General features: G+C 40.4%; 6 protein-coding genes, 1 long non-coding RNA gene and 1 pseudogene across 22 annotated transcripts; 5 read left to right on the forward strand and 3 right to left on the reverse strand.

The window, feature by feature from the left end:
• Positions 1 to 45,709: 45,709 nt before the first annotated feature.
• Positions 45,710 to 133,446, forward strand: TTC39C (tetratricopeptide repeat domain 39C). Of its 4 annotated transcripts, none has more exons than XM_036905727.2 (14): positions 45,722 to 46,591; positions 82,002 to 82,050; positions 83,762 to 83,890; positions 86,162 to 86,276; positions 89,696 to 90,050; positions 91,777 to 91,945; positions 117,648 to 117,741; positions 120,303 to 120,410; positions 124,603 to 124,712; positions 125,754 to 125,877; positions 129,989 to 130,086; positions 131,131 to 131,235; positions 132,484 to 132,522; positions 133,065 to 133,446. In XM_036905727.2, exons 1-14 carry the CDS (start codon positions 45,780 to 45,782, stop codon positions 133,152 to 133,154), a joined length of 2,397 nt encoding a protein of 798 aa, XP_036761622.2. In that variant the 5' UTR covers positions 45,722 to 45,779; the 3' UTR covers positions 133,155 to 133,446. The 4 variants fall into 4 exon arrangements, with proteins under 4 accessions (XP_057360087.1, XP_036761622.2, XP_057360088.1 ...); XM_057504105.1 differs by lacking the exon at positions 45,722 to 46,591 and adding an exon at positions 69,435 to 69,480; XM_057504104.1 differs by lacking the exon at positions 132,484 to 132,522 and having other exon boundaries at positions 45,710 to 46,591.
• Positions 133,447 to 133,591: 145 nt separating this feature from the next.
• CABYR (calcium binding tyrosine phosphorylation regulated) lies at positions 133,592 to 161,849 on the forward strand. Of its 6 annotated transcripts, none has more exons than XM_036905731.2 (6): positions 133,592 to 137,497; positions 140,668 to 140,840; positions 140,938 to 140,991; positions 156,681 to 157,850; positions 159,858 to 160,464; positions 161,567 to 161,849. In XM_036905731.2, coding segments are annotated over exons 2-6 (1,980 nt in total). In that variant the 5' UTR covers positions 133,592 to 137,497; positions 140,668 to 140,692; the 3' UTR covers positions 161,568 to 161,849. The 6 variants fall into 6 exon arrangements, with proteins under 6 accessions (XP_036761626.2, XP_036761625.2, XP_057360093.1 ...); XM_036905730.2 differs by lacking the exon at positions 133,592 to 137,497 and adding an exon at positions 138,059 to 138,118; XM_057504110.1 differs by lacking the exon at positions 133,592 to 137,497 and adding an exon at positions 138,137 to 138,240.
• Positions 161,850 to 162,023: 174 nt separating this feature from the next.
• On the reverse strand, positions 162,024 to 308,366 carry OSBPL1A (oxysterol binding protein like 1A). 2 transcript variants are annotated; one of them, XM_057504112.1, is made up of 14 exons: positions 308,244 to 308,362; positions 285,699 to 285,861; positions 269,115 to 269,271; positions 215,476 to 215,551; positions 184,759 to 184,893; positions 183,730 to 183,827; positions 182,716 to 182,898; positions 170,732 to 170,839; positions 169,855 to 169,944; positions 169,496 to 169,622; positions 168,658 to 168,774; positions 168,036 to 168,159; positions 166,886 to 166,976; positions 162,024 to 163,180 (listed from the first exon to the last, which is right to left on the reverse strand). In XM_057504112.1, exons 3-14 carry the CDS (start codon positions 269,174 to 269,176, stop codon positions 163,078 to 163,080), a joined length of 1,314 nt encoding a protein of 437 aa, XP_057360095.1. In that variant the 5' UTR covers positions 269,177 to 269,271; positions 285,699 to 285,861; positions 308,244 to 308,362; the 3' UTR covers positions 162,024 to 163,077. The 2 variants fall into 2 exon arrangements, with proteins under 2 accessions (XP_057360095.1, XP_057360094.1); XM_057504111.1 differs by lacking the exon at positions 285,699 to 285,861 and having other exon boundaries at positions 308,244 to 308,366.
• Positions 308,367 to 386,084: 77,718 nt separating this feature from the next.
• On the forward strand, positions 386,085 to 390,199 carry LOC130684209 (zinc finger protein 271-like; the record flags this gene model as incomplete). Its single annotated transcript, XM_057504336.1, has 1 exon — positions 386,085 to 390,199. A coding segment is annotated over one exon (693 nt), but the record flags the coding sequence as incomplete, so codon positions are not given.
• A 1,564-nt stretch (positions 390,200 to 391,763) lies between these two features.
• Positions 391,764 to 398,606, forward strand: LOC130684142 (40S ribosomal protein SA-like; annotated as a pseudogene).
• A 5,206-nt stretch (positions 398,607 to 403,812) lies between these two features.
• ZNF24 (zinc finger protein 24) lies at positions 403,813 to 425,035 on the reverse strand. Of its 6 annotated transcripts, none has more exons than XM_057504115.1 (4): positions 425,013 to 425,035; positions 408,791 to 409,293; positions 408,397 to 408,544; positions 403,813 to 406,291 (listed from the first exon to the last, which is right to left on the reverse strand). In XM_057504115.1, exons 2-4 carry the CDS (start codon positions 409,208 to 409,210, stop codon positions 405,753 to 405,755), a joined length of 1,107 nt encoding a protein of 368 aa, XP_057360098.1. In that variant the 5' UTR covers positions 409,211 to 409,293; positions 425,013 to 425,035; the 3' UTR covers positions 403,813 to 405,752. The 6 variants fall into 6 exon arrangements, with proteins under 6 accessions (XP_057360098.1, XP_036787452.1, XP_036787454.1 ...); XM_036931557.2 differs by lacking the exon at positions 425,013 to 425,035 and adding an exon at positions 411,222 to 411,375; XM_036931559.2 differs by lacking the exon at positions 425,013 to 425,035 and adding an exon at positions 411,114 to 411,229.
• A 24,491-nt stretch (positions 425,036 to 449,526) lies between these two features.
• Positions 449,527 to 458,090, reverse strand: ZNF396 (zinc finger protein 396). 2 transcript variants are annotated; one of them, XM_057504116.1, is made up of 4 exons: positions 457,986 to 458,090; positions 455,147 to 455,613; positions 454,733 to 454,877; positions 449,527 to 452,708 (listed from the first exon to the last, which is right to left on the reverse strand). In XM_057504116.1, the coding sequence occupies exons 2-4, from the start codon at positions 455,540 to 455,542 to the stop codon at positions 452,254 to 452,256; spliced, it is 996 nt and encodes a 331-aa protein (XP_057360099.1). In that variant the 5' UTR covers positions 455,543 to 455,613; positions 457,986 to 458,090; the 3' UTR covers positions 449,527 to 452,253. The 2 variants fall into 2 exon arrangements, with proteins under 2 accessions (XP_057360099.1, XP_036787455.2); XM_036931560.2 differs by having other exon boundaries at positions 457,900 to 458,038.
• LOC118935357 (uncharacterized) lies at positions 455,157 to 488,756 on the forward strand. Its single transcript, XR_008998321.1, has 4 exons — positions 455,157 to 455,253; positions 457,297 to 457,655; positions 488,239 to 488,285; positions 488,634 to 488,756. It is a non-coding gene; the product is annotated as an uncharacterized LOC118935357 (long non-coding RNA).
• The last annotated feature ends 35,865 nt before the right edge of the window (positions 488,757 to 524,621 follow it).

Raw genomic sequence — 524,621 nt, forward strand, 5'->3', positions numbered from 1 at the left:
TTTCTTTTTTGGAGAACTGTCTGTTCAGTTCCTCTGCCCATTTTTTAATTGGGTTATTTGTTTTTTGTTTGTTGAGGCGTGTGAGCTCCTTATATATTCTGGACGTCAAGCCTTTATCGGATGTGTCATTTTCAAATATATTCTCCCATACTGTAGGGATCCTTCTTGTTCTATTGATGGTGTCTTTTGCTGTACAGAAGCTTTTCAGCTTAATATAGTCCCACTTACTCATTTTTGCTGTTGTTTTCCTTGCCCGGGGAGATATGTTCAAGAAGAGGTCACTCATGTTTATGTCTAAGAGGTTTTCGCCTATGTTTTCTTCCAAGAGTTTAATGGTTTCATGGCTTACATTCAGGTCTTTGATCCATTTTGAGTTTACTTTTGTATATGGGGTTAGACAATGGTCCAGTTTCATTCTCCTACATGTAGCTGTCCAGTTTTGCCAGCACCACCTGTTGAAGAGACTGTCATTTCGCCATTGTATGTCCATGGCTCCTTTATCAAATATTAATTGACCATATATGTCTGGGTTAATGTCTGGATTCTCTAGTCTGTTCCATTGGTCTGTGGCTCTGCTCTTGTGCCAGTACCAAATTGTCTTGATTACTATGGCTTTATAGTAGAGCTTGAAGTTGGGGAGTGAGATCCCCCCTACTTTATTCTTCTTTCTCAGGATTGCTTTGGCTATTCGGGGTCTTTGGTGTTTCCATATGAATTTTTTAATTATTTGTTTCAGTTCATTGAAGAATGTTGCTGGTAGTTTCATAGGGATTGCATCAAATCTGTATATTGCTTTGGGCAGGATGGCCATTTTGACGATATTAATTCTTCCTAGCCATGAGCATGGGATGAGTTTCCATCTGTTAGTGTCCCCTTTAATTTCTCTTAAGAGTGACTTATAGTTTTCAGAGTATAAGTCTTTCACTTCTTTGGTTAGGTTTATTCCTAGGTATTTTATTTTTTTTGATGCAATTGTGAATGGAGTTGTTTTCCTGATTTCTCTCTCTGTTGGTTCATTGTTAGTATATAGGAAAGCCACAGATTTCTGTGTGTTGATTTTGTATCCTGCAACTTTGCTGTATTCCGATATCAGTTCTAGTAGTTTTGGGGTGGAGTCTTTAGGGTTTTTTATGTACAGTATCATGTCATCTGCAAATAGTGACAGTTTAACTTCTTCTTTACCAATCTGGATTCCTTGTATTTCTTTATTTTGTCTGATTGCCGTGGCTAGGACCTCCAGTACTATGTTAAATAACAGTGGAGAGAGTGGGCATCCCTGTCTAGTTCCCGATCTCAGAGGAAATGCTTTCAGCTTCTCGCTGTTCAATATAATGTTGGCTGTGGGTTTATCATAGATGGCCTTTATTATGTTGAGGTACTTGCCTTCTATTCCCATTTTGCTGAGAGTTTTTAACATGAATGGATGTTGAACTTTGTCAAATGCTTTTTCAGCATCTATGGAGATGATCATGTGGTTTTTGTCTTTCTTTTTGTTGATGTGGTGGATGATGTTGATGGACTTTCGAATGTTGTACCATCCTTGCATCCCTGGGATGAATCCCACTTGGTCATGGTGTATGATCCTTTTGATGTATTTTTGAATTCGGTTTGCTAATATTTTGTTGAGTATTTTTGCATCTACGTTCATCGGGGATATTGGTCTGTAGTTTTCTTTTTTGGTGGGGTCTTTGCCTGGTTTTGGTATTAGGGTGATGTTAGCTTCATAGAATGAGTTTGGGAGTATCCCCTCCTCCTCTATTTTTTGGAAAACTTTAAGGAGAATGGGTATTATGTCTTCCCTGTATGTCTGATAAAATTCCGAGGTAAATCCATCTGGCCCGGGGGTTTTGTTCTTTGGTAGTTTTTTGATTACCTCTTCAATTTCGTTGCTGGTAATTGGTCTGTTTAGATTTTCTGTTTCTTCCTGGTCAATCTTGGAAGGTTATATTTTTCTAGGAAGTTGTCCATTTCTCCTAGGTTTCCCAGCTTGTTAGCATATAGGTTTTCATAGTATTCTCCAATAATTCTTTGCATTTCCGTGGGGTCCGTCGTGATTTTTCCTTTCTCGTTTCTGATACTGTTGATTTGTGTTGACTCTCTTTTCTTCTTAATAAGTCTGGCTAGAGGCTTATCTATTTTGTTTATTTTCTCGAAGAACCAGCTCTTGGTTTCATTGATTTTTGCTATTGTTTTATTCTTCTCAATTTTATTTATTTCTTCTCTGATCTTTATTATGTCCCTCCTTCTGCTGACCTTAGGCCTCATCTGTTCTTCTTTTTCCAATTTCGATAATTGTGACATTAGACCATTCATTTGGGATTGCTCTTCCTTTTTTAAATATGCTTGGATTGCTATATTCTTTCCTCTTAAGACTGCTTTTGCTGTGTCCCACAGAAGTTGGGGCTTAGTGTTGTTGTTGTCATTTGTTTCCATATATTGCTGGATCTCCATTTTGATTTGGTCATTGATCCATTGATTATTTAGGAGCGTGTTGTTGAGCCTCCATGTGTTTGTGAGCCTCTTTGCTTTCTTTGTACAGTTTATTTCTAGTTTTATGCCTTTGTGGTCTGAAAAGTTGGTTGGTAGGATTTCAATCTTTTGGAATTTTCTGAGGCTCTTTTTGTGGCCTAGTATGTGGTCTATTCTGGAGAATGTTCCATGTGCACTTGAGAAGAATGTATATCCTGCTGCTTTTGGATGTAGAGTTCTATAGATGTCTATTAGGTCCATCTGCTCTACTGTGTTGTTCAGTGCTTCCGTGTCCTTACTTATTTTCTGCCCAGTGGATCTATCCTTTGGGGTGAGTGGTGTGTTGAAGTCTCCTAGAATGAATGCATTGCAGTCTATATCCCCCTTTAGTTCTGTTAGTATTTGTTTCACATATGCTGGTGCTCCTGTGTTGGGTGCATATATATTTAGAATGGTTATATCCTCTTGTTTGACTGAGCCCTTTATCATTATGTAGTGTCCTTCTTTATCTCTTGTTACTTTCTTTGTTTTGAAGTCTATTTTGTCTGATATTAGTACTGCAACCCCTGCTTTCTTCTCACTGTTGTTTGCTTGAAATATGTTTTTCCATCCCTTGACTTTTAGTCTGTACATGTCTTTGGGTTTGAGGTGAGTTTCTTGTAAGCAGCATATAGATGGGTCTTGCTTTTTTATCCATTCTGTTACTCTGTGTCTTTTGATTGGTGCATTCAATCCATTAACATTTAGGGTGACTATTGAAAGATATGTACTTATTCCCATTGCAGGCTTTAAATTCGTGGTTACCAAAGGTTCAAGGTTAGCCTCTTTAGTATCTTACTGCCTAACTTAGCTCGCTTATTGAGCTGTTATATACACTATCTGGAGATTCTTTTCTTCTCTCCCTTCTTGTTCCTCCTCCTCAATTCTTCATATGTTGGGTGTTTTGTGCTGTGCTCTTTCTAGGAGTGCTCCCATCTAGAGCAGTCCCTGTAAGATGTTCTGTAGAGGTGGTTTGTGGAAAGCAAATTCCCTCAGCTTTTGTTTGTCTGGGAATTGTTTAATCCCACCGTCATATTTGAATGATAGTCGTGCTGGATACAGTATCCTTGGTTCAAGGCCCTTCTGTTTCATTGTATTAAATATATCATGCAATTCTCTTCTGGCCTGTAGGGTTTCTGTTGAGAAATCTGACGTTAGCCTGATGGGTTTCCCTTTATAGGTGACCTTTTTCTCTCTAGCTGCCTTTAACACTCTTTCCTTGTCCTTGATCTTTGCCATTTTAATTATTATGTGTCTTGGTGTTGCCCTTCTTGGATCCTTTCTGTTGGGGGTTCTGTGTATTTCCGTGGTCTGTTCGATTACTTCCTCCCCCAGTGTGGGGAAGTTTTCAGCAATTATTTCTTCTAAGATACTTTCCATCTCTTTTCCTCTCTCTTCTTCTTCTGGGACCCCTATAATACGGATATTGTTCCTTTTGGATTGGTCACACAGTTCTCTTAATATTGTTTCATTCCTGGAGATCCTTTTGTCTCTCTCTATGTCAGCTTCTATGCGTTCCTGTTCTCTGATTTCAATTCCATCAATGGCCTCTTGCATTCTATCCATCCTGCTTATAAACCCTTCCAGAGTTTGTTTCATTTCTGCGATCTCCTTTCTGGCATCTGTGATCTCCTTCCGGACTTCATCCCATTTCTCTTGCGTATTTCTCTGCATCTCTGTCAGCATGTTTATGATTCTTATTTTGAATTCTTTGTCAGGAAGACTGGTTAGGTCTGTCTCCTTCTATGGTGTCTCTGTGATCTTTGTCTGCCTGTAGTTTTGCCTTTTCATGGTGGTAGGAATAGTTTGCAGAGCTGGGACGAGTGACGGCTGGAAGGACTTCCTTTCTTGTTGGTTTGTGGCCCTCCTCTCCTGGGAGAACAGCGACCTCTAGTGGCTTGTGCTGGGCAGCTGCACGCAGACAAGGTTTCTGCTTCCTGCCTAGCTGCTATTGAGTTAATCTCCGCTGTTGCTGTGGGCGTGGCCTAGCTCGGGCAGCTACTCCAAAATGGTGGAGTCGCGTTGGAGCAGGAGCGGCTGGGAGGCTATTTATCTCCGTAAGGGGCCTCCCTGCTCCCTGCAGCCCAGGGGTTAGGGTGCCCAGAGATCCCGGATTCCCTACCTCTGGATTAAGTGACCCGCCCTGCCCCTTTAAGACTTCCAAAAAGCACCCGCCAAAACAAAACAACGCCCACCAAAAAAAAAGAAAAAAAATTTTTTTCATTAAAAAAAAAAAAAAAATTTTTAATTAAAAAAAAAAAAAAAAAAAAGGTGGTCGTTCGTTTTTCTTTATTCTCCGGTGCCAGCCTCAGGCCTCTGCTCACCGGTCTTTCTGCCCTGTTTCCCTAGTATTGGGGTCCCTATCCCTTTAAGACTTCCAAAAAGCGCTCGCCAAAACAAAACAGCAAAAAAGCAAAAAAAAATGGTCGCGCGCTTTTCTTATGTCCTCTGTCGCCCAGCCTCCAGTGCCTGCTCACTGTTCTTGCTGCCCTGTTTTCCTAGTATCGAGCGCCCTGCACTCTGGCCCGGATGGCTGGGGCTGGGTGTTCGGCAGTCCTGGGCTCCGTCTCCCTCCCACTCTGCCTGCTCCTCTCCCGCCGGGAGCTGGGGGGAGGGGCGCTCGGCTCCTGCGGGGCAGGGGCTTGTATCTTACCTCCTTCGCGAGGCGCTGAGTTCTCTCAGGTGCGGATGTGGTCTGGATATTGTCCTGTGTCCTCTGGTCTTTATTCTAGGAAGGGTTGTCTTTGTTATATTTTCATAGATATATGTTGTTTTGGGAGGAGATTTCCGCTGCTCTACTCACGCCGCCATCTTCCGCCCCTCGGATGTGGACATTTTTTATGTTTGTTGTTAGCTGTCGCCAAATTGCTTCCTAAAAAGCTATATCCACTTAACATTCAAATCTTTATAAATTAGCCTTAGCCCCTGATGCCACGAGTTTTAATATAAACCTAGCCACAATCTGCCCACTGGCTTCAAGACAGGGAGTAGCCATTGCAGCAAGGCCACTCTAGAGACGCAGCAGGCTCCAGGCTCATTTGAGCCTGATTAATTCCCACCACCTGGAACGCACAGTCAGCTGACGGGCTCTGATGGGCGATTCTGCAAACCACCTTCAGAGAGCAGGCGGTTTTATCATTCAGCCCTACGAACCGGTGCTGGGCCACATGCACAACCAGTTTGCAGAACGTGACACCCTCAGGCCCAAACCAAGCCCGGGACAACGTACTTCCAGAAGAGGGCAAGGCGGCGCTCTGAGGGTTTGAGGAGCATCCTGTGTCCTCTGAGCAGCCCCCAACCCTCAGCCGCAGATACCAGCCAGCAGCTGCTCCCTCCTTCTCCACCTCGTAAGTTTGCTTTCTTTAGCGCAGGCAAAACTTTTGGGTTTAAATAGGTAAAAGCTCAAGTCCCCATCCCTCCCAGCACCCTGCCCTCAACGGAGAAATCCAAAACAGAAACGGCTTTCTTCACGGGAGTGGTAATGGTCATAGCAGTGTGATGGGGAACAGATGTGTCCTGTTTCCAGTTTCTTATTTGTCAAGCAATATAACTTAATGTTTCACAAAGGAATTCTAGCGTAACGGCTGCCTGCCTGGGTGGGGAAGGCAGAGACAGAGTTGGAATATCTCTGTTAATCATCCTAGGGCAAGGAACAATTATTCTCCCAGAGTAGAGGGCAGGGTCCTGAGATGATGAATGCTATTTACTGAAATATTTTCTCTCCTTTGCTCATGAAGACGCCTGTGACCTCAGAATATAAAGTGTTCCTTCCCACTGCCAGAAGGTTTTATTCCCCATACATTTTGAATGTGTGGTTTATTTTACACTACATTGAGTCCTTGGTAAAATGAGAATTGGAAGTTTCAGAGGGCAAAGGACCAGAACTTTCCACAGCACTTCAGTTTTCATGAAAGCACACAGCATGGCACACACTTGCTGATTAAAACATCCCTTTCTCAAAAGACTTATGCTAATTCATCAGTAACTTTAATGGTCTCAGATCTGGGGAGCATGCATGCCTGCATAGTTATGAAGGAGCCGGGTATCTGGTGCTATAGCTTGGCATGTTGCTCATTCAAAAGGGCAATTCTTAGTATTTATTCCTACAGGAAATAATGTGTATATTCTGGAAAATAAGTGACTGAGCATATCTAGCATTCAACTGCAGGGCTGTCAACAGAGAATAAGATCCTTCATGTCATGTTCTTGCAATGTCCTCGGTGAGGGGGAGACCTCTGTCCAGGACTGAAGTGTCTGTGGGACCTCTGGGCCTCTTCCTAGACCACAGTCCAGCTACTGCTGTGACAGCTCCTGACAAGCCCATATCCCGGTGGGGTGTGTCTCCTGCTCCACTATTTCCCATAACGCATCTTGTCCCATTTCCGCATGATAAGAGGAGAGCTCCGTGGGAGAGCCGCCTTCAGGGAAACCTTTGTTCTTTCCAGTCACTTGAATCTGCACCACTCCTTGCTTCCTTGGGCCTGTAACTTCAGTTGAGTTTCAAGCATGCACGCTCTCTGTCATGCAGCTTAGAATATTCCAGAAGATTGAGGGACAAACAATGTCATCCCTTCACAAGGCTTCTGTGAGAGTTAAATGAGATGACGGATGTAAAAACGGTCTCAGAATATCATTATTCATAATACTACACTTAGCAACACTATGAAACAGGGGGCAGAAAAGAAGTAGCAGATGTTGGGTGCTTCCCTATGGCTTTAGTTATTTCTAGGAAAAGAACTTGAATGTCCAGAAGCATGAATGCTGAAAACCCAATGAGGAAGTTTCCTATTCTACTTGCGACTTATTTTCATCACTTCTCCTGATTTGCCATTCGAAGGAGACAAGGGAGGCAGTGTGTTTCCCCTGTTGTATAGCATTGCTGTGTGCACAGCAAAATATATTTCAAATGAAGGAAAACCCTACCCTCGCACCACTTCAGGGCTCACCACCCTGACTGCCCAATGCCAGCACCGGCATTTCTTTGAGGCCTGTCTTGACTGCTGAAGTCAGCATGTCCACCTGGGCAACAGGTCACCCAGCCCTGCGGGGAATTAGTGCCCTAGGTACTCCCTTATCAATGACCCAGGGGAGCTGGTGTCTGGTTCCTACACACCTTGGAAGCCTTCTACACTACTCCCCACGTCAGTCCAGGAGGATCACTCTCCAGTGGAACCCAGTTGGAGCGGGTTCAGGAACATCTCCTTCATCGGCTGCCTTCCCTTCCACGTCTCCGGACTTCCCTTCCACGTCTCCGGACTTCCCTTCCTCCCCCATTACTGGTTTTTCCTTCACCTCGCAAATAAACTACCTGCACTCAAATCCTTGCTCCGGGTCTGCTGCAGGGGACCCCAAACTTAGACACCCTCTAAAAGTAGGGAGAGATGTTGTCCTAGGTTTTGACAATACTATTTTTGTGGTATAACTAGTTCGTGGTTTTCACAAAGACAATGAAAATTTCCTTGGTAGCTGAGGCCCACATGGTTTCACTGGGAAGAGAGAAGCTACTATTTAAAATCTGGCCTTTTCATCAAGACATGTCACTAGGACCTCACTTAATTACAAAGCGAGGGGGGGTAAGTTGAACAAGCGTTTAGTTTTGCTTTGATCTCTAATGTTGCTCTAATGTCAGAGTTTCTCCAGTACAGCCAGGATGGTGTTGCTTTTTCAACAGACAATTGGCAGGTAAGGGGCCTAGCTAGCCATACATCACATGCCTGCCTCCTAGGACTTAATGAGATCTTAAAAGACTCATGAGTAAGGATGTGCCCCTGCTCTGGAGATTCTGATTCCTTAGGTAGGGGTAAGACCCAGAAATCTGTATTTTTAATAAATGCATCAGGTGATTCTTATAATCTGGCAAATGTGGAAATGTAGAATTATAGCACAAGCACGTGCATTAATAGGACTTCGCATTCCATTTTAGGTAGTTTTCCTTAGAAAACAATCCTATCATTAGCATCCAGTTATCTTTCCAACAGAAAATGTGCATTTCAGTAAGGGTCTAGTGTAGCCTGAACCAGAGAAGGATGAGAGTAAACCTGGGTGGCCACAGTGCAGGGACGTCTGTTCATCTTGCACCCGAAGCGGAAGGCAGGCCTCGGGCGCCATACGGTGGAATCCATTTTGTTGCTTTATTTCAACCAAGAAATAAATTTTCCCGTCGAAAGAGGATGGGGCGGGGCGCACCTAAGCTACGTTGTGTGTATAAAATGAATCCAAACACGAGAATAGAAAATGCGGAAACAAGCATTGCAGGCAGAAGGAAGAGCAGGTGCGTGGCTGAGGGGAACTCTGAGGATCCTGGTGGCTGCGGGGAGGCAGGTGCTAGTAGCGCCGGGCGTCGGGCAGCAGGCGGGGCCGGGATGCACCGGGGGCCTGGCGGTGAGAGGAGGGAAGGGGCCCTTGGCCGGGAGCCCGAGGAGAGGACCCCGGCACCGAGGCGGTGGGGAGCTTGCGGGGCCTGTAGGAGATGAGGCTGCCTGGGGTGGAGGCTCGCAGGGAGCAGAGAACGTGTCGGGGCGCCGGCCATGAACCCGCCAGGGGCATGCGCAGTGGTTCTTGCAGCGGCTGGGGCTGCTCCTGAGGTAGGTTTTTAGGTGGGTTTTTAGTGGCACTGACTCACAAAAACACTTCGATGGGTGGAGAAATATAGAATAAAGTTTGTGAAATATTGTGTACTTTCTTTCTTCTAATTTCATTTCCGAGGTACCAGGTGTTTAGTTACTCACCCCCCTCTGTTCAGAGCCTGGGTGGCCGATATCACCCAGGGGTTCTCAGCCTGCATCGTGCAGCAGAAATATCTGGGCAATTCCTTTCAATACAGATGCCTGTCCACCAGACATTCCCAGACATCTGATCTGGGGTAAGGCTAAGCATGAGTCATTTTTAACACAGCCTAGGTGATTCTGATGTGCAGCCAGACTGAGAACCTGTGATGGCAGCCATGCCCATGGAAGGGCCCTGTCCAGTGTCTAGGTGAGGAGCAACTGGGACTGTGTAAGAGATAGTCACTGAAATGCTTCTGAACTTTGTTTTATACTTGTTTCCTTAAGTACAGTAAACATACATAGCTTTCCTTTTAAAGTGTCCTTTTCAACAAAACCTTTTGCATTTCTACAAAGCCTTGAGGTTGCAGAACTCCCTTAAATTTTGTTTTAGGTAGATGGGGAGGGGTGGGTGGGCACACAGATAACAGGTGGATACATTGATACCTGGACTCAGACGAACACTTCTGGCCAATGAGGTTATGGATCTCTCCTAACCAGGGTGCATCTCTTGTGGGACAGTCGATACCTCAGCCCATTGAAATGTGGGTGCTGCGCACTACACCAGCAGGACCCCTTGGGGGAAAGAGTAGGGAAAGACACCCAGAGAAGGCAGATTTCACTGGCTCCCTTGTGGCTGGTAGTGGGTCCTAAAGACTACACACACACTGGCACACGGACACACTCATGCACATTCACATACATGCACACATACACTGTCACACAAACATACTTACACACACAAACACACACTCAGAGGTGTGTTCCAGATAAGGGTGGTGGGGTGATAGGAAGAGGGTAAGGTGTGCTGCACGTGCCCTTTGCAGTTACGGCTCATGCATGGGACTCCACAGCCCTCTGAATGACAACAGCTGCCTTGCACCTTGTGTCCGTCTCCTCCATTGCCAGTTGCCTAGCATAGGATGTGTTCGCAGCTTTTGGGACAACCCCTGGGGTCTCTCTAATGCATTACCAAGCACACGCACAGCTTTGTGGCTCTTCTTGCCTTTGACCCTTATCACGGCTGGTACTCGGGTTTGGGGAATCTGAATAAGCCTCTGTTCTTTCCATGTCTTGCTGCCTGCCGCACGCATTCTTTGCAAAGTATTTGCCTACATGTTAGAAGCTGTTGCACATTAAAGGCTCTGCATTTACCTCAGGGTCACTTGTAGTCTGTGACCAGAGAGCTCATAGGCACTGCCACCATGGCATCACCTGAGTTTGGAAAGGACTGGGTTTGGAAAGTTTGTGGCCTTTTTAAAAGAACATGTGTCTGCATCTGAACCTGACCTGCTTCTGACCTTGGACCAGGGGAGGCTGGGGCTACAGAGAAAGATGACAGCTGCTAGGGTCAGCTGATAGGTGGGTATTTCAAGTCCTAATTATCCACGCCATTGCTGTGTTGTCACGGTGGCGTTTGGTCTAAAAACACCCCCGAGTAATTGCAGGCTGGAGAAAGCCCTCACATCAAAGGAAAGGGAAATTTAAAACAGAGGCAGCTAATTACTGTCCAGGTCAGCCATTCTGTAGCTTCAGAGTTCATTTTCTCCTTTTGGTAGTTGCACTTAAACATTCACGAAAATGGAGAGAAATGTAAAATAAAAGCTAATGCCGGTTGTGTGGCAAGAGGAGGCAAAGCACCTTGAGCTTCATTTGTCCTGCATCCTTCCATTAAATTCTTTTCTATAAGTTGCTTCCTCCCTGTGCCTGAGGCATGATAAATATTCATTGAAGGCAGAAAAGAAATTACAAGTGGGAGATGAGCTGAAATGTAAAGATTTCCAAACCTCACTCTCACTAACATCATGTGTTTTATTACTAAGGGTTGATGGGAAATGGATCCATTAATCAATCAATGAAGACTTTCCTTAAAGGCATGGTTGGTCATCTATTTGGTGAGAATTAAGAGAACCACTGATTCTCCCAGCTCCAGTGTCCCCGAGGTTCAGTTGACAGGTTCAGTTCAACCTATGGATTCGTAAAAGGACACCGTCACCTATGTGCAAAGTACCTTTTTGGGTATATAAAATAATTGAAAAAAAGAAAGAAACCTCTAGGCACAGACAGGAACCACTTTCCAACCAGGAAACCCCGGTGCTGAAGGAGCACAGCTGCCTTTCCTGATCCAGCCAGTGCCGTGAAACAACCCTCCAGCTTCTCTAACCAGAATGGCTTGAACTTCTGTAACCAGAGCTCACAATCTGGCCACTAACAAATCAATACATGTACCATTTATTGACTGGATGGCAGATTCTGGATGCTATGCCAAGATCTTGCTTACACAGCATCACTCAATCTCAACAATGACCTTGCAAGTCCGATGTTACCACTTCGCTCAGTGGAGGAGTAAACTGAGGCTCAGGGAGTCAGCCCTGGGAGCACATATCCAGTCCTTGCAGAACTGTGACTGACATTGCATGAACCATGTTTCTGCTACTCTGATGTGGGGGATCAGGGGCTTGCTGACCCCAGGGGCAGTGAATCTAGTTTCCCGAGCTAGTGAATGAGTGCCTGTGACAGGGGCCTTTCACATGCTACCCGACCAGCCCACAGCCCACACCTCCTCTCACACTCAGGCCGCTAGTCCCGTTGTAATCATCTCAGGGCCAGGGCCCAGGCAACCAGGGAGAGCCCCAGTGCCCCAGAGTCCACTGAAATTGAATCTACCCTAACCCTGCTTACACTGCCTCATCCGTTCCTTCTGCAGGACCATAGCGAAGGCCCATGCCGCATTTGTCTCCTGCCTCCTGGCCAACCTGATGCTTCATGTGCCCCCTCAGCCTGGCATGTCCTCTCCTGTTGGGATCAGTGAGTAAAACAAGCCACATTCTCAATGCGATTGTCTCCTGACCTGTGGTCTCCCATAGCTGAAAAATAATAAGACCTACATCTCAGTATACACATCTAGAGTCGCCCCTGTGCTGAGAGTCTGCACCACAAGAGGGATGTCCCATCTGATTTGTTACTAGGATTGGTGTACTCAAAGATAAAGCTTCCAAGATACAGTCCAAGATCACGAAGAGGGACTTCCAGTCTAACTCAGTATCCCCTTTGAGACCCAGATAGCAGCCATCCATTTCCCATTTGGATTTGATGGCATTATGGTGATGGGGCAGGAATATGTCAGTATATCTGGGGAATCTTGATTCGTGCATTCATCCAAAGGGGGTTTGAAAAGTCTGTGAACAGCCCAGTGAAAGTCATACTTCCCCTCCAGTGGGTGGGCATTCTTACTTCCTCTAGAAAGTGTCCTTCTGTTCTAGATGGATGCTGTTAAACTAAGGGTGAAGTTAGCTACCTACAGACAGCTGACCAAATTAGCATACTTATAACAGATAATTAAGCCAAAGACTGGCTTGAAAATAGTAATTAATCACCAAAATAACTTTCCTCAGCCTGTTTCTCCCCACACTGTTCTGGGCTGACACGCACAGAACTGTGCATTTCCTGGAGCCAGTCTCAGCCCAACACCACATTTATGAAAAGCGGCTAACATGCAAGTGAGCTCTCTAGCTTCAGCACAGCTCTGATCCCACTTATCCTCTCTTGCTTGAAGTGACTTGTATGTATGAACAGAAAAATACCATGTATCACTCTAAAATCCAGGCCTTGAAACACCTCCCCAACCCTCATCTTCCTTCAGAGGCACGCTTTTCAAAGAGTCCCAGTGGCCCAGAGCCAACATTCAATGATCTGAGTCACACAGGTGACAGGGCTTCACTGTCCATGGCACTCTATCAGCACAGGCTTCTATTATTTCTGCCTAAGTAATGGGCAGAGGGTTGTTGGGGACTACAGAGTGGCAGACTCCATGGTAGCATATGCCTAAACCACATTTTGCATTGTAGGCTCCCAAAGGAGGATGAAATTGGTTGGTACTGTTCTTTTTGGTATCAAACTACTCCTTGTCTGTAAATGGAGGTGGGGTTACTTGACTAAATATCGGAGTGCCCCAGGCACCCAGCTGCGTGCCCTTCTGTACATCAGCTTCCGGGCAGATATATGTGCATCCGGCTGCCTACTTTATAGCTCCACTTGGATACCAACTAGGCACCCGGAGCCAGGTAGACCCAAATCTAAACTGTTTATTCACCCCAAGCTCTTCATCTACTGAATGTCCCAATTTCAGTAAAGAGTATCACTATCTACCTTGTTGCTCAAGTCAAAACCCTTTCAGTCATCCTCATTTCCTTCAGCCAGTCTGTTCTGTTCTCCGTTCTAGATACATCTCACATCTGTAGACATATCATGTTTGTGTCTTCACTCTCCCCCCCAAATCAGACTGTCAATTTCTGTTCTGGGCAACTGTGATCGCCTCCTAACAGAACCCCCTCTATCAGCTCCAGCTGACAAATCATTCTTTATAAATCCTTCTTCACCCTGCAGCCAGAGTGATTTTTTTTAATACTTCAGACAGATCACATCTGTCAAGAGAATTCTTTATTAAGAAATAAATGTTAGAGACACTTATGACAATGCATGTGTTAGAGCCATTTATTTCAATAGGGCCTAAACGGAGAAAGCCAAAAGCTTGATACTTTCTCAGGGAAAAAAAAGAATTCAAGTTCTTTAAGAATTCTAAGTAGTGGGCTGAGAGCAATATTCTATGCCAATCAATTAATATGCTGCTTTAGGATTGATGGTTTCATTCTCAAGGAGCTAATGTTACACTTTTAAAGTCCTGACGGCCCTAGAATAATTCTTATAAACCAGCTAGGACAAGGTCATAACACCAAACCCCAAACAAGTCAATCTGACACAATGGGCCTTCACCATGACATGGGTTAGGATTTATACTCTAAGGATCTCCAAGTCAAATGTCCTATTAATGTTGCTGGCCTTTGTCCTTAACAATTAGCTGTAAAAGGTTTTCTAGCTCAGGGCCCTGCCTCCCTAAGACAACTGAGTCATCAGACTTCGTCTTCCCAAGGTTCTTTGCTAGCAACAGCTTATTATAGGCCTGCAGTTTCTGGCTGCAGCATACTCTTTAATGACTCTCTTTTCATAGCACTATCAAAGTTACAACTTATAGTTTTCCATTTCTACATTAAAGAACGTGGGGTGTACAATTCCCTGTGACCACATGTTACTCCCCTGCTTAAAACCACTGTGCAGTTTCACTTTGTTTCTAAGATCCCTCATCCTGAAGCCAAGGCCCTGGAAGGGTGCAGCTCGCTAGTCCTGTCTCCCCCGACTCCTGCTCACCCTCCAGCCCCCAACGCCCTCTCTCCTCCTCACAGATGCTCCGCTTCTTCCCTCTGCCTGAATGCTCTCCCTTGGCCCTTTCCATAGCTGACGCTTTCAGTTAATCAGTACTTCTGGATGACCCATCTTGGCTAACAGCATGATCCTCTGCAGGCAAAAGAATGCCTGACTAGCTGCAGCATTTTTTAAAATATAGAAAAAATAAGCCTCTGTTTTTTTCTCTGAGCCCTCTTGAATGGCAGTTACTGGCTTTGGTTCAGCTGCTGCATGACATCATCAAAGACTCAGCCCTTCAGCACTCTCTGCTCCTGTCAGACTTTCGTCTTCATACTTGCTGTTTCATGATTTCAAGAAGCTGCTACCAGTCCAGATGGCTCGTTCATTTTATTTGCAGCAGGAGAAAAGGGGGGAATGGCAAAAGGCTTTCCCCTTACTGGGCAGGAACAGAGGCCTCGCCTACCCCAGCAGCAGGCTTCCCCTGACATCACCGGGGCTTGTGTCTACTTCTGTGCTGGGGACTCGCCGAGGGAAATGGGTGATAGTAACTGATTTAGAGCAGTCATGATACACCTCTGGGGCTGGGTAGGGCTGCCCTCTCAGACTCAGGGAGTCCCCAAATGCCCCCTGCATGCACTAGGCGCCACTGGCAGGGAAAGGGGCAGGGTGGAGGGGCACCAGACAGCCTCGGCCACATCCCTGCCCCTTTCTACCACGGCACCCTATTCGTGTTCTTCGTTGCAGCAATCTGTAAGGCCTTATATATTTATTTACTTACTTGCTTGTCTTTTGCCTGTCTTCCCCGCTGGAAGAGAAGCTCCGAGAGGATGGGGGCCTTGTCAGTCTTATTCCCAGTGCCCAGCAACCCATAAATATTTCTTTGGGTCCCTAAGTAAAAACTTCCCGCTGCTGTTTTCACAACCAGTCACTGCACATCATGTTGGTACATTTACACTCATACGCACTTAATTCTCAGAATGACTCTGGGTGGTCCACAGTGGCCTCCCCTCTAAGAGATGGAAAAACCTGAGGTATAGGAACGACTTACACTTCACAGGGAGTAGTGAGGCAGGGTTTGAGCTCCAGGCTAAGTGATTCTTAGGTCCCAAGCGCCACCATTCCACGGAGGTGGCAGCTGCGGGCTGCCTGGTCCACTTCCTCTCAGTCCCTCTGTCTTCAGGGCAGCTGTGGGAGGCCTTCCCTGTGAGCTCATGTCTTGTTCTGGCAGGGTGCTGTAGGCTCTGTGCCCCAACACACCAGGGCCTACTTGTGCCATCCAGGGCCAGCCTGGGGGTGCAGGCCAGTTGTCTACAGGTGGAACCCTCAACCAGTGGGGCTTCGGACTGGTGGAGAAATTCTCTGCCCTCTGTACTGCAGGTGGGCATCTCTGCCATTCTGTATGCTCCTCAGAGTACCCGTGGAAGAGAGCCTCCCCCCCATGGCCTATCTCCCATCTCCCCCTCTTGTAGACAGAATGACAGCCCCAGAGATGTCCACGCCCTAACCCCAGACCTGGGAATGTTACCTTTCCTGGCAGAAGAGATTTTACAGATGGATTAAGTGAAGGATCTTGAGTTGGAGAGAGTAGCCTGGATTATCCAGGTGGACCCAATCCAATCACCCGGGTCCTTAATAGCAGAAAAATTTTCTCAACTGTGATCAGAAAGAGCTGTGATGACAGAAAAAAAGGTCAGAGAGATGTGATATTGCCAGCTCTGAAGACGGAGGGAAGGGCCTCAAGCCAAGGAATGCAGGCAGCCTCTAGAAACAGGAAGGAAGGCTAAAGGATCATCTGTCAGAGCCTCAGAAAGGAGCACAGCTTTGCTGAGACCCTTATGTTAGCCCAGCGAGGTCCGGACTGGACGTCTGCTCTACGGCACTGTAAGGTAATACTGTTGTATTGTCACATTGCGTTGTGTTCCACCGCTGCATTTGTGGTCATTTAATAGTTAACCACAAACTACAATTAATAGCAAATATACTCCATCCCCTTAATAATATGCACTAATATTGGTCTTTCCTTCTTCCCTGTCTCTCCTTGCCCCCTAACTCCTACTTCCCAAAACCATAGTTACCTATGGCCAAGTCCTTGTGTCAGGTGTTGTTTAATAGGGCACCCAAATTAAGATAATGGATATATACTTTTTACTGACCTTTGTAGTTCTCAGATTCCCCACCCCATTGCACCCTTATCCCTAGTCTTCAATGATTCTGGAATTGATTCAGAGGGCAGCTAAGATTCCTGAAACTCTAGGCTTCTGGTAAATTTGTAAGTTGTAAAAGCCTATACCTTTCTAAAATGAATAACTAATGTGCCCTTGGCTTCTGGTAATTTAAGAATTATGTGATAATTTCTCATTATATATTTTATTGACTGATTATTTCTAAATGTTGTCACCATGATCTATGAGAGTTGGAAGGAATTCAATGTCTTAAAGAAACACTGCTAAAATGGAGTCCAGCTATTTTCATGAGGTAAGATCTTCTAAAAATGTACTAGTCTATACTGCCTGATGGTGGAATTGCTACTGTTAAGGAAATAATATTACCTGGATTATTACTACCTTTTTTAGTATTACTAATGCTAATTAGTATTACTACCTTTTTAAAACTGACACTGTTTTAAGGAAACAATATTACCTATACCATCACCCATCATATCACCTGTATTAGAAAAAAACACTGTCACCAAAGAGTCATACACAGGGAGCTTTGCAGGTCCCACTAAGAATATGTCTATGCCATGCACAGGTGTTCAGTTATTCACCTGCCTTCTATTTTCAAATCCCCCAGAGTATGCTAGCATATCTTTAAAGATATTCTAACCCATATGAAGGAGTTGTGCAGTAATGTGCAAAGCAGCATGGATTCTGGGAGACTGACACAGATCTGTTGGTGGAGATCACGCAAGAGCCTGAACTATAGACCTGAGCTCCTACCTCTTGATATTTCTTTTCCACTAACTACTTGTAACCTTGCTAAAGTCTGAAAAGGTCATATTTTTCAGAAGGATTAATAACAAAGAGCTGTTGGAAGCTAATAGGGAAACCTAGTTTTGGCTCAGAAATCCTGTTGTGTACCCATATCTGCCTTAAGAGAGAGATTTCTATAAATAGCAGGCCCGGCTACTGACCACGGGGCTCTGCTCTGATGCTCTGTGACATGGGGCTTGTGCAGCTGATGGCCCGAGAGGGTGGTGGGCAGGCAGCTGTTCGCAAGGCTCACACTGGCTGACAGCTGCTGAGCATCAGCGATGGAAAACGCGGCCACAGGGCACCCCCGACATGCCCAAGGCTGCCTCACTGCAGGCGCCTGGCACCCTCTCAGGGCTCAGTCCAGTGTTCCTTCGGTAAGTGTTGGCTCTAAATGCAAAAGGCTGTTCAAAGGAGACTCCAGGTCTGCATGGAGTTAGATGACAAGTAAGCATATAAATGCCCCCATCCACAATCACGAGGTGGGCTCCAGGCAGCCACTCCCGAGCCTCCCAGTCAGCCACAGGTAACTGAAGGACTAAAGCAGGCAGTTAATTCAAGGGCAAGGCGAGGAGCAGGGAGATGCCAAGCCCTTAAAATGCTCTGCTCCAAGACACCATATAGGCCAGTGATGAGAACATGCCATAAATAGGGGTTAGTGTTTATGTAAGTTTGTGTGCCTAGGGGAAGGACGGGAAGGAGAAGTGGACAGAGGGAGGTGGAAGGGAAGGGAGGGAGGCTCTGCTCCAGACCCTGGAATACAATTTTGAACTATATATAACATCACCTTTCTGCCTCTCCATCTCGTGTTTTGGAGCCTCCAAGGGCCCATAACTGGCAGGCAACCTTATTTGAGTCCATTCAGTTCCTACTTCCATCCTTTCTCCCTTCTCCCAATCCGCCTTCCTGCATCACAGTCTGTTCTCTATGCCCTGCTGTCTCTGACTGACAGTGGAGCAGTGATGGGCAGGTGAAGGAGGGGTGGTCCTAAAACAGCCGGTTTCACTCTTCAGGCTAAGCTGTGCAAAGGGGCCTTACTCTAGCCCTGCCCCCGCCAGCGGGTGCAGCTAAGGGCCCGCACCCACAGGGCTCCCTCTCCCCTCACATCTCAGCAGTGGCTTTGCTCTCTTACCTCCTGCAAGGTCTGCTTCAGTGAACCTCTTCAAAAAGTACTCTCCTGTCTACACCACCTAAAATTCCACCCCATCTGTCTGTATTGGGTGCATACCCTTTATCTTACCTTTTATCTATAAGGGTATTATTTACTGTAATATTTCTTAATATGGTTTATTGTCCCTCCTTATTCTTAGTAACTACCTAACTTTATATCAGCTGCTCATATACTATAATGGTCTCTTTGTATTCCCTCTAGAATATGAAGAATCTAAGCTCCCTATAACCATCCACGTGCTCTTTGAATAAGAGAGAAAACCATCCTTTCTGTCCTCTCTTGGAAGAGAGAGATCACACACATTACACAGGCAGGTGGCTCCCCATGTTGGTATCCCTTTCATCAAAGGTGACAACTTTCCTGGCAGCCTAAGTTCCCAACCCATGAACAGCCTGGAGTTACATACAAATGGCTTCTGAGTAACTTCTGCCCTTTTACAGTTAGAACTCTGAAAAAAAAAAATCTCTTATTTAAGAGCATCATAATCATTTTTCCAGCACACAGTGCTGAAAATTACTTTTAAACAAACACATGCAGATTTAAAAGAGTAGGTTTCTTTATCAGGAAGTGAGAATTTGACCAAGCAAGGGACATAGCCACTCTGGAACTCCAGCCATGCTAGGACAGGGGTGTGTGTGTGTACAGCACTGGACCCCTGGAGAACTGGCTGAAGGAGTTAGGAATGGGAAATTGAGAGGCAAGAGAAATGTCATCCAGAAGTTTCTGCCTCTTATCCTCCATCCAGTGGGACCCTTCTCCCTGGCCCCAGCTGCCAATGCCAGTAATGTCCCTTTCTCACATACCACTCACCCGTTCTCTTCACCCTCTGCTGATCAGGAAAGAAGAATTCATTCTAACACTTGTAAATTGGCTGCTCCAACTTAAAACATTAAGTCTCCCAGGAACTGTATTTTAATCAGGAGATGTAAAGTCCATCTTTAGAAATGAAGCTCAATTATCACCTTCTTTAGCAAGCTCCCCCTACCTCCCAATGACCTTGTTAATTGCTTCTAGTTGGAACACCCAAAATACTCCATGTCTCTATCCTGAATGAGCCACATTTTATAATAGAGCCTGTCTCCAGAAGTTCTGTAGAGACAAGGAATATGCCAAGCTCGAAGACACATATTTCTCAATGTAGAATAGAGGCTTGATAAACATGGCATGAAGGCACAGATCAGTGAATGACTGCCTCCCTTTCCCGACTGCACTGGGGCACCTTGAGGGCAGAAGGGATGTCTTGTTTGCCTTTCAGTTTGAAAGGCAATATAACCCCGTCACAGTAGGCCTCTACAGCCAGATTGCCTGCGTAAATAAAAATCCACATTCTACGACCTAGCAGCTAACTGTGCCTCAGTTTCCCGTATCCAAAACAGAGATGATAATAGTGCCAACCTCTTAGGGTGCAGTGATGATTGATAGGGTTAACATATGCAAAGTACTTGGACTGGCGCTCACCACGTGCCATGTGCACATTAGCTATTCCTACTCTTGTTATCACTTGCATTCTTATACCCCCTGGCAAAGACTACATATGTGCATGTTGGGCATCAGTGGCAGATGGGTGAGGAGCCAAGTCACACCTCGTCCTCCCCGCCAGTCACAGCGCAGGTGCCTGTTCACCTCATGGGTGCGGGCTGCCGGGTGTGGAGGGGGACAGTGGTGAGGAGGAGAGGACTGAGGACAGGCTTCACCAGGCCCTCACCTCACTTCGGGGTGCTCTCCTCTGCCCAGCCGTGACTACTTCATGATTTGTGTCATTTTCTGAAATAGTACAGATATCGTTGGAAGTTTACCAAATTTCTTTAGCTGGCCACTTCAAGTTGCTGATTCTCTTTGGCCATGAACACTTAGTCTTTGAGTAGACAAAGCAGATGGTTGAACATTCATGTTTGTAACCCTTTTATCTGTCTAGTCTTGATTCTAATTTTCAAGAAGGGAACGTATTCAAAGGAAACATCTGGCTACTCTCAACTGAATTACTGTTTGAAAATTAATACTATTCAAGTAACTTATCATATAGGCAAAAATATGGACATAAAGTGATCTATGGGCAACTTGTCTTCAATTATATATTTGTAAAGCAAATACTGAGTTTCAAAATGATTGTGGGAATTTAGTAAAAAGAGTCTAAAATGTTTAAAACATTTCAAAGTAAATAAGAATATAAAGGTAAATAAAATATAGAATATTACCAAAAGCAAGTTTTTCAACTTTCCTGCTTGGATCACCTAAAATAGATCTGAGATTCAGAGAAATCCCAATTAATTAACGCCTGTTTTTGCAACGAGATAATTATATATATGAGGATGCTATGCACAAACACATACAAAATTCTGCTTTGTTGTTTTCCATACTTTTCATTTAGCCTACTGTATTTTAATTGTTTATACTCTACACCCCCACCCCAACTGCACACACACACACTACGATGTAAACTCCATATGGCATGATTTATTTTTTTGTTTTGTGCACTACTCTATGAATGCCTGGTGCATAGTAGGCACTCCATACAAATGGTTGCATAAATAAAGAAATAACAAGTCTCTTAAAACAAACTGTATCCTCCCAGTGAAATTCAAGCACTTAACAAAATTCTGGAAGTTTGTAAAAACTCCTCATAGTCTGAGACTTGGACTAGCATTTTCCAGAGCAGATCAAGGGTATGAAAGGGAAAATTCTGAAGGGGAAAAGGATCGATGGCTATTTTAGCAAGATAGCTAGAGAAAGAGATTAGAGGACCAACTGCTCAGTGAAAAGGGACACAGAGAAAAGGAAAGTGGAATAAAAATAGAAACACTTATGAGAATTTCTCTTTTGCCAGAAGATTTTCTAGGAAGAAAAAAGATTGTGGACTAGGTTTTCACATACAGACTATTTGGTTTGTGTTCTACATATTACGTGGCAAATTCTTTCAAAGGGAATGGCCTGCTGCTGACCAAGCTGCTCACTAGCATAAAACGAAATCCAGTTATTGCATGTGTAGTCAAAGGATGGGCTTAGATGAGTTCGCCCTTTAACTAGAGCAAGGAGTATGGCCTTAGGCTTATGACTTAACTGCTCTGTGTCTCAGCTATCTCATCTATAAAAAGGAGATAACAACAGTATTTTCCCTTCATAGAGTTGTTTTGATAATTAAATGAAGAAACACATAAAAACAGTGATTGACATATTATGACAGCTCAATAAACATTAGCTGTTATCATAATCATCGTCGCAGCCTACCATCATGGGACTTATGCTGTCTGGGGATGTCTTCAATGAGTATCTGTCTCTCCTGGACTGTGAACTGTGAAGAAGAACCAGTCTTTCTTTCCTGAAGGTGCCATGCTCTCTCTCAGCATGGGGCCTTTGCAAGTGCCAGTCACACTGGTGGTTTACCCCTCTGTGCCCTCATTAGAGCACCAGCTCCTTGCAGACAGGAATGTATCTTCAGCTTCGCAGAATACCAGCTTTTAGTAGGGCTCAAGATTTATTTACTGAAAGGATAACTATTTAATACTAATGACAACATTTGGCTGTTATCTTAAACAGCTATATTTTATCAAATAACATGAGTATTACCTATCTCTGTTTTGAACAGCACTGATAATAAATATCATAACAGTAATCAGAGATCTTCTAAAAAATACAGTCAAACAAAAGGTCCAAATACCCTATCATACAATAAGTTTAGGAAAACAACATTTGAAAGGCTAAGACAAAATCATCCATTTAGGCTTGAAGTTCAGAGACTCAGAACATTTTAAGAGTTGTTTCTGATTAAAATGGAGTTACAAGGACTTACTCTCACACCTGAGACAAACAAACCATATGAAACAAGGTTGAAAGCAACTAGACATCAGGCAACAAAGAACTGTGACCTTTGAGGGGCAGCAAGCAAGGAGGTGAGACTAGGATTGCCTTTGAGAAGCTTGCAGGTCAGGACAGTGAGGGAAACCTAGGTGGACATCAGCATTCTGTGAGCTGAAGAGATGGAGCTGAGAGTCACCAGAGACCCCGGGAGCTAGTGCTCCCAGAACAGAGCCCTGGGGTGAGAGAGCTGCCCAGACGGGAGAACTGGGATGATCTGAAGAGGATTCCCCTCAGGTATTCATCTGAGTACCAGTGAGTGTATGCGAGTAAGGCAGCCAGCTGAGACCAGGGAAAGGGTGAGAGGAAGCAGTGCCCACTGCTCAGACAGCTCCATAGACAGCCTCTGTTCCCACCAGCCAGACAGAAAACCTCATGATTCCTACACCACCAGCAGAGTACAGAGACCTTAGCTGAGCAGCGAGGAAGAATTATTAGCCCTAGACTGAGCACTGCCCCAGACCCACCTAACAAATCTTAAAGCAATGCTGAAAGGATCAATTTGTTTTCAGGTAACTTCTTTGCATCACAAAACAGAGCTCAGTTCTATTTATAGGAATACAAGAATATCCAGCACCCAACAAGATAAAATTCACAGTGTGTGGAATCCATAAAAAAAAAGTAATAATAATTGCCAGGTATAAAAAGAAGCAGGAAAAAGTGACTCATGATGAGACAAAAAAATCAAGCCATTCAAACCAACTCAGAACTGACACTAATGTTAGAATTAGAAGACAAGGATATTAAAACAGTTATAAATGTATTTTATGTGTTCAAAAATTAAGTAGATGTGTGGAAGATATAAAAAAGATATACATCAAACTTCTAGAGATGAAAACTATGTGGGAGATGTAAAGTACACTGAATTGTATTGATGACAGATAAGACATGGCAGATGAAAAGATTAGTGTCCTTGAAGACACAGAAATAGAAGCTATCCAAAATTAAACAGAGAAAGGATTTTTTCTTAAATGAACAGAGGTCTATGAGCTGTGGAACAATTTCAACTGGGCTAATGTACATGTAGTTAAAAGTCCCTGAAGGAGGGGACAAAGACACAGTATAGAAAAAATGTTTAAAGAAATAATGGCTGAAAATTTTCCAAATTTGGTGAAAACTATAAACCCACAAATCCAGTAAGTTCAATATACTCCAAATGCAAGAAACATTAATAAGGCAACATCAAGGCACATCATAATTGCTCAGAAACAGCAATACAGAGAAAAATCTTAAAAGCAGTCAAATGGGAAAAAAAACAGTATATAAAGCAACAAAGATAAGGATGACAGCAGATTTTGTTGGAAACAATGCAAGTGAGAAGACAATGCAACAATATCTCTAAAAGTACTTACTGAAAGATCATTTGATGAAGCAACCATTACCCTGATACCAAAACCTAACAAAGAAATTACAGAAAATTACAGTCCAATATTGTCATAAAGTTGGCTCTATGTATTCAGAGACAATATAATCATGTAGTCAATGTAATGGAATCTTCAAAAAAGGCACTAGAATTAATAAATGAGGTTAGCAGTGTCATGGGATACAAGGGAAATATATAAAAAACTGCATTTCCGTGTGCTAGAAATGAACAATTGGAAATAGAAATTTAAAAAAATACCATTAACAATAGCATCAAATAAATGAAATATTTAGAGATCTGCCACTAGATGTGAAAATCTATACCAAAAACTACAAAACACTGTTGCCTGGAATTATATGAAATCTGAAGAAATGAAGAGATATGTTCATGTGTAAGGCTCAGGAGAATTTAATATTGTTAAGATGTTCATTCTCTCCAAGCTGATCTATAGATTCAAACTGCTGCCAATTAAAATACCAGAAGGCTGTGTTTTTGTAGAAATTGACAAGCTGATTCTAAATGCATGGGACTTAGAATAGTCTAGACAACTCTGAAAAAAAAAATGTAAAGTTAGAGGACTAATACTACCTGATTTCAAGACTAATTATAAAGCTCCACTAATCAAGATAGGCGGTATTGGCATCAAGATAGACAAATCGATCGATGGAACAAAATAGAGTCCAGAAACAGACCTGCAAAAATCTGGGCAACTGATTTTGACAAAGTCATGAAGGAAGGATAGTTTCCCCACCAAGTGGTGCTGGGACAGTTGAATACCCATGTGCAAAGAAAAGTGGGCTTTGATTCACATTTTTACATAATATAAAAAATTTAATGTAAAACTTGAAATATACAACTTCTGTAAGGAAATTTCAAGTTGAAATTCTACAACTTTCTTTAAGAAAAAACCTTGGTCTGGGCAAAGACCTCGGGTTAGACAAAGAATTCTGAGATAGCAGCACTGATGTACAGCCCCAAAAAAGAACAAATTGATAAATTGGACTCAGTCAGAATTAAAAACTTCTCTTCTAAAGAATGAATAGACAGGCTGTACAGACTGGGAGAAGATATTTGCAAATCATATCTGATGAAGGAACTGTATCCAGAATATATAAAGAAGTCTCAAGGCTATGTTGAAAGAGAACAAACAACTCAGTAGAAACTGGGGCCAGACACTTCACCAAAGAAGATAGACATAAACAAGTACATGAAAATATAGATGCTCAATCTCATTAGCCATTAGGGAAACACAAAAGCACAATGAGATACCCTTACATACCTATTAGAATGACTAAAATGGAAAAGATTAACCATGTCAAGTGTAGGTAAGGGTGTAAAAAAACCTGAACTCCTATATACTGCTGTTGGGAATGGAAAGTGATACAGACACTTTGGAAGACAATGGACAGATTCTTCAAAAGTTAAACATATACCTACCATGTATGATCCAGCCACTCTGCTTCTAGGCGTTTAACCAAGAAGAAAGGAAATACATGTCTGTACACAAACATGTGCATGAATGCTTGTAGCAGATTTATTTGTAAGCAAAAAAGTAGAACCCACATTTCCATCCACAGATAAATTAACTGTACTATATCTGTGCAATAGGATACTATTCAGCAACGAAAAGGAATGGTATATTAATATATGCTGCAACCTGGATGACTCGCAACATGATTATGCTGAGCGAAAGAAGTCAAAGAGTACATTCTATAAGATTCCTTATAGAAATTCTAGAAAATGTGAACTAACCTTATAATGACAGAAAACAGGTGTTTGCCTGAGGAGGGGTGAGGCCTGGAGGAGACCCAGACATGGGGGCAGGGATGACAGCTGGGCAAGAGGAATGTTTTTGGGGTGATGGATATGCTCACTACCTGGATTTGTGGTGATGATTTCACTGGTTCATACATATGCCAAAACTTATCAGTGTATTTTTAATATGTGCAGTGTATTATATGTCAGTTATACTTCAATCAAGCTTTAAAAAAAAATAAATTAAAAATAAACACAAATAATGCTCCTAACTTTGATCCTTACAAGATCAAGCCCTTGATCTTGGCCGAATCGAGTTCTCATACATAATTCTTCACAGGGAAGGTGACATCTTCACTTCTGGTGGTAACCCAAGTGGTAAGTAAATGCTTTAATCACAATAATAGCTGTAGTTCTAGCCCCTGGCTGATTGGAAGTACTCAGTGAGCGTGTAACAATAATTCATGCTCAGTAGTTATATGAGTGTAAAAATTCACTTACCAGAAAACTGTAAAAATATGATTTTTTTCCAATAAGTTTTATTCAAGAGGCAATATCTATGAAGCACTGCACATGGCATGTATTTCTTTCAAATACAGAGAAGAAAATCAAGGAGCAACTCAGCAAGGCTGCCCTGCAAGGGGTCCTGAGAACAACGATCCAGCCAGTGACTCAGATCTTACTTCGCTGGGAGCCATCTACCCAGAAATGCTGGGCAGGACAAGATCAAACTGGCTGGGAAAACGCTCACCTCTGGTAGAAAAGCTGAATGTAAATTGGGTACTAGAAAGAGCACAGTTTAACTCGTGCAAACACAACTGAACTAAAAACAGAGACTGAAGTTTCTTCTCTAACTCACAGCAAATATTTAGGAGCAGCAATTTTCATTTTTAATGCTGACTTCAATTCACAAAAACAATAATATTTATTTAACATCTGCTATGTGTCAACAGCATAGTAGTCATCTTTAAGACTGTTAAGCTTTAGAATAAATTATAGGAGGCAATGATATCTTGTTTCCAAGAAGTCTTTATTGTTTGGATACAGAATATGCCTATACAGAAAGAGATTAAATGCAGATCTTTTAAGAGACAAAGAAATGGGAAAGACTGCCAGGTAAGGTGCCTCCTTGTCTATGACTTTTTTATATGGAAGTATTCTTGGCCATCACGTCTTACATAAAACATTAATGAGCCGTTATGTAATTTTCCCCAGGTCTGGCCCAGTAATTCAATGTGAACAGTGCAGAAGTTACATTAGGTGTTCAGTTAACTTAGTTGAATAAGGTCACAGTGAATGAGAGAAAATGTATTTGGAAGGTCTTTGTTAAAAATGATATATTATGATCATCCCTTTGTTAAACAGTTACTCAAGTTCCTCTACTGTCCTGGATGTGTCAACAAAACAGACATATGGTCTCTCATGAAGCCCATGGGGAGAGGGTAGGTCCAAAAATAAATATACAAGTACACATAGTAATAAATAAAAAAGATGTGTACATACCAAGTGACAGAGAAAGCTTCACATATTGCCTAGTTGTTTAATTTTCTCCAGAAATTGCTCCACTGTCCCTTTAATTGTAGCAGATTTTCTGTGTTTTCAAATTAGTAGTAATTATGTGCATTTGACATTTCTGTGCTTTCAGTGCCACAACCTGCTTAACAAGCACAGCCCACTTCTCCCTCAGTGGAACTCTGGAGTAATCAGCAGGCGTGCCAGACCTGCGGCCACACATGGAGCTGGAGCCGGCAGTCAGCCACTCCAAGCAGAGGCTCTGCTCTTGGGTGTGCTGCGCAGAAAATGTAGCTCTCGCTGTGTCAGCCACTTAGTCCCACCTACACATGTAGATGGGCCACAATTACACAGCGGGTGCTGGCAAAGTTAGGGAAGAGAAAGGAGAGTTTTGCTATAATAGTGGCAGAATTCTGAATTAATTTTGTTTCCTTTTTTGCCCCTCTTGAATGCCTGGTTCCCGCTGCAAAAACTCCCTGTGCCACTGGGAAGAGCAGTCCTGCTACTAGCTCAGGGAGCTTGAGAGCTGAGGAGTGTCCTGTCTCCTGAGAAGTCCCAGGTTTCTTCTGTGGTAAGCGACTTAATGAGACAGCATGAGTGATCAAAAGCATCGCTGTTAATGTCGTTTTATGTTTTTATCCTGCATCTCATTGCGCTGGTTAAGCTCATCTTTGATGTTAAAATAGTGCTGCAAATGCAGGACATGATAAAAGGCCTTTCACTATGAAAGAGCTGAAAGAAATGATTCCAGCATGGACTTCATAAAACATGACAAGACTTTCTCAAGAGCCATTCTTAAAAAAAATCTCTGCTAATATTTGAACAAATATCAGTTGTTAAAGTGTTTCCGTGATATTCCATGGAGGGCTGGGCGAGAGGACATGTGCTAACATCAGGTTAGCAGTAATATGTATTATAATATAATATCTACACATATTAGATGTATAATATATTTATCAAATATATTGCATATATTGATAAAATCTGGACCTGAGTACCACCTTTCAAATAAGCCCACCCACCATCTCAGAGAGACCTAGGTGTCATCTTCCCTAGGCTACAAGCATCCTCCAGAGGACACGTCAGCAAGCCACAAGCCCACCTTTCCCCTGACCCCTCCCCTCAAAGAGGCTGCCAAAGCCCTGGCCATAAAAAGCCTTGACCTGTTAGAGACCCTCTTTTTCCTTTGTTCTGCTGGCCAGGACGGAGGGGTCCCTCTCAGGTTCAGCAATAAACTTGCTTGAACTGTTGAATTCTCATCCCTTTCATATATTATTTGATAAATACCCACTGCATTTTGTAATGATAATACAAAATGTAATAATTTTCTAATTATTATGAAGTGCGTGGCCCCTTTTTGACATCATATAATTAGTAAGCCCCCACAGGTTGAGGATATACTAAAATGACAAAAAAAGTCACTGTGAATATCAGTTAAAGCTTGTATCAAGAGCAAAATGTAGCCCTCCAGCTGTGAGGTTTGGATTCTCATCTCCCATTATCTTTGGGCTACTGCTGCTGAAATGACAGATCAAAGTTCTCTTTTCATAAATATTTAAGTAATGTCACAATTAGCAATACTACCCTGGATAATTATTTAAAGGCACTCCCTATTATAAACCAAATATCCATTTAAAAAAAACAATACACCAGTTTATCTTGGGAAATACAAGGAGAAAGGACACCCTTTGACATTAGAGGTTTTGGTAGTTCATATGACATCACCAACAATTAACCAGAAAGCTTCGTATTAATCTTAAATGAACTGCTACAATTAGCAAAGCTTTCATATCCGAGATGCAGCTGCAGAAATTCATTTTGGAAAGCATTTAAAACTATCAGGCACATGAAGCTAGGAAACAATATGAAGCTTCAGCAGTAAAATAGCAAGAAATAAAGGGAGGCTAAAAACAAAGGGAAACAATGAGTTCAAAAGGTGGTCTATTGTTTTCGAGATCAGTCCTTAGATACTTTGGCTGAAGATACACAAAGAAAAATAAGTATGTCTTCCTTGAGAGCTATCACTTTACTTTGTGCAATGCTTTTCATTTGCTTACAAGATGCTAGGGAAGACAATTACAGAGATGAAACCGCTTCCTTGGTCTGGGGACCACCCTAGGCATTGGGATTTTTTTTCTTTTTCTTTTTAAATAATTATAGATTCCCAGGAGGGAGATGGCAAAGTTTTCCCTCGTGGGTACATCGTACATAACTGTAGTTAACATATTAAAACCACCAAAGGAAACCAGTCTGTATCCCCAAAATGTTGTGTGAGGGCCCATCAGTGAGGTCAGCTGTTTTAAAAACACTTAGGGAATCTGTTATGAACTTCAAACAGAAATCTAAGAAAGCACTTTGAATTGTCCAGAAATCTTGGGAAACAAAAGGAAATGAAACCCAGAGTCTAGCTAAGCCTAGTTTAATACTGTCTGCCCCCAACTGCACTCCTCCTTGCTGGGGCTTGTCCCCACATGCTGATTTAATGGCACTTGCATTTCTCAAGAAATATCATCAGTCAGCCTACTTTTCAGGCCTTAATAAGGCCTCAGTACTACACAGTCACTGTTGGCACTGTACACTGGATGACTGTTTCTACTGAGTCTGATGCTCAGCAGATGCAAAAAGAGTGGCAGCAGAAGCTATGAAATGGGTTATTACAGTAAACCTCAACCTTGGCTGTGCTTAGCCATCACCTGGGAGCTTCACAACATGCTGATGCCAGGACTTCCCCATTCCACCCTCCTGCCCGAAGCTGCTGATTTCATTGGTCTGGGGACCAGCCTAGGCATTGGGATTTTTTTCTTTTTCTTTTTAAATAATTACAGATTCACAGAAGGGAGGTAGCAAAGTTTTCCCTAGTGAATACATCATGAATAACTGTAGTTATCTGTAGTTACAATATTAAAACCAGGAAATTGACATTGGTGTAGTGTGCATGTATAATTCTATGCCATTTTATCATGTGCAGGTTCTGAGAACTACCAGTGCAATTAAGATACAGAACTAGTCCATCATGAGCAAAGATCACCCTTGTGCTATCCCTTTATAGTACCACCTACCCTGCTTCTCCCTGCCATTCCTACAAACATTAATCTGTTTCCCATTGCTATAATTTTATTATTTCAAGAATGTTATATTAATGGAATTATACAGTGTGTAACCTCTTGAGATTGGTTCTTTTCTTTCACTCAGCATAATCTTGAGATCCATCCAAGTTGTTGGTGCCTCAATAGAGTTCATTCCTTTTCATCACTAAGTAGTATTCCATGTTATGGATGTACCACAGTTGGTTTAATACTCACTTATTGGAGGACATTTTGGTTGTTTATAGTTTGGGGCTATTACAAATAAAGCTGCTGTGAACATTCATATAAAGGTTTCTGTGTGAACACAAGTTTTCATTTCTCTGGGTTAAATGTCAAGAGTGTCATTGCTAGGTTGTACATTAAATGGCTGTTTAGTTTTTTAAGAAACTGCCAAACTGTTTTCCAAAGTAGCCATGCCATTTTACATTTCCACCAGTAATGTTTGAGAAATCCAGTTTTGCCACCTTCTTGACAGCATCTGGTGGGGCCACTGTCTTATTTTGGTCATTCCGGTAGGTGTATAGTGATGTCTCACTGTGGTTTAATTCTCATGTCCTTCATAGCTAGTAATATTGAGTATATTTTTCCCTGTTATTTTCCCTCTGTGCTTATTTACCATCTCTTCAGTGAAATATCTCTTTATGTCTTTTGCTTATTTTCTGTTTGCATTTGGGTTTGGGGGTGATTTTAAAAGTTCCCCAGATGTTTCTAACATGCAGCTCAGTTTGGGGAGCACCTCCTTGTTATAACCTCTCCATGTATGTATACTCTAAATGTAAGCAGTTGCACTGGTGCTAACATGAAAATAAGACTTGAATGTGCAGGACTGGCTAGTTATAGAATTAAATGCCTATAGTCCAAGGGAAGGGGAAAAGGAAGTGGTCTCCGGGAGCTCAGGGTGTTTGCAGATACTCACCACAGGGCTGCAGGAGTGTCTGAGACCACTAGACCTCTAGAGGATAATTCGGGAAATGTGGACCAAACACCTTCTTTCTCAGAATCATGGAGTGTGTGTGTGTGTGTGTGTGTGTGTGTGTACATGTGCACGTATGTGTAAATGGTGATTCCTAGGTCCCAAGCCCCAGAACTACTGTATCAGAACTTTTGAGGGTACAACCTAGAAATCTGCACACACAGATCAGGTGGTTCCTGTGCTCGCAACAATTCAACCCCTACCTACTTAAGAAAGACTAGAGACCAGCTCTGGCCTGCTGGAGTTTATCTTCAGGGCACCAGTGGGTACTCTTCTGTTAAGAAATTGGTTTGAAGAGAAATTTCCTTGAGCCAGTCTAGGGCATAGAAACTTGTGTTCTCCTTCAGAGACAGGGGAACAGAGGGAGTTTGGATGTTATGTTTGCCTGCTTCCAAACTGGTCTTCCAGAAGCAATTTGTGCATATGATCACAGGGAAATAATCATGTGTAGTAATAATGTAATAGTAATAACTAACATTTTTTGGAGCACTAAATTCTGTGCTAGGTTTCTCCCACATACTAGCTCCCTTAATTATTATTAAAAAAAATTTTTTTTCTATTAAGATACCATTGATATACACTCTTATGAAGGTTTCACATGAAAACCATTGTGGTTACTACATTCACTCGTATTTTCAAATCCCCCCCATACCCTATTGAAGTTACTATCAGTGTAGTAAGATGCCACAGAGTCACTACTTGTTTGTGCTACACTGTCTTCCCCCTGACCCCCCTACACCATGTGTGCCAATCATAATACCCCTCAATCCCCTCTCCCTCCCTCCTCACTCTCCCTATCACACCCCTCCCCTTTGGTAACCACTAGTCCTTTCTTGGAGTCTGTAAGTCTGCTGCTGTTTTGTTCCTTCAGTTTTGCTTTGTTGTTATACTCACAAATGAGGGAAATCATTTGGTACTTGTCTTTCTCTGCCTGGCTTATTTCACTAAGCATGATACCCTCTAGCTCCATCCATGTTGTTGCAAATGGTAGGATTTGTTTTCTTCTTATGGCTGAATAGTATTCCATTGTGTATATGTACCACATCTTCTTTATCCATTCATCTACAGGTGGACACTTAGGTTGCTTCCATTTCTTGGCTATTGTAAATAGCAATAAACATAGGGGTGCATATGTCTTTTTGAATCTGAGAAGTTGTTTTCTTTGGGTAAATTCCTAGGAGTGGAATTCCCATATCAAATGGTATTTCTATTTTTAGTTTTTTGAGGAACCTCCATATTGCTTTCCACAATGGCTGAACTAGTTTACATTCCCACCAGCAGTGTAGGAGGGTTCCCCTTTCTCTGCATCCTCGCCAGCATTTGTTGTTCCTAGTTTTTTCGATGTTGGCCATCCTAACTGGTGTGAAGTGATACCTCATTGTGGTTTTAGTTTGCATTTCCCTGTTAATTAGCTACGTGGTAGCTCTCTTAATTCTTGTAACAACTTAGAGTGGAAAAACATTCTCCATTTTGTAGGAGAGAAATCTAAGATTCAGGGAGGTACATCATTTGCCAGAGGTCATAAAGCTAGTAGATAACAGAACTGTTTTTCCTTTTGGAGTTCCCACTTGTTTTTGTGCATGGTTGATCCAAACTCCAGTTTTTCTTTTCTTTTCTTTTTTTTAGAAGACCTACTTGAAACTCATTTTTTAAAAAAAGAAGCTATAAGAATATATAAATATATTACATGGCCTTGAATAGCCTAACCCGCACTGTTTGTACAGCTGGGAATCCATGCTACACTGAAGTTGTATTTCTGGTTACTTCTCTGGTGTAACTGTGATGTGAACTGTAAATGTCAAGCTGGTTCTAAATAGAGAGAGTGAAGCTCTCAGGAGCATTGAAGTGGTAAACTACTATACAGTGTGAAAAAATATTTCCATCCTGCTGCTCAGGAACCTGTAATTAGGAGAAAAGAAGCCACACCCTTTAAATCCACACCTGAGGGCCTGGCCTCCATTTACACAGCCACCTCTACCTGGCTAGTTCCAGTGAAAGAAAGCCCTTTTGTTTTCCAGCTAACATCCGGAATCAAACTGGATGATTGCCTCAGTTCTGTGAGGAGCTTTGACATACTGATGCTGTCATAATATACCCAGGCTCACTGTTCATCATCCCAGTGCCTGTCATTTTGTGTCTTTGAGCCTTGGGTAAGTGGAGAGCTGTGAGCACGGGGTGTGATGAAATGGGCTCCCCCCTCCCAGGCTCTCGAAGGTTACCAGGTGCTCCAGGGGCGTAGCCTTCGGGAATCAAAATGACATAATTTATATGGAAATAAGCCAGGGTTACATGGAAGACAGAGCCTGAGGCAAAACTTACTTGTAAGTCTCTGTCTCAGATGGAGGAGTGAGGGGAAATGGGAAGTGAATCCAGGAGAGAGTGGAAGAAATGTAGGGTGATGCCTGACCACGGGGGCCAGGTGCCACAAAACCACACCTGGTGCTCAGCCAGCAGGACTCTGGCAAATGCCACCACCAGATCATGGCTGGAAGGAAGGGACGGGAGCTTATTGGCTGGTTCCCTCACCTCTTGGCCTTATTCATCAGAGCTGCTCCAACAGGGATTCAGCTATTGCTCAATCCTGGCTTGTCCCCTTGGCCCGTCCAAGCAGCTGTGGGCAGCCATCTTCTGCGCATGGCAAGGTGCTTCATGTGAGAGGCGGGAGGGGCCAGGCCCTCTGCAGGTGTCTTCAGGTAGGGCCCGGGCTTCTGGTAGGGCCCGAGCTCCTGTGCGTGGGCACACTCGCAAATGTCCCAGGGCCCGGGAGAGGCAGCGTCTGCAGATGGTGGCAGAGACAAGGCCACTGTGGGAAGCTGGGGAGCCCATTCAGCAAGCAGCCAGGGCCCAGGAGGCAGACAACACCCGGCAAATCTGGAGGGTACAAGCTCAGGTCCAATACCATACTTTCCAATTCTGATCCAGTATTTGAGTATTAGGGTTCTGGGTTGCAAGCCATGGGAACATACTCTAGCTTTCTTCAGCCAGAAAGAATGTATTGGGTGTCCATTTAAGAGATTTTTGCAACTGAAGAATGGGTCTCATAGGAGAAGCAATGAGGGCCGCAGCACTGGACAGCAGAAACAGTGGCCCACACATGGCTGTCATGGCGGCAGAAGTCTCCCTGTACAGTGGCCTAACATCACTGCCTCCCTCACCTGAGACTGCATACCATCAGGAGTGCCTCCAAAATAGTTGGTGCTTCTTACAGCTTGGATTGTGTCCCCCTGCCCAGATTCCTAACGTTGAGGGCCTCACTCCTGGTACCTCAGACTGTGGCGTTATTTGGAGACCGGGTGTCTACAGAGGTCATCGAGTTAACACGAGGGCACTAAGGTGGGCCCTTATCAAATATGACCGGTGAAAGAGGGAGAAATTCGGACAGAGAGACATGCTTACAGGGAAGATAGTGTGAAGACATGTAAGGAGAAGACAGCCGTCTGCAAGCCGAGGAGAGAGGCTGGGACACCCTCTCCTCACAGCCTCGGAAGGACGCCACCCTGCCGGCACCTTGAGTTTAGACTCTGGCTTCCAGAACTGTGAGGCAATTAATTTCAGCTGTGTGAGCCTTCCAGTGTGTGGCACTTTTTTAAGGCAGCTCTAGCAAACGAATACAATGCTGGAGAGCCAAGCAGAGGGAAAAACAGGAAAACCCCCACGACTTTGTGCAACTCTTTGTAGATTGCTGAAGCCCTTTGATGTACATTAGCCCACTTGGCAGGGCTGACTCCCTGGCGGGAGAGCTGCCCTGCCTCTCAGGCTCTGCTCTCAGGAGCACCTGGCACTTGGCTTAATGCTCTGCATCGCCATCTTGAAACTGTTGATACTTTTTAAATAAGGAGCCCCTCATCTTCATTTTGCATGGGGCTCCAGAAATTATGTAGCTGGTTCTGTCACCTGGTTATCTCAGCAATCCTGCAAGGTAAACAGGGCCTTTATCATTACTTGTGTTTATTGATGATGGCAGTGACACGGAAAGGAGGTTTAGCAACTTGAACAAGGTCAACAGAACTACCCAGAGTTGGATCAAGAACTGAGCTTTCTGGTGCAGTGACCTCAGTGTTCCATCCAATTTTGAAATTCTGCAACTCTAGAACTCATCTCAAAGGTGAGAAAATTTGGAGGTAAAACCTTTGCATAATCCAGTCACCTTGCCTTCACTCTGTTATCTTGACTGAAGTTGAACACGTGGAACTAGGCTCCGGGTCTTCTGGATGACCCTTTATGTCCCTGGCCTCCTAATTACAAAGTTCCTCTACCAGCCTCAACTGGCAATATCATCTTTTTTTTGCTAGTCCTCTCTAGTCTACTTGTATTTGTTTTCCTATTAGACACCATATCACTAGAGAAGCAGGGTTCTTGCCTGACTGGGCCCCAGGTCGCCCTGGCTGGGGATCGGACAGAAACTGATGACCTCAGGCCACTGGATCTGTGCCCTTGGTCAATGACCTTTTCTGAAAAAGTGCCTGCAGAAATCAAATGATTAACCTCTTCCTTGGTTCTTGATGTTCAGCCCTCTGGCTTTCCTGGAATAAACCTGTCCTTCTAATCTGCATTACAGAGTTCCACCGTCTCTCCCTGTCCCTCTGTTCTCTTTTATGCTTGCTTTACTGATGCTCTTCCGTCAGGCTAATCGTCCAGGTCCCCTGACTCTCCTGTGATTTTCCTACCTTCCCAGCTCTGTTCTCCCACAGTTTCCATCATCTCTCAGCTTGCCTCAGTGTCTTCACCGTTCTGCCCCCAGCAACCCCAACATACCCTGGAGATTTTCAAGTCAGTTACATCATCAATGACCTAAATAAACATTTAATAACATCATGCCTAATTTACTCCTGGGTTCTGCTCAAATGGATCATTTTCCAAATGCACCAGAATTTTTGCAAGAGGTAGGAGGAGGTTTTGGGGTTTTTAAATTTTCCTTTACCACTGAATGGAATATTAGAGGGTGAGATGTGCCATAATTATATTTTATTGTTGCTCATTCATCCTTTGAGGTAGACATAAGTTGTGCCTACATGCCTTTCTTTGGAAACAACTTCTTCCCCAATCCGTGTGAGACTGGTGGGGCTGTTCATGGGTGCTCTACCCTCCCAGCTGTGACCCAGGCTGGCCAGTCAGAGCACTCCATCTTCCAGGGACTGTCAGGGCTCAACGCCAGCAGGGCCAGTCCAAATCATCCTTGACAGGGGTTGTCTGGAAACTAGAGAGAGAAGATCTTTCTTCCTCTAGGAATGGGCAAGGTAGAGACCATTACTCACAGAAAAAAATAGAACTGGGGAGTGGAATGAATATTTAGTGACTATAACTTGAAAAGATCTATAAGGTTCGTTACCAGCTCATAGTCAAGAGATTGAATTGACCAGCAGCCATTTAGAGTCATAAAGGCTGGTGGTGGTCGAGAAATCTCTTATCTGGCAAACAAGGGCTTTGAATTGTTCCTACCCTAGAGCGGTGGCTCAAGAGAGGATAGCACCATCCTCAGAACTTTCCTTTCTCTATTTTCCTAATGTGTGAGGACTGCCGGGTCATTACAGTGCAAGGGAGAGGCCTTGGCATTGGGAGGTAGGAATGCTAGGCTGTTGCAACGTACAGGACGTTCTTACGGAATGAAGAGTTGTCTATTACCTGCTCTCCCGCTGCAGGCGAGAAAAAGGCCACCCTGTAAAGAGAAGCAGAGTCCTGACATCACCAAGGCAATGTGGGTCTGGGCCACCCAGAGGTCTGAGATCCAGCCTCGGGCTGCACCTTCTCCATTTAAGCTGGTGGGTTCAGTTGGGTTTGCTCGCTTTGCAGCAGAAACAGAGCCGACAACTTCACACACTAGGGAGTACTGGGCTGCCGTTGCCTCTCATAAATCTCTAACCTTCACATTAAACTCACCCTTCATATGAAATCAGGCGAGTCTTCCATTACCCATAGATCTGACAGGGTCATGCCCATGCCTAAATCCCTTACTGGCTCCTTGTTGCCTGACTCTCCTTAGCACTGCGTAGGAAGTCCTGGTGCCCTGGCTACTGCCCACCTCCCCAGCCCCATCCCTTGCCACTTCCTGCCTCAGACTCTGCACTCTGCAACAGCCCACTGTTGGAAGATTCTGCTCATCCATGTCTGTGCCATTGCTCATGCTGGCCTCTCTGTCTGGGAAACATTGCCTATGTCTTCCAGACTCAGCTCAATTATCAAACCTCACAGGAATGCGCAGGTGGACTATTGCCTCTCCCCAGGCCCCCATAGCACACAGCATATACCTCCATCTTATGACCGTCTGCTCTTAGATTATCTTTTGGTGTGTCTGCCTCACCCACTAGACAGATTCACAGGTTGTATCATCTTCAAATGTATCTTCCATAGAAGCTAATAGTGGCTGGTGCATAATAGATCCTTGAAAAAGATACTGTCGAACTGAACTGGCCCTTATTGCAGATAAAATATGACAGTCTTTCTGATGTACCTTGTAATTAAGTCATCTTGGGTGCCATCTGGGACAACCTGTAATTTATATGTTGTATCCTTCACAGAGGGAAACCACGAGTATACCTATGACCATTTGTATGACACTTGTATGAAAAAGAGCCCTTTACAGGCAAGTAATTTTAAAATTTGCGTGAGTTACTTAATTGAACCCAGGAAAACAATAGCACCATTACATCACGTCTAGAGGAAGATACCAGTTTTCATTTACACCAGGCCATGTTAGTTCCCAGGCATGTATGGTGGGGTGGCAGATGGAACACTACCTTGGCTGCAGGCAGAAGTGAGGGGCCTGCCCACTGACAGTGGTTTCCTTCTCAGAAAAGCAGAGGGAACGAGACTGCCCCAAAGCCCAGAAAGCTGTTGGTTTTCTGTCTGGTTTGGGAATGAAGAAACCAGCTCCCACTGGCGGATATAAACTCTGCTCTCTCTTTCCCTTTATCATCTCACAGCATCTTTCTGTGTGCACAGTTTTCATCTCAGAGGAGATGGCAGGGTGCAGAGGGTGAGTAGAAGTGAAGAAAGGTGTATTTTTAGCCATGACGCAGCTGAATGTTCTGAGTCTTCTTTTACAACCACATTTAAAAATAAATGTCAAGAGTTAGGATTTAAGTGATTTCTTAGTGTCCACATCCTCTTCCCTCCTTAATGAGAGCCTGTCTTCTGACTGGTTACCCTCTACATAGTGTTTTCTTCCAACCCCTGATACATTAAGCATTAGCCGGTGGAATGCATACAGTTCTTTAAGATATTACATGAAATGCCTTTGTTTTAAAGTTCTAAATATACACCTTTTTCCTCTGTTTAATAATACAGCTGTTCATAGCCAAGGACATAAGAGTGAGTTACCATCAAAATCATATGTTGTTATACTTTCTCTCATTTATTCATGCAGCATTTCTGAAACATAGAAGAAAAGTAAGAAATCAAGCCAGTGTACAAAAAGTAAGCATAGCCACTCTGCTTTCCAGGAGTTGCCATCTAAACAATTCTTTCTCATAGGGCTGTTTGAGTTTGCTGCCATGAGACTCACCTGGGTTCTCAGTAAAATGCAGATGCCTGGGCTCTGCCCAAGTTATAATGAGTCAAATCATATGTGAGATCATATATTTGCCTGTCTTCAAGATACCTTCTACATGTAAGTAATATTTTTACTTTCAGGAAGAAATGATGATGATCACATGAAAGTCACAAGGGTGTGTGTGTGTGTGTGTGTGTGTGTGTGTGTGTGCATACTCCCTCGGTCAGGCCTCCAGAAGATGCTAGGTTTTACTTTAACAACTAGGACTTTAACAACTTTACCCACTGTGTGCCATGAGACCTATATTTAAACTTCATTTTAACCCTTACAAGCTGCATGGTCTTGGGAAAATTATCCAACTTCTTCCTATTTAATTTCACATCTGTAAACTTGGGATAAAGCCCACCTCACAGGGTTACTTTGAGAATTAAGTGTAACAACATATATAAAGTCTTAACACCAGGCATGTAGTGATGGCTGCCAATAGCCATTCCTGATTTATGGACACTCTTCAAAATGAGGGTTTTTTTTTTTAATAATAAACTTTTTTTCTGCCCAGATAATATGAAATCAAAGAGTCAAACCACGACTTCCTATCTCCCACTGTCCTGCACCCTGGGGTTTAGGGTGGTTTTAAAATTTTAAGTTAACGGGGTTTTTTTGAGGTATGAGTTACATGCTGAAAATTCACCATCTACAGTGTACAATCCAGGCGCTTTCGTATACTTGCCGAGTTGTGCCACCATCACCATCCTCTAATTTTAGAACATTTTCAAGATGAATTTTTAATATGTGTGTTTGTGTGTGCAGGCATGCCCTCCTTAGGGAAGTGAGCTCAAGAGAATCTTTTAGAACAAATATACAATATTATACCCTACAGCAGGTATTTCCTTTTTTACATACCTTAGGAGACTACAAATGCTTTCTTTTTTAAGATTTTTTTTCATCTTTCAAATTCCTCTTCAGAATTGTCTTCAGAATTTTATTCACATTGTTTTAAATATCTTCAGTTGTGATTCTTCTCTTGAAGACAGATGTGAAAGTGATCAAAAACAGTGATTAGCTCCCTTTGGTGACAAATGGGAGAATGCAAACTGGTTAGTACTACTTGGGGGCTCAAAAATCAAGAACTATTTGTGGCTATAAATTAGTGAGTCAGAGGGTTCTGGTGTGGCCCATATGTAATTCTGAAGGTGCAAATAATCAACAAATGAATAGAAAATCGGTGAATAGCAGCTCGTAAGGTATACATTTATTGTAATCATTTCAGGAGTAAATCCTGGAATTAAATGAATTCTGCCCAACTTTGTAGCAAGTCTACTATGATAGCTACTGTATTGTACAATGAATGCGTGGCTGGCTACATGTGTCACCTGCAGTAATTAGAGGCCTTGTAATATTTGTCTAAGTGTTGCCAGCACTTCCTCTGTTCTGACACAGTAGGGACACTCAGGACAGATTGCCCTGTGAAAAACCAGCATCAGGACACTCAGCATGTGGAGGTCCCCACACCCGCATGGGTAATATCTGTGTGGACTGTCTGCACTAATAGAAAACCTCTTCTTCACTTAATGCCTTAAGTTCCTGTGAGGAATTCCATGGTGCTGGGTTCCGGGTTGGGGCACCTGGATTGCTAACTTAACCCCAAGAGCAAAACCCAAGTGATTTATGAATAAGGCATTTTTTTATATTAGCAATGCCTCTCTCCTTGAGCAGGTAACAGCTGACTGCAAAATGTGTTGAGCACACAGGACACATAAGACACATTTAAAAGATCTTCATGCCAAATATTATTGTTTTCCATGTCCAGCCCTTTTAGCAGTGTCAAAAATGTATTAATGAATTATTCAAGCAGAAACACTTCAGATCCAAAGGAAGAATTCTCAAACTTGTATCTTTTTATGTTTTTTATATCTGAAAAAAAATCTGCACTTCTTCCTTGGCTGCATTAATAATAGCAAACATGTATTGTTTATATTAGAAATGGTTTAAATTAGTCATCTCCATATGATACATCTGGTTACCTAATTGCACAGATTTTCTTGTTGGATATTTCAAGATCATACTGTTGACAAGTAACTATAAGAACAGAAGGATCCACTGGTTTTAATATTAGGGAACTAATTGTATGGATTCAGATATCTTGCTATTACAGCTCATGAAACATTTTCACATGTCCACTATTGCATTTATTTACCTTGAAGGTACTGATTATCTTCATAGTATAAATGGGGAAACTGAGGCTGAAGGAGGTTAGGTAAAACTGCCCCAGGTCACAAAGTTAGTGTAATGCAGAACCAGAATCACAACCTATGACTTCGACTCCTGGCCCCAAATCCCTCCTCCTGCACTTCTAACTCACCCCCTTGTTAGCTCACGCTCACCATACAACTTACAGACAGGTGTTGAGCATCTGCTCCATTCTCGAGATAGTCCTGGGGCATCTGACTGCACATTAAGTTTGGAAACACATCCATTCTGAGAAGGAAAAGCCAATGGTGTTGCTTCTACCCAGAATAGGCTCACTAATGTGAATAGGTAAATAGAAAGGTCCCTCTCCCTTCCTCCTACAGCCAGGGGAGAAGCCTAGTGGTCAGAGAGAACTGGGTTATGCCATTGGTTACCCATTAATGTAGGGAAGATTTAATATCTCAGTGTAATGAGGTCAGGGTTATTAGCAAGAAATAGGTAAAAGTTACATGGATAGAACGAAAATTATTTTATTATATAGATAAAAATGGGGATTCCAGATAGAATTCAGTCATCGGGGCAAGATCGGTTTGGTTTTAGATATTTCAGGAGAAAGCCCACCAGTGTGCTAAATAGAACCTCCCTACCATTTGACACTTCTCCGCTCCCTCCTCCACAGGACGAGAGCTCACCTGCTTCCCTCCCCAGGGACTCAGCAGACCCAGCCCGTGAAACAGACACAACCTCTCCCTGTACACAGCAATAGTCAGTGGATGAAGAAGCCACGGACATTCACCAGAGGCTGCAAAATGTGCAAGTCCTGAGAAGGAACCAAGCGAGAGGGAGTTGTGGTTATTTCTGTAAGGAAAGGCGAGGGGTAGTAGATCTGGGAACAGCAGGTATTAGTGGAAGCAAGGAGACAGATTAAAGGGGAGGGATGCAGGACAAAGGGCAAAAGGAATGGGAGAGAGAGAAAGAGTGAAAGAGAAGACCCTCTGAAGACCAAGAAGGGCCCCATGTTCCCACTCAAAGATGGACAGGAGGCCTCACAGCTTGAGCTGCCGGGACAGGAAAACAACTGGAGGTGAGACATTGTGCTCTGAATCTATCCAGCCACAGGACAGTGATCTAAACTCCAGCGAACACCTGCTAAAATCCATACTGTGTCCACTGGGTATTCAGTTTTGGGAAAAGCAGATGAGGTATCCAATCCAAAGGGGATGTTTTTCTGCTCCATAGTCACTGTTGTGGTCTCCAGGGCAGCATGAATGTCCTGTCGGAGACATCCATTCTGCCGGAGAAACAGCCAGGTGGATCCCCAGGGGTCCCCTCTGAGAGACCAGCTAATGACCAACTGTGAGCAGAAGAGGAAGGAACCTGCTACACAACCCTCAGCCCGATTTGCCTTCTAATTAAAGGCAGTTATCTTCCCTCACTTTCAGTAGTAGAGTAACAGGGATGTGTGCGACAGCAAAGCTAGCATAGCATGAAAACATGGTGACATCCATTTCTCTGTTCTTTTTTTTAGAGTTCTAGACATTGTGGAAACTTGAACTGATTTCAATTGATAGTGCAGGTTTACAAAAAGATATATTAGGGCGTGGTTATTAGCATTATTAAAAACTTTTATACAACCTCAGCTCACACAAGATTTTCTTAAGGTAGTATATTCTCTAAATACATTTAAAATGTAATTCCAAAACACTGTTAAGGCTGATCATGTTCACTCTCTCTCCCCTCCCATGCCTTTTACCCTTTGTCCTGCATCCCTTCCCTTTAACTTGTCTCCTTGCTTTCATTACTGTTTGCTGTTGCCATTTATCACCCCTCGCTCCTCCTTGCAGAAATAATCAAGACTCCCTCTTTCTTGTTCTCTTCTCATGATCTACACATATTGCAGCCTCTGGTGAATGTCCAAGATAAGAGTAGGGGATGTTTGTTAGTTGTCTCTCTGACATTCATTTCCTACCTCCCTATTCCTGATTTCCCAGCCATGGAGTTTGTGTGGAATCGGTTCCACCTCCCAGATCCTGGAACAGGCTTGAAATGGCTTAATCCAATCACATGAGCTTCCCCTTCCTAACCACACTGATTGGTTCAGTCAGGCCAGTTAAAGCCAGTGAGATTCAGATTAGGGGGGTTAGTTAAGCATTAGAAAAGCAATGCCGTCCTACTGGATGCAAGCAGTCACCCTGGGAGATGCCAGCTATTTTGAGACCAGGAGAGGAGGGCCTGTCTGAAAACAGAGCCACCAAGCCCCAGCTGGCAGATCAGAGAGGAGGAGGGGTGGAGAAACCGGGTTCTAGTCAGTGTTGGGGCCCGAGTATAGCCTCATTTTGGGAACCCCCTTTCATGAATCAGTAACTCTGCTCTTCTGAAACAATTTGGGTCAGGTTTTTCTGTTACTTGCAACTAAGACATCTTAACTTATGAAAAAATCTGTCTAAAACTTTCCATGATCATTTGGACTTGGAATTTCATTTTCATAATGAAATCTCATGAGGAATGACAAAATACTGACAATACCCACGAGAGGTGTGGAGAGAGGGAGGAGGGTCTTCCTCCACTTGAGAGCTTTTCTTCCCCTCTGCCTTCCTCTCCTCTCCCCATTCAAAGGGAGCACTTGGGTGAATCCCATTAGACTGCAGCCAAGTGCTCTGAAGGCTGCTGAGAATCTCACAAGGACAAGCACATGGTGCCCTGACGTGTTAGCGATCTAGGTTTTCCTTCCTTTTGTAGGTATATGCACCATGACCTCTTAAATATCCATCATTATCTGCCATTATTGTCTAGTGAAAAAAACACAGTCAGCCTAAATTCCCCACCCGCTAGGTGAGCCTTGGGCAGGTGTCAGTGCCAACTGCCACTGCCACAAGTGTAATTCCTGGCTCATGTGCTGTGTCTCATCAGGATTGTGGGGCCCATTTTGAACCCTCTTCTATTGGTCATCACAGAGCAAATAGTTGAAAATGTCTGTTCATGCAGCTGCTGCTAATTAATTGTGTTGGTACCTGGCTAAATCCAATTTGACATATATCTGGTATATTACATGGCAGAGTTATCCTCTATGCATACCACTCTTCCCCTGCCTGCGATGGGGTGCTGGGCCGATGCACCGGACCTTGCCCCAGTCATTCACCAGTTACATTTCACTAAGTCTGTGTAACCGACTGTGCTGGGTTCTTGGGACAGAAGTAGCCTCACAAAGGTTGCTGTAGTTTTGCTCACCCTCCCCCAAGCTTCAGCTACAGGGCCCCAGGCACAACATGTTCACAATGCCCGTGGTGCCACCAATTCCTAGACTTTTTTTGCTCTTCTGAGTCATAGGGGCTTAGAGCACTGTGCTTGGCTCCCTTCCCCAGCTGGGGGAGCACAGGTCACCTGCTGAGTTTGGAGTCAGTGGGCTTCCCTCCCTTGTGGACTAGATTATTTCAGGGATTTGGGGTGGATGGTTCCACAGATCCAAAGTTCAGGCAGCTTGTAAGCACTGGGCATGTTGTCAGGTCCTGTTACCACGGGCAATGTGGAGCCAGAGGCCCCTCTCTGGCACTGACTCCAAACTCAGCAGGTGACCTGTGCTCCCCCAGCTGGGGAAGGGAGCCCAAGCACAGTGCTCTATGCCTCTATGACTCAGAAGAGAAAAAAAAGTCTAGGAATTGGTGGCACCACGGGCATTGTGAACATGTGCCTCGTGTGAGCCACATGGCCAGTAACACACATGCACACACACATACATTTATTCAAGAACCCCTGGGCACCCTGTCACTGAGAATCTAGCACTCAGTGCTGGCTTATTGGAACCGAACAACTCTCAACATCCATTCTCATGATTAACACCATTCAGACCCCAGGAAAATGCTACTCATCTCTTGCTCAATGTCCTCTAAACAAAAGTTACAGCCTCTGAACGCCATGAAGGTCTGTGGCATTTTCAGAAGAGAAATACTTCTCAGATCACATGAACGCTATGATTGCTGCATTATAAAGTACTGGGAATCATCCATTTTCTTGCTTCTTTTGGTGTCCCAATTTATGGCCCCAGATGTACTCAAGAATTAGCATGGTTTTGTAAGTTACACATGACAGCTAAGGAATGACAAATTCATGTTAGTCTTAAATTTGTAGATATGAATGTTGGAAATTATGGATTTAGAGGTTCTTGTAAGGCATGATACAAATCACAACATATGTGATGACTTATATGATGAAATCAAATTATTTTGTAATATTTTCTGTGATAATTTATTATATTGACCCCATTATAATGATGGACATGATATTTAAAATGCATGGGTTATCTTTAAACCTGAATATCGCTTTAATTTTTGAAAATGATTTCAGTTGTAAATGCTTCACCTGAGTAATTAAATTTCTCCAAATTAAAATTACTAAACTACACTCTGAGAACTAGTGACTTAAGCAAGGTGGTCTAATTTGGCATTAAGAACATAATTTTGATTGTAACCATGTATTTAGTGTTTTTGCTAAAATACAAGGTGAGAAAAATTAATTTATAGAAAAACATAAAAATGATTTAGGAATTTTGTCTCCGTATTATTACCCATCCAGGCATCACCAGCCCATCATCAGAACAGTCAGACATGTAAAAATGACTAAATTGTCATTCTTGACATTTTGCCGATATCGGTCATATAATAAACCATAGCTTTAAACTTATTTTTCCCCTTCGTTGTAATTGTTGTCAGGTTGAGAACAGGATACACTTGTACATCTTAATTTGTAATCTTTGTATGCCAACATGGGCCTCCATGTGCTCTCTTGCCCCATCGCGCAAACGTCCCTGGCGGCCGGGGAGTGTTCCTACGTGGAGCCGGTTCCTCAACGCCGGGCTCAGGGCAGGGGTCCCGCAGGTCCCCGAGGATCCCGCCCCCGCCGCCCATCTCCTCGGGGATTGGCTGCCTCGGCTGGTGGGCGGCCCCAGATGCGGATGAAGTTGGGGGTCCCGGGCGCTGGCTGCTGGGGGTTTCAGGCCCTCGTGGCGGCCGAGGTGCCGCGCGCGAGGTGCGCCCAGGGGGTCCCCAGTCGCGCGCTCTCGCTGCGCCCTCGGCGGAGATCCCCGGCCCTTTTCCACCCCTCTTGCCCTCTCGCGCCCCGCCTGCCGCGGCGCTCCCCGGCTTCCCCGCGACACCCGGGTCCCGCGTTTTGCAGGAGTGGAGGTCAAGGCCCGGGCCTGGGAGCCTCGTGTGTCCGGGCAGGCTCGGCGCGCTGGCCCCCGGGGCTGCTGTGGGGGCGCGGGGTGGGGACCCGGGCCGGGGTCGGGCCGCGGGGCTGCTCGGGCCCCAGCTCCGCGAGGCTACAGACACCCGGAAACGGATTCCGCCGCCGCGTCCGCGCCGGCCGGGCGCCTCGGAGGGGGCGAGCGGGCGGGCGCCTGCTGAGTAATCCCCGCGGGAGGGAGGCGGCAGCCCGGGCGCCCACGTCCCCGCCGCGCTGCAGCCCGGCCGCGGCTCCCCCGCTGCGCCCCGCCCTCGCCCGCCGCGCGCCACTCGGGGCAGGTAGAGCCGGGCTCCGGGCGCGCGCGGGGCCGCAGCAGCCACACCGACCTCGCCTCGGCCCTGCGCAGTCTCGCGCGCCCATGGCCGGTTCGGAGCAGCAGCGGCCGCGGCGGCAGGACGACGGGGCCTCGGCCGCGGCGGCGGCGCCCCTGCAGGACGCGGAGCTGGCTCTGGCCGGCATCAACATGCTGCTCAACAACGGCTTCAGGGAGTCGGACCAGCTTTTCAAACAATACAGGTGACCCGCGCGCCCTGCTCCCCGCCCCGGCCACGCGCACCTCGCGTTCCGCTCGCGCGCTTTCTTCTGCGGCTGGAGCCCCCTCCCCTCTCGTGGGTCACTAATTCTCGACCCCCTTGTCACCACCCTCGGCCTGAGCTGCAGCCGGCGCCTCAGCGCCTTGGCCAGATCGCTCCTTTCCGCCCCCCACCCTCCGCGGGGACCGCCGCGCGCCCTCCCCGGGCTCCCGCGGCCTCCCCTCACTTTCTCCCCGGCCTGGCCCTGCGAGAGGGGCGCTCAGTGATTGCCCGCCGCCGGCCCTCGGGTTGCCTTGCCGCCGCCGGGTCCGGAGTCCATTGGCTTTGGGACCCGGGGCCGGATGCGCTGTGAGGCAGCTGCGAGCTCAGACTTGGGGTGTTGGGACTCCAGTTCTCTTGCTGCCGGAGCAGTCTTTGTGACACGGAGCACAGCAGCTGCATCGTGCTTTATTCTTGCGCCTTGCATTACTTTTCGTCACTGTGCGATGCTTTTATTGTGTGAAAACAGGAAATGCCTGGTTGCCTTGCGGTGCAGGAATTAGAAAGGAAACTCAACCAAAGGCTGCTCGCTCACCTCTCCCTGCCTGGCTTCTAAGACTCAGTTCTCAAAATGAGTCTTAATGCCCGTCAAGTGAGCGTATTTATTATGGATTTCTCTAACTTGAAGAAGAAAATGGGGCGATTTCAAATATGTGTAAGAGTGGAAGGAAGAACACGTGTGTCGAGTTAATTATTCATCTTTTAAAAAATGAAGTGAAGGAGCTGCAACTTGGTAGCTTTCTCGTGGCTAGGGGAGGAGCGTTCCGTTTCACTGGGGACCTGAAGCATCTGCTTTCTGCTTCAGGAAGCAAGTGTGTGATTTGCCCTTTGAGCATTGACAAGATGCAGAGATGTTGATTAGCAGTGCTTCCCTGTAGATGTTTAAGGGCCATATGCTTAAGACTTGTTTAGACCTGGTGGTTTGGAAGTAATGAGAGGACCGATGTGCATCTGCGATTTGGAGCCACAGTCCGTAAAATGAGGGCGTGAAGTTTTCAGACCTCAGAGAATGGTGGTTTCTGTTGAATGAACGTCATTTCTTAAATGGCAAAGCAGTATCTCACAACTGTAAACTTTTCTCTACAGACATTTTTTACTGTTAAATCAGTTTTTTAAAAAAATCTGGAAATGAAAACTTCTTAGCTTTACTCAGAACATTTTATTTTTAAATCATACAAGTCTGATTTCAAGCCAGAGTTTCATCAGAGGCCATTCATGGAGGATAGATTTAAAAGATTTGCATGTCCTGCAATCTCTCTCGTATAGTCTTCTTTATTAGCTCTCTAATGTATTTCTTGGAGAACAACAACAAAATGTCTGATTGTTTCATGACCGGTTTGTGTTGTATGAGAGAGGGGTGGAGAAAACCTTAGAGTCAAGTTTACTCTAATTGTGGATCATGATATGGTGCTGGCATATTTCAATACTAATTGCTTTGAAATATTGTTACTTATTCTAGTGATCTCTTTTTTCTAAACTGCTTTAGTGTACTTAAATACCTTGTGATTCCTAATATATTTAAAGCATGACATAACAGTATTTTTGCCTTATCTAGACAATTGTATGCAGCGTTAATAATGGGCAGATTATGAGTGCTAGGAAAATTTTTCCCCTCACAGCAACAACAGAGAGGTGCTCCTTCAAAAGTGTTTCTTTGCGGATGGTGTATTGGGGGAGAGGGACGGGGGAGGTCTCCAGGGAGGATTTACATTGTAGGTAGGCACTGTCTGCTTGTATTTTGAAAGGGGAACTGAAGATTAAAAAGGAAACAAAATATTGTATCTATTCCCTGCCAAGCACAGTGTCTTTCAATTCCCTTACATTCTCATTATTTCAGTGACAACAAAAGGAAGAGGTGTATTTTATCGTGACAGTTTTATAATGGGGGAGGATTGAGTCTTAGGGTTTAGCATGGACCAGGACACAAGCCCTGGGGTTCTAAAATCAAGGACTCTTTTCATTATACCACTCTGCCTGTCTCACTCATTTCTCAGTTGCCCTGTGACCTTATTTTCCAGCAGCTTAAAAAGACTTTGCCAGGGGTGGGCAGTGGGAGCAGTATCCTGTCAGCATTCCCTCACTTCATCCGACTTGCTGGTCACCTGGGAACCAGGGCATGCTGCCCATCTCCCCAGCAGTGCTGCCAGTCCGTGTTCGGGAAAGCCCAGGGAGCAGTGTGGTGGGGGACCAGAGTTCCAAACCAGGGCTGCTGTCCTAGTTTTGCCACTTTTGTAGCTGCTGACTTTGGTTTCCCAGAATTGGCTTCCTTGCCTGTAAAATGGGAGTAGCCCACTTCTGGTGTGGTTAGAATTAAAAGAAGTGATCCACGGCGGCGGGCACGATATAAGCTCTCTGTGAACGCCAGCTAGCTTTGCCCTTGATGCCTATATTTCCCCATATTGTGCCTTCCTTCCTGGTGTTATTGTTTGAGTACAAGAGAAATCATCCCGTTCGCAGGTAGTGTTCATATCTAAAGTTAGCCTCACGTATTGCATTTGAAAGGTTTAGAGCTGGTGGTGTATTGGGACACTTCTCCTATTCGCAACTTGAACAGTGTGCAGGGCAGGGAAACTGAGCAGTGGCTTCCTCGTGAGTGTTTGAGGAGCACCTCCAGCTCAGTTTATGGAAAAGGGAGCAATTTAGTTATCTTTTTGATCATGGAAGACTGCTCTTCTAGTAAACCTTCCAGAATCTTATTACAGTTTAACAGTAGAAACGTATTTTGTATCCGAAATAACAACATTTTTATTAAAGCACGAAGGTCATTTTCTCTTGCTACATTAGTAGGATGATAAAAGTTTCATCAAAGCTACCTAGCTAGAAACGATTACTTTGTAGAAACAGATACCATTAAGGCCGTTCTGGATTAGCGGAAAGTCTGTAGATTGCATAACTCAGATATCACACAAATGGTAATCAGAAATGTATGCGCAGAAGAGGCTTTCTTTTGAGCTCTAAGACATGCCATGGTTGGGATTTCAAAATGTATCTGTCACTTCTACTGTAACAATTGCAATAATGTACCAAGCTGCCCTGTTGTTAGTGCTGAGCCGCCATCATGCACTTGGAGAGAGATGTGTTCCCAGAGGTTGGGACAGATGCCTGCTGCATTGAGGGCTTGCTACTTTGAGCCCAAGGACATACCTTTGTAACTTCATGATTCTGACCACCTGACATCCAGTTCCTGATGTTGGTCTTAGGGCTCTACTCAGCTGCCAGTGCTCACTGTCCTCCTACACACATACGCACACACACACAAACACATGCACACACACACACAAACACATGCACACACACTCTCTCCCTCTCTCTCTGAACTGATGTGATGCACACTCAGACCTTTAGGTCCTCAGGCACATCATAGGCTGTGGTTTTGTGCACAAGACAGGCGCTTGCTTTTTATGTGTTCCGGCGTAGGTAAGATTGACAGTAGTAGGGAGGCGGGGAGGCAGATCTGTCACCCACTGTGGCCTGTAGGAGTAGAGAGAAGCAACTTGTAGCCCAGCTTGAAGGGCATCTTGTAGAGGAATTGATGCCTGAGCATCATGATGGGGCAGAAGTAAGTTGAAGAGCATTTGGGAGGGACCAGAGAGGGGGAGTGTGACGGGTGACAAAATGGTGAAACCCCCATTGGGGAGGTGGAATGGCCTCTGCAAGAGAGGGATGAGAACTGCCAGCTGGCCAGGTCATCAGGCGGCCACAGTTGACGGCTTGTTCTACACTTACTTTCTTCTCTGGTGTACTGGTTAGTTTATATTCCTGCGCATCAGCACTGGTTTGCAGATCACTGCTAAGGGTGTGGCCGCCTCACTTTTACCATGACCCTCAGTGTGGGTCTCACATCCACAATTAACTCTGGGCTTCTTGGTGACGTAAGGACCACAGGGGCCCATGCTCTTCTGTCTTTGGCCGGAGAGATTACTTTGTTTTTAGACAGAGGACTAGCAGGAGAGGGGCAGCACCCTGAGACAGGAGGAGGCATTTGGCGCTCCTAGCCAAAATGAGGTTTGTAGTTCTGATTTCACAGGCCTGACGGTTACTGCCTGTGCCACCCTGCCACAACCTGCCCCCGAGGCCACCGTCTCCATCTTCTGCTTTAAATCTGGGCCTTCTTCGGACCTTGAGCCACCTACAGGTCTTAACCCTGGCAACTCTACCACTAATTTCTGGCTATAGATACTGTTTTAGAAGTCATATTTTGTCATTGTCAACTAAAATAAGCATATGGTAGTTATAATGGATGTTCACTGAGGATAAATATGCATGAATAAATAAGGAGTTGATCTAGAATTAGTACACTGTTGGTATTATGAATTATAATGTTTTTCTTTTCCTTTTAAACCATAAAAGTGGCAGGAGTACATTAAAAATAGAAAAAAATCATTGTAAGTAGTATGTATGTACAGATCCTAAAATGGTTAACAGTGTGTGGCACATATGACAAAGCCCCATGACGTGGTTTTATTTGCGAGCATGTGGATTACTGAGCTAGTCCTACCACAGAGATGGCTAATAAAATTCAGGGATTGCAAGCATGGCCCATAGGCTGAATTTGGCCTGCCATCTGTTTTTGTAAATAAAGTTTTATTGGGACAAAGCCACTCTTCTTTTGGTACGTATTTTCTGTGGCTGCTTATACAGTGTAATGGCAAAAATGACTAACTCTGACAGATCATGTGGCCTGCGGAACCCAAAATGCTTACTCTCTGGCCCTTCCCAGAAAAAATTTGTGGATTCCTGGTACAAAGTGTAGTTTGGGCTGAAGAACTCACAGGGCCTGTTTAAGAAACCTGGGCCTCTTCTGGACCGACGCTGTGGCAGAGACCTCGGAGGACAGGAAGGGCTCACAGGCTGCCTGTATTTTCTGCATGGTCTGGCTGTTCCCAGACAGAGCGTGTCTGGGCCTTGCTGCTGGAGTCTGGAGAGCCCAGAGATACAGAAAATGCGAGAAAAGGAGAAGTAGGGGACTGGCAGGGGAGACAGGAAGTTTGTCGGTTGCCTTTTTCCATCCTCAACTCAGTGGTGTGTTTCTAAAATTCATATTACGTCCCCCCGCCCCAACTGTTGCATTCTTTGAAAAGGTCTCAATGAAATATTCATTAAAGTTCCATGTGGTTTAGGTGGGATTCTTTTAAAAATCTGTAACTGCCTGTAGCATAGTGGGAGAGTTTATATAGGAAATTATCAGAAAAAAGGGAATACCTATAATGCGGGGTGGTAGTGTTTATGTACGAGCACATGAAGTTAAGCTGTGACCCCTAGAAGAATCTGTGTGCCCTGCATCACACATGCTGTGTTAACAAGGCCAGTGAGATTACCCTCTTTCCCTGCCCTAGTTGAGAGGATCTCTAGTACGGAAATTTTTGATGAGAATAACAGCAACAAAAAAAACGAAGAAAGAAGTAATATTGAAGCTTGGAGCACTTTCTATTCTCATTGATAAAACTGCTGGTTGATCCCCCAAACACATCATCATATTTCAGGGGTCTAGACTGTTTTAGCTTTTTTTTTTTTTTGCACAGGCGGTTTTAGCTCCCCAAATACAATTTTTCCACCCCAGTCATCTGTTTCTCCTGCTCATACAGCATCTGCAGTGGGACTTTGAGTCCTCAGCATTGGCCTTTTCAAAGAGAAGATGGAAAATGAAAAAGCATAGAAAGTAGATGGCTGTGGAGCAAAAATGAACTTCTCTGTTATTTCAAAACTCTGCCTAGTGCCGGATCTGCCCTGTGAAAGGGGTGGAGTTGGGTGGGGAGGAACTCATTTCTGTCTTCTATCTTCCATCACTCTGTCCCCTAAATTCAGAGTATGCTGTTCAGCAAGTAACATGGGTCCAATCTGGGGACTGAATAGGCCTTGGTAGACTAACCTGGAGATCTAGTCTCCACTTAAAGCCTTTTTATTGGAGGAAATGCATTCTGATTTCTGAACAAGGGACTTTGAATGCATGTGTGTTTTTATTGAGGTGTAATTGGCATAACACTAGTTTGACTAGTTTCATGTGCACACAATGATTTGATATTTGTACACTTTGTGAAATGATCGCCACAATAAGTCTAGGTAACATCAGTCACCATACATAACTACAAACACATGATTTTATATTCATAAATTTGCTGTGTAAGATGAGAAGGTCATGACTTCCTGACACCTTTGTGCAGAAGGGCGGCCAGTTCAGCCCTTTTCCCTTGCTACGTTTGCTTTCTCCATCTCCTCCTCCTTGCTCAAGAATTTCAGAACACAAAAAATACACATACAACCGGTAGTTACCCCTTCTTACAGAAAAACAGTCCGTTATTACAGAGAAAGCCTTTAGAGAGGGTCTGCCACGTGCCAATGACCCACAGTTCCTGCTTTCAAGGAGATACTGCTTATTTAATATCTTTAAATCTGCCTCAAAAAGGGTCACTTTCACAATTAGTCTTGTCTACAGTGTAGTATTTGTGCAATCACTGGTTTAGGTGACTTTGCCGGGTACACATCACAATAAGCACTGATGCTAGGCCACACACCAGCATCTGGCTCCATGTTAATCCTCATTTGGTCCTCCCTGAAGCTCTGTGAGGGGGTGCTCTTGTTCCCTCCCTCTTATAGGGGAAGGATGGGATGCACAGTGACACTAATAACCTGCCAGGTGTCAAGGTAAGTGGGAGAACTGGGTTTGACCCCGCCTTCCAGCTGTGGCGTCTGTGTGTTTAATCACTACCTTGTACCATCTCCCTTCTGTAAAGTTTGCAGTTAGAGTTTACCTGGGTGCTGCTGAAGTCCTCCTGGGAGTGGGGGTTCCCCCAGCAATACGCAGAGTGCACTCTGCCAGCCAGAGGCTACCCAGTAAGCCACCAGATCAGGGAGGTCTGCCTGCAGGGAATGTGTCACCCCAAATTCTGACTGTGTGGTTCCTGGTTTTCAGAAAAGACTTTGAGGTTCTGGCTTGGTTAGGGTGTCGTGTGACCTGGCCTGTCTGCTTCCCTGCTTCCCTCCCATCTTGTCCCTTGTCCCTAGTCATGCCAGGGTATTTTGCACCATCTAACTAGTTCTGACTTGTTCAGGATGCAGCTTAGGTTTCCATGGAAAGGCGGTGTGCCCCCTCAGTGCTCCTGCAGCATCCTTCTGCCCCTTTATCTGGCACCAGTGACGTGTGGGCATTGTTCACATGGCTGCCTGTCTGTAACATGAGAGGGTGGACGTAGTAGAGATGGGGGGTCTTGTCAGGGGTTCGCGGCCTTCCTGAGGTTGCTGGAGTAATATGGGGTCCGAGAGGTTTGGTAGGCACCAGCCCCCCTCTATTTGTCAATTAGGTGCAGCCCAGGGCCTTTAGGGGCTCTGAAAACCTTGACTCCTCACCCGCCCCTCCCATCCTGACCTAGCAGTCATGTCTCTCGACTCAGTGGGGGTGCTGCAGAGTGACCCCTGAGTTGGCGTCTGCCTCTCATAAGCAGGTACCTTGGGCTTGCCAGCCTCTTTCCCTGTGGTGCGTCCTGGCTGCCCAGGACTTCGTGCAGGGGAGCCACTGAGCACGTGGTAGTGTTGACAGGGCAGTCAAGGGGAAAGCTGAGCAGTCCGGTGTGTCCCCTGCTTCTGAAGTGGCCACGGGTCCCCACTGTGCCTGAGCAGCTGTGACTGGGGATCAGGCCCTGTGAGGCGGCTGCCCTCTGTTCAGTGTTGGGCCTGGTGGAGAGCAGGCTCACCCTAGCTGGCTGGCCCCTTCCCTTCTCATCAGCCCCCTTTGGGGCCCTGGGCCACCCCGGGTGGTGGTGGCATGACATGGTTTGGCGTTACTTGCCTCTCTGGCATGAGAAGGCAGAAATCTAGGTCCCTGACTCCTGAATTTCAGGAAGAACTGGTTTCTGGGAGAACTTGGTAGTTGGGAGGGGAAGCCTTCTAGAGCAGTGGCTCTTGTCTGTCAGATCTAATGCCTTCTTTTTGTGAAGTAATCCTTCTCCTTCAGTGATTCTAAAATTGATAGCTGAAATGACCTGCCTGCATATACAATGTCTAGAAGTCAGTAGAATTCCCAAATAGGATTATAAAGAAGAAAAAAAACATAATAAAAAATCACATATACTTCAAAATGTAAATGATCAATGCACCTTCATCAGAAGATGGAGTGGTTAGGTGCTTGTTCCTGTGTATAATGAATACTTTTGAATTTAAGAGAGGATCTGAAGCCACTCTACAGTGGAAAAACGAGAGAGTGGCTATATCTTAAAGAAGTCACAGGCTGAACTTACCTGTATATGTTAAGAAAAAGTGGAGAAATAACCTTAATTGAAATAAGGTTTATATGCCAAGGCAGAACACTGACTGAAGTGGAGATAATAAAGAAGCACGATATTCTTGCAGTGAGCCAGGCTATGTCAGGGTGGGGTCAGAATAATTAATTCCCTGACTTAGGATGTGGGCTGTAGACTGACAGAGTGTTTCAGAAAACAGATCTCCTATCTTTAAATTCTTCCTCAAACCAAGTACTTTGGAGACCAAAGCTGTTCATAGATGTAGGGTTTAGGGATAACTTGGAAAAAAAAAAGTTTATAAGGAAATTGGGACAGAGGTGGGGAGGGTGGGGGGGGGCCCAACCCCACGAGGATAGTACCAGAATACAGTAGAAAAACACGAATTACACCCAAAATAAATAATTTGTATATGCAATAGTTGTAATTTAAACTTCACTATGGACAGATCCTGAACATAGGTTGACAAAATGAAATTTGTTCAGGGAAATCACTGGTAGCCAGTGTTTTATGCCTTTTCAGTGATTTATTTGGCTTTAAACATACTTAAGGAAGCGTTCAGTGTCCCTGCTAAGTTTTGGCATGAAATAGCCACAAATACAGCTCGGCAGCTGCAGTGTGCTGGCATCTCAAATGCCATAGCAGTGTTTCTATTGGTGACATAATTTTCTAAAATTGTGAACAAATCTTGATAAAGGGTGTGTTTCAGCAGTGCCAGAGTGACTTTGTGCTTCTGTGCCAGTGGAGGTAGGTTTTAGGACCAAATGTTGGTAAACAATTTTTCATCCATGTGACTTTCTAGATGTTCAGAAGTTTTGCAGGACATGGGACAGTGTGCAGGACCCGCACACATATTGCAGGGTGTCCCATGTCTGTCCTTGGCCTGCTCCACTACTGTAATTGTGTTGCTCCAGAAACAGCCCCACAGATTCTCCAAACACCTCCACGGAGAGGCTCTGAGCTTGGGACATGTGATTCACGGCTAGGTTTACTTTCTGCGTGGAAATCCTGGGGCTGTTGGGAACAGCCCAGGGTGGGTCTGCCTGTGACAGGAGGGGAGCGGCTGGCCCTGCTGCTGCTGAAGGAGTATGGTGGAGAAGGTGGTGATTCCATGGCCTCTGTGACTGTGGGTGCCAGGGCAGAGCCCCCAGGTTGGGTGCCTCCAGCGTTGGGCCCCGCAGGTTATTGCTTCTAAACACTAGCTTTTCTAGGTCATACACGCGGCTGTTTCTAGGCCCCAGAGAGCTCCAGAAAGGTGTGTTAGCACCAGTTCTTCTGCCCCTGCCATGGCGATGGAGACCCCCCAGGGCCTCTTACCCTCCTTCTCCATGCAGAGTTCGCTCCCAGGAAGTGTGTCTTTCCAGCCTCAGGGGACTTTAGTTCAGATGCCTGGTCTCCCTGCCCTCTCCCTTCCCAAGTCTCCCTAACTTTGAATCTCAGGGGGTAAACTGGTCTACATGCTTCCCAAGAAGTGAGCAAGCTTTTTGCTAAGTAGGTTGTTCACACACATCCAAAAGGGGCCAAATCCCCAGGAATCAGGACACAGTCGCCCCAAAGTTGCATAGCCATGGGGACCACAAAAGTGATCCTTCTAAAATGGGAGAAAATAAGGCAGAATGCTTTGTGATGATTTTCTGCTCTGTTGTACTTAGAAGCAGCTAATAGGAAACACCCTCACCCACAAATTCATCTCTGGCAGGGTGTTTGGATACAGAGATACACTGAGCTTTCCCTTGTCCCACCCTCAACCATGATATGAACAGCATCGCATATGCCTCGTAGCTCAACCTGTTCCTACATGCTTGATCGCACCATCATATTCCTTGCTGGATGGGGCACTTCTAGAAAAACGTGAATCTGAACCCTACATGTCCCTGAGTTCCTGCAGTTAGTGAGCATTATTTGCTGGTCTTCCCTCTCTGGGTTTCTTACTGTCTAGACAGACGCCTTTTGCCCTTGGAATTGTGTTTTCTTGCCTCATCTCTGCAGCAGCCCCCTTTCAGGTTTTACTTCATGTAAATTATTCATCCATAAAGTAACCATCACCAGATAAACAGATTTTAAATATTTCTATCATTTTTATCTCTTTCACATAAATAAAATGGTACTGTTCTAACAGGACAGAAAATGAAGGGGAAAATGACATTTTACGTGCAAATCCAAGTTGAATTTGCTAAATGATGGAGATTTGGGTTTTGAGAAGCAATTGGGTTAAAATACAGCCAGTGCTGCCTGGTGTCTGCAGGACTGCTTCCAGTATAATGAGTCATGCCAAGGTTTCAAGTGCTTTTTTGCCCCTCATTTTGAAAACTGAATTGCAAAATCTCAGGTTATGTACTGTCAACTGGTTTCTGGAGCAAGAAAGAACTTGGTATCTTTGTGTCTTGTGAATTCTGCTCACCCTCTTTTTTAGGGTTAAAATAAAGACCCATGTTGGATTCATCAGCTGCATGCTTTTCTGAAGTTGTGACTCTTGAATTAGCCAAGGCGAGGTTGGGGCTGCCTTTGTAGGCCTGCAACTGTTGGGGTAATTGGGCTTCTCACTCACTTTCCTCCACATGATAGCAAGGTTCACATCAATTTAATTGCCCCGAAAAGTATGTTGTTTATATCTGGGATGCCGTTTGCTTTAGATGTCAACCCCTTGGACCCAAATGTTTTCGGTTATTTCTGCACTGACGTCAATTGCCAGAATTACTTTAAATTATTAAATTGCAGATTGAGCTAGAAATTATTCCTCTTGAAATAGCACAGGGGGAAGAAAGCGGGGAGGGCATGGGAGAGGAGAACTGGTTGTCTAAAGTAGCTTAGCCGAGTGTCAGGACCTGCTGTGGTGGAATTCTGAGAGCTGCTTGTTCTGGAGAAACTGCCTGTGTAAAAATGTCAAGCAATAAGATAATGGTTTGGGTATTTCCTGTGGCCCTTGTGTGGCATCTCATACCTTCCTTGGTTTGGCTTATAAGAGAGTAGTTGAGACTAAGTAGAAATTGTGAGCTTTTCTCTTGATAGAAGAATGTGGAGTTTTTATCTCAAAGCAAAATAAAACAAAAGCTCATCAGACACCTATGCTGTTGAAGTCTAAATTTATGGCTAAGGAAGCTTGTGAATAATAAAGTAAATACAAAGGAAATTTTCTTGATCTCTGCTTTACTAAAAGTTAAAGGAAAATGTAGGTGCTTTGGTGAGAAAGACATCCTTATGTACAAAGCTCGAAGTTGTTACTAAGACCTAGTTGACTAGTTTTACTATGAAATTTTCGTAGGAAGATTAAATTTCTAGTTACACTTTTAAATGTCTTTTAACTGCGTAATAGAGAAATCTAAAATTTCTAAATTATTATGTACAGTAGTGTTTGAATTGCTCATATAACAGCTCAGTGTGTTTTTATTCACACTTGAAATATCCATGTAGCTTGTGGTTTATTACCACACATAATAAAGGAACCCTATTACAACCAAAAGGTGAGAAAATGATGAAAATATGTTCAGCTTCGTTACTTTTAAAGTAACCCTTGTAGACAGATTGGTTGGAAAAACTTTTTAGGTCGTTGATAAAATGTGTTCAATGCTCTCTCTATAAGTTGCTTATCAGTGCTGACACCATCTGCTATTGGCATAGAATGGAGGTGATTGAGTTAATTATCTATTTGTATGATTTAAGATAGAGAAGGAATGAATGCTGATGAGTTAGGAAGACATTTGATACACATTAATGACAGATTAAGAAAACTGTAAAAAAATTGACTTTATTTAAACTGAAGAGCTATTTGCAGAATGTATCAGTAAGTCTAAATAAGCATCAGACTGTAGCAATAAATGAATCTGAATTAGCAAAGCCAGAGAGGATGGAATATGGTTAGAAGTATTACAGTCTTATAATTGTACAAAGGAAGAAGTAAAATTATTTCTGTTTGCAGATTACACCTTAGATACAGAAAATCCCCCAAATATCACACAATAATGTTCGAGTTAATAAACAAGTTCAGCAAAGTTGCAAGATATAAAATCACCACTTAAAAATCAGTTGCATTTCTCTATCCCAACAGTGAATAGTCCGAAACAGAAATTAGGAAAAGAATTTCACTTACAATAGCATCAGAAAGAATAAAATACTTAGGAATAAACTTAACCAAGGAGGCAAGGTCTTATGTACTGAAACTACAAAACATTGCTGAAAGAAATTAAAGAAGCTGCCGATTAATGGAAAGGTGTCCTGTGTGCCTGGCTTATGCCCAGAAGTAGGGTTTTGGAAGGTAGTGTTTCAGGGTCTCAGATAAACTGTCTCACTCGGAGGATTAGCTCAGACTATGAATTAATTTCTTTAACTTCTTTTCGGGCCTGCATATATTAGACTTGCTGTATAGTCTTTGTTGGTTATTGTAACGCTTCAGTATTACCCACTTAGTCCTTGGATGTTATTTGTGATCCCTTCTGAAGGTTAAAATTCAGCGCAAATGTATGATGATAGAAAGTGTAGTTGATGGCAAGTTGCTATTTGTGAACTCATAGTGCTTCAAGGAGATCGTAATGGGACTGTGGCCTTCTGCATTGTTATGTGGCTCTGGAGGGCAGGCACCCAGGCATCAAGTCAAGAGAAAAGATATTTTACTTTTCATTCTTCAGGTTGCATTTTAAGACTCTCCTGCAGATGGGGCCTCACTTGGGGTCAGTAAAAATACAACAAAAATTACAGCATGCCAGGCACTGTGTTGTGTGTTCTCATTCAGTCCTCCTTATGACCTTTGAGCTAGTACATCTCCCCCTGTTTTACAGATGAGGAAACTGAGGCTCCGCAGAATTGTCTTTCAAGCCCATTCATTTGTCAGAGCCAGAACTTGAACTCAGGGCCTTGGAATTAGGGGAGCGTCAGAGGGGGTACCTGGAGAATGAGCAGGGAAGTGGCCTGGAGCACTCGGGCTGGGGGAGCAGCCATTGTCTGGGCATGTGGGGCACCTACTCAGGGACAAGCTGCTCCCTGGCTGCACACGGAGAGTTATATTAAAAGCTGTGATAGAAGATGATGGTGGTAAAGTAGGTTGGTTCCAATATCTATGCGGAATCATGGATTTTTAGCTTTGCTCCTTGGGCAGTAGGAAGCCACTGGGGTTTTTGAGTAGAGGAGTGATAGAAGATTTTTTGTTTTAGAAAGCTAACTTTGGGATTAATGCACACAGTAAATCTGGAGGTCAGACAACAAGTTAGGTAGCAAATAGTCCACCTGGGGACTGCCAGGGCAGAGGTGATACATGAGAAAGGTTTTAGGAGGTAGAATCAACAGACCTGTTTGGTTTTTTTTGCTACTGTGGGAGGAATTGGGTGTTCTGGATCACTTAGCTATATGGTATTGCCATACAGAAAGGAAGAAAGAATTCAGAAAGAGGAACACATTGAAAGGATTAAGTAATGTAACAATTTCTTGACCGATTTGTCATCAACTGGGAAATATTATACCACATTGGGAAAGAAATGTATGTGGTATTGAATATTGAAAAAGGACTTGAAGGAGCTGGTTGAGTATATGGGAGGTCTATTAGCCACCATGATCGGACCACTTGTGGTTACTGAATTTGGGATTATAAAAACGAAAAAACATCTAGTAAACATTTTGTTCTGACTTGTGATGTAACACCAGGGCCTTGCCTTTGTGAGCTTGCTGATGGATTTTCAAATTGGCTTTCTTGCTTCAGCTGTACCTATAAATGCATGCCTGTGATTTTCACTATCCGGTTCTTTAAAGTGGAGCCAGAGTTTGGATTCATTTGCAAAGCAGTCTGGGTGGAAGATCCTTGGTTTTATAAGTATTGTACAGCTCTTCCTCTCCCATTAGACTTAAAGAAACTTTTAAAGTCATGTGCCTTCATCAAGCTTTTCAAAGCATTTATTTCTCATCTATATAATACTTTTTTGTACCCTTATTTCATCTATTTACATAATAAACAATGAATTATAAAACTGAAATAATAAATTTAACAGGCACAAATATGGGACTCCCAGTAAGCGCAGGAGAACTTGCTTGCGTGAGTGTTCAACAGGTGTAAGGAATCTATTTCTCTCCTTCTAATGTTGGTTAAACTGGAGATTTATGTGAATAGATATTGGTTGAGTTTCTACTGTGTGTGTATGTATATAAAACAAGGTTTGTAGACGTCAGTTTGAAATGATAGTACTAGATTTTTATGGGCTACATTCTAAATTTCTGATTATGTTTTGAGCAGTTAAAAAGAAGAAATGTAGATTGTAGAAAGTATTATGCAAAGATCCTTTAAATGAAACTGGAGTTAGTGGAATTTCCCATGGAGATTAGTAAAATGAGATGGATTGAGTTCAAGAAAAAAGTGTGGGATCTGAGGGACCCTTGAATTACTAGATAGAGATGAATAGAAGTATTCCCTCTTGAAAGTTAGGTTTATATATGTCATTTCATAATTTGTGATCTTTTACATTCCTAATGCCGTCAGGTAAGGTGTTCTTTGCTTCAGAATTAGCCACCTACTTTGTAGCAATGCTAAAAGCCTGACTGACTCACTTCTACAGCAGCCTGAGCATATAGTCCATTATAAAGAAACTCGGTTGTTTTCCCTTGATAGAATTAGCATTGATTAGCTAGCAGAGAAAGGGAATTCTGTTGGCTTTTGAGAACACTTGGCTCTGCCTTGCAGCGAGCCTGTGTGTGATGGAGCTCTGGTGCATGGCTGGTCATTGGAGCATGCACCCAGCCCCGGGCTCAGGGGTGTGTTAGCAGTACAGAAGGCCCGGCTGGGAATGCTGTTTGCCAGCACAGAAGAGGCAGAGCAAATGTTAGACTCAGCAAGTTCTCTGACACACGGTCCAGCAGCAGTATCTGCCTTTAGGAGTAGCTGTAATCGTGAAATATCTTCGTGACCTTTTTCCCTCTCATCTGTTTCCTGGCTTTGCTTTAGTTATTTTAACAAAGGAAAGAAATCAAAGCTTTTAATAATTTTAAGGGGAATGATACCACCTTGTCTTTTTTAAATTATTGAATATTTTAAATACACAAATAAGTACAACATGTGAAAAAATACATATGTCCTTCACACTCACTATTAACAAACGTTAACATGTGCCATATTTGCTTCAGATGTAATTAGAGAAAGAAGACATTACACACGTAGTCAGGATCCCCAGTGTGCTCCAGGGCGATTCCTGTTCCCTTCTTTCCCTCCCCAGAGGCTGCCACTCTCCTCAAGTTGGCAGGTGTCTTTTCCATTTATATTTGCACCTTTACTGCATGTTTCTCTCCGTAAATAACATTTAATGTTTGTGTTTTTAAATGTATATAATGAGTATCCTTTGTAGTTTGCATTTTTTCACCCAATTTTTTATTTTTGAAGTCTACCTATGTTGATATATATAAAGCAAGTGTAATCATTTTAACTGTTCAGCATTGTTTGGTCATATATGTGTGTGTATGTGTGTGTACAGATGATGTACTTATTCGTTATTCTGCCAATAACTATTTAGGTGAGTTCCATTTCTCTAGGGTCCCTAACAGTGCTTTAGTGAACATCTTTGTGTATGTCTCACACACATGTGCAAAACATTACCTAGGTGCATGTCTACATATGGACTGGTTTGGTTGAAGGATTGGTGTTAGTATATTTGCCAAATTTCTCTCTTAGAGGCTTTGCAGGGGATTACAGATTTCTCTTTAAGTGCCTCCACTCTCCTATATACAGTATAATTTTTAACTCATAAAAAGACTTTTTTAAAAGGCAGAAATACACTCTATATACATACAGTGTAAAAAAGGGATGTGCCTGCTGGCATTTAGGGCCTCAGGGATTTTTCAGCACACCCTGTGTACAAGGCATTGTGGAAGCTTCTGTGAGCAATTTGAGGGCAGCTATCATGCCTCTTATAAAAATTCCTGTGTGCACTACCTGCAGGGTAGTCTATACTGGTGATAAATGAAATTATATGGAGGAAATAAGGCATAGTTGCTGTCTTCAAGAAATTTAGAGTTTGGCTGGTGTTATACAATATGCACATATGAAAGATACACATTTATGAAGCAAACAAAGGGTAGTAGAAAGTACAGTTTGTAGAAATAGCTTGAAAATTAAATGGAAGCCATAGATGTTGAAAAGAGTGAAATCAAAAACTATTTGGCGATACACTTCTTTACTCTTATTTCTTCCTCCCATCTTAGAACTAAAAATTTAGAGAAGCAAGTTATTAGAGCACTTAGTCAACACCCTGAAAAATAAGAGGATGGGGAAAAACCAGAGTCTTCTGAGTACATACAGGGCCTGAGATACTGCAACCAAGTGCTGAATGGGAGGCCAGGTACTTGACATGTGTCCGGGACACCTGCCAGCCTGCTGCTTGGGGCTACAGCTGCTCCACACATGAAAAGACCTTAGGTGCTTTTCATGCTGCCTGATATTCAGGTTTTCACACGTTTCATGCCATCTCATGTGCAGAGCTTACTGAATTCTGTCCTGTGCCATAACTCTTAGGCCAGTAGGAGTCCCTGAGCCAAGGGCACAGAGAGATGCAGGTGTGCACCCCGGGAAGGTTCTCAGACTGGGAGAAAGATCTGATGTGCATGGGGGGGGTAAGGTGGTCACTGAAGACATGGTTTTGCAGCTGCAAAGTGTTCCCAGGAATTCCTGCTGGGCTCATGGTCACTGCCATCCCTAATATTCAGCACCTCACAAGTCAGGATGGCATGTTAACTTGCCAAAAGTGTTTTTGCCTCCTGCTACTGGATTTTTTTACCTCCTGCTACTGCATACAACTTCTATACAGTAAAGGAAGTTGACAGGAAGAATAGTTTAGTGTGTATCTCATAGTCAGTTTTGCTGGAGCCATAGTGTAAACCCAGGCATTTGGTTTCTCTCTGGGCACAGCATCATGGAGAGGGATCATGGAAAAGTCAGATATTTTTCAGGATTTGAATTGGGGTGTGAAGAGGAGAGAGGAGAGCGAGCAGCCGACAGTTGAGAGGAAAAGATCAGCAGGGGGGGTGGTTAAGGGCGAAGGGGTTTGCCTCAAGCCTCCAAGGAAGAAGAGATGACAAAGCGAGCGAGGGCCAGCTTGTTGGGGGACTTGAACGGCCGGCCCGGCGGTGGTTTGTTCTGACATCCCGTGGGAAGAGGCAGCTGGTCAAGGAGAGATTGCGTGTTGGGAAATGTCTCCAGGGAACACTGCTTTTCGGCAGTTTGGTGTGGACTGGAGTCTCCGGGAGGCCAGTGATGAGAGGAGAGGCCTGAGACGGAGGCCGGGAAATGAGAAGACAGGAAACCCAGCTCCCAAAGGCCTGTGAGATGATGAAGTGCTAACAATCATAATGCAAAGACAGAAACACTTCTGGGAATGGGATCTTAATTTGGTTCAATGAAGCTGGCCTTAACGAATACAAGAATTCTTTGTTTCAGGTAGGAAAATGTTAGCGATGTCTTCAAATTTTCCTTCCCAAAGGTTTACGCTAGAATATAGAGAATATTAGTTAGGAAAGAAACCTCTGTCTGCCAGCATTTGTAACTTACCACTCTTTTGAAACAAAAATCTTAACCATGCCTCTGAGACTTTGCTCCTCACAGTGAGGTTTGGACTCAGCAGCATCAGATCATTTAGGAGTTTGTTAGGATGTAGAATCTCAAGCTTCATTCAGACCACCTGAAGGAGGATCTGCACTTAGAGGAGGGGGCCTGTTGCTCGGTCAGGTGTGAGGAGCACTGCTTCAACACAGTCTTCTGGTGACTTGAAAAACAAACTTGGACCTTAAAGAATTCTTAGGATACCTTAAGTTTTGTTTTCTGCAAGGCTGTAAGAAATACCAAGAATACCATTTTAGAAGTTCAGTTACAGAATTGATGATTTAGCAATAAATAGTTTTTGTTGACTGTCAGGTTTTCCACTCTGGGATATAAGCTCTGTGCAAAAGGGTCTTATTTCAGGGCCTAGGACAGTGCTTGGCAAATACAGGTGCTGAAAAGATAGATGGGATGTTTTGAATAAGTAAATTGGTGAAAATTAATTATGGATCGGTATTTTAAATTCCTTTCATGTGCACATTTTAAAAGTTTGCCTTAGGCTAATTAAAAACTTTGCAGATTGTAAAGGAGATAAATGCTTACTTATTGATAAGTTGAAAAAGCCAGAAAATTAGAAGAACATGACTCTTTACTCCCATTGCTCGTAGACATCTTAGGATATTGGTTTGTGAATGTTTTGCATAAGTTGTCATGCTGCTCATGTTACTTTTTCTGCTTTTTCCTGTATCATGACTGAATTTCTGCCTTTTTGTGTGATTATTATGTGCCAAGCTTCAAAGTAGGCATATTAGATACTTTTCTCATTTGCTTATTACACCCATATAAGGTGGTATGATTTTATCAGATTTTCAAATAAGGAAACACAGACTGAGCATTTGTATATCTTGCTGGTGGTCACACAGCCAGTCTGTGATCCAGCTGAGATTTTAAGTCAGGCCCATTTTCCAGAGCCCATGCTTTTTCAGACACATCAGCATAGGTATTTCCTCAGTACTACATTTTTTGGGTAAAAATAATATTTTGCTAGGTGAACATATCATAATTTGTTCAACTATCTCGATTCTTTGACATTCTAGTATTTGTATTTCTTGATACCATTATAATACTACAATGAACATCTTGCGTAGAAATATTTTTCTGCATTTCATTTTTCTTAGGTTAGATCTTAGAAATATTTTTAAGTTTCTTGAAAGACAGGTAGATTGATAACTAGAAAATCTAGAGCTTTCCAAAAGGTTTGCACCAATTTTCATTCCCACTGGTCACTGTAAATGCTACATTGTGTATTTGAATGCATATGGTTAAACTAATATGCTAACCCTGCTTCTTCAGGAACAAAATTCATTTGAACATGTTTTTTTGTTTTAAATGGTGGTCTTTTATGTCACATATTTTAATGCATATTTGTTACTGAAATATTTAGTTGTCCCTGTCAGCTCCTATCATACATGGAATTTTATCAAGACATTCATGCTGCCGTGCTCAAAACTTTAGCTTAATAGAGTCCATGGCTTGTGAAGATGTACATTTTCACTGGTTTATATTTTAATTTTAAGTTCAGGATTCTTTTTGTAAATTTTGAGATTTTTTTATGGTTGCAAACTTGTTCAGCTTTAATATGTATCCCTTTTCTCAAAACATCATGACAGCCACATCATTCTTTGACAAGATGTAGTATTTCTTTTCCTTCTTTCTCTGTCTCCTCCCTTTTTCTCTCTCCACTTTTATTTCTTTTGTAGCAGGAAAGTAGGTGGTATATAGAGAGGAAAGCCCATTAGTGATATAACAATAGCAAAATCAACTGAACCAGTTCTTACTTAGATGTGGTTTATTTGATACTTTAATAAAAGTGTTGGAAAGGAAGTATCTCCGACTGTTAATATTTGGAATCATAAGAGATCATTATAAAATGTATTATCTCTGTATTGGAGATGGGACCAGTAGAGGAAGACTATGAAAGTATTTGAAAGTAGAGTGCCCACTTATTCATTTAGCTGTGTTTATTTGATACATTGCCAGTTAATTTTTATCTGCAGCATAGTTTTCCCAGATATCATCACAGCATCTTTAGTATGGTAAACTTTCATTCTGTATCTGAACAGGATCTCTTACAGATAGGTTTTATGTATTACATGTATGATTTTATGGTCTGATAATACCACTACTGGAATAGAAATAATAAATTGAGTATTATAGTTTGATTATTTGTGTGAGGCTCATAAACCAGTGAATTTAGAAAACAAATACATGTACTTCCCAAAATGTTACAGGGCTTTGCAATTTTGAAATACTTGATGAAGTGTAAGAGACTGATAGTTGCATAAGCACTTACGGACTTCTGAGAGTGAATTGATCTCACTTAAATTCAATTAACTACTCTATTTCAGACTTCCTTAAGTAAATGAAGTGTTTCTACTTTCCACCCTTTTACGTTTATGCAAGCCTGCACACAATGGAAAGGCAGTTATGCCAGTGTAAGTAGGAAATTAAAGGCCTTTACCATTCTGATTTGAATGACTTGTTATCTTAAAAAGAAAGCTGTGGTAAAATTTGAACTAAATGTAAAGTTTTAGTTAAAACAAGTGATTTTTTTCTGCCTCTGTTCTTCAGGAGAAGCAACTCATTTTAGTGCAACTAAATTAATTTTAGTACAACTTTGAGTAGATACTTCTTTCTTTTGGGGGACTCTAATTCTGTTATTGAAAAATTGTAACAGTATTTATCTTGTAAGATGCCACTTTCATGGAAAGTATCCGTGATTGCTGTTTTGAGTTTGCTTTTTTCTTAAGTGGGTTTTTCAAAGGCAGGGAGTTCTTTTTGGGCTGGGGTTGACTACAAGTGTGTAGGTAAAAAAAATTTGTTATTTTCTACCATAGAGTATGTTTCTTGTGAATTATTTACATTTTTATTGTTAAAGTTTTGAAATGCAGTTATAAAATGAACATATCAATTCATGATTATGTAGTTGAGATGCCTGCCAACTCGAGAGGAATTTTTATAATTACATAATAAAAAGGAGTCCTAGTTTAATTAAGAAGCTGCCTCTGTAATGCTACCATATATATTTTTTGGAGTCCTACAGGTGAGCCATTCAAGAAATACACTTGTAGGATGACCTTTTAAGAAGAGCTGACAATAAAAGCAGGAAATCATTTTCAACATTTTGTATACCTAGAGACTATGCAAGTCTTAATCCTGTTTTCAAGAGTATCTTCATAGGCATGGAAAATGTTATTTGTTTCTTTGGACCAATTCATTATTTGTTAGCATCATTTATAATAAAGCATACCTTGTTTTATCCTGTTTCGTAGATCCTGTGTTTTTTACAAATTGAAGGCTTGTGGCAACCTTGCAACAAGCAAGTGCCAGTAGGCACTAGTTTTCCAACAACATTTGCTCACTTCGTGTCTGTGTGCCACATGGTGATAATTCTTGCAGTATTTCAAACTTTTTTGTTGTTTGTCTTGGTGATCTGGGATCAGTGATGAGCACCCACTGGAAGCTCAGATGATGGTTAGCATTTTTTAGCAAATAAAGTATTTTTAAATTAAGGTAGGCATGTTGTTTTTTAAACATGCTATTGCACACTTACTACTAAACTACAGTATAGTGTAAACAAAACCTTTATATGCATTGGGAAACCAGAAACTTCATTTGACTCACTACACGGTGACTTACTTTATTGTGGTGGGTCTGGAATCAAACGCACGATATCTCTGAAGCATCCCTGTGCACTTGTATTTTACCTTTTGCGTGCCAGGCACTGTTTGATGAATTTTTTCTCTCAGTGAAACAGCTCTACAGCATGAAAAAGAATAAACAGTTTCACCTATCACATAACTCATCATGTAGATATCATCTTCTCTGCCTTCTTTTACTAATTCTTTTGCTCATTTGCTTGTCACCTATTCATTCATCCATTGATTCATTCATTCACTCAGCCTTACTTGTTGAGGGTGCCGTAGATGCCAGGCCTGAGCAGGCCCTGTTCCAGAGGAAGAGCAGTGGAGTGTGTGACCAGTGTTCTGACGGGAGAAGGCAAAGGGGCAGGAGGAGCCTGGGTGAGGGCTTTAGCCTGACCAGAGCGGCCAGGAAAGGTGGTCTGGACCCAGCACCTTTTGGCCCAAAGCCTGGAAGGTTGAGCAGGAGCTAGTGAGGCAGGAGGTGGAAGGTCGGGGGCTCAGGCTGGAGAACCCCATGTACCAAAGCCCAAGGCAAAGGGCATGATTTTCCCTTCTCACTGTGTTTTTCTGGATTTGGAAATTTCACAGGATAAAGTAAAAATGGAAATGAGATGGAAACATTTTACATTTTTCCCGTTTCTTAGGACAGACTTTCTATGCATATATTTTATTTCCTGAATATCAATGCATTAAGTCATCTGTTGTATTAATAAGATCAGTTAATTCTCTCATTTGGAAGCTAAAACGTGGGGACTTGGGACCAAATTTTTCTTCCTGCCTTTCATTCTTCCCTCCCAGTCTCTTCTCATCTCCCTCCTCCTGGGCCTGGCTGGCTGGGTGCCCGGCCACCATAGTGGACTCAGTGTGAGGGGTTGGCCCTCAGCCGTCCAGGCTGCTGGCCCCCTGGCCCCCACCCTGAGCCACACACACTGGGTCCTCTATCCTGTCTGCCATTCGGCTTCCATAGCTGCTCCCCAAATCTCCCTCCAGCCCAGGGCCTAAGGTAGACACCTGAATCTGCCAGCTTTTCCTCAGCAGGGCTCTAGGAAGATGCCGACAAGTAGAACTCTGGTTTTGCCTTGCACTTGTCAAACCAGGTTGTATTTTAAACGACCACAGTGGCTTGGAGGGGTATCTTGGCGTATGTAGGGGGTGCATCCTTCGTGTGCATACATCATCGATTGCATCCATCAGAACAATTGTCTGTAGGAAGGTAAGGATCAAAGGCCTAGTCATTTTTTTCAGAGTGCCTCGTAGAGTGGCTCCCTGCAGAGGATTGCAGCCCAGCTTGTAGGAACAGATAATTGAGGCATCTACTTATTCCGTCCTTATGGGGTGGGGGGAGACCTGGAATGTCAGCCTGCCTGCCTCCAGAAGTCCTCGCGTGCCCTGCCCCAAGGTGAGGGCTTCACTGCTTCCAGGGAGAAACTTTCATGTCTTCTGGGCGGAGAATTACAAGGTCGTTTTCTATAAGATGCAAGGCTATGTCATCAGCAGTTAATGTAATAAAAGTGAACAGCAAGACACTCCAGTGGCTGTGAATGCAAACACCGTTGCACACACACAGGCAACCCCTCCCTGGGACTGCCAGCCTCTTGGCCTGGAGGTGTACCTGACCCAACATGGGGCACCCTGGGGCCAGTGGGTGGTGCGCTAATGCCTCCTGTATCCCCAGGGAGGGTTGGCACACTGTGAACATGAGTCTGACCAGAAGACTGGCTCCGTCCCAAACACTGAAAATCAAATGGTCATAAACTAAATGACTGTGGTGATCAATGTTTTTAGAGACATGCTGTCCTTGAGATAAGAAGTTCCCCAGCCATTGTGCTTTGGATTGTATCTGAAAAGCAAGAATAGAGGCTTGAGAATGAAATTCCCCTTTGTTCCTTCCTGATAAAGGAAACAGGCACATTTGTATTTGTTTATGGAAGCAGTTTTTATGAGCTCAGCTGGACGACAGTCTTATATCTTGTTATTTTTTTAAAACCTGCAGTGGAACGTCCGTCAGATGGAATGTCATGAGCCATCTACCCACCTTCCATCTGCATTTATTATTGGGATGCCACTTTCCAGCAGCCACACACGACTGCTGGGGCTCCCTGGCGGGCTGACGAGGGTTCTCGTTCATCTGTGTATCTCCAGCACATAGCATAGTGGCTGCTGCTCCCTTGTTGTTCAGCAAATATATTTTGAGTGGATGAGTGAAACAAACATAGATTTATTAGAATTTTCCTATAGCCCCATGTCTAGAAGTGGTCACTTTTCATTTACTTTCTTCCAAACAGCAGAACATAATCTGGTTACAACTTGGGGGTGTGATTTTAAATTTAATGTCCTGTTTTTTAAAACATACTTTTGTTGTTTCAAACATGAAAATTTATCGTTTTCTCTTAGATAATCTAACTTTGTTGATGGAGGCAAGCAGCAACCTGGAAAAACATCCATCATTTCTTTGACTTTGATAGTAAATTGTGTTGCTTTTGTTGGGCATGATTTCATAATCACAGGACTAATTATTGGTCTTGGATGGGGTTGACAATCTAACCCCTCCCCAAAGTCTCAGAGTTGGCTGTACACTGTGCTGCTCTAAACTGGAAATTTATCCTGGAGAATCAGAAGGTGCAGAGCAATGGGGTGCATGGACCTGGGTCCCTAACTGAGACCTGTTGGGAGGATGGAACTCAGTGAATGAGAGAGAGCCCCTGGTATTCCTATGGAAGTAGTTTAACTTTTCTAGAAAAACTGCAGACAGTGAATCTTACATTACAATCTGCCCCATAACAAGCTTCAAAAGGAATGTTCTGTTATTGCTCTCCATCCATAGGTGAGGCCAGTAGGGATGTTGTGTGTAATATAGGCAGCATTTTTAGACCTTTGTAACAAAATGCTTTCAGAACATATTTTTCCTTTTGAGAAATAATCTTAATAACTCTTACAAATCATGTTAAGAAAAATCCTTTAAATGAGCTTTTTTACGGTTTTTTTACACCTTGATCACCATTTGAAAGAATAGAGCACTCTTCTTCCTAGACCTGTGGTCTGGAGTTTTTCCTTCCTTACCTCTGAGGCACCTTTTCCTTTTCTGCATATGATGGACTCTCCAATAAATGTTGGTTGATTGAATGCTGCCAAAACAAGGTGCTGAAAATGTGTCCTTCCTCTTCCTTGCTCACACAGTAGGAGCAAAGGTGAATCTTTCAGTCTCTTTGGTTGGTGAGTAGTAGGAACCTCTGTGCTCTTTGGCACTGGCCTACCAGACATCCCTTTCTCTATGATTGCTGTAACATCTCCAGATTAAGATTGTGACTTCTGAGAGGCTCACCATAATAGTTTCCCATTGCTGAGTGGTGTTAAAAAGTAAGCCCAGTATGTTTGGAAAACATAGTTCACTGCAAAAGAATCAAATTAATCTTATGTAGTGATAACACACTGTACTCAAAGTTACACAATGGAAATACAGGCGTGTAAAAATGGCTAATAGTCCAGGAGTCACAGGTACAAGTTAAGTGAGGTCTACGTTCAGGTGGTCAGTGTCCCATGAAATCTAGACAGTTCATGTCTTTATTTGGTACTAACTTCAGCATATTGCAGTTTTTAACTCAGACTTCATTGAAAAGTTTTGTAATAAGAAGTTTATTATTTTTCTTAGTAGGGTGGGTAGAAGCCAGCTCAGAAAGAGGGAAGATGTCACTAAAAAAATGAAAAACAAATTTTTATTTGAATGCATTTCAAATCTTATTCACACTAATGTTGATAATATAAAAAGCAGTCCCCAAATCATTTGCATTTGTTTTTGGAAAAACAGAGACTGTTTTGGGGAATAATCTCATATGAGTTTGTTCCTCTCTTTACTTATTTTCCTGCTATTTTTCTAGTACCTGTGTGCAGACAGTACCCTGGGGCACAGCTGGGCACAGCTAGACCTCAGCTGCCCCTGTGTGAGTAACTCAGGTCCGCTTAAGCAGGCTTTCGTTGTTTTGCTATTGAATCGCTGCATCATTCTGTTTGGTTGGCTGGATATAATATATTCTGTTGAGATGTTCGGCAATAACTGAATCACAGGGAGCATTTAGAATAAATAAATTGACTTAAGTGGTGCTTTTTTCTCTGTAAAAGGTATGCAGATGTAAGGAGAACGTCTTTCGTAATGTTATTGAAACATGATTAGTGTGGTTTCGCTCAGGACTGTTTATCCTCCCACACACAGTCATTTATCATTGAATAAAATTGGTGTTAATCTTATTGGCCCTCACAACAAATAATCTCATTTTTCATTATTCAGACGTATTGGAATGTAGGTTGCACAAAACTTTTGTTTCTATATTAAATTCTATCAGAGGTGTTTTTCTATATCATAATAATCCACTACCTGGTTATTGTATGAGATATTTTTCTCTTATAGACTTTTTTTTTTCCATTTTCAAAAATTTTTTGTGTTAAAATATATACATAACATGAAATTTACCATCTAAACCAGTTTTAAACATACAGTTCAGTAGTGCCAAGTACATCCACATTGTTGTTTGACCCATCTCTAGAACTGTCCTGCAGAACTGAAATTCTATACCCATTAAAGAACTTTCCATCCCTACTGCCCCTCCACCCCCCAAACCCACCCCCACCCACCCAGCACTCACCATTCCACTTCCTGGCTCTCTGAATTTGGCTACTCTGGGTGCCTCAGATAAGTCAAATCTATAGTGTTTCTGTTATGACTGGTTCACTTAGCATAGTACACCCAGGTTTATCCATGTTGTAGCATGTAGCAGTTTCTTTTTTAAGGCTGATTAATATTCCTTTATATGTATATTCCAAATTTTGTATACATTTTATTTATCCACTCAGCTGTCTTGGGTTACTTCCACCTTTGGTTTTTGCACATAATGCTGCTAGAATATGGATATGCAAACGGCTGTTCTGAGTCCAACCCTTTTGGGCATCTACCCAGAAGTGGAATTGCTGGGTTGTATGATAAGCATATTTCTAGCTTTCTGAGAAACTGCCATACTGTTTTCCATACTGGCTGCACCATCTTCCATTTCCACCAACAGTGCCCAAGGGTTCTGATTGCTCCACATCCTCACCAACTCTTGTTATTTTCATTTTCTTCTTCTTTTTTTAGTAATAGCCATCCTAATGGGTGTGATGTGTATCTCATCATGGTTTTGATCTGTGTTTCCCTAGTGATTAGTGATGTTGAGCATCTTTTCATGTGCTTCTTAGCCATTTGTACATCTTTGGAGCAATATCTTTTCAAGTCTTTTGCCTGCTTTTTAATTGGGTTGTTTGGGTTTTGGTTTTTTTTTTTTTTGGTTGAGTTGTAGGAGTTTTATTTATATAGTCTGGATGTTAACTCCTTGCCACCTAGAGGATTCACAAGCATTTTCTCCTCGTCTGTGGGTTGCAGTTGCATTACCACTCTGGTGATTGGGTCCTTTGCACAGAAGTTTTAAATTTTGACGCAGTCCAATTTATCTATTTTTACTTTTGTTCCCTGTGCTTTTGGTGTTACATGCAAGAAATCATGGCCAAATCCAATACCATGAAGCTTTTCTCCTATGTAGACAGTTTTTAAAACCCAGGTTTTCTCTGTCTGGGATGATGTTGCAACGAATGGCTTCACGAACTTAACTTTTTTCTTCTGTTGGCACTATTTTACCATCAGAAAGAAAAATGGAGCCCTAAACCAGTTTTGTCCCATTGAAGCCCATGGAGATACCAGGCAGAGCAGAGGATGTCACTTGTTAGCAAATTCGTGTTTCTGAAGGCAGGGAGGGAGGCGGCTAGAGAAGTGTTCAATAATACTTGGTTGATTGTGGAAAGTTAACCCCCATGGAACTGTGATTTTTAAAATAGCACGGCACCCAAGAGCAGCCTGGGTCACAGAGAAGGCACAGCCCCTTTAGTGGCAGTGAGATATGAATTTATGCAGTAATTTTTATTCTTTTAGGATCTATTGAATTATTTATAATATTCCATCCAATAAAATTAGAATACATATTGTTTTCAAACACACATGGAACATTCATGAACATTGACAATATCTAGGTCATAGAGCAACTCAACACATTTGTAATAATTCTTATCATACAGAGGATGTTCTCACCATAATGGAAACAAACTAGAAATGAATAACAGCAAGATAACAGGAAAACATTGAATATGCAGTTATTTCTTCAACCTTCGGATCTGGGACCTTGGGCTGCTGAGAGGTGAGAGTCACTGCCATGGGCTGATTATGATCAGGTTCAGGTTGCCCTGGCTTTCCTTGTTAACCCACGAAGTCCAGTCTCCCTACACATTTGAAGGGGAAAAAAGTCGTCTTGGAGAATTCTTCTAAGAACTTAACATAATGTAAATATAGAACATTTTCAGAAAATCAAAAGCTTAAAAACTAGCCATTTGTCAACTGTGTTGAGGGTTATACATTTGAAGAAACGTTCAGGTAAGGACTGTCATGTAGTAATTATGCTCATTTATTTAATGGAAAAATAAGCCTTTGGGGATCAAATGTATACATGTCCTTCCACTGGATTTCAGGAAACTGAGATACATCATCAGTCCAATTTTTAATATTATGGAGAAACTTGTTTTTTAAATTTCCTTAGGAGTGCTAATGAATTGAGGAACAGATGATTAATTACTTCTTTCTATTCACAACAGGTTTTCCACCTTTGGGAAACTCCTTACACAGACACAAAATTAGAACCATTTTATTACTGATGGCTCATTTTTAAAAAGCAAACTAGATTTCAAACAGCAGCACCCATAAGAAGCCTTCTCCTCAAAGGATTGCAAAAGACATTTCTCTTGAAGGGGATTTTTATTTATATGTTTGTTTTTTGACTTTTTATTCTGAAAAATATCCTGCATCTCCCAAAATATGTAGAATATTTTAATCAATTCCCATGTTCCAGTCAGCCAGTATCAATAATTATCACCATGGCTAACCTTGTTTTACCTATACTTCTGCTCAGCTTTAATCCTCTCACCTCAAATTATTTTTTAACCAAATCCCAGTCATCATTTCATCTGTAAATACTTTCATATATACCTCTAAAAATACAGCCATAGTACTGTTGCCACACCAAAACCAAAAATTAATACTAAACTCTTCATAAAATCAAGTACCCATCAATGATCATTTGATTTACTTTTCTTCTCTTTTTAGCTTTTTTTTTCACAAGGAAAAACTTACAGCAAAGAATATATATATACATAAATATCGTAGGATAACTTCTTACACCCAGATAAAGTTATAGGATATTTCCAACATTCCAACATCCTCCCCTGGGCTCCTTCACAGTTGATAGCCTTCAAAGGTAGCCCTGTTCTGACCTCTGTCATCATTAGAGGTCAGAATAGTGGTTTGGAACTTGATATAAGTGGAGTCATTCATTATATGTACTCTTGTGTGTCTGGCTTCTTTCACTCAACATTATGTCTATGAGATTAATTTATGTTACTGCATTTAGCAGTAGTTCTTTTTCATAGTGTGAACTTTTGCATTGAATGAATATGCTGCCGTTGTTTGATCCATTCTACTGCGGATGGACATTTCCATAGTTTTCAGTTTGAGGCTACTGTGAACACTACTACTGTTAACATACCATCCATGTTTGGGGGACATAATAATTCATATGTACCCAGGAATGAAGTTCCTGAACCACATAGTAGGTATATGTTTAGCTGTAGTAGATATTGCTGAGCAATGCATGAGAGTTCCAGTTCCCCACATTTTCATTAGCACTTGGTATTGTTAGTCCTTATAAGTACGGCCAATCTGATGAGAATATAGTGAGTGGTATCTCATTGTGGTTTTAATTTGCGTTTCCCTGATAAGGAATGCATTTTGGCACTTTTTAATATGCTTATTTGGATATCCTCTTTGATGAAGCGCCTATTCAAGACTAATACCCATTTTTTTCCTGGGTTGTCAGTCATTTTTACTGATTCATGGACGTTCTTTACATATTCTGGAAATGAGCTCTTTGCTGGATAAGTATTTTGCAAGTATCTTCTCTTTGTCATTTGCCTTTTTCAATCTCTTATGAGTGAACAGAAAATCGTAATTAAGCTTCGATATAGGGTGTTGTAGGCCTCTGGCATTATTGTTCTTCAAATTTGATTTGCCTATGCTAAGTATTTTGATTTTCCATATAGGTTTTAGAATCCACTTTTCAGCACACATACACCCACCCAGGGATTTTGCTTGGGGTTACATTGAAACAGGAGTTCAGTGTAAGATAAATAAACATTTTAGCTTTACTCTGTCGAGCCTCTCAGTGCCTAAGATTGTTGTGTCTGTTTATTTTGATTAGTGGTTCACAGCCAGGGTCGATTCTGCCCCCAGAAGACTTTGTCTGGAGATGTTTTGGTTGTCCCACCTCTGGGGAGGGTGGCTCTGTGCCGATGGTGTCTTGTAGGTAGAGGACAGGGTGGGTTGCTCCATAACCTGCAGCATATAGGATGGCCCCACAACAAAGAATTGCCTGTCCTGTCCTGTTGAGAAACCCTGATTTAGGGCCTTCATTTTTCTTAGTGATGTTTTGCATTTTTAATGTAGCAGTGTTACACATCTTTGTTAGATTTATCCTTAGATGATATGCTGGTGCTATCGTCAATGATTAAGTGTCACTTTCTAACTGTTGCTAGTGTGTGTATGTATGTCTGTGTTTCTATGTGTATGTATATATATTTTATGTCTTATATGTGTCTTTATGTGTCTCTGTTGTTCATATGCCTTTTATTTTAGAGATTCCCTTTCAGCCTCTTTTTTTCCCCATATATGTTTTTATTGTTGAGGCAACTAGGATCTTTGTCCTATAGAATTTCCCCAGCTTTGGATGTTGCTGGTCGTATTAGCATGGTGGTATTTAATATGTTCCCCTGTCTTTATGATCATTGCCTATATCCATTAATCCATTAGGGGCTGCAAAGCAAGAGATTCTGAATCTATCATTTGCTGTTCATTTATTAGCCCAGGATAGTTTTATAAAGACACCTCCCCAACCCAAAACTAATTGGCTACTCTGAGTTCATAGAGAAAAGAAAGCCTAAAAGTGCTTATTCTTTCCATCTTCATCAGTTTTCAAAATAATGAGTTGGTTCCCTAGCATCTGCCATAGGCAACCAGTGAGGTATTTTGATTAAAAGTGTCATAAAAGAATTTATGATTTTAAACTTATTTGATATTTGAATGCATTGTTGTTTTTACCCTCATTAGTGATCAAATTGTTCCATGTTAGGCTAGTGGGAGCCTCTTGAAGAGCATAATAGTTTTTAAGACTTCCTTGCTTTCTGCTATACCCCCAAGCTTTTCTGGAACATTTCTTGTCGTGACCTGGAGCCAGGCATTTCTTTAAGGAGCTGTGGTCTCTCTCAATGTCTTTAAAGAGGGTTCTAGACATGCTCAGTGCTACCGAGTGGTTATCATTTCTAGGCTTTTTCAGCAGACAGACCTAGGAGACATGTATTTTTTTAAACATGATAATACAATGAGTTTCATTGATTTATCCGGGTCCCATTCTAGACTATAAGATTTTTAATTCATTCTCTTCTCTAAGAACAACATCCTGGGTCTCAACAAACACCAGCATACCTATGCATTGTTTGTCACAAACTGCACACCCAGCAGACTTAGAATAACAGTATCACCTGATTAGGAAGAAGATGATTACTGAAAACAAATGTAATTTTTTTTTTGCCATCTTTTGGGGTTTGTTTTTAAGGGTATTTACTAATAGGGATGTGTGTCGAATTTCTATGTTTTAAAGTCATTGAAATAGTTCTGTTCTGTGTGGTTATTTTACCAACTGGATTTGCATTTAGGTACATTTAATTCATTTTACTTCTTATTTCTAGGGATTGCATTATTAAATTTAATGGGATTACTACGATGTATAATATTTACATGGTTACAAAGTCAAATTTACAAAACAAAGTATATACAAAGAAGCTTTGTTTCTATCCTTGTTTTTTCTTCCCTCTTCCCTTCCTTACCTTACAGGTGTCCATTTTTAAAAAAAATTTATGAGTTATTGTGATATAATGAGTTGTAAGAAACATATATGTGGTCATTCAGATGACCACATATATATTTCCCAGGTGTATTTGGTCTTCATCCACAGTTCCTGAAAACACCGCAGAGCCTGAAAGGTGAAGTGGCTGTCTGGTCCTGTTATGGAGAGACTTTTGGACCCCACCCATGGGCCGGGGCTGGAGGCTGAATCAGCCGGTGGCCGATGACCAATTATGACTGTGCAATGAAGCCTCACCAAACCCTGAGAAGCCGTGTTGTGTTCTCTCGGACCCTGCTTCTCTGTGGGAGAGAGAGCTTCCGTGCCTGGGGAACCAGAAAGCTTCCACGGGCCACCCAGCAGGGCCCCAAGCTCCATGAGGATAGAACTCCTTTACGTGGGACCCCGCCCTGTGTATCTCTTCCTCCGCTGTTAACTTGTGTCCTTTACGGTGTCCTTTATTAAACTGGTAAACATGAGTGTTTTTCTGAGTTCTGTGAGCCGCTCTAGCAAATTGATTGAACCTCAGGGGGAGGTGGTGGGAACCCAGTCAGTAGCCAGTAGGTCAGAAGCACAGGTAACTGCCTGGAACTTGTGCCCAGAGTCTGGAGTTGGGGCTGGAGGGCAGTCTTAGAGGCCAGAGCCCTTAACCTGGGGAATCTGGTGACGTCTATGGGCAGTGATCAGAACTGAGTTGAGTTCTGGGGCACCTTGCTGGTGTTTGAGAATTGCCTGGTGGTATGTGTGTGGGAAGACGCCGCACACATGCACTCGAATTGGGTCTGGGAACGAGAAAGGATTTGTATTACTGCAGTGAGTAAATAATAATGTTGTTGTATATGAAAACATACAGTTATCCTACCGTTGTTTTTTTCAATATTAGCAAATATGTATGTATTTTTATCCTCCCTTGTGTTGAATAAGTGAGGTTTTTGCTATGTGGTCTATTTCACTTGTGTCCACATCCTTTTTTTATGTGTCTTCTGGTATTTAGAAAGGTTTGTATTTTGGTCTAAGGCTATCTTTATTCTCAACCCTTACATGATGCCCTCCTCCCCTTGTGTTTTGGTCACTGGTTATTGGTTCCCCATATGAGCTGACTGAAGTGAGCCAGGCGCCTCCTCCTCCTCCCATCCTAGCATCAGTTTTGAAGTTACAATTCTTCTACTCTCTGCAAGCATTTTTCAAACCTCCAAAATGGAAAAAAAAGCTTTATGTAGAAACACATTTGTGGGCCGAGATTGATTAAGATGATGTAAATTAGTGTCAGATCACTTGAGTTATGTTGAGTTAAAAAGTCAAGTGAACCAAACAAGTGAACCTCGTTAGATGAAGCTCTTCCACATCCAGTGATGAGCAGCCTAGGAGAGTTCATTACCAAGAGTCTCGGGCCCACAAGCTATGGGCTGGTTGTCCACTTAAATGATAAGATGGTCTGTGAAATACCAAAGAATAGACTAGGGTACCATGAATAATTAAGAGCTTCAGCACTCAGGAACCTAATTTTAGTCCAGAACAAGAAGCTCATGTGTTAATACTAGGCCCTAGTTTCAGTTTCTTTTATTTTTCAAATGTGGTTAACATGTCAGGAAGGAAAGGGGAAAAAGGGAGAAAGCCACGCTCATCAGCAATTGATTGAAATGTCTGTTCCTGAAAGGCAGAGTTCTGTATCATTTCTTCACTGATTCGTACTTGGTGAATGCCTGCTGAATGTGAGGCATGATAATGGGGGATAAGAGGCAGAAAATAGCATTCTAGAGAGGACACTGATACACAAACCAAATTACATAGGAGGTTGGGAGCCTCTAATGTCTGTCTGTGTAGACCTGTGGAATGGGAAAACCAACATGTTCTGTGCAGAGTGTAGGGATGACAGAGATGTTAACAGTGCTGTTGGGTGTGAGCACTAGTGGGAAATACTTTGCCAGTGAGTTGACCTGATTTTTTTCCTGTAGGCTATCCTACTAAGTGGGCGTAAAAAAGCTACTATTCATTGTGGAATGCGAGTGGGTTCCAAGTAAGCAGAAAAACAATGTAGTAGAAGTTAACATTCCAAGTAATTCTTAACACCCCTCCCTCCCTCTCATACACGTATACATACTTTGTACTTCAAGAGGAAAATGGATCTGTGTACCATTTGACTCAGTGATTCTGTCTAGCAGTTTATCCCAAGAATGTATTTGGACTTGCCTGCAAAGGTGTATGTACAAAAATGTTCATCTGAGCATTGGGTATATATATGTCTGTGCATTTACATATATACATGTAATGTGTGTGTTCTCCCATACTTCCCCAACCCCACACACACTTTGGGCACAAATTCAACTTCCCACAGAGGATTGAATAAATACATTGTTTTTGCCCTTTTTATAATGACCATATATTATTTACATAATAAAAAAATCAGTAAATTTTTTTATTTAGAAGGGCAGTTATAATGTGTGATGCCTTAGTGCAATCTATAGAAATTTGGGTTGAGTACTGGTGGTGAATTTGAAGCAGAATGTTTATATTCTTGTGTTCTTTAAATTGAGTTGGTTGTAATTTGCTTGGGCTTCATATTTGGCTTGCAAGTATAACTGGACAGTAAATGTATTAAGTGGGGGAACGACTGACTAGGGAGGCATTCTTAAAGTTCTTTGGGTGGCATGAGTGTGAGGTCTGGCTCAGTGGTAAAATGCTTTGATCTACTCTAAAAATGATGCTCATTTTCTATGTGTAAAATTTTGAACATGTTTTGCATTAAAAATGTTTTTTATTTTGATATCGTTAATGTACAATTACTTGAACAACGTTATGGTTACTAGACTCCCCCTATTATCAAGTCCTCCCCACATAGCCCATTACAGTCACTGTCCATCAGTGTAGTTAGATGCTATAGAATCATTACTTGTCTTCTCTGTATATACTGCCTTTCCTGGGCACACCCCTGTGACATTATGTGTGCTAATCCTAATGTCCCTTTTCCCCCTTATCCCTCCCTTCCCACCCATCCTTCCCAGTCCCTTTCCCTTTGATAACTGTTAGTCCATTCTTGGGTTCTGTGAGTCTGCTGCTGTTTTGTTCCTTCAGTTTTTGCTTTGTTCTTGTACTCCACAGATGAGTGAAATCATTTGGTACTTGTCTTTCTCCGCCTGGCTTATTTCACTGAGCATAATACCCTCTAGCTCCATCCATGTTGTTGCGAATGGTAGGATTTGTTTTCTTCTTATGGCTGAATAATATTCCATTGTGTATATATACCACATCTTCTTTATTCATTCATCTACTGATGGGCACTTAGGTTGCTTCCATTTCTTGGCTATTGTAAATAGTGCTGTGATAAACATAGGGGTGCATATGTCTTTTTCAAACTGGGCTGCTGCATTCTTAGGGTAAATTCCTAGAAGTGGAATTCCTGGGTCAAATGGTATTTCTATTTTGAGTTTTTTGAGGAACCTCCGTACTGCTTTCCACAATGGTTGAACTATTTACATTCCCACCAGCAGTGTAGGGGGGTTCCTCTTTCTCCACATCCTCACCAACATTTGTTGTTGATTTGTCTTTTGGATGTTGGCCATCCTGACTGGTGTGAGGTGATCATGTTTTGCATTTTAAAAATGAATAGTACTCATCTTCCTTTGGCCATGTGTTTGTAGCTGTCAGATCAATTTCCTAAGGCAACCTCTTTTCATATCTGACTTTCTGGTTGGCCTTCCTTTGAAGACTCAGAGGCAGATTCTATCCTGGCAGGTGAACTAGTGAACCTCCTTGCCTCTCAAACTTTCTTCTTAGGGCAATTTGATTGGCTTGGAGACCTTAACGTCTTCTATCCACTTGTTAGGAATATATGGTGATCCTGATGTATCAAATATTTATAAAATTTTACAACAAAAATAACTTTGTTTTGTTTCCTTGACAGAAATCACAGCCCATTAATGAGTTTTGGAGCCAGTTTTGTCAGTTTTTTGGTAAGTTGATTTGGGGAGAGGTATTGGCATGAAGGAAAGTAGTAGCCACTGGCTGCATAGGTACAGATCTTTTAGAGTTTAAAACTGGAGTAAGACTTTTGCCTATTACCCAACACCTATGAGATACCCTCTCTTCCCTGATGTTAAAAATAAAATGCTTAGACCTTATTCCCAGGGTATTCTATTTTCCCAGCCAAAATCCTTCTTAAAATACATGTAGTTAAATTGAAAGACCTTTAAAAAATTAAAACTGCATTAGAGTTAAAAAAAGGAAAAAAAGTCAGACTTCGGATAATAAGTTTGTTCTAAAGCTATTGAATAAATATGGACAGGAAGACAAATTAATGGAGCAAGACTGTCAGTTACTATTACATTTCCAAATATTACTATGTAGGAATTGAGGGAGCAGGTAGCAGTTGGGTTTTAAGTAAATTGGCAATGTAGAAAATTGCATGCTCTTATTTTTCAGAAACACTTAAAACATCAACGAATACTTTGAAACACATAATTTTAAAAAAAACTACCATAGAATTGTATAAGAGCAAAAAAGAAATATTCTTGTGTATAGACGGAGAGAAGTAAAATGGAGGAAGACTCCAGATGTAGAAAGATAATTATTAACAAATGGTCATGTCGTGCGCAGCCTGGCAGTCCCCAGCCATAGGCGGCTGGCTGGCTTCTTGTGACATGGGTTTTCATTCATGCCCTTTATTTCCTCTCACTGCTAGGTAATACAACAACATTTTTTAAGTCCTGTTTGCAAGGAAGCATAGTTCTTGACTTTAGGGAAGGTAGTACTCTGTGGGGATTGTAAAATGTGTACCCCCAGAACTGCAAGGGCTAAGAGGGAGGCACAGCCAAAGGCTTGGCCGGGTGGAGGAGGTAGCAGGTGGGCAGGGTTGAGAAAAGTGTGGTAGGGGGCGGGGGTGCTGGGCAAAGGCAGCTGTGGTCCGGTTTGCCTAGAATCGAAAAAGTAAGTTGTATTCATACTGAAGAGTCCGAGAATGCCAGTGGAGCTGGTGAGATGTGACAGGGATGGAGGGCTAGATACGTGAGTTTGCTGCGTCCGTCCAAGAACCAGGCGTCCTGTCTCTGCCCCATACCCCATTCATCTCAGGAACCTCAGTGCTACTAAGTAAAAGTAGCAGGTTTTCAGCAGAGCAGGGATGGTGCTTACCCAGTCAACTGTGGCCTCAAAAAATCTACCAGGATCAGGTACCTGGAAACAAGCTCTCAGTGGGGTTGTTCACCGCGGACAGTGTAAAATGAGTTCCTTATAAGTGCACCCATTGGAATTGTTGTCCCTGAAAAGACTGATGATTTTCAGAGAGCGCCAATGGCTTATGTTTCATTAGCTTTTCTGCAGTACTTGATTGAGCCAGGGATACTATTATATAAACTGAATGAAGTGGACCAATCAGAAAATATACAGGGTTCTTGGTATTGTGTGTAATAACACACACAAGAGGACAGTAACTGCACAATCATTTATTACCATATATTTCTTTCATGCTGGTGTAATACATGTTCTTCCTAGTTGAGATTATAGCTCTTTTAAATGAATAGGGTGTGCTGTAGTATTCTAATTCTTTTATGGCAATGGATAATTTAAATGGTTTTCTTCCCCTTAGTTTGGAGTTTTGTTGTAATAAATTGGCCTAAACTTCCAGAAACTTACTAATTCATTCTTTCCTTATTTCTTTCTTGGAAGAATGCCATGATGACATTTGAGGAAGAAAAAATGCAGTTGGCATGTGATGACTTAAAAACTACGGAGAAGCTGTGTGAAAGTGAAGAGGCTGGAGTAATTGAAACAATCAAGAACAAAATTAAGAAGAATGTAAGCACTCTTTCTGTAGGTGATGAACTGTGTGCCACTTACTTAGAACATTGCTCTTTTACTTGGTTTTGGTGTTTAGAATAGGACTGAAAGCATAAATGTTTCTTACGGTTTTTGAGTAATAAGAAGTGTTTCTTAAAACAACAGAAGCCCCTTCAGTCATTAGGGCCATTCACTGGCTGTTCTTTTGTTATCTTAAAATTGTCATCTTCCATAATGGGCCATGTGGCAAGGGCTTTGGTAATGAGGCTTTTGTATGAATAATCCAAATACGTTGTACTGTGGCCTAATTCAGGAATTCAACTGCTCACCTCCTTTTTCCTCAGCCTCACCAGCCTTCCATTACTAATGAAGTCACAATAACATTGTAATTCACTTTCCTGAATTTGCTTTCATCTTCCAAGGCAAAGTCCTAGGCTTTGGAGAGGCATCCTCCTACCTCTGGTATTTCTGGAGTGCCCTGGGGTCTCACGCATGTCACATATTTAGCTGACACCTAGTCTGTTGGTCATAGTCAGCAAGAGCCACCTGCCTTTTCTGCTCCATCGTGTCAGTCCAGTTTGCTTCACCTCTGCCCCTGGTTGTGGTGTGCGCCCGAGGACACCCTGGATGGGCCTCCTCCTGACGCTCCAGAAGGGCCGCAGTTGGCCTTGATTCCTCTCTCTTCAACCCCTCCATTCAGTCAGTGACCAAGTCCTGTTGCCTGTTTTTCTTAAATACCTCCCGAATTCATCTTCTCTCCATCCTCTGCCATTTCTCTAGGCCAGCTGCCATCTCCATGTGCTTAAGACAACCCTCACTGGCATTTCTGCCTCCAGTCTATTCTTTAATTAATTCTCCACAATACAACTGCTAAATTGCAAATAATGTGTAGCTGGTTTCATTTCCAGTGTCCCCGCCCCTGGTCATTGCCATTACAGTAAAGTTCAAACTCCTTAATGTGGCTCATTGGCATTTACTTTTCCTCTGCCTAGAACATTCTCCCACCTCTTGACCTGGTTCCTACTCATTCTTTAGTTCTTCCTAGGTGTCATTTTCTCCAACTCTTGCCTGAGCCCCAGGCCCTGGTGAGTCTGCCTGCTCCTTGTTCCCATGGTTTTCTGTACTTAGCCATCAGAGCCCTTGCTGCATTACATGGTAGTAAGTCAATGAATTCCCTTTTTAGGCGGTAAGCTTATTTACATGTCTATTCTCTGTATCTAATACCACGCCCAGCACATAGGTTAATAATTAACATTGGTAATGGGGCCTTGCATTCTAAGAAGAATTTTCACTTATAGTGCCTCATTAGCTCTGCCACCAGCCCTGTGTGTTGGATGTTCTCACAAAGAGGCAGAAGCATCAGGAGGCTGACATTTGCCTAAGCAAACAGAGTAATGAGTTCTGGGAGTAGATTTGGAGCAACAGTGACCATGAGGGATTATGTTAATCCAGAAAACAGGGAAACAGGTCATTCTGTTGTCTATACTATGTACACCATCGTCCCATTTGCAAAAATCTTATCGTTTTTCATACCATTGTAAAAGCATATGAAAACAATTTGGTTTATTTTGTTCAAGTTTACATTGTATTAAGAATGCAGTGTTCTATTTCAGTGATTTTTTTTTTTTCACTTAGAAACGTTCTTTATGATAAAGATCAACATTTTATAAGATGTGGGGCTTTCTGGTTTTCCTTTTTGCTTATTTTATACAGGTAGTCACCATACAAGTACGATTTCAATTTCAAGTTCAATCTGTGGTTCATTCAAAGCTAGTTTTTAATTCCAGTGTGTTTTCCCCTTAACTGAAATGTAATCAGTTTTCGACCCTCACATCTCAGTTGTGTGCCCCAAAAGTACGAATGCTCTACTAGTCCTACCTGAGAGAAGATGGCTGCAAATCAGCTTTCAAGTTTTCTACTTTGGGGGATGTTTTGTATCTATTGTGATTTTTTATTTTGGATAAGCAAGAACTGTTTAAAAAAAGGTAAAACTCTGAAGTTCTATGTTGGCTTCTGGGTTCCCCTGAACTCACACTTTATCACTTGGAGTATTTGTTTCTGAGTTACAGTGCTCTTGAGCGTTGTCTTTTTAAGAAAACAAAGCCATATCTAATGGGAAGATAGAACTGCCAGGCTCATAGTATAAATTCAGTTGTGAATGCTTTCAGTGCCTGCCCTGTTTTACAGCTCCTATGTGAAATCATATTGCACAGTAAAGAAATAGGTGTTTGGAAGGAGTATTGTTCTTCAGTTTGAGTTATCGTTATGTACTTTGTTCCCATCAAACAGGTTGATGTCCGAAAGTCCACCCCGTCTATGGTTGATCGGCTTCAGAGGCAGATAATCATAGCTGACTGTCAAGTTTACCTGGCTGTGCTGTCATTTGTAAAACAAGAATTGTCAGGTAAGCTGAAGCATTGTTGTTAATGGCTTTCAAAATTCAGTGGACACATTGGTGATATATTTTATTTAGAATGCCTCATATTTCAGTCTTTGAAAATATGTGGCACCTCTTTGGAGGCATGATACTGATTTATTACTTGGGAAATTGAAACCACAAATGTTTAATGTACATTCAGTAGAATAATTTTAGTCCCAAAGTCTGTATTTCATCCTTGTGTCTCAAGATAATTCTGTCATAATTAGAGAAATTATCAATGCTATATGTATAAATATATATAAATAGATAATACTTTTTCTTTGGGGGAATCAAGTTGTGATAATAACCTTTAATGAGAAATATAACTGGTTCAAATTTGAGTTTCTCAGTAAATTATTACTGAAGGCTTGAACATGTGCTCAACATATCCTAATATATTTGAATGACCTATATTTTAACAAACTTTAGTGAGTGACACAAACTAATTTCTTAAGTAGTTTGTCTAAGACAAATGTTTTCCAGAATTTTGTAGCTTTAGTATCAGGCGTCTCTAATAGTTTGATATAAGACTGTGTCTAACATTAACACTAATTCTTCTGCTTTTGTGGTTATTTGTCTCTGGGATACAAACAACAGAAACTTGCTTCTTTGGTAGATAGGATTTACTTGAAAAAAATGAAAATTCAAAAGGGAAATCAACTAAAATACAGTCAGAAAAAATGTTTTCTCCCAAACTTAAATGAAGAAGGATATATTGCTACTAAGTTATCACATACACTTTTATTTCTAGACTACCAGAAACTAGTTTTTCCCACCCTTTTCTCCCTCTCTGTCATACTTGAGGATGTTTTGTTTCTATCTGGCCCAAGTCAGAAGTAGAATATAATTATTTATTTTGACCTCCAAAATTTGGACTGCCTGAAATTCATCCTTCTTTTTAAGTTTGTTCTGTGATTGTACTCTTGCCTTTTGCTTTGGTTCTGTTACTTCTTTTTTCTCTTTAATCCTCATCTCAGGACTCTGCTAATACTTACATGGTAGAGGGCTCATCACTTGAGTGAAATTTCTATAATGCAGTAATATAAAATCCCTCATTGGAAGCTCCACATGATGAATATATAAAAGCAACGGAGCTGTCAGACCTCTTGGGTTAAGACAGGAGCTCTGGTGTTTTCTGTGATCTTTACTCCTGTTTCTGGACACTCAAGGGCTTTCTAAAGCAGCTAATTTTAGCCATTATGGAAATTTCTGTTGAGAGGATCAAATGTAGTAAAATATTTGGGGAATCAGGGTAAAGGGTATCTGAGAATTCTTTGTATTAATCTGGCACCTTTTATGTAAGTCTAAAAGCATATCAAAATTTTAAAAGTGAATATATCTGTCCTTCATTTGTTCATTCATTGATATGCTCCATAATTACTTATTGAGTGGATCAGTGTGCTAAGCACTGTGTTATGTGAGCAAACAGTGGCCATGCTCCCTGCCCTCATGGAATTTAGAATCATCAGTTAGTACTTTTTATTTTTAAAATTATTCTGATTAAAAACTATTAAATATTTTTATAGAATATTTGGAAAATACAGAAAGAAAGTAAAGCAAGAAAGCGAGTAATCTCTACCACTTGGAGAAAAATCACTATCACTAATGTATTTTATGTTTCTCTATATTTCTTTTACAAAATTGAATCTATAGTGTTTTGCATTCTAATTTACCCTCTTAGATAATATTTTACATATTTGCTGTATAACTTAGCTTCAAAATATAACTTTAGTAACATATTAGTTTATCATATGAATGTGCCATAATCTAACCAGTTCCTCTTGGACATTCAGGTGTTTTTCACTTTGCTTTTATTAATGAGGCCAATATATTTTTATATTTTATCCATGAACTGTATTTCTTTAAAAAATTACCATCATGGCCTTTACCCCATTCTCCTAATAGGTTGATGTAATCAATTATTTAATCCTGTTCAGCATAGATTTTTTTTAACAGTACTCTTGGTTCTTCCTGAAGGCGTATCATTTATTGAATGTGATATTGAAATTCTGGAAACATGAAAACCTCAGGTTCAAAGAGGTGTATGTAGTGATCATTTGCTTTGTGAGTAGCTCAATGTTTCATACAAGCAAACATAACCAAAAATGTACTTCATTTGCCTTTCAGGAACCCACTGGGTTATTAAACTATAAAAACTTGATTTCTTTGTTGGGATCCATTTCTTAGAAAGTTTTTCAATGGGTAATCTTTGTAGAACAGACCTTGTTGGGAATGTGTGTTGTAGATGGCCCTACCTCACCCCTCTAGCTGGTAACGCTAAAGGGAGTGGGGGCACAATATTGGTGCCATCTTGGTAACAGTGCTGAGTGAATAAGCTCTTCTGCAGTTACGAGAGAACTATTTCACAGCAAATTCCCCACAGAAGACCTTTTTTTCAAACATGTGATGGTGCTCTCAGACAAGCACAGGTAATGTGACTCCCCCTTCCCTTCCTTCTCAGAAGGTGAACATGTTCACGGATGGAGAGGTGAGGCAGGACTCACGGGCTTGGGTGAGAGCAGCCCGTGGGGCATGCAGCGGGGTAAATCCCATGTCTTACGTCTTCTTTGTGGCCCATATTCTCAAGAGGGACAATGTTAAGGAAAGTTGGCCCAAAGGGGATAAATGGCAGCAACTTAAAAAATAACAGGTTTTCCCTCTTCTGGGAAATAGTTTCTTCTTTGTCACCCTCTTTCACTGGGCTCTAGGCTGGGGCAGTGGGTGAGCACCATGATTTCCCACCGGAGAAGCCACCCGAGCTAGTGGTGAAGCCACATAATAGGCCTTAGGTAGAGCGAATGGCGGACTCTGCATTTCTGCATTGGACACTAATGACTTTGTTGTTACTAAACCAGCCACTTGTTCACTCAACAGTTTTGTTTGCTTGTTGTATTTTTTGGCAAGTTGCCATGATTAGTGCATGGCTACAAACTTAGCGGAGAATTAGAACTTGCTCTGGAGGAGTGTACTCAGAGTGATCGTTGTAAGAGAAGTTTATCAGGAAAGTGCAACAATAGTGCAGAGGTGTGGTGGAGATTCATGTTTCGCAGAGCACGGGAAGGAAAGTCCTATCCACTGATGCCTAGTGTGCTCGCATGCATTCGTTCATGCTTTCATCCCATATATATTATGTACTGTGCCCTAGCTCCTGGGTGAGCAGCTTGGCACACAGCCAACAAAAGATGCGGGGTTCTTGCCCAGCGGTCATCCAGCGTAGTAAAAAGAAACAGCAAATGAGGAATAAGCCCTGCAAAGAAAGCAAGCCGCAATAGATGATGTTTTTTATGGGTTTTTTTAGCATTTTTCCTGAATTTCAGGTGATTCTGCAAAATCCTTTATCATTCATATAGGAAATTATGTTGAATGCTTATTTTTTTCATGCTTTTCTCCCCTTCCCTTTATAGCATATATAAAAGGTGGGTGGATCCTCAGGAAAGCCTGGAAGATCTACAACAAATGCTATCTGGACATCAATGCCCTCCAGGAGCTGTATCAGAAGAAGCTAACTGAAGAGCCATTGACTTCTGACGCTGCAAATGATAATCACATTGTGGCTGAAGGGGTGTCTGAGGAATCTCTGAGCAGGCTGAAAGGTGCCGTGAGCTTTGGATATGGCCTTTTTCACCTTTGCATATCCATGGTGCCCCCCAACCTGCTCAAAATCATCAACCTGCTGGGTTTTCCTGGAGACCGCCTACAGGGGCTTTCTTCACTGATGTATGCAAGCGAAAGTAAGGACATGAAGGCCCCTTTAGCTACGTGAGTAGCTATATTGCAATGCTTTGGTAGATAATGTAGTGTTGAAAGTAAGTAACCAACAATCAAAGCCTTTAAAGGAAACTTCAGGTAAAATGCTTGATTAGTAGACACGCTGCCATCCGTGCCTTCTGTCTTTCAATGCAGTGCCAAGAATTGTGTTTTTCGGTGGTGTTTATAAGCTGACATTAGAGAAGAGGGCATTGTTCTTAAGTCTCATGAGTCCTGTGTTTTCAACAGGGAAAGCAATCCTATTTTCCAAACTCAAAGGATTTTTATAAGCAGTTTTGGTGACCCTAACCACAGTCACTGAGACTCACAATCCTGGTTTTTAAGGGATACAAATTTAATAAGCCTTTTCTGTGGTTCTGAACATTTTATTGTAGAGAATCCTCATGTTGGGTAATTTTCTTTGATTCTGGTTGGTTCATTGGTCTCTTGTATGTGGTATGGATAGTTTGTGCTTGTCAACTAAACTGAGTTAAGTTCTCTTGTTCAGTCTAAGTGTAAATGACAATTATTTAGACGAGAGTATGGAGAAGCTCATGTAACTGTCCAGAGCATGGATTTACCCATTTCTCCATCAGTTAAAAAATGATGAGAGTTTTTTTTTCAATCTGGTGAATAGCTACCCTTTCTTTACAATTTGAGTAATTTTATCAGACACTAGATGTCTTTTGACATTATACCACTTGTCAAAATTTTTCCAAAAAATGTTGATATCACAGAGAGGCTTAGTGAGCTTTGTTTCAACTCAGGTCAATGTTGGGGAATTTGGATGTTCTCTCTTAATCAGTTGGTTGCTATTAAAAATATCATTAACTTTTCATTTAAAAAATATTTCTGCCTCCCCAAACTCATTAAACTATACAGTGGTCCTTTATTCATTGAACTTAACAGACTTGTAACTCATGATAATTTGTCTATTCATATCTTATTTTCTGAGAAAGGAGTGAATTGAATTAATAATGTAAATTAGCCTGATCTCCAGAAGAGAACCAAATTTATGAGCACGCTAGAAGCACTTACTTACATAAAAATATTTGATGTGTTGGTTAAACATTTTTGTCTGTTCATTAAAGCAGATCCCAGTGAATCTATTTTGTTTATCTAGTTTAACATGACATTTGTCTTGAAAGGATATGTTTGAAGCAAGGGAATTTTAAGTAATTATTGGTTTGTTTTTAAATTGAACATGCTAAGGTCCTTTTCTCTGGTCCTCTCACTTATTTTGGCCCAATTTAGTATAATTTGTGTCTGCTGTTCCCATATTTAAATTTGGATTCTGAGGCTTGCACACTGAGTCTTATGAACATGGGAGAAAATGTTTTCCTTTTGCAAAGTAATGTTTTATTATGAGGGGACAGTAAATTCTTGGTAACTGGTTATCGTTTCTGATTTGCACACTGATGAGTCAGTTACAGAATTCAGAGATTGCATCAGTCATAGCCTCAGCGATCCATCTAGAAGCCTCAGAAGAGCTACATGCCTCTGTCATCTTATTCTCTTCTTACCTGACAGAAGGGGGTATGCTGATTTAAGTATCGTGCCAGAGCTGCAGCTTTCCAGATACTGATAGAATGGGGAAGATACTCTGATTTTACTTCTTCAAAGACTGCATAGTCAGCTTTTTGGAAGGAGCGTGTATTGGAGGAGCACATACTGATTTTTTAAAAAGCAGAAAACATTGTAAGTCTTTTGCTGAACACTTCTCTCCCTCTTCCTTCAGACTCGCTCTGCTCTGGTATCATACCGTAGTCCGCCCGTTTTTTGCCTTGGATGGCAGTGATAATAAAGCAGGCCTGGATGAAGCAAAGGAAATTCTTCTCAAAAAAGAAGCTGCTTATCCAAATTCTTCCCTCTTTATGTTTTTCAAGGGACGCATACAACGATTAGAGGTACTGTGCCTTCTCCACCCATCTTTGTGAAACACAGCCTTCTGTTGATCAAAGCTGTAATTCTCACTTGGGGACTGTGTCAAAATGAACCTGAACATCACAGGGCCCAGGGACACTTTGTTTCTATGCCTTGCGTTGTATCATTGCTACAGGAGCCCAGGATGTTAGTCAGTTACCTTCTGTGCAAGGGGTGTGGGCGAAACGGGGGAGAGTCCTCAGGAGGCAGGGGAGCATTAGCAAGTGTCTTAGTCGGAGAACACAAAAATCGAAATTTTTTCTCTTCTTTGGAATTACTAATGATCTATTTCTAAATTTTTCATCTTGGCTAACAATGGGTTTATACCCAAGTTAGGACCTGAAATGTGGAGGACAGCTTCAGCTTTGAAATAGTATTACTTTTTCATGTGCCTCCTTTGCCAGGTTTATACCTGTGCTGTCCCATCTAGTCCTCACAGCAGCCTCTGACATTGATACAAAATTGCCATCTACATTTTATAGAGAAGAGAGAGCATCTGAGAGGGCTTCCAGTGACTTCACAAGTTCACCCAGCAGCAGAGCCCAGGTGGTCTCATTCCAGAAGCACAATGTGTCCTGGCCTTTGGAGGAGCTCTGCTGCCCCTCGCACCCCCCTTTTTTTGGAATGCTGGCTTGAGGGCATGAGGATTTGGAAAAAAAGTGAAATAGAAGAAGTCAGTCCTACAGTTGGCAGTTAGGCCAGGTGCCTCACCCGTCCCCTCACCAGCAGTTAGTTAGTAGCGGATCAGCGTGGGCTATAACCTCTTCCTCTGTGCTAGGAGTCAGCGCCCAGCAAACCCCAGGAGGGATTTGGAAGCTTTTGGCCTTGGAATGCCTTCCTGAGCACAGGGCTTATTTGTTCATCGGTCTTTCTGTGGCAGTGGAGTGTGTGTTGCTTCCCGAATTATTCCTTTCCTTCACAAATACCTCCTTAAGGCTGAGGACTCCTCACCTTTACTTATGGAAGTTGTACTTCAGAGATTATACTAATAATTCATAAGGAGGAGATAGTACAGAAAGCCCACCAGGATCTGAGTTACCTAAACCCATGTCCAAGTTATTTGGCTTCTCATTCTCTTGAAACCTTTCGTTGTGTTCAGGCTCACGAGCCTTCACTTCCATCTCCCGTTTTTCTCTTGGTGTCTTGAAAACAGTTTGGATCTCCTGTGCAATCTGGTCTGTTTGCTAGTGTTCTTTTCTTTTAAGCTCAGGGTTATGGTTCTATATGTTGGGAGAGTCGTTCCATTTACTAAAGTTTCTCTACCCCCTTGGGTTTGTGGAAGAGGAAATAACACTGTAAAAAGAGATTTTAAATTGACTAAGCCTTCTCACTTCAGTGACCATCTCTGAAGCAGAAGTGGGTAAGGGTAAATGCTTTCCTACATGTACGTTTCTGAAAGGGCAGGCATTCCACATTTTGAATAACTGAACACGATGCTCCTGGGTTCAGTGTTCAACAAGGATTTGCTGACCGGAGGGGAGAGCCTGAAGTTTCCAGCTGTGTATAACACCCCCTATACGACACCATAGCATTAGGCGCTGGTCAGTGAATGCTCCGAGTTAGGTTTTGAAACTTTAAATAGAAATGTAAAAGTAAGCATTTATTTTTTGCTGTGCTTTCCATTTTAATTCTTCACTTGAGAGGAAAAATGTTTGACTTTTAGCTGAAATAGTAACTTTTTCCCCCCAAAACTTAATTTGGTGTGGTTTGTTTTGTGCCACGATTCATTCCTGGTAGGGACTGAGTGAATTCTAAAAGTAAGTGGTCGTTCATTATGTTTCGGGATGGTACTAGAAATGGAGAAGTCACAGCACCGTTGAAGGGCTCTCATAAATACTCTTTGGGGAGGTACATAGACAACATCATAGCTCTTAGCAGGCATTCCATCTCTTAGGAGAGAATTAGGATCTGAGTGTGGGTGGTGGATGTTGGAACTCCTTCACCACCAAGCAGCTTGCCCACTGAGCTGATACTTGTTAAGAAAAAAGACTCAAAGATCAATTCTGCTCTTGAATCATGAGCTATAGCCTGAGGGCCAAATGAAACGTCAGGATTGTTTTTGTCTAGCCCTTCCCAGAGGCTGAAGGGATTTTAGGGCTAACTTGAATTTTTATTGGTCTAACCCTCACGATGCCCAGATATTATTATTTCATGAGTCTTCCAAAGTAGCTATGGAGGAAGCTATCGGAAGGTGGCTGCCTCATTTGCAGATGCGGAACTCTGCCCAGAGAGGCTGTGCGAGGGCTCTGTCTAAGGCTTGGTGTAGGGCCTGTAAGGTCCCAGCTCAGTTTGTAAAAGCACACAGGGCTCAGTTGATGAATTGGCTTGCAAGGAGTGTTTTTTCTTTCGAGTATTTAGGTTAGAGACAGTGCCCCTTGAGATCTCTATCAGCACTCACAGAACATGCTCGGGGCTCTAATTCAGGCAGGTGCATCGTAGGGCATCTTGTGACACTGACACTTTCTCCAGTGATGCAGAATCTACAAAATTATTTGAACAGCTGCTGTGGTGCATGCTTGCTCTCATACAGGGTGACTGTGACGTATGGCGGGGAGTTCTCATTCTCAGGGACTCGTTATTTCCGTATTCTAGGTCGTGGGCTTTCTCTTGAACTTCATGAGCAATGTTTTACATATGTTCCCCTTCCTTGTTCAGGACAGTTTGGAATCCATGTGGGAGGGGTGATCTAGAGCATAGCCACCCACCCTCCCCACTGCCAACCCCCTGCATAACGCTTGCTGTCGAGCTGACTGGGCAGGGACATCCTGCATCTGTGGTGGTATGTGGGGTCCGTTGCACCTCAGGCTGGTAGGCAGCCTCTGCTTTTTGGGACTGCTGAGGCACAGATCTTGGCCAGACCACAGAATGTTCTTCCTTTACTCCCACCTACTGCCAGGCTTTCCCACCCTTCTGAGCTGCCCTTACGACCTACCTATCCCTGTTGACTTCTCCCACTGACTCATCATGTTGCTGCAAAGAATAAATGGGTTCACACAGTACTTAGTGTGGGATAAACGCCATCTAAGTAGTGTGTGATGGTTGTCACATTCTTACTGAATGCTTGTGCCACGGAAGGAACATTATCAAATTCTCTTACACTTTTTTTCTCTTTTTAGGAGGAAGAACTTTCTTTGGTGTTGATAGGTATCAGTAAAACTAGGCCGTGGTTGGCAAACTGGGGGGTGGTAGCTATGGGGCCATCAGCCCTACCCAGTGTCTGTGCTTCCTTTTCCCTGATTTCTAGCATACAAACAGCTCTTAGGAAGTTGACCCATGGGTTATAGGATAATCTCAATTTTGGGTGTGAATTTTTATACTTTTCATTAATTTTCACCCAGTTAAACTTATGGTGGTGACAAGTCCATTAATAAGTATTTTTCTTGATTATTTTTAAAGTTTTGGGGACAAGTGTATATTTCAAGAGCCTACTTTTATTTCTCTCTAGTCTTTCTTTCCTCTGAACAGTGCAGATTTGCACGACTTCCCTCCACTAAAGTTTTAACTATCTACTTAGTATGTTACATGCACATGTATTTGGTTTTATGTGTATAGCACATATTTTCGTATGCATACTTTATATGGTGTGACTAATAATGAAATTGATTTTTAATACTAGTCTATTTATATGTTTCTAAGTGCTCAAATATTTGAATGAATAAAAGTTGGTGAACATTCTAATGAGGTTGCTGTTATGTAAGCATTTTGAGAACTCCTTTATTTTGAAACTGTATTTTGAGCTCCAACCCATACTTTTTTAATGTCCTGCAAGCTGGCATTTTAAAACTTTGGGTTTGGATTTTGGGAACAAAAGTCTGGGCCTAGCACAAGACTGGCTCTTAGTATATACATGAATGACTGAATGACTAGGTGAGTCTGTTGGCAGGAAATCCACTGATCAACGTGAGTGACGTTATTGCTTTGTTGAGAAAGGAGTTTGGTTCTGAAGGACTATCCGCTTTTCTTGTGTGACACTTGAACCTGCTTTTGAAGCTAATTCTAGAGAAGATGACACTACTGGAATAAGAGGACAGCTTCTTCAGGGAGGGTACAGTCAGATACTCCAATTCTGGCTTGCTGGCCCAAGATGGGACTCTAAAGAAATGAATTAAATAAATTTAAATGATGTAAAAAGCAGCTGGATGTAAATGAAGTCTCTGCTCACTGCTGGGAGTACTGACATGAGATGAGAAGGCATGAGCCACACAAGCTCAGCACTGTAGGCACATTTCCATAATTTCCTGTCAAACAGTTACAATCACAGCCCTACTTCATGAGGATACAGTGGAAGCTTGTACCAGGTCTACAGGCCACACTGAAGAAGTTAGAGTGAGTGAGTGAGTGAGTGTATGCATGCATGTGTATCCATCCTTACCATCTTTCTCTTATTTGTAGCTGCCTTGTTTGTTCTGTCTGAAAACACATCCTTCTTGCTGAATTGTCTGCCCTTCTGTATTACACTTCCTCCCCCCTCCTCTTCCTTCTGAGAAAGGTCTGTGCTAGAATGTGGTTTCCTTTCCCTGGGAACAGTGTCTGTAGGAACTGCTTTGACGGTTGACCTTGCTGCACCATATCCATGTCCCCCTGTGTCCCATCTTCTGCCATGAAGGTTGGGGAGGCTTCTGCTTATTCTCTATGGCCTGTAAAGTTCTGTGGGAAGGGCTTTCACCCCTCCACCCTGGTGTGCCTGTGCTCCGTCTCTGGACCTTCCCCCACCCCCACCCCCCGTCCCATCGCTTCCGGTGTCTTCAGCTGTATGAGGTACCTTTCAGAATTGGCTGCGGGGCTTTCTCTCTGTACTTGTATTACGATGAAATGACATTTATCATTTGTGCTCCACAGAGTAAGTAAGAGGTCTGTGTTGCTTTTTAGCCCATCAGTTCCTGATTGTGGCAGGAGCAGAACAGTGGAGGTTGGGCCCTGTGGTGATTAATTTATCAGATGGAGGAGAGAGCCAGGAGGCGGGTGGGGGTCGTGGCGGGTGGGGGCCAGCACAGAAGAACCGAGCCCAGAGGAGGGCTGTTCTGTCATCTCCGGAGCATACTGACATTATCAGAGCTGTTGAGCAGCGTTTCTGTGCATCTGTTGAAGAGCAAGCCTGCCTCTTGTATTTGAACAGTGTGCCTTGCCAGCATGATGTAATATTGTTATTTATAGGATCAGGAACAAGGCAACACGAGGAGAGAAATAAAGCCCTGAGGTTCTGTTCATTGCAGTCTTCCTCCATCCTACCTGGTTCTCTTCCTTATTTCAGGCAGCAAAAAAAATAAGGTCGCCATCTATTCTTAGAAGTATACAGATAAAGGTTGCTTTACTCCCGTGTAGGAGACACGGAGGAGGTGTTTGTCATCACCTTCCAGCAAGATAAATCATATTGTATGGTTTAATAATGACTCTGTTTGCCAAAATAAGAAGGTGACAGTACCCTGAATTGCTAATAGGTTAACTGCTAACCTGGCTCTCCTTTTAACTCTGTCTGTACAGGCTGTTGGTTGAAAAGCAAGTAGAAACTTAATACAATTTTTATCCCTTAGCTCACTATGTGTGCAGAAAAGGCTGAGCTTTCCCTTGCCCGTAGTAGCCCTAGTCCTGAGGGTAGGGGCTAAGAGCAAAATCTATTGTTAGTTGGGTGAAGGGATTCCTAAACCGAGGCTGCTGCTCAGCAGCATTAATGCTGAGTCACATGGAAGTAGGTGGTCACCACATGCCCTTCTTTGGGCTACAGGTGTCATGGTGGGCCTCTCATTTTGAAACACATACATAATAGTTGATTTAAGATGTTGAGCAACTTCATAAAAATAACCAACAATATTTCAATTCTAAGCTGTTTTACTTCAAATTATTTTGTGATCTTCAATATACACATATGAGACTTTATGCAGTTTTGTTTACAAATCTACTGTTTACATGTTCGACATAGCTTTTTTTTTTTTTAGGAGAGCAAGGTACAGGCTTTTATTTAGAGATAAAGTGAGAGAATAGAGCTCCTGGCTCAGAGGGGACAAAGAGAGCCCCTCAACATAGTTTTTATGAATAATTGATATGCATACTATTTAGATTTCCATTGTGTTAGTAATTTGATATTTCCCTGTTGTTGGGAAATTGTTTTGGGGATATTTGACTGTTGTTTCCATAGTATTTCCCAGCATTTCACTGTGATAGCAAGTGCTGCCATGAATATCATAGCGCATGATACGATAAATAGGTCCTTTTTTATTTCTTGAGTTATTTCCTTAGGTTATAGCTCTAGTGGTGTCTTTATGAGAATCATAGAGTATGAACAGCTCTGTAGCTTTTGCTAAATGACAAGGGGTTACACCCATGAGATGGCCAGGACACAGCATTCATCCTTTTGTGTATGGTATCAACAGCAGTGTTCTGCCACATATTTTTCTTTTTTTTTCCATAATGATGCAAATTAAAGCAGTTTAAAGATGGTTCCTCAAATATCACTGATTAGACATCTCATGCTTATGTATCAGAAGACTCAATATTAAGATGGCAATACTCGATTAATTAAGCTGCAGATTCAATACATTCCCTTTCAAAATTACAGCTTGCTTTTCTTGCAGAAATGTTGACAAACTGATGCTGAACTCAAGGAACCCAGAATAGCCAAAAGAGCCTTGAAAAGGAACAACAAAGTGGAAGATTCATACTTCCTCATATCAAAACATATTATAAAGTAATGAAGACCAGTATGGTTCTGATGTAAGAGTAGATTTATAGATGATTGAGAGTCAGGAAATAAACCTTTACATTTATGGATCAATTGACTTTTGACAAGGGCAAATGGATGGGCAATAAATAGTCTTTTCAACAAATTGGACAACTGAATATCCACATGCCAAAAAATGAAACTGGACCCTTACCTCACACTGTGCACAAAAATTAATGTAAGTGGATCGTAGACCTAAATGTAAGAGCTAAAACTATAAAACTCTTAGGCAATAGTTTCTTAGATATGACATCAAAAGCACAACAAAAGAAATAGGTAAATTGAACTACATCACAAACACATTAGTGCTGCAAAGAATACTGTCAAGTGAGAAGGCAGCCCACAGAATGGGAGAAAATATTTATTTGCATGTTACAGGTTTAGTAGTAAGGACCTTGTATTCAGAATATATAAAGAAATCTTATGACAATTATTAAAAGACAGATAACCCAATTAAAAAATTAGCAAAGGCTCTAAAGACACATTTTCCCCAAAAAGATAGGCAAATGACCAACAATCACATGAAAAGATGCTCAGTATCACAAGTCGTCATGAAGAAATGCACATCAGAAGTAAGTGAGATGCTGTGTCACATCCACCAGGCTAGCTCCAATGAGGAAGGCAGTCAGGCAGCCAAGAACAGGTGGAGGCAAGCAGGCGGAGAAATCGGAATCCTCATTTATTGCTGGCAGGCATGCCAAATAGTGCAGCCACTTTGGAAAACAGTTTGGCAGTTCCTCAAAGTGTTAAATATGAATTTACTGTATAACCTAGTGTGGAAAGAAATGTCCATCAGTTGGTGAATGGATAAACAAAATGTGTAAACCATACAATGGCATAATAGCAACAAAAAAGGATGCATGGTTCAGCATGAATGAACCTTGAAAACAGGTTAAGAAAAGGCCGTCCACAAAAGAACGTCTGTTCTTTGATTCTGTTTGCATTACATCTCTAGAATAGGAGTGTACAGAGGCAGAAAAGAGATTATTGCTTGTGTGGATGAGGATAGATGAGGGAGAATGTGGGATAACCATTAATACACGTTCTTTTTGGAGTGATAAAAGTATTCTAAACTTAGATTGTCATAATGGTTGTACAACTCGATGAATAGACTGAAAACCATTGAATTGTATACTTTTAAATGGGTGAATTTTATGATATTTGAATTATATCTCCAAGATGTTTCAATGAAATCTTACTGAAGGTATTTTCTATATTAATATACACTATCTTATTTTTCTTTGGATGTAAACTGTTGATCTAACCAAGTGTGATGACTTTTGAGTGGGAAATACTTCCATATATATTTGCCCAAGTTCTGTACAAGAAGTGGTATTTATCATGTATTTCCCATCTTCTATTACTTTCATTTTGAGAATGTCATTACATTTTTTAAAAATTTTATTTTGGTATCATTAATCTACAATTACATGAAGGACATTATGTTTACTAGGATCCCCCCTTCACCAAGTCCCCCCCACATCCCCGTTCACAGTCACTGTCCATCAGCATAGTAAGATGCTGTAAAATCACTACTTGTCTTCTCTGTGTTGAATGTCATTACATTTTGTGAAATTTTGAACAAACATATGTACATTTTTGTTAAAGCAGTCTTCATTTCTAAAGAAAAAAAAATGATCTCTGACCAAACTGGGACACACAGACTATTTTCTTCTAGATTGTAAACTTATGTTTTAAAAACTCTTATTCTTATATCTCTGCATGTGTGAGATACACAAATAGTTTAATTCTGATACCGACTATAATTTAGGAACATTACTACTTTTGATTAAAGGGTGTTTCTTCCCCTATTACTGAATTAAATTCTCAAGATAGATGGAACCCATTTTTGAGATATCTTTATATTCTACATTTTATAGATGTTTTTAAATGAAAACATAGCTTTGATGATTGTGATTTTATATATCTTCAATATAACAAATATTGTTTCCTTTAAAAATGTGTATTATTAGTATTTTTATCCACTTGTTTCTCACACATATTTATCAGTTTGTCATGTTCTGTATATCATAGGGAAATTTTAATATTATATGTATAATATTTCCTACTCATTTCTGAGGATATTGCTTCATTTATTCATGTCACTCTTTATTTCTCCCATTAGAGTTTATAATTTTTTTATACATCTGCCCTGTCCTGTAATAGTAAACGGGTCCAGATAAAATAAGTATGTACAAGTGTACATAGTTACTTGGGCATTAAGGAGGAACAGAATTGAGGCCTTCTTTCTGCTTCCAGTTTTTTTAGCTTTTACTTGCTAATAAATTATATATATATTATTATTTATATGACATGTGCAATATATATGTATAACTTAGAAATAACACAATTAAATGTAAATGCAAATATTCAGGGGCCTTACTGGGCTTTAGAAATCTGATATTTTTAGAAAAATGAGTTGGTTAATAGAATAATATTTTTTACATTTTGGAGAGCAGCAAGTTGCTTAAGATAATTAAGGTATCATCATTAAACAGTCAAAAGTATTTTGTTACTCATTAAGTATCCCTTTAAAAATAAATTCCTTAATAATTTTATTATTTCTTCAATAATGTTTTAATATAATGTATTACTGATTGTTACATCCATTCTAGTTTTACATTATACTTTTCCTGTTTCCACTTACTACTTAAACATATGGCTGAATACTATTTCCAGATATGTATAATGTGGTATTATATTTTATTATTTGTATTAGTATTTGTGGCATTTTATTATTTGTGGTATTTTAGTTTTATAAATCTGTGTTGCTTGATTTTATGATTGGGCTTTTGGATTATCATAATCGTTTTTATAGAGATTTGGTGTGTTTATCAATTCATTTTTTACTTCCATTTTATTTCTAGTTTTCCTTAATTTAGCTTCTTATATACTTCATTTTCTTAATGCTTTATCATCTTTGTCTTATTAGAATAATGAAAGGTCAGTGCTTTTGTTTAGGGATTTGATTGCTTGTGTTTTGTTTTACTTGGAGTGCTTGGGGTGGGTGGGGGGTGTGGTACTGTGATGGCTGTATCTATTTGGTCTTTGTTCCTGGTGCCAGAGTTCCTCAAACCCTTGGGATTTCCTGGAAGACCGTGATAGTAACATCTTTTGTTATTCGTAACAAACCTTTTCCAACTTGTCACCTAACTTGAGTTTATGTTAATGAGGTGACAGGTGGCTGGAGGACCCTCTGGGCTTCGGGATGAGGACTCCTTGCCAGAAGCACTGGTGTGATTAGAGGGATGGAAACTTCAGCTCTTTCCTCTCCCCACCTCCAACCTCCTCCTGGAGGGGAGAGGGGCTGGAGACTGAGTTACTCACCAGTGACCCATGATTTAATCAAGCATGCCTATGTGATGGAGGCTCCACAAAACCCTCGACGGTAGGGTTCGGAGAACTTCCTGGCTGGTGAATGCATCCATGGGCTGGGAGGGTGACCCACCCCAAACTCCAGGGGACGTAAAGTGCTGTGCTCAGGACCCGGCATTCCTCACCCTGTGTACCTCATCATCTGGCTGTTTGTTCTGTCCTTTATAGTTAACTGGTAACAGTAAGTATAGTGTCTCCCTGAATTCTGTGAGCCATTAGAACAAATGATTGAACTGGAGGAGGGGGCTGTGAGGACCCCTGGTTTGTCAGCTGTCAGACAGAGGTGTGGCTTCATGCAGAACCACTACTGGTGACTGGCCTCTGAAGTGGGGGCAGTCTTGTGGGACTGAATCCCTAGCATGTGGGGACTGTACTAACTCTAACTCCAAGTAGTTAGTATCAGAGGTGAATAAAGTTGTAGGACACGAGTTGATGTCAGGAGAGAATTGAAGAATTTATTGGTGTGGGAAAACCCCACACGTTTGGTGTCAGAAGTGTTGTCAGAGTAGAGGAAACGGTTTTCCATTCGACTGCCTACAGGCTTAGTGTTATTATATGTTCATTGTCATGTTGTTATTATTCATCTCATTTATGTCATTTTGTGACTTGTGGGTGAGGCTGCTCTGTCTGGGCCCTCTCTTAGAGTCTGTTTGGCAGTGGCCTGTGTGGCCAGCAGCTCAGCTCTGCAGGCTGACTGCCGGGCGGAGTGCGGGCTCCTCCGCTCTGGTGTCGGATGGGGCCCTTATCTCTTGATACCTTACTTCCCTCCTCAGTGAGATGGGGGCTCTAGTGGTACCTAGAACACGGTTCTGCTGTTAGGGTTCCATGAGGTGGTAGTCTTGTTGGGGGAGCGTTGTGTATTTCCTCCGTCCTTGTCCCTGCCGCAACAAAGAATTGAACAGCAGAGACACCGTAGTGAAGCAGAGTAAAAGTTTTATTTAAAATTACTTAGAGAAAAAGTGCAGGCAACCTCAGAGATAGAGGAGTACCCTGAAAGGTTGAAAAGAGAGAGTTTAAAGTTAAAAGGTTATGCACTTAGAAAGTGTGGGTGACCTCAGAGAGAGGAGCACCCTGAAAGGTTGGGGGTTCCCCCTTTTAAGGATTCTTCAGGTATGTGACTAAGGGCTGGGGATACAGACTTGTTAAGTGGTCTTTGAATACTTAGAATTAACTTAACACAAGGAACTTCCTGCTCTGATTTCTCCCTGGGATACTGATGTCTTAGTCTGGGAGCAGATCAAACAAGATTGCCTGCCCAGCCCCCAAGGTGGGCTGAGTTATTATCTGTTTGTTTGTGAAAGATAAGTTAAGAATCTTACTTCTTAACTTCCTGCCTTTTACTATGTTGTTTATGGCTGGACCTGCATGCTAAATTAGTTGCCTAGATTGCAAACTACTTGATTAAGGCCGAAGGAGAAAAAAAACAGCATATAGGTAAAGTTAAAAAATAAGCTGGGCCTGCATGATTAACATAATAAAGACATGGGCTATGCTGAGGTATTCTCCTTTATCCGGGGAATATTCAAGCATTCCAGGCCAAGTTACTCCTCTCTTTTTGAGCTTTAACTGATTAACTGAGTCTTTTTAGTGGGCTTTTCTGGCCTTATTCTCTTTCCACCCCACTCATATCTATTTTCCTGCCTAATAGTCTGGGAAGTGTGTGCTGCTCATGGAGCTCTGAGTACCTGTTGCTGTAATGGCACCACTGTGGCTGCTCTTAGGGCTGTGATACTATCGGTGGCAGTGACAGAACTCATGCACAGGGATCAGGACTGTGTGGCAGGCAGGCATGTAGACAGATGCAACTGTGGCTGGACTTTGAGAAGTATAAAAACAGGCCTATCGGAAGGTAAAGTGTGGTGTATCTCCCCCATGGTGCAACCCTTGCAGCTGCGAAAGACGCCGCCAAAGTGGGGGTTTGGGGGCTGGGTATTGAAGAATCAGTAGGAGTTTGCAGATAGAGGTAAGAGCGTGGGAGATGAGCCCAGAAACTGGGGAGATCTGAGCTCAGTGGGGCTGGAGCACTTGGTGGGGAGAGGCAGGTATACAAGGGATGACTGGGAAGCAACAGATCATTCAATTCTGTTTCTCAATCCAAATCTTCTTTCTTAGAGGGGAGTTTCTTGTTCATATTTAATTGGGTATGTGATGCCCTTTGCCCTCTAGGGTTGTGTTTGTTGTTCTGGTTTGTTTCCATTTCTGCTTGCCTGTTTTGGGGTAGATTTCTCCTTAATATCAGATTGAAAAGATGATCGTAGTGTTCTACTTGTTTTCCTCCTGGGTTAAACCTGGGTTCATGTGTCCGTGCAGGTAGGGTTCCATTTCTTCCTTTTTGCTCACTCTTCTGAGGCCAACAAGCATTTGGTGCACTCCCAGTGAGTGCTGACACAGTCTGGTTTCTGGAAAAAGCATTTCTCACTTTTTTCCTAGCCCTTTTCCAGAACTTTTCTGTGAAATTTTGTGTTTTCTCATAGTATCATACTGACCTTTTGTTTTTCTTTATGATTTTGGACTCTGAATGTTGGGGCACACTGACTTCTTAAATATGGGTGTTTCTGTGTTTAGTGTGCTGGTCCTTGTCTCTGTGGTCTCTTACAGAGGACTTGGTGGCTCTGGGAAGTTGTCATATTGCAGCAAAGTCTCAGGCTTTGATGGGTAGCACTGTGGAAAGAGCATTGGGCTGAAATTTCTATTTGGTTTTGACTCTGTCATAAATAGTAAAAAAACATCTGTGTAGTTATGTTAGGAAAGAGTTTGGCTCAATGATGCAAGGAAGTCAAATAATGAAAGCAAAGCAAGTTTAATTACACTCTGTAACAGAACAGGCCCCCGCCTAAGGTCAGACAGGCCCTGACTGCCTGCGGGAGGCTTCTTTTATGGGGAGTTTGGCAGAGCTGAGAAGCCCTTGATGGACAGTTCTTGGCCTTGGGGGCCTACTCTGATTGGTGAAATGAAAACATTGGGTGTGTCTGTGCTCTGATGTCTTTCCTTATTTTACCTGGGGAGGACCTGTGCTCTGAAGTTTCTCATGGGGAGTTATTTTTCATCTGGGAATGTCTGGACATTGCAAGTCACTCCTGGCCTTGTGGCTTCATCTGATTAACTCTGAGTCCTTTCTGGCTCTCTGGTTTTATCTGATTAACTCTGTGAGTTCCTACTGGTGGGCTTTACTCTCTTTCCCTCCCGCTCATGTGTGTCTTTTGCCAACAGTTGCTCCCATGGCTGGCAAATTGAAAGAGCGGTGGGGCCTCTGTCAAGTCAGCCAACCTGCCCTGGCATTGTTTCTTTACATGGAAAATGTTATTGGAATAAATTGAGTACATTCCATGGAAAGAGGGTCGATGTCAGGTGACCCTGGATAGTCTGGTTTGCAGAGACTCTGGTTTTGCTCCCTGAGGGAGATGGAATGCAGGTGTGCTGCATTTACCCTTTTTCTTTGACCAGGAAAATCTCTTCAGTAGCCTGTGAGACCAGAGTATTGAGAGCACACTCTGAGAAACACTAGGCTACATTATTTTTAAAGATTTTTTTCAGCTTTCAAATCGTATGGTTGTGTGACTATCCTAAAGCCACTTAATTGTACCCTTTAAAGGATTAATTTTCTAGCATGTGCAATGTATTTCAACAAAGCTGTTATAAAAACGTTTTATATTTCTTTAATCTCCAGAACTGCCTTTTCTGCATTTTACAACTTCTCTTTAATTCCTCTTTGGAAAAAAACCCACACAGCAGCTTGCCCGCTTGACCTCCTTTACAGAGAACACCATTCAGCTCTAGGAAGACTTTTCAGAGTCACTTTCCTGATTACGGTTTCTCTTTGTTTGTCTCATACATACAAGTGTCTTTGCCTATTAGATCTTCTGCATATTATTTTCTAGGTTTGTTTATCTTGAATTGATGTCTTCTCCTGAGTAGTGCTGACCATAGATTAGTGTATTCTGTATTTCCGTAGTATTTGTTTTTCTGAGTTAATTCTTTATATCATCTTCACTATTATTTTTAATTCTTTGACTGCATCTTTAGCATAGGCATGTTTCTTTTAAATTTACAGTACTTTTCCTATAAATGCCTTTTCTGTAATTTTAAAGAGCAGCATAGTGTAGCTGTAACAGCATTAGGCTCAGCCCAAAATGGACTGTTCCACTTGCTGGGTGAGATTTCTGAGCACGTGTCCTTGTCTGTAAAAAAGAGGCTAGTACCTCTGTGTCAGTCGTAACATTAGTGTTGGATATGGTAAAGTGCTAAGCACATGGCGCCCAGTCAGGGCTTTTCCTATTTAGATAGAACTGTGTCTGGTTATAAATCTAGGTGTAAAGCATGTGTCATTGCAGATTTTGTTAAAATCATATGCATAACTATTGAGAAAGGAAATCTTGTAACTGGTACATTATTCAGTTCCTCTGCCATTAGTGTTGGCTTTGGTTACAGAATTCATTTTTCAAAGGGATTGCTGTCCATTCATGTGGAGGTGCTGAAAAACATAATTAGTATATTCCATTATTTGTATATAATCAGAAATTTGTTGCCTGTGATGTAAAAGGCTGCCTAGGGGATACCCTGAGAAATAGAAAAAGCCCAGCTCCAAAGAAACTCATAATCTAATTAGGCAGAGTGAATGCATGAAAAGGTTATCTTACAAGGTAATAAAGGAAAGAGCCAAATGAATGGATAGTCATTGTGGGGGGCAATGGCTCGGGAAGCAGGGACAGAGGAGGTGGGCCCCGATGGAGGGGAGGCCCTGTAGGATCAGGAGGAGGTGGAGCACGGAGGTGAGGAGCGTTGGCTCTGGAGTCGAAATGACCAGGTTCATGTTTCAGCAGCTCTATCTCTAACAGTTGTATGGCTTCAGCAAAACGCAGAGATATTCTGGTTGACCCACCTGGATGGAGTATTTGCCCTCTTACCAGGCACATGATAAGAGGGCCGCACGTGTTAGCCTTTGTGATGATGATGTTGAGACCAGAAAAAGCTCGCTAAGGCAGCATACTTTAAAGGCTCAGCATCAGAATGTATATTTTCAACTACTTTATTGTGTCCAAATAATGCATATTCATTTGGGAACATGGTAAAAGACCAGAGTAAATCAAAGTAGACATAAAAATCTCTCATTCCAGAAATAACTACTGTTTACCTTTTGCTAGATACCAGAATACTGACTATAATTATCAGTTGGAGATCTGTATCTTCTAAACAGTCCTTCACAGTAAGCTTTAGGGGAGTTCTTATGTCATAAATTTGTACAGACCATGAAAGGACAAGTGGAGATTCCCAGAACATCCCCGTGGTGTAGAAATCTATGTGTAATTTACTAATCTGCAATTTGTATGTGTAGTCGGCAGTAATGCACAGTATTCATTGTGATCCAGTTCTTGGGGACTCACCGAAATTCTCTGCCACATACCCTAAGAAGTGTGTGTCAAGGTCACCATCATCTCTTATTTGCTGAGTGTCTTTCATGCCTTTGGTTACTTATTCAATTGCCCCTTTCTTCATGTGAGACTTGATTAATTGGAAACTTCAGAGGCCTCTTATATCCTTTGTACTTGCTCAACATTCTCACTCTAAATACACGGTCCTCATCAGCCCCATATTTTTAAGGAGATGAGTTTCGTCCAGTGTAGATTTCTGTTTTTTGTTGCTCGTTTCCTCTTCCACCTCCTTGGCATCGGGAATTTTCCACGCTCCTGGTTTCCCTCCAGGCTCACTGGCCACTCCTTTCCCATCTCTATTGCTGCTTCCTCTTGCCTGCCCAGCCTCTAGCTGCTGGAAAACCTTGGACTTTTCTCTCTAGTACCATCGCTCCTTCCTTCAGTGAGTTCATGACCACCCATATGTCCCAGTGCCCGCCCCAGATTTGTCCTCCAGCTCAGAGTTCCCTTTTGAATTCCAGACTCATGCCTAGTCTCCTCCATGTCACCAGTAGGCGGTTCTCCTTGCCTGTCCCCAAAGCTGCCTCCCTGCCGTCCCCTGTGTCTTGCTTGCTGGTAACTGTCCTCTTATCCCGAAAATCTTGGACTTCTTTCTCTCATGCCTCACATCCAAAGTTAGTAAATCTTGTGAACTCTACTCTTCACAATACATCTAGAATCAGACCACTTTTTTTTCTGCCCTTCCTGGTCCCCTCTCTCAGACACCAGCCATCAGCACTTTTCTTCTTGATGGTTGTGGTCATCTCCTCATTGACTCCCTGCTTTTGTTCTTCCTGCTCTAGAGTCTGTTCTCAACACAGCCAAAGTGACTGCAGTAAACTTTAAGTCACATGATGTCGTGTCTTTGTGCAAAATGCTTAAATACTTCCCTTCTTGTTCATTGCATAAACCTGGATCCTTAGGATGGCCTACAGGGCCTTACACACTGACCTCTGTAAACTCTACAGCCTCATCGTCCACCTCCTGGTGCCCATCCCCACTCCATGCCTGCTTCACTGGCCTCCTTCCTTCCTCAAACATCAGGACATGCTCTGCCTCAGGGCCTTTGCACCTTCTTCCTGGCCCTTTCCTAAAGTGGTCTTACTCCTTAGATCTACTTCACTGCCTCCCTCACCTCCTTCAGCTTGGTTTGGTCACCTTTTCAAGGAGACCCTCCCTGAATGGGATTGAATATGTCAGCATCACTCCCACCACTGGACTTCCTGACCCCTTCTTGACCCCCACCTCATTTCTGCTGATACTCTTCCTTATTGGACACACAGTGTAAGGTGTTTCCTTATTTGCTCATCATCTTTCTCTTTCCATTAGAATGAGAATGTAAGCTTCACAAAACAGGGACTTTGGACCACTGCTTATCTAAAATTTTGACTAGTGTCCACCTCCTAGAGAGCAGGGTTTCAGTGTACGTGTATGTGTGTGTGTAAAATGAATAAATATTCTGGCCTCTTGCTTTTTCCCTCTTAGTTGTACTGTGATGATAATTATATTTCTAGAGCCCCTGAATTTTCATCAGAATGGAAGCAACAATATTTATGGCCTTTTGGAATTTCCCTAATTATCAAAAGTCATAGATTCCATGTGCATAGTGGTATTAAAAGCTCCATCCTCTCCACCAGGAACTGTGTAAATATAAGTTTAAATCCAAAACACTAAAGAAAAGATTGATGAAATTAGCATATATAAATCATTGGTAGAATGCATATAAAAATAAATAGTATATTACAAAAATATCATAAAGTTAAATGCAAAGTGGAACTAGAAAACAAATGATTAAGGGTTAGCATCCTTAATATAGAAAGAGCTCTTACAAAATGAGAACATAATAAAAGGAAAAATTCAAACATGCAAAAAAGCCAAATAGCCTAAGCACCTAAGCAGACATGCCATAAAACGAAATATAAAATGGCCAATAACAGGAAACTCCTGATATGATCAAGTAGATACAGTTTAAATAACATGGGAAAAATGGCTAATAGGAAAAACACTCTAATATTAAAAAGATGTAGGGAAATGGGCTTCTTATATAATGTTGGTATATATGTAATTTGATTTTAAAAATACCTTTGGGTCAGGTGGCCTAGTATTTGTACAAATTACCATACAATTTGCTAACCTATGAGGAAATAACTGAGATGCACCACACACACACACACACACACACACACACACTGAAATGTGCATGAAATATACCCTTCATGTGCATAAAATCTACATGCATGCAAACAAGCAGGAAGAAACCAAACTTGCCCTCCTTGCATTTGCACATTTCATCTCATGTATATTTAGTACCCAGGTGCCTCATGAATATTAGGTATCTCCTGGCCTTTTCTTCTCTCTCCAGTACTTGTGCCTGTACACACTCACACACAGGCTCTCCTTGCTAAATACTTACGTATTCTTAACACACCTTGGGAATCCTACCTGTGCCTAACAAACTCCTTACTAGTTACTTAAAACATCTTGAAAGAACGTGCTCATGTTTTACAAACTTAACTGACAGAACTGAAAATTCTCAGAAGCAAATATACATTAGAGTGATGAACATGGGCAGCAGCCAACCCCAGCAGCTGAGTCCACGGGAACGATTGTGTTCTTTGATTGGCCATTGCAATAGTGATCTTCTCTCTGGTGTTTAACCCTGCAGAATTCAGTGATACCAGCATTATCTGAATGACAGTAGATGGGCTCTGAGCCAAACCCTTTCTGTTTGTGAGCCTGTGCTGTCATTTAATGTTAAATGCAATTTGGAAGCTGCATGGAATGAAACTGCTTGGTTGGGAAGTTGAAATGTTGAGTTAGATTCAGGGAAGTCTGGGACTTGATGTCCCTTTGGTACTATAGTCTGAGCCAGGCCCCCAAAAGAACTTGGCCTTGTTTCCATTTCCACTTTTTTTGCAATTCTAGAAATGAAACCTTTTGCTAGGTAGGTAAATTGAATGAATTTTCTCAGCTTGGCATTGCAGGTGAAAATCTTTGAGTAGGACAGAATGTAACATTAGTAACTCCAAGCTTACTGTGCTGACACTGGAAAATTGTTCATGCTGTTGTGTGTTTCATATTTGTACCTTGAGATCTTTCTAAAGGGCTTAAAATCCATTAATGTGGAAAAATCATAATAACCTCTTAAGATTGAGTGGAAAATGCTGCCAGTGGTCCCTCCATCTTTCACAGTATGTTTCATTTGTCTTTGTCCCCCGTCTCTCTAGGTATGTGTGTGTTTGGGCTAGGCAAGAGTACCTGCTTGTATAGTTGTGGAATAATCTTAAAACAGCCCTTAAATTAATTATATCCACTAGGTAGAATCTGGAATCTCTTCTGTGGTTGGCAATAACTTGTGAGAAGCTGAGTTCCTACTTTACTGCAAGTCTTGGTTCTAAATATTGGGAAACAATATTGTGATGTATTTCCCAACACTATTAACAGGTGATATACACCTATCTTTAAAGATTATGTACCTTTCCTAAGAGCATTTCAATCACATGAGTTCATTTATTTCAACATTCCCTGAGAGTTAATGGACAAACATGTTATTTCCTAAGGTCCAAAATTGTATTGGTTATGCAGTTGGCACTGAAATCTGGTGCTTTTGACAGAATTAAATGTTATTTGTTATTTTGCCCATTGAAAGAAAAAAAATTAAGTTATGGTAATTTGAACATTTTAAGTTAACTGTCCAGTTGAAAGGTACAGCTTTATGGCAAACTTGCTATTTGTGTAGTTCCAGAGCATAGAAAAAATGAAAACGCAGGCATACCTTGGAGGCATTGCAGGTTCAGTAACAACCGACACAGTAAAGTGAATATTGCAACAGAGTGAGTCAAATGAATTTTTTGGTGTCCCAGTGTATATAAAAGTTATGTTAACACTATACTAGTAGTCTGTTGAGTGGTCAATAGCATTATATCTAAAAAGACAGTGTACATACCTTAACTTAAAAACATTGCTAAAAAAAATGCTACCCATCATCTGGGCTTTCAGTGAGTCATAATCTTCTGCGGGTAGCGGGTCCGGTCTCCATGCTGACGGCTGCTGGCTGGTCAGGGCAGTGGAGGCTAAAGGCCGGGGTGACTGTGGCAGTTACTTAAATCAGACACCAGTGATGTCTGCCATGTTGAGTGACTCTTCCTTTCACGAACGATTTCTCTGGGGCATGTGATGCCATTTGACAGCATTTTACCCAGAGGAGGAGGGCTTTCAGAATTGAAGTCGATCCTCTCAGATCCTGCTGCTGCTTTAACTACTATACTCATGTAATATTCTAAATACTTTGTCATCATTTCAACAATCCTCACAGTGTCTTCACCAGGAGTAGATTCCATCTCAAGGAACCCCTTTCTTTGCTCTTCCATAAGAAGCAGCTCCTCCTCTGTTCAAGTTTTATCATGAGATACAGCAGGTCGGCCACATCCTCAGGCCCCACTTCTAATTCTAGTTCTCTCTCCATTTCCACATCAGCAGTGACATCATTAACCCTTCATGAGGGTTGGCATCAATTTCTTCCACCTTCTGTGAATGTCGAAATTTTGACTTTCTCCCATGAATCATGCATGTTTTTAGTGGCATCTAGAATGATGAATTCTTTCCAGAAGGTTTTCAGTTTACTTGGCCCAGATTCATCAGCGCAATCACTGTCTTATGACAGCTATAGTCTTATGAGATGTGTTTCTTAAATACTAAGACTTGAAAATTGAAATGGCTCCTTGATCCCTGAGCTGCAGAAGGGCTGCTGTGTCAGCAGTCATGAAAACAACATTCATCTCACTGTCGCATCTCCATCAGAGAGAGCTCTTGGGTAACCAGGTGCGTTGTCAGTGAGCAGTAATATTTTGAATCTTTTTTCTGAGCAGTAGGTCTCAACAGTGGGCTTAAATATTCAGGAAACTGTGTTGTAAACAGATGCTGTCAAATAGGCTTTGTTGTCCCACTTATAGAACACAAGCAGAGTAGATTTAGCGAAATTCTTGAGAACCCTGGGATTTTCAGAATGGTGAATGAGCCCTGACTTCAACTTAGTCACCAGCTGCATTATCCCCTAACAAGAGAGTCAGCCTGTCCTTTGAAGCTTTAAAGCCAGGCACCGACTTTTCCTCTTTAGCTATGAAAGTCCTAGATGCATCTTCTTCCAGTGAAAGGCTAATTCATCTACACTGAAAATCTGTTGTTTACTGCAGCCATCTTCACTGATGGTCTGAACTAGATCTTCTGGATAACCTGCTGCAGCTTCTCCATCAGCACTTGCTGTTCACCTTGCTCTTTTATGTTATGTATGCAGTTGGCTTCTTTCTTAAATCTCATGAACCAACCCCTGCTAGCTTCCAACTTATCTTCTGCACCTTCCTTTCCTCTCTCTCTCTCAGCCTTCATAGAATTGAAGATAGGGCCTTGCTCTGGGTTAGGTTTTGGCTTACGAGAATGTTGTGGCTGGTTTGATCTATCCAGAACACTAAAACTTTCTCCATATCAGCAATCAGGTTGTTTTGCTCTCTTATCACTCATGTGTTCTTTTAATTTCCTTCAAGGACTTTTCCTTTGCATCCACTACGTGGCTAACTGTTTGGCATAAGAGGTCTTGCTTGGCTTTCCACATGTCTTCCCACACGTCTTCCCCACTGAGCTTGATCATTTCTAGCTTTTGATGAAAGTGAGAGACATGCACCTCTCCCTTTCACCTGAGCACTTAGATATCAATGTAGGTTTTTTAAATGGCCTAATTTCATTATTGTTGTGTCTCAGGCACTAGGGAGGCCTGAGGAGAGAGAAAGAGATGGAGAAACAAACAGCCAGTCAGGGAAATAGAACACACAACGTTTATCCATTAAGGTTTCTGCCATGCATAGGGGTGCTTTTTGGCACCCCAGAACAATTGCAATACTCATCAACAAAGATCACTAATCACAAATCACCGTAACAAATACACTGACAAGAGTTGAAAAATTGTGAGAATTTCCAAAATGTGGCAGACATGAAGTGAGTGAATAATGTTGGAAAGATGGCTCTGATAGACTTGCACAATTTAGGGTTGTCACAAACCTTCCATTCTTACAAAACACAGTATCTTCAAAGCCCAATAATGTGAAGTGTAATAAAAGGAGGTCTGCCTGTACCTTCTGCGTTTGCAAATTCTGGCATTATCCGGATACCAGGACTCTTAGAGGAGAGCTAAACTAAATCAAATAAAACACTATAGGTCAACTTAATTCTGAATGTAGAGATTCTAAATATTACCAAATCAAACCCAAGAATGTATTTTTAAAGTGCTCTACAATATGACCTAGTAGGGCAATTCCAAAAAGGCAAGTGCGACTGAGCCTTAGGAAATGCACTGCTCCTACTCCCCACATTAAGGGGGTAACTGATAAAGCCATACGGTCCGGCAGGAGGTACCCAAATAGCATTTACTGAAACACACTTCTGAGAAAACCAAACATTTGGCCAATTAGAAATGGAAAGGCAGTCTCTCTATTCGGTAAAAATGGCATCTACTAAAAACATGCTGCAAACTGTACTTAATGACATATTAAAACGTTGTCATTAAAGACAAGAATAAAGCAAGGGTGGGTACTGTGCTTGCTAAAATTCAGTATCCTAACTGGTGGTCCTGGCCAATTATGTAAGTTTCCTGTAGAGAAAGAGACACGCTGTTATTATTTGCAAATGATTTGAATATCTCCCTGGAAAATGGAGAAGAGAAAGTAAAAACAAACAAAACGAGAAATGAACTATGAGAATTCATGAGTATGATAATGTGACATACAAAATCAAATTGCAAAAACATAAAGCTTTCCTACATACTAGCAGGGCCACTCAGAGAATCAGATGGGGGACAAAACCCCTTTCACAGTGCCACAGGTGTTACAAAATGCCTAGGAATACACCGCTCAAGAAAGAAGTCCTGAATGACTGGAAAAACGTGCCACATCTCTTGTAACAATGTATAGCTATAAATCATGCTGATTTTAATTTGGCGATAAAAATGCCCCGTTTAATTTGGCAAGACTTACCCTTTTGTTCTTGAGGGCTTCCTCTGGGTTCAGATAAAACTTGCCGACGTTTTGTTCTCATTTTACCAATGAGGAAAATGAAGCTTTAAGTAACTTTTGTGATGCAGCCTGCCAGTACACAGTTGGTGAGACAGAAGCCTGGATGGTACTTCTCTTTATTCTTTATGACTTTTTTGTATTAGCCCATTTCCTATATTTTCTTCAGGCCAGAGTGTATATATTTCTTTAAAAAAGTATATGTACTTGTTTTTTAAAATGTTTGTGAATCAAATATCAAATGGAGGAGAATTCTTTCTTGGCTGAGTTGCAGATATTATAATGTGTGGTTGTAAAAACACCCACAGATCATTTATGTTTTTAATTATTTTCATGAAAAATAAGAGGAAATATGTTTTTGCTTTTTTAACTGGCTGTACATTATAATTCCTTAATGGGAAATTAGTCTAGAACTCGAGTTAATTCTATAGTCACCTTGCTGTGGGAGTAGTGACGTTAGGCTCCGTAAATGGTCTCAGTACCTGCATGTTCTGTCAGAGTGCTTTTAACAGCCTACTGGTACTTTCTTCACAGTTTAATTTTTAAAGAAGTATGCTGTCTTAGTTTTCTGAGGCTGTGTAACAAAGTAGCACAAACTTGGTGGCTTATAACAACAGAAATTATCCTCACACCGTTTTGGAGATCAGAAGTCCAAAATCAGTATCCCTGGGTGAAACCAGAGTGCTCGTGGGGCAGCACTACCTGTAGAGGCTCAGGGGAGAATCGTTTCTGCCTCTGGTGGCCGCTGGCATCCCTGGGCTTGTGGCCTCATCTCTCCAGTCTGTGCCTCTGTGGTCACATTGTGTCTTCCTCTGCCTGTGTCAATTCTCTCTTCCTCCCTCTGTGCATTCTGAGAGGCGAGGAAGCTGCAGAAGGAAAGTTGGAAGCTAGCAGGGGTTGGTTCATGAGGCTTAAGAAAGCAGCTGTGTCTCCACAACATCAGGGTGCAAGGTGAGGCAGCAAGTCCCTCTGCTGGGGGCCCTTGTGATGGCCTGTGGGCCCACCTGGATGATCTAGGTTAATACTCTTCATCTCACGAGCCTTAATTTAATCACACCTGCATACACTCTCCCTGAAGAAAGAATTCTCTGGGGCAGCCAGAGTGGAGTGAATACTAGTTAGTTGCCAGCTTGTTGACTTTGACCAAGTTACTTAAACTCTTTGAACTTCAGTTTCTGCATCTGAAAACGGAACTAATACTTGCCTATCTCAAGGAGTTTTTGAAAGGGTTAAGAGAAATGTTGATTCAAATATTACTTGGTCTCTTTTTCCTATACTTGCTTTTAAAGCTTTGCTCTGCTGCTGCTTCATAGCTTCAGAGCCTGGTACATCCCATGCACGTCGTTAGTTGCCCAGTAAATGTTCACTGAGCAGTTTTCTGTCCCTCAGGGGGCAGTATGACATTACACTGTCACGAACTGTACCTTCAGCTGGGACAGCGTGGTGGTGATGGCCCGTCCAGAAATGTCCTGTGTGTGACGGTTGAGTGGCATTCACTTTGCAAACTGGGGGGATGCATGCAAAGCAGAATCCCGGGCACTGTAGTTTCCTGTCAATATGCTAAATCGAGTGCATGTATGATGGAGGGAAAGAACGATCGATCCAGAAAGGGAAAAGTTAGAGATGGGGTAATGAATGCCCAGCGTTCTCTCTGCAAAAACCCACACACTCACTCTTCAGAAAAGATTGATTTTATTTATTTTACCTCTTTGGGATCTTGGCTGTGTGCTGACAATCAGTGTGAATGTTGGACCTCAGAGTCGTGGGCCTGTTTCACATTTCCAAGAGGGGCCCTCCAACCAGATGTTAAGCTGCTTGGGACCAGGAATTGGTGATGCAGTGATGGGCCCTCTGTCAGCACTCATGGCTGGGGATAAGGGACTGAACATGACAGTCTGTCTTCCTGACAGCAGGCTGAAGTACCACTGTGGGGCGGGAATAGGTAGTGATCTGCCTGGGCCTTGGTTAATGAGTGTTTGGCCTGCGATGCCCCTGACACACAGGCTGTCCTGCAGACCCCCTCCCTGGCTCATCAGTGTGCCGTGCTGTGTCCAGAGAGTCCTCCTGCAGTGGCCGTGTGTCACTAAGGGAGCCAAGGAACGTGGTAGGGACTGTCCTCAGGGAAACCTGCAGCCTCTCTGCATGCCCCTGCCGGGCTGCCTGCGGGGAGCGGAGGCCTTAGGCTCACTGGACCGGGAGCGGCCAAGGAGAGCTGAGGCCAGCAAGGCAGCTGGGAGGGCTGGGTGCAGGGCGGGGGTGGCCGGGCTCCAGCAGCAGGGGGAGCAGGGAGTGCTCCTGGCATCATTGCGAGCAGGCTATGCCTGCACTTTGGTGCTTCCAGGATGGATTTCTTACTGATACATATAACCACACCCCCGTTGTGGCATTGGAGGTTTAATCTGAACCTTTTGTGCCAGGTGATGCTTTTCAGGTACCTGTGGCATTGGGGAGGCAGACTTTTGAAGGGGACCATTAATAGAAGGAACACTAAATGTATTTAGCCATGCAGAAGTAGAGCAGCCCTGGGAGAATCTGTGGGGTTCTGGACACTGCTAGACACATGCGGAAGTCAGACACGTAGTCTCAGTCCTCAGAAGATCCCCAGAGTGTTGGGAGGGGAAATGTGATGGTCAGCAGCATCTGGGGTGTGGGCTCAAGTTGCTGACTGGAGGGGAGAAGGCGAGCAGATCCAGGAGGGGTGGGAGGCTGGCCGGGCTGACGGAGAGCTCCCCGTGGCCCAGTACTGTCCAAGTCCTTCCAGCCCTGGTGGCTGTGCACAGGGGGCTGAGACAGTCCCTGTCCTTGGAGAACTTTCCTGGTAACAGGAAGCTGGATTGGTAAACAGTTGTTACACAGCAGGTGCTGAAGTACAAGTCTGAAGAGGAGTCCGAAGCTGGGTGTGAGCCAGGTCCTCACAGTTGGAAGCTGCCTGAGCAGAGAAGTGCCCAGGGCATAGGTTTATCTCTCAGCTGAGGCCAGAAGATGTGGCCTGGACACCTTTAAAATCACCCATTTCCATGCTGCTTAATCAGTTAAAAACAGCTCCCAGGGAAAAAACTCTCTGGAGTGACGATGACTGTAACAGTAATGACAGATCGTAACCTGTATTCTGTTTTCATTTTCTCCTTAGTGTCAAATCAACAGTGCCTTGACTTCCTTCCATACTGCTTTGGAACTTGCAGTAGATCAGAGAGAAATCCAGCATGTCTGTCTGTATGAAATCGGTAAATATGAAATGTGTGTCTAGCATCTTGTCCTGCACATATTGGTGTGTTCCTGGCACTTCAGTATTAATGCTGTTCAGTTTGTATCTTTGTGATGCGCCTGCTGCCTTTTGTAGTAATAGGACTTTGTTGTCATAGCACAAGTATGACACTTACCTCAGTGATTCTTAATCTTTATAATTTGTTCTTTATAACATTTTGATTTTTAGAATAATAAGTAATGCTAAATAAATGGACTAAAAGCCATTTGTCTAAATACCTTACTGAAATGCACATTAGAATTCAAAAGTATTTCTCCCTCCCACAATGTTTACCTGAGAAGGAAGACATGGATGGGATATTCCAAGTCCAGCTCTTCTACCAAGTACCTGGAGACTTGGAATGAGATGTGTAAATTCTCAAGAGTTGCCGGTAGCATTAAGGCACCTGCTCGTGTAGCAGTTGGGAGGTTGAGATGAAATTTCAGCAGTGAGCGTCAGGCACGGTGCCTGCCACACAGAAAGCCTGTCACACTCGTTAGTGGCTTCCCTCTGCTTCTCCCCTCCTGGAGATAAATATATAAACAGACTTGGGAGTATGTTTTTGCTTGAGATTGCCCCCTCTCCTTCCCCAGAGTCGTTGCTCTGTGAGTTTTGTGCCTACTGCCCTGACATTCTCCTGTCCCGTTCCCTGAGCAACAACATGACCCTTTAATGTAACAGTTGCTCGTCAGGTGAGAGTAAACACAGCTCTGCTGGAAACAGCAACAGCAAATTTCAGTAAAAGGTTCTTGTTTTCTAGAGCATCAGCCCTACTGGTTGCATCATACAGTGCACGGGGAAGACATAAGGGGCAGAGACAGGAGACACGAGAGGAAGTGGGGGAATCCAGGGAAACCAGGGCTCAGCAGTGCAGAGACTGTGGGAGAGTCGGTGAGTGCTGAGGGGGCACTTGGCAGCCATCAGGCCGGACCCTCAGGTGCTCGCCTGCTGTGCAGTCCTGAACCGTTTCACCGAAAAGTACAAACCGAAAGATTGTGAACTGCCCGATAAATAGAATTATGTTTTAAATATCTGCTGTGGTTCAGGGAGGGGAGGGGAGGTATAACCCGGTGGAAAGTGTATTTTGATGTGACCTGAACTGTGCTGGAGCTGTGTTTAGTAGCCGTGGTGTAGAATGGAATGTGTTTCAAAGAACTTGAATTAAAAGGCTTGGCTTTGATGGCCGTATTTTTCTTAATACTTTTTTTTCCTTCCATTTTTAAGAAGATATTACTGACATATAACATGGCAGGACTATGTACAACATAATGATTTGACTTATGTATGTGTTGCAAAATGATTGTGGTGGCCTTTTTTGGTACTCCGTTTCAAGATCTGGGGCAGTGCAGACAGTGAGAGCTGAAGGAAGCTTAGAAACCATCGAACCTAATGCTAAGGCCTTAGGAGTGCTAACTTGGTTGGGGGCTTGGGGGAGGTGGGGGAGTAGCAAAATTATAACTCAGGCCTCTTAGGTCCAGACCACCTCCCACCTCTATTTTGCATTCAATTCAAATCTTACCTTGACATCTATTATAGGACAGAAATAATTAGCTCCAATTTTTACTCTAAAATATGTCAACCTCATATCCTATCCCATAGAATTTGACACTGAATTTTCCAGAAGTGTGAGTGCCTCTTATCACCACAGTTCAAATAGCAGGTCCAAGATGGCACAGCTACCTCACTGTACATCTGGTACTGGAACTGTGTTTTCTGGAGGCTGTTATTGTGGACGGAAAGGCACAATGGCCTTGATCCTCGGTTCTCCCCTCTTATTAGCCTTGTGGCCTTGGCCACATTACAAAACCCCTGCATGCCTTTGTTTTTCTCCTTGCAAAATGAGGACGCCGTCTGCCACCTTTGCAAGACCCTGGTAGGATTAGAGCGCATGTCGTCACATGCCCAGCACAGGCTTGGCACTGCAGGGGCTCAGTGGATGGGGGCGGGCAGGGGAAATACTGTTGTAACAATGGGTACAGAATTCCTTGCATTTTCATTTCTGTGCCTCCTGACCTGAATGTCAGTCTAATGGTGTTTTGATCCAGGAAAGATGGGTCCTTTCTCAGCTCCACTACCAACCTGTGGATGGAGGGTGGGCTCATACTTAACGTCTGACTGGCTTCTCTTTCCTTCTCATAAAGATTTGAGAATTACTAGTAATCGTTAGCAGGCACGTGCTTTCAGAGTGTCTACAGTGGTCACCGTGTATGTCGTCTAAGGGTATTGCTGCTTTTCAGTCTGTACCTGCTCTGGGAGAAGCAATGCCGGGCCCGGGTAACCTCAGCTGGGAGGCACATGGGAGCGTTTTCACAGAAACATTTATGTCCCTCTTCTGTACTGTGTAATCCGTTGAAGTCACAAGTGCCTAGTCTTACTCAGAATCATATTGAAAATATTTAAGAGAGAAAAGATAATTGTTTAAATTTTCAGGTGATAAAAATACAACACCACGAAAAATAGCAGTACCAGAGATTTGTCACGTCAAGATGGGATATAAATCACTACTTGAGGGCCGTTGTACTAAAAATGTTTCTTTCATAGGTTGGTGCAGCATGATAGAGCTGAACTTCAAGGATGCCTTTGATTCCTTTGAGAGGCTGAAAAACGAGTCCCGGTGGTCCCAGTGCTATTACGCCTACTTAACTGGGGGTGAGTAGAGAGGCCCCACCTTGCATTGGCTCACATGCCTTGGCAGGAGGACGCAGAAGTGTTCTTCTTCCTCGGTTTGCCCAGTATGTCAGTGCCTTATGCTACCAGTAAAGAGCCCAGTCGAGCGTCCCCGACGCAGCCGACACAGCACTTCCGTACAGGCACCGTGCCCCTTGCCCAGAGCGCCGCTTGGGCTGCTTTGGTCACATGCTCGGTCTTGGAAATGCTTATCACGACATTCTCCCTGTTTCTGTGCATTTTGCGCGAAGCAGCTTCAGCCTACCCGTACCCCCTTACCCCTAGCCTTTACTTTCTGTACTGTATTCTTCTTAGGAATTGAAATAATTTTTATTAATTTAACATGTCTTTTAAATGGTGTTAATACTTCTGTTGAGGTTTTTAGTTGCCCAGGCTACAAAGTTGCATAGATTTTGAGCATTGGCTCCAACCTTGTTTTTTCCTGTTAACACCAATGATGTGTTGAGAGTTACCATCTTAGCCATTTTTAAGTGCATAGTTCAGAGGCACAAGGTATTGCAACTCCGCATATTGTTACCGTGGGAACACCTGTTACTTCTGCTAGGCATGTGTGCGCATAGCCTTCTTGTCCTTGTATGAGGCGTAAGGACATGCTGCCACCTGGTGGGTAAAAGGGCCAACTGCGCCGAGCCCTGTAAAGTGCTTCTGTGATGCAAGACTGTACCGGCCGGAACTGTACACTTTGTGCTGCTAGTGATCAATTCTCCTTATACAGCCATATAACTGATTCTCTTACTTAAAACTCAAGATTAAGCCAGACATTATTTTAAATATCTCCTTATTTGTCTGAATATTTGGATTTAACAGAACATCTCCTGTCATTCCATTCCCTTCGCTGATCTATTTTAAAAAAGGTAGAATTAACTGGTCAATATGTACATCCTAGATGTTCTAAAACTGCAGGCCATTCCGAATGAGTATGAGATCCCTTTATACCCCTTATACTCCCTAATGCAGTCCCCCCAGGGCATCGGTTCTTGTATGGCTCTGTAGCTGATGTTTGAATAGAACTGTTTTCAGTATAGGTTAGCATACTGTGTCTCACGCTTTGCGCTGTTTCAAAGAATTCTCAGGCATCTCAGATGAAAGTAGAAGCTATCTATTGAGTAGCCTCAGTGTGCCCAACACGTTGAGAGTGCATGAACCAAAAAGAGAGGCCTGCATGACCACGCAGTGGTCCTTAAGGTGTATTTGGGTCATGGCCAATGTGGACAGCTGCTTTTTAAATCTTTGTTGAGCGTAGAACATGAAGAAATGAATGTATAGGGTGGCTGTAAAGAGGAACATTTATTCTTCAAATATTGGAAATTCCAGGATTATACCAGTCAGATGGTATAGCATGATAAAGCATGAAAGACTCTTATCTCTGCCTCTGCCAGGAGATTCTGTGCAGATGGTAAGTGTGAACAGCTGCACTGCAGAGTACACGGGGAAGGGACCGCTCACCCCACAGGCTACCAGAGCAGGCATCTCCTGCGAGCTGCCCTCTGAGTTGGCCCTGAGATAGGTACCTGTTGGCAGAAAGAGCTGAGAGGATGGGCCTTCAGGGGCCAGACACTGCCACTGGGGGCTTAGATCCTTGTACTTTTTCTTTTAATTATGATAAAATATATGTATCATAGAGTTACCACCTTAGCCATTTTTTTAAGTGCATAGCTCAGAGACATTAAATACATTCACATTGTTATGCGGCCATCATCACTATTCTCCAGAACTTTATAATCCCAAAACCTGAAACTCTGTGCCCATTAAACCATAGTTCTCCATTCCACCTCTCCTCAGCCCCTCGCAACCACCATTCTACTTTCTGTCTCTATAAATTTATTCTGGGTACCTTGTATAAGTAGAATCATACAGTATTTGTCTTTTGTGACTGGTTTATTTCACTCAGCATAATGTCTTCAAGGTTCATCCATGCTGTAGTAGGTGCCAGAATTCCATGCATTTTTAAGGCTGAATAATACTCCATCATGAGTATAGACCACATTTTGTATATCCATTTATTTGTCAGTGGACATTTAGGTTGCTTCCACCTTTTGGCTACTGTGAGTAATGCTGCACTGAAGCAGGCATACTGGATCTTATCTTTGTACTATTCTTGCAAATTTTCTAAAAGTTTAAAATTAGGTAAAAACTAAAAGTACCAAAAAAGATTAGAATATCACTTATGGGGGGGGGTGTAAATTTAATGGAAGTTAAGCCTTCTAAGTTCCATTGAAGTCTTCAATTTAGGATAAATTAAGAGACGCTCATGCTTTCAAACATCTTAAAGCAATTGCCTGTAATTCTATAGTAAGGCAGTAAATGGTGGCTCTTCCCAGGAGCTGAGGTATTAGTGTTTTAGAACTTCAAGTTTGGTTCGGCTACTGATAATGTTGCAGTTTATGACTTGTGTGGGCATGTGTGTGCATGCACATGCTCTCTTTCTTATATACTCACTCTTTTTAATATTAATGTGATTCTGTAAAAATGTTATCAGTTATCTGAGGAAGACCGCAAGCTAGAGGCAGCAGAAATTTTTTTTTTTCATTGGTTTACTATGTGACTGTCTTAACTTTTAATGGCAAGTCTTTCAATTTTCCTGGACCTCTGCGTCTTCTGATCTGTAGCATAACAGGGGTGGTTTATAAAACACTCCCTGAGCATCCTTCTGGGTTTGAAATGTTGTAACTGCGACTCATGAGGTCTTTGTGGATGGGTTCAGACCCGTGCATCTGGACCAGGGCCCCTCCTGTCCTGGGCACGGGCTTGTCCCAGTGGAAATCTTTGGCCTTTCCTGTCACCTCGACGTCCTCAGTTTTCTCCAGGCCTTACTGCTTCTGCTGCTTTGGCCCTGCTGATAGATGTCCACCCTCCAACACACCATGGCTCTATGCTCTGCTTGACCAAGCCCCGGAATGCAATTATAGGACCACCTCATTTTAGGAGTGCTTGAATAAAGGAGGAATTAGTAAATCAATGGGCATTTCAACTGGGGATTGAAAACTACCTATGGCAGAGGCAACAGCTAGTAAAGAATAATAGGCATGAGTTCAGAGCCCTGGGAACCAGCAGGAGAGTGACAAAAGTAGTTGGCAGAGTGTCATCAGGGAGGTGGGACTGAGCCGACAGGAAGTCTGGAGAAGGGAGAGAGCAGGTGGAGCAAAGGGAGTGTAGTGGTCCTACGCTTTCCATGGTTTCAGTGACTCAGCCAACCATCGTGCACAAGCAGATGACCCTACTTGAGATGTATTGTCAGGTCACTTGTAGCCTAACCCTGGGTCACAGTGCCTGCGCCCTGCACCTCACTTCATCTCAGCACGTAGACACTTTATCATCTCACATCATCACGAGCACAGTACAGTAACATATTTTGAGGGAGACTGAGACCACATTTACATGACTTTATTATAGTATATTGTTATAATTGTTTTATTAATCTGTTACTGTGCCTAACTTATAAATTAAACTTTATCATAGATACATCTGTATAGGAGAAAGCATAGTATATAGAGGGTGTGGTACTATCTGTGGTTTCGGGCATCCACTGGGGGTCTGAGAATGTATCCCCTGCAGATATACATATGTATACATATGATCAAGTCTTCACCCAGGACTTGGGCGGAATGAAGCTAGTGTGCAGACTTTCAAAATCGTACCATCCTCCAACGCACAACTCCTAGCTTGTCAAAGCTTCTGTGATCCCTTCAAAGAGAAAGGATCCCTTCTGTTTCTGTGCTTTTCCAGGAGTACTTTTCTCTTCCGAGCCCAGCCGTGTCCTCCTTCCACCGTGAAGCTCTCACGGTCGCCGTGCCTCCTCAGAGTTATTTCCTAGACTCCTTTTTATTCCATCTTCTGAGCATGTGGCCTCCAGCTAGCTATGCACTGTGATAACAGCTGGGGATTCTGTGCATGCAAGTCTATTTCCCCAATGAGAGCAGGCGGCCTTCCCGTGTGGCCCCCACAAAGCCCTGGGATCCCAAGCACCTGGGATGTAGTTGTTGAATGAGCCGAATGTTGATGGCCAGGACAGTACAGTCCTTTGCATAACAGTCTTTAAGAGTATTTGCTCCCATTTTCCCTTGGTAACATTTTCCAAATGTTAACAACCTAGGTATCCCTTTGTGGCATTTTCCCTCTAATACTTACAGACTACAACCATGGTTTCTTACAGTTTGCCAGGGAGCCACTGGTGATGTGGATGGGGCACAGATTGTCTTTAAGGAAGTCCAGAAACTCTTCAAAAGGAAAAACAATCAGATCGAACAGTTCTCAGTGAAAAAGGTATGTTAGAGTGCATTGATCTGGTGTATTATTTATGATAGGCATTTGCTACCAGCACTCCTTGAACAGACTTTAGGAAATCATATTCATAGCTGGTGACTTACTTGTCATGAACAATGAATGCAGCTGTTGCTCTGGAGAGAATTTACTCCGGTTGCTCATATGTCTGCTCTGAATGGAAAGTGCTTGTTGGGCTACACATGGTAAAAGCAGTTGTCGTTTCTTTGAATGAGTTTCTGTTGAATGAGATGTTTCTGTTGAATGATTACAGACCCTGTGGACCTAGTGAGTGTATCTGGAGAGGGAAAGCATATGTCTAAAGGGTTATCATTTCAGAAGAAGGCAAATTGGCAGAACTTAGGCAAGAGATACAAACTCAATACAGTGAATGGGTCACATTTTGACCTAATAAAAACAAAAATGTGAATGAAGTTTACCAGTGGAAAGGCAGGCCCAGGACTGTAGGGACAAAAGTCCCTAATGTATTCTACACTTTTTAGAATAAAATTTAACTGAATTACTGTGGGTTACAGACAACTTATCATACTATGAATTTTCCATGATTTTAGTTTTACAAGTTTTTGTTGAATGAGCATTTAATGACTGCTGCAGTATAAACCAGAATGTAATGTGGAATGCCACTGAGAGCTGTGGGACTAAGTAGAAAATTTTTAAGTCTATAAAACTAAAAAGCATCCAGTAGTATATCCTCCATGTAAATCCATTATTTGCCACCCAGCTTTTTATGAATTCCTTTCATTTAAACTGCAATGAATCTAGTTTCATCCCCAAGCTTTTAGAATATACTCTGTATCTTGATAGTAAATTGACTTGAATGATGAGTGAAAGGCAGATCTACCAATATATTAAAAATTAGAAACCAAGAATTTTTTTAGAGAGAAATTTTCACTTTTAGCTTTGTAAGAAGGGGTCAGTCACATCGAATATGAACTGTGCACTTTTAAATATCTCCAAAGTATATATATTTTTTACCTGGATTTGTGTTTAAAGATGCAGCCTGATCATTCTAATCACTTGTAGGCAGAGCGATTCCGCAAGCAGGCCCCAACCGAAGTGCTCTGTGTGCTGGCATCCATTGAAGTGCTGTACTTGTGGAAAGCCCTCCCAAACTGTTCCTTCCCCAACCTACAGAAGATGAGTCAAGGTAAAAAAAAAACCTCATTGGCTTATTTCTGCAGTTTCTTGTTAATACTGTCTGACTCAGAGAGAACAAATCTGTCATTCTTGGATAAATGGCATAGTGATTAAGAAAATCTGGTCGCCCAGGTGCTGACACTCATGTGGACAGGCGCACTGGCATCGATAGCAGCCAGTGGCCATGCGCGCTGATGGTGAATGGTGTTGTTCATCCTGTAGCCATGGGGCTACTCTCAGCATGCATTTTTTTCCCCAGTGAAAGCCCTTTTCATATAGATTTGATTCACTTTCATTAAAATGCAGTTATTAAGTATACAGTTCAGTGATTTAGATTCATGTATGCACCATGGCACCTGCCACCACAATCAAGGTCCAGAACATTTCCACTACTCCTGAAATTTCCCTGGTGCCCTTCTCAGCCGCTCCCCACCCCCAGGCAACCACTTACACTGTTCAGATTGCTGTCGCCAGTGATTACTTCTGCCTGTCCTTGAACTTCAAGTACATGGAGTCAGGCAGTGTGTAAATTTGTCACTTTGGTGCTTGGCTTCCTCTGCTCAGCATAGCCTGCGAGATGGGTCAGAGCTGTAGCTGCATCAGCACAGTTTTTACTTACCGAGTGACTCTCACTGTATGAGACTCTGTCTACACCACAATTTGTTCATTCTCCTATTAATGGACATTTGGTTCATTTCTGGATTTTCAGCTATTGGAAGTAAAGAAGCTACAAACATAAGGGTGCTAGCCTTTTGTGTGGACATTACATGCTCGTTTCCCTTGATAAAATATCAGGAACATAGCTAGAAACCTACATTTTTTATTCATATATTTAAAAAACCATAGGACATAGGCATGGCAGTATAATCTGCATGAAGTCATTTTTTAGTATAGCTGTAGGAAAAGTTCATGGGGAGAATAAACTAAACCTTTAAGTAAAATAAAGCTTTATTGATCAACAAATGTTGTAACATTTCTCCTAAAGGTTTCATGGCAGATATTTGAATGACATTTCATATAGTCTGGCAAATTATTTAGTTTGCTGTGTGTGACAGTGCAGGGCAGTGGGAAAAGAAGACAATATAATCATACCCATTTTATAAACTGAGACTCAGAACAGGTAGGTGACTTGCCCGGCCCCTAGAGGAGTGAATGTTAATGCTGCTGTTGGGACAAAGCTTTAAGCTATCCTACACGTCTTCCTGGGAGAATGAGGATACTTAAATCCTGTAACTAGAAGTACAATTACAAAATGAGCTGCTGTGTTACAATAAAAGCACATACATCCCCAAAGATGGTTTTATAGAAAGTAATTACTTTTGGAAATGTATTCCTATTCACATGCATGCTGCCCTTTTTCAAAAGAGATTTCATATTAATATTTTGGACTTATTAAAAATAGCTTGTTAATCACTGAGGTAATTTGTCAGGTTTCACTGCACTCACACTTGTTTTGGATCAAATATAGTCATCAAATCACATAACTTTATCATCAGACATCCTTGCAGTTTTGTTTATCACCCCTGCCCCCAGAAGGTCAACCCTCAAAGGGCAAAACTTTTGTCAGTGTTGATATTCCGGGAATGGAAGTAATGCGACTCCAAAAGAAGCTGGGTGCAGAGGCCCTGTAACTGGAGCAGGTGTAACTTTGTAACCTCCTGAGGGACTTGAAGGGAAGCCCCAAGTCCTGCTGTGTCCCTTGAAAGAGGACATGCATAGTGTTGAAGCCACCCCTACTGCTGATGCAAGTCTGGAATATCTACCAGTGCCTAATTCAGTGGAACAGTGAAGAATTTTAAGTATTCTTTTTAATGCACAAATGCAGGGTCATTCAAACACAAATGAAATTGTAAAATAGGCAGTAACTGACAGGCACTTAATGTGACTAAAGATTCCAGGTATCAAAATAACAATGTGGTCATGAAGGAGGAGGCAGGCTCTGGAGTAATCAATTCTTTAATATCTTTGTTAAAAATTACCCCAGTTTGGAGATCTATTAATTAGATTCTGTCATTCCTCAGCGTTACTTAGTAATCTGAATGGATTCTTCAGAGAACAGTGAAGGTCTTTGTAGAGAAATAGTTAAGTTCCAGGAAAAACTGGTAGTGGTGCAGTAATTATGTACATTAATGAAACCCTTTCCATCAAGTTCCTGTAGCTTTGTGCCCTCTGCTAATCTGTCCCCATCTGTAAGCCTCTTCATCAGTGAGCTGGTTGGCTTCTTACATGCCTGCCTTGTGGATTTGGTCATAGCCCTTCCCCTACCCAGTCAGCCTCACCTGTCCACTGCATTCTTACTGTGCATCTTAGAGGTGTTGCTGTGTGTTCCCAGCACAGCACCAGAGGGTTCCTACTAAACTAAGTCCTGTCTTGTCATTTTGCAGCTCTCTGGTCCCATCTCATTTAAAGTGGAAGCCTAAGTCCATTTGGTGGCCGGCAATGTGCTGCATTGGTACGCCACCCCCTCCAAGGCCATTGTCTCCCACTGCCCTTCCCCTTTGTTCACCAGGCTCCAGCCACACTCCAACTCACTGTCCTTGAGCTCCAGGCAGGTGCTGGCCTCAGTGCCCTTGCACTTGCTCTTCTTTCTGCCTGCAGGTGCCCTTCCCATCATCCCCAGGGCTCCCTCACTCTCTTCCTTCAAGTCTTTACTCAAGTGTGACCTTTTCAGTACTTTTCTGGCTCACATGCATACCGCCCACCCCACCCTGGCTTTGTTTTTTACCTTAGCATTTACACTTCCTTAATATCCATATTTTACCTGTTTGTCTTTTATATCATATCTCTCCTCCACTAAATATTCATTCTTAGAGGCAGGATTTTTTGGTTTTGTCACTGCTCTGTTCCAAGCACCTAGCACACAGTAGGTTCTCAGTAAATATTGAATGAATGAACGGGCATGTGAACTGCATTCCCCTTAGCACTGTTGCCTTAAGATCTTTGGGATTCTTTTTATGTAGAGGAGATCAGAGCTTAGCTTTTTGAGGCAACTCCAGCTCCTGTAGGCTCAGACTCTTGCTTTTCACATTGCCTTCTTGCTGCTCTGCTCACCTCTTCCAGTTCCTTCCAATTACTTGTTCTGGAACTTTGAGCATTTTATATATGTGTTTATATATATATATATATAAATATACATCCATACATAGAAATTTGTGTATGTGGCATATGTATGTATATATGTATGTATGTGTCTACTTTTAAAATCTTATCAAATCTCAGTGTCTTTCTTGGCCCATAGAAATAATTATTTCATTTCCTCTGTTAGCCTCACTCTTTCCAATTACCACCTTTTCATTTCCTTAGAAAACTTGTATGACCTCTTCCAGCACATGCACTTGCCCCTCCAGGTAAGCTCTTTGAAGTGGGATCAGGTCTGATCCTTTCTCAGTGACTCGTGCATTGCCTTGTGCAAACATGCAGCATGGTTTATGAAATTAATACGTGAATAAAAATATTTGACTAGACTTTATTTTTTAGAGGAGTTTTAGGTTCACAGCAAAATTGAACAGAAAGTACAGAGTTCCCACATACCTACTCCTCCACCTCCATACACACAGCCTCCCCAGCCATCAGCAGCCCCAGCAGGATGGTACGTTTGTTTGTTGGAGCTGATGAATCAATGCTGACCCATCATTACCACCCAAAATCCATAGTTTTACATTAGGGTTCATCCTTTGCTTTGTACGTTGATGGGATTTGACAAATGTGCAATGATATGTATCCACTCTTACAGAGAGTATCACACAGTTTCACTGCCCTAAAAAAAACCTCTTTGTTCCACCTGTTCATCCCTCCTTCCAGACCTCCAACAACTATTGATCCTTTTCCTGCCTCCATACTTTGCCTTTTCCAAAATGTCATGGAAAATCATACAGCACATAGCCTTTTCAGACTGGCTTCTTAACAATATGATGTAATTTTGAGTCTTGGTGCTTTGAAGTTTGAGATGGTTGCTTTTCCTTGACTAAGGACATTCACTGGCGGATGAGGAAGGGGGATTGTCTGAGAGGGCAGACTCTTGAACTGAGTAAGTCACTCGACAGTAAAGTACTTACCTCTTGATGACATTTAAGGAATTAAGTACATATGTTTCCTTCCTGCTGTTTTCACTTCTCTTTAAGCTTGCCATGAAGTGGATGATTCATCTGTTGTTGGATTAAAGTATTTGCTTCTTGGCGCCATACACAAATGTCTAGGAAACTCAGAAGATGCCATTCAGGTAAACTGTTAATGCTTTTGTTGTGGCTGAAGAAAGTAAACTGTGAAGACCTATGTATGTGCTTGTGAATGAGAACAAGGAAAAAGCATTAAACAGGCAGATCAGCAGTGGGACCTTTATCCTTTTTATTTGGCTCATGTCACCTTCGCAGATGCTAGAAGCTGATGATGGCATGCCCCAGGTTCTAACCTGACTTAAGGTGGCTAGAATACATTACACATAGGCCTCTTTTCTGGCATTAGCTATTTACCAAAGATGAAGTCCAAACTGTAGGAGAAGGGAGTGAGGATGGAGACTACTTTGATGGAGCAAAGTGAAGCCTCGCAGTTAAACAAGTACAAAAGTGACCAGGTGTCCCAGTGAGTTCACTTTTCCTGCCTCTGTATCTGCAGATCACTGATGCAGAATGGGTGGTGAGGTCGAGAAAGTTGTTAGTTTAAAAGGACAGTTGGTTTTTTTTGAAGTTTATCCCAGTATTTGATTACTTTTTGGAAGAGTTCATGTACAATAATAGGAGCCTTTGGCTTTTAAATCCTAGAGTGTTGGTGTACTTGTATTATAAGTGTAAGATAATTTTTCAGTGTGGGATTGTAGTAGTTATTGCAGAGCTCTAGAATGGCTTAGGTCATATGCTTGAATATCAGCAAGATACAGTCAAGACACATGTCAAGAGATGGTTCTTGGTGTGTGTGCTTTCTGTTTTGAATATTAAGATGGGATGTTCAGACTTGGAGATGCAGATAAAGATGTTCTCAGCAATAAAGTCAGTAGAGGCTTGTGTCAATTGGAGAAATACGCAGCACATATAGGGCTGACGGGTGATGGGTAGTATATTCTGGAGGAAGCTCACCAGACAAGCATGGGAAGGACTTCTAAGATATGGATGGGAGGCAAAAGATGCAAAAAGAAGAGAAAATTTGATATAAAATATAGAAATAAGGTGAGCCCTTCTGCATGCCTCCTGAACATGTGCTGAGCCCAAAAGAGGAAGATGAGCCTAAGTAGGGAAATGGATCAGTTTCCGTAACATTGTATTATTTACAGTTCTTCCAGCGAGCTGCTAAAGATGAGTTGTGTCGTCAGAATAACTTATATGTTCAGCCATATGCTTGCTATGAACTTGGCTGTCTTCTATTAGACAAACCAGAGGTAAGATTTTACATATTCCCTTGCTTTATGTTCATCAGCAACAAAGTACAAGTGAGCAAATGCAAAGCATCCTTCATGTAAAGTAAATTGATTGAATATGGTGTGAGTTTTCTTTTTTCCCCCTTGATTTCAAATAGGATGAGTCCGAGAAACTACTAATCTTATGTTACTGTGTTTAAGGAGGTAATTCCTTCTCTGGAAGTAGAATTAGAAATGTGACTTTTGCGACAAAACTCCATTTGAGGGGTTTTTTTTTAGAATGGTATGATATAATGTAGTGTGGTTTATTCGGAAGAATACAGAATTGTATTATGATTTTGCTCTGCCATTTACTTTATGATACTGGTTATGTTACTTAACTGCATACCTTCTTCCTAATGTGTAAAACAAAATTTAAAATGCCTCCCTTGACAATTAATGAAGATTGTATTGAGAATTAATGAGGAACACATAGATGAATACATTAAAAATTTTAGAATGCCTTATAAATTTGACAGTTACTATTAAGATATCTAAGTACAATGGGACGTTTTTAAAAATAAGATTTCAGTAATGCTGGATTTGCTTGGTACCTTCTTTTAGACGCTCAGTTACATAATATTGGCTTAGTAAGTTCAACTCCACTTTCAAAGGTATGGCCTAAAAGTTGTAACAAATCAACATAAATAGGATTCTAGCCTAGCTTATCTTGCCAAAGATAGGTTTTTCACTGGTAAGTCTTTTCATTTGTAATTCTAATTTTACCAAAATAAAAAATGCAATTTTTGTGAATTTTGGTAGAGGCTTCCCAGTACAATATTCTTTATTTTAAGGAAATTTTTACTCTTACTGTGATCTTCAAATATATGCATAAAATACAACAAGACTGGTCTATTTCCTGAAAATGAAGTTGATGTCCTCAATCATTAATGCCTTCAAAAGGGGATGTAACTTACTGACTTCAAATAAACCTTTTAACTATCCTCAATTTTAGGTTGTTTAGTAAGATCTTAACCTAAACTAACATAACTCTTCTACATTTTTATCCTTTTTGAGTAATAGTGAAGCTTATGCAAGATTAAGTAATGCCTTGATGTAAACTACAAGCAGCATTAAAGAAAAATTGAGTCGTATATTTGAATGAGCAGTTGACTCACCTCTGTGTCTATTATGAGCTGTTTTAATTAACATGTCGTCTTATCGCATTTTCTGCTTGAGTGTATATAAGTACAGATATTAAGAAAGAATATGTTTTTCTTACATTCATAGACTGTAGCAAGAGGCAGAACTCTTCTTCTTCAAGCAAAGGTAAAAATACCGACTCTGCCTCTTTCCAGTGGCCCTTCTTATCCTCTGAAGTGCACACTTGAGTCTGAATTCAAGAAATTTTGTGAAATGGCTGTTCTGATTGATAGTCCTGGAAAGGAAAAGTATAACTGATTGAATCAGTGAGCACTTGATTTTTAAGTGAAATTACTGATATCAGGCAAAACATGTATGCAGTTGCTCATCCTGCTTTATAAGTACTCTTCTTGTTTGAGTGGGAAAATAACTGATTTCATAACTACATTCTTGAATTAAGAATTTCTAACATCAACTTATATTGAGCACAATTTAAGGCTACCATTCCAGGAATAACATGAGGAAGACTGTCATTCCCTCGTGTCAGCATGACTGACATTCAGTTGGCATTGAAAAAATGAACACAAAGTTTGAGGTTTGGGGAATAGGCAAATCAAGTGGATGTGAAAGGGATTTTACTTTGGGAAGAACAAAACTTGGTGTGGTTTATACTAGTGTTTCAGAAAGCTTAGCTAAGAGCCCGTCAATATCTTTCTTTGGTTTTACAGGAGGATTTCTCTGGCTACGACTTTGAAAACAGATTGCATGTCCGCATCCATGCTGCTCTGGCCTCTCTGAGGGAATTGGTCCCTCAGTGACAGACCCGGCTTCCTGCCCTGCCCTCCCCATCAAGGTTCTGCACTTTAAAATAAAAGCAGAGGACGCAGCTCTTACGAAGATCGGCTTTTCTTCTGAAAACCATCTGTGCCAAGGACACATTGTCCCAGTTAGGCTGACATATTAAAGATCTCCTCTTTTAAACCTACAGCTAAAGAGTAATGATGATGATGGTAATAGCTAACCACCTGGGGAGAGGGTCAAGTGACCTTGTTCAAACATTTTAGTTTTGTGATTTATTATTTTTAAAATAAAATCAAATTAAATATTCAACCTGATCTTGTAGGGACGCCTACTTTAAGCACACCTTTGACTAGGTAACACTAAGAGGTACCTGTAAAATGATTAACGGTGTTATGACATAGCATTTATATTGTGTTTTGAAAAGATAAAAGTGCTTTCTAGTGTCTTTCTTTATTCCCAAACTATTCCAGTGAATAACACAGCACAAAGATCCTTTCCCCATTGTCCAGATAATGAAACTGAGGCACAAAAAGGCTAATGGACTTCCCCAATTAATTATTCCTGTTGTCAGTGAAGCAGTGAGTAGAATGCAGACCTCCTGGTCAAGAACCAAATATTCATTTATTGTAACAAATATGTTAATAACCCAGGTTCCATGTTTTCCTTATTAAAAAAACAAATGCTCTTCAGCTGAAGCTGTGTCAACAAAAATATTTATCTCCAGATTGCCTGCAAAATGTTTCAAAGTGTGGAACAATTTTTCTTCAAAAGCCAACCAAATGGAAGCAAATGAAAGATAGTTTTACAAGCAGAAGTATGACTATTTTGCCAATTTATTAGAAAGTCTAGCATATCAACTAGGTAAATAATACCTACATTCTAGGAGTTTCCCTTTCTTTGTGATAAATTGTCTAATCACTAACTTTCGGAAATCTTTTAGCAAATTACTTGAAAAGGTTATTCTTGAATGGATATAGGGTTTGTTTTGTTTTGATTTTGCCTCAAATATATGCTGGTGAAGGATTTAATAATTTTCTCCTTAGCTTAGGTTATGCTTTAAAAGCAGTTCTAAGTTATTTTTTAATCCTTCGTTGCTAAGTTTTATTGTGATTTAGTTTACCTCTTTGTCTAGTACTATACACTTGTGGTTTTGAAGAATCTAAATACCGCAGGCACTTAAGAATTTCTGTAAGCCATAATTGTATGACTAACCTGGCTCAATGTTAAAGTTAGATTTTTTTTCTAATTTATATTGAGCTAAAGAGAATCATCTTGGGGTGTCATTTATTTATATACCCTTTTTAGCTAAAGCATGATCTCATGAAATGTTTACACCTTAACAGTTCTTTTCAAAATCAAACATGAATATTGGCAGCTTTAATCTAGTTAGGTTTTAGGGAATAATTTCTTTGAAAGAAATGATTATTCCTCACTGACTTTGGATAAACTATCTTCATGTTTATTCACATTGATCTTGTTTCTGGTGTGAATCCTGCATGGATTTTAGGTACTAGCCAGAGAGAAGATTACTATCCTACATTCAGTGAATGAGTAGATCCAGAAGCCACATAGATGCTTCCTGAAGAGAAAAATTGGTGTCTAAAAATATTGAATATTTGTTTTCATCAAGGCTCAAGGGGAGAACATTATGAATCTTTAAAATATGACTTGCCATTTGTTGTCCTCTTGACTGTATGTGGCATATGTGGCAAACCCTCTGAGTTAGGACTGTGGAGCATACCAAAGTCATGCAGTTCTTCAGAGTTCATGTGTACTTCGATTTTTGTTTCAAATATTGTTCAAACTATTATTCAGTATCCAAAGGTTACATAGAGCCCAGTAGTTTAGAATTGTTTTTAAAAAAATTTTTCCTGCACTAACTGCTTTAAAAAATTATTTCTCCAGAGAGATTTTAGGATTTCAAGTAAGTTTGTGTTCAGTTTAGTTAACTGAATACAGAATTTTACCATGCCAACCAGTAGGTTTTTTTTTAATAATCAAAGAATAGGTCTGTTTTTTAACTGTCTCTCCTGGGTCTGGGACAGGAGAGGCCCTGTGGTTTATCTGTGTTCACATGGTGGCAGAGCATAGAGAGGAGGTAGATGACGATTCTAAAGACTCCAAAATAACCACAGGGCAAGCAGGTACACTGTACCATTGGATTGACTGAAATCTGAGTACATTTCGGAGTTGAGTAATTCCTAACAGATACTGGCCTGCGTGCTGTGATTTATCCCACCTGTGAATTCCTGTGATCTGCCTGGAAACTTGGTTTGGTGTAATTTGCTCTTTGCCCCTTGCTGACGAAGAAAATCATGTAAGCAGAGCAGCTGTTTTGCATGTATGTGTGCTTTTTATGTTGGCTTCACACCTTACCCTTTTCTATTTTGATGCTCTCCCATGGATCTTCTAAGTGTCAGATATACATTAGATTGTGCCCATGATAATAAAAATATATATATTTTTAATGTACTCAACACATTTATAATTTGACACACCTGGAGGCATCATCTAATGTAGTATATACCTTTGTGGTTACTATATTTAAGATTTGTTGGGTTAGGTATCTTTTAATTTAGGACATAACAGCTAAGTATTTGAGCAAACATTTACTTCACATGTCACAGAAATTAATGTTTTTGCATATTGTATGTCAATTATTTACAGAATTTGCACTTTTATACCTCTGCCAACTGAAGTGAAAAGACCACACGTATCTGATTTTTAAAATACACATATGTGTGTGTGTGTGTGTGTATGTACATGTATGTATATTCTTTTGCTGTATAACTGTCCTAGTTGCTTGTGTCCTTAAGCAAATTGTGGTGGCAAGTATTCAGGTATGGCTGTGCATCCATGGAGATACACATTCAGAGTCATAATGTGCTGTTTGGTACTATTATTTTTTGATGGGGGGATCCTATTGGTGTATTTTGTAGGAAAAATATTAAGCCCAGATCATCCCAAGAAGTCATAGTAGAGGGAAGAGATTCAGTAACTAGGGGGAAGAAACAGATAAAGAGAAAAGGACAGAGAGCAAGCAAGTGGCAAGTGGGTCCCTCAAAGATGTGCCCCTTCAGTAAATGCAAAAAACTCACCCAGTGCGCCTTGTAATTAACTTTCTTGTGGAAACTAGCAAGACGCCTGAGCTCCCGCCCCTACTTGACTCAGGATTTGTAACCCAGGTGAGCTTTACTACAGGCACAGAGGTGACAAACAGCATGTGGGTTCAGGCCCAGTCTTTCTTACAGAGTCTAATGGGAAAGAAATAGTAAGATGAGATAGTAATAGAGGTCACACCAAGAACCTTGGACTTATATAATGTAAGGATTTGGGAGTAACGGGGAACAAAGTAGATTTGCATTTTACTTAGAGCCGTACTGACTGAAAGGGAGATGAACGTTAAGGACAAGGAGACTATAAAACTACATCAAATTGTTAGAGGTCTAGAAATCAAAGCAGCAAATAGTGGCTTGAAAATTTTTCATTAAATGTTTTCACTGTAAGTTGACATTTCAGAGGTTCTTGGCTAAAACAGTCACTGAAGAAATATGGGAAGAGTAAAGGACTTGCTTTCTGAGTCACATGTGAGTTACAGTGCGTAACATTTTAATAGGTGCTCGAGATGACCCACCAAGGTTACTTAAGTTACACAAGCATAAATGCCTCTAATTCCAAAAGACCCCGTAAGTGGCTGCTCTCATGTTTGTGCTTGGGTTTTTAGTAGCTCAGTTTTATTACACCTCTGATAGTTGAAGTATATTCTAAACCAAGCATCAGAAGTCATGACGACCTCATTTTCTCACTTTTGTTCACTACCAAAGTGAGGCTGCAGGCGATGACAAAGGACAAAAAAAGAATTACCATCTGTGGACCCGTTTTAAGAGCATTTATCTTTTACTTTTAAAAGGTAATCTTCATGAGAAAAGGGGTCTTGGCTGCCACATAATGGGCACTCAGTAATTATTAAATGGATTAATCCATTTAACCCTGTGCTTAGAAAATACTGTGTGCAGCATAGATGAAGACCGGATCTCACCATTGCTGCTTCCTGCAAAATGCTCTGGAAGCCATTTTCTGATTTAAAGAGAGGTTTTTGTTTTTGTTAGGTGTATATATGCCCTGATGATACTACTTAATGTTGATTTACAGTGGTTCTTGTTTTTTGAACTTGAAAATGGGGTTACAATGAAGGCTGCTTGGAATCTGATGATTGTGATTACGGTGTTGATACCCAGTACACGCAGGCGCGCCGGAAGGGGTGAAAGGTGGATGAGTCAGCGTGCCCTCACTTCGGTAAAGTGGAGCTGAAGTTGGTGCACTCGACCCGCAGCCTGACGGTTTGGTTCGGGAGCACAGGGTGAGCCTGGGGTATATGCAAGCCCCCAGTTACCGACAAACTGGAAGCATCAGAATTAAGGCCGGTTTCTCTTCACAGGCGATTTTCTTAAGAGGAAAAGTGATGTGCGCGTGAAAGTGTTCGTTCTTTTTACATGATTGCGGTGTGCACACCGTGGCAGGAATCACTGAAAGGGCGGCTCCGGAAAGTTACATATCTGGGGCGTGGGGCGGAGGAGAGGCAGTGACGCACAATTAGAACCGCCATAAATCTATTTCTTCCTTCCCGGCCGGCTTTTATTTTAGATTCAGCGACTAAAGGCGGGGAGGCCGTCGCCTGGGCCTGCTCCCGAACCCCTGTCGGTCTGGAGACGCCTATTTCCTGACGCCCGATTGCGTTTAGAGGAAGCCCACCTCCTGGGCCGCCGAGTTCCGGGCTTTGTCCCTTTCGGTTCCCCATTGGCTTCCGCCGAGGCCCCGCCCCCTCCTGTGGCGTCAGGAGCGTCGGCGCGCGGGCAGGTTTGTGACGCGCGCCCTTGGCGTCCACAGAGTATAAAAGGCTCCGAGGGCGAGCGGGCCCCTACCGAAGCCGCCCCCAGGGGGCAACGAGAAAGCCCGTTAGAGTGCTGCGAAAAAGGAGGAGGTGGGGCGTTTGGAGGAGGCCCCACCCCACCCGCCGTGGCACCTCCTCCGGGCGTCTCGCGCAGGGCACCGGTGGGCGGTTTCTCCAGTATCGGGGAAGGCGGAGCGGAGGCCGGAGGGCGGGTGCCGGGCCACCGGGAATGTGACAGCCGCTGGCCCGCAAGGTGGCGGAGCCCGGGACCTAGCGCGGAATCGAGACGCCCGCTCTCCGCCTTTCACAGCCCTCCACCTAACAAACCGAGCGACCAAGCCAGCGTGGGGCCCGCAGAGCCCGGCTCAGGTCTTTGTGGGGAATGAGAGGTGTGCAGCGCCGGCGGCCTCCGCGGGGCTCTCGCGTCGGCGGGCAGGGACCCTCTTCCCGCTCGAGTCAGCCCCGCGGTGCCGGGTCTTCGGAAGTTTAGCGCTGGGATAGAGTTGTAAAATGTGTTTGTGATAAATATTCTTTAAAGGAGAGATTTGGGAAGAATTATTAAGCGGTCCCTTCCTTTTAAACTACTCTCAATGACTGTATTTGTGACTGTATTGTTGATGTAGTTAGGTTTGGACGGCATTTCTTCTCCGCTGAGGATGATTATTTTACGGGGCCTCGTAAGATGCTCAGCCCCCGTGGTCCTAGGACACTAGTGGGCCGCCCGCCTGCACGCTTGCAGTCCGGGCTGCGAACGGTTAGAATCACTGCGTGACCGCTCCACCTACCTACTTACCTACCTACCTACCTACCTACCTACCTACCTACAGAAAGGCTGTTTTGTTAATAACTCCAGTATGGCAAGCCACTTTCAAAACATGACCTATCTACTCTGGGGTGCAAAAGATGTAAAAAATTTGACATGTTTTTTTAACATACATTAAGTATATATGTATATTGCGTGTATAACTACTGCCCATGTCCTAAGTTAACATTTGGCATGTGGGCCTGCCAAAAGCAACAGCATGTATTTCAGAAGATGGCTTAATTCAGTAAAGCTCCTGTTGACTGACACTCCTATAGTATTTTCAACTAAGGATTCAATACAGTTAATTATATTCTCACAGGGTTTGGTTTGACCAATACAAATTTTTTTCCTGATATTTGGGGAGATAAAATGTGATTTTAAATATTCAGCATTTTTGCTGATACATTAGTTGCTTTTTATTAAAGGTTGGCCCTTGTACAACTGCTGTGACTCAACTGCTACTTAAGCCCCATGAAACTTGTTACTGTACTCTAGGGATGTTGTTGAGGGTGGGGGTTCATTATATCACAAGATTCTCCTTATGAGGACCCAAGGGACAGATTTCTCCTGGGTCGCAGTGTCTGAAATACCTATGATTCTCTGAAGCAACTGAAGTTTTTTATCTCAGAAAACCTGAATTGTTTAACCAACTGTTTTTCCTATTTTGTGATGACTGCTTGGTAGCTCAGGAGCTGATCTGACACCCCATCTCTCTTCAAGAGTAGGATTATGGCTTGTACTGGAGGGCTAATGGGACCTGTAGCTTCTTCCTATTTTCTCTGCCTTAATTTTTCCCTTACCACTGAACTGATTTCCTTAAATATTTAATTTTGTTCTTTATGTGTATTTATAATTTTTTAGAATGAAACAGAACCCACTGATACACAGTTTAGGGCTGCCAACTCTGCAGCTCTGAGAATTACAGGTTAAACTATGCAATATCCTTGGTACTATTTAAAATGCAAAAAGGTAGGAGATAGACAAATACCATATGATTTCACTTATTTGTAGAGTATAAAAACAAACAGAAGGAACAAAATAGTCGTAGACCCACAGACACTGAGAAGGTACCAAGGGGAGGGGTTGGGGCAGGAGGAATGGGGGAGGAGGGGAGGGGCACAATAATTCCCAATCACAGTATAAGTTGGTCATGGGCATGGTAGCATGGAGAATACAGTCAATGATTCTGTAACATCTTACGATGTTGATAGATACCGCACTAGAAGGGGTGAGGATTTAATGATATGGGTAACTGTTGAACCACTGTGAATGATACTTTAATTAAAAAGGTAGGAGAAGGGGGAAATAGGGGAAAACTAGGGTTGATGTTAGGGAGAATATGAGAAAAGAGGTACATATGGTGGTGGATGGTATAATACCACAAAAAACTTATGCCTACACTGATAAATGTTAAAAACAAATTACATTGACAGCTAAAACAGATGTATACTTGAAGATGATCAATGTGCCCAGGAATGTATCTAGAAAAATGAGGAAAGAAAACATTTTCTTGTAGAAACCCTACTTTGTAGCTGAAAAACCACTGTCCATGCGGTTTGGAAGGATACTGTTTGGACACAGATAAATGAGATTAATTTATCTTTCTTTGTTAAAAGTATTAGATTGCTCATCTGCACATATGCTGTTGGTGGTGGTTTTTTCTTTAAATCTCCACCAAGAATTAGCCCATTTTAACAGAATAACTAGAGGTTGGAGCTAAAAAGTAATAATTTCAGCAGGAAATAGATTTGTTCTTAGAAACTATAGTTAGCTCATAAGAAGTGTTTTAATAAAAAACTAACACACTACTTATAAGACTTTTTCTTCATTATAGTTGAGATTATAGACATCCTGCCAAAATGATCTCTCCAAAGTCCAGACTTATCATACCTTATGGACTCACGACTCTGCTGGAGGGAGTTAGCAGAGCTATTCTTAAGACCAATCCACCAAACATCACCCAGTTCGCAGAAGTTTATTTTAAAGAACTTGCTGTATTTAGAGAAGGTTTGTTATTGCTTTAGATTACTACTTGTTGCTTTGAGTAAGAATCATTTTAAGTTGGGAATTTTATGTGTCTGATTTCCTGTATTTATTCCTTCAGAGAATACTTCTCTGGATATACAAGATCTGGTTAAAAAGTTTCACCAGACTACAGGTAAGTACCACAAATGGTAATAGTTTAATAATACTATTTAATAATACTAGTTATAGGAAGAGGGATTAAAGATGGCAGCATGACAGAGGCCTCCTCCCAAAACCACATATAATATGAAAATATAATTAATACAACTAATCCTGAAAGAGCAACAGGAAAGAAGGCTGTGCCGCACTGAATGCACCTGGAGAAAAGAACACACCTCATGGAACACGGTAACATACACCTAGCCCTGAAGATCTGCTCTGGGAGCACGAACCTACATTGCATGGTGCTCTGGTGATTAGTGGGGTTGGAAAGCTAATACAGGCAGAATACCTGGAGAGAACAAGTTTCCAGTCACTTGTGGAAAACGGATCCATATCTGGCTGCTGTGGGACAAAAGAAAGGTGGGCAGTATGAGAGAATACCTAACAGCAGGAGGACTGCTAAAGGGGCAAGAATTGCATGGAACTCACTGCTTAGGAGAAAGGACAGGTAGACAAAATTGTCCAGGCTTACTCTGCCCAGCAGGTTGGGAACATTCAGAAGCTGCAGGCACTCCATCCCACTGGCTGGCTATGCAGATCCAAGACCCCCACTATGATGGGCAGCCTGCTGTGCCTTCCTCCTGGCCAACCCACACCTGGCTTGCAAACCAGCAACCCCTTTCCTGGTGTCAGCCAGCCAGAGGGAAGCCCCGCCTATAGCAGCTACAAATGCAAAGCCTAGAGGCTTACACCTGTGTGTTTGGCCCACAGGTTCTGGCCGGGGAGACAGGCATAGCAGCTGGGAAGCAGGAAACAGATCTTTCCTCACCCCAGGCACCAGCACCACTCCCCTCCGACCCTTGACGTAGCTCCAGGGGCTGAGCAGCTGCAGAGAGTAGAGCTTCTGGGCACTAGAGGGCACCACATACAAATATAAAACATCAAAGGAAACTGGTTCAAACCCAAATCCCACAAACACCAGTAAAAGGGTCAAGTGAGACTGAAATAATGAATCTTCATGAAAGAGATTTCAAATAAAAACCATAAACATGCTCCTGGTTGTACAGAAAAATATTCAAGAACGCAGTAATGAATTTAGGACAGAGATCCAACTGTTAAGGAGGAAGGCTTTAAAAGATTAGATATGGTGGAGGAGACAATAAATGAAATAGAAATTAGACAAGAGGAATACAAAGAAGCTGAGGCACAGAGAGAAAGAAAGATCTCTAGGAATGAAAGAATATTGAGAGAACTGACCAAATGTAACAATATTCGTATTATAAGGGTACCAGAAGAAGAGAGAAAAAGGGATAGAAAGTGACTTTGAAGAGGTAATTGCTGACAACTTCCCCAATCTGAGGAAGGAGATAATCTGTCAGGCCATGGATGTGCACAGATTTCCCAACAATAGGGACCCAAGGAAGACAACAGCAAGACATATAATAATTAAAATGGCAAAGATCAAAGATAAGTGAAAGGAAAGGAGCAACACACAGCAGCAATTCACCAGAGAATTCCGCTTTATTAGGGAAAGGTGCTGGGTTATATAGGAAGGGGCATGAGCTGATAGAGGTGTCACTTCTACGGGGCTGGTGGCTATTGGCTAGGTGCTGGGATTAGGGGGACCAGGGGTGATTGGGCTTCAGGTGGCGCCGGCGGGAACCGAGGACCCGGAAGAGAAGCAGGAATTTTGCCATCTTATGGGTGGGGGCCCTTCATTCCCCCCTTTCTCCTCTATGGGGTTGTGGACGTTGCTTTCTCTCTGACTGCTTCCTGCTGAACGGGGGCGGAGAAGGGAGTGAGGGCTTGAGGACTGGGAGGAAAGGGTTGATAGGACTCCCCACAGTAAGGACGAGTAGATGTGGACTTCTTCAGGTTGGAAATCAATGAAGGTTCCCTGTAACCATAGGTCGAGGACTTGTTGATTCTAATGGTGCCAAGAGGATATGGGTGCCAGAAGCCAGGCATCTGCGGCCATTGTTTCCAGGAACAGTTTCCAGCGGAGAGAGGGGTCCATCTCAGCATGTGGTGAGGAGGTCACGTGAGGGTGAGGGATCTTCTGTGGCCAGAAGCTGATAGTTCCTGAGTAAAAGCTGGTTGAAAGTTTGATTAGAGATTTTTCCGACTTGGGATTTGATGAACTTTATTATACAGGGTAAGAAGAGACAGGTGAGAAGAATGATTATTATGGGGTCTGCAATGGGCCAGAGCCAGGTGAGGAAGGGGTTTGTTAGTATTGAAGAGAATGGGTTGGAATTGGAAGCAGAGTGGAGGCTGGAGGCAAGGTCGGTGAGTTTGATAATGTCAGTTTCTACAATGCCGGATTCGTTGATGTAATAGCAGCACTCTTCCCGAAGGAAGACGCAGGTGCCGCCCTTCTCGGCTGTAAGCAGATCTAAGTCCCGCCGGTTTTGAAGGGTGACCTTAGCTAGCGAAGTGACCTGTCTTTGGAGAAAGGCCAGGGAATCGGCAGTGGATGTCAGGGCTCCCTCAAGTTTGGCATTGAGATCTCTAATTGCCCATAGAGAGTGACCCAAGGCCCCTCCCAAAAACCCTGCCCCAATGACTGAGGTGGTCAAAGAGATACCGACCATGATGGGAAGGAAAGCAGCCCTTTTTGTGCGCAAGGGCAAGGGAGGTTGGAGCTCAAGGAATTCTGCCATGCTGTAAAGTGTAAGCTGTGGGATTAGGGTGACGAGAATGCAGGGTATATTGGAGTTGGGAGGCAGTGAGTTGAAAAGACTGCCATTACACCAAGAAGAAGTGACCTGGTTGCGTAAAAGTCTTAGAACCGGAGGTAGGGGTGTAGATAGAGAGACAGTGAAGTGCGCTGGAGGGGGAAGGGGTTGGGCCTACACAGTGGTGGATGGTGAGATTATCTGCGTATTCTGGTTCCCATAGGGGTATGTCTGCCCGGGGATGGAAGGGTTGTCGTCCTGCATGGAAGGAGTAGTTGGAAATATTAAGGGGCACGGCGGCCAGCAGTGGGCGCTGTAGTGATGCGCACAAGAGACGATTGGCGGTGTTGAGGGTGTGGTTGAGAAAGATGGTGGTGTCTTGAATGAGCTGTAACCAAGAGTAGGAGCGGGGGTAAAAAGATGAAGAGGCGCCGTCAAGAGTTTGGACAATGACTTTTTCAGAATGTCCGATGTCTGATGCAACTTGAGAGATCTGGGAATGAGAGGGAACATACTCTCAAGAGATATGAAGGGTACCGTGGGGGGTAGAGGACCCCCCCATAGTAAACTGAGGCTGTGACTCCGGTGGCCCATCGAGAGTTCCAGGGATCTGGGATTGATAAGGAGAATGAGCTGTTGGGATATTTTATGAAACGGTTGGAGGAGTAATACTGTGGGTACCGGGAGTTACCCATGTAGTGAATGGTGCAAGACCTGTAGGGACATCCCCTGTAGGTGTCTGGCCATCGCCTGCAATAGGCTTGTTTTTGGTCATAGAGGAAGCAGAGGTAGGGAGAATAAAGGTAGCTGCTAGTGAACACTTCAGTGGAGGGAGGAAAGTGGAGGTATAAAGGCTCGGAGCAGCCTTTCAGAGGGCAGTCTGGTGTGGCAATGAGGGCAGTAATTTTTTTTTGATGCTGTGTGTGAGTCTGTCTGACTTTGAATTGCCATACAAAGGAGGCTGAGGTGGCGGGGAAGATAATAGGAATGAGGAAAAAAAGCAAGAGAGAGCGAGGGAGCAGTAAAGGAGGAAAAAGTCATGATTCGGGTATGGATGGCAAAGGGGGTGAACGGGATTTTGGAGGAAAGAGGACAGTAAGGTCAGGAGTCTGGAGGGAGGGAGAGTCTGTAAACTTTTGTAGGTTAAGAGATCCTTTAGGTGATGTGGGGACAGAATGGTAAGGGGCGCCCCGAATGTCAGTTTATGAGCTTCCTTCTGCAAGAGCTGTCCAGCGGCTAGTGCCCATAGGCAGGGGGTCCATCCCCGAACTGTGGGGTCTAATTGCTTGGAAAGATAAGCTATTGGGACAAAGGATGGGCCATAATATCGGCCTAGGACTCCTAGAGCTTGACTGGACCTCTCATGAATGTATAATGAGAAGGGCTTCGACAAATCAGGAAGATGGAGAGCTGGGGCTTCCACAAGGGCTCGACGGAGCTTAATGAAGGAGTGTCGGGGTGAGGAGGATAATGGTTCTTCAGGGGGGCCCTTGCTGAGGTCGTATAGGGGTCTTGCCAACAGGGAGAAGTTAGGGATCCACGCTCTAAAATAGCCAGCCAGGCCTAGAAAGGAAAGGATTTCTGTCTTGGTTTTGGGAATGGGCAGGTCAGAGAGGAGTCGTTTTCTGTCCAAGGTAATGGACTTTCTTTGTTGAGATAGGATTCTGAGGTAAGTGACAGAAGGGGAAGAGATTTGAGCCTTGATGGGAGATACCCAGTAACCTCTGGAAGCTAGAAGGTTAAGTAGGGAGGCAGTGTCAAGTTGAGACTGTTCCCACGAGGGACTGCAGAGTAGAAGATCATCCACGTATTGTAATAAGGTGGACTTGGAGTGATCATGATGAAACTGTTTGAGGTCCTGAGCTAGGACCTATCCAAAAATATGGGGACTATCTCGGAAGCCTTGTGGCAAAACTGTCCAAGTGAGTTGTTCAGAATGTCTTGTGTATGGGTCCATCCAGGTGAAGGCGAAAAAATCTTGGGAGGAGGGGTCCAGAGGGATAGAAAAAAATGTGTCCTTGCGATCTAGAACTGAGAAGTGGGAGGCCGAGGCAGGGGTCTGCGATAAAAGGGTGTATGGATTTGGGACTAAGGGATGGATAGGGACGATGGCCATGTTGATGAGGCGAAGGTCTTGGACGAGGCGGAAAGATCCGTTGGTTTTTTTTAACAGCTAATATGGGGGTATTAAATGGGGAGTGAGTGGGTCTGAGGTAATTTTTGTTTAAAAGATCTTGAGTGATGGGTTGAAGGCCTATGAGGGCTGAAGTGGTTAGGGAGTATTGGGCCTGACAGATATACTGAGAGAGGTCATGTAATTTGATAGAGGCAGGAGGACATAGAGCCACGGAGGGGCTTGTAATGTCCCAAACTTTGGGATTTACAGGGTGTATGAGGGCGGAACTGGAGCTTTCATTGGGTAGAGGGGGGTCGTCGGCTATGAGGGCCATTAGAAAGGGAGTACTGGGGGGCTGTGGGAGTGGATATGGTTATGGAAACATGGAGGAGAGAAAGGATGTCCCATCCTAGTAAAGGGATGGGACACTGGGGCATAGGCGGAGTGGGAGAAAGGTATGGGATTGTCTTGGATTGTGCATAAAAAGCGGGGGTGTTTAATGGGAAAATCTGTTTACCTCCTACCCCGACTATAGGAGTAATGGCAGGCGTGGTAGGGCCCCGGTATTCTCGCAAGACTGAGAAGGTGGCTCCTGTATCTAGGAGGAAGGAGATGGGGTGACCGTCTACTACTAAAGTAACCCTGGGCTCCTGTTTGGTGATGGAAATGGTCGGGCGAGAAGCCCCCGGGCCCCGTCAATCTTCTTCTGCCAGCCCCACTACGGCGGGCTTAGGATGGGGGTTGTTCGTCCAGCCTCCCCTTCGGGTGGTTGGGCAATCAGACCCCAAGTGGCCCTTTTTGTGGCATCTGGGGCATGGGGTGGTAGGAGATCTGGGGGAGGGGCACACCCTTGACCAATGTCCCTCTTTTCCGCACTTGAAACTAGCTCCTGGGGGGGGCTTGTTTGTAGAGGAGTGCCCAGGTTGTGGTGTTATCAGCTGGCCCAACATTTGGAAATTGACCTGATCAGCCTTTTGTTTATGGTGTTCTTTCTCCTCCTCCCAGTTATGGAAGACTTTAAAGGCCACTGTTAGGATCTCAGTCTGTGGGGTACTGGGGCCCTGTTCTAACTTTTTGAGTTTAGCTTTAATGTCGGGGTAGCTTTGAGCTAGGAAGTATGTCTTAAGGACATGTCTTCCGTCAGGCGTTTCTGGGTCTAGGCTGGTATACTGTAATAGGGTTTGAGTGAGTCTGTCTAAGAACTCGGAGGGACCTAGCCACGGCAATCAGACAAAACAAAGAAATACAAGGAATCCAGATTGGTAAAGAAGAAGTTAAACTGTCACTATTTGCAGATGACATGATACTGTACATAAAAAACCCTAAAGACTCCACCCCAAAACTACTAGAACTGATATCGGAATACAGCAAAGTTGCAGGATACAAAATCAACACACAGAAATCTGTGGCTTTCCTATACATTAACAATGAACCAACAGAAAGAGAAATCAGGAAAACAACTCCATTCACAATTGCATCAAAAAAAATAAAATACCTAGGAATAAACCTAACCAAAGAAGTGAAAGACTTATACTCTGAAAACTACAAGTCACTCTTAAGAGAAATTAAAGGGGACACTAACAGATGGAAACTCATCCCATGCTCGTGGCTAGGAAGAATTAATATCGTCAAAATGGCCATCCTGCCCAAAGCAATATACAGATTTGATGCAATCCCTATGAAACTACCAGCAACATTCTTCAATGAACTGGAACAAATAATTCAAAAATTCATATGGAAACACCAAAGACCCCGAATAGCCAAAGCAATCCTGAGAAAGAAGAATAAAGTAGGGGGGATCTCACTCCCCAACTTCAAGCTCTACTATAAAGCCATAGTAATCAAGACAATTTGGTACTGGCACAAGAGCAGAGCCACAGACCAATGGAACAGACTAGAGAATCCAGACATTAACCCAGACATATATGGTCAATTAATATTTGATAAAGGAGCCATGGACATACAATGGCAAAATGACAGTCTCTTCAACAGATGGTTCTGGCAAAACTGGACAGCTACATGTAGGAGAATGAAACTGGACCATTGTCTAACCCGATATACAAAAGTAAACTCAAAATGGATCAAAGACCTGAATGTAAGCCATGAAACCATTAAACTCTTGGAAGAAAACATAGGCAAAAACCTCTTAGACATAAACATGAGTGACCTCTTCTTGAACATATCTCCCCAGGCAAGGAAAACAACAGCAAAAATGAGTAAGTGGGACTATATTAAGCTGAAAAGCTTCTGTACAGCAAAAGACACCATCAATAGAACAAAAAGGATCCCTACAGTATGGGAGAATATATTTGAAAATGACACATCCGATAAAGGCTTGACATCCAGAATATATAAAGAGCTCACACGCCTCAACAAACAAAAAACAAATAACCCAATTAAAAAATGGGCAGAGGAACTGAACAGACAGTTCTCCAAAAAAGAAATAGAGATGGCCAACAGACACATGAAAAGATGCTCCACATCGCTAATTATCAGAGAAATGCAAATTAAAACTACAATGAGGTATCACCTCACACCAGTAAGGATGGCTGCCATCCAAAAGACAGAGAACAACAAATGTTGGCGAGGCTGTGGAGAAAGGGGAACCCTCCTACACTGCTGGTGGGAATGTAAGTTAGTTCAACCATTGTGGAAAGCAGTATGGAGGTACATCAAAATGCTCAAAACAGACTTACCATTTGACCCAGGAATTGCACTCCTAGGAATTTACCCTAAGAATGCAGCAATCAAGTATGAGAAAGATCAGTGCACCCCTATGTTTATCGCAGCACTATTTACAATAGCCAAGAATTGGAAGCAACCTAAATGTCCATCGATAGATGAATGGATAAAGAAGATGTGGTACATATACACAATGGAATACTACTCAGCCATAAGAAAAGGGCAAATCCAACCATTTGCAGCAACATGGATGGAGCTGGAGGGTATTATGCTCAGTGAAACAAGCCAAGCGGAGAAAGAGAAATACCAAATGATTTCACTTATCTGTGGAATATAAGAGCAAAGGAAAAACTGAAGGAACAAAACAGCAGCAGAATCACAGAACTCAAGAATGGACTAACAGGTACCAAAGGGAAAGGGACTGGGGAGGATGGGTGGGTAGGGAGGGATAAGGGGGGGGAGAAATAGGGGGGTATTAAGATTAGCATGCATGGGGGGGTAGGAGAAAAGGGAGGGCTGTACAACACAGAGAAGGCAAGTAGTGATTCTACAACATTTTGCTATGCTGATGGACAGTGACTGTAAAGGGGTTTATAGGGGAGACCTGGTATAGGGGAGAGCCTAGTAAACATAATATTCGTCATGTTAAGTGTAGATTAGTGATACCAAAAACAAAACAAAACAAAACAAAAGGGCAGTTCCTGTGTGGTAACCTCCAATGAGTTCTACACAGGGTATAAAGGGCATACAAAAGTGTAGGCAAAGGGTCTGTTTGCGTTTATACAGAAGATCAAAGCCTAATTGGGCTACCCCGAAAATGAACTAAGATACGATATGAAAAAGAACTTCCAACATCAGCACTCTCTGGAAGACTCATGCCAGAAGATGATCATCAAAAAACCCCAACAAAGATCCACACACTGCTACAGCTGTAGATGCACTCATCCCACCAGCTCCTGGACTTGCCATGGGAAAGAAGGAGATATCTAAGCTGGCCTGTGCATACAGTAAAACAACAAATTTGACTGAATCTATACTGTTGGAACTCAACCAAGAATTAGGAGAAGTGCAAATTGTAGCACTCCAAAATCTTACAACTACAGACTATTTACTGTTAAAAGAACATAAGGGATGTGAACATTCCCCAGGAATGGGTTGTTTTAATTTTTCTGATTTCTCTCAGACTGTTCAAGTTCAGTTGGACAATATCCACCATATCATAGATAAGTTTTCACAAATGCCTAAGGTGCCTAACTGGTTTTCTTGGTTTCACTGGAGATGGCTGGTAATTACAGATATGCTTTGGTTATGTAACTATACTCCTATTATGTTAATGTGTGTGCACAACTTAAGTAGTAGCTTAAAACCTATACATGCTGAAGTTACTCTACAAGAAGATATGTCAAAGAAGTAATCCATCTTCCCATGTTTTCTTCCGCCTGCTACTTCTATAGCTTTTCTTCTTCCTTCCTAATTACAACCCTTAAATAGAATTCGTGCCTCATATCAAATTTACCGAGTATCATAATTCTTCCAAGTGGTAAAAATACCTCAAGACAAATGCTGGGCATAGAAGCTACAGGGCAAAATATGCAAAGAAATAAAAAGCTAACCATTTCAAACAATAAGGCTTCTCTCTCCCTTACCAACTCTACATTTCCCTGTATGGCCCCGGAAGATGACTGGTTAGCCAGAGACGGGTAAGATTCCTCAAGGGAGGAACAACCTAAGACAGACACAGTCGCAGGGAGGTCATCAGGTGAGAAATTGGGGATCAACAGAGGTGAGGCTTAGAACCTCACCCCCCTGTTCTGAGAGAAATCTTCTGCATACGTGGATGTTTTATTGCCCTTGTCTAGCTTGGATTAACACATAGTCTACAGGCACACACCTGATCATCTACATTTGCTCTCTTACAACACTAAACTATGTTTTCTACCTTTATCTTGTATCTACCTACCACTTCAGCATTTTATTAAAAATAATAATAATAAAGAGAGAAATGTGGTATTCACATATAAATCAAGTATAAAAACCAAATGAGTATTCATATTTGTACTGACTGTTTATAGTTCATAATGCATGAGCAAAACCGAAAGTTTCTGTGATGACTGCCCTTGTACTGTTCACTATGTAACTTATTCATTATGTAAGAATTTGTTCTCCATGTAAGAACTTGTTTGTTATGCCTCAGAAGATTGGAGACTGACAAAAATTAGGCTTGGGGTGGATGAATGATTGTGCATTGAGCATTGACTCCCCTATACAGAATTTTATTGTTGTTAACAACCATTTGATCAATAAATATGAGAGATGCCCTCACAAAAAAAAAAAAAAAAAGGACAGACTTCCAATGGTAAAATAAATAAGTAACCGGGATGTAGTGTATAGCATAAGGAATATAGTCAAGATATTATAACAGCTTGGTAGGGTGATAGCTGGAACCTAGAATTATGCATATAAATGTTTTATCACTGTGTTGTTCACCTGAAACTAATGTAATGTAATACTGTGCGTCAACTACCCTTCAATAAAAAATAATTATCTACAAAAAAAAGTGAAAAAATGGAGCAATTCAAAGAGAAAAGCTATGTGGCAGAGTGTAAGAGACATGTAAAATGTGAGCAAATTGTCTAACCTGTGTAATTGGAGTCACAGGAGGAGAAAAGAGAGTAGACAGAAAAGTATCAATTGAAAAATAATGGCTGAGAATTGTCCCACTCTGACTGAAAGACATCAACCTACAGATTTAAAAAGTTTGATGAACCCACAGCATTAAACATACGAAGAAAATCATACTTTGACACATCAATGTCAAATTGCTGAAAAAGGTAGTCATGAAAACAGGCAGGATAAAAGGGCACATTACTTTTAGGGGAACAATAAGACAGTTGATTTCTTGATAGAAACCATGGAGGCTGAAAGACAATGGAATGACATCTCTAAAGTGCTGAAAGCAAAAAATTGCCAACCTAGATGCATATATACCCAGTAAATATATCCTTTAAAAAAATGAAAGCAGAGATATTCTCAGGCAGACAAAAGCTGAGCAAATCCATTGCCATCAGACCTGCTGTACGAGAAATAACATTTAGAGTTTATAAAGAGCAATAAAGGGGAATGTCCTAAGTCTGATATATATGCAGAAAAATTTACAGTGAATATTATGCTCTGTGGTGAATATTGAATACTCTCCCTTTGAGAATGGAACCAGGACAGAGATGTCAAATATTCCCTATTCTATTCAACATTGTGTTATAGATTCTAGTCAGAACAATAAGGCAAACAGAAAATAAAAGGAAAAAAAAAAAGCAAAAGGAGTACATATTGGACAGGAAGTAGTACAACTACTTTATTCACATGATTGTTATGTAGAAAATCCAAAGGAATCATCTTCTTGATAACCAACCTTAAACTACTGAGGTGGGATGTATGGGACACAGCCCACATTTTTATGGACAGTAAGTTAAAAAATATAGATTTACCTAGTTGTCCAAATCTTAAGATAACGAATTCAGCAAATTCCAAATGAGAAAATGGGTATTACAGAATTCATAGAACAAAAGTAGACATTGTATCTGCAAAGCAGCATATATACCCAGCATATATACCATATGTACCCCAGCTCCACTCTTCCATGTTTGTGTACTAATTTATGTATGCCCCATATCAGATAGGAAAGTGTTTGGCATAGATTAACAGAAAACCAATTTCACAGTGACTTTTTAAAAATTTGAGATATTTGTAAGGAGTGTTCATTCTACTAGTAATATAATCACCTAGGCTCTCTGTTCTGTCGTCCTTAGCATATTTTACTTGTTTCCTTATGCCACTGCTCCCAGCATTATGTCCACATTTAAGTCAGGAAGGAGGAGAAAATGGTGGCACTAATGACACTGGTTTCTTTCATTAAGAAAGGAAAACCTTTCCAAGAAATCTCCTAACAGACTTCCACTTCTGTTCCATTGGCAAAGGAAGGCTGGTAGAGTTTCTGATAAGGGAAATCAGAATGAACAAGGCTGGTTTTAGACCTGCATTTCTCCACAGGGGCTCTCAACATCATTGATGGGGCAACTGTGTGGGGCTCCTTTCACACCTGCCTTTCTCATTTTTAAAGCTTAATAAAAATACCTAAAGCTGTTGTACCCCATACATATTTCTGTCACTGCACTGACCATATTGTCACATAGTAACTTTGTGCCTCTACTCTCAATCAGACTATACTCTTTAGGAAATCTTATTCATCTTTTGATTCCTCAGAGTCTATCACATAATAGAATAAATGGAAGAAAGAGAAGAGAGGAGGGGAAGAAAAGTTTCTTAGTATTTAGCATTCCTCATTCCTGTCAGTCCAACACACTCATTGGAATCCTCTTCTGTTTTAAACTCTTAAAACCTCTATGTCCCATACATACTACAGATGCTCACCTTCAGGCACTTGGAAGAGTTCACCACCTCCAGTCTTTACCTCCTCTCCACCTGTCATTTGCCTCTCTTATCTGCTGTTATGTCCTACTTCTTGTTTTCCTCTTGTCTTTGACACCTTTCAGATTTCCCTTTAGTACCAGAATTCCTTATTCTCCCTGGCACCCTAAGCTTCCATGTGAGTTCTGCCTATTCCAAGGAATACTGTATTGAATATTACCTCTTTATCTTACTGTTTCTAAAGCAGGGCCTATGAATGTTAATCTGACATTTCATTATTCTTAAAAAGAAACTTCCTACAGGGCAGAATGCTTTTAGCTATCTTCTTCCGTTCTGAGAGCCTGTGCAGGCTTTTTCTTGTTAGTTTAAGTAGAAGCATCTCACTGAAGTTATACTGGATTAATCTTCATAAGGCTGATAAGATCTACCCATAGTGAGCTTACTTTATAACTTTTAAGAAATGCAGTTTTCTGTGTAAATGGAATCTCAAGGTTACAAGATAGCAATATTTGAAATTACTAAAGCAGATCTTAAAACATTAAAGAAAAGCTCCACTTTTCTTAATAAATAATTAGCAGGTGCTCAATATGGAACTTAACTTATAGGGTGACTAGTCTACATATATTTGCTGACATTCTCATGTATTCAAACTAAGCCAAATGGTTAATCTAGTTAGTGCTTTGCATTTTCAAAAACACTTATAGTTTAAGGCATTTGATACCAACTTAATATCTTATAATTATGAAATATATCTATTCAAAATAGTATATATGATATATATTTATGTGTATATACACATACACACACCCACACACACATACAATAAATGAGAGGAAGAATACCCTGCATCTTAGTACCCAGTTTAGGGAATAGCCAATTTAATTTTAACCAAAACTGAATTAAAGATGGGAGCTTTATAATTTTTAATTTGGTACTGTATTTCAAAATTTTTGTCTCTTTTTAAGTAGGTGCTGATTTATTCTTTCCCCATTTATATGTGATTTATACTTTATAGAACAGTTTCAGATGAAGGATTCTATTTAATATGCACAAAAGCTCAGTGAGGTCAGATTTATAATCCCCACTTTACTGATGAGGAGGCTGAGGCTTAGAACCATTGACTTGGCCAAGGTTGAGCAGCTCTTCAGTTATTGTCAGGGCTGAATTCCAGATCTTCTCATATGCTTTTATACTATGAGAAAGTTTCAGGGAAGGGAGTAATGGCAGCAGTCCCCTGAGGAGGTGTTATAAATTCATGATTACATGATGCTTTACCTTTACAGAATGGTGATTATTTCATAGGGCACTTCTAGAGGCAAAAATGGGAAGGATAATAATATAGGGATTAACCACCTAGATGTAATTTCAGGTCTAACAGGCCCAAGACATAGACACTTTTCAAAGGGCAACTGGCCTTTCTGGGGTTGCTAAAACATGTCATGTAAGTAATATATCACAGAGGTCCCATGCAGGCAATCTAGGGATTGTAGTAATTCAGTCCCTAGAGAGGTTGGGTTCTTGAAAACTCTTAGGATAAATCATTGGTTGGGGAATTTAAGGCCTTCTGGGGGAAAACAGCTATGGAAGCTGTGAGTTGGTGTTGGGGTGGGTGGGTCAATGTGGTCAGCAGGCGGGCTTGGGGTTTGCTGTGGTGTCATTACCCCCACTGTACCGCAGGCCTTGGGTTCCCTTAGCAGTGGTCTGCTGCTAGCTGGCATGCCGGAGGAGTTTCTCTATGCCTGGGCTTCATCCTCAGCTTTTGACCTTCCCCTCCAGCCTGCACCATACTCGGGCCCCTTGTTTCTTATTCCGTGGTGCTGGGCTGATGAGCAGGGCTGCGTGGCTTTCTCAGTGTTCTGCTGGTCGGCCATGTGGCAGCCAAACTCTGTTTTGGCTCTGCGGTCAGTCCTGAGCCAGTGTTTCCTGCCTTTGTCCCAGGGCTAGGAGACCTCTGGTGTTAACGTAGGATCCCTCTTCTGGCACTTCTGCCCTTTTTCCTTCCGTCTGTCATGTGAGGCCCACAGCAGAGTGCTTGTGAGTGAGTGTGAGCTCTTGCTGGGGTGGAGGCCCGGCTGCCCCGGACTGCCTGCGCCAGTACATTATGGTCTTTGCTCACTCTTTACCAGTTGGTATGGGGGGGCCTCTCCTTTCCTGGTCCTGACACAGACACAATTCTTCCAACCACTCTCTTCCTGGGAGGGCTGATTGCTCTTTGGATATCAGGTGAACTTTATTGCCTGTGACCCAGCTCTCTGATGGGCTCAAGAAGTTGTAATTTTGCTATTTCTAAGCCTTTTCTTCATTATGATGGGAAAGAATTTTTTTTTCAGATTTCTATATCCTAAGTGTAAGGCCAGGCTTACTGAAATAAAATTTCCCCTATTCCTCCAGCCAGTGGAGTTTTCTTCCTCTGGGCTTCCATAGATCTTTACTAGGACTATTACTAGGTACTTACACTTTTTTAACCTATAATATTTGTATGTATATCTTATTGGACCTACTGAACATAAGCTTAATGAGGTCTGGTTTTAATAGTCTTCATATCCTAACTGTGCCTTGTGGTGTCTTACTGCACACGGCACAAGCCCCCAGCCAAGTATTGGTGGGCAGAGGGCTGTGTTGAGAAGCAGGTGGGGAAGTCCCCACAGGCAGTGGTTAGGACAGTAAGTTGTTGCTCTAAGGAAGGAGGTAATAGCTGCGGCTCTCCTGTCGTCTTTGAACTTCTCTCTGCACGTGAGCCTTTGGTGTGGGGTCCATGTCCAGAATTAGATACCTTACTTGAATTTACAAGAAATGAGCGGGTATTGTGGGAGGAGACACTGTAGGATGCTGTTCCTTGGAATCTGAATGAAAACATGTCACCAAATAAAGTTTTGAAACAAATTCTTGTAAAGCAAATTCTGCTTTTCCTGCAGATTTCATTATGATGTTAGGAAAATGCTTTCCCAAGAGAAAATCCTTAGTCAAGTAATAGGCAGATGTGAGAACATTCCATGAATGGCACTGAGGGTAGTTAGGCAGGTGTGTGAGTGGCGGGCAGAAGGCTAAGCTGACGCTGCTTTGCAGCAGTTGCCCAGAGCTAGGAGTTGCTGTGTGGTCAGCTCTCGGCCTCCCAAGCCCTGGGACTTTTTCTCAGGTCGCAGGGCTGAGTCCACACTTGCAGATCACCACCTCTTCGCTCCTCCTCTCTGGCCCAGTGGGCCCTTCTTTGGCTGCACTATCACAGCCTGTCTGCATATGCTACAATTTTTAAATTTTAGGTTAGAATTATGACATTTCCTAAGTAAAAACACCTTGTAATCCCCTAGTTTTCCAAATCATTGTTAAACTTTATAAACCAATTTTCTTAAATTGAGGAATGTCTTAATATGACAGCATTTGTTCAATTACTTAATTATTATAGATAATTTGAAGAGAGAATTTATTAGCCAGGTTGGGGTATTTTCCTCAACCCTTTTCTCCAGTTTTGTGTGGAAGTTTAGGTCAGTTTTTTCAATGGAGGTTTTTAGCTTCCTTATTTCTAGGCAGAATTATGATGTTTCCCTTGATGCTGATGTATCTGAAGGTGGAATCTGATTATTAGTTTTGTCACTGTGCCACTTAGTGTCATTTATCCTGAGGAAATGAAGTGTTTTTTGAGTGGGTAAGGAAGGAAAGTCTCATCACACACACGAAGTCACTGATGTTAGAGAAGAAAGCAGAACCCATCCTGTCCTTGAGTGTATATTGACATTTGAATGCTCAGCCTATTACTGCTTTCTTTATAATTCTCATTTGGGGGAATATATGCTTATTAATCTATCTGGCTGTTATCTTTAGTAGAGAGATGGTCAGAAGGAACCACACAAAAGAAGAAACCAAACGGTGTAAAAGAACCGGAAAGAACATCTGTAGTTTCCCATGAACCTAAACGGTTGGAAAAATCTACAGACACAGAGGAGAACAACGTAACCAGGCCACAATGTAGTGATAAAACCACCCAGTTCCCATCAGTCCATGCTGAGCTGCTCTCGGAGCCTGAGGCAGCAGCTGACGCAGCTTGTGGTCCGAAGCCATCCACCCTGAAGATCACTATTCCCCCCCCATCACCACCACCACTAACTCTCTCACCAGAGTTTGCCTACGTGCCAGCCGACCCAGCTCAGTTTGCTGCTCAGATGTTAGGTAAAGTTGCATCTACTCATTCTGATTCATCTGACATTTTAATGGTGGATGTGGCTACAAGTATGCCTGTTTTATCCGAGGAGGCGCTGGGCTCAGAGGCTGAAGATCACACGGTTGCCGCTCCAATTGCGTGTTCTGGAAAGGTGGTTGGGGGGGTTATGAGCCAAACATCTGTCCATATAGGTTTGGGTTCTGAGCCTAAAGACTATGAGGGTGCACCACCAACAGCTTCCTCAGTCCCCATGCAGGATGAACAAGAACCTCCTGCTTATGATCAAGCTCCTAAGGTTCCTTTGCAGGCTGATATTGTGGTTACATCCATCGTTCATATATCATCTATCTCTAACGATGAGCCTGTGATTGAAGTTGTTGTTTCTGTTGAACAAATACCACAACAAAGAGTTGTCCCTTTTACTGATCACGTTGCTTGTCCTAAAGAACATGAGCAGTCACCACGAGTTAGTCCCAGACTTGTAGGAGACAAGATGGCCTCAGGCATGTCTGAAAAATCTGTAGGTTCTGCCAAACTTGTACAGTTTGAGGATACAAAAGGCGATACCTCAGTAAATGTGGAGGTGAAAGGCTCCACCACAACAGTATGCTTGGAAAACTCCCTGCACCTGGAAGTCCCTGGCTCTCCTGGGCAGGAGTCCTGCGAACACGCAGCGTCCCGGGCGCCAGAGGGCGAACCTGTGCTCCCTGGGGAGGCTGCAGGAGCGGCGCGCCCCGCTGCGCCTGTGAGATCATCTGGCGGCCCCCCACTTCCTGTTCCAGAAATGGAACCAGAATGGGAAACAACACCTGAACCAGTTTTGATGGAGTCGGGTAAGAGAACTAGATACTGATAAATTTAAAAATTATCTTTCAGGTGACATCTATATTTCAGATAACTGTCTAGATTGGCCCCTGCACAGTGATCAAGTTTTTCTAAGTAGTTTTTAAAATGTTAGGCCTATTTAAAGGCTTTGTTGTTCTTGAGATTTTACATTTATGAGATGAGTGATTTTAAAGTAACATCATCAAGGCTTGGCTTGGAGCCCTTTTGTGTTACTCTCTTGGATGTAGTATGTAGTGGGAAACTTTAGAGCCTGTTATCAGCCACAAAGTAGATTTATGTGATCTGAATACTCTTATTGCAAGATGGTCACTAGGGGCTGTTGGTTTGAAATTTCTCACTTGTGAATGTAAAATCACTGTCTAGCGATGCATTTACATCGGCTGTGGCATTCTGAAAGTGAAAGAAATGGTGGTGGTTGGCTGCTTTCGCAATGAGTCAAGAGAGCTTTGCAACCGGCTTGGGGGCGGGACAGGCACTGCCATCCTGCAGCTGAGGGGGCAGGTCAGGCTGCAGTCCGGGTCAGGGAGCAGGGGGGGAGCAGCAGCACGGAGGACAGGCAGACACTTGAGCGACAGTGGACACAGCTAAGGTGACTGGCTTCCTTCCTTTGGGACCCCCGACAAGAGCCAAAATCAAGCTCCTTTCTTGGTTGCCGAGCTGTCTCCCACGCTTTCCTGTGACAGACATAATTTGACCTCCATCTCGGTCTAAGTGTGGCGTTTGGTCTGCGCACCCTCCTGCCTCATCCGGACAACGCAGGGATGCTTTCCTCCCGCAGGGATGGACGACATGCGTGAGCCTCCCCAATTCCTGCTGCGGCAGCTCTCTTGACTTCGACTCTTCCCAGAGCCAGAAGGATGCAGAAGGGTTCAGAAGCAGGTGTTGAGATAAATTCTGTCTGGCGGTGTGACAGGGATTCTGCACAGCTGAAAAGGCGGAGGGCAGTGTTGGGAGCGTGGCATCTGGCACGACTTGTGGCTTAAGCAGCACTTTCATCCAAGTCACTGTTCTCCCCAGTGCTCGCCTCTTCCTAAGGCCTAAGGGGATTGACAACACACATAAACTGAAGACTTGGCTTGGGCATAGTTTTTAACTAGTTTGAAGAAAGATCAACTGAAGTTCCTGCAGCTGCTGAAAACATACCAGCTTAATCACATGCATAGTGTTCTTTTCTGGGGAAGAAAACAGCTGCCCCAGCGATACCTAGCCCAGTGTTCAGGTGAGCTCGGCTGAGGCGCGGCTCTTCCGCCAGGAACCTTGCTGCCTCCACCCCGTCTTCTGGGACTCATGCTCCATGACAGGACTGCCTCATTAGGCAACTCAAACTTTGTTCACAGATTCCTTGTGTTGTGTTAAGACGGATGGTACTTCCAGACCATCTTCTTAAAGAGCCATTGTAGGCCTAAGCAGCCCTTTCCTGCTGCCTAGGACCGGTGATTTCAAGCCTTGCCTAAAAGGGGTGATCTCTGGGGTCTGAGTCCTAGAGCATGTGATGTTTTGTGTGTGATGACAAATTAATGGGAGATAATGGTGCCAGTGATGGGCCAGAGCTATTTGATTATGTGATTAAAACTAATGTAAATAAAAAAATCATTACACAGATGCATTAACACTTTTTTCAATGGCTTGATGTACTTGCTCTTCAACTGACTTTATTTGGTAAAGCCAAAATATTAGTTCTCCATTCGCTGCCTGAGGACCCTGCAGAAGCCATGTCTGAAGTAGCTAGAAACAGCAACTTAGAATGAGAGTGCTTCCTCAGCCACAGCTCCTGGGTCCCCTGCCACTTGCTGTCACAACCTTGTTCTCATTATCCAATTGTAGAGAATCTCTTTCACTTTACCAAACAGAATTTAATTTAGCCCTTTCTATAGCATGCTTTATGGCACATATTACTATAGCTGTTTATTCATATGTAAAAAAAATTTACATTTCAATGCATAGCACCTGATTCAGAGACCAAACCTTTAATGCCTGCAAATTTTTTTTTATAGCAATAGCAGCAAGTGAAGCAGGACAACCACCACCATATTCTAACAAGTGGACCCTTTACTGTCTAACTGATATGAATCAACAAAGTCGCCCATCACTGCCACCTGCACCTGGGCCTTTCCCCCAAGCAGTCCTCTATTTATCTAATCCTAAGGAGCCACACTTCCTGCAGCACCCACCCAAAGTCACTTCTCCAGCTTACGTGATGATTGAAGACAGCAAGAAGGGCAATGCCCCGGCACCTTTTATTCTAGTAGGGTCACATGTTCAAGAGGCTCCGGACTGGAAACCTCTCCCTGGACATGCTGTGGTTTCTCAGTCAGATGCCTTGAAGAGATATGCTGTAGTACAAGTACCCATTGCTGTTCCTGCAGATCAGAAATTCCAGAAACATACCCCAAATCCCCAGAATGGCAGTCCTTCTACAAGTGGACAAGATGTCCCCAGGCCTCAAGGCCCGGTTTTTCTTTCCATTGCTTTCCCAGTAGGAGAGGTAGCCGAAAAAGGTTCAGGATCTAGTGACAAACATACTCCCTTTGGAAGTTATGGTATTGCTGGAGAAATAACTGTGACTACTGCCCATGTTCACAAAGCAGAAACTCAAAACTGGTAGGTACATTTCCTACCATGATGTGTGGCCCTGAACACTGCTGAGTTTTCAGCATTTTGATTTGACCTGCAGGTTAAGAGTTTTTAAAAACTGAATTGAGATCTGCAGTAGGTTGGGGTCTGCTCTAATGTGACGTGGTATTGTCTCCAGCTTCCCTGCCACTGGTTCCTAACAAAAGCCCAGCCAGTGCACTACACCCTAACCACGCATACCAGCCACCTGGGGCCTAAGACATGACCTGCTCAGCTGAGTCACCGTTCAACACCGGTTCTATGTCTAGCCCCATAGACGATGCAAAAAGGGGATAGTTTAAAAAAAAAATGTGGGAACTTTATAATCTAGTTGGCATGTTTAAGGAGTGGGGAGGAGCAGAGACAAGACATAAAGGGCAAGCCAGGTACTGAGCCAGTCGCCCTCTATCAGATAGGCTGCTCAGGCGCCGATGTAATACCTGAGTAGGAGAAGGAGCGTCCTGGCAGAGCCACAGAGGCTGAGGGCAGCAAAGAGCCTGGGGCTTCAGGACACTGCAGGCAGGGCAAAATGAGACTGGCTGGGAGGAGCTGGGGAGAGTACATAAGATGAAGTTGGAGACGTGAAGAGGGGGGCCCATACAATTCAGGGTCTCTGTAAGCCAGAGAGATTTGGACTGCAGTTCAACGGGAAGCCAGAGAATGACCCATCTGCTGGCTGCCATGCAGAAAAGGATCAGCAGTCAGGGAGACAAGAACATGTCATACAAGGGTTATAGCCACACCCCAGCGAGTTCAGTTTCTTATACTTGTGGGCATTTCAAGCTGAACAGCTGATGGACAAAAGCTAGATTTTCTTCATAGGTTCAAGTACTACAATTATTATGTTTGAGGAGACAACTCATCGCAGTATCTTAGGGCTGCATGCATTTCTTATTCACCCCTCCAGAGACTTTTGTGGAAGTGAAACATGAAGCCTGAAACATGGCTTTATTCAGCATGAAACGCTAGGGTATTTTCATGCACAGGTAACTGGTTAGGTAAGAGCTTAGAGCAGGAGGATGGCCTTGCATTTCTGATCCTGACTCATGTTCAGGTTCATGATTTAAACAACTCACTATTTACCTTACAGATGCTGAAAATGACACTGTTTGAATCGACATCCAAGTGAAGCCTGCCACCACATGTAATGTGTCAATAAACTTCATGCAAGCAAAAAGCCTGTATTCTTATTTTGTAATCTAGGAGATACACAACAGAACACACAGGTCTTAAATCTTTTTGGATGTAGAACACAACAGCATTTTCCTACTTTTATATCTATATCATAAAGAAAACTGCAGCCCCCCCTACAGTGGTGCCCAGTCAGGTACCCCTACTTGATCGTTCTGTGGTTGGCACCTCACTACAACACCATATTCGCCCAGACACCACAGAGTGCTGCCTGCCTGCTGAGCACTTTGCGTGAGAGGTGGTCGGCTGGCCCGGGGACAGCAGTGCCACAGGACTTCTTTGCAAGGACACTTTTGCCAAGTTAGGACAGTATTAGGTGTAAAAGACATCACACTTTTTTTGAACATTCTAAAGCCTTTATTTAGCATCAGGTACACTGTTTCATTATAACACTTGTTAACTTCACAGCAATTAAAATAATTTACTGGCAGCTACCTAAGACTCCTTGGAGCAGCATCTCAGTCTGGGGTCGGGTGGATAAATACAAGATTAATGTGCCCCAATTAAAGGGGCAAAGCTACTGTACAGTAGGTCTCCATATATATTTTAAGTACACAGGTACCTTGCAAACTTGCAGTGCACAAGATGATCTCTTACATAGTTTGGTATTTATAATACATGAGTACAACTCAACCGCTCTGCTGGCATTTGCCACTGGAAGCATTTCAAAAGTTTGTCATGTCATGATGTTGATTAAAATCTGTATTTCTAGGACATTTTTGTGAATTGCTAGATTATATATGTATATTTTCAATTCAAACACCTTTTAGTACTAATGACATCACAAAAATTTTAAAGTAAATTCAGAGCATTAAAATAAGCAAAATATAGGTTGGTTTAGAATTTTCAAATCATGAAATATTCAGGCATTTGATTCTTTTTGGAAGTGCAGTAAAATTAAGATTAGTATGACAAAACCATCTTTTAATACAGTCTTTACAAAATGACAACCTCTCTACATTTGAGCACATGAACTTTATATAGGAGAACTATATAAACATTTCAAGGTTACATCTAAAACATTCAAGCATGACAGCATAAAAATATTCAAAATAACCTGATTTGGGATTACTATATAATTCCATAAAGCTAAAGTTACACTTAGGCATAAACCCTCGGTAAGTATGACAACAGCAGCTGTAAAAAGCATGTTCCCCAGCAGTTTCTCCTACCTCTATAAAACAATATCCAAACAAGTATGTTGGGATGGCAAAATCACCCATTTTTTCTAAGACTTTCATCACTAATACCACCTTACACCCTATTTTTGTTGGATGAAATGCAAGTTATCTCATGAGCAGGTTTTTCTTTTTTTAAAAGATGAGTAGAAACCAAGGAGAGGAATTTAAAAACATAAGTTTAAGACATTTGTAGATTAGCCAAATGCCCTCATTCTTCTGCATTTTTTTTTTAATAAATGTCAGGCAAATTGAAGTAGTTTCTATCCCAGTAGCTGCCAGAGTAAAGCCAGTCCTGTGCTCCGTTGTAAGGATTAGGACCTTGATTGAACCACCTGTTTAAAAAGAAAAGACTTTTAGAGGGGAAACTAATCACTGGGTACCAACTATTCCACCAACTCACCCCCTTCTGTGAATGAGGGATTTCCCAAGAGGCTTTTAAGAAGTGGTACCGTTTGTAGAGAGCATGTATGTAGACTAACACTTCAAAAGGTATAATACCATGCAAAAGGTTTATGGATTTTCCACAGCATTCACAGCAGGAGGATCTTCTGTGTAGTGCGTTGGTTAGAAGCAATGTATCTGTCTAATTGCTCATTCTCTAGCCCCATTCCTTCTCTCCCACTAGAAGGCATCTTTTTAAGCAATTGGGAGTAAGGAACTAGGATAAGGAAATTAACTTTTACAACATACTATAATCACAGGTAAGGTGCCTGATTCAGAGTAAATGCCCCTCCAACTCTTAAAAGTCCATTTTTCAAAGAAGTTGGATGTCAGAGAAGTGAAATAACTTGCCCAGGCTTCTAACTGACATCAAACTTGAGTTTTATTTTAAAGACCATGACTTCTCAAATATACTATATGACATACACACAATGCACTGAAATTAGCCCACATCTTCCTGGGTATCAATTTTCTCCATGTTAATATGGATTCTTAGGTTCCCTCTAGCTTTTAACATCCTAACCTGTCATACCTGATTCTAGAAAGAACTGTCTCAATCACTTTCTTGCCCTTTAGAAATCATATCACACACTTCCCATAGCCCCAGCTTTCTGTTAATGGAAATGCAAATTTACTTGCTTGAGAAGTTCACAAGTTGGTATAATATCTTAAAAATATGATTTAGTTTTCAGAGTAACGTATGAAAACAGTTTCATGTATTTTTGCCATTCTACCAAGTAAATTGCTTCTAATTTAACAAAGAGATTATATTTGTTTCCTGAGTCCCAAATGCTCCCATTATCACTAAAACAACACTAAAAACCTGAGCAGGAAAGAAAGTTTCAGATCAGGTGATTCCTGGGATGATCACTTAGTAAATGCCCGTTAGACCAAATTTTCTAGAATATTACATAAATTATTTAGTTTTTAGGACTTTCCTATTTAGAACATTTTAAAAGGCTACTTCAAATGATAAAGATTATAATTCAGACTTTGGTAAGCAAACTGGAAATATCTTGACAAATCATTATGTGATCAAAGTCACAGAATTTTTGTCTCATATGAGGTGTACACTTACACTCCTCTTGGTCTCAAAGTCCGGGCAGTGAAAGCACTTTGTGGTCAGGCTGAGCAAAGTCAACTACTTCAGGAAAGCAGGCAAATCAACATCAACCTTATCCAAAATCATTTTTAAAATTAATCAAGCCTCCAGCCTTGTCCCAGAAGATTTCTTCCGTCAAAATGGAGAGGGGGAAGTCAAGTTGCAATAAGTCATTTTGCAGAACGGAAGATTCAAGGGCTAAGGATGTTTCCCTGGTCATGTGTAAGCAAAGTTCTCTAAAGTCTATGTATGTAAGCTTCCCTGTAGAGACCACCACTTGCTGCGGAGAGTTCAAACACTACACCAAAGATGAGCATCTACCAAGCCGATCGTCTGAAGAATATTACAGTTTCTTTCAACTTCTAGTTGTCCTACTTTTGAGCACTCATGTCTGGAAACCTCACCCTTCCACACACAAAACAGTCCAGTTAATTTGTCTTTCTAAGGTCTTAAACATTTTAGACAAGTGTGGGAAATAGGAAAGAAAAGGGTAAGAAGATTCCTTTGCCACTTAATTCACTACTTTTGAGTCTAGAGTGCATGGGTCTGTATCAGTAAAGTAAGTCTCTATGAGGTTCTGCATGATGCTCAGACTGCAGCAGGACATGGTGTCACCAGTTCTTTTGCTTCATCACCCACCTCCTCGCCTCTTCAAATCCTGTGTCTCTCACCAGTCCCTCCCACTTCCTTAGCCAGGTATGTGGGCTCCTCTAGGAAAATAGGTTAGGATCATGAGCAGCTGTTTTCATAAGCAGGGAACATAGTTTACAGCCTGAAAGAATCATGTAGCCTGAGGGCTCTTCAAGTGACTGAAACCAGTATTAGTAGTAATGCAGCTCTTGTGTGGAAGAACTTGGGTTTGGGTCCTGCGAGGGCTGGTTAGCTCGACCCAGCAGGAAATTTCTTTACAAAACGGTCCTACACACACTGAACTGAGCTATTCAAAAATAGCTATCAGTCAGGAGGAGAACCAAGTCAGGGAACGAGCAAGCTTCTTTCTGCCACCAAGAGTTCAGAGCACTTATCTTTTGACACAGGGTCAGTAGGATCATTTAAAAAACACATATGTTCACATAAGAACCACTGATAAGAGAGCCGTGGAAGAGAGCCCGTGTAAGGCCCCAAACTGTGGCTCACAAGGGTAGCCTCTTGTTTTCATTTCCAGGCTACCACAGGGCTCCCAAAGCTCTCTGCTTTCAGAATGCTAAGAGCCAACTGACAGAAAAATCCTTAGTGGACTTTAAAACCTGAAAATGTGACCAGTAAGATAGAGGTGTTGATAATTAGAAATATAGTACAAAAATGGGATTTTCTGTAAAGGAGACTAGAAATTATGATAAAGTTTATCAACATCTTTTCAAACGGGATGGCAGTAAAGCAATATGGCTCCGCCTGAATATTAAGGTGGAGGTTCTCACATAGGCCTTGCTGGTTGTGTGCCCTTGAGCAAGTCCCCTAAATGAAATACACCAGCATTTTGGTTTCCTCTGGTTCAACGAAGGGATTTCAAGGCCAGTGGCTTTCAGACTACATTCACGAAGTTTCTAGGGGCTGGGGTGCACGCAGGGTGGGAGAAGGTGAGGGGTGGCCAAGGCCCTGCCCCCGGCCCTCCTCCAACCAGAACAGCTGTATTCACGTGTTGTGTATTTGCAGGTTCTCTATGGCAAAAGATTTTTACACTAACAAAGTCCCAAAAGCACTGGACTAGATAGCTAAAGTCATTTCTAGTTCTAATAATTACCTTTCTTTCTCTAAGATGCAAAAGGGTCATCAAATACTATCTGCTGAAATGCTTGCCAAGTCATGCCCGTATTAGCTGTAAAATTTAATAACTTTGAATTATGGACAGTGGTTTCTCTTAGGGAATACAGATGCAGAAAATGTTTTTATTCTATTCTTACTTACAAGTTGTTCTATTATTCAATAAAGTGACTACTACATAATCTCTGATTCTTTAAAAAGAAAAATTTCTAAACTTAGAAATGTTACTGCTCACTTTCTATTTCTGAATGGAATCCAAGATTACTTTATACAAATCCTATTTCCATTACACATCAAATCCCTTGTGCTTGGAAAAGTAAAGGCACTGCCTAAATATCCCTGGTGCACGATATACGTATAAGCAAATGCTCTGCAACTTACTCACACTGAATCTACTTTCCTGCCACATCAGTAAGGCTAGAGTTTAGTGTCCCTCTTCAATAGGGAAAGAACAGGGTTTTGCCAGATAAGGAAGAAAGATATTAGCTTAATTAGGTAAATACCTGCAATAATTGTGTGGAAATATTTTAACCTTGATTTCCAAGTAGTCCTTTCTGTCACAAACTCAACTCTTTCCTTTTGAATACTTAGTCGGTGGAAATAACTGTTCTCTTAGGCCTGGGAGCAACTCGACAGGGCTTCAGGGAGGCCATGCTCCGCAGACCCCTGTGCGCCCTCCCTGCCTGCCCCACATGACAGCTCCACCACGCGGGGGGTGGGGGGCGCCACACACCTTGTCTGCCAGTCCTCTTCGGACTTGGACCTGTTTTTGCGGGCTGCTCTTTGTTTTTCCTCAAGTCGTTTTTTTTCTTCACTAGCTTGATCTGAAACAAAAACATCAAAGTCAAACAGTTCTCCAAGTAGAGACCACTAGGCACGCACTGGCCACATTAACTTTACGGAGAAGCGCCTTCCGTATGTATCACCACGGTCTTCCCCATACTAGAACACAAACACCAGGGCCAAATGTGGTGCTGATGCTGTGACACACCCCTGCTCGAGTGAGGCAGAACGGCCTCTGAGATCCAGTCATCTCTCTACAACCTCTGCAGGTACCATAAAGAGCCTACTTCTTCTCAAGGCCAAAAAAGTTGTATTAAAATGATTCAGGGAAAAACTGGGTAGAAAAACTGAATAAACATGGACTTTTTCTAAATTCTTAGACCTCACAGAATTCCTTCAGATTCTATTCATACAAAATTCAAACAATTTTCTAAGAAGCTGCTGCACAGTCTCACCGATCATTCAAAAAGCATCAGAGCGTTTGGTCAGAACAGGGTTGCTCAGCCGCGGGGCTCCCGACCCACTGGGCCGGAGTAACTGTCTGTGGGGGGCTGCCTGCACGTTGTCGGATGCTTATCAGTGGCAGCCCAGGCCTAGACCCATGAGACGCCAGGGCAGCTCCCCAGACGTGACACCCAAGGCCTCCAGGCATTGCTGCACTTCCCCTGGGGAGACCTGCCCCCCTGCTGAGAACCACTGAGGAGGAATTTAACCCCACAGGATAAAAATGTTACAATTAACAGAGGCCAAGCACCTCTTTGAGCCTCAGAGGTGGTATACCAAGCCTGAAATATATAGTAAAATAATTAGTCAGAAGAGAGTTTAAAGTTGATAAAGATGCTATTATTTTCTCAAATTTTCCTCTAACATTTACAGTATGCCTCTGGCCGTAAGCAGCACATTACATTATGAGGGCTTATCAGTGAAATGATTGAGCTACTAAGGCCTACCTCAAATCTCCAAATTTAACACAAAAGTTATTGAATTTAATTCAAAAATCTCTAAGAGAGATTAAAAATGCCTGTACCCCAGTGATGCTAACCATCACCAGGAGTAAAACAAACGCATGTTCCCCAGCAGCGCCATCAGATGCTGCTTACCTATTTCTCCATTTTCCATGGCTCTGATGTCAGGCCGTAACCTGCAGTCTGTCTTAGGTATCACACTCTCCATATCCTTGTCCATTTCATTCAAAACCATTGCAAAGCTAGTAAAATTATACATCTGAAAGGAAGAAAAATGTTCAAATTATTGTATTCCATGGCATAATGAAAAACGAAAACCCCTGAGGGTACAGTGACTTGAAATACCACCCCCCCCTTTGTGGCAGTGGGGCCAGCCTCTCTCAGGCCACACAGCTAAGCGTCTTCTCCCAAGTCTGCACCGCCTACAGGTACTACCTGCTGGACATGGGTGGCTTATCCTGAAGAAGTTGTGTCATCTTGTATTTAAGGAGAGCCAGTCTTACCCCTAATTACTAAAGCCCCCTCTAAGTCCCACCCACAACACCCCCCACCAGCAGGGATGGAGAGCACGGACGCCCGCGCCTCGGGCGATGAGAAGGGGAGCAGCACATGGGCCAGCAGAGGGGACTGAGGGGCACCTCAGTGACCGCCTGCACTCCTCTCCGTTCTGCCTGGCTGGTCCTGCACGTGCTAGGGAAGGAGCACCTTCAGAGCCGAGTACAGACAGGAGGGTCGCCTGCCACAGCCCCAGTCTCACCTGGGCAGAATTGGGAGGCCGTGGGGCTATTCGCCATAGGAGGGCACTCCCGGGGATAACAAGTACACTCTCAGAATCTGGCATCGGCATCTCGTCCAACTCCTCAGAGGCACTCATCTGCAAAAGTCAACACAAACAGTTAGACCATTTCAAAAAGAAGGCAGACTCACTGTAAAGCCACCAACATTCGCTGCATGTCAAGGATATCGGCTGCGTGGGGCTGGAGCGCCACCGCATTCTCGCTCGTGGGGCCTGGCAACAAGAAGCTGTGTCCCAGGTGGGAGATCCTACCAGGACATCAATTGGCCCTTAAGGATGAGGTTTAATAGGACAGTAGTTCAGGAAAAAAAGCCCTTCGCCAGGCTGGTCTCAGCTTCAGGGATTCAGGGAAAAGGGAGATGATCACAGAACTGCTCAGTGTGAAAATGCAGGAGATGAGTTTGGAGGAAATTTTAAATATCAACTGATCTCAACTTCTAATGCACATAAACAGAAAGAAGGAAAAGAAAATTTGTCTAAGATGAGCTCCAACTCCCCAAAGCTATGTGACTGCAAAGCCCCGTGTCTGACCGCACAGGCACTCAGGGGCACGTACCCACACGCTAGGTAAGACAGGCCAACATTTGCTAGCAAGGCTGACTACCTGCTCACTAAAAAGAGTCAAGGATGTATGTCAACTATACCTCAATTTAAAAAAAAGATTCAAGGAGAAAAACTACATGCATGATCAACAAGGAACAAAAAGGTCCCGCTGAGACCCCGTGAGAGGCCACCTCCAGGAGCGTCAGGCCAGACTCGAGCCCAGCGGTTCCTTCTGTGCTGCCCATGAGATGTTCACCTGTTTGCTGTTCTTCTTCTCGTCCATATTTTTCTTATCGTTTTTTTTGTAAGCATCAAACGTGGCAGGGTCAACACTGTATAGACACTCAGTCCACTTCCCATAGAGTGCACAGAGCTTCTTTTTGCTGCCAAGAAAAACTGATGTTTAGCTGACAAACCAGTGTTTTGCTGTAACTCAATACGATTATAAAGATGCTTATAAATCAGATTTTTTGAAGAAATCAATATTTCCTCGTCGAAGAAATATTTTTTGAACTAATTGAAATGCTTGTCTCCTATGCTATGACAGCAGGTTTTAATACTGACATTTTATTTAGTGAACAAAACCTATACTAATGTTTAAAATGGAAACATTACCTTTTATCTTGAATGTATCCTTCAACTTTGTGTAGTTCCTTACCAAAAAGGCCACACGGCTTAAAATTCAACACGCATTTGTCTCCAGTCCTGTGAGGGAGATATTAAGCTCAGACTACCATGGGCCAGGGAAGCAGTGCGGATGATGACTATGAGAACCTTTCTAGCAGCAGGGGTTCTTTGCTGACTTTCCAAATACCAGGCTCCACACAGAGGTATCAGAATTAATCCTTCATCAGTGCCAGTGCCTCCATAAGGAAAGGTAAGCAGGGTTCATGAAGAATACCTACCTTGCTGCCATGGGGTAACTGTCTGTGTCCCCCAGATTGCTATGCCAGAGCCCTAATCCCCAGTATGAAGGCACTGGAGGTACTTACGTCGTGAGGGCTGACCCCCCCATGAATGGACTAGTGCTCTTATAAGAAGAGACACAAGCTGATCTCTCTCGCCACGTGAGGCCGAGAAGGCCACCTCCTGCAGACCAGGCCGCTGATCAGCTAGCCCCCTGCCCTGGGGCTCCCCAGCCTCCAGAACTGTGACAGATGCACACCTGATGCTGAAGCCATCTCTCTTTCACTTTCACGTTTCCCCTGCCCCACACCCATGTGGATAACACACACTTAACAATATAAGCAAACCAAGCTGAGACTGAAATTAAGAGTCACAGAGGCTGCAGGTCAGAGTTCACCCAGTATTCCCTTATCAGGGACTGTAAGGAACTCTGGTCGTTAAATGGATGGGCTTCTATTTATTCAAGAGTTATACTGCCTGGTTCTCAATTCTTGCCAGGCTCTACTAGAGCTTTCTGAAGAAATGAAGTCCACTGGGACAGTGGATGACACCTGAAGGGACAGGTAAGTGCTCTCATGTGTCTTACTTGTGGTTTGTGATTTCCACGTTGCCATACTGCTCAATCCACAGTTTACCCACAATGATATTATGTACACAGCAGGTAGGATTTGTCCATGTATATGCTTCATTGTGTCTAAAAAACAAAAATGAAACCAAACCCAGAAAAATAAGTGAGAAGTGTTATTTTGTTTAAAAAGTGTGTTTTTCTCAAATGTCATTACTCAGGATAACAAATCAAGGCTGCTGGAGATAGCTACACTCAAAGACTTCCCCCACTTTACTGGTATCAACTCACAGTGAAACAGGTATCATCTGACTGTTCTCACTGTTTCTTAAAAGGATGTAAACACTTAAGGAACAAAAACTACACTTATACCAAACTCCAAATAAACTGTGTGTGTTAGCAACCTGGAGCACTCAAATGTTTGGTGAAAACTTACAGAAAGTAAAATTAAAAGTAGAGAATAAAAATTGGAGGTCTATTTAGCATTTTCCAGAGAAAATTCCACTTTCTGCTCACCACAGGGAAAACTCAGTGTATGTGAACAATCTCCAATTTTCACTCAAATGTTTTAAAAACACTTATTTTACATCGTCATACATTTGTGTTTAAACTTATTTTTGACTTACAAGTGGTAAAATTCACTTCTGCTGGTGTGCAGTTCTTTGAGTTTCACTGCATGTAGAGATCTTTGAAACCACCACTATCATCAGGTTACAACAGCCAAAATTCGCTCGTCCTCCTGTGTAGTCAGACCCTCCCGTCGCTAAGCCCTGAATCTCTAACTCATCCCTAATCCCGAAACCATTCATCTGTTCTCCGTTGCGACAGTTTTGCCTTTTCTAGACTGTCACATAAATGGGATGATATGGTATGTAACCTTTGAGATTAACTTCCTCACTTGCATAGTGCATTTCAACTTCTATGTGTCAATAACGTGTTCTTCCTTTATTTCTGAGTAGCATTCCTCCGCCTGGAAGTGGCACAGTTTAATCATTCTCTCACTGAAGGGCTCTGTGCTGTGTTAAATTTTGGGGGGTTATGAATACTACTCTTATAAACATTTGTACACAGTGTTTGTGAGTTTTGTGAGACTTAAGTTTTCATTCCTCTAGTGTAAACACCTAGGAGTGAATTGCTGAGTCGCATGGTGAACAGGGTTGACCTTATAGGAACTGCCACACTGCCCTCCAGCATGGCTCTGCCGGTGCAGCATCCCACCACCACCAGGCAGGCGCGGCAGGGGCGGTTCCAGACCACAATAAAGTGAGCGTCCCAGTGAAGTGAGTCAAATGAATTTTCCGGTTTCTCAGTACAGATAAAAGCTATGTTTACATTATACTGTAGTGTGCTGAGTGTACAATAGCATTATGTCTAGAAAACAATTGTGTATCTTCTTAATGAAAAGGTACTTTATTGCTAAAAAAAAAAAAAAAGCTACCCATCACCTGAGCTGTCAGCAAGCCGTTAATCCTTCTGTGGGCAGAGTCCTGCCTTGCTGCTGATGGCTGCTGACTGACCAGGGACGTGGCTGTGGAAGGCTCGGGGGGCTGTGGCAGTTTCTCCAGACAGCAGTGGAGGCAGTCACTCAACTGACCTTTCCTTTCACCAATGACTTCTCCTTCACATGCGATGCTGTTTGATAGTACTTTACCCACAGTAGAACTTTTCACAATTGGGGCCAGTCCTCTGAAACCCTGCCACTGCTTTATCAACTAAGTTCATATAATATTCTAAATCTTTTGTTGTCATTCCAACAATCTTCAAGCATCCTCATCAGGAACAGATTCCATCCCAAGAAACCACTGTCCTTGCCTATGGTAAGAAGCAGCAGCTCATCCATTCAAGTTTTATCAGGAGCAACAGCAATCCAGCCACATCCCCAGGCTCCACTTCTAACCCCAGTTCCCTTGCTGTTTCCACCACACCTGCAGTGATTCCCTCCACTGAAGTCATGACCCCCTCAAGGGTTTGGAATTACTGTTGGAATCAACTTCTTCCAAACTCCTGTGAATGTGGATTTTCTGATCTCTTCCCATGAATCATGAATGCTCTTAGTGGCATCTAGAATGTGAATCCTTTCCAGAGGTTTTCAATTTACTTTGCCCAGATCCATTCAAGGACTCACATCTATGGCAGCTGCAGCCTTATGAGATGTATTTCTTAAATGCTAAGACTTGAAAATTGAAATGACCATATCTCTGTGGGTCAGTTTCTGGACTCTTCTCTGCACCACTGACGTATGCATCTGTCCTTCTACCAATACCACGCTGTCTTGATAACATAGCTTTAAAGTCCTAAAATTGGGAAGTAGAGTCTGTTAATTCTGTTCTTTTCAAAATTGTTTTGGTTGTTCTATTTCATTTGCCATTCCATATAAATTTTAGAATTATCTTTTCTATATCTATCAAATATCATCCTGGGACTTTTTATTTGGTTTGTGTTAATACAGGTTGCTTATAAATCACTAATGGGAGAACTGAGATCCTAACTATATTGGGGCTTCCAAGTATACTGAGACACAGTATCTCTCTCTGCTACTCAGATGGTTTGGCAACTTTCCTCGGTCTTTGGTAGTTTTTAGCATACAGATACTGTACATATTTTATCACCTTCATTCTGCCATGGAGCCTACCCTAGTCACTGTATTTGTTACTGTGTATTTTAGTACTAAAATTTTCAGATATACTTCTTTTTCTTTGTTAGACTGTCTTTCAATTCATTTTAAGAGCGCTCATCTTTTTCTCGTGGATCATAGCTGTTAACAGCTGCTTTAAAGTCTTTGACAGGTATTTCAGTAATTCAGTCATACAGGGGTTAGAGCCTATTGAGTGTTTTTCCCATTGTGAGTTGTCAGGATTTTTGAGAATACAGTGTTGGACTGTGTTCTAGACATCTGAATATAATGAGACATGGAGTCCTCTTAAAATCTGAAGAATACTTATTTTTTGTTTGATTCTGGAGAATATGGCAATTAACAGTTTAGGCCACACAGGTCCAGACCCACTTTCTGTGGCCTTAGATTCTACTGTCAGGTTAATGTTCAAGGACCGTTGTAGGGCAATTCAGATCCACCCCTGATGGGCCATTTGGAGACCTGGACACTGGTCCACACACAGCTCAGCTCTCAAGGCCTTTGGTGTCCTTTCAGGTCACTGCAATGCAGGAGTGTAAAGACGAGCTTAGGGATTCGGGCATTGCTTTACAAATCCATTCCTTGAGCTCCCGCCTCTCTGGTTTTGCCCACATTCCCAGGTCCCACAGGGGTCCTTCCTGTGGCCTTTGGCCAGCAAGCTGGGGGTTTAGCCGCTCTGCTCTGTCTTGCACTTCCCACAACTGGGTCTTCCTCTGCGGCAAAGAAGTGAGAGAAAAGAAAGGGAAAATAAAGTAACTGGGATTCTCCTAATGCTCTTTGGCCTTTATCCAATTCCTTTGGCCAAGGAGGATTTTTTCTGAGTTTTAGGTGCTTGTGCGGTTGCAGCCACCACTGTGGGAATGTAGCTGTGGCTCCTAAAGCTTGCTCTGGGGCAAGGCTGGGAGAGAAAAATAAAAAGGATTTCTCTCCAGGTGCTCTAACCAGAAAAAGAGGGCTTCTCTTAGAAATTTTTCTGGCTACTCCGCTGTCCACTTCTGGGATTTGGATTGCTGACTAGAAGCCAGTGATATTGGAGGGTGGGAAAAGTAAAACCAGGCAACAGCCACATTGGCCTTCAGGTTTGTGTTTCTTTCCCCAACTAGCCTGCAATTCACTTTTCAGAGTCCTCAGGTGGCTGCTTTCTGTCTTCTGTCCAGGGTTTTTAATTGTGATCAGTAGGAGACACAGGCTAGTGTGCTCACTCCACCTTAACTAGAACTGCAATGCCTTTGAATTCAAAGGTAATCTTTAAAAAAATTTTTTTTTCAATTTCTTTAAACTAAAAGAGAAACAAAAACAGTTCACCTATTTCCTCCACCTACCGCCTCTGGCAACCACCACCTGCTTTTGGTACCTATGAGCAAGCTTTTTATCTATTTATTTATTTTTAGGTTCCACATATATGAGAGATCATACAGTACTTACTTTTTCTGGCTTATTTCACTTAGCATATCCTCAATGTCTATCCATATTGTCACAAATGGCAAGATTTCACTCTTTTCTATGGCTCAATAGTATTCCATTGTGTGTATGTAATATATAAATTTCTTTATTCACCAATCAGTGGGTACTTAAGTTATTTCAATGTCTTGGCTACTGTAAACAGTGTTGCAGTGAACACAGGGGTACATATATTTTTTGAGTTAGTGTTTTCATTTTCCTAGGGTAAATGCTCATAAGTGGAATTGCTGGATCATATGGAACTTCTACTTTTAATTTCACATAATCTCCATGTGTTTTCTATAGCAGCTGCACCAATGTACATTCCCACCAAAGTGGCAAGGGCTCCCTTTCCTCCACATCCTTACCAACATTTGTTATTTCCCATCTTTTTCATAACAGCCATTCTAACAGGTTTGAGGTGATATTTCCCTGTGGTTTTGATTTGCATTTCCCTGATGATTGGTGATGTGGAGCACCCTCTTTTTTTTTTTATTTTGGTATCATTAATCTACAATTACATGAAGAACATTATATTTACTAGGCTCCCCCCTTCACCAAGTCCCCCCCACATACCCCTTCACAGTCACTGTCCATCAGCGTAGTAAGATGCTGTAAAATCACTACTTGTCTTCTCTGTGTTGCACAGCCCTCCCCGTGCCCCACACACACTATACATGCTAATCGTAATGCCCCCTTTCTTTTCCCCGCCCTTGTCCCTCCCTTCCCACCCATCCTCCCCAGTCCCTTTCCCTTTGGTAACTGTTAGTCCATTCTTGGTTTCTGTGATTCTGCTGCTTTTTTTTTCCTTTGTTCTTATACTCCACATATGAGTGAAATCATTTGGTACTTGTCTTTCTCCGCCTGGCTTATCTCACTGAGCATAATACCCTCTAGCTCCATCCATGTTGTTGCAATGGTAGGACCTGTTTTTTTCTCATGGCTAAGTAATATTCCATTGTGTATATGTACCACATCTTCTTTATCCATTCATCTACTGATGGACATTTAGGTTGCTCCCATGTCTTGGCTATTGTAAATAGTGCAGCGATAAACATAGGGGTGCATCTGTCTTTTTCAAACTGGAGTGCTGCATTCTTAGGGTAAATTCCTAGAAGTAGAATTCCTGGGTCAAATGGTATTTCCATTTTGAGCATTCTGAGGAACCTCCATACTGCTTTCTACAATGGTTGAACTAATTTACATTCCCACCAGCTGTGTAGGAGGGTTCCCCTTTCTCCACAACCTAACACTTGTTGTTGTTTGTCTTTTTGATGATGGCGATCCTTACTAGTGTGAGGTGATATCTCATTGTGGTTTTAATTTGCATTTCTCTGATGACAAGTGATGTGGAGCATCTTTTCATGTGTCTGTTGGCCATCTGAATTTCTTCTTTAGAGAATTGTCTTTTCAGCAACTCTGCCCATTTTTTAACTGGATTATTTGCTTTTTGTTTGTTGAGGTGTGTGAGCTCTTTATATATTTTGGATGTCAAGCCTTTATCAGATCTGTCATTTATGAATATATTCTCCCATACTGTAGGATGCCTTTTTGTTCTATTGATGGTGTCCTTTGCTGTACAGAAGCTTTCTGGCTTGATATAGTCCCACTTGTTCATTTTTGCTTTTGTTTCCCTTACCCGGGGAGATATGTTCATGAATAAGTCACTCATGTTTATATCCATGAGATTTTTGCCTATGTTTTTTTCTGAGTTTTATGGTTTCATGACTTACATTCAGGTATTTGATCCATTTCGAATTTACTTTTGTGTATAGGGTTAGACAGTGATCCAGTTTCATTCTCTTACATGTAGCTGTCCAGTTTTGCCAGCATCATATGTTGAAGAGACTGTCATTTCCCCATAGTATGTCCATGGATCCTTTATCGTATATTAATTGGCCATATATGTTTGGGTTAATGTTTGGAGCCTCGATTCTGTTCCACTGGTCTGTGGCTCTGTTCTTGTACCAACACCAAATTGTCTTGATTACTGTGGCTTTGTAGTAGAGCTTGAAGTTGGGGAGCAAGATCACCCCCACTTTATTCTTCCTTCTCAGGATTGCTTTGGTTATTCGGGGTCTTTGGTGGTTCCATATGAATTTTTTAACTATTTGTTCCAGTTCACTGAAGAATGCTGTTGGTAATTTGATAGGGATTGCATCGAATCTGTATATTGCTTTGGGCAGGATGGCCATTTTGATGTTATTAATTGTTCCTAGCCAGGAGCATGGGATGAGTTTCCATTTGTTAGTGTCCTCTTTAATTTCTCTTAAGAGTGTCTTGTAGTTTTCAGGGTATAGGTCTTTCACTTCCTTGGTTAGGTTTATACCTAGGTATTTTATTCTTTTTGATGCTATGGTGAATGGAATTGTTTTCCTGATTTCTCTTTCTATTAGTTCATTGTCGGTGTATAGGAAAGCCACAGATTTCTGTGTGTTAATTTTGTATCCTGCAACTTTGCTGAATTCCGATATTAGTTCTAGTAGTTTTGGAGTGGAGTCTTTAGGGTTTTTTATGTACAATATCACGTCATCTGCAAATAGTGACAGTTTGACTTGTTCTTTACCAATCTGGATTCCTTGTCTTTCTTTGTTTTGTCTAATTGCCGTGGCTAGGACCTCCAGTACTATGTTGAATAACAGTGGGGAGAGTGGGCATTGCTGTCTTGTTCCCGATCTCAGAGGAAAAAGCTCAGCCTCTCTCTGTTCAGTATGATGTTGGCTGTGGGTTTATCATATATGGTCTTTATTACGTTGAGGTACTTGCCCTCTATACCCACTTTGTTGAGAGTTTTTATCATGAATGGATGTTGAATTTTGTCGAATGCTTTGTCAGCATCTATGGAGATGATCATGTGGTTTTTGTCCTTCTTTTTGTTGATGTGGTGGATGATGTTGATGGATTTTCAAATGTTGTACCATCCTTGCAATCCTGGGATGAATCCCACTTGGTCATGGTGTATGATCCTTTTGATGCATTTTTGAATTCGGTTTGCTAATATTTTGTTGAGTATTTTTTCATCTGCGTTCATCAGGGATATTGGTCTGTAGTTTTCTTTTTTGGTGGGGGTCTTTGCCTGGTTTTGATATTAGGGAGATGTTGACTTCATAGAATGAGTTTGGGAGTATTCCCTCCTCTTCTATTTTTTGGAAAACTTTAAGGAAAATGGGTATTATGTGTTCTCTGTATGTCTGATAAAATTCTGAAGTAAATCCATCTGGCCCGGGGGTTTTGTTCTTTGGTAGTTTTTTGATTACCGCTTCAATTTCGTTGCTGGTAATTGGTCTGTTTAGATTTTCTGTTTCTTTCTGGGTCAGTCTTGGAAGGTTGTACTTTTCTAGGAAGTTGTCCATTTCTCCTAGGGTTTCCAGCTTGTTAGCATATGGGTTTTCATAGTATTCTCTAATAATTCTTTGTATTTCTGTGGGGTCCGTCGTGACTTTTCCATTCTTGTTTCTGTTTCTGTTGATGTGTGTTGACTCTCTTTTTCTCTTTATAAGTCTGGCTAGAGGCTTATCTATTTTGTTTATTTTCTCGAAGAACCAGCTCTTGGTTTCATTGATTTTTTCTACTGTTTTATTCTTCTCAATTTTATTTATTTCTTCTCTGATCTTTATTATGTCCCTCCGTCTGCTGACCTTAGGCCTCATTTGTTCTTCTTTTTACAATTTCAATAATTGTGACGTTAGACTATTCATTTGTGATTGTTCTTCCTTCTTTAAATATTCCTGGATTGCTATATACTTTCCTCTTAAGACTGCTTTTGCTTCGTCCCACAGAAGTTGGGGCTTTGTGTTGTTGTTGTCATTTGTTTCCATATATTGCTGAATCTCCATTTTAATTTGGTCGTTGATCCATGATTATTTAGGAGCATGTTGTTAAGCCTCCATGTGTTTGTGAGCCTTTTTGCTTTCTTTGTACAATTTATTTCTAGTTTTATACCTTTGTGGTCTGAAAAGTTGGTTGGTAGGATTTCAATCTTTTGGAATTTACGGAGGCTCTTTTTGTGGAGTAGTATATGGTCTATTCTGGAGAATGTTCCATGTGCATTTGAGAAGAATGTGTATCCTGTTGCTTTTGGATGTAGAGTTCTGTAGATGTCTATTAGGTCCATCTGTTCTAGTGTGCTGTTCAGTGCCTCTGTGTCCTTACTTATTTTCTGTCTGGTGGATCTGTCCTTTGGGGTGAGTGGTGTGTTAAAGTCTCCTAGAATGAATGCATTGCATTCTATTTCCCCCTTTAATTCTGTTAGTATTTGTTTCACATATATTGGTGCTCCTGTATTGGGTGCATATATGCTTATAATGGTTATATCTTCTTGTTGGACTGAGCCCTTTATCATTATGTAATGTCCTTATTTATCTCTTGTTACCTACTTTATTTGAAGTCTATTTTGTCTGATACTAGTATTGCAACACCTGCTTTTTTCTCCCTATTGTTTGCATGAAATATCTTTTTCCATCCCTTCACTTTTAATCTGTGCATGTCTTCGGGTTTGAGGTGAGTCTCTTGTAAGCAGCATATAGATGGGTCTTGCTTTTTTATCCATTCTATTACTCTGTGTCTTTTGATTGGTGCGTTCAGTCCATTTACATTTAGGGTGATTATTGAAAGATATGTACTTATTGCCTTTGCAGGCTTTAGATTCGTGGTTACCAAAGGTTCAAGGTTAGCTTCTTTACTACCTTACTGTCTAACTTAACTCACTTATTGAGCTATTATAAATGCAGTCTGATGATTATTTCTCTCCCTTTTTATTCCTCCTCCTCCATTCTTCATATGTTGGGTGTTTTGCTCTGTGCTCTTTTTAGGAGTGCTGCCATCTAGAGCAGTCCCTCTAAAATACCCTGTAGAGGTGGTTTGTGGGAGGCAAATTCCCTCAACTTTTGCTTGTCTGGGAATTGTTTAATCCCTCCTTCATATTTAAATGATAATCGTGCTGGATACAGGATTCTTGGTACAAGGCCCTTCTGTTTCATTGCATTAAATATATCATGTCATTCTCTTCTGGCCTGTAAGGTTTCTGTTGAGAAGTCTGATGATAGCCTGATGGGTTTTCCTTTGTAGGTGAACTTTATTCTCTCTCTCGCTGCCTTTAATACTCTGTCCTTGTCCTTGATCTTTGCCATTTTAGTTATTATGTGTCTTGGTGTTATCCTCTTTGGGTCCCTTCTGTTGGGAGTTCTGTGTACTTCCATACTCTGAGCAACTATTTCCTACCCCAGTTTGGGGAAGTTCTCAGCAATTATTGCTTCAAAGACACTTTCTATCCCTTTTTCTCTCTCTTCTTCTTCTGGTACCCCTATAATGCAGATGTTATTCCTTTTTGATTGGTCACACAGTTCTTTTAATATTGTTTCATTCCTGGAGATCCTTTTATCTCTCTCTGCATCAGCTTCTATTCGTTCCTGTTCTCTGGTTTCTATTCCATCAATGGCCTCTTGCATCTTATCCATTCTGCTTATAAATCCTTCCAGAGATTGTTTCATTTCTGTAATATCCCTCCGGACGTCATCCCTTAGCTTTTGTATATTTCTCTGCAGCTCCGTCAGCATGTTTATGATTTTTATTTTGAATTCTTTTTCAGGAAGACTGGTTAGGTCTAACTCCTTCTCAGGTGTTGACTCTGTGATTTTGGTCTGTCTCAGATTCTGCCTTTTCATGGCGATAGAGATAGTTTGCAGAACTGGGGTAAGTGACGGCTGGGAGAATGTCCCTTCTTGTTGGTTTGTGGCCTTCCTCTCCTGGGAGAACAGCGACCTCTAGCGGCTTGTGCTGGGCAGCTGCACGCAGACCGGACCTCTGATTCTTGCCCGGCCACTATGGAGTTTAGCTCTGCAGTTGCTGTGGGCGTGGCCTGCCTTGGGCGGCCTCTCCAATATGGCTGAGCCGCGTAGGAGGGGAAACAGCTGGGAGGCTGTTTATCTCCGTGAGGGACCTCCAAGCTGCCCTGCTGTCCAGGGGGTTAGGGTGCCCAGAGTTCCCTGGGATTCCCAGCTGCTGGGCTAAGTGTTCCGGGATGCTTCCGTCCAGCTGTGGGGTCCCTGTCCCTTTAAGTCTTTCAAAAAGCACTCGCTTTTCTTTGTCCCAGGGGCGCCAGCTGCGGGGACCCACTCACACCACTTACTGTCCTGTTTCCCTAGTTTCCAGCACCCCACGCACACACTGTGTGTCTGCACTCCGGTGCAGATGGCTGGGGCTGGCTATTTAGCAGTCCTGGGCTCCCTCTTCCTCCCTGCTCCGACTCCTCTCCTCCCGCCGGGAGCTGGGGGGAGGGGCACTCTGGTCCAGCCGGCCTGCAGCTTGTATCTTACCCCCTTCGTGAGGTGCTGGGTTCTCACAGGTGTGGATGTAGTTTGGCTGTTGTCCTGTGTCTTTTGGTCTCTTTTAGGGAGAGTTGTATTTGTTGTATTTTCAAGAATATATGTGGTTTTGGGAGGAGATTTCCGCTGCTCTACTCACACTGCCATCTTGGCTCTGCCTCCTGGAGCACCTTCTCATGTGTCTGCTGGCCATCTGTATGTCTTCTTTGGAATTTATCTATTCAGCTTTTCTGCCATTTGTTATCAGACTGTTTAACCACTGAGTGTAGGAGTTTGTTATAGATTTTGGATGTTAGTGCCTTATCAGATATGAGATTTGGAAATATTTTCTCCCATTCAGTAGGCTACCTTTACATTTAGCTGATGGTTTCCTTTGTTGTAGAGAAACTTTTTAGCTTGATGTAGTCCCACTTGTTTTTGTCACTTTGTTTTTGGTGTTAGATTTAAAAAGTTTTGGTGTTGGATTCTGAGACCTATAACAAGGACCTTACTGCCTATGTTTTCTTCTAAAAATTTTATGTTTCTAGGTCTTACATTGGAAATATAAAATACAAAAAAAAAATTTATACATAAAAAAAATACAGTCTTTAATGGATTTTGAGTTAATTTTTGTGTATGGTGTAAGGTAGTGGTCTAGTTTTCCCCACACCATTTATCGAAGATACTATCATTTCCCCCATTGTATATTCTTGGCCCCTTTGTCATAAATTAACTGACTATATATGTGCGGGTTTGTTTATTTCTGGGATCTCTATTCTGTTTCATTGATCTATATGTCTGTTTTTATGAAAATACCATACTGTTTTAATACTAAAGCATTGTAACACAGTTTGACATAAGGGAGCGTAATGCCTCTAGCTTTGTTCTTATGATTGCTTTGGCTATTCAAGGTCTTTTGTGGTTACATGCAAATTTTAGGATTGTTTGTTCTCTTTCTGTGAAAAACATCACTGGAATTTTTATAGGGAGTGCACTGAACCTGTAGGTTGCTTTGGGCATTTTAACAATACTAATTACTCCATTCTATGAGCACATAATTTTAAAAAACTATCCCATTTAAAACTGCATCAAAAAGAACAAAATGCCTAGAAATAAATCTAATCAATGAGGTGAAAGACTTGTACAATGAAAACTACAAGACATTATTGAAAAAAATTGAAGACAGAAATAAATGGAGATATGCCATGCTAATCTTCTTTCTACTTTAAGAGAAATTTCAGCTTAGCTAATGTCTAAGATGTGCCGTGCAATTGTTACTCAATATTTCTCAAAGTGAATTTATTTTGAAAGATGGTTAAACAAAACACTATTACCATGATATATAGAAAGCTTGTTTCATGAGAACCATCATGGCACGATTAACTCTATTCTACCTTAAAATAGATCCAAACACCATAATCAAACATTAAGCTAAACGTTTTACACATACCTAGATTAATTAGCATGGCTATTACCAGGCTTCTCAAATTCTTTTACACAGAGGTAGATAATTTATACTTAATAAAGCTGTTTCTTTTTCACTGGCTTTTGAACAAGGTCAGGCCTGCGTGCTAGGGCACATGCTTACGAGAAGGTACACATGAAGAGCGTAAAGGCTCCACGCAACTCACTCGAGGAGCTCCAAGGTGATGGTTCCTTTGGGTTCTGCTTCCACACTCTTCCCCCAGAACTTCAGCTTGGGATAGATTGAGCCATGAAAGATGAAATCATTGTTTAATCCCTCAGCATGAAATGCGCTAATGGGTGGGTGATGGCTGACCTGCTCAGAGATGAGTCTGAAGCCAAGGTCATCACTTAAAAAAAAAAAAAAGTTACATTATAATGAACTCTTATCATGGAGTATGTGTATTACTGTCATTTCAGTCAAAAATCAATGTTAAAAGTAATTAAGAAACAGGTTTGATATACTAGATAATTCCTTTATCTCCTGATGAAAGAACAACTTAACCTAGGAGAAACTATACAAATGCAACCCAGCTACTAAATCCACTGTTACTATAATTCTAGCTACTTGAACATAGAAAAATAAAGAACACCCACATAACTTTGGATGACTTCTATGAATTGATAATATTAGCCATGTGACTTTAAAACTTATTCCATTTTTATCAAGATAAAGGATTTTAACATGTCCCCTTTCAAACATCCAGGGAATAAATAAGACCAATACTTGTGCAGAGAAGAAGAAAAATATTTAGAAAACTAAAGCCAAATGACTTCCCTAACTGTGTATAAAAAGCAGGCAAACAGAACTGAACTTGTTGATGTCATCATTGCCTTTACGCCAACAGTGTAAGTTTAGGCTAACATCTTCTGTATGGTTATTTAAAAAAAAACCAATCATGTCTTCTGACTGGCATAAGGAGAAAAGAATGATAAATAACCCCACATGATCACGAATACTGAAAGCATAGTAATTACTTTTCATAGCAGTACATTTTATGTATGTTTCCATACTTCTGACACTGTCTCTATCATAGGAACAAGCATCAATATTGCTAACTTGCTCCAATCATACAAAAGTTGGTAATGCTCAAAAAAAGTATGTACTTTTCCCCTTCATTTGAAAAGCTAAACAGCTGACGCAAATTCAACTACCCATCTGGAAGAGTGAAAGGTCTTACCGAACTAACTCGTAAGTCTCTCCCAGAAGCGGGTTGAAAGGCTTTCCGGTTCGTTCCCACTGAGAAGCGACGGCAGATACAGCAAACGCTGCCACGCACTGGGGAACAGGGCGTGAGAAGTTAAAAACAGCCTAGCTTGCTCCTCATTCTCCCAGGGACTGAAATTTTGAAGACTGTAATTTACAAAATTATTCTGAGGAGTTTAATGACTTTGGATTTTAATATGGTTCCAGCGACTTCATATGCAAATGCGGACATTCAGAATACAAATTACTCTGAGTCTCCTTCCATAGTGTCATTCCCAGCCATGGTTTTTAATAATACCCTATTTTTAAAATCTCTCAAACCCCAGAATTACTTTTAATTCATTTAAAATTTTCCTTAAAGTATAACACTTTTAGGATAGGAAAGAAGATAGAAAACAAACTGGTATAAAGTCCAATGAGATTGGGAAAAGCTGATATATATAAATGAAAGAACAGAATGGCTCTGTTTTGAATTCTATTGCTTTGTTCGAAGGAGAACAATGTATCTGCTACACTGGGTCAGTATCTAGTCCATCCACATATATTACAAAAACATCTATACAAAAGAAAATTAAAAAGTGTAATTTCTTTTGTTTTGATCTATGTTTACATGCACACAGAGTATAAATAACATACTTATGTGTGTATGGGTGTGTTCATTCCTTCTTGGAAATACTCTGTGAAATTCTGAAAGAAGAAAGTTAATAATTTTTTCCCCCTAACACAAAAGGAAGACTCCAACAGCTTTCCAACATCCAGGCTTGGTTATGGACCATGCGCTGCTTCTGCTGTTCTCACTGGGCTTCTGCTACGGCAGCAGTCAGCACAGACCAGCAGGGGAAGGAATGCAGAGGACACTCCAAATGTGCTAAGTTCCAGTGACACTGCCAACCTCACCTTGGGCTTAACACCAATTTTGTGTGTGTGTTTGGGTGAGTGCGGGCAGGGTAGCAGAGACATCTCTTAAGACTTAAACCTTTCCCAGTGCTTGCTTGACACATACCTGCATCCTTTCCACAGAATCAGAAAGTGAACTGGCCTTGTGGATGAGGTATGTGTGCTCCATATATTCAGTGAGTCGCTGTAGGAAGCTCAAAGGCTCGTTAAATATAACTGGCATGGTGATCTTGGATAGTTCCTATTTAACAAGAAAATGGAAACTGTGATGCCAATATACACAGCAAATTTGTTTGCTATCTTTACATAACATATTCCTGGAAAAGAAGTAATAAAAAATGGCACCCCATGAAATTTAATTAATATCAATTTCACAAATCCTTCCAGAGCACCTAACAATATGGAGTATATTGTTCCAGGCCTTGAAGGAAATATAAAGACTACCCAGACCTTCTTAGCTTCGAGGAACTCACAATTTAGTGGTGGGCTTGAGATGATGACTATTAATAAGTCTTCCCTAGATCAGAATTAGAAAATGGGATATGTAAAGCTGAAGGGGACACTAAAAACAAAAATCTTCATAGTGGGCTAAAGATCAACTACATAGACCATTTTTATAATTTTCCAAAAGAAATTTCAGACTGATTTTGTGACAACACTGAATTTTTCTGAGCACACCAATCTACTGTACATTGCAGGCTAGAGAAATAGAAGGCAATGTATTTTACAGAACAGGTTTTAAATTTTGTCTGCTACAATGACACAATCCCAGTAGACTTCGAAAAATAATTTAATGATTGTGCAGGGTTTGGGGGAGAGGGGGTTTCTCTGACCTGAACTGCAACCTTTCACCTCTGTTTACTACATCCTGCCAGCAAACAGCAGAAGCACCATGAAGTCTTTAAAATATTCATTAGGCAACAAACTCATCTTGGTATTCTCTGGAATATTCTAATCATCTTCCCAACTTTCTACCTACCATTATTTACCTTTCCTTTGGGAATCAGGTCTTTCATGAAGCCTGCTAACTAAACTCACATGGACAGGTGAACATTCCTGAAGCTTATCCAGGTTGAATGCCACTTGTCTTAGCTCTGACTTCCCCCACCATAAATATCCATATTCTTACCAGTTTGCACACTTAATAATGTAACCATCACAAAAGTTCAACCAGAGTGCATTAAAAAGATAAGCTCATTCATTACCACAAAATATTGCAAAACACAAACATGTAGCAGCTCAACCTAGTTAAAAACAAAATACAAAAAACATAGGTTTACTGCTGCCTCACTGGGGAGACAGAGAATAGGAACCTATAAAGAGATAAACAAAAGAAGGCTCCACTGTATACACATTAAATCCATTAATTCTAGAAATTAATGGATTGAGATCTCATTAAATCCAGAAATTCATTGTTGGGACCAAGTCAAGAAAACTGGGACTACCAAGCTTGTCTAAATTGAGATGTCCCAGGCTCTCTTTCTCCTACTTAATCTTTATCAGTTTTTCCCTTAAAAACAAAATAAAACAAAACACAAAACTAATGACAGAATATGTATTTCTCAGTACAAAACTTAGTAATATTTTAGTAAAAACATTAGAATGCTCCCCCCTGAGAGGCAAATCACCACCAATAGTTTGGGATACACTGTGGTATTTACACATACATATACCTTATGGGTTTTTTTTTTTTAATGCACAGGACCCACTCTATGTATTGGCTCATTACTTGCTTTTTTTGCTTTTACTGTGTTGTGGAGGTCTTACACATGTGTAAGGTACATCACCGAGTTTGCCAGGTATTTCTGTGATGGCTGCATAATGTAAAGGCAAGATCACAGAACCAGACTGAATCCCAATCCCACTGCTGGTTTTCTTTCTCACTGATGAGCTGTGCGACTATGGCCAAGTTAAACTCTGTGCCAGTGTCCTCATCAATAACATGGCATTAATACAACAGTATCTACCACATATACAGAACATTAAATGTAACAGTAGCAGGATACACACTCTCCTTAAGTGCACATGGAAAATTCTCTAGGATAGATTATATGTTGGGCCACAAACAAATCTTAATAAATTTAAGATTCAAATTATGTCAAGTATCATTTCTGACCATAATAGTATGAATTTAGAAATATATTACAAGAGGAAAAGTAGAAAATTCACAAATATGTGAGATTATACAACATGTTACTAAACAACAAATGGGTCAAAGAAATCAGAAAGTATCTTGAGACAAATGAAAATGGCAATACAACATACCAAAACTTATGGCATGCAGCAAAAGCTGTTCTAAGAGGAAATTCATAGCAATGAATGACTACTTTAAGAAACAAGTAAGATCTCAAATAAACAGCCTAAGTTTATACCTCATGGAACTAGGAAAAAAATAAAACTAGAAAAAAACCAAACCAGACCCGAATTTAATAGAAGGAAGGAAATAACTAAGATCAGAGTGGAAATAAATGAAAGAGATTTAAAAGACAATAGAAAAAATGAAACTAAGAGCTGGTGTTTTTTTAAAAGATAAAATAGACACATCTTTAGCTAGATGCACCAAGAAAAAAAGAAAAGACTCAAATAACGTAAATTATAAATGAAAGAGGAGACATTACAACTGATACCACACAAATACAGAGAATCAAAAGGCTACTATGAACAATTATATCCCAACAAATTGGACAACATAAAATAATGCAAAAATTCCTAGAAACATACAGCCTACCAACACTGAATCATGAATAGAAAATCTGAGCAGACCAATTACTAGTTGAGATTAATGCAGTAATAAAAAACCTGTCAACAAAGTCCAGAACCAGATGGCTTCACTGATGAATTATACTGGACATTTAAAAACAAGCTAATACTGATACATCTGAAACTTGTCCAAAAAATAGTAGAGGAGGGAATACTTCCAAACTCATTTTATGGGGTAAGTGTTATCCTAATACCAAAACAGACAATGACACTACAAGAAAAGAAAAATTAATGCCAATATCCCTGATGAACAGAGATATAAAAATCTGCAACAGAATATTAGCGAACCAAATTCAGCAGGACATTGAAAGGATCATACACCACAATAAACTGTGACTGATAGTGAATACTAGAGATGTCGGATGATTTAACACCTCTCCATCAATAAATGTGATCTACCACATCAATAAAATGAAGGATAAAAATCATATTATCTCAATAGATGCAGACACAATTTCAACATCCTTTCATAATAAAAACTCTCAGCAAAGTGGGTATAGACGGAATGTACTTCAACCTAATAAAGGCCATATATGACAAACCCACAACTAATATTATACTTACTGGTGAAAAGATGAAAGCTCATCCTCTTAAGATCAAGAACAAAAGAAAGATGCCCACCTCTCAGCACTCCTACTCAATATAGTACTGCAAGTTCTAGCCAGAGTAATTAGGCAAGAAAATGAAATAAAAAGTACCCAAATTAGTACAGAAGTTGAATTTTCTCTCTTTGTAGAAGGCATATCATAGAAAACCCTATGTTATAGGAAAACCCATATTATAGAAAACCTTAAAGACTCTACCAAAACACTGTAAGAACTGATAAACACAGGCTACAAAATCAAAATACAAAAATCAGTTGAATTTCTACACCAACAACAAAGTATCAGAGAAGTTAGGAAAAAGAATCCTATTTACAATAGCATCAAAAGAATAAGATACCTGGGAATAAATTTCACCAAGCAGGTGAAAGATCTACACACTGAAAGCTACAAGACATTAACAAAGGAAACTTCAGAAGACACAAATGAATGGAAAGACATACTCTACTCAGGGATTGGAAAAGTCAACATTGTTAAAATGTTGGCATACTACCCAAAGCCATGTGCAGAATCAATGCAATCCCTATAAAACTTCTAATGGCTTTTTTTTCACAGAAATAGAACTACCCTAAAATTTGTTTGGGACCACAAAAGACCTGAATAGCCAAAGCAGTCTTGAGAAAGAACAAAGCTAGAGGCATCACACACCCTGACTTCAAACTACATTACAAAGCTTTAGTATTAACAGAGTGGTTTAATACTAAAACAGTATTGGCATAAAAACAGGCACAAAGATCAGGGAACAGAATAGAGAGCCCAGAAATAAACCCACACATATATAGTCAATTTATGACAGAGAAGCCAAGAATATACATTGGGGAAAGGACAGTCTCTTCAATAAATGATGCTGGGAAAACCGGACAGCTATGGGCAAAAGAACAGAACTGGACCACTGTCTTACCCATACACAAAAGTAACTAAGAGTAGACTAAAGTCTTTAATGTAAGAACTGAAACCGTAAAACTGCTAGATGAAAATACAGGGGATAAACTTCTTGACCCTGATCTTGATACTTTCTTTGGATTAGACACCATAAAGAAGGGCAACAAAAGCAAAAATAAACAAGCAGGACTACATCAAACAAAAAAGCTTCTGCACACAAAAACATCAACAAAGTGAAACTGCAACCTAAGAATAGGAGAAAATATTTGCAAACCATTTATTTAATAAAGAGTAAATACCCAAAATATATAATGAGCTCATACAACTTAATGCAAAAAGCCTAAACAATCTGATTAAAACATGGGAAGAGAAACTAAATAGACATTTAGCCAAATACAATGGTCAAAAATGTACAAATGGTCAATAGGTACAAGAAAAGATGCTCAAAATCAGCAATTATCAGGAAAGTGCAAACCAAAACCCCAGTGACGTACTACCTCATGCCTGTCAGAACGCCTATTATCAAAAAGACCAGGAAATAACAAGTGATGTGGGGATGTGGAGAAAGGGGACCCTGTGCACTGTCAGCAAGGATGTGAGCTGGTATGGACATTAAAGGAAAACAGAAGTTCCTCAAGAAATTAAAAACAGAACTGCCACATGACCCAGCTGTGGGGTAAAGCCCTGACAGTTGCTGTTTTCTTTTTGGTAATGCAAGTGCCTGACTTAAGCTTGGGCTGCTGAGGAATCCTTTTCAAAGAGGCAAGATATACATAATTACCTTAATGTGTATTTTAAATATCTCACAATTTTGCCAATTATACCTCAAATAAAAAAAAGAAAAGCTCTTCTACACCCTGCCCATATTTCAAGGCCCAGTTCAAGTCTCTCCTCAACTACTATAGTAAGTACTCGTCTCTCTCCTCTTCCAGCTCCTGGAGTACACGATCTGCATCTCACAATTTAGCAGTTGATCACATAGATTCTATTGCCTGCTGTTACTATGTCATGGGTACTGACCAGCTTACTTTGCTAACCACACAGTAATTGAATTCCTGAAGGCAGGAACAGTATCTTATACTCTGCCTGTATCCTCATACCCCCAGGGAGAGAAGCACACACTGCAGGGGCCCCTGCCCCATGTACGCCTCGGTATTCCCTCTGCCCGCTGAGCTCCTTCCTACTCAGCACTTCCCACAGTGCATTATACTTTGTTGACTTTTCCACTGAAACACAAGCTCCTTGAAGTCAAAACCCTCTTGCTTACTGATGCACAATAGTTCACATGGTGAATGTGCAAAAAGTAGGTTATAAAGCAACCTGTCTCCAAATAGTCTAATTTTGTAAAATACATGTTTTATAGATTCAGAAACAAATATTAGAAGGTCACAGAACCAAAAAGTTAAAAGTTAAAAGGTTGCCTATAGGAGTTCACAGTATAGGTAATCTTAGTTTCTTCTGTTTTTTCTGTATTTTCTAAATTCCCAAATGAGCATGTATTGCTATTTTAATCAGAGGTAAAACAAGACATTAAAACCTAACTTTTTCAACCTGGCAGAAGGAAAGGATGGGGCAGCTAACAACCTTGTACTACAGAAACTGGACCACTTTAGAACATACACACTGATGGATGTGTTAATCATAATACATACAAGAGAAAAGCAAATTGTAAATATGAAGATTAAAAAAAAAGTAATCAAATACACTCAGGTTAGTCCAGTCCTAAGTTCCAGAATAATAAAATATCGTTGTTAAAATGAATTCTGGACAGAAAGCAGGATGGGGGCTCCCAGGGGCTGGGGAGTTGTCATTTAAGGGGTGTGGGCAGCAGTCCTGCAAGATGGAGAGCGATCCGTGGGTGGATGACGGCAGCGGCCGCACAGCAATGCCAGCCCTAATGCCGCCACACTGCATGCTTAAAAATGGTTAAGATGGTCAATTTACCTTGTATATTTTTTCACAATTTTTAAAAAGAAAAGAAAGGGCTCTGAGATCACCTAATGCTCGTGCCACAATAAGTCCCTCACCACTCCCCAAAGCGGGCATTTCATCACATGCCTCACAGGGTTACAAGATTAATTCATATAAAATACATATAAAATTTATATGAATTTTAATTCATATAAAATAAAATTCATATAAAAAACAAAAAAGCATATGACAGGTGAGCAATAAATGTTAGCCATTATCATTACCAGGAATAACGCATGCAAGAGCGCCAAGTCCTCCAGGGCTGTGTACGGGAAGAAGGCGGCAGAGGCTGGAATCCTCCACTGTGTGGCACGGTCAGCTGAGGCGCAGAGAAGCTCCTGGGATGGCGGCACAGCCTGTGGGCACTGACCGTCCCAGGTGAGGGGCTGAGGGACAGAACGTGTGCTCCTCCCGGACCCCCAGCCAGGAGGTTCTCATTGTGAGCCACCCAAACTGTCAGGGCTTTACCCCAAGGTGACATGGGTTCACACCGGTGGGGGCCCAGCCCTGTCAGGTGACTGGATGCAACACAAACTATGCCATTTCTGGCTCAGCTCTTGTCTTGTTTTCTACATTTTGCTTTGTTGTGCACAAGAGCACGGTGAGATTTAAAGGAATTTAAAGGATTTACTCATTAAAGGAGTGAAGAACTTTACCCATAAAAGTTTTATTTTTTTCTAAAAAAGCACAAGGAAGACTCTAAAATCCTCACTGAGGGAATAAGAAATGTGCTGGGGCCGATGCAGCATTTTAGCCCCCAGTCAATTTGGCAGACGCAATGGGGCCCTGGCCTATGGACTGATCTTCCATTTCTCAAACAACACTGTGTACACTGCCTCCCTCCCCAGGTTCCTCCCTGGGAAAACACACAGGCAAGAATGCGGCAGTCAAGTGTCCACTAGCCATGGGCTGCTCAACACCAGCTAGAATTTACACTCCTTACATGAGCAAGTACAGGAAAGAGTGTGGTGAAAACAAGACCAAGGCACCAAGGGTGTGGCTTTATCAATTTAGTGGGTGGATTGTTTTTTGATCATTTGGAAAGCTCCTAAAATTCTGGAAGGTTCTTTAAATCCAACTTTGTAACTTAGATTAATTTAAACACCTTTCTACTTCTTTTAGTAATTCAGAATGTAAGCATTCAAGGAAATGAAAGGCAGAAATTTGGGCCAAATTAAAGAATGGGTGCAGAAGGGAAAGAAAAGACCACAGAGAACATACCTAAGTCCAGACTGCCACAACAATAACCAGAACCCCTCAGGGCAGCGTACGTAACATGCTATTTTAGAACAGAATAATGGACTTGCCCTGTTATTGCCTCTATTAGTCTGTGATTATTTTAACTGTTAAAATCTACAGTTCCCTGGACATGTAATGAAAAAACTCAGTGACTTTACTAACTGTATTTCATTCCTTGGAAATTCAGAGACACCACTTTCACTCCCAATACAATGGGGTTTGGGTATTGGATTCTCTTTATGTTGTCTACACCTTACTGGTACTGTGTATATCCCAATAATAGGAATACAACAAAGCACTGTGAAGGTCAGGCTGCAGGAAGTACAGCAGCTAGAATATGTTTATTGCTGGGATCCCTCAGTCAACTGGAAAAACTAAATATTTATGCCAGGAAATTCTACCTTGTGACCCAGCTAAAAGCAAAGTTTAAATTTACCCGTGCAAATTAATAGCAGCCGATGATGAACCTAAAAAATTCTTAATTGCCATTGCTCATCAGCTGACAAACTGAGAAGAACAAAAAAAAAGAGAAGGCTGCTTTGCCACCTGAGCACTATATAAACAACCCAAAGGCAAGGCTAGGTCTGATTCCAACTGAAATGTTAAGTATCTTACATATATGGAAGTCTAGCATCATAATGCCCAAATGCACACATATTTCATACCTGAGTTATACAGAGAAACTCAACTTAGGTTTTAGGCTAAGTCTGTCTGCTCCTCTGCCCAGGCAGCCAGCCTGCGGCCACGGCCCTCCCCAGCGTGTGACCCATGCGGGATTCCAGGCCCTTCGCTGATGGTCAAGAGCTGGCAGCATTCTTGGCTGTGCCTCTGGCAAGATGCAGGTGGCACTGGATCCTTCCTCCACAACACGCCTCCCTCCCACAGCTACCAGGGACGTAAAAAAATTCATCCTTCTTACGCTTAAGGGCCTCACAGGCTCAAAGGTCTCTTTCCCATCTAGCGCTACTCAGTCTCCTTCCTCTCCAGGAGATGTTTACCAGCTAGTAGTCTCCACGGCGTGAGAAGTTTCCGCCACCTGAAGGCCGCTGATCACGCCCAGCCATCAGTCAGACTTCACAGGGCAGCATGAAAAACGTCTGTGGCCTCGTGCCCTGTGTCCTCGGCCATCACAGCCAGCCGGGGTGGAACGCGACAGGGGAATGGGAGGCAGATCCTCACCTGCAAATGGAGGAACTGAGGAGCAGGAAAGGGGTACGCGTCTGCACGTGAACGGCACATGATGGGCATTTAACCCAAGGCGGGACACCCCCCCCACTAGGAATGCAGGACTACCACAACCCACCGGGGCCTGGACCGCACCCCGGCCCCCACGCCGGGCTCACTCACGGCACAGAGACCACCGGAGCCCATAGGCGGGGTGCTGTGCGGGGACTGGCGTCTGGATGCCCAGCCGCCACAGACACTCTCGCCTAAAAACGCAGGCCCAGCATGCACCCACGCTGTTCCTCTGTGCCCAGTTCTCTGTTTACAACTGACTTTCTGCAACTTGGGGAAGGAAAAGAAAGACACACCTCACACCGTCCTGAATCACAGTACAGTATTCTTGCTCTTAAGTGTAAACACCTTCAGAGCACCAAACGACGGGAGGTTTGAAATACAGTACTGGCATCAGTGAAGCCTCTTCTAACGAAGGCGCTATTAATCTGCATGGGGCTCCATCCTTCCCCTGCTTCAGTTGAGGCTAAGATCTGACTAGAAACAGGCCATTTCTCCCAGATCTGGATATTTTGATTTCCAGTCATTGTAGATTGAGGTTGTTAAAGATGCTAAATTCTGTTAACTATACTGATGCTTCTCTTCCCTGGTTCTCAAGTGTTTATGCCATACCGGATTTGGCAAAGCTCAAACTTTTGTCTAGATCTCTATCCACAGTGACATATACTAACCTGTCTGAATACAAAAACAACACACTCCGGACAGTTAGCTGACTTGGGGCGCGTCTGGGTGCCGTCTGGCTCTACGGTTACGCGGCAGGCCTTCCGCATCAAGTGATGAGCTAATCTGTGGTTTTGTGAGAAAAATTTGCAACCTCATGGTAAGATTAAAAGCATTTCAGCAAAAAGTATTATGTTGGCAAAGGTGTATTTCAGTGAAAAATATTTCAATTTTCTCAAACCCTTCTCAAAGTTGCGAGGTGCGTGTGCGAGAGGAAACAGATGACTGAGCTGAGGGCCTTGGTAAAGCTTCTCAGGCACATCTCCCGGCGACCGAGACGCCTGTGACTCCACTGGAAGGTAACAAGGCCTTTTGCAAGTTAAGAGTTTTCCAATTTTTTGTTTTCAAAAACACTGAACAAGTCCTGATTGAGCTGTCAACTTATGGATCATAAAAAAACAATTTTTGATAATACATTATCATGTGATTTTTGGCATATAGTTGGGAAAGGGTCAAAGAACCGAATGATATTGCCAGATATTAAAAAAACCCACCAAACTCCTACTCCCATCTGTCTATTAAACATGAGCAGTTTCTTAATCCTTGAACCTATTAAAAAATAAGAATGCAATTGTTAACTGAAAATCCTGTCTCATTCTAGCAATAGGTGATATTCCTTCTGATCTCTAAACCCAACAGAAAAAATCCTTTTTTCAAATAATATTTTACCTTTTATGTTAATATTTTCGTAAATTTTGTAATGTTATCTTGATCACCTCACATACTAATATTTGTAAGAATAACTTGATACAAAGAAACTTTCAGTGCTAAAGTTTTATGGTCACAGGATATAAATTTTTTAATTTTAGTTTTTATATGTATTTTTGTGATAGAAAAGTATGGTAGGGTATTCAATAAAAGACCTTCCAAGATAAAAAAAAAATTAAGTTAGGATAATATTCTAATAGGAATTGAAAATAGGAATGGAAAAATGAGTTAAAGGACAAAATGGAACTATAAACTTTTCAACTCCAAGAGCTTGTTCTTAACATTTAAATCTCCATGTATTCTACTGATTACCTTTAAAAGAGTGATATAATAGTTCTACTTTTAAAAGTCAGTATTTATAATAGACCCTTTGCATCTCTTATAATGATCTAAAACTAATATTCTAGGACTCCAACATATTTAGCAAACACAGGACAGCACAGGCACGGCCCCAGGCACAAGCGTCTCCTCAGACTCTCTGCCTCATCTGCCTCAGTTTCCAAGGTCACTATGCACACCCATGACCTCACCTCTGGGTGAGCCCTGCTGAGAATCCTAAAGGGATAAGGAGAGGAAGAAAACAGGGGGAACATAGGACAATGGGGTTAGGAGATTAGAGTCCTCCAACAAAATGACAATGGGGGTAAGGCAATGAGGAACAAAGCTTTCAAACTACTAGGCAATATCAGTATGAGTTCTGAGCTGGGACTCTGATAAAGCTTCCATCTCACAGAGATTTAGGATTGAATACCAGTTATATAAAGTATTCATTTCATGTAGTATAATCCAACATTTGGTAACATAATCCTGTCCAAAACAGATTGGGAGAAAAAAATAGAAGGGTGCCATTAGTTTTGGAAATCTGAGTCTCCTTATTCTTTCTGGCAAAAAAGCAAAGTAAAATGTGTATGTATGTGGAAATAGAGGATGGGGGCAAAGTGAGCCTGGCTGGAGACTTTCCTTCATGATTAAGACAAAATTGTACCTAGACCTTATCTGGCAGATTAAGCACTTACCATGAGTTCCTAGTATTCTGAATAATTATATTACACCATAAAAGTTTATCATTATAAATGAGGGCCATTAATTTCAGAGAAAGTTGGGACTGGAATCCAGTTCAGTTTAGAATAGTAAGGTCCTCAGCGGCAGGACCTTCACTGTCTGCCAGCTGAGCTGGTGTGCTCAAGTCCACAAGATACCAGGAAAAGCTACTGTTCAGTATCAGATTTCCTTTGCTACTTTTAAGACTCATTCTTATGCAATTAAGAAACTGAGAATGTGAAGCCAGGGTAAGAACAGCTGAAGGGTATGTACGTGGCTGTTGTAACTGAGATTTCCCCCCGCAGAAGAGACCTGAAGTAAAGGGTGTGGATCGCTAAGTGCGACAGAATCACAAAAAGTGTAAAGGGGGATCAAAAAAATCCTTCATAGGGAGGGGTGGAAGATGGCGGCGTGAGTAGAGCAGCGGAAATCTCCTCCCAAAACCACATATATCTATGAAAATATAACAAAGACAACCCTTCCTAGAATAAAGACCAGAGGACACAGGACAATATCCAGACCACATCCGCACCTGAGAGAACCCAGCGCATTGCCAAGGAGGTAAGATACAAGCCCCGGCCCGGCGGGAGCCGAGCGCCCATCCCCCCAGCTCCCGGCGGGAGAAGAATAGGCAGAGCGGGAGGGAGACGGAGCACAGGGCTGCCGAACACCCAGCCCCAGCCATCCGGGCCAGAGTGCAGACACAGTACGTGCCCAGGGGGCCCTGGATGCTAGGGAAACAGGGCAGCAAGAACAGTTAGCCGGCACTGGTGGCCTGGCGCTGGAGGACACCAGAAAAACGTGATATTTTTTTTTTTTTTTTGCTGTTTTGTTCTGGTGAGCGCTTTTTGGAAGTCCTAAAGGGATAGGGCCCCCAATACGAGGGAAACAGGGCAGCAAGACTGGTGAGCAGATGCCTGAGGCTGGCGCCGGAGAATAAAGAAAAACGAGCGGCCACTTTTTTTTTTTTGTGATCGTTGTTTTGTTTTGGCGGGTGCTTTTTGGAAGTCTTAAAGGGGCAGGGTGGGACACTTAATCCAGAGGTAGGGAATCCGGGGATCTCTGGGCAGCCTAACCCCTGGGCTGCAGGGAGCAGGGAGGCCCCTTACTGAGATAAATAGCCTCCAGGCCGCTCCCCCTCCAAAGTGACTCCACCACTTTTGAGCAGAGGCCAAAACCATGCCACACCCACAGCAACAGTGGAGATAAACTCCATAGCAGCCCGGGAGGAAGCAGAAACCCTGTGTGCGCGCAGCTGCCCAGCACAAGCCACTAGAGGTCGCAGTTATACCAGGAGAGGAGGGCCACAAACCAACAAGAAGGGAAGTTCTTCCAGCCATCACTCGTCCCAACTCTGCAAACTATTCCTATCACCATGAAAAGGAAAAGCTACAGGCAGACAAAGATCACAGAGAAAACACCAGAGAAGGAGACAGACCTAACCAGTATTCCTGAGAAATAATTCAAAATAAGAATCATAAACATGCTGACAGAGATGCAGAGAAATACGCAACAGAAATGGGATGAAGTCCGGAGGGAGATCACAGATGCCAGAAAGGAGATTACAGAAATGAAACAAACTCTGGAAGGGTTTATAAGCAGAATGGATAGGATGCAAAGGCCATTCATTGAATTGAAACCAGAGAACAGGAACGCATAGAAGCTGACATAGAGAGAGATAAAAGGATCTCCAGGAATGAAACAATGTTAAGAGAACTGTGTGACCAATCCAAAAGGAACAATATCCGTATTATAGGGGTTCCAGAAGAAGAAGAGAGAGGAAAAGAGATGGAAAGTATCTTAGAAGAAATAATTGCTGAAAACTTCCCCAGACTGGGGGAGGAAATAATCTAACAGACCACGGAAATACACAGAACCCCAACAGAAAGGATACAAGGAGGACAACACCAAGACACATAATAATTAAAATGGCAAAGACCAAGGACAAAGAAAGAGGTTTAAAGGCAGCTAGAGAGAAAAAGGTCACCTATAAAGGAAAACCCATCAGGCTAACATCAGACTTCTCGACAGAAACCCTACAGGCCAGAAGAGAATGGCATGATATATTTAATACAATGAAACAGAAGGGCCTTGAACCAAGGATACTGTATCCAGCATGACTATCATTCAAATATGACGGTAGGATTAAACAATTCCCAGACAAACAAAAGCTGAGGGAATTTGCTTCCCACAAACCACCTCTACAGAACATCTTACAGGGACTGCTCTACATGGGAGCACTCCTAGAAAGAGCACAGCACAAAACACCCAACATATGAAGAATCGAGGAGGAGGAATAAGAAGGGAGAGAAGAAAAGAATCTCCAGACAGTGCATATAACAGCTCAATAAGAGAGCTAAGTTAGGCAGTAAGATACTAAAGAGGCTAACCTTGAACCTTTGGTAACCACAAATTTAAAGCCTGCAATGGCAATAAGTACATATCTTTCAATAGTCACCCTAAATGTTAATGGGCTGAAAGCACCAATCAAAAGACATAGAGTAATAGAATGGATAAAAAAGCAAGATCCATCTATATGCTGCTTACAAGAAACTCACCTCAAACCCAAAGACATGTACAGACTAAAAGTCAAGGGATGGAAAAACATATTTCATGCAAACAATAGGAATAAAAAAGCAGGGGTTGCAGTACTAATATCAGACAAAATAGACTTCAAAACAAAGAAGGTAACAAGAGAAAAAGAAGGACACTACATAATGATAAAGTGCTCAGTCCAACAAGAGGATATAAACAATTCTAAATATATATGCACAAAACACAGGAGCACCAGCATATGTGAAACAAATACTAACAGAACTAAAGGGGGAAATAGACTGCAATGCATTCATTCTAGGAGACTTCAACACACCACTCACCCCAAAGGATAGATCCACTGGGCAGAAAATAAGTAAGGACACGGAAGCACTGAACAACACGGTAGAGTAGATGGACCTAATAGACATCTATAGAACTCTACATCCAAAAGCAACAGGATATACATTCCTCTCAAGTGCACATGGAACATTCTCCAGAATAGACCACATACTAGGCCACAAAAAGAGCCTCAGAAAATTCCAACAGATTGAAATCCTACCAACCAACTTTTCAGACCACAAAGGCATAAAACTAGAAATAAACTGTACAAATAAAGCAAAGAGGCTCACAAACTCGTGGAGGCTTAACAACATGCTCCTAAATAATCAATGGATCAATGACCAAATCAAAATGGAGATCCAGCAATATATGGAAACAAATGACAACAACAACACTAAGCCCCAACTTCTGTGGGACACAGCAAAACCAGTCTTAAGAGGAAAGTATATAGCAATCCAAGCATATTTAAAAAAGGGAGAACAGATAGGGGGAAGATGGCGGCGTGAGTAGAGCAGCGGAAATCTCCTCCCAAAACAACATATATCTATGAAAATATAACAAAGACAACCCTTCCTAGAATAAAGACCAGAGGACACAGGACAATATCAAGACCACATCCGCACCTGAGAGAACCCAGCGCCTCGCGAAGGGGGTAAGATACAAGCCGCGGCCCTGCGGGAGCCGAGCGCCCCTCCCCCCAGCTCCCAGCGGGAGAAGAGCAGGCAGAGCGGGAGGGAGACGGAGCCCAGGACTGCCGAACACCCAGCCCCAGCCATCCGGGCCAGAGTGCAGGGCCCTCGATACTAGGAAAACAGGGAAGCAAGAACAGTGAGCGGGCACTGGAGGGCGGGTGCTGAAGGGAAATAAGAAAAGCGTGTGAACATTTTTTTTTTTTTTTGCTTTTTTGCTGCTTTGTTTTGGCGAGCGCTTTTTGGAAGTCTTAAAGGGATAGGGCCCACAATACTAGGGAAACAGGGCAGCAAGACCGGTGAGCAGAGGCCTGAGGCTGGCACTGGAGAATAAAGAAAAACGAGCGACCACCTTTTTTTTTTAATTAACAAAAAAATTTTTTTTTTAATTAAAAATTTTTTTTTCTTTTTTTTTTTTGGTGGTCGTTTTGTTTTGGCGGGTGCTTTTTGGAAGTCTTAAAGGGGCAGGGCAGGTCACTTAATCCAGAGGTAGGGAATCCAGGGATCTCTGGGCACCCTAACCCCTGGGCTGCAGAGAGCAGGGAGGCCCCTTACTGAGATAAATAGCCTCCCAACCGCTCCTGCTCCAACGGGACTCCACCATTTTGGATTAGATGCCCAAGCCAGGCCACGCCCACAGCAACAGGGGACATTAACTCCATAGCAGCCGGGCAGGAAGCAGAAACCCTGTCTGTGCGCAGCTGCGCAGCACAAGCCACTAGAGGTCGCTGTTCTCCCAGGAGAGGAGGGCCACAAAACAACAAGGAAGGAAGTCCTTCCAGCCGTCACTCGGCCCAGCTCTGCAGACTATTCCTATCACCATGAAAAGGCAAAGCTACAGGCAGACAAAGATCACAGAGACAACACCAGAGAAGGAGACAGGCCTAACCAGTCTTCCTGAAAAAGAATTCAAAATAAGAATCATAAACATGCTGACAGAGATGCAGAGAAATACGCAAGAGAAATGGGATGAAGTCTGGAAGGAGATCACAGATGCCAGAAAGGAGATCGCAGAAATGAAACAAACTCTGGAAGGGTTTATAAGCAGGATGGAGAGAATGCAAGAGGCCATTGATGGAATTGAAATCAGAGAACAGGAACGCATAGAAGCTGACATAGAGAGAGACAAAAGGATCTCCAGGAATGAAACAATATTAAGAGAACTGTGTGACCAATCCAAAAGGAACAATATCCGTATTATAGGGGTCCCAGAAGAAGAAGAGAGAGGAAAAGAGATGGAAAGTATCTTAGAAGAAATAATTGCTGAAAACTTCCCCAACCTGGGGGAGAAAATAATCGAACAGACCATGGAAATACACAGAACCCCCAACAGAAAGGATCCAAGGAGGACAACACCAAGACACATAATAATTAAAATGGCAAAGATCAAGGACAAGGAAAGAGTGTTAAAGGCAGCTAGAGAGAAAAAGATCACCTATAAAGGGAAACCCATCAGGCTAACATCAGATTTCACAACAGAAACCCTACAGGCCAGAAGAGAATGGCATGATATATTTAATACAATGAAACAGAAGGGCCTTGAACCAAGGATACTGTATCCAGCACGACTATCAATCAAATATGACGGTAGGATTAAACAATTCCCAGACAAACAAAAGCTGAGGGAATTTGCTTTCCACAAACCACCTCTACAGAACATCTTACAGGGACTGCTCTAGATGGGAGCACTCCTAGAAAGAGCACAGCACAAAACACCCAACATATGAAGAATCGAGGAGGAGGAACAAGAAGGGAGAGAAGAAAAGAATCTCCAGACAGTGTATATAACAGCTCAATAAGCGAGCTAAGTTAGGCAGGAAGATACTAAAGAGGCTAACCTTGAACCTTTGGTAACCACGAATTTAAAGCCTGCAATGGCAATAAGCACATATCCTTCAATAGTCACCCTAAATGTTAATGGGCTGAATGCACCAATCAAAAGACACAGAGTAACAGAATGGATAAAAAAGCAAGACCCATCTATATGCTGCTTACAAGAAACTCATCTCCAACCCAAAGACATGTACAGACTAAAAGTCAAGGGATGGAAAAACATATTACAAGCAAACAACAGCGAGAAGAAAGCAGGGGTTGCAGTACTAATATCAGACAAAATAGACTTCAAAACAAAGAAAGTAACAAGAGATAAAGAAGGACACTAAATAATGATAAAGGGCTCAGTCAAACAAGAGGATATAACCATTCTAAATATATATGCACCCAACACAGCAGCACCAGCATATGTGAAACAAATACTAACAGAACTAAAGGGGGAAATAGACTGCAATGCATTCATTCTAGGAGATTTCAACACACCACTCACCCCAAAGGATAGATCCACTGGGCAGAAAATAAGTAAGGACATGGAAGCACTGAACAACACAGTAGAGCAGATGGACCTAATAGACATCTATAGAACTCTACATCCAAAAGCAACTGGATATACATTCTTCTCAAGTGCACATGGAACATTCTCCAGAATAGACCACATACTAAGCCACAAAAAGAGCCTCAGAAAATTCCAAAAGATTGAAATCCTACCAACCAACTTTTCAGATCACAAAGGCAAAAAACCAGAAATAAACTGTACAAAGAAAGCAAAGAGGCTCACAAACACATGGAGGCTTAACAACACGCCTAAATAATCAATGGATCAATGACCAAATCAAAATGGAGATCCAGCAATATATGGAAACAAATGACAACAACAACACTAAGCCCCAACTTCTGTGGGACACAGCAAAACCAGTCTTAAGAGGAAAGTATATAGCAATCCAAGCATTTTTAAAAAGGAAGAGCAATCCCAAATGAATGATCTAATGTCACAATTATCGAAATTGGAAAAAGAAGAACAGATGAGGCCTAAGGTCAGCAGAAGGGGGGACATATAAAGATCAGAGAAGAAATAAATAAAATTGAGAAGAATAAAACAATAGGAAAAATCAATGAAACGAAGACCTGGTTCTTCGAGAAAATAAACAAAATAGATAAGCCTCTAGCCAGACTTATTAAGAAGAAAAGAGGGTCAACACAAATCAACCATATCAGAAACGAGAAAGGAAAAATCATGACGGACCCCACAGAAATACAAAGAATTATTAGAGAATACTATGAAAACCTATATGCTAACAAGCTGGGAAAACTAGGAGAAATGGACAACTTCCTAGAAAAATACAACCTTCCATGATTGACCCAGAAAGAAACAGAAAATCTAAACAGACCAATTACCAGCAACGAGATTGAAGCAGTAATTTAAAAACTACCAAAGAACAAAACCCCCAGGCCAGATGGATTTACCTCGGAATTTTATCAGACATACAGGGAAGACATAATACCCATTCTCCTTAGAGTTTTCCAAAAAATAGAGGAGAAGGGGATACTCCCAAACTCATTCTATGAAGCTAACATCACCCTAATACCAAAACCAGGCAAAGACCCCACCAAAAAAAGAAAACTACAGACCAATATCCCTGATGAACATAGATGCAAAAATACTCAACAAAATATTAGCAAACCGAATTCAAAAATACATCAAAAGGATCATACACTATGACCAAGTGGGATTCATTCCAGGGATGCAAGGATGGTACAACATTCGAAAGTCCATCAACATCATCCAAAACATCAACAAAAAGAAAGACAAAAACCACATGACCATCTCCATAGATGCTGAAAAAGCATTTGACAATGTTCAACATCCATTCATGATAAAACTCTCAGCAAAATGGGAATAGAGGGCAAGTACCTCAATATACTAAAGGCCATCTATGATAAACCGACAGCCAACACTATATTGAACAGCGAGAAGCTGAAAGCATTCCCTCTGAGATCAGGAAGTAGACAGGGATGCCCACTCTCTCCACTGTTATTTAACATAGTACTGGAGGTCCTAGCCACGGCAATCAGACAAAACAAAGAAATACAAGGAATCCAGATTGGTAAAGAAGAAGTTAAACTGTCACTATTTGCAGATGACATGATACTGTACATAAAAAACCTTAAGACTCCAACCCAAAAGTACTAGAACTGATATTGGAATTCAGCAAAGTTGCAGGATACGAAATCAACACACAGAAATCTGAGGCTTCCCTATACACTAACAATGAACCAACAGAAAGAGAAATCAGGAAAACAACTCCATTCACAATTGCATCAAAAAAAATAAAATACCTAGGAATAAACCTAACTAAAGAAGTGAAAGACTTATACTCTGAAAACTACAAGTCACTCTTAAGAGAAATTAAAGGGGACACTAACAGATGGAAACTCATCCCATGCTCGTGGCTAGGAAGAATTAATATCGTCAAAATGGCCATCCTGCCCAAAGCAATATACAGATTTGATGCAATCCCTATGAAACTACCAGCAACATTCTTCAATGAACTGGAACAAATAATTCAAAAATTCATATGGAAACACCAAAGACCCCGAATAGCCAAAGCAATCCTGAGAAAGAAGAATAAAGTAGGGGGGATCTCACTCCCCAACTTCAAGCTCTACTATAAAGCCATAGTAATCAAGACAATTTGGTACTGGCACAAGAGCAGAGCCACAGACCTATGGAACAGACTAGAGAATCCAGACATTAAACCAGACATATATGGTCAATTAATATTTGGTAAAGGAGCCATGGACATACAATGGCGAAATGACAATCTCTTCAACAGATGGTGCTGGCAAAACTGGACAGCTACATGTAGGAGAATGAAACTGGACCATTGTCTAACCCCATATACAAAAGTAAACTCAAAATGGATCAAAGACCTGAATGTAAGTCATGAAACCATTAAACTCTTGGAAGAAAACATAGGCAAAAACCTCTTAGACATAAACATGAGTGACCTCTTCTTGAACATATCTCCCCGGGCAAGGAAAACAACAGCAAAAATGAGTAAGTGGGACTATATTAAGCTGAAAAGCTTCTGTACAGCCAAAGACATCATCAATAGAACAAAAAGGATCCCTACAGTATGGGAAAATATATTTGAAAATGACACATCCGATAAAGGCTTGACATCCAGAATATATAAAGAGCTCACACGCCTCAACAAACAAAAAACAAATAACCCAATTAAAAAATGGGCAGAGGAACTGAACAGACAGTTCTCCAAAAAAGAAATACAGATGGCCAACAGACACATGAAAAAATGCTCCACATCGCTAATTATCAGAGAAATGCAAATTAAAACTACAATGAGGTATCACCTCACACCAGTAAGGATGGCTGCCATCCAAAAGACAAACAACAACAAATGTTGGCGAGGCTGTGGAGAAAGGGGAACCCTCCTACACTGCTGGTGGGAATGTAAGTTAGTTCAATCATTGTGGAAAGCAGTATGGAGGTACATCAAAATGCTCAAAACAGACTTACCATTTGACCCAGGAATTGCACTCCTTGGAATTTACCCTAGGAATGCAGCAATCAAGTATGAGAAAGATCAGTGCACCCCTATGTTTATCGCAGCACTATTTACAATAGCCAAGAATTTCAAGCAACCTAAATGTCCATCGACAGATGAATGGATAAAGAAGAAGTGGTACATATACACAATGGAATACTACTCAGCCATAAGAAAAGGGCAAATCCAATCATTTGCAGCAACATGGATGGAGCTGGAGGGTATTATGCTCAGTGAAACAAGCCAAGCGGAGAAAGAGAAATAACAAATGATTTCACTTATCTGTGGAATATAAGAACAAAGGAAAAACTGAAGGAACAAAACAGAAACAGAATCACAGAACTCAAGAATGGACTAACAGGTACCAAAGGGAAAGGGACTGGGGAGGATGGGTGAGTAGGGAGGGATAAGGCGGGGGAGAAGTAGGCGGCTATTAAGATTAGCCTGCATTGGGGGGTAGGAGAAAAGGGAGGGCTGTACAACACAGAGAAGGCAAGTAGTGATTCTACAACATTTTGCTAGGCTGATGGACAGTGACTGTAAAGGGGTTTATAGGGGAGACCTGGTATAGGGGAGAGCCTAGTAAACATAATATTTGTCATGTAAGTGTAGATTAGTGATAACAAAAACAAAACAGAACAAAACAAAACAAACAAAAAAAGGGCAGTTCCTGTGTGGTAACCTCCAATGAGTTCTACACAAGGGTATAAAGGGCATATAGAAGTGTAGGCAAAGGGTCTGTCTGCGTTTATACAGAAGATCAAAGCCTAATTGGGCTACCCCGAAAATGAACTAAGATACGATATGAAAGAAAACTTCCAACATCAGCAGTCTCTAGAAGACTCTTGCCAGAAGATGATCATCAAAAAACCCCAACAAAGATCCACGCACTGCTACAGCTGTAGATGCACTCATCCCACCAGTTCCTGGACTTGCCATGGGAATGAGGAAGGAGATATCTAAGCTGGCCTGTGCATACAGTAAAACAACAAATTTGACTGGATCTATACTGTTGGAACTCAACCAAGAATTAGGAGAAGTGCAAATTGAAGCGCTCCAAAATCTTACAACTACAGACTATTTACTGTTAAAATAACATAAGGGATGTGAACATTCCCCAGGAATGGGTTGTTTTAATTTGTCTGATTTCTCTCAGACTGTTCAAGTTCAGTTGGACAATAACCACCATATCATAGATAAGTTTTCACAAATGCCTAAGGTGCCTAACTGCTTTTCTTGGTTTCACTGGAGATGGCTGGTAATTACAGATATGCTTTGGTTATGTAACTATACTCCTATTATGTTAATGTGTGTGTGCAATTTAGGTAGTAGCTTAAAACCTATACATGCTGAAGTTACTCTACAAGAAGATATGTCAAAGAAATAATAAATTTTCCCATGTTTTCTTCCGCCTGCTACTTCTATAGCTTTTCTAATTCCTTCCTAATTACAACCCTTAAATAGAATTCGTGCCTCATATCAAATTTACCGAGTATCATAATTCTTCCAAGTGGTAAAGATACCTCAAGACAAATGCTGGGCATAGAAGCTACAGGACATAAATATGCAAAGAAATAAAAAGCTAACCATTTCAAACAATAAGGCTTCTCTCTCACTTACCAACTTTACATTTCCCTGTATGGCCCCGGAAGATGACTGGTTAGCCAGAGACGGGTAAGATTCCTCAAGGGAGGAACAACCTAAGACAGGCACAGTCGCAGGGGGGCCATCAGGTGAGAAATTGGGGATCAACAGAGGTGAGGCTTAGAACCTCACCCCCTCTGTTCTGAGATAAATTTTCTGCATACGTGGATGCTTTATTGCCCTTGTCTAGCTTGGATTAACAGATAGTCTACAGGCACACACCTGATCATCTACATTTGCTCTCTTACAACACTAAACTATGTTTTCTACCTTTATCTTGTATCTACCTACCACTTCAGCATTTTACTAAAAATAATAATAATAAAGAGAGAAATGTGGTATCCACATATAAATCAAGTATTAAAACCAAATGAGTATTCATATTTGAACTGTTTATAGTTCATAATGCATTAGCAAAACCGAAAGTTTCTGTGATGACTGCCCTTGTACTGTTCACTAAGTAACTTATTCATTATGTAAGTATTGGTTCTCCATGTAAGAACTTGTTTGTTCTTACATGTAAGAACTTCAGAAGATTGGAGACTGACGAAAATTAGGCTTGGGGTGGATTAATGATTGTGCATTGAGCATTGACTCCCCTTTACAGAATTTTATTGTCGTTAACAACCATTTGATCAGTAAATATGAGAGATGCCCTCACCAAAAAAAAAAAAAAAAAAGACAGACTTCCAATGGTAAAATAAATAAGTAACTGGGATGTAATGTATAGCATAAGGAATATAGTCAAGATATTGTAACAGCTTGGTAGGGGGATAGCTGGAACTTAGAATTATGTATATAAATGTTTTATCACTGTGTTGTACACTTGAAACCAATGTAATGTAATACTGTGCATCAACTACCCTTCAATAAAAAAATAATTATCTAAAAAAAAAAGGGGAGAACAATCCCAAATGAATGATCTAATGTCACAATTATCGAAATTGGAAAAAGAAGAACAAATGAGGCCTAAGGTCAGCAGAAGGAGGGACATAATAAAGATTAGAGAAGAAATAAATAAAATTGAGAAGAATAAAACAATAGCAAAAATCAATAAAACCAAGAGCTGGTTCTTCGCGAAAATAAACAAAATAGATAAGCCTCTAGACAAACTTATTAAGAAGAAAAGAGAGTCAACACAAATCAACAGTATCAGAAATGAGAAAGGAAAAATCACAACGGACCCCGTAGAAATACAAAGAATTATTAGAGAATACTATGAAAACCTATATGCTGACAAGCTGGGAAACCTAGGAGAAATGGACAACTTCCTAGAAAAGTACAACCTTCCAAGATTGACCCAGAAAGAAACAGAAAATCTAAACAGACCAATTACCAGCAACGAAATTGAGGCGGTAATCCAAAAAACTACGAAAGAACAAAACCCCCGGGCCAGATGGATTTACCTCGGAATTTTATCAGACATACAGGGAAGACATAATACCCACTCTCCTTAGAGTTTTCCAAAAAATAGAGGAGGAGGGAATACTCCCAAAGTTATTCTATGAAGCTAACATCACCCTAATACCAAAACCAGGCAAAGACCCCACCAAAAAAGAAAACTACAGACCAATATCCCTGATGAACATAGATGCAAAAATACTCAACAAAATATTAGCAAACCGAATTCAAAAATACATCAGAAGGATCATACACCATGACCAAGTGGGATTCATCCCAGGGATGCAAGGATGGTACAACATTCGAAAGTCCATCAACATCATCCACCACATCAACAAAAAGAAAGACAAAAACCACATGATCATCTCCACAGATGCTGAAAAAGCATTTGACAAAGTTCAACATCCATTCATGATAAAAACTCTCAGCAAAATGGGAATAGAGGGCAAGTACCTCAACATAATAAAGGCCATCTATGATAAACCCACAGCCAACATTATATTGAACAGCGAGAAGCTGAAAGCATTTCCTCTGCGATCAGGAACTAGACAGGGATGCCCACTGTCTCCACTGTTATTTAACGTAGTACTGGAGGTCCTAGCCACGGCAATCAGACAAAACAAAGAAATACAAGGAATCCAGATTGGTAAAGAAGAAGTTAAACTGTCACTATTTGCAGATGACATGATACTGTACATAAAAAACCCTAAAGACTCCACCCCAAAATTACTAGAACTGATATCGGAATACAGCAAAGTTGCAGGATACGAAATCAACACACAGAAATCTGTGGCTTTCCTATACACAAACAATGAACCAACAGAAAGAGAAATCAGGAAAACAACTCCATTCACAACTGCATCAAAAAAAATAAAATACCTAGGAATAAACTTAACCAAAGAAGTGAAAGACTTATACTCTGAAAACTACAAGTCACTCTTAAGAGAAATTAAAGGGGACACTAACAGATGGAAACTCATCCCATGCTTGTGGCTAGGAAGAATTAATATCGTCAAAATGGCAATCCTACCCAAAGCAATATACAGATTTGATGCAATCCCTATGAAACTACCAGCAACATTCTTCAATGAACTGGAACAAATAATTCAAAAATTCATATGGAAACACCAAAGACCCTGAATAGCCAAAGCAATCCTGAGAAAGAAGAATAAAGTAGGGGGAGATCTCACTCCCCAACTTCAAGCTCTACTGTAAAGCCATAGTAATCAAGACAATTTGGTACTGGCACAAGAGCAGAGCCACAGACCTATGGAACAGACTAGAGAATCCAGACATTAACCCAGACATATATGGTCAATTAATATTTGATAAAGGAGCCATGGACATACAATGGCGAAATGACAGTCTCTTCAACAGGTGGTGCTGGCAAAACTGGACAGCTACATGTAGGAGAATGAAACTGGACCATTGTCTAACCCCATATACAAAAGTAAACTCAAAATGGATCAAAGACCTGAATGTAAGTCATGAAACCATTAAACTCTTGGAAGAAAACATAGGCAAAAACCTCTTAGACATAAACATGAGTGACCTCTTCTTGAACATATCTCCCCGGGCAAGGAAAACAACAGCAAAAATGAGTAAGTGGGACTATATTAAGCTGAAAAGCTTCTGTACAGCAAAAGACACCATCAATAGAACAAAAAGGATCCCTACAGTATGGGAGAATATATTTGAAAATGACACATCTGATAAAGGCTTGACGTCCAGAATATATAAAGAGCTCACACGCCTCAACAAACAAAAAACAAATAACCCAATTAAAAAATGGGCAGAGGAACTGAACAGACAGTTCTCCAAAAAAGAAATACAGATGGCCAACAGACACATGAAAAGATGCTCCACATCGCTAATTATCAGAGAAATGCAAATTAAAACTACAATGAGGTATCACCTCACACCAGTAAGGATGGCTGCCATCCAAAAGACAAACAACAACAAATGTTGGCAAGGCTGTGGAGAAAGGGGAACCCTCCTACACTGCTGGTGGGAATGTAAGTTAGTTCAACCATTGTGGAAAGCAGTATGGCGGTACATCAAAATGCTCAAAACAGACCTACCATTTGACCCAGGAATTGCACTCCTAGGAATTTACCCTAAGAATGCAGCAATCAAGTATGAGAAAGATCAGTGCACCCCTATGTTTATCGCAGCACTATTTACAGTAGCCAAGAATTGGAAGCAACCTAAATGTCCATCGATAGATAAATGGATAAAGAAGATGTGGTACATATACACAATGGAATACTACTCAGCCATAAGAAAAGGGCAAATCCAATCATTTGCAGCAACATGGATGGAGCTGGAGGGTATTATGCTCAGTGAAACAAGCCAAGCGGAGAAAGAGAAATACCAAATGATTTCACTTATCTGTGGAATATAAGAACAAAGGAAAAACTGAAGGAGCAAAACAGCACCAGAATCACAGAACTCAAGAATGGACTAACAGGTACCAAAGGGAAAGGGACTGGGGAGGATGGGTGGGTAGGGAGGGATAAGGGGGGGGAGAAGTAGGGGGGTATTAAGATTAGCATGCATGGGGGGGTAGGAGAAAAGGGAGGGCTGTACAACACAGAGAAGGCAAGTAGTGATTCTACAACATTTTGCTATGCTGATGGACAGTGACTGTAAAGGGGTTTATAGGGAGGACCTGGTATAGGGGAGAGCCTAGTAAACATAATATTCGTCATGTAAGTGTAGAATAGTGATACCAAAAAAAAAAAAAAAGGGCAGTTCCTGTGTGGTAACCTCCGATGAGTTCTACAGAAGAGTATAAAGGGCATATAAAAGTGTAGGCAAAGGGTCTGCTTGTGTTTATACAGAGGATCAAAGCCTAATTGGGCTACCCCCAAAATTAACTAAGATACGATATGAAAAACAACTTCCAACATCAGCACTCTCTGGAAGACTCATGCCAGAAGATGATCATCAAAAAACCCCAACAAAGATCCACGCACTGCTACAGCTGTAGATGCACTCATCCCACCAGTTCCTGGACTTGCCATGGGAATGAGGAAGGAGATATCTAAGCTGGCCTGTACGTACAGTAAAACAACAAATTTGACTGGATCTATACTGCTGGAACTCAATCAAGAATTAGGAGACGTGCAAATTGTAGTGCTCCAAAATCTTACAACTACAGACTATTTACTGTTAAAATAACATAAGGGATGTGAACATTCCCCAGGAATGGGTTGTTTTAATTTGTCTGATTTCTCTCAGACTGTTCAAGTTCAGTTGGACAATAACCACCATATCATAGATAAGTTTTCACAAATGCCTAAGGTGCCTAACTGGTTTTCTTGGTTTCACTGGAGATGGCTGGTAATTACAGGTATGCTTTGGTTATGTAACTATACTCCTATTATGTTAATGTGTGTGCGCAATTTAAGTAGTAGCTTAAAACCTATACATGCTGAAGTTACTCTACAAGAAGATATGTCAAAGAAATAATCAATCTTCCCATGTTTTCTGCCGCCTGCTACTTCTACAGCTTTTCTTCTTCCTTCCTAATTACAACCCTTAAATAGAATTCGTGCCTCATATCAAATTTACCGAGTATCATAATTCTTCCAAGTGGTAAAGATACCTCAAGACAAATGCTGGGCATAGAGCTACAGGGCATAAATATGTAAAGAAATAAAAACCTAACCATTTCAAACAATAATGCTTCTCTCTCACTTACCAACTTTACATTTCCCTGTATGGCCCCGGAAGATGACTGGTTAGCCAGAGACGGGTAAGATTCCTCAAGGGAAGAACAACCTAAGACAGGCACAGTCGCAGGGGGGCCAACAGGTGAGAAATTGGGGATCAATAGAGGTGAGGCTTAGAACCTCACCTCCTCTTTTCTGAGAGAAATCTTCTGCACACGTGGATGTTTTATTGCTCTTGTCTAGCTTGGATTAACACATAGTCTACAGGCACACACCTGATCATCTACATTTGCTCCCTTACAACACTAAACCATGTTTTCTACCTTTATCTTGTATCTACCTACCACTTCAGCATTTTATTAAAAATAATATAATAAAGAGAGAAATGTGGTATCCACATATAAATCAAGTATAAAAATCAAATGAGTATTCATATTTGAACTGACTGTTTATAGTTCATAATGCATGAGCAAAACCGAAGGTTTCTGTGATGACTGCCCTTGTACTGTTCACCATGTAACTTATTCAATATGTAAGAATTTGTTCTCCATGTAAGAACTTGTTTGTTATGCCTCAGAAGATTGGAGACTGACGAAAATTAGGCTTGGGGTGGATTAATGATTGTGCATTGAGCATTGACTCCCCTATACAGAATTTTATTGTTGTTAACAACCATTTGATCAATAAATATGAGAGATGCCCTAACAACAACAACCAAGAAAAAGTACACACTTCCAATTGTAAAATAAATAAGCAACCGGGATGTAATGTATAGCATAAGGAATATAGTCAAAATATTGTAACAACTTGGTATGGTGATAGCTGGTACTTAGAATTATCATGTATATAAATGTTGAATCACTGTGTTGTACACCTGAAACTAATGTAATGTAATACTGTGTGTCAACTACCCTTCAATAAAAAATAATTATCTAAAAAAAAAAAAAAAAAAAAAAATCAAATGAGTATTCATATTTGAACTGACTGTTTATAGTTCATAATGCATGAACAAAACCAAAAGTTTCTGTGATGACTGCCCTTGTACTGTTCACCATGTAACTTATTCACTATGTAAGAATTTGTTCTCCATGTAAGAACTTGTTCGTTATGCTTCAGAAGATTGTAGACTGACGAAAATTAGGCTTGGGGTGGATTAATGATTGTGCATTGAACATTGACTCCCCTATACAGAATTTTACTGTTGTCTACAACCATTTGATCAACAAATATGAGAGATGCCCTCACAAAAAAAAAAAAAAAAAAAAAAAAAAAAGTATATACTTCCAATGGTAAAATAATAAGTAACCGGGATATAATGAATATAGTCAAGATACTGTAACAGCTTGGTATGGTGATAGCTGGTACCTAGAATTGTCATGTATATAAATGTTGAATCACTATGATGTACACCTGAAACTAATGTAATGTAATACCGTGTGTCAACTACCCTTCAATAAAAAAATAATTATCTACAAAAAAAAAAAAAATCCTTCACCTTGAAGTTAAATGTAACAAAGTGTATGGATACTAAAGTGTTCTAAGTTTTGACCTATTTTCCTTTGGGGGGTAGAAGGAAGAAGATACAAAGGGGTTGGTACCAAAAATTACTTTCAAAATCTTATTTAGTGATGATATCTGCATTTCTCTCTCAAGTTATGCCACACCTTAGATCTCTACTGTTGCCCACACTCACACCTTTGGATGGCTTCCCGTGCCTGTGGAAGGGGGTCCTAGCACAGGGCCCAAAGCACAATACTTCTAAATGCTAGATAGTTTCCTTTCAGTCCACATTAATAAATACTCCTCTACAATGCTAGTCTCTTATAAGACCTCGGCAGAGAATGCTTTCCAAAAATATTATTTCCCCTGCAGTTCTTTCTCTATGATTTTATTTAGTTTTATAGATGTAAGTTTCAAAACATTCTTTTGTGTCCTTTCAACCCAAACAGCTCTGCTTTTATTTGTTTTATTTTATTTGTGGTTCAGCATGAGTGTTTATTGCTCAAATAAGTTCTACCCCCCCCAAAATAAAAGTACACCATTCTTCTAGGGAAAGGGAGTATCTTTCAAAATCGGATTGTATTTGAAATGTTATGTAATAATGTTGCAACAATGTTATGTTAGATTATACTTATATATTAAGCCTGTATAATCCAACATAACATTATTTCATAACATTATTTCCCACATTTTAAAAGAACGGTTAGCCTCTATTTAGATTAGAAAGCTTGTGTTTGATATAAACTAGATGATTACTAGCCACAAGCCTGAGCATACTCATGACACCATCGCTGGATCTGATACCCAGTGAGACAAGAGATGGCAGGAGACAGACTCCAGCAAGACAATATAGAAAACTGTACTTTCCACGATGGCCAAAAAACTAAGCCACACCTGAGGTTTTCATACAAATTCTTGTTCACCAAATAGCCTTAGGTGTAGGTAACCAATTCTACAGTAAGTGTGGGTTGCATCAGCAGGTTGTAAAATCAGTTTAATGAGTTGGAATCAGTATTAATTTAGTAGCAAATATTATTTGTAGTGATGATGAGTATTCCTTTCATGAAACTGGCTTTAATTTTAAACATACATGTATACATGTATGTATACTGGATCACAAAGGCAAATATATTTACTAAGGGTTTGAAAAATATTGATTCTGTAGAATATAAGTATTTTTGTCCTAAGGATTCCAGTTCCAAAGAGACAAGTATTATTAACATCTTATTTAAGAACATACATATTTGTCTACATACATTTGGTTTCTCCTAATGAGTCTTAATATAATCAAAATAGGATTGGAGCCTAGGCATTTGGATTCTCTGCTCTGATCACCTACTGATAATAATATTGAGCATTATGCTAAAGCTGGGACTATCTTAGCCATTTTATGTAAATTATCTTATTTATCTCTCAATGCACCTATAAGGTACAAATTACTCTCCGAACTTTACACAGGTGGAAACACTACTCAGAGAAGGGGCAGCTGGCCCAGGGTCTCACAGACAGGAAGCTGCAAGGCCAGGACAAATCCCACCATCCGGCTGCAGAGTTTAGTTGACTTACTCTCCACGCAGGAGAACCAGAAAAGACTTGTTTCAAATTAATGCTTTTGGGATTTGCTTTTTGGAAATGACACTTAGGAAGTCCCAGATGACACTGCCCCATGCAGGGACATGAGGAGAATGCCACAGTGGACACATCACCAGCTGAACGGATTCACACATCAGAATGAAAATGAGAGAGTGACTGCTCAGTGCATGGAAAGGTCTTGGCGTACTCCCAGGTTATACACTGAACTGCAAAATTTAAAAAGGTAATGTCCAGACGGGTTCTTTAACAGCTTAGGACTCAGATATGTTTCTAAATTTCCTTCATTCTAGTTGGTCAAAGGTCATGCTAGAAGAATTGGATCTTTGCTCAGAATTCTGGCCTGACTGACATCGGGGCAGTGATGTGGACTCTATTTTAAAGGGAATTCAAGGACTTACAGAACAGCAAACTTTGCCATTTGCTGCCCTCCCTCAAAATATCAGCTCTACCTGCACAGCTAACTATGCAGAGACACAGTCCAAACATCTTATGTACTATACTCCAAAATCAACGTATAAAAATTCCTCTGCACACAGATGTGTAAGTGAAATTATATTCTACATTATGGGGCTTCTGTTCTTTCTGAGGGAATTTCTGGATAATTCTGTGGGGAAATACAAATGTGGTGTGACAGCAGGAAAAGAATATTTTCTTTTCGTATTTCCTTACAATGAAGTCACATTAAAGCCATATTAAATGGCATAAAGAGTGGTTCAAATTTTGTCAGGAAAACCTAATATAAGACCCTTCCCAATTTCCGATTCTGAAGTTTCCAAAAACATGGTTGTCCGTCACTTTTATGCCGACATTAAGCCTCCCTTCCAAAGGATATGCAATGAAACACATATTTGCTCGATGTCATGTTATAAAATTGATAGTTAATTTACCATTCCAATACATTTTCTGAGGATGCTCCAGATACTGAAGTCATTTCTGGAAAACATAGGGGAGGGCAAGCTTGTTCTGAAAAAATAAAAGAAAAATAAATATTTAATTTTAATGCCATTAACATTAGGAAGGAAAAGCTATTGCCATTAATAAGAGTCTTAAAAATGTACATGTACAGAGACACCTTAAAAATATACATGGTTGTAGATAGAATAAAACAGGCTGTACCTCTGTTCCCTGCTATTTTGACCCCTGAAAAGCTTCATGGCAGATCAACTGGCCCTACGTTTTCAGTACTGTTCTAACCTTAATTCTCCTAGCTCTCCCCCATTGGTGTTCAGCTGTTTGGACCACCTCAGAAGTACACTGTCTTTTCATGTGCTGGCACATCTGACCCTGTTGTTTGGTTCAAGACACACCTACCATATTCTGATACTTAACAAATCATTATACTCTAGCTGCTAAATAACATGAACAAAATGCTATCACAGAGCCTAGCTTATGGTGATGAAGTTATGAAAAATGCAAACAAACTGTAGAAGTACCAGTGAAATTCAGGCACAGCATCGTGCATTAATTAGTATTTTCCCAAAGACAGTGACACTGAACAAAATTGAGCAACTCTGGATATGCTGGAAAAACCCCTTAAAAATTAACCTCTACAGAAGGAGCATTTACAAAGCCTCTGCAGGGGGTTGGAAGTAAGCAGCAGGACAGCAGTTGTTAGTAGCATCTGGTCTGTGGCTTAGGTGAGAAGCACATCAGGGCTCAGCTACTCTGAGGACTGGCGGGCCGGAAGCCAAGCCCACTTGCACAGTGGCTGCACAGCCACCCGTAGGCGTGGCAGGTGCCCTGACCAACTTCCTAAAACACTGTCATGATAATGCATTCTTTCCCGATAGACTATGGCTAGGAATAGTGGTTTTCTAGTTGCCGTTTGCAATATCCCCACATAACTATGAAACAGTAAAGAAAATATTAAACAAAAATAATTTATCTTCTAAAGAACCTCTACTCTATAAACTGAATTAATTTCAATTATAGAAGTTAATAGAATTTTAAGTTTTTTACTAAATAGTATTTTTAAATCCTTCATGTTAATATTCTTCTATTCTTTTTCTCTTTTAGGGACACACACTTCCAATTTGTCAGGTTTCTTATCTAACAAGTCTGCTAGATAAGTGACCACAGGTGGTATTTAAATCATATTCTCTACAATCCAAGACTATGATTTCTGTGACATGAACAACGGAACCTAGGGATAGAATCTCTCCCCATATCTACCATTGCATGTATAACACAGGTTTAGAGATGTATATAAACTAAAATTTCCATCTCTTGTATATGAAAAAGTGAATCAGAAAATTTAACAGATGCTTGAAATTAGCCTTGTGAGGACTGAATGAGGGGCTGTACATCAAATGCAAAGGGGTGTGTTACTATTCTGACTAAAGGCAAGTAAAGAAAGAAATATGTTGGAAGCAGAAGAGACATCCAAGCTCTTAAAAAATTTCTCAGTTCAGAAATCATTGCAGACTTGCTAGCCAAGAACCCCACTTCACAATATCGTATCATCATTATGGATATAACTCTTTGTGGTGTTTTACGTAAAGGCAGTCTACTCATTTATGAGACCAGATCATTTGCTATATTAAATATCTATTTTAGGACCCACTGGAAAGCAGAGGTGAAAGAATTATGAAGTAAAGGGCCACAAAGTTCATGCTATTTTCCTGTGCCACAAAGTTCATGCTATTTTCCTGTGTCAGACACACAGAGCTAAACCCAAAACCTCCTTCAGATCACACTGTGCAGTAAACTCATCAGAAGCAGCAAGAGAAACATCAACCTACAGGACAAGTACACAGAGATGGTAACACAGTAAACGACCTCAGGATCGTTGACCTTGATCTAAGTCAAGAGCATGATGAGGCTGGCAAAACGGCAGGTGCCATTTCAGAGAGTCAGAAGGAGAACAGCAGCCAGAACGTTCCCAAGGGCAGCTCTGCACTGAGCAGGCCAGAGCTGGGATTCAGATTCAAATGCCACTGTTCAAAGGAACCTTAACACCCCAACTCAGGGGGGCTTACCGGAGGCTGTGCAAAAGTGTCTGGAAAACATGCCTTATAAGCAACAGACAAAGGAAATGGAGTCCAGAAGAAACAAAAGAAACACAAGGTCCAGAGCACAGTGGGCACGACAGAGGTCTTGGGCATTAGGGGCCAGGGCCAGGCGTGGTAGGAGTATTAACATCCCCAGAAACCCACCCCCGCCACCAGTAGCATTCCCTAGGCACTTCTGCGGGCTTTGTTTTTCTCCACAATTCTGATCAACGTGGGACATGCTCCTGAGTACATGCTATGTTCCCCCAAATGGTATGGAAGCTCCCTGAGAACTCATGTTTCATCTGCTGTGGTGTCCCTGTTGCCTAGGACAATGCCTAACACAGAGGAGTTAAGTATTTGTTAAACTAAGCTGGAATTTATAAGGTCTTTTAGAGACATGATCTCTTTCACAAAGAATTTGGCTTCATCTGTGCTACTGAAGAGATTAGGAGTAGGACCACTAGTGGATGTTACAGGATGGCTGGTCTAACGGCCTGCCTTATGACTAATTCCCAGATGCGAGAAAAGAGATTCTCATTAAGAAAAGATTTCAGAGGCTGGAGGATCCCCTTTCCATCGCGGTCCAGAAAGGCTTTCCTGCCCTGGATGAGAAGTGGGCCTAAATCAGCTATGCCAGGGATGTTGCTAAACAGCCTACAGGGAATGGGGCAGGAAGGATGAACTGGCCTCAAACGTCAGCAATGTCAAAGGTGAAAACCCCTCATAAAAATATGAGCGTTTCATATACAATTTTAAATTTTGTGGTGACTGCATTAAAAAAGGAAAAGGAAGAAGATAAATTCATTTTGGTAATATGCTTTATCTGGGAGTGGTGTCGGCATCATGGTGCTGTGTTATTTGTGTTCTTGACGCTTTGATTTACAAGAAATCATATACAGCACAGGAGAAAACAGCACCTCTGCACAGCACACAGCCCACCCGAGAGACCCATTGAGCAGTGCACCCCAAGCAGACGGCCTGGCCTAGGAAGGAGGGACGGAGCTGGTAGCCGCGGCGGAGGCAGCGTCCAGCCCTGTCTTTCCAGCCGAGGAGGTGGGGGGGTAAAGCAGTGAGTGGGGGTCTGCCCACCCACACGTGCTGCAGCTTGAGGGGCCAGTGCGCCCTCTGAGGAGAGGTCGCAGTGGCTGGGGGAGAGAAGGAAAGGCAGGTAGGTAGACAGAAGGGCAGTATCCCCTGCAGTCTACCCTGGGAGCCAGGAGGACTGACTGCCCACAGGCCGCTAGGACCACTCCCCCTGGCCCCTACTGGATCATGGGCACACCCAAAGCCCCAGATGTGAGCCACAGATCTCCCCTTGCTTTGCTGTCATGTCACCCTTTGCTTTTTATTTATTTATTTTTTAACAGGTGTGTTCCCAACTTTAGTGGTGAGTCACCCCTGGAAAGAGAAACCAAAAACTTGTGCTGTAGCACCATCTTCTGCAAAGCAAAAGGAAGGCTCCTAACTACTAACCTGTTGAATTGTTAGAATCAGAGTAAACAAAGCCTTGTGCTTACCTAAATAAGAACAGTGCTTACTACTTCAAATGTGAGGGCAGAGGCACTTTTCACCAAAAGCCATAAAAAGTCATGGTAATACAGTAGCACAAAAAGAAAATGACAATTTCCCGGTAACCAAATCCAAGGACATGGGAATTACAATTTAACTGATGATTTTAAATAGCTGTTAGGAGCTTATCAATGAGCTACAATAAAATTCAGAAAGGCAATACAGTTCTCTCAGGAATAAAATTAACAAAGAGTACTTTGCCAAAGAGATTGAAACTTTAAAAAAAGAACTAAAGAGAAATTTTGGAGCTGAAGAACTCAATAAATGAGATGACTGCATTAGAATGCACTGGAAGTAGAGCAGATTTCATGGAAGGGAGAATTAGCAAGCTGGGGGACAGAAGTGTAAAAATGATTGACGTCGAAGAGAAGGGAGAACTGAGATTTTTTTAAAGTGAAGAAAAAGCCTATGAGAAATACCTGATTCCGGGGAGGGCGGAAGATGGCGGCGTGAGTAGAGCAGCGGAAATCTCCTCCCAAAACAACATATATCTATGAAAATATAACAAAGACAACCCTTCCTAGAATGAAGACCAGAGGACACAGGACAATATCCAGACCACATCCGCACCTGAGAGAACCCAGCGCCTCGCGAAGGGGGTAAGATACAAGCCCCGGCCCTGCGGGAGCCGAGCACCCCTCCCCCCAGCTCCCGGCGGGAGAAGAGCAGGCAGAGCGGGAGGTAGACGGAGCCCAGGACTGCCGAACACCCAGCCCCCGCCATCCGGGCCAGAGGGCAGACACAGTGCGTGCGCAGGGGGCCCTGGATACTAGGGAAACAGGGCAGCAAGAACAGTGAGCGGGCACTGGAGGCCGGGTGTCAGAGGACATAAAAGCGCGCGACCATTTTTTTTTTTTGCTTTTTTGCTGTTTTGTTTTGGCGAGCACTTTTTGGAAGTCTTAAAGGGATAGGGCCCCCAATACTAGGGAAAAAGGACAGCAAGACCAGTGAGCAGAGGCCTGAGGCTGGCACCGGAGAATAAAGAAAAACCAGCGACCTTTTTTTTTTTTAATTAAAAAAAATTTTTTTTTTAATTAAAAATTTTTTTTCTTTTTTTTTTTTTTTGGTGGTCATTCTTTTGTTTTGGCGGGTGCTTTTTGGAAGTCTTAAAAGGACAGGGCGGGACACTTAATCCAGAGGTAGGGAATCTGGGGATCCCTGGGCACCCTAATCCCTGGGCTGCAGGGAGCAGGGAGGCCCCTCACGGAGATAAATAGCCTCCCAGCCGCTCCTGCTCCAACGCGACTCCACCATTTTGGAGTAGCTGCCCGAGCCAGGCCACGCCCACAGCAACAGCGGACATTAACTCCATAGCAGCCGGGCAGGAAGCAACAACCCTGTCTGTGCGCAGCTGCGCAGCACAAGCCACTAGAGGTCGCTGTTCTCCCAGGAGAGGAGGGCCACAAAACAACAAGGAAGGAAGTCCTTCCAGCCGTCACTCGGCCCAGCTCTGCAGACTATTCCTATCACCATGAAAAGGAAAAGCTACAGGCAGACAAAGATCACAGAGACAACACCAGAGAAGGAGACAGACCTAACCAGTCTTCCTGACAAAGAATTCAAAATAAGAATCATAAACATGCTGACAGAGATGCAGAGAAATACGCAAGAGAAATGGGATGAAGTCCGGAGGGAGATCACAGATGCCAGAAAGGAGATCGCAGAAATGAAACAAACTCTGGAAGGGTTTATAAGCAGGATGGATAGAATGCAAGAGGCCACTGATGGAATTGAAATCAGAGAACAGGAACGCATAGAAGCTGACATAGAGAGAGACAAAAGGATCTCCAGGAATGAAACAATATTAAGAGAACTGTGTGACCAATCCAAAAGGAACAATATCCGTATTATAGGGGTCCCAGAAGAAGAAGAGAGAGGAAAAGAGATGGAAAGTATCTTAGAAGAAATAATTGCTGGAAACTTCCCCAGACTGGGGGAGGAAATAATCTAACAGACCACGGAAATACACAGAACCCCAACAGAAAGGATACAAGGAGGACAACACCAAGACACATAATAATTAAAATGGCAAAGATCAAGGACAAAGAAAGAGTTTTAAAGGCAGCTAGAGAGAAAAAGGTCACCTATAAAGGAAAACCCATCAGGCTAACATCAGACTTCTCGACAGAAACCCTACAGGCCAGAAGAGAATGGCATGATATATTTAATACAATGAAACAGAAGGGCCTTGAGCCAAGGATACTGTATCCAGCATGACTATCATTCAAATATGACGGTAGGATTAAACAATTCCCAGACAAACAAAAGCTGAGGGAATTTGCTTCCCACAAACCACCTCTACAGAACACCTTACAGGGACTGCTCTAGATGGGAGCACTCCTAGAAAGAACACAGCACAAAACACCCAACATATGAAGAATCGAGGAGGAGGAACAAGAAGGGAGAGAAGAAAAGAATCTCCAGACAGTGTATATAACAGCTCAATAAGCGAGCTAAGTTAGGCAGTAAGATATTAAAGAGGCTAACCTTGAACCTTTGGTAACCACGAATTTAAAGCCTGCAATGGCAATAAGTATATATCTTTCAATAGTCACCCTAAATGTTAATGGGTTGAATGCACCAATCAAAAGACACAGAGTAACAGAATGGATAAAAAAGTAAGACCCATCTATATGCTGCTTACAAGAAACTCACCTCCAACCCAAAGACATGTACAGACTAAAAGTCAAGGGATGGAAAAACATATTTCAAGCAAACAACAGTGAGAAGAAAGCAGGGGTTGCAGTACTAATATCAGACAAAATAGACTTCAAAACAAAGAAAGTAACAAGAGAGAAAGAAGGACACTACATAATGATAAAGGGCCCAGTCAAACAAGAGGATATAACCATTCTAAATATATATGCACCCAACACAGCAGCACCAGCATATGTGAAACAAATACTAACAGAACTAAAGGGGGATATAGACTGCAATGCATTCATTCTAGGGGACTTCAACACAGCACTCACCCCAAAGAATAGATCCACTGGGCAGAAAATAGGTAAGGACACGGAAGCACTGAACAACACAGTAGAGCAGATGGACCTAATAGACATCTATAGAACTCTACATCCAAAAGCAACAGCATATACATTCTTCTCAAGTGCACATGGAACATTCTCCAGAATAGACCACATACTAGGACACAAAAAGAGCCTCAGAAAATTCCAAAAGATTGAAATCCTACCAACCAACTTTTCAGACCACAAAGGCATAAAACTAGAAATAAACTGTACAAAGAAAGCAAAGAGGCTCACAAACACATGGAGGCTTAACAACACGCTCCTAAATAATCAATGGATCAATGACCAAATCAAAATGGAGATCCAGCAATATATGGAAACAAATGACAACAACAACACTAAGCCCCAACTTCTGTGGGATGCAGCAAAAGCAGTCTTAAGAGGAAAGTATATAGCAATCCAAGCATATTTAAAAAAGGAAGAGCAATCCCAAATGAATGGTCTAATGTCACAATTATCGAAATTGGAAAAAGAAGAACAGATGAGGCCTAAGGTCAGCAGAAGGAGGGACATAATAAAGATCAGAGAAGAAATAAATAAAATTGAGAAGAATAAAACAATAGCAAAAATCAATGAAACCAAGAGCTGGTTCTTCGAGAAAATAAACAAAATAGATAAGCCTCTAGCCAGACTTATTAAGAAGAAAAGAGAGTCAACACAAATCAACAGTATCAGAAACGAGAAAGGAAAAATCACGACGGACCCCACAGAAATACAAAGACTTATTAGAGAATACTATGAAAACCTATATGCTAACAAGCTGGGAAACCTAGGAGAAATGGACAACTTCCTAGAAAAATACAACCTTCCAAGATTGACCCAGGAAGAAACAGAAAATCTAAACAGACCAATTACCAGGAACGAAATTGAAGTGGTAATCAAAAAACTACCAAAAAACAAAACCCCCGGGCCAGATGGATTTACCTCGGAATTTTATCAGACATACAGGGAAGACATAATACCCATTCTCCTTAAAGTTTTCCAAAAAATAGAGGAGGAGGGGATACTCCCAAACTCATTCTATGAAGCTAACATCACCCTAATACCAAAACCAGGCAAAGACCCCACCAAAAAAGAAAACTACAGACCAATATCCCTGATGAACATAGATGCAAAAATACTTAACAAAATATTAGCAAACCGAATTCAAAAATACATCAGAAGGATCATACACCATGACCAAGTGGGATTCATCCCAGGGATGCAAGGATGGTACAACATTCGAAAGTCCATCAACATCATCCACCACATCAACAAAAAGAAAGACAAAAACCACATGATCATCTCCATAGATGCTGAAAAAGCATTTGACAAAGTTCAACATCCATTCATGATAAAAACTCTCAGCAAAATGGGAATAGAGGGCAAGTACCTCAACATAATAAAGGCCATCTATGATAAACCCACAGCCAACATTATATTGAACAGCGAGAAGCTGAAAGCATTTCCTCTGCGATCGGGAACTAGACAGGGATGCCCACTGTCTCCACTGTTATTTAACATAGTACTGGAGGTCCTAGCCACGGCAATCAGACAAAACAAAGAAATACAAGGAATCCAGATTGGTAAAGAAGAAGTTAAACTGTCACTATTTGCAGATGACATGATACTGTACATAAAAAACCCTAAAGACTCCACCCCAAAACTACTAGAACTGATATCGGAATACAGCAAAGTTGCAGGATACAAAATCAACACACAGAAATCTGTGGCTTTCCTATATACTAACAATGAACCAACAGAAAGAGAAATCAGGAAAACAACTCCATTCACAATTGCATCAAAAAAAATAAAATACCTAGGAATAAACTTAACCAAAGAAGTGAAAGACTTATACTCTGAAAACTACAAGTCACTCTTAAGAGAAATTAAAGGGGACACTAACAGATGGAAACTCATCCCATGCTCATGGCTAGGAAGAATTAATATCGTCAAAATGGCCATCCTGCCCAAAGCAATATACAGATTTGATGCAATCCCTATGAAACTACCAGCAACATTCTTCAATGAACTGGAACAAATAATTCAAAAATTCATATGGAAACACCAAAGACCCCGAATAGCCAAAGCAATCCTGAGAAAGAAGAATAAATTAGGGGGGATCTCACTCCCCAACTTCAAGCTCTACTATAAAGCCATAGTAATCAAGACAATTTGGTACTGGCACAAGAGCAGAGCCACAGACCAATGGAACAGACTAGAGAATCCAGACATTAACCCAGACATATATGGTCAATTAATATTTGATAAAGGAGCCATGGACATACAATGGCGAAATGACAGTCTCTTCAACAGATGGTGCTGGCAAAACTGGACAGCTACATGTAGGAGAATGAAACTGGACCATTCTCTAACCCCATATACAAAAGTAAACTCAAAATGGATCAAAGACCTGAATGTAAGTCATGAAACCATTAAACTCTTGGAAGAAAACATAGGCAAAAACCTCTTAGACATAAACATGAGTGACCTCTTCTTGAACATATCTCCCCAGGCAAGGAAAACAACAGCAAAAATGAGTAAGTGGGACTATATTAAGCTGAAAAGCTTCTGTACAGCAAAAGACACCATCAGTAGAACAAAAAGGATCCCTACAGTATGGGAGAATATATTTGAAAATGACACATCCGATAAAGGCTTGACGTCCAGAATATATAAAGAGCTCACACGCCTCAACAAACAAAAAACAAATAACCCAATTAAAAAATGGGCAGAGGAACTGAACAGACAGTTCTCCAAAAAAGAAATACAGATGGCCAACAGACACATGAAAAGATGCTCCACATCACTAATTATCAGAGAAATGCAAATTAAAACTACAATGAGGTATCACCTCACACCAGTAAGGATGGCTGCCATCCAAAAGACAAACAACAACAAATGTTGGCAAGGCTGTGGAGAAAGGGGAACCCTCCTACACTGCTGGTGGGAATGTAAGTTAGTTCAACCATTGTGGAAAGCAGTATGGCGGTACATCAAAATGCTCAAAACAGACCTACCATTTGACCCAGGAATTGCACTCCTAGGAATTTACCCTAAGAATGCAGCAATCAAGTATGAGAAAGATCAGTGCACCCCTATGTTTATCGCAGCACTATTTACAGTAGCCAAGAATTGGAAGCAACCTAAATGTCCATCGATAGATAAATGGATAAAGAAGATGTGGTACATATACACAATGGAATACTACTCAGCCATAAGAAAAGGGCAAATCCAATCATTTGCAGCAACATGGATGGAGCTGGAGGGTATTATGCTCAGTGAAACAAGCCAAGCGGAGAAAGACAAATGATGATTTCACTTATCTGTGGAATATAAGAACAAAGGAAAAACTGAAGGAACAAAACAGCACCAGAATCACAGAACTCAAGAATGGACTAACAGGTACCAAAGGGAAAGGGACTGGGGAGGATGGGTGGGTAGGGAAGGATAAGGGGGGGGGGGGGAAGTAGGGGGGTATTAAGATTAGCATGCATGGGGGGGTAGGAGAAAAGGGAGGGCTGTACAACACAGAGAAGGCAAGTAGTGATTCTACAACATTTTCCTATGCTGATGGACAGTGACTGTAAAGGGGTTTATAGGGGAGACCTGGTATAGGGGAGAGCCTAGTAAACATAATATTCGTCATGTAAGTGTAGATTAGTGATACGAAAAATAAAACAAAACAAAACAAAACAAAACAAAACAAAAAAAAGGGCAGTTCCTGTGTGGTAACCTCCAATGAGTTCTACACAAGGGTATAAAGGGCATACAAAAGTGTAGGCAAAGGGTCTGTTTGCGTTTATACAGAAGATCAAAGCCTAATTGGGCTACCCCGAAAATGAACTAAGACACGATATGAAAGAGAACTTCCAACATCAGCACTCTCTGGAAGACTCATGCCAGAAGATGATCGTCAAAAAACCCCAACAAAGATCCACGCACTGCTACAGCTGTAGATGCACTCATCCCACCAGCTCCTGGACTTGCCATGGGAATGAAGGAGATATCTAAGCTGGCCTGTGCATACAGTAAAACAACAAATTTGACTGGATCTATACTGTTGGAACTCAACCAAGAATTAGGAGAAGTGCAAATTGTAGCGCTCCAAAATCTTACAACTACAGACTATTTACTGTTAAAAGAACATAAGGGATGTGAACATTCCCCAGGAATGGGTTGTTTTAATTTGTCTGATTTCTCTCAGACTGTTCAAGTTCAGTTGGACAATATCCACCATATCATAGATAAGTTTTCACAAATGCCTAAGGTGCCTAACTGCTTTTCTTGGTTTCACTGGAGATGGCTGGTAATTACAGATATGCTTTGGTTATGTAACTATACTCCTATTATGTTAATGTGTGTGTGCAATTTAAGTAGTAGCTTAAAACCTATACATGCTGAAGTTACTCTACAAGAAGATATGTCAAAGAAATAATCAATCTTCCCATGTTTTCTTCCGCCTGCTACTTCTATAGCTTTTCTTCTTCCTTCCTAATTACAACCCTTAAATAGAATTCGTGCCTCATATCAAATTTACCGAGTATCATAATTCTTCCAAGTGGTAAAGATACCTCAAGACAAATGCTGGGCATAGAAGCTACAGGGCATAAGTATGCAAGGAAATAAAAAGCTAACCATTTCAAACAATAAGGCTTCTCTCTCACTTACCAACTTCACATTTCCCTGTAATGCCCCGGAAGATGACTGGTTAGCCAGAGACAGGTAAGATTCCTCAAGGGAGGAACAACCTAAGACGGGCACAGTCGCAGGGGGGTCATCAGGTGAGAAATTGGGGATCAACAGAGGTGAGGCTTAGAACCTCACCCCCCCGTTCTGAGAGAAATCTTCTGCATACGTGGATGTTTTATTGCCCTTGTCTAGCTTGGATTAACACATAGTCTACAGGCACACACCTGATCATCTACATTTGCTCTCTTACAACACTAAACTATGTTTTCTACCTTTATCTTGTATCTACCTACCACTTCAGCATTTTATTAAAAATAATAATAATAAAGAGAGAAATGTGGTATCCACATGTAAATCAATTATAAAAACCAAATGAGTATTCATATTTGAACTGACTGTTTATAGTTCATAATGTATGAGCAAAACCGAAAGTTTCTGTGATGGCTGCCCTTGTACTGTTCACTATGTAACTTATTCATTATGTAAGAATTTGTTCTCCATGTAAGAACTTGTTTGTTATGCCTCAGAAGATTGGAGACTGATGAAAATTAGGCTTGGGGTGGATTAATGATTGTGCATTGAGCATTGACTCTCCTATACAGAATTTTATTGTCGTTAACAACCTTTTGATCAATAAATATGAGAGATGCCCTCACAAAAAAAAAAAAAAATTATATTTAATTAAATTTAATTAAAGAAAAAAAAAAAAAAAAAGGACAGACTTCCAATGGTAAAATAAATAAGTAACCGGGATGTAATGATGTAATGTATAGCATAAGGAATATAGTAAAAATATTGTAACAACTTGGTATGGTGATAGCTGGTACCTAGAATTATCATGTATATAAATGTTGGATTACTGTGTTGTACACTTGAAACTAATGTAATGTAATACTGTGCGTCAACTACCCTTCAATTAAAAATAATTACCTAAAAAAAAAAAAAAAAAAAAAAAAGAAATACCTGATTCCATGGGAAAAGCCAGCATAAGAAAAATGGGTGCCCCAGAAGGAGAAGAGAGAAGGGAGCAGAGAAAATATTTAAAGAACCAATCACTAAGAACTTTCCAAATGTGGGGAAGGAACTAGATTTACAAGTCTATGAAGCTAACAGAACACCTTATTATCTCAAGGAAAAAAGACCTTCTCTAAGACACATTGTATTAAAACTGTCAAAAGTCAACAATAAAGATCTTAAGGGAAGCCAGGGGTAAAAAGAAAGTAACCTACAAAAGTACCTTCATTAGTCTGTCAGAAGATTTCTCAGCAGAAGCTCTACAGCTCAGGAGACAGCAGAATGACATGTTTAAAATATTGAAGGATTAAAAACTGCCAGCCAAGAATATTCAATCTGGCAAAGTTATCCTTCAGATATGAAGGAGAAATAAAAGCTTTCACAGAAAAACAGAAGCTCAGTAAGTTCACTTCCTTACAAGAAATATTGAAAGCACCTTTTCAAGCTGAAAGTAAAAGACAAAAAGTACACAAAACTCTGATTAAGGTGACTGGTAGTCAATCAGAATTAGAATACTGTAACTATTTTTTAGAATAGTTAGGAATCTTAATTATGGTAAAAAGGTTAAAGGAAAGGAGCACTAATAATAACTAACAATAACTATAGCTACTACAACTTGGTAAAAAAAAATCACAGTGTAAAAAGAGATAATTTGTGAGATCAAAAATATAAATGAAGGGAATAAAAGGAACCTTTACAGGCAAATGAAAATAAATTGCTATCAGCAGAAAAAGGACTATTTTATCTATGAGATGTCTTATGTAAACCTCATAATAAACCACACAACTAAAATCTAGAGCAAAGACATGAAACAAACAAACAAAAATAGTAGGGGAGAGGCTAAGCAAAAGGAAAACCACCAACTTACAAAGGTAAACAGAAACAAAAGGAAAAAGAAACAATGGAGAGACAAAATAACCAGAAGGCAAAAGATGAAAGGGCAGATGTAAATCCACACATTAATCACCCTAAATATAAATGGACCAAACTCAACCATCAAAAGGCACAGAATGGCTGGATGGATTAGAAAAACAAAACCCAACTATATGCTGCCTACAGGTGATTCATTTCAGCTCCAAAGACACACATAGGCTCAAAGTGAAAGGACAGAAGATGATATTCCAAAAAAACAGGAATAAAAAGAAGGTGGGGACAACCATACTTTATCAAACAAAATAGACTTTAAACCAGAAATGGAAGCAAGAGACAAAGAAAGTCATTATAATGATAAAGGGGTCAACACATCAAAAATATATGACAGTCATAAATATATATGGTCCCAACACCCGAGCACTTAAATATATTAAGAAATTAATAATAGATTTAAAGAAGAAATAGACAACAATAATTGCAGGGACTTCAATACCTCACTATCAGAAATGGGTAGGTTGTCCATGTGGAATATAAACAAGGAAATGCTGGAATTGAACCATATTTTAGAACAAATACACTTCATAGACATATAGAGAACATTCTGTCCAAGAGCAGTAGAATACACACTCTCCTCAAGTACACATGAAAAGATAGGCCATAGGATAAGTCATATAATAGGACACAAAACAAATCTTAGTAAATTTAATAAAAGTGAAATCATACCATCTTCTCTGACCACAATAGTAGGAAACAGGAAACCAAGAGCAAAAGGAAAGTGAGAAGATCTCCAAATATGTGGAAACTAAACAATACACTTCTGAACAACCACTGGGTCAAAGAAAAAATAAAAAGGGAAATAAAAAATTACCAAATGAATGAAACAGAAAAACAAATGAAAATAAAAATGCATATTAAATATTGTAGGATGCAGCAGAAGCAGTTCTGAGAAGAAAGTTTATAATGATTAACTCATTAAGAAATCAGAAAAACCTCAAATAACCTAACTTTATATCTCAAGGAACTACAAAAAGAACAAATTAAATCCAAAGTTAGCAGAAGAAAGGAAATAACAAGGATAGGATTGGAAATAAACAAAACAGAGACCATAAAAACAATAGAAAGAATCAGTGAAACTAAGAGCTGGTTCTTCAAAAATATAAACAAAATTCACAAACCTTCAGCCAGACTAAGAAAAAAGGAGAGTAGACACAAATAAAATTAGAAATAAAAGAGGAGACATTACAACTCATTAACTACAGAAAGACTTTGAATCTTAAGACACTACTTTGTACAATTATATGGCAATAAATTATTTAAACCAGAAATGGATACATTTCTAGAAACACACAACTTACCAAGACTGAATCAGGAATAAATAGAAAATCTGAACAGATCAATAACAGGAGATTGAATCAGTAATAAAAAAAGTCCAAACACAGAAAAATTCCATACCCAGGTGGCTTCACTGGAGAATTCTACCAAATATTTAAATAAGAACTAACACCAATCTTCCTTAAACTCTTCCAGAATATCAAGGAGGAGGGAACACTTCCAAACTCATTCTACAAAGTAAGCAATGCTTTTAATTCTTCCAAGTGGTAAAGATACCTCAAGACAAATGCTGGGCATAGAAGCCACAGGGCATAAATCTGCAAAAAAGTAAAAAGCTAACCTTTTCAAAGAATATTGCTTCTCTCTCACTTACCAACTTTACATTTCCCTGTATGGCCCCGGAAGATGACTGGTTAGCCAGAGACAGGTAAGATTCCTCAAGGGAGGAACAACCTAAGACGGGCACAGTCGCAGGGGGGCCATCAGGTGAGAAATTGGGGATCAACAGAGGTGAGGCTTAGAACCTCACCCCCCCTGTTTTGAGAGAAATCTTCTGCATCCGCGGATGTTTTGTTGCCCTTGTCTAGCTTGGATTAATACTTAGTCTATAGGCACACACCTGCTCATCTACATTTGCTTTCTTACAGCACTAAACTATGTTTTCTACCTTTATCTTGCATCTACCTACCACTTCAGCATTTTATAAAAAATAATAATAATAATAATAAGGGAGAAATGTGGGATTCACATATAAATCAAGTATAAAAATCAAAAAATTATCATAACTGACCTGATTGTTTATAGTTCATGAAGCCTGATCAAAACCGAAAGTTTCTGTGACATGACTGCCCTTGCACTGTTCACCATGTAAGAACTTATTCACTATGTAAGACCTTGTTCACCATGTAAGAACTTGTTCGTTATGCTTCAGAAGATTGGAGACTGTTGAGAATTAGGCTTGGGGTTGATTAATGATTGTGCATTGAGTCCCCTATACAGAATTTTACTGTTGTTAACAACCATATGATCAATAAATATGAGAGATGCCCTCTCAAAAAAAAAGAAGTAAGCAATGCTTTGATACCAAAGCCAGATTAAGTATACCATAAGAGAAGAAACTATAGACCAATATCCCTGGTGAATATAAATGTAAAAATTCTCAAAAAAATATTAGCAAACTTACTTAAAGAACACATCAGAAGGATTATACACAATGACCAAGTGGAATTTATCCTTGGGATATAAGGAAGGTTCAACATATACAGAGCAATTGATGTAATATATCACATTAGCAAAATGAAAGATAAACCACATTAATAATCTCAATAGACAGAGAAAAAGAATTTGACAAAATACAGCATCCTTTCATGATAAAAACTCTACTAGACTAGATACACACCTCAACATAATAAAGGCTGTTTTACAACAAACCCACAGCTAACATTATATTCAATGGAGATAAACGGAAAGTGTTTTCTAAGATCAGGAACAAGGCAAGGATCCCTATTCTCACCACACCTATTCAATATAGAACTGGAAGTCCTAGCTAGTGCAATTCAACAAGACAGAGAATTAAAAGACATCCAAGTTGGAAAGGAAAAAGTAAAACTGTCATTATTTGCTGAATATGATCCTATATATAGAAAGTCCCCCCAAAATCAGTCAAAAAAAAAAGTCAGAATTAATCAGTGATTTCAGTTAAGTGGCAGGATACAAAATTGACACAGAAATCAACTGCATTTACCCTAATGATGAAGTATTTGAAAAAGAAACCCATCCCATTCACAATGGCATTAAAAGCAATAAAATACTCAAAGCCATCTACACATGCAGTGCAATCCCCATCAAAACACCAAAGGCATTCCTCACAGAAATAGAAGAAACCATCCTACAATTTGTTTGGAACCACAAAAGACCCCCCAAATCCAAAGTAGTATTGAGAAAAACGAACAAAGCTGGAGGATATAACACATCCAGATTTCAAACTATACTACAAAACCATAGTATTGAAAACAGTATGGTACTGGCACAAATACAGACACAACAACCAACAGAACAGAAAGAGAGCCCAGAATTAAACCTTGGCATGTACTAGTCAGCTAACAGTCAACAAGGCTGCCAAGAATACCCAATGAGGGAAGGATAGTCTCTTCAACAAACAGAGCTGGGAAAAACTGGAGGAACACATGTGGAACAATGCAATTGGATCCCTATTTTACATCACTCACAAAGTTAACTCAAAATAGACCAAAGACTTAAACATAAGATCTGATCCCACAGAATTTCTAAATGGAAATAATACACAAACAACAAAAGAAAAAAACAACAAATGGGACTACATCAAACTCAAAAGCTCCACAAGGAGCAATTAACAAAATGGAAGGACAACCTACAGAATGGGAGGAATTTTGCAAGCTGTATATCAGAGAAGGGGTTAAGATCCAAAAGTATATAAAGAACTTAGTCAACTCAGTAACAAAAACAGTAATAATAATACTAAGATTAAAAAATGGAAAGAACTAGACATTTTTCCAAAGAGGACATAAAAATGACAAAAAGACACTCAAGATCACTAATCACCAGGGAAATGCAAATTCATGAGTTACCACCTCATACCTGTTAGACACGCTACCATCAAGAAGAAACAACAGGGGTGCTGGTGAGGGTGTGGTGGAAAGGGAGCCCATAGGCCCTATTGGTGGAAGGTAAATTGATCCAACCATGATGGAAAACAACATGGAGCTTCCTTGAAAAAATGAATAAAAATAGATCTACAGTATGATCTAGCAATCCCACTTCTGGGTATAAACCCAAAGGAAATGAAAACAGGATTTCAATAAGATACATGCACTCCTATGTTTATTGAAGCATTACTCACAATAGTCAAGATAGGGAAACAAACCAAATACCCATCAACAGATGAATGGATAAAAATGATGTGGCATATATACACAACGGATTATCATTCAGCTTCAAGAAAGGAAGCTATCCTCCCATTTGCAATGACATGGATGATGGACCTCAAGCACATTATGCTAAATGAGATAAGTCAGACAGAGAAAGTCAAGTACTATATGATATCACTTATAGGTAGAATCTAAAAAAGTTAAACCTATTTAAAAAAAACAGTAAAATGGTGATTACCAGGGAATGGAGGGGCAGTGGGTTAAGAAGTGATGGTGTTTAAGGGTACAAATTTCTAGTAAGTAGTAAATAACTACGTTTGTAACACATAGTAAATAAGCCACAGAGATCTAATACACAGAATAATGAATATAGACAATAACATGGATCTTTCTCAACTTAACAATGGAGGTATGTTTGGATAAACACATCATAAGTTAAAAAATGCATTTAATACACCTCAGCTACTGAGCATCATAGCTTAGCCTAGCCTCCCTTACAAAAGCTACAACACTTACATTTGCCTAAAGAGGGGAAAAATCATCTACCACAAAGCCTATTCATACTAAAATACTATGAATTTTAAATTGACTACCTCATTTAACTTACTGAGTCCTGTACTGAAAGTGAAAAACAGAATGCTTCTAAGTGTACTGGTTACCGTTTACTCGTGATTGCACGCTGACCGGGAGCTGCGGCTTGCTAATGCTGCCCAACATCACAAGGAGTTACTGCACCACTAGCTTGGGAAAAGATCAAAATTCAAAATTTGAAGTACAGTTCCTACTGGATGTGTATGGCTTTTGTACCACCATAAAGTTGAAAGATCGTAAGTTGCATCAGTGTAAGTCAAGGATTATTGTATTGTACTATCAAAAAATAGTAATATATTTTATTTAATCTGACATATCCAAAATATTGGCATGACAACATGCATTCAATATTAAAACATTAATGAAGTATTTTATATTTTCTGGTAAGTCTTCAAAATCCAACGTCTATTTTACATGTAGAGGACATCTTGATTTAGCTACTCCATTTTTAAGTTGAAATGAAATCTAGTCTTACCAACACAGTAAAATTATGTTTAGTGAAAAAATATTTCACAATGCTTTACTTTTATAATTTAAACTTAAATTAATTATACTAATTAATAAACTTAATATATTGGGACTAAAAATTCACACTAGCCACATTTCAAGTGCCCAAAAATTACAGGTAGTGTTGCTGGCTATTATTGGACATACTGGATTTCCAAGATTATTTCTGAGAACAAAAGGATAGTGCTGCTGTAAGACTGGGGCAAGAGCAAAAAATTGTTCAAATATAGGAGTAAATTCAATGAGAGACAAAAATACTCCATAGTCTAATCATAAAGAAAATGCTAAACTTTCTGTAGTATATTTAAAAAAAGCAAAGGGAATAAATTCTTTTCACAATTAGGTAGAAGATTACATCTTAAGAAATGATTTATACTGAAAAGGATACATTTCTATATTTAAAATTTTAATTCCCCCTAGTAGGAAAAAAAGTATTTGCTACTGCTATAGATGAAGGAGGTATTACTCCAGGCAGAACTAAAAACAGAAGAGAGTAGCAATCAGAATTTTGAGGCTGAAACCAGAAACTGATTATTCTCTTCCCTTAGAGTTTATCAGAGAGTCATTATCCTGGATTCTATGCTTCCTTTTTTCCTTCGCACAGAGAGAAAACACCCTGTACCAGGGACAGAGAGTGATATGTCCTGGTTCTATTTTCATGGAACCATACAGATGACATTATGACTATCTATACAACACAGTGACTGGTTTTTTTTTTCAATTTTTCCACAACTGTTTTTAATGTGCTCATGGTATTGAAAAAACTTTTTTGCCATGTGAAATCATTTTTTTCCCAACTATAGGATTTTTAAAAAACATTTTTCATTAAGGTATTATTGATATACACTTTTATGAAGGTTTCACAAGAAAAACAATGTGATTATTACATTCACCCTTATTATCAAGTCCCCCCATACCCCATTGCAGTCACTGTCCAACAGTGTAGCAAGATGCCCCGGAGTCACTATTTTCCTTCTTTGTCCTACACTGTCTTCCTGCTGATCTCCCCCACACTATGTGTGCCAATCATAATACCCCTCAATCCCCTTCTCCCTCCCTCCCCACCTGCTCTCCCCCAACCCTCCCCTTTGGTAACCACTAGTCCCTTCTTGGAGTCTGTGAGTCTGCTGCTATTTTGTTCCTTCAGTTTTGCTTCATTGTTAATACTCCACAAATGAGGGAAATCATTTGGTATTTGTCTTTCTCTGCCTGGCTTATTTCACTGAGCATAATACCCTCTAGCTCCATCCATGTTGTTGCAAATGGTAGGATTTGTTTCTTTCTTATGGCTGAATAGTATTCCATTGTGTATATGTACCACCTCTTCTTTATCCATTCATCTATTGATGGACAGTTAGGTTGCTTCCATTTCTTGGCTACTGTAAATAGTGCTGTGATAAACATAAGGGTACATATGTCTTTTTGAATCTGAGAAGTTGTTTTCTTTGGATAAATTCCTAGGAGTGGAGTTCCTGGGTCAAATGGTACTTCTATTTCTAGTTTTTTGAGGAACCTCCATATTGCTTTCCACAATGGTTGAACTAGTTTAAACTAGTTTACATTCCCACCAGCAGTGTAGGAGGGTTCCCCTTTCTCCACATCCTCACCAGCATTTGCTGTTCCTAGTCTTTTCTATGTTGGCCATCCTAACTGGCATGATGTGATATCTGATTTTGTTTTTAATTTGCATTTCTCTGATAATTAGAGATGTAGAGCATCTTTTCCTGTGCCTGTTGGCCATCTGAATTTCTTCTTTGGAGAAGTGTCTGTTCATATCCTCCACCCATTTTTTAACAGGGTTATTTGCTTTTTGGGTGTTTAGGTTTATGAGTTCTTTATATATTTTGGATGTTAACCCCTTGTCAGATATGTCATTTACAAATATAATCTCCCAAACTGCAGGATGCCTTTTTGCTCTGCTGATGGTGTCCTTTGCTGTACAGAAGCTTTTCAGCATGATGTAGTCCCATGTGTTCATTTTTGCTTGTTTCCCTTGCCCGAGGATATGCGTTGAGGAAAAAGTTGCTCATGTGTATATTCAGGAGATTTTTGCCTATGTTTCTTCTAAGAGTTTCATGGTTTCATGACTTACATTCAGGTCTTTGATCCATTTTGAGTTTACTTTTGTATATGGGGCTAGACAATAATCCAGTTTCATTCTCTTGCATGTAGCTGCCCAGTTTTGCCAACACCAGTTGTTGAAGAGGCTGTCATTTTCCCATTGTATGTCCATAGCTCCTTTATTGTATATTAATTGACCATATATGCTTGGGTTTATCTGGGCTCTGTAGTCTGTTCCATTGGTCTATGGGTCTGTTTTAGTGCCAGTACCAAATTGTCTTGATTATTGTGGCTTTGTAGTAGAGCTTGAAGTCAGGGAGCATAATCTCCCCAGCTTTCTTCTTCTCAGGACTGCTTTGGCTATTTGGGGTCTTTTGTGGTTCCATATGAATTTTAGAATGATTTTCTCTAGTTCGTTGAAGAATGCTGTTGGTATTTTGATAGGGATTGCATTGAATCTGTAGATTGCTTGAGGCAGGATGGCCATTTTGACAATATTAATTCTTCCTACCCATGAGCACAGGATGTGTTTCCATTTATTGGTATCCTCTTTAATTTCTCTCATGAGTGTCTTTTAGTCTTCAGAATATAGATCTTTCACTTCCTTGGTTAAGTTTATTCCTAGGTATTTTATTCTTTTTGATGCAGTTGTGAATGGAATTGTTTTCCTGATTTCTCTTTCTGCTAGTTCATCGTTAGTGCATAGGAATATAGTAACTGCTTTTTAAGTGACATTGCAAGTGTTTCATCTCTGTGATACCTGGTTATTCCACTTTTACTCCCTGCTACATGGTGCTGTACCAAATTAATTATCAAGACAATTTGGTACTGGGAAAATGACAGCCTCTTCAACAACTACCTTCTCAAGCATTTACCAAATGAAAGTAAAGATAATTAAATGAGACTAAAAGCAATGGTTCATTTTTCAAATTGCAAAATAATAAATTCTTACCTAACAAGTGAAACAATCCACAGATAAGGAACAAGCTAGCCATCCCTTCCCACTTCCAGCACCAATGTAACAGCCTGCGGTGCTCCCATACTTTTCTCCTGGTACAAACATGTATACACAAGTATATATTCTATTACTGAAGTATTACCCTACAGATCATACTGTTTTTCCACTAAATAATATGGCAAGTCTGTCCCTTCAAGTTGATAGATATAAGCATATCTAAGTAACATGTCCTGCCTGCTGGTTTTATTTATTTATTTTTTGAGAGGGCATCTCTCATATTTATTGATCAAATGGTTGTTAACAACAATAAAATTCTGTATAGGGGACTCAATGCACAGTCATTAATCAACCCCAAGCCTATATCTCAACAGTCTCCAATCTTCTGAAGCATAACGAACAAGTTCTTACATGGTGAACAAGGTCTTACACAGTGAATAAGTTCTTACATGGTGAACAGTGCAAGGGCAGTCATGTCACAGAAACTTTCGGTTTTGATCAGGCTTCATGAACTATAAACAGTCAAGTCAGACATGATTAGTCATTTGATTTTTATACTTGATTTATATGTGAATCCCACATTTCTCCCTTATTATTATTATTATTTATTTTTTTAAATAAAATGCTGAACTGGTAGGTAGATGCAAGAAAAAGGTAGAAAACATAATTTAGTGCTTTAAGAGGGCAAATGTAGATGATCAGGTGTGTGCCTATAGACTAAGTATTAATCCAAGCTAGACAAGGGCAACAAAACACCAACGGATGCAGAAGATTTCTCTCAAAACAGGGGGGTGAGGTTCTAAGCCTCCCCTCTGTTGGTCCCCAATTTCTCTCCTGATGGCCCCCCTGTGACTGTGCCTGTCTTAGGTTGTTCTTCCCTTGAGGAATCTTACCCGTCTCTGGCTAACCAGTCATCTTCTGGGGCCATACAGGGAAATGTAAAGTTGGTAAGTGAGAGAGAAGCAATATTCTTTGAAAAGGTTAGCTTTTTACTTCCTTGCAGATTTATGCCCTGTGGCTTCTATGCCCAGCATTTGTCTTGAGGTATCTTTACCACTTGGAAGAATTATGATACTCGGTAATTTTCGATATGAGGCACTAATTCTACTACAGGGTTGTAATTAGGAAGGAAGAAGAAAAGCTATAGAAGTAGCAGTCGGAAGAAAACATGGGAAGATTGATTATTTCTTTGACATATCTTCTTGTAGAGTAACATAAGCATGAATAGGTTTTAAACTACTAATTAAATTGCGCACATACATTAACATAATAGGAAAACAGCTACATAACAAAAGCAGACCTACAATTACCAGCCACATCCAGTGAAACCAAGAAAACCAGTTAGGTACCCTAGGCATTTGTGAAAACTTATCAATGATATGGTGGAATTGTCTAACTGAATTTGAATAGTTTGAGAAAAATCAGACAAATTAAAACAACACATTCCTGGGAAATGTTCACATCCCATGTGTTCTTTTAACAGTAGATAGTCTATAGTCACACCATTTTGGAACACTGCAACTTGCACTTCTCCTAATTCTTGGTTGAGTTCCGACAGAATAGATCCAGTCAAATTTGTTGTTTTACTGTATGCACAGGCCAGCTTAGATATCTACTTCTTCATTCCAATGGCAAGTCCAGGAACCGGTGGGATGACTGCAGCTATAACTGCAGCAGCGCCAGGATCTTTGTTGAAGTTTTTTGATGTTCATCTTCTGGAATGACTCTTCCAGAGGATGTTGATGTTGGAAGTTCTTCTTCATATTGTATCTTAATTCGTTTTCTGTGTAGCCAAATTAGGCTTTGATCCTCTGTATAAACACAAACAAACCCTTTGCCCACACTTTGATATGACCTTTATACCATTGTGAAGAACCTATTGGAGATCACCACACAGGAACTGCTTTTTTTTCTTTAAGAGAAAGGAATATTATCAGAAAAATGTACTTCCATAGCTGATCATCTGACACCTGCTGGTTTTATTTTTAAGGAAGTCTTTTCCCCCTTTTTTTCTTTCTGCTTGCCCACCCCACTTCACGGCCTTTGCCACCACTGTACTGTCCATAACCTGTGTTAAAAACCTGGCATGTATTTTTCTCTACTTTTCTACATTTTCTCAAACAAATATAGCATTCACATGTGTACACACAAAGGGGCTTTTTGACTTTAAGATTCCAAGACACAGTACTAGGTATACACTTCCCTATGGTTTGCTTTTCCCATTCAATACTTCATGAAATTTGCTTAAGTCAAAGGGTAGACTAAATCTTTCAATGAATAATATTCTGTGACAAGAATACTATACATGAAAATACATTCTTCCTTTCACTTTAAAGGTATTCACTGTTTTCATTCTTTTGCCAAAAGAGTGCAGCGAAAACCACAACATATTCCCTTCAAAATCTCATGCTTTCATTTCTATAAAAGTATCTCTATTTTTACCAACAACCTATGAGAGCACTTCTTCCCCATACTCCCACCAGCAGCAGCATCAACAGGTGGTCTTATCCAAGTCCTGTCAGTCTGACTACTAGAAAGTCATATTGTAATTTTGGTTTTCCTTAATCACAAGTGAGTCAGAACATCTTTTCAGTTTAATGATTATTTGGATTTACACATCTGTAAACTGCCTATTTAGATACCATTTATGAATTTTTTCTGTCAATTTTTAAGAATTTGTTGTGTCTAATAAATAGTGATCTTTTGTCACCTACATTGCAAATCCAATTATTTGAAGGTTAAAGGAAAACTTTTACAGTTAAAAATGTCTGAGTTTTTTCTTTTTTAAATAGCTTTTGGGCTTTGAGTCTTGGTTTAAGAAGGCTCACCCTACTCTAGATTTTTTAAAAATTATGTCCTATTTCTTTAAATGACAAACACATGTGTATCTCAGCACCCCCCACCCGCAACACACACACACATACAAAAAGCTGGGGACTGTTAGGGTGTGCGCTCTGTGTGCCTGTTGCAGACCACCTGCAACGTATGTCCACACAGCCCTAATGCCCCAATGCCTTTCAACTTTCAGGAATCTTACTGGTCTACATTCTTATTTAGTTTTATTCCAGCTTTTATCTCATTTAAAAGAACTTTTATCATTGGTCTATATGCTTTAGGGAGGACAGGAAGAGTTCAGGAATTTTTTTAAAGCAATATTTTCACAAATGCCATGACCTCTCACTATCACTGAGCAAACTTCACATGAGGTCTACCAAAATGAAGGGTTTGAGTGCGGAGAGCTAACATTTTAGTGAGTGCCTAATCCATGTCATTCACTAATGTGCATCACCTCATTTAATCTTCAAAGTGCTCCTGTAAGTTAAGCACTCTTTAAATAACTTGTCCATAGTCACAAACTTAGTAAGTGGTAGAAGTGGGATTCTTTAACTTCAGATCCTTAGCTCCTGGGCTTCAGAGTCCTGATGGCTGCTCAGTTTGTGTAAATTTGAACTATTTACCTATTCTAAGCCTCAGTGTTTCCACTTAGAAATTTGTATGTAAACACACATACTTGTATATACATGTACTCATACACACATGTTTATGTGAATATATACATATAAACACATATATTTCATATGGTCATTGTAAGGTACCAATGGGACAATACACTTAGAGTGGTGTTTTTTAAATTTTGAGTCCTAATTTATTGCAGGTTTGTAAACTCAATTTAATGGTTCATATAACCAGCATTAAAAAAAATAAAAGAGACTATATCTAGCAAGGGTAGGTATTACAAATGACAATTTTGTTCCAGTAACACACATACACACTCCTATATGTGTACACTTGGTGGTCAGAAATACGTATTTTTAAATTACATATTTAATATACATATGTTTTTTTTACTATGGGACTTTGTCAGTGATGCACAGCATTCAGCCAGTGCCTGGCAAGCAGAAACTCTCAACATAAAGTAGGTATTTACATAGATAAAATTTCAGGGTAAAACCATTTAATATTCTGAGTTTTAAAGATTTAAAACTACTGCTTTCTGAACGGTTATTTACTTCTACTATTTATTGTTTCAAAAGATGATCTAGAAAATGGCTACTCATTGAACACTACTCTTAACCATATAAGCTATATAAACTATATACTGGTGACCACACCAATAGGTAAGTATGTCTATTACCCTAGAGAAAAGCAGACAATGAAAGGGTTCTGACATTTGTGCTATTTCACCCAGGAAGGCTTTACACAGGGTGATGGTGTAGCCAGTAGTCTCACTCGCAATCAGATACCAGTATGGCCTGAGGAGACTGTGTGAACTCCAGACCCTGGTCCTAGAACCTCTGGTGAGTGGGCTAGGTGAATCTTAAAGGTTAGACAGACTGTGGTTAACACACAATGAACTAACTCGTGAGAGGCTCTCCAACCTCACTCGTTACTTATCCACATCTCTCATTTGTTCAGTTTTTCTTTCTTTGACCCATTTTGAAAGCAGTGTTTTTACACCAAAAAAGATGTTAGATAAAGTTATTTGTTCTAAAACATTGAGCACCCGTTACATGCAAAATACTCTTTATGGTGAGAGATGCAAGAGAGTAAGACACAATCCCCATCCTCGGGGGAAGTGCAGTCTAGCGGTGGCAGATGTGCACACCAACAACAGAGGGATGAATACAGAAAGTCCTTTCTTTCTTGTCAGTTGATAGTACTTGGCATTCTTTGTTTGAATGCTATATGACTGGGCCAAAGTGCTAGAACAATTTTGTCCAAATATTTTTCATGTAATTGAAATGATCAAAAATAATATATAATAAATCCCAAGTTTAATTTTGTTGTGCTTTAAACATTCCATTGTCATTATTAAATGGTACTGGGCTTGAGGGCACTTCTTTCCACCAAGTTCATCCCTGGGAGAACTTTAAGCATGGATCCTCCACTCAGGCTTCTGCATGGCACCTTCTGGGAACGATCTCAAACATGCTGTCAGCAATGGACTTTTATAAGCAGCTGCACTGTTCAAATTTAAAACGCTGAGGTAGGCTAGTATTCCATGTTTTGCTCAAATTTCACAGTTCTTTATTTGTCCCATGTTTACTCATCCCCATGTATTGGTGTACACATCTGCCACTCACTAGACTGCATTTCTCCCGAGGGTGGGGATGGATCGTGTCTTACTCTCTTCTGCATCTCTCACAATAGAGTATTTTGCATGTAACAAGTGCTCCATGTTTTAAAATAAATAGCTTTACCTATCATCTTTTTTTGTTTAAAACACTGCTTTTAAAATGGGCCAAAGAAAAACTGAAAAAAATGAGAGGAGGTTAAGTAGCAAGTGAGGTATGAAAAACACAATCAAATCTTCTGTCTATAAGTCACTTCTTAAGAAAACATTTCAAAACCAAGGTCCTTAACACACATTTTCATGTGTACTTATCAATAAAACATTTGTTCATGTTATTAAATATTCTGAAGGAACCATAATTTTACGTATTTATTTGGATATTTAAAAAAGCAAAAACCACCTTAATTTCTACCTTTGTTTCAAGGTCAAAAGAATAAACTAATTATGTGAACTAAAATAATGTCACAGAGCATCAGCTTCAATATATCTATAACTGTAATACTGAAAATGTGTGTGTACTTGTGTATATATGTACTATGCATGCGTTTTATACTTATGTGTGTATATTTATTTGCAGTTACTAAGTACTTAACACCTCTCATCTCAACTGTTGGGATTCTTCTTACCTCTCGCCACAAATTCTTTCTTCTACAAGCCCCAATTTAAATAAAATCTTAATGAACATAGCTTGTATTTGAATCTAATCATCTTTAATTTCTATTGCACTACTGATGTTTACTAAGCACCCAAACTGAAACAGTCTTCCAAGTCAGGAAGTCATTGGAAATAAACAGTAAAATTGTATTCACAAAATTGAAGATTAGATTTTAAAACAATGTTACAAGAGTGAATTATTATTGTAGTAAAAAGTCTTATTTCATTTTCACAGATAATCTTACTTGAAACAATTTTCACATAGTTCACCTGGAATATAGTTCACAAATCTACTCTTTAAAAAGGGTTTAAGAGCATTTAATAATATAGATAAATGTCAAATCAACAGGTTGTATACTTGAAACCAATATAATACAGTATATCAACTATACTTTAATTAAAATAAATATTTTTTTTAAAGTTTGAAGAGGAAGTGATGTGCAGAGAAAACCTCATCACTTGGGTAAACATATTCTCATCATTAGGTAAGTCATGTGAAAAGCATCAAGTTCCATTTTTGGAAAATTTCTACTCCTCTCTATCCCATCTTCCTCCTGTTTAGGACAAAGAATGCAACTCATGTCTCCATCTAAAAAAGTAAGAGTTTCTGCAAACACTCTTATTCACCTCTCCACTCAAATCTTAAGAACATGCAAGATTGTTGTTGCAGATTTAAATTCTTATTGCTATTACAGTCTAAAGTCTGTTGAACTTGCAGGTGTAATACAGCAGCTACTCAGTAAATGCTGCTGAGCTAAACTTTATGCCAGTTGGTTTTCTATTAATTAGGGACCTTGGTAGAATAAACTGTCCCACAGTGCATTTATAATATAAAATAATTCTTCCATAGTAACAACAAAAACAAAAGACTATTTGTTTACTTTGAGAAACCAAGATGTAGTGTCATTCTCATCAAAAGATACTGAAGTAGTTAATCTGAGGAAATTCATCAGTTATATGGGAGAGAGCCAAGGATAGTGGTTAAAAGTTGGGGTTAGGCAAGGATTTCCTAGGGAGGACACAAAAAAAGCCCCAACATAAAAGAGAATAATTATAAAATGGACTTCATAAAATTGAAACTTTCTGTTCAAAGAAGTTATTTAAGATGTCCTTTCATTATTAAGCAAATAGAAAGGCAAGCTACAGGAAAACATTGATGATACATACATTTGATAAAGGAATCTATCCAGAATAAATAAGAATTCCTATAAATCAATATACAAAGACACATAACCCAATTTAATATGTGCAAAATGCTAAGACACTTCACAAAGAAAGATATAACAATGGTTAATAAGCACATGAGCAAACATTCAAAAATCATTTACTAAATGTACAGTGAGATATATCATACCCATAAAATGCCAAATGTTAGTGAGTATATGGAAGTGAAATTCTCACATATTGTTGACTTTTGAAAACAGTACAGTAACATCTTAGAAAGCTAAACATGCACCCACCCCAAAAGCCCCAAAGTCTACTTGTACATTACTACAAAAACAATGAAAGCATCCATAAAAAATGTGTATAAGAACATTTAGAGCAGCTTTATTCATAACAACTCCAAACTGAAAACAACCCAAATGTCCATAACAAGGGTACAGATAAGCAAACTGTGGCATATTCAAATCATGGCATACTACTCAACAATAAAAGAGCAATGAGCATTGACATATTCTTGAACTGCATTATAATCTACAGTGACAGAAGTGAAAACAGTGGTTGTCTAGGAGGGCGGGAACTGGAAGGCAGGTAGAGGGAACTTCCTGGGGTGATAGAAAGTTTCTATATGTTAAGTGGGTTGGTAGCTACAGGAGTATATTCATGTGCCAAAACTCACCAAATTATATATTTAAGATCTGTGAATTTCACTGTATATAAATTTGACTTCAACAAAGAAAAGAAAAGAAAAGAAACTATAATTTATTAGCATAGATCAACATTTCTTGAACTTTTTGGTGGTAAGACAGATTTAACTTTGAAAAATTATTGAGAATCCTGAAGTGTCAGTAGTTTTCTTAATTTTACGGGGGGTTTTATCTATCACTATTTAGTATATTAGAAAAAAACAAAAAAATTAATTTTTTACTTAATTCATTTAATAACAGTACAAACAATACATTAAATTATATATATTTTTAAGAAATACTTATTTTCTAAAACAAAAATAACTGAGTAAGAGTTGCATCATAATAGATGACCCAGACAGAAAGTCAGTAAGGGAACAGTGGCCTTAAATGACATATTAGATCAGTTGGGCTTAAAAGATATATACAGAACATTCTATCCAAAACAGCAGAAAACACATGCAAATGCACATGGAACATTCTCCAGGATAAATCAGATGTGAGGCCACAAAATGACTCTAAATAAATTTAAGGACTGAAATCATGTCAAGCATTTTTTTCTGACCACACAGTATGAAACTAGAATTACAAGGAAAAAAATGGAAAAAACATGAACACACGGAAACTAAACAACATGCTACTAAGCAATTAATGGGTCAATGAATAAATCAAACAGGAAATCAAAAAATATCTGAAGACAAATAAAATGGAAACAAAAATGTTCCAAAATCTATAGAACACTGTAAAAGCAGAACTAAGAGGTAAATTTATAGCAACAAAGACCTACCTCCAAAAAGAAGAAAAATCTTAAATATTGTGACCTTACACATAAAGGAACTAAAAAGAAGAACAGAGCCCAGTCAGTAGAAAGAAGAAAATAAAAATTAGAAGAGAAATAAATGAAAGACAAGCAACATCAATAGTTCTTGAAAAAATAAGCAAAAGTCAATAAATCTTTAGCCAGACTCCTTAGGAAAACAAGAGAGAGGGTCCAAATAAAATCAGAAATGAAAGGAGAAATTACAACTGACAATAGAGAAATACAAAGGATTATAAGAGATTACTATGAACAATTATATTCCAACAAATTTGACAGAATAGAAGAAATGGGTAAGTGCCTAGAAACATATAATCTTCAAAGACTGAAACAGGAAGAAATAGAAAATCTGAACAGATTGATTACTTGTATGATCACTAATCAAAAAACTCCCAACAAACAAAAAGTTCAGGACCAGAAAGTTTCACAGGTGAATTCTACCAAACATCTAAAAAAGAGTTAATACCTGAAATACTGTTCAGCCATACGAAAGAAATAAATCCTACCATTTGCAACAACATGGATGGAGCTAGAGGGTATTATGCTCAGTGAAATAAGCCAGGCGGAGAAAGACAAATACCAAATGATTTCCCTCATTTGTGGAGTATAACAACAAACCAAAACTGAAGGAACGAAACAGCAGCAGACTCAGACTCCAAGAAGGGACTAACACTTACCAAAGGGGAGGGGTGAGGGAGGGTGGCTGGGGAGAGAGAGAGAAGGGGATTGAGGGGTATTATGATTAGTACATGTGGTGGTGTGGGGGGGATCATGGGGAAGGCAGTGTAGCCCAGAGAAGACAAGTAGTGACTCTGTGGCATCTTACTACACTGATGGACAGTGACTGCAATGGGGTATGAGGGGGAGACTCAATAATATGGGTGAATGTAGTAACTGCATTGTTTTTCATGTGAAACCTTCATAAGAGTGCATATCAATGATACCTCAAAAAAAAAGTTAATACCTATGCTTCTCAAATTATTTCAAAATATTGAAGAGGAAGTAACACTTCCAAATTCATTCTATAAGGTCAACATCACCTTGATACCAAAACCAGACAAAGATAAAACAAAAAAGAAGTAGCAGGATGGCTCAATATCCATGAATCAGTAAACAGGCTACACCATACTAACAAGATGGAGCATAAAAATCATATGACCATCTCAATAGATACAGAAAGAACATTTGACAAATTCAACACACTTCATAAAAAAAAAACTCAACAAAATGAGTATACAGGAAATGTACGTCAATATAACAAAGGTCATATACAACAAACCTACAGCTAACATCATACTCAATGGTAAAAAGCTAAAAGCTTTTCCTCTAAGATTAGAAAAAAGCCAAGGATACCCCACTTTTACTCAACATACTATTGTAAATCCTAGCCACAGCAATCAGACAAGAAATAAAAGGCATTCAAATTGGTACGGAAGAACTAAAACTCTTTTGACTTGCAGATGACATGATACTATATATATGGAAAACACACACTCTATCAAAAACTGTTAGAATTAGTAAATGGATTCAGTCAAGTAGAATACTATATTAATATGCAGAAATCTATTGCATTTCTATACACTAATAATGAATTATCAGAAAGAGATTAAGAAAGCAGCCCCCATTTACAATTTCCTCAAAAAGAATAAAATACCTAGGAATAAGTTTAACCAAGGAGAAGACATGTACTATGAAAACTGTAAGACACTGATGAAAGAAAATGAAGATGACACAAATAATTGTTAAGACATACCATACTCCTGAAGTGGAAGAACTAATATTGTTAAAATGTCCTTAGTACACAAAGGCATCTGCAAATTTGTGCAATCCCTATCAAAACACCAATGGTATTTCTCACAGACCTAGAACAAATAATCCTAAAATTTGTATGGAATCACAAAAGAACCCCAAATACCCAAAGCAATCTTGAGGAAGAACAACACAGCTGGAGGTATCAGACTCCCAGATTTCAAAGAAAGCAATACAACAAGCTATGGTAATCAAAACAGTAGGTTTCTGGCACAAAAATGCACATGTAGATCAATGGAGCAGAATAGAGCCCCAAAATAAACCCATGTTTATATGGTCAATTTATCTAGGACAAAGGGCCAAGAATGGTGAAAAGATAGTCTCTTCAATAAAAAGTGAAGGGAAAACTGGACAGCTACAAGAAAAATAATGAAACTGGACAACTTTATTATACCAGGTACAAAAATAAACAACATGGATTAAAGACAAGCATAAGACCTGACACCATAAAACTCTTAAAAGAAAATATAGGCAATAAATGAACACTGGCCTTAGCAATGTTTTTTTCTATCTGTCACCTCAGACAAGAGCAACAAAAGCAAAAATAAACATATGAGACTACATCAAACCAAAAAGCTTTTGTACAGCAAAGAACACCATTAGCCAAACAAAAAGGGAAGCTACTACATGGGAGGATATATTTGTGAATAATGTATCTGATAAGGGGCTACATCCAACATATAAAAGGAACTCATACAACTCAACACCAAAAACCCAAATAATCTATTTAAAAAATGGGCAGAGAACCTGAACAGACATATTCTCAAAGATGACATACAAATGGCCAGCAGGCAAGTGAAAAGATGCTCAACATCACTGATCATGCAAATCAAAACCACAATGAGATATCACCTCACGCCAGTCAGAATGGCCACCATCCAAAAGACAAGAAATAACAAATGTTGGCGAGGATGTGGAGACAAGGGAACCCCTGTACACTGCCGGTGGGAATGTGAACCGGTGCAGCCACCACGGCAAACAGTATGAAGGTCCCAAAAAAAAGTAAAAATACCAATACCATATAATCCAGTAATTCCATTCCTGGTTATTTGCCCAAAGAAAACAAAACACAAAAAATGACAAAGTAACCAGAAAAAAAGAATGAAATCTTGCCATTTGAGAGAACATGGATGAGCCTAGAGAGTATTATGAAGTCAGAGAAAGACAAATATGATTTCACTTATATATGGAATCTAAAAAAATAAATGAACAAAACAGAAACAGACTCATACATACAGAGAACTAGTGGTCGTCAGAGGGGAGGAGAGTGGGGGGATGGATGAAGTAGGTGGAGGGGATTAAAAGGCACAAACTTCCAGTTATGAAATAAATAAGTCATGTGAATGTGAAGTACAGCATAGGGAATATAGTCAATAATATTGTGATAACTTTGGTAAGAGATGGTAACTAGACTTACTGTAGTGATTATTTTGTAATGAATATAAATGAATCCCTATACTGTGTACCTGAAACTAATAAAATACTGTTTGTTGACTATATTTCAATCAAAAAAGAGGCATCATTTAATATTTCTGCAATCTCTTTAGTATGTGGATTAACAGAGGATAACTGGACACTCATAACTACTTCTGTATTCAACCTGTGATGTCACACATCATATAGTGTCTGGAAAACTCCACTGTACACTTATCAGCGAATACTAATTAAAAATGCAAATGTCTTAGTAATACTTATGAAAAAGTTTTTAACCTTGTATTCTCCCTGAAGGGGTTCTGTGGAACCCCCAAGGGTCCACAGATCCCAGTTTATTGAACCACTGGCATAGACAGTCAGCAAAAGAGCACACCTCTTTTCTTCATATGCTTCTAGGAAACTTAGGAACGAGGCAATAAACATTCATTCTACCAACGTTGACAGAATTTCAATTATGATTGTTTTTGAGGACAGGACAGGGCTGGATCACAAAATATTCAAAAATGTTTACAGTTTCAATACTTCTGTTTAAAAATATTTCATTTCCTGGATTCTGCTTTAAAACTTTAAAACTCATACTTTTTCAGCTAAAAACACTTAAAGATATTTGAAATTAGTAAGATATTTTGAAACCAATAATATCTTAACAAAATTTAAAAATTTAAACCACAATTCATTTGATTGCCTGAAAGATGGATATGGCTTTTCATCTTAACACTTAAATCTGGAAGTAAAATCATTTTTTTTGGCCATGCAACTCAAAGAATTTCAGCTTAAATGTGATCTGTTATTATGAAAATTATAGTCTCATACAAGTAGGGAAAATAATGTTTGCCCTCCAAAACTGATACGATTTATTCCCATAGTCTTAAAAATACTATTTCTTAGTCATGTAATATTAAGTTGTATTAAGATCGTCCAAGGCATTCTACATGTGAAATATTTTGTAAGTTTAATATACGGACATCAACATAATTAAAATACCTAAAATTTACCAATACTATACAGTTAAATTCCTAAAGTCTATCTGTCCCTATTTTCAACAGAAGTGAGCTTGGGCAGGTCTTAAAGAGAGACCATATCACTTACAGTTCTTTTCTTGCATGATTGGTATTGTAATATGCCTTCTATCAACATCCAGGCGTGAATTCAGGCAACTACAGTAATTGAAGTTCTCTCTGAATAACTAGAATGCCATAACCAGAAGCTTTGTATACTCCGGCATCATAACTTAGGGCTGAGTCAGACATGAAGGTGATAGGGTTAGTTCAACAGCTGGCTACTTAACCTGCTCCTAGAGTTAAGTAAAATGAAGTTACATCTTCAAAAAAAAGAGCCCAAAAGTCCCAGAAACAGGTTACTGCAAGCCTAAGATGAAAGCTCTAAGACTAGTCATATGCGTTGTTAGTTATTACATATCTTTTAAAAAAACTAACAACTTGGCCCTATTTTAAGCTTACTGTGATAATTTTATTGATTAATTCATATTAGTATTGATTTTGCTGTTTTTATATTTTGAGATTTTTCATTTTGATCTTTTAAATTGAATACACCTATGATTATCACTTAATAAATCTGGCTCTGCATAGCAAAGAGGTTAGGTGATTACACGTGTTTTACAACAGGTTTTTTACTTTTTTTGATCTTAATAAATTAAAATTGTATATTGAAAATTTCAAACTGATTTCATACTAGCTTTCTAAAATTTAGAATTCATTGTCCAACTTCAGTAACATAGTGAAATTTACTTCCTTCTCTTACTGGTTTATCACCAGTACTGGATTGACAGAAAAACCTAAAAAGTCAGCACATTTTCTAGCCAAAATGGACTGATGAGAATTTACAGTAGTCTCCCCTTCTCTGCAATTTTGGTTACCAGGGGTCATGTGAAGCCTGGAAGATGATCCTCCTTCTGATGTAAGGTCAACATAGCCTAACGGGTGGGGAGGGTTTGAGGGGGAGAAGATGATCCTCCTTCTGATGTAAGGTCAACAGTAGCCTAATGGGTGGGGAGGGTTTGAGGGGGATTATGATTAGTACACATGGTGTAGGGGCATCACGGGGAAGACAGTGTAGCACAGAGAAGACAAGTAGTGACTCTGTGGCATCTTACTACGATGATGAACAGGGACTGCAATGGGGCATGAGAGGGACTTGATAATATGGGTGAATGTAGTAACCCCAATGTTTTTCATGTGAAACCTTTATCAACAATACTTTAATAAAAATAAATAAATAAATAGATAAAAAAAAAAAAAACAGTAGCCTATCGCTGCGTCACAGTGCCTATGTCCTTCACCTCACTTCATCCCATCCCATTTTTTTTTAAGATAATTATTTTTTATTGAAGGGTAGTTGACGCACAGTATTACATTACATTAGTTGCAAGTGTACAACACAGTGATAAAACATTTATATACATAATTCTAGGTTCCAGCTATCACCCTACCAAGCGGTTACAATATCTTGACTATATTCCTTATGCTATTCATTACATCCTGGTTACTTATTATTTTACCATTGGAAGTGTGTACTTTTTTTTTTTTTTGTGAGGGCATCTCGCATATTTATTGATCAAATGGTTGTTAACGACAATAAAATTCTGTATAGGGGAGTCAATGCTCAATGCACAATCATTAATCCACCCCAAGCCTAATTTTCGTCAGTCTCCAATCTTCTGAGGCATAACAAACAAGTTCTTACAAGGAGAACAAATTCTTATATAGTGAATAAGTTACATGGTGAACAGTACAAGGGCAGTCATCACAGAAACTTTCGGTTTTGCTCATGCATTATGAACTCTAAACAGTCAGTTCAAATATGAATACTCATTTGGTTTTTATAATTGATTTATATGTGGATACCACATTTCTCTCTTTATTATTATTATTTTTAATAAAATGCTGAAGTGGTAGGTAGATACACGATAAAGGTAGAAAACATAGTTTAGTATTGTAAGAGAACAAATGTAGATGATCAGGTGTGTGCCTGTAGACTATGTGTTAATCCAAGCTAGACAAGGGCAATAAAACATCCACGTATGCAGAAGATCTCTCTCAGAACGGGGGGGTGAGGTTCTAAGCCTCACCTCTGTTGATCCCCAATTTCTCAGCTGATGACCCCCCTGCGACTGTGCCTGTCTTAGGTTGTTCCTCCCTTGAGGAATCTTACCTGTCTCTGGCTAACCAGTCATCTTCCGGGGCCATACAGGGAAATGTGAAGTTGGTAAGTGAGAGAGAAGCCTTATTGTTTGAAAAAGTTACCTTTTTATTTCTTTGCATATTTTTGCCCTGTAGCTTCTATGCCCAGCATTTGTCTTGAGATATCTTTACCACTTGGAAGAATTATGATACTCGGTAAATTTGATATGAGGCACGAATTCTATTTAAGGGTTGTAATTAGGAAGGAAGAAGAAAAGCTATAGAAGTAGCAGGCGGCAGAAAACATGGGAAGATTGATTATTTCTTTGACATATCTTCTTGTAGAGTAACTTCAGCATGTATAGGTTTTAAGCCACTACTTAAATTGCGCACACACATTAACATAATAGGAGTATAGTTACATAACCAAAGCATACCTGTAATTACCAGCCATCTCCAGTGAAACCAAGAAAACCAGTTAGGCACCTTAGGCATTTGTGAAAACTTATCTATGATATGGTGGATATTGTCCAACTGAACTTGACAGTCTGAGAGAAATCAGACAAATTAAAACAACCCATTCCTGGGGAATGTTCACATCCCTTATGTTCTTTTAACAGTAAATAGTCTGTAGTTGTAAGATTTTGGAGCGCTACAATTTGCACTTCTCCTAATTCTTGATTGAGTTCCAACAGTATAGATCCAGTCAAATTTGCTGTTTTACTGTATGCACAGGCCAGCTTAGATATCTCCTTCCTCATTCCCATGGCAAGTCCAGGAAGTGGTGGGATGAGTGCATCTACAGCTGTAGCAGTGCGTGGATCTTTGTTGGGGTTTTTTGATGATCATCTTCTGGCATGAGTCTTCCAGAGAGTGCTGATGTTGGAAGTTCCTTTTCATATCGTATCTTAGGTAATTTTCGGGGTAGCCCAATTAGGCTTTGATCCTCTGTATAAACACAAACAGACCCTTTGCCTACACTTTTATATGCCCTTTATACTCTTGTGTAGAACTCATTGGAGGTTACCACACAGGAACTGCCCGTTTTTTTTTTTTTTGGTATCACTAATCTACACTTACATGATGAATATTATGTTTACTAGGCTCTCCCCTATACCAGGTCCCCCCTATAAACCCCTTTACAGTCACTGTCCATCAGCATAGGAAAATGTTGTAGAATCACTACTTGCCTTCTCTGTGTTGTACAGCCCTCCCTTTTCTCCTACCCCCATGCATGCTAATCTTAATACCCCCCTACTTATCCCCCCCCTTATCCCTCCCTACCCACCCATCCTCCCCAGTCCCTTTCCCTTTGGTACCTGTTAGTCCATTCTTGAGTTCTGTGATTCTGCTGCTGTTTTGTTCCTTCAGTTTTTCCTTTGTTCTTATATTCCACAGATAAGTGAAATCATTTGGTATTTCTCTTTCTCCGCTTGGCTTGTTTCACTGAGCATAATACCCTCCAGCTCCATCCATGTTGCTGCAAATGGTTGGATTTGCCCTTTTCTTATGGCTGAGTAGTATTCCATTGTGTATATGTACCACATCTTCTTTATCCATTTATCTATCGATGAACATTTAGGTTGCTTCCAATTCTTGGCTATTGTAAATAGTGCTGCGATAAACATAGGGGTGCACTGATCTTTCTCATACTTGATTGCTGCATTCTTAGGGTAAATTCCTAGGAGTGCAATTCCTGGGTCAAATGGTAGGTCTGTTTTGAGCATTTTGATGTACCTCCATACTGCTTTCCACAATGGTTGAACTAACTTACATTCCCACCAGCAGTGTAGGAGGGTTCCCCTTTCTCCACAGCCTCGCCAACATTTGTTGTTTGTCTTTTGGATGGCAGCCATCCTTACTGGTGTGAGGTGATACCTCATTGTAGTTTTAATTTGCATTTCTCTGATAATTAGCGATGTGGAGCATCTTTTCATGTGTCTGTTGGCCATCTGTATTTCTTTTTTGGAGAACTGTCTGTTCAGTTCCTCTGCCCATTTTTTAATTGGGTTATTTGTTTTTTGTTTGTTGAGGCGTGTGAGCTCTTTATATATTCTGGACGTCAAGCCTTTATCGGATATGTCATATTCAAATATATTCTCCCATACTGTAGGGATCCTTTTTGTTCTATTGATGGTGTCTTTTGCTGTACAGAAGCTTTTCAGCTTAATATAGTCCCACTTACTCATTTTTGCTGTTGTTTTCCTTGCCTGGGGAGATGTTCAAGAAGAGGTCACTCATGTTTATGTCTAAGAGGTTTTTGCCTATGTTTTCTTCCAAGAGTTTAATGGTTTCATGACTTACATTCAGGTCTTTGATCCATTTTGAGTTTACTTTTGTATATGGGGTTAGACAATGGTCCAGTTTCATTCTCCTACATGTAGCTGTCCAGTTTTGCCAGCACCATCTGTTGAAGAGACTGTCATTTCGCCATTGTATGTCCATGGCTCCTTTATCAAATATTAATTGACCATATATGTCTGGGTTAATGTCTGGATTCTCTAGTCTGTTCCATTGGTCTGTGGCTCTGCTCTTGTGCCAGTACCAAATTGTCTTGATTACTATGGCTTTATAGTAGAGCTTGAAGTTGGGGAGTGAGATCCCCCCTACTTTATTCTTCTTTCTCAGGATTGCTTTGGCTATTCGGGGTCTTTGGTGTTTCCATATGAATTTTTGAATTATTTGTTCCAGTTCATTGAAGAATGTTGCTGGTAGTTTCATAGGGATTGCATCAAATCTGTATATTGCTTTGGGCAGGATGGCCATTTTGACGATATTAATTCTTCCTAGCCACAAGCATGGGATGAGTTTCCATCTGTTAGTGTCCCCTTTAATTTCTCTTAAGAGTGACTTGTAGTTTTCAGAGTATAAGTCTTTCACTTCTTTGGTTAGGTTTATTCCTAGGTATTTTATTTTTTTTGATGCAATTGTGAATGGAGTTGTTTTCCTGATTTCTCTTTCTGTTGGTTCATTGTTAGTATATAGGAAAGCCACAGATTTCTGTGTGTTGATTTTGTATCCTGCAACTTTGCTGTATTCCGATATCAGTTCTAGTAGTTTTGGGGTGGAGTCTTTAGGGTTTTTTATGTACAGTATCATGTCATCTGCAAATAGTGACAGTTTAACTTCTTCTTTACCAATCTGGATTCCTTGTATTTCTTTGTTTTGTCTGATTGCCGTGGCTAGGACCTCCAGTACTACGTTAAATAACAGTGGAGACAGTGGGCATCCCTGTCTAGTTCCCAATCTCAGAGGAAATGCTTTCAGCTTCTCGCTGTTCAGTATAATGTTGGCTGTGGGTTTATCATAGATGGCCTTTATTATGTTGAGGTACTTGCCCTCTATTCCCATTTTGCTGAGAGTTTTTATCATGAATGGATGTTGAACTTTGTCAAATGCTTTTTCAGCATCTATGGAGATGATCATGTGGTTTTTGTCTTTCGTTTTGTTGATGTGGTGGATGATGTTGATGGACTTTCGAATGTTGTACCATCCTTGCATCCCTGGGATGAATCCCACTTGGTCATGGTGTATGATCCTTTTGATGTATTTTTGAATTCGGTTTGCTAATATTTTGTTGAGTATTTTTGCATCTATGTTCATCAGGGACATTGGTCTGTAGTTTTCTTTTTTGGTGGGGTCTTTGCCTGGTTTTGGTATTAGGGTGATGTTAGCTTCATAGAATGAGTTTGCATCCCATCCCATTTTATCACCTCACATCATCCACAGAAGTGTGAGGATAGGAAATAAGATGTTTGAGAGAGACCACATTCATGTAACTTTTATTATAATACACTGTTTCAATTGTTCCATTTTTAGTTATTGTTGTTAATCTCTTACTGTACCTAAATTTATAAATTAAGCTTTATCATAGGTACATATGTATAGAAAAAAAATACACTATGTATCTTGTTTGGTACAATCCATGGTTTCAGGCATCCATTAGGGGTCTTGGGCTGTTTCCCCTGCAGATGAGGGGGACAACTGTACCTATTAAACAGTCTTTCTGTTGACAAAGATGTCCCTTTGGGCACCTGAATTTCCTTTGTGGGGTTCAGCACCACTGGGGGGAAGCAGACCTAAACCTAAGGACAGGATACACATTCTTTGCTCACCTTTCTCTCTTAAGAATAACTAGATTTCATGCATTGGGTACTGGAACAGATGTGAAGTAAAGGAAATGAAGTGAATGACCAGCAAGGTCATTTTGACCTGAAGGAAGTGGTCTTAATGACAGAAAACACTGATGAAAGGTATGGAGCATGTGGCACAGATCAGAGACAACTATCTTCCTCCCACCTCACACAAAGGCTTGCTTACCCAAGCCTCCTGCAGCATAGACAGCCGAGGAGAAGAGATGCTTCAAGACAGTGAGCATGCGTCTTCCACTAATTCCTCCTCACCTTCCAGAAAGGATCTGAGGCTGTTTTATTGCTAGTAATTTTGTTGGTGGGGAGGAGAAAAATGACTTTCCTAACTATAATAGAAATTTCTTGGATTCCATACTAAGAAATGTCCTACCCTGGACCCTGAAGGTGCTCCAGCTAGATTAGGAGTCTGGGAGTAGGCAATGCGAGGTATAGTGAGACCCCAGAGTAGACTTATTGAGTGCTCGATAACAAAGTTTGACCCTTGAATGCAACTCTGGAGCAAGACTGTGTCAGCAGGCCATGTATTACCTGGGACACTGCAGGTGAGGACTTCATATCCTTAAAAGAAGAGTTTGAGGACTATGCAATAAATAGAGTTAACAAGAGAAGACACAGAGAAGCAGAGATGGACTGAATGATACCAGTGCCTCTCTACAAACATCACTCTGCCTCTTTCTGTGGCTCTCAACTTTTTAGCCTTATTTCCCTCTAAATCACACCCATTTTTTCAAAATGAAATGTCAATTTGTTTGTGATCTGCATAAGCAAGTTCAACAGCCTGATTTCACTTCCTGTATAAATGTGTCTGAGATACTTTTGCCTACTTGCCATCAGAGGGATGAAATTGCTAGGAAGAGTTAAATTTCTGGTTCTTTCCTGTTCTGTGTGACACATAGTACCTCCATGGTGTTTTCCGACAAGCACGGTAGCTTCCTTTCCGGTTGCTTGGAGCCCAGTGAGACGCCTCTGCTGCCAAGGGCAGCCAGCACTCCTCCTCGTTCCTAAAAAGGTTTTTTCTGCTAAGATTACACAGTGTTCTGAAATACAACCAGATTCAAGCAGTGCACCTGGTTTTCTGAGATTTTCTTGTTCCTTCTTGTTCATAATAGAACAGGTATGTCAATCATATCTCGAAGGAAAAGAGCTAAAAAGCTTGGTTTTCACTAATAAGAGAATGTGTGTAGTTACTGAGGAAAAATAAATAATTTCCATGAAAACATTATACTTTTCATTATCCCTGTATCCTTTGGAATATTCTGCTTTGGCAGGAAGTTAGTGAATAATGGAGATTACCAGGAAGCAGAGAAGCAGAGATGGATGGAATGATACCAGTGCCTCTCTACAACCATCACTCTGCCTCTTTCTGTGGCTCTCAACTTTTTAGCCTTATTTCCCTCTAAATCACACCCATTTTTTCAAAATGAAATATTAATTTGTTTGTGATCTGCGTTTTCCTTATCTCGCAGAAAGGAAAAAAACATTTTCTTTGGGATTGTTTAAGGAGAATAGACCCTAGATCAGTTTAAAACTGGCAGAACTTGCAGTGTGCTCATGTGTTCTTCTGTATGCTCACATTCATACAAGTGGAAGCTTATAAAGGCCCAGAGAACAAGTCCCGTGTTCACTTTAATTGGAAGTAGTGTGGCCAGAACTAAGCCAACCACACATGGGTCTTTAATAAATGCCTTGGGACTATGATGTTTCTCTGTAATATAATAATTCTCTATAATTATTAAGTCTATAAGTATTCTATAATAATTCTCTAAATTATACACAAGAAACAACTGCATATAAAGGCTGGAAATAATTGTCTTAAGCTTCAGAACATGAAGCCTTTTGTCTAGGTATGTAATTCTTTGTTATTCTAAATATCTACAAAGATTCTAAATTTTAAGAAAAGAATAGAGGATCTGGTGTCAGAAAACCTGGTTTGAATTCAGGTCCTACCATTTATTGGGTAGGGGGTCTTGGGTAAGTTAATTAAAATTTCTGTACTTCAATTTCTTCCTTTATAAAAGTGATGATATAATAGTATCTACCCTACTTGTAACTCAGATATTTTGAGAATCAAAAGCCTCAGAGTTTGTAAAAGTGCTTTATATTATACCAATTTATAAACCAAATGTAAGTTGTATCTACTATTATTATGCACAATACTGCAAAGAGCTCTGGATCTTACATGGACATAGTATGGTCAGAAGACAGAGGCTTTTGAAACCAGGCAGATCTAGGTTCTAGCCAAGTGCTACTAGACTCTGCTTTTGTGGGGTACTGCTCATTTTGGGATAAAGCAGCTAAAGTGTGGATAGGCCAAATGCTTACCAAAGCCATACAGCTCTACTAAGTCTACAGCCAGAACCAAACCCGGAAGAGAAAGCCAATCAAGCTGCTGGTTCTCACCATCACCTGATCATGGCACATCTTCGCTTACTAGAAATTTTGACAATACACTTAAGGTATTAAAAAATTAAAACACTTAAAACACTGAAGCACCCAAGTAAAACAATACTGTGAAGAGTTCATGGTTCCAACTACGTGGCTCACTCAGCAAAGCCTGTTTTGCCGAGATCTGCTAACTGCCCCAACTATGCTCTCGTCTACCCCAGAAAGCACTCTTTTAACTTTAGCACTGCTATGACATTATGCCATCTCTCACCTTGTCCTAAAAGCTGTACCCTGCTCTACCACAAATCACATTATCTGCTTCGAGCAATGTTCCATCATACCTCATTTCTGGCTATAGTTATTTACGTTTTCCACATTTGTCAGATACACTGGCAATGCTCCCTGGTTGAGAACCAGGATGTGTAATTAATGTGAGTCACCACCACACTAACAAGGAATTGGCTTTGAGATTACTTACTATGGTAAAATGGAATTTCATCCTAAGCTGTCAAATCCTGGCTCAACATGGTGCTCTATCAACATGATTTAACTGCCAGTTATTTCCCACAATTAAGATATCTCACATTTTATGCACTGAATGTGTTTTGAAAAAGGTTATATGTAAATCAATTTTTTCTGAAGATTTTTAAAGGCACAAGGAAAACAAACCATTAAAGAACCTCTGTTTTATAACACACTTTCCTTATTTATTTACCTTATAAATCCTTAATATATAATGTTTTCTGAAAGAGGAAAATTTCTCCTAAGCTCACAAGCAAAGCAAACAATGCCGAAAAACTCTAGGTCCCCTGAGGCAGTTTTCTTCTTAAGGCAAAATTTAGATTGGCACAGCTCCAATGGGAAAGAGACATCAGTGTATTTGTAAAGACGAAATCCCTTGTCACCAGTAGTCAAGATGCCCAATCTATGAATTATTGTGATTAAGAAGAGGACAAAGTGAAGAGAATAAGGCAGACCATTAAAAGACTCAGTGACCCTGAAAAGTATTTCCTAGGCACTCAAAACCTTGTGTTCATGTAAGTCGAGGGGGAGGAGGCTGCATCCTTAAACAGAGAGCAAGACGCCAAGCAAAAACATACATTTTATTAAATATTTAACTTCTTTCTTTTGATATTCTGGGGATCATAAGTATATACAGAGTAACCCTGAAATAGAAATTGGATAATTACCTAAGAGATTTAAAAAGCCTAGGGATCAAAAGAAGTAATGAGAACTCTGTATGGGGAGAGTAATATCAAGGGACAAAGGAATGAACAACAGAGCTCCAACCTCTAGTCACCTCTTGTTTACACTTCTGACAATGTAAGTTTACAACCAGCTTTGCAGAGGCCAGCCATATTTTGGTATTCTCAAAAGAAAGAAAAACTGTGTTTCAATTTAACCATGCTCTGAAATAGCATGGTAAAATAAAATGAATGTCATACCAACCATTAATGACATTAAATGTGGGGTCAGTTTTCCTTATTTCGGATTTACCAAAAAAAAAAACAATGTTATTCCAAGATCAACACTTTCACTTCAGCTAACCTCTTTCCCAAATTTCAAAGGACCATATAAACTTCTAAAACCCATCCAAGACCTTTACTTACAAAGGAAAGGAAGAACACAATTCCATTTATCAACTTTTGCTTAGAGTTTATCAGTTTTCTACTTCATAACAGAACCTATAATTAATTAGTTAAAATCACTATGAGTACTTTGCAGAGTCGATCTCATTTAATTGTCACAGCAAGCTAACAAGATATATCCTGTCACTACACCAGTTTTGCAGATAGAGAAGTTGAGTCAAAAAATCATAACTTGTTTAAGGTCAGAAAAGTAGTAGATATGGGATTCAAATCCAGGTAGTCTTGATAGTTCACTTTTTTTTTCCCCACCAAAGAGCATATACAGATGAGTGCAAAAATCAAGAAAAACAGGATTTTGTATTTAATAGTATCATTTTATTAAAGCCTTTCAATAAATATTTCCCACTATGTGGTAAGAGTTTGAAATTCTTTCTAAGAATGATCTTCCCTTTTGATAAACTTGGAAAAACTTATTTTTAACCCATGTCACATACAAAAAGCTTATTTCCCTAATGATATTATAAAGCACCTGAAAATTGGTTAAGTTCAATATTCCTACACAAAAATATACAAAGGATATGAGCAATTCATGAAGAAGAAATATAAATAGGTCTTAAAACACACAAAAAAGATGTTCAACGCCCCTTATTTCAGAAAGGGACATGCCATAAAAACAGAGGCTTTGCCTGTTCATTGTAACCTCAGCACCCTGAATAAAATCCAGGATAGGAGTTCCAAATATATTTGTTGAACAAGTAATTTGATACATATATATTTGTTAACAAGCATGATCAAGAACTGTGCGGATGCATTTCTGTCATTTGTGTGAAAAAAACAACATTATATGTAGTAATAATGGCTGCATTTGGGGAAAGGAGAGTAGCTAGCTTAAAAAGATGGAGAGAAAATCTGCAAAACATACTTATTATGTTTTGAACCACTATTATGAATTTGAACCACATGAATGTATCACCAATTAAAAATTTTAAAGAGAATCATCTCTACATGAAGCTAGCAGACACATGTATTTTTCTTTTAAAGAATAGTCTAGCTGAATAATGTCGAGGAATATGAGCCCAAAGGAATTGTAATTACTACATATTGAGTGGGGGAGAAAAGTGAAGTTGTGCAGTATCTTTTATAAGATAAAAGGGAATATTAATATATCTTTGCATTGTTTATATTAAAAAAATAATGGTCCTGTAGGGAAAGGACAGAAATAACATTGAGGTGATAAAAATGAAAATAAGATTTTTCTAAATATACTTCGTTTTGTAATTTTGACTTTGAAATCATGCAAATATTTTACATAACTATAAAAAATTAAATCAAAAGAGAATCCTTAAAACTTGAAAGCAAATGAAACAAATGAATCTATGTAACAAGTTAGCAGTATAACCACTTGGAAAGGAACCATTAAGAGTGACCTTCAGACACAACACTGACTGTACATCACAGATAGACTATATTAAAAGGACAAAGAGAGCTAAAAAGAAATCTAAAATTCTTCTCAACAATCACATTGTTAACAACAGTACTTGTGAGTATACATGTGTGAAACAAAAATATCAGAATAAAGCAAATAGATAATTATATTGATGAAATCATAAAATACAAATAAAACTAAAGGAATTAAGGTGTAAACCTTATCATCCAAAATTTGAAGTGAAAAAATACTGGTATGAACTCATGAAGCATTTTTTCTTAAAAAAAAAAAAAAAGAGGGGGTTGCTTTTCCACCTCTGCAGTGACAAAGACTGAAAACCATGGCCAATCCAGTAGAACTAAACATCATCACTACATGGATTGTTATATCTAAATGTTCTTTCCCACTAACATGAACTGTGGCTTTTTAGAGAAACAGCTGGCCCTGGGTCTTGGGCAAGAAGTGTACCAGACAGACCTAAAACATCCCTTTGTATCAGAAAGCAAGGCCGCCAGCAAGGACAACTGGATTACTGAATGTAAATTATACCTAAAAATCAGTAATAGAAAATCCAACTGGGGTCCTGTTAAAAGGACATGAGTCAACACAGAGGGCTCCCTTCTGGGCGAAGATGGGAAAAAATAACTATAACAGATTTAAACAATCCAATCTATGTGTTCCTACATCACCTCTGGAGGAGGTTGGGAAACCAACATATTCTGAAAAAAGGTAATGGGAAGTTTGTTCTTACAGAATTCTAGCAAATAAAAGTAAAAGAAATGACAAAAATGTAGTATGACCATTTTGCAGCTCCTAATAAAATGAGGATGTAGATACTGATCAACAAGGTTGGCTGTATGTGTCAGACTGACAATACCTGAAACCAGGAATCAATCTCAACATTAAAAAAAGAAAGAAAATGAGATAGCATGTGCCCCTGATGGATATAATAGGAGGTACACCTATTTTATGTGTTCCTGTGAAGTATTTTGTGCCAAACAACTCAAACCTAAATCTGGTTGAGCCTCTATATATAACCACCAGCTTACAGGAAATTCAGGAGTAAAAGAGTATGGGAACACAGCCAGCAGTATCTAGACTGGATTATTCCTCAGGACAAATGTCCAGATTTCTTCCACAAATGGTGAGAAAAAGATGGGGACAAGGAGAGAAAACACCTAGACATTAAAACATATTTAAGAGACATAAACCAAACACAATATGTGGGCCTGCTGAATTTTTATTTTTAAATGCTATTTTAGATCTGATTACTGAGTGACATTTACAAGACCAACAGGAAAATTTGAATACTAAGTAAATATTTGATGACAATTAAGACACTATTTTTAAGGTCTGATAATGGTACTGTGATTTTAGAAAATAAGAGAGTCCCAATGTTTAACAGATACATACTGAATTAATTAAAGATGAAACAAAGGATCTAGGATTTGATATAATTTTTAATTAAGGGGGCTGAGAGATGGAGAGATCTGTAAATGAAAGTTGACTGCATGGTAAATGTTGAAAATGAGTAATGCATATGAAGGGTTCATTAAATTACTCTATTTGAATGTATTTTGGAAAATTTCCATAATAAAGATTTAAAAATGGGATTATATGCCTGATAATATACTCATTTTTCTTCACCCTAAGCAAACAACATAAATTCATTAGCTATTTGTTATTTTGCAAGCATAGCTTTAGAGATTATGGCTGCCCAAAAAAACTACTCTCATTTGCCCAAAAAAATCACTGATCTAGAACAGATTGGTCCTGAGAAGACTGTCTCACCATTATTTGCTTGCACAATGCTAGTACTGGAAAGATTTTGTGTTCTTTTAACCGTTAAAGAGCTCACATCCAAAAGAGGTGTACTAGGGGTTGGGGTGGGATAAGGAGGTGGGCCAGTGGGCCTCTGAGCCTCTGCTTTCGAAAGAGCATCTTCTCCTCTTCCTAGTTTTAAACGAGGGCAGGGAGGGGTGAATTTTATGGAAAGATGTCTCATAGTTTTCCTAAAGTAATTCCTGGCATAAGTTGGGCAAGTCAACCTGGTTTTGTAAAGGTAATCAGCATGAATTTAGATTCACACTGCTTTTTTTTTCTTCTTCTTAACATACTCCAACTGACCCCATGGCCTACCAACTTGCTAGTCCTAAAGAAGGTTTTTGCATTTGAACCTGTTGCTGGATGTGTAGGCCCCACTACCGAGTTACCACTCCCTCTTACTGGGCAAGGAGTCTCCAGTGTGTTTCTGCAGGACAGAAGGGTGTCCCATGTAATCAGAGTGGCCTGCTGGCTGTCAGGTGCTTTAGCTGCTGCCACCCCGCTTGCCAGTCCCCAGTCCCCATGGCCCCCTGCGTTTCAGGACTGCCAGCAGTCTGCCTGCATGGCTGTCCCCTGCGTCTATGTCTCAGAGTATCAAGCATGTTCTTTCTACTCCTCCTCCTGGAACTTCTGTTTCTTGATCTCCGTGCTCCTCTCTGGCTCCTGATGCAGGCTCGTGCCCAGCTTGTTAAAGAGGCAGGCCTCGCAGGAGAGGCATGTGAGCTTTTAGAGGTACTATATTTTTTTCAAACCCTCTACTTTCCTCGAGTACTCCTGGGCAGGGAGGAGAGTGAAAGCACAGACACAAATGCCCTTGGGACCCCCACTCCCTCCAGCACGTAGGCCTTACTACAAGCCTGGCTAATTCTGGGTAGGGCTCTTGCTCTCTTGCCCAAGACTCCAGGCACCTCTGAAAATCAGAGACTATCTGGACTCCTAATTAAGTCACCTAGTCACTACATGACAATCAGGAGTTACCTCAAATATTCCTGACATGCAAGGGTGGTTTTTCTGCCCAGGGCACCAGAGGACCTCTGGGTGGCATGACTTATACTGACCATGTGCCCTGCCCCAATCAAATCTAAAACCACATAATCTGTCCCATATCTGGAGGGAGATTTCAAGACCAAGGTGATTAAATATATAGAGAGTTGAGTAATTTTCATTTACCACTAAACATTTTTTCAATATAATTGTATTTCTATTTCAAAATTACAAAAATGTTTTATATTCCCTTTTAAAAGTTTTTAAGTTTTGCCTTTCAAATGTGTGAAGTGTTTGAGTCATCTAGAATTTATACTCATGTATATGAAACAGGCATCCACTTCCTCCTCCAACCCATGTTAAATGACTATCCCAGCACCATCTATCTAACCACCTCTTCTTCCCCTCACTGATGTGCTATGTGAGCTCTACTGCATACACCAGGAGTCCTTATATATGTGGGTCTTTGGACCCTTTACTTCCATTCTACAGGTCAGTCTGCCTCTAGAACAATTCTGCACTAAAGATTTGTTATTCATCTTGACATTTAGTAGGGCAAAGGCCTTGCTTTCCCCCAATCTGGTTCTTGAGCAATATCCTGGCTCTTCAAAGCCCTCTGTGCTTAAATATATATTTCAGAACCAATTTTTCAACTTCTAAGGATGTTGCAACTTTAACTAAAATTATATCGAGACTACAGATCAATTTGGCAAAAACATCTTTATGATAATGAATTTTCCTCAGTACGTCTTATGTCTTTCACTTAGTTTTATTATTTTACATTTCTTTGCTAAGATTTATTCCTAGGTTTGTGACTTTCTTCTACTTACTTTCCCCACCCTCACCCCAGTTTTAACTGCAGTTTCTGTCCGTTGATGGTGCACAGAAATACAATAATTGACTTTGTATAAAAGCAACCTTGTCAAACTTTCTTATTAATTCTAATAATTTTTCTATAGAAACTTAAGGTTTATTTCTAAATTTTGTGAGTATGTTATGTCTCTGGCTACAACCCTCCAAATAATGCTGAATGCAAAAGATGATAGCAGGCATCCTTATTTTATTCCTTGTTAGAACTGTTTTAATGTCTCATTATCAAATAATTTATTTATTGAAACTTTTAATTAGATTAAAGAAGTTCTCTTCTGTTTGTGGTTTGCTAAGATATTTATTACTCCCAAATGACTGTTTAATTTTATTGACTGTTTTCTTTATTAGTATGATCATATGGCTTTCTCCTTTAATCTACTAATGCTATTAATATAATGAATAACATTTATAGGATCGAAACATTGATTCACTATTTCAGATTCTGACTAACCTGTTCTACATTAATATATTTTATACCATATTCAGTGACATTATGAAATAAATATCAGTATCTTTACAAAATATAACAACTTTGGTCAAACTCCTGCAAGTTGAAAGATTATCCCTCAGAATAAATTTAATAAATTAGGTCCAAGAGTAGAGAAGTGATCCTATAGAACTCAGCCAAGGAGAATCCCTGTAAATATAAATCTGACTACAGCATGGTGCATGCAGGCTAATTTTCCATAAGGCAACTCAGTGTATTTTCAGGGGGCCGAAAGTGTCACTGAAATGGAGCGCTTATTTTGTGTATTCTCTAGCTCTGCTGTATTCCTGGTTCTAGGTCTTTAAGAAAACCCCAATTGTTTCTGGTGATACTTCTCTAGAACCAGAAAGCCCAATGACATGCACAACACTAAGTGAAGATCACTGGCTGATAAGAGTACATGGCATATCGGTAATTCAGAATGAATAAAAAACATAATATAATTTTTCCCCAGGCCTAATATTATTAACAGACAATGTATAAGTTCTCTAAAATTTCAGTCTGTTGAAAACCAATTTTCAAGATTTCAGTGTGCACTTACAGGATTTTCAGAGTGAGAAGTCACAGTTTACTTAGTCCAAACTCTTATTTAAGAGATGATTTAAGTTACCCAACTTGATAAATGGAAGAATTACTTTGGTGGTAATTATCACATGGGATGGACTAACAACCTGTATGTAAACTTTTATTACCATAGATATAAACTCAATCAGCTTGGCATGACACGTACCCTATAATATAGCTTATGTTTCCCTGGAGATTTTCAAACCATATCCCATGTTGTCACCCTATGATAACTGGGTGGAAAAGGGAACAAGAGGGCAGAGGTTCTTCACAGCAAAGCAAACCCCTCTCTTTGAGCTGATAGGGAATAAACAGTTAAAACAGGGCAGCTACACTGAGCGCTGGCTCCCGGCGGGCACTCTCCCAGGGACCCCGTGTGCGAGGCCGCACTACAGAGCGGCAGGAACAGGGTGGGACAGTTTACTGTGTTACACTGGGGTGGGGGGCCTGCTCTTTCTGTAGCACATGCTGCGGCAAGTAAAGCCTTAATACTTTTTGGGGGGAAGAACGTGAAGCAGATACAGTGACTCCCACTGAAGCAGGAGACTGGGGAGAGAGAGGAGACGACTGGTGTGGGAAGGCTTGTCAGTCTCAGAAGTGGCTGAGGTTTTAACAGTTTCCACACTAAATTTCTGTTGCACAAATGGCTCCAGAGCTAAAAAACAAAAGGGGTTGAAAACCCTTGTCTTATTTTACCAGCAAATTAGTTAAGCCATGATTTAGTACCTTCCATGTGAACTACAATTTGTAAGGCTTATCTTTTCCCATTTGAAAATATGTATTTCTCTCTTTTAAGTTTTATAATCCATGTTCTTCCCATGTCTCCTTCCCTAAGTTTGAGTGTGCATATCCCAGGGATACATGGTGGTACGGGTGAGGGGGAAATGTAAGATTTGCAGGGAAAGTTAAGTAAGAGGTGAATAAATTATTTTTCAACACTTAAGTAGTAGAAACATATGACAAGGTCAAATACAAATTTCATGTGACTTTTAAAGGTAAAACAGAAGACTTCAAGTAAATATCATGGTCACTTCAGATCAGTCCCCTAATAGCCACATACATTTGCTTTTCTAAAATATCACTAAAATTACTATTCAGTCAAATTATTCAATATAATAATTAGCTATTATAAACTGATTACTTGTAATGCAATTTAGGATGCAGGCACAAGAGATTTTATAACAGTGAATACTCCACCATCTTCCACTCTAAAATAAAACTTATAAACTATGTGAGGCATATGCTCTGTTTATTTGGTTAGAGAGGAACTTACTGAAAACAAGACAAGCAAAAAAAACTCCCTTAACAGCTACTTTTTAAAACAGGAAATTGTTATGCTTTCCCACATATTTGCTGATAATTTCCTACATTGTCCTCTTTTCATTTAAATAACTGAAGAATCTCTTATTACATTTATAGGTATAATAATTTGCATCTTTTTTATCAGTTTAACTTCTCTGGTTACTTACTATCTAGTTGCAATTCTTCAGAGTTTTTCTTAGTGACCTGTCCTGAATTCATTTTTTGATCAATTCACCCTTACTTCCACTTTACCATTCTGTTTTTGACTTAATTAAGACAGAACACAGAGTATATGAATACAGTATAATAAATTTCTGTCAAAGTCAAAATAACTACTGTTAGGATTATCAGCACAGATACACATGGCTACCAGTCCCTAAAAAGCAGCAGAGAAAACCCTCTCCAGCCATAGGATACAACAGTGTCAAGGCACAGTGGCTCTTTCTGATATTTTAACAATTATGCCAACTATCTGTATGCTTCTCTGAACATCTGCCTGTGTTCTCACCAGACTATCATGATGTTTGTGTTAAATAGTTAAAGGCTGCCTTCTCTTTAGAGATTGGTAGACCTGCCAGGCTTCCTGTTAGGTATTTCATAACCTGCATAGAACTTAGCCCTGGACTCCCAAAGGAGACAGTAACTGAGGAAGAAATCAGGAAAGACACTGCTAGCCACATAATTTGCAGTGGTGAATTTTGTCAAAAGATAACCATAAATAAGCAGGTTTAGAGGACACCTTTTAATCTAAAAGAAGACTCTGGTTTTATCTAGCTTATTACCTATAATTCACTGACTTTTCCAAAATAAGTGTAATTGAGACATTTCTGTTATAAGGACAAGTACACATAAGTCAAAAATGATATATACATTTTTTTCCAGAACATCTGGGACAAACTGTGATAGAATCATGGTGCAGAAATAGAGTTTTACAACCTGCAAGTATTAAACAAAAACTATCTTGTAAAAATTAACCATTAATAACTTCTTACCCCAAAAGCACTTTTTACAATGACAACAGGTTATATCCTTCACTGATTATTTGATAAAATATTTTACTCTAGAATACCAGCATGCACGTATGCCACACTGTCTGTAAACATGTGCTGAAACCAGAGAACTCTAGTGTCTGTTACATCTCATTAATTTGGGACAATCTCTAGGACCAAGTCATCAAGGGAATAAAAAGATGCTAATGTTATAGTATAAAATGGATACGTTCAACAAACCCTGGGTCTTAACAAAAGTCTTTGTTTAAATGTAACTAAACTGTATCAAGAGGCAGGCAATATTCCCATCCATTCTTAATAAAACCAGCAAGAAGATCAGATGACTAGAAACTAAAATAGCAATGGGAGGCAGTCATAAAAAATGTATGAGAAAAGGAACCCAGTACCAATTTAAACAGCCTTTTAAAATCACCAACTAAAGGATTTATGTTCCCCAAAACCACAGCTGCTAAAATGAAGGTTTGTGCTTTGGCCCTACAATTACACACTGTTTCTTCTCTGAAGGGACAAAGTGCTTTAGGCTAAATCCTTTCTTTTAGGAGACAGAGGTATATAAATATCCAATACAGAGGGGAAAAAAAAACTGAAGAGAAGTTTCTTTCTGAACCCATGTACTTTATAGTACAAAGTCACTGGTGGTAACTGCTAAAGGCTTTCCTACCTGTGTTTTTTGATGCCATTGGAGAGAGCATCTCCTCCGCCACAATCTTTTCCTTCGGACATCCTGTGTTCACCACTGTCCCAACGCTGTCCTTCCTCTTCAAAGGAGTGTGCTGTCACTGCTTCCAATCTACTCAGGGAATGTTCGGACTCAGAATCTGTGGCAGAGCAGGTTTATAGTCAATGAATTGAACTTTGGTGCGGGGCCTTGGTGACAATGGATATCTCCCTTCATGCCTCAGGCTTTGAAACTTAAGCAGCCTACTTTGTCCTTCAATAATCCATCCATTAACCACCTCCTGAGGGAATTCAGAGAACCTGTATGCAATAAGGCTAAGGCGGATTTATGAACTAGATATGGGCTTATATAAACTTAAACATTTGATCTGCATTAAGAGAGATTTCCAAAGATTACCAAATCCTTCAAGAAATCATATTCGTGGTTCCCCCTACCCAAATTTCTATTTTTATCTTCCCTCTCAAAGCATCTTACACATGATTTACAAAAAAGCATTCAGTTTTTAAAGTTCCCATATAAGGAAAAGGCTGTAGTGGTTGTACTTGTGGGAAGTTTAAATTATATCTGATACTGTAAACACAATAGTAAAGGTAGTTTTAAAATACTTCTTCCTATGGCAACTTTCCAGTTTGAATGGTGGGTGGTATTGACAGCCACATGTAACTAAAATTTATGTTGTTTGAGCAACATTTTTAAAGGTGATAATCAATATAATGTGCTTTCATTAAATTTTGTACCATTAAAAAAAAAAACCAACTTCTTCTGGTGTTACATTATTTAAATTCTCAAGAGCTAAAAACCAAAGTATCTGTATTAAATATAATCATCAGGCAGGCACTTTTTGGATGGAAATATCATACTGCCATTTGGTTATGTATTCAGAGTATAACCACCTGACTGGGAATGAGACAACTTAATTTTGTACAACACATTATAGGTTTCAGGCACATTCCCATTCTTCACCTCCTTTCACTGTTTGCAGGGTGCTCTGACGGCGGCAAGGCAGGGCTACACGGCCAACCCGTATGCTGATTTGAATCCAGGTCTTCTGGGTCCTTGTTTAGCACTCTATATACTTAAGCTCACAGCAGCAGTTACTCAACCCCTGATAACTTTCAATGGTGCCTAAGTTTTTATTAAAATAAAAAAAGTTAACTTCTAACTCCCTTCATCAGCAGATTACTGTACACTCAACAGTGCTCAGCTCTAGAGAAACACTCTTACATTCAAAGAGTGTTTCCTTAAATAGATTTATTGACCATCTGCTTAGTATGGATTATGGCTAAGCTATTCAGGAAATCAAATTTTCTGGTGCTTTCTTGTCCCTCTACTGCGTTGTATAATTTAGCCCAAATCACAGAATCAGATTCTCATCCCATTAGGTGGATTAGTAACAGCTGCTGGGCAAACACAACTGCAGGCTGGGCAACTGAACTCTGAACCCTCTGAACAGTGTATGTTACTTGCAAACAGACTTTCAAGGACAGTAAAGTATTTATTTTTATTTGCTGTAAATACAACTTTACTGGACTTTCTGAAAACATAGTTTTGTTCTGTCGTATAACTTACAACAAAGAGATAAAATTCCAAGAGATACATTTAAAGAGGCATTCATTTTTCACTGCCAATTTTGGCAGGTAGTCTTAATCTTTTATTGAAAAAAATTAAAGACAGCCTGAAGAGCTGATAACAAGGGACTGTTGCCCATTAGATGAAATAAGCAGTTGTGAAAATTATATTTACAAAAACAAGTGAATAAAACAAAAAGATGCTTTTAATGTAATGCTAAGACAAAAAAAAATCAGGACACCATTTTATGACTCTAAAATATAGAGCAAGAAAAATAATTTTACTTTGCCTTAATGAAAGACTAGTCTTGTTCAGGGAAGCAGATATATGTACAAATAAGAGCAGTAAAATGAGAGATTTGTCTGGGGCACAGTGAGGCAAAGAATGGCTCCATTTTCTGGGGTAGGCAAATGGATATCAGGAAAGGCTCCACAGGAGAGGTGGTGCTAATGTGTAAATATTAAGAAAATGAACGTGGTGCTCGGGCAGAGGAGAGAGAGGAGCTGTTCAGAGGGAGCAGCCTGAGCAACCTGAATCAAAGATGGTCCTGACACGGACTAGGGTGGCTCATTCACTTCTACGTTTTCAAATTTGTTTCATATGATAAAAAAGTAAGAATTTAGAGTCAAACAAAAAATTTTGCCTGCACTGGTTAGTATTACTTAAGGTGTATCAGTACTTATTAATTTAATGTCCTGAAAACAAGAGAGCTCAGAAGCAAGAAGCCGCAGGCATTTACTGAACATCAGTAAGTGTGGTTAGAGTGTGTGCTATTTAGGAGACACACGTCGTAAGACACGGACCTGTCCACCGAAAAAGACAATTCTTAACAAAACACAGATATACAGCAAACACCAGACAAAAGGTAAGGCAGTTAAGAACTTCTATGAGGCAAAGACAAACTTTTGTCAAACAAGATTTTAACTTGGTGAACACAAGCTGGAGACCTGTCGCCATCATTGTGGGGCGCCGTGCTCGCCCTATGACCCCAGCAGACAGCAGTTCACACCCCTCGCCCTCTGTGGCAAGTGGACACCCAGGCTCCCTTTCTCTGCCCCCTCCTCGTCCGCCTGTCACCTCGCCTCTCCTCACCGCTCCCAGTCCTCACTCCTCTGTACCCTGCTCCCTCCTCCTTCCCTCTCTCATATGATCAGCCTATCCCTGCCCTTCCCATGGAGGGCTCTGATAAGCTGCATCCATGGCAAAGTCCTGTGGTCATTTTCCAATTCTCACTGAGTTACCGGTCCATCCGCCACACCTGACACTGCTTTTTGTTCCTCTCTCCTTTTTCAAATACAAAGCATGGTGTGACTCACAGAACTGTAAGATCTGATGCCTGTCCACGGTCTAGCAGAAGTGGACTGTTTTGTGACCACCTGAATTCAGTAAATTTTTCTAGGTGCAATAACAGAAGTCTGAACGAGGTCAGCGGGCCACTAAGGAGGTGTCAGTCAATTTTAGAATGAAGGACAGCATGTCTGGAAAGGACTGTGCCTGATGGTCTAGCTGAGTAAGGTGGCAAGCAGTAGGAGCTAGCGGGTGGGGGTAAGTTACCACAGAGGAACTGATCCAAGCAAAGGGAACAAAGTGAGCCAGTGCATGGAGGAATGAAGCATTCAGTAAGCTGGGCGTGGAAGGCACAGCAAGGAGTGGCGGTAGGTGTGACAGCACGGAAATGAGCTATGAGTCAGTCATGAAACTGCACAGGATAAATGAAACTCAGAGGCAGGCAGTGGGACAGAGAGAATATAAAATGAAGCAAAGGATGAGGTGGTATCCCAAACATGCCATGAGGTTCCATATACTTGTTAAAGGTAAATCACAAACTTATGTCTGAGCATTCTAGCTTAAATGGCAAAGAAGGAAAAATGATCAACTGCATGATTTACAACTGCAAGAGATAAAAAACTAACAAGCTACTTGAGAATAAAAGGTCAATTATACCTAATACTTTAAACAGAGAGAGGTCGTGTGTGTGTGCACGTGTGTGTATGTGGTGTAAAATAGTTTGAACTTTGTTGTCAATAGGGAGCCATTTTTTTGAAATCTTATAACTTATTTTAATTGAGGTATAGTTGACATACATTAGTTTCATGTATATAACAAAGTGATTTTTGACATTTGCATACATTATGAAATGCTCACCACAGTGAGTGTATTTACCACCTGCCACCATACAGAGTTATTACAATATTATTAACTATATTCCCTATGCTATACTTTACATATTCCCATGACTTGTAACTGGTAGTTTGTATCTCTTTATCCCCTTCACCTATCTCACCCAAGTCCTAACCTCCCTCCCCTCTGGCAACCACCAGTTTATTCTCTGTACCTATGAGTCTGTTTCTGTTTTGCTTTGTTCATTTGTGTTGTTTTTTAGATTCCACAAATAAATGAAATCATATTGTATTTGTCTTTGACTTATTTCACATAGCGTAATATCCTTTAGGTCCATCCATGTTGTCACAAATAGCAAGATTTCTTTTTTATGGCTGAATAATTCTCCATTGTGTCTACATACCACATCTTCTTTAACCATTCACTTACTGATGGTGCAGGCACTGTGGTTGCTTCCATTATCTTGGCTATTGTAAATAACGCTACAGTGAACATAGAGGTGCATATAACTCTCTGAATTAGAGTTTTCATTTTCTTTGGATAAATACCCAGAAGTAAACTTGCTGGATTATATGATATTCCTATTTCTAATTTCTTGAGGAACCGCCACACTGTTTTCCATATGGCTGCACCAATTTACATTCCCACAATGTACGAGGATCCTTTTTTCCCACACCCTTGCCAACACAGGTTATTTCTTGTCTTTCTGACTGGTATGAGGTGTTATCTCAGTGTGGTTTTGATTCTCATGTCCAATAAGGAGCCCTTCCTAACAGGCTCTGCCCTTCGTAGTATTAGTCACATCAATCTAAATCCAGTACAGCATGGATTCTTATGGAGACTCAACAGTTCTAGATACACTTAAACTCAAACATATTTAGCTAAATATCAAAGAGGCCATAGCTACTGTGGAGGTTTACTAATCAAGGTGAAGCCTGCCCACAGAAATAATTTTCAAGTCTCCCTGTACGAATAAATCAGTGATAGCTCTCACTGCCTCCGAGATCATAAATCTCAATTTTAAAACTTCAGGTTTCAATTTTGCTAACATGTAATCTAAGAGGCCAGACCTTATGTACCATCCAATGTTAAGAGGCAATATAGTAATGTCTTAGTGGGAAACAAAGTATTGGAAAGAGCGTACTTTTAGTGCCACCTAGATGGTGGCTATAGTGAGCTTTTATAACAGTATAAGGCCATAACAGTGATGCTTCAAAAACAAGGGTAGGTGGGGAATTAGTGTGTAATGGGTACAGGGTTTCAGTTTGGGATGATGAAACAGTTCTGGAAGATGGTTGTGCATCAGTGTGAATGTACTTAATGCCACTGAACTATGCATTTTAAAATGGTAACTTTTCTTACATTTTACCACTAAAAACAAACACAAAACAGAATCTAAACAAGCAAACAAAAACCCGTCAAGCCAAAGCCAAAGATCTATCATTTGGGTACTTGAACTATATTCTGGTCCTATTCTCACTCACCTTAATGCCAAGGACAAAAGAAAACCACAGAGAAGCAAAATTGGTGGATGATTCCACAGACATATTTCTAAAGGCAGCAAAAGAAATTCTAACAATATACACATCTATATTTCAAAATTAGCCTCTCATTATTCTTCTCATTTCCCACTGCATTCTCCCCTTATAAAATGTGGGGTTTCTGTAATAAGTAAAGCCCTCCTGAAATTTCAGGATACTTCACTGACCCCTGAAAAACAGGGTGAAGGAGTTTGAAATAGTCTTATTTAATGAACTTCTGATGGGCAGTTAGGAAAATTTGTATAGCTCCAAGCAATGATGGAAAATGCCATACTTAGTAAGCACTTATTTGTGGCTTTGCTTATTCCCATCCATTGCAAAAGAATTTCAGATGGCTTAATTGATAATTATGTTTAATAGAAAAAGTGTCAGAATAACACTTTGAAAGATAAGTTCTGAAAGAAACAGTTCTGGAGATGGTTGTGCATCAATGTGAATGTACTTAATGCCACTGAACTATGCATTTTAAAATGGTAAATTTTCTTATATTTTACCACTAAAAACAAATACAAACAGAACCTAAATAAGCAAACAAAAACCCGTCAAGCCAAAGCCAAAGATCTATCATCTGGGAACCTGAACTATATTCTGGTCCTACTCTCACTCACCTCAATGCCAAGGACAAAAGAAAACCACAGGACAGAAGATTTTACAAGATAAATTCTCTAGCCTACAGTCAAGCAATTAAGGTAGATGAAACTTGGTCTGATTAATTTCTCAATTAAAACAACAGTATTAATAGAAAGTTTGTTTTAACATGATAAATCGCCAAAGGCTTAGATCCTTAAAACTGTGCCCATATTAGGACTTTCAATTATTTTGAACACACTTCAGATTGAACGCAATCTCCTTTCTTATCCACATGGCATGGAAGCCAATGGCAGTGACTGGGTTAACATGACTAACACTTTCCTTATCAAGTTGTATACATTAAATATATACCACTTTTTATGTGTCATACCTCAATAGTTTAGAAAAAACTTTAAAATTAAGAGGATCATTACTTCCACCCTACTACTTTGAGCTTTTCCTATTAAAGACTAAAAGAAGAGGTCATGAAGTTAACAATGCAAATATGCCAACAATTCTTACGTTATCCTTACACTTTTTTATGTGACCTTTCAAAACTAACTTGAGAACAAATAGTACAAAGGAGCAAGACATGGAAGAACTGTGGATAATGTCCAAATAACCCCTTCCCCTATTATTTAAGGAAACAAGAAATGTTCAGACACACACACACACACACACACACACACACACACACACACTCAATTAATGCATTTATTGTTGGTCGTCCACGCACTAGGAATGTTTCAAAAATGTCCAAAGCAACTCAAGCTTAAAATATCAGTGCCAAACTTTTATTTAGCTTTAAGGTACAACTGCATAAACTCAAAAAAACATAGTAAATGTAAAGAACACAAAGAAAAAAAAACAAACAACCTACACGAGGTTTTTCATATTTTAAGTCGAGAAAAGACTGCCAACAGACTGCTACAGTAACTTACTGAGGGAGTGACAAAAACTTGAAACAGAATCTTGCCATCAGCCAACAAGAGTCAGAGACATCCCAGACACATCATCCCTGAATGATGTGCAAGGTAAAAATCAGTTAAGTACTAGAGTTTTGCTTACTACAGAGTTTCTTAAATGTATCAGCTTGGCCCCAACCAACTAAATCTACATCTGTTTTCCACAATTTGCAAAATCTGCCTGTGTAACTGAAGACGAACACTTACACAAACCCTAGTGTGTGGGCTGCTGGACATCTTATGTACATCTATTTTGGACTTCCAAATCCAGTTTCCCAATTTGTCTGGTTGGCATTCTTAAAATTGTTTGCAAGAAGGTCACATATGCATTCACTCTATAAAGAAAATAATTTTAGAACTAAGACCAGTCACACAACCCATACTTATTTCTAAAGCAAAGTATTTTCATGTGACTTCAACTTAATAAAGCAAGGAACTACCTCCGCCAGGTAAAGAGTCAGCCGGGAAGCAGTTTAGATAGATTAACGAGATATGGTTGGTGCCTCCCAAGTATGCAAAGTCCAAGCTAGTGGACAACACACGAGTAGGCATATGCTCATACAAAGTGTTTGTGGGAACAGTGCAAGAGGACACTCTTAGGGGAACGAGGGTAAGTTTCTAAGCAGAGATGACACTTAAGCTGCACTGACGAAGAACAGTTAAAGGCAGAAAAAGAGAATAATGGGTATGAGGGGAAGAGCAAACAGCCCCACCACCTGAAAGAACAAGGCGTGTGTCCAAGAATATCTGGCATGGCCTAGAGACGTGGGGCCGGAGGAAGAAGGTGTGCTCACCAGAGACGAAGCTTTAAACTGGATCAGGTCACAGAGTTTAGATTTAACATGTTGGAATAGGGAAAGGCGGGATGTTCATCCAGGGAATATGGTAAGATAAGTTTTAAGACTTTATAGGTAACTGACATATCAGTGTCCCATGGCCATTGTAACAATCATCGCAAACTTGGTAACTCAAGACCACAAAAATTTAGTCCCTCATAATTCTGGAGGCCAGAAGGCCAAATTCAATTTCACTGGAGTAAAATCAAAGTATTGGCAAGACTGCCGTCCCTCTGGGGGCTGCAAGGGAGAGAATACATTCCTGTATCTGCTAGCCCTGGTGGCTGCCTGAGTTCCTGGGCTTGTGGCCACATCACCCAATATCTGCTTCCATTCACAGGGCCTTCTCCTCTGTCTTATCTCCCCCTGCCTTCCTCTTACAAGGACACTGTGACAGCATTCAGGTCCCACCTAAACAATCTTTGATGATCTCCTCATCTCACAATCCTTAATGTAACCAAAGATCTTTTTTCCAAAAGAAGGGTTACAGGTTCCCAGGATGAGAAGCAGACATGTCTTTGAGGGACCACTTTTCAGCCTCCCACACCTCACAACATGCAGTGTGGAAGATGGGCTGGTAGGGATAAAGACTAGAAGCAGGGAAACCTGTTGGAAAGGTACCATCTCACAGTCTGTGGGGTCAAAAGAAGGGGTACGTTGAACTAAGGCAGTGGCTATGAATACCAGGAGAAAAATTGTGTGAAAAAGACTAGATAGCTAGATACAGGTGATTGCAAGGGAGGGGAGTAAAAAATGACTTCCACATAGGTAGTTTTCACAGATGATGATGCCATTAACTGAGACAGGGGACATAAAAGGGGCAGAACAGGATGACAAGTCCATTACCATCATACAGAGTTTGAGATGCTTTGGGCCAAAGTGGGAATTTTCAGTGAAAACATGGAAATCTTAAGGGTATCATTATTTTCCACACCAACTGGTCCTCAAATTCAGTCAACTTGGCCTTAAAAATATATCGCAAAAGTTTACTCACTTAAATATTAAAACTCCTAATATATGCCAGTATCTGTACTGGTCGATAGGAATGCAGAGCTGCTCAAGGAATTTAATGTCTGGTTGAGAGGCAGAACTGGCAAAAACCAAATCATCATGATGGGAAATGCTATGGCACTACACACAGTGAACAGAGAGACTGTAAGCAGGAATGTGGTCCATCAAGGAAGTCACCTGTGCTTCCCCAGGGAAGCCTATGGCCCTTGAACAAAGGTCAGAAGGATACACGCTCACTAGAGCAATAAAGCAGGAGAACCAACACTTCCCATCCTCACTGAAATTCAAACTCTTACCATTTCTCATCTAGGACACTAGGTCCTTAAATCAATCTTTACCCGTAAACACATACATTCTACCAGAATGTCAACAGCTGTGTAGGGACCATGCCTTATTTTCTTGGAATTCCCAATTTTAAGAATAATGCAAGTATATTATAAGAATTCTGCAATGTTTACTACAAAAATGAATCTTTATAAACACTAATCTGATACTCTCTCTATGCTGAATTATCTCTCTTGGCTCCCCACTACCCATTTGCTAAAAGTCAAATTCCTCAGAATCTTACCCCAAGACTAAATCACCTTTTTGGTTTCATCTCATTATGAGTTCTCAGGATCCAGAACACTCACCCTCCATTTCATGGGGACCCCGAAGGGGGCAGAACCTTCTACATCCCCACACCACATTTCATGGTGTTTTTGAAAACTAGTTTTCTCTATATTTACATCTTGATCTTACATTTGATAAAGAATATTCTACCCCCATCTTTTCTGTATGGAAAATGCTTTACTGACTCTTCAAAACACCCCTCAAATGTCTTGTATTTTGTGATGCTTTCCTCCAACTTTTCCCAAGCAGTTAGCTGCCTCCCCTCTGAAGTTCTGTAACGCTCCTTAGGTATCATTTGGTGGTACTTACTCATTAACTTGTTGTGTGCCAACAATTCTCATGTTATCCAAAAAGTATTCATTGAGCACATCTTTGCCTCGCACTATTTTAGGGGCTGGGAAATACATCAAGTATGCTAAACAAAGTCTGTCCCTCACTGAGGAGCTTATGTTCTAAATATGGGAGATCAATAAATATTATGTGAGAAGGTCAAGAAAAAGGGATTAAAAAACAATCCAGTGAAGGTCTCTCTCAGCAGAAAAATGAAGGCAGTGAGGGAGCAAGCACTGTAGATATTTGGGCTAAGACTTCCCAGCAGAGGAAATAATAAAAGCAAAGGCGTGAGGGAGAACATGCTTGGCAAGTTCAAGGACTAGCACTGAGGGCAGCCTGATAGGAGGGCATGTGAGGACAGCGGCAGAGTTCAGAAAGGAGGCAGAGAGCCAGACCGTCTAGGACTTTGGCTTTTACTCTAGCCAAGAAGCCAAGGTATTGGCAGGTTCTATGCATACAATAGATGTGAACTGATTCATGTTTCGAAATGGTGTGCTTAAAATACTGTTGGAAATAAGAGTGCAAGCAGAAAGACCAGCTAGAAAGCTACTGTAATAACCCAGGTGAGATGATGGGGGCTTGGGTCTGGATAAGAGCAGAATTATTACTAGTGGTCAAGTTCGGCTATGTTTTGAAGGCAAGTCTGATAGAATTTGCTGATGGACTGAATGTGAATGTGAGACAAACATAAAACAGCCTGTGATGGATAATTCAAAGGCTCTCAGACTTGGCCAAAGCAACTGGATAAGACAGATCTTCCTTCTACCAAAATATGGAAGACTACAGAATGGGTAGGCTTGTGAGTAGAAGCCAAGAGTTCTTTTCTAGACATTAAAACATTTAGGAGGTTTCATTAGACACTTAAGTGAATAAGCCCAGTGGATGGTTAGAAATGAGTCTGGATTCAGGGTAAAGACTAAGGCTAGGGACATAACATTGTGGATCTATCAGAATACAGACTAAGGTCATGGAAGACAACATTGCTCAAGCCTTAATGTCCATGTGAATCAGCTACAGATCTGAAAAGGCAGATTTTATATATTAGGTCTGAGCTGGGGCCTTAGGTCCTCTATTTGCAACAAGCTCCCAGCGATGGTGATGCTACTGATCCTCAGACACTCTGAACACAAGGGGTCTAGCGAGTAAGCACAGAAAGAGAGGCTCCATGCCTGCACCCTGAGACAGTCTAAGATCTACAGTGGAAGGATGTAAGAGACCCAGCAGAAGAGACAAATAAAATCAAATGAGAGTGGTTCTCTGGAAGCCAAGTAAAGAAAGTGTTCTCTGAAGGAGAGAGTCATCAGGCCCTACATACTGGTAAAAGGTAAAAAAAGAAGAGAATCGAGCAAGGGCAGCTCAGCAGGCTGTCACATGCCCTGCAGTGGTGGCCTGGTCAAGAGCGATCCAGGGGTGATATGAGAACATATGTAAAGAGGGCGTTCAAGAAAGAATGACAAGGAAGTAATGTGAGGTCAAAGGTATTTTTACAAGATAACAGCATTTTTAAAGGTTAAGATAGCTGGTGGGGACAAAGAACAACTGCCTGGGAGAGAAAGAACGGCATTAACGTCCTTAAGCAGGACACAGGTGGTGGGGCCCCAGGCGCACATGGAAGGACCTGCTTCAGTTAGGACAGGACAGTAGGCAAGGCAGAATATGCACATATGTGTCCACATCCAGGCCATGGGGATGGCTTTGATAGTGCAAATATGAGGAGCTTCTCAGTGACATAAGCAATGTTCTCCGATGGAACAGGACAGAGGTGAAGGTATTAGAAATTTCAGGTGACCTAAGTATGAAAGAAACATGTAAAAGGAGAAATGTGGCAGGACTCCTGGGCAGCCAAAGGGCACAGTGGTTAAGAGCAAGGATGAAAAGCGAGCCTTGCACTGGTAGGAAAAGGTCAAGAAAAAGGGATTAAAAAACGATCCAGTGAAGGTCTCTCTCAGCAGAAAAATGAAGGCAGTGAGGGAGCAAGGCCTGGAGTTTTGTCACATGAGTATAAGGCAGGGGAAGGGGACAGGGAGGGATTGTAAGTCACCCCCATGCAACCTGAGCCTGCCAAGGGGGAAGAGTGGACATGAGTGGAGTGAGGGACAGTGCAAGGATGGAGCTAAGATTATGGTGTGGCCACAGAAACGTGGGACTGGGGTTCAGGAAGAGTGGGTCAAACTGTACAATGTACAAACCTGAGGTTATGGCATAGATCGTGTCGCCGAGGAAGGCAGGCTCGCAGAGGCTGACGTGGAGTGAGAAGCTGGAGCAGGAAATGGGATGGGAAGCGTAGAAATATGGAAGGAACACATAGCCAGAATGGCTTTCTTCTTCCCTGAAGTGGTTCCTCCTACATATTTCTACACTCTGTGTATATTTCTACTGCTGTGGAATTTGCCCACAGAACTCATCAGCCTTTAATTTCTCAAGGAAATCTTTGTGCTTCAATACAAATGACTATTTAGCCCTTTCCCAGGAAGCATTCACTTAGGGCAATGCCAGAAATTTCACTTGACACCACCATTCCTTCCTTATACACAGATGCACAATGAGGACAAAACGTGATGCACCGTCAGACTCAGCTCCTTCTAAATCATGTTACAAGTGGAATTCAAACAACTGTCAGAAAGAAAACTTGTTTCCTTCATGGAATTATATGCACTCTTTAGTCACTGAGCGTACTGGAAAACATTTTTAAATAATCAAGAGATCCCCTGAAGCAGGAAAACTACTACACTGTGTACTTGCATCTTGGTCTGTCTCGCCCTCTGTAGTAGTGTATTCTCACTCATTCTGCTTATCCGAAAAAACTTCAAGGGACAAGGGAAAATGAGAAATCACATGGACTTTAAAAAAAACTAACCTTTTAAAGGAAGCCACACAAGTTGTAAGCAACTTTTATAAGAAGTGTCCTTAAAGTTCTTTTTTCACATCTTTTAAATGTTAGGATGGGCTTGATTTCATCTACTATTCTGGCAATTAAACTAAGCTTCACATGAAGTACAGTTTTGCGTACTTTCTCTCGTTCTCACTGAACTCCACCTGCCCCTGCCTGCTCCCACTTCCGCGTCTGAGGAAGGGCGGACAGCCAGCGTGGCACGGACACAGCAAGTGACAAGAGGGAAGAGACAGGCAGGGTTTGGGTCCTGCCAAGAGCCCTGAAGGCTCATGAAGGAAGAAGTCTGAATTTACTCTCGGTAGGAGAAGACAGTGAAGGAGTTTAAGTGGGGACGTGGTGAGGACGTGACTGTCTACAAAGCGTCACCACAGGCGCTGTGCACTTCCAGAGGGCAGGGCTGGGAGGAGGGCGATCAGTTAAGAGGCTGACAGCATGGGGGTGAGGATGACAGCCACCATCTGTCAACCCTTTAGTATGCCCAGATACTGTTTTATCTACAAATGTGTATTCATTTTTTCCTCACAATAATACCATGACCCATTTGCAGATAGATAGATGAAGCACAGAAAAGTGAAGTACCTTTCCAAAGGGCACAGGAATTAGTAAAGCCACAACTGATCCACAGCCTTCTAGCTCCAGCACCCAACTTTTAAGTACTACACTACAGTAATAGAACACAGGTGGCTTTAAGGTATCCTGTGAAGGCAGAATGGGCAGGCCTTCATCAGGGTTTCACAGATGTGACACATAAATGTCACAAATCGTTTCCAGGTTTCTGGCTTTAGGAGATGAATGAAGCACTATTTACTAAAGTGAGGCAACAGAATGAAGAGAGTCTGGGAGGAAGACCAAGAATTCATTCTTTATTCATCCAGTGGAGTATATGTCTCCAAACAAGAGGTCAGGGTTGGACATATATACATTTGGGAATTGGGGTAGTCAGAATAATGCAACCCTCCCTCTCCCCCAGCCCCAAGATGTCCATGTCCTAATCTCCAGAACCTGCGGATGTTACCCTACAAGGTAAGAGGCCTCTGCAGATGTGACTGAATTAAGGACACTGAGATGGGAGATTACCCTGGATTACTGGGATGGGGCCACTGTAATCCCTACGTCCTTATAAAGGGGAGGGAGGAAGGTCAGGGTCAGAGTCAGAGGGAGACCCTGGAAGATGTCACATTGGTGGCTTTGAAGATAGAGGATGGGATCTCAAGCCAAGGACTGAAGGTGGTTCTAGAAGCTGGAAAAGGCAAGGGAACAGATTCTCTCATACAGCCTCCAGGAGGGACACAGCCCTGCTAACACCTTAACTTTAGGAATTCTAACCTCAGACAATAAGAGAATAAATCTGCACTGTTCAGGCCACTATGCTTGCAGTAACTGGTTACAGCAGCCACAGGAAACAATGACAGGGATTGTAAATTAACATTTAAAATGACATGGTATTAAAAGTGGAGGTGGAAGAAACAATAACTAAACAAATTCTTAAGAAGGCAAAAGGAAATGGGTACCTGAACCAATGAGGAGGGGATGGCTTTAAGGCTGGACCTTTCTTCTTTCATAACAAAAAGGAAGGAAGAGGGAAGGGAGAATGGAGGTCACGTGCAGAGACAGCAGTGAGAAGATGAAGTCCTCCCCAAATGACGGCTTTTATCATCTCAATGAATTATGTGGCTAGGTAGGTAGGTCAAGGCTTGAACGCAGGGCACCTGACTCTTAACTTTAATGTAGTTCTACACTGTACCAAATGATTCCCAAGACGTTTAACAGGAAACAGTTGTGACCACAGAAAGGCCACTACATTCTGGCAAACCCAACAAAGTTCAGGTGGGTCGTTCAGGCAGGAAGGAGCATATGCAGGGCCCTGGTCCCTTTCCCTAGCTTCCTACAATCATGGCAGAGCATGCTGATTAACCAGGCACTTGGGCTTAGCCTCAGGATCCTTCTCAAGGCAGCAATCCACCAAGCAGCACGCACCTCCGACAGTCTACATTGGCCCTTGAGATGAAAGGCGCTTGCTGCCCTGACCTACACACTGTAGTTCTTCCACCTCCTCCCAGAGAAGAGGAGTGTGGAGATGGGTGTTCACATATGCCTGAGAAGCAGGAAGGTGGGAGTAGCTACGAAATATCTATCAACAAGAGAATGGTTAGGAAACTGTGATAAATAACGTCAGGGAATTTCATGCAACCTTTAGAAGGAATGACGAGTTGTAGAAATGACAGTAAGATTTCCAGGACATGTTATTACATGAAAAAACAGACCTAGAACAATTATACAGCCACCTCCATTCATGAATTTTAAACAAAACCCATTTGTACACATGCACACATGTGAATGCTTTAAGAAGGTCTGGAAGAGAATATATATCAGGCTGTTAATATGAACCTCTGCAAAGTGTGCATAATTAGGATACAGAATGAAGAGTTTATATTGATATGTTTATAACAAATTTTTAAAAAGTGTTTTAAAGGACATAAAAACTGAGCAGCTGAAGTGTCTGGGCTCCTTTAAATTCAGACCCCTTTTAACTCTATAATCCCTCTAGTGACTTTCTGGTTTTGGGTGCTCCAAACAGAAGGACTACAGGAGATAACACTATGGGCTTAGCACAGGGTAGATGTGAATAAGTATCAGCAGCCTCAAATGTCACTCACCCTCCCCTCCCAGCTCCCTCAGTCGGGTTAGATGGCTCCTTAACCCCACCCCTCAGTCCACTACTTTCAAACCCTATCATTACTTTCTCTTCCCAATGAGGCATTCTTTCCACTAATACCATTATCTCACTGACAACATTATCTTTTCTCTAATAATTCCAAAATCTGGCTATTAAAATTACGTTCCCCCTTTCTTTTGACTATATTACACATCTATTAATAATGTTCCTATTTGCTCTGTTTATCTTATATAATGCATCTTTTCTCCGTAAGTCTACCAATGTCACTTCCCTTTTCCTATATAATCACACAATTTTTTCCTTTCCTCAGTCTAACCTCCTTTAGTTCTCATTTCTATTACCTTTCACTGGGCTTCCATCAATTTCCTATTATGTATTTGATCCTTTAAGTCCATATCCACCCAGGTCTCCTGCTTCCATAGTCTAGTTTTGTGAGACCCAGTAATTGCATATGTTCACCTGTTATATGAACACTTAATTTCCTCATATAAAAGAATTAATTGTTCTCAATCTCACTGATCCCAACCACATCCCTCCAAGCTTCCTTCCACTCCTCCACCCACAACCTCAAAAATCCTACAGTAAACTCCTAAAAGGTCAAAACCACTTAGTGGTACCTCCACTCGCAAAGCCATTCTCAATTCTCCACACTCACCTCACATTTTTTGAGTACCTAGTACACATTGGGCCTTAGACATGATTCAAACACATGAACTCATTTAATCCTGACTCAACCTGTTGAAAGAGATACTATAACTCTCCCCATTCATACATTATCCCCATGTATAAACTGAGAACCATAGAGGTCATGGAACTTGCCCAAGGTCACTCAGCTGGCTAGTGTCAGAGGCATGATTCCAGTACAGGCGACCCAGCTCTGGAGTCCATGCTTGTTACCAGCACATCACACTGTCTGTCCTTTAGCACATGTTTCCGAGGAAAAGCTAAGCAATGCTTTTTTTTTCTGCTCCAACTACAGCATAGTCTCACCTCTACTTGGACACTTAGCATACTGCACTGGAACTACCTAGTACTCATCTTTAGAGTAGCTTTTACTCTAAGGATACACAATACTCTTTGAGGACAGACATTGTCCATTTCTCTATCCCTAAGCATGTAATGGCACCTGGAACAAGGAGGTATTAATGGTCAATGAAGAAAGGAATAAACCCAATCCATGCAGTTTATAACAGCACTTCATTCCCAGCACAGCATACCCTGTTGACAGGAACAAATTCAGCGATAACCTTCATTCCAAAATCCTAGGCTCCTGCCTCAACAGCACAACAAAAAATATATAAGTAGTTAAGACGCCATGGGCTATAATGATGTATCTCTGCTTACTCCAGGACACTCAATGTGACATCCATTCTAGGACAACATTTAGGTGGTAGACTTTAAATCATCAACAATACAGAGAGCTGGATTCTAGAATTACCTGACAGTGCATCATAGAACTCGTCTTCACTAAGGATGCTGAGGAATGGTGAGCCTGTAACCAGAGACTGCTCTAATTCATGATGCTCAGCAGCCAGAGTCTCCAGGGTTTCTGATAAAATTTGGTTTTTTTCCTGCTCCTGTTCCAACTTAAAATTACTCACCTGGAAGAAAACAAATATACAAAAAAGACTTCAGAATGAGGAGACAGATTTACTCGGAAGAATGTGCATTTCTTTTCATCCAGTTCGGTTGCAACATCAGAAATGAAAACAGTCATGTTATATACACACGGATGAATGAGCAAATTTACTAAGCTAACTCTGACTTCCTGGGGGCCTTTTCTCACAACATCTCTAGCGAACAAAGACAGATTGGGAAGAGCAAATTCAGCTCAAATGGTCAGGATCCCAGTGTAAAAACATTAGCCAATTCAGATGTCATAAAATTTTCAAAAAAAAAAGAGTTTCTCTTTTAAATATTAATGAAATTAAGAAGCCAGTTTTTGAATAAAATAAAGGATTAAAACCATTCTAAATATTAAAATGTGTAGCATATCAAAGCATAAGATATAATCCTCCAGTTTATTTCCTAGTTGGTTTATCAAATAAAGGAAACAAGCGGACAGGTAATGACATTTTAATTTCCATTTTTTAATTCCATAGTTTGGTTTTGGTTCCATATTTTACCTTGAATTTAGTTAACTATAAAAAAAAAGTAGATTACAGAAAAAGCAAAGCCTGTTTTGATTTTTCATCTTTTGAAGATACAATCTATTCTTCCTAATGAATTCAAGAATATCTATAGTCTTTTAACTAAAATCCTCTAAAACTGAAGTCACCTAATCCTCATATAAAAGAGCAGGTTCTAGGTTTGGCACAGACAGTTTCACCTATTTTGGTACCACAACTCTGGACATCACAACTATTCTGTGACCCTCCTCAGTTTCTAGAGCCCCGAGGCGCATCAGGAGCCAGAGAAGCTTGGGTCTACTGTGAGCCACTGTGTAATCTCCAAAGTTCCGAGTTCCTCAGATTCCCATCTAAAAAGACTAGAAGAGACAACAGAAGAATCAGTCCTCTCAGCAGTAGTCTTCACTCAGTGGTTTCAAACTTTTTTTAAACTCCAGCAGCAGAACATGTTTCTCAAACAGAATTCCCACATACAACACAGATGTTTCAGAAAGCGGACTGCGTTGGGAGACACTGGTGAGATGAGGGGCCTCTCTGACTTTCTTTCCCCTGCCTCCCCGAGGGTCCCTCAAGGCCCCAAAGCCAGTGGCTGGTCCAGGAGCTTGAAAAGCACTGGGTGGGGCGACCTCCAGAGCCTGCTCCGGGTCTCGGGCTCTGCCCCTGGGTCCTGCGAGCCAAGCCATGGAGCCTGTGGAACTCTCTCAGCAGCTCCTGCACGACTCACTCCCTGCTGAGCCTCACTCCTTCACTTTCTGGCACTCCCTCTCACCCTCTGCTCCCTCTGGTCTCCAAGGACACAGCCACCTCTGCTGTTCTGCCTCCAGAGGCCCTTTGTGGCCCTGAGAGCCACCGCAGGTACAATACTGCAAGACTGCCAGATAGAACTTAAAATCCAGCTTCACTGAAATGCTATGCTCACAACAGAAACAGTTAGGCCTTCATTATCTTGGGAATAGTCCCAGTCCTCAGGCACCGTAGTGTTTATCATTACAGCAACTAGATTATTATTAGGGCTGTGATAATGAAATAAAAATAACAATAAATGGTAAGTCATAATGAGCAGAAAGGACGTGCAAAGCTAAAAAAAATCCTTATTTTTTTACAATTTTTAGGAAGTTGCAAAATACTTGCAAGTATTCCTATAATCTACATTTTCTCTCCAGAGTAAGAAATACCATTACTATGGCTGGTGTCAACAACAACAACAATAAAAAGGGGTGGGGGAGCTGTTCTTCTGTTTGATGGGTTAGACAATTCATTTATCTATAAACAAGGATAAGGCAGTTCATTCATTTATAAAGTATAATTTGAGCACAATGGCCAAACGGCCCTTTGTTTGAATGGAAAAGCTCTTTCAGCACCGTTAATCTCTGACCCCAAACACCCCCCTGTAGGCAGATCTGAAGCCGGTCACCACTGCCCACCTGCTCCCTTTCACTTTCTTGTCGGCTTTTAAATGCCAGGAGGCAAATGGGCTGCCGACACTCTACCTTTCAGTGTATGAACCAACTGAAATTTCCTTCTAGTGCACAAACACCTAAGTATTATATTACTACCTAAATTCAGAAGGGCGGCAAAATAAACGATCAAGGCCTGAAAAGATGACGTCCCCTCAACAAAATCTTACTCAAACCCCAATTTATCCTTTCTCCATGTAAAATAAGCGTCACTTCACTTCCACCACCTTGACCTGTGTTCTCACTTGGGCTTGAGAGGAGTGAAGGGGTGGGAAGCAGAAGGGAGCAGAGACTCTCACTGCTGGTCTAGCTCTTGCCTCGTGTTTTTATCTGTCAGTTGATCTGAGTGCACGTGTATTAGTTCACAGCATAACAGGATCTTCTGCAGTGTAGAAACCTTACCCCAATGCTACCCACAAACTGGCAAGTTCTCCTATCACATACACTGACTTATCTGAGAGAGTAGGTGTGTATATATGTATGTGTATATGTATATATGTATATATCACAAAGAGCTCCTTACTGCTTTAGAGAGGCATCTAAGAACATACTTAACCGCCACTGATACTTCTTGGCCAGTTAGACCACTGGAACAATGTCATTCCAAATCCTCAATTATCTCAGTACTTCAGAAACACCAAAAGTATATCCTACATTTAAAAAACAGTATGGAACTACTGATAAAGGTATACAGAAGGCAAGTTCATAATTACTGAAGCTCAACATACGTGTTTACAATTACATTAGGACATTTCCAGGATACAGTTGACATTTTATTTTTCAAATTTGCATATAAAATTTGTATCCTCAGCCCTATGACTCTCACAAAAATTACCATAATGTTAATTAACATCAGTAAACATAAATATCAAACTTTTTATTGGAAAAACTTAAGGACTGAACCACCACACACTTAATAATAAACACATACATTGCTCCGTGCCTGTGGCCCCTTTAGACCAATACAAGCCTTTCCAGTATTCTCCTCAAACTGCTTCAACATGACCATCTTTCATCTTACTCCATTTCACGCTGGCAGGAAATTCACAATGAATCCTTCCGAAGTGTTCTTCACACTGATGATGAATGGATGCCAGCAAAAGAATCCAGTGCTCTAAAAACAAGTCATGTGCTAGCCCGTGTATACACATCTTATCTGCTCTTTCATTCTATAAAGTACCCTGCTATTTACGTATGGTTTCATTGGGGTTAAATCAGGCAGAGATTAATTAAATCTGGCAAAGCCACACCACTAGGTGAGGAGTAAGTGATGAGTATTCACAGAACACTGTGTCCAATCATCCAATTACAGGTTGGGTGAAATTCTGGCCCTGATCAATCTGGTGAAGCTCTTTCACTGGCCACACTCTGGTCAGTTCAATAGCATTTGCTTTACTCATTTCTTTTTTGTTGGATGTAAGGCTGTAATAACCAAGAATGCTGAAATACTAGATCTTGCATTTTAAAACATCTAATTTATCTTTCTGCTAAGGAATTACATTGACACTTATTTCAGTGATTACAGGAACAACAATATACTGACTTCAAAACTTTTTTAAAGATAGCTGCATTAAGTGACTCCCTGCTATGGCCACATAGCTGTTAAAAAGTGGGGGTAGTCATCTGCAGTTGGTAAGGGCTCTCCTACTCATAGAAGACCACCGCATATGAGGAACACAGAGATCAGGAAATAAAGAGGTCATCAACCCAAAGGCCCCAGCATGTGATGTAATAAGAAACCTCTAGTCTCAACATTATATACAACGTAAAAAATTTGTCCTGAGATTAAAAATGAGATTGTACCCTAGGCCCTCCAAAGCCTTACCCACACTACCTTGGTCAACCCAAGACAGTGCAGCTGTTCAAGCATTTTCCTCTTGCTTACAACCATCTGTTAAGTGGCTCCTGGCACCATTAAAGAAAGGCCCATTTCTTACTGGCAATGTCATCTTCCGCCATCTGGCTCAAGCCAAGAGAAGAGGCAATTCCACTAGGAATTACCTCTGTACCTCTCTGCCTTAGTCTCCACCTTAGGAAAGATGAGGACTTGTATCAGTTTGTTGACTTACTGACATAGTCTAAGTAAAATGACCTCAATGGAGCTTATTAAACTGCAGTTTCTGCAAATAATCTGCTAAATCAATTATTTCCAAATGTATCTTTGAACATTTAAATCAATGAGGAATTTGGTGGATTACTGGCTACTCCTATATGTAGGAAAAAGCCCAATAAAGCACTTAAGTACTTGATAAATAGATGAGGGAAGGGGTGGTTTAAAAGCAAGGGGATAATGAAACTTGGAAGAATCAATATAAACCCAGGATATCTGATACCTATTTTTGTCAGACTGGTTTAAAAATAACCTCCCATAAAAATAAAATCGAGAGACTAGTACAGTATACAAATGACAATGTAACAAATTTAGTCTTTACATTTCTCTCAAAAAAGGAGAAAAGAGAAATATGTCTTCTGAAACAAAAGTGTGCTCACTTCCAAGTATACTGCCAACAGTAGGTTCAATACACATTTACTCCACTGCCTTCATCAATGGGTCTGGCACTTAAAATAATTTGGAACAAGATAGATCTCACAATTTTTCTCTGGGTTGCAAAATTGAATCACTTGACACTGATTATAACACTCACCTAAGGAACGTCTACACTATATTAAAATTTCCATAGCTATGTGTTATGTTTTACTTTTCTAGAAGTAGCACTTAGAGGATACATTCCTAAAAGCACTATGCACTTCAAAGTATAATTTCTAATATTTAATATTCTAGATTACAGTATAATAGCATGAAGTTTCAAAAGGTCTTAATGTATCATCATATAAATTACAGAACAGAATGTTAAATTGCCATTTCATGGTATATAATAAACACACTGCAATAGTCAATATAATTGGTGTTTGCTATATAAAAAGGTAAAATTCTAAATCACCCTATTTAATAAACTGAAAATTTTTAAGTATTTTTTATTACATCTTTAAACTCTCCACTAAATATTTGTTCATGACTGTATTCTCTAATCCCTGGAAGGTGCTTGGAACATGCTCAAAGGTAAGTATTAAAACAATTATTTTTAAATGAATAAACATTAAGGTGTATACAGTAACAGGGGAGGCAAAGGGGGGGCTGAGGCAATGCAAAGTAACTTTTTTGGATGAGATCTCTTTAGTATTAATTAGTATTTCAAATTTGCCAAGAAATTATTTAAGTTCACAACTCTGAGCAAAAATCTCATTTTTAACTTTAGTATGAGTTTATCTAGCAAAAAATAGGACCCCTGTAAGCATTTTTATAAACCACAGTTCTGCATACATATGGCTACTTCTATATCTATCACTGATAAAGTATATGCATAGCATTTTACAGTTTAAAGAGGCAATTTACATACTGTTAGTTCATTAAATGCTTCCAATAACCTTGTGAAAAATGTGTAGACATATAAACTGAAGATCATGAAGTCTAAGTTACTTGCAGAAGTGGAGCAGAGGAGTAAGAACTGAAACCAAGATCTTTTAACTCCAGGTATCATCAGCTTTCCAAACAATAGTGCTGCCAATAATTTTATGGCCCAATAACACTGTTGATGGAAATATGTGATCATGAGTCTTAGATCTAGAGGATCTCACTTTTTTGGGGGTGGGGGTGGGTAGTGGTTACTAGACTGGTGCGCCAAGCAAACAGGGAGAGAGACAATTACCTAGAAAACAACACAGCATTTGTTAAAACTATCCCTTGGACCCCTGTCAGGGATTACATCACTGTAAAACGGCAAATTCATTAGGCCATTAGGAACCTGGCTGCATCCATGTCCTACAGGAATCAGCAGCTCTGTCCTGTTCAAAACATGGCTCAAAGCTGAGATTCTCCATCATGAACAGTATATCTGGATCAGCTACAGGGTTTCTTTGTTTTTGTTTTTGTTTTTGTTTTTAATTAGAAGGCCCAGTTTTAGCCCAGACCTACTGAATCAGGATTTCCAAGAATGAACTAGGCTGTGTTGTGAGAGACTCCTAATTCCTCCCCCTAACTAGTCCCTCTTCTTCCTTAGTAAGTATCCCAAAGTGCTAGCTGGCTACTTTGCCCTCCAGCTACAAGACTATTTCTCAGTCTCTCTGGCAGCTGTGGCCACATGACTAAATTCTGCCCAAGGAGAATGAAGTTATTGTGGGGACTTCGCTAGATCTCATTAAAAGGAAGGGCACACTCCTATTTTTGCCTCTTCCTACTCTCTGATGACTACAATTTGATATTTGGAATAGCCCTTCACACCTGAAACTGCTCTTCCAGGCCCACTCTGCCCACCTCCTGTCTTAAAAAATGACACAACTCTAACTTTTTAAAGCTAAAGTTATTTGGTTTGGGGTTGTTTGTTCAATGCTAATACTAACATGAATACATTTAAGTTTTTTTCAAAGCACCATAGATTATTCTGATGTGTATCTGGATAAGAATTACTGACTTGGGGGAACTTCAGTGTTGTTAAAAAATATTTCTGAACACCAACTACTATTTCAAGGTAAGTGCTAGGGATATAAAGCAGAATAGGAGACTGGTTATTTTCTTGGAGAGGTTATGGTCTAGTAGGAGAAAAAGAGCTTCACATTGTTACTCAGCTTTTTCTAGAGTTCCTTACTGCCTCTGTTAGTCTCCTAGGTAGACTGTGTGTACCCATGAGTCAGGGGAATATTAAAAGTGCTTTATGTTTTTGTTACAAATAAGAGACAAAAATATTACATACAGTTTTGATACAATGAGACTGACAGTGGTGCCCTCAGGTGGCCCACAGAGTCAAGGGTCAAGTGCAGGATGCACCACAGCTTCAGGGAAGAGTGGCAACCACCACTTAGACTGACAGTAGCACCTGCTTTCGGGGTATTGGGACGTCCTGCAGTTTATGAGGGCTTGGTTACCAAGACCTACAGACTGTATTATCTAGCTTTAGATACAAATATGCCCATATCATAAAGACTGTTGCAAAGGAATGCCAGATTGAAGATAATGCCAAAAATGCAAAGTGGACAAGCAGAAAATGACAAAGGCATCCACTGCTAGTGTGAGTTCTTCGCCGGCAACCCTGGTAAAAACAGATCATATACAAGCAGATGACAATAAGCCAGTTCACTGGAAGACAATATGAATGGTGAATGGATGCATGTAATGCAGGCCACCATTTATGTGTTACTATGCTTTGAGAAATATATGCCAATGAGCATATGAAGCCATATTTGGCTCAACATTTAAAATCTAAGATTCCAGAGAATGAAGATACATTTTTTCAGAGCTATTTAAAGTCATATGACATACTGTCCAGAGATTTCCACACTAAATGTAATGAAATGTTTAGAAACTCTTTTAAGGTTTCTTAATAAGAAAGAGAAAATGCTACAAATTACTTGGGGAAATGCTTATTCTCAAACTACAAAAAAAGTCTGAAATAACAGAAAATAGCATGATGAAAAACTAAGATATATTCCTTTGTCAGAAAATACTGATGTAAAATACACAAAGGAAACTGAAGATATGAAAAAACAATTTAGTATGAGGTATCTGCCCTATGGAAAATTACAGATGCTTTGAGTATGTCTCACCTACACCATGTTTGAATAATGAACTATAAAAAGTAATTTATGAATCTCTATCTTTAGTAGTACTAAAGATGACATATTCTCAATAGTAAATAATTTTAAATGTTTTATGGAAAAACTGTGTATATGAATAAAAGTAATACATTGATAGAACAGTTATTCTGACCAAAGCTCTTAAGAAATTTTGGTATCAAAATGTGATTAAGGAAACATAAGAAAGAAAAATTGCAGGTCAATCTTAATCAGCAATATAACAAATTATTAGCCAAATATTAGCACACTGAATTATGCATGAAAAAGAAATACATCACAACGAAGATGGGCATTTATTCCAGGAATATATGGTGAGATCGACTTTTAGAAAATTCATCTTTATAATCCTACATAATTGGATTAACAGATTTCTACATTTCTAATTAATGTAGAAACATTATAATATTACAATATACACAGAAAAATCACTTGATTAAAGTAAAGCAACTGAAAAACTAAGTTTTAAAAAATTACAATTGTGTGTGTGTGTATGTATAAGAAGGGAACTTCTTTAACATAAAACAACCTGAAAAAAATCTACCAAAAAAACTTAGAGCAAACAGCTTTTTCAATGCTAAACCATTAAGAGCATTCTTCTCAAAATAACAATGCCTTTCAGAAGTTCTTTTCAACACTGTTCTTCTGAAGCCCTAGTAACACAGTCAAGAAAACTAAAGATACAAGAATTGAGAATAAAGAAACAAAAATGTCATTTTCAAAAGATATGACTGCACAGAAATGCCAAAAGAATCTAAATTATTTAGCTTTAATAAGACAGTTTGGTGAGGTTGCTGGATATAAGATGAAATAGAAAAGCAACACCAACCACAAAGAAAAATGCAATCCTTTTCCTCTAATGAACTGCCTGAACACCTTTATCAAGAATCAGCTGACCAGATGTGTGTAGGTATACTTCTGGATTCTATTTACACTAAGTTATGAGTCTATTCTCTCATCAATACTATAAAGCTATAGTAACTGAAAGAATATTGAAATCAGGCAATCTAAGTCCTTTGTTCTCTTTCAAAATTGTTTGGCAATTGTAGGTTCTTTGCATTTCTACATAAATTTTAGAATCAGCTTGTCAATTCCTACTAAAAAAAAAAATCCCTACTGGAATTTTGCTAGGGGTTACTTTTACTCTATAGATCAATCTGGGAGACCTGTTATCTTAAGACTATTGAGCCTTCTGACATAAATAAATGATCTCTTTATTTATTTAGGTCTTTACTTTCTCTCAGCAATATACAGAAAGAGAACAAAAGCAAACACTAACTCTTAATGGATCATAGACCCAAATGTAAAGCTAAAATTAGAACACCTCTGCAAGAAACCACAGGTTTGGCAAAGACTTCCTAAGTAGGTCACAAAAAGCAAGATATAAAAAAATTTGAAACTTTGACATTATTAAAATCAAAACTTTTGCTTTTCAAAAGATAATGTTAAGAAAATGAGAAGCAAACAAGAGGCTGGGAGAAAATATTAATAAACCATATACCCAATGAAGGACTTGTGTCTAAACTATATAAAGAACTCTTAAAAAAAAAAAGAACTCTTGTAACTCATCAGTAGAATGACAAACAACCTAATTTAAAAACGGGGAATGGACTTGAAGAGACATTTCTCTAATTATACACAAATGGCCAACAAGTATGTGAAAAGATGCTCAACATTTTTAGTCATTAGAGGAATGCAAATAAATCACTACAACAAGTTATCACTTTACACCCATTATGATGGCTACAATTTTTAAAAAGTGTTCACTAGGATGTGGAGAAAACTGAACTCTTGTGCACTGCTGATGGGAATATAAAAGGGTACAGACACTGGTAACCACAGTTTGGTGGTTCCCCGAAAGGCTAAACATAGAATGACCACACAACCCAGAAAATTCACTCTTAGGTATGTACCCAAAAGAATTTCAGTATGTGCTCAAATACCTTTTCAGTAATGTTCAAAACAGCACTTTTCACAATAACCAAAAGGAGAAAACAACCCAAATGTCCATAAATGGATGAATGGATAAATGAAATGTTTTATGTGCATGCAGTGGAAAACTACTGAGCCATAAAAAGGAACAAAGTATTAATACATGCAACAATGTGGATGAAGTCCCAAAACATTATACTAAGTGAAAAGAAGCCAGACACTAAAGCTCACATATTATATAATTCCATTTATATGAAATGTCCAAAATAGGCAAATCCATAAATGCAAAACGCAGATTAGTCATTTTCAGGGATTGAGAGTGACTGCTTAAGGCGTACCGAGTTCCCTTTTTGGGTGATGAAATGTTTTGGGAAGAGGTGATGGCTGCACAGCATGGCGAACGACCAAATGCCACTGAATTGTATGCTCAAAATAGTTACTGGTATGTTATGTAAATTCTACCTCGATTTTTAAAAGACTAAAAATGAACTAAAAAAAGCCCCACAAACATGCATTTCCCATATGCTCTGCCATTCTTACTCCTAGGTATTTACCTTAAAGAAATTGAAGATTATGTCCACACAAAGACCTGTGCACAAATATTAATAGCTTTGTTTGTAATAGCCAAAGCTTGGAAATAATCCAGATGTCCACAAACAGGTGAATACTGTTTTAACAATAAAAAAGAGTGAGCCATTGGTATAAGCAACAACATGGACAAATCTTAAAGTGACTGTGCTGAATTAAAGAAGCCAAACCTCCTCCACTCCAAAAATAACATACAAACTATATGATTTCATTTATGTAAAATTCTAGAAAATGTGTACTCACCCCTAGTGATAGAAAATTGATCCACAGCTGCCTCTGAATAGTTTGTAGGTGGAAAAGTGGGTTATTACAAGAGGCAGGAAGAAACTTTCAGAAGTAAAAGTTTTCCTTATCTTGATTGTGGTAATGGTTTCACTACTAAAAATGTCAAAACTCACTAGACTTCAAGTATGCAGTTTATGGCATGTTAGTCATACCTCAATAAAGCTATAAAAAAATAAAAACACTTAGCAATAGTAAGGACATGGTGAAAGACTGCTCACAAGCTGACGAAGGAATTTGAAACACTTCTTATGCAGACAACTTCAAACAGTATGTGTGACAAAGAAAAATACTCTGATAATACTACTAAAAAATAATGTAGGCTTTTAAAAAGTAATGCATACTCTATTTGTTTGCCAATATGAATAAACGATGACACAACAAAATACTGCCAGTGGTTGCTGGGTTCTGGTTTCTATATTCTTTCTCTTTATTTCACAGAATATAGCTGTCTTTATACTCCTGTGTATCTTCCATACAGCTCTCCAAATTTACAACTATCAAATATCTTTTAAATATGTCTACTTAATAGTTTATGTTTGCATCAAACTTGTGCATTAAATTTGCAAGTCTGCAAAAACATGCACTGCATCAAACACAAAATGATGTTTTTGCCAGGTCCTGCTGACATGGTGCAGAACATGCAGCTTTCTCAGCCATAGGAACCACATCTGAGATTCCGTGAAGCACACTCCAGGCTCATCATGGTTGCAGAGCTTCTACTTAAAAATAGCTTACTCTTATATAATCACTCACCACAGATTTGTATATTTTATGTACCCTTGAAATGAATTTCTTTTTTAGAGATATACCACAAGAGGCAACAAATCACTTTTAAAAGCAGAGAAGTTTCATCATAATTTAAAATCTTATTTTCAGAAGTTACTTAAGGCCTCTGTAGTTAGTTGACAGCTCCATTGACAAAAATAACTGAAAGAGTTATATATATAGCAGAAATAACATCCTACCAAATCTAATTTTTAAAATGAACTTTGAGAGATCATATACAAAGTACATCCATTTTAAATGTATAATTCAATGAATTTTCACAACTATATACCCTGTATAACTAGCACCACTGCAAAGATATGAACATTTCCACTCCCCTCCCACAGACTCTCCTGTGCCCCTTCACAGCGTCGCTCCCCACTCTCCCCACCCTGGCAGCCACTGCCCTGATTTCTATAACCAAGCCTTAGGTTTGTCTGTTCTTGGGCCTCAAACACATGGGATCATGTAGGATATATTCTTGTGTATCTGGTTTCTTCCATTCGGCGTGACGTTTCGGATTCATTCTCACTATTGCAGATATAAGCTGTTCTCCCTTCACACTGCGGAGAGACCATGCCACTGTACAGCCTCAATTCCAACTCTATGCTTCTAATGCCTTCAGCTCTGCCTCTGGAAATCTTTCTGTATGTGCTGAATGTTGTGGAGCCCAAAAAGTCACTAACTTTCCTTTTATAGAATTCTTATGTTTTATTGTTTTCACAAGTGATTTCATGGTTCTCAAACTAGGGCAAAAAGAAAAAAAAACTAAAATATGCTGGTATCACCACTCTGTAGGTTGTAACTTCATCTGAAGACAACATTTTAAGTATCTTGAAGTAGTGCTTCCCTTCCAAAGTTCTGCAAGTCATGTAACGCACAAAAAAATATATGGCACACTAGCAAGGCCACACATCCGGTTTGGGGCCCTGGCTGTTATAAGATCATTTATGTTAATCCCAGTAATGGAAAGCTCTTTTAAGATATATTTAAAGAATATTTTTGTTTTAGTAACTTTCATGTTTACAAAACATAAAAATCTTATGGGGGAAGAAAATTATATGGAAAATATCAATTAGGCAACCAAACAAAGTGTTTTGAAAATTTCCAAAGTTGTAAAAACAATGAACATGGCTTATTTATCCTTCTTTAGGTACACTTCAGTTTTTTTTTTTCAATTAAAAAAATTGACCAATGACTGTGAACTGGTACCCTAGTGCATCTTTCAAGCCCAGTATGATACAACTTCTAAGTGAGGGAGAGTCAGTCATTCCACTGTGCTCTTCATGCAACAAATATTAATCAAGGGCCTACACCATGCCGAGCATTCCAGGCTGCAGGGGGTCAGCAGTAAACAAAACAAACAAAAATTCCCTGCACTCAGAGAACTTACTGTCTACTATGGGGAAAGAAACAGGTGAATAAGTGAAATCTTTAGTGTGTTAGATGGTGGAAAACACTAAAAACAAAAATAAAGCTGAGAAGAGGAAAGGGAGTCCTGGAGACAGGACGGCCAGAGGATTAAAGGCTGACAAAGGGGAGGAAGCTAGCAAGGATCTGGGAGAAGAGTGCTCCAGGCAGAGCAGAGGCGCAGCTGAAGTTCACAGGCAGAAACGAGCTCACGGGGCTGTGCAACAAGAGACCACAGGCCTCTGGACAAAGCAAAGGGGAGCGAAGCAGATAGGTCCGGGAGGTCAGGCAGGAGGCCCTGTGCCATGGGGCTTCGTGGCCATTGTAGCGACAGAGGCTCCTTCCCTTGAGCGGATGGAAAGCCAGCTAAGGTGGGCCATGCTCTGTGCGCCAGCTTCATGTGAAACACTCGACTCACTTCAAGATGCCCTTTTCAAGAAAAAAACTGAGATCAGTGAAGAGCAAGCAAGGAAGGATCTGCAAAGCCTGACCTAGTGGGAACAGCTGAGGGAACTTGGAAATGTTTGGGGAGAGAAAGAATTTACTGGTTGCTCCAAATGGCTGAGGTATTGTCATCAGAGGAAACACGTTTTTCTGATGCTGCAGAGCACAGACCTGAAACCACAAATTTAAAAAAAGGAAAGAAAAACACTTCACTTTAGGGTTCACTCTCTGGTATGTATAGGTTTCCTACACTGGAATGGGTAACACTAAGAGATAACTCATGTCTAATAAGTAGTATTAGCAGCAGGAAGAGCAGGAGCTAATACCTAGGTATGTTTACTATATGCCAGATGTTACGGTGAATACCTGGCACACTATCTCACACATTCCTCCCACAAGCCTGTGAGGTGAGCATTATTAATGATGAGGAAACTCAAACTTACTCAGAGCACATTACATGACCTGCCCAGGGTCACACAGCCAGCAAGTGGTAAACCCAGGTCTGCCTGACTCAGGCTCCAGGCTTATAACCACCGGTACTCTGCCTACATACCCACTGGCAGTATTCACCTACATGTAAAACGACCGCCCAGCTGGAAGCTGCAGAGAGGATTCTTCCAAGCAGAGGAAAATTCGATGATCTCTAAAATCTCTTTTATAATTTTATGGTTACATTTTTCCCCAAAGTTCCATCTTATTTTTAAAATTTTCCTTTGACTTCAAGGTTTATAGAAACTCTGTACTCCCTAAATATGGCTAAAGATCATTTAATTTCATTGCAAAATAGGTTAAATTCCCTGTTCAGTTCTAATGCTCAGGTTAATTATTTTCTGGTGTTGAGTAAAATATATTTTACTGTATTAGTTCCGATGTACTAAGTGAAGATAGGCTTGTATCAATTTCCTTGCCTCCTATTTTACATCTGTGATGATTTAAATATATCTTTGTTTTCATTTTTCTAAGCTAACATTGTAGACAAAATTCTTTTCAATTAGGCAATTATTCTTCAAAATACAACAAATCAACATTTCGTATCTAAAGTACAGAAAGATAACAAATATAAAAGTAGAATACAGATATATAGACTTAAAGTCTTAAGTCCATGGAAACCTGAAGAATTATCCCTGCTTTGTGCAATTGTTTTTTCCCCAACAAGAGGGAAAAGAGGGCACTAATGTAGATCAGGGGCCAAGCACCCTCCACTGCACTTGAACCAGAGCAACTTCTGAATGGATTGAAAATAAAGGAAGATCATCGTTCTGCCAATTGTGAGCCAATGTAGGAAGAGAGAGTCTGTCAAGTCTGGGGTTAATATTTGGCTAAAAACATGACTAATTCTATTAACAACATTTTTTTCCACACCTCACACCCATTAGTATGGTTTCTGTCAAAAACCACCACCACAACAAAAAAGTACAGAAATACTAAGTGTTGGGATAGGAATGTAGAGAAATTGGCACTCTCATACACTGTTAGAAGGAAGAAATGTAAAATGGTGTAGCCACTACAGAAAACAGTATGGCAAGTCCTCAGAAACGTGTAAACAGGACTTGTATATGATCCTGTAATTTCACTTGAGTATATAACCAAAAGAAGTAAAAGAAGAGACACAAACACATTTGTATTCTCCTGCTCATAGCAGCGCTATCCACAACAGCCAACAGGTGGAATAAAAATAAATGCAGCATCAACGGATGAACAGATTTTTTAAATGTGGTGTGTATATATATATATATATATATATATATATATATATATACAGTAGAATAGTATTCAGCCTTAAAAAGGAAACATACTAAAGCATGCTGTAATATGGCTGAACTGTGGAGGCATTATGCTAAGTGAGATAAACAGTCACAAAAGTACAAATACTGTGTGATTCCACTTACATGAGGTACCTAGGAAAATCAAATCCAGAGAGACAGAAAGTAGAATGGTGGTTGCCAGGGCCTGGGGGAAGACAGGAATGGGGAATCACTGTTCAGCGCGTGCTGAGTGTCCGTTCAGGAAGATGGAAAGAGCTCTGGAACTGGATGGTGGCGAGGGTTGCCTGACAATGGGAATGGACTTAGTGTCACTGAACTGTGCACTTGTAAGTGGTAAAGACAGGTAACAACTTTATGCTATGTACATTTTACTGCAAATAAAATCAAAAACATTTTCTCCAAATATTTGCCTAAAACATGGTCAGTTTGATTTGCATTAATATGATAAAAAGACAAAAAGGTTCCCACTGGAACATCTTCCATATAAACTTGGGTCCTTGAGATTATTTATTACAAAGTCAACTGATTATCAAAACATACATTTTTGACATAAAACTAAAATATAAGTCTTTTCCTAAAATTTTAACAACTTATATAGCACCTACTATTTGCATAAAAATCCCAAAATATAATCATCATACCTGAATGCACTCTGGGTTATTAATGACCACATTCAGCTAACTCACAGGAGTGATTTCCATACTGGGAGGCTATGAAAATGTAAATCGGAATTCTGACACAGTATTAGGGCAGGACTTACAAGTGATGGAGCCTACATAGAAACTGGACAGGCCACAAATCTGGCTCTGAATTCTCTAAAGGCCAAAGCAGAAAGAGAAACACAATTACGCTGTTTAAATTGTCTATGAGGGAAAAAAAAAGTATTAGTTCTTTAGGGAAAACAAACTCCCTCCTTGCCCTTTGCTCTAATTTTTCATTCAGGGTAATATGTAGGGGAATCAGAGTATCCAAGGGCAAAATAATCAATGTCGTTACAGCTCATTTTTTTTTTTAGAAATAGAAATTGAGGGTATAATCCCAATTTACAACTCACTGAGGAACATTTTTCAGAAAATCAAGAATACATAGCTCAGGCTACAGCATTCTGAGAACCCAGTTTAATTTTAGGGTAAAATATAGACTATTTAGAGAAGTGGATGAATTCTGTATCTTCCAAAACTGTGACCTCTACCAAGCAAAATCTTCACAAAATCATGGGCAGCATTTCCTGTTGAGAACATGAATACAGGTATTCTGTGCAATAGCTGAAGACAGTGCACTATTCTTGGCCATCTGCTTATTTCTAAAGCTGGTACCCTCTTGTCAGATTGAGAAGTTAGCATATACATGGCCACATGAGCTTGGAAACAATGTGCACTGTCTTCTCTAAGGGATGAATTTTCCTAATTCATGCCATGTGTGATATATGGGGTTATTCCTAAGCACTGAATGTGAAAGCAGAATCCTGGATTTAGGTCAAGAGCAGCCCCCTCCTAACTACAGTCTGGAAATCTGTCAACCCTCTCTCTAGCTATACTTTCCTCATCTATAAAATAAAGGATTATGGATCAACTGTAACAATCATTTCAAACTGTGTTTTATGGAGGTGCCTTTGTGCATGAAGAGGGACTTCATTTGATCTGTCTTACATACTGGTGTCTGCCTTAGACTCCAATAAAATCTTTGAAAATCACGAGACTAGATGTTCTACTATCTAAGATTGATGTGATAACATTAAGATTTTAAACAAGGAGTCCAAAACACAAAGTAAAATAAAAATAAATGAAGAAAATATTCAAAGTCAAATTATTTCAGTCACAAGTATGAAATTTTACTATGGGGAATTATAGTCACAAACTTCATTTTTAACACATTTGTTTAGAACCCTGAACAAACTCTCCCTCATAGAAACATTATGGTAAATGAAGGTTGATTTCTCAAGTATGCTTGAAAAGGCACCCTGTCCTGAATGTAACAAATAATAAGTAGGTGAAGGAAGAGATGATGTCACTATAGGCTGGTACCCAGCCACCAGATGTAACGATGTGTCCATGTCTCCAGCTCCCTTCCACCAGGAGGGACACCTCCCTGACTCTCAACCACTGAGCAGAGCTCCTATACTTCCTGTCATTTCTATCACAAGGGCTTGCCATCAGGGTTTCTTTGATCCGACACCCCATGCCACAGACCACGTTTACTCTATTTCTCTGTCCCTGAATTGAGCACAAAATCCTTTTAATATATTTTTCTGAAAATAAAGCATGGGAAGATATCTCATATAAAAGTGATGGGCTTATCCTTACCTCATTGCTTCTCACAGCAACTTGTACAACAGAGAGAAGAGGTCTATGCTAATAACCCCTATGTTACCCAGAAGGAATAGCAGGCCTTGGAGTAAGCAGCCCAGAGTCACACACCAAGGGAAGAATCCCTGCTAGTGGGGCCTGAGCATCAGAACAACAAATTTACTGTACCCTTCCTGACTCTGTCATCAGTTGGATTGTGTAAGGAATAACATAGATCATGTGGTAAATAATAGTAACCCCTTGAGCATCTAAAGAAAATTAGACACAAGTTATCCTCTTTTTACACTTTGGTGCTAGAGCCAGAATCCTGAGGAGAAGAGCAAGACTGAATGGGCTAAGCAGATAATGCAAAAATCCCACAAGTACTGGAGGACTGGAGCAGAAAACCAGGGAACGAGAAGAAAAACATAGAGAAGGGAGTTGTGGGAACGATCATTTTTCTTCCACCATGCAAAGTGTCAAGGGATAGAAGTTTTGAAAGGTGAGGTAGAGGCAGGAAGAAGATGAGCAGCACGGTAAGGAAAAGAAATGGAGAGAAATGAAACAAGGAAAACAAGGAGGAGTTGGGGAAGAGAACAAACAGGAAGTAGTCAAAATCTTCCCAAGTGTTTTATGTGTTTTAAATATTAGATGGCCAGTACTTTATACTATATACTTCAGCATTCCTCTTTCTAGAAAAAGAAAGCCTAGGAAATACATTATTAAAGGCTATAAAATGATCTAAGTAATGGAAACAGCAAGCTGTGATATATACACTTAAATTACAAAATATAGGGAGTAAAAAACATGCAACTTGAAATCTGGAAAAGGACAAATTTTGATCAAATTATCTACTTTCAAGAGACACGGGACAATAAATGTTTAGATACCAGGGAAAAAAATTAACTCAAAGAAAAGTGACAGAGATAACTACAAAAATTAATTTAAAAGAGAAAGATATAATAGATAACATGGCTAAAGACAGCTCTTTGAAAAATAAACCATCCTTAATGAGACTGATTTTAAGAAGAGAGAGAAATTTATTTGGAAATATCCACATAAGAATGTTAGGGAAAAGAAAATAGAAAAAGATTAGGGAAAAAAAAAAAGATTAGGCAAAGGAATACATACTTACAGATCCAAAATAATTTTAAAAGACAATAAAGAATATTATGAACAACCTTATAACAATAGATTTCAAAACTTAAATGGAAAGGGTAAATTCTTAGAAATATATAACTTGTCAAAACTGACCCAAAAAGAAATAGATACTGATGCAAAAAGAAATAGAAAAGTAAAATAGTCCTATAACCATTCAATCAGTAGTTTAAAAAAAAGAAGCCCTCACAAAGGTAAATTTTCCTTCCTTCCTATCTACCTACCTACCTATCTATTTATAAGAAAGTTCTATTCATTATTCAAGGAACAGGCCACATAAGCTCTTCCAGAGAACAGCAAAAGAAGGAATACTCCCTAGTTCATCTTATAAGGCCAGTATAATCTTGATACTGAACTCTTGATGAGAACAGGAAAAAAAAATTACAAGCCAATCTCACTCATAAACAGATGCTTAAATCCAAAAGGAACCAAATCAAGGAGAATGTTAAAGACAATACATCAGGACCAAGTTAGGTTTATTCCAGGTACACAAAGAATGGCTCATTGTGAGGAAAAGTCTAAAAATATGACTTGCCACCTTAACAAATGAAACAAAAAATTTGATACTCTTATTAGATGCAGAAAGGCCTTTTAATAAAATTCAACATCCTTTCATGATAAATTCAATAACATAAAAGTGAAAAGGAACTTCATTAATCTGATAAAATGGTATTTACTAAACATCATTCTTAACAGTGAATCATTTTAAGTTAGAAGCCTTTTTTAAGGATCAGGCATGAATGAGGGTTCCCCACTATCTCAGCTTCTATTCAACACTGTCCTGAAGGCCCTAGCCGGTAACAGGAGCAAGGAAAATAAATAACAGGTAGAGAGATTGAAAGAAAGAACAAAACTGACTGTCTGCAGAGACTGAATCACAGTCCACATATTTCTTCTTTCTCATTCCCTACTTATCCTCTGCACACTGCAAGCTGGCTTCTTCCTGTGTCTTGCTTCTAAAACTTCCCTCATCAAAGACTCCAATGACCACCTGCCTATCAAATCTAATGGACACATTTCAGTTGCCACCTCAGCCTCTTGGACAGCTTGTCTGCCTTGGCCTCCCCTGTAGTCTTCTCCTGCCTTTCTGGCTGCTTTTTCTCAGTGTGCTCCACTGCCTCCCCTTCTTCCAATTGTCTCTGAATGTCAGTATTCAATCCTTTGATTTCAAACTTTTTCAATCTGTACTTCTCATAGGTGGTTATATTTACTCCTTTAGCCCCAGCCACCATGATTATTCAGGTGACCCCCCAATACTAATGATTCCCAATTTTTTTTATTGGAGTACTGTTGATATATAATCTTATATTGGTTTCAAATAATACAACACAATGGTTCAACAATTACCCACATTATTAAATACTCACCTCCTCCAGAGAGGTTACTATGTGTCAACATAGTAAGATGGTACAGAATCACTGACTATATTCTTCATGCTGTACCACCATCCCAGTGCCTAAATTATTTTATGACTGATAATTTTTGTACTCTATCCCCCATCACCCTCTCCACCCACACACACCAACCCCTCCCCGACAGTAACCTCAAGTCACTTCTCGATGTCTATGAGATGATTCCCAAATTTTTATTGGACAAGTAAGGACAGTCTTCCTTCGACATTCTGATCTCCAAAAGCAAATTCATCCTCCCCTACTCCCTTTATTCCTTACTTTAGTCACTTTCTATCCAGTTACTTAGGCTATAAACCTGGGAGTCATCTATGAATATGAGGAATGAAGGAGAAGGTGGAGTCAATCTATTAACAGCTCCTACTAGATGGTTTATTCTGAAGTCTCTCTCTGCTCCGTATCTCCCTTTTTTTTATCACAAACTCTGATTCTCTGTCTCCTGAATTCCTCCACCTGGTCTTCCTCTCTAATCCTCACAAGGAGCAAAGCTGATTAAATCTCTCCCCTGAGTAAAATCTATCAGTGATTCTAAATGCCTAAAATAAGATTCAAATTCTTTAGGCATACTTTAGAAAGCCTTTCAAGAAGACCCAGATTCTATCCAGCCTTGACTGGTATGTATCGTTAAGGTACCTGACAAGGTAAACACTGTATAAATACTTATTTAATTAAAGAAAAATTTTTACATAAAGTAGTAGATAGTAAATCTGGGTGGACCATTACAACAATGTATGGGGGTTACATCTTTACCACTCTAGAGTTAAAATGAGAGGAAAATTATGTTTGCCTATATAACTCATTCAAAGTTCATCAGATAGAGATATCAGGTGCTACACTCTACTAGAGATAGAAGACGAACACAACTGCATACAAGGTACAGTCTTGGTACCACTGTGAGATTTAAAAAAACCTGCCAGATAGATCCTGGGTCATATCAAGCATGACAAGACTAATACACACACACTCTCTCTCTCTCTCTCTCTCTCTCTCTCTCTCTCACACACACACACACACACTCTCTCTCTCTTCATGTTCCTAAGTAAAACCTTATGTGTTTTTGTTAAATTCACAGAAGTTATCAAAATGAAAACCAGCTTCATCTTACATAAACTTCATTATTTATGTTTAACATGTCCTAGCTGCTTTCAAAATTAATTTGCAGTATATTTCTGGATTATACATACAACAAGCTAAAAATTTAGGAATAATGTGGACCAAATAAAAACTGTAAATTGCTGCTTTTTAAAGGAATTAAAGTTTTTTTGTCTAACTGTACATAAAGCTTACAGTATAGTGTTATATTTTATCTTCTCTGTATCATTCCAATTTTAGTATATGTGCTGCCGAAGTGAGCACTGGTGTTACATGTTTTATCAATTATATGTCCAATACTTCAAATGTCCTTTAGCTGTATTTATATACTACCTTGAACATAATACCTGCATTTGCTTTTAATATGGTAAGTTTAATAAGCTTTTTAATTTTCCCTCATTCTGCAAGGTACACAGATGAGGGCAGAAAGGCTTTGTGGGTCACATGCACCATCAGTGAAATTCACTGAAATTAACCTTTAAAGAGTTTCTTAAGTGGGAAGAGTAGAGTCCTGCAATTATTTTCACAGTGGTCAGTGATACCAATTACTTTAAGACCCCAGTCTAGTAATAACAGTACTGGGACAAAGGCTCTATGGTCTTCACGTTCAGATGAAATATCTGCTCAATCGGAACTGAGCTAACTTGCCCAAGCCATCATCTGTGGGGCTGAAATCAAACATTACTTGGACCAGAGATTAACTCTGCTGTGTCCTCAAACTGAAAAGAAAATTTACATTCAGATCCCCATATTGTAGCCTACACACTACTCCACCAGCACGCATTTCAAGCATTTTTCCCATTTGAAAAAGATTACTGCTAAGCAACGCAATGTCTTAAAATGAAATGCCTTCTGTCTTTGAACCTAGTTGAAATTAAGAAACTTCTAATAGCTTTAATAACTCTCAAAGGCTGTACTAAGGATTTCCCAGGCATCTTCCCCTCCTTTCTACCCTCCCTCCAAATCCAGAAAAAAAAAACAGCAAACACAAAACACAAAACAACTAGCCACATGCTCTGAATGTTAGGGAACGTGATTCTCCACTGGGTTAGGCTACAAAGAAAGCCTGTGAATAATCAAAATTCCCTGATCAAAACAAAGTTAACGGCCACCTCCCTACTCCCCCACCCCAGTATAATTTCTCTTTCTCTAATCCAGTCATGCATTTCCCCTAGTTTTCCTGGAATTTTAGCGGCCTCTGAAAGCGGTTGGTAAGTTCATCTCAATGTCAGCCAGGACAGAGACATGCAAAAGATCACTAACTTGGAAGGTTATTTAGGACAGTAATGTCTTTCACTGCCTTACTCCTCCCACTCCTGCCCCACTTGACCTACTACCAATATTTAGCTGGAAAAAAAAAAAATTTGTCCACCGGCTTTTCCCCACCGGCTCTTCTGTGGGAACCCGACGCAAACAGAGAGCCGGCCGACGACCCCGCGGGCAAGGAGGGCAGGGGCCCCGGCCTCCCGCGCCCCTCCCCTCACGCCTGCACTCCGCCCTGCACACTGGCGCCCAACTATTCTTGGATCTACTCACGTCCCCGGATCCGGGCTGCGCGCCCTGCCCCCTTTCTTCCCCAGCGTCCTCGCCCTCCGAGGCTGCCGGGCAGAGCCCCGCGCGATCGGCACACACACCCACCTGGGCCGGACCGGACCCGGCTGGGCGCTCCGCCCTGCGCTCCGCGGCCAGCTCAGCACAAATGCGCCCGGCCTGTTCCCCGCCGCCCCTCCGGCCCGGCTGGGAGGCGCGGCCCGGGGCGGCACCGCAATGTCTCCCGAGTCACCTCCGCGCAGCCCGCGCGGCTCCTGCCAGGTCAGCCGAGGCGCGGCCCCGCGGCGCTCCCTCCCGCGCCGGCGCCCCTGGGCCGCCAGGCAGAGCGCGGGCGGCAGCGAGTGGCCTGCGGCAGGCGGCCGCCCCCGCCGTCGTCCCGCCGCTCCGCCCCCGGCCCCTCCCGCGGCGCTGCTCCCCAGAGGTGCAGGTCGGGCCCTGCCCCGGGCGGCGGGGCGCGCTCGGCCCCTCGGTCTCCGCGGGCTGCCGGCCAGGAATTAGGGAAGGAAGTAAGGACACTGCTGCTCCCCCCAGCGGGGCTCCCGCCAGGTCCTGGCGTGGGCCGTCGCTCCCGCCCTCTCCTGGGGGGGCGGTCCTGACAACTTTTAGTGGCCAGCCCGCCCCGGGGCGTGAGCAGAGGGGTCCTCGCTTGGTCAGAACTCTCCCACCTCCAAGATAACTGGCACGCAGGCTTACGCAGAAGAGGTAATGTTTCTGATTCCAAAACAAAGACTAAGCTAGACTTCATGTATTTGTTCTGTGTTTATATACTTTCTGGGCCACCATTCGAGCATTGAGAAAAACAATAATACTTGTTTTTTATAATGTGAAACCTACCTATATGAAAAAGATGTTTTGTTATTCCATCTGGGCTTGGAGGGTAGACAAAGGCTCAAAGGCCAGAAAAACCCAGCACAGAAATAAGTAGACTTCAGTGGGATGTGCAGGCTAATGACATTCCTGGTGAGCTTACAGGCTGGGGAAGGGGGATGGCACAACTTTTTGTTCCAACAGCAGTTTCAAACCTTTCTAAAGTGGATAAATCTGCCCTCAAACATTAGGAACGGAGTAATACTGAACAAAATGGAAAGTTTCTTTGACAAGGTCCTAGGGTACTTTAAGTTCACTGTTCCAACACTGGTAGCTGTATTTGCACTACAGATGTAAAATGTGTGAAAGATGACATAACACCATCCTCAGAGAATTCAGAATTAATGTCAGTGAGGTTTCATGGTGTCTTTGCAAAATCAGTTTGCTTTTTTCTTTTCTTCCATTCTTGATAACTAAATAGTACTGTATTTCAAAGTCACATTTGGCACTACGAGGAACCCTGGCTACAGAACCTTTCTCCCCTAAGCCCTGAAAATTAGAGAATGAACCCAGTTTACAAAAGTAGTACTAGGCACCAAAAACAAAACAATGAACAAAACAGCCTACTTTGCTTTAGAAGGCAACTGACAGAGCACCTAGAATATGCTAGGCACTGTACTGAGGAACTTCACATAAAATAACTTATTTTCAGATTTCAAAATGGAATTCATAAATATATATTAATTTGCTCAAGGTCCAGATAGTTTAGATTCTTATTATTCTGACCCAAAAGCTTATATTCTTTCCTTTGTATAATCAATCATTCATTAACTCTCTACTATTTGCCAAGTACTATGTTAGACAAAGATGCCACAAAAATAAGATAACGCTTACTTAAGGAGCTCCAGTTCAGTAAATATATAATCAGACAGGCAAATATATAATGATACAATGTGATAAGTGCTACACCAGCAAGGAACTCATGGAATAGGAAAGACAGCTAAGCCAGTTTTGAAGGGTATAACCTGGATATGGTGGCAGTCATCCAACAGAAGAATCCGGAGAACTTTACTAGAGTGGCAGTAGGGAATTTGTGCACCGGATGGGAGGAGAGTGAGTGAAGGGGGATAGACAGCTGAGATGCAGGAAGTAAAAATGACAGGACTTGATTGAAGGTGGGCATGAGGAAGAAGGATGAACCTAATAAGACAGTTCCCCTGTTTCTGGCTTGAGTGACTGAACAGGTCTAATTATATCTTTGAGTTTTTAAACACACTGGTTTTCAAATGCCTCTGGTATAACCATATGTAAATGTTCAAAAGGGAAATGGATATACTGTTTCATATCTCAGGAGAGATGAAAGGTGGAGATGTGAGTCATGGATTTCTGGCTGAAGGAGTGTGTAAGACCATCCAGGGAGCGTGCTGAGTGAGAAGGCCACCCACAGAAACCCAGGGCCCACTAACACTCAAGTCACAGGCAGCAGAAAGGAGGCAACAGAAGAAACCTGAGGAGGAGCTCCTAAAGGGAAGAAGCCGGAAGAGGTGGGCGCCGTGGACATCACAGACAAGAATTCCAAGAAGCGGGCAGTGGTCAAAATGCCAAATCTTTCAAAGACGAGCAAGATAATGTAAAGGTGTCTCCTGCATCAGCAGTAAAGGAGCTGTCGGCAAGAATGATTTCAGCGGGCTAGGTGAAACAGAGAGCATTGTATTTTAAAAAATGGAACTGGAAAAGAGTGTAAGGAGATGGAAGGCCATAGGGAGCGCAGAACTCAAAAGAAGAAAGGAGCTGTTTTGAAGCAGGAGGAAGGACACGGATGCTTCCAACAAGAGGGAAGAACTAATAACTCAGTGGGGGTGGGGGGTCAGGCAGCACACAACTGCCTGATGTTTAACGAATGATTTTGCTCAGAGTAAAGGGAGATATAGGCCTGAAAGATATAAACATTAGGAAATGAAAAACATGAGGGACACAGAATGACTAAAGAACACTGCACAGCCCAAGAAGCTAAATGAACATTAGAGACCATGACTTTATAGTTACAAGCACACATAAGGGCATGATTTCTCCCCAAAGACATCAGCATCTGGTCCTGGGCAGCAGTACCTTTCACACGGTTCCAATTTAGATCCTGAATCTTTCCATTACACCACAAACTTAGCATCACTTAGCATCCGAATCATACACTTGGGTTACAGCTCTTTGGCAGTCATGAAATTTAACATGGAAATATTTTATGAGTGAGTTTACATTAACGTTAAATAGGCAAGTTCCTACCTTGAAAAAACTGGTTTAACTAATACCACAAGAAACTCAATAATACACAGAACAAGAAGGGCACCAATGATGGCTTTGTGACATTTTAACCACTTCTGATACCACTCCTCTGGCGAGGAAAGCTACGGAAACACAAATTCATAAAACCGGTTTTTAGCCTTTTAAATAACTCTCAAACAAAGTTGAAGAAAAATCACAGCATTCACATTCTGTTCTGTTTCCCAGGTTATTTCACCCTAAAAACACCTAGTAAGTTTCTCTTTAGTACAACACAAACTTTACAGCTTATTGTACATATTGCAATTTTTCTCAACAAAAGTAGTGCTACTTATAAGTAAAATATCCTACATAATAACTCATTTATGCAGAGATCATGTGGAAATCTTAAGTATCTGAGTCATATCAGAGCATCCCCAAATAAGCAAAGGACACCCACAAACCAGAGAAATAGAGGGCCCCAAATCCAGGCACTAAGGCCTGTTCTCATTTTACCCTAAGTTGCTGATTCAGATTCTTACTGTGGACATAATTTTACCAAGTTTGGCTATTTGGTTTTCTTCCTACTGAACAGATTTTAGAAAGAGTAAATCAGAAGGATTCGGTATGACTGCTGCCAGAGAGAAGCACACAATCCATCTAAATCGAGACAGAATTTTTTTAAGTCCATAAGGAACAAAAGAGAATAAAAGCATTAGCAGGCCTGGGCCATTTATTTGAAAAACCCACAGTGCCATAAACACTATCTCCCACAGGTATCTCATATTAAGGCAGACTAATTATGGACATACAAAAGGACAACCCTGAGGTATTCAGAAAGCAAAACTGAGTTGAAAAATTTTAGCTAACTAAATGCCTAACATTTAGAATAACTGTCATCAGAAAAGATTAGAATAAAAATTGGTTTTGCTGCCTTGTGGGCTGGGCTGTTACGTCTGCTGGGTCCGTGTTTGGTGTCAGGTACCAAACAAGGTGTTTTGCCAACATGTTCTCATGTACCCTTTAAAACATTCTTTTTTGGTTGATCACTACTTTAAACAGTAGATTATATTTAAAAACTGAGATAAAGAGACATTGAATAGCAGAACCAGGAATTAGACCCAGGTCTCCATGAGTTCAAAGCTTACGATTGCCCTTTTAGTAACATTTTCAGATAACAAATATAATTTATGATGCCAGATAAATAAGGCATTACAGTACATAATTATTCCACTCTGACCTCAGTTAAGCTAGTAAATTCCTATGCTGTAATTCTTAGCCATTTGAAAGACTAACTTCAATGATGCCATTTATCTTTCCAATATTACTGGGGCCTCTTGTTATCTATAATCATATTTCTCAGAAGAAAACCCCCAGATTCTACTGAGGGCTCCACAGAACTGATATTACATAGAATTACTGAACAGGAATCTTGAAGAAATTCTCAAAATTTGAAGCAATAAATTCCATTTAGTAAATTAATACTATGTGCCTTGCAATGCTCTATATACATATTATTCATCTATGTACATTTGATTCCCAGGCCCACCACCAAGGTGGTTTGTTTTCATTTTATAGAAACTTGCCCAAGGTCCCACAATTGTTTTGGGAGAAGACTGAGATTTAACAGAGGTCCAGTAGACTTTCAGACTGGTGCTCTTAACTACTTTCTATCCGGTCTCCCCTATTTGAAAGATAAAGATATCAAGATTTAGAGAACTCACGTAGCCCACTGTCACTTAAATAATAAGTAATAAGGATGAAACAATGCAGTCATTCCACACATCATCAAATTTTCTTTAGGCAATACTACCTCCTCCCCAAACAAGATGAATTCAATGTTAAAGACACAAAAGCTCCAAGATACCATCAGAGAAAAGGGGTCAAAAGTGTTCATTAGACAGCATTATACAATAACTACTGCTAGTTTTACTCACGACTTCCTATGTGTCAGGAGCCATGCTGACCATTTTGCTACATTATCTTATTTAATCCTCCTGACCAATTTTAAAAGGCTGAAAGAGGTTAACTAGACTAAACTTTAGGATCACATATAGATTTTCACAGAGAAGTGAGTACTTAGGCTATATTTTTAAGCAAATAGTTTAAAAGTTAGCATAGGTTGGCTTCTCCAGAAATTAAATCACTTCTAATCTCGTGTTCACCTTAAATCTATTCCTCTCTAAAACGAAAAGTTATCAATACATCCATCAGGTACCACGTAAGAGATGTGAATGAAATTTGGTTTTGCAATATAAACACTACCTGAATCCCATAATATCATAATTCCTTCACTTCAAAGATGTTCTGCAATGCTATCATCCTATTTAGATTTATTTAGATCACTAATTCACTCCTCATTTAAATAAGCTAAAATATGAAATCTGCGAACCACCAAAAACCAGAAATGCTGAAAAGTTTTCCAACAGTATTAGATGAATCAACCATTCAGAATGTTTAGTGAACAATTATGTTTTCTGATAGCTAATTGAGTTCTGTTGAAAGACTTTTATTTTAAATAAATTCAGATGATTTGCATATTTTTCTTATTTTCCAAATAAAATAATATATGAAATCTGTGGCATACATAACATGGTATTTGAATACATTTTATATGAGCAAGGCTTTCATTCTAATCACAGAAAAATAAAATTTTAGATTTTTTACACATAAGAGTAATAAGTGTTACACATATGCAAAACCATTTTCATCTATCCTACTTTACCAAAACCTAATCTCCAACCAAAAAGTACATATTAATTGCAAGGAGAATAAGAAATCTGGCATCTTAATCTAAAAAGTTGAAGATTAAACATGTATGTAGAAATTAACAAAATAAAAAAGCCTAATGCTATTTAGCTTTCACTAAAATAGTGAAAATGGGGAGAAAACCATAAAACAAGAAAAATCCTAGTTGAGGCAACCGAAACAAATTTACAACTTTTCAGAGCTCAGGGAAAGAATTACTAATGGACACGCATACCTCTCTTACTCATATCTGGTAAAACACATGGCAAATTTTGGAATGGGAGAAAGCAGCAAGAACACAAAAAGCATTCAACCCCTTAAGCTCAGTTCACATAGGTGTGAGAGCCCTCTATTACCTAATAAGAGAACTGCATTTTTTATCATATAAAGGCCTTTGGTTTCTAGAATATTTTCACAACCCTCCTATTGAAAATGTCACAACAGCTTGAGTAGAACAACTTGAAAACATACTTGCTAAATACGGCCATATAAGTAAATGAGACAATATGAACTGACGTTTTATTCAGAATTATCCTACTGAATCAAGAATAAGTAAGTTCTAAATTTCAGTGAAAAAATGAAGCCTTCATTTCCTTTGTGAAAACTATTTTCTCCAACCTTTGGACAATGTGGACAATGTGAAAGCAATAACTTACTGGATGATAAAGCATGTGACACCCAGGCAACTATTAAAAAATATAATTCCAAACTACATATCCCTTCTTGTTTAGTGAAGAGATTAAGGCAATCACTCAAAGCTACACAAGTTTCTCTAGAAGCTTCAGAGACAACTTTAACTTTCTGGAGAAATGATGGAAGCATTTCTATAAATAAGAAAAAATAAATACAATGAGTGGGGTTTTAAGTAATCTTTAAGTAAGACCACAAACATTTTTGTATCTACTGACTTCCTGTTTCCTTCCAGCTGCCTTAAACAAAGCAAATAGTATGTTCCATGGGCATCATCAGGGGCCTACTACATGCAGGGCACATAAGTTGGTACGGAAGAAGAAAGGATAAAGCCTTATCCTAGAAAGGCCTATATCCTACAAGGAGAAGAGCCGGGACTAAAAAAAAAAAGTTTATAGGAATAAATAATATAATGGTTAGGCAAAGGAGCTGATAAGGAGGACTGATAGCACTGGCTATAAAACATTAACATTTCCTTTCATGATATTCTATGCCAGATAAATAATTTTATTCAAAAGCAAAGTGCTAAAAAGAGACAAAAATAATTCTGCAGTTGACATGATGGCTAATATATCTGGAGGCAGCATTAACTCAACTTCCTCTAATCACTATTTGGATAAATGTTTACCATAAATAGGTTTTTACACTCTCAAAAATGTGTCCCTATGGAGGACCAGCATCTTTTAGTGTATGTTTAAAGTTGAGAACAAAGAATGATAACATCAGTACCTCCCTAATCCCCTAGAGAAAATCTTAGTCCATTTATCCATTACCAAAACCCCCAAAACAGGAAGCAGAATGTTAGCAAGTGAAAGCTGCAAAACACACACACACATCATTTACACAAAGCCTTCTATCCCATCCCCAAATTAGTGCAAAAATGTACTTAAGTTGAAATAGTTTTGGACTTTAAATTATACATTATGATCCTTTATATCTGTTTCTTCCATCAAATAAAAATCATAACATTAAGAAAGCTTTTAATCTCTAAAAATAACTTAAAGACAAAAAGACAATTAAATTTGGAGCAACCTTTGTAATTCAAATAATCTTGATGTACTTCAAGCACTGAGCTTAAACATGGTAACTAAAGTTAATAAACAAAAGCAATTAAGTAAATCCAAATGTCAGCAGTTTGCAATTATTAGGCATAAGCAGTGGGTCCTATCACAAAACAAAAATTCAAATGGGAAACAGAAATTAAAACTATCAGGAACATACAACAAATTGTTTACAGTTATTATTTCTAGGTGATAAAATGGTGGTAATTCTATTTTTTTTTAATTTTCCAAATTTTATAGGAATGTTACTTATTAGCAAAGAGAAGTTCTTTTCTTGCAAAAGTTGTTTCTCACAACTCAGGCACAAGTGGGCAACAAAAGGAAAAGGTCAGAGTGAATGAGGTATGAACAACCTTTCATTCATGTCTGTATATGAAGATCAAATGACAGGTTAGCATCTTTTTCATTTTATGGGATATAGTTTCCTAGTGTTAGCTATTCTTAGTATCATCCAAACAATTGAAAACTTCGATATTCTAAAATAAATTTGATGTCACATACCTTATTTTTCAATTTGAATCTTTGATACACATTGTGAAGATTTCTTCTGTATTTCATTACTAAGTAGCAGAGAGAACCATATGCCAGATGCCACATGACTTAAATAGTACCTCAACAGATGTCTCACCCAGAGCTGTGGACAGAGTACTGTGAGGGGATGTTAAGGAGAAACAGACACAGCCTCTGCCTTCAGTTTTCTGGGTAATCTAGTAATTTTCCACTTCCATGGCACAAATGACAAGAAGATGGAAGCATAGTCATTCATGGATATATTTCTCTTTATCAAATACCATCATATGCTTAATCATCTGCAAGTCTATGTTTTAGATATTTCACACGTTAGATACTTACTGATCAGTATAAAACAAACATTAAATGTCAAAATAAAGTTTCAGGAACAGAAGTTTAAAAAAAAAACTGATTCTGCAAACTTTCCAAAGATATTCTGAAAAAACATATATTGTTTTCGTAAGAATCCATATTGACAAAATGTCAAATCCTTTTGTCTAAAACAGTCAAAAGTTACCTAATTTCCCTGCCAACTTAATGTTCAAACAAGATTTTGAAATTCCTGTTAACTTTAATGCACAGTGACACTATGATCTGGACTGATGAGCTTTGGCATATCCTGTAGGGCAAAGGGGGCAGTTGGTTCACTCTGGCATGCTTCTTATTCAATGATGTTTGCATATTGTTATATAAAAGGAAAAAAAAACTGCTAAACTTCTACAAGTTACCAACTGGAAGTCACTGCAAATATGTTTTAGCCAGTTAATATTTAGAGACTAAATTACTATAAATAAATGCAAAAAGGCCAGTGTGTTATCCTATTTGGCCTATAAGAACTGAACACTGTTAATTTTAATGGGAAAAGTTATTTTTTGTACTAAAAATAGTTTCAATATAGGAAAGATCCTAGATCATATGTGAAAAGCTTAATTTTAGAGACATGTATAAAAAGCATACAATCTGTCGTTTTCATAATCACACTGCATAATTTTTAACTGGTTAAGTTTTATAAAACTGTTGGGGAAATACTTGTGTCTTCTTATGTTAACAAAGTAAACAGATGGCCTCTATTGTTCTCCTAATGAAAAAAAATCTATAAACTTTAGCCTAACACTTAAGACTCTATAAACTGAATCAGTTTCCGTTTTCCTGGAAATACCTGTCTTCCTGGAAATATTCTACCTTACTGCCTCCAGACCTTTGTTCAAGATGTTCCCTCTTCCCTGAATATAGGAAATAATAATTAGTTATATTTGAAAATTTCCTCCCTTAACCAAAATATTTTTCCCCCCAAGGCCAAGTTCAAATGCCATCCTCCACATGAAGCCCACAGGAGGGGAGAAGCTATCATTCAGTCTCACAAAGCAAAGAGGCAGGGTCCTGTGAAGGGCTAGACCCAGTGGAAGCAGAAATGGAAAAACTGTCCTTGGGCTCAGGAAAGCAGTGAAGGGCATTTTGTGCCTATTGCTCCAGGTGGGAATCATAGGGAATAGAAATACCTAGCCTGTGGTACCCCTAAGCAAGAAAATCCAATTTAAAAACTATTAGCCTGGAATCAAAAAAATGTTTACTGCCTCAACAGAAACAGACACAAAACTACTGCATAGAGACACTTCCATAATCCAGGAGGCAGAAAAACAAGCCCCACTGAAGGTGAGCTCTCAACAAAAAGTTAGAATCCATTGGGAGGAGAAACAATCCATCCTAAGGGATATTTATCAGACAAAAGAATTAGCTCCACAATAATTTGTAAGAACATTCTGAAAAAGGCTTACCATTTATATGCTTAAAGTATATAAAATATGGAAGAACATGTCTTTATGGAAAAAACTAAGACCTTAAAAAAACCATCACCTAGAATTTCTAGAATTGTTAAATACAGTCACAAGGTTTAGAAAGTCAAAGGATTAAACAGAAAAAGAGATCCAATTGAGAAACCAACTGGAAAAGAGATCTGAGAAATTAGTCAATCTAGCATAGAAAAATAGAAGAATGAGAAACTAAGAAGAGGGACATAAATTAAGAAGGTTCAACACATGTCTGAGGAGTTCTGGCATTAGAGAATAGAAAGAAGCAGCAAAATTTGAAGAGATAATGGCTAAGAATTTTCCTAGAGTGAAGAAAGATAATAAATGAGTGTTTAAATTAAAAACACAGTCCCAGTGAAATGTTCATTCATTGAGTCAATATTTCAGTGAGATGCTGATGTTGTTTGAACAAAAATTGTTCAAATTGTTTGACAATTTGAATCCTAGAGACAGAATAAAACTGTAAAACACCAAAGACAAAGTGAAGGTCTCTGAAGAAACAAGGGGACATTTTTTAAAGACACTGAAGAAATCATTCCTAGACTATCAGAAGCCAGCAGAAGTTGGGATCCCTTCTTTAAAAAGCTAATGAATGATAACTATGACCTAGTGAGAATGAAATACAGATTTAGATGAGACAGATTCTACCACTCATGGACTCTCAATAATGGTACTCAAATATTCACCTGGAAAAAAATAAGAATCCAGAGAGAAGGAAGATACATTTTTTAAAAAGGAGCGTCAACTGTGGAATCCTTATTGATAAAAGGATGCAAAACATTCCACACGCCGATGGCTACTTCCCTGTATGGCTTCTCTCCATAAGGTCTCATTGACTTGTACATCATTACGCTTACTACCTTGACACAACAAATTTAGTACTTATTCCTCCCTGAGTTCAAGAGAAATAAGAAATAAATGTATAAGCTAGGTGAGTAGGTCATTCATTTTCACTCACTTAAGAACACACACAGAGTGCCCATACATGCTATGCAAGGTGTTAAGGTGAAGATAATCAGTGAGTACTTCCTGCCCTCATGGAGTCTATATTCTAACAGGAGTGGTAGACAATCAAATATATATACATACCCAGTAAGCCTGGTAATTCAAAGAGAAAAATAAAGCAAGGTAGGGAGAGAGTAAGTGTTAGGGGAATTGAAAGTTTAGACAGGATGAGATATCAGTACAGGTGCTAGCAGGAAAGAGCTGGCGAACTCAAAGGGAACTTGAAAATAATTTTAGAAGGAGATTATGCACAAAGAGGAGGAGGGTGTGAACTAACACACTGGCATGTGGGATAGTTATGACCCTGGAACAGAAGGGACAGTGCTGATGGCCAGAGTCAGGAGGTTATGTGTAAGTAAAGACCCGGGGAGCTAATGAAGTGAGTATCCTGAAGAAAAGTCTTCCAGCCAGAAGGACCGCACAGCCCAGGCCAGAGGCAGCAGTATGCCAGCTGCTTTGAGAGATAGTCAGAAGGCAGGTGAGGCTGGAGAGGAACAAGCAGGGATAACTAGGAGATGAGGACAGAGGTGAAAGGGGATTGGAAGGGTTTGCGGGCCACTAGAAAGACTCAGTCTCTCATTCTGAGATGACCTGGAAGCTACTGGGTGTTTTAGTAAAGGACATACACAATGCTGTTTCAGGGGTATTCCTGGAGCAGAGACAACCAGGGCAAGGGTGGAATCATTTGGAGGGACAGTTGGGAGGGAGGCTGTTTTAAGTTCATGTGGGAGACGGTGGTGGTTTGGATCAGGGTAGCAACAGGGAAGGGAGTGAAAAGTGTGTTTACTCAAAGCCCAGGATTTTGAGGAAAGAGTTTTAAGTGGATTAACAAAAATGCTTTTTCTTTAAGATTATTTATTTTAAATAGCTTTTACAAGTTTCTTTTAAATCAATCTCTTTACCCAGGGATTCACTATATACATAGAGTAACATGCTCTAGTATATGCATTAAAGCTGGCATGTAACTAGTATATTTTTTTCGGAAATAACTTAGCAATATATATCATAAGCTTAAAATGTTAATATGTTTCACCCACTATTCCGACTTCAAAGAATCTTATGGTAATAAAGTCATGTGATCAAATATAAATGCCTGTATAACATGACTTTCCATAGCCAAAAACTGGCTACTGCCTCAGGGTAAATTTAGGGTTGTACGGAAAAACAAACTGACTGCATCAATTTCAAAGCCTTCTATTTCAAGACTTCAAGATGTCTTCCTAAAGTTTTATTAGTTTGGGTGATTTTGTTTTGCAAGCAGGCTTTTGGTAAAGATAAAATAGAAATTTCAATATTGTATTTATTAAACCTTGAATGATGTGTTCGACACACATACATAAATTTTGGCATTCAGCTAGACAGGATTTAGGTTTAAGGTCCATTGAAACTAAAGTATTTCAGTTGAGGACATTTTGGACTGAAAACACAGTTTTGGTCAAAAGCATTTATGGGAATCATGTGACAGAATACAGTTGGGCTAACTTCAGAGGGTGTGACTTACAATTTTTTGATTTAACGACAGTGCAAAAGGAATATTTACTCAGTAAAAACCGTGCTTTGAATTTTCAGTTTGTGTCTTTTCCTGGGCTCCTGATATGCAATGTGATCCTCGCTGGGGCACTGGGCAGTGGCAGTCATCGCAGCTCCCCGTCAGCCATGTGACCACCATGCTGAACAGCCAGCAGCTTAGGACCATCCTGCACTCTGCATGTGACCATTCTGCTTTTCACTTTCAGTACGATATTCAGTAAGTTATGTGAGTGTGTCAGCACTTTTTTGAAAAACAGGCTTTGTGCCAGATGATTTTGCCCAACTGTAGGCTAAGGGAAGTGTTCTAAGTGTGTTCAAGGTGGACTAGGCTAAGCTAGGATGTTTGGTAGTTTAGGTGTATCAAATGCATTTTTTAATTTATGATATATTCAACTTACAATGGGTTTATCAAGGCATAACACCATCCTAAGATGAGGAAGATCTGTAATCGTAAATAAAGCTGAAAAAATCAGGTCGTGATGGGCAATGATGGTCCCGAGATGGCAGGATAAAGATTGTGAATTTTACTGCATAATTACAAAGACCAATAAAAGTTATTTCAACAGAACATTTTTATGATCTAAAAAGTTCCTTCTAAAATTAATCTGGCGGCAATTATGCAACCTTTCACAAATTTGAATTGGAAGAGTTCACAAATTTGAATTGGAAGAGTTCCTGAAAGTCTTCTGATTCAATTCCCTTTAAGAATGGAATGCAAGGGTCCCAGAAGGCAGAGAGGTGAGAGGGGAGGCTGCTGCAGTAATCTGGATTTGAGGTGGTGCGGAGCTGAAGTGTTATGGTGCAAGTTGGAATAAGAAGGAAAGGAGCTGAGTCTTAAAGTTCATAGTTTGTACTAAAATGCAAGACAACTAATAATCAACCACAAGATATGGACTCTGTCCATAAACATTTTAATTTTACTACAGTTTGGAGCAGGATGTGTACCTATCAGCTTTCTTTAATAAAACACATGGTGCAGGATGATTCTGTAGAATCCTCCTTTGGCATGAAGAGCAACTCACTTACCTTCATCCCTCCAATTCCATTCATTAAATCACCTTTATCCCAATTATTATTTATACAAAAATGCAGACTTATCTAAACCCATCTTTCAAAAAATAATGTTTATAATCATTTGTGTGTAAGTCCATTGAATTTTATTACAGATACATGACATAGGGTTGTCAGATCACAGCCAAACATCTCAAAGTTTCCCAGATGGCACTGTCCAAAATGAAATCTCTCTTTTCTGGTATTGAATATTATTCATATCTAAGAGCACAAATGATGTGTACCATCACTATGAGTGACATGTCATCTAGATAATACAAACCAACAGATTTGACTCCAGGTTTTGAAACCCAACAATTTGGCTGTACTTCTGATATAATTTCTTCTTTGGTGCAAGTTAAAGGAATTTACTACATTTTTTAAATGTTACTAATATTTCTTCTTACTTTTGATGGTTCAGCTCTGTGAACATGCTACTAACTACCAAATGGTGGACTTCAAATGGCTGCATTTTAGGCTCTGTGAATTATATCTAATGAAGCTGTGGTTTTAAAAGTCCTTCGAAGAGGGATTGAAGATGGCAGCATGAGAGGTGAGACAGAGACCTCCTAAAACCACATGTTATATGAAAATTTAATTAATACAACTAATCCTGAAAGAGCAACTGAAAAGAAAGCTGTGCCAGATGACACACACCTGGAGGAAAGAAGAGACATCATGGAACAGAGTAACATACCAAAGCCGTGACCTGGGGGGACTAAAGCCCTTCCTCCACCCCAGCTCACCAATGGAAGGAAGGAAAACAGAGCAGGGAGGGAGTGGAGGCCTGGGACTGCTGAACACCTAGCCCTGGAGATCTGCTCTGGGGGGCACGAACCTATATTGCATGGTGCTCTGGTGATTAGAGGGGTTGGAAAGCTAAGACAGGAGGAATAACTGGAGAGACTGAGATTCCAGCTGCTTGTGGAAAACAGTGATCCATATCTGACTTATCTGGGTGGACACACTGAGACGCTTCCTAAAAGCAAGAGGGCTGCTAAAGGGGCAAAGACTGCACAGAGCTTACTGCTCAGGAGAAAGGACAGGTAAACAAAATTGTCCGGGTCCACTCTGCCCAGCAGGAACTTAAACGATCTTCAGTTGCTCCATCCCCCTGGCTGGTTACACAGTTCCAAGGCCCCCCACCAGGATATGCAGCTTGCTGTGCCTTCCTCCCTGCCAGCCCACACCTGGCTCACAAACTGGAAGTCCTTGCCCTGGCATAATGCCAGCTGGAGGGAAGCCCCACCTACAGCAGCTACAAATGCAAAACATAGAGGCTTACACCTGTGTGCTCAGCCCACTGGTTCTGGGAATGGACATGGGCATAGAAGCTGGGAAGCAGGAAACAACTCTTTCCTCCCCCCAGGCACCAGCATCATTCCCTGGGACCCCCAACATTGCTCCAGGGACTGAGAAGCTCCAGAGAGTAGAGCTTCTGGGCACTAGAGGGTGCCATATACAAATATGAAATGTCAAAGGAACCTGGTTCAAAGCAAAATCTCAACAAAACCAGAAAAGGGGTCAAGTGAGACTGAACTCATCAATCTTCCTAAAAGAGATTTAAAATAAAAATCATAAACATGCTACTGGAGGTACAGAAAAATATTCAAGAACTCAAGAATGAATTTAGGACAGAGATCCAATCATTGAGGAACACAATGGATGGTATTAAAAGCATATTAGATATGGGGGAGGAGATGATAAATGAAATATAAATTAGAGAAGAGGAATACAAAGAAGTTGAGGCACAGAGAGAAAAAAGAATCTCTAAGAATGAAAGAATATTGAGAGAATTGTGTGACCAATCCAAACAGAACAATATTCGCATTATAGGGGTACCAGAAGAAGAAGAGAAAGAGAAAGGGATAGAAAGTCTCTTTGAGGAGGTAACTGCTGAAAACTTCCCCAATCTGGGGAAGGAGATAGCCTCTCAGGCCATGGAGGTGCACAGATCTCCCAACACATGGGACCCAAGGAAGACAACATCAGGCTATCATCAGACTTCTCAACAAAAACCTTACAGGCCAGAAAGGAGTGGCATGATTTGTTTAATACAAGAAGCAGAAGGGCCTCGAAGCAAGTATATTTTATCCAGGAAAATTATAATTTAAATTTAACAGAGGGTTTAAATGATTTCTGTATACACAAAAGCTGAGAGAATTTACCTCCCACAAACCATCTCTTCAGTGTATTTTGGAGGGACTGCTATAGATGGAAGTGTTCCTAAGGTTAAATAGCTGTCACCAGAGGAAATAAAAAGGAATAGACAAAGAGTACAGAATATGATACCTAATATATAAAGAATGGAGGAGGAAGAAAGGAGGGGGATTAAAAAAAAAGAACCTTTAGATTGTGTTTGTAATAGCATACTAAGTGAGTTAAGTTAGCCTCTTAGATAGTAAGGAAGTTATCCTTGAACCTTTGGTAACCACGAATTTAAAGCCTGCAATGGCAATAAGTGCATACCTCTCAATAATCACCCTAAATGTAAATGGTCTGAATGCACCAATCAAAGACACAGAGTCACTGAATAGCTAAAAAAGCAAGACCCATCTATATGCTACCTACAAGAGACTCACTTCAAACTCAAAGACATACACAGAGTAAAAGTGAAGGGATGGAAAAAGATATTTCATGCAACTAATAGAAAAAAGCAGGTGCTGCAGTACTTGTATCAGACAAAATAGACTTTAAAACAGAGAAAGTCAAAAGAGACAAAGAAGGACATTACATAATGATAAAGGGGTCAATCCAACAAGAGGATATAATCATTATAAATATCTATGCATCCAACACAGGATCACCTACGTATGTGAAACAAATACTAACAGAATTAAAAGGGGAAATAGAATGCAATGCATTCCTTCTAGAAGACTTCAACACTCCACTCACTCCAAAGGACAGATCAACCAGACAGAAAATAAGTAAGGACACAGAGGCATTGAACAACACATTAGAATAGATGGACCTAACAGACATTAACAGAACTCTCCACCCAAAAGCAGCAGGATAATTTCTCAGATTCAAAAAGACATATGCACCCCTATGTCTATTGCAGCACTATTCCCGATAGCCAAGATATGGAAGCAACTTAGGTGTCCATCAGTAGATGAATGGATAAAGAAGATGTGGTACATACACACAATGGAATACTATTTAGCCATAAGAAAGAAACAAATCCTACCATTTGCAACAGCATGAATGGAGCTACAGGGTATTATGCTCTGTGAAATAAGCCAGGCGGAGAAAGACAAGCACTAAATTATTTCCCTCATTTGTGGAGTATAACAACAAAGCAAAACTGAAGAAACAGAACAGCAACACACCCACAGACTCCAAGAAGGGACTAACAGTTACCAAAGGGGAGGGGAGGGGGAGTTCAGATGGGGAGGAAGGGAGAAGGGGACTGAGGGGTACCATGATTGGCACACATGGTGTGTGGGGGATCATGGGGAAGACAGTGTAGCACAGAGAAGGCAAATAGTGACTGTGTGGCATCTTACTATACTGTTGGGCAGTGACTGTAATGGGGTGGGGGTGGGGACATGATAAGGGTGAATGTAGTAACCACATTGTTTTTTCATGTGAAACCTTCATAAGGGTATATCAGTAATACCTTAATTTTAAAAAAGTCCTTAGAGGATGAGGAGCACTAAATAATACAATATTCCAGCCTGTGATTAATAATTAAAATCACTTAACTGCCGTCTTTCTCAAAGCTATCATTGCTAATAGAAATAAATGTTTGTGGAACTGAAGTAAAGGGATGCCCAAGGTACATCTGGATAGATACATGCTATGTATGCTTAGTTTACTCTAATATTAACATTTCTTCATGTTCTCTGGGTACATATAAACTTTGTAAATAAGAGGTAAATAAAAGAATCCACTGGGGGAAACTAGTTTATGATTAAAAATATTAGTTAATCATAAACCCATAAACAACTATATCAATTATATTTTAGAGGAGTTATTTATAAACACATCACAGCCAATGTCAAAAGCAACTATTAGGAGAGTAAAGTTGAAGGAGCATGACAATTTTTTGAATTCACAAAGTAACAATTTTTTGCCAATATTTAATTTTTGTGTTGGACTTTGTATTGGATGCTGTTTTGATCTTTGGAGTATTTATAGTCAACTTCTAATAATTTTGAGCTATTTCAAGAGTTACTGTTGAAAGGTAGATTAATCATTAGACAAGTTCATGTATAAATCCACAGAATCATAAAAGGCCAAGACCTGTAAATAACCAAACCCTTCATTTATAAGTGGGGGGACTGAGCTCAGAGAAGTTAAGTATACTGTTCACAGTAACAACTGGTAAGGGACAGAGCAAAGGCTCCAGCCCAAAAGAGACTGACTCCAAAATCCAAGTCTTCTGGGATTCATAAGCAGAATTCTCATTACATAGCCAAAATTGATTTATAATAAAATGTTAACTTTGTTTTTTTCTTAAAACATTATTAATCTAAATGGGTTGTTTTAATTTGTCTGATTTCTCTCAGACTGTTCAAGTTCAGTTGGACAATATCCACCATACCATAGATAAGTTTTCACAAATGCCTAAGGTGCCTAACTGGTTTTCTTGGTTTCACTGGAGATGGCTGGTTATTACAGGTATGCTTTGGTTATGTAACTATACTCCTATTATGTTAATGTGTGTGCGCAATTTAAGTAGTGGCTTAAAACCTATACATGCTGAAGTTACTCTACAAGAAGATATGTCAAAGAAATAATCAATCTTCCCATGTTTTCTTCCGCCTGCTACTTCTATAGCTTTTCTTCTTCCTTCCTAATTACAACCCTTAAATAGAATTTGTGCCTCATATCAAATTTACCGAGTATCATAATTCTTCCAAGTGGTAAAGATACCTCAAGACAAATGCTGGGCATAGAAGCTACAGGGCATAAATATGCAAAGAAATAAAAAGCTAACCATTTCAAACAATAAGGCTTCTCTCTCACTTACCAACTTTACATTTCCCTGTATGGCCCCGGAAGATGACTGGTTAGCCAGAGACGGGTAAGATTCCTCAAGGGAGGAACAACCTAAGACAGGCACAGTCGCAGGGGGACCATCAGGTGAGAAACTGGGGATCAACAGAGGTGAGGCTTAGAACCTCACCCCCCCGTTCTGAGAGAAATCTTCTGCACAGGTGGATGTTTTATTGCCCTTGTCTAGCTTGGATTAACACATAGTCTACAGGCACACACCTGATCATCTACATGTGCTCTCTTACAACACTAAACTATGTTTTCTACCTTTATCTTGTATCTACCTACCACTTCAGCATTTTATTAAAAATAATAATAATAAAGAGAGAAATGTGGTATCCACATATAAATCAAGTATAAAAACCAAATGAGTATTCATATTTGAACTGACTGTTTATAGTTCATAATGCATGAGCAAAACCAAAAGTTTCTGTGATGACTGCCCTTGTACTGTTCACCATGTAACTTATTCACTATGTAAGAATTTGTTCTCCATGTAAGAACTTGTTTGTTATGCCTCAGAAGATTGTAGACTGACGAAAATTAGGCTTGGGGTGGATTAATGATTGTGCATTGAGCATTGACTCCGCTATACAGAATTTTATTGTTGTTAACAACCATTTGATCAATAAATATGAGAGATGCCCTCACAAAAAAAAAAAAAAAATAGTACACTCTTCCAATTGTAAAATAAATAAGTAACCGGGATGTAATGTATAGCATAAGGAATATAGTCAAAATATTGTAACAACTTGGTATGGTGATAGCTGGTACCTAGAATTATCATGTATATAAATGTTGAATCACTGTGTTGTACACCTGAAACTAATGTAATGTAATACTGTGTGTCAACTACCCTTCAATAAAAAATAATTATCTACAAAAAAAAAACATTATTAATCTATAAACCAAGCCTCATCCATGAGTAGAAATTTTAAATACCCCTTTTAAAACTTCAAAATACTTTCTATCAAACATAATTCTGAATTCAAAACCAAAAATTACCTAAAATGTATAATCCACCAAAACTACAAAGGGTCAATATCTATGATAATGGGGTGTGTTAAAAGGTGGGGTTTCTTTGATTTTTTTGTTTTTTTTTTACCTTTAGTCATGTCACACTCCTTAATCATTTTGAGAAAGCTGGAAATTTCCCTATCTAGTCTCTGTTGGCATGTTTGTGCTTTCTGAAAGAAAACAAAAAGACGAAATTAAACTAATAAAGGATTTTTACATTACATATGCTTTAATGTTTCTTTTAAAACTTTTAGTTCATAAGTTGATACAATAATTGAGACATACTCCTAACAGAGAAAAAGAAGGTGAAAGAAAATTTCCCTAGAAATTGAACATTTAATCATATACGGATTAATAAAAATAAATATTTCTAAATTCTAAATACATTCAATATCTGTCATGTAGATACCATGCAAGTATATTAGTTCAAATAAATCATGATTTCTAATAAATCATGCTGAGTTTTATTTCTGATTTATTAACACTTTTAGTAGACTTGATTAAATTCATCAAGGAATTAAAAATGCATTCCTTAAGAATATATTTTAAAAACTGTTAGTTAAAAAGAAATACAGATGGCACTAACATTTAGAAACCATAAGCTAATTTTCATTCAGCAATCTGAGTGCACACAGCCCCCACATAATCCAACATTTTCTTAGTAAGTCAAAGCCTATAAAAACAAGGCAAAGTTAATTATAGAAAGCATTCTCCCTTGCAATCTGAAATTCCTACTTTTAGATCCCTAAATGCAAAACATAAATTTAGTTTCATGATGTAATTTTCATCTTATCTTAGTATAGATTTGGAAGTCCAAAATGAAAAATCATATAAATCCATTTATTAACAATGAAAAATTGAAGTTTCTTTTATTTGTATTTTACCTTTACAGAGGTAGGAAGAATAAGCAAGAAAATTATCATTGCAAGTTGGTTGGTTATGACAATGAAAAACACTTACTCTGAGACCCTTGACCTCTTTAACATTAGGCACACACCATCATCGGTAAAGTAATATATTTAACCTTATGAACCTTCCCTACTTTGTACTCCTAACCTCAACTGGCTCATCACTAAGCATTTTTGCTCCCCCCAAATCAGACCTATGTGCCAAGGTGACATAGGTAAGTACCCTTTCCTCCTTTTTCACCTTATAAATTTTTTAGTGTTTATGAAGCTCAGCTCAACCACAGTGGAATTATTCATGGTACCAGGCAATGTTACATTAGTGACAGGCAATGTTCTCTTTAAAATCTGTTCCTCTGTTCTGAGAGCTCTAAGAACATAAGAATATAATTCACGTTTATTTTTTTGGAGAGGGGCGTACCTACACCATGCAATTTAAAACACCACAGAAAGGGAAATGGTATGCTGGATAATTTTTTCAGACATACCCTGTGAACAGAGGTTAAAGGCAGGGAAAACGTTGTTCTGGAGGCACTAAAAACATGCACCACAATCCAATATATCACTCATAATTTATTAATAGAAAAATCATCATTTCCCTCCATACATATTGAATACTCCTGTCCATGCACAAGTCAGTATTACTGTTTTCTCTTTCTGTCTCTATGGCGAAAGTAGCTGGATGCATGAAAACAAGCTCTGGCTTCATTTCCATGCTGGGAATGTGTAAGAAACAACAGCTCTTGACATGATACCTAAAGACGAGAATCACTCCCCACAGCACTGTCTCCAAACATGTGGATCACATTCCTCTTCCCTTAGCGTGCCTATCTAACAGTTACCAAAAAAAGGTTTCCCTGATTGATGATTTACTTGTTTTAAATAGTATTTAATAGGCCAACCGGAGATGATTTGATCTACATATACTGTTTTATACTTGGGTACAGTGTGTCCTCTGTTCTAAACAGTTAGTGCCATTTAATTGGTACTAAAAAGAACAGAAAGAGGTTATTAATACAATAAAATACAACATGTTCTCCTATTTGCTGTAATTTCCCTTATATTATGAAAAACCTAAAAACCTATTTGTGAAGGTTGATGCCTGGGAGTTCTCTGCAGAGCCCAGTATGGTGTCCATTCTTGACTTCTACGCCAATCACCTTAAGTCAGGGAGTCTTTTGATTTTATTTATTCTACGTAAATGGGATCCCGCTATGAGCAACGTTCTAATGCCCAGTCTAACTGTGACAGTATTTTAAATCCAAGTTACGTGGGCATGAACACAAGTACAGGACCACACCAACTGACAGGGGCCAGCAGGTCAGAGGCACCCAGGTGAGAGCTGCGCCACATTCACAACCCAGGGGATCCTGCCCTCCATCTGCCCGCCCAGGTTTCAGCTGCTGGCTTTGTTAGATTTAAGTTGATGTTAAACTACTTTGTGAACCCTGGCCTACAGGGCAGCTCAGACATGTGTATCAAGGCAGTGGATATGTTGTGGACAGGGTGGAAGAGAGGTCTTTATTTCCAGGCTATTTGTTACAAACAAGTCTCATTTGGTTAATGAAGAACAGAAACACACTTTCTATTCAGCAATAAAAAGGAACAAACTACTGAAACCCAGCATAATGAGTGAAAGAAGGCAGGCACCAAGGGCAAATGCCATACGATCCCATTACATAGAATTCTAGACCAAGCGAAACTGACTGCCTGTAACACCAGAAAGCTGTGCCTGAGATAAAGGTGGAGGGGACTGTCTGACAGGAGACACAAGGGAATTACACAGGGTAGATATATTTACCAAAACACATCAAACTGAAGGTAGAAAATGCACTGATTTTCTTGCATAAAAACTGTACCTCAATAATCTACATTTAAACTTTCAAAACAACAAAGTATAGAACACTAATAACTTTTCTCTTTGCAGAAAAGAGCCAGTATTGCAAGTGCTGTGACCCCAGTACTCATCTCCAGGTCTTCCTAACCCCCACCAAACCACTCCGAGTATAACCTCTACTCCATCTTCCCTCAAGCTAAGTCAACCCATAGAACATTTATTTCTGGTATCTGGTGATTATTATGGCCCTGCTCTGTAATCTTCTTAATGTTTTATTTTGTAATATATATTTACACAAAGTTAAAAACAAAAAATGAAAGGGTATGAGGTAGGCATATGAGGGAGAACTGCCTATCAGTCCTAGAATCCCTTTCATCCCCACCCTCCCCAGCCTCAAAGCAATAACTGCTAATAATTTCTCATCTCCCCAGGGATAATCTAAGACTACACAAATTTGTGTGTCCATCCCTGCTTTTCTTTCTCCCAAGTAGTAGCATATCAGACAGACCATTTTATACCTTGCTCTTTTCACTTAATTCTAAATCTTAAATAGACCAATAAATATATCAATATTTATAAATCTGCTTCATTCTTGTATGGATGTACCAATCTATTTATTGGTCCTATGTTGATGCATATTCATCTGTCTGTACATTCATTTTAAATAGGAATCATTCTTAAGTCAGGGAAGTTTAATTTACTTTCTCATTTGGCTAAAATTTAGCATCTGCTCATTACTTCTTATAACACAAAGTTCAGATCCTATAGAATCAAGATATCTTCAACAAATAAAATCCCCACTTTGCTAGTATCACCCCAAATTTAGAAGCCTATTCGTTTTGCCCAATAGAACTTTCTATGATGATGGAAATATTCTCTACCTGCACTGTCCAAAGTGGTAGCCACATGTGACTACTGAGCACTTGCAATGTGGCGAGTTAAAATGAGGAACTGAATTTTTTATTTAATTCTAATTAGTTTGAATGTAAATAGCATATATGTCTAGTAGTTATCATACTGAATATAGTTCTAGTGGAGAAAAATAACAGAATGCAGAATTTCCAGAACTTAACATTCATAAGAGTAAGGATACAATCCAAAATTACTTGACATATGAGGAAGCAAGAAAATGAACACACTCTCAAAAGAAATTAATTAAAAGGCAAAAACTGTAAAGTAAATATACTATCTACAAAAGACAGAAAATAAAGATATACACAGGTTGAAAGCAAATGGACAGAAAAAGAGACACTATAGAAACAGCATATGAAGGCCTGAATGGTTATATTAGTATCAGGCAGAATAGATTTCAGAACAAAATTTTTACAGGAGATAAAAAGGGCTACCACATAATGATACAAGGGTCAATTAATCAAGAAGATAGCAAACATAGGTATGTATGTGATCAACAACAGAGCACGAAAACAATGCCACAAGCATAGCTGAAGATTTTAATACCCCTCTCTCAGCAATTGATACAATTAGTCAAAAATCAGCAAAGACACAGAAGATCTGAAAAAAGGTACCACCCACCATGACTGAGTATTTACAGAATACTACACCTAACAATAGCAAAATACACATTTTCAGTGCATTTACTAGGATAATCCATACATAAAGCCATCAAGCAGGTCTCAATAAATCTGACATGATACAAATCCTCTAGGATATATTCAATGACCAAAATGGAATTAAATTATAACTCAAAAACAAGGTAATCAGGAGAACCCCAATTATCTGGAATTTAAACAACATACTTCTAAATATTCATTGATTCATAAAAGCAACTACAAAAGAATCAGAAAATATTCTGAACTGGATAACGAAAATACAATAAGCCAAAATTAATAGGATAAAACTTAAATAGCTAAAAAAGAGAAAATACAACTTCATTTTGGGTAAAATGGCTCTATTAGTAAAGACGACAGGTCTCAATCAATAAACTCAGTTTCAAATGTTAAATGATATAAGAGAGCAAATTAAACCTAAAACATGGAGAAATTTTTAAAAAGAAAAAAAACAAAAGAAAACAAGAACAATAAAAAATTTCAATAAAATTAAGAGCTGGTTCTTTGAAAAGATTGATAAAGTTGATAAACAGCTAGCCAGGCTGATTTAGGAAAGAGAAAAGACACAAATTACCAATATAAAAAATGAAAGAGGGTACACATTGCCTATCACACAAACATTAAAAACCTAAGAAGGAAATGTTATTAATGATGTTTGATAACCTAAAGAAATTTCTTGAAAAGTAAAAATTATGAACATCAACCAAAGAATAAATAGAAGATCTGAATAGTTGTATAGCAGTTGAAAAAATTAAATTTTTAATTACAATCCTTGACACATAAAACACCTTCTGGTTCATGTGACTTCTCAGTGAATTCTATCAAGCCTTACAAACCTAATCCTACACAAACTCTTCCAGAAAACTGAAAGGGAATATTTTCCAATTTACTATGTAAGACTGACTATGTTATATACTCTGATTCTAAAACTAGAGAAAAATATCACAAGAAAAATATAAACCAATAACCATCATGAACACAGAAGCAAATATCCTTAAACTATTAACAAACAGTATATTTAAATGGTAACATATCATGACTAGCTGGGATTTATCCCAGCAATATAAGATTGGTTTAATACCCAAATATCTATCAATGTATTTAATCACATCAATAGAGCAAATAAGTAAAACCCTGAGATCATTTCAGTAATATGGAAAAAGCATTTAATGAAATTCAACATATTTTCATAATGAGGGCTCTCAGTAAACTAGGAAATTTAAAGAATTTCTTGAACCAGATGAATGGCATCTATGTAAAATCTACAGCTAATAACTCAGTGATGAAAAGCTCAATGCTTTGTACCTAACATAACAAAATAAGGATGTCACCTCTCACCAATTCTATTTAAAACTGCATTGGAGGTCAATTCTAGCACAATAAAGCAAGGAGAAGAAAGGAAAGGCATAAACATTGTAAAGAAATATAACAATCCTTATTTACAGAAAACATGACTGCACAGGTAGGAGACTCAGAGGAAGTCATAAAAGAGCTACAAGAACAAGTGACTTTAGCAAACTTGCAGGACATTAGGTAAATACTGAAAAAAGATTTTTGTACTTGTATATAATATCAGCAAAACAGAGCATGAAAATTTGAAGTCTATCATGGTAGCTTCAAAAAATAAATGCATAAGAATTTAACAAAAAACTATAAAAGGATGAGGAAAATTTCAATGGAGAGATACGCAATTCCATAGCTTGAAGGTCTCAATATTCCTAAAATAACAATCCTTGCCATATACTTCCAAAGACTCAGTACAATCCCAATCAAAACAACAATTCCACAACACTGGAAGACCAAAGACATACAACTAATTGAAAAGCATTTATTCGAGAAAAATCTGAATCTTATTAAGAACAGCGGGTGTTGGTGTAGTTTTAGCCTGGGTCCGTTCCACTGCCCCCTAACTCTGTGGCACGATCATACTAAGATGGATCGTACCAAGCTTTGAATACTGGGGCTGACTTCAGTCAGAGCAGGGCCTTGAAAACTCCAAGTCTGGGGCATTGCCAGAAAAAACAGCAATCTCAGTGCGGCAATCAGGAACGGCCGACACCACAGCACAAGAGATCTGAATATCTGAATACTACTGGGGGCACACAACAAACTGGAAAATGACCAGAAACGTTACAGCTCTTTAAAGATGTCCAGAAACTAAAACTTTTGTATTTAAAGAATTAAAAAATATAATGATGACAGTTCATCAAATAGAAAATGTCAACAAGAAGAGGCAAGTTATAAAAAAAAACAGATGGAAATTCTGGTGTTGAAAATTACAAAAACTGAAATGAAAAATCCACTAAGAGAAAGAGAGACACAACAGAAAATCTGAGATGGCAGAAAGAAGAAACCGTTGTATGGAACTATCACATGTGCCAACAGACAAGGGAGTCCCAGAAGAAGAGAGGAAGAAAGGATGAAAAAATATTTGAAGAAATAATGGTTGAAACCACACTAGTTGGGCTGAGGATCTAATAATGTATATAACTGCTGAATCAATATGTTGTATACTTAAAATCAATGTAATATTGTCAATCAACTATACTTCATTAAAAAATATGAGAAAATAAAAGCACAAGTGGAAAAAGAAAAAATAAATTGAAATATTTCAAAATTACAAATGTCTATGCATTAATGGGCATTATCAACAAAATGAAAGGGTGCGCTATAGAATGGGAGAATATATTTACAAACAGCATGCTGATAAAGGGTTAATATCCAAAATATATAAAGAACTCTTCCAACTCAACAACAACAAAAAACAACCCAGTTAAAAGATGGGCAAAGGACGTAGACATTTCTCAATATATACAAATACCAATAGGCACATGAAAAGATGCTCAACATCACTCATCATTAGGGAAATGGAAATCAAACTACAATTAAATATTACTTCACACTCATTAGGATGGCCAATACAAAAAGAAAAGAACAGACGTGTTGGTTGGGACAAGGAGAATTGAAATTGAAGCCCTTGTGCACTGTGGGTATAAATATAAACAGTACAGCTGCTATGGAAGACAGTCTGGGAATTTCTGAAAAAACTAAAAATAGACTATCATATGATCCAGCGATTCCGCTCCTATCTATATATCCAAAAGCAATGAAAACAGGATCTTGAAGAGGTATTTGCATGTACCTATTCATTGAACATTATTCACAATAACCAAGAGGTGGAAGCAATCTAAACATCTGTTGATGGATGAATGGAAAAAGCAAGTGTGGTATATACACACAATTGAGTATTATTTAACTTTAAAAAAGAAATATTGTCACATGCTACAACATGCATGAACCTTGAGGATATTACACAAAGTGAAATATGCCAGCCATAAAAGGCAAATATTGCATGATTCTTCTTATAAGAGGTATCTAAAGTGGTTTAAGTCATAGAAACAGAAAGTAGAATGGTGGAGGAGGACAATGAAGCGATCGCCTGGGTGATCAGGCTGGATGGACGGCTGGAGAATGCGACCAAGTCTGTGACTCCCACCAGGAGACCCACTGGTCTTCTGAGAGTGTTCACACTGAGGAAGGTTGGCACTGTGCCCTCCAAAACAGGTGGGTGGTCACAGCATGCTGACAGCCTTTAAGGACCTAAGTGGGAGACCAGAAAGTATGTCTAGGCTCCAGTCTTAGACTAATCTCTAAAGAGGAAAAACTCTCTTTGTCTCCTGGTTGGTAAAAGTAAAACAGCCAGAAGTGAATACAGAGAACCTAAAAATCCTGATTTCAACATAGAGCTTAAATTTTAGCACCAGTCAACTTCCATTATCCCACTATACCCATGTACGAATACATGCATATGCACATGCATATATACATGAGAACACATACATAGAGACACATACAAAACGCTAAGAGCTCTGTATAAATGCTTTTGGACAACTCATCTCTCATCCCACAATATGTGGAGATTAACAAAAGTGTATTATATTTTTAAAACAGAGATTCCACAATTTGTGTTCTCAAATAAAAACTTATTTTTTGTTCACAACTTGTTACTTGTTGTCAAATAAAAAAATATATAAGTGTTTTCTACCCCAAGATGTTACAGAACAGGGTATACAAATGGTTTGGGGCAATTACTTGCAGAACTGATCTCACAGTTTTAACAAAAGACTCGCATATATTCCTAAGGGGCATACTGCTTGAGTTAGATGTTTGCATCCCTGGCGATAAATATTATGGACTGCGTCAGGCCTTCAAAATAAATATTAAATTATCAAGGCAAAAGGAAAAGAGGTAAGTGAAAACTTCTCTTTCAAAATTTAGATACTGTAATAAGGATAAAGCCCCACGATACTTAGTGTTTCCTATACCATGAAAGGACTCCATGTTCTAACACTACCCAGAGTAATCTACAGCCAAAAAGTCTTGAACTCTAAAAGAAAAATGACAGACTTTCAAGGCTGACACATCTAGACTGAAATGCTTGACTGATAAAAAGTCATAATTAAGTTGTGACAGTTCTGAATCTTTCATCTAGAAATACTAATGAACATTAAAAAATGATCTAACATGCACTTAAGTATTGTTAGGGGCAGTAATGAAAACACAGCACTACAGGGTGACAGAAACAGAAGAAATGCCACACTGCTCAGATCAACAATGAACACCATTTATGGTCCCAACAATATTGTTTGGGGATATTTATAAGAAAGATATCAGTTGTGGGTTTCAAAGACAATTTCCTCAAAGCCCTGAATGAATTTCCAAAAAAAAAAAAGATTACCCTAAGTTTATTTTATGCAAGATTATGTACATAAATATAGAGGGCATGCTTGCAAATGCAAAAGAAATTATGTTCTCTAAAACAGGTAATTCTAGAAAATAACTGAACTCCAAAGCGCACAGAAAGTTAGAAGAAGATTTTTTATGTGCGTTCTGTGACAATTCAAAAATTAAATCCCTCCTAAGTCCTTCCTGGTTCAATATTCAAAACAACAATACTGTAATTCTATGATTAAATAAGAAAAAGTTTCTCCTACTGTTTTCCGTACAAACTTGGTCACCTAAGTGTTAAACCATCAACATAAAAGACAAGATTGTTATGAGTGAATGACTAATAAAGTCCAGCAGTACAAGAGTTGTTTACATTATAAGATCCAAGAAGGATTAAATCACATATACTTCAGAAACTGAAAAAAATTTTTTTTAGTAAAAACAGAACACCTGAGAATAATTCTTTCTGGTGTTACAATTTAAAAAAACATCCCAGCCTACCTTCCAGAGAAGGCCTTCTTATCGTTTCAGTTGAAACCATGTTTTAATTTAAAATGCCATCTGTGTATTTCAAGAATTTAAAAATTTTCCTAAAACTTATTAATGCAATCCATTACTACATACCTTATTACCAATAAGAATGTGTTTCATTTCAGCCCCATGGGCAAGGTCAAGGGGTTTCTGATCTGTGTAAAATACAAGGGAAAAAAGCCATCAAGAGTTTACCGGTATTGTGAAATTGATGCTGTGACTGCAGCACGTGATATTCTTTCATTATTCAGTCAACTACACCTTTTTCTTCTTCCAAATTACCTACCTGAAGTTGCGATCTCAATTTTTTTCTACCCAAAATACGTTTAGTGGGGTGGTTTCCCGCTCTTCTTGAGTCGAGGCTCTTTGAACGCGTCCGTCTAAAGGAGCATCCTCATTTTTGCCCTGTAGGCTGGCAGAGCTCACAGTGGAGCGGCCAAGGCACAAAATTACCGTTTGTGCGTGACTAGAGACGGTGGTGATGTTATAGCATCCTGGGCATTTCACATCCATTAAATAGGAACTGGGGCTCCGTTCTTCTTGTGTTTCCTCTTCTCTCCTTCTGGAGGGCACTGAAGGAGATCCTTTGCAAGAGGCATGTTCTCACTGGCAGGTCGTCACTGCCGGGAAGGTGCCGTCTCAGTTCCTTATGGCTTCCTTTACGGAAGCTACCTTGTTTGAAGGTGGGGGAGTACGGGGTTGCCACTTTTCTTGCCTGTTTTCACATGACCACAATTATATGTGGTTTTTATTATTGGAATAAGTTGATTAAGTAGCTATTAAACCAGAAATCAAGTTAACCTCAGAACACTCTGTACACATTCTGTGATCATTCAAGTTTTTTTAAGTAAAAAGACTGTATTAGCTTCATGTTGCTGCTGTAAAATGACCATAGACTTAGTGGCTTGGAACAATACAAATTATTTCTCTTATAATTCAGGATGTCAGACATCTAAAATAAGTTTCACTGGGCTAAAAAATCAAGGTGTTGTCAGGACTGCATTCATTCTGAAGGCTTTGGAGGAACCCATTTCCTTGACTCACCCACCTTTTAGACGACACCTACGTCTCCTCATTCACCATCCTGCCTTCCACTTAAAGACATATCGTCCAAACCTCTGCTGACAGCCTTACATTTTCCTCTTTTGATATTCTGATCCTCCTGCCTCCTCCCTACACAGACCTTTGTTTGTTATTATGCTGGGCCCACCTGGATAGTTCAGGATTCTTCCCCTATCTCAAGGTAACTAACTAATCACTTCTTTAGGGGGCCATTTGTCATTCAGCCTACCACTGCCACTCTTAAGCTACCTTACCCGAGAACAAGTAGCAGACATAGCTCACATAAGCTAAGGGTGTGGTGGCCCACAACTGAAGACAAAAAAAAAAAGTGGTAATGGAGAAAGAATCAAGGTATTACGGTTCTCTTTCTCACCTTATGTATGCAAACACTATTTTGCTAAACAAAACAAACAGAATATGTTTGTCAGTTATTGAGTTCTGACGTAAACAAGACGCTACATGAAGGGTGCAAGCTAAAAAATAATCGTGATTTCAAATACCTTCTAATTACTACAGAAACGAAGGGTATATATAAAAATTTAAAACAAAAAATGGCCCTTTCAAAATAACACATCAGACTGGAACTTTGAACATTGTTTATGCAGTTGGGTTATATATTCTATCACATAACTTTTTTATAAATACCAAATGCCTGATATAAGTTGGGCTATTTTGTGTCAGTATCTCCTAGGGAGAGTCTGTTATATGCGAATTAACATTTCAGGCACTGAGGATTCAGCAGTAAACATGACAGAAAAAACTGGGGTGAGGCAGGGCAGGTACAGAAAAAGGGACAGACAGACAATAAATTAATAAAAATTATATAACAGATAATAAACCATGCTATGCTGTTATTTTTTAGTGAGTGACCTGACAGAGAAAGGACTGGGATACCACCTGAGACTGGAGATTGGGGGTTTGATCAGAGACTGCCTTTCTGAGAGGGCATTTAAACTGAGAGGAAGCCTTGTGAAAATAGAAGGGATGGGCATTCCATCAGAGGGAACAGCTAATGCAAAGGCTCTGAGGTGGAACAACTTTATAGGCAAAAGATAAAAATCACAGAAGTAGAAAGAGGCCATGTCATGTAAGGCCATTATATCCCAGACCTTTGAGAACTAGCATGAGGATTTGGGGTTTTATGATGGAAAGCCATCGAGGGTTTTAAGTAGAAGAGTAACATGATCTAACTTATGTTTAAAACTCTGTTAAAGTATTTAAGAAAATTTGTAAGGATAACTGGGGTAATGTGAACTTGGACTATTTGATGATTTTGAGAAATTATTAATAGGATAATGCTATTGTGGCTGTTTTTTAATAGCTCTATTGAGATATAAGTTGCATACCATACAATTCACTCATTTAAAGTGTACAGTTCAATGTTTTTAGTATATTTACAGAGTTGTACAACTAACAGGTGGTTATAAGTTGCACTTTTAAAAAACAAAAAAGCCCTGTCTTCCAACATTCAAAAGACAAGGAACAACAAATGCTGGCGAAGATGCAAAGAAAGAAGAACCCTCTTACACTGTTGACGGGAATGTAAATTAGTTCAACCATTGAGGAAAGCAATATGGAGGTTCCTGAAAAAACTAAAAATAGAAATACCATTTGATTCAGTAACTCCACTCTTAGGAATTTACCCAAAGAAAACAAGATCCCAGATGCAAAAAGACATATGCACCCCTATGTTTATTGCAGCACTATTTACAATAGTCAAGATATGGAAGCAACCTAAGTGTCCATCAGTAGATGAATGGATAAAGGAGATGTGGTACATAGGCACAGTGTTGTATTATTCAGCCCTAAGAAGAAAACAAATCCTACCATTTGCAACAGCATGGAAATGAGCTAGAGGGTATTATGCTCAGTGAAATAAGCCAGGTGGAGAAAGACAAGTACCAAATGATTTCCCTAATCTGTGGAGCATAACAACAAAGTAAAAACTGAAGGAACAAAACAGCAGCAGAGTCACAGAACCCAAGAATGGACTAGTTCTTCCATTTCCCTTTCCAAAGGGAAAGGGATTGGGGAGAGTGGGTGGGAAGGGAGGGAGAAGGGGGAAAAAGGGACACTACAATTAGCAGACATAATGTAGGGTGGGCACAGGGAAGGCAGTATAGCACAGAAAAGACAAGTAGTGACTCTATAGCATCTCACTGCACTGATGGACAGTAACTGTAATGGGGTATGTGGGAGGGAATTGATAACAGGGGGAATATAGTAACCACAGTGTTGCTCATGTGAAACCTGAGCATAAGACTGTATATCAATGATTAACAAAATAAATACATAAGTAAAGGAAAAATAAATAAATAAATAAATGGGGGGGAAGGGTGTACATGATCTGAGAGTCACATCCTGACATGCCCTCCCTTCACTCATCCTGCTCCTGACCCTCCAACCACAACCACAGATGGGTAGGCCTCCCCACCTTCTCCAGCAGAGCCTATCTGCCACTTGCCCTGGGCCCCCTTGTCCTGGCTGCAGGCACCTTTGCAGCCTTCTTCACATATGCTAAGGGCTTTCCAATTCCAGAGCTTTCACACTCTCACCCTCTGCCTTCCAGGCTCTTCTGCCTGATGTCCTTGTGTCACTCTTCACTCAACTCACTTTTGCTCACAGTCACTTCAGACAAGCCCCTCTCCCTTGCACCCTCTCCCCACTGCCCATGCTCTCTAGCCCCTCCATCTTATTTTATTCCTCTGAACCTCACTGCCTGACACTACACATGTATTTATGTTTTGTCTATCACCTCCCACCAGAATATAAACTCCAAGAGCATGGGGACTGTCAGGTCTCGTCTGCTGCTGATCTCCAACATCTGCCACAGTTCTTGGCACACAGCAGTGGTTCAGCATTTGATGAATGAATGAACGTGATTACAGATAAACTAGGGCAAAACGGAATCGAATATTTACCACATCTCTACCTAGGCTTTGAAGTGTCAGAAAAACCAAAGAGGATCATCAAGTTTGATTAAGAATTTAAAACAAAACAAAAAAAGTCTAAGAAATTTTAGCCACAGAAAAACAGAAATAATCACTGTCCTTATCACTGGAGTTCTGGAGGAGAAATTATATTATACCCATGTGAAATGCTATCCAGAGGCAAGCCATGGAGACTATGCCTCCAGAGATGATATGGAAAAACTACTGAGGTTGATAAATCAAGTCAACATTTACAACCCATACAGTAAAAAGCAGCTGTGGACAGCACTTTCTAAAGCCTTTCTCAGCCCACACTCTCTTGCCATCTCTGAGCACTGACCTTTCAGTACCTTATGGCCCTGTCCCCAGCATCCTGCAGACTGTACCAGAGGCAGACACCTAACACAAAGTGAGCACCATCAGATTATCTCCCACTGAAATTTAAAACGAGGGTTAGGAGATCCTGGTGTACTGACTGGAGCTGCAGAACAGCCGTCTTCTATCATGTATGCTAGAAAACAAAAAGGCTGATCTGCTGAGACAGAAATGAGAGATCATGTGAGAGACATACGCACACAGTGAGCGGCAGTTGTCTTAGCTCCTAACAGCTTTCTAGTGCTTGACTCCATCCCTTCTGATGCCGCTTCCTGCTTGGGAACATCACAAGCTACCTCTGAACTCTTACATTAATGGTATATGACCTTTCTTTTGTCTATCCTGGAATTGGTATTTATTATTTAAAACTTTTAAAATTTACCATAGAACAATAAAAAACTGTATCTTTGGATTTGGGGGTAACAGGTGATGACTCACTTTTGGTGCCTGCATTTTCCTCATTTCCACCATAAACTGCAATTTTTTAAAAATGTCCTAAAATAGGTATGACAATACAGTAAGAGCATATACAATATGCCAAAGTGATGGAGCCTGTATTCAGGTAATTTATGATTTCTCCATTTTTAAAACTTTCTATAATACAGAGGATATTGCTGTTATAATTTTTTTAATATTATACTTTTCTCAGTCATCTATGGAGCATAAGAACAAAGCAAAAATTTGACCTGGGAAACCCACTCCTCGGAATTTACCCAAAGAATACAACTTCTCAGATTCAAAAAGACATATGCACCCCTATGTTTATCACAGCACTTTTTACAATAGCCAAGATATGGAAGCAACCTAAGTGTCCATCAGCAGATGAATTGATAAAGAAGATGTAGTACATATACACAATGGAATACTATTCAGCCATAAGAAAGAAACAAATCCTACCATTTGCAACAACATGGATGGGGCTGGAGGACATTGTCCTCAGTGAAACAAACCAGGCAGAGAAAGACAAGTGCCAAATGATTTCGCTCATTTGTGGAGTATAACAACGAAACAAAACTGAAGGAACAAAATAGCAGCAGACTCAGAGATTCCAAGAAGGAACTATTGGTTACAAAGGGGAGGGGTGTGGGAGGGCATGTGGGGAGGGAAGGAGAAGGGGATTGAGGGATATTATGTTCAGTACACATGGTGTGGGGGATCACGGGGAGAACAGTGTAGCACAGAGAAGGCAAATAGTGGATCTGTGGCATCTTGCTGCACTGATGGACAGTGCCTGCATTGGGGTATGGGTGGGGAATTGATAATATGGGTAAATGTAGTAACCACATTGTTTTTTCATGTGAAAGCTTCCTAAGAGTGTGTATCAATAATATCTCAAAAAAAAAAAAAGAACAAAGCAAAAACTGAAGGAACAAAAAAGTAGCAGACTCACAGAACCTAAGAATGGACTAACAGTTACCAAAGGGAAAGGGACTGGGGAGGGTGGGTGGGAAGGGAGGGAGAAGGGGAATAAGGGGCATTATGATTAGCACACATAATGTAGGGGAGGGCACAGGGAAGGCAGTATAGCACAGAGAATACAAGTAGTGACTCTCTAGCATCTTACTATGCTGATGGACAGTGACTGTAACGAGGTATGTGGTGGGGACTTGATAATAGGGGAAATGTAGTAACCACAATGTTGCTCATGTGATTTTATATTAATGATACCAAAATTTTAAAAATTGAAAATAGATGAACTTTTTCTTCTTTTCCTTGCTCTTGATTTGTTAATAAATGAGACCTGTCTTGAGAAAAAAAAATTACACTTTTCCACTCTAATACCCAAATGAGGCAAACACACCACAAAAATAGAAAATTACAGACCAATACCCCCGATGAACACAGATACTCAACAAAAGATCAGCAAACCGAATCCAAAAATACATCAAAAAGATTATCCATCATGATCAAATAGGATTTATTTCAGGGATGCAAGGATGGAACAACATTCAAAAATTCATCAATATCATCCAGCACATCGACAAAAAGAAGGACAAAAATCACATGATCATCTCTGTAGATGCTGAAAAAGCATTTGACAAAATTCAACATTGATTCACTACAAAAATACTCAACAAAATGGGTATAGAGGGCAAGTACCTCAACATAATAAAGGCCATATATGACAAACCCACAGCCAACATTATGCTTAACAGCAAGAAGCTGAAAGCTTTTCCTTTAAGATTGGGAACAAGACAAGGATGCCCACTCTCCCCACTTTTGCTCAATATAGGTCTGAAGGTCCTAGCCACGGCAATCAGACAACACAAAGAAATAAAGGGCACCCAGATTGGCAAGGAAGAAGTTAAACTGTCCCTGTTTGCAGATGACATGATATTGTACATAAAAACCCTAAGGAATCCACTCCAAAAGTACTAGAACTAATATCTGAATTCAGCAAAGTTGCAGGATACAAAATTAATAAGCAGAAATCTGTTGCATTCCTACATACTAAGAATGACTTAGCAGAAAGAGAAATCAGGAAAACAATTCCACTCACAATTGCATCAAAAAGAATAAAATACCAGGGAGAGGAACCAAGATGGCAGTGTGAGTAGGGCAGAGGAAATCTCCTCCCAAAACCATATATTCTTTTGAAAATACAACAAATGAAACTAAATAACCGACCCTACTAATCTGCACTGGGAGCACAGGCACACATCGCATGGTGTACTGGATATTAGAGAAAGAGAAAAGTAAAACCTGCAAACAGGTCCCCACAGCCAGCTCCCATGGGACAAAAGAAAAGCGAGTGCTTTTTGAAAGTCTTAAAGGGACAAGTGCTTCACAGCTGGATGGAACTGCCCTGGCAAACTCAGCCCAGTAGGCTGGGAATCCTGAGGAACTTCAGGCGTGCTAACCCCCTGAGTGGCAAAGCAGCTCTGAAGGCCCTCATGGTGATAAGCAGCCTGCCATTTGTTTCACCCGGCCGATGCGGCCCTGCCACAGTGGTGGAGCAGCCAGAAAGGGGCCCCACCCACAGAAACTGCCCAGAGTCTCCTCACAGCATGCGGCTACCAGGGCCAGACCCACAGACCACCACTGTCATGCAGCTGCCTGGCGCAGACAGAGGAAGCTGGGGCAAGGCGCGAAGGGGCGCTCTTCTCACAGGAGAGCACACCCAGCACTCCTGCCACTCCCCACAGGGCTCTGGGCTACCCCGAGGGCCGCCCTGCCAATGGCAGCTCAGGGGATTAACCCAGAGGCTGCTCCCGGTCTGCGAGTAACTGACACAGGCAGCAGAGAAGGGCAAGGTGACCAGCAAGCAGGAAGGAACTTTGTTCTCCCAGCTGACACATGCACCACCTGCCTATCACTACCCCTATCACCATGAAAAGGCAGAAGAATTTGGTCCAGTCAAGAATTACCCAGACAACCCCTGAGAGAGGGCCTGGGGAGATATATATAACCAATCTTCCTGAAAAAGAATTCAAAATAAAGGCCATAACCATGCTGATGGAACTGCAGGGAAATATGCAAGAGCTAAGGGATGAAGTCAGGAGGGAGATTACACAAATGCAACAATCTCTGGAAGGACTTAAGAGCAGACTGGATGAGGTGCAAGAGACTGTTAATGGAATAGAAATCACAGAACAGGAATACAGAGAGGTTGAGGCAGAGAGAGATAAAAGGATCTCCAGGAATGAAAGAATATTAAGAGAACTGTGTGACCAATCCAAACAGAACAATATTCACGTTATAGGGGTACCAGAGGAAAAAGAGAGAGAAAAGGGATAGAAAGTATATTTGAAGAAATAATTGCTGAAAACTTCCCCAAAATGGGGGAGGAAATAGTCTCTCAGAACATGGAAGCCCACGGATCTCCCAACACAAGGGACCCAAGGAGGACAACACCAAGACATACAATAATTAAAATGCAAAGATCAAAGACAAGGACAGAGTACTAAAGGCAGCCAGAGAGAGAAAAAAAGATCACATACAAAGGAAAACCCATCAGGCTACCAGCAGACTTCTCAACAGAAACCTTACAGGCCAGAAGAGAATGGCATTATATATTTAATGCAATGAAACAGAAGGGCCTTGAAACAAGACTACTGTATCCAGCACAATTATCATTTAAATATGAGGAGAGATTAAACAATTCCCAGACAAGCAAAAGTTGAAGGAATCTGCCACCCACAAACGACCTCTACAGGGTATTTTAAAGGGACTGCTCTTGATGGAAGCACTCATAAGGCTAAATAAATGTCACCACAGAAAATAAGATCACAGCAAAGAAAGCAGACCAACCAAATACTAACTAAAGGCAAAAAATAAAATAAACTATTCACAAGATCAGTCAAAGGAAACACAAAAGAGTACAGAATAAAACACCTAACATATAAAGAATGGAGGAGGAGGAATAAGAAGAGAGAGAAATAAAGAATCATCAGACTGTGTTTCTAATAGCTTAATAAGTGAGTTAAGTTAGATGGTTAGATAGTAAAGAAGCTACCCTTGAACATTTGGTAACCACGAATCTAAAGCCTGCAATGGCAATAAATACATATCTTTCAATAATCACCCTAAATGTAAATGGACTGAATGTACCAATCAAAAGGCACAGAGTAATAGAATGGATAAAAAAAGCAAGACCCATCTGTATGCTGCTTACAAGAGACTCACCTCAAACCCAAAGACATACAAAAACTAAAAGTGAAGGGATGGAAAAAGATACTTCATGCAAACAATAGAGAGAAAAAAGCAGGTGTTGCAGTACTTGTATCAGACAAAATAGACTTCAAAACAAAGAAAGTAACAAGAGATAAAGAAGGACATTACATAACGATAGAGGGGGCAGTCCAACAAGAGGATATAACCATTATAAATATATATGCACCCAACACAGGAGCACCAGCATATGTGAAACAAATACTAACAGAACTAAAGGAGGAAATAGAATGCAATGCATTCATTTTAGGAGACTCCAACACACCACTCACTCCAAAGGACAGATCCACCAGACAGAAAATAAATAAGGACACAGAGGCACTGAACAACACACTAAAACAGATGGACCTAACAGACATCTTCAGAACTCTACACCCAAAAGCAGCAGGATACACATTCTTCTCAAGTGCACATGGAACATTTTCCAGAGTAGACCATATACTAGACCACAAAAAGATCCTCAGTAAATTCCAAAATATTGAAATTCTACCAACCAACTTTTCAGACCATAAAGGTATAAAACTAGAAATAAACCGTACAAAGAAAACAAAAAGGCTCACAAACACATGGAGGCTTAACAACATGCTCCTAAATAATCAATGGATCAATGACCAAATTAAAACAGAGATCAAGCAATATATGGAGACAAAGGACAACAACAGCATGCAGCCCCAACTTCTGTGGGATGCAGCAAAGGCAGTTCTAAGAGGAAAGTATATAGCAATTCAGGCCCATTTAAAGAAGGAAGAACAATCCCAAATGAATACTCTAAAGTCACAATAATTGAAACTGGAAAAAGAAGAACAAATGAGGTCCAAAGTCAGCAGAAGGAGGGACATAATAAAGATAAGAGAAGAAATAAATAAAATTGAGAAGAAGAAAACAATAGAAAAAAATCAATGAAACCAAGAGTTGGTTCTTTGAGAAAATAAACAAAATAGCTAAACCCTCAGCCAGACTTATTAAGAGAAAAAGAGAATCTACACACATCAACAGAATCAGAAATGAGAAAGAAAAAATCATGACGGACCCAACAGAAATACAAAGAATTATTAGAGAATACTATGAAAATATATATGCTAACAAGCTGAAAAACCTAGAAGAAATGGACAACTTCCTAGAAAAATACAACCTTCCAAGACTGACCAAGGAAGAAACAGAAAATCTAAACAGACCAATTACCAGCAATAAAATTGAATTGGTAATCAAAAAGTTACCCAAGAACAAAACCCCAGGGTCAGGTGGATTCACCACTGAATTTTATCAGACATATAGAGAAGACATAATACCCAGTCTCCTTAAAGTTTTCCAAAAAGTAGAAGAGAAGGGAATACTCCCAAACTCATTCTATGAAGCCAGCATCACTCTAATACCAAAACCAGGCAAAGGCCCAACCAAAGAAGAAAATACAAACCAATATCCCTGATGACCATAGATGCAAAAATACTCAGCAAATATTAGCAAACTGAATTCAAAAATACATCAAGAAGATCAAACACCATGATCAAGTGGGATTCATCTCACAGATGCAAGGATGGAACAACATTCAAAAATTCATCAACATCAACCACCACATCAACAAAAAGAAGGACAAAAACCACATGATCATCTCCATAGATGCTGAAAAAGCATTCCACAAAATTCAACATCCATTCATGATAAAAGCTCTCAACAAAATGGGTATAGAGGGCAAGTACCTCAACATAATAAAGGCCATATATGACAAACCCACAGCCAACATCATACTCAACAGCAAGAAGCTGAAAGCTTTTCACCTAAGATAGGGAACAAGACAGGGATGCCCACTCTCCCCACTGTTATTCAATATAGTACTGGAGGTCCTAGCCATGGCAATCAGACAAAACAAAGAAATACAAGGCATCCAGATTGGCAAAGAAGAAATCAAACTGTCACTATTGGCAATGACATGATATTGTACATAAAAAACCTTAAATAATCCACTCCAAAACTCCTAGAACTAATATCTTAATTCAGCAAAATTGCAGAATACAAAATTAATACATAGAAATCTGTTTCTCTCCAATACAATAATGATGAACTAGCAGAAACAGAAATCAGGAGAGCAATTCCATTCACAATTGCATCAAAAAGAATAAAATACCTAGGAATAAACTTAACCAAGGAAGTGAAAGACCTATACCTTGATAACTACAAGACATTCTTAAGAGAAATTAAAGAGGACACTACTAACAAATGGAAATTCACCCCATGCTCTTGGCTAGGAAGAATTAATATTGTCAAAACAGCCATCCTGCCCAAAGCAATATACAGATTCAATGCAATCCCTATCAAAATACCTACAGCATTCTTCAATGAACTAGAGCAAATACTTCTAAAATTCATTATGGAACCACAAAAGACAAATAGTCAAAGCAATCCTGAGAAGGAAGAATAAAGTGGGGGGATTATGCTCCCCGACTTCAAGCTCTACTACAAAGCCACAGTAATCAAGACAATTTGGTACTGGCACAAGAACAGACCCATAGACCAATGGAACAGACTAGAAAGCCCAGATATAAACCCAAGTATATATGGTCAATTAATATATGATAAAGGAGCCATGGATATACAATGGGGAAATGAGAGCCTCTTCAACAGCTGGTGTTGGCAAAATTGGACAGCTACATGCAAGAGAATGAAACTGGATTATTGTCTAACCCCATACACAAAAGTAAACTCTAAGTGGATCAAAGACCTGAATGTAAGTCATGAAACCATTAAACTCTTAGAAGAAAACATAGGCAAAAATCTCCTCAGTATAAACAGGAGCAACTTTTTCCTGAATGCATCTCCTTGGGCAAGGGAAACGAAAGCAAAAATGAACACATGGGACTACATCATGCTGAAAAGCTTCTGTACAGCAAAGGACACCATCAGCAGAACAAAAAGGCATCCTACAGTATGGGAGAATATATTTGTAAATGACATATCCAACAAGGGGGTAAAATCCAAAATATAAAAAGAACTCACATGCCTGAACACCCAAAAAGCAAATAACCCTATTTAAAAATGGGCCTAGAATATGAACAGACACTTCTCCAAAGGAGAAATTCATATGGTCAACAGGCACATGAAAAGATGCTCCACATCACTAATTATCAGGGAAATGTAAATTAAAACCACAATGAGATATCACCTCACATCAGTTACTCTGGGCAACATAGAAAAGACTAGGAACACAAATGCTGGTGACGATGCAGAGAAAGGGGAACCCTCCTACACTCCTGTTGGGAATGTAAACTAGTTCAACCATTGTGGAAAGCAATATGGAGGTTCCTCAAAAAACTAAAAATAGAAATACCATTTGACCCAGGAATTCCACTCCTAGGGATTTACCCAAAGAAAACAATTTCTCAGATTCAAAAAGACATATGCACCCTTATGTTTATTGCAGCACTATTTACAATAGCCAAGATATGGAAGCAACCTAAGTGTCCATCAGTAGATAAATAAAGAAGATGTGGTACATATACACAATGGAATACTATTCAGCCATAAGAAAGAAACAAATCCTACCATTTGCAACAGCATGAATGGAGCTTGAGGGTATTAGGCTCAGTGAAATAAGTCAGGCAGAGAAAGACAAATACCAAATGATTTCCCTCATTTGTGGAGTATAACAACAAAGCAAAACTGAATGCACAAAATAGCAGACTCACAGACTTCAAGAAGGGACTAGTGGTTACCAAAGAGGAGGGGTTGGGGAGGGTGGGTGGGGAGGGAGGGTGAGGGGGATTGTGGGGTATCATGATTGGTGCACATGGTGTGTGCAGGTCACGGGGAAGACCGTGTAGCTCAGAGAAGACAAATAGGGACTCTGTGGTATCTTACTGCATTGATGGACAGTGACTGCAATGGGGTATGGGGGAGTCTCAATAATAAGGGTGAATGTAATAACTACATTGTTTTCTTGTGCAACCTTCATAAGAATGTAAATTAATGATACCTTAATAAAAAATATACATAAATAGGGAAAGACTCAAAAAGATAAAAATTATACTTTTCCAGATGGTGCCATCTTAACTTTTATTGAGAACACTTCAACAGGAATGTTCAACTTTGGTCACTAATGTAAACTACAGGATAAAGTATATTTGAACACCAATAATCAACTTTTTGATGTTTTAAGGGACATTTTTTCAGTTTAGACTGATTTATATGGGACTGTTAATTCTTTTTCGTTTGTGTAATTTTAAATCTAGATTTAAGAATCATTATAAACACATGGAAAAACTGTTCACATTTTTGAGAAATTGGTAAAAAAAACTAGGACTCATATTAACATAGTCAATTTTAGGTTTTGTGACTCTTTTTGCACTTGTAGGATTCCTTTGCTTAATTGCCAGGTAGGAAAATAACTTCAGTCCTTAACAAGTAATGAGTAGCTAACACTTCAGTTACATTACGTAATATGGTTGGTCCCATTGATCTGTTGTTCACAAAGACTACTAGGGAAATAGTCTTCATGTATCTGTACTGACACTGCCTTTGAGGACTTAGAAGTTAACTCCTCAATATTAAATTAACTGGAGAGGGCTGTCCTCACTATATACACTCTAAGTCACAGACGTAAGTGTGCTGTGAATGGGTCTTAGCACTAGCCTCAGGAGAACGTGCAGAACAAGATGCTTTCTAATAACAGCAATGAAAGCAAGGCAGATTGGATTCAGCTTAGGTAAGTGAAATACGGCAGTGCAGGACGCCTCATTCAAGTAATCATTCAAGTCATCCAAGTGGTGGCTGAAACTGAGCTGGCACTCTGCCTTCCATGGCTGTCTTGTGTGTCCGCACTCTAAATGGGTGAATGAAGGCTGCCACGAACAGCTCTCTTGCTGAGTGGCAGGCGCTCACACGGGTGGCTGTTTATGCAGAAGCCTTGCAGAGGCAGCCTGGCTGATGGAGAACTGCTTCCGTACAATGGGTAAACTGACTTGGAAATTTTAAAAAGGTCTTCTTCCCCCCCCCACCCACCCCCCACGTGCCTGACTGCTTCACAGCGGCCCAGAGTAAACTGCTCGCTATAAATTGTGCCCCCATGCCACAGGCTGTGCCCTGGGATCTATGTGCATATTGGCTGGCATACGCAAATGACATGTCAGCAAGGGTTCTGTGCAAGCCTCACCACAGCCGGGCGGGGGCTGAGCTCTGAACCTCAGTGCGGCAGTCCAACAGAGAAGGCTCTGAGGCATTCTGGTGCCATCAATTTGCTTCTCAGACATACCATGAATGATGGCTAGATATTGCTCTGGCAAGGTGTGCTAGTATATTTACTTGAACTCCCAGATGCAATTATACTGTGAAGAGGTCAACTGCCTAGCCTCAGGGGAAGAGGCAGAGTAAGCTGCGTTCTGCAGAACAATGGAAGCATGACAGGAGGGCATTCAGTTCAATAGGCCAAACAGCATGCAGCACAGGAGGCCTCTTTCAAGTAACCTGCTCTTTAAGGATAGTGAAACTGAACAAAATGCCCTGGGAATTGTGGCTCTGAGCCTGAGATCTAACCTGTTGATCTAACACTGCACCGAACACCCTTCAGTTTCATGCTCATTTCACATACAGAATAGAAGGATAACCCAGGGGTCCAGACATGTTGTCTGTGTACGCACTCTAAGTCCCAGAGAGAAGTGTGCTTTGAATAGGACTTCCAACTAGCTATAAGGGTAGATGCTCCTTAGCTATTGCCCCATGTTTCTGTGGAACTCAGTATAAGTCTGTTTTAGAGCATACAATGCACTCCTGCCAGGCTCTGATGTCTTCTTCAAAGGTCAAAGGCAGGCCCTACCAATGGGCTACAGCCCATATTGTCTTTTGCCCCATGTGCAACAAATACTGGTGCAACCATTGAACTGCATAAGAGGCAGGCTTTCCTTCTAGTCAATGTACCTAGGCCAAATGATCTGCTTCATCGTTTCCTCTGGATACCAGTGGTAAATGACCTTTCACATGATATACTGTAACTGTTTTCGTCTGACTACATGCCCATAAGTCTTACCACAATTCTTGCCTCCAAAGGGGTCAGTGACCAACCAACCAGTTGCCATGATACCATGTTGGTAGCCACAGGGTCAAGTCTCAATAGATGGCCCATCTGTCAGTACAGTCAATTATTGGGGAGGGCTCCTGGCAGATCACAAGCCACACTGCCCACAACTCTGCCTATTGACTGCTCTTCCCCTCACCATCTTCCGGCCCTCCATTTTGAGGGCTGTCCACAGCTGGAGCCATCTGTGTAACATGCAGCTCCAAGTATAGGGGCTTTTCCCTTCTGATAAGGAATCTCTGCTACTAATGATTCTAAAGTAAATTTACCCTGATTTTCACTAGTATATGTCACTGGCCCCACTAAGTGTTGGACACTCATGGGGTTACTAGAGAGGGTGCTACACTGCTGTAGATACACACTGCATGTGGCCAGTGTAGGCATTTGTGCAACACCAGTCCTTAGCATTTGGGTCCAGTCTTGTACCCACCACATGATAGGATATTTGGTTATTATCTTTATAAGGGTCATTCCAGTGATGGGTTCTGTAGCCAGCAAGGTGTGATATATGAAAGCCAATTGTTTTTCTATAAAGCTGTATCATACCTCTGCCCCTTTACAGAGCTGTGACCAGAATCTAACAGGTTTGCAAGTTCATTCAAGCCACTGCCAGAGACCCCAGCTATAACATCCATTCATGATAAAAACTCTCAACAAAATGGGTATAGAGGGCAAGTACTTCAACATAATACAGGCCATATATGACAAACCCACAGCCAACATCATACTTAACAGTGAGAAGCTGAAAGCCTTTCCTTTAAGATAGGGAACAAGACAAGGATGCCCACTCTTTCCACTTTATTCACCATAGTACTGGAGGTCCTCACTGTGGCAATCAGACAGACAACACAAAGAAATAAAATGCATCCAGATTGGTAAAGAATAAGTTAAACTGCCCCTGTTTGCAGATGACATGATATTGTACATAAAAAACCCTACAGAATCTACCCCAAAATTATTAGATCTAATATCTGAATTCAGCAAAGTTGCAGGATACAAAATCAATACACAGAAATCTGTTGCATTCCTATACACTAATGATGAACTAGCGGAAAGAGAAATCAGGAGAGCAATTCCATTAACAATTGCATCAAAAAGAATAAAATACCTAGGAATAAACCTAACCAAGACAGTGAAAGAACTATACCCTGAAAACTACAAGACACTCATGAGAGAAATTAAAGAAGATACCAATAAATGGAAACACATACTGGGCTCATGGATAGGAAGAATTAATATTGTCAAAATGGCCATCCTGCCTAAAGCAATCTACAGATTCAAAACAATCTCTATCAAAATACCAACAGCATTTTTCAAAGCTCTACTACAAAGCCACAGTAATCAAGACAATTTGGTACTGGCACAAGAACAGACCCATAGATCAATGGAACAGAATAGAGGGCCCAGATATAAACCCAAGCATATATGGTCACTTAATATATGAAAAAGGAGCCATGGACATAAAATGGGCAAATAACGGTCTCTTCAAAACTGGTGTTGGCAAAACTGGACAGCTACATGCAAGAGAATGAAATCTGGATTATTGTCTATCCCCATACACAAAAGTAAACTCAAAATGGATCAAAGACCTGAATGTAAGTCATGAAACCATAAAACTCTTAGAAGACAACATAGGCAAAAATCTCCTGAATATAAACATGAGCAACTTTTTCCTGAAAGCATCTCCTCAAGCAAGGGAAACAAAAGCAAAAATGAACACATGGGAGTACATCAAGCTAAAAAACCTCTTTACAGCAAAGGACACCAACAGAACAAAAAGGCATCCTACAGTATGGGAGAATATATTTGTAAATGCCATATCTGACAAGGGATTAACATCCAAAATATATAAAGAACTCACATGCCTCAACAACCAAAAAGCAAAAGCAAATAACCCTATTAAAAAATAGGTGGAGGATATGAACAGACAATTCTCCAAAGAAGTTCAGATGGCCAGCAGGCACATGAAAAGATGCTCCACATCACTAATTATCAGGGAAATGCAAAAAAAACCACAATGAGATATTACCTCACACCAGTTAGGATGCCCATCATCGAAAAGACTAAGAACAACAAATGCTGGCAAGGATGCAGAGAAAGGGGAACCCTCCTACACTGTTGGTGGGAATGTAAGCTAGTTCAACCATTGTGGAAAGCAATATGGAGGTTCCTCAAAAAACTAAAAATAGAAATACCATTTGACCCAGGAATTCCACTCCTAGGAATTTACTCAGAGAATACAAGTTCTCAGATTCAAAAAGACCTATGCACCCCTATGTTTATCGCAGCGCTATTTACAACAGCCAAGATATGGAAGCAACCTAAATGCCCATCAGTAGATGAATGGATAAAGAAGATGTGGTACATATACACAATGGAATATTATTCAGCCATAAGAAAGAAACAAATCCTACCATTTGCAACAACATGGATGGAGCTGGAGGACATTGTGCTCAGTGAAATAAGCCAGGCAGAGAAGGACAAGTGCCAAATGATGTCCCTCATTTGTGGAGTATAACAATGAAGCAAAACTGAAGGAACCAAACAGCAGCAGAGTCACAGACTCCAAGAAGGGACTCGCGGTTACCAAAGGGGAGGAGTGGGGGATGGTGTGTGGGGAGGGAGGAAGAAAGAGATTGAGGGGTATTATGTTTGGAACATATGGTGTTGGGGGGGATCATGGGGAACACAGTGTAGCACAGAGAAGGCAAATAGTGACTGTGGCATCTTTCTATACAGATGGACAGTGACTGTAGTGGGGTATAGGGGAGGGACTTGATAATACAGGTGAATGTACTATATTGCTTTTCATGTGAAACCTCCATAAGAGTGTATATCAATAAAACCTTAATAAAAAAATAAATAAGAAAATAGGGCATAGTGTACTATGGAATATTATTCAGCCTTAAAAGGAAGGAAACCCTGCCATTTGTAAAAACATGAATGGGTCTTGTGAGCATTTATGCTAAGTGAAATAAATCAGGTAGAAGAAACAAATGCCATATGGTCTCTCATATGTGAAATCTATAAAAACAAAACAACAATCCTTAATTATATAAGCAGATCTCTTTTCCATCTGTAGACTGGTCATCCCATTGGTTGTCTCTTATGCAGACCCCTACACAAGTGACCTCTACCTCAAAACATGGTGCTTGATTCTAAGTTCCAGGATTACCACAGAGGCATAGAGAGAAAGACAGAAACACAGAGAGAGAACATAAGAGAGGGAATAATAGGGAAGTGAGAGACTTATAATGAATATTTTCACACAGCATTGCATCACTGGCCTTATTCTGATGGTCAGAAGCCAGTCACACTAGCCGCTTGAGGATGTGTATATGGTGGTGCTGGGGAGACCACTGGGAGCCATTTTGGAGTCGACCCACCTCATAGATTGTGATGGATCCTATGGGTCTCATTCAAAATATAACAGGAAAGAACACCTGAATTTCCATTAATTTATAATCCTTCATGGTATTAAAATGAGGCCAACTTGGAGGTGACTGTTCCATTTTCACAGGGCTGTAACCCAGGCCTGACTTGCTTGGTGCTCCATGCTATGTCCCAGGCTTCCTAGGAAATCTCCCATCTCTAATTTTGTGACTTTGCTACATGTGACACCAGTGCTCAGGTGTTAGATATTATCACATATATACCTGATGATGTCCCGAGGAGGTAGATTCTAGCCTGCTCCTCACTGTGCAGGTTGGGAGACTTGGGAGGGCCTTGGAGGTACAGTGATTTTCCCAGGACACAGAACCACCAAGGAAAAGGAGGTCTGAAGTCAGCTGTCTCCCCAAGGAAAGCTGGTTTAGCTAATTGTTGTAGTTAAGGAGATGACAAGGAAGGAGGACGAGCAGTCAACAGCAGAGAGGAGGCTTTTGGTGAGTCTGATTAAAGAAAGGGGCACTGGTAATGGAATCTTAAAAAGTGATCTCACTTCCTTGGAAACAGGCTCCAAAAGAACTTAGAACTCTGGTAATCAGGCACCCATATTCTAGAGACAGCCCCCTTTCCAATTAATGTGACCAGAGACATTAAAGAGAACAAGATGTTCTGTTGCTGTATTCTGACTCTTAGAGGCTCTAGCTTGAGGAAAGCCCAGGGTGAGAATATGTTTTGTTGCTGCAGGCACTGGCTCAGCTCTCATTCCCAGCACATCTGGCCACTTGGACGGAGGTATTGAGAGGTAACACAGGGCATCCCAGTTCAAGCTGGGACACAGCTGTGATCCCACATGAGCAGATCCACACTCCTTGTTCCTCATCTTGTGTGGGTGTCTTGGTAGGCAAAGAAAGCAAGGGATGAGGGATGCTTCTTTCTCAACAAGGAGCATGTTGTTAGGTGTTGGAAGTCTGGTGAGGCATATTCATTCCCCAGGTCATGGTGGGCAGCATAAGAACGTGAGTACCTCCACCCATATGTTAATCCCAAACCTAAAGGTTTTATCTCATTCCCTCCCTGGTTAGAGTTCTTTACATTGCCCCTCTGTGCCTGAACTTGCGGAAAAAGTTTCTCCTGGGAGTTTCCCCAGTGACAATTCTCAGGAATGTCCCTTATTCTTCCTGGTCTGGCTACTGGACACTGTCTTTGAAGAGCTCTACCCATGGTATAATGGAGGGGTTGACTGATGGATTCACCTACTCCTTATACAAAGGGCAGACGTACTAGGGCATGAGCACTATCCCGTGCTGGTCTGAGATGAGAGCAGGAGCAATGGGGCCTCCATACCTAGGACCCCAGGATGAATGGGTGGGACCAGAACTCCCTCTCAAATCTGGATTCTACCCTGGGGCCTTCCCAGTATATTCCCACATGAGCCTCCCGTAGGCCCATTCCCAAAGGAATCTGGACCGCCACACAGAACCCACCAGATATGTGGTAGGGTATAAATATACTCTAAATATTTGTTTGAACAGTAGAGAAAAAATTAAAAGTTGATTTTTCATTTTGCTACTGTTTTGATGGATTTAACTATCCATTCCATGTGCCTTGTGGAATACTCTACCTGACACCCCTTGCAGACCTTCTTCAAGACTTACATATCACCACACTTGATAGGGTTGCTTGTTCAAAAAATGGGGGTTGAAATTAAAGTATTTTATATGTTCCTCTGCAAAATATGTCACCTCAGAAAATGAATCAAATCATTGTAGACTCACCAGTAAAAGAACACTAGACTTACTTATCTTCATAATATCCTATAAAAAAGATCATTTGCCACAGCAATTCAGTTTTTAATTGTTTCACTTTGACATGATTCTATTCTGTTGCCACTTCAGCAGTGCTGGACCTAATTAGATCGTATTTGCTTGCTAGTTCTGCTGTAACATAGGACTGCACAGTGGGTGCAAGGCTCCTGATGCCTACTGACCTGGTACTAGACTCTATCTTTGTAGAGATCCACTTAGGATATTTTTGAGGAGCTGATTGACAAATTCAACAACTCCATATCCCTAAACACAGGGTAGATGCATCAGGCCAGCAACAGTGGCCAACACTGGTCTGTAGTAAGTGTGGGCACACAGGGTTCTCCACAAGAGAACCTCAAGATGATTGGGGCAGACCCAGAACCCAGACTCAAAACTAGAAACTTCCTTGTGTTGTTCTTAGGAATGTGGTTTCTCCAGAGCCTTCCCCTCCATGTCAGGATCTGACCAAGCCTCAGGTAATTTAGAGGAAATGTTATACTGTCCATGCTTTGGGCAATTCTTGATATTTACCTGCATGATCTTGAGCAGCCACTTGAAATCTCTAACACTCTTTTTCTGAATATCTATAGCGGGGAAGTTTGTTTATGACTCACTGGGATAACAGTTTTAATAGACACTGTAATACTGAGAGGTGCTATTGTTCATCAGCTAACAAAATGCCTTGAAGTTATTATTCATTTATAATTCCCCCCAAAATCAAATTGTACTTTAAAAAAAAAAAAAAAAGAATTTTCTGTAGGGGCTCTCATCTCCCTCCTCTTGCTCAAGTTCCTGGTCTGTGAGTTTCTGGTCTGAGCTCCAGACCCTGATCCTTCTAGTGGCTCCTGGTGATGCTGCTGACTATATGTCTCTCCTTGTCCACCCAATATTAGAAGGAGTCAACCCTGTCCCTGGGTGAGGCCTTCGTGATGCAGACCCTTGACACTGCTGCAATGGAGAAGCCAGTAGAATCCCCGGTATGGGGCTTCGCAAGTAGAAACCTCTACATCACCATGTTACTGTATAACTCCCAAGCCTGCAACATTGTTCAACATGTCTTCAAACAGCTACTCCATAAGTGAGTGCAAGGCCCAAAGACAGCACAATAGGGATTCTCCTGCCTACTAATTGTGTGTCTGGGGAATATCAATGAATCTCTCTGAGTTTCACTTTTCTCTTTTGAAAAGATGGTGGTAAGAGGATGAAGCTCCTTGGGTTGTTGTAGGAAATCATCGTATAAGACACAGCAGGTGCTTACACAGGTCCTGGCTCTGCAGAAAGTGCTGGACATGCTGTTTCTTCATGGTTATTATTTGTCTCTCTCCAGAGAAGAAGCTGTCTACCAAACCCCTCACTGACCTGTTGCCTTTTTGAGTTTGGGAGAACACACACAAAAAAAGCAATATGTTTTTCCATTTGCAGAGATATTTTGAAATTCCATTCAGCTGTTTCTTTTCTTTGTCCTTGGTGTGGCCAGGTTAGGCATCTCTGGGGAAAGAGGAGACCCAGGACCGCACATATATTTGGAAAGATTGTTGTTGGGGCTTTTTCATTCAGCAACACTACTAAGCATCAACTACATGAAGGTACTTTTCTAGCCACAGATAGTTCAGCGAAGGAATTTGATACAATCCCTAGGTATCTATTCTAGTCTGAGAGTCAGACAGCCCCTCTCTCTAGACATCGTAAGCAGGCACAACCACAGTGCACTAGATGTGATGCCCTGATGTCCTCCCCTAGATGTGAAGGCATTCCCCCTATTGTAACCATGGTGATGGACCACAAACGCAGGTTAAAACATTAGTAGACTTTGGGTCCAGCAGGAGGCCCTCCTGTCTCCACAGAGCAGGGAAGGTGAATATGGAGGCTTTGAGCTAGGGAGGGACTGGCAGGAGTGTCACCTCCCAAGTTTGATTCCCATGGTTGAATGGAGGGTGGGGGCTCCCCCTGCAGGAGGAAATGAGTCAGAGGACTGTGGACGGAGACCCGGGTCCTTAGGGAAGCAGAGGGGAGGCTGGACTGAGTCAGCCCCTGACAGATCCCCCCACCCACAGCCCTGCTCCCCACCTCGCAGCTCATCCTCTTCCCTCCCCAGGAGTACATGTTCCTGAAGAACTTTTTCTCATTGCATGCCGTCCATCCTCTCAGCTCTGCAGACTACCTCCATGAATCATTTGGAGAAGACATGGGAGGAAGTTTCCAGATGAGCAGGCCTCTCCCATAAGAGGACCAGGGGAGTGAGGTATCTCCCACATCTATCATTGCCCTTCAGTCAGCTGGAACCTCCTGAGACCTGGGGACAGGGCCTTGGTTGGTGGGGGGGTTTTTAGCCTCCCTGAGAACTTAGCCCACCAGTACTGTTTCAGGACTCAGTTTCCTTAAATATCAGATACTGAGTTTAATGAAATTGGACATTTTTGAGCATTTATAGCAACAGAACTTCTATGTTCAGATGGAAATCAAAGTGGTCGAAACAGAGCTGCTCAATAGAAATGGGAATGGAGGCCCCAGGTGACAAACATGAGAGCCCCTCCCCAGGCCACAGAGGTATTATTGTTCAGAGGAAACCAGTAAGAACCCCATCCAACAAATTTGAATCTTTTAGATTCTCAATACATTGATTTGTAGTTAAATCTCCCACATTCTTAGATTTACCTTTCTTTCTATCCCCTCCCCCTTGATCAATGGCCCTTTCTAAAATGTCACAGCCATCCAGGAAAGTGATTTACTAAAGGAAATCCTGGGAAGGCTGTACTTTCCCTCCGAAGAGAAAGAGAAGTGCCAGGTCCTGGGGCTAATCAGGGCTGGGAGGAAGGCACTAGTGTCAAAGGATTTTCCCTGCCAGATGGTGAGATCCTGAAAGCAGATCATCAAGAAGCAATATTTAATAGGTCTTGGACCTATCATATGTCAAGAGGGACAATTTAGTATATCTTGAGACTTCCATTGCCCAAAGGGCAATGATAGTCACCCAGAAGAAACCCATGAAGCAACAAGGGTCACATATCTTTCAATCTTTTTAAAAACTCATCAGCTACAAAATTTCAGTTTGGTTCTTTTTACTGTTTTGTCTTTGTTGAATTTATCACTTTGTTTTGTACTGTTTCCTTCATTTTCTTAAATTGTGCTCTCTTGTAGTTCTCTGCTGCTTTAGGTGATCACTTTGATGTATTCTATAGTACACTAGGGCAGCTCACTTTCATTTATGTACTCCATCTTATTGGGCATGTTAGAGCCAATAAAATGAACAAATTCAGCATTCTTTGTACCCTTTCAGAGACACAACACTGCATACAGAATGTTTGCTTGGTTGGCCCAAATTAATACACTCCACCTAATCCACCTGCATGGTCCTTCCACCAAACACTGTTTTCCTTGGTTTTTGTGTATATGGATTAGGAAAAGGATGTTGCTATTTTGGAGAGCAGCGCAACTTGTTCTGGATCACATTTTGTACCTTATGCTTGAGGCTTTCTCAGAATTACATCTACTAATAGGTCTAGAATCCAAGAGGGCTGGTGGGTATAGACCCTAAGGAGGATCAGCAGTGTCCTGCAAGGTAATGACTTCAGGGAAGACCATTACAGAGTCCAGGAAAAGCAGAGTTAACGCCTCAGATGAAGGTGGGAGGGCTTCATCTGCCAGTAAAGCAGTCTCTGCACAATTCTGCAGTTGGAAGTCTCAGCTTAATCAGGAACTGTCCATATGTCCCCATTCTGATTTTCAGGCCCAGTTCCTTCTAGATCATGACATCACTTTCACCAATGTGTGGATAGAATTCAATTTGTATTGTGATTCAGCCACTTGAAGGATCAGACTCTGGGTTAGGTTTCCAGAAATCTCAGCTCTGAAGCTACAGAATATGAGTTTCCTTCATGGAAGATATAGAAATTTCCTGTCAACTGAGTGGTGCATGAGTGGGGAATTTTACACCATTAGCTCATCCTTTTCTTCCCTCATTTAATCAAGTACAATTAGCAAAAATCTTATTTTATTACATTGGTTAGTTTGTCAAAGATGATCTAAAGTGGCAAATGTATAATCACCCAGAACCTTGCTTTTCATAAGTATTTGATTAGGAATATCCAATGGTGATATGTTGTAATTTGTGTTTTCCCACATCCTGCATTGGACTATCAATGTACTTAACATTGGAAATATGGTCATTAGTGCCTTTAAATTTAATCATATTAAAGAACCAATTCTAGAAACCACAAAACCATTTGAGAAAACACATCTTTAAGATTCTGGTGGAAATCTATTTACCTGGCCACCACCCAGGACAAGCCTGATAAGAGAAAAGTAAAGAGGATCTGGATGAATAGAGAGAACACGGAGAATGACAATTTGAAAGCCTGGAGAAAGACCTACAAAGGAAAATTAAAAGGTGGATCTGAAAAGCTTTAAGAAGTAGAAGAGAGATGTCCAAGGAGGCTACATAGAAAAAACCTGATCCCATTTGCTACCACATACATGCGAAATCTATACCAGTACACAGAGCAATTCATCTTGAGGAAGAACTCAGCCCTGAGAGAACACAATGTTGAATAAAGTTACCACATAAATATAGCAGAAGATATGGACACACAGTAACAGAGGGAATTCTACCCCCAGCATGGCCTTGCAGTGGGGAGGGGTATTGCTGAGCTACAGGAGCAGACTGGCCTTTTCTGAGGCACAGAGAAAGAGCCATGAGGTGCAGGGTTGAAAACTAACTGCAACTACAATTGAAGGAAGCTGATTTTCAGAATTCAAGCAGCTGCCAAATAGCAAGAGAACTACTGGGACTCACTTCTGGCCCAGAGGTGCTGGGAAGCACCATTGTTTGTATTTCCCCAGACACTGCTAGGGCTGATGGGAGCAGGGTAGCAACATTGTCTTGGCACATTACCACTGCAAGATGAGAGCCATTGTTTCATTCAAGCCAGACACTGCTAACACAGACAGGAGCAGGGTGAGCACCATTTTTTATGTTTTCCCTGAACATTGTTAGTGAAAACAGGAACAGGGTGAGCTACATCATTTATATTATCCCTGCATGTTGCTAGTGGAGACAGGAGAAGAATCAGAGTGGACACACAACCTCTAGGCATGACAGAGGTGGCCCCTGGCCCCCACCCGTTTTCTAACATGCCTTTCTGAGGTCCATTAGTCCTACCAGGTGGCATTATCATAATGCTCACATGGATTCACCCCCTCCATGCCCCTTCTATTATACATATAGCCATCTTGCTGTGTCTTCACAAGGCAAAAGTAACAAAAAAAATTCTTTGTAGTTCCTTTTAGATGGACACTACTCCCATTCATTAGGGATCCACTTTCATGATCTAACTGCCTCCCAAATACCATCATATTAGAAGTTAGAATTTCAACATATGAATTTAAGAGGAATATAAATATTCAGTCCTCAACATTTGGCCGCTGGCACCCTATAAGTTATGTCCTCACATGCAAATACATTAATTCAACAACCACAAAAATGTCTTAATTATTGCCACCATCAACTCTACTAAGTCCAACACCTATCAGTGTACTTTACAACCCAGCAATTCCACTTTTAAGAGTTTACTTGAAGAAAAAAATCACTGATTCAAAAATACATATGTATTCCTATGTTTATTGTTGCATTACTAACAATAGCCAAGATATGAAAGCAACCTAAGAGTCCATCAATAGACGAATGGATAAGGAAGATGTGGTACATGTATACAGTAGAATATTACACAGCCATAAAAAATGAAATCTTGCCATTTGCAACAACATGGATGGACCTAGAGGGGTCCTATGTTACATAAAATCAGCTCAGCAAGAAACACAAGTTCTGTATGGTTTCATTTATATGTGGAATCTAAAAAACAAAACAAATGAACAAAATAGATATAGACACACAGACATAAGAAGAAACAGGTGGTGCCATGGGGGAGTAAAATAGGTGACGGGGATAAAGAGGTACAAAATCCCAATTATGATTAAATTAGATATGAGGTTGAAAGTACAGAATAGGAAATATAATCAATAATATTTCAGTATTGTATGTTGACAGACAATAACAACACTTATTGTGATGAGCATTTAATAATATAAATGTTGAATCTCTATGCTGTACATCTGAAACCCATCTAATATCAACTATACTTCAATGAAAGAAAGAAAGAAACCCACCTAAATCATATATGGGAGAAATGCTGGACACAATTCATATTGTGACAAACTTCTCTGCAGCTATGAATCCGCAAAACCAAACAAGCTGTGTGCTTCAAAATGGCCCCATGGGGCAGATATAAGACAGACATTCCCATTCCCAAAGGGAGAAATGGGAAAGAGAAAAGGGCAACAGGTACCAACTAAGTCCAAATATTGAACATTAAGTCTGGAGAATAATCCACTTTTTCTCTATTCTCCATCTTCTAGACCCACTGTTGTGGCAAAGTCCTCACCATAGCTCAGCAGGACTGCCCCACTGTAGCTCACTGGCTCTGCTGCAAATCCACCCACGTAATGGTTCTTCCAGCGTGGGGTCTTGCACCCTTGGTGCCAGAAATCCAGAAAACTTACATAGATTCATCCATGATCCCTGGGCCTCTGTACACCTGCAGAGATCACATCCCATGGATAGTGCCAAAGTTTGCTGCTTGCACCTATCAGTGGGATGGCCACCATGGCCCATGCTGCATAGGGGCCTGATAGAATTGCATTTTGGCAGAATAGAAGCATGGCCCAAAGCATGGGGAACAAAGCCCATGATGTACCTTCACAATGACAATGTGATACAAATTCCTACAGGCACTGGTGGCACCTCCTTTAAACTCTAGGTGGAGGTAGCCATGCCCTCACCCATTTCACTCTGTGCCTGTGATGGAAGTGACATCCCTGATCATCTCTGAATCACCTTCGGTTTATTCTTGCATTGTCCTGAAGAATAGCACTTGGATTCTATTGGATAGCTGATACTTAGATATTCTTTTCAAAGGATCACTTGCCCTCAGCCTTACAGTTCTCAGATTTTGAAATATGAGTAGGCTGAGGATTTACAAATCTTTAAGTTCTGCTCCACTTTTGCTTAACAATTTCATCTTTAAGTCACTTCTCTATTCTTGCATTTTATTATAAGCTATCAAGAGGAGCCAAAACCTAACATATAACATTTTGCTTGGAAATTTCCTCAGCTAAATATCCAATTTAATTCCTGGAAAGTTCTCCCTTCCATAAGCATAGAATGTGCACACAATTTAGCCAAGTTCTCAACCAATTTATAACAAGGATCATCTTTTCTACATTATCTAATAAAATATTCCTCATTTCCATCTAAGGCTTCATCAGAATGGCTTTTTTTTTTCTTTTTTCTTTTTTTGGTATAATTAACCTACAGTTACATGAGGAACATTGTGTTTACTATACTCCCCCCATCACCAAGTCCCCCCCACAAGCTCCATTACAGTCATTTTCCATCAGCGTAGTAAGATTCTGTAGAATCACTACTTGTCTTCTCTGTGTTGTACTGCCTTCCCTGTGCTCCTCCCCCCACATTATACATGCTATTCCTAAGGCTCACTTTCTTTGTTCCCCCCCCCCTTATTCCTCCCTTCCCACCCATTCTCCCCAGTCCCTTTCCCTTTGGTAACTGTTAGCCCATTCTTGGGTTCTGTGTTTCTGCTGTTGTTTTGTTCCTTCAGTTTTTTCTTTGTTCTTATACTCCACATATGAATGAAATCATTTGGTATTTGTCTTTCTCTGCCTGGCTTATTTCACTGAGCATAATACCCTCTAGCTCCACCCATTTTGTTGCAAACGGTAGGATTTGTTTTCTTCTTATGGCTGAATAATATTCCATTGTGTATATGTACCACATCTCTTTATCCATTCATCTACTGATGGACACTGAGGTTGCTTCCATTTCTTGGCTATTGTAAATAGTGCTGCGAAAAACATAGGGGTGCATATGTCTTTTTCAAACTGGGCTGCTGCATTCTTAGGTTAAATTCCTAGAAGTGGAATTCCTGGGTCAAATGGTATTTCTATTTTGAGCTTTTTGAGGAACCTCCATACTGCTTTCCACACTGGTTGAACTAATTTACATTCCCACCAGCAGTGTAGGAGGGTTCCTGTTTCTCCACAACCTCGCCAGCATTTGTTGTTGTTTGTCTTTTGGATGGTGGCGATCCTTACTGGTGTGAGGTGATATCTCATTGTGGTTTTAATTTGCATTTCTATGATGATTAGCGATGTAGAGCATCTTTTCATGTGCCTGTTGGCCATCTGAATTTCTTCTTTGGAGAAGTGTCTGCTCAGCTCCTCTGCTCATTTTTTAATTGGATTATTTGCTTTTTGTTTGTTGATGTGCATGAGTTCTTTATATATTTTGGATGTCAACCCTTTATTGGATCTGTTATATATGAATATATTCTCCTATACTGTAGGATGCCTTTTTGTTTTCTTGGTGGTGTCCTTTGCTGTACAGAAGCTTTTCAGCTTGATATAGTCCCACTTGTTCATTTTTGCTTTTGTTTCCCTTGCCCAGGGAGATATGTTCATGAAGAAGTCACTCATGTTTATGTCCAAGAGATTTTTGCCTATGTTTTCCTCCAAGAGTTCTATGGTTTCATGACTTACATTCAGGTCTTGATCCATTTCGAATTTACTTTCGTGTATGGGGTTAGACAATGATCCAGTTTCATTCTCTTACATGTAGCTGTCCAGTTTTGCCAACACCAGCTATTGAAGAGGATGTCATTTCCCCATTGTATGTCCATGGCTCCTTTATCATATATTAATTGACCCTATATGTTTGGGTTAATGTCTGGAGTCTCTATTCTGTTCCACTAGTCTGTGGGTCTGTTCTTGTGCCAGTACCAAATTTTCATAATTACTGTGGCTTTGTAGTAGAGCTTGAAGTTGGGAGGTGAGATCCCCCCTGCTCTATTCTTCTTTCTCAGAATTGCTTTGGCTATTCAGGGTCTTTTGTGGTTCCATATGAATTTTAAAACTACTTGTTCCAGTTCGTTGAAGAATGTTGTTGGTATTTTGATAGGCATTGCATTGAATCTGTAGATTGCTTTAGGCAGGTTAGCCATTTTGACAATATTAATTCTTCCTAGCCAAGAGCATGGGGTGAATTGCCATTTGTGTGTTCTCTTTAATTTCTCTTAAGAGTGTCTTGTAGTTTTCATGGTATAGGTCTTTCACTTCCTTGGTTAGGTTTATTCCTAGGTATTTTATTCTTTTTGATGCAATTGTGAATGGAATTGTTTCCCTGATTTCTCTTTCTGTTAATTCATTGTTAGTGTATAGGAAAGCAACAGATTTCTGTGTATTAATTTTGTATCCTGCAACTTTGCTGAATTCATATATTAGTTCTAATAGTTTTGCAATGGAGTCTTTTGGGTTTTTTATGTACAATATCATGTCAACTGCAAATAATGACAGTTTGACTTCCTCTTTACCAATCTGGATGCCTTGTATTTCTTTGTTTTGTCTGATTGCCATGGCTAGGACCTCCAGTACGATATTGAATAACAGTGGGGAGAGTGGGCATCCCTGTCTTGTTCCCGATCTTAGGTAAAAAGTTTTCAGCTTCTCGCTGTTAAGTACAATGTTGGCTGTGGGTTTGTTGTATATGGCCTTTATTATGTTGAGGTACTTGCCCTCTATACCCATTTTGTTGACAGTTTTTATGATGAGTGGATACTGAATTTTGTCAAATGCTTTTTCAGTATCTATGGAAATGAGCATGTGGTTTCTGTCCTTTTTGTTGATGTGGTGGATGATGTTGATGGATTTTTGAATGTTGTACTGTCCTTGCATACCTGAGATGAATCCCACTTAATCATGGTGTATGATCCTCTTGATGCATTTTTGAATTCGGTTTGCTAATATTTTGTTGAGAATTTTTTAATCTATGTTCATCAGGGACATTGGTCTGTAATTTTCTTTTTTCGTGGGGTCTTTGCCTGGTTTTGGTATTAGAGTGATGCTGGCTTCATAGAATGAGTTTGGAAGTATTCCCTTCTCTTCTATTTTTTGGAAAACTTTAAGGAGAATGGGTATTATGTCTTCTCTATATGTCTGATAAAAGTCAGTGATGAATCAATCTGGTCCAAGGATTTTGTTCTTGGGTAGTTTTTTGATTACCACTTCAATTTCTTTGCTGGTAATTGGTTTGTTTAGATTTTCTGTTTCTTCCTTGGTCAGCCTTGGAAAGTTGTATTTTTCTAGGAAGTTGTCCATTTCTTCTAGGTTTTGCAGCTTGTTAGCATATAGATTTTCATAGTATTCTCTAATAATTTTTTGTATTTCTATGGGGTCCGTCATGATTTTTCCTTTCTGTTGCTGTGTGTAGATTCTCTTTTTCTCTTAATAAGTCTGGCTAGGAGCTTATCTATTTTGTTTATTTTTTCAAAAACCAGCTCTTGGTTTCATTGATTTTTTCTATTATTTTATTGTTCTCAATTTTATTTATTTCTTCTCTGATCTTCATTATGTCCCTCTTTCTGCTGACTTTGGGCTTCATTTGTTCTTCTTTTTCCAGTTTCAATAATTGTGACTTTAAACTATTCATTTGAGAATGTTCTTCTTTAGATAGGCCTGGGTTGCTATGTACTTTCCTCTTAGAACTGCCTTTGTTGCTTCCCACAGAAGTTGGGGCTTTATCTTGTCAGTGTCATTTGTCTCCATATATTGCTTGATCTCTGTTTTAATTTGGTCATTGAGCCATTGGTCATTTAGAAGCATGTTGTTAAGCCTCCATGTGTTTGTGAGCCTTTTTGTTTTCTTTGTACAATTAATTTCTGGTTTTATGCCTTTGTGGTCTGAGAAGTTGGTTGGTAGAATTTCAATCTTTGTGAGTTTACTGAGGCTCTTTTTGTGGCCTATATGTGATCTATTCTGGAGAATGTTCCATGTGCATTTGCGAAGAATGTGTATCCTGCTGCTTTTGTGTGTAGGGTTCTGTAGATGTCTGTTCAGTCCATCTGTTCTAGTGTGTTGTTCAGTGCCTCTGTGTCCTTACTTATTTTCTGTCTGGTGGATCTGTCCTTTGGAGTGAGTGGTGTGTTGAAGTCTCCTAGAACAAATGCACTGCATTCTATTTCCTCCTTTAATTCTGTTAGTATTTGTTTCACCTATGTTGGTGCTCCTGTATTGGGTGCATATATATTTATAATGGTTATATCCTCTTGTTGGGCTGACCTCTTTATCATTATGTAATGTCCTTCTTTATCTCTTGTTACTTTCCTTGTTTTGAAGTCTATTTTGTCTGATACCAGTACTGCTACAGCTGCTTTTTTCTCCCTATTGTTTGCATGAAATATCTTTTTTCCATCCCTTGACTTTTAGTCTGTGTATGTTTCTGGGTTTGAGGTGAGTCTCTTGTAAGCAGCATATAGATGGGTCTTGCTTTTTTATCCATTCTATTACTCTGTGTCTTGTGATTGGTGCATTCAGTCCATTTACATTTAGGGTGATTATTGAGAGAATGGTATCAATTCCATTTAAATAAATCTCTAGAAAATGAAAACTAATCTATAGTAACAGAAAGCAGAAGAGTGTTTGGGGGCTGTAGGTAAAGAGGAAGGGGAAAACTCTTGGGGTTGCTGGATGTACTCACTATTTTGATTGTGGATAATGGTTCAAAGTTGTATATATATGACAAAACTTATCAAATTGTATACTTTGAATGTTTGTTGATTATTGTATGTATTATATCTCAGTAAAATTGTTTTTTTTAAATCTACTTGAGGGAGCTGAACCCAAAAAAAGTTCCTTACACATATATCGGGGTCTCACTCATACATCCCTAATATTTCATTTATCAGAAGATGGTCTTGGGTTGGGGCAGAAAGCCCCCTTCTGTTAGGCAGAAAAACAGAAATGAGCAGGATGGAAAGGAGAAAGGATCCCCCAAAGATCACTCGGGGAGTTGATCAAAGAGAGCCAGAAATGACTCAGAGGGTTAATCAGATGAAGCCACAGGGCCCAAGAATGTCTCGGGAAATGTCCACAGTCCCCCCGGATAAGAAACATCAGAAGCATAGGCACAGCACAGCCCCATCCCCATTTCACCAATCAGAACAAGTCTAGAGTGTTGACGGCTGTCAATCAAGGACCTCTCTGTTAGGCAAGAAAATAGATATGAGAGGGATGGAAAGAGAATAAAGCCAGGAAAGTCACTAAAAAGACCCACAGTTAATCAATTAAAACTCAAAAGCCAGGAGTAATTTAGCCTGGAATGTTTGAATCTTCCCCAGAAGAAGGAGGGTACCTCAACATAGCCCATGTCTTTATTGTGTTAATCATGCAGGCCCAGCTTATTTTTAACCTTTACCTGTATGCTGTTTTTTTCTCCTTCCAGCCCTAATCAAGTAGTTTGTAACTTAGGCAACTGATTTAGCATGCAGGCCCAGTCATAAACAACATAGTAAAAGGCGGGAAGGATACCCACAAAGTTAAGAAGTAAGATTCTTAACTTAGTCTTTAGCAAACAGATAATAACTCAGCCCACCTTGGGGGCTGGGCAAACAGCCTTGTTTGATATGCTCCTGGCCCAAGACTCCAGAGAAATCAGAGCAGGAGGTTCCTTGTGTTAATTCTAAATACTCAGAGACCACTTAACAAGTCTGCACCCCCAGCCCTTAGTCACATTCCTAAAGAATCCTTAAAAGGGGGAACCCCCAACCTTTCGGGGTGCTCCTTTCTTTAAGGTCGCTCACACTTTCTAAGTGTGTAACCTTTTAATCTTAAACTTTCTCTCTCCAACCTTTCAGGGTGCCTCTCCTGACTGAGGTGGCCTGCTGTACTTTTTCTCTCTTTAAGTAACTTTAAATAAAACTTTTACTCTGCTTCACTACTGTGTCTCTGCCCTTCAATTCTTTGTTGCAGAGGGGACAAGAACCGAGGAAAATACACACGCATCCCTAACATATAGATGGCAAAGTGGATGAAAACCCAGCTTCCCATCAATTCAGGGATTAATCGCTGAGCTTTTTTTTTTTTTTAGAATAGAAAGATGTCCTGGAACTCGGGGGGCTCCCACCCAGACCTATTGATTCAGAAACTCTGGGGGTGGAGCCCGCAATCCGTTTTTCACCGAGCCTCCAAGTGATTCCAAGGCCTGTCATTGTTCTGGGGGAAAACCAGAGAGCAGAGGAAAGTTAGAATGGAAGCACACCAGCGAATCTGACTGAGAGATACTGGTTCAAAAGAGAGAGAAGTAAGGAAGAAGTCGTTATGTCGTCCGAAAACGTACCCTGCCCCAGAGAGCTTTCCCGAAAGAGTTTCTTGACCTTCACGTCAAGACTCAGCACATAAGGCAGCACGGGATCAAATCTAGCACCACCACCACGCCTCCCAACCTCTTCCCCGTCGCTGCCGGTGCGGCCGTCCCGCGCATGCGCATGTACAAGGCCATGCGCCATAGAGCTGAGAGATCCTCCAAGATTCCTAGAGCAGAGGGGGAAACGTTTCCGATTCGCGGAAATTGAGCCTTGACAGCGACCTGGAGAACAGGTGGAGGTATGGGTGACGTCATGTCCCAGAAGGCTGACGAACTCGAGACCTATACTCCGCGGCGGCCTCGCAGCGCCGCCAGGGAACCTTGTGTGCTTTTTAAAAATCCATGGAGAGTCAGGGTCACTCGGGTAGGCCCCAGACGCGGCTCTAGGGCACCGCCACTCGTTGGTTCTTGGCCTTAGGTGCTTTTGGTACCTGGTCAACCCCTGCTGGTCCTTCATTCATTTGAATAAACGCCAGAAACTCTAGGGATAGGTGGAATCAGGAACCTCGAACGCATCCACATCAATCAGCTGGCCGTGTTCGGGAAGAGCAACCTGAATGTGCGATTTTGGGAAGAAGGGAGAGAAGGGAAAGATCATGATGATGGATCAATAGTGTCAGTTTGATATAGGAAGGGCAGTGAATACCATAGTGTTAGCCACTGGGACAAAATTCTAAAATTCCCCTGCCTTATCTTTCTGGTTATATCCTTATTTTGGTAGTAATAAGCTCCTATTATGTTTGAAGACCTTCAGACTTGAAATGGAGAATACAATCCAAAATGACTAATGCCTAGCTCCTGGATGATAAGGGAGAAAGCTTTATACATTCTGAAGGAAGTACATTTGGAAATTAAATGATTCTTTGTTTTCTCTTTTACTTATTTTGTGTCTAGAGGTCTAGTCTCAGAATTTATATCTCCAGTCTCCGCAATGATTCCCTTCCAAGCCCAGTGGTGCCCAGGTACCTCCAGGTATCAGACCCTGAGGTGGACAAGAAAAAGCTTACTGAAGAAATGGTAATTCTTCAGTTGCTTTCTGTGGTGTCAGATGTCCAGATGCAGCCCATGGAGATCCACTTCAATTATGAATCTCAAGAACACCATCTAATCTCAGATGGGAAGCACTGTATTATATTTTTCTTAGTAGTTTTAGGCGGTGGGGAGTGTTGTTACTTTGCTGTGTTGGTGTCTTCAGTGCAGTTGGTATTCTTCATTGCCTGCCACTCACTATATTAGTACCATCTTTTTGGTGCATCAAGCACAGTCACGTGGCTTTATTGTGAATTCTGGCAATCAAATTCTTATTGAGTTCTCTCCTCTCCTTAGGTCCCCAAAGTCATCCATTTTTTTCATTATAGTCACCTAATCACCAATCTGTTAATGTTTGATATTTTCCTTTTAAAATATTTTCAAATAATCTTTCCTAGGTACTATAGGAGTATTGTTAAAAGTTTTAGAGTCTGACACTATAGATTTAAATACTAGCTTTGTCATTTACTAGCTTCAGTAAGTTACTTAAATTTTTTTGTGATCATTTCCTCACTTTATAAGTATATAATAACTCATACTTTGGAGGTTATTTTAAGGATTGTGTCTACCCATTAGGACCCATAAAGGATCCCAAAACTTAGTAACCTAAGACATGAGACATTTTTTTTAAACAATTATTTTTTATTGAAGGGTAGTTGACACACAGTATTACATTACATTAAATTCAAGTGTACAACACAGTGATAAAACATTTATATACATAATTCTAGGTTCCAGCTATCACCCTACCAAGCTGTTACAATATCTTGACTATATTCCTTATGCTATACATTACATCCCGGTTACTTATTTATTTTACCATTGGAAGTCTGTCCTTTTTTTTTTGTGAGGGCATCTCTCATATTTACTGATCAAATGGTTGTTAACGACAATAAAATTCTGTATAGGGAAGTCAATGCTCAATGCACAATCATTAATCCACCCCAAGCCTAATTTTCGTCAGTCTCCAATCTTCTGAGGCATAACAAACAAGTTCTTACATGGAGAACAAATTCTTACATAATGAATAAGTTACATAGTGAACAGTACAAGGGCAGTCATCACAGAAACTTTCAGTTTTGCTCATGCATTATGAACTATAAACAGTCAGTTCAAATATGAATACTCATTTGGTTTTTATACTTGATTTATATGTGGATACCACATTTCTCTCTTTATTATTATTATTTTTAATAAAATGCTGAAGTGGTAGGTAGATACAAGATAAAGGTAGAAAACATAGTTTAGTGTTGTAAGAGAGCAAATGTAGATGATCAGGTGTGTGCCTGTAGACTATGTGTTAATCCAAGCTAGACAAGGGCAATAAAACACCCAGGTATGCAGAAGATTTCTCTCAGAACGGGGGGGTGAGGTTCTAAGCCTCACCTCTGTTGATCCCCAATTTCTCACCTGATGACCCCCCTGCGACTGTGCCTGTCTTAGGTTGTTCCTCCCTTGAGGAATCTTACCCGTCTCTGGCTAACCAGTCATCTTCCGGGGCCATACAGGGAAATGTAAACTTGGAAAGTGAGAGAGAAGCCTTACTGTTTGAAATGGTTAGCTTTTTATTTCTTTGCATATTTATGCCCTGTAGCTTCTATGCCCAGCATTTGTCTTGAGGTATCTTTACCACTTGGAAGAATTATGATACTCGGTAAATTTGATATGAGACACGAATTCTATTTAAGGGTTGTAATTAGGAAGGAAGAAGAAAAGCTATAGAAGTAGCAGGCGGCAGAAAACATGGGAAGATTGATTATTTCTTTGACATATCTTCTTGTAGAGTAACTTCAGCATGTATAGGTTTTAAGCTACTACTTAAATTGTGCACACACATTAACATAATAGGAGTATAGTTACATAACCAAAGCATATCTGTAATTACCAGCCATCTCCAGTGAAACCAAGAAAACCAGTTAGGCACCTTAGGCATTTGTGAAAACTTATCTATGATATGGTGGATATTGTCCAACTGAACTTGAACAGTCTGAGAGAAATCAGACAAATTAAAACAACCCATTCCTGGGGAATGTTCACATGCCATATGTTCTTTTAACAGTAAATACTCTGTAGTTGTAAGATTTTGGAGCGCTACAATTTGCACTTCTCCTAATTCTTGGTTGAGTTCCAACAGTATAGATCCAGTCAAATTTGTTGTTTTACTGTATGCACAGGCCAGCTTAGATATCTCCTTCATTCCCATGGCAAGTCCAGGAGCTGGTGGGATGAGTGCATCTACAGCTGTAGCAGTGTGTGGATCTTTGTTGGGGTTTTTTGATGATCATCTTCTGGCAAGAGTCTTCCAGAGAGTGCTGATGTTGGAAGTTCTCTTTCATATCGTATCTTAGTTCATTTTCGGGGAAGCCCAATTAGTCTTTGATCTTCTGTATAAAAGCAAACAGACCCTTTGCCTACACTTTTATATGCCCTTTATACACTTGTGTAGAACTCATTGGAGGTTACCACACAGGAACTGCCCTTTTTTTTTGTTTGTTGGTTTTGTTTTGTTTTGTTTTGTTTTTGGTATCAGTAATCTACACTTACATGACGAATATTATGTTTACTAGGCTCTCCCCTATACCAGGTCCCCCCTATAAACCCCTTTACAGTCACTGTCCATCAGCATAGCAAAATGTTGTAGAATCACTACTTGCCTTCTCTGTGTTGTACAGCCCTCCCTTTTCTCCTACCCCCCCATGCATGTTAATCTTAATACCCCCCTACTTCTCCCCCCCCTTATCCCTCCCTATCCACCCATCCTCCCCAGCCCCTTTCCCTTTGGTACCTGTTAGTCCATTCTTGAGTTCTGTGATTCTGGTGCTGTTTTGTTCCTTCAGTTTTTCCTTTGTTCTTATATTCCACAGATAAGTGAAATCATTTGGTATTTCTCTTTCTCCACTTGGCTTGTTTCACTGAGCATAATACCCTCCAGCTCCATCCATGTTGCTGCAAATGATTGGATTTGCCCTTTTCTTATGGCTGAGTAGTATTCCATTGTGTATATGTACCACATCTTCTTTATCCATTCATCTATCGATGGACATTTAGGTTGCTTCCAATTCTTGGCTATTGTAAATAGTGCTGCGATAAACATAGGGGTGCACTGATCTTTCTCATACTTGAGTGCTGCATTCTTAGGGTAAATTCCTAGGAGTGCAATTCCTGGGTCAAATGGTAAGTCTGTTTTGAGCATTTTGATGTACCTCCATACTGCTTTCCACAATGGTTGAACTAACTTACATTCCCACCAGCAGTGTAGGAGGGTTCCCCTTTCTCCACAGCCTCGCCAACATTTTTTGTTGTTTGTCTTTTGGATGGCCGCCATCCTTACTGGTGTGAGGTGATACCTCATTGTAGTTTTAATTTGCATTTCTCTGATAATTAGTGATGTGGAGCATCTTTTCATGTGTCTGTTGGCCATCTGTATTTCTTTTTTGGAGAACTGTCTGTTCAGTTCCTCTGCCCATTTTTTAATTGGGTTATTTGTTTTTTGTTTGTTGAGGCGTGTGAGCTCTTTATATATTCTGGACGTCAAGCCTTTATCGGATGTGTCATTTTCAAATATATTCTCCCATACTGTGGGGATCCTTTTTGTTCTATTGATGGTGTCTTTTGCTGTACAGAAGCTTTTCAGCTTAATATAGTCCCACTTGTTCATTTTTGCTGTTGTTTTCCTTGCCCGGGGAGATATGTTCAAGAAGAGGTCACTCATGTTTATGTCTAAGAGGTTTTCACCTATGTTTTCTTCCAAGAGTTTAATGGTTTCATGGCTTACATTCAGGTCTTTGATCCATTTTGAGTTTACTTTTGTATATGGGGTTAGACAATGGTCCAGTTTCATTCTCCTACATGTAGCTGTCCAGTTTTGCCAGCACCACCTGTTGAAGAGACTGTCATTTCGCCATTGTATGTCCATGGCTCCTTTATCAAATATTAATTGACCATATATGTCTGGGTTAATGTCTGGATTCTCTAGTCTGTTCCATTGGTCTGTGGCTCTGCTCTTGTGCCAGTACCAAATTGTCTTGATTACTATGGCTTTATAGTAGAGCTTGCAGTTGGGGAGTGAGATCCCGCCTACTTTATTCTTCTTTCTCAGGATTGCTTTGGCTATTCGGGGTCTTTGGTGTTTCCATATGAATTTTTGAATTATTTGTTCCAGTTGACATGAGACATTTTTAAACCATTATTTTCTTATGATTCTGTAGGTCATCAACTTGGGTTGGGTTCAGCTGGGCGGGTTTTTTTCTCCTTGTTTTTTCTGGGAACACTCATGCAGTAATCTAGTGGCTCAACCAAGGGCAGGGTCAAGTTGGTATCGATCATACATGTCTGGCTGCTGGTGCTGGTGCTTGGATCACATACCTCCAGCAAGCTAGCTCAGAACTTTTTCACAGGGTAGCTAGTTTCCAAAATCAGAGAGAGGGCAAGCCCCGGGATGCAAAAACACTTTTCTAATCTATATTTGTATTACATTTGTTAATATCTCATTGACTAGAGCAGGTCACATGACCAGTTGCAGAGACATTGTGGAAGAGAACTACACAAGGATATACATATTAGGAGATAGAATTCATTGAGATCCAAAGCTCTGAGTGCAGACCTAATTGGTAGTAAATTCTTGATAAATGGTAGCCACTGTTATTTTTGGTAAGAGAATTTTGATCTTGACTTTGTTCACATGTTCTGCAGGGCATCATTTCCACATTATATTTTGCTGCTTTTTGATTTTGGTCCTCCTGCGTCTGCTGTTTTGCCTATGAAATTCATCTTCTATTGTCCTTCTCTTTTACTCTAGATCTTCTGCTGCTTTTTAGTTTTGGAGCATTTAAAAATTCTATTTAGTTTCTTTTTTCCTGTATTTAGAACTTGTCTTTCCTTAAGAGTTTATTTCTAAGGCATCTAGCTCTCATCTTTCGTGAAAACTGATGCAGAATTGGGCCTCCTCCTTGTAGTTTTACATAAATTGACATACATATTGCATGTGTTTGTGTCTCTTAGAGTGTGTATAAAATAACAGTTTTTATTAGAGATACTATAATTATATTAAAGTGAATTTATAAATATAGAAAGGCACCAAACAGAAAATTTAAATAACCCATAACTCCACTATCTAGAGATAGTCACTGCTAACATGAATGTGTCCTTCAAATAATTTAATTATTCAAGAAATACTTATTGTTGATAAATGTTTATAGTAAATCATAGCTTATTAATTATTACTAACCACTACTGTAAGTTATTGAGGGTTTATTCTATGCCAGGCACTGTTCTAAGTGCTGGGTGTATAGCAGTGAACTGAACAGAGAAGGCTTTGCCCTCAAGGAACTTATATTTTAGTGGGGGTAAATACACAATATAGTATCATATAGTGATAATGGTTATGGAGAAAATAAACCAGAATGTGTAAGTCAGGACTGTATCAGGCAACAGATGGCTCATTCATATTGAGTAACGCAAAGTTCATGAAAAGGATGGTCAAGATTACAGAAATGAACAAAGGATGGAGAACAGCCTTGGGGCAAACAATGAGGAGGAGCGTTACTACATTTAGGCCTAAAGTTACAAGGGAAGAGACTGAGTGCCAGGTCCTAGAGAGTGTAGCTGTAGGATAGAGCTACCCAATAAGATCTATGGCTTTTACTAAAAGAAATGTAATTACTTCTGACTCCTGGCCCATCAAAAAGGGAACCAGGATGTAGAGCGACCATCTCATCCCAGTTTGCCTGGGATTTAGCACTAAAAATCTCATATCCCAAGAACATCCTCTGTTTTGTGCAAACTAGGATAGTGGGTCACTCTATGATTCTCCACCTACTTTTGGCCAAATCTAATTGCAAGCCAGAGGGCACAGAACTGCAAGTGCTGCAGTCCATAGGCTGGTATCCTGGGACACCCAGCAGAGTGAATAGTTTACCTAAGAGAGGCAAAAGTAGAATATCCATTGCAGTCCAACCTTTTTAACTTATAATATCCACTTTGTCCTTTGGATTTTTGTGTTCCCAACACAGCAGGAAATGTCTCTTAAGCTACCATTTCATCGTAGATTGACATATCATGCTCTCACCTAAAAATTAAAATTTCACTGCCACCAATGCTCTTCATACAAGGTAGTGAGAAAAAGAGAAGAAAGACAAAATTAACATAAAATAACTGCTACAGCTTTTGCTAGTCACAAAGCCTAAATTGGTAATCAGAACTATCTTCTTCCATCACCATTCCATATTGCCCTTACCCTCTGCCAGAATCTCCGTGGCACAGAGTTTTTACCTAGTAAAGGTAAAACAAACAGACAAACAAAGAAAAAAACATAAACTTTTTTTTCCTGGATCATCTAAGCCCTTGGCAATCTTGTCTCAGATTACTTCAGTACACCATTGATTCTGGGCCTTTTAGACATAAGAGAACTAAGGTATCCCCATTGATTCCTCTGAGTTCCAGACATATTCTTCCTTGACATTATGTAGCAGCAACCAATTCTCCATTAGTAATGGCATCAGTCATCCTAGTCAGGAGAGTGACCCCTTCTCCGCCTGTTGAGTCAGCAGCATGAGGAACCCCAAATGGCCACAAGGAAGTCTCAGTTCCAAATTTAACAAAATCATGACTTTCTTCCATGGCAGGAGCATTTATCTTTTGAGACCCAGAACCCCAAACCCACCAAGCATGAGATTATGGGAATAGGAAACAAAAATATATAAGTAGATTATTAGGTATATAGTAAGAAGTGACTTTATTACTTCTTTTCCACCCTTGGATCCTATACCAATATATTCTGGCCATGGGGGAGACAACTGTTTATTGTCCTCTGGTTTAAGTCATATATTACATCATATACAATAGCACCCCAAACTTAGCAGAGTAATGTTGCTTAGCTGGTATCATAACTGAGCTTTCAGTAAATTATTCCACCATTATTGCAGTCCACTAGCTTCTGGCTGATGGGACATGAATTACATGTGTGTGAGCTCACGGTTATACTTTCTTCCCTATAAAATTACTTCTTTGGAGGCAGTATTATATAGAGTGCCATAATAATAAATACAGCATTCTCTTAATGCAAATGTGTATCTGGACTATGTACTTAGAACTTTGAAAAAAAATCGTTGCCCTCTTCATGAAAGAAGGGTTGAGTGTAATGAATCTGCCCCCCAGTGGCTGACTAGTTCCTCTCTAGGGAATGTCAACTTTTTAGGGGCTCCATGCTGGCCTTGGTGGTTGGTTGCTTAGGCACATTGCAGTTACAGGCATATCAGCCTTGCTAAGTGGATGTCCATATTATTGAGCCCATGAATAGCCTCCATCCCTGCACCATGACCACTTTGTACATGAATCTACTGGGAAAGCATTGATAAAAAGGCTGACTGACATTCATAATATGGATCATGCCCATCTGATTGAGTGGCTTCTCCACAGTAGGTGCCCTTTGATGAAGACTCAACATGGGATTCAAATATATTCATTCTTTGCCCATTCTAGGAGGCCTGTCCTCATACTTTTCTTCCAGAATCTTTATATCTAGTCTTCCGATCTTCCATTAGTCACTACACATGACTACACATAACAGAGGACTGTTAAGTGGTGATAGGGAATTCTCATGAGGTCATGAATATGGATTAAAGAGGAGAGGTAGTGAAGCAATAGGAACCGGTACTATAGCAATCTGAGTCACCAGCACATGGAATTAAGTTACTTGTCTTCCAGACTTGCTTTTATAATGGAATGCTGGTTTGTATGTCCAGTTTTATGATTTGATAGATCAAATGACTAGTACACAGTCAGTCAGTTTGGAATAGTCATTTGGTGCTCTCTGGTCAAGCATTAAGTCTCTATTGGTGCCCAAGAGTAAGCCAGACTCTGATTTTCACATAGAAATTTGTTTTTGGTAGAAGAAACTACAACCTTACTCTACTGTGCTTGTCTTATAGAGGCTTACAAGAGGCTCCAGACAGCATCCCTAACTGCTGCAGACACTTCCAATATCATTGGTTATCCTGGTTAATAAGATCATGTGACATGACAGTTTGCATTGCAACCTGGACATATTGCAGAGCATTTTTTTACTCTGAGTCTTCCTCAAAAGTGGTAACCTTATAAGTTATGCATGTTGGTCACTTCAGTACATTCACCTGTTTAATCTGTTGCCTCAAAAATGCACAGCCTACCCTTCTCAGATTCAAAAAGACATATGCACCCCTATGTTTACTGCAGCACTTTTTACAAAAGCCAAGATATGGAAGCAACCTAAGTGTCCATCTGTAGATGAATGGATAAAGAAGATGTAGTACATATACACAATGGAATACTATCCAGCCATAAGAAAGAAACAAATCCTACCATTTGCAATAACATGGATGGAGCTGGAGGACATTATGCTCAGTGAAATAAGCCAGGAGGAGAAAGACAAATGCCAAATGATTTCCCTCATTTGTGGAGTATAACAACGAAGCAAAACTGAAGGAACAAAATGGCAGCAGACTCAGAGACTCCAAAAATGAACTAGTGGTTGCCAAAGGGGAGGGGTGTGGGAGGGAGAGTGGGGAGGGAGAAGGGGATTGAGGGGTATTATGTTTAGTACACATGGTGTGGGGGATCACGGGGAGAACAGTGTAGCCCAGAGAAAGCACATAGTGAATCTGTTGCATCTTACTACACTGATGGACAATGACTGCATTGGGGTATGGGTGGGGACTTGAAAATATGGGTAAATGTAGTAACCACATTGTTTTTTCATGTGAAACCTTCATAAGAGTATATATCAATCATACCTTAATAAAAATTTTTTTAAAAATGCAGAGCCCACAAAGCACTGTGCCTCTTTTAGGTGGTAACTGTTGGTTAGAGATAAAAATGTAGTGAGAGAACAAGCCATTAGCTATCTGAGAGAAGAGTGTTTCAGGGCAGAAGGCGTAGCAAATGCCAGTGGCCCCTACTTGTAGCAGGAAAAGAGTGAGCCTGGGGTAGAAAGGTAATAGGGATGGTGGTAGAATGAAGTGAGGGCAGAGAGAAAGGAACCAAATTAAAGAAACTTCTAGACCATAGTAAGAACTTGGAATTTACTCCCAGTGTACTGAAAACTCATTGGTGCTTTTTACACAGGATAGTAACATGTAAAACACATTCTGTTTTATGGGTAACAGGAAAAAGCTAGCAAGAAGAAAGCAGATGTTTTAAGGAGAGAGTAATCAACTGTATCAAACCAAGAATAAGACAGAATTGATCATTGGATTTTTCAAGATAGAGTTTATTAGGAACTCTGATAGTGCAATTTTGGAGTTACTGAGATAAAAGCCTAAGTGCAATGGATTAAAAAGAGGATAGACTAAATGTATATATATGTTTGGATTTATTTATGGACTTTCTGTTCTATTTCAATAATGAATATGTCTGTGCTTATGCAAGTACTTCACTGCTTTGATTCCTGTGGCTTTATAGTAAACTTGGAAATCAGGTAGTAAAGTTCTCCACTTTTGTTCTTGTTTTTCAAAATTGTTTAGATTCTTTTGTACCTTCCTATATAAAGTTTAGAATCAGTTTATCAATTTCTACAAAAACTGATATTTTGATTGAGATTCCATTGAATCTGTAGATCAGTTTGGGGAGAATTCACCATCTTAAAAATATGAAATTTTCCTATCCATAAATGATCATATATATTTCTGTTTATTAGGTCTTCTTTAATTTCTCTCATCAATGTTTCATAGTTTTCATTATACAGGTATTCACATATTTTATTGAATTTGTTTCTAAGTATTTCATTTTTGGTGTAGTTGAAAAAGTTTTAAGTTTTAGGTTCTAATTGTTCATTGCAAGTATACAGAAATACAATTGTGGTTTTGTATAATGCTCTAATAAACTCATGTACAAGTTCTAATAGATTTTTTGAGACTCACGTATTTTCTATATACATGATTATGTAGCCTATAAGTAAAGACAGTTTGACTTTTTACTTTCTTATTTGTATGTCTCTATTTTTTATGTCTTACTGCATTGGCTAAGAGTATTGAATGGAAGTTGTACAGTGTGGAATAGAGGATGTGATAAGAAAGGATATCCTTGTTTTGCACCCTTGTTAAGAGAAAAGCCTTCAGTGTTTAACCATTAAGTATGATGTTAGCTGTTGTTTTTTTTTGCTTTTCATTGGAGTCGTTTATTGCATATAACATAGTTGATGTTTAGATTTAAAGGTACCATTTTCCTATTTATTTTTATTTATTACAACTTTTTTTCCTTTTTTAACCTAATATTATCAAGTTTACTGTTTTTCCATTTTTTCCTCTGTTAGCTTATTGTTTATACATCTCCTTATTGTAATTTAATGGTTACCTCATAGCAGCCTTTCTCAAGTGTGATTCTGTGAGGGAATTAAGCCCCAGTGCTCTAAGGCATCCATTGTAAGTAATGTATTAATATTTCTCCCATACATTTATTGTGATACTAGGTATGTACCATCTTTGGAAAAGTTAAGAAAACAGTTATTCAAATTATTTTCTGTTGTATTATCTTAAACCTTGCTTTAAAAAGGTTGTCCTAGAAATTACAACATACACATTTGATTTATTACAGCTTATTTTATTTACTAGTCCTAGTACAATCCAAAGACTTTACAGTATGTTAGTTTTACATATATCCCTCCTCTTCTGCTATTTTTGCCATGGATTTTAATTCTGTATAAATCATAAACCCCATAAGACATTCATATTGCTTAAATAAGTCAGTAAACATTTAGATTGACCCAGATACCTTTTCAGAAGGTAGCTTTCACTTGGAGGCTTTGGATTCTGCCTTTTGCCCTTAAAATTAATCTGTGTCGAAATGCAAAGAATTATTAGAGAATACTATGAAAATCTATATGCAAACAAGCTGCAAAACCTAGAAGAAATGGACAACTTCCTAGAAAAATACAACTTTCCAAGGCTGACCAAGGAAGAAACAGAAAATCTAAACAAACCAATTACCAGCAAAGAAATTGAAGTGGTAATCAAAAAACTACCCAAGAACAAAATCCCTGGACCAGATTGATTCATCACTGACTTTTATCAGACATATAGAGAAGACATAATACCCATTCTCCTTAAAGTTTTCCAAAAAATAGAAGAGAAGGGAATACTTACAAACTCATTCTATGAAGCCAGCATCACTCTAATACCAAAACCAGGCAAAGACATCACAGGAAAAGAAAATTACAGACCAATATACATGATGAACATAGATGCAAAAATACTCAACAAAATATTAGCAAACCAAATTCAAAAATACATCGAGGATCATACACTATGATCAAGTGGGATTCATCTCAGGGATGCAAGGATGGTACAACATTCAAAAATCCATCAACATCATCCACCACATCAACAGAAAGAAGGACAAAAACCACATGATCATCCCCATCGATGCTGAAAAAGCATTTGACAAAATTCAGTATCCACTCATCATAAAAACTGTCAACAAAATGGGTATAGAGGGCAAGTACCTCAACATAATAAAGGCGATATACAACAAACCCACAGCCAACATCATACTTAACAGTGAGAAGTCGAAAGCTTTTCCTCTAAGATTGGGAACAAGAGAGGGATGCCCACTCTCCCCACTGTTATTCAACATAGTACTTGAGGTCCTAGCCACGGCAATCAGACAAAACAAGGCATCCAGAAATACAAGGCATCCAGATTGGTAAAGAAGAAGTCAAACTGTCATTATTTGCAGATGACATGATAGTGTACATAAAAAACCCTAAAGACTCCACTCCAAACTACTAGAACAAATATCTGAATTCAGCAAAGTTGCAGGGTACAAAATTAACACACAGACATCTGTGGCATTCCTATACACTAACGAACTAGCAGAAAGGGAAATCAGGAAAAAAATTCCATTAATAATTGCATCAAAACAAGTAAAATACCTAGGAATAAACCTAACCAAGGAAGTGAAAGACCTATACCCTGAAAACTACAATACACTCTTAAGAGAAATTAAAGAGGACACTAACAAATGGAAACTCATCCCATGCTCTTGGCTAGGAAGAATTAATATTGTCAAAATGGCCATCCTGCCTAAGGCAATCTACAGATTCCATGCAATCCCTATCAAAATACCAACAGCATTCTTCAACAAACTGGAACAAATAGTTTTAAAATTCATGTGGAACCACAAAAGACCCCAAATAGCCAAAGCAATTCTGAGAAGGAAGAATAAAGCAGGGGGCATCTCGCCTCCCAACTTCAAGCTCTACTACAAAGCCACAGTAATTATGAAAATTTGGTACTGGCACAGGGACAGACCCACAGACCAGTGGAATAGACAGAGAGTCCATATATTAACCCAAACTTATATGTTCAATTAATATATGATAAATGAGCCATGGACATACAATGGGGAAATGACATCCTCTTCAACAGCTGGTGTTGGCAAAACTGAACAACTACATGTAAGAGAATAAAACTGGATCATTGCCTAACCCCATACACAAAAGTAAATTCAAAATGGATTAAAGACCTGAATGTAAGTCATGAAACCATAAAACTCTTAGGAAAAAACATAGGCAAAAATCTCTTGGACATAAACATGAGCAACTTCTTCATGAACATATCTCCCCGGGTAAGGAAAACAAAAGCAAAAATGAATAAGTGGGACTATGTCAAGCTGAAAAGCTTCTGTACAGCAAAGGACACCACCAATAGAACAAAAAGGCATCCTACAGTATGGGAGAATATATTCATAAACAACAGATCTGATAAAGGGTTGACATCCAAAATATATAAAGAGCTCACCCACCTCAACAAATAAAAAGCAAATAATCCAATTAAAAAATGGGCACAGGATCTGAGCAGACACTTCTCCAAAGAAGAAATTCGGATGGCCAACAGACATGAAAAAATGCTCCATATCACTAGTCATCAGAGAAATGCAAATTAAAACCACAATGAGGTATCACCTCACACCAGTAAGGATGGCGGCCATCCAAAAGACGAACAACAACAAATGTTGGCAAGGTTGTGGAGAAAGGGGAACCCTCCTGCACTGCTGGTGGGAATGTAAACTAGTTCAACCATTGTGGAAAGCAGTATGGAGGTTCCTCAAAAAACTAAAAATAGAAATACCATTTGCCCCAGGAATTCCACTCCTAGGAATTTACCCTAAGGATGCAGCAGCCCAGTTTGAAAAAGACATATGCACCCCTATGTTTATCACAGCACTATTTACAATAGCCATGAAATGGAAGCAACCTAAGTGTCCATCAGTAGATGAATGCATTAAAAATATGTGGTACAAATACACAATGGAATATTATTCAGCCATAAGAAGAAAACAAATCCTACCATTTGCAACAACATGAATGGAGCTAGAGGGTATTATGCTCAGTGAAATAAGCCAGGCAGAGAAAGACAAGTATCAGATGATTTCACTCATCTGTGGAGTATAAGAACAAAGAAAAAAACTGAAGGAGCAAAACAGCAGCAGACTCACAGAACCCAAGAGTGGACTAAAGGGAAAGGGACTGGGGAGGATGGGTGCGAAGGGAGGGATAAGGGGAGGGGGCAAAGAAAGGGGGTACTATGATTAGCATGTGTAATGTGGGGGGCCATGGGGAGGGCTGTACAACACAGAGAAGACAAGTAGAGATTCTACAGTGTCTTACTATGCTAATGGACAGTGACTGTAATGGGGTATATGGGGGGGACTTGGTGATGGGGGGAGTCTAGTATACATAATGTTCCTCATGTAATTGTAGATTAATGATACCAAAAAAAATTAATCTGTGTCTTGTTTTCAACTCTGTAGAACATTTGGATTTTTTATTCTAGATGGTGAGACTAAGACCAAGATTGGAGGACTGGCTTCAGAGAAGGAAATTACAGCAAAAATGGAGCCATTGACTGAAGAGTCTGGCAACCCCACAGACAATATTCTCCAGGATTTTGAATTCAGAGGATTCTGTGAATTTGGGGTTAAAATAAATGAAAAGGATCAGAATCTCTTTAAAAGAAGACAGCATAATTGTGATGAATGTGGGCAAAGCTTTGCTTGGAGTACAAGCCTTAGTAGGCATCAAAGAACCCACTGGGAGAAACCCTATGAATGTGATAAGTGTGGAAAGGCTTTTAGTGTGAGCTCAACTCTGGTTCTCCATCAGAGAATTCATACTGAGGAGAAACCATATCCTTGTAATTGGTGAATTAAAAGTTTTAGTTGGAGCTCAGGCCTTATTAAACATCAAAGAATTCACACTGGTGTAAAGCCTTATAAATATGAAGAATGTGGGAAAGCCTTCAGTCAGAGCTCTGATCTACAGGAGAAAAACCCTATCAGTGTAGTCATTGTAGTAGAAGTTTTAGCCAGAGCTCAGACTTGGTTAAACATCAGAGAATCCATACTGGAGAAAAGCCTTATATATGTAACCAGTGTAACAAACATTTTAGTCAGGGTTCTGATGTTATAAAACATCAAAGAATCCACACTGGTGAGAAGCCATATAAATGTGATGTGTGTGGAAAAGCCTTCAGTCAGAGCTCAGATCTTATTCTACATCAGAGAATCCACACTGGGAAGAAACCATATCCATGGAGTCAGTGTAGCAAAAGTTTCAGTCAAAACTCAGACCTTATCAAACATCAGAGGATCCACACTGGAGAGAAACCCTCTAAATGTAATGAATGTGGAAAAGCTTTTAATCAGAGCTCAGTCCTTATTCTTCATCAGAGAATTCACACTGGAGAAAAACCCTATTCATGCAGTGATTGTACTATGAATTTTAGTCATCGTTCAGACCTTGTTAAACATCAAAGAATACATCCGGGGGAGAAACCATATGAATGTAATCAGTGTGATAAAAGTTTTAGTCAAAGCTCAGACTTCACTAAACATCAGAGAGTACACTCTGGGGAAAAGACCTATCATTGTGACCATTGTGAGAAAGCTTTCAGTCAGAGCTCTGACCTTATTCTTCACCAGAGAATTCACACTGGAGAAAAACCATATTAATGCACACAGTGCAGCAAAAGTTTCAGTCAGAACTCAGACCCTTATCAAACACCAGAGAATCCACACACTGGGGAAAAACCATATAAATGTAAAGAGTGTGGGAAGGTTTTCAGTCAGTGCTCAGCCATTATCCTACACTGGAGGATCCGCACTGGGGAGAAACCATATCCATGTGATCAGTGTAGCAGATCTCATTAACCATCAAAGAGTTCATACTAGTGAAAAGCCATATAAATGTGATGCACGTGGGAAAGCCTTTCAGCACATGCACTGACCTTATCGAACATCAGAGAATCCACACTGGGGGGAAATGCCACTGGTGTGTTCATTGCAGCAGAAGGTTTATCCAACTGTGATCTCATTACTCATGAGAAAGTCTGTTTTGGGGAAAAAAGCCTAAATGTGATGAATATGGGAAAACTTTTATAGTGTATACACCAAATTTATCCAGTACCAAAGACCCTGTGCCAGAAAAAATCTTAAGAAAGCTATTGATGATTATAAAAAAGACTTTAATCAATGTTCAACTCCTGTGCTACATTTGGAAAAAAAAAAACCCACACTGGAGAGAAAACATTAATTCAATTTTTATGACAGTTAAAACTCAAAGCTCATACCTTACTAAACTTAAGAAAAATGCTGAGGAATCCTCTGAGTTGTGGGAAAGCTTTCAATGTGAATAAAACTTTTACTGAATGTTGGCAACAACTGAAAGAAATTCCTATGTGCTGTAATTTAACAAAAGCTATAGTCTTGTATTCAAGCACAATCCTCAAGAGGAGGGCTTTATCATTACAAGATATGTATAACAATGCAGAGCCTTATATATTGTAAAAATGTATCAGTGTGGTGGGGTATGCAATCAGAATTCAGAAGGAAATGTATTAGTATTATAATCTCGAAACTTCAGTGAGCCTAATTACCTATTGCATATAAGTTATTTTAGAGAATGTAGGGAAACATAAACCTCTTCCATATCTTAATTGGCATTCACTCTGATAACTGCTATTTATCTCCTGACAGCTAGAGAATGCTAGCTTATGCTAATGTTAGTTATCTATCATTAAATTTCCTGTGTATGAAACATGCTATACTATTCTGGTATTAAGCTTATTAACCATGTAATTGCAGTGCCCTACCTTTTCAGAAATTCTTTTTTTATTTTTTTGGCCTAGTTCTGATTTTCCTAGTAAGCATGAATTTTTGAAGTTCCTGTGGTATTCATAGTAAATGTGGATTTATTTTATTCTCAGTAAACTTTAGTGGTTTGAAATGACTTCTTCAACACTACCATTTAATCACAGCTTCTAAATCTGTGAAACAGTTTTTAAAAAAGAATTCCATATTTCAAAATGTGAAGATTACTACTATGTTTATCTTGTTTTCTCTAGATTGAACAGAAATGATGGCTAAAGCAATACCCATATGACTACTTGTATAGCATATTAATAAAAAAGACCTATTGGTTTTTTTTCAAGTGGCAACATTTCTCAGACTTTTTATTGATATCTGACGTACATATTGGTAACAGACTAGATATACTCAAAAGTTTTCAACTGAAAAGTAGAAAAAGCTTAAATAAATTGTCTTTCTGGTAACCATTTGTTAAAATTCTGCTATCATTTATTTTGAATATTTCCCATAATTATCCAATTAATATTTCAATTTAACAGACATGTTAAATTATGGTGGGCAAGGCATTTTTTAAAGGTTTTGTAGTATACAGAAAGAATATACTGTCCCAACAAACACATAGCTCAGTATAATCATAAAGATAAACAAGATGCTTATGAGAGCTTAGAGGAGGTAGGATTCAGTTCAGATTGGGAAGAAAGGGAAAGCTTTGTGGAGCTCCTGATATTTCAGTTTTAAAGGATGGGAATACAGGCATAATGGCATGGAGAGAATATAAGTACAGAAGCAAGGAACTATAAGAAATAATGTAGAGTATGGAGCTTAGTCAATAATTCATTCAATAAATATTCAGTGTCAGGCTACTGAAGGGGAAAAAAGAGTTCCTGCCCTCATGATCAAGTGTTTATGAAAATAATAACTGAAACGTAGAAGAGAACAAGGTGGAAATAAAAAGGAAGTAAGAGAAAAGACTTAAGGAGTATGATGCTAAACAAGCAGACACTTCAGTTTTCTGGGCTTTATATGTAAAACAAAATTACTATGTATATTTGAAGTAGATTTCATATTTATGCATTATGTTCTTTAAGAAATGGAAAGCCATTAAGGTCTTTGAATGTCATAATCATTGTCTTGCTTTCAGAAGAATCTAAAATTAAAAGGGGGAAAGAGCAGAAAGGACAACTGTTTTGGATGTCTGGAAATAAAAGCGTGAGATCCAGAAGTAGAGGAACTAAAAACCATTGACATGATGATAGATTGAGAAGTGAGTAAGGAAAAAAATGTACAATCAATTATTGTCTGTTCTTTGGCAAATTTAAAAAGTGAAGAAGAAAAATCAGATGTTTGAAGTTTAGCCATCTGCCCTGAAAATAAAATATAAGAGTCAATTGTTTACTACACATTTCAATCTAGTGCCCTACAGGAAAGCTCAGTTCATGAACTTAACATACATACCCATGATATCTTCCTCCTGAATTCCCTATCCAGGAGAATTGCAGTCCTAAACACCTTGCCATCCAGATAAAATAACATACCCATCTTATACTCCTCACTTGCTCCAGATTTCTAAATCTACTTGCTCACCAGGTCTTTGAAATGAGTTACAAAAGTAACACTATTTACTGTAAAATTTCAAATGAGAGTGAAGTACACAGAGTGAAAAGGGAAGGGAGAATGAAGGAAATTGCACCTGACATCTTATACCATTTAATTCTCCCAGGCATTTGCTGATTCTTAATCTGGCAAGGCAAAAGGCCAAGAAACCTAGTCAAAGGACACTGGACTAGTCAAATCGCTAGATGCTGGTTAAGTGGAACTCTCAGACTCATTGGGATAGGGACTGAAAATTAGAGTATATAGCACATGCCAACTAAGAGGTATTTTTGTAAATACCCCACAATCTCAGTGTAAACATTAAAAGACTATACTCTAGGATGGTAGACCAAATCTAAAAGTCTGAAATGCAGCCTCAAGTCAGGTCTGCCTTTTAGTGAATTAAGTTATCTGCTCTTAATCTAGCTACTAGTTATAAGAGACGATAGGGTGAATCCTCTCAGGAGAATGACAAACTCACCCAGAGACTATAGTTTTTCCTGAACAATGTCCAGTGTTCAGTAAAAAATTGCTAGACTCCGAGTCATAGACATTAACATGAGCTCACATACACATGCAGTTAGATACAGAAACAATCATAGAATGTGTATATACATGGATTAGTATATGTACATATATTACCTAATGCTGTACTCTGAGAGGACCCAAAAGCAACAATACTCCAGTATTAATGAGCATAATGAGATCATGGTTTGTAAATGCCATTCTACAAATAAAAGGATCCAGTGCTCCTTTGAGAAATGGCTGATTCTAGGACTAGAAAAAGGGAAAATAAAAGATGAGCAGGGAGCATTTTATAGTACCAGAAAGTAAACAAAAATTCAAAAAACAAAACAATGGGAGCATTTCAAAGAAAGGAGCCAACCTGAAAGTGCTCCCAAGGACAAATAAATACAAATGAGTCCATACTGATGTAAATAAATATGGGAGAAAAATAAACCTTCCTTATGGAAGAATTCCAAGTAATATATGTAGATTCTCCCCCATTCCAGAATATGGAGTTTAATCCTCACTTCCCACCCCTCGAGGAGGCTGGACTTTTTGTCATGCTTCCATGGAATAGAGTGTGGGAAAAGAAAAATAGTTAACTACAGTGGAGAAGCCTGGCAAAAACTACTTTAACCTAAGATTTCTCAAACTCATCACTGTTGACATTTTGGGCCAAAATAATTCTTAGGGGTGTGTGTGGAAGGGTAGGGGGCAGGTTGTCTTCACCATACCTGCCCTCTATCCACTAAATACCCATAGCAACCTTCCACCCAGTTAAAAAGACCAGAAATATCTCCTAACATTGCTAAATGCCCCCTGAGGGGAAAAATCACACCTGCCAGAAAGCACTGCCTAAAGGCTAATAGCATCAGTGATGTTATGTGGATATCATGTACTGTAATCTCAAAGTCAAAAATGAAAGAGGGATCAAGACAAATGCTGGGCATAGAAGCTACAGGGCATAAATATGCAAAGAAGTAAAAAGCTAACCTTTTCAAACAATAAGGCTTCTCTCTCACTTACCAACTTTACATTTCCCTGTATGGCCCCAGAAGATGACTGGTTAGCTAGAGACGGGTAAGATTCCTCAAGGGAGGAACAACCTAAGACAGGCACAGTCGCAGGGGGGTCATCAGGTGAGAAACTGGGGATCAACAGAGGTGAGGCTTAGAACCTCACCCCCCCTGTTCTGAGAGAAATCTTCTGCACACGTGGATGTTTTATTGCCCTTGTCTAGCTTGGATTAACACATAGTCTACAGGCACACACCTGATCATCTACATTTGCTCTCTTACAACACTAAACTGTTTTCTACCTTTATCTTGTATCTACCTACCACTTCAGCATTTTATTAAAAATAATAATAATAAAGAGAGAAATGTGGTATCCACATATAAATCAAGTATAAAAATCAAATGAGTATTCATATTTGAACTGACTGTTTATAGTTCATAATGCATGAGCAAAACCGAAGGTTTCTGTGATGATTGCCCTTGTACTGTTCACCATGTAAGAACTTATTCACTATGTAAGAATTTGTTCTCCATGTAAGAACTTGTTTGTTATGCCTCAGAAGATTGGAGACTGATGAAAATTAGGCTTGGGGTGGATTAATGATTGTGCATTGAGCATTGACTCCCCTATACAGAATTTTATTATTGTTAATAACCATTTGATCAATAAATATGAGAGATGCCCTCACAAAAAAAAAAAAAAAAAATGAAAGAGGGATCCAGAGACGGGTAAGATTCCTCAAGGGAGGAACAACCTAAGACAGGCACAGTCGCAGGGGGGCCATCAGGAGAGAAATTGGGGATCAACAGAGGGGAGGCTTAGAACTTCACCCCCCCTGTTTTGAGAGAAATCTTCTGCATCCATGGATGTTTTGTTGCCCTTGTCTAGCTTGGATTAATACTTAGTCTATAGGCACAGACCTGATCTTCTACATTTGCCCTCTTACAGCACTAAATTATGTTTTCTACCTTTATCTTGCATCTACCTACTACTTCAGCATTTTATTTAAAATAATAATAATAATAATAATAAGGGAGAAATGTGGGATTCACATATAAATCAAGTATAAAAATCCAATGAATAATCATATCTGACTTGATTGTTTATAGTTCATGATGTGTGATCAAAACCGAAAGTTTCTGTGATATGACTGCCCTTGGACTGTTCACAGTGTAAGAACTTACTCACTATGTAAGAACTTGTTCACCATGTAAGAACTTGTTCGTTATGCTTCAGAAGATTGGAGACTGTTGAGAAATAGGCTTGGGGTTGATTAATGATTGTGCATTGAGTCCCCTATACAGAATTTTATTGTTGTTAACAACCACTTGATCAATAAATATGAGAGATGCCCTCTCAAAAAATATATATATATGAAAGAGGGGATGGCAGTACAACACAGAGAAGACAAGTAGTGATTCTATAGCATCTTACTATGCTGATAGACAGTGACTGTAATGGGGTATGTGGTGGGGACTTGATAATGGGGGGAGTCTAGTAACAATAGTGTTGCTCATGTAATTGTACATTAAAGATTCCAAAATTTAAAAAATGAAAGAGGGCATATTACTGTCAATATTACAGAAATAAAAAGGATTATAAGACAATACCAGGAACAGTTATATACCAACAAATTGGATAACCTAGATCAAATGGACAAATTCCTAGAACCATACAACCTAACAAATGAATCATGAAAAAATGAGCATACCTATAGTTAGATTTAATCAGTAATCAAAACCACCCAAAAAAGAAAATCCCAGAACCAGATGGCTTTAGTGGTGAATTATACCAAACATTTAAAGTAGAAACACCAATCCTTCTCAAACTCCTCCAAAAAACTGAAGAGGAGGAAACACTCCTAAACTCATTCTGAGGTTGACATTAACCTGATATCAAAGATATCTGATCACACAAAGATACTACAAGAAAATTACAAACCAATATCTCCTATCAATATTGATGCAAAAATCCTCAACAAAATACAAGCAGAAGTATTCAACAGCATATTAAAAGGATTATACACCATGACCAACAGGGATTTATTTCTGAAATGCAAGGATGATTCAACATAATGAAATCAATGTAATGCACCATATTAACAGAATGAAGGATGAAAACCACATGATCATCTCAACTGATGCAGAAAAAATTTTTGACAAAATACATTTTATGATTAAAAAAAAAGAAACCAGTCAACAAACTAGGAATAGAAAGAAAGTGCCTCAACATAAGGACTATAAATGTAAAATCCACAGTTAACATCATACTCAGTGGTGAAAGACTGAAAGCTTTCCCTCTGATTAAGAACAAGACAGGAATGGCTGCTTTCACCACTTTAACATAGTACTTGAAGTCCTAGCCAGCCAACAATAAAATTAGCTAGAAATCAGTGCACACACACACAAAAAAAACCCCAAACGTTTGGAAATTAGGAAAAGCAGCTTAAATCACCCATGGATAAAAGAAGCAAGCACAATGGAAATTAGAAAATATTTTTACCTGCAATAGTGAAAATTGTGGGATATAGCTAAAGCCCTGATTAAAAGAGAAGTTTACAGTGTCCAGTGCATGTATTAGGAAAGAAAAGGCTAAGATTCAATGCTTAAAGTATCTATCACAAGAAGTTAAAAAAAAATAGGAGGTAAATCTAAAGAAGGAAAGTAGAGAAAGATCTATATGGTGTTGTTCCAGATTCCCACTGTAGCTCAAAGAGAAACTTTCACAATACCCCACAAATGAAAGATGATGATGTCCTCAAATTCCTTACAGAGGGAACCCTCTTGGGTGGCACCAACCCTGACTTCTGAATGGAACAGTAAAGGAAAACAGTGGCATCTACATCATAAATCTGAAGAGAACCTGTGAGAAGCTTCTGCTGGCAGCTTATGCCATTGCTGCTATTGAACCCCAACTGATGTCAGTGCCATATCCTCCAGGAATACTGGCCAACAAGCTGTGCTGAAGTTTGTCTTGCCCCTGGAGCTACTCCCATTGCTGGCTACTTCACTTTGGGAACCTTCTCTAACCAGATCCAGACAGCCTTCCAGAAGCAGAGATTTCTGGTGGTTAGTGATCCCAGAGCTTACCACTAGTCTCTCATAGAGGTGTCTCTGTTAACCTGCTTACCAGTACTCTGTGCAACACAGACTCACTTCTGCACTATATGGGCATTGCCAACCTGTGCAACAAGGAAGCTTACACAGTGGGATGCTGGACCAGAAAGTCCTGTGCATGCATGGCACTCTCCCATGAGCACCCATGGGCGGTCATGCCTGATCTCTACTTCTCCAGAGATCCTGAAGAGTTTGAAGAGAAAGAGCAGGCCACTACTGAAAAGTCTGTGACCTAGGGGGAATTTCAGGGTGAACTGACTACCTGTGCCTTTCCAGCAGTTTCAGCAGTTCTCTGCTTTCAGAGACTGGAGTGCTCAGCCTGCCTATGAAGACTGTTCTGCAGCTCCCACTGCTGAGTCCACTGAATGAGTAGCAACCGTTGAGTGGTTTTAAGCCATTCTTCTACACTCTTACACAGAAAAGAAAAATAACCATGATGGGAAATAAACACTTTCTTTAAAAAAAAAAAAAAGCAGAAGGAAGGAAATAGTAGAATATGAATCAATGAAATAGAAAGCAAACATTAAAAAAAATAAAGCCAAAAGTTCATTTTTTGAAAATAATAAAACTGGTAACACCCCCAGCAAAACTTTTCAAGGAAAAAAAAAGGAAAAACCAATTGTCAATGTAAGGAATGCAAAAGTGTCCATCAGCACAGATCTACAGCCATTACAGATCTAATACAATAGATGTGATTAATTTTATTGTAAAAATTTAAAAATTTATCCAAAATCAACACAAGAAGAAATATAAAATTTGAATAGTGCTGGGTCTATTAAGGAAATTATCTGTAATCTAGTGCTGGGTCTATTAAGGAAATTATCTGTAATCTAAATTTTTCCTATAAAGAATATTCCAGGCCAGATATCTCAGTGGGGATTACTTGCAGACATTAAAACCAGTTTCACACAATCTCTTCAAGGTAATAGGAAAAGACAGTCACTACTCAACTAATTTTATGGAAGCTATGGATTATGCTCTTTACAATGGAAGATTTCCTTCCTGGAACAAAACCAGGAGGAGCCTTAGCTTTCCCAAGGATTTTGGCACATCTGTCTTTCCACATCTCCTTAGAACACCCTTCAGGCCTTTGATCACACCGTCCAGGAGCTGCAGCTGAGCTTCCCGGGCAGAGTAAAAGGAATCTCTTTCCAACAGTTGGGATCCAGTTCTCTGGTCTACTGAATCTAAGTATCTACAATCTCTTACAATGCATATGTATCACTTACTACACTTCTCTAGACAAGGTGTTTATTTGTATACAAATGTGGTTTTGTTTAAATGTTTTCATTGAATTTCATTTAGTCTGCTTACTCCATGATTTTGCATGGGGCCAGTGGAGTTCCCCCACTGTCCTCCACAGGACGCTCCTTAGGAATGAGAACATTCCTTCCCTGTAAGCTAAAAAGGTGTCCCTCTAAATCAGGGGTGAGCAAACTACGGGAAGAAGGCCAGTGAGCCACATGTTTTTATAAGTAAAGTTTTAATGGAACACAGCCATTCGTGTGTTATCTCAGGGTGCTTTCTGCTGTAATGGTAGAGTTGCATAGTTGCATCAGAAACTGTACAGCCTGCAAAGCTGAAAATACTTCTATCTGGTCCTTTACAGAAAATGTTTGCTGACCCCTGATCTAAATGAGAAATTTTCAAAACTTTTTTGGGTTTTTTTCCTGATTAAGAGTGTGCTGCTAGCTTATTGTAAAAAAAAAAAAAAGGTAATAATGTAAGAAAATTAAGATAGAAGTCACTTATCTCCAGAAGACTATTTAACAAACTTAGTATTTTGATGTATGGCATTCTACGTATATATTTGTGTACTTTTTTCCAAAAATGATAGATAATGGTAAATTAAATTTTCTTCTATTGTTGTATCATAAACATTTCACATATCTGTAAACATAGCTCTACATCATCATTTTAAATTATGGCTCTAGTGGTGTAGGGAAAATGGAAATTTCATAGCTAGAATTCTCATCTGATTCTAACATTGCCCATTGTATAAGCCATGAGATAATAATTAGCCTGCTGCATAGGCACCTTGCTTGCCTACCTCTTGGCAATAAGCTTTTTACTGCTGATATTGCTTCCCAGGTGAACAGTCGTCTTGGAAGTATCAGCATGTGGGAAGGGGTGGAAAGGGAAAAAACAAGTGTCTGGACATATATGGTTGGGGCATCAGCCAGTCACCATAGAGACCCATCCACAGAGGTCCACCTGGTGCTAGGAGCAGAGAGAAGCCACAGAGCCCTATGCTAGGAAGAGAGAAGGCAGCCTACAGAAGAAGGCAAGGACTGTGGCGCCTAGAGCAGAGGCAGCACCTGGGAGCGGAGGCTGGAGCCCAGCCAGAGATGGGTGGATGGAATTCTATCCCTTGACCTGCCATCATGAGAATAAAGCATAGTATGAGCCCCTTTTAACCCCCAACATTCCATTGTCATTATTGGAGCTCATAGAATTCATAGCAAACTTGCCCACAGCTGGGAACTCCCTCCTCTTGGGGTTACAAGTGGGTGTTTATAATTGCTTTCTTAATAGTGCCTCTTTACAACTCCTTTTCTTAAAGGCCCAAGCTTTATCAATAATAGCATCTACTTCTGATTTTCCTTTAGTTACTCAATTTCTCCTTTCCTAGGCTATTTTCTTTAACTTTTAATTTTGACATAATTTCAAACTTAATAAAAAGTTGCGAGGATATAGTACAAAGAATTCCTACATACTCTTCACCCAGATTCCCCAAATGTTGACATTTTATCACATTTGCTACCTACTCTTATCTATCGCCAGATATATCTATATCTAGCTATGTAAGTTTTTTCTGAATTAAGAATAAGTTGCAGACACAATGCCCTTTTGATGTTTTTGTAGAGCAAAAAGGAAGAGGATTTTGAGCAGAGACGTGACATAGTCTGACTTGTATGATTTGGCTGCTGTGTTGAGAACTAACTGAAGTAGGGCAGGCAGGGAAGAAGAGAAGCTAGTGGCCTGAGCAAAACTGCTACTTTCTAAGATGAAGAAGACTATAAGAAGAATATATTTAGGGAGAAATTAAAAGCTTATTTGGAGCATATTAGGTTTAAGATGCCTAAGTAGTCATTGTCCCAAACCCTGTTTATAAGCCTCCTACTATTTGCAGGGCCAGGGTTTCTACTTATGCCGATAACCCTCTAAAAAGATCCACCCTTGAGTTTGCAGGCCCATCTGCACATAGAGGAAGCAACTGACTCCTGCTTGATCTCTGGCCTGCCACTCCTGTGTTGTCTTGGAGCCTGATTTCCTAGTGGTTGCTGCTGGAGGGGCCGAATAGTACCACCTGGAAGTGTGGAGGACTTGAGGCTCTGTGGTGGAAACTGACCAGAGGGAGAGGGGTGTCTGCTGAAAAGTATTTTCCCACCTCCTACTCCATGGTGGGGTGAGATGAAGTGGTTCAAACCACACTTGTGCTCTGAAAATGGTCAGGAAGACTAAGCAAACAGCTGTGCTTAAGCTGCAGCCAGCTAACACCTACTTGTATTTGTTCTCCCTCCTTCCCTGCTTCACCTCCCATTTACCCTATCTTCCTCTTCTGGGATCACATCCCCTCTGTTTTCTTAGGGACCCAGACTACAGCAGGCATCAAAGTAGAGAAGTCTGGTAGGCAAAGGGATATATGAGCCTGTAGTTCAGAGAAGAGGTATAAGCTGATACACAGATTTTGGAGTTGTAGGTAGTATTTAAAGATCTAAGACCAGAGGATATCACCTAGGAAGTGAATATAGGTAGAAGAGAGATCTAAACACTGATTCCTCAAGGATTCCAATATATAGAAGTCCGGAGAGAGGAGGAAATAAAAATACCAGCATTGACACTGAGAAGAAATGTCCCATGAAGTAGAGAAACAACAATGTGTGTTGTTCTTGAAGCCAAATGAAAATGTCAGTTACGTAAAAATATGGCTAATGCCTCAGCAAGAGGTCTCATAAATGAGTACTGGATTCAGCAATATGGAGGTTAGCAAACTTGACTGAAACTTTTTATGTGGAGAAGAATTTATATAATACATAGTAATTTCACAACTCATTTCTGATATAATATGTATCTTTTTTTTCCTGATCAGTCTAGTTAGAAGTTTCTCAATTTTATTAATTTTTTTTAAAGTTAGCCTTTGATTTAAATAGAATATAGAAAGTGATTTTTCTTTTGTTTTCCTATTTTCTGTTTTGTTGATTTCCAATCTAATCTTTATTTCCTTTCTTCTCTTCATTTTGGGTTTGTCTTATTCTGACTTCTTGTGAAAGCTGAAGTAATTGGATTGAGACTTTTTTTCTAATATAAATGTTTTATTGCTATAAATTTCTCTGTGAGCACTGCATTCTATAGATTATTTTTTTTAATATTCCTCTATTCCTCCTCTCTCCCCCCACTTTCAGGGACTCTATAATCATATATATTAGGCTTTGTATAAATATATATTTTTTATATATATATATATATATATATATATATATATATATATATATATATATGTATTAGCTGTGCCACAGCTTATTGATGCTCTGTTCATTTTTCTGTGTTTTCTTTCCTCTGTCATTCTGGATAGTTTCTATTGCTATGTCTTATCTACCTTTCTTTTCTTGTTTTTCTTCTATTGTGTTTAATCTACAGTGCATTTTCTAAAAAATCTCATTGTAGTTTTCCTCTCTAGAAGTTTAATTTGGTTGTTTTATTCTTTAAATGTCTTTACTGAACATGTTCAGTATTTCTACTAGCTTCTTGATCACATAGAATGTAGTTACAATCTTTGTTTTAATGTGCCTGTCTACTAATTCTTTTGTTATATTTTTGGGTCAATTTGATGGAATTTTTCTTACTAGAAGTTATACTTTTCCTGCTTCTTTGCGTGACATAATTTTTTATTAGATGCCATTGTATATCATGTCTTGGTGGGTGGTTGCTGGATATTGTTAATATACATATTCTTGAGCTTTGTTCTGGAATGTGTTTAAATTACTTGGACACAGCTTTATCCTCTCACATCTTGCTATTAAAGTGTCTTTTAGGTAGTGTTTTGTCTAGGGTTCATTTTTACCGACGAAGGAAAAAAAAAGAAGACCCTTCTTACTATACAAATCCCAAGTTTCTCAGCCTCAGCAGGACTGATATTTAGAGCTAGGTGTTATGCACTGTAGGATATTTAGAGCTATCTCTATCTCCTACCCACTAGATGCCAGCAGAGCTCATCTCTGGTTCTGACAGCCAAAAATGTCTCCTGGGGGGCAAAACTGCCCTTGTTTGAGAACAGTGCTTTTACCGAAGCCCTGTGAATGACGATGTTTCCTACTGTGGCTGATGGTACTGTTCCTGTACCTATGTGAGTCCCAGTGATCTTTTTCCTGCAATCTTTTTGGATAATTCTTTCCCCCACCTCAGGTACTTTCCCTACAAACATGTGCTTATCAGTCCTCAATTGAGTACTTGAGAGGGAGCCTCTGCAGCTCTCCAGTGCTCTGTTTAGTTCTCTCTTTGCTGATACACTACCTTGCAAAAGATAACCACTTTGGCCTTTCAGGACCCCTTGCTCCCTCTTCTCAACTTACGGAGACTGCCAGGCTTTGCTTGAGTTCTCCCTCTCTCTGCTGTAGCCTAGAAATTCTTTCCAGGTAGCAAATGGAGAAAACCCAAGTTTCCTTCATTTGTTTCCCATCTCTCAGGGATCCCATCCTTTGCTTTTGTTGGATATATTTTATCTGATATTTTATTTGTTCAGGCAAGTTAGATCTAGTCATCTTGGCCTGAAGGATTTGTATGTTTGATAAATTTGCATGCTTATTAAAAAAAATCCAAGATAAAAAAAAAGAAGTATGAGAGCTGAGGCTTACTGGTGTGTGCCTTTGAATGGTCTAAGAGGACGGCTTAGATTCAGTGGAGAGGTTAGCCTCAGGTAGTCCCTCCAAAGTAAAGAGGAAGGCAGGCATTAAATTTAACAAACCAAACCAAAATGCTGACACTTAATTTACTGTTTTCTAAATTTCTGTTGTAAGTGTCACAGGTATAGATGGGGATAGGTATATAGAACCATTTATATAGGTGTATAGAGAACATTAAAGTGTTAATGGAATATTACTAGAATTGTGGGCTCAGGTGATTTCTATCTCAAAACTTACTTCATAAAGAAAATATGTAGAGACATTTATAAGAATTTAAGGAAAGGTAGCTGGACACTTTTGTTCTCTTCTCTGCAGTATGTCATTCCTTTGGCCAAAACCTCTAATGGTTTCCCATCAAAGTAAAAGTCATAGTCCTACCAATGACTAACCAGGTCTTCCATGATCTGGCCCTGCCAGATCAAATTTCACCCTCAGGTTTCATCCACTGCTTTCTACCATGTTCACTCTGCTCCAGCCACACCAGCATTCTTGCTGTTTTTTGAACAAATCAGGCATTCTCCCCACCACAGCTTATTTGTATTTACTGTTCCCATGCCTGGAATATGTTCCCTGGGTCTCATGGCTTGCTTCCTCATACACATCTTTTCCCCAATTTCACTTCCTCAGTGAAACCTTCCTGGACAACCTAGGTTGCAATCCCTTTTCTCCTTGATGTTTTGTATCCCTTATTTTCTCCTTTACCACTCATATGACACAGTATTTTTTTTTCTACCACCAAAAGTGTCACATAAAGGGGATGCTTGAGGGGAGGGCCCCAAGAGCAATGGTTGGAGGTGGGTACAGCATAGATTCAGCAGTGTAATCTCCAGTCTGAGCGCCAGGTTAATGAATCTGTATGTAGGAAGGATGGAAGAGAAATGCCAAAGACATTGTGAAAACTGTTCATCCAGACATTCCCACCACCAATTTTATTATTGGAATATAAAGTGTATGTGTGTGCTGTGTGGCATAGAGAGTGGAATAATGGCAGAGGCCAAATCATGGAAGGCTATGCTAATTTTATTAACCTATATAATGCATAAACTGCAAGACTAGAATTAAAATTTCAAGGTTTTCTACAAACCAATATGAAAATACAAATAACCTATATTAATCAGGACAGAAACCCAATTATCTTAAACAAGAAAGGGACTTTATTGGTTCACAAAACTTTTAAGTTCAGAGGTAGGGCAGGCTTTAGGCACAGCTGGATAGGGCCTCCAGAAAAATGGCATCATAACTTAGTTCTTGTTACTTTCTGCTAGCCTCTGAGTTTCTCCCCATACTCTCTCCACATGGTACAAATTCAGGCCTACATAGTCCATAATTGGTGGGATCTCTATAGAGCCTTCATTCCAATAGTTCCCACAGAAGTTCTACAGAGGGCTCTTTAGCCTGGCTTAAGTTACAAGCCCATTCTTTAATCACTGCGGCTAAGGAACTGTGGGACTGAGGGGAAGGCCAGATGTGGCCACGTACTCACCTAAGCCACAGGGAATGGGTTCTCCATAATAAATATGGATTTTGTTACCAAAAGATGGGGAAAGAGATACTGAACAAACAAAAACAACATATCCAATATAAGCCAATAGAAAAGCTGGTCAAGGATACAAACAATCCATGATAGAACTACAGATGGCCAATAAACATGAAAATAACCTTAACAACACTATTAATCAGGGAAACACAAAATCTTTTTTGCCCTTCAGATAAAAATTATCAAGTGTTGGTAAGGCTATATGGGGACATGGGCACTTTCCATTCACTTGGTGAAAGGCCTATGGGAAGGCTAAGGTGGGTCTATCAGAGAGCACACCCTTTGACCCAACAATCGACCATATATGACTCTATCCTAGAGATAGTCACACACACGCATAAGGATATATAAAAAAGATGTTTACTTTGGCAATGTAATAGCAAGAGAAAAAAAAATAAGGGGACATATAATGGTATTTTCATAGTACTAAATCCTATTAACTATTAAAGACCTTGTGATGCTTTTGAGACAAAATAGCAAGCTGCAGAGCAGTACACAGATATCATCTTACATAAAGACATCATTTGTACATATATTCATATGGATAGGGCTACATGAATGTATACTCAACTGTGGGCAGTGGTATGTGAAGTGCTGGAGAAAAGAGTCTGTTCTTTTGGGTATCATTTGTTCTGTACAAGGATAGTAATTTTCATAATTAAAGAAGGAAAAATGGGCAATTCACAACAGGAAATGCAAATGGCCAGTAAACAAAGATGTTCCTCATCAATAATAAAAGAAAGGTAAATTTTGCCTGTCAGAGTGGCAAAAATATTTAAGGACTCAGGGTTTTGGGAATGTAGGCAAACAGGCACTCTATTAATATTAATGGAGTCATAAATCAGTACAATAATTTCTCAAAATGTTAAATGTGGACATTCTGACCCAATAAATCCACAACTAGCTATTTATTCTAAAGGAAACCCACACAGGCAGCCAACTATATATATAAAGATGTTAACTGTATTATCTGTAATAAACAAGTGTTATAATACGTAGCCATAAAACAAAATGTCTACGTCAAAGTGGGAGGGAAGGGGTGCAGTACATGTAAAATGGGGATATGTACCTACCTCATATGGTTGCTGTGAGGATTAACAGTCCATGGTAAGGTGCTTCTAACAGTGCCTGTATACAGCAACCCCAAGTGTCAGCTATTAACACATTTTTGCCTAAATAGGTATATGCCTGGGAGAATTACAAACCAAATTACTACTTCTGAGTAAGACTATGAGAAGGAATGTTCTTTCTCATTTTACAATTCTGTACTGTAGAAAATTCAAACAAACTTGTTTAATAGCTTTAACATTTAGTAACTATAAAGAAAGCAGAAAATTTATCAAAGTTTAACAGCAGTCACTCGCACTGTGAAAAATACATGTCCCTGGAGTCAAAGAATTTTGAGTTTTTGCTGTGATCAGCCACATGCAAGTCACATGACCTCTGAATCTTACTTTCCTAGCCTACAAATCTAAGTGAGATAGGTATAGTGTCTAAGCCAATGCCTGGAATGCAATACATAGAACACTTATATAATGTGATAGACTGGATGTGAATGTGGGGAGCTTCACCACCAAGAAAACCAGAAGAAAACTTAGCAATAATGAGCAAATGCTAAGTGGCTATTGGGCAGGTTATCAACAGTCTGCGTGATATTATCATTGACTGCAACTACAAGATCACCACATCATCAGAGGCTGGGCGCTCCCCAGAATTGCTATGATTAGCTATGTGCATATAAATGAATGGATGAAATCATAAATCACTGAATAGTTATTTTAAGTCAGTTTGTCTACTGAGAGTTTAACTCACCTAATAAGAGATAGTGAATACACAGACCGCCACTTCCTTTTCCTATGTACCATTGACCAGGCTTTTTGTGTCCAGCCCATTTTCTCCAGAGAGCCTTGCCTTAGCCTTGGAATCCTTTCTAAACAAGGAGTATCAGAGCTGGCAAGACAAGCTCATACTTGCCAACTCAAATACTTTTTCTAAGCTCTTTTATACCAAACATCTTTGGCATTTATGACAAACGTACCAGAGGGAAGCTTCTTTGCACACAGGGAAGATCTAAGATCTAAAAATGGGTGAAATTATAGCCATTGAGGTTGCTCCCTTCTTACACTCTGATAAAAGAACTGTCATCCCAGGAGCAATATTCCAAATACGCCACCTCAAAACCCACATGTAAAGAGCCAGTTGTAAATAAATAAACCAACTCAGGAACATCTTATCTTAGAGTGGAGTAGTTTATAGCTTTATTGGACATTGATTTGTTTCCTCTCAGCCACAAGAGAAATAGACCCAAACAAAAGTCCCTACATTTTCCTGTATAACTTAAAATACATTATATCATTACTACATATTTATACTTCAATAAGTCTTAATCTATAAAGCACATTTCTTATAATTGTTATCAGAAAAAAATCTATAAACAAGCTCCATTCTGACTCACTTTTCCACCAGCTGGCCTTGCATTTATTACTATGCTTTTTAACAGGCTCATGCAAATCTCGCCTTCTTTTTTTTAATCTGATCCAAGCACCAGATGCAACCAAAATCTCTGGAACTATGAAATATTTTTATTCACATGGGCTATTTTCCACACAATTATGCCCACTATAAAAAGCCTTTTCTCATATTCTGTATTTTAACTTCCAGAGTTTTCCACTATTCACAGCAGAACCACAGTACTTGGGATTCCTCAGCCAAGGAGTATATAATCCTACTACTACAATGTATTACTTTAATACACTTAAAAAAATGTGTTAACTTAAAATTTTTTAAATGAAAATCAATTCTGAGTAAGATAGCTGTTAATAACCTAGTTATTTTTTAAATAGAACAATTCAACTTAACATGTTAAGTACAACCTCAGTGCTACTAGAGATTGATTAGTTTTTTTTAAAGACCCACAAACCTCCAAACTAATAGAGTATCTTATACTCACCTCTTTAGACTGTTGGAGAGCCGGCTAGTTCTTTTGAACTGAATCTTCCTTTCCCCCAATATAACACCCTGGTAAGAGAACTGTGACTCTGGAAACCTCAGAGGTTACCTCCCCTAGGACTACTCTGACAGAGTTAAGAGGTAACTCATTAAACAGCTTTGTACCAAACCCACAATGATTTACAGTGGAAGAAACACCTACCTACTTATGGTAGGGTTACAGTACCTAGCACAGGGTCTTGCCGGTAGAAAATACTTAATTATAAATGCATGGCTGCTTTGTTAGCTTGTTCAACCCTCTGTACCAAATAAAATAGCAAACCTGATACTTGTTGCCCACTTGTCAGACTTTTTTCTGTCCTTAATAAAAATGAAGGCAAAATAAGATTTTCAAGTCTGTTTTCTAAAAGCCAAGAGACCATTACGCTATATTGCCCTTCAACACTGCCATTCACTACAAATTCTTCCCTAGTTGTAATTTCTACTTTTATAGTTTATAATTGTTTATTGTCTAGACTCTGTCACTTTCTAATAATAACGGGAAAACACTATTTTCATTAGTGGGATGCCTAATTACAGATAGGATAAGCTGTTGAGTTTTTCTTCAGGCAAATAATTAACATTTAGACAAATTCTTGATATACTTCAGTTCTTGGATCAGAGTATATATCTTCCCTATTCACTTTTAATGTTCATCACCACTTCTTAATCTGAGTTTTAAGGCTCATTTACTCTGAGGCTTTTGATCATCCTTTGTCTTTCATTTTCTGAAATACATATTCAAATTAGGTGAAAGAAAACAAGGATAAATTTTCAAAAAATGGTTTTGGTTTTTACATTTTTAATTCCTGTTCCCTTTTAATGTACACAGGAATACCTTGAAAATAACATTTTAATGCTCAACACAGAAATATGTCAGTCTATAAAGGAGACTTTAAGAAAGGGCTGAAGAATCAGGTAGTTCATTATTTGGAAAAATAATAATATAAACATCACATGTAAGATTTAGGCATTAACACCTGAATTAAGTTTAAAATTTCAGTTTCTGGGCAAGTATGACACCATTTCTCTCAAGATGAAGTAATAGTGGGTGAAGATTTTCTACATTTCCCGTGTATTTTCTAACAGACTAGAAGGAAATAAAACTATTATCATTTCATGTTTTTGTCTTCATTTCTGAAGAAAAAGACCTGAGTGCTGACATTTTTTTTTCAATTTCTTAAACTTTCACAACATTCAGAAGTTTTTCTGCATTGTGTCTTCGCTGATGTCTAAAAAGATTTGAGCTTTGACTATAGGATTTCCCACACTGAACGCATTCGTAAGGTTTCTCCCCAGTATGGATTCTCTGATGATTAATAAGCCCAGAATTCTGGCTAAAGGCTTTTCCACATTCAAGACATTTGTAAGGTTTTTCTCCAGTATGTACTCTCTGGTGTTGCACAAGGATAGAACTTCTGCTGAATGCTTTCCCACATTCAACACATCCATAGGGTTTCTCCCCACTGTGGATTCTTTGATGAAGAATAAGAGCTGAGCCCTGACTGAAGTGTTTTCCACATTCATCACATATATGTTGTTTCTTTCGAGAGGGGTTTCTCTTTCTTTCAAATCTGCCCTTGGGGAAACAGGCTTCTCCATATTTAAAAATTTGAGGAACACCTATATTGAGACTGCCAGGAACTTCATGAGATTCTGCTGCTGAAGCAATCTCCTGCTTTGGTGCTAGTGCTCCATTTTCAATTCTAGCATCATCATCTGAAATGAACAGAAAATGTAAATATCACTCATTTCCTATTCTGTGAGGAAAGGAACCTGAAGAAAAAAACTTTTTTAATGAACTGAAAGTAAACATCTCATACATATGTATAAAAACAGCACTCCGAAAACCAGTGTTAAGGGAGCCTATTCTCAAAAAATGAATGATTATGAGACTAATGAGGAAACAGCATGACAACATAATGAGGGATTAAAAGGTTGTGTCTGAATATAAATTGGTACTGTAAGTGAATGGGTTTATACAATGGTAGTCAGTAAACAAAAGGAGAAAGATGGCAGATTCTAAGATTGTGATGCAACTAAGTCTGGATGAAACTTCCTAAGAAGAATAAAATTAAACTGCTACTAGGAGAATCATAATTAATAATATTTTGCTTTAAGATAGGGAGAAATTACATCAAAATACAATGGTACAAATAATAAGCAATCTGTTAGCGACTATTACTGGACTGAGTTAGATAGGAAATCACAACGAAGATTACACTAATGTAATGTCAGAACATATGAGTCCTGACAAGGGCCTAAATTAAGCCAGGAGCATCCTGTGTTAACTCAGGACATGACACTTATAAATTCAGTATGCCCTTAATAAATGAAAGGTTTTTTGTTTTTTTTTTAAAGAAACTTGCTTTGGTATTTATCATGGTACTCAGAAGAGTTATTTCTAAACCCCAGTTAGATGTGTCTAATCAAAGAAAAGTGTGAATTACCAACACGAAGTACCATCACCACCTGCAGGCAGCAATATGCGGTCTCATTTAAGACTCTACTGAAACATCAAACCTTGAAGAGTGAAACAGTTATTCCAGAGTGAGCAGCAGCACTCACAACAGTAGTAAACAGCAAGCAAGTCTACAATAAATGATTAAAAAAGGGATAAAGTCAGGAGAGAAGGCTGACAGAGAGAGAGTGAAGGGCTGGAAACGTTTAGTGAGGCCTGGAGATTTGAAGAATAGAGAAGCAAGTGGGATAAATGGGACAGAAAGAAGTTCCCAACTGTGGTAGAGACAAGGCTGCTGAAATTAAGCTATTTAAAAACAGGTGAAAATCATTCTAAAATTCAAGCAAGCAAGGAAGTTTTCTATCCAAGAAAAGGCCACATCCAACAACCAATAGTGGTCCTCAAAATTTACTATACAGAAGAAATGTCCATGAAACATGTAAATCTGCAGATTCTCAGCTGGCTTCAGCACCACCCCAGCAGTTCTGATTCACTAGCACTGTCCCCTCAGATGGGAAGAAAATCTGATCAGAGCCCATTCGGTGGCACACCAACATTATCTATAGCTACCTCAAGAAATGATTCCCAAAGCCATCTCAAACAAAATCTCATTTCAATTCATATAAATATAAAAAAAAATTCAGCAGTTTTAGGAATGTACTGGTCTATAACTAAGTATACAAATACGTGGAGTCAATTGCCAATATACTGGGGAAGACTTATCTAAGTGAATTATTACCATTACAAGTTTTTCAATTAGTATTTCTGTACTTAAAGCACATTATAGCCAGAGAACCTATTTTTGCGTAAGTACTTTAAAAAGGTAGAGAGCTTTATCTGAATGTTATTTCTACAAATTACACTTCTTAGAAAAAAAAAAGCCTCTAGGTAGGATGTTTAAGAAAAAAACAAAAACAGCTAAATATTTTAAAAGACCTCAGTGAAATAAAAAGAAAAGAGCTAAAGAGGCTTTAGGTAAGCTTATTATAGCAGCAGGATTAGGCAGGTGATTGAAAGGATGTGAAACAGTTGGCAAATAAGCAGTACTGCATGCAAAACAGAGGGCCCTAGTCTACAGGTGGGTGTTGGCTTGAAGTTAGGCAAATGCCCATCTGAAATGGACAGGTCTTCAAGAGGTGAAAGGGAAGGAAAGGCTGATGATACTAATGTCTAGGAATAAAAGACCTGAGGTGCATGAACCAATTGTTATGAGAAAAGAAGCAAGATCCTACAATATGTCTATGTCTAAGATCAAGTTAAGGTGATTAAAACCCTCTCCCACACAGAGAGAATAAGCAATGAGTTCTGGACAAAAGGCCCACACTCTTTCACTCTCTAGCCCACATGGAATTCTGGTCCATACCACAGTGCCTTAGGGAATGAAGCTCCCAAGATGCCCACTTGAGCTGGTTTTCCACAGCATCAAGCCCAGAATTTGGTAGTCCCTGAGCTTCTTCTTGAGATACTATCTCTTCTACTAGCACTTCTCGTTTTCGTCGGCGGAGAGAAACCTGTAAATAATAAAGTTTGGTTTAGTTGAGAAGAAATTTATGAGTACTAGAACTAAAAACACGTAAGAGAAACCATACAAAACATACACTACAGGGGCCTAGATGACAAAGCAACATAGATAGTGGAGAGCAGTTAGCAGGGGCATATATATAATTCTAACTACTTAGTTGACTGGAATTAACTCAGGAGCTTTGCCTGTTGCTATGCCAATGCTTCTGACCCAGAAAATGACACAGTAGGCTCACCGGCTGTCCAGGGTCATCTAGTTCACTCTCTAAATCCTCCAGCACTGTCACTGCCTCCTCTCCATTTTCTGGATGATGCTCCCGAACCCAAGTCTGCAGCTCCTTTGGTAGGATGGCAACAAACTGTTCCAGCACAACCAGCTCCAAGATTTGCTCTTTTGTATGTGTTTCTGGCCTAAGCCATAGACGGCAAAGTTCTCGAAGCTGGCTCACAGCTTCACGGGGTCCAGGTGAATCCTGGTATCCAAACTGCCTGAATCGCTGTCGGAAAACTTCTGGGTCAGGGAGATGGTTCCAGGGGATACTTGATCCCTCTTCAACATCAGGATCCTCCTCCAGCTTCACTCTCAGAATTTTTTCCTCTTCATCTGGAGTTGGGATGATAAGTATAGAATCTTCTTCCACTGACTGTGCAGACATCCTGATTTATAAGTCTTCAAGAAAAGACAATCAAGGCAGGATACAGGCCTCGGGGAAATACCCTTTTTTCTTTACAGGTACTCCTGAGACACAAGAAATAAAAAATAAATGAATGCCCAAACACCCTAAGAACTTAGACATATATTAATAAAGTAAAACATATCAATTAAAAATTACAATCAATAACCTACACCATAAGTTGGCAAACTACAACTCACAGCTAAGTCTGGCCTAGTGCCCATTTTTGCACAATGCTTGTATTAAGAATAGTTTTCATATTTTAACATGTTTAGAAAAAAACAAAGACTACTTCAAGACATGAGAAAATGATATGAACTTAGAATGTCTGTGTCTATTCGTTCACAGTTCACACTACAATGGCAGAGTTGAGTAGTTGAGATAGACACTATGGCCTGAAAAACCTATTATTTACTATCTGGCCCTGTAGAGAAAAGTTCACCATCTGTCACCTACCAAATCAACAAACCCTATTTCAATAGTCAAAAGAATCCAAGAAAGAACCAGCCTACCTCGGTGTTTTCTAAATGCTTTTGACCTTGAAATACATTATTTACAACTCAGGACTGTTGTTCCATGACACACTTAGGTCAACACAAAAGCAGGGACTGTTTTTATTAGCTGCTTTAAATTTTTTTTAACAAAACGTTTTTCTAAGAGTTAAGAACTATTTTTTACGTTTAGAACTCCCTGAACTTAAAAATATGTGAAAAAATATTCATTTGCTCAGTAACTGATGACATAATATTTTAAAAAGTAACCACTAGATCACATACAAATATTATTCAGTCACCTGCTACAACATAACTACATTTAAATCTCTTATGACAGGCATTAGTCACAACAAATTCTATGAAGAGAAACTCTTGCAGTGGCCCAGAATCTTGTCCTGACACTGGGTGACTCAGTCTTCCCGGCTTCTACCTTCAGAGAGACCTTGTGCTATTTCTGATCCTTTCCTTAGTATTTGCACAGTCATGCCCAAGCCATTGTTTACAACACACATTAGGAATGAGCCATGCAGCTAGCTACTCAAGATATCTATTCAGGGCCCAAACTCTGAAAACCAGTAACTTTAAAAAACTTCTTGTAACTGTACCAAAACTAGTAACCTGAAAAACTGTAATACATACAGTTTTAATTAAGTGCTCTTAAATTTAATTTAATAATACAGACAGGTAATACATACAGTTTTGATTAAGTACTCCGCAGTGTGGCGGCCTTACAAACAGGGTGCCAACAGGTTCGCTCCTATTCCAGGACCCTACCTATCTATTGCTCAAACATTCTACGCAAAAGAGATTTCTCTTCCTCTCATGTTCTCAATGGACAGCCCGCTCGCAGGATGTGAAGGACGCGCGGTGAGTGGCAGACCCGAGGGTCCAGGTAGCGCTTGGGCGGAGGGCCTCTTACCAGGTGTTCTTCCCGCCTCACTCCTGCAAAGTGCCGCTGCGAACCTCGCCCTGCCCCGCCCCGCCGTCCTCCAGCCCCTCTCCTCTGCACTAGACCCAGTGGATTTTAGATAACCAAACGGCACCCTGTCACTACAACCTCCGAGGCACGGCACTTCCGCCCCCGTCCAACGAAACTACAAGCCCCGGCAGGCCCCGCGGAAGGCCCGCCCCCTCCGACCTCCGCCCGAATGGAGTCCCAGAACTCTCCGCGAGACTCCAGGGCCTCGAAACAGAACAAAACCGGCCGATGGGGGAGGGGGAGGAAGAGGGGGACCGTGAGGGTCGCGGAGTACGCAGCGGATGGAAAGTATCCCAAAGAAGCTGAAAGCCCCATCTGGCTTTCCGTCTACCCCTCCCCGCCCCCCAGCTGCTAGGCGGGGAGACCGCGGCCTGGCCCCCGCTCCTCCAGGGAAGCCGAGGAAGGTCCCTACCAGACTTGCTGAATGATTCCAGCCAAGCGATCCGCAGCCCTAAGCCAGCGGTCCTCTCGCGCCCTTCCCCCTCACCCCCTTCCCCCGCCCCGCCACTCTCGCGCAAACCTCCGGTTTTGGAACCACAGCAGCTTCGCTGTCCACAGCAGACGCTGAGACGCCACTCACAGCAGTTTCCCAGAAGCCCGTGGCGCGGACTGCTTCCGGTCTGCGGCCCCAGGAGGCGGGGAGAGGCAAAGCCCCGCGTTGCCATGGAGATGCGCCCAAAGCGGGGGAGGGGCGGCCGGACGACAATGACTGCTTTGAGGCTGCGTTTGGCCTCGCGCCTCCCTGCCTTGGATAGGCTTCTGTGTTCCGCTTAAGACAAGGGAGAGAAAGAATTCTGCCATTGGGACAGTCTTAATGGTTTGATAAGCCCTTTCACATGCAGTATTTCATGTGGTCTTCACAGTAATCTTCTGAAAGATGTAATAAAAGCTAGTGTTTATGACCGTTTTACTTCTGCATTGTACCAGGTGCTGTCACCGTGCTTTACACGTCATTTAATTTTCACAACAGCATCATGGTAGGAACTTTTATCCCCCTTTCACAGCTGAGATCACTGATGCACAAATAAGTAACTTGCCAAGAGCTCATAGTGGGAAGCAAGATTTGAAACCAGAACATGACTCCAACCTTTGGCTCCCACTACATGTTACAGAGCTTTATTTTGACTGATTTATCTGTCAAGGAAACAAGATGAGACTCTTAACCAAGAGCTTTGGCAGCAATCTCACAGTGAATTTGCAGAATGCATGGCCATCTGACTTCAGGCTTGGCATTTTATGCCGCACAACAGCTGCTGATATGATCGTTTAAAAACGTAAGTCAAACCATTTAATTCCCCTATTTAAAGGCCTTTAAAAGATTCCCCACTGCCTTAAGTATGACATAAAAACTTACACTGGCCTGCAAAAGCCCTGTTAGGCAGGGCAATAGATAACGAGTTGGGTGGAAAGAGAATAAGGCCAGTAAAGCCCACTAGAAGGGACTCAAAGAGTTAACCAGTTAAAAATAGCTCAGAAGGCTAGGAGCAACTTGGCCTAGAAGTTTGAATACTCCACAGATAAAGAAAAGTATCTCAGCATAGCCAATGTTTTCACTGTGTCAGTTAGAACATACCATTGTAAAATTTACTTTAGTCTGCTCAAAGTCCCAGCTTATTCAGAAAGAATTCTATCTTAAAGCTAAGATTGTATTTTAATCAAACGGACGGTGCTCAGCCCACTTTGGAGGCAGGGCAGACAGTCGTGACCGATATGCTTCCGGACATAAACTGATATCCCGGAAAAGAATCAAAGCAGTATATTTGTTTTAAGTCAAAAAAAGAAGAAACTTAATGTCTTATCAAAGACGAATTTGGCAGGTCCACACCTGGCCCTTTGTCGCTTTCCTGAAGATCCTCAACTGCCTATAAAATCCCAGATCCTAAAACCTTAGGTGCGCTCCTCTCTCTGAGGTCAGCTGAACTTTTTAAGTGTGTAACTTTAATAAAACTCTTTCCCAACCTTTCAGTGCACTCCTCTCTCTGAGGTCCCCCGCACTTTCTGAGTGTGTAGCCTTAAAACTTTATCTTAACCTTTCAGCATGCCTCTTCTATAAGGTAGCTCACACTCCCCTTTCTCCAAGTGTGCACTTACTCTCTTTAAATAAAGCTTAAACCTTTCAGGACGCCTTTCTTCCCTGAAGTCGTCAGCACTTTTTCTCTCTTTAAGTAACTTTAAATAAAACTTTTACTCTGCCTCACTACTGTGTCTCTGCCCTTCAATTCTTTGTTGTGGCGGGAACAAGAATCTGGAAAATACACCCCCGCCCCAACACCCCTGTGGTCTGTTGCCTGCATGCCCTCTCTGACCTTAGCTCTTAGGCTCATTTTGCCCCTGGACCGTCAGCCTCACTGACCACCTTTCCTCTTGGAAGCCTCTGGACCCTTTGTAGTTTAGTAGGAATTATTTCATTTATTCATTTCCCCATTTTTGCTTTGTTTTTGTCTGTAAGTCCCATAAAGGCAGGGCCTTTATTTGTCTTGATCAACCCAGTATTCCCACTGTAAGTCCAGAGAGACAAAATCCTGGGGCAAAATACCTCTAAAAACCTAAATCAGTCAAAGGGAGAAATAAAGTTAAAAACCCATTTATTGCTTACAAACTGCAGTCCAGGGACATCTCTCTCCTCTGCTCCTGAGGAAGCAAGCAAGGAAGCAAGCCAGCCCCTCCCTTTAAACTCTCAGGTTCAGACATGCCCTCGGTTGCCCAGGTAATCACCCATTGACATGGAGATGAACTTCTCTCCACCCCTGAGGATATGCAAATAAACTAAAGCCAGGCGAGATACTCTGGAAATATTACAATTTTACCCACAGGCCACCCCTCCAGAAATCTTGCCTTACAATCTGCTCTCACCCCTTCTTCCTCAATGGTCCCTGGGTGAGAAAACTGGAGCATTGTAACCAGACTAATGACATAACAATAGCAACAGCAATAAAATTAAGATATCCTCAAGTGGGAGTATTCAGCTAGGTTCAAAGTCTTACACAGATTAAGTCCATAGCTTGTCCATTCCATAGGCAGGCAGTAGCTGAGGGTTCAGAGCAATAATCATCATGCGGCAGCTGCAGCCAGGGGGTGCTTTCCGGTGACAAGGACTGTAGGAGAAAATAACCTTAAGGGTGATAAGATGCATGTTTTAATGACACCAGCATAGGCAAATCTTGTCCATCAGGTAGGATACATACAAGAGAGTGGAGTGGTCTTGTGATAAAACAGTGACAGGAATGGGATCTTATCCTGGTCTAGTATACCAGACTTTCACCCCACTCCCTGTGGGAGTTACAGATGGGTCGATATAGAGGACTACGGGAGGTATATGCACTGGCCTTAAGACAAACAAAACTTCCCCGCAAGATGCTCTTACCTCCTGGACGTTTTGGGTACACTACTGTGACCTTTGGGGGCCATTCAGGTGTTACTCCAGGAATACACAGGAGACCAGCCTCCAGGCCTTTTCCCCCAGGGACCAGAAGGGCCAGCCATCACTGGTTCATGTGTCGAAATGTCCAGGGCCAGCTCCATTCAACAGTGTCTCCAGGGCTTAATGCAGTAGGGACTGGCAGCAGGATGTTGCTCTGCTGGCCATATACTGGCTTCAATAGCTCCTCTGGTTTGAACATACAATGTATAGGAGAGGCAGCAAGGTGTGTGAGCATATCCACAGGGCTCAAAGCTCCTTTACGTGGCTTCTCATTCAAACGCTGCAGCACTGTCCATAGGCGAACCGGTAGAATATTGGTGTCTGACTTCAGGCCTTAATTGCTGCCACAGTTCTAACAATATTCTATTGGGCTGCCCATTGAGTTTTTCTTTCACTACCCCAGCCTTTATCAAATCAACCCACATCTGGGTCCTTGAGACCTTCACAGGGCCTTTGCACTTCTCCTTTCAGACGTGGACTGTACTTCCCTCCATGCCCTTATTGTTTCAAACTACCCCAGATCTGCTAAAGTAGGAGAAGCCTCATTTATGGGTTGCCCTAGGTGGGGGGCAAGAGTATTCACTAGGGACCCAAAGAGATGTGGGAGCTGTATGCAGTACCAGATTTCTCATTCCTATAGTGAACACCTCCTCATCAGGGCCCTGGAAGTCCATATTATAGATGGTATTTTTCATACCCAATTCCCACGGTGCCTGTTGGAGCTCTGCATACGTTTTCCAACTACTGGGAAAATATGATAAATCACCCTGATAAGGCCAAACTATCCTGATGGCAGCTGTCAGCCATTCCAGAAGTGTCTGATTCCCTGAGGTCTGATGGGCATTTTGCAACTGCTGCCAGAGGGAAGGGTGAGTAATTAAGGAAGCCATTCTACTCATCTCAGTACCCGACACAACACAACGTTTTTCACTCCCATATCCCAGAGACGTAAAAGCCACGTAGGCAGAGATTTTGATGGCCTCTGCCTATACCAGATGCTCATGTCCACCAGCTCATCCTGGGTATAGGGGCGGGATGGAGTGCTCCACAACCTGGGGAGGGGGCTGCTCCTCCCCCTGAGGAGTCCATGGTTGTTTCATTTTTATTTTCTTAATTACAGCTGGTCAGGCCTTTAAAACAGGAGAAGATGGTACCTCCGGTGGGGGCCTGGGTAGCGGATCCACCAATGGCCCTGCCTCCTCCTCTTCTCCCTTGGGCTCCTCCACCAACGGATCCTCCTCCACCATGTCCGGGGCTGAAGGCACTACTCTTTCCTCCCCCTCCCCAACGGCCACCTGCAGTGCGACTTTTCCTGCCATCTGCCCCCTTGCCGCTGCTAAGGAATCTTCTAGGAGCATGACCTGCCTTTTCAGTAACTGTCTCTCTTCTTTAACAGCATCCCATAGGTTATTGCCCAGCTCATCCAAGTGATGCTGAAGTGTGTTTCTCTTCTGCTTAAGTCCCTCAATAATTCTTTCTCCTGTATAACATTTTCCACCATCTCGATGAAAAGATACCATGCAATGCCAGCCACTATACGGCCCCTAAGGTCTCCAAGCAGTCTTCCAAATCACGGAGGGCTAATTATGTAACTTCCGGTGTGTCCACCCTTCCCCAGTTCGGGGGAAGGCCCCACCCATCTAAGACATACTTAAACGGAGATCAGTTCCCCACTAGGGGTTCCCAACTTGGAAGCCCCACAGCTGAGGCGATAATAACAGGTGAAGCAGCATCCTCTGCTGCTGCATCCACTGGGGCCTCCCCACCATCCACAAGAGCAACCCTCCCAAAGGTCACACCCATTATGACAGATTTTGGGTTCAGAGGCACCCTGCTGGCTGCCACCAGATGTAAGTCCATCCAGGGAGAGGAAATCCCAGGGCAAAATATGTCTAAAAACCAAAATCAGTCAAAGGGAGAAATAAGATTTAAAACCCATTTATTGCTTACAAACCACAGTCCAGAGCTGTCTCTCTCCTCTACTCCTGAAGAAGCAAGCAAGCCCCTTCCCTTTAAACTCTCAGGTTCAGGCACACCCTCGGTTGCCCAGGTAATCATCCATTGACATGGAGATGAACTTTTCTCCATCCCTGAGGATATGCAAATGCACTAAAACCAGGCAAAAAACTCCGGAAATGTTATAATTTTACCCACACCCAGCTAGTTCTGAGATGCTTACTGCCTGTCTAGTACAAAGAGAACTCAGTAAATATTTGTTGAATAAGTGAATGAATTGTGGACAAGTCACACTGCTATCTTTGCCAGGTCATCACATGCCAGGCATCAGAAACCACACAAAAGAGCCCTATTGTTTAATGTCTATATTAAAAGTGCAGGTCCAGCCTTCCAGAAGCATTCCAAGATCTTCAGGCTTCAGCTTTCTGCCTTTCAGTAAAGTGCTCTTTGTAAAGTGACCTCAGCCTCTGCTGCATTTGTGAATGTGAAAGCAAGAGAGCAAGCTGATGATTATATAGCACTTCTTTACGTTCTGACTGGAACTTTGTCTTCCCAGAGGCCATGCTAACTCAATGCCTGTTCTCCATTTAGGAGGCTTCAGAAATCCAGACTTTTCATGCTCCAACTTGGTTATTGCCACTAACTCCTTTGACTGCCCTTCCCAACATTTCCCTCTTTTGCCATCTTAGAGACTAGCTCAAGGTGATGCCGGGGTTCTTGTTTGCAGAGCCGAAGAATGAGCTTCACAAACAGTCAAGGTAGGAAAGCAAGGTACAGGCTTTTATTTAGAGATAAAGTGAAGGGACAGAGCTCCCGGCTCATGCCAGGAGGGGACAAGAGAGTCCATGGTGGTGCATTGTCTAGAAGGTTTTATAGGCAGTTGAGGATTTTTTAGAGAATATGAAAAAACTTAGGGGTGGGGACTTGTTAAGTGGTCCCTGAATATTAAAAATTAACTTAACCGTAAGGAATTTCCTGTCTTGATTTCTCTCTGAGACACCAGCGCTTTGGTCTGGGAGCATTATCAAAAGGCTGCCTGCCCAGCCCCCAAGGTGGGCTGAGGTATTGTCTACTTGCTAAAGAATCCTGCCTCTTGAACTTGCTGGGTGTTAAAATGCAATCTTATCTTCAAGATGGAATTCTTCCTGCCCTTTACTATGCTGTTTACAGCTGGGTCTGCATGCTAAGTTACTTGCTCAGTTTGCAAAATCACCTCATCAGATCCGAAGAAGGAAAGACAGCACATAGGCCTGGGCCTTTTAGTATGCTAAAGTGAATCTTCCACATGGTTACAAAAGTTTAGCATAATAAAACGTGTGCTACTCTTCTTTATCTGGGGAACATTAACTGATTTCACTGAAGAATGATTTTAGAGCTCAATGTTAAGCAGAGTTTTAGCAGGGGGGGGTTCCTTGCATGTAGTTACATTGCTCTTACTGCAAATATCCCGCCCTGCCCCCTCCAGAAGCCCTCACCCTACTCTGACTACATCCATGGTCCCTGTCTCAAAGACATTTGGTTTGGTTTGCTTTGCTTTGTTTTAAGTGTTTTTTATCTAATTAATATTGGAAAACAAATAAGAATATCAAATACTTGGGTAAGTTGAAAACATTGCAAAATGTTACAAAATCCTTTGCTTGGGATTGGTTATTTCTAATTCTTTCTAAGAGTAAATGGAAACTTGAGGTTTTCCTCTCTAATTTACTCTCTTGAGGGCAGGGATTGACAACCACTTTGAAACCATCCTTCTGATCCCCACTATGTGGGCTCTTTCCTGAACGGTGGCCACTATTGCCATCTTAAAGATCTAGCCAAGATAGAGCATCACTCCAGAACAACCCAAGTGTACGGAATGGCTCCATACCAGTGAGACAGGGACCATAAGTGTAGTAAGAGTAGGGTGAGGGCCTCAGGAAAAAGCAAGGCAAGACAATTACAGTTAGAGTGGTGTAACAACATGCAAGGAAACCCCCTACCAAAACTCCATGTTAAACATTAATCTCTAGAGTCATTGTTCAATGAGATCAGTTAATATTCCCCAGATAAAGGAAAGTATCTCAGCATAGCCCATGTTTTTATTATGCTAAAGTGGGTAAGTTGGGGTTCCTATGGCCAGGATCCTCACTGAACTTAAACCACCTGATGATGTAACTGGCCCTGTTGCTAGGCTACCGCTTCTGCACTTTCAGGCAATAAGCTATTATTGCACTATATGGAGTGCTCGGCCCAGTGCTCTGGGCAGAGGCAGAGATGATAGTGCTTGAACTACTGCCAGGTAATAAACCTTTTCATCCCAAAGAAATGTTCTACTGTCATTCCTTTGGTCACACTGAATCCATAGTGAACTTGCAGGGGGATGAAACCAATTGGTGAAATCAGCAGGGTTCATTGTTTACCAAGGAAAAGACACGCTGCTCTTATGGGAGGGGTGCTTCAGGGGGCTGCGCCCATGAATGGGAAAGCAGTGGACCGTCCCACAATGGGTACGTGGTCTGAGGTGACTTGCCTCCTAGAGGACTGGGCCCTGCCCAAGGACTGAAGGCAAGTGGAGGTGATACATGAGGCAGTAGGGCTATAGCCCTTGGTATAGTAAGTAGGTCTTTTGAGAGACAGAGTGCCTGTGAGGCAGCAGGGACTGTGGGTTGGCTGCTTCTCACAGTATTAAAAAAGTCTACAGAAAAGAAGGACATACTCCTGAAAAAGACCCAAGAAATGGCAGCATGAGAATACAAGCTGCAAACCTCTGTGGATTCCCTGAAGAAGGAAATGGCATTGATATGAGAGGAGGCAGCATGAGAATGCCAGCAGCAAGGTGCTGTTGAAGAGGTAAAAGATTCCTTACAGAACGAGATGGCAGCGCTGCCAGGTGCTCTGAAGGAGGAAAAGGTCATCAAGAAAAAGACAAATCCTGAGGGAAGCATGGGTGGAGGTGATACAAGAATGCCAGCTGTGAAGCATTGAGGTGAAGGTAAAAGAGCTGCTGAAGACTTAGCTAGCATTACTGCGAGGCATGGTAGAAAAGGTAAAGGTTGTAGCAGAGGAGGCACTCGAGGGAGGGGAAAGAAAGGTGCCATCAGCCCCAGAAATGGAGTTGCTGGGGAAGGATGAAGGGGTGGTGCCGGAGGCACTGACCCCTCCTGTATTGAAAGTATGCCCAGTGGTTGTAAAGAAAATAAAGACACAGCAGCCAAGAACTCCCCAAGGAGAGGAGCAGCCCCCTCCACAGGTCATGTAGCACTCTATGCTCTGCCCCTATACTCAAGCTGAGCTGGTGGATTTGGGCTCCCAGTTTAGGCAGAAGCCCTTGGAGTCAATATCAGCTTGGCTCCTGTGTCTGTGGGACTTAGGGGTGGAAGGAATTGTTCTGTCAGGATCAGAGATGGGAAAGCTGTCTTCCCTGACAGTGCAGCCTGCCTTGAGGCATTACACAATGCACATCAGACCCAAGGGAGTCACTTCCTCCTCGATTGGCTTATGGCTGCACTTTGTGCTGTGTGGCCCAATCCAGGTGATCTACCATCCTCTCCTGTTAGATGGCAGACATATGGATAGCTCCAACAGGTGTTATGAGAGCTAGGCATAAGAAATGCTATCTATAATCCAGAGAATTATGGCCCAGATGAAGAGATTTTCAGTACTGGGATGAAAAATATTATGCTTCAAACAGCTCTCACATCTCTCTTTGGGTCTCTAATGGCCATTCTTTCCCCTCACTTAGGGTATCCCATAAGCGAGGAGACACATGCAATAGCAGACTTAGGAGAGGCTGAAGCAATGACAGCTCAGAAAGAAATAAAGTCACCTACTCACAAGAAGAATTTAAAGGGCCCCATAAAGGTTACGAGGACCCAGATGTGTTTTGATGTAATACGGGCAGGAGCAAATGGAAGAGAATTAGATGGTGAAAGGGTATCTTGCAGTGACCCTCCTTACCCCAGAACAACTCAGGAGACACAGGCCCATGCAAGATATTTTATTATCTGAAAGAGAAAATGGCTGCCCCCAGAGAGAGGGAGCAGCAGCTCGTGGGTGAGGAAGCATATTTTTAAGGAGTAGGGGTAGAGTGTGTTCTGCATTGGTGATTGGATTTTCAGGGGTGTGGGTCTTAGTGCACCAGAATTTGCCTTCATTCCCATCTTTTTCTTTTCTTAATTGGGCCTCTGGGGAACTGGGCATAGAATCTCATTCTCTAGCTACTTCCTACTGGAAGGGGGCGCAGATTCTGGGGTTAGCAAGGCCATTGCTGTAGAGTTGGGGAAGGGCAGGCATCTTGAGATGATTTGTGATGTCATCTAGCTGGTTTCGTTATTCTTCATGAGAAGGCCTTGATAGCCCTGGGGGAGTAACTGGTTGATAGTATGGTTAGAAATTTTCAAAATTTGATTTTGAATGAATTTTTGGAATAGGTTAATGAAGCAGGGAAGGAAAAGGAGAAGAAAAATAACAAAGGTAACAGGGGCTAGAAGGGGCAGGAGCCAATTGAAGGGGTAAGGGAACGGATTGTTAGGGGAGTTTTCTAGGAGTTTGGAGGCTTGTTCACGGAGGTGTTTTGTGCCATCCTGGACGAGACCGAATTTGTTGGTGTGGAAGCAGTATTGTTCTTGGAGTAGGGCTCATATGCCACCTTATGCAGCTGTAAGGAGGTCCTGTTTGGGTTGTAGAGTAGATTACTGGAGAATTTGTAGTCTGTGGAGTTGAAGGTGTAAGTGGTCCCTTTGGAATGGAGGAGAATCGTGAAGAATGCATTTTTGAGGTCAAGGAAAGAGAATTAAGTTGAAGAGGTGGGGATAGTGGAAAATAAAGTATAGGGGTTAGGGACTACTGGATGGATTGGAAAAACAGCTGCACTGATAATTCTTAAATCTTGAATAGCCTCTAAGAGCCATTAGGTTCTTTGATAGCCAATATCGGGGTGTTGTAAGGGGAATTGGCTGGTCATAGTAGCTCTTTGTGTAAAAGTTCCTAGATAATTGGCTGCAGGCCCAGTAAACTCTTGAGGAGCAGCAGGTACTGAGGTTGAGAGGGAAAAGAGGCAGGGTCTTTAAGTCTGGTAATTACTGGGGGGCAGGTGGTGATAGAGGGGGTGAGGGTATCCCAGACTACAGGGTTGACCAGATGGGGTGGCAGAGGAAAAGGAGAGGGAAATGGTTTTGCAGCAGGTTGGAGGGCGAGTAAAAGTGGGATTGAAGGTGAGTCGGGGTTGAGGCGCAGTCCAGGAGTGAAAGTAATGGAAGCTCCAACCTTGTGTAATAGGTCCCTTCCCATAGGGGGGATGGGACACTGGGGAATCACCAAAAAGGAGTGAGAGAGGGCAATGCCTCTAAAGATGCAGTGAAGCATGGGAATTTGTAAAGGTTGATGAGGTGTGCCCTCTACCCCAACTATAGAGGACTGTGAGAGGGAGGTAGGTCCCCAAAACTCCTTCAGAACTGAGTATGTGACCCTGGTGTCCAAAAGGAAAGAGATGGGCCTACACACTACCACAATGGTTAGTCAGGGCTCCTGTACAGTGATGGTAGTGGTCGGGTGAAGGAGTCCTGGGCCCCCTCAGTCATCAGTTGCCAGACCCAGAAGGTCTATGTGTGGAGTGTTAGAGCTGGATGGCCTGGCACCTCTCAGTGTGTGAGGACAGTCAACAGCCCAGTGTCCCTCCTGATGGCACTTAGGGCATGGACCGGGGGGCTTCCGGGGATTTGGGCAGGCTCTAGCCCAATGACCCATTTGACCACATTTGTAGCATGGACCAGGAGGTCCTCCTGGCTGCTTCTTAGGAAGTGAGGATACCCGAGCACCAGTGGTTGGGGTAGGTTGAAAGGCCTTAGCCAGCATTTGATATTTTTGTTTACGGGCCTTTTCATCTCTTCCATTATATACTTTGAAGGCCGCTGCCAGGACTTCTGCCTGAGGAGTTAAGGGTCCCTTCTCTAGACATCTAAGTTTAGCCTTAATGTCGGGGTAACATCTTGGGTCTCAGGGTCTAAGTTTGTATATTGTAAAAGAGCTTTGGTGAGGCGGTCTAGGAACGTAGAGGGATTCTCATTTTTATCCCGAATAACCTCTTGGAGTTTTTCATAGTTAATGGCTTTATTGGCTGACTTCCTGAGACGTGCCACAAGGCAGGTGATGAATTGATCTTGACTGGTGACTTCCCCTGCCATATTATAGTTCCAATTAGGGTCTCAGTCAGGAACCGCCTCAGCACCAATTGGATGAGCTGGAGTAGTTTGGTGAACCTCATTGGCATGAGTTCTAGCCTGTTCCCAGACTTGCCTATGCTCCTCGGGCAAAAGTGTGTTGGATAGGATCATGTGAATATCATGAAAGGTAAGATCATATGACTGAGTTAGGTACTGGAACTCTTTTATGTAAGTAGCTGGGTTGGAGGTGAAAGAGCCTAATCTTATCTCAATTTGAGACAGGTCAAGAGAGAGAAAGGGACATGGACCCGGACAATGCCCTCCATAACGGCTACTTCCCATAGTGGGGCTAGGATCTGGGTTTGAGAGTGAGGGACTAGAGGGCTTGGCGCACGACTGGGTGAGGGAAGGGGAACTGGTTGTGGAAGAGGGGGAGGTGCTGCAGCTCCTGCAACAGCACTAGGGGAGCTGGGAGGGTCGGGATTTTGATCTTGCAGAGGAGGTTGTGGTGGGAGAGGAACTAGTGGTTGAGGGGGAACTGTAGGGGTTTGAGATCAGTAGGGAGGAGGTTCATCAGCAGGGTGAAAGTCAGAGGACATGGTGGGAGTTGGTGGGTGGTAGGGTGAAGTTTTTTAGAGCCAGGAGGAGATGCTTAGGATTGCAAGGGAGAGAGAGAGCAGGCTTGGTTCAGAGGTAGGAGAAAGCCTGGATATATGGGATATCTTTCCATTTGCCCATGAGCTCACAGAAGTTGTATAAGTCATAGAGAATTTAGGATCTAAAGAACCATTGGGAGGCCATTTAGACTGATTGTCCAAGGAATATTGTGGCCAGATCTCATTACAGTAGCAAATAAGCTGAAAAGGTTTGAGGTCTGGAGTGAGGTGGAGGGGTTTTAGATTATTGAGTAAGCACCCTAGCGGTGAATCTGTGGGAATGGAGGGGCCAGATCCCATGGTGAGAATGAGACCATTCACAAGTCACTGAGGTGTCCCAGAGCAATTGAGAAGGTCGCAGAGAAGACCAGACACAGTTAGGGGGTCATCACCACCTCTAACTAAGTGGTCAAGGTGAAAACACCAACGTTTGACACCTGGTACCAGGATTTTGTTAGATGAGAAGGATAACAAACCCCAAGGGGTAGAGATTCTCACCGTGGGAAAAGGCAGAAGGTGAGGAAAGGTCGACTTGGGATCAACTGTGACTCTGAATGTTGTGGTTGGGGGTGCCCCTGTACCGGAGGAGCCCTTGGGGGTGCCAGACACTCAAAGGTCACTTCCATGTTCCAAAGGGACATTTAAGTTGACCATGAAGAGGAGATTTACCAAATTGAAGGCCAGTGTTGGGCGAGAAGATGAGCGACCAGGGAAATGGATGGTGAGCCTGTGAAGGAGGATCAGGTAGTGAGGGTTCCCAAAGCAGCTCAGATTCTGGGAGGAAGAGCAAAGTCAATGGGAGAACCTCATCCGAAGTCACAGCACCAATGAAAGGGCATCTCACAGCAACCCTCCTTACCCCAGAATGACTCAGCTGACACGGGTCCACACAAGAGATTTAGTTATCTGAAAGAGAAAATGGCTGCCCCCAGAGAGAGAGAGCAGCAGCTCCTGGGTGAGGAAGCGTGTTTTTAAGGAGTAGGGGTAGGGTGTGTTCTGCATTAGTGATTGGATCTTAAGGGACAGGCGACCATCTGGATGGTGGTGATTGGATCTTGAGGGGTGGGGGGTCTTAACATGCCATAATTTGCCTTCAGATGGGAAGTCAAATAGGATCTTACTAGAGCTATGGTAACAACTGAAACCAGAGCAGCAGGTCCAGACACTAAGACCACAGAGGTAGAGGTCAGAGACAGAGCCACAAGTCTGGCCTGTGTGATTGCAAGACTTCCTGCTGGAGAGCAAGCCAACCTCACTTGAGCCTACACAGGAAGATGATTAGGGAACATGGTTTGACTGAGGGGAAGGTTGAGGTACCTGCCCTGAGGGACCAGGGGGGCACCGGAGGCCACATGTTGAAATAGCTATCCATTGGTCCCCAGTGAACATACAATGTGTCCTGGCTCTGGTGGACACAGAGGCTGAATGTTCACTGATTCATGGTAACCCTGAGTGGTTCTCCAGGAACCCCACTATCATAGATGAATATGGGGGTAAGGCTATCAGAGTGAAGCAAGCCCAAATCCCTTTGGGAATAGGGCATCTATTCCCAAAACAGTATATTGGCTATATATCATACCTGTGCATGCAGTCAGAGAATTGAATAAAGTCATACCCCTGTGCATGCTGCTGTCCCCTCTATTGCAGGCCTGATGGATACACTCAGTCATGAACTAGGAACATATATCTCCTATACATGAGTATATTTTGGGGACTGATATCCTGCAGGGTCTACGGTTGCAGACCACTGCAGGTGAGTTCAGACTGAGAGTATATGTGGTAAAGGCAGTTCTGAGGGGACATGCTAGGCAGCCGCCAATAGCTTTGCCTGTGCCTCAGGGGGTGATTAATACCAAACAATAGAAACTGCCTGGAGGGGATAAAGAGATTAGAGAAACTCTCCAGGTGCTGGAAAAGGTGGGTATTATAAAGTCCACCCATAGATCTTTCAATTCCTCAGTGTGGCCAGTAAAAAAGCCAGATGGCTCCTGGCATATGACAGTTATAGATAAATTGAATTGAATAAAAGTCATACCTGTGCATGCAGTCAGAGAATTGAATAAAGTCATACCCCTGTGCATGCTGCTGTCCCCTCTATTGCAGGCCTGATGGATACACTCAGTCATGAACTAGGAACATACCATTATGTGGTAGATCTTGCTAATGCCTTCTTTTCCATTGGCATTGAGCAGGAAAGAGGAACAGTTTGCCTTCACGTGGGAAGGATGGCAATGGACTTTCACTGTCCTTCCGCAGGACTACCTCCACAGCCCCACTATCTGTCATGGACTTTTATCCCAGGACTTGGCTACATGGGAGAAACAGCTAACAGTGCGGCTTTACCATTAGGCTACTGGAGAGAGTTTATCCCGCACTTGGCACAAATTCTGAAGCCCTTATACTGATTGGTAGGAAAGGGCATCAGGTGAGACTGGGATGAGACATGTGCATCTGCCTTTACTACAGCAAAATGAGCAGACAGAGCCATGCAGGCCTTGAGTGTGATAGACCCATCAAGGGCCTGTGAGCTGGATGTTCATGTGACTAAAGACAGTTATGGCTTCAGTCTAAAGACAGTTATGGCTGCAGTCTCTGACAGGAACTTGAATGAACTCGCCAACCTATTGGATTCTGGTCACAACTCTGGAAAGGGGCAGAGGTACAATACACTTTGATAGAAAAACAACTGGCTAATGTGTATCACACCTTCCTGGCTACACAACCCATCACTGGAATGGCCCCGATAAAGGTAATAACCACCTATCCCATCTTGGGGTGGGTATGAGAGTGGACCCAAAAACCAAGGAGTGGTGTGGCACAAACACCCACACTGGACAAGTGGGGTGCTTATCTACAGCAGCGTATTGCCCTCTCTAGTAGCCCCTTGAGTGAAGAACTCCAATGCTTATTGGGGCCAGTGACATATACTAGATAAAAGTAGAAAGAACTTGTTTTCAAACCATTAGTAGCAGAGAGTCCCTATTGGGAGGGAAGAGCCCCTATACCCAAAGATGCATGGTACACAGATGGCTCCAGCTGTGGGCAGCCCCCAAAGTGGAGGGCCATAGCTTTCCATCCTAAGACTGAGACAAATATGGATGGAAGATGGTGAGGGGAAGAGCAGCCAGTGTGCAGATTTGCAGGCTGTATGTCTTATGATCAGCCAGGATCCTTCTCCTGTAGTGGTCTGCACTGACAGCTGGGCTGTTTATCAGGGCTTGACCCTGTGGCTACCAATCTGGTACCATGCCAACTGGCTGGTTGGTCACAGACCCCTTTGGGGGCAAGAATTGTGGCAAGATTTACAGACCTGTCATCAGACTAAAATAATTACAGTATACCATGTGACAGGTCATTTGCCACCGGCAACCCCAGGAAATGCAGCAGATAATTGGCCGAGATATGTTGGTTCGAAGGAAAGCCTGCCTCTGATGTAGCCCAATGGTTACATCAGCGTTTGTTGCATGTGGGGCAAAGGACAGTGTGGGCTGTAGCCCATCAGTGGGGCTTGCCCTGGACCTTTGAAGAAGTTAGTAGAGCCTGGCAGGAGTGTGTCATATTCTCTAAAAGGGACTTACACTGAATTCCACAGCAACATGGGACAATAGCTAAGGGGCCTATACTCCTCATCAGGTGGCAGATAGACTATATTGGGCCTCTACCTGTGTCAGAAGAATATCAGTATGTGATGACTTGTGTGGACACAGCTACTGGACTTCTGGTTGCTTTTCCTACCTGTTGTGCAGACCAGCAGATGACCAAAAGAGGCCTGGAGCATCTCTTTGCTGTCTATGGCCAACCACAGGTAATTGAGAATGATCAGGGTACCCATTTTACTGGACATACACTGCAAGAATGGGTGCAACAGCTGGGAACCAAATGGAAGTTTCATGTGCTATACAGTCCTACCACAGAAGACATGATAGAGAGGTACAATGGCTTGTTAAAATCTTGAGTAAAGTCAGATACCAATAGTCTGCAGGGATGGTCAGTCCACCTATGGGCTGTCCTATGGCATTTGAATGAGAAACCCAAAAGGGAGCCCTGAGCCCCACAGACATGTTAACACATATTGCTACCTCCCCTGTACAACTGCAAGTACAAACCAAGGAAGAATCACTGAAGCCAAGGTTCGGCCATCAGAATAACATCTTGCTGCCAGCACCAACTGCACTGAACCCCGGAGACTCCATTGTGTGGATGTGGCCTTGGACCTTTTGACACATGGACCAATGATGGCTGGCTCTCCTGGCACCTTGGGAACAAGGCCTGGAAGCTGGCCTCCTGTGTATTCCTAGAATAACATCAGAGTGGCTGCCAACAGTCACAGTAGTATATCTTGAATGGCCAGAAGGGAGGAGCATCTTACTGGAGAGTTTTGTTTTATTATTATGGCCAGTCTGTGCACCTCCAGCAGCACTATATATAGACCCTTCAGTAACCCTCATGGGGAAAGGAGTAAAAGTATGGTATACTAGACCTGGAAGGGACCCCCTTCCTGCTACAGTCCTATCACAGGACCGCTCTCTTGCTTGCATCCTACCTGATGGTCATGATTTGCCTATGTTGGTGTCATTAAAACATGTGTCTTATTGCCCCTAAGGTCTTTGTTATTAGGAACCTTGTCTGGCTTGAGGATTATTATAATTTTTGTTACCTGTATCAAAATCTTGTTGTATTTTAATTTTTGTTATTATCTCTAAGTTGTTGTTATCCTCTGTTGCTATTGTGGAATCTGGTTAGAGTGCTCCAGCTTTCTCACACAGGGCTCATTCCAGAAGACTGAGAGCATGTAGATCGTAACACGAGAATCCTGGAGGGGTGGAGTGTGGGGAAGTTGGGGCTCCTATGGCCAGGATCCTCACTGAACTTAAACCACCTGATGATGTAACTGGCCTTTTGCTAGGCTACCGCTTCCACACCTTCAGGCAATAAGCTATTTTTGCACTATATAGAGTGCTCGGCCCAGTTCCCTGGGCAGGGCAGAGACACTAATGCTCAACATACTGCTGGGAGAACAAGCCTGGTAATAAAACCTTTCATCCCAAAGAAACATTCTACTGTCATTCCTTTGGTCATACTGAATCTATAGTGAACTTGCTGGGAGCTGAAATCCATTGGCAAGACAGCTAATCCTTTATAATCATGTGTATGATTCACTTTAGCATGCTAAAAGGGACTTAATGTCTCAACAAGAGTGAACATTCTAAGACCACTTTTAATAAGCCCACACCCTTAAGCCCTTTATCATGTTCCCCAAAATTCTCAACTGCCTATAAATCCCCTAGACAACACACCACCCCGGGCTCTCTTGTCCCCTCCTGGCATGAGCCAGGAGCTCTGTCTTCTCACTTTATCTCTAAATAAAAGCCTCTCCCTGGCTTTCCTACCTGGATTGTTTGCTACGTTCATTCTTTGACTCCATGAACAAGAACCCTAGCATCACCAGCACCAGGCACCCTGGCACATATCTACATAGGCCACATAAGTGAGGCTTGAACCACAGCTGATCTGAGTCTTGGAACAACACACTGTGATCCTCCCAGAACATGATAGCATGAGAGGCTTAGGAGGAGCAATGTCAAGGCCATTTGCCACTCTGTTTACCGTCTCTGAAGGAGCCTGGCATGAGACAGTTCATTGCTTACTGGGATTTGATAAGATTTTCTGCCTCACCTGCCTGGATGTCTTGCCAATGGGTTTCAGCCCTGGGCAAGTTCACTATGGATTTAGTGTGACCAAAGAAAATGACAGCAAAACATTCTTGAGGTGAAAGGGTTATACCCATCTTTATTTCCAGGTGGCAGGTCAGTCACTAGAATCCCATTTACTCAGAGTGAGTCTGCATGCAGCAAGCCAGTCTCTGCCTCTGGGCCCCTCTATCCTCACAGCCATCCTCTGGGCCCCTCTGTCCACACAGTTGTCCTGCACAGCCGTCCTCCAGGCCTCTCTGCTCAGTTGCCCCACACAGCCATCTTCTGGGCCTCTGTCCTCGGTGCTGCCACCACTCCAACCTCTGCTCTGCTCTCCTGCAGCCTTGCAGCTCTGCCACCATGTTGTGCCCAGAGCACCGGGCAGAGCTCTTTTTATAGAGTCAACAGCCATGTATTGCCCACAGGTGTGCAGTGAGCTAGTCAACCAGGGCCAGGTGAGAATCCTGGCCACAGGAACTCTCATTTTATCCACACTGGAGTACAGCTGAACACTATAAAAATGTTCAGATACAGCATGGCATTTGTGATATAATGAGTTATAAGGAATACATATTTGGTGATTCACATGACCAAATATGTATTTCCTAGGTATACTGGTCTTCATCCACAGTTCCTGAAAACACTGCAGTCTTAAAGGTGAAATGGGTATTTTGTCATGTTAATGAGACTTTTGGATCCCACCTGAGGGCAGGAGCTGAAGGCTGAATCAGCCAGTGGCCAATGATTTAGTCAGTCGTAACTATGCAATGGAGCCCCCACAAAATCCCCTGCGAAGAGCATTTTGCCATCTCCATGTCCATCTCCTACTCTGCTCTGCCTGCTCTGCTCAGTTGGATCCTGTTTCTTGATGGGAGACAGCTTCTGTGCTTGGGGAACCGCACTTTGTTCCCACTTCTATGCTTGGGGAATGCCTCTACGTGCCACCGAGACAGGCCCCAAGCTCCATGAAGACAGAAGCTCGTTTATTTGCGACACTGTCCCATCTCTTTTCATTTGGCTGTTAACTTGTATCCTTTATGAAACTGGTAAACGTGTTTTCCTGAGTTCTATGAGTCACTCTAGCAGATTAATCTAACCTAAGGGGGAGGTTGTGGGAACCTCCAATCTGTAGCCAATTTGGTTACTGGAGTTGGGAGTAGAGGGCAGTCTTGTAGGAGGGAGCCCTTAACCTGGAAATCTGGTGCTGTCTCCGGGCAGATAGCATCAGAATTGAGATCTCCAACACCCTGATGGTGTTTCAGAATTGCTTAGTGCAAGTATGTGTGGGAAGACCACCTCCTACATATTTACACACATTGGAATTGGTCCAGGTAACAGAATGAAGTTATACTACTATTACTGCTGTCTATAATATTGTTATTGTTATACACATATGTAGGGAAAAAATACACCATTTCATTTGGTGTTGGATGAGTGGGAATCACAGTATTGGTCGCTCAACAACTCATCTGGCTCCTTTCGGTGTTATCCTTTTGGTGTGTGAGACAAAAGTTTGTGGGAAGCTGGCACCTTTTGCTACTCTTGATTTCACTATGTAAGTAGTATCTATATAAATCTAAAAAAGAGCTTGTTGTTTCTTTACCAGTCAAATCTTTTGACCTTCTTTGAAAGCATCTCACTCATTAATGGCAAAAAAAAAACAAACTCACAAAAAAACCAAAAAGAAATACCAGACTGATACTACCTGGGTCCAGAGACCTAGACAAAAATGAAGTCATGATTCCTCTTTTGATACTGTTTTGTTTAGGAGAGAGACAAGAAAACAAGTACAACAAGTCAATATATAAGTACTAAAGTGAAAGAACAGAATACCAGCAGGAGCTCCTAAATGAGGTAGTGTGCTGAAGGGAAAGGGAGGGACCCCGAGATGGAGGAAGCAAAGTAAAAAAGTTTTCACACTGGAAGGAAAGCATAGACCTTCAGTTTTGACATTATCAGATTTCATCCAAGAATAATTTTTTGTAAGCTTTTTTCTAACCATTATTTTGGAGCTCTCAGTCCTTCCTTTCAGCTCAACAGTACTTCCCTTTGGGCATTTAAAGTACTCTGGTTAAAGATTACATTTTAGCTAATAAGTGTACTGTATTAGGTGTCTTTTTGCAAGAGACAAAAATCTGTGGCAGGCTTCGTTAACTTCCTACATAAGGCACTCCTCTTTACTTCTAATTATCTAGGTTTCTTTGATTTGGGGAGGTGGGACAACACTACCCAGCCACAGGTAATAAGCATGATTGTGCTAAGCCAACCATGACCATTCTGTTTCTCCCAGCAAGATAACTTACTTTGTATCCCTGGAAGCTAGGAATGGCCATATGATTCAGTTCTGGTCACTAATAAGATGTAAGGGAAAGTCGTTTATGTCTTTTAAGAAATGTATCTAATTCATGTAAGTGGTCAAATTTATTGGCATAAAGTTGTTTGCATTTCCCTAGTATCCACTGAATGTTTATATGACTAGTAATGATGTTCCCTCGTTCATTCCTGAAACTGGTAATTTTTGGTTTCTTTTTCTTTATCAGCTTTGCTTTAAGTTTGTAAATTTTATTAATTTGTCAAAGAATCAAATGTTGGCTTTTTTATTTACTCAATCCTGTGTTCTCTGTTTCACGGAGATCTTCTCCTTAAAAAAAAAAAAACAACAATATGCAGTAAAACTGGCTCTTTTGGTGGCACATAGCTCTCTAAGTTTTAACCCATGTATAGATTTGTGAAACTACCACCATAATCATGACACAGAAGTTCAATTCCATAAAACTTCCTCAGAAGTACTCACAAATTTCCTATATCCCTAGCCCATGGCAACCACTAATTTGTTACCATCAAAATAGTTCTGATTTTTCCAGAATGTCATATAAATGGAATAATAAAGAAAAAAATCATCTTACATACCTGTCATTCAGCATAACATCTTCCAGATTTATCTGTTTTTGCATGCCTCAGTAGTTCATTTCATTTTATTGCTGAGTAGTATTTTACTTTAGGTATCATGGTTTGTTTATCCATTCAACCACTGAAGGGCTTTTGAGTTGTTTCTGAATATGAGTGATTCTGAAGAGAGCTACTATAAATACTCATGGACAGGCTTTTGTGTAAATGTAAGTTTTATCTCTAGAGTAAATGTCTAGAAGTAGGATTGGAGTGTCATATAGTGTTAGGGGCTAAATGTTTGTGCCCACCTCCCAAATTCACATATTGAAGCCATAACACTCAATGTGATAGTTTTTGAAGATGGGCCGGCATGAAGATGGGACCCTCATGATGGTATTAGTGCCCTTATAAAAAAGACACAGAAAGCTTGTTTCCTCTTTCTCTTCACCATGTGAGGACACAGTGAGAAGGTGGCCAACTGCAAGACAGAAAGAGAGCACTCTGAGAACTGAATCCGCTGGCATCTTGATTTTGGACTTTCCCAACCTCCAGAACTGCAAAAAATAAATTTCTGTTATTTAAGTTACTCAGTCTATGGTATTTGGTTATAGCAGCTGGAGCTAATATATGTATTGTCTTTTGTTGTTTGTTTTAGTTTAAATACATGGAATAATTTTTAAAAAACACGGAGCCAAAAACATTAACTGACACATAAACTGTGAATCTGGAAAATCAGCATTAAATATATGGCTTTTTTCCCCGCTTCCTTGAGAATCTCTGCTCTGAGAATGATGTTGGTAAACAATATGTAGAAATGTGCAATTAGAAATTATGTCAAAGCTATGTTGAAACACTGTAATGAAGATCCACAGTTAAAGGAGATTCTATGTCACACATACAAAAACAGCATGTTTACTTTCATAGGAAACTACCAAAGTGTTTTCCAGAGTGGTTGTACCATTTCACATTCCCATCAGCAATGTGTGAGTGTTCTAAATACTCCACATATTCACCAGTACTTGGTACTATTTTTTATTATTTTTGTTTAGCCATTCTAATATGTATGAGTTATATTTCATTATGGTTTTAATTTGCATTGCCATAAAGGTTAATGATGAACTTTTCATTTGCTACCCATAAATAGTCTTCTGTGAAGTGTCTGGTTCAAGTCCTCCTTCCCCTGCCTCATTAAAAAATCTTTTTTCTTACTGTTAAATTTTCAAGTTCACTATATATTCTAAATACAAATCTTATTTGTGGTTTACAAATATTCATCTCAGTCTGTAGCTTGTATTTTATTCTCTTAGTAGTGTATTTCACAAAGAAAAATATTTAATTTTGATCCATTTTTTTCTTCTATGGGTAGCACTTTCGGTGTCATAGCTAAGAGTACCTAAGTTCAAGACATGAAAATTCTCTCATTTTCTTCTGAAACTCATATTTTTACATTTAATATGAGATATATAATTAATTTTGCACTAGTTTTTGTATAAGGTGTGAATTATGGGTTAACTTTTGGGAGGTTGCATATAGATGTCCAATTGTTCTATTTGATGAAAAGTTTGTTTCCATTGAATTTTCTGTGCGCCTTTATAAAAAATCAGTTGGTCATATTCCTGAACTCTAATCTGTTATATTGATCTACATGTCTCTCCCTTTGCCAGTACCACATCCTTGATTACTGTAGTTTTATATTTGTTAAAAATCTGGTAGTGTGAGTCTTCCAACTGTTTCCTTTTTCAGAATTATTTTAGTTATTTAGTTCTTTCAGCATTCCATGTAACTTTTAGAGTAAGTTGTCTATATATAAAAAATATCCTACTGGAATTTTTATCAGAATTACATTAAATCTGTTGATCAATTTATGGACTATTGGTACATTAGCTATGTTGAATCTATCAACCCAAGAATATATTATATCTCTCCATTCATTTTGATCTTTGATTTTATTCATCAGCATTTTGTAGATTTCAGTGTACAGATCTTGCCCATGTCTTGTTCATTTTACTTCTAAGCACTGTTTTTTGGAGCTACTTAAAATTAAATTTTAAAATATCCAGTTGTTCATTGCCAGTATTTATAAATGATATTTTGTGTTTTGACTTTGTATCCTACAATTTTGATAAACTCATGTATTAGGGTTCTCCAGAAACATAACCAGTAGAAAATAGTAGATATGATTTATCATAGGAATCATCTCATGTAGTTATGAAGGCTGAGAAGATTGACAATCTGCTATCTGCAAGCTGGAAAACCAGGAAAATCAGTAATGTACTTCAATATGGTTGATGTCCAAGAGGCAGAAGATGGATGTCTCAAGTTAAGCAAAGAGCAAATTTGCCCTTCCTTTGCCTTTTGGTTCTATTCAGGCCCTTAAGGGACTGCATGATACCCACCCATATTGGTGAGGGTGAACTTCTTTACTCAGTCTGCTGATTCAAATGGTAATCTCTTCTGGAGATGCCCTTACAGACACACCCAGAAATTATGTTTTAAGAGTTATCTGGGCATTCCTTAGACCAATCGACACATAAAATTAACTGTTATAACTCCCTCATTAGTATTAGAAGCTCTTTTATAAAATCAGTGGAATTTTCTATACAGAGAATCATGTTACCTGCAAATAGGGAAAGTAATTTCTTAATGTCCAATCTGCCTTGCTTTCTTTTTCTTGACTTATTGCATTGGCTAGGACTTCCTATACACTACTGAGTAGGAGTGGAAAGAATAGACATCTTTGTTCCCAGGATTAGAGGAAAATGAATTCAGTCTTTCAGAATTATGTATGATATTATCTCTGTGTTTTTGTTTTGTTTTGCTTGACTCAATTCTTCTTACAGCAATTTTAGGTTTACAACAAAATTGAGAAGGCAGTACAGAGATGTCCCACATGCCCCAACCCATAGCCTTCCCCATTATTGACATCACTCACCAGAATAGTACTTTTATTTTCAACCAAGGATGAACCTACATTGACATCATAATCACCCAAAGTCCATAGTTTACCTTCAGGTTCACTGTTGGTGTTACATATTCTATGGTTTTGAACAATTGTATAATGACATATATCCAATATAATATCATACAGAGTATTTTCATTGCCCTATGCTCTGCCTATTCATCTCTTCCTGCTTACTCCTGGCAACCACTGTTGTCTCCATAGTTTTGCCTTTTCCAGAATGTCATATAGTTGGACTCATAAAACATGTAGTCTTTTCAGATTGGCTTCATTCACTTAGTAATATGCATTTAAGGTTTATCCATGTCTTTTCTTAAAAAAAAAATTTTTTTTTGTATCATTAATATACAATTACATGAGCAATATTGTGGTTACTAGGTTCCCCATATTATCAAGTCCCCACCACATACCCGATTACAGTCATGGTCCATCAGCATAGTAAGATGCTATAGAGTCACTACTTGTCTTCTCTATGCTATATTGCCTTCCCCTTGCCCCCCACCCCCGATACATTATGTGTGCTAATCATAGTGCCCCTTATTCCCCTTATCCCTCCCTTCCCACCCACCCAACCCCACCAGTCCCTTTCCCTTTGGCAACTGTTAGTCCATTCTTGGGTTCTGTGAGTCTCCTGCTGTTTTGTTCCTTCAGTTTTTGCTTTGTTCTGGTGCTACACAGATGAGTGAAATCGTTTGGTACTTGTCTTTCTCCACCTGGCTTATTTCACTAAGCATAACACCCTCTAGCTCCATCCATGTCGTTGCAAATGGTAGGATTTATTTTCTTCTTATGGTTGAATAATACTCCAATTTATGGTCGTATATGTACCACATCTTCTTTGTCCATTCATCTACTGATGGACACTTAGGTTGCTTCCATTTCTTGGCTATTGTAAATAGTGCTGCGATAAACATAGGGGTGCATATGTCTTTTTCAAACTGGAGTGCTGCATTCTTAGCTAGGAATGGAATTCCTGGGTCAAATGGTATTTCTATTTTTAGTTTTATGAGGAACCTCCATACTTCTTTCCACAATGGTTGAACTAGTTTACATTCCCACCAGCAGTATAGGAGGGTTCCCCTTTTTCTGTATCCTTGCCAGTATTTGTTGTTCCTATTTTTTTCTATGTTGGCCATCCTAACTGGCATGAGGTGATATCTCATTGTGGTTTTAATTTGCAGTTCCCTGATAATTACCTATGTGAAACATCTTTTCATGTGCCTGTTTGCCTTCTGGATTTCTTCTTTGGAGACTGTCTATTCATGTCCTACACCCATTCTTTAATAGGATTATTTGCTTTTTGGGTGTTGAGGCATGTGAGTTCTTTATATATTTTGGATGTTAACCCCTTGTCGGATATGTCATTTACAAATATATTCTCCCATACTGTAGGATGCCTTTTTGTTCTGCTGATAGTGTCCTTTGCTGTACAGAAGCTTTTTAGCATGATGTAGTCCCATTTATTTTTTATTTTGTTTTCCTTGCCCAAAGAGATGCATTCAGGAAAAAGATGCTCATGTTTATATTCAAGAGATTTTTGCCTATGTTTTCTTCTAAGAGCTTTATGGTTTCATGATTTACATTCAGGCCTTTGATCCATTTTGAGTTTACTTTTGTGTATGGGGCTAGACAATAATCTAGTTTTGTTCTCTTGCATGTAGCTGTCCAGTTTTGCCAACATCATCTGTTGAAGAGGCTGTCATTTCCCCATTGTATACCATGGCTCCTTTACCATATATTAATTGACCATATATGCTTGGGTTTATATCAGGGCTCTCTAGTCTGTTCCATTGGTCTATGGGTCTGTTCTTGTGCCAGTATCAAATTGTCTTGATTACTGTGGCTTTCTAGTAAAGCTTGAAGTCAGGGAGCATAAGACCCCCTGCTTTATTCTTCCTTCTGAGGACTGTTTTGGCTATTCAGGGTCTTTTGTGGTTCCATATGAATTTTAGAACTATTTGCTCTAGTTGGTTGAAGAATGCTGTTGGTATTTTGATAGGGATTGCATTGAATCTGTAGATTGCTTTAGGCAGGATGGCCATTTTGACAATATTAATTCTTCCTATCCATGAGCATGGGATGTGTTTCTATTTATTGGTATCTACTTTAATTTCTCTCTTGAGTGTCTTGTAGTTTTCAGAGTACAGGTCTTTCACATCCTTCATAAGGTTTATTCCTAGGTATTTTATTCTTTTTGATGCAACTGTGAATGGAATTGTTTTCCTGATTTCTCTCTCTGCTAGTTCATTGTTAGTGTATAGGAATGCCACAGATTTCTGTGTATTAATTTTGTATCCTGCAACTTTGCTGTCTTCCAAATTGTCTGTACCATTTTGCATTCCCAACAGCAGTGAATGAGTGTTCCTGTTGCTCTATATCCCTGCTAGAATTTGGTGGTATTGGTGTTCTAGTTTTTGGCCATTCTAATAGATATATGTCGAACTCTAGATTTTTAATAGATGCTCTTTATCATTGTGGAAGTTACCTTCTAGTCTCATCACAAATGGATGGTGAATTTTGTAAAATACTTTTTCTTCATCAGTTGATAATGATCATGTGATTTTTCATTTTGAACCTATTAATCTGGCGGATTATTTTCATTTGGAATACTAAGCCAATCGTATAGTCCTGGGATAAACTCAGCTTAGTCCAGGTGTTTTTCTTCTTTTTATACATCGCCGGGTTCAATTTGATAATATTTTGTGGAGGACTTTTGTGGCTATGTTCATTAAGGATTTTGGATTGTAGTTTTCTTGCTCTGTCTGCTCTTTTTCCTTTTCTAATCTTTTATTATTTGTATTGTTTAAATTGGATAATTTCTACTGATTTAGGGGTATCTGTTTTGTCTGTCATCTGCATTCTTCCCCTGAGCTCATCCAGTGATATTTTTTTGTTGTTGTTGTATTTTCAGCTCAAAAATTTTCATTTGGGCCATCTTTATATCTTTGATTTCTTTCCTGATGTGTCCTATCTTTTTGTTCATTTACCCTTATTTCCTTAGCATAGTTATAATACCCAATTTAAAGTATTTTTCTATCCTAATATCTGACATCTAGGCAATGGCATGATTTGATTTTCTTTCTTCTTGCAAATTGAGATATTTCTGATTCTTCCAATGCCTAGTAATTTTGCTTATATCCTGTATGTTTTGAATATTATGTTATCTGATTCTGGGCATCATTTAAACCCTAAGGAGATGGTTGATTTGTTTGTTTTAGTAGGCAGTTGTCCTAATTATGACAAGGCCACAAGTTCTGATCTGCATTGTGTAGGCTGCAGTTCTAGTCAATTCAGTTTTCAAACATTTCCAGTCCTTCATGTATGCCACCCAGTGGCCATTCTGGATCCTGGGGGTTATCTACCCTGTAGCTCAGTTCTCAGTGCCTGTGCTCTGCTGTTTAAGGTCAGGTCCATGTACTGTTTAGAGTTGAGCAGTAGAGTTCAAACACTACTTTTGCAGATCACACTTGATCTCTGTCCTCTGCAATAAATCCAGTACTTTATGGCTCCCTGAGTCCTCCTTTATTAATTTCCCACCTAGGAAGCTAAGGTTTTAGTTTCCCTGCTCTGCTGTTTACTTCTCTCAACGATATGTGCATTCTGGTCCAAGCAGTGAGAGCACATAGAGGGAATAAAAGCAGCAGAGATTGACACCATGCTCTTGAGACCAAAGTCTTCTGATCAGAGAGCTGGGTCCCCTCCCTCTGAGTCAAGGTGTTTTCCTGGTGCCCCTACCATTACTGTGCTGCCACCTGGAAGAGAAGTTAAAAGAAGAAAACAGATGTTGGATTTCCTCCTTTCTCTCTGACCTTCTGGAGCCTCTTTCCCACTCGTTTGGCCAGACATAGAGCACTTCTCTTGGAGTTCTTCCTGCTCACTCTCTGTGTGCACTTCTGGGGTTCCAGGCTGCCTTTGAGTCTAGGCCAGGAGAAACCAAGGGGAGGAAAAGGTGAATTCAATGCTCGTTCAGTAGAACTTCAGTTTTAGTCTTCTTGCTATTATTTATTTTATGGAGTTCTCAGGGAGCTGCCCAGTGCATTCCATCCAGACTTAAATGGGAATTTCTCTGTGGAGACAGGGTAGAGTGTGCTTACTTTCTTCCCGGTAACCACAGCAATTTTTTCTTATTTTTATCATTTTTTCCCCTTCAACTTACTTTGGTTTTAAATTGGTCTTTTGTTTTTTCCCTAGCTTCTTAAGGTGAACAGTTAGATCACTGATTTTTAACCTTTCTTCCCTTCTAATACAACTATTTAAAGGAATGGTACATCAGGGCTTCAGCCCTGCTTCTCTGTAGTTTTCTAAGCTCTTCCCTTCACATGTATCAGCTTCATCTTCCAGCTGTTGCATCATAACCAGTCACAACCGTATGTGGAGCCAGAAAGGTATTATCCCTTCTGTATATCTCTGTGGAGACAGTGAAGGTTCCTATGGCCAGGATTCTCACCCGGCCCTGGTCCACTTGCTCACTACATACATGTGGGCAATACAGTGCTATTGACTCTATATAAAGAGCTCTGCCCAGAGCTCTGGGCTGCTGCACAGCTGCAGGAGAGCAGAGGCTAGAGTGGTGGCAGTGCTGAGGACAGAGACTGAGATGGCTGCAGGGGCAGAGAGGCCCAGAGGCATAGACTGGCTTGCTACATGCAGACTTGCTGGGAGTGGATGGGATTCTAGTGATTGGCCTGCCTCTGTGGGAATAAAGTTGGTTACAAACCCTTTCACCCCAAGAATGTTCCACTGTCATTTTTTGGTCTCATTGAATCCAACTTGTCGAGAGCTGAAACACATTGGCAAGACAGTCTCCCTTTTAGAAGAAAGCAAACTTTTCCCAGAAGTTATGCAGCAGGCTTCTAATGTCTCATTGGGTGATATGCCCATTCCTAAATCAAAATTACTTGGAGGTGGAATAGGGTTACCATGATTAGCTTAGAGTAATCATTTTGAGTTGAATGAATATTGAGAAGTCAAACTGTAAAACCACCTAACTGACAAGACTTCTTATAGTCAATGAATCAAAGCAAAGTTTAACAGACTAATCCATTTCTGATTCAGCCCCACTGACATGGGAATATGTCTACCAAATGGAAATACTCTACCTAGAATCCTGACAGCTCCTGCAATAAACTGGAGCCGGCCAATCCCCATAGGAACAGATGTATACCTGGTTGGGTCATTAGCCTGACACTAGAATTCCACACCTTTTTTAAGCTACCACTCAATATCTTTGTTGCCTTCAAATAAAAACAATCCTTCAGAGAAAACAAGGCAGTTAATCTGGGCTAAATTCAAACTCAAGATTAAGAGACCCAAATAATAAAATACATCCAATAGGTAACATTTCAGGAATCAGACCTCAAAAGCTGTGTTCAGATCAGGAATCAATATAGCAATTAATTAATTTCTTTATAAAAGTGCTTTGATTTAAAGATGGATATTAAAACTAATTATAATGGTTTTTGCTAGCCATCCAAGATTTGTGGCCTATATAGTCCACTTGAATCATCTAAAACTGCTGCAATTGTCTAATCCTTGCCTGTGCTCAGTGTTAGTGGCAAAGAGAACATTATTTCGACTCACGTTAGTCCTTTCACCAAACACTCATCTGGATTTTATCTTCCAGATCCTCTGCTTTTCAACAACATTCATTCCATAGTTTCTTCTTCTTCTTCTTTTTATTTATTTTTTGCTAGAATATAAAGTTTCTCAGGGAAGGAATTATATAAAAGTAGTTTTCTTTTTGTTTCCTCCAATGATTGTTTTTAATCATAAAATATACATAAAATTTACCATTTTGAAGTATTCGATTCAGTGGCAATTAAGTATATTTATAATGTGCAACCATCCCAATACCACTTTCCATAACTTTTTCATCACACCAAACAGAAACTCTAGACCCATAAAACAGAAACTTACTCCTTTCTCTGCTGAACACTGGTAACCACTTTTTGCCTCTATAGATTTGCCTATTCTAGGTACCTCATGAAAGTGGAATCATACAATATTTCTCTCTTTGTGTCTGGCTTATTTTACTTAGCATAATGTTTCAAAGGTTCATCCATGTTGTAGAATGTATCAGAATTTCATTGCTTTTTAAGGCTGAATAATATTCCATTGTATATAAATATATACTTCATTTTGCTGATCTATTGATGACCACTTGGGTCACTTCCACCTTTTTGCTATTGTGAATAATGCTATGAACACAGTTGTACAAGTACCGTTTTGAGTCCCTGCTTTCAATTCTTTTGGATATATGCTTAGGAGTGGAATTATTGGATCATATGGTAATTCTATATTTAGCTTTTTGAGGAACTACCAAATTTTTCCAGTGACTACCATTTTACATTCCCATCAGCAATGAACAAAGGTTCCAATTTCTCCACATCCTTGCCAACACTTGTTATTTTTAATCATAGAAATCCCAATAGGTATGAGGTGGTATCCCACAGTAGTTTTGATTTGCAGTTCCCAAATGTTCAGTGCTATTGAGCATTTTTCCTGTACTTATTGTCCACTTGTGTGTCTTCTTTGAAGAAATATCTATTCTTGTCCATGCCCATTTTCGAAGAGTTGTTTGGGCTTTTGTTTTTGTCAGTTGTAGGAGTTCTCTATATATTCTGAATATTGATCCCTTATCAAGTACATGATTTGCAAATATTTTCATTCTGTAAGTATTTGAGTGCCTATTATGGGCCATATACTGTGCCAGATGCTTGAGAAACACCAATGAATGACCCAGCCCATCCTCTCAAGAAACATAAAATGGTGGGATCAACACAGAAGCAAATATAGTCTTTTTTTTAATTAAGGTATTATTGATATACACTCTTATGAAGGTTTCACATGAAAAAACAATGTGGTTACTACATTCACCCGTATTATTGAGTCCCCCCCATACTCCATTGCAGTCACTGTCCATCAGTGTAGTAAGATGCCACAGATACACTAGCAAATATAGTATCTTTAGTGGGATAAAAAATTATCACATTGCTTCTCAAATATGCAAAGGAAAATGAAACTTATTTTTTATAACTGATGTTTTTGCTTCTTGAATTTCCACCCCATTGGGCATGGGGTGGTGGGGTGAAAGAATTGAATTATTTAGTCCATTTTAAGTTCAACTCCATCTACCCTTTCCTGTCATCTGGATGTCTAGTAGGGGGTTTACATCATCATAAGTGAAGTGTTGCTGTGGATTGGGTTTCAGATAGGCTTGCTGTCCTCCTGATCTTCTCTAGTCTCTATTCTTTGCAGCTAGTCTGCTGTGGTGCTTGCTCACCAAACATGCAGCAAATGATCTGGCTTGTTTTTTGTTTTTTGGCTATGCCAGAGGCGAGTATCCCTTCCTTAGTGATTTGCTTACCCCTTGGTCTTAGCCACTCCTCTAAAGTGTGGCTGAGACTCAAAGCTGATTCTGGCCTATTGCATCCTGCAGCTCTTAGCTAAAAGATCCACAAAGTTACTTTGTGCAATGGTACAATCAACTATTTTTATAATTAATAACAGGGGGTACATTCAACTATTTTCCAAGGCCCCTGTTGGGCATGGAGAACTGCTGAATATCTTCTAAGCCACATTAGCTGGCAGAGGCCCTTTGCCTAACATGGCATTACCATATCTACAATAACCCAATGTTAGAGTACAGGACAGCAATTGTTCTGCCAATGCACTCAATGGCAAGTGGGCTCGGCCCTCTCCCCCTTCAAGTTCTCTCCAACACCCCCCCCCCCAACCATTTCTGCAGAGGTTGGGTGCAGAAATGAAAGGACACTTGTGTATGACCATGTCTCACCATTCCCAGTGCCAGGAGGGTTTTTTCTCTTTTGCTCTCTAATGACTTCTTTCTTCCCAGAGTATCATTTCTCCTCCTCCTATTCCTTGGGGCCATATTTGCAGTTTGTTATTTTTAAAATACTTCATTTTCTGTGATAAATGAAATACCAGGGATAAAAACAGATTGCTATGGAATCAATAGAGGGATATGATAGTGGTCCCAACGTAACCTTGGGGTGTTAGGGTAGGCTTCCTGGAGGACGTGGCATCCAAGCTAAAACCTGATGAATACATAGACATTAAGTAAAGTTTAGATGCTAATTAAGAGTTCAAAAGCCCAGAGGCATAAGGACTTTTAATTTGGAATGTCTTCAGTATAGAGTATAAAGGAGGCAATGGCAAGAGATAAAGCTAAAGTAGTTAGCTGAGGTCAAGAAAAGCCTCAAAAACCTTGTTTAGGAATTCTGATTTTATGTTAAAAGCAATGAAAAGCCTATGTGTTAAAGCAAAGAAAGGACATCAAATTTGTTTTAGAAAGATCACTGGTTAAAGGAAATGGATGCAAATACAGAAGTTAAGGGTCACTTTGCTCTCCTTCATTCAGAGATTAGTCATCATCTTGAATTTTGTAAGGACATTCTAGAAAAGTATAGATAGCATTGGAAGGTGGATCCCATCAGCAAATTTAAAGTTGAAGAGATGGATCCTCATGGAAGGCCGATGAAGAGAGGGAGAATAATTGGTGCAACCCAGGGCCTTCAGAGGTGGGAATGGTGAGAACCAGAGACCCCTCTTTCATTCTGAAAGAAGGGGGAGAGGAAATGATGGGTGAGGTACAGATGAACAAATTTGGTGGCAGGAGGTTTTAAGAGTTCTCATCTTTTTTTTCTGTAACACAGGTGCAAAATCAGTCATCTGTTCATGGAGAGGAGGGTGGCCAAAGAGGAATATTGGCAAACATTGTTCGCTGTCCCAATGTTGTTCCAAATCCCCATTTGCCCTGCTGCCTTCCTTCTAGAGGTTGAAAATCCTTGCTTTATCAGACACATTTGCAACAAGGTAACATAAGCAAAATTTTGCTGGGGTTTCTTAAATGCCTTTTACATTCCTAGAAAAGGAGTTGGCCATGGCTGAAGCTCCTGTTCCTCTTTTTTCCTGACTTGACCCCAGTTGTCATTCCTAGAGCTGGGACAGCTCTCTTACACATGTGGGAATATAAGCATGAGGGAAAGGCCAAAAGAAGGGCAGAGACCACACCCAGAGCACTCATTGTCCAGCGGCTGACTGACAGCCAGCAGCAACTTGCCCTCCAGATTTCTGGTTGCAGCCTTATGTGCTTAAGCCACCAAAGGTTTGGAAACATTCCTCATACAGGAAGGCTTAAGGACAATGCTGAACATCTAATCTAGTCTCTGAAGAGAATGGGAGAGAGGTAAAGAGAGAACACGAGATTATAAATGAAATTATAGATACAATTGAATGCCCAGATGAAATGAGATTCATAAAAAAATATACCAATCTCATTTGGGAGTATTTACTATCTGTGGAAATTTATCAACCTAATGGGGGTGCTAATATCATGCTAATTTTTATCAAGGTTATCCCAAGTCATATTAATTCTCCATTTAGATAAACTGTCACCTTCTACTACTGTTAGAAGCAGGTACATTATATTATTATAGTACATAGGACATATTATGTATAATCGTGCATTAGTGATCTAGTACATGCATATAAGCAGGTACATAATATCCTTAGAGTACATAGTACATACTATTATTGATTGGACATAGCACATCAAGTCAAATCATTTCCAGTCAACATGCGTATCCCTACCACTGAAGGCCACCTAATCACCATGCTGCGTGAAATCATCAACACTCTCACAATCGTGTCCCTCTTCTCGCTCCGGGCCCATTCGTAAATGCTAGATTACTCAAAGTACACAGCAACACCATTTAAAGGTTTGTCTTTAGATATAATTTAGATAAAATTCACACCACTTTCTGGCAGAGAAGTTCAGATAATCACAATAGAGAATGTAATCTTGAAAAGTTTATGGCAACACCAAGTGAAGACAGACACTTCCCTGAGAATACTTGATTTAGATTCTGTCCTTTTATTCATAGTACCAAAGAAACTCTTTCCATAATTAAGCATGATTCACAATACACACATCTCTGAGGCATTGCTTCTTTAATAGATAGCTTGTTCCTCTTTTTTCAAAAAGAATGAACCCAAATAAAAAGACTCTTATGTTTTAAGTAACTGAAATATACAAAATCTAATGTGTATCCCTATTCACTACAGTTACAAAGTACAATCACCATAAAAAAAAATCTATTATTAAAACTTAACATTCACCTCTCCCACCACTAGGCTTGTATTTATCAATATACTAACCAAGCAGAGCCCAGAAATCGCACATTTGTTTCTGGAGTTACTCTAAGCATTATATATGGTTGGATTTTCTGATAATTGTTTACATGTTGTGAGGAATCCAATCAAAGAAGTTCACTATGAGCCCCCTCTTTACTTCTTCTTTGGGCTTTCATTTCTGATGTTTGTCTCCATAATGGCTGTGGCACTACACTATGGAAAAACACATGTATCTTATAATAGAGTATTATCAGGAATCCCTGGAAAAGGGAGCATTATGTTGTATGTCAGAATAATTTTAATAACATACCAGTCATTTTATTTTTAAACAGAGAATCTGACTTACTTAAACATGGTTAAAACTCAGTGGATTCTTTGAACTGACCATTGGTGATTCCTCATTTGTACAAGAGCATCAAAATCCAGGGTTTTGAGATTCAAGATGGCAGAATGAGAAGTGAGACAGAAAATTCCTCCCCAAACCACATATAGTATAAAAAATATAGTTAAAACAACTAAGCCTAAAACAGCAACAGGAAAGAAGGCTGCACCAGCTCATGAACAGAGCAGACCTCACGAAACAGGGTAATGTACCAAAGCCTTGATCCAGAGGGACCCAAGCCCTTCCCCAACCTCAGCTCACTGGCAGGAGGAAGAGATATAGAGTGGGGAGCAGGTGGAAGCCTAGAACTGCTGAACACCCAGCCCTGGAGGTCTGCTTTGGAGCACAAACCTACATTGGGTGGTGCTCTGGAGGTTGGTGGGGTTGGGGAGCTGGCACAGGCAGAGTGCTTGACACTGAGATTCTGGCCATTTGTGGAGGATGGGGATCCACATCTGGCCACTCTGGGATAAAGGAAAGGCAGGAGGTCTGAGAGGCTTTGTAAGCAGGGAGAGGGCTGCTGAAGGGCCGGGGTTTGCAAGGAGCTTGCTGCGTAGAAGGGATAGGTGGACAGGGTTGTCTGGGCATTCTCTGCCCAGCAGGTTGGGAACTTTGAGCTTCAGGCACTCCATTCCCTTGGTTGGCTATTCAGCTCCAAGGCCCCTCACTGTGACACACAGCCTGCTGCACCTTCCTCCCAGTCTGCTGGGCATCTGGTCGCAAACCAGCAGTCAGTGCGCTGGCATCAGGTCAGTCAGAGGGAGGCCCCACCTACAACAGCTAGAGATGCAAACCACAGAGGCTTACACCTGTGTGCTTGGCCCACTGGCTCTGATACAGGAGACAGGCACTGCAGATGGGAATCAGGAAACAGCTCTTTCCTCCCCCCAGGCACCAGCGCCACTCCCCTATGTCCCCAACCTCACTCTAGGGGCTGAGCAGCTCTAGAGACTAGAGCTTCTGGGCACAGAGGGTACCACATAGAAATAAGAAATGTCAAAGGAACCTGGTCCAGACCAAAATCTCACAAACACCAGAAAAAGGGCCAAATGAAAATGAAATCACCGATCTTCCTGAAAGTGTTCAAAATAAAAATCATAAACATGCTCATGGAGGTACAGAAAAATATTCAAGAACTCAGGAACGAATTTAAGTCAGAGATTCAATCATTAAGAAATTCCATACCTGAAATGAAACATACAATGGAGGGATATAAAAGTAGATTAGATGTAGTAGAAGAGAAGGTGAATGGTACAGAAATTAGACAAGAGGAATACAAAGAAGCTGAGGTACAGAGAGAAAAAAGAATCTCTAAGAATGAAAGAATATTGAGAGAACTGTGTGACCAATCCAAACAGAACAATATTCGCATTATAGGGGTACCAGAAGAAGTAGAGAGAGAAAAAGGGATAGGGATAGAAAATGTCACTGAGGAGGTAATTGCTCAAAAATTCTCCAACTGGTGAAGGATACAGTCTCTCAAGCCATGGAGGTACACAGATCTCCCAACACAAGGGACCCAAGGAAGACAACACCAAGACATATAATAATTAAAATGGCAAAGATCAAGGATAAAGACAGTCTTTTAAAAGCAGCTAGAGAGAGAAAAAAGATCACATACAAAGGAAAATCCATAAGGCTATCATCAGATTTCTCAACAGAAAACTTACAGGCCAGAAGGGAGTGGCATGATATATTTAATGCAATGAAGCAAAGGGCCTCAAACCAAGAATACTCTACCCGGTAAGGTTACCATTTAAATTTGAAGGAGGGATTAAACAATTTTCAGATAAGCAAAAGCTGAGAGAATTTACCTCCCACAAACAGTCTCTACAGTGCATTTATGAGTGACTGCTATAGGTGGAAGTGTTCCTAAGGCTAAATAGCTGCCACCACGGAAAATTAAACTAAAGTAGAACAATTAATTACTAAGCAGATGCAAAATCAAATCAACTACCCCCAAAGACAATCAAGGGGTAGAAAAGAGGACAGAATATGATACCTGACATATAAAGAATGGAGGAGAAAGAAAAAGGAGGAAAAAACAAAAAGAACCTTTAGGTTGTATTTGTAATAGCAGACGAAATGAGTTAAATTAGACTTTTAGATAGTAAGGGAATTACCATTAAACATTTTGGAACCACGAATCTAAAGCCTGCAATGGCAGTAAGTGCATTTTTATTGATAATCACCATAAATGTAAATGGTCTGAATGCACCAATCAAAAGTCACTGAATGGATTAAAAAAAAAAACAAGACTCATCTACATGTTGCCTACAAGAGACTTACTTCAAACCCAAAGACATACAAAAAATGAAAGTAAAGGGATGGAAAAGATATTTCATGCAACTAATAGTGAGAAAAAAGCAGGTGTTGCAGTACTTGTATCAGACAAAATAGACTTCAAAACAAAGAAAGTAACAAGAGACAAAGAAGGACATTACATAATGATAAAGGGGTCAGTCCAAGAAGAGGATATAACTATTATAAATATCTATGCACCCAACAAAGGATCACCTACATATGTGAAACAAATACTAACAGAATTAAAGGGAGAAAGAGAATGCAATGCATTCATTTTAGCAGACTTCAACACACTACTCACTCCAAAGAACAGATCAACCAGACAGAATACAAGTAGAGACAGAGGCACTGAACAACGTATTAGAACAGATGGACCTAACGGACATCTACAGAACACTCCATCCAAAAGCAGCAGAATACACATTTTTCTCAAGTGTACATGGAACATTTTCAAGAATACATCATATACTAGGCCACAAAAAGAACCTCAGTAAATTCAAAAAGACTGAAATTGTACCAACGAGCTCCTCAGATCACAAAGGTATGAAACTAGAAATAAATTACACAAAGAAAATGAAAAAGCCCACAAACACATGGAGGCTTAATAAGATGTTCCTAAATAATCAATCGATCAATGACCAAATGAAAACAGAGATCAAGCAATATATGGAGACAAATGACAACAATAATTCAACACCACAAAATCTGTGGGACGCAGTGAAGGCTGTGCTAAGAGGGAAGTATATTGCAATTCAGGCCTACCTCAGGAAAGAAAAATCCCAAATGAACAGTCTAAACTCACACTTAATGAAAATAGAAAAGGATGAACAAATGAGGCCCAAACTCAGTAGAAGGAGGGACATAATAAAGATTAGAGCATAAATAAATAAAACCGAGAAAAATAAAACAATGGAAAGAATCAATGAAGCAGGAGCTGGTTCTTCGAGAAAATAAAATAGATAAACCCCTAGCCAGACTTATCAAGAAAAAAAGAGAGTCTACACACATAAACAGAATCAGAAATGAGAAAGGAAAAATCACTCTGGACACCACAGAAATACAAAGAATTATTAGAGAACACTGAAAAATTATATGCTAACTGGATAACCTAGAAGAAATGGACAACTTTCTAGAAAAATACAACCTTCCAAGGCTGACCCAGGAAGAAACAGAAAATCTGAATAGACCAATTACCAGCAAGTAAATTAAATTGGTAATCAAAAACTATCTAAAAAGAAAACTCCTGTACGGGATGGTTTCACTGCTGAATTTTATCAAGCATTTAGTGAAGACCTAATACCCATCCTCCTTAAAGTTTTCCAAAACATAGAAGAGGAGGGAATACTCCCAAACTCATTCTATAAGGCCAAAATCACTCTAACACCAAAACCAGGCAAAGACACCACAAAAAAAGAAAATTATAGACCAATATCCCTGATGAACATAGATTAAAAAATACTCAACAAAATATTAGCAAACTGAATTCAAAAATACATAAAAAAGATCATCTATCATGATCAAGTAGGATTTATTACAGGGATGCAAGGATGGTACAACATTCGAAAATCCATCAACACCATCCACCACATCAACAAAAAAGGACCAAAGCCACATGATCATCTCCAGAGATGCTGAAAAAGCATTTGACAAAATTCAACATCCATCCATGATAAAAAAACTCTCAACAAAATGGGTATTGAAGGCAAGTACCTCAACATAATTAAGGCCATATATGACAAACCCACAGCCAGCACTGCACTTAACAGCAAGAAGCTGAAAGCCTTTCCTTTAAGATTGGGAACAAGACAAGGATGCCCACTCTTCCCACTTTTATTCAACATGGTTATGGAGGTCGTAGCCATGGCAATCAGACAACACAACGAAATAAAAGGCATCCAGATTGGCAAGGAAGAAGTCAAAATGTTCCTGTTTGCAGATGACATGATATTGTACATAAAAACCCTAAAGAATCCACTCCAAAACTACTAGGTCTAATATCTGAATTCAGCAAAGTTGCGGGATACAAAATTAATACACAGAAATCTGTTGCATTCCTACACACTAATGATAAACTAACAGAAAGAGAAATCAGGAAAACAATTACATTCACAATTGCATCAGAAAGAATAAAATACCCAGGAATAAACCTGACCAATGAAGTGAAAGACCTATACTCTGAAAACTACAAGACACTCATGAGAGAAATTAAAGAAGATACCAATAAATGGAAACACATTCCATGCTCATGGATAGGAAGAATTAATATTGTCAAAATGGCCATCCTGCCTAAAGCAATCTACAGATTCAATGCAATCCCTATCAAAATACCAACAGCATTCTTCAACCAACTAGAGCAAATAGTTCTAAAATTCATATGGAACCACAAAAGACCCCGAATAGCCAAAGCAATTGTGAAAAGGAAGAATAAAACAGGGGGAATTTATGCTCCCTGACTTCAAGCTCTACTACAAAGCCACAGGAATCAAGACAATTTGGTACTGGCACAAGAAAAGATCCACAGACCAATGGAACAGACTAAAGAGCCCAGATATAAACTCAACCATATATGGTCAATTAATATACAATAAAAGAGCCATGGATATACAATGGGGGAAATGACAGCCTCTTCAACAGCTGGTGTTGGCAAAACTGGACAGCTACATATAAGAGAATGAAAATGGATTATTGTCTAACCCCATACACAAAAGTAAACTCAAAATGGATCAAAGACCTGAATATAAGTCATGAAACTATAAAACTCTTAGAAAAGAACATAGGCAAAAATCTCTTGGACATAAACATGAGCAACTTCTTCATGAACATATCTTCCCGGGCAAGGGAAACAAAAGCAAAAATGAACATGTGGGACTATATCAAGCTAAAAAGCTTCTGTACAGCAAAGGACACCATCAGTAGAACAAAAAGACATTTTACAGTGTGGGAGAATATGTTCATAAATGACAGATCCGATAAAAGGTTGACATCCAAATTATATAAAGAGCTCATGCACCTCAACAAACAAAAATAAGCCAATTAAAAAAATGGGTAGAGGAGCTGAACAGACACTTCTCCAAAGAAGAAATTCAGATGGCCAACAGACACATGAAAAGATGCTCCACATCGCTAATCATCAGAGAAATGCAAATTAAAACCACAATGAGAAACCACCTCATGCCAGTTAGGATGGCCAACATCCAAAAGACAAACAACAACAAATGTTGGTTAGGATGTTGAGAAAGGGGAACCCTCCTACACTGCTGGTGGGATGTAAACTAGTTCAACCATTGTGGAAAGCAGTATGGAGGTTCCTCAAAAAACTAAAAATAGAAATGCCATTTGACCCAGGAATTCCACTCCTAGGAATTTACCCTAAAAATGCAGGAGCCCAGTTTGAAAAAGACATATGCACCCTTATGTTTATCGCAGCACTATTTACAATAGCCAAGAAATGGAAGCAACCTAAGTGTTCATCAGGAGATGAATGGATAAAGAAGATGTGGTACATATACACAATGGAGTATTATTCAGCCATAAGAAAACAAATCCCACCACTTGCAACAACATGGATGGAGCTAGAGGGTATTATGCTAAGTGAAATAAGCCAGGCAGAGAAAGACAAGTATCAAATGATTTCACTCACCTATGGAGTATAAGAACAAAGCAAAATCTGAAGGATCAAAAAAGGAGACTCACAGAACCCAAAATGGACTAACAGTTACCAAAGGGAAAGATACTGGGGAGGATAGGTGGGAAGGGAGGGATAAGAAGGAAAAAGGGGCATTACGATTAGCACACATAATATGCAGGGAGGGGACACAGGAAGGCACTATAACACAGAGAAGACAAGTAGTGATTCTATAGCATCTTACTATGCTGATAGACAGTGACTGTAATGGGGCATATGGTAGGGACTTGATAATACGGGGAGTCTAGTAACCATAATGGTGCTCACGTAATTGTACATTAATGATACCAATATATATATATATATATATATATATATATATATATATATATATATATATATCCAGGGTCTTACATACTAACAGCTTGTCTAGAAACTCATCTTACTAAGACTGCATAAGACCCTGTAAAGGTTGCTTTATGATATCTGAAACATGTTCACAGCTGATTTAGGTCAGATAGTTGTCCTTTTCCAGGTAAGCTGTAATACACTTCTCCACTATATGCCACACTTGCCAATATGCATGCTCCATCAGTTTTGTTTGGACAGTCTTCATCTCTCTTTTTTATGTCAAGATGACCATCAACTTTGTATGGGCACCCACAGATAGCCCTATTTATTATCAGAACATTCCTTATGTCTGTGCCACTCCATGTCCAGCCATATTAATTTTCACTGTTTTCAAATTACATTGTAAAGGAGATCATTTTTTTCTTATACAGTATGTAGATTCTTGTGAGTTTTTGCAAGAGATTAAGCCCCTTCACTCACTGCCTCCTAACACTGATCCTGGACCTTTCAGCCTAGGTATTGAGGCATATATTCTTTGGGGTCTCCTCAATCCTATTCTATTTTGAATCAGGTAACAAAAAAACAAATGGAAAGTTAAACTCTTTTAATCTTTGGTTTGAGAACTCTAATGCTCAAGTTATGAAATGGAGAATATCCTTTCTTATACTAACTCACACATTCTTTCTCAACAGGGAAAATGTACTTGTCTAAAAAGGAATAAACTAGCTCATTACTTCTGTTAACAGAAATAGTAGAACTTGTCTGAGCATGTCTTTTCAAGACTGCTTTAGGAATAGAAATCTGAATTAAACTTTAGGATCTCAAACATCTGAATTGACACTGTTTTTATAAGCAGAAAAGCAAACAATGCTGACAGAAGATATTTTACATTCTCTCCTGTGGCTTTTTTGACCTTTGAAAGGAAACTGGTGCCTACTGAAACCACTGATTTATACTAATGGAGTGTTTGTGCCTTGTGTCTTCCTCCCTGTTGAAAAAGCTCTGAGCAAATGCATCGATACCCTTATAATGTTGAATGGACTTTTTCTTGAGTGTGACTTTTCCTATGTCTGAAAAGATTTGAGTTCTGACTAAAGGCTTTCCCACATTCATGACACTTGTAGGGTTTTTCTCCAGTGTGGATTCTTTGATGCTGAATCAGGTTTGTGCTTCGGGTGAAAGACTTTGCACAGACATCACATGCATAAGGTTTCTCTCCACTATGGACTCTCTGATGTAGGATAAGGGCTGAGCTTTGACTAAAGGTTCTGCCACATTCATTACACTTGTGTTGTTTCTTTCGAGAAGGGTTTTCCTGTCTTCTTTCAAACCTGCCATTTTGTCCACAGGTTCTCCTGTATGCGAATCTCTGGGAAGCATTCATACGAAGGGTGTTAGAAACATCATAATGTGGTTCTATGCCTGGAGAAGTCTTTTGCCTTGAAGCTGATTTCACTTTTATAGTTCTGGTGTCTTTACCTGAAATAATACACAGAAAAGCATATTACCAGTTCTTTGTTCAGAAAGAAAAAAGGCAAATAGGATGATCCAAATTAAATATATGCAGACTATTTATTAGCTAGTACATCTGTAAGATTGCATTACAATGTGGAGGATGGAGATGTAAGTCAGAAAACATTGAGATCATAAGGCCAAATAAAAAGGTTTATAACTGAAGGGACAGTCAATAATAAAGATGAAAAGCTGTATTCAAAAAGTAGAATGGTAAATAGAGTTAAAAACATATATCAGAGACTGAGGAAAGTCTGGAAGAAAAGAAAAGGTCTTAAAGATGATAAATTATTGGAGAAGCAAAGGAGCAACTAAAGAAAAGGAATCACATGTGTTAATGGACAGCAAAATTTAGTACAGAGTACCAATAAACAAAAGTTTGATACTGATAAATGAGTCAATAATTAAGCGAAGGAAGGAGATGAAGAAACCAATGTGTCAAAAAGGAATACAGAAATACAAGTTAGAAAAAGAAATTATGGACTAGTTAAGGATAATTGATACCTCAAAAAATCAAGGATAGTACAGAGTACCCATCTGCAAAAACCTCTACTCCTTACATTATTTTCTAGTACTAGTGAAATGGCATATTCCTGGTTACAGAGAAAACATTTTACTAATGGTAAGGTTTCAGTCCCAAATTAATTTTTCATAGCTTAAACTCGACAGTGACCTCAGTGTCTAATCACTACCATAAAAAATCCTGGCCACAGTTAGCCCTTGATAGTATAGAGACCAAAGTCATCTGCAGAAGCTTTGATAAGACATGACCTGGTACCACAGAAATCATGTAGCAGCCTTAAGAAATGGTTCTAAGTCAGATTCTGGTTCTGTCTGCCTTGTATTGCAAGATCCTGGGTGTTCTGCTTTCAGAGTCAAATTTCAGTGCATCTTTAGAAAATTTTGGGAAAGGCCTCTGAATACATTCACAAGTAGGATGTGGTTCTTGCTAACATTGGGAGTCCAAGACATGGCTTGAGGCTGACCATTCTGTAGTCACCACCACACAAAGCCCCTGGGGCTGGGACAGTTTGTTTCTCTGTCCTGATGGAGTGTGAAAAGACTTTCAATTTTCTCCTAGTTAAGCCAAGACAGTTAGTAGACTAGAGAGGTGTTAAGTGCCCAGCACAAGCCTCTTGGGAGCAGTAACTTGTCAACTAAGAGTAAGAAATATTTTCTAAATCTCTCTCTCTAAATTTTTATTTTTTGCTTTTCCTGTAGTTTATCAAAATTCCCTTAGAAAAACCCTAACCCAATTTAGCTGATCAACCACCCCTGGAATATAGAAGTAGCTGGCGAAGAGGAGGAGATCCTCCCACCTGGAGTTTCCCTCATCATCTCTGGCTCCCATTTTATCCAGCATGATCAGCTATAAGGAGGGTCCTCGCTTAAATGTTACTTCATCAGAAAGGTCTTCTCTACCACTCTATTTAATAAGACGCTGTCCTCACCTCATCTATTCCCCTTATTCTGCTTTGCTTTTTTCCCATAGTACTTATTTCTTTTGGTATCTGCAATGGAAGAACAGACTGCTATGCCAGCCATTTTAGAGCATTTATGTAAAAAGTGATACAAAGAGCAACAGAGGCCAATTTAGGATGTGAGGGAATAGAGAAACAATTTCACAGCACCATGAGAGAGCAAAATCATCTTAGCAGCAACATGGTGATTGAGACTAGATCCCACCAGCAACTGAGCTAGAAGTTATACAGAAATAATGATGTAGACCAGTGGTCCTTAGACTGTGACCTGTGGGTCTCTCAGATGGGCCTCCCAGGCTGCCTGAAGGTAAAAGAGGTGGGAACAGGGCAAAGTTAGAGCCCTGTGGACTGACACTGTTTTCTCCTCTATCAGTTAGAGTAGCTATATTTTCATCTGTTTTGTATACTGGAACTCCACATAAAATTTCATTTGAGAAAGGGTCATGCTGCTTAAAAAAAGGTTTGAAAATTCTAATGAAGGTCTAATGAAGAGTCTGTTCTGCCCCTCACCATTCCGTTTGAAGGAGTGAAGCTCCCGTGATGCCGACTGCAGCTGCTGCTTTGCAGGCTTGTGCCGACTACGTGGTATCTGCTGACTGATTTCACAAGGCACTAGTTTCTCAGCAAGCGTGTCCTCATTTTGTCCAAAAAAGACCTGGAAACAACTAGGCATTAACTGAGGCTGAAGAAGGCAATCAGGTTGGGGCTCTGGGATAAAATAACAGAGAAGAAAGTATGTAGAAAATATCTTGGAACACAGCAAAAGAGAGGTAAAAAGCAGAGCCACATTCTACTTTCTGGCACAGCCAGGAGCACACTCACCATACCACATATGGAGCTGTGATGAGTGGGAGTACAATTTGAGAACTCTAACCCCAGTGATGCCCAGAGCTCCTGACTCATCTCCACAGATGCCTTATTTACCTGCTCAGTTGGCTCATCAAGCTCTTTCTCCAGCTCCTCTAGCACAGACACGGCTTCCTCTCCATTCTCTGGTTGGTGATCTCGCACCCAGGCCTGCAGCTCCTCTGGTAAGATGGTCAGGAACTGCTCCAGCACCAGCAGCTCCAGAATCTTTTGCTTGGTGTGCATCTCTGGCCTCAGCCACTGATGGCAAAGCTCCCGGAGCCGGGTCAGAGCCTCTCGGGGCCCAGGGGACTCCTGGTAGCCAAACTGCCTGAACCGCTGACGGAAGGTCTCTGGGCTATAGTCCAGATCACAGGCCTGCTCATCATCACCGTCCACCTTCACTACCAGGAAGCTGTCAGGCTCCTTAGAAGTTTGTGGAAGGAGTGTTGATGCTCTCAGTTTTGCAGACATTTGGACCGAGAAAAGCTCAGAACCACTACACTTTAATCTTCAAGGAGGTAAAGTTCTCCTTATGGACACTCCTTAAATATGATTAAAGAAACAAGTGTAAATAAGATAAAGACAAATGTTTCTTGAACAATACAGCTAAGATACTTAGGACTGCACAGAAAGTACTGCGCTCAATCTTAAACCATGTTTTCAAATACTTCCTTCTTTAAAAGAATCAGCTAAGACCCAGTAATTCATATGCTTGAGTAATACCCAATTTATTCTGAAAATCATGCCCATGAAGCTGACTAAATATCACAATAAGAGATCATCTAGGATTGCATAGGAGAATAGAAATAGGGAAGCCTGAGAAAAGTTATGACTCTGCGACAGGCTCAAAAAGCTGGTAATTTTTTGATTGTTTATAGTTCATAATGCGTGATCAAAACTGAAAGTTTCTGTGATGACTGCCCTTGTACTGTTCACCATGTAAGAACTTATTCACTATGTAAGAATTTGCTCACCATGTAAGAACTTGTTTGTTATGCTTCAGAAGATCGGAGACTGATGAGAATTAGGCTTGGGGTGGATTAATGATTGTGCATTGAGTCCCCTATACAGAATTTTATTGTTGTTAACAACCATTTGATCAATAAATATGAGAGATGCCCTCTCAAAAAAAAAAAAAAAGCTGGTAATTTTTTTCTAGCCTACTGCAAAGAGTGCTGAAAAATAGTCTTATGAGAGAAGTACTTTTGTGTCAATTTCTTCCAACATTTACTGATTTTTAAAACAGTATTGTTTGGACATTAAAGGAACCATTGAAAGGAGAAAGTAATCACATATCCATCTTAGATTATCCCATTTTTTTCATATTCACTTCTACTTCGCATCCATAACATCTATATATACTATTTATCTATTATAAAATATTTCAGTTGTTTCTAATTTTACTATTATAAATAATGCTGGGAAGCACATTTTCAGGAATGTACTATTTTTGTCCTTTAAAATTATCTTTTTCAAGGGTGTCCGGAGGATTTGGCTTATTAGGGTCAAAGAAGAGTGATAAATGTCTTGCTAAGTGTTACCAAATAAATTTCAGAAGACTATTAATTCATAATGCCACCAGCAATATCATAATTAATGAGGGACTGTTAGCAGGAAGAGGGTGGGAGACACTTTTCTAGGTACCATTTTATTATATGTACCACTAGTAACTGGTGACTAATTAAAAAATCTTATATGTGCCCTTATATGGCCTCTTTATGCAGCCTACCTTTTAATTCCCCACTTAAGAACCAAGCGCTAGACTAGACAATGAAGACGCAGAGGTGACCTGAACAAAGCCTGTGGCTTCATAAAACTTATTAGCAGAGGAAAGGCAACAATGTTACCAAATTAATTATACAGCTTTATACAGTGATGTGTTACACTGCAAATAACAGGAAATTTAATAAATATAAATTATCACAAAAGCCCTGTACAAATAGGTTATTTTCATCCCTGTGTTGCAGATGAGAAACCTGCCAAATCAACCTCAGGCATCATGACCTTGGGCAAAGCGTCAGGGCTGGGGTCTGAATCTAGGCCGTCCACCCTTATCCACGCGGTGCTGCCTGGTCAAGGGGTAGGGCTCCCAAGAGCAGAAAGAGAGCAGCAGACGCCGGTGATCACGGGCCAGAACAGAGTCTGGGGGCGAGACTTGAGCGCGGGAAGGGTCTCGGGTATGACCTCAAGGGAAACTAAGCTAAAGCTGCCTCTGGACTTTACAGGAGAGTGCCGCGGGAACGCACGTTGCAGCAGGAGCCGAATCCATGCCGTCTCCAGCAATGGCTCTCAGACCAGCACAAGAAACGGGGTCACCAAACCCCCAACGCCACAAGAGGGCCTGTAACAAACCGGGTCCCTGCAGGAGAGGCTTCGCTCAGAGTCCTGAATCCTGAGTCTTTCCAGAGAGGTCTGGCGCCCAGTTCAAAATCCCTCTTTTAGCGGGCCGGCTCGGGGAAGGTCGGTGTGCGACGCCCCCAGCCACCTCTCTCACCTGGCCCCCGCCACCCCACCCCACGCAGCGCCCCTCTCCCGCGGGGACCAAACTCTGCGAGACTGCAAGACGCACGTGGCGATGAGGAAGGTGAGCGGCAAGGGCAGGGAGCGCGCGCCGGGCCAGGGGACCGGAGTGGGGTCACCTGAGGGGGTAGGCCCCACGCGGGTGCGCGGGGTCGGGGGTGTGCGGACGCGTGCTGAGAGGCTAGGGGGTGAGCCGCCGAAGTGGGGCCCGCGGGGAAGCCCTGGGCAGCGGGTGTAGGGGACGGTCTGAAGAGGGGGTGCTCGCGGGCGCAGAGGCAAGGGAGTGGGGGAGCTACTGCAAGGCCTACCTGCTGTCCGCGGCCACCCACTTCCACCCGCCACAAGACGGACGCTTCTTACCGCGGCCTAGTGGCGCAGAGGCCTGGGCTCTCACCTCCGTGCAAGGACCGACGACTCGCGTTATCCGGGAGAAGCCTGGGAAGCGACCGGCTGGAAGCTGCTTCCGGTCCTCGCGGCCGGGGTTGGGGGTGGGGCGGGGTTGGGGGAGAGGTGGGGGTGGGGCGGGACGCGGTGTGAGAGAGCGGTTGCCACGGAGACCAGCCGCCTCGCCTTAGGTTTTCTGGGTGGCCGCTCCCCAGCGACAGGAAGGGGGTACCCGACGGGTGGGAACCCCGCTGCTTAGCATCCGCAGCATTATTTCTCAAAGTACTGCTGCTCAGATCTTTCACGTATCTTTCAGTAACTTAGTAAGGTTGTTTCCATTTTATAGGAGATAAAACCAAAAGGTTCCATGACTTGCCCAAGGCCACAGAGGAGAGAATCCTGTGCTTGCTACCCAGTACAGCTTTCCTCTAAAGCCATCTGAACTACTGAGGGCTATGCTTCAAGGAACCTTTTTGAACAGGTTTACCTCTTCCACCCCATGCTTTCACAAGAGAACCCAATGGCCCTTACAAAGGGGAGAACCCGCCCACACACATATTTTGGCACCAATGCATATGTACATGTTTCTTCACATCATCTTAAGTAAATGAAAAATAAATTGCGCCAAATGAACTACAAGACCACAGCTCCACATATTGGCTTCCTCCTCCACCCAGTTTTCCTAGGGTGGTTGGAAAATAGTGGGGAGTGGGAAATTAGGGAGAGGACAGAGATGCTTATTTACCACTTGCTAGTTAATAAACAAGAAAAAAACCCTTTTGATATGACCAAAAAAAACAAAACAAAAGTGTGTTAATGCTGGAGTCTGAAGTGATGAGAGAAAAGGCTGGTTCACACAGTCTACACCAGACCTGGGTTTAGGGGAAAAACTTGCTTCTTAATTAACCTGCAATGACAATAAATTTGAAATTCTTGCTTCAACAAGAGGCTTTCACAGATAAGATTTTTGATGAGGTACCTGCTGACACAAATAGCAAGACATCCCAGAAGTGCAGAAGGGGATGCGTTTAAGGTGATGGTGGTAGGTTAAATGACTCAAGCCAAATTCAGATGGCCAACAGACACATGAGAGGATGCTCCACATCACTAATCATCAGGGAAATGCAATTAAAACCACAATGAGATATCACCTCACACGAGTGGCCAGCATCGTAAAGATTAAAAACAACAAATGCTGGCAAGAATGCAGAGAAAGGGGAACCCTCCTGTACTTCTGGTGGGAATGTAAGCTAGTTCAACCATTGTGGAAAACAATATGGAGTTTCCTCAAAAAACTAAAAATAGAAATACTATTTGACCTGGGAATCCCACTCCTTGGAATCTACAAGTTCTCAGATTCAAAAAGACATATGCACCCCTATGTTTATCGCAGCACTTTTTACAATAGCCAAGATATGGAAGCAACCTAAGTGTCCATCAGTAGATGAATGAATAAAGAAGAGTTGGTACATATATACAATGGAATACTATTCAGCCATAAGAAAGAAACAAATCCTATTATTTGCAACAACATGGATGGAGCTAGAGGATATTATGCTCAGTGAAATAAGCCAGGTGGAGAAAGACAAATGCCAAATGATTTCCCTCATTTGTGGAGTATAACAACGCAGCAAAACTGAAGGAACAAAACAGCGGCAGACTCACATTCCAAGAAGGGACTAGTGGTTACCAAAGGGGAGGGGTAGGGGAGAGCGTGTCGGGAGGGAGGGAGATGGTGATTGAGGGGTATTATGTTTAATACACATGGTGTGAGGGGTCACAAAGAAAACAGTGTAGCACAGAGACGGCAAATAGTGACTGTGGCATCTTACTACACTGATGGACAGTGACTGCAATGGGGTATAGGTAGGGACTTGATAATATGGGTAAATGTAGTAACCACATTGTTTTTTCATGTGAAACCTTCATAAGAGTGTATATCAACACCTTAATAAAATTTTTTAAAAATATAACTATATTTAGAGGAAGAAGAGGTGATAGGAAAAAAAATTCCTTTCTTTCAAGGTAGTAATATATAATGTTTTTTGCCTTTCATTCCACAAGAGGGCAGAAGGTGAATACAATTTTCAACTCCACTGGGTTCAGGCCTTTGACTATTACCAGCTAACTACCACCTGCTTCTGTTTTGGTAGAGATAACAAACTGCTGTTGCTAACATCTGAACAACTGTCTTTGAGTTCAGGGCACTACTAAATCAATACCCAGACAAATAAGGCATGATTCAGAGCATTCACAGCCTAGTGGGTTCACAGAGGGAAGAGCAATACGTTTGGAGAGTTTGCTAAGGGCTCAGGGAGTCCTACATGTAGCTGGGGGTGTTCTCTGGAAAGATTGGAATGGTGGGGGGTGGCACATCGGGTAGCAATGCCAGTGATGCGTTTGGATGAGGCCGTGGGGGTGGGATGGATGGCTCAACTGTGGGAGTACTGAGGGCCCAGGGTGGGAATGTTGATGAAAAGAGGCAAAGGTTTCTTAGCCAAGACTGCCTGAAAACACTGGGCAGATTCTCCCTTCAGCCCCTCTTGCAGCCTGCTCTGTTCCTCAGACCTTCACACACACACACACACACACACACCCAACCAGCCCCATTCCACCCTCTCCTCACAGAGGTTTTCTCCTTGTCCAGGGCTCTTTTCTCTTAAAGACAGGTTTTTCTTAGGCCTTTTCACCCCCCTTATCTGAGGGTTTGCTCTCATCTATCAAGCCCAGGCTGCCTTTTTACTCAGGACTTCTAAGCTCCTCTGGCCAACTACCCTCCCTGGTCTTAGCCTATTTACTCTTTTGAGCCTCCCTGGTCCCTAGGCCTCTTCTCTCCTGGGCCCATTCTTCTCCTAACATTGGGATTGGCCTTCCTTCACGGACTCACATCAGTTACCCGGTCAGCTTGCTTCTTTCAGGGCCTGGAAATGGACTGACTCTGAGGACTCCTGGGACTCTCAAGGGTGTGGCTGACACTGCTTTTATACCTCCTTTTTTCTTTTTGTGGCCTGGTCTTCATGCTCTATCCTTGGCATTTTAATCTATAACCACAGGTATTTTCAAAGTAATGGCTCTGCTCATAGCCTCTGAACTTGAAAAGTGGAGGAGTATACACCACTCTTTCAGATCTTAAATGTGGTTCTCAGAGAGCATTTCCGATTGAGCTTATCTGCTGTGTGGTGTAATGATGTAATGGAAATCACACCAGACCAGTGGTCAAGTACAGGCCCTCTTAGTGTTGCTTCCCTTCCTGGCCAGGACACCTGAGGCAAGTGAATTTACTTCTTGGAGTCTCAGTTTCCTCATGAAGGAAATGTTAGTGATTAGTTTACAGGATTGTCCTGAGAAATAAGTGAAGTAATAAATAACTGAGGTAGGGTTTTCTAAGTATCTAGGAAATCTTTTACACTAAAAGGAAATGTTTTAAAATGTAGCTATTATTATTATTGCTAACATTTCTTCATCTGTGAAACTCAGTAAAGGGATTCCCAACAGAAGACGGAATGATCTCCAAGAGGCTCCTTCAAGTTCTTTCCTCTGAGTTTGTCAAATATGACTTGCCATATATGCTGGTTGTATTTATAATTCAATCCTTACAGTTTTCCTCATATGTTTTTCTCCTCTGGCAGCACCCATCATACCCAGCCCTTGCAATATCTTGCAATAGCTCTTCACACTAAATTCCTCTCTGCTTAAGGGGTGAGTGGTTTCAGTTCTTCAATGGTTATAGAAGCTTCAGCATCTGGGGAGTCAACCTCAGACAAATTGGTCACACAGGCCAAACCAGAGGAATCATCTCTTCTCACATTCTGCTTTCTAGATATGAATAGGGGCCAAAGGACACCATACTGGCTGCTGTGACAAACCACCTGGCATACACAAATGTTTCATTTCTATTCTAGAGCAAAATTTCACACAACCTGCAATGGGGCAGGTTTTCTGGGCCTGAGGGAGGGCCAAACCTTTGCTGATGTGTTAAACTGATCAGGTTGCCCATTCCCCTTTACAACATTTTTGTTTCCTGGGTTTTTGCTGCCTTCCTGCTTAGAACACAGCAGCCATGAGGAAACTCTTCACTCCAAGTACAATTAAGCATGGCAAGATTTGAAAATGGAGCCCGAATCAGCTCATTTCAAGCTGAGTGATAGGTACTGCATTCTCAGGAGACTTTCCTAAGTGAGTAAGGACAACCTTACAAAAGGTTTCCAAAAACTCATTCTGTGACACTTCAGTTCACCTTCTACCTCTGGACTAGAAAAGAGGTTTAAAGGGCTAAAAAACGACTGGAGAAGAGAAGGGAATTTGTAGAGATGCTGGTGTGCTGGTCCTAGCCTATGCTGTGGAGGGAGAAAGCCAGGGTCCCTGTACTCCTATAGTTTATAGGAGCAGAGGGAATGCATAAGTATTTCCTAACGACCAGATATTGGTCACTCAAGAAAGCTTGTGTGGGGTCGTTTATATCCCAACCAAGAAGGCTGCCTAATGAGCAGAACCCCACAGAAGAGTAAGTTCTCAGGCTCCATCAGACACATAAAGGCTGAGAAAGGGGGGGGGGATTCAACATGGCGGCATGAGAGGTGAGACTGAGAACTCCTCCCAAAATCACAAATAGTACAAAAATATAGTTAATTAATACAACTAATCCTAAAACAGCAAAAAGAAAGAAGGTTGAAACAGACTGCATACAGACCTCATGAACAGAACAGACCTCACTAAACAGGGTAATGTATGAAAGCCTTAATCCGTGGGACCCAAGCCCTTCCCCAACCCCAGCTCACCGGTGGGAGGAAGAGAAACAGAGCAGGGAGGGGGTGGAAGCTTGGGGCTGCTGAACACCTAGCCCTGGAGATCTGCTTTGTGAGCAGAAACCTACATTTCCAAAGAAGAATTCAGATGGCCAATAGGCACATGAAAAGATGCTCCACATTGCTATTCATCAGAGAAATGCAAATTAAAACCCAATGAGATATCATCTCACACCAGTTAGGATAGCCAAAATTCAAACGACAAGGAACAACAAATGTTGGCGAGGATGTGGAGAAAGGGGAACCCTCCTACACTGCTGGTGGGAAGGTAAACTTGTTCAACCATTGTGGAAAGCAGTATGGAGGTTCCTCAAAAAAATTAAAAATAGAAATACCATTTGACTCAGGAATTCCACTCCTAGGAATTTACCCTAAGAATGCAGCAGCCCAGTGTGAAAAAGACATGTGCTCCTCTATGTTTATTGCAGTACTATTTTTAATAGCCAAGAAATGGAAGCAACCTAAGTGTCCATCAGTAGATGAATGGATAAAGAAGAGGTGGTAAATATACACAATGAAATATTATTCAGCCATAAGAAGAAAACAAATCCTACCATTTGCAACAACATGGATGGAGCTAAAGGGTATTATGCTCAGTGAAATAAGCCAGGTGGAGAAAGACAAGTATCAAATGATTTCATTCATCTGTGGAGTGTAAGAACAAAGCAAAAACTGAAGGAACAAAGCAGCAGCAGACTTACAGAACCCAAGAATGAGCTAACAGTTACCAAGGGTAAAGGGACTGGGGAAGATGGGTGGAAAGGGAGGGTAATGGGGGAAAAAGAGGCATTATGATTAGTACACATAATGTAGTGGGGGGTTGGGAGGGTACATGGGAAAGGCAGTATATACAGAGAAGACAAGTAATGATTCTATAGCATCTTATACACTGATGGACAGTGAGTGTAATGGAGTATGTGGGGGGGACTTGATAATAGGGGGAGTCTATTAACCATAATGTTGTTCAAGTAATTGTACATTAACAATAACAACAACAAAAAAGGCTGAGAAAGGTGTCTTGAGTGACCAGCTGGAAAGAGATCCCCAGGGGGGTCTCTGAAAAACCCAGAAAAGTACTTCAGGGGAGAAAGTGCTTCCTTTACGGACAGAGCTGTCCTCCTGTCATCATGCAATTCCAAGTTGTGTGAGAACTTTCCTGTCTCACCTTCGCTTTCACCCTGGGTGAGGTCAGAAACAATGGCAAAAGCTGGAGTGAAAGTCATGAAAGAGGTTGGAGAGAAAATAGAAATGTATCAGGACCTTTCCCACTTAAGGTATCACGGCAGAGGAGGGAAACCCAGCCCAAACATGAAGTTTAAAGTTTTCTATTATGCTGGATGCCACACTTTAATTACTGAACTTACAGTGACTAGAAGACCTTTTATTACACATAAGTAACCCCAAAAATCTTAGGAGCTGCCCAAGTGTTTCTTCCTGGGGTAGGGAATAACTAGCCCCACCACAGGGGAAAAGAACACTGATCTCTGACCCAATCTCCATGAGGCCCATTCACTCCATGCAAAGGCCAGGCCAGCAAACTGGAAGAGACGCATCTGCATGGTTCTTTTCCCCACAGGGAGGTGAATTTTGACATATTAATTATATTCCTTTTGGCACTTTGAGATAACAAAACCTTATGCAATGTTCCAGGTTGATATACTGTTCTCTGCTTGCACAAAATATCATGTGTTAGTATAATTTGTCTATGGGAACATCTTGCCTTACATATTTTATATTTCCTCTACTTGGATCCACAAATGATACTGACTTGTCAGTGTTAAGGGTTCCACACTTGGAAGCAACAGGGATGTCCTTAGTGTCCCCACTCTTCTCCAGCTGATTTAATTCTCCTCCCCAGCAGTCTGCTCAGGGTCTAAATGAAGGTCTGGCACACTGCCCTGGTCTACAATGTCTTCATTCTTCATCCCCAACCTTCCATCGGGGTGAGATCATCAAAGCTTCAGGAGCCCATGGGTTCTCCTGGAAGAAATGAAGGGGATGGAGACAAAACTCCTGGGACCATCAACCAAACAGAGGGAACAAAAGGAGGGTACATAAAGAGAGTGGAGGTGTGGCAGAGAAGCAGGCGGAGAGCAGGATGTGAGTGTATAGCATCAGACTCCGCCTGTGCAAGCAGGATCTGAAGGGTGATTGCAGGAGCTGGTGAGAGACATTCGGAAATGCTGGGAGGGATTATAGAAGCCAGATACAATAGGGTCAGGAAATGGAAACAAGTACCAGACAGTTCTTTTAAGGGCTCTGGTTGAGAAAGGGCAGGAAGAGATGGGGCAGTAACTGCAGGGAAGGGGCTTTCTGATGGGTGAGGTTTGAGTTTGCCAGAAAGCCTGCTTTGGGTTCCAGTGCTGCTTGGTTGTAGCATGTTCAGCCAGCTTGACATCTAGTCAGCCTGTAGGTAGGGACACTCACAGAGTTCTGCCTCTGACAAGACCATCGGGGCACTTAGCCACATGTATATCCCAGTGTCAGTGGTTCTCAGACAAAGCTCTACCTCAGGATATTTTGGGCTGAGGAATGGACAGTATCTGGATTATTTAGAAGCATGACAGGTTAATGGCAAAAACAAAAACAAGAGTGAGGAAAGAGGAGAAAATAACTCAGAAAAATCTTCTTGTAAATGGACATTATTTTTAAAGATTTGAAGGTTAACTATGTTGGATTTAAAACAACCCACCCCCCAATGAGATCTAAGAGGTTTGCCTAGAGCCCAAGGGTTCCTTGGTCAGCCTATGGTTTGATGGGAGTGAATCCCAATTTTAGGAGAAAGGCCAGCTGTAATCAGAGTGTATCTAATGACTAGGAACACCTAGTCATAAACCCATGCTGTTTGTGCAGCTCCTGGGGAAGAGACAGTATGGAGGCTGGCACTTGCTGGTTACAGGCAAAGAAGGTTAACTTGGGAGAAACTGACATGTTTTATACAATACAAGCTACCAGGGAAGGAGTTCAGGATGGCAAATGTCTTGGTAAAAATGTGATCAAATGATATCATGCCTCAAAAAAAACAACCCCAAATTAAAATTGAATAGAATGGATTTAACTGTTAACTAAAGCACATAAATTATATTTTAAAATTGTAGCAGAATTCTGCTTCTAACCAAAGAGATTGTCCTTCCCCTCCCACCTCAAGCAACAACAGAGAAAGAGAGAGAGAGAGAGAGAGGAGAGAGAGGAAGGAAGGAAGGAAGGAAGGAAGGGAGGGAGGAAGGAAAGAAGGGAGGGAGGGAGGGGAAGGAAGGGAGAAAGAAAGAAGAAAAGAAAAGCAGACAAAATATAACAGTGGTTTTCAAGAGAGTGGACATCAGGCAACAAAGGACAACAATTCCTGAGATAAGAGAAGCAAATGATTTCCCCTGCTTACTGCTTAGAAAGTTTTCACATGACAGTACAGGGAATGGGACCCAAGCAAAGCAAGACATAACTACATGCTGCCTACAAGAGATGTAAGGATATAAACAGAGACAGAAAGCAAATTGGTGATTGCTGGGGGTGGGAGATGACTGAGTTATTAAATTGATTGAGAAGTGACTGCTTAATGGGTACAGGGTTTTCTTTGGGGTGATAAAAATATTTTGGAACTAAATAGAGGTAGTGATTGCACGATGTTGTGAATGTACTAAATGTCACTGAATTGCACACTTTAAAATGGTTATTTTCATTTGTGAATTTCACTCGAGGGAAAAAAAATCTAACCAGGCACACAACGGAACAAAACAATATAAATTACAGCCAGCAGAAACCCACAGGAGATCTAGAGACTGAAGTTATAAACCTCAGATTTTAAAATTATGATGCTTTCTGTGTTCTCTGAACAGTGAAAGATATGAATGAGTATTTTGACAAATATAAACTATAAAAGAAGGGAAATTCTGGAACTATATATACAATTAAAATCAGTAACTCTGGATAGATTTAATAGCAGAATAGATAGGTAAAGAAGGAATTGATGGCATTTTGTGGATTAGAAGACAAAATCCAGAATACAGTACTGAGAGATGAAAATATGAAAACAAGAGAAATGAAGGTAAGAGACAAAGAAGTTACAGAAAGGAGTCCTATGAATAGAGGAGAGGATGAGTGGGACAGAAGCAGTGTTTGAAGAGTTAGTAGTTGAGAATTTTCAAAAAGCTGATTAAAGATATTAAGCAATACATGTATAGTTGACTTCTAAGCAGAAACAACGGGACCTGGAAGACAGTGACGATATCTTCAAAATGCTAAAATAAAATAATTATCAACCGATGACCTGTGTAGAGATCACAGAGGATCACAAGAGTTGGGTAAGGATTGAGCAGACCACTAAAGAGCCGTTAGCAAGGGATGTGACCCAGGCAGGTGGTCAGGATACCTCAAGGACTATTGGTGGAACAATGAATCAGTCTATTTAGGTGAAGCTAAGCTCCCATTACTAGGGGTGGTATGGAAATTGATGCTGGAAAGGGTCAGTAGGAGCAAGATGGTAAATGATTTCATTCTATGTGTGATGGGAAATACTGAAAGTATGTTCTTGGTGGGATATTTCCTATCTACCTTGGTGGCCTATTTCTTCGTAGATACTGCTAACTAAAATTCCTTCTCACATTTTCCTGATACAGGTATAAATCATGCTGTCTCTTGCTACTTTATTGTGAGTGAAATGAAATTAGGTGTCAGCTTCAGCCTGTACTTTACTTTCATTCCCTTGAGAGGAAATATTACTGGATTACTATTTTTAAAGAATCTGATTGCAAAGAATCGTATTTCCTTTTTGATTTGTTCCTCTGGAGACAGAGTGAGACAGTAAATTAGGGAAGGAACGGGGAATAACAGTTATTTCCAAATGGGTGACCTTTTAAATTATTTTCTCTCTTTCTAAGCACCATACTTTTAGGCCTAACCTTTCCCGTTCTATCTCTTTAAGAGCAGGACTCCTTACAAACCCATATTGTCATGATCAGTCCATGTGAACCGCATTTTGCTTTAATTGTGTTCTCCTCATCTCTGAGTGCCAGTCCCATTTGTCCCCTCCTCCAGAGTCCAGTCTGACATGTCTGTGCACATATTTGCATAATTCATAAATTTAAAACTGTGGTACTCTTTTATGTGTATTTTAACTTACATCAATGGCACTGTGCTTTTAGGATCCTATAATTTGACCTACTGGACTAGAACTCTAGTTTTCCAGATTTTCTTCTCATTTGCATCTCATGGAATTTTTTCGTTTTTATGTGCTTCCTTTAAGATTCCTCCGCTTCCTGCCGGGTACATGAAAAGGTGCTCAACATCACTAATCATTGGGAAAATGCAAATCAAAATTACAATGAGATATCATCTCACACCTAGAATAGCTGTCATAAAAAAGATAAGAAATAACAAATATAGGTGAGGGTGTGGAGAAATGGAACCCTAGTGCACTGTTGGAGAAAATGCAAATTGGTGCAACTACTCTGGAAAACAGCATGGTGGTTCTTCATGAAAAGTAGAACTACCATATGATCCAGCAATTTCACTTCTGCATATACATCCAGAAGAATTGAAATCAAGATCTTATATAGATGTCTGCACTCCTATGTTCACTGAAACATTATTCACAATAGATAAGATAGGGAAACAGCCTAAATGTCCATCCAAAGAGGAAAGGATAAAGAGGTGATGGACACACACACACAATCGAACATTATTGAGCCATGAGAAAGAAGGAAATCCTGCCATTTTCAACAACTTGAGGACATTATGCTAAGTGAAATAAATCAGAAAGAGAAAGATAAATATCATATAATATACTTACATGTAGAACTTAGAAAAGTCAAACTCAGAGAAACAAAGAGTACAGTGGTGCATACCAGGAATTGAGGGGTGGGGAAAATGGGTAGATACTGGGTAAAGGGTACAAATTCCAATTGTAAGTTTAAAGTTTGGGGATCTAATATATAGCCTGGTGATTCTAGCTAATAATACTGTGTCATATACTTGAATGTTGCTAAGAGAGTGATCTTAAATTGTCTCACCATAAAAAAGAAAAGGTAACTATACGACAGGGTGGAGGTGGTAGCTAATGCCATGGTGATAATCACTGTGCAATATGCAATGCATCAAATAAACACTTGTACGCCTTAAACTCACACAGTGTTAAGTATCAGAATCGATAAAGAGGGAGGGAAAAGAAGATTCCTCAACTTTAACTTTAAGCCCTTTTGCTAATTTAAAGTTTGCACTATAAATTTGATGTAGGGCTCTGCTTCTGATTGCTGTATGCAATGTAACTTTCCAGGCAGGTTACATGCAAAGGGATTTCAGGGTCACAGATATTATGTGCACATTTGATCACACTAGGTAGTGCCATGCTGCTCTTGAGAATGACCAGAAAATGCTCTTCTTCCTCCCACTATCAAAGTATAAAGGTTCCATTTTCTATAAGCTTGTCAATATTTGATATTATCCAACTTTCAAATTTTAGCCAATAAAATGAGCGTAAAGCAATGCCTCATTTTCTCATTACTAGTGAGGTTGAGCTTCTCTTCATACACTTATTAGCCCTTTGGGTTTTCTTTAGTTATATCCCTTGCTGATTTTTCTAATAAGTGTCCTGCCTTTTTCTTGTTCTGTAAAATTTCCATATGTATTTTAGAGCAGTGCTGCCCAGTAGAACTTTTTGAGATGATGTGAAGGTTCTATAATTGTGCTGTCTAATATGGTAGCCACTAGCCATGTGTGGCTAATTGAGTACTTAAAATGTGGACAGTGTAACCAAGGAACTGAATTTTTAATTCCATTTAATTCTGATAATTTTTAATTTAAATGTAACTAGTCACATGTGGACAGTGCAGGGTCTCGGTATTAATCCCTCATCAGTTTTTGGCATAGCAAATATTTTCTCCTGGTCTGTCAACTCTCTGAGAACTTAGTCTGTGGGTACTTTGTTAAATAGCAATTCATAATTTGGGTGTGCTCAAATCCATACATCCTTTTGCTTTATAGTTTGGCTTTTTGGGCTCTTCTTCAGCAAAGAATTCTTTGTCAACTTCAGTATCACAAAGATAGTCCCTGAAAAAAAAAATTCTATTACCTTTAAGTTTGGGTGTTCTTATTTGCATGTGGCATAAAGTAAAGATCTTGCTTTTTTTCTACACATAACAAACCAGTTTTCTCAACTCAATTTATTAAACAGTGCTTTCTTTCTCTGGCAGAGCATGGAAGCATTTTTTTTTAAAGATCATATACCAGGTCCAATAATACCTCATTCCATTTTTAGCCCTCTGTTCTGTATAATGGTCCATTTGCCTGCTTCCATGCCAGTATCGTTTTAATACTGTACCTTTGTAGTATCTCTTCAAAATTGATTGGTAGGACAATTTGTCCTCTGCTTTTCATGATTAAATTGACTATATTTTTCCATTACATTTTAGAATAAGTGTGTCAATTCTTTAAAAAATCTTGCGGAAATTTTAATAGGGATTGCATTTAAATTACAGATTAATTTTGGAAGAACCAAATTCTTATGGTGTTGTCATTACATCCATGTGCACTTGTGCAGATCTTCCTGTATTTCATTAACAGCTTTATAGAAATAAAGTCTTCATAAAAATCTTGCACATATTTAAAGTGTGCAAATTGGTAAGCTTTGGCTTATGGATGAGCCTGTGAAACCATCATCAATATCAAGACAGTAAGAGTGAACATATTCATCATCTCCCCAAATTTCTTTGTGAGCCTTTATAATCTTTTTCTTCTATTCCTCCCCCACCCTTTTCCTCATGCAATCAGTAGACAGCTTCCTCTCACTATATAAGAAAGATTTGTTTGCATTTTCTAAAGTTATTAGTAAATGGAATCACACAGTAGGTACTTTTTTGGTCTGGCTCCTTCCACTCAGTATAATAATTTTGAGATTCATCCATCTTGTAGCATGAACACTACTTGCCCTTGCTGAGTAGTATTTCATTGTATGGATGTATTACCATTTATTTACTCATTCACTTGTTGGTGGACATTTGGGCTGTTTCCAGTTTGGGGTTATCACAAATAAAGCAGTTGTGAACATATGTGGAAAAATCTTTGCACGTAGGTAAGTTTTATTTATCCTGAGGTAAATACACAGAAGTGAAATGGTTAGATCATATGATAAGTGTATATTTAACTTTTTAAGAAACTACTAAACTGTGCTTCAAAGTGTTTGTTCCATTTTACATTCCCAAAAGCAACATATAGAGTTCTACTTCCTCCAAAACACAGTTTGTATGGCTAGTATGTAGTTTTAGCCATTCTAGTAAGTGTGTAGAGGTTATCTCATGGTTTTAAATTGTATTTCCCTAATTAATTTGCCAGAGGTATTGGGCAACTTTTCATCTGCTTATTTGCCATTCATACAATCCTTTTTAGTGACCTGTGTTAAAATCGTCTGCCTATTTTTAAAAATTGGGTTTTATTTATTTATTTTTTATTGTGCTTTGAGCATTCTTTATATATTCCAGGTAGTCCTTTACAGGGCTACCTGTAATTTACAAATATTTTCTCCCATTATCTTGCTTGTCTTTTCATTGATGTAATAGTCCTTTGAAGAATGGAAGTTTTATTGAATAGGTCTAATTTATCAAACTTTTGTTTTGTGGATTATGTTTTTATGTAAAGAATTTATATGAGAAGTGGTGTATGTAAGAAACTTTGCCTAACTCGTTTATAAAGAATTTTTCATAGAGGTTCTATTGTTTTAGGTTTTACATGTAGGTCTGTGTTTAGTTTTTTTATTGCTGCAAAACACATTACCACAACTGTGGTAAAAAATTTGTTCAAAACAACAAAAGTTTGTTATCTTACAGTTTCTGTAGGTTAGAAATACAGCACAGCATAGCTGGATTCTCTGGGCTAAAATCAAGGTATTGGCTAGGGCTGCAGTTCTCATGTGGAGCTTGGGGTGTCCTCTTCCAAGCAACGTAAGGTTTTTGGCAGATTTCAGTTACTTATGGTTGTACAACTGAGATCCCTGTTCCTTGCTGGTTGTTGGACAGGGCCTTTCTTTTAGCAATTTAAGCCTGTCCACATTTCTTCTTACATGGCCCCCTCTATCTTCAAACCAGCAATGACACACTGATACCTTCTCATGCTTTGAATCTCTCCAACTTCACCTTTTGCCTTTTTTCTTATGCTTTTAAATGTTCATATGATTACATTGGGCCTACATGGACAATCCTGGGTAATCTCCCAATTTTAAGGCCAACTGATTAATAACCTTAATTACATCTGTAAAAGTACTTTTTGCTGTGTAACATATTCACAATCTTGGGGATTAGGGCTTGTAATCTTCTTGGGGGTCATAATTCTGCCTACCACAGTCCATGATCAATTTTGGGTTAATATTTGTATATAGTGTGAGGTATGGATAGATACGCATTTGTCTTCCTGTGGCTGTCCAATTGTTTCAGCATCATTTGTTAAAAAGGCTATCCCTTGGCCAGCATCGAAAAGACTAAGAACAACAAATGCTGGCGAGGATGTGGAGAAAGGGGAACCCTCCTACACTGCTGGTGGGAATGTAAGCTAGTTCAACCATTGTGCATTATGCAATATGGAGTTTTCTCAAAAAGCAAAATAGAAATACCATTTGACCCGGGAATCCCACTTCTTGTACTTTACCCAAAGAATACAACTTCTCAGATTAAAAAAGACATATGCACCCCTATGTTTATCACAGCACTTTTTACAATAGCCAAGAAATGGAAGCAACCTAAGTGTACATCAGTAGATGAATGGATAAAGAAGAGGTGGTACATATACACAATGGAATATTATTCAGCCATAAGAAAGAAACAAATCCTACCATTTGCAACAACATGGATGGAGCTGGAGGACATTATCCTCAGAGAAATAAGCCAGGTGGAGAAAGACAAGTGCCAAATGATTTCCCTCATTTGTGGAGTATAACAATGAAGCAAAACTGAGGGAACAAAATAGCAGCAGACTCAGAGACTCCAAGAAGGAACTAGTGGTTACCAAAGGGGAGGGGTGGGGGAGGGCGGGTAGGGAGGGAGGGAGAAGTGGATTGAGGGGTATTATGTTTAGTACACATGGTGTGAGGGGTCATGGGGAAGACAGTGTAGCACAGAGAAGGCACATAGTGAATCTGTGGCATCTTACTACACTGATGGACAGTGACTGCATTGGGGTATGGGTGGGGACTTGATAATATGGGTAAATGTAGTAACCACATTGTTTTTTCATGTGAAACCTTCATAAGAGTTTATATCAATAATACCTTAATAAAAAATGTAAAAGCAATAATAATAATAAAATAAAAATATAAAATATAAAAAGGCTATCCTTTCTCTACTGAATTACACTGGTGAGGGGGGATGGATGAATAGTAAGAACACAGAGGAGTTTTAGACTAATGAAAATACTTTGTATGGCATATAGTGATGGATATATGTTGTTTTACATTTGTTCAAACCCATTGAATGTACAGTACCAAGAGTGAACTGTGATGTAAACTATGGACTTTGATTGATTATGATGTGTCAATATGTGTTCATCAATTGTAAGCAATTGATATTGGGGGTATATGGGAAATCTTTGTACCTTTCCCTCAATTTTACTGTGAATGACTTACAAAATACAGAAAACAAAATTTTTAAAATCCATTGGCTATAAGTGTGTAGGATTATATTTGGTCTGTCTATTCTGTTCATTGATCCAATTGTTTGTTGCTATGCCAGTACAATACTTGCAGTATTATAGTATCTTGAAATCTGGTAGGATTTGGTCTGCTTTTTCTTCTTTTTCAGAGTTGTTTGAATATTTCAGCTCTTTGCATTTCCATATGAATTTTAGCATCAACTTATCAATTTTTATAAAAATAACACTGGGTTTTTTATTGCAATTCCATTGAATCTATAAAAAGTTAAGGGAGAATCAACATCTTAATAATATTGTGTCTTCTGACCATTGAGCAAGATATATCTCTCCATTTATTTAGATCTTTCATTTCTCTCAGCATAATTTAATATTTTTCATAGTACAGATCTTTCACATCTTTCATCAGATTTATCCTGAAATATTTTATATTTTTGAAATGACATTGTTTTAATTTCTATTGATGACTGTTCATTACTAGTATATAGAACTACAATTTATTTTTGTTTCTTTGATTACTTATTTCCCTGTGAAATGTTGAATGTCCTTGTTCTGCTCCTGATCTTAACATTCAGTCTTTCACCATTAAGTGCAATGTTAACTATAAGTCTTTCATAGATGTCCTTTATCAGGTTATGGGAATTTCTCTTCTGTTCCTAGATTGCTGAGAGTTTTTTGTAAAACCAGGAATAGATGTTGGATTTTTGTCTAATGTTATTGAGAAGATCATATGGTTTTTCTTCTTTAGTTTGTTTACATGGTGAATTACACTAACTTGCAAATGTTAAGCCAACCCTGCATTCCTGGGTTAAACTCCACTTGTCATCATCTTCCTTTATATATAGTTAAATTTGATTGCTAAAATTTTGTGGAAGATATTGGTTTGTAGATCTCTTTCTTGCCATGTCCTTGTATGCATGGTATCAGAGTAATGTTGGCCTCATAAATGTTTGGTAGAATTCACAAGTGAAGCCACCTGGGAATAGAATTTTCTTTGTGGGAAGGTTTTAAACTGAAATTTAAATTTATTTATACATGTAGGAATATTCAGGTTATCTCTTTCTTCTTCAGTAAGCTTTGGCAGTTTTTGTCTTTCAAGAAATTTGTTCATTTCATTTGAAGTTTTCAAATTTATAGGCATAATGTTTCATAAAATTCCTTTATTTTCTTTTTATTACCTGTGGAATCTGTAGTAATCACCTTACTTTTTCCTGATATTGGCAATTTGTTATCTTCTCTCCTTCTTTCTGATCAGTCTGATGAGAGGTTTATCAATTAACTTTCTTAAAGTATCAGTGTATGGATTCATTGGCTTTCTTTATTATTTTACTGTTTTCTATTTTATTGATTTCCATTTTGAACTTCATCATTTCCTTTCTTCTGCTTAGTTTGGCTTTACTTTGCCCTACTTTTTGTGATTGCTTAAGTTGGAGCTGACATAATTGATTTGAGAAATTTCATCTTTTATAACACAGGTGTTTAGTGCTGCTCAAATGCTGCTTGTATTCTACAAAGTACATGTTATGCTTTCATTTTCATTCTCTTCAAAATACCTTCTACTTTTCTGTTAGACTTCTTTTTGATTCAGGTATTATGTAGAAGTGTTAGTTTCCAAATATTCAGAGTTTTCCAGGGATATTTCTGTCATAGATTTCTAATGTAATTCTATTTCTTCTAGGCTACATATAGTTGGGTCTTTTTTTATCCAAACTGGCAATCTGAGCATTTCCATTTTATGTGATTTTTGTTATGGTTATGTTTAAGTCTCTCATCTTCATAACTGTTTTCTATTTGTCCCATTTGTTCTCTGTTCCTTTTCCCTTTTTTTTCTTTTATTTCTCTTTGAGGATTTTTTGTGATTCCATCTCCTCTCATTTTTTGCTTGCTTTAGGGATTACAGTATACATCTTTAATGTATCAAATAATACTACACTGCTTCATATATATTATAAGAACCTAATATCAGTATACTTCTGTCTCTTCCCTCCAGGCCTTTGTGCTATTGTTGTCATATATTTTACTTCTAAACCTCACAATGTATGGTTATTATTTTTGCTTAAGGAATTATTTTGCAAAGTGATTTAAAGAATTCAAAAGCTCTTTATATTTACCAAAAATTATTGTTCCTGACATTCTTCATTCCTTTGAGTAAATTCAGTTTTCCATCTGGTCCTTCTGCCTGAAGAAGTTCCTTAAACATTTCTTTAGTACAGGTGACTGGCAATGGATCCTTTCAACTTTTGTTTGCCTGAAAAAGCCTTTATGTTGTCTTCTTTGTAAAGTTTTTACTAAGGTGTCATTGATATACAATCTTATGAAGGTTTCACATTAGCAACACTGAGGTCACTACATTCACAAATATTATTGAGTCCCCCTCCAAAACCCACCACAGTCAATGTCCATCAATGTAGCAAGATGCCACAGAGTTACTACTTGTCTTTCTGTGCTACACTCTCTTCCCCGTGACTGCCCACCAACACACCATGTGTGGCAATCATAATGCCCCTCAATCCCTTTCTCCCTCCCTACTGACCTGCACTCCCCTACCTCTCCCCTTTGGTAACTGCTAGTGTCTTCTTGGAATCTGTGAGTCTGCTGCTGTTTTGTTCCTTCAGTTTTTTGTTTGTTCTTATAGTCCACAGATGAGAGAAATCATTTGATACTTGTCTTTCTCCATCTGGCCTATTTCACTGAGCATAATACCCTCTAGCTCCATCCATGTTGTTGCAAATGGTAGATTTATTTTCTTATGGTTGAATAATATTTCATTGTGTATATGTACCACATCTTCTTTATCCATTCATCTACTGATGGACACTTAGGGTGCTTCCATTTCTTGGCTATTGTAAATAGTGCTGTGATAAACTAGGGGTGCATATGTCTTTTTGAACTGGGGATCTTGTTTTCTTTGGGTAAATTCCTAAGAGTGGAATTTCTGGGTCAAATTGTATTTCTATTTTTAGTTTTTTTGAGAAACCTCCATATTTCTTTCCACAGTGGTTGAACTAGCTTACATTCCCACCAGCAGTGTAGGAGGGTTCCCCTTTCTCCACATCCTCGCCAGCATTTGTTCTTACTTATCTTTTGGATGTTGACTATCCTGTCTGGGGTGAGGTCATACCTCATTGTAGTTTTAATTGGAATTTCTCTGATAATTAGTAATGTGGAGCATCTTTTCACTGTCTGTTGGCCATGTAAATTTCTTCTTTGGAGAAGTGTCTGTTTAGATCCTCTGCCCATTTTTACTTGGATTATTTGCTCTTTGTTTGTTGAGGTGCATGAGCTCTTTATATATTTTGGATGTCAACCCTTTATCAGAGATGTCATTTATGAATATATTCTCCCATTCTGTAGGATTCCTTTTTGTTCTATTGGTGGTGTCCTTTGCTGTACAGAAGCTTTTCAGCTTGATATAGTCCCACTTGTTCATTTTTGCTTTTGTTTCCCTTGCCCAGGAAGATATGTTCATGAAGAAGTTGCTCATGTTTATGTCCAAGAGATTTTTGCCTATGTTTTTTTCTAAGAGTTTTATGGTTTCATGACTTACATTCAGGTCTCTGATGCATTTTGAGTTTACTTTTGTGAATGGGTTTAGACAATAATCCATTTTCATTCTCTTGCATGTAGCCATCCACTTTTGCCAACACCAGCTGTTGAAGAGGCAGTCATTTCCCTATTGTATATCCATGGTTCCTTTTTAGTATATTAATTGACCATATATGGATGGGTTTATATCAGGGCTGTCTAGTCTGTTTCATTGGTCTATGGATCTGTTCTTGTGCCAGTACCAAATTGTCTTGATTACTGTGGCTTTGTTGTAGAGATTGAAGTCGGGGAGCATAATCCCCCTAGCTTTATTCTTCCTTCTCAGGATTGCTTTGGCTATTCAGGGTTTTTGTGGTTACATATGAATTTTAGAACTTTGCTATAGTTCATTGAAGAATGCTGTTGGTATTTTGGTAGGTATTGCATTGAATCTGTAGATTGCTTTAGGCAGGATGGCCATTTTGACAATATTAGTTCTTCCTAGTCAAGAGCATGAGATGAATTTCCATTTGTTAGTGTCCTCTTTAATTTCTCTTAAAAGTGTCTTGTAGTTTTCAGAGTATAGGTCTTTCACTTCCTTGGTTAGGTTTATTCCTAGGTATTTTACTCTTTTGATGCAACTGTGGATGGAATTGTTTTCCTGATTTCTCTTTCCGCTAGTTCATCATTAGTGTATAGGAATGCAACAGATTTCTGTGTATTAATTTTGTATCCTGCAACTTTGCTGAATTCAGATATTAGATCTAGTAGTTTTGGAGTGGATCTTTAGGGTTTTTTATGTACAGCGTCATGTCATCTGCAAAGAGGGACAGTTTAACTTCTTCCTTGCCAATCTGAATACCTTTTATTTATTTGTGTTGTCAGATTGCTGTGGCTTGGACCTCCAGTATTCTTTTAAATAGAAGTGGGGAGAGTGGGCATTCTTGTCTTGTTCCCAATCTTAAAGGAAAACTTTCAGCTTCTTGCTGTTAAGTATAATGTTGGCTGTGGGTTTGCTATCTTTCTTTTTTGTAATGTGTCTTCTTTCCTCCTCCAGCTACTTTTAAGATTTCCTCCTTATTATTGGTTTTGAGAAATATGATTATGGCGTGCCTTGGCATGATTTCTTCTTTTATTTGTTCATGTGGTTTATTGAGTTTCTTAGATCTGTAAGTCCATTAACATGTTTTTGTATTGTGGGTCTGATGATGGTGAATTCTTTCGGCTTTTCCAAGTCTGAAAATGTCTTCATTTTGCCTTCATTTTTTTGGAAAGGTATTTTCATTAGGTGTAGAATCTAACATTGGCAGTGTCTTCTTTCAGTACTTTAAAGATATTTTTCCATGTCTTCTTGCATATATTGTTTTCAGTAAGAAGTCTGTTGTTCTTACCTTTGCCTTTCTGTACCTAACAACATACCCCCACCTTCTGCCCTGGCTGCCTTGAAAATTTTCTCAGCACTGACTTTTTGATTATTTTGTGACATGGTTTGCTTATGTGTGGTTTTAAGCTGCCTGTGCTTGCTTTATGCTTCGTTTTCATTGAGTTCCTGGATCTTTGGATTTAGAGTTTGCAAAGCTAGGAGAATTTCAGCCATGATTTTGTCAAATATTTGTTGACCTCCCATTCTCTTCTCTCCTGTGAAGACTCCATTTAAATGTATGTTTGGCTGCTTGACATTGTCCCACAGCTTACCGAATTTCTATTTTAAGTTCTTTTCTTCTGCTGAGTCTAATCTGCCATTAATACAAGCCAGTGCATTTTTCATTTCAGACACTGTAGTTTTCATTTCTGGAAGTTTGATTTAGGTCTTTTAAAATCATGTCTCTATTAAAATTTTTAGATATATAGAATACAGTTGTAATAATTGGCTTAATATATTAGTCTCCTTGTTCTAACAGCTGTGCCAGTTCCAGGTCTATTTCAATTGATTGATTATTCTCTTTACTGTGAATTATATTTTCCTGCTTCTTTTCATTGCCTAGGTGACCTTTGTTTTGATGCCATTGTGAATTTTACTGTAGATTTTGGGTATTTTTTTGTTCTGTGAATATTCTTAAGGTTTGTTCTGGGATGTAGTTAAGCTTCTTAGATAAAGTCTAATCCTTTCTAGTCTTATTTTTATGATCTTAGTGGGTCCAGAGTAGTGCTTATTCTAGGGCAAATTATTTCCCATCACTGAGCAAGCTTTCCTGAGTATTCCACTTGGTGACCCATTAATTATGAGTGTTTTCAGTCTAGTTAGTGTGAATAGGCACTGTTCCCAGCTTGGTCAGTGCCAGGTGCTGTTCTCTAGTCCCTTCAAATAGTGTTGTTCCCCTAGCCTTATGCAGTTTCTTCCCACTCTTAGGTGATCACTTCTCAGATGAATACTCAAGGTTGACCTTCTGTAGATCTCTGGGATTTTATTTCATAAGTGCTTTAGCCACCTTTACTTCCCTTCATCTCAGCTCTGACTCCTTAACTCAGGGAGAATTCTGGACTCTGCCTGGGTCCCCTCTCCCTGTGCTGTAACCTAGAAACTCTAAAGGCAGTAAGCTGGATGACCATAGGGCTCACCTTATTTGTTTCTTGTCTCAAGGTTAATGTTCAGTGTTGCCTGATATCCAGTGTCTTTAAAACTGTTGTTTCATATATATTGTGCCTTGGTTGGCTGATTTATTTATTTGAAGCAGGAGCATAAGATTTAGTCCCTATTAATCCATTTTGAATAGAAGCAAATGTTGCTTTATTTTCTTAATTTGGTATTTAAATACTTTCCGTAAATATCTTGTGCATTCTTGAATTATTTCTTGATATTTATCTTCCCTCTGTTTTCTGTGTTCTCTCATTCTGAAAGTTTTGTTATTCGGATGTTGAACCTCCTGGACTAATGTCCTAATTTCTATTCTTTTTTCTCCTGCTTTCTGTCTGTCTATGTATCTTTGTTTCTGTCTCTTATTCTACTTTCTTGGAGATTTCATCACATTTGTCTTTAAATCTTCTGCTGAATTTTACATTTCTGCTATCATATTTTAAATTTCCAAGAAATCCCTCTTGGTTTCTTTTTTTTTTTTTCAGCTTGTAGTTTTGTTTTTTAATTTTCCAGTTGAATAGTGGTTACAGACTAATAGTTCAAGTATATCGTTTGCTGGCAGTCAATCTGTGTAAGTAAAAGTGATGTCCAAATAATAACAAATAACAAATTGAACAATTCCATAATTTTTAATTAAATTCAACTCTTTTCATAGATACCAAAATTATTAATTATGTAAGTATAATTTTAGGATATAGAGACAGTTTACATGAGAATTTGGAGGTCCTAAGAAGGGCATCCACTTTTTAAAAATCAAAACAGATCCTTCTCAGTGTGAAAAATTCAGTGTCTTGAGTTAAGAACATCACTGTGGAAATGATGCCTGTGGAAGAGGAGGAAAGGCAGAATCAAGCCAAGTCATCCTCACATCTAGTTTGCTGAGTAGATAAAAGCATTGTGAAGATACCACTGGTTTATTAAGGCCCTGAAAGCCATGATGATATGTCATTCTGTTAATCACTACGTTTCTCATTATTTGGGTAATGAGTATCTGGGAAATCTTGTCATTATCTCATGATATCTATAAAAGTCTTGTAGATACCATATCTTCTTAAAAGCAGGAGTCATAAGGATTTAGTGCCCATTGCTTCTCTGTTTAACCTAAGAGTAGATTTTTAGTTTCTGTATGTTTCCTCTCCTCCAAAATTGGGGCTTTGTTATATTCTTTTGGTTTTTTTCAATAGCTCTGTTTTAAAACTTCTCATAAATTACTTTCCTTAGCATGTCAGGTTTCATGAGAAGGTTTAAAATAAAGTCAAACAAACCATGTGATGTTCCTTTTCTTTAAAATCTCTGTCAGTGTATAGTGCCCCATTTTTTGAGGGAAATCAGGGAGCTGTGCCTCTCATTTTTAAAGTATGGAATGATCCCAATTAATAGAAGCCAAGGAAAATTAGTTGAGACTAGAAATGCCTTGGGGTGGTAAATGTGGAATAGTTGATATCAGAAAAGTTTGGTTTAGGGAGTAAATTTTAAGGATTTTTCTAGATTTTAAGCAAATAGTGACAAAAACTTAATTTTGTATCTCATTCCCACTTTGTAGTGGAGAGGGTGCTTTGGTCTCTTAATTATTTGTATGACAATTATAATAACACTCGTAATAACTGTTAACACCTGTACTAGGCTGTGTACTAATTGCTGCATATACATTATCTCATCTAATCCTTTCAACAGTATTATCAAGTAGGTACTACCATTATTGTCAATTTATAGCAGAAACCCAGACTTAGAGTGAAGTTCAGTCACTTGATCAAGATCATATAGCTAGAAAGTAATCTAATTCAGGTCCACCTGACTCAGAAGCCGATATTCTTAGCCACTAGGCATCCTGCCTCATCTCCAAATGACTAACAAATTGGTGACATGAAAATTTCCCTAAAGACAAACTGTACTGTGATACTGTACTAAGAACTTTATTAACTCAGGAAGGGGGCAAAAGGAAAGTCATGGGGAGAAATTGAGAGGAAGAAGGGAGATTGTAAATATTCCTATAGATTTCTACATGTAGGTAGTAAGATTTGATGTTTAAAGAAACATGGAGTATAGATACTTGAGTAAGGATTTGTAGATGCTTTTGTATTTTTATATATAAAGGTAATTATATTTGCCCAAAATATTTGATATTTGTATTATAGCATGCAAACATCCTAATTCCAAATTTTTTTATTTTTTATTTTTTATTTTTTGTAGATAATTATTTTTTATTGAAGGGTAGTTGATGCACAGTATTACATTACATTAGTTTCAGGTGTACAACACAGTGATAAAACATTTATATACATAATTCTAGGTTCCAGCTATCACCCTACCAAGCTGTTACAATATCTTGACTATATTCCTTATGCTATACATTACATCCCGGTTACTTATTTATTTTACCATTGGAAATCTGTCCTTTTTTTTTTTTTTTGTGAGGGCATCTCTCATATTTATTGATCAAATGGTTGTTAACAACAATAAAATTCTGTATAGGGGAGTCAATGCTCAATGCACAATCATTAATCCACCCCAAGCCTAATTTTCGTCAGTCTCCAATCTTCTGAGGCATAACAAACAAGTTCTTACATGGAGAACAAATTCTTACATAATGAATAAGTTACATAGTGAACAGTACAAGGGTAGTCATCACAGAAACTTTTGGTTTTGCTCATGCATTATGAACTATAAACAGTCAGTTCAAATATGAATACTCATTTGGTTTTTATACTTGATTTATATGTGGATACCACATTTTTCTCTTTATTATTATTATTTTTAATAAAATGCTAAAGTGGTAGGTAGACACAAGATAAAGGTAGAAAACATAGTTTAGTGTTGTAAGAGAGCAAATGTAGATGATCAGGTGTGTGCCTGTAGACTATGTGTTAATCCAAGCTAGACAAGGGCAATAAAACATCCACATATGCAGAAGATTTCTCTCAGAATGGGGGGGTGAGGTTCTAAGCCTCACCTCTGTTGATCCCCAATTTCTCACCTGATGACCCCCCTGCGACTGTGCCTGTCTTAGGTTGTTCCTCCCTTGAGGAATCTTACCCGTCTCTGGCTAACCAGTCATCTTCCGGGGCCATACAGGGAGATGTAAAGTTGGTAAGTGAGAGAGAAGCCTTATTGTTTGAAATGGTTAGCTTTTTATTTCTTTGCATATTTATGCCCTGTAGCTTCTATGCCCAGCATTTGTCTTGAGGTATCTTTACCACTTGGAGGAATTATGATACTCGGTAAATTTGATATGAGGCACGAATTTTATTTAAGGGTTGTAATTAGGAAGGAAGAAGAAAAGCTATAGAAGTAGCAGGCGAAAGAAAACATGGGAAGATTGATTACTTCTTTGACATATCTTCTTGTAGAGTAACTTCAGCATGTATAGGTTTTACCCTCTTGGTTTTTGAATGCATATTTTTATAGCCTCTTGTTTTTATTTAATGGATGTAATAGCTCATCTATCTAGAATATTACTTATATATTTTAACAGATTTTTCTGCTTTCTGCATTGTCTTTCTTTCCAAATTTCATTTTTCTATCTGTTAATTTGATTTCCATATTTCATTTTAGAGGCTTTTTTCACTGTCAGGTCATTTCTGGTTTCTCATTCATATTTAAGAGGAGACATATAAAGGAAAATTAGAAGCATTTGCCTATTTACACAACAGTAAACTACCAAGTTATGTACTCACTCTTATATCCCTTATTCCAAAGTTCCCTCCTATATTTATTTCTTTTTTGCCAGAATTCTCCATCCAGAATTACTCTCAAAAAGGGTTTTTTATTGTCTAGTAAAACTGTTATATTCTGTGTGCCTAATGATATCCCTATTTTATCCTCACATTTATAGTAATATAACTAGATATAAAATTCTAGTTCAAAGCTCTTTTTCTTCAGCGCTTTCAAAACCATCTTTCCATGATCTCCTCACATGAACAGTTGCTGTTGACAAGTATGATCTTTGTTTCTGGGCTGTCTCTAGATTCTCTGTCTCATAGAGTGCTTTTTTTCTTTTCCAAATATCCATAATGAAGTTAGGATACCAGATCTCATTTTAGAGAATGGTGATGACTACATGTAATTAAACCTTACTCTTATTCGGGGCTGTAATTCCTTCCACAGGATCTGTAGGGCTAGCCACTGACCTCCATGAACAGTAGATTCTGCAGCTGAGGGAAGCATCCAGCCACAGAATCATAGAAAACTCGAAATCTCTTATCAGTTTGCTCTTAAAGAACTTATTATGAAGTATTAAATTCCTGGTGACAAGGCCAATGGGAGGTAGGCATGGAGTCACGCCCACTTTGGGTTTCAGGTACATCTGGGTTCTATCTAGTTGTAATGGAGATGTCTGCCTTTCTTTGTATCCCTCTCCAAGGCTTCTATTCAAGTCCATTCACAGGGTTGTTTGGCTCGGTACAGGAGGATCACAGGCACAGCTGGGTCTCCAGAGAGAGAGAATGTGCTTGCAGTGTCTATGGAATATAGTGATGCTGGTGGGAGTCTTTGGGGAAAGAAGTGATGTAACAACTCTATGTTGGACAGTGTACAAGTATGTGTATATGTGTGTACATATACAAGCTCATTTCTTCAGATGAAAATATTAGGCTGAATTGTAGTGGATTTGAGTTCAGGGCAAATTAGAGTAAGCAAAACTTTGGGGATACTCATAATTGGTTTATGTGAATTTTAATTTAAAACAAAATTGTGGCTACAATATGGATTGTGCTTCTTATATTTATTTGCTCAGCTTCAGAAGATAAACAAGTCCTGCCTTTGTCTTGTACAGGCCATGTTCAATGAGCCACCAACCATCCATAGGGACCAAAGTCAGAGTACTGGCATAGGGACCCCAGGCACCTGCCAGGTTGCTCTCTCTGGAACTTGTCCCCCACCCCCTTGGAGGCTTACGGGCCCCTCAGCATTGTCCTCAGCACCTGTCCTCAGAATTGATCTCGCCAGTGTTCCCCTCCAACTCTGCCAAAAACATCTTTGACATAGAAACTGATGGAAAGAAAGTGAGTGTGAAAAGCTCAAATGAGGCCTAACTCCAGGGGTTTTGCAGTGTGGGTGTGCTGTTTGGCTTTATAAGGAGTTTGCCCTCCAGTTTCAAGCACTCTTCAGGACCTGGGACTATTCCTGAATCTGGGACTCTAGAAGGTTGGAGAACCCCTCTGGCCAGCTAGAGAACAAAAGGAATCCCTGAGCACCGGCACTCTGCTGTCATTTATCACAGAAGGCTTCCTGCCCTCTCCTATTTTTTTTGTAGTTGGAGGGTTGTCATAATGGAATAGATCTCTCTCTTTACTTCAAAAGGAAAAATAGAACAAAGGAGGGAGAAAGGGAGGAAGAAAGAGAGAGGAAAGGGATCAGTTCATTCCTGTTTGGGGGAAACTTTAGGTCTGTAGTAATCACCACCATCGATCGTGGCGGGTGGCCTCAGCTCTGCTGAAGGAAGTCCACCACATTAGAATCCAGGGAATTTGAAATGGCAGCATTTTTGGTGACTTGCAGATTTCCACTGGCAATTTCTTTAAAGCCAAAGAATTATAATTAAAAAAGAAATGGATCCAATTATATCTGCCTCCTGTCTGAAAGGATAATGAGAATCACATGTCTAAACTTCAGCAGTTTCTATTTCCAAGCAAGTTATCCCATGAGAGAAATTCCTTCTTTTCATCAAAGCTCAGTAAACCACATTTCTCCCTCCTCTTTGGCTACTGTGGTTTTGCTTTGATTTTTTAAAGTCCCAGCAATGGAGCTCAGTCATAGTAAATGCTCTCATTTCTCTTTTTAAAAGAAAGGTCAGGGTGATATATCTTTCAGTCTCAAACAGACAGCGATCAAGAGAGTAGGAGTCCTCTGTCTTAACCAGCCAAGATGCACCCTGTCAGAGCAGACTATTTAGCTCAGGCCATTGCCATCTAGCATTTTGTTAGGTTGTGAGGAGAATGCTAGGTGCCTGGGGGAGATGAGGAGTTTATTAGGTGGCCAGGATAGGCCAGTCGGGGGGAGAATTTTACCCACATGAGTGAGGCTTGCATAACATGGTGGGCATCAATGTACCTTGAAAATGGCAGAGCCTGTAATGGCACAGAGTGCCATCATTGCTAAGAATAAACAGATTATACAATAGTGTTGTTCTTACCATCATTAGTGTGACTCTTGATGGATTTGGCATATGTATCATGGATCCATCCAAACACAGCAGGGCACCCCACCATCTCCTCCTTCCAGGAAGCCCTAGAAGCAAGAACGGGGCAGAGTCAGCTCCCAGTGTCCAGCTGTTATAAACACTTACATGCAAATCTTTGTGTAGATATATATTTTATTGTGCTTATTAATCACTTGAATATCTTTTTTGGTGAAGTATCTGTTAAAATCTTTTGCCCAAGACTCAGAGACTCCAAGAAGGAACTAGTGGTTACCAAAGGGGAGGGGTGTGGGAGGGCGGGTGGGGAGGGAGGGAGAAGGGGATTGAGGGGTATTATGCTTAGTACACATGGTGTGGGGGATCACAGGGAGAACAGTGTAGTGGATCTGTGGCATCTTGCTGCACTGATGGACAGTGACTGCATTGGGGTATGGGTGGGGACTTGATAATATGGGTAAATGTAGTAAACACATTGTTTTTTCATGTGAAACCTTCATAAGAGTGTATATCAATAATACCTCAATAAAAAATTAAAATAAAAAAAATAAAATCTTCTGCCCATTTGCACGGGGAAGGCAGTATAGCACAGAGAAGACAAGTAGTGACTCTATAGCATCTTACTACACTGATGGACAGTGAGTGACTGTAATGGGGTATGTGGTGGGTACTTGATAATGGGGGACACCTAGTAACTACAGTGTTGCCCTAGTGATTTTATATTAATGATACCAAAATAAGAAAAATCTTTAGTCTATTTATTAATTGTTTTGACTTATCAAATTGTAAGAGTTCTTTATATATTCTAGATACAAATCCTTCATCAGACGTAGATTTGCAAATACTTTCGCATAGACCGTGGCTTGTTTTTTCATTTTCTTAATGGTGTCTTTTAAAAAGCAAACGTTTTTAATTTTGAAGAAGTCCAATTTGTTAATTACTTCTTTTTGTATAATATATAAGAACTGTTTACCTAACCCAAGGTCACAAATATTTTGCTTTTACTTTTAAGCCTGTAATTCATTTTGGGTTAATATTTGTATGTATAGTGAGGTAGGGGTCTGAATTCATTTTTCTGGTTATAGACATCCAGTTGTCCCAGCAACATTTGTTCAAGACCATTCTTTCTCAACTGAACTACCATGACAAATTTGTTGAAAATCAATTGATCATAAAATAAGGGCTTATTTCTGAACCCTCAGTTCTGTTCCACTGATCTGTATGTCTGTCCTTATGCCAATACCACACTGATTACTGTGGCTTTGTAGTAAGTTTTGAGATCAGGTAGTATGAGTTCTCCAACTTTGCTCCTCTTTTAAAAAACTGATTTGGTTACTCTGGGTCTTTTACGTTTTCATAGACATTCTAGGATTGGCTTGTCAATTTCTATAAGAAATTATGCCAGGATTTTGATAGGGATTCTATTGGTCAGTTTGGGTGGAATTGCCATCTTAATGTTGTTTCTTTCAGTCCCTAAAGATAGAATGTATTTCCATTTCTTTACAGCTTTAACTTCTCTTGTAATTTTTTGTAGCTTTTACTGCAAGTCACTCCTAAGTATTTTATTGTTTTGGATGCTATTGTGAATATAGTTTCTTAATTTCATTGCATTTTGGAAATTTGGTATTTTGTCTATTGATATTCATCCTGAGATTTTCTACATAATTTATTATACTCTCTCAGAATAAAGAGATTTACTTTTTCTTTCCCAATTTTTGTGTATAATATATTTGGTTGATCATCTTGTTTTATTGTACTACCTAGTACCTCCAGTATTATACTGAATAAGAATTATGAGAACAGATATCCTTTTGCTTTCAACCTATGTGTGTCTTGTAAACAATGTACAATGGATTTGCTTTTTCATCCAGTCTGAAAATTTCTGAATTTTGGCTGGAATGTTTATTCTATTTACATTAAGTGTAATTATTAATATCGTTGGATGTATATGTGTCATTTTGCTTTGTTTTCTATATGCCTCATGTCTTGTTTTTCCTTTGTCCCTCCTTTACTCCATTCGTTTGTGTGAAACAATATTGTATAGTATTTAATTCCTTAGTAGATTTTTTAAATTATATTTTTGAATTATTGTCTTAGTGCTTGCTCTAGGAATCACAATATGCATTTTAACATATCACTACCTACCTCAGGTTAATGCTAACTTAATCCAGTAAAATATAGCAACTTTGTTCCAATACAGCTTCATTTTTCCCTACTCCACCCTCACTTTTGTGCTGTGTCATGTATTTTACTATGTCCATATATGTTGCAAACCCCAAAATACACTTGCCTTATATATATATATGCCATTTAAAGAAATAATAGAAGAGAAAAATATATATCCACTATCTTTTATAATTACTCACATCTTTACCATTTCTAATCTTCATTTCTTAGGAATTCTTGAGGATTCCAGTTATCAATCAAATCAATCAAAGGATTCTTTCATCCTGATTTCCTTTAGTATTTTTGTAATACATGTCTGTTAGCATCACAGATCAGCCTTTGTTTATTTGAGACTATTTTTATCTCTCTTTCACTTTTGAAGGATAGTTTTGCTGGATGTAGAATTCTTGGCTGACATTTGTTTTTTTTTTTTCAGCACTTGCAATATGCCATTCTGCTGCTTGCTGGACTCCATTGTTTCTGGTGAGATTTAGCAGTTATTTGTATTGTTGTTCTCCTGTATATGATTAATTTTTCTCTTGCTGCTTTCAACATTTCCTCTTTGTTTTCTGCTTTCAAGAGTTTGATATTACTAAGTGAAGTGAAGATCTTTGTTTTTTCTACTTGGGTTTCATAGAGATTGGATCTATAAATTAATGTTTTTATGAAATTTGGGAAGTTTTCAGTCATTATTTCTTCAGACATTTTTCCTGCCCTTTTTGTCTCCTTTCTTATTCTGGAATTTCCATTATGCAGTTGGTATGCTTGATGTTGTTCCACAGGTCTGTGAGAACTTATTCATTTTTCTTCATCTTTCTTTTTGTTATTCAGATTGGATTTCATTCTACTGATCCATCTTCAAATTCATTGATTCCTTCTGACTTCTCAAATGTACTACTGAACCCATAAAATAAAGTTTTCATTTTGTTATTGCATTTTTCAACTGCAGAATTTCCATTTGGTCCTTTTTAAAAAATTCATTTTTTATTGATATTCCTACTTATTGAGTCATTTTAATAATATTTTTTTTCAAATTCTTTAAACATGGTTTCCTGTAGTTTTTTTTAACATTCTTAAAATAACAACTTTGAAGTCTTTATTAAATGCAGCATTTGGGCCACTCAAAGACAGTTTTCATTATATTTTTCCCCCAAGGTGTGGGTCACACATTCTTGTCATTTTTCATGACTCATAAATTTTTGTTGAAAATTGGATGTTTTAGATAATATAGCATAACAGATCTAGATTCTGGGTTTTTAAAAATCATTTGAGAGTCTTAGTTGTTACTACTTTTTGTTTGTTTTTAACTTGTGTGGATTTGGTCTGCAGATTCTGTCATCCCACAATGTGCATCTGCTGATGACTGCTCAGATTTTTAAAAAATATATTTATTGGTATTTTTTCTTTGGGGGCCTGACTTTTTTTGGGTTGCCTCAGTGTTTGCATAACTTAATTGTCACTCAATGATTGGTCAGAGGTTGGGCCTAACCACCATTCTCTCTGGTGGATCTGTGTTTGAACTGGGGGAATTCATTCAAATTTGGCAATTTCAACTCTGCCCCAGCCATTACTTTAATGCCAGACCCTCCTAGGTCTCTACAATGCATGCACACAGGCTCCCAGACATCCAGGGTTATGTGGAATGCTTATTAAGATCTTAGTGGCTATCTCATTTCCAGGATCTCCTTACTTAATTTATGGCTAGTCTTATACTGCTCATCCAATCAGGATTGCAACCTTAGGCCAGGAGATCTATAGGCTTTTCACATTTGCTGCTGGCTGTGGTTTCTACTCCTCACTCCAAATCAAGTGAAGGCCAATCCTATACTGGTAGAATAGCTAGGCTGATCAGCCTACGATAAAAGGTGGAGGCAATCTAGGGCAAGAATTTCACATATCCCCACTCTTTTTACCTGAATCTCCATAGTTTTTAATGATGATATGCTTCTCAATTTGTTGTTTATCCATGGTCAATTTCCAGAATCCTGAAACCATTGCTATTTACAATTATGTCCAGTTTATAGTTATTTTTAGTGGGAAGCATTTGTTGATTTCTTCACTCCTTCATAGCTGGAAGCTCCACCTACATTTAATATGCCAAAGAAATGCATTTTATTATTTTTAAGCATGACATCTTATCATTTTGGCTATGAATGAGTACTAATAAGTAAAGCTAAATTTAGGAAAACTGAATTGCTTCTCTGCCTTTTGGCTAAGATAAAGTGTGGAAGAACTTCAGTTAACAATAATGTGACTTTGACACTTTGTGATCAGAAACAGAAAAGCTTTTCAAAAGACGTTTTGAATTAATCCCTAAGATTTCAAGTCTTTTTGAAAAATCCATTTATCTGAATATCAAGAGTTGCATATTTTTTTAGCAGGGAATAATTTTAAGATTTAGCAACAAGCATGTGAATGAACTGGAGTTTAAATTAAAGAATTCCAAATTTTTTCCTGACCTTGGCTGCTGTTGAGGTGTAATATAAATATTTCCCTGGTGTTCTTGGTGGGGGGGGCGGTAATGAGGGAGTTTGGGAATCTTGATTTATATATTTGCCATCCTCTTTTAAATAGATTCAGCTGTAATGTCTATGGCACCAGCAGAATCTCAATGTCTGCCCATTTACTGGGACTGTGGTCATTTCAGGCCCTCAGCCAGACCACCTCCCCTGGGTCTTTGCCAGCTCACTTCTCCTTTTTAGCCTACTTCTCTTGCCCTTGGCTCTGATGAAAAAAGGGGAAGAGGGGTAACAGGACCCGGAGGATACCCAGCCCCAGTTTCAGAGGCCATATGGTCACCAGGGAGACTGAAATATCCCAGGACCCTGGAAGTGGGCAAGGAGCCATCCCTGAGGATGATGAAGGGAGATATGGGAAGGCCTTCCTACTAGAATAACCAGACTTGTCTCTGGTGAAGTTTGAAGCTACTGACCCTCCCCTTCTAGTGGAAACTCCCCTTCCGTGTTTTGCCTGCAAGGTCTTATTTTAACCACTGACCAAACAATCTTTCATTAATTCTCACTCTCTCCTAAAACAACCCTCTAAGGTTCATCTTTGTTTCTCCAAGGCTGAGAACAACAAATAATCTGTACTCTCATAATGATGATTCCCAGTTCTTGACCATTTCACTTCCACTTCAATTCCAGATGCCCCCCGATTTGTCTCCTTCATCCCACTCTGCCCAGGCCTGGGAAACTGCATTTCCTACATCATTCCCCTACTCAGGAATGAATGGCTCCCTACTGACTACCCAAGACAATCCAGGTCTTCCTGGCCTCCTGGATCTTCCATGTTCTGGCCTGTCCTTACCTACTCTACTTACTTCCCAACCAGACACCATAATGGCCATGGGATTGTGGGACAGAGGAAGACCAGCCATTCAGACCTGCATGACCACAAGTGACTGTACCACTAACAAAAGTACCCTAGCCTAAGGAGCATAAAAATATCTTTTACATGAAATCAATAACAGAAGCACTGAGAGTAAACCATGTTTTTAAAGATACTAGTGGGAGTGATTCAGAGTCAGCAGATCCAGGATGTGGATGTGAACTCTGAAAAGCTTCTCAGGTGCCAGATCTGTGGCTTGATCCCATAGCTGCACAGTCCTTTATAACCAGTCTTCCTTTCCTGGCATAGCATTGCACTGTGGGCTGAATGTGTCCCCAAAAAGATATGTTAAAGTCTTAACCTCAAGTCCCTTATTTGGAAATAGGGCCTTTGCAGTTGTAATTAGTTAGGATGAGGTCATTAGGGTGGGCCCTGATCCAATATTACTCCTGTCCTTATAAGAAGAGGGAAGACAATGTGAAGACAGACACACAGGAAGAACACCATGTGAAGACACAGGGACACACAGACACAGAGGGTGTGAAGATGGAAGCAGGATTGGAGTGATATTGCTGTAAGCCAAGGGGCCATCAGAACCCAGGAGTAGCAAGGAAAGGTCCACCTCTAGAGACTGAAGAGAATATGCCCCTGCTGATTCCATACTTCTACCCTCCAGAACTGTAAGGAAATAAATTTCTATTGTTTTAAGCCACCCAATTTGTGGTATTTTGTTACAGTAGCTCTGGAAAACTGATAAGCATGGTTTGCTTTCCTCTTCACCCACACTGTTCCCTGGTGCCCCTTGAGCATGCCACATGCTCTTCTGCAGTAGGGCCTCTGCTAGGGGCTCTGTCTACTCAGATAAAAGCATGTCTGTCTGTTCCACCTCTTTTAATGTCACCTTCTCGTTGGGCCCACCTGGGCCACTCTATTTTTAAATTAAACTTTGTATTGTAAGACAAGTGTAGATCCACATGTAGTTTCAAGAAATAATTCAGAAATATTTTCTGTGCCCTTACCCAGTTTCCTGAAAAGGTAATGTCCTGCAAACCCATAGTACTATTAGGTCAACCAGGACATTGGCATTGATACACTGAAGACACAGTATATCTTCATTCCCAAAAGTATTCCTCATATTTCTATAGTCACCACACACATCCCTCTGGTCCCATCACCTCCATATCCCTGACAACCACTCATTTATGATCCATTTCTGTAATTTTGTCATTCCACATAAATGGAATCATAGTATGTAGCCTTTGGGTTTGACTTTTTTTACTCAGAATAATTTTCTGGAGCTTCGTCCAGGTTGAAGAGTGCATTGACTGTTCCTTTTCATTACTGAGTAGTATTCTATGGTAGGGATGTGCCAACTGGTTTGATCATTCACCTGGTTAAGGATAGCTGGATTGTTTCCAGTTTTGAGATATTACAAATAAAACTGCTATGGAAATTCACGTGTAGATTTTTGTGTGAACACAAGTTTTCATTTCTTTAGGATAAACACCCAAAAGTATAATTGCTAGGTTATTGTGGGTAAAATTGCAGTCTTTCCAAATTCTCACACCTGGCCTTAGTGCATCTCCATATCAATTGATGTTTCCAAGGGGTGGAGAGAAGCAGTCTATCTCCATATCAATAGGTAATTACAAGGGTGAGCAAGGGCATAATCTGGACCAGAGAAGTTGGGTGGGGCCCCTTCCTCTGCAGCCACCTCTTCTGCAGCCGAGACACAGAGACACAGGAGAGCAGAAGTGGATGACTGCTTGTAAGCAATAAACAGGTTTCTCCCACTTTATTTATCCCTTTGACTGATGTCGGTTTCAAAGGTATTTTGCCCTGGGATTTTCCCCCCAGAGTTACATCTGGCAGTAGTTGGCGGGACCTCTGAACCCAAAATCTGTCTACATGTGTGCAACCCTTGGGCAGGCTGCCCCTGAGATGGTGGGGAGATGTCCAGAACCCCACCCCCACCGCGTGGATGGTGGGTAGGCCCCAGTGGCTGCAGTGGTAGAGGGTGCAGCTTCACCTGGGAGCCCCCTATCTGTGGGGCTTCCAATTGGGGAGCCCCTAGTGGGGAATTGGTCTTGGGTACAGCACCTCCTAGAGGGGTGGGGCCTTCCCCAGAATTGGGGAAGGGTGAAGACACCAGAAGCTGTGGAATTAGCCCTCTGTGAGACAGAAGACTGCTTAGAGGCCCTGAGTGGCCATATAGCAAGCAGCTGGAACTGTGGGATGTCTTTTCCTCGAGATAGTGGAAATTGTTATTGAGGACAGAGAGAGGATTATTGAGGTGAGAGAGAGTCTTTGGCAGGAGAGAGACACCCTTCAGCATTGCTTGGAGGAGCTGGGCAATGACCTGTGGTATTCCCTTAAGAAAGACAGACAGTTATTGAGAAGACAGGCCACACTCCTGGAAGATACATTAACAGCAGTGAAGGAGTAGACATCAGGAGAATCCCCACTGCAGGAGGCCATGGGAGGAAGGAGCGGTGCCTTCAGCCCTGGAGATGGTAGAGGAGATGGTGGGATAGGATGAGGGTGTGGGGCTGAGGGCCAATCTATTGCCAAGACCACCACCTAGGGCACCAGCCTGTCCTATATTAAAGACCTGCCCAGTTGTAATTAAGAAAATAAAAATGCAATAACTGCAGGCTCCTCACAGGGAGGAGCTGCTTCCTCCCAAGGCTGTGGAGCACTCCATGCTCCACCCTTATACCCAGGAAGAGCTAGTGGACATGAGTGTCTGGTATTGGCAGAAGCTGTCAGAACCTCTGCCTACATGGCTTTTGTATCCCTGGGATATGGGGTGGAAAATGTTACGTGAGGTTCTGAAATGGGTAGATTGGCTTCCCTGATGACTCACCCTTCCCTCTGGTAGCAGTTGCAGAGTGCCCGTCATACCTCAGGGAATCAGGCACTTCTGGATTGGCTGACAGCAGCAATTAGGGTAGTTTAACCTAATCAGGGTGACTTACCGTACTTACCCACTAGCTGGAAAACATATGCAGAGCTCCAGCAGGTGTTATGGGAACTAGGTATGAAAAATGTCATCTATAATATGGACCCCCAGGGGCCTGATGATGAGTTGTTCGCCATAGGAATGAGAAATCTGGTACTGCATACAGCTCCCCCATCTCTCTTTGGGTTCCTAGTGACTATTCTTGTCCCTCACATAAGGCAACCCATAACCATAAATGAGGCTACTCATAGTTGAGCAGATCTGGGGGAAGTTGAAACAATAAGAGCATGGAAGTAAGTAAGGGCTATGACTGAAAGGAGAGGTGCAAAGAGCCCTGTGAAGGTCTTAAAGACCCAGGTGTGGGTTGACTTCATAAAGGCTGAGTAGTGAAAGAAAAACTTGATTGACAACCTAATAAGATCTTGTTAGAACAATGGCACCAATTAAAGCCAGAGCAGTAGTTCCATCTGCTGAGGTCCAGGACATGGAAGCCGGAGGCAAAGTCCCATGTCCAGCCTGTGTCCCTGAAAGACTTCCTGGGGGAGAGTACTCAGGCTATGTCTGGGCTCTCATCCCCACAGGATGACGATTGGGCATTGTGGTTTGAATGAGGGAGGGGTCAAGGTCCCTACCTTGGAGGATGTGTTAGGGACTGGAGGCCACATGTATAATTAGCAATTCATTGGTTTCCCTGTGAATGTATAGCATGCCCTGGCACTGGTGGACACAGGAGCTGAATGTTCTCTGATTTATAGCAATCCTGAGCATTTTTCTGGGACCCCTGCTCTGATAGATGGCTATGGAGGTAAGGCACTTAGAGTGAAAAAAGCCTAAATCCCACTGGGGATTGGGCATTCACCCCCAAAGGAGTATACTGTGTACATTTCTCCCATCCCAGAATATATTTTGAGGGTAGATATCCTGCAGAGCCTGTGGTTACAGGCCACTGCAGGTTAGTTTAGACTGAGGGTATATGTGGTGAAGGCAGTTCGGAGGAGACATGCTAAGCACCCACCTGTAGCTCTGCCTGTACATTGGCAAGTGACAAATACTAAGTAGTATAAATTGCCTGGGATGGAAAAGGAAATTGGAGAAACTCTACAGGAATTGGAGAAGGTGGGCATCATAAAGCCCACTCATAATCCTTTGAATTCTATGGCATGGCCAGTGAAAAAGCCATACAGCTCCTGGTGAATGACTGTGGGCTACAAGGAATAGAATAAAGTCAATGTCCCTTTGCCTTCTATAGCAGCCCTTAAGGCCACCCTCAGTCATGAACTAGAGACATATCATTTTGTTGTGGACCTTGCTAATGCTTTCTTCTATATTGACATAGCACAGGAAAGTCAGGAACAGTTTGCCTTCACATAGGAAGGCCAGCAGTGGACATTCACTGTCCTTCCACAGGGAGACCTTCACAGTCCCACCATTTGTCACGGACTTGTAGCCCAGCACTTGGCCACATGGAAGAACCTTAAATGGTGCAGCTGTATCACTACATTGATGATATTATGGTCACATCTGACTCTCTTTCAGACTTAGAAGGGGCAGTTCCTAGACTGCTGCAACATCTACAGATAGGCTGTGAACAGCACCAAGGTTTAGGCATCTGGTTTATCTTTTAAAAGTCTTTGTGGTTTTCTGGTCAGGTAAAACCAAAGCTAGCCCAGAAGTAGTAATAGACAAGGTCCGGGCTTTCCCTACCCCTACCACTGTGGCAGTATTGCAAGAGTTTTTGGGTCTTTTGGGCTACTGGAGAGTGTTTATCCCACGGTTGGCACAAATTCTGAAGCTCTTATAAAGCCCTTATACTGGTTGGTATGAAAGGGCATTAAGGGGGGACTGGGATGAAACATGTGCAGCTGCTTTTACTGCTGCTAAGCAGGCAGTCAAGGCCATGCAGGCCTTGAATGTAGTGGACTCATCAAGGCCCTGTGAGCTAGATATTCATGTAACAGAAGATAGTTACGGATGGGGCCTTTGGCAGTGGCTTGAACAGAGACACCAACCTATTGGATTCTCATCACAACTATGGAAAGGAGCAGAGGTCCCGTACACCTTGATAGAGAAGCAAGTGGCTGCTGTGTACCATGCCTTGCTGGCTGTGGAGCCCATTCTGGAACAGCTCCAACCACAGTAATAATCACCTATCACATTACAGGGTGGGTGCAAGACTGGACCCAAGGCCATGGGTTGGCTTGGCACAGGCACCTGCACTGGCCAAATAGGGTGCATATTTACAGAAGTGTAGTGCCCTTTCTACTAGCCCCTTAAGTGGAGAACTTCAATGCTTATTGGGGCCAGTGACATATACCAGTGGAAAGCAGGAAGAACTTGCTTTTGAGCCATTGGTAGCCAAGAGTCCTTATTAAGAGGGAAAAGCCCCTATACCTGAAGATGCTTGGTATACAGATGGCTCTAGTTGTGGGCAGCCCCCAAAGTGGAGGGCTGTGGCTTTCCATCCTAAGACTGAGACAATATGGACGGAGGATGGAGAGGGGAAGAGCATCCAATGGGCTGAGTGGTGGGCGGTATGGCTTGTGATACCCAGGAGCCCTCCCTTATAGTTGTCTGCACTGACAGCTGGGCTGTCTATCGGGGCTGGTTGGTCACTGGCTCCTTTGTGGTCAAGAGTTGTGGCAAGACCTATGGGCCTCTGGTCAGACTAAGACAGTTACCGTATATCATGTGGCCATTTGTCTTTGGCATCCCCAGGGAATGATGAAGCAGACATATTGACCCAGGTGCATTGGCTAGAAGGAAAGCCTGCCTTTGATGTAGCCCAGTGGTTAAACCAGCATTTTTTGCACACTGAACAAAAGACAGTGTGGGCTGTAGCCCATCTGTGGGGCTTGCCATTGACGTTTGAAGTCAGCAGAGGCTGGAAGGAGTGCCTCTAAGAGGGACTTACACCAAGTCTTACAGCAACTTGTGACAATAGTAAAGGGACCAATACCCCTTGTCAGGTAGCAGATAGACTATATTGGGCCTCTACCCATATCAAAAGGATATTAGTACACCATGACTTGTGTGGACACAGCTACTGGACTTTTGTTTGCTTTTCCTTCATGTTATGCAGATCAACAAATGACCAAAAGGGGCCTAGAGCATCTCTTTGCAGCCTACGGCTGGCCACGGGTCATTGAGAGCAATCAAGGCACCCACTTTACTGGACATGTGTTACAAGAATCGGTGCAGCAAGTAGAAATAAAGTGGAAGTTTCATGTACCATATAACCCTACCAGGGCAGGCATGATAGAGAGGTACAATGGTTTGTTGAAATCTGGCCTGAAGTTGGACACCAATAGTCTACAGGGCTGGTCAGTTTGTTTATGGACAGTGCCATGGCCTTTCAGTGAGAAGCCATTAAAAGGAGCCTTGAACTCTGTGGACATGCTAACACACCTTGCTGCCTCTCCTATACAACTATACATGCAAACCAAAGAGGAGTTATGGAAGCCAGGAAATGGCCAACAGAGCAACTTCCTTCTGCCAGCCCCAACTGAGTTAAACCCTGGAGACTCTGTTGAGTGGATGTGGCCCTGGACATCTCGACATGTGGACCAGTGATGGCTGGGCCTTCTGCCACCTTGGGGAAAATGTACGGAAGCTGGCCTCCTGTGTGTTCTAGGGTAACAGCAGAGTGGCCCCCAAAGATACGGTAGTGTATGCAAAAGGTCCAGGAATTAAGAGCATCTTATTGGGAAGTTTTTTTTTATCTTTATGGCCAGTGCATGTACCTCCTGTAACCCTATATATTGACCCATCTGTAACCCCCACAGGGAGAGGGGTGAAAGTCTGATATACTAGACCAGGATGAGATCCCATTCCTGCCACTGTCCTATCACAGGACCACTCTCTTGCATGCATCCTACTTGGCAGATAGTATTTGCCTATGCTGGTGTCATTAAAACATGTATCTTATAGCCTTTAAGGTTATTTTCTTCTACAGTCCGTGTGGCCTGGACCTGCACCCTGGATGCAACTGCTTCTTGATGATTACTCTGAACTCCCTATCTGTTCAGCTACTTGCTGCCTGTTAAATGGGTACACTATGGACTTAATTTGCAAAGGACTTTGAACCTAGTTGAATCCTCTGGCTTGAAGATTATCTTGATTTTATTGCTGTTGCTATTGTATGTTATTAGTTTGGTTACAGTGCTCCAGGTTTCCCTTACAGGGGCCATTGCAGAAGATGGGGAACAAGTAGCTTATAAGGTGAGATTTCTGGAGGGGTGGGCTGTGGGAAAAAGTACAGTATTTCCAGAATCTTTTGCCTGGCCTTAATGCATCTCCATATCAATAGATGTTTCCTAGGGGTGAAGAGTAGTTCATATTCATATCAATTGGTAATTACAAGGGTGAGTAAGGGCATATGTGGACCAGAGAAGTTGGGTGGGGCCCCTTCTGCTGCTGGGTTGCAAGAGACATGGGAGAGCAGAAGTGTATGACTGCTTGTAAATAATAAATAGGTTTCTCCCACTTAATTTTTCCCTTTAACTGATTTTGGTCTCAAAGTATTTTGCCCCAGGATTTTCCCCCCAGAGTTTACAGTTGTATTCTGGCCATTTTATTTTGAACTTAAACTCATTCACACACCTAAAAACATCCAATACCTTTTACCCTGCTCTACTTTTATCTTTTCCACAGCATTTCACCTTCTAATATATTATATAATGGGCTTAATTATTTATCAGGTGTATTGTGTTTGATCTGACTTCCCATCCTCCCACGTCACTCTGGGCCAGAGCAGGCATAAAGGCACCAGACCTGAAGTCAGAGCTTTGAACAGTGTTCTCCATCAGGCGAAAGCATACTTGGATCATGAAGGCACACAAAGGCCAACATGCCCATGAGCTGGTAATGTGGTTGTGATGATGAAACCAGCTTGTACAAGAGTTTCCCAGACAAAGCTGTCTACTAGGTTGAGCTCAGAAACTGTTGATTTATGACCTGACCAAGTAGAGTTACAGTCTACTCAGACTCCACCCCCTAGCCGTGCTTCTGTGGTCCTACCAGACCTAGAGTCTTTTTTGCAAATGAACAGAAAGGATTCTAGTTAGTAGTTTTCAGAGAACCCCAGAGGCAGGAGAATCAAGACAGGACTGTATTTCTTGCTGAAAAGTGAAAAACAAATAAACAAAGCTGCTTATCATGGCAACTGGCCAGCTCAGCTGTGTAAGTGAACAGCAAAAACATTCCTCCACTCTGCGGAAGCCCCTGGAAGAAATCCAGAACCTTGTGTACTTAGCTGACTCGGGGGGTGGGGGTGCGGTGGGCCGGGGGTGGGGGTTGTTATTATTATCATCATCACCATAAAAACATTTACTTTTTAATACATAGATTTCTTTCATTTTGAACATTTGGACTACTTAAGTGAGTACTGGAAGAAATGATTAAATAATTTTGTAAAATAATGCTTTGGCCTGGTTCAAAATGATAATGTTTATAGGGTTTCCATTAACACCAGATGATGTCAGCCTGACTATTGTGTTGCTTTTTAAAACACATGGGGCTGAAAAAACATTCACAAACAATCCAAATGAGTCAAGGTTCTAAAAGACGTTTTCTCTATAAACAGCCTCCTTCGCACTTTGGTTCTGGCAGCAAAGTCCATGAGGATATTAGGAGCATGCTGGCTCTGAATGTTGGGAACTCACATACCCTATCCTCCAAAACATCCAGAGACATGACTTGCATACAAGTGCTGTCTGTGTCCCCTCCCAGCCTGGCTCTCTTCAAGATCTGACATCTTTGTGCTTTGATTCCTGCAACTATTATTCTTCACTTTTCTTCCTGACCTTTACCTCCCCTTCCCCACTCTATCCTTCATTTCTTCCCTCTTCGCTTCCCACCTGAAGCTAAACCAGCTTAACTAACCAGGCCTGCCCAGGCCTGAACACTGAATCAAGGAACCACAGTAGGGACAATTGTCTTCAAAACCAGAGGCCCCAGAGCCTGGATTCAGGGGCTAAGCCATACTGGGTGAACCTCATGGTGGCTCTTGTGTTAGTCTGCTCAGGCTGCCACAATAGAAGACCACAGACTGGTTGGCTTAAACAACAGAAATTAATTTTCTCACAACTCTGGAAGCTAGAAGTCAAGATCAAGGTCTGGCAGGGTTGGTTTCCAGCGAGGACTGTCTTCCTGCCTTGCAGATGGCACCATCTCACTGTGTCCTCCCATATCCTTCCCTCAGTTCATGCACACAAGATGGCAAATGTGTAGGGAGGGGTTCAGGGGGTGAGAGGTGGAGGGAGGACAGGAAGAGAACTCTCTGGTGTCTTTTTGTATAAGGACATTAATCCTGTGGGATCAGGGCACCACCCTTATGATCTCATGTAATGTTAATTACCTCCTTATAAGCCCCATCTCCAAATACAGTCACCTGGTGAGGTTAGAGAGAGCTGTGCAGCAAGGAGTGGTAGGCCATGGGGCACTGTAGACAGCCCACTGGCCTGCAAGTAAAAAGCCCAGGCATCCTCCCCCACTTTTCTTGTCATGTAATGGGAATAACAGTGAATGTTGTGCAACCACAGGGTTTTGTGGCACGTGCATGAGCTCACGTGTATGGAACCCTAAGTGGAGGGAGAAGCTCTCAGGTGGCAGAGGCAAGAGGAGATTAATCTTCTCACTTTTTCATGGTGCCAAGAACAGCCAGCCCCTGGGTTGGCAGCTGTAGCTGCTCTCTCTGGCCCTATTCCTCTCTGATATCTGTCTCTAAACCTACACTCTAAAAGAGCCACACTGTATCTCATGACCAAAATTAGAGGCCTGCTGCCCTTGCTGCTATTGAATGAAGAGCAGACCAGAATGTGGCCTGGAAGTGCAGAGCAGCTCGGTGGACCTAGCTGCAGCTGTCATGGACCAAAAGGAGAGCAGCCTCCTCAGGAAGGAGGTTGGGTGTCTGCATGTGTGCATGGGTGTGCAAGTGCTGGAGATGAGGGGCGTGGCCATGAGTCCTTCTTGCAAATGGTTATGTGACTCCGGGTGTCTGGAAACAGCCCAAGTTGACTATAAGACTCAGCTCCTTGGGTCCCACCATGCCCAAAAGCCTGTAGTTCTGGCCTAGGACAAGGCCTCTAAGAGACTGGGGGAGCCAAGTGGGGGTAGCATGCGCTGTGGCAGATGTCTGAGCAGCACTTCCCCAGAGGCCAAGGCCCTCTGTGGGATATGAGTGTGTAGAAGCAGGTGCGGGGGATTGGTTAGTGCGGTAACACTGATTTCCTCTTTCTCCAGTCCCCCTGAGAACACATAACCCAAGAAGAAGCCTAGACTTTATAAGAGAAGAGACTTGTGACCCTCAGTCACACGGGGTGGGGATGGCAGTCTGACCTCTCTGCAGCCAGCTTTCCCAATCATGGATGGGAACATTGCTTCCACCCCTGACAGGGGAAGAGCAAGAGGACTCAAGCTCTTGGAAAACATCACAGTATTTTTAAAGAAGATTAAAAATTATGTAGCTGGAGGAAAAACAAGTGTCAGGATTCTCCCATATGGTGTTGGAAGCTCTCATTTGAGCTTTATGAAGTATGCTAGCCCCTCAGTTACTTGAATTGGTAATGGAATATGCTGTTCCCAATAGGATAATATTTGGAAATGTCCATTTCACCTATACAACAGGTTTCCATAGAACCCCTAGGCTGCACCAGGTCAATATGGCACTAGAGATGTATCAGTAAGAGCTCTGTCACATGGAACTTGCTCTTACGTGGGAAAGGACAGGCAGTGAGCTACTAATAGTGTAAATCAGTAAATTGTACTGTGCACCAGAGATCAGATAGGTGCCACAGAAAAAGAAGAGGGATGGGCAGGGATAAGGTGGGTGGAGCAAGTTACAACTGGTAAAAGAAGGCCTTATGTGCAAGATGACACTTGAGAAAAGACAGAAGAGCAGGAGTGAGCCAAGTGGACATGTGGGGTAAGAGCCTTTTAAGCAGAAAGAGGAGCCAGTGCAAAGGCCCTGAGACAGGTAAGACAGATGAGAATTCATGCATAAATGAGATAGGATAGAGTAATATTAACAAGAGAGAAAACACAAATTTCAAGCATCAAGAATGAAGTTATCACTAATAATTTTGTAGACTTATAGAACTAATAAAGGTTAATGAAAGGTTTTTGAACAATTTTATGCTAAAATATTGACAAGTTAGGTAAAATGGACAAATTCCCTAAAAAATGTAACTTACCAAAACTGACACAGAAAGAAATAGAAATTCTGAAGATCCCTATGTTGAGCTTTTAAAACGTTAATGTGCAATTAAAAGCCTTTTGCAAAGAAAACTTCAGCATAGATGGTTTTACTGGTAAATTCAATGCAGCTTGCAGGTAAGATATTATACCAGTGGTATACAAATTGTTTCAAAGAATGGAGAAGGAAACTATTTCCCAATTTTTAAATTTTTTGGCCAGCCCAACCTTCATACCGAGACCAAAGACATTATAGGAAGAGAGAACCACAGACCAATATTCCTCATGAACATAGACACAAACATTCTTAACAAAATATTAGCAAATTGAACCCAACATTTTTTTAAAAAGGATAGAACATGATGAAAACTTGGGCATTTTTACCAGGAATGTAAGGTTGTTTTATTTTTAAAATATCAATCAGTACAATTCATCACATTATCAGAATAAAAGAAAAAGATCACATGATCATCTCAATAGATACAGGAAAAGCATTTTACAGAATTGAACACCTCTTGGCACACTAGGAATAAAAAGGAGCTTTATCACTTATATGGGGAATTTCAGAAAAAAATCTACAGCTAACATTATACACAGAATGTTGAAATATTGGAAGTTTCACCTTACAATGGAGAGCAAGGCAAGGCCATCCACTACCAATTCTACTCAACATTGTACTGGAGATCACTATTCACTGGGACAATATGGCAAAAAAGAAATAAAAGGCATAATGATTGGAAAGAAAGAATTAAAACTGCCTAGAACTAATAAGTGAATTTAGCAAAGTCTCAGAATACAAGGTCAGTATACAAACAAATTATTTTTATATACTAACAGCAAAAAATTGAAAAAGTTTTGAAATACCATTTAACAAAAAGGGTCAGATTGAGGGAACACTTTGGTGTATTGGGATCATATTTATGATGGTAGTAATGCACAATCTGAAAATAAGAAAGCAATTTCATTGTAATATAAAAAAGAATAACATAGGAATAAACTTAATCTAAGGCAAAGACTAATACATTGAAAACTATAAAACACTATTAAAAGAAATTTTAAAAATCCTAATAAGTAGAAAGACATCCCATTTTCATGGATTAGAAGACAAAATTGTTAAGATGATAATGCTATCAAAAGCAATATATAGATTCAATGCAATCCATATCAAAATCCAAATTTGTTTTTTATAGAAGTAGAAAAATGCACTCTAAAATTCAGATGGAATCTTAAGGGATTCCAAACCACCAAAATCATCTTGAAAAAAGACTGATTTCAAAACTTACTAAAAAGATATTATAATCAAAACGTGTACTGGTGTGAAAATAGACATACAGAACAATGGGATAGCATGGTGAGACCAGAAATAAGCCTCAATTGATTTTCAACAAAGGCCAAGATCACTTAATGTGGAAAGGACAGGCTTTTCAATAAATGGTGATGAAAAAACTGGATATCCTTATGCACAGGAATGAAGCTGGGCCCTTAACTTATACCATATACAAAAATTAACTCAAAATAGATTAAAGACCTAAGTATAAAAACTAAAACTATAGAACTCTCAAAAGAAAAGCATATACGAAAAGCTTCATGACATTGGATATACCAGTGATTTCCTGGATATGACACCAAAAGCAAAGGGAACAATAATTTATCTACTTCACCAAAATTTTACAATTTTTTTGCACCACGGAGCTATCAGGAGAGTAAAAAGACAACTTACAGAATGGGAGAAAAAATTGCAAATCATATATCTGATGAGGGTCTAGCAACCAGAATATTTAAAGAACTTTATAACTGAACAGCAGAAAGACAATAACCCAATTTAAAAATAGGAAAAGGGCTTGAACAGACATTTCTTCAACAAAGATATACAAATGTCCAAGAAGCACATGCTCAGTAGCATCAGTTCTAGAAATGCAAATGAAAACTACAATGAGATACTACTTTACACCTGCTAGGATGGCTCTAATAATTAAAGATACAACAATGGAAAATAAACAAGTATTGGAGAGTATATGGAACAATTGGAACCCTTGGACATTGCTGTGGGAAACAGTCTGATGTTTCCTGAAAAGGTTAAACAGAATTAACAAATGATTCAAAAATTCTACTCCTAGATATATACCCCCCAAAATTAAAAACAAGTATGCAAATAAAAACATAGAAACATGTAGATGGAGTTCATAGTAGCATTATTACAATAGGCAAAGGGTGAAACAACCCAAATGTCCATCAACTGATGAATGGTAAATGTGATTTATCCATACAGCCATAAAAAGTATCCAAGTACTGATACACACTGCACTGTGGATGGACCTCAAAAATATTATGCTAAGTGAAAGAAACCAGATGCAAACAGTCACATGCTATGTGATTCCATTTATATAAAATATCCAGAATAGGTAAATCTATTGCTAACTAAATGAGACAAACTAAAGAGCCCTTGACAAAGGATTGGGCATACAGGAGGCTCAATAAAAGTCATGTTGACAACCCCTGTTTCGGGCCACGTTTTCTGTTCTGACTCATACATAGTTGAAGGGTAAGTTCTGGACAGGGAAGTACATGAAATGAGGAAGGAGATGGGAAAAGGTAGAAAACAGGTGGCCAGGACATGAAGAGGCCCAAGAGACAAATTGCTGGTGAGATGGTAGGTAAAGCAGCGAGATGTAAATATTGCAGTGGTGGAGCAGGTCTGCATTGTAGGATTCATAGTGCATATTTCAGCTTTTCAAAGGCATTTGCCAGCCTGTTTATTTTCCATTCAATAGAAAATCATCCTTAATTTGATTCCATGATAGTATCATGGTGTGTTGTGCCACAAATAGGCAAATCAAGGCACTCATATTATATTTGAGATATTTCTACTTAGAACAAGAAAAGCTTCTCCCAGGACTTCCCCTTGATAGTATCATTACCCTTCTCAAATCCTCCCCCTCCCATGAAACAAAAGCCCATGAAAATCAGAGTAACATATAGTTGTAGCCTCAAAACTTACTCCAAGAAAGAATGGGCCAGACTTTGTACATATACAATATGATGTGGTATCTAGTTTTTTATTTGTTCCACCCAACTAGTACTGGAAATTACTGCATTGTTATCACAGTTCCTACAAGGTAGCATGTGGTGGAGTTAGTGAGCATTCTGAGTCATTGACAAAAATATTTTTTAGGGAATCTCTACAAATAATACTATTTCTTAAGGGAAAAACATTTTGACAATTTTTCCTTTTCAAGTCATACCAAGTAACTTTTTATTTTTGGAATCAGATAAGTCAAACCAGAATTTTTTTAATACATATTAATAATAGGTCTTATGGATTGTGTGATACTTAAAATAGCAACAAGGAAGGCTAAAGTGGATAAGTTGTCACTTAATAACTAGTTGATACTTCATCATGCCTATAATATGAAGGGAGCACTTAGGATCTGTAAGATTTTCTTCACTGACATGTGATTCATCAGTTGTATCATTGAAAATTGTAGGTTTTCTTACAGTCTTTATTTTTTAATAAACGTTACATTTTAGAGCAGTTTTAGATTTACAGGAAAGTTGCAAAGATAGTACAGAGGTCCCACATACCCCACCCGAATTTCCCTGATTTTTAACTTCTTATAGTACAAGTGGTGGACTATAGTAAAATTAATGAACCAATACAGATACATTATTATTCCATACCTTATGTAGATTTCCTTAGTTTTTTTGGTTGAGGTATTATTGATATACACTCTTATGAAGGTTTCACATGAAAATACAATGTGGTTACTACATTTACCCATATTATCAAATTCCCACCCATACCCAATGCAGTCACTGTCCATCAGTGAAGTAAGATGCCACAGACTCACTATTTGCCTTCTCTGTGCTACACTGTTTTCCCTGTGAACCCTCACACCATGTGTATTAAACATAATACCCCTCAATCACCATCTCCCTCCCTCCCGACACACCCTCCCACACCCCTCCCCTTTGGTAACCACTAGTCCCTTCTTGGAGTGTGAGTCTGCTGCTGTTTTGTTCCTTCAGTTTTGCTGCGTTGTTATACTCCACAAATGAGGGAAATCATTTGGCACTTGTCTTTCTCCGCCTGGCTTATTTCACTGAGGATAATGTCCTCCAGCTCCATCCATGTTGCAAATGGTAGGATTTGTTTCTTTCTTATGGCTGAATAGTATTCCATTGTGTATATGTACCCACTCTTCTTTATCCATTCATCTACTGATGGACATTTAGGTTGCTTCCATATCTTGGCTATTGTAAAAAGTGCTGTGATAAACATAGGAGTGCATATGTCTTTCTGAATCTGAGAAGTTGCATTCTTTGGGTAAATTCCAAGGAGTGGGATTCCCGGATCAAATGATATTTCTATTTTTAGTTTTTTGAGGAACCTCTATATTGCTCTCCACAATGGTTGAACTAGCTTCAATTCCCACCAGCAGTGTAGGAAGGTTTCCCTTTCTCCACACCCTTGCCAGCATTTGTTGTTCTTAGTCTTTTTGATGCTGGCCATTCTTACTGGTGTGATATGATATCTCACTGTGGTTTTAATTTGCATTTCCCTGATGATTAGTGATGTGGATCATGTTTTCATGTGTCTGTTGGCCATCTGAATTTCTTCTTTGGAGAAGTGTCTCTTCATATCCTCTGCCCATTTGTTGATTGGGTTATTTCCTTTTTGGGTGTTGAGGTGTGTAAGTTCTTTATATATTTTGGATGTTAACCCCTTGTTGGATATGTCATTTACAAATATATTCTCCCAAACTGTAGGATGCCTTTTTGTTCTGTTGATGGTGTCCTTTGCCATACAGAAACTTTTTAGTTTGATGTAGTCCCATGAGTTCATTTTTGCTTTTGTTTCCCTTGCTTGACAAGATGCATTTAGGAAGAAGTTGCTCATGCTTATATTCAGGAGATTTTTGCCTATTTTGTATTCTAAGAGTTTTATGGTTTCATGACTTACATTCAGGTCTTTAATCCATTTCGAGTTTACTTCTGTGTATGGGGTTAAACAATAATCCAGTTTCATTCTCTTGCATGTAGCTGTCCAGTCAGTGTAGTAAGATACCACAGCCACACCAGCTGTTGAAGACACTGTCATTTCCCCATTGTATGTCCATGGCTCCTTTATCATATATTATTTGACCATATATGGTTGGGTTTATATCAGGGATCTCTAGTCTGTTCCATTGGTCTATGGGTCTGTTCTTGTGCCAGTACCAAATTGCCTTGATTACTGAGGCTTTGTAGTACAGCTTGAAGTTGGGGAGCATAATTCCCCCACAACTTTATTCTTCCTTCTCAGGATTGCTTTGGCTATTCAGGGTCCTTGTGGTTCCATATGAATTTTAGAACCATTTTCTCTACTTCATTGAAGAATGCTGTTGGTATTTTGATAGGGATTGCATTGAATCTGTAGATTGCTTTAGGCAGGATGGCCATTTTGACAATATTAATTCTTCCTATCCATGAGCATGGGATGTGTTTCTATTTATTGGTATCTACTTTAATTTCTCTCATGAGTGTCTTGTAGTTTTCAGAGTACAGGTCTTTCACATCCTTCATAAGGTTTATTCCTAGGTATTTTATTCTTTTTGATGCAACTGTGAATGGAATTGTTTTCCTGATTTCTCTCTCTGCTAGTTCATTGTTAGTGTATAGGAATGCCACAGATTTCTGTGTATTAATTTTGTATCCTGCAACTTTGCTGAATTCAGATATTAGATCTAGTAGTTTCAGAATGGATTTTTTATGTTCTTTTATGTACAATATCATGTCATCTGCAAACAGGGACCATTTAACATCTTCCTCGCCAATCTGGATGCCTTTTATTTCTTTGTGTTGTCTGATTGCCATGGCTAGGACCTCCAGTACCATGTTGAATAGAAGTGGGGAGAGTGGGCATCCTTGTCTTGTTCCTGATCTTAAAGGAAAAGCTTTCAGCTTCTTGCTGTTAAGTATAATGTTGGCTGTGGGTTTGTCATATATGGCCTTTATTATGTTGAGGTACTTGCCCTGTACACCCATTTTGTTGAGATTGTTATGATGAATGGATGTTCAATTTTGTCAAATGCTTTTCAAGCATCTATGGAGATGATCATGTGGTTTTTGTCCTTCTTTCTGTTGATGTGGTGGATGATGTTGATGGATTTTCGAATGTTGTACCATCTTTGCATCCCTGGGATGAATCCCACTTGATCATGGTGTTTGATCTTCTTGATGTATTTTTGAATTCGGTTTGCTAATATTTTGTTGAGTATTTTTGCATCTATGTTCATCAGGGGTATTGGTCTGTGAATTGGTTGTCTTTGCCTGGTTTTTGGTATTAGAGTGATGCTGTACTCATAGAATGAGTTTGGAAGTATTCCCTCTTCTTTTACTCTTTGGAAAACTTTAATGAGTATTAGGTCTCATTAAATGGTATTAGGATGGGTATTAGGTCTTCACTAAATGTTTGATAAAATTCAGCAGTGAAGCCACTTGCTACAATTTTGTTCCTAGGTAGGTTTTTGATTACCAGTTCAATTTCATTGCTTATAATTGGTCTGTTCAGATTTTCTGTTTCTTTCTGGGTCAGCCTTGGAAGGTTGTATTTTTCTAGAAAGTTGTCCATTTCTTCTGGGTTATCTAGTTTGTTAGCATATAATTTTTCATAGTATTCTCTAATAATTCTTGGTATTTCTGTGGTGTCCATAGTGATTTTTCCTTTCTCATTTCTGATTCTGTTTATTTGAGCAGACTCTCTTTTTTCCTTGGTAAGTCTGGCTAGAGGTTTATCTATTTTGTTTATTTTCTCGAAGAACCAGCTCTTGCTTTCACTGATTCTATTGTTTTATTCTTCTCAATTTTATTTATTTCTGCTCTAATCTTTATTATGTCCCTCTTTCTACTGACTTTGGGCCTCATTTGTTCTTCTCTTTCTAGTTTCATTAATTGTGAGTTTAGAGTGCTTATATGGGATTGTTCTTCTTTCCTGAGGTAGGCCTGCATTGCAATATACTTTCCTGTTAGCATGGCCTTTGCTGCGTCCAACAGATTTTTGTGGTGTTGAATTATTGTTGTCATTTGTCTCCATATATTGCTTGATCTGTTTTTATTTGGTCATTGATCCATTGGTTATTTAGGAGCATATTGTGAAACCTCCATGTGTTTGCTAGATTTTTCATTTTCTTTGCATAATTTATTTCTAGTTTCATACCTTTGTGGTCTGAGAAACTGGTTGTTACAATTTCTATCTTTTTGAATTTACTGAGGCTCTTTCTGTGGCCTGGAATATGATCTATTATTGAAAATGTTCCATGTGCACTTGAGAAAAATGTGTATTCTGCTGCTTTTGTGTGTAGAGTTCCGTAGATGTCTGTTAGGTCCATCTGTTCTAATGTATTGTTCAGTGCCTCTGTCTCCTTACTTATTTTCTCTCTGGTTGATCTGTCCTTCAGAGTGAGTGGAGTGTTGATGTCTCCTAGAATACATGTATTGCATTCTATTTCCCCTTTTAGTTCTGTTAGTATTTGTATCACATATGTAGGTCCTCCTGTGTTGGGTGCATAGATATTTATAATGGTTATATCTTCTTGTTGGATTGACCCTTTTATCATTATTGTAATGTCCTTCTTTGTCTCTTGTGACTTTCTTTGTTTTGAAGTCTATTTTGTCTGATACAAGTACTGCAAGCCCTGCTTTTTTCTCCCTTTTAGTTGCATAAAATATCTTTTTCCATCCCTTCACTTTTAGTCTGTGTATGTCTTTGGGTTTGAAGTAAGTCTCTTGTAGGCAGCATGTAGATGGGTCTTGTTTTTTTTATCCATTCAGTGACTCTATGTCTTTTGATTAGTGCATTCAGGCCATTTACATTTAGGGTGGTTATCGATAGGTATGTACTTATTGCCATCGCAGACTTTAGATTCATGGTTACCAAAGGTTCAAGGTTAATTTCCTTACTATCTATGAGTCTAACTTAACTCACTTAATATGCTGTTACAAACACAATATAAAGGTTCTTTTTTTTTTCCTCCTTTTTCTTATCTTTGATCTTTGCCATTTTAATTAATGTATGTCTTGGTGTTGTCTTCCTTGTGTCCCTTGTTTTGGGAGATCTATGCATCTCCATGGCCTGAGAGACTATCTTCTTCCCCAGATTGGGGAAGTTTTCAGCAATTACCTCCTCAAAGACACTTTCTATCCCTTTTTCTCTCTCTTCTTTTTCTAGTACCTGTATAATGTGAATATTGTTCTGTTTGGATTGGTCACACAGTTCTCTCAATATTCTTTCATTCTTAGAGATCCTTTTTTCTCTCTGTGCCTCAGCTTCTTTGTATTCCTCTTCTCTAGTTTCTGTTTCATTTATCGTCTTCTCCACCATATCTAATCTGCTTTTGATACCCTCCATTGTGCTCTTCAACAATTGGATCTCTGACCAGACTTCATTCCTGAGTTCTTGAATATCTTTCCATTCCTCCATGAGCATGTTAATAATTTTTATTTTGAACTCCCTTTCAGGAAGATTCATGAGGTCGATGTCATTTAAATCTTTCTCTGGAGTTGTATTAATAATTTTACTTTGAACCAGTTTCCTTTGGCATTTCATATTTGTATATGCCACCCTCCAGTGTCCAGAAGCTCTACTCTCTCCAGCTGCTCAGCCCCTGAAGCAATATTGGGGGTCGCAGGGGAGTGTTATTGGTGCCTGGGGGAAGGAAAGAGCTGTTTATGGTTTCCTGGCTGCTCTGCCCGTTTCCACTGCCTGAACCAGTGGAACGAGCACACAGGTATAAGCCTCTATGCTTTGCCTTTGTAGTTGCTGTAGACATATCTGCCCTCTGGCTGGCCTAATGCCAGGGTAGTGTTTGCCAGTTTGTGAGCCAGGTGGGGCTGGCCTGGAGAAAGGCGCAGTAGGCTGTGTATCATGGAGGGGGTCCTTGGAGCTGTGTAGCCAACCAGGGAGCTGGAGTGCCTGAAGATCGTGAAAGCTCCCAAGCTGCTGGGCAGAGTGCACCTGGACAGTTTTGTTTACATGTCCTTTCTCCTGAGTAGTAAGCTCTGTGCAATCCATGCCACGTTAGCAGCCCTCTTGCTAAGGACTTCCTTGTTAGGAAGTCTCTCAGACTGCCTGCCTTTCTTTTGGCCCAGAGCAGCTGGATATGGATCCCTGCTTTCCACAAGTGGCTGGAATCTCAGTCTCTCCAGGAATTCTGCTTGTCTTAGCTTTCCAACACCCTAATCATGAGAGTACCATGCAAGCATCATAAAATGTAGGTTTGTGCTCCCAGAGCAGATCTCCGGAGTTAGGGATTCAGCAGTCCCAGGCCTCCACTCCATCCCCACTCCATTCATCTTCCTCCCACTGGTGAGCTGGGGTTGGTAAAGGGCTTGGACCCCACTGGGCCACAGCTTTGGTACATTACCGTGTTCCATGAGGTGTGCTCTTTCCTCCAGGTGTATGCAGTCTGGTGCAGTCCTCTTTCCTGTTGCTCTTTCAGGATTAGTTGTATTAGTTATATTTTCATATTATATGTGGTTTTAGGAGGAATGCTCTGTCTCATCTCTCATGCTGCCATCTTTAATCCTCTGCATATGTCCTTAGTATTTGCTTAATGTCTTTTTCTAATCCATGACCCTATTTAGGACCACATTCCATTTAATGATCATGTCTCCTTAGGCTCTTCTTGGCTGTGACAGTTTCATACTTTCTTGTTTTTTTTTTTAGACTTGAGGTACATACAATAAAATGCACAAATCTTAGTATACAGCCTGATGAATTTTAACATGTGTATACACCCACATAACCTCCACCCAAATCAAGATATCAAACATTCTATTTTTTTCCCTGTTCCTCTATTTCACCCATTCTCCTATCCCTTTCGCCTTCGGCAGACACCTGTCTGTTCTCTGTGTCTGTCTTTTTCTGTTTTGTTGGTTCATTTGTTTCATTTTTCTGATTGCACATATAAATGAAATCATATGGTATTTATCTTTTTCTGTCTGACTTACTTCACTCAGCATAATTCTCTATAGATCTATCCATGTTGTCACAGATGGCACTGTTTCATTCTATTTTATGGCTGAATAATATTCCATTGTGTATATGTACCACCTCTTCTTTACCCATTCATCTATTGATGGACACTTAAGCTGCTTCCATATGTTGGCTATTGTAAATAGTGCAACAAAAAACATAGGGGTGCATATGTCTTTTCAAATTAGTGATTTTGGTTTATTTGGATAAATTCCAAGAAGTGGAAGTGCTATGTTGTATGGTCAGACTTTCCTTTTCTTGGTGACCTTTATAGTTTTTTAAAATTAAGGTATCATTGATATACAATCTTATGAAGGTTTCACATGAGGAACATTGTGATTTCAACATTCACCCATATTATCAAGTCCTCCCCACCCCATTGCAGTCACTGTTCATCAGCATAGTAAGATGCTACAGAGTCATTACTTGGATGACCTTGATAGTTTTAAGGAACACTGGCAAGTTATTTTGTAGAAAGTCACTCAACTGGGATTTGCCTGAGGTTTTCCTCATGATTAGACTGGGCTTATTGTGTTTTGGAAGGAAGACCTGAGGGAATTGCTGTTCTCATTAAGGCTTATCAGGGGTACATGCTATAACAACATAACTTACCACCATGGATGTTAATAGGATGATGTTTGACCTCACTGGGGAAGCAGGGAGCTACCGGAAGAATGGGCCAGAACCCCTCTCCCCAAGTGTGTGTAGGAGAGGTTGTAGGGATAGGGGCCTGAGCTCCAGACACCATTATAGAATGAAAAAAGCAGGAAAACCTGACAAGGCAGGACTATGCCTCTTGGGAAACTCCTGGGGTTTACACTACTGACAAGATGGCTTCAAAGGTGGGAGAAGGTACCTTGTGCCTGGTCCCAGCCAGTGCCTGGTGAATGGATACCCAGGGACGGTTTTGAGCATGCTGCAAAGTCCAGGGACCCTGTGGGGAGTAATTTATGGACAAACATATTTGCTGAGCAGGCAGAGGCTGTATTCAAAATGTGAGCCCCATCCTAAGTAAATTAATGCACAAACATTACAAAGATATGGCATAAACCAGGCTGGTAGGAGAAACATGCCTGAGGTTTGGATCCATGGGTTAGAAGCTGCAGAGCCTGGGGACACCCCAGACTAGCCTGGCAGGTTCTTCACAGCTTAAGGGTGGCAGGGCTCCAAAAGGCAGGAGCTGGCTTGGTCTGTAATGAAGCTGTCTGCACTGTGCATTCGATGTCAGCCATGCTTCCTTCCCAACCACCATTATGCCTTGGTGATGGAAGGTTAGCACTCTTCTCTCCTTACTCACACAAGATGGTCTTTGCTTGGCATGCAGGCCCCAATTCTCTTGGGCTATGGGTTTTCACAGATGCTCCTGCATGGAAAGTCCCCAGGCTGCTCCAGGATGTCCTCTGTAGTGCCCCATCCTGTCCTCCTGATCACAGCTGCAGGCAGCCTGAGCCACATTCCTCCTGCCTGAGTCACTCTTCCAGGCCACAAGCTGCAGTTCCTCCAGCCTGGCCTAGGGAAAAGCCACTGCCAATTTCATCATGTTGTCCCTTTACTCTTGAAAAATACTACAGATTTATTTTTTATTGCCTACATGAAATGGCTGTTATCCAAAGAAAATTTTCCATCTTCTCTTTTTCTGTATCTTTCTCAAGATCCAGCATATCACATCCCTGTTGGACCCCCTCCTAATTACATTATCTGTACATTCTTTTTAATTTTCCATGACTATTATAATAACATTTTGATCAAAAACCTAACTTATACTTTTAGCTGTGGCCCAAGCAATCCCCATCCACCAATCGGTGCACTTCTGCCTTTCTTCTTGCTTATCGGTGTCTTATCTCCCTGACCACTTTACTAACCTTTCTATGGCAGGAAGTTGCCATTCCTTCATACAAATGGATAAATGAGTGAAAAATGAACAAACATGATCATGCCAAATGTCTAAGCCATGTGATCTTGAATTAGCTGATTTGACCAGTATTCTGAGACCACATGGATCTTATTTACCTTAAATAATTGGCAGACCTCTGGAATTGTGTCACATTGAATTTCAAGTTTAAAATACCTATAATACATCATTTGGGGCTAAATTTTGTGCTGATTACTAGATTTTAGATGAGCAATAAGGAATGCCAATGGTTTTAGAAAATTCATAGGAGGAAAACTTAAACTTGAAAACATTATTTTTATGGACATTGACATTTTCACCCAGAATTAGACAGGGACACACCTAGTATCCCCACAGCATAATTTAGGTCAGGGGGTTTTATTCTAAGCTCAACTCTTCCACTTTTAAGAACTGTTCCTTAAATATTGAATGCTCATGTTGAATCAGGTAAGATGGTAATTTCTAGTCATTCCCCTATAAAAAGAAAATATTCCCTAGTTTACTCACTTTAACCATCTCCACACTTTAGTCAGCAAATGTTTACTGAGCTCTACCATGTGCCAAAATCTTCTCCATGCCAGGCTCCCTGCTTTGAGGATCTGAGCCTTGGGACCATGCAAGGCAACAAACAAGCCTGCAGACTTCCAGAGCTCCATGAGAGCACTTGGGGGAATTCGGGGGCAGAGAAGGGGCAGGAAGTCTTCCTGGAGGAGGTAACTGCTGCACTAAGTGCTGAAGGGTAAGGGAACTCTCCAAGTGAAAGCGCACAAGGAGTGAGCTTGCCCCATGGTGGGAAATTAGTTGCTGTGCTAGACACCCTCATTTGAAAGGAGACATTTGGCCAGACATTTAAATAGGAATTAGGAAGCATTCTTCCATATCCAAGAGCTTTGAGGACAGTGAAGCCAGGATACAAAATCATGATCCCCCCATCATGATCTGTTCTTCAAGTGGTGAGGCTTAGTGAATGGGGATTCCAGAGAAGCCAGGGCATAGCTTCCCAGACGCCTTTCACCTTCCCAGCAGTCTCATGACCAGCTTGGACCCTGACTGCTATGCAGCCTTGGGCAAATAGCCCAACATCTTTGAACCTCAGTTTCCTCCATGGTTAAAATATAGGCAACGAAGCTCTCCTATCAGGAGCTGTTTATCTGGGTTCTTCTTCCAGAACTTGTAAAGGTAAATACTGTCAGGCAAAACACCTAAGTGAGTTCTTGCTGGTCTCAGCATCGTATACATGGTTGCCTGTGGTGAGGGGGTGCATGGACAGGATGGGATTGGGCCCCTTCTTACAGAGGAGACCTGCACAGGGAGAGCTCAAGGGCACCTGGAGTGGGGGTGAGAGACAGTGGCGCCTCGCTTAGAGCTCTTCTGGCCCTGCCAGTCCCCATTTACTCAGATTTACAAGACAAAACAAAAACCATAGTTTCTGGAATGATGGGTCACAGAATCTTCAGAAATGGGCACCTCACCACTCATTGCTCCTACCTTCCCTCCCCCAATTTAAAGACAATTTCTATTCCTTTCCTTTAAATTCAATGACTCTTGAGGGAGCAAAATGGTAGTTAAATAAATATTACATCTGGAAAAGCCATGGACCATTTTTAGTCTAGCTGTTGATTTTCATTCAAATGTTTATGAAGTAAGATGTGGAAGCCTTACTGCCAGGTGTGATAATGCCAATGAAAACAAGTTTCAACGTGGTCACCCAGTTTTCTCCTTTAGAGAAAGTGTATTGGTCTAGGTTCTCCAGAGACACAGAACCAACAGGATGTAGGTATATGTATGGAGAGAGAAATTTATTTTAAGGAATTGGCTCACATGGCTGTGGGACTGGCAAGTCTGAAATCTGCAGGGCAGGCCAGCAAGCCAGAGATCCAGGGAAGAGATGATGTTGCAACCTGAGTCCAAAGGCAGCCAGAAGGCTCCCTTCCTTCCTCTTCAGGGGACTTCAGTCTTTTTTGAAGCTTTCAAGTGAATGGATGAGGCCCACCCATACCATGGAAAGTAATCTGCTTCATTCAAAGTCTACTGGTTTAAATGTTAATCTCACGTAAAAACTACCCTCACAGCAACATCTAGACTGGTGATTGACTAAATATCTGGGTACTGTGGCCCAGCCAACTTGCACATAAAGTTAATCATTACAGAACACTACATGGGGATAATCACTTGCATGGTAATTTTGATATTTGCATTTTACATCCAGAGTCCCTGTGCTCTTTCTTGCCCTCCTCAGGCAGCTCCAAGCAAATCTCCTGCCAGAGGAAGCAGGGGGTGAAAGGAACCCCATGTGCAGATGGAGGGCACCTGGCTCACTGCCCTCCCTGTCTCCTAGTAGCCATGCAGTTTGCCCCTTGAACTTCTGGTTCCCCAGGTGCAAACAGATACACTGCTATACCTATCTCACAGGGCTTTCATGAGCATTAAATGGAAATAAGGTATTGCAAGGGGGGCACGCTTTGTATTCCATCTGCTGCAGACAGTGCACTCAGGAGGAGCTAGTGTGCCCTGACACCGAGTGGGGCAGGACAGAGACTCGTGCTTTGATGGCTAGGGTCAGGGGCCCCCCTTATGACTGAGGCAGCCTGGGAAGGAGGATCCAACCTCAGGAATGAGCCTGAGTCAGTAAATACTTCCAACCCAGAGCTCCTAACTTGAGTTTTTCTCTTTTAAAAGTACTTCTCCATTACTCCTACCCCAAATCCACTCCTTTCTCCAAAAGAGACAACTATTCACTCCTTGGCATGAATCATTTCACATCCTTTCTTATTGATTTTTTGTTGCTGCAAAAATGGGGTTCACCTATAGTTTTGTGACTTTTTCATTCACTTAGTAATATACCATACATGTTTTTTCATGTCTAAATCTGGCTTTTGTAGAGTAGGGTTTTTTTCTATTGACTTAAATTAGTGAAAAAAGTAAAAAAGGAAAATAAATAAAGGAGATTCTTACAAATAAAAGATGAATCTCACTCTGGAAATCAGCTGAGAGAAAGTGTCCATATTGTTCAGCCCTGTTTTCTCTGGGAAGGCCTGGAAGCGCTGTCATGAGGTCTTGCCTTTGCTCTCCTAGACCCGAAGTGCACCCCAAAGTCCCCGCTTACACATTCTGCTCATGGAGTCTTCCATCTGGCCTTTCTTCTTCACTCCTGTGGCTGTATGTGTCTCTGAGGCTGAGCCAAGAGTTACTGGCTCTCTGCCATGCCATGAGCAAAAAAAAAAAAAAAAAAAATGCCAGCATTGGATTTCAGAGAAAATGGTAGTAAGCAGGCACAAATACTTAGGCTTTTGTTTCCTTACAAAACCTTCAAGACAGGCAAACAAAGAGTTCAGATGACTTGTCTTAATGTGTGCTTTTGGGACACCTCTGATAGTGTCTTTGAAAAGACCAGAAACTCCCTCATTTTTTTCTCTTGTTAGTAATTTCCTTCCTAGCTGCTACTGGGGAAATATCAGTCACCAAGGCCTTGGTTGGATCCCTGAAAAAAACCCTCACAATATTCCACAGTGCAAAACTCTAGGCCATGGCCTTCTACATTCATGCTGGAAAGATCTGAGGCTCTGAGTCACCTGGGCGGGTGGAGGTGACTCATCTTTCTGACCCTAAGTGGAGGACAGTGGTGTGTTTGGTGTACACTATGCACCTGTCAGCAGCTAGCATCCTGTTAGCCAGGAAAACGCCTCTTTCCAGGAAAGGCTTTGTTTGCAGCTGGGACAGAAGCACCAGTGGACAGAGGCCACTGAGTCATAGAAAACCAAGCTGAAACCAGGGGTTCTGTGTTTGTAGTAGGAGGAAAGATACCCCATTTTCCCACCCAACGTCGCCAAACGAAGTAGACAACTTGCCCCTTTTTTGTTTTTAAAGATTTTATGGCCCATTATTATAGGAAAACAAACAATGGTAGTATACACAATGCATAGCAAGGAAGGCATAATGCAATAAAACTTTCAGAGGTCCAGTGGGTGGTTCCTCCTACCCTGGGGGAGTTCATTTATCAGTCCTCTAACCACCCCCTGACTTCTCTCTTCCCCTGGCCTCACTCACAGATTATTTATTTAACTAGTTATTTACTCTTTCCCTTGCTCCATAAAATAGTTGAGCCAGCTTATAAAAATACACAGAATAAAGGATGGAATAAATTACTAAGATAAGCAATAAGACAAGGAAAACTGTTGATAGAGCCAGCAATAAGATGAGCACATGGAAATGTCTATCATATGATGATGTTCAGTTACTAGAGCTGGGCTGCAGATTTGGATCTAAGAGTCCTATAAGCCAAAGAAAAAGGGAAAAAATAAACAGGCAGAAGGTTCACTTTGGCAAAGGAAAAGATCCACCTTAGTAATGCAAAGACCAGAGGGAGGTGAGTGATCATAGTTCACACTTGCAGGGCATGTGGGCCAGGGACTGAATTAAATGCTCTTTCAGCATTTTGTCATTTGATCCTGGCAACGATGTGGGACGGATACTATTATGATGCTCATTTTACAGATAAGGAAACTGGGGATTTGAGAGTGAGTCAGTAATTTTCCCAAGATTACAGAGTTGGTTATAGAAATGAGATTCAAACCCAGGCTGTCAGGCTCCATGTCTGGGTGCCCAACCAGGAAGTTTACCCTGCAGGGCACTGGGGTTGCTGAGGACATAAGGGGATATTTCCAAAACAAATAAAATAGGGATTTTTGTAGGGCTGTGTCTACTTACCTCTTTCAATGCCATTTCTTAATACAGGCACAAAAATATGAATGCAGTTGAAATTTGGTGAAGGCAATTGCTTGAAATTTGGCTTGTTGATGTGCTTAGTCTTTGATGATCTAATTTCCTACTCTGTATAGATGTACAAATATTGCATATTCTACCTGGAAGTAGATCAAAAGGTATGTTCTCAAACCGTAGTCAGTCATTCTAATGCATCCCAAACCCACTCTAGTATGATTTATTTATTCCCCAGGAGAAACTTGAAGCTTTGGTCTTTACTTCCATGTCTACCTCTGATAGGAAATATTCAAACAGCCCTCTGGGACCACAGAACACACAAGGAAGACCTCAATTTAGAACATCTAAAGGACGACATCACCTGCTTTGTGGTTCTTTACCTATTCTTAGTGAGATTTTTTAAGAATTGGGTATTCCTCCCATTTAAGACCTCATACCATTCAGGCAGCATTTCTCAAACTTTCAGCATACACAAACCACTTCAAGCTACCATAGAACACCAATTTTAGGTAAAAAGTCATCATAACTTTTAATAATAAGAATATCATATTCTTTTAAAAAGCTTGTTATTATAGAGAAATTCAAACATGAATGAAAGTAGAATAGCATAATGAACCTTTGCATACCCATTCCTCAGAGTCAACAATTATTGACTCCTGGCCAATCTTGTTTCAACACTACTCACATCCACTCCCTTTCTCCCATACTATCCAGAGGCAGATCCAAGATATCATTCCACCCAGAAATTTTAGGATTTGTCTCTAAAAGCTTTGAATCCTTTAACATTACAAGACCATTATCACACTTAAAGGTATTCATAAGTTCCTAAATATCATCACATATCAAATTTCCAGTTGTCTCAAAAATATTTTGTTTGTTTGAATTAGGATCCAAATAAGGCCCATATGTTCCTACCAGATAGAACATTATTATAAATAACACTAATCATTTCATGTATTTATAAGAGGACATAATCTTCAATTTCTTTCCAAGGTATCTGTCCTATCTGTTCTGTCCTATTTGGTCAGGTTTCTTTACACCCTCCTCCATCTATTTCTTCCTCTACCCTTTATTTTTACTAAGTTAAGTACTCCCATATCACAATTATAGGTCACTGGGAACATCATCAAGTGTTTGATGTCTTTTTCTAACTACCATGGATTCAGAAATTGGAGATTTCTCATTGTAAACACCTTTGGCCAATTACAAAACACATCCAAATCCAGATGGATGCATGATTTAACTTTGGAGCTGGGGAAAATGGGTCCCTTTATCCACATGTACTGCTCCAAGCTCTGGAAAAAATTTGTCCAACATTATAGATAGTTCTAAACTATGCCCAATAATAGATTGCTCTCCTCTTTAAGTGAAGGTGAGTATCACGTATTGGGAGTCAAACTCCACTCAGAGCAGATTAGAACTTGGTTTTGTCATATGAAAACAATCTTATTTCTCAGCTAATTGTTTCATATTTTATGAGGCTGAGTTTATCCTTTGGATACTACAGGCCAATGCCAGGAATGACAGGTATCTGAGATAAATCACCAGTGGACATGCCCTGATGGACAAAGTCAAGTTCTCATCCCAAATTGTATAAAGGCCTTCTGACAGCAGAGAGGGAAGGAGAGGGGTGGGGAGCAGAATGCCAGAAAAAGCAGTTAGGAGGACAACAACAATGTCCAGGCAGGAGGTGATGCACTACTGAAGCCAGGAAGGATCAAGGCCAGAGGATCATCAACATGGGAGAAGAGGGAACCTTGGACTGATTGAACGTGCAGGGTAAAGATGGAAGAGGGAAGAATCTTCAGTGACATTCATGTTTTTGGATCCAGTGCTGGGATGCCATGTAAGAATGAATCCTAAATACACACTGTCTTGCCAATGGATTTCAGCCCCAGACAAGCACCACCCCTTCATCCTTCCCCAGCTCCTCCATTTCTGGGGCTGATGGCACCTTTCTCTCCCCTCCCCCGAGTGCCTCCTCTGCTACAACTTTACCTTTTCTACAGTGCCTCATGGCAATGCTAGCTCAGTCTTCAGCAGCTCTCTTACCTTCAGCTCAATGCTTCGCAGCTGGTGTTCTCATGCCACCTCTGCCCGTGCTTCCCTCAGGAGTTCGACCTTTTCCTTGTTGGCCTTTTCTTCCTGCAGAGCACTTGGCAGCTGTCTTGCCAATGGGTTTCAGTCCTGGGCAAGTTCGCTATGGATTCAATGTGACCAAAGAAATTGACAGCAAAACATTCTTGGGGTGAAAGGGTTATACCCAACTTTATTTCCAGGTGGCAGGTCAGTCACTAAAATCCCATTCACTCAGAGGGAGTCTGCAGGCAGCAAGCCAGTCTCTGCCTCTGGGCCCCTCTGTCCTCACAGCTGTCCTCTGGGCCCCTCTGTCCTCACAGCCGTCCTCTGGGCCTCTCTGCCTACACAGCTGTCCCACACAGCTGTTCTCTGGGTCTCTCTGCCTCTGGGCCTCTCTGCACAATCATCCCACACAGCCATCCTCCAGGCCTCTCTGCACAGTCGTCCTCTGGGCCTCTGTCCTCGGCACTGCCACCACTCCAGCCTCTGCTCTGCTCCCCTGCAGCCTTACAGCCCTGCCACCGTGGCACACCCAGAGCACTGGGTGGAGCTCTTTATATAGAGTCAATAGCCATGTATTGCTCACAGGTGTGCAGTGAGCTAGTCAACCAGGGCCAGGTGAGAATCCTGGCCACAATAACTCTCATTTTATCCACAGCAGCGCTACCATCTCGTTCTGTAAGGAATCTTACCTCTTCAAGGGCACCTTGCTCTCAGCATTCTTATACTGCCTCCACTTGCATCAATGCCATTTCCTTCTCCAGGGAATCCACAGAAGTTTGCAGCTTGCATTCTCATGCTGCCATTTCTTGGGTCTTTTTCAGGAGCATGTCCTTTTCTTCTGTAGACTTGTTTAATACTGTGAGAAGCAGCCAACCCACAGTTACAGCTGCCTCATGGCCACTCTGTCTCTCAAAAGACCTGCTTACTATACCAAGGGCTATCCCCACTGCTTCAGGTATCACCTCCACTTGCCTCCAGTCCTAGGGTGGGGCCCAGTCCTCTAGGAGGCAAGCCACCTCCGACCACATACCCACTGGGGGACAATCCACTGTTTCCCCATTCACAGGGGCAGCCCGCTGAAGCATCCCTCCCATAAGGGCAGCCTGTCTTTTTCCTTGGTCAACAATGAACCCTGCCCACTTCGCCAGTTGTCTTGCAAATGGGTTTCAGCCCTGGGGAAGTTCACTATGGATTCAATGTGACCAAAGAAAATGACAGTAAAACGTTTTTGGGGTGAAAGGGTTATACCCAACTTTATTTTCATGGTGGCAGGTCAGTCACTAAAATCCCATTCACTCAGAGTGAGTCGTCCCACACAGCTGTCCTCTGGGCCTCTATCCTCGGTGCTGCCACCACTCCAGCCCCTGCTCTGCTCTCCTGCAGCGTTGCAGCCATGTCACCGTGCAGCCCAGAACACTGGGCAGAGCTCCTTATATAGAGTCAATAGCAATGTATTTCCCACATGTGTGCAGTGAGCGAGTCAGCCAGGGCCAGGTGAGAATCCTGGCTACAGGAACTCTCATTTTATCCACACATACATACACACACACACACACACACACACAACAGAAATCCCTTCCAAACTACCCATGGCCCTGGGATAGAAAGAGCCAGCTGATCTGTGAATTAGAAAACACCACATGTGCAATATTCTTTCTCTTTAGAGCAAGGGATCTCACCACTGGTTGCATATTAGAATCACTGGGGGAATTTAAAAACTACTACACCAGGCCCCAGCTCAGGCCAGGTGAATCAGAACCCCTGGTTATTTTTATACCTCCATGCCAGAGATGACTCTGATGCACAGCCTGGACTGAGAACTGCTGGGCCAGTCATGGACAGCAAGGGCTGTTTCAGCACAAAATGACCTGCCAGTTCCAAAATCTGTAGTAGGAGAGTGTTTATTAAAGCTGTTCACAGCTTGAAGCTTAGTTTGACTCAGCTTGCACCTGTTGCTGGGGGTGAGAGAAACAAGTGGACATTTGGAACTCAGCTTTCCAGTTTAAAGAGGATGGCAAAAAAAACCTGGCAGGAACAGGAAAGAAGGGAGACAGGTGTTCAGCACACATGCTTCCCTCTGCCTGTGGCAGGCGGTAGTTCTCACACTTCTGTGTGCCACATTCACACTGGGATATTTGTCAAATGCAGATGTCAGGGCTCCACTCCCTGTGTTGGTAATTTAGGGTGTGACCCAGAAATCTGCATTTTAATGGGGACCAGGTGACTGGTACAGGATGCTACCCCTTTGACTGAAGCCTGTTCCAAAGTGGCATTGTTTGCTTCCCCATCCTACAGAGGGTTTATGATGCACACATACATCCCCAGAAACCCTGAGACCTACAGGAACAATGGTCTCTGGGGCCCCATGGGGGTGTGTGCAGGGCAGGGATTCTCATTCACCCTGGCCCCTGGCCCAGGAGTCTGAACATTTAGGACTCAGAAAGTGCCCAGCAATCAGTGTTAGAAATTATTAGAATTTCCATTCTTAGAAATGGTTAGAGTTGGACAGTGAGGCACTAACCGAGGGGCCTTCATGAAAAAGAAGTGGACCTGTCCCATTTTCTTTGTATAATAGCAGGTGGAAGTGAAGCCAGAAGGGCCCTTGACTCACTCCTTGTTTCTACCAAAAGGGAAACGGGGGTTTTCCCAGGCCAACTGCTGGCAGGATGTGCAGGAGCAAACGGGAATGCAGGGGGCAGCTTCTGGTCCTTCCAGAGAACTTCTGTCTCAGCAGTGGGTTTCCAAGTGAGGTCCCCAGACCAGCACCATCAGCATGACTTGTTACAAAGGCAGATACTAGGTCCCTTTGGACCTACTGAATCAGACTCTGTGAGAGTGGGGACCCCACTATGTGTTACAAGGCCTCAGGTGTTTCTGTTATTCGGGTTGGAGGACCTCTGCACCAGAGGCTCAAATGCTTCAGGCTCACGGGCTTAGGAAAGGTTCCCCGCCTCTCCTGGCTACCACCTGTTTCTTTATGTGGGGGAACAGGGAGCCGTTCAGCACCCCTCCCACTGTCATCACAAGTTACTGGAGAAGATGCTGAATGGCACATAGGCTGCCACACCTGGAGAAAAGGAAGCCAGCTTCCAGGCAGCTGCCCCTTACCCAGCAGGCTACCCTCCCAGCTGACTGTTGGCTTAGTTTCCACAAGCCTAGAAAGGGGTGCAGGAGGGGCTTTCCCTCAGAAAGAAAAGGTACCTGGGCACCTAACTCCCCAAAGCAGAGGCAACTCTGGCCCAGAAGCCCCAGGGCCTGTCTCCATTGTTCTCCTTAGAGAAATATGGAAGTAGGACTCCAGAAGACCCAGGGCATGTTCCCACACTCACCTTCTCCTGGCCCAGGATTGCTCTTCTTGTAGGATGGGGAAGCAAACAATGCCATTTTGGAACAGGCTTCAGTCAAAGGGGTAGCATCCTGTACCAGAAAGAAGAAGCCTTTCTGTTCATACCCTATGCCTCCTGAACTGGGGCCAGGGCTGGCATTCTATTCACCTCTGGTTGCAGTGACAAATGCCACAGACTGGGTGGCTTAAATAACAGACACACTTTCCTCTCAGTTTGGAGGCTGGCAAGAGAGCCTGATTCATACTGAGGCATGGGGCAAGGACTGGCCCACCGCAACAAGGCTGAG

The sequence above is a fragment of the Manis pentadactyla genome, chromosome 6 (assembly GCF_030020395.1).
Source record: "Manis pentadactyla isolate mManPen7 chromosome 6, mManPen7.hap1, whole genome shotgun sequence".
In the NCBI taxonomy this organism is placed as follows: domain Eukaryota; kingdom Metazoa; phylum Chordata; class Mammalia; order Pholidota; family Manidae; genus Manis; species Manis pentadactyla.

Coding starts and splice junctions, on each gene's coding strand:
- ZNF396 (XM_057504116.1), bottom strand. CDS start 455,542: ATGTCTGCAAAACTGAGAGCATCAACACTCCTTCCACAAACTTCTAAG. Junction 454,878..455,146: donor TTGATGAGCCAACTGAGCAG/GTAAATAAGGCA, acceptor AGTTGTTTCCAG/GTCTTTTTTGGACAAAATGA. Junction 452,709..454,732: donor TCACTCCTTCAAACGGAATG/GTGAGGGGCAGA, acceptor GTATTATTTCAG/GTAAAGACACCAGAACTATA.
- OSBPL1A (XM_057504111.1), bottom strand. CDS start 269,176: ATGTCCGAAGGAAAAGATTGTGGCGGAGGAGATGCTCTCTCCAATGGC. Junction 169,623..169,854: donor GGATACATTCAAGATAAAAG/GTAATGTTTCCA, acceptor TTTTCTTGGCAG/CAAAAAGAAGCTCTGTGCAC. Junction 168,775..169,495: donor AGAAGAAGAACAGCAAACAG/GTGAACATCTCA, acceptor TGACTTTTGCAG/ATGAGTGCCTCTGAGGAGTT.
- ZNF24 (XM_057504115.1), bottom strand. CDS start 409,210: ATGTCTGCACAGTCAGTGGAAGAAGATTCTATACTTATCATCCCAACT. Junction 408,545..408,790: donor TAGATGACCCTGGACAGCCG/GTGAGCCTACTG, acceptor TATTATTTACAG/GTTTCTCTCCGCCGACGAAA. Junction 406,292..408,396: donor TCATTCCCTAAGGCACTGTG/GTATGGACCAGA, acceptor TGTTCATTTCAG/ATGATGATGCTAGAATTGAA.
- TTC39C (XM_036905727.2), top strand. CDS start 45,780: ATGCGGATGAAGTTGGGGGTCCCGGGCGCTGGCTGCTGGGGGTTTCAG. Junction 46,592..82,001: donor CAGCTTTTCAAACAATACAG/GTGACCCGCGCG, acceptor TTTCCTTGACAG/AAATCACAGCCCATTAATGA. Junction 86,277..89,695: donor TGTAAAACAAGAATTGTCAG/GTAAGCTGAAGC, acceptor TTCCCTTTATAG/CATATATAAAAGGTGGGTGG.
- CABYR (XM_036905731.2), top strand. CDS start 140,693: ATGATCTCTCCAAAGTCCAGACTTATCATACCTTATGGACTCACGACT. Junction 140,841..140,937: donor ACTTGCTGTATTTAGAGAAG/GTTTGTTATTGC, acceptor TTATTCCTTCAG/AGAATACTTCTCTGGATATA. Junction 157,851..159,857: donor ACCAGTTTTGATGGAGTCGG/GTAAGAGAACTA, acceptor TTTTTTTTATAG/CAATAGCAGCAAGTGAAGCA.